This window comes from Halichoeres trimaculatus, unplaced genomic scaffold (genome assembly GCF_033239565.1).
Source record: "Halichoeres trimaculatus isolate MK-OKI-2021-1 unplaced genomic scaffold, fHalTri1.1 fHalTri1_scaffold_4, whole genome shotgun sequence".
Taxonomy (NCBI): Eukaryota; Metazoa; Chordata; class Actinopteri; order Labriformes; family Labridae; genus Halichoeres; species Halichoeres trimaculatus.
Genome location: NW_027437182.1, coordinates 33,152,618 through 33,693,656, shown reverse-complemented (window position 1 = coordinate 33,693,656; position 541,039 = coordinate 33,152,618). Strand labels below are relative to the sequence as shown.

The following is a 541,039-nucleotide window of genomic DNA, read 5'->3' as shown; positions in this document are numbered from 1 at the left end:
AAACAAATGATTATGATCAGCCCCAGTGTTGAGCCAGCTCCAACAAAAAGTGAGCTAGCTCAAAGTTCAGTTCATACCAATTAAAATTAAATAATTCATGTTCATCGTTTACTTTTGAAAACTTTGAAATAAGTTCATGAACCAAAATTAACTCAACTAGTTCATGTCCATTTCTTCTGCTACAAGTCCGCTGTTCTATGTTTTAAACCCAGTCCCTTAAACCAGTTCCAAAAATACATGAATCCTTGTTTGTTATTATAGAATAGAACAGAATAGAATACAATACAACAGAACAGAAAAGAGTAGAATAGAATGGAAAAAACTGTATTCCCTGAAATTCAGGAGGAGTCACAGCAGCAATCAAGAAAACAAAAGTAAGAAAGTGTATAGAAAAAGCAAAAAGGTCCGTAAGAAAACAGATGCTGACAGCTTGTCCATCATTCTCCAGTCAGCCACCTCCACAGGATCCAAGACTGAGCTCCTTTAGCAGTCTGTTCAGTCTCTGTCTCCTGGACCCTGTCTGCCCAAAGCAGGATACAGGAGGATAGCTAGCTTGTCCATCTTATTGGAGGTAGATCTTACGTTCCCAATAACAATAAATGGAAGGACAGTTCCATGTCTTCACTTCTTAGCTCACACCTGAGAACCAGCACACCGTCCTCACCTCCTTCTCCACAGCTTGTGGGGAAACATCAGGCCTTGCACCAGTTAGCATTGACATGCTACAGGCTGCTAACAGCTGATTTCACATGTGAACAATGCAGCCATGGTTACAAGTAGGACCACAAGACAAACACAGGAGCAAAAGTAGTAAAAATATAATTGAAGACAAAACCAGTTTGGTGTCCACAGCCAACAAATGACTCACACAAAGTAAAGATCCACTCCAAATACAAAGATGACAAAAAAGAAACGAAAACAAATTCAAGAAACGGACATAGAAGACAGAGCTGCTGCAACAGGCAGCCACAACCAACAGGGCAGCACCTAGCACCATATGACACCTTATTATGGCATCATAAACAGATACTCAGTCAAAAACCCGTGTTTTGGCACCAAAACAATCTGCCATAAAGGAGGAACAAAGTTGCTGCGGGTCTCACATGCACTGCTGCCACACTACCACAAGTCAGACATGGTCAGTCTGTATAGCCACCAGTAACACTTTCACCCCTCTTATTGCTGAAACCCTTGATCTTGGTTTGAGTGGTTCACAAACATTTTTAAGTGATGCACCCCTTGTCTAGCACAAAACAGTTTTGGTCGGAAAAGAAGATGGGGGGAAACACAGTGCTCTACTATTATTGTCTGATCTACAAAATACTCTTTATTAACAGCCCCTGATGATGACCTGGCTTCATGCTAATGTCAGTTAAGTTCTGCCCACAGAAAAATCACTATACCTTGGGTGGGTTGCAACTTGTGGATGTGAGTCCCATTACCCACATTCTTCCAAATACTGACAGAATTTTGTCGTTTCTGGTTTTGCCCCTGTTTTCAGCAGCATTGCTGCTAGGCTTCAAACACAACACTGTTATTCGTGTTGTCATCCTGGTATAAGGGAGACTCTTACATATTTTTTTCTAGTTAAGCTTATTAATATAATGTTCTTTCTTTACACATTCTTATTGTGAACTTCTTTGCACAATACAATGTCTTTCGCTACTGTTATTCCATAACTTTCTCCGTTGAGGGACAATTTAAAGGATTTTCTAATCTTATCTTATTTTATGAGATTATAGTTTTGAAGGTGGCAGTCTGGTTGTGAATTGAATCCAGTTTGCTTTTGAGGTCATAAACGGAAACCTCTATTACTATCAGTCTGTTCAAGAAACAGATTTTAAAAAAAATCCTCCCAGGAGCTTTAAGTCTTGGACCAAGTTTATGTTTTCTAGTTTATAGGTTGTAAACCCTTCCCCTCCAATATTAAACTTGTCAATGTATTTATTATGAAATCTGAGACCCTGAGATGTTACATATGAGACCACTCCAAAACACAAAGAAAAGTCTCTGTATGGCAGTTTTATGGTAAAACTTCACCTAATTGGTACTTCAATGTTTGAAAATCATCATGTCATGTATTTATCTGCTTTACTATCTAAATCATACAACTATGGATCACCCATTGGATTTCCCCTGTACAACCATTAGCATATTTGAGTTTGAGGTGTGGTGGCACTGACATCTCACACTGTCTTCCTAAGCCTCAGGTGGAGCTGCAGAGCCATCCTGGAGCTGGGTACTCTTCCCGCAGGAGCTCCCGTGAAGCACCGGCTATGTAAATTGGGAGCAGAATATGTATGATGGATAATGGTAAGTGTGGTAAGTTTCCCCGCCATCTGCTCAGTAGTAGAATAATGAGAATACCTGAGGGGGTCTCTGTTACACCAACATCCATATGATTCCCCAACATCTGCTAAGCTACGTTAGCAGGGCATTTAGGAATCTAAATATATGCTGATACTTTGAGGCTACATGGGAAGGCAAACAAATCACAGAGGGTGCAGTGATCTTTATCCATTCATGCACAGACTGATCCGTCACTCTCTATAAAACAGACAAAGCTTACAGATGTCTTGTGAAAGGCTTAATTTGCAGCAGAGACCTGAGCAATATTTTATAAAGCAAGGTGCTGAATATGTAAATTTTATATGTCACATTCTGAAGTTCTCGGTGCAAGTGGGATTCTGTGATTCTGTCTCAGTTATTAAAAGTAACAAAAGCAGACTCCAACAGCAGAGGCAAATATATCGCCCAGGTGTGGGACAGAGACACACTGCATATCCTTCAGGACACTGAGCAAAGGACAGAAGCTGCACCAGAATAAACTAATTTATGAAACAGCTGAGTTTCATAAAAACTTAGGAGTTGGACTTTTATGTTTGTGACCATGAACATGAAGTTAACTTTTTCATAGGTCACCCCAAATTTGAAGGTGGAACTATGTCATATCAGAGAAAATATGTAGCATAGATATGGAGAAGTGATTAACACGCCTGCAACGTAAAAACATTTAATTTTCAAAGGCTTGCTTCATCAAAGAAAATAATACATTTCCAATTTTGTACAAAGAGGCAGCAAAAAGAAGGTCAGATACACCATGACAGGTTTGAAATCCACTATAAAGCACTTGGGCCCATTTATTCTACGTTTACGCATGAAAATGTATCTGTCCTTTTCAAACAATGATACCGTCATTACTCACATGCTTCTGTGTGTCCTTTAAGTTGGCATTGCTGTTAAACAACTATCCAGAAGTCAAAAGTTTAAACCGACTACAAACTCAAAAACAAACATGGCTTCTGTGGAGGAGGTATTACTAATGTGCTTTTTGGTTAAAGACAAAAGCAGAGGCAGTGTTGTATGAGGCGGTTGTTAATGAGGCTGTTAAATGCATCTTGAAAGTTTCGCCATTATTTTTCTTCTTTGTGACACACTGAAGCGACATATTGGGTAGTAACACCAACACTGCCCCTGCAGTTTCCGATGGTACTGCTCTGTTTGTTTTACAGATAGGCTTTGAAGAAACCTGCAGAAATATGGACGAAATGAACGCAGACAGAAGGCTCCATCCGTATCCAGATCTGTGTTTAATGTTGAGCATAAATGGGCCTTTACACCAATTAATATGGGTTTCTTATTTCTGATAATGCTCGATTCTACTTGTTCAAAAAAACCCTGAAAACCCAATGATGGTACTGTGAGGCTTACCCTCAATTAGTGTTTTTTTCAGGATAGAGACTCTGTTTCTCATGAGCACGATCACCCACTGTCATGAGGACGCTACTCTGAAGCCCTGTTTCCACCACACAGTCTGGTTTATATCAGTATGGTTTGATATGGGTTGGCCCAGTTAAGCCTGGTCCTGTTTGTGTTTTCAGCCAACCGTGCCCCCTTATGGTGGCGGAGCGTAAGCCAGATGCCGATAGCCGCGTCAGTTAGCATGGCGCCATAGCAACGTGATACAGTGTTCCATGCTAATAAACCCAACAAAGAAGAAAAACTTGGCACAATAAACAAAGAGCAACGATGGAAGACATCCAGAAATTTGTCTTCTTTGTGATTTCCATATGACTCTTTGTTACAGTGTGCAATCAAGTTTTGTTTTAGAGAACACTGTGTGCCACCAAAAGAAATACAGCCGCTGTCGCACGGTAAGTGGCGATTCCTTCGACCAATCAGTGGTCTGTAGTGTTGTAGCTCCACCCTCTGGGATTGGATCAGTTTAGTCTGGCACCCCAACAGAGGGGTCCCAAAAAGTGTGTGTGTGTGTGTGGGTGTGTGTGGGTGTGGTGGTGGTGGTGGTGGTGGGGGGGGGGGGGGGGGGTATCGAGACGAACCGAACTGAACTGTTTGGTGGAAACATGGCCTAACTAAGGTGTGTTTGTTTTAAAGCATAATGGGGAATTTTCTTTGTTCAGTCACAAGGTCTTACCAGAGCTCATCTACCAACTCCAACCTCACCAAGCAGAGCTAACGTAACCTCACTCTTCATTTTATTGATAGACTCTCAAGTTTGAACAGACCACTGCCAAAGTGAAGCCTCTGCAGAACTATATACTATTTACAATAAAACTAAGACTCACCAGAAACTGATTAACTTAGACTCCATGATAATAATGGACCATAGGAAGGGGAATGTCAACTTATGATCTGATCCTATCACAAAGTCACTATTTAAGTTGCTCACAAGACTGTAAACAATGCAGAGCACAGAACTGTAGGACCTAGCTGGAGGTCATCGAACACTAACCACTGGCTACACCAGAAGTACTGAGAAGCCAGGCCATTATTCTTAGAGGGACGTGTTATCACACAATAAACAATGACTTTTAAGATACTCCAGATCATAAACCTGATAACATACTCATTTTTTTCTGTAGTGCAAATAGGTTTCAGCTCCACAGCAGTGTAGGACATGGACACAATACAACAGAAGCATGGTTGAAAGCTAAAAACACCAGAAGAATAGCTTTTGTAGTTTGGTTGAGGGAGCAGCACAAATTTTAAACTATTCTTCTTAATGCAGACATGACTGATTCACTGATCAGGAATCAGGAAGCCTTAGCATTATATCCTCCTTATGATTGATTGGTAGTATTTGCTAAAGCAGCTTTCCTCCTGTCACTATACATGTAAAAAGAATAATGAGGAGTGTCAGTGTCACTTCAGCCTCCATCGAAACAGAGGGAAAGACCCCATAAGAGTAAATATCTCAGCAGATCAGATAGTTTACTGATTACAGCTGTGTAGTTATACAGGCACCATGAAAAGATGCATGCGTTTCAACCCTTATTTTGGATTAAATGAATTATTGTAAAAGAAGGGACTACAGTTCACATGATGCAGATGAAGGGTCAGACTGTGAAAGGTGAAGCCAAATGGAGGTGTCATAAGTAAGTCCTTAAGTTTTCATCAGCTACAAGACACACACTTCTTACTCTACTTCTTAGCTCTCAGTTTTCTGCTCATTACATTTGGTCACAGTTACTAATTTCAAATCTACAGCATGATGTTTTCTTCATTATAAAAAAAAATCATTTCATTTGGGTGAAAAACAATAAAGTCAGGTGTGCTTCAGGGTCTGGCTCCTTAGAGTAAAAAAAATATGATGGCTACCTGTCAATCAGGTAAGAAGCAGTGTTTTTTTTTCAACCCACTTCCTCAAATATGAAAACAAAATCTGATGCATTACGACAATTGACAGACCACAGCACAATCATGCAATAGCTTACAACTGCTTCAAAGTGGCAGACCACTTCCTGTTTGCTGACTACATCATGACATCAGATGGTTGTTAAGCCTGCTGAACAAAGTGCTTATGTTTATGTGTAGCATTGACCTCTCTGTTCACTCGTATTGGTCAACCAGTGTTGCAAAGTTAACCCCTCAAAACATGTTGCTTAGTCCTCTTATTCCATCCTTGCATCCATTCAAAAATCCATCATGCAATTAATCAACTCATCCACCATTATATTCACTTGTCCATCCATTCATCCTTCAATCTATCGATCGATCCATCCATCAGTACAGCCAACCATTTATCCATAAACCCTTACATCCAACATCTGTCCACAAACCAATCCATTCAGCCATTTATCCATACATTCATACATCCAACCATCAATCCATACATTTATACATCCAACCATCAATCCATAAACCTATGCATCCAACCATCTATTCGTACATCCAACTTTTTATCCATCAACCTAACATCCAGCAAATCTGACCACAAAATCATTTCATCCAACCACCTATCCATACATTCAACCATCAATCTTTAAACCTATGCATCCAACCATTTATCCATACACCATCCATCCATCCACCCACCCACCCACTCATCCATCCATCCATCCATCCATCCATCCATCCATCCATCCATCCATCCATCCATCCATCCATCCATCCATCCATCCATCCACCTCGCTCATCTCCAAACATTTTTGAGTAACTAACCAACCTGATGAGCTGTTTGTGGATTTGGAAAGGAAGTCTGAGTACCAGGAGAGAACCCACACATGTTCATAGAGAGCATGAAAACCCCAAACAGAAAAGAACCTGCCCTTGCAGGTGTTTTTTTTTCTTTTTTTACAAAACATTGTTTCTAGGTTTGTGGTTGAAACCTTTCCTTTGGGTTAAAATAAAATGTATTTATGCATTTGTTTTAACATTTTAAGACCCAAGCTTTTGTCTGGTGTGCAATTTCACCTTGCTATATGCGTAAGTAAGACCAAATAAGTGTAATAACTAAACTTTGTTTTAGTACAGTATCAATTCTCTATTAGATGTTTTTTTTTTGTTTGTTTTTGTTTTTGTTTTGTTTTTTACTAAAATTGGTGTACTGTTGTGATTTCACCAAAAGATCATGTGGCCAGTGTGAGTCTGAGAGGCAGAAATGTTACGTCTACATATGTAGACATTGGGTCTAAAGCATAGACTGTTTAAAATATGGACGTAGTCTCCCCACCTGTCTGTTTCTGAAACTGAAAATGAAGCACATCGGCTATAGCGGCCATATTGGTAGTGGCAAGGGCTTCGCGTACAGCCATAGGGCGCCTGTCAGTCATGTGACCCTGGGCTGTGCCTCTGATTGGGTGAGCTTGCGATCTTAATATCCTCTGAAAGGATATAATATCCTCTTCTGCTTTGAAAACGGCTTTTTTTGGCTTGGTGTGTTTATGACTTCTGCTACTTCTGGAGCCAGCCTCAAGCAAACACTCCAGAAACAGCAGATTTTAGCACTTCAGCATTGTCTCATATTCTTAGACTGGAGGTTGCTGCTTGGTCTTACGAGGTTAAAACAGAAAGAAACAAAGCATTTATTTAATGTTTTGAATTCTGGGGAGACCAAGAAAACCTTAATGTAGTGTGTTAATTTAGTGGTCCAGTGATACAGTACAGTGCTACAGTGCTCAGGTAGTTTCTGGAGGTTCATCAAACTGGAGATGTCAGCTCTTGTTGTGCACTGATTCCTGGCTCACCATGAATTCCCACAGGTTATGAATTGTGCTTGAAACCTTGGACGTTCAACAGACCTGCTATCATCACAGGAGAGGCACAGAGGGTGAGTGAAGGACGATGGGACAAGCAGCCAGAGGTGAGCTGGTTTCCATGGCACCTGAGAGAAAGCCCTCTGTGCTCCAGGCCTCAGGTCACACCATGTGATGAGGCTGAGCAGATAAATCCTCCCTTTCATCCTGCACAGCTTTTGGCCTGTGTGGAGGCGGCACTAATGGGAAGGATTCATACACTAACACTGCCTTTGATTCTGAGACGTGGACTGAGAAACAAGCATGTGGGAGCTCCATGTGTCTGGTTTTCAAACATGAAACTCGGGGTTTAATACAAGGGGAGCAAGGCAGAACGAGGGAGAGCTGAGGGAAGCAGGATTTTTACCTGTAGGGACAGTTAAACATTTACTACATTTACTTTAAGTCCTTGTAATGCAGAGGTGTTCACCAACTAACCATCCATGATATTAAGAAAATTTCATTCATTTTCATCCCAGCTGAAGACATAAATAGAGTCTTTGGTTTTGTCAGACTCTGGCCACCGTGTGTGAGTGAGCACGACACAAAGCCTAACAGTGGAGTTTGGTTTAAGCAGAGTGAACACCAGTCGAGTACATTCAGGAGGAGGTCTGAATGGATCAATACATCACAGAACAAAGGGGAACTGTGCTCCACCAGGGGCCCCAGAACAAGACAGGCCCATTGCTCAACCACTGTCACAGCAGTGTATCACAGGCATCTCACATGCATCTCACAGAACAAGGAAAGAGATAAATGTGAGGCCGGCTGGATAAACTGAGGAAACTTGGGACAAAAGCAGGAGACAGACAGATCAGCTGCTCCGGAGACAAACAGAGCTAATTTGACTGGTACAGATTTTTTTCTAAGGTTGGAGATACACTTGTTTTTAACCTTGCCTTTGGTTACACTTGTGGATGCGTCTTGAATGTAATTATCAAACTCGGCTATGCATGTCACGCGTTACTGGAGGATTTCCTTAAAGGCCAAACCAGAGAGCTCAGGTAATACTGGATGTGCAAGGTGTATAGAGAAGACATGTTGTGGTGAGAAGCAGTGTGCGCCTCATGTAATAATACACATCTTTAGCCCAGTACCAATAATGGATGACAGAGTGAGGTTACATTAGCTCTGCTTGGTGAGGTTGGAGTTGGTAGATGAGCTCTGGAAGACAGAACCAGGATTCACTAATGTTACAAACACTACACTACGTTTCCACCAAGCAGTCCAGTTTGGTACAGGTTGGATTGGTCCTTTTTTTTGCATTCCCACAACCCACTGTGCCCTCTTGTGGTAGGTGGCGTGTAAGCCGGATGCCGATAGCTGCATCAGTTACATAACAGCATGGTACCATAGCAGCGTGACACCGTGTACCAGCTAATAAAACCAATGAAGAAGAAAAACACAGCAAACAACGAGCAACGATGGAAGACATCCAGCAATTCGTCCTCTCTGTGACTGGCAAAGCACAATCAAGCTTTGTTTCAGAGAGGGCTGTGTACCGCCAGGAGAAATACAGCAGCTGTCGCATGGTAAGGGACGATTCTTTCAACCAGTCAACGGTCTGCGGTGTTGTAGCTCCACCTTCTGGGCTTGGCTCAGCTTAAGCCGCATTTCCACCAAGCATTCCGGTTCGGTTTGTCTCGGTACTGCGGGCATTTTACGGCCTTTCCACTGACTTATACCGGGACAGATCCACAAATGACCAAGAACAGCCATCCCACTTTTTGGGACCCTTTCATATGGGTGCTGGATGTCTCCCATTGCTGATCTTTGTTTACTGTGTCGCTTTTTTCTTTGTTGGATTTATTAGAGGGGCAAACTGTGTTGCGCTCCTATGGTGTCACGCTACATGTGGCTGAAGGCATCCAGTTTATACACCGCCTACCATGAGGGGGCACAGTTTGCTGTAGAAATGCAAACAAGACCAATCCTAACCGTGCCAACCCGTTCCAAACCAGACTGTTCTGAACCAGACTGCACGGTGGAAACAGGGCTTTAGTCTGGCAGCCCTATGGAAGGGTATCAAAAAGTGAGATGACTCGTCTTGGTAATTTGGGGATCTGTTGTGGGATCAGTCAGTGAAAACGCAGCAAAATGTGTGCGGTGCCGAGATAAACCGAACTGAACTGCTTGGTGGAAGTGTGACAAAAGTTTGCTTGAAGATCTGCTTCCTTTTCATTTGCTTCCAAAACAAATGCACGCCTTGGCAAGAGTCACATCTTGCACCAGTGGGTGATGGTGCTTATGGGAAACAGAGTCTTTATTCAAAAACAACGACCAATTACAGCCAAATGTTTCACTGCAAATGCCAGACAGTCCCAGTAGAGTCTTTACTTGTTTTGATAAAACATTTTGTAGGAAATGTTGCCATGAAAATAAATATTGATTGGCTTCTTGAACTTACCTTTCGCTAGTTTGTAAATCACTTTTTTTTTTGTCTTTCTCTGCAGAGGCAAAGACACATCATAAGATATAATGACTAGTTCAGGTCAACCATGTCACATACCCTCTGTCTCTTTCTAATCTTGTTTAAACTGCTTGTTGGGTCAAGTTCACTTTGGAGATCATTCATAGCAGATTGTCAGACCAGACGCCGCCACCAAGCACAAAGTCAAAAGCAAGTACACCCCCAGCCAAACTGTAAAGACTAACTGTTCTATAGTTTTGAAATGTAACACGTATCTCAAAGTTTAGCTGCCACAGATTAGTCAGTAATGGATGTGTGACAAATGACAAATTTAATACTGCAGAGTACTTTTCACGAGATTTTTATCCAATTCAATTTTATTTTTAACAAACTTCACAGAGGATATATCTGTACATCTATTCATAACTTGGATAAGTGCTCAAACTGGCGCACCTAGGAGCAATTTTTTCTTTTTTTGTCAGCACAGCTTCCAGCATCCTGAGGTGTGCATTTAACTGACGAACAATGATTTCAGTCAGACAGGTATTAATTTCATCTCTGTGCAGAAACTGGTTCGGGTCTTTCTGGGTTGGAATGGGGGCCAAGCAGAGCTCCTGTCTAACAAAGCAATAAGCACTTTATAAGTGCAGAGTCTTTTTATAGTATGCCTTTATATGTCTTTGTGGCTGGCTGCTGAAAGCTAGCCATTCAACGAGCTTAATCATCGGCTTTTGTTAAATGTTCTGTATAGTCTTCACTTACAAGCCACCTGTTGAATGCTGGGAAATGTCTCCAGATTGGGAGAATCAGCTGAATGAGGCGTTCCTGGCTTGTTCGAGTTAAACCCCGGAGTGTTTCATTTGAACGGAGATTGTTAACTGCACAGCAACAGGAACAAAGAGCTGCTCTACACATGAAGCCAGCAGTAACTGAGTCAGTAATGCAGCTACTCCTAAAGGAGAGTCGCATGAATTAGAGACAGGCGAGGGTTACTCACCATCTCCAACCATTTTATTATCAACAGGAAACTAAAGAGCTGTACGTAACAGTTCAGGACTTTACTTCTGAGCTTTTGTAAGTGGTGTTCAAAACCTTGCTAAATGTTGTAGAGACAGTTAGCGTACAAGCTTCTTTGAATCGACCAGTGATCCATCATGTTGGTAAGTAAACTGACGAAGTAAGACCACATTGCTACTCTATAACCACATATTATGTTAATTAACTAGATACTTTTACATTAGTGAAAAAAAACATTGATTTAAAGATTGTTTATAAATTTAAAATGATTAACGAATACAATTTGAAAAGAAAATGCTACACGTGATTTGACAGCAGTTCCACATCGATGGATTCTTTGACTGTTGTGGTGGAGTCAGCATTTAACTGTCTACATCCAGCTCTGTAGTTTATACAGTTTCTCCTGCCTGCTCATCTGCCGTAAGTACTGAACAGGATCCAGTATGAAAATATCCATGTTATGTAGCATGCTGGATTAGCATGCTGGAGTAGCATGCTACCTGAAGCTAATGTAGTGGGTTGAAAAGGCTATATTTTTAGTTTTTGTATTAAAACAGACACCCCCTATTTTCTTGTTAAACATATGAACAGATTTATCACGTTTCAAACCATTTGGTATGACAACTACCTAAAAGTGTCAGTAGATAGCCTTGTTGCACCATTGTGGCTGCAGGGGAGACAATGTAGCTTGTTGTGCTCATGCGCAGCTCAGATTAAATGAGCTACGGCAGAGCAAGACACTAACCGTGTCCTCGTCTCTACTTAATCCACAGGTACGTTTAAAACTGTGTTTTCCAGTTCAAATTGTGTTTGATAACTATTGTCAAGTTGTGACATTTTGGAATGTGTGGTGATAAGTAGAGCATTATTGTATTAGCTAGCTTGAGTAGACAGCACCGAGACAAGCTAGTTCTTTTTCAGTAACTTTCACCGGAAGCGTGTACGCGTCAAAATGCCACACAGCATTGTATGTGTATGTACGTGTGTGCATGTGTGTGTGTGTGTGTGTATGTGTGTTGTAGAAGATGTGGATGATGCTATGTGATTTAGAAAGTGTGATTTTAGAAAAGGTAGCATTTTGGTTTAGCCATTGAGTTGTATGTAGGATTTAGTTTGCACTATTGTACCTTTGGTTGTATTTATTCTTGTTTAAATAAAGTTTTATATTGTGAGAATGTTCTATGAAGTTATTCAGATTAAATGAGCTATGGTACATCAAGACGCTGACTGTATCCTTTTCTCTTCTTAATCCACAGTGTTATAAACCATTATTTTGGGTTACACAGCATACCCTAGCCTGTGCTAACCCCTTGATATCTGCCCAGATTCCCCCAGACCTGGCGCCGGTCACACTGATGTTTCACCTGTATTGTTAACCCCTATGTTACTAACAGAGGCTAACAGTTTTACCTCACTTTACAGTCTGGGGTGTCAACAAGCAGAAGCTAAATGCGCTCTTTTCTGCAGATTGATTTGACATAATGTGATCCATCTACCTCTGGCATTGCTCATGTTAGTGGAAGTTAATAACCGTAGCCAACCAATCAGAATCAAGCATCTTACACAGCCAGAGGATCAGAGATCATTAGAAAGCCAGGTAATAACGTTTGGTATTTACCTGAACAGTTGAAAAGGAGAAGGTGGAATGATGGTCTGTCATGGTGTGCACTCTAGCCTTCGTTGTAACACTGCAGTGTGAACACAGAATGAACCAAGGAATAAATCCTGACTTGTTGATTAGCAAATGTTAAAAATAGTGGTAACGGATAGGCCTGTTTTTGTTTTCTGTGATGGGCTGTACTATGACTGACCACACATTAGACAGTTTTCAGCCATGTTTAAGGCCTGATTTGCGTCCCCAGAGACCGAGGGAGGCGTGACCTTATGATCTTAAAGTGCTAAGTGTCAATAACACTATATTACTGTTCCTGACTGTGTCAGAGCCTCCCTGACCTGGGATCATAAATATTAAACCTTGTTTGATGTTTATTATTCCAGGTCAGACTGCCTTTGACAGAAACCTGCAGACGATTCAGATGTTGGGTTCTCATACAGCTCCTGAACATACCAGCAAACACAAACAATAACCCAGAGGCAGGTAAAAAAAAGAGGACCAGCTTCTGGAATTAATCAAATTTGTTATAATGATTATTAAAATCTACTTCATGTTCTTGTTTTTTTTTTTTTTGTTGTTGTTGTTGTTTTTTTCTGCAAACAGAACAAACAAGGCAATCTGAAAATGTTGCTTACCCTCCATGTTTGTTTATTTTCTGAACAAAACTCATCCTGTTTATGGAATCATTACAACAAATGTTGAGTGGTCTGAGGAAATTGTATACTAGTACGTTAAGATATTTCAATGCTAAAAATCATTCAGAATGTTCCTAATGTGTGTAATCTCTATTTTTTAAAAAAATGAAAATATAAAAGTCAGCTGTGGTCTGAGATCCATTTTCATTTGGCCCACAGCTTTTATCTAATAATGTATTTATTATGTCACTGAAATAAATCATGTTCAAAACAATGTGTACATTTACATTTTCTATCAAGGTAACAAAACAAAAAAAACAAAGTCTATCCAGTAACGTCTCACTAAACTTCTGTGGACTGTGCGTAGGCTACCTGTACGAAGCTAAAGCTCTGTATGTTCAGCAAAAACTCAACAACTCTTACAGCTGACGTCTTTAAACAAATGGACTTATCATGGTGTGAATATTAGAGTACGGTGGCTGGTGGGTGTCAGATGACTTGCAATAGCCACAACACGAAAAGAAGCGCAAAAACATACAAAAATCCCAACACAACTGAAGCACAACCACAACAGAAGTTACAAGAGGTTAAAAATTGCTAAAGTAAGTATGATTATCTTTTTTAACTTCTTCTAGGGTCTCACCTTGTTATATCCTTCATAGTAGGTAAATTTCTTTATTTAGTGGAAAAATGTCATCTGATATTTAGCTTTGTGAATCACTCATATTAGCATTAGAGCTATATTTATCATAGCTAAAAGTAAAAAAAGAGAACAATCATTTACTTACTTTTACAACTTTTCTGTGTCCGTTAGGAAAACTGTCGCCTTAACTTCTGTTGTGGCTGTATTTCTGCAGTGTTGTGGCTTTTGCATTTGAGTTTTAGCTTTTGCATTCATGTCGGTGCTTTTGCAAATTGGCTGACACCTACCTGTCACCATATTAGAGGACATTAGACTGGTTTAGAGTAATGAAATGGACAAAAAAAAAGTACAAAACACATCATGAAAAATCAAATCCAGATCCTGATCCTGCCATAAAAACATGCTGACATATTTTTTCCCTATCGCCCCCTAATGGAGAACATGTTCCTTGGTCAGAGGCAGAGTTTGCTGATGTTAATGCAGCATGTAACACTGCAGAAAACTGACCACTGATCATCTGGGATCAACAGACACCTGAGGGACAAGTGAGCTTTGATTTCATCAGTCTGTAATCGTAAAAGAAATAGTTAAAGTGTAATAAATATGTCGGTCAAAGCTGCTGACCCTTGGTCATTTGTTTCACAAAATCAAATGTGGTCATCTTTGAAAAAAAATAGATATTTTCGTCTTACTAAAAAAGTAACTCTATCAGGTCATACTTTGTGAATAATTAGGATTTCTTTTTTCAGAGACATTAAGTCTTGTCTGATGAGTTTTTTTTTCTTCCTCACCAACCCTTCATGTGACAGATCAGGTTAAGCTAACACGTAAAGGTTACTGGCTGTCTGGTTACCCTTCACACACCAGTGGCTTGCCTGGCCTTGCTTTCCTTCATTTCGGCCACCTTTTTGTTTTTTTAATCTCCTGTCATAACTCTTATTTATTCACCTGTCAACTCACTGCAGCTCTGGTATGTCTTTACAATACTTTATTCTAATATAAAACCAACTTTGAAAAAGACCCTTCCCTTCTTTTCAGTCCAACCTGTTTAATGTTTGTGCTGGTGGGCTGCTGGGGACTTAAACGAAGCCATAATCAAACCCCCAGATAAATTAACAGGCAAGCGTTGACTCAGCGTTTTGTTGCCCTGGCGATCCATTGACCCTGAGGGCCGGCAGCGAGAAAATTGAGAAATGCTCGTTTTAATGCCTATCCAATATATACGGCATCTACCTCGAGATGGGGCTGTGCAATCAACCACTAATCCATTAGACAGAGATGTTTTTCAAAGATTGACGCGTTATTGTGCTGCTGTCTGCACTGGCTCACGTTCAAGGTTAACCTTTTAGAGACGCCTGATTGTTGCTAGAAGGTTAAACAACACATTAACATGCATTAAAATATTAAATTATGGCTCCATTTACTATATGAGAGAAAAACAACAACATAAAAAAGGCTTTTAAAATTATGAAGGCAATTGATAGAGTGGGCGGTGAAAGCAGGCATTTGCTCTGCTGGGAGGAAAAACGGGGATGTGGAAGTGAGAATGTTTTCAAATGGGCAGAGTACTGCAGATCTGGCAGAATTAGGGCTCCTTTTATTGCAGGGTTAATGAACTGATGCTGGGGTCAAGCGCTGGAGTCTCTGCAATTAAGATCTGGCTGTTTCAAAAGATAGAAACAAACACAAAAAGCCACCTCTGTGACATCTTTATTCCAGTTTTTGGAACAGCGGGAGCCACAGTGGAGCCTGGCAGAAATAGCTCCAGTCTGTATGGTGGTGGTGGTTACATGTGAGCTACATCCATCTTCCAGGAAGAGTAAACCCACACAGCAGGGGGCCGGAGAGAAGCCTCTCTCTGTTACAGTATATTGACAGTGGGAGGACTCGGGATAAGTGATGCCTCCTGTCTGCTTGAGTGAAATACAACCTCTACCTTGTTCCAGAGGATAAGCAATTAACTAATCTGAGCGCTACAGTGGAGCTACAGCAGCCGCACACGCTCCTTCCCCTATCTCGTCCATTTAAGTAATTTAAGTATAGGAGAGGCCGTCCAATTTCAAACATTATAATGGAGCAATCTCATCACGCACGTCCTCACTCTCCCTCCACCAAACGTCTTTGACTGACAGCGTTTCCTTTCTTAAGGGTCCCACAGTTCAATTTGTGCACTGCCAATGGAAGCCAGGGTTAGGACAGGCACATACCGAAGACGCAGGGATGTTTGGAGGAGAAAGAAAGACGAGCTCAGAGAGATGGGGGAGGAACAGAGTCAGAAGGATGAGGGAAAGAAAAGGACAGACAGAGACAGAGGAGGAAAAGAGGAAGAGAGAAGAGAGCCTGTCACTTGGAATCAGCATCACAGAGCAGGTGAAGAGAGATAAATGTCAAAGGACTCTCGGCAAAATAAAACAACAACTCGCCTGCACTCATTCAGGCAAGCACAAGTCAGACACAGTTCGTGAGTCTTGTGGCCTTTTGGTCTAAATAGACGCAGAGTCACAATGGAGGGAGGAATCCACGCAGCTGAATGTAAAGAGGAATCTGAAGGAGGGCAGAAAGTTTCAGCTCTACCGTTTTTCCTCTGAGAGGTTTTATGGCCAACGTGACCAAGAGCAAAGAAGACCATGAGGATGGAGTCTGACTTTACATTAACCTTCTGTATGTAACCGGTGTCTGCAGACATGTAAATATCATATACTGAATAAAGTGGATGTGGTGTGATCCTTAAAAAAGTAACCAGATAATTCTAATTTTTTGGGACTAAGACGTTTATTAACCCTTTTGACAGAATCAACAAAAAAATACTGCAATATCATTTTTCAATGACAAAAGGTTGATGATTAAATCATGTTCGATAAATTGTGTGGTTTTGGTAACTATTATTATTATTTTCGATGCAGAAAACTTTTTTTTTTAAAGGAGTAACAATTTAGATGTTCTTACCATAACTTTTTAAAAATTAGTGACAATTTTCCCTGGAAAACAAAGTGTGTGGATGATTTAATGGGAGCAGCCCTTTTGAAAAAGGGCAAGACACAACTTCAGCTGCCTGTAGTGGAATAACAACCCTAAAGGGGTTGATTACAGGGGGGCAGTAGCCTAGTCCGTAGGGACTTGTCTTAGAGATCAGAGGGTCGCGGATTCAAGTCCAGGTGCGGACCAAGATTGGAATTGAGCTGATAGCTTGGGAGTTGTTGGCTTACATTCCTGTGCACTGTAGGGTGCCCTTGGGCAAGGCATCAAAACCCCCACCCGCTCAGGTATCTTTTAATTCTTTTAATAAGATTTAAAGGAAACTAAATCATCAATAAGATAGAGGTTTTTTAAGCTATTTATGACCTATGAAGTTCATTGTATTAGAAATGCTGATTAAACCTAAATTTTGACCGATTAACCCTTACTGCCTGAATTAATTAACAATAATAAAAATAGATTGTTTTCATGTTGTTTTGCATTCTTACAGATGTTAAACTAAGTGGAGATTGTAAATTTGAGTATTGTACACACAAAAATTACAACATAGACATGAGAAGTTCATCCCCTGACCAATATATTATGTCATAGTGGATCTGATATGATCTATGGTTTGTGTAGAATATAAATCAATGGGTAATAATGAGACACAAAGGTCTTTTCAGCTGTATCAGGACCTGACAGGGTACGTCCCAAAGTTGTGACAACAGGCATTAACAGGTTAAAGGCAGTGAGGCAGTTGAGTTGAGGCAGAACTTCAGCCTCCTGGTTAAGCGCTATGATGTGTCCATCTGCCAGTCAAATTATAAAAAACTCAAAACCTTGCTATCAGGGTGCAGTGTGTGTGTGTAAATATAAGAAACAAGCCTTTAAGATTTAATATATTTTTGTATCTGACTGTAAACATTTTGATGTCTTTTTGTTTTTAAGAATGGATGTGTGAAGGTCACTTTTGGGGCTTTTTAGACATGCCTCAAGTGGCTGCTTGAAGAACTGCATTTTATAACATTTTTTTTACCTCATTTCTCAAGACTAAAGCTGCGTTTTCACCAGGCAGTCCGGTTCAGTTTAGTACGGTTTGGCATGGTTTGGTCTAGTTAAGCCTGATCCCGTTTGCATTTCCACAGTAAACTGTGCCCTCTCGTGGTGGGCAGCGTGTAAGCCAGATGCCGAAAGCCACATCTGTTAAATAATAGCGTGACGCCGTAGCAGCACGACACAATTTATATAATAATTTAATAATAAATCCAACAAAGAAGAAAAACGGGACACGGTGAACAAAGAGCATAGATGGAAGACATAGAGCATTTTGCCGTCTCTGTGATTAGCATGAAGTTTTTTGATACAAAGAACAATCAAGCTTTGTTTCAGAGAAGTCTGTGTGCCGCCAGGAGAAATGTATCCGCTGTCACGGGGTAAGTGACAATTTTTTCGACCAATCAACAGTCTGCAGTGTTGTTGCTCCACCTTCTGAGAGCGGATTGGTTCAGTCTGGCACCCATACAAATGGGTCCCGAAATGTGGGACGGCTCGTCTCCATTATTTGGGGATCTGTCCCAGGATAAGTCAGTGCAAACGCCACAAAATATGCGCCATACCAAGACAAATCGAACCAGTCTGCTTTGGAGATCCTCTGGAGATCCTACATGTAACTATGGCTGCATTGTTTACATGCAAAATTAGCTGTTAGCAGCCTGTAGCATGTCAATGCTAACTAGTGTAGGGCTTGATGATTTCCCTCGAGCTGAGGAGGAGGAGGTGAGGACGACGTGCTGGTTCTCGGATGTGAGCTGGGAGGTGACGACGTGGACCTGTCCTTCCATCCATTGTTGTTGGGATCGTGGGATCTAGCTCCGGGGGATGGACGAGCTAGCTGTGCTAACCCAGCGGCATCATGCTGTTCACGGACGTGGCTAACGGAGCTGACATCGGACGCCGGCGCCACATTGGAGGAGCTTTGCCTGCTGTGAGCAGACAGGATCCAGGAGACAGAGACTGAACAGACTGCTGGGGAGGCTCAGTCCTGGACCCTGTGGAGGTGGAGACTGGCTGGGCTGGAGAGTGGTGGACGAGTGGTGGACGGGATGTCGTCATCTAATTTCTTATGGACTTTTTTTGCACTTTCTATACTCTTTCTTACTTTTGTTTTCTTAAATGCTGCTGTGACTCCTGAATTTCCCCTCGGGGATAAATAAAGTATTTTCTATTCTATTTCTATTCTATTCTATTGTGGAAATGCGGCTTAAAGGCTGCTGTTTGGTGAATATACAGTGTGTGGGTTAATTTTTGATAAGCTTGTGCTTATAATGCACCCTCCTAGTCTTTCAGATCACACAAAGAACTTTTACACAGCTAGTCCCATTCACACACTGATGTCCAAGACTGCTACAGTGAGGAACCACCAGTTTAAATCCATCATTCACATTCAAACACTGAACAACAGCATGGGGAAATAGGGGCTCAGTGTCTTGCATGTCAGTACAAGAGTTCAGATTAAGGCCTATTTATCCTCCCTTTATGTACAAAAATGTGTACATACTTTGCAAACGATGTTACCATCATTGTTCACATACTTCCATGCATCCTTTATGTTGGTATTGCCAACATAAACCAATACATCCACCAGGGGGAGCAGCCCAGAGTCAAAAGTTTATGACAACGATACCCAAAAACAAACATGGCAGCTGTGGAGGAGGTATTGGCTTATGCACCTCTAACATGAAAGACAAAACTGGAGGCAGCGTTGTAAGAAGGGGTAGTTAGTGAAGCAGTCAAATACAATGCAAAAAATTTGCCATTGTTATTTCTTCTTTGTGTCTCACTAAAGCTACGTATCAGCTAGTAAGAGCAACACTGCCCCCATGGTTTCCAGTGGTACTGCTCCGTTTGGTCCATATCAATAAGCTTCATGGAAACATGCAGAAATACAGACCAAATGCACAGACAGAATGCTCTGCCCATGACCAGACTGTGTTTTTTTGACATTTTATTAATTCTTTTGGCTGCTTGTGTGTCCATTCATTGTTTCTTTTCTTTTCTTTTCTTTTCTTTTCTTTCTTTTTTTGCACTTTCACCACCTTTACTTTTACTTTTCAGTCAGTTTTGGTGGCTTTGTCTTCTTTATTTAACTTGCTACTGACAGTAATTTTGTATTGGCTGTTATGTGTCTGGCCCATAGACTTTATATAGAGTGGACAGTGTGGCTTCGCCATTTATCATTGTACAGTTTTGAAGCCAAAATACCACCGTCACAGGCACCGCCATTGTAGAAGTTTGGAGCCAGAGTCTGTGCAGTAGAGACGATGAGGGATTCTGAGAGAATCTGAGTGGAGCTGGGTGACAAAAATAATAATAATTTTTTTTTCTTACGAGAGTCTAATCACTTCCTGACTCTACCTTCCGACATATTTTACGATCCCAGAAAAAAATACACAGGAACTGCAGCTGTCAATCATTGTTAAACGTTACGTAAAGCCTCGTTTTTAACCTTGTATAACTAATGAAAACAAAACTTTTCAGAAAAAAGAGAACTTGGATACAAGACAGCCAAATAATATCTTCAAATCACCACAACAATTGGACTTGAGAAACATTTCTACGGTGTGTAATAATTTTTTAAAGTTTGACCACAGCCCATCTGGAATGAATGGAAAGCAAGATTTTTAAACCTATACTGCAGCCAGTCACCAGGGGGAGCAGTTTTTGTGGAGATCTCACTTCGAGCCGAGTAAGCATACGTCCATTTTTTTTTACAGTCCATGGTCTGGCCATACATCATAAAGGTCTGTCCATAAAAAGTTTTACATGATGAGAGTTGGAATCAAAGGTATTGTTTTTCATGAGAACTTCCGTCCTGTATTTACAGAACAACATCAGCAGAGATGAGATGCTCTGCTTTGTCCACAGGGGACTAAACATGACCAAATGAAAGTTCCTCACAGCGAGTCGGTAACTTAACCCCAACCCATCCTTGAGTGCAGAATGTCAGTGGATATGTAAAACACATCTCATTAGAGTCTGGTATGTTTTTTAAAAAGTGGAGTTTGAATGTAAGAAAGAGTCGTTGTATTATACCTGGAGACACCTTAAAGTGCAGGAATGGCTCCAAAATTTGGTCCTGGTCCCATGTGTGTGGAGTGTCACAGCTGCAGTGTGACAGGTCCTCCTGCAGGCCCTATTCTCACAAACACTCTGAGGCTGCTTTTATTAACTCCCCCCCTCCTCCCCAAAATAACAGAGAATGGAGCCAGGGCTCTGGAGCCAAGTAGCTGTTGCTGGAATTTTTCTGGCCTAATTTGCATTAATAAAGAGGCTGTTCCTTGTCGGAATGTGTTTTATCCAGCTCAAAAAATCCCTGGGCGATCCCCCTCCGTAGAGCACTGGGAGAATCCGACTGTCAGAGCCGACAAGACAAATGAATCCTGGTGTCAGCGCCGAGTGGCTCCGCGCTGACAGATTGAGAAGAACTGTCCCTCTGTCGACAGGCATGCTTCATTTTCAAATTAATAAATCTGAATAAAATATTTTACCCTTCATTATGAGTGCTGCCGCTGTGACAGCTTTGCTGAACAGGGCTGGGATGGGGATGTGGGGGAGACGGGGGAGGGGGAGGTTTCTGCCAGTGAAAACAGCTTGCACCAAATCCACCTGGGCTTATGCTGTGTATTTATAATGTTGCATGTGTGTGTGCCTGTGTGTGTGTGTGTGTATGTGAGTGCCTTTATGAAGTGTGCGTTTCTGTTTGCAGTTTGTCTTCTTTTATGCACATGCACATTTTATGCGATTTTCCCATTGATCCTCCTCTCGCACATTTTCCGCTCAGCGCGCTCCCTGAGCCCCCCGTGTTCTACCAAAGAAGATGGGACAAACAAAAATAACTAGCGTCGCTGCGGTACAGTGGTGATAGATTCCTCACATATTCTCCCCTCACACCTGTACAGCCATATGGAGACATGTCAACATGGCAAAAATAACTTTTCAATGAGACTGCCGAGCACGGCGGAAGGGATGAATGTAGGGGTGTTGGGTTTTTTTTTTCTGCTAATAGCAACAAAGCAAACGTTTGTCTTCACTTTCTAACAGCAGCGTCAATCCCAATGAATCCTACATGTGATTTGATTTTAACGACTTTGTGTAAAACCCTCCCTTCGCTCCCCAAACCACCGCTCATCACGTGTGCCGCACGCTGGAAAGTAAATGAGGATTGATCAAAAAGTCAAGCGTTTAGCTCTGAATGAACAGACGAGTCTCCCGGCAAAACTGTGTGGTGGGTATAAGTAGATGCTGAGTGACAGATTGATGGGGTGAAAGACATAATTGCTTGAGATAAAAAGGAGTAGAAAGAGGGGGATGTATAAATATAACACACAGGACTCATAATCCTGCAATATTACCCCTCCAGGGCCAGAGAAGAAGGCATAAAGGAGCATGGTGGGTTGTATCCAGTCAGTCATTCTGGATGCTAAATTAATATGCAACAGCAAACACTAATATGCCCTTTGAGGAGGCCCGGCATATTGTGAGAGACTTTAAGCTTGTGAAGTTGCCTGGAGGCAAATTCCTATGAATAACATAAAAAACAATATCATGCTCTGTAAATTGTGGAATTTTATGGTGCTGTATATTCTGTCAGTTGTCTTTTGCTTTCTTCTGCTTCCTCTTTCCTGCGATATTCCTCAAATGATGTAATTATAGTGAAATGTAATAACTGAAGACAATATTTATTGGTAACAAGAGCTCATAATTCAGCTACAAACCCTCAAGAAAAACACATGAATTATCACGTGACTTTGAGAAACTGGAGGAACAACAAACTAAATATGAACAGTACTGTTGTGGTTAAATCAGATGAAATGTCAATGTTAGACTGGTTCTTACTCACATTTCTTCAACTGATGCCACTTTGTGAATCAGGGGCTCTTGTGAGCTTTGTCTTATTTATCCAAAATTAGAGCAAAAAGTTTGGAACTTTGTGTTTGGCAGAGGATTTTTTTGTTGTAACTAGGGATGGGTACTTTTCACATTTGAAATGATACCGCACCAGGGCCCAGTACCTGGCAATCGGTACTCAGCCGTACCAATTTTTGGTACTTTTTTTCAGTTTATGTGGTAAAAAATATCAATTTGTTTAATAATATATATATATATATTTTTTTTTTTTTTCAATTTGACATATTTATTCTTCAATATATAACCTTGTAATGCTGTGTTCATGTCCAGTATGGAAAATCCCCTACTGGTCGACTCCCTCAGTGTCACAAGGATTCATTTACGTACCTAAATACAGTACCTAAATGCATACTTTTTGGTATTATGTGAATTGGTACATTTGACAGAATTCGGTTGGTACCTATAAAAGTACCTGATTCATTACTCATCCCTAGTTGAAACAATGTGAAGTGATTGATGAAATCTTCAGAGGCAGGGCATTAAAAGTACTCTGTGCAGGTCATAGTGTTCTTATAACAACACAAAATGTAAAGCAGCAGAGACCAACATCATGAGAACAGTTTTTTGCATTTACATCAATACTATGGGTAGTTTGCTGTTTTTGTTTTCATCAACTTTGAATCAATCATTTATCCTGATACGTGTTGCTCTAATAGCATCTTACACTGGTTGCATAATATAAATGCCATCACTCATGGGGGGTTTTCAAAATTTCTTGTGAAAGAAGTTCAGATTGGTTTAAAAAAAATGGCTACTTGGATTTCACACTTCAATGGTGTATTGGGGCTACAAAAAAAAAATAAAAAAAAAAGCATGACAAATTTTCTATAAATAATCAAAAAAAATTTTTAAAAACATATATCTATCAAAAATCAAACTTGAAATTTTTAAGTTCATAAAGTCATACCCTTACAACAAAACATTGAATTAGAAGATTGATAAGCTGCATTTTGCCCATTTCACTGCTTCATGGACCCTCTTGACAGTCTGATCATATTGTACTTCCTACTTGGACTCAGGAATAAGGAGGTAAAACTAATTTTTGCCCAGAATCATCAAATAATTAGAAATATTCAGACTTTAAAAGGACATTACCATATTCTGGGCTGTTCAGAAGAAAGCAGCACACTGATCTGGAGGAGATGATTGTGTTCATCCTACAAAAGTTTCACCGCAGCAGTCAGATGCAAGACTACAGACTGTTTGATCAACAGGCTGTTCAGATGGGTAATGTAGTAGAACAAGACAGAAGAAAATAAATCAAGGTATAAAATTTGTAAATGTTTAGCTTTCTTTTTTCTGATATTCTTTTATTTATTTATTTATTTATTTTTTTCAAATTTCTTTAAGTGGCCTGAATATGCCATTGTATCCCACAGTCTAAACCCCTTAAAATGTAATTTGTTGTTAAAAATTTTGAGTATGTGAATAGAGCTAATTTGGTGGTTGTCATTAAAGTCTTAAAATGTAGAAGACTGTTTCCAGAAGCAGAACAACATCAGAAGCAGGCTGCAAAAGCTACAGGGTAATGTTTTCAATTTAATACAACCTGTGCAAGATGTTTCCCTATCAATGTCACATCTAATTGGACAGACTTGCAGACTTTTTTTAAAGTCCTTATTCAGCCTCAGATCACTTTGTTCACCTTGGTGCAAGTTCCAGGTTAGTTGTGATTTACATCGTCAACACTGCCTGCTTGAACAGCTGCTTTCTCTCACAAATAACTCAAACTTAATGCAGGAATTTTTCCTGGTAAGTCAGACAGGAAATCTGTCTGTTTACCTTCACATTTGCAGCCAAGAAACTGTAGGAAGTTTTCAGGAGATTAGTGTATGCAGAACATTTTAGTTTATTTATTATTTTTCTACTCAACTGGCTAGCTTAACTTCTTAGCTACACGGCTAGCATGCTAACTTCCCCATGCAACAATCTACTTAGTATTTTGAACTTGAAACATCATATTTATCCAAAATTTCTTAATTTTTTCAAACTGTTTACCCATGTTCCACATTGTTCACAATTTCAACTTTTACTGGGAATTTTTTTTCCTAGCTGATGCAGTTGAAAGTCACTGATACAAACCTGAGCTGTGGCTGATTTTTGTGCTTTTACCATAATATCTTCAGTTACTTACTGGGAAAGGTCACTGAGCCATATTACTGGTAAAAGCAAAGGATTGTGGGAAAAATACAGCAATGAAATTGTAAATAAACTCACAGTAACTTGCTGGCACTTTGCTGCTTGTAAGTTTCTGCAAAACTCACAGCAATTTTTTTAACAGTGTAGTCTTTAGTGGACAACAGTTGGTTGAAAATACATGATAGCACAGTCTTTAAACATTAAAATAATCCACATCAGAGAAGCTTCTATGATATCAAAGTGTGCACATGCTAACGGAAGTAACACCGCTTTTTCTCAGGTGTTGTTTCTGGGCACATACAGCCGCTCAGGAGCCATCCTGAAAGGTTCCTTTTCCCTCTAATCAGCATACAGTGTGATCCAGCCAATTAATTTACACCAGCCGCCGTGTGTAACATAATGACAGGCAGCACAAAGGGCTGCATGTTCCTCCTTATGTAGGCCTTCAATATTTAAAGAAGAGAGCATGTTTTTGGCAAGGCTCTGACGACGGGTGTCAGTTAAACTTCTTAGACATCAGCCTTCCCTGTGAGCATCGCATCATGAAAGATGACATTTCATCAACTCACCCAATAAATAATAGAACACAGTGCCTGCCATTTGAACCTGAGGTGACAGCATCTGAGGGTTTTGTCACTCACTAATTTGTTTTCTTATGTCTTCTGTCATCTCTCGTTAGAGGTATCACCTGGATCTGTGATGTAACAGCTACAATTAGCCTGTTTTTACTGTAAGTCAGGGTGTGTTTGCGTTTCTTAATGGGAGATGTAAATTAAATCTTTCAAACTGCAGAGGAAGGCTGCTCTCTTTGAAAAGACTCAAAAGAGTAAAAACCACAGTAATATGTAAAAGGCATCCACAGATCCTGACATGATTTGACATCCTTGTTTTGACCGGGGATGGATAGAAATCAAGTAAACAGAGCGGACAGGGAGTGACAGCACTGTATTTGTGATCTCCTTCCACTGGATGGGGATTGTTAGGGAGGGGAGCGGGAGAAATGTGCTAGCCCTAATGCCTTATGGCAACCCATGCTCAGCTGATAAGACAATATTTCGTGTAGGGTCAGTGCCAATAAGGAGCCTTTTCAACACCACAGAGATGAATAAAGCCTGACTGCTGTGATCAAAATGCCGACCACACACACACATACACACACACACCCTCATACACTCTCGCTCATAAAGTCATGAGAATGTAAAGCATGTGGGGGGATAAAGAGCAGCACTCATTATCATAAACTAACTGAGAGGGTGTTGTCAGGTCAGTGCGTGTAGTGAGGCTCAAAGTTAGCTTAATGGAGTAGCTGGCTTCACAACATGTGACACAGAAAAAGGAGGACAGAAATGTTTGGTTTAGCGCTCTGCTGAAATCTCTAAAATTGAATGTTTGGAGTTAAAGGGTCTGTGAGGCACCTTTGGTAGGAATTAGCACGGCTTTTTCTGCAAGAAATACTACATTTCCTGTGAGCACCATCACCTACTGTCATAAAAACATGACTTGTCAAGTCGTGCGTTTGTCTTGGAGCTCAGATCTTCCTCTTATCTCTACTTTTCCTTGTTGAAGACATCTTTTCCCACAGTACAATGGTGTATTTATCTGGGCTATTATTTAAAAAGTGACAGCAATCAAACTTTGTCAACTCAGTTTATAGTTTACTGTCCAGAAGGTGAGCAGACTTTCTGTTAAGTGTTCCTCACAGCCCGGTGATCCGAGACCTGTCTCTAACATGTAACGTTGGTAAATCCTGGTTCTGTCCTACCAGAGCTCATCTACCAACTCCAACCTCACCAAGCAGAGCTAACGTAACTTCACTCTTCATTTTATTGACAGACTCTCAAGTTTGAACAGACCACTGCAGAATAACTGCTGACTGTGGGTTGGAGTTGTAGACTGTGTATAAAGAAGACAGCGTGGAGCTGCCTTTAACCATTGTACGGTTTTGTAGCCAAAATACTCCCGTCTGTGGTGCCACATTCTTGAAGCCAGGAAAAAAACGCTTTCCTTCGAAAGTCAGATCTCTTCTTGGATCTCCCTCCTGATGTATCCTACTATCCCTGAAAAAACTTGCAAGAACAGCAGCTGTCAATAAAAATAATGTAAAACACATTTTTTAATGTCTATAACTAACAAAAAAGAATTTTTAAGAAAAAAGAGGACGTGAACACAGCGCGGACCAATAATATCTTCATATCACCACAGCATACAGTTGTGAGAAACATTTCTACAGTTGTGTATTTATGTTTTAAAGTTTGACCACAGCTCCATTAGAATGAACGGGGAGATCGATTTTTTTCACCCATACTGCAGCCAGCCACCAGGGAGAGCAGTTTGTGATGACCTCACTTAGAGCCAAGCAAGATTACGTCCATTTTTTATTATTTATTTATAATTTTAACAGTCTATAGTTGGAACAAACATTATCACAAACAGCTTAACTTGTGTTTCAGCCCATGCTCGAACACTCTCCTGTTTTGCTTTTGACTGCTCTGACCTCTATCAAGATAAATCCAAGAAATACTCTTCTCAAGAAAAAAGACAGACTTTGCTTCTCACTGCTTAACTTTGCTGCCCAATGTGTTGTAATCAAAGGGACCTTTAGTCTTTGTACCGTTAATGGATTCAGGTTGTCCACAAGAATCTGACCGGACAACAGACACTGAGAAATAACATTTGGAATCGACAAATTTTGGCACTGATAATGTCTTGTTAAATTGTGGATTATAAACAGGCAAATATATAAATATATAACAAAGTGACTATTTCAAGACCACTTATTAAGTCCTCATGGTGCCATCAAAGCAGTCAGTGCAAAAATAAAATAAAATAAAATGCACATTCTATTAAAATAAAAAATGCCTTCAGCGACAGACCATTATGACTGTTAATGCTGCAGATTATTGATCTCCTGACAAAAACAGACATCTGCAAAAAAAATCATTAAATCCATTCATTAATGACATTAACCATTAAAAACTAATTTGAAGCAGCATTTATCCACTCTCAGAAGATCAGAATTTGACAACACCGGTGCCATGAAGAATTAAATAAAGAAATGCTTCTACAAAAATGGTAAGACTCTCTTCATTACACATATCAGATTACTGTGAGATTAGATCAGATTCGTGATGTGACTCAGAGTTTATGAAAGACTGCTCAGAGATTAAACGTAGATATCATGACACTAATGTTTTACATTCCGGCTGCTTTGCTGTTTCTTTGTACTGATAATTGGATTACAAGCCTGAAAGGGTTAAAGCTATAAAGCGATAGACGTACCTCGGTGGTGACCTCTTGCTCTCTGAGGTATCTCCCCTGTGCAGGATTCTTATTCAACTTCAAACTGACAGTGTTTTTAATCTTTTCTTTGCTTCTCTCCTGGAGATTGGGGAAACAAAAATCAATACGCTGTGGCAGGCGATCTAGAAGCCTGTGAATTACAAGGCCTGGATCCGCCTGTACCGCCTGCTCGGCAGCCTTGAGCAGGGGACCATGGGAGAATCATCAGAGACCAAGGGCAGGTCACAGGTTCAGGTCAGGAGCACGGAGGAAAAGCAAGGTATTTACTGTTCGTGCACGAAAATGAGAAATAAGTTCCACGCGGCACCGGGGGAGCCTCGAATCTTCTCTCTTCATTTTTTTTCCCTTCCTGAGAGTCCTCGTGGCCTCTGCACTGCTCTCCCTCCACACTCCACTCCTGACTCCCTGTGGATGATATAGTGGGCCTGAGCCTGTGATAATGCCCACACTACAAATCTGAGCGCAGAACATATCGACACCCGGGTCTGTCATTATCCGTTAATCACGCCGCTGACGTACGTTTCAATCCCGGCTTCTTGGCAGGCGACCAAGCAACACAAATGACCTCAGATAAATCCAAGAGGCTACAGGGCACACACTTTCATCCCAACTCCAAACACAAACCAAACTTACATCTTATCAGAACAGGTGCACCACCCCCACAAATTATCATACAGGCAGTAACATCAACATTTGCATTGAAGGAGCTTTTGAATTGACTGTATGACGGCTGTTATCACACAAGCACTCAGAGAAATTTCTACAAAAATATTAAGACGCTCTGATCATAATTTTTCCAAAGAGAACTGCTACCCCTCATCTCTCAAAGAGCACAATTTTCTTGATTTTCACACAACATAAAAAAGCAAAAAGACACAGCTGTAGTCAAGGTGCAGATCCTTTTATTCAGTTCTTTGGTTTTTTTAATGCCCTATTTTTATTTCTCAACCCCTAGTACCTGAGTTTTTCTTCTTTTTCTTTGCCAATGGTTACTGTAAAAAAATAATGAAATAAATTTTAAAAAATAAAATAAAATGTAAAGCTCCTACGCAAAGTTTTTGAACAGTAATGAAACTGAAATTTCTTAGTTATGACTTTTAAGAAACATTTTCACCAAGCAGTTCAGTTCGGTTTGTCTCGGTACAGCACACATTTTGTGGCGTTTCCTTTGACTAAAACTGGAACAGGTCCCCAAATTACCAACCTGTACACACTATCTTTTGGTACCCTTCGCCTGGGCTGCCAGACATACAGATCTGACCCCAGAAGGTGGAGCTATAGAAACACTGCAGTCCGTTGATTGGTCCAAAGAATCATCATCTCCGGTGCAACAGCAATGATAAAGAACAACACATAACAATTTTGTTAGGAAAATGGCGTCATGACACACTGTAAAACTGCTGTTGAAACAAAACTATTGTATATTTCTGTTTCATTGGATTTATTAGAGGGTACACAGTGTTGTGCTACTATGCTGTCACTCTATTACGTAGCTAACACAGCTATCAGCATTCGGCTTAGATTAATTTGATGCTAGCCAAAGTCAGATGAAGTGATTATATATATATATATATATATATATATATATATATATATATATATATATATATATATATATATATATATATTTATACACACACACACACATATATATATATATATATATATATATATATATATATATATATATATATATATATATATATGTGTGTGTGTGTGTGTATAAATATATATATATATATATATATATATATATATATATATATATATATATATATATATATATATATATTATTTAAAAACAAATTTCAGATGGTAAGCTGCAGGTTAGCTGTTTGGATAACAAGGAATGAGTTTCCTTTGGTAAGAAGCCATTTTTTTTACATACAGAAGTCAAAACACAAAGTGAAAAAAGGGTAGTGCTTTGTTAACAGGGGGCACCAAATGTACCAAAAATGAAAGAGTTCCTCTTGCGAGCTTCAATCGCAGAAAACAAATGAGGCAACAGAACTGTGCTTGTTGATAATGTTTTTTAAATTCAGACCTGTACCAAGGATTATTGAAAGTATCCACAGGTTATACTCACAGTCTGACCTCATCTTGATGTCATATTTCATCTTGACGTGTCACTCTTCAGGTTTCCACTCATCATGATATCAACCCTGTCATTCTGAATCTCACTCAATGAATTTCAATCAAAAATTCCAGCTGTGTTCTCTATGAGCTCACCTGGACTTCACCTGTTTGTATTCACACATACAAAGTCACTCCTAAAATTCCTGATGTTTTTATGTGAATTCAGGCATTTAGTCTTAGAGTCTTTAGAGTGTGAGTCTCCTTCAAGAGGTGAAATGTTCAAGACAACCTCTCAAAAAAAAACCTGAGCGTGAATTGTTCTTCAAAGAGTTTTTAGTCTTTGAAACCTTGTCACCACTGAATGGACCATGAGTGGTTTCCACTTTGCAGACTAACTTACCTCTGCACTGTTGCCGTTTAGGTCTTATGTTAGCTTACTGAAATAAAGCAGGAGATTTTTCCAAGAGACTATAAAACACAAATATTATTATTATATTGGATATTGGAGCTGTAAAGGAAAAATAAGATGATAATTTAGTAAACAAGAAATTCAAAATTGTAAAGCAGGTTTTTTCTTGAACTCCTTTTCCAAAATAGACACACAGATCATTAGCTGTATGAAAATCTCAAACACAGGACTCGCAAGAGGTACAGTTCCTACATCACACTTCTCAAAAGCGATGCCAAAATGTCCCTCACTACATTAGCCTGACGAAAACAGATTTTAGTAACAGACGCCATCTTTGAGGGGGACATTTTTATGTTTTTACTTAAGAGTCTAGACCAAGTCTCTTCTGTCAAAAAGGCAGACTTTACTATAATCATATAGTGCAGTGAGTCAGTAGGTGGAGCTCTTAAGCTTTTGGCTTCAGTTTTGGGGAGCTGTCATGTTATCCATCTTAATGTAAAGGCCATGGAAATGGCTCTTAACCCTCTCAAGCTGTGGCCTCTAGCAGTAATATTGTAGGTATTTGAACTATCACCACAACAAATGATGTTACTTTTACAGGAGTTGACATAAAATGTCAAAAAACATTACCCAGTGAAAAACGTGTTGTTTAATTGTTTCATTTTTAAATAAAAAAGTTTGTTTGTTTTTATCCACAACCATCTGATCTCCAGACACCGTCCTGTGAACCCCTGTAGGACTGGGGCCCCAAGGTTAAGAATCACATGGCAAAATAAAGTAGCTTGGATGCCAACACTTAACCACGTGTGATGTTTTCTTGCTTGTTGTGGCACCAAAACTATCTAATAAAGAAACTTGTTCATGATCAGGGTTTGTTATTCCATGATCTCACACATGATGCAGTTTCCTGGCTGAAAATATAAAGTCATTGTTGAAAGGAACCCTTCAGGCTTAGGATTTGTGCGATGCAGGGTAGGATTTGTTGGCAAGATCAGTTCTTAACCATGGTCCTGAAGCTCAATTAGGCCATCTCCCACAATGCAGGTGATACCGGCGCAGAAAATTAAATGTTAAATGTGTTTTTAGTTTGCATTTAAGCTGAATGATCGACTTACAAATGTAACAGGGCCTATGATTAACTGAAAGAAGAATTATGCCTGTTAATTTTTTGAGATAAAAAAAAATAAAAAATAAAAATCTACCCTCATCTGTTTTATTGATGAATCATGCCCTGGTGTTATGGCATGTGATTTTATTGTTTTATCTTGTGACACTTTTTTAGTTTTTTACGTTAAAAGATAAGCTAGAAGTTGATGGAAGGGTCCTCATGGATTTTTGTTAGTTGTTAAAGAATACAACATTCAAACTGGGCTCCTCCTCCTTGGCTCAGTGCCAGCAGCAGCACACATGCCTCCAACTGTAGCTACGTGAACACACTGCAGCATAGCATCTCTGCATGGGAGAGACTCGGGAGCCGTGCACCTGACTTGGCATGTTAGCACAAGCTAATCACGGGTAGTTGACACCATAGATATATATACAAACATTAGTGACTCGTGCATGCTGTGAGTCAATGGGGAGCAACATTGACACAATGGCGACCATCATGGGACAGAGCCGCTCAATCACTCATAGCATTAAAGTCAATGGAGGATGGACTTTGAAATAACTGTAGACTGCTCAATTTTTCACCGACTTTCAAATTTTTTGGTTTGTTATAAATGTCAGAGATGTAGTTACTTTACCGCAAACTTAAAAATAATTACAACCATTGAATTTGATATATAGATTTTATTGAATCCATTGGCAGCCATGTTGATAAAGTTTGTAATAAACCAATTCAGTGAGTTACAAGTGTTTAAGTGAGTAAAGCATCCACCTTGCCTCCGACTACAGTACAGTGCACTGGAGCAGTCCCCTGTCCCAAGATGGCCACCGGGTGATGATGCTGCCAACTCCGCCTTAAGACATCTAGCATTCTTATGTATACCTATGGGTGACACATACCAACTCGTGTCACTCTACATCCCAAGCTGCTCTCCAAGTGTCCGAAAGCAAGTGGAAGTTAGGCCAAGCTTCACCTTCCCTCCGTTAAGGAAAGACCTTTATCTGTTTGGTGTTTGGTTTCACTTTGGGGTTTTTCTTTCTTCATGCTACGTCCACTACCGGAGCTGATGAGCTTTTTCTGCTTACGATCATCAACGCTCAAAGTAACTCGCTCACTGGGTGCTCTGTGATTGGCTGATGAAACCAAGCTTACTCTCCGCCTACAAACATCATTGCGGAGGCAGAGGAGGGGGTTTGAGGCAGACACAGACACTGACACACCTGTATAGAGCCTCACAAGAGATGATAGCACAGGATTATTTCTTTTTTTTTTCTTTAGGAAAATCCTGCATACTCTACCTTTAAACACTTAAATTTCTGCTGATTCGAAAAAGAGTAAACATGCATTGTTGCACACACGGTTCTAGTTGTTGGTGTCAAATCCTCAAACTGTCATGACATCAGGCCAACCTAAAGCCTTGCCTGCATACTTTGGTTGAAGAGCTCTTATCAGTTTTGCAGCATTGTCACAACACGTGGCCTTTTGTACCAAGCTTGCCTCTCCTGGTGGGATGAAGGAAAACCCACAGTGTGTCACTGTAACAATATAATTGGTTTGAAGTCAAATTTGCGTGCTCTTCTAGCACAAGCTGCAGCTTTAATATGCACCGTCCCTGTGGTGGAAACAGTTTAATGGTGATTTTTAGTTTCCTGGGTGGTGTTTCCACAAACCCTGTTATTACACTCCCAGAAATCTGTGACTTTCTGACCAAACTGTGATTAGAGCGACTCTTTCCCCCCTGCATGTCTCCACATGGTTGCACAGTGATTCATATTCCCTGATGTCATCTTATGTTCGGGCATGAATCCAGTAAATAAAAATATTGCTTTGGAAACACCACATCTTTCACATCACATCAAGCATGGAAGAGTTTGAGATTTAATATTTTCCCTCAGCAAAAATAATGCCTGATTAATTTCTGCTTGAGTGTCCAGCCTTAAGCGCTTTGATCAATATGTATGCAACTACCTGCCAATGCTGGACTGACTGAGTAATTAGCCAATACGCTTGGCGGGCCTGACGGGGGTAATGAAGTCACACAGGCTAAAAGCTGCCAGGAAGAAAATCAGCCTCTCATTCCAATCCAAATAAAGACGAGTTCCCTTCAAAGCTTTGCATGTATGGATTGAAGGATTGAAAGAAAGCTATAAGATGCTGCGCTTTAAGATCACAAATCATCTCCGTCCCTGTATCCGCTGACAGAAGTAGAGAAGCCGTTCATTTGTAGGAATATTAATTCCATCCAAGATCGAGGAAGAATGCTATAAATAAACGTGACCGCCTGATTGCTCTGCGAGGATCAAAAGGAGACAAACAATGTACCATCTAAACAGTTTGTTCTGAGAGAATTATGACAGAAATAACTGACAGCTCTTGATGAACAGGAACATCCGAAGATCAGACAAGTTTTATTGCATCAGAAATTAATTCTAAAAATGATACATCACTCAATAGCGCATTAAAAGCATTCAGCTCGCGCTTGAAGAATTTTTGATTTCCCTGACAACAGAGTCTAATTAGACCAAACACGTCTCTGTTTGTCTGACTGAAATAACTCAATTATAGAAACTCCAAACATCTGGCTGAGAACTCGCAGACTTGATTAGAACAAATTTTTCCCTGAAATGATTAAATAAGACAGTAATCACTTCAGACCCAGTTCCATCTCCATTAGAAGTGTGTAGAAGTCAAAAGACGTGGAACCTCAACTAATCTAATAACTGCTGAACCCACTCTGCTCATTATGGGCCCTTACATGAGAGGATGACAAACAATCAAACCTAAGTGTGTGTGTGTGTGTGTGTGTGTGTGTGTGTGTGCACAAACAGGTCTAAAATCATATCATAACTGGTTATTTTTCCCCAGGATTGTTAAATCACCGTGAATTCCTAATGCTTTTATTTTTAGGTTGCTTCCTTTGTGACAGATTACACAGAGCTGCTCTCTAATTATGTGAAAATCACTCTCGGCTCCGTGCCCCGCTGATGAATTCCATGATCGCCGTGAACATTTTAGGAACGCCAGAGCCATCCAGGCATGCTTTCTCCAAAGGCCTTGGCCTGTGAGCTTGTTACCTCTTTGTCTTCCTGTGTAGCCTCTGCCTTCAGCCCATTACCCGTGACAGGACGGAGCAGAGGAGGACAGAGCCCACCCCGCCGCAGCCTTTAATTTCAGAAGGAGAAAGAAAAAAAAAAACCTAATTGAAACTTTCTCACAATGATTTGCTCGTTGATTTGATGCTGGACTTTCCCATTGTCACAAAATCGATGGAGGCAAGACAGGCAGGGCCTAACTGGAAAAGGCTTTTGGCTTTTCGAAGCAAGCCAGAGCGTTAGGGTTAAGTGATGTGTTTCTGACGCTGAGTGGGTCTGGGACACCCCATTCACTCGGCAGACCTCTGGAACCTGCAGCCTAATAGCAGGGCAAATCGCCGGGGGGGAAGGGGACTCACTTACTGTGATGTGTGTGTGTGTGTGCAAGTACGCACAAAATGTCTACGTGCCTGTCTATTGTCTTTGTTTGAGAGTGTGTGTGTGTGTGTGTGTGTGTGTGTGTGTGTGGAGGGGAAAGTCTCGAGGGCATTGGATTGTTCATAAAGCCGAGCGAGGGCTGCAGCATAATGACTTCACTCACCTCCCAAAATCAAAATTAAAAAGTGGGACATCACAACGGACACTGCCATTATCATTGTAATAGGGTAGCCACAATCTGCCAGCTGCTGTGTGTGCAAGTACTTCATCTGTGTGTGTGTGTGTGTGTGTGAGGGCCATCATTGTCTCTTCCCTCATGTCACCTTTTATCTAATGAATAAACACAAATACAAGACAAATATCACCGCTGTCACCAGGAAAATCTCTAAAATGTCAACTTGACAGGATGTGTCAGCTAAATTAAAGTTATAATCCAGAGATTTACATTACATCAAATCCAATTTCTAATGCTATTTTTAGCCGGTGGGTCTTTTTTTTTCCCAGATACAATCTGTGTTTGTGCATTCTGCAGTAACCTCTGCAGGTCCCCTCCAAAGAGCACAGGACAAAGCTACTGTCCGATATTTGTCATTAAAAGAAATGAGTGCAGTGCAAACTTTTACTGTTTGTTACCAAAGGCCTGACTTTATTGGAGAATGTAAATCTTATAATCAATGGCTCTCCTTTTATGAAGAGTACTAAAGGCCTGTGATAATAAAAACTCCACTTTCTACCGTGAACTCAACCAAACGGTGCCAAGTTGCTTGAAATGGACAAGGTCAAACTTCATTATTTGAGTCTAAGTATAGATTACTGTAGTAAAATATCACAACCATAGTGTAGTTCATAAGTCAAAGTATGACTTAATTTAAAGGTAGGGTCTGAAGGATTTTTTTTTAACTTGTTAGTAAACACAAATTCAAACTGGGCTCCTCCTCCTTGGCTCAGGGCCAGCAGCAGCGCACACCCACAACCTCCAACCGTGACTACATGAACACCCTCATTAACCCATCAATCACCTGTAGCATCCCGTTTCTATGCAGGAGAGACTCAGTGCCGTGCACCATGCCTGACTTGGCATGTTAGCACAAGCTAATCACTGGTATTCAACACATACCCGTTTAGCAGCAAGCTGACTCATGTCACTCGACGTCCCGTGTTGCTCTCCAAGTCCCCAAAAGTGAGTAAAAATTAAACCAAGCTTCCACCTCGTTTAGTAATAAGCTTTAGGTGTTGGGTGTTTTGTTTCACTTTGGTTGTTTTTCTTGCTTCGTGCTACGTCCACTATTGTAGCCGCTCAGGATTGCTTCTTGCACTCGCTAACCAACACACAAAGTCACTTGCGCACTGGGTGCTCTGTGATTGGCTGATGTTACCACTGTTACTCTACACCCAGAAACATCCCCTTACAACCAAAACATCAACCTGCAGGCAGAGGAGAGGGTCTAAGGCGGACACAGACACTGACACACATGTAAAGAGGCTTGAGCAGGATTATTCCTGTAAAAGTTGACATTTTATCTTTATACGAAAATCCTGCAGACCCTACCTTTTGACTCTAAAGGACTTGTACTTAAAACCACTTGAGTATTCAAACTGCTTTAAAAAAAAATTCTTTAAGATGTTGCACTTTCACAATTCATGGTTCTATATTCTACTACACGTTTATTAGAGGTGTAACGGTACATGAATCCGTGCCAAACCGCTCCATAAGGCCGTTTGGTTCGGTACAGTGCTGTATTCAAACGAGTACAGTAAGTTTACGTTAGCCGCTGCACATGGCTCTTTAATATTCACGTGAGTACTCGTCTATGATTGGCTGAGCAGGGAAGGTGTTTTAATATTCATGAGGAAAGTGGTCTGTGATTCATGCTCTGCGATCATGTGCATATCATGTGGATGTGACGTCTCACGGTGAGCCAATCAGAAAATGAATATCAAAGAGCTTCCATAGCCACAGGAGCTTGTGTCTGAATTGTGCATCATGGCTGCTGCTAATGACCAATCAAAGCTTGAAGAGCCTCCCCCCTTACTGTATAATGGCAAGTTTTTGGTTTAATAAACATGCTAAACAAGCAAATGGTTTTGCGTTGTTCCATACTGTACTGAGAATGTACCGAACCGTGACCCTAAAACCAAGGTACGTACTGAACCATGATTTTGTGTACCATTACACCCCTAATGTTTATCCAGATTTGGTGCAAAACAAATAATGGAGCAATAATAAGAAGGCTAATAATAAGAATAAGAATAAGAATAAGAAGACTGCCTTTCAAAAAAAAAAAAAAAACGTGTAACTGTTGCACCACTTCTTTGATCAGAGAAAACGCATATATCGCCAACTACAGGCCTAGCATGCATACTACAGCGTTTCAGTCCCTCAGCCTTTCAGTGTAAACATAGCCTTTTTCTACTGAATATTTCTGTTTTTGGTTGCAACCCTGTTGTGTAAACGGGGCCAAACTTGAGTTCTATCAGCTGAAGGACAGAGAGTCATGATTCTAGCTCATTGTAGCAGAAAACAGTGCAAATTCTTTGTTTGACTTTACAAGAGCTAGCAAAGGAGCTACAGACTTTTCCTTCATGCCACCTCATGCCATGCTGTCTCACTGCAGCTATTGCTACTTCACCTACAGCTCAGCTGTCCTGCATTGAGCTGCTTTTTTCTTTTTAGACTTCTTTGACCTAGAACAATTAATTAAACTTAGCCTGTTACTGAATTGATTTGGACACCTTGTGTTTTGTCATAAAGTATTCAGTGCAGTTATAAAAAAAACAGTGTTTTTTGATACAGAAATGACCCGATACTGCACAAAACTCCTTACAGTCCTTGAGGAAAAAGGTGTTGTCTCATGGAAACTCATGCTATTTCTGTGAGCAGCAGAGCAAACTGTGCATCAGGCCTTGATTCAGATAATGTCTCCTCTCTAAGTACCCATTTACTCTGCCTGCTCTCCAAAATCCAATACTCCCATTTCCTGCACCCCGACTTTGAGGTTAAACATGATTTTCATGAATTTCAAAGTTTCCCTCAACAGTCACAATATGCAAAACAACACATTGAGGTGTACATTACACTGAATGATAGTAATGAAGCTGTTGACACTGAGGTTCGGCATAAAGGACTAGTCGAAGAGCTGTGAACCAGGAGCATGAATTCCTGAGAAGCCTGAGTAAATGCTCTTAGGCAAATAGAGAAGGCCATAGCCATTTGGGTAAGTAGGGAGCAATTACACATGAGGATGATTTAGGGGGATGCTGTCACTGTGGTGAGGAGCCAGGACCTCTGCAGATGAAATGAAAATGGCCTGTATAATGGCAGGAGCGACAACGCAGCCACTTTGGATGGACTGACTATTACGGCACGTCAACACGGGCAAGAAAAAGAGCAAAACTATGAGGGCGGCAATTAGAGAACATGAAAGAAAATGGATTGCGGTGGCATCGCAGTGGAGGAGAACGCTACAGCAAAGGACTTCTGAGCAGGAGTTAATGCATTGATTTATAGAATTTGTCATCACAGACATGTATGTTATAAATTTCAGCGCTGCAGTAATAGCCATAATGAGGTCACCAACTGTACAGTGTCATCTCAGCACTTTGGGGTTCAGATGCGGTGTTGAAAGAGGTTACCCGCCCCAGCATTCTGAATCATTAGTCGACAGCATCAGTCACCAAACATTACCTTAATGCAAATGTCAGTCTGACTTTGGGCATGTCTCTGTCTGGTGATAGCTCATCGCTCCGAGGCGCCCCGGTTAGAGAAAGAGCCGCTCGTGATCAGTTCTGGGAGGTCATCATTCAAAATGTACAGCAAATACGGCCCAGATATGAATGCTCATCTGCATCATCATCATCATCATTACCCACACGACCATCATCATCATAATCATTATGTAAATATGCTCCAAACATTTTGAAATTTGGATCCTGGACGGCACAGCAGGCTCAGTCTTGCATTTGCATGCGCATATTTCAGTGTTTTCTGAGAACGCGCCGCAGCAATTAACACAGGATTAATTGGCATCTTTATCTCATTAGGGCCAATCTGATCAGAGTATGATGAGGTTTCGGCGCGCTCCCATTTGTTTAAGCGGATTGTGGTAATTGCTGTCATTATTATGGGCTCTTTAGCGTCATCCGTGGGCCTCCTCTCCCTTGCCTGGACCCCATAAAGCCCAGCCATGTGTCACGGCTCAGTTTAGTTAACCCCGGGAACGAGCCCAGTGGTGCCGGCGTGTGGTTAACGGCCGAGTGGTGATTAGCTCCTCACACATCAACCCATTAACACGTCGCCCCCCTGTTCAAACTGCCTTTGTGTTCCCCACTAATTACAGCCCCACCTTTCCAAATAAAAACTTTACAAGCTCCTCACAGGGGGACGGGGGCATGTAAACGCAGTGTGGAATCGGGCAGGTTGAGTGTGTGTTGGTGTGTTTTACAAAGCCCCAGGGCCTCATTTGTCAATCCTGCAGTGATGTACTTCACACATGTGGCACGTATATGCCATAAAAACTGACAGGTATCATGTTAGAGACAATGAGAGGGAATTATGGTTATTTCACACCCTGATACGGAGATTTAAAGTATATTAAAAACACAGAAGAGGTCCTCCTTTCTCCCAGAATATATGTTTTACAGCGTCCTCGCTACAATAAATATACTCTGGATCTAAAGCGTGCTGCATCAAAAGACAGTATTTCTAAAGGAGGGAGCTATTACTTCCACATGAACTCAGATCTACAACCCACCAGAGAGAGGTAACAGACGGATATTGAGATATAGTGTACAATAGAAAAAGGGAGCCATTGATCCCACAGAGTGCAAACTTTACACTTGCTGCTAAGTTCTCTGAAGGGGGCAATCAAATTTTATACGCTCGTAACTATTTCACCCCCCTCTAAATGTTAACAACTGTGCACTCGTGCTATATGGCCCGTCCTCTTTGTTGATCCACCAAAGTGATGAGCCCCATCTTCATGGCTTTGCAATTTAATAACAATCTGAGACTGTACGAGGTAATGAGGTGTCAGTGTTTCACCTTGACAACCTGTGTCTTAAAGTGGATTCATAGGGCCAATATACTGTGCTCACAAGTCAATCAGGTCCTTTGGGTGCTCTGAAACATATAGGAGGAGATGCATCTGTCAAACACTTTGACCAGGGGCAGCACTGAGTTACCCAGGAGGGGATCTGATCTACTGTCTGCGCTGTTCTTCAGCAAGTTTCCGTCTCAGGAAGCCTCACAGTTTGTTGACAGGTGCAGTAGGAAGTGTGACTATTGGTGAGCAATGGGTCTTTTGATGCGACCATAAAATATCGAAAAGAACATTGTTAAGTTAACGCTAAAGCCGTGTAATTTATGAAAATAAGTGATGGTTCCGTAAAATCGAATTAAATCTTTCCTCAAATTCTCCTGAAAAACATCAACAGTGCCAAATAAAGATACCTCACATGCCCATAGTTATGAACTCAACATTCTGAAATTTTAATCGGTTGCGACACTTTTTAAAGTCCCACTTGCGTTGTGACTTTGCTGATTTGCGGACCCTTTTCACTCCCAAACAAGGCGACAAAAAAATTACACCAAGCTCTAAGACAAGGCGACACAAATACTTCTTGAGTGTGTCGCGAAGGAGACACAGTCAGAATTAGACAACCATGAGCTCCATCATGCTTCTGACAGCCTTCCCGAACATGACAGCAGAAAGCACCAGTTGTACCCACTCACCTCTGCCTCTAAGCACAAACAAAGCTTTGATTTCTGCATATTCCCTAAAACATTACAACCCCCTCCCCATCCTCCTTCTGTGTGTACAATGACAAACCCACTCCAGCAGCCGCCCCTCATCTCCCCTAACACAATCTGAGAAGGCGCGTAGCCATCTGTACCTCCAGGGAAGCCACTTCTTCTTCAAAGAGGAACATGATCAGCATTATGGCATCTGAAAGAGCCGCGCCATGACTGGGGAGAGTAAATCAGTCACAAGTTGAAGACTGACGCACTCAGATAAAGAAGTGTCAACACCCACAGCAAGACTGTGAGACCAAAACACTTTGAATACACTCTGTCCTGTTATTAAGACTGGGAGACCACGTGTACAAACCTTTGTCTTTGTCCCGTGTTTTCACATCTTTTTCTAAAACTTTCCCAATGAGACACAGCTCTATGAATAAAATATATCATTAGATATAGTCATGAAATATATTTCAGTTGACAAAATAGTCTTTAAGTTTCCTAAATCCTTGACACTTCATCAAAAGGGGATAACGATAAATTTCAAACTTAAGGAGAATTCACTCAGAGTGGATTGTGGTCACTAATAGCATGAATTGAATTGCATGTCCTTCGTTCGCACAATCTGCTTGGTCTAAAGGTCTAATTCTCAAAGCAAATTGGTCTCAAGAGAAAAAGTGGCCGCAAAGTTTTGCAGTTTGCTCCAGTTTAGCAACTGACATAAGCTGTTAGCATCTCTGCGTGATGCAGGGCACAGATGCGCTGTGTGCTCTCATCCTGTTCATTCTAAGTCTGTCATATGTATATGAGTGGCTACATTTCATAAGGAGTGAATTCATGACTGATGTGACAGAAATTTTACAGCCTTTTTGTCAGCTTAATTGCTAGGGTGAGCTTGCAAGAAGCAGCAGGTTCAAATTAAAAAGATGAAAAAAAATGAAAAAAATCGATGGGCACAGGGGTTGATCTCTAACCTGACACGCAAAAAGTTTCATATATCTGCCACGGAAATGTTTCACTAGTCCATCTGGGTAGCAGCTTTTCAGATTTGTTTTTTAGAGGTGGCACCTTCAAAAAAAATCAGCAGCTGGTGATTGGACGACCATTCAGATCGACACTCTCACTACAGATCAATACACATCAAGCCACGGTATGACGTAGCTTGTGTGCACAAAAGATAAATTACTACAGGAACATGAGAAACAGCTGTGATAATGGCGTTAGACGACTGCTGTCGTTTTTGTAAAGTTAACTTAAGAATTTAAGGAAAGCTGACAAGTACAAAAGTCTGTTGACGTCACATCTGCTGCTCCCTCAGAATGTGGCTGAGTGAATTCATTGGTCAATGGAGCCTTGGAAGATTGATCTGCAGGATTTCAGAAACTGAAGCGGGCAGGTCCATCTGCTCTGTAAGGTTAGTTGATCTCAGGACAGCACCAGACTAATTTAACTCCTGAATATTACTTTTTTTAAGTGCATTTCAACCAATATTTGCAAACTTCATGGATGTTTGTTTTGATTACAAATTTGAGTGTATCAACTCTTATAAACACTGTGATGAAGTTTTAAACAGCTCCCAGCTGACAATATGTACAGTGGTACCTTGAATCTAATGTCCCAACTAAGAAGTTTTTAGAGATACAGCAGTCTCCAAGATGATTTTTTGCTCAGAGTTGAAAGCAAAAACTTGAGTTACAAACTCTGCGGTACATCCCCCCAGCATCCTGTGCCCCACTGTTTCACTTTAAGCACTATGCTAACAGTGAAAGCATCAGTGCCTCTGTTCTTGCAGTTATTTTGCCAAACTTTCAGACTTTATTCAAAAGGAACAGAAAAAGTCACAGCTGGCAATGGAGTGGACAAAAAGGAAAAAATCAGCCAAAAGAATTCAGTTATTCAGTTCAGTCTTTCTCCTCTACATCCATCAGCATCTTCAAGTCCTCTGATCTCCACGGCTGTATGTTGTACTTAATTAGACCAGTTTATTGCAGTTCATTCTATTGTATTGTGTTTTTATACAGTATTTCAACAATAGTCAGTAATGCATTTTTCTTGTTTAAAAACATGTCACAAAAGGATTGCAGTATTTTGGGGGGGATCCAGAATAGATTATTGGTATTTCAATTCATTTCAATGGGGGAAATTGATTTTACATAAAAGTAATTTGAAATACTAGTTCACTGGATGGTGCAGGGCTGCTAGCACCAGTGTTTATTAACAAGGTGTTATTTCCAATGGGCCTTTTTTTTTTAAATAGTGAAGGGCTGTTCTGTATAAAATGGATGCGTAACGCCTTAATTTTTAACGTATGCAAAAACCACTCACACACTGAGACACTGGTTCATAAAGGTTAATCTGACCTTGAAGAATAATTTAGTACGAGAATTCTTGTGGCTTCTTTTTTATAGTCAGCTGACAAACAGGTCGCGACAACCACTTGTTACTCATCTGAGGAAGACTGCAGGAAGTCTGAAGTTTAACATGACAAGGTAAAAAAGAAATCACCAAGTCTAGTTGTGAGAATTACACAGGGATTGTTTGTGCTATGGGACTTTTATAGAGTCATTAGTGAATCAGATTTGTTGATATATGATAATTAACTTCAGTGACATGATTGTCACCAACACGTTGGCGCTCCACATGTTCCAATCTGTTGGTTGTTTTCCAACAGTCATTATGTCAGTCTGTCATCTCCTGTCTTATCCTTTGCACATTTTTTTCAGTCTTGACTTAAAATGATTTCAAATCCATCCTGAATTTCTTGATACCTTTGCAAAGCAATAATTGAACCCAGCTATCAAGTTGAATTTTGTGACTTCCACCATCCTGAAAACTAAATGTTTGTTTTTGTTTCATCACCTGAGATACATTAGAACTTAAGGGTGGAGGGAAGAAAGTTTGATGATGGTTCCTTTTATAATTTTTTCTTTTTATACTTGATACTATTTGGATCCAAGACATACTGCGCTTTTTAAAAGCCATGACCCTGATGTTCATTCCTTGTGTCTAAATTTTAAATCTTCAATTGCCTTTTTCAGTTGTTTATTGTTAGCTGGTTTCATATTGTTGTTGTTGTTGGTTTTGGCTCCAACTCATTGCTAATGTGTAGTTATGATTTTTATCATTGTTACACAAAGGATTTTGACACACAATAGGGTTCTTTTGTTTGTTTTTGTTGTTTTGAAAACTTAACATTTCTTTACAGCTCAGAAATATTTCAGTTTTATAAGAGTAATAATTGAGAATAATTGTAATTAAACATTGGCCCAAATCATGTGTTTGCTGAATCTCAGGGCTCATTTTTAAAAACCCAGTAGCATTCTTCAGTGAGTGTGATTTAGTAAATTTATTCCCAAATAAATAAAAAATCTTCCAATCAAAAACAATGCCTTCCCCTGAGGCTGGGTTTTAGCTACCAGCTCCAAACAGCAGCATTGCAGCGTATGATGCAGCCAATATTGCAGTCAATAAACTCTGCGGGAAGCTCCGTGGATCATGCGCTCAATTACTGTTGAAGCCTTGTGAGGCAACGACAGCAAATGTCTCTGATGCAGCAGAAATATTCATGTCAGTAGTGCCCTACAGAATCCAATAGGCCTGGCTGCCTTTGAGGGGAGACAGATGAATAATCAGAAAGGAGAGGAGGGGGGATCCAAGGCGAGAGGAGCTTTGGTGGAGAAAAAAAAGTGAAAACGCGAAGCAGCCTTTGCTCTGTCGGGTCTTTGAAGTCCTTCCTCCAGCAGACACTGGTATACAGAGACACACAAAGGCACACAGGCTCCCTCTCCCTCTCCTACTCAGTTTTCTTACTGCCTCTCCCTCTCTTCTCCCTCTTTCATCTCCTCCACATCCCTTCATCTTTACCCTCGGTTTGCTCCAGGGATCCCCCCTGTCCCCCAGTACTTACCACTCGTTTGCTGTCCAGGCTTTGATATCTGTGCGCAGAAAGATCAACAGCATACTTTGGATCCATTTCTCCAGCTACCACAGCTTTAATAACGGCAACAAAGCCAAGGCTTTTCAACTGCACTGACTCACATCTATTTGTTATTCATAGCCACTATCATTTCCCCAAAGCACTGAAACATATGCATGTGGAGCTGACTTCATGATTCCTCTAAAACATGAAAAGAAAGCATCTCTGTGTGGGTTTCTCAAAGCTCTGAGTAGCACTCTGAACACAAGTTCTGCAAAGAGAGAAAAGTTCACTATGAAGTGTGCGAGCTGAACTCCAGCGATAGCAGTGACACCATTCCTCAACAAAAGAAATAATTTAACACGATGATTTACACACTGCATCAAAACAGATCCAACAAATCAGATTTTTGGACGTGGATGACCATCAGAGAGCAGCCATATGTATGCATACTGTACTCTGCTCTGATGATGCTCTGCGTCCATGCAGCCCAACGCAGCCTGGTTGTGCATCTGTAAAGGTTCTGCAAGCCTCCAGGCCAGCCATCACACCAGGCATGAATCATGGAAATGTCAAGTACAAAGTCTGCCACACAGTGCACACAGTAAAGAGCCGCAGCACTGGGAGAAACCAACCCCAGCACACTGAAACACAACGCCAGAGCGGTCGCAGCATCTCCAGATCTGTTACAGCAGTTAGGCTTTACTCATGAACCACAAAAAGTCCAACTGTCAGGGTTTTTTTAATGGGCACATTCTGGAAAACAAGACAATACAATGTTTTCTGTTGATAATGTGGGCTGACTGACATTGTAGGCTCCATTTTTAACATCATGGGCTCTAATTTTGTGGCGCAGCGCAGGGGGCGCAAGCCTGGCCCACCCTGCGCAGTGCTAATTTCATGCTGCGCACCGCTGTGCACTGCCAGTTTGACAATTTGGTAGACCGTCTGCGCAGAGATGGGTGTGACGGCGCACCAGGGGGAGTTGACGGCGCACCAGGGGGAGGCGTCAGCAGATTCATGTTGGTGCAGTGACAATTTCGTGCGAAAAACAGCGCAGAAAGTGCGCTGAAAGCTCACCAGCTCCAACCTGGTCTATCCTAGGTGCAAAGTGAAGCGCACCCTCCGCAGCTGTAATTTGGTGACAGGCGCAAATGTGTGCACATGTCATCAAAGCCTCAGAGGCAGGTTTCCAGAGTGTCAGGCACATTTTAATGCAGTAAACAATCACAGCAATCACTATTTAATGTAACCGTCTGAACCAGCATATACATTTATATCTATATTAACTGTCCCGTCACATCTGATGTCAGATTAAAGCCGTTTGTCATAATGGAAAGTTAACCTGACGGCAGCTGGAACTTTGATGCACATCTTACAATTAAACAATAAACAGCCTTAACATCTGATACTGAGTATATATCTGGTTCTCTCATTTCATTTAATTCAACGAAAAGAGGGAGAGAAAAGACAAAGAAAAAAGAGACAAAATAAATGTATGTCACTCAGGATTTACCCGTGATTTCACATATTTCTCTGTTTTAGTCTTTATTTTTAAGGTGATCTAAAAAAATGGAGTACATTATTGTAAGGAGGATGAGGCACCGGGAGAGTATACAGTATATCACCAAAGGTTCTGCTATTTGGCGGTGACAAACCAGGAGTGCAGGTGGATCAAAAGTATTCTGAATGGATAAGCCAGCTGTGTAACTGTCTCTTCATTTTGTACTCCTATTAATGACAAAGGAACAGATTACATCTGTCCCGGGAGCTGGCCCACACAGTGACGGTTCTCCTGCTGCAGGGACAGCGGCTCTGACCATCTCCGCTACCAGCACTCTCTCCGCGGTGCTGGGAATCACTCAGACCAATCAGACGCTACGCCACGGCTGCAGGGCATTTAAAGGCGAGGAGAGGCGCTTATATGATTTGTGAAAACAGCGCTCAGCTGTGTTAAACCCACTCACAGCTTTTCTCCTCCCTCTCTGCCATTTGCGTGGAGGGAGGCGTGGACGCGCAGCTCTGCGCTCCTCTGCGCTCCTCTGCGCTCCTCTGCGCTCCTCTGCGCTCCTCTGCGCTCCTCTGCGCCTTGACTGTGCCTCTCTTGGCACTGCAGGAAACTTGCAAAGTGCGCCGGTCACGCCCTGTCCGCTGCAAAGGCAGACGCAGGGCAGGTGCACCTGCGCTTGCGCCTGGTCTACGAAATTAGAGCCCCATGAGCTCAACTCTCACCAGCTAAGTTCAAATGTGCTTGAAAATGTCGCAGGGCCTAAAGTATAATAATTGGTGACATTATTGTGGAGTATTGTGTTTCATTTTATGCTATAATAATGTTTCCATTCGTCTATATCTCTACCTATTGTTCTGAAGATGCTACACTAAAATGTTGATTAAAATGCCCTGTTTATTTAAAAAGTATAAATGCATGAATAACATTTTTACACACTGTAAAGGGGTGTGTGAATCTTTTAATAACCTGTCCATTTTGAAGATACCTAAACTAAGGGTTTTGCCTATTTCTGTAAATTAGTTGTAAGACTGAGTAAACTCACACTAAGGTATATCAATGATGTTCTCCTGCTTGTATGCTTTAGAAATGACACAGCTGCATCTTTGTTTCAGTGTTGACCAAAAGGCAGGTAAATACAAACACCAGCCTCCAGGGATTATAAATGGAGCCTGTGTGTTAAAGCTAGAAACTCCGAGTCTTGAAAGTCCTTTTGAGGCCAACACACACCGAGCTGAAAAAGCTGATTTATACAACATAATTAAACATATTTACTGCCTGGGTACACGTACCCCATTTCTCTATTGGCACTCAGCGTAAAAGGGGATGATTTTATTTTTATCATTTGATGTTCAATGTTACTGAAAGGATGACAGCTACAGGATGTCACCCTGTAGCTGTCAGTAAAGAGGCTAAAGGCCCACTGCTTTACAACTCAAACAACGTCACAGTTTCAAATATGGCCCCCTGGACGATGGACTTTAAAACCCCATTGTCTTTGGTATGTCAACCACCAGTTTCTAGTAGTATTTTTTTATTCCGTCTCTGCTCTCTGCACTTATATTAACATATTTCATGGTGTAGACACTTTAACAACAGTCATACAGCGATGACTGAACAGGCACAGGTAGAAGCAAACACTTATTAAGCCAAGCCTATTTAAAAAAAAAAACTATCAAATTGAGTTTCCAGCTTTCTATATGTAAGAGGGAAAAAACAACAGACAAACCACTAATGGTTATGTTACAGGTCCCAAGCTGGGGTCCCATAAACAGACAAGATTCCTGTGTAAACAGGAGGAAAGATTAGGCAGGCAATGGTGCCTCTGTTCAGTACAGCTTCACTCTGTAGGTTTTATTTTTACATACAAAATTCATAAACGTTTTCTTTTTCTCAGTTTCAGTTTTAACTGTGTCCTGAAGGTGCTTCAGCTTAGCAAAATCCACAAAATAACAAAATAATCAAAACAAAAATACTCAGACCATAGAGTCAAAATGCTTCAGACTTTGGAAATGAAACAAAAGTTCTCTCTGCTTCTGTTTAAGCCAATATAAACTGACAAACTTGGTGAGCTTATTCATATTCAAGACCAATGCTACTAGCATGCTGTCATTACGATGCTAAAGTATAAGGGCCGACGACTGAAAACTGACATCTGTTAAGACTCACAACACTCAAAACACACTCTAACTACTGTGAGATTGAAGACAGTCTTTAGAACAAAACAGCACATCCTATAAAATACATATATAGCAAAGGGAATGTTCTGGAGCCAAACTTCAAACTTATTTTCGCAATTGTTAGGCAGACATTTTATTCGTTCGCGCCACTTCAGCCCAGCGGCGGTAAATACAGAAAGTGGGCTTTTCTCATTCATTCAACTTAAACACTTGAACTGCTATTCATCATTGTTAGAATAAATACATATACACAGCCATGTACAACTTACACACCTGTGTAAACTGGAGAAAGGTTGAGGCAGGCAACGGCGCTTCTGTTCAGTACAGCTTCGCTTCGTACTAGACTGAGGAAGCAGCGCGAGAGTTCGCTATCAAAGATAGTCCCAGGGGAGAAGCACAGCGCTACACTGCCTCCTGCTGGCGTGGTGCACAAGTCATATAACAATGAACTCTGAAGTCCTTACCAAGGGCATGCATCTGCCATTATGGCTTCCATTTAACTGTTTTAATTACACGCACCTGTTCATCAACATAAAACATACACAAATACCACAAAATGTGACGATCCTTTTTCTGTGCGTCACAGTTACAATCTTCATTTTTTAAACAATAAAAGTAAATCACAACTGTTAAAGTTTAGACTGGCATTATCCCAAAATTTAACTCCAACAACAGAAAGAACTTTCTTAAAATCCTTTAACAGCTTTTTGTACAGTAAATTTACAAACACCTCTTAAATCATAATGAGACTCTTGAATTGAAAAATTGAAAAGACTTCTTGTATGGAGTGTGGAAGAGATTTTGAATTTGCTGTGAATATTATTTGATTTTTATTATTATTATTATTATTATTATTATTATTATTATTATTATTATTATTATTTTGGTGATGGAATCAGTCCCTGAAATACATGACATTGTAGGTAAGAAATATTGGTTCAGTGTGTGCATAATAATCAGCCCTTTTCATAATACAACTGGCTCATTTTTGTAGAACCACGGTTGAATTTATCAGTGTTTTGTGATTGGATCCCCATGACTGTACACAATATGACAAGTAAGGAACAATCCAAGAGAGCAGTGAATAATTCATCAGGCCATTTAATGTAACAGATGTTGAACTTTGTTCAGTATTGCACTTGACTTTGAAATTTTACCTCTTATACAATTGATATGCTGTTTCTATGTTCATTTATGATCGATCATAAGTCAAAGGAATTTTGTTTTTAAAAAAAAATGTTGTAGCATTAACATTACAGATTTTTAAAGTGATATCCCCCTTTATTTTCCTCCAATCCCCAAACTTTGCTAACTGCTGCTGTCTTGGTAAGGCCCTCTTGAAAAGGATATTTTTAATCTCAATAAGGTTTTTAATCCTGGTTAAATAAAGGTTTAATAAATAAAGAAAATACAATCAGTTTAGCCTTCTTGATGTTAAGAGACAGTTTATTTACACAACCACATTTTAAGAGTATCAAGCTCTCTTTCAACTCCAAATAAATGTTCTTTTGGATTTTTACAACCTGTTACAACCTGTTTCTGTTATAGTCAACAGTCAAAACCAAGAGGGATGTCACAGAGACTCTGTGTTCATTTTTAATATATGGCCTTAATGAAAGACATTTGATTTCTGACAGGACTACGCTCCCTGGCATGTTTTAAGTAAAAGTGTGGCAACCAGTCAAAACTGTTGGGTGGTTATCAAGTTTAAAAACATCTTTGACTCTAGAAATGAAAACGGTTAAAGTCTGAAATTCATAAACTGCAGAAAAGCCATGGGTTATTGTACAAATAAGGGTGCAATCAGTGCATATTGAGTATTTACTAGTTTGATCTTGGTTGGTCACTGTGGTTGGTTCATTCATGATCTCTGTCTTTGAATATATTAAATTTGGCTGAAAATATCTGGAAAATAATTTCTTTCTGTTTTCACTAAAGATGGGACTACTTTATTTTGGTATTATACCACCTGTCATGATCACAGTCTTTCTGTTTAGATTGCTTTTCTAGAAATATCACAGAACTCCCTTGGAGGTAGTCTGCCATATAATTCCCGTATGCACATATTATAGTTGTTATCTGAAAGAGGAAGATTCACGTGAAGTAGAAACAGGTCTGAAGATAACTTGAAGACATCCCTTGGACCTTCAAATCAATAAAGTAGAGCTGAAAGATTCAACAGGAGGTGAAGTAGTGACAACTTGCAGCACTTACCTTTAAACTATATCACCTTGAGGAAATGGGTCACATAATTAAGAAGGTATAAGTGAGCTGCTATTTTTACGCTTTCTCAGTCTAATTATCTCCTTTTGTTTGAAGAAAAAAAGAGTGTGGATCAAGGTGGTGAAAGTGTTTTTCCATTCAGTGCAGAAGTTAAAGAGGATTTTGTCCTTTCAAACATTTACAACAGGAGCAGAACTAACCGAGCCACATGGAGCCAAACTTTTTTACAGTGACAACAAATGTATGAACCATCAAATTTTGATCCGCGACAGATTGCCAGCAACTGCAGCAGGTACACTTTGCCATATATGAATGCTCCACCAACAGATGGATCAAAGATGTGCGGTGCACAGCAAATCTGGAACTCTTAATAATTCAGCAACTTCTTGTGTGACATTGACTGCAGTTTAGCTCACTCCCAAACTGGGCACAGATGGAAAGGCAGACGCGTCTCTTACAGCAAACACTACACTAACAGGAGAAGTCCCTGAAGAGAGCAGGGAAGAAGTGAAATAGGTAAGGACAGACAGACTGCAGCAGGAGCCCCCAGAGACCCCCGGAGACTGCTCCTCAGCTGTGCCTGTTCAGCTGCTAACAGCTTGAGCTGCTGTGCCACATGCTGCTGAGACACTTCCTCCTGTTCACCAGTTTAATTTGTGCTGAAATTACAGTACAGCCAAAATCTACCTGATCAAAAGAAGGAGGCAGACCGAAAACACAAACAGAAATGGAGCGTTTACGACCATTAATGTAGCTCTGATAGATCTGAAGAGATACTCTAATGTGAACACAGAATCTGTACGCAAGAGCTTTTTCTAAAGCCTTTTACATTCTGAAACAGAACACAAAACCAAAAGCCAAAGATAATCTCTACATACATATACTGCTCTAATAATCAGGTATGGAAGGGGTCAACACTAGCATCGCCCTTTCAGCACCTGACCAACCATGACACTGCGATACCTAGAATCGAAAACTTGGGAGTCGTCCTGTTCTGATTCAGGCTCCTTCTTTGTTCACTGTTTCTTGTTAAAGATGCTATGAGGAGGATTTGTTTTCAATGTTCTGCCTCGCCACCTTCTGACCCAGAGTCTCAGGCACACTGTCATAAAGATGTGACTTTTAACCAGACGTTTGTTTGTTTTAGAACAAATTTTCTATATTCAAGACAGCTTTTTACTGGATACAACGTGATGAGCTAAGGTATTTATCAGTGCAGTTATATAGCTCTGTTGTTTGAAACCTGGCAACAAGCAACTATTGTAAGTTTGCACTGTACATCAGTAGCGGGCTAAATGTAGCGCTACTAGCAGTTTGGCGTTACAAAGCTAACATGACAGCAAGCAAACTGTTAGATTGTAGCCTACATTAGTTTAGTGGCCATCCAAATGTAGTGCTACTGACAGCCCACTGCTGTGTGACATGTCCGTAATGTGCGGACTGCCTCGCCACCTTCTGGCCGGGAGTCTCCGCACACAGTGGTAAATTACTTTTAGTGAGGCATGTGTTTGTTTTGGAATTAAATGGAGATCGGATCAAAACAAACTTTCTTTTTTCAAGAAAACTTTTTCCTGGATACAACGCCCAAGGTAAGGGACTTATTAGTACAGCTACGCAGAAATACAGTGTGAAACGTAGTAGTTGCCAGCTATGTGTAGCGCTATCGGGAGCCCGGTGCTCTGATGTATCTGTAGGCTAATGTGACAACAAGTAAACACTGTCAGTTTGTACCGTTAATATTTAGCACAGCTGACAGCTGGGTGCTCTAAGATGTGTCTGTAATGTGTAACGTTAGTAAATCCTGGTTTTGTCCTGCCAGTCATCAACCAATCAGAGCTAATGTAACCTCACTCTTCATTTTATTGATTGACTCTCAAGTTTGAACAGACCACTGCAGAATAACTGCTGACTGTGGGTTGGAGTAAACATTAGCACAAACAGATTAGCTCCTGTGTTAGCTTTTAGCTCGTGCTCTGTCTCTCTCCTGTTTATCTTTCTTCAGCTCTTCTGTCCTTTTTCTGTCTGACAGTTTGGCTCCAGTGTCCACCATCAGTACAAAATTAATCACAGAAATCATTTTCAGCAGAGAAAAACACAGATATCTCTTCTCACTTCTAAACTTCATCAACCGGCGTGGTGTTGTCATAGAGACTTAGACGTGCCGTAAATCAATCCCATACTGCTTGACCCGGTCAGGAAGCTAAGAAGTAGCGTTTCAAAATAACTTGTAATCTGTAATATCGGTGCTGATAATCTCATTTTAAAGTGTGGATTGTAATCAGGCATGTATCAAAAAGGAAGACTTTTTCAGGTTCAACTGGAAACACCTCACAGCCCCTTCAAGTGCCATCCCACTGGACTTTTAAGAGCAACTATAAACAATAAAATTGCAAATCATTTTGTGTTTTTATTCTTATTTAATGATGGTTAAATTCAGTGGTGTGCGGTCAGGGGATGCAGTGCCCCCCCTAGGCTAACAAGAAAAAATATATATATTTTTTTTTATAAAAATATTTTTTTTCAGTTGTTCGTATACAATTTGTCATAACTAAAAAATAAAAAAGGAAATTGCTAATTTGTCAATAAGAGGGAGGCTAACAGAGGGGACAGACAGTGTTTGGCGCTGGCTTCATGCTTATAATGTGCGTCGGAGGCAGAGACTCCGAGAGAGAGAGACCTTTTACTTGAAATCACAACTTTTTGCAGGTTTGGGCATGCGTACTAAGGTCTCACGCTGATTAACGTGGGCATCGATGAGGCACAGCGCTTCTCTGCCTCCGCAGGTTGTAATACCACACACTCTTTGAGGTCTCACGACAGTTTGTTAGCGCAGATGTTTAATAGAGTATACTGGAGGTGCCTGGCCTGTGTTCTTGTGTTGTTGAGATACGGGTCATTTTTGTTCATATTTTGCTCTTTCTCCTTTGATGTAAATCCTGTAGAAATGCAGGTGAACGTATGTTTTGGGTCTGTCTCCGAACTGCTGATGGGAAAGCTGATAAACATTTATTTACTCGGCTCGTTGCTGGTAACCAGTGTCTAGGAGTCCGGGCCAAAGTGAGGGAAAAGACTAAAGAGGAGGAAAAAAAGGTGCACTTTGTGCACAACCGCACATTTATTGAGGAAACAAAGACCAAAATAATGTACTCCCGCCCCACACACACCATGCATGCACTCAGACCGTCTCTCCTTCTGCTATGTCACACGCACACATACGCATACACACAGCACAGGCTGTCACCGCGTTAAAGGTGCAGGGCTGGCCAGTAACAGTTTGTTTTAGCAAATGTGAGCAGTGCATCGTATATAGAACACACACAAATAGAAATTTCAACTTTAGCTGGCTGCCTGCCTCCCTCGTCACGGACCTCACCACACGTTACTGGTTAAAGTTTGGTCAGTTGCATCCTAGATTTGGATACAGCTGAGTTGTCATACACTTAATTTTGTCCGGGATAAATCATATGCCCGTGACGTATCTCTAGCCTGAACTGTGCGGTACAAAAGCAGTAGTATTGGACTGTTTGTATGTCTAATGACTTCTCAGATAAGCTCAGGCGAACCTTTAGAAAAAGACACATGACCCACCATGAGTGGGAAGATTTCAAAAGATGGCTTCCATGTGTGACTCTCAGACAGTCGTCTTCTTCTGTAGTTATAACGAGAACAAAAGCTCAGGTCTGTTCCAGGCTGAAGAGACCTCCTGACTAAGAGGGAAACTGGCTCTGCTCCCTGTGAACCGTATGAATAAGAGAGAAAAGATTCATACCAAAGTGACCTTCACAGACACAAGTTCAATGAAGTTTTGGTTTGAGTGAGTAAGTTAGAATAATTAATCTCATCAACAAGAGCATCCTATCATATCCATGGACTGTTTTTATGCTGTGTCATTGTTTGGTCAGGCACTCTGTCCTGGTATTTGTCCTTGACCCTCTTTTAAACAAGCTAAACACTTTCAGCTATCTCAGTGCAGAATCCCAGAGTCAGCCTTTCATTGCTGCATTTGTTGACAAAACTAATCACTGGTTTAAAGCTAGTTAGAAAACAGAGCAAAGCTGATTCTGATATCTCCTCTGGACCCACAGATGTCAACAGACCTATGACTGCATGTGCCTGAAACATCTGCCTCAGGATAAGTGTCTGTAAATCTGATTCACTACTTTCTGCCAAAACAGTCTTTTTTAGTATTTGAACTGAAAACATTCTGGATGAGTGAAACATTTGACTGATAGAAATCAGGATGAGATGTTTTTGTCAAAAGAAATATGGGAAAGAAAATTAGTGATGTTCATGTGCAGTAAACAGATTAAAAGAAGGGGTATTAATCTCTTTTTAGGCTTTATTCTGTCCCTCTGGTACCCCTGAAGCAGCTTCACATTATTTTATTTTTTTTAACAAACTGGTGTTTCAAAAAACCCTTATTTCAGCCTCTGCCTGAAACATTTAGTTCAAGCTGCTGTCTCTTTAAGGCTCCCTGCTCCACAAACCCCCTTCCCTCTGATTGGCCAGCCTTCTACAGGCCTGCCAGAGGACCGAGCTATGGGCAGACCTTTCTATTTCCTTATCAATATGTCATGAACCAGTCGGGGGATCCTTGTCTGATTACCTTATCATCTCAGCAAGTGTCCCTAAGGTCTTGTGTTATGAAGATCTCATCTTGTAAGATCTCATCCAGTGAAGATCTCAGCTGAACTCATCTCATATCATGATGATGCCATCTCATAAAAGTTTAAATTTGTGTAGCTCTCATTTAATCTTGTGAAGATTTCATCCAATCTCATCTCATCTCATCTCATCTCATCTCATCTCATCTCATCTCATCTCATCTCATCATGAGAAGATCTTAACTCTTCTGGTGAAGTTCTCATCTTATCCTGTGAAAATCTCTTCTTGAAATGGTCTCATCTGGCAAAGATCTCACACTGTGATGATCTCATCTTGTAATGGTCTCATCTTCTGATGAAGATCTCATCTCATGATGATTCAATCTTGTGAAGATCTCATCTTATCTAATGAGGATCTTATTTTGTCATGTCAGAATCTTATCTAATCTCATTAGAATCTCATTTTGTGGGGATCTCTTCTAGTAATGGTTTAATCTTGTGACAATCTCATATCGTAACAATCTCACCTCATGAAGATCTCATCTCATCTTGTGAAGGTCTTGTCTTGAAGTGGTTTCATCTGGTGAAGATCTCATACTGTGATGATTTCATCTTGTGACAGTATCATCTCCAGATGATCTCACCTTATGATGATCTCATCTAGTGAAGATCTTGTCTCATTATGGCAGAATCTTATCTCAGCTCAGCTCATCTCATCCCGTGAAGATCGTATCTTCTGAGGATCTCCTCCTGTGGTGATACGGTGCTATTTTATTTAAGATGGGACTATTTTGATCAGTTTACAGACAGATACATGGATTTCGACAACACATGAGTGTGTTGAGGTTTGAAAATCTGCATAGGTTTCATCTAAACACCAAGAATGTTACTCTATATTTATGTATTACATGTGAGAAAACAGAATATCCCTCTTTAAAGGATTATGTTGCATGATTACAAAACTGTTAAGGATACAGTTACCTTAACTTGACTAGATGGATGCATAGTGAAATGTTGGAATCATGTTAACTCTGAACAGCACAGTACAGTCTCCTGGTTTGCTGCTCCAGGGATATTAAAACCTATCTCCCTATCAGACTTCATCCTTCTTTAGAACAAAACGAGGCAAACCATCTCCCAAAAATGTATTGGCATCTGTCCACTACGTGATATAAGATCCTTCATGAAATTGTACCGCAGTGTGTGCTGTCTTTCTGATCTTGGTTGGCAAACGAGTTGCTGTGTTTTGGCCGATCTGCAAGTTTCTCTGGTCGAACCTTGAAGTAATCAAGCCTGCTACTGGCACAAACAGGCATTATCTGTTTGGGAGTAAGACAAGCTTGAGGCTTTGTGTGCTGATTATCTGTTCGGTTCTGAGCTCCAAAAAGTAAAAACCCTCTCTTCTGTGTCCAGTTGAAGACGTTTTGTGACATATATAAGCCCCAGTCTGCCAATACTTCTGCCCAATTCATCAAGCAGGATTACACCGAAGATGTTTGTATTTCAGCGCAGTGTTTACCACAGATAATAGCAAAAAATGCAGTGAAGTCAGAGATTTCATGTGCACATGAATTAGTAATTACACAGATTGGTAAATGCTTTCTGTGTGACTGCAGGGAGGAGGCTTGACTGCTCAGCGCCTGTTGGCAACAAGAGAAACTTCCACACAACTTGGCACAGCTCCTTCAAGACCTCTGAAAACCCCTGGCAGTGCATGACTCACACACACACACACGCACACACACACACACATGTACACACACAGCTCATAAGGATAACTTCCACTTCAGCTGGTTAGGTGGACTGCCTGGTCTATCTCTTTCTCCCTCACACTCTTATTTTCCCCCCATTTCACTCTTTCTTTTTCTCACTGCTTATCTCACGGACATCCCCGGGGCACCAGCAGTTGTTAGTGTCTCGTAGTGGAGGTGGCGGTGGGGGCTGAGGAGCACCATGGTCTCATTACCTCCACACACTCACCCCGCAGCCCGCAGTGGGGGCCTGGGATAAGGGGTGGCGGCCGGAGCCTGATTCGTTTTGATGTTGCGCACATAACGAGGCTCCCTAGTGTTACTCCCCGTCCTCAAGCGGGGCCCCGAGGAGCCTGACACGCGTACGACGGCGTGGCAGCATGAACGCCTTGCTGCTGTGACGTCCCCAGCAAACCTCACACAAAGGTCAGGGAGTAATGTCTGCTGAATTTCTGTGTCCTCAGGGCTTTTCTCATTAGCAACCCGGAGTGGGTGGATCTCCAGCGTCAATCAAGAACCACTCTAAGGATCTCCCAGTAGGACGAGGAGAACAAAACCACGCTGCACTTTCTCTGTAACAAAGCAGACATAATACAGTTGGGACTCCTCTGCAACCCAACCTCAGGAAGTTGCAACAAACCCTTCTATCCCTGCACTCACATTCACATCCACATCTCCCCGACCACATGCATCGCACCGTCACACATATCCCACTCTTAATCTCTCCAGCCTGACAGTCGAGCTTGATAAGGTATCTTCTTTTCCATTATTGTGTCTGAGATGATGGCTGGGAGTGTATGTACACATGTACGGCTAACACTGAGCCGTGTCTGCTGCACTGATGCTTCCTCCAACTGGTGGAGTCTAATACCACCTGATTGCCAGCGCTCAGAGAGGCTTTGCTCCCAGTCTGCCACCCTCCCTGCTGCCTCCTCGTCTCCCGGCTCTGTTGTTTGGTCTCAGGGAAGGATCTAATAGGCTCATCACGCCTGAGATGTTTCAGCCTAATATTCCCTCTCAGAGGCAGCGGATGAGTCTGGGAGTGTACGCTGGCTGACTGTGTGTTAAAGGATTCAGTTATGACAGGGAAGAAATTCAGATATTTATGTGAGGATTATAACATGAAAATGTTCAGTTTGAAGAATTAATGATATATAACTGCCACCATCTTAACTGGAAATGTGTTTAACTTTTATTATTATTTATTAACTAGGGGTGCACCAATCACAATTTTCTGGCCGATCAATCTTTAAAAAGCCTGACCTGCCGATACGGACATATTTTTTAAATAACTGACAGCATATACCTTCAATGTTCCAATCTTATTTTATTGAAAATCATTGAACAATACCTGTGAAACAATAAAATTGTTATGTTTTAACCCAAACAACCAATGGAGTGTCCTGAGTTTTAGGTCTCAGAGCAAAAAGCAACAATGGCTGGCTGTCAGACCTTCCTGGAGGTATGTAAGGATGGGCCGATCACCGATCATCGATCCCCCAAAAATTAAGGGAAACGGCACCGATCGATCCACAGGCCTATCAATCAGCACATGTCTGGGGTTAACATAAAGGCTCATAGTTAGGAATGCACCGATCCAGCTGTTCTGGTTTCAATACCAATACCTTGGCTCTGGGCATCAACCAATACCAATCTGATAGGGAGGATGTTTCAAAAAACAGCACTGGTCCCAAAGCCCTTTCCTACCATCATTCTTCTGTAAATCATGAATAATAATTGTGAAATAACTAACATTGACCTGTGAGCAGTCTCTTCAAATAGTATTACCACTTCTGCTATGACTAATGTTATCAAAAAGTGATCTGTGCAATTTTGTCCAGAGAGTTTTCATCATGCCACTCATTTACCGTGAGGTAGCCCTTTCTCTTAAAAAGGATGGTGACCCCTGACGGAGACTGAAATATTTGAAAGTTACCAGAAAATAAATGCTTCAGAGTGTACACAAATTCTTTTCAACTTTTATACCCTGTAGCCTGTAGACTGGTAATGCAGCTAAAAAAATAAATAAAAAAAATAGTGCACCAGAGGTAGCATTTTAAATGTATTAGCCTAGAGCACTGGTTGAAAAAAAAAAGCATAGAGCTGGTTGCCTGGCTCAGCACCATGGTCTCTTCCCACTGACACCCAATACCAGGATTGGTATCAGTGCATCCCTACTAGTGCTGATAGCCACATCAGTTATATAATAGTGTGACGGCATAGCAGTGTGACAGTGTACCTTGCTAATAAATTCAACAAAGAAGGAAACCAATCAACCAACCAATCAACTGACTGCAGTGTTTCTCGCTCGGCCTTCTGGGGTTGGATTGGTATGTCTGCCACCCCAACAGAAGGGTACCAAAAAGGGGGATGGTACCTGTCCCCATTTTAGGCAAAGGAAATGTCACAAATTATGATCCGTGCCGAGACGGTGGGAATGTGGTTTTTCCATCATCTCGAACCAGTCTACCCATTCTCCTCTGACCTCTGGCATCAACAAGACAGTTAAGCCGCGTTTCCACCAAGCAGTCTGGTTCGGTTCAGTACAGTCTGGCACGGTTTGGTACAGTTAAGCCTGATCCGATTTGCGTTTCCACAGCAAACTGTGCCCTCTCGTGGTGGGCGGCGTGTGAGCCAGATGCCGAAAGCCACAGCTGTTAAATGATAGTGTGACGCCGTAGCAGTGCGACACAGTTTACCATCTAATAAATCCAACGAAGAAGAAAAACGCGACACAGTAAACAAAGAGCATAGATGGAAGACATGCAGCATTTTATCCTCTCTGTGATTGGCATGTAGCGCTTTGCACGGTAAGTGACGATTCTTTTGACCAATCAGCAGTCTGCACTGTGTTGCTCCACCCTCTGAGAGCGGATCAGTTCAGTCTGGCACTCATACGAAAGGGTCCCAAAAAGCGGGACGACTCGTCTTGGTTATTAGGGGATCTGTCCCAGGATAAGTCAGTGGAAACGTTACAAAATGGGCGCTGTACCGAGACGAACCAAATCGGTCTGCTTGGTGGAAACGCGGCTTTAGTCCCAGTGAACAGCTGCTCACTGGAGATTAGCTCTTTTTGGGACCATTCTCTGGAAATCTTAGGTTGATGGTAAAAATCCCAGTAGATCAGCAACACCAACCATGCCTCGATCAAAGTTTCGTCAATTTCCCCTCTGATGCTCAGTTCAGCAGCTCGTCTTCATACTGTCTACATGACTAAATGCGGCTGAGTTGCTGCCATGTGATGGGCTGAATAGATATTTGTGTTAACAAGTTGCTGGTTAAAAGAAGACAAAAAAAAAAAAACACTTAATCTATCTGGGTTTACTTGTGTTAGCGGGGTCAGGACACCACTTACTAGATTTTTAGGTGCAGCCATGAAGACCCAGAGACAGCTCTCTCTTACATTTCCTGAAAACATTAGCACAAGCTCCTGAATGATGGCACTGATACCTTTTCATCAGGGAAAAAAAAACCCATTGTCATCGCTTTTAGAGTGAAAAAGAAAATAATCTGGATTTAACTGCTTCCATTAGTCTGGGGTTAAAGGGACTGGGGTATAAAAGCCATTGGAGAAGGTTAGAGAGTCTAATCCCTCTGTTTCTAACCTTTACCTTCTGTCTCCTGCTAACCCTGTAATGTATGTGTGTCCAATATACCGACTTCAGCAGAACTGTGATTGGCTCCTTTGTGCCTATCCTATCAGATGGGGGATTTAAAAGAGAGGTCTCCCTTAGCCTTTGAGACATCCATTCAGTCGGGTTTCTCTCCCCTCTGCTCGACAGAATGAGAGGCTGCAGACAGACAGGCAGGCAGACAGGCAGACAGACAGCGATGGGCAGGTGGAGCTGGGATGAAGCACTCTGAAGAGTTTCTTGCTGACCACTATCTGACACGCAGGCAGAGGAAAGCAATCAGCGCAGCAACCAATTCTTACTTTTTCTCCTGCACCAGCATTTTATCACAGTGAATTTTATCTCCAACTGATACAGAGATATCCGAGGAGCTGAGGGCATGGAGAGATTTCCACAAATATACAGCCAGGATCAAATCAGATTCTACCTGCACATTATGCACTGGATGAATAACAACTGTAAGCTACACACTGTTGGCTGTTTATCCCTCTGAGTCCAATTTCAACTCTGCAGCTCATTTAAAGTCAAACTAAAATTAGTTTTATTTACTTTCATCTCTGCAGTAGTGCTCCCCAGCTGCTCTGGTTTCTGGGCTCCTTCTGACAGTAGCCTGGATTTTTTTTATACCAAAGTAGAGCAAGTTTAAAACCAATTTTCTGGAAAATTTCCAAAGATATGGCTGAGCCAGGCTCACAATTTTGTCCAGTGGTTGGGCAAAGAATTTCAGTTAAAACTTCCCTTTCATCCCAAAGAGGCTGAGGGGGTATAGTTAAGTTTTCAAAACTGTAGAAAAAATATCCAACTCCAACTCAGGGCCAAAATATATTTTTTATTTCTTTTTTTTCCCAGCTAGGATTTTTTACAGAAAGATTTTTGATTTGAAAACTGAAAAAAAAAAAAATCCTGCAAAAGTCTTGTGAAAACTTTATGAGTGATTTTGAAACAACTTTTAAATCTTTGCCTGCTTATAATTCAGCTTTTAAAACCGAATTATCTGTTCGAATACTGGTAATTTGTAAATGCTATTTCTCATTGGCAGGAGTCGTGAAGCCTTTACGACAGTGGGTGATGATACTGGTGGGAAACTGAATCTATCCTGAACAAACAGCAGCAATCCTGGCCAAAGGTGTCACTGAAGTCAAAGCCAATCCAGTGTTAATTCTGTTGGTGAAGACTGTGGCCAAAAATATTTAGCAACAAACCTTTTTTCAAAGACGAAAAATAAGTAAAAGCTAAATAAAAATGCAGTCATGATGGCAATGACTGTGAGGAAATATAGCAGACGCTTTACGAATAATAATGAAATAAAAAAGACCCAGGGTAATAATATATCACAGTAGCTGCTAACGCAGTCCCTGAAGCACCTGCACTTGCAGCTTTTTTTTTCTCATATGCAGGCAGCGGTTACTTTGACAACACATCCACACATGCACAGCAGCGTTTGCCAGAGGATCAACAGAAAAAAATGGTCAGTAAGAAAGAGGTGGCCTGAAAAAAGAGAATTAACAAAAGAAAAGCATTACAGTCGACGTCCGTTCCCAAACTGGTTTATGGCAAATGCTCATCTACCACAGTACTGAGAAGAAGTTAACACTGTGTACAACATTTTTTTCCTCTTCTCTGTCCAGTTCTGCCACAATTTAATGGCAGGAATTGTTCATCACACAGTTATGACGGTGATATCTGTGTGATGAATTATTTCAATGCCAGGATTTTTTGTACTTTGAACACTATGGGCTCCACTTTGTCCATGCAAACAGGAGTTATACATTTTTTGCAGGTGCACAATATGAAAAGTTTCCGCATGAAAAGGACCAGGCGAGGCAGCTAAAATTACATCATTCGTCCACAAGAAGCCGCACGGACCTCACAGATGTCGTTTCGGAATTAAATAGAGATGAGATCAAAACAAATTTTCTTTTTCTGAGACAACTTTTTACTGGATACAACGCTCAAGGTAAGGGACTTATCAGTACAGTTACGTAGTGATACAGTTTGAACCGTTGTAGTAGCCGGCTAAATGTAGCGCTATCGGCAGGCTGGCGCTCCGATGTATCTGTAGGCTTATGTGACAACAAGTAAACACTGTCAATTTTAAGTAGTTCAGTAGCCGTTTATATTAAGCGCAGCGGTGATGTGAGACATGTATGTCATGTGTAACGTTAGTGAATCCTGGTTATGTCCTGCCAGTCATCTACCAAGCAGAGCTAACATAACCTCACTCTTCATTTTATTGATCGACTCTCAAGTTTGAACAGACCACTGCAGAATAACTGCTGACTGAATGAATGAAAATTAGCACAAACAGTTAGCCCTTTTTAGCCTTTAGCTAAAGCTTTAGTTCTGTACTTTTTCTGTCTGACAGTTAGGCTCCAGTGTCCACCATCACTACAAAAGTAATCCCAGAAATTGTTTTCAGCAGAGAAAAACACAGATCTCTCCATTTTATCTTTTCTCACAACTAAACTTGGTCAGCCGGTGTGGTGTTGTCATAGAGACTTAGATGTGCTGTAAATCAATCCAGTCCTGCTCGACACGACCTGGAAGCTAAGAAGTAGCAAATTGAAATAACCTGTAACCAGCAATATTGGTGCTGATAATCTCATTTTAAAGTGTGGATTACGATCAAGCACATATCTAGAACTTTTTCAAGCTCACTTTGAAACTCCTCACAGCCCCTGTAAGATGAGTTTGCAGGACGTTTTCACAACAGTTACATTGTTTCCATTATATATGATGAAAACTGGCTAATACTCGGTTAACTAAGACTAGACTAACGCTAAAAGACTTAAGACCAAACTAAGACTAAAACTCTTATGGTATTTAGTTGGCTAAAACTAGACAAAGGCTTAAAGGTTTAAGATGACTAAAATATGACTAAAACCAAATGGTGTGTTATTAAAAAGTCTAAGACTAAATCAGAATTTGTTGTCTGTGCTGAAAGGATCCAGGTATTAAGTATCTTTAAAATATTTATCAAAACATAAGTTGACACATAAGTCGAGCAATAAGTTACGCCCAGCTTTGATTATTGATCCAACTGAATGGATCAATAATCAAACAAGAAACTGACTTTTTGTACCGCTCTGTTGTCATCACGCCTTCATACTGTCATATTGATCCCACCGTGGTGTGAAATAAGTGCCTTAGTGAGTGATTTTGCTTTGCGTTAAAGTGGGGAAAGACATGTTAAAACACAAAGGGGCCTCCACATATACACACCCAGACACACACAGGCACACACACAGCTGCTCTGCCTGCTCATCAGGCTCCCAGTGATAGCAACGTGCCATTGTTGCTCCCTCTGATACCATCACAGCAAAGGGACCACTAGTCTCACCATTACACCACCATGCTGGTTATAATGAAAATGACGTGAGTAAAAATCCTGATCAGGATAAGAAAGTAAAAAAAGAAACTGTGAGGTCTGGTGTCTGGCTCTTTCATGAGCCTTATGGCTCAGAGACAGGACAGAGGACAGAGAAGGACACAGAGGAGGGAACAGAGGAGGGAGTGTTGGGAAAGAAAACCACTCTTTGAGGGCTGGAGCCTCTTTTCAGCTAAACTGGCGCCTTTCTGACTGTTTTAAGAGCAATTCTAATTTTTAACTAATCTTAACATTATAAAAGGAAAAATCTCCACAATCACCTCACTGTTGGTCTATAAAGGGATAAAATAGAGAACACCTCATAGGAACATTTGTGGGCTGAACAGAATATGATGTTCTTAATTCAGATCCACATCATCAAAAAGGCACGTGTTACAGAGCAACACTGATTTTAAAAAGTCAGCTGGGCATTAAAAATTCAACACTGACAATCGGCAGATTCAGTCTCAAGTGAACAATGGAGGAATATACTGTGGTGAACAATGGTTTGTCAAGCTACACAAGGAGCTGTTTTACCTAAATAACATCACTTTGAGGAGCTGTAAACAAACTATCAGCTTCATGTGAGATCAGCGAGTGAATGGACATCAGAAAGAAATCCAGTGTGTACACCAGAGAGACATTTAGGCACACAAGTCACACTATGTTTGAGACTACATTATCTGTGGACATGTACAGACTGAAATGTTAAGGCCTAAACTTGTGTCAACAAAGCAGAAACCCACCCAACCAAAGACAAGCTCACAGACTGCTAAGTCTGAGACCTGGGTCTTAATAAAGGTGTCAGGAAAACTATGTCTGCCCCATATATATTTGAACCAGAATCAAGTTTTATTACCAAGTACATTTGCACATACAAGGATTTTGTCTTGGTGTGTTGGTGCCAACAACAAGAAAATAATGAAATGCAAGATAAAATAAAGAAAAGCAAGATAGAAAATAATTATAAATATATGAAGAAAAAATATAGTAATAATAATCATAATTGTAATAAAAATGATTAAAAAAAATACAATAAAAAATATCAGAATAAAAATGATTTTTTTTATTTTAGGGTTGAAAATTAGAATAGTTAATTGTTTGACAATTTAAATTTCCTTTTATTATTTACCTTCCATACTAAGTCCTAAGTGTCGTATTTGGGGATAACTTTGTCTTCAAACAAACAGTTTTCCATGAACTACAGTAAATAAAACCTGGATGCAGAGTTTTATCAGTTACTATGACTTATTATCAGTTAAACCTGGTTAACTGAGGCTGATACAGAAAACACATTAGATAACTCACAGACAGGCGTCACTGGTGTGAAGTGTTCACTGGTCACTGTAAGCCCACGAACACTGACACCAGTTAGCATGGTTACTCCTGACCAGTGTTATGCAAGTTACTTTCAAAAAGTTATCAGCTATAAGTACTCATAAGTTTTCGGAAAAAAAAAAAAAAGTTATTAAATTACTAACTAAATTACCCCTTTACAAATTCAAGTAGTAACCAAAAATAATTGTTGTGTTTGTCTTTTGAAAAACCTTCAAATATGTAAAAGAATTTGGATTTCTGAGCAGGTTTTGCTCTGGGACATAATGTACACTTCACAAGTCTGTTCTTGCCTTTTACACCAGTGACAATGAAGTAGTGCCTATACCTCCTGAAAACGCCGGTTTTAACTCCACAGAGTGCTACCGACTCACCGCTGTTGCATCGACAGCAACAACAACCCCCACGTACCTGGACTCTGGCTCTGATTGACTTCAGACAATCAGAAACAAACTAAAAAACAAAAGAAAAAACATTCTATTTCCAGCTCTTGCCCTGTGCTCCTGACATAGACTGTATAAAACATGGACGAAGGATCTGCAACATCACCCGTCTGTTCCTGAAACCAAGAAATGAAGCCAATCAGCGGATGCAGCCACATTTGCTATGACGCCGGCTGTGAGTTTTCCTTAGAGCAGCTACAGGGCGCCCGGCTGTCACGTGACCTGAGCTGTGCCTCTGATTGGAAAATCAAACAATCATAATAACTTTCAAACCGCAGAGATATAAAAATTTCACTCACCGTACAGTGTGTGCTGATAGTGAAATCAGAGTTTCAGATCCAAGCTATTTTTTGAACCAGGCTGTAAATATGTTTTTAATGTCATAAAAGTCTGTTTTTATGGCTGGGTGCGTACGTGAATTCCAGTCTTTCTGCAGCCAGCCTCAAGCAGATTCTCGAGGAACAGCGGCTTTTAGCACTTCCACATAGACTTCATTTTCACTGACCGAATGTTGCCCCTTGGCTCCTGACTGAGAGAGCTTGATCTGATAACAGCTGTTAGATATCAGTGCATAGTACTCCGCAATGTTTCACTGTTGGTAATGGAAACAACATTGTATTGGTTAAAGTACTGGTTATTTAGATTACCCGTTACTGGAAAACAAGAACGGCAGTGGTATCACTGTTAGTTTTAACACTTCTCCCAACACTGCTCCTAACTCTAAAACACTGGTTCCTCTGTAACAGTCGTGACCTCGGGTCCAAGGTGGAATATCGTTTCTGTCAACAGACTCCGGAACAACCAGACATGCTCATCTCTTTGAGGACAAAGGTTTTAAAGGGGTTTCTAGGCTTCATTTTTCAGAGGCTGATGCTCAGGCACGGGCTGTATGCAAGGCCCCTGTTTTATTAGGGGAACTGGTCTAACGGGAACAAAGGAACACAAGTCGTAGGTGTTCAGAGATGGACTGACACTGAACCAAAAGAGAGAAAAAACTTTGAAAAACCATGAAGTGAAATGTTTGTGTATTTTTTTTTTCTGAATTTCCCTTCAGGAATTAAGAAAGAAAATTCTATTCTATTCTATTCTATTCTATTCTATTCTATTCTATTCTATTCTAATTATCACACCTTTAAACTAAATAATACAGAGATGGGTCCAAATTCTTGGCGTTGATTTTTCCAACATGCTCAAGCTGCCTCAGTTAGTTTTTGTATGTGTCTAAAGGAAGAACTCCCAGGGCAGAATGGTCATGTGATCATAGAGTGATTTGTGAGAAACATAAACTGGTTCCTAATTGTCATGTTTTGTTTCTTTTTTTTGTAAATACTGTGGTGGCTGGGTGAGCCAGAACTGGAACATCTTTTAAAGTTTGATGAGTTTATGCTAGTTTTATATCAAATGCTGGGAAAAGAAGATTGGGTCGTCTGTTTTATTGGTGTTTATTATTGTTTAATTCTCCTCTTTTGATCTGAGACGTCCCCCTCTATTTTATCTCTTCTGGATGGAAATAAAACAAAGTTAGCAGGATGTCTTCATTCATGTGTGCCTGCTTTTCAAAGCATTACTGCAGCATTCTTCTGCTGGAGCAGAGCTGGTCTGTTTTCTCTTACTCCAAAGCAGGATGGGGATCAGAGGGTGAAAAGTCAGAGGGAGGACAGCTTGACAGATAGAGCTGGGGTGGTGGAAGGGTCAGCGCTGGGAGGGCCATTTCCTCACTGATTTTTATCCATCTATTAACACAATACACCACCTGGCTGCCTTAAACACACATGCAGAAGAATGCAGCACACACACGCAGGCATGACGTACGAAATATAGTTTGGGAAGCAACTTTCAGATAGTTCAGTTTGAAATAAATCCATGACAGCTTCTCCAACAAAAATAACAGTTTCAGTATGTTGTTCTCAGCACTGCGTCGGAGGAAGCGAGTCCCACATTAATCAAAATAACTTTGATGACAAACTTTGAAGGTAACTCTTTGTCCCAAGTAAGCGTCTCTTTGATTGCATTTTCCTTTTATTCCTCAGTTTAATCAGAGGAGCCTTTTCAAAAGAGAATTCAATTACTCTGCGCACCTGAGCACACAATGCTTTGGACCTCATTCAGCTCAGGTCATTGTTGGTTTAAGCATCAGCGTCTTTAATAGGAAATATTGATTCACACTTCCTCACCCTCTCTCTGTCCGGGCTCCAGAATGGAGGCCGCTCTGAGGCTGAACAGCCTTGATTCAAAAAGTGAACGTGTGTTTATTTCATTTGGGCGTATTTCCCCGAAGACAAGAGACGCCTCTTTGCCGGGTACTGCTTGGATTATCATCCTGAAAAAAGCAATTAGTATGAAATGATCCTTTCAGTTCATCACCACAGGGAGAAAGATGAGGAATCAGGAGCTAACACGCTAACCTTTCTGTGTGCTTTCAACACCATTTGTAAGAAGAACTGATGCACAGAAAGCTGCTCAATGCTCCAGCCTTATTATCTGGACAAAGGTAACCATGTTGAAGCCGCAGAGACCCTAAAAGAATCATAATAGGCAAAAAAATACTTAAAGGAAGGAGTGCCCTTTGAAAGAGTGGCGGTGTATTTTGTTAAAGGTCAACACGGTGGAGCAGAGGCACAGAATAAACAGGAGGGCTCCATCCTGCTCTGAGTTCTCAGGACAGCACCAATTTCAGATTCAGCAGTCCAGCCAGAGCCAAGTGGAGTATATTCATCATGTCCAGGTCTAAAGCGAGCAGCGTCTACAAACGACTCCTGCACAGATCACTTCATAAATCTACTAAAGCGCACTTAATGAAGGTCTGCGATCCCAGCCACGGAGATTTACATACAAGTTATGACACTGCAGGAGGCTCCCAGTCGATGCTGTTATCTCCTTTCATTTGGTTTTAGCAGCTGCAGAGGCCACTTTTTATCCCGCTCTACATGCCAAGTCAATCAGTTTCATATTAAAGCAGGAGACAGTTAGTGCTCCACGACGCCATAGAAACAGTTCAATAAGCACTTACAGCAGTTTGATGTACTTTTTACTCTTACTTTAACATTATACCTCTTATTAACATAGCAGTACAGCTTGGACCTCACTGAATATCACTCCTCTATGATGTCCAGCATCTGATGTGTATTCTGTGCTTTTATGGTGTGTGTTCTACACATATTTCTATGATAAGATTGCAGGAGATGCAGTTTCCTTCCTAATCTCTTACTGTTACAGCCTTAGAGTTTTTTTTATGTATACATTTTTAAAGCATATATTTGTCCTTAATATACATATATTTAAATCCTGCATTGTAAAAGGAAATGTACTGTGGATAAATGACTAATGTAAAAACAAGCTGCTGACAGACAGGAAAGAGGCAGCAGTGGCTCAGAGTTGGTTGCTGCTCCAACAGAAGATTTTTTGGCTCAGTATTCTGCTTTCCTTTATTTTCCACAAGGCTGTAAAGTAACAATGCTGGATGTGCAGAGGAAATGTGCTTATTTTTAGATCTCCACTTATTCCTAGGGATGGGTACCTTTTGGTACAAATGATACAGTACTGATGCTCGGTACCTGGCAATCAGTATCAGTACTCAACAGTACCAATTTTTGGTACTTTAGTGTTTTATGTGGCAATAAATGCTTATTTGTTTTAATAATACAATCTCAAATTTTGTCATTTTAACACATCTTTTCTTCATTATATAACATTGCAATACTGTGTTTATGCCCAGCATGGAAAATTACCTTCTCTTCCACTCTCTCACAATCTCAAGAATACATTGAGGTACCTAAACATGGTACCTTTTGGTTTTAAGTGAACTGGTACCTGGTACTACAGACAGAATTCAGTCTGTACCTATAAAAGCACCTGATCTGGTACCCAACTCTACTTAATCCTGTGTTGTAGAAATTCTCAAATACGTCTGTAAATTGATCAAAATATGGTCCATTCTAAATATGACAGAAAACATAATCACAAGAAGAATGTCATTTCATAGGGATTATTGCATGTTGAAGAGGCAGGCCTCAACCACCAAGGTCTGCCAATAGCCCCGCCCCCCAACAGGCCTCCAAAGGACTGGCCAATCAGGGGAAAGGGGGTTATTGTTCCTGTGCAAACGTAATGCACAGAAATGAGACATTCAATCAGCACTAGAACAAATGTGTGGCTTTTATACCTTTTAACATTGTCCGTTTCAAACTGCAGGGGGTGGTGTATCACAAACCCATGTCTACCACAGCACTGAACCAGAGCAGAAGAAGTTTATATTGTTTACAATGGCTATTTTCCAAACAGCCTACTACACTAGTAGTGCCTACTATTTTGCTGATATTCAGTATGTACTAGTCAGTATACAAAAACTTGAAAATCTGCAGTATACCAAAAATCCCCAGATTTCCTACTGATCCAGGAAAATTTTTCAGTATGAAATGGACCAGTCTACTTGGCATACTGTTTCCCACAATGCCCAGCGCTAATGCTGTTTGACTATGCGTGAGACAGGTTTTGGTAAATTACTGCCATCTACTGGAATGAGTCGGCATTACAACTACAACACAACACTACTGCTATACGGTCCATTAGGTAGAAGTGAAGTGATGCAAAGAAACACCAGTAAATCTTGTTACTTCCAGTCATAAAAGAGGTGTTTACTTCAACAAATCTATTAGCCCAAACAAACCTCTAATTCACTTTTTAAACCATACATGGATTAAACAGAAGTGGTTTTTCCATCAGCTGTAAAAAAGGAAAAATTCCTTTCAGGTTTATTTTCAGTAAACGATAGGACTTTAATTGTAAAATTAGATGTCAAGAATGATTATTCTTTTTCTTTGTTTGATATGATTAACAAAATAACTAAATGCCAAGATCTGTCCGTAGCTTGTTTTGTATATTTAAATTAAAGGGAAAAAAAAAAAGTCATCTGTAGCTCTGCCTTCTGAGACTGGGGACCAGAGTAGTATACTACAAAACAGACCCAACAGAACAGTCATACTACATACTACAAGCAAAAGCAGCAGTAGTGCCTACTACATACTACATTCACATGTAGTATAAAGTAGGCGGTTTGGAAAACAGCCAATGTTTTTTTGTTGTGTGGCCCAAATTTCCCTCCTGGAAGTGTTCATCACAAGGTAATCACGGTAATCTCTGTGTGTTGGCTCACAGAAATGGATGTATTTTTTGAGCTTTTGGACACTAGGAGCTCCCATTCATCCATGCTTCTCTGTGGGGAAATTGGGAATCTTGGATGTGCCTGACGCTGAAGTTTTCATGACGATGCAAAAGGACAAGGCTAGTAAAGCCACGTTTCCACCAAGCAGTCCGGGTCGGTTCGTCTCGGTACGGTGCGCTTTTAGCGGCGTTTCCACAGACTCATCCCGGGACGGATTCCTAAAAACCGAGACGAGCCGTCCCACTTTTTTGGGACCCTTTCGTTGGGTGCCAGACTGAACCGATCCGCTCTCAGTAGGTGGAGCAACACACTGCAGACTGTTGATTGGTCAAAAGAATCATCACTTACCCCGACAGCGGCTGCATTTCTCCTGGCGGCTCACAGACTTCTCTGAAACGAAGCTTGATTGCACTTTGTAACAGAGAGTTTCATGAAAATCACAGAGAGGACGAAATGCTGCATGTCTTCCATTCGTGCTCTTTGTTTACTGTGTCGCGTTTTCTTCTTTGTTGGATTTAATAGCGGGGTAAGCTGCTACGGCGTCGCGCTATTGTTTACCAGCTGCGGCTTCCGGCATCCAGCTTACACGCCGCCCACCACAAGAGGGAACAGTTTGTTGTGGAAACGCAAACGGGATCAGGCTTAACTGTCCCAAACCGTCCCAAACCGTACTGAACCGACCCGGACTGCTTGGTGGAAACGCAGCTTAACAATGTCATCTGCACAGAAATACGCTGACCTCACAGATGCATCAAGCGTAAACCAAGCTTTAAAGAGGCAGCAGCTAAAACAAAGGAGGCTGGAATAAGAGTTTTCTAAACAGCAGTCTGAGAAAAATAGGGACTTGTTTTTCTAGCCATAAATCATGTAAAGCTTTTATGGAGGCACCAGAGGGACAGAATAAAGACTAAAAATAAGCACAATGCCCCCTCTTTAAGTTATTATCTTGATTTTCTTTCAACGTTCCCATGTTTTTTTTATTATTAACTAACCAAAGTAAGGTCGGTGATATTTTCACCATGGCCGGCTCCCTCACATGACTCAGGGTTTGTGGAGCTGTTTGGGAGAAGACCCTTTCCATCAGACTCACCGTCTGCTCTCTGCTCTCCCTCTCAGTTATTGAACCGAGTTTTTCTTCTCCTCTGCTCCCGGCCCTTCAGCACTGAGGACAGGCACTTAGAGCTGGCTTTGTCGTCCACTCCTCGCAGACAGCAGAGCTCGGCCTCCTCATAGCTGTTCTGATGCTTCTGTTTCAGGTCACTCTGAGAGAATCTGACCCCGATGATCGGCTCCTCCTCGAACATCGTCACTTTACGACAGAAGAGCCTCTCTTGGTCCATTTGTTCCTTGCTATGTTTTTCTGAGGCCTTTATTTCTCTGGCTCACTCTCCTCCTTACTGTTTGGCTTCCTGCCCTATCCTATACTCCTTACTCCTTTACAGTCTCTCAGTTGCTTTGTCTTTTTCTTCCTGTTTCACTCGTGAGCCTCTCCGGTGCCTCCTAATGAAGTCTTCCTCTAGACTAGATCTCCTTCCTTCTCTCTTAGCTCTAAAATCCTCTCTTTTTTGGAGCCTTGTCCTTCTCTTATCTGGCCTCCATCTGAGCGTTTTTTTAACTTTCTCCACCTCAAAGGGACTTAATTTTTTTTCTCTCTCTCTTTCAAATTTTCTCTCTTTCAAATTTTCTTACAAATTTTCTCACGGTTTCAGCTGTTTCATATTATTGGATCTTCTTCACCATCTTTGTGCTTCAGCCTGCTCTCGTTACACAAACACTTCTCATAACTGTTTTGAAAGACACCACATGAAGGATCAAGTGTAGCAGATTTTGCTCTTACGTCCCCTAAAACAGCTTCTGCAAGAAAATCTGATCAAGATACCCCGCCTTGATTTTCAAATGCTAGCACTTAACTATGGCTTCCTTGAAAACCAGAAACAAGCTCAAAGTGGTTGAAACTTGCTGCAGCCTTAACAACCATCCAAGTCAAATAATCATGAAGTCATATTTCTGATGGCCATTGATGAGCCTTACAGCTGGTTAGAAACACTAGAAAATGTCAGCTTATCTAGAAGGTGTTTTTTAAATTATCTGATGTACTTATAGTCATGGCCAAGAGTTTTAAGAATGGCACAAATTTTGTTTTTCACAAAAGTGTATGTCTACTGCTTTAGCTTGTAAAGGATTCTAATAACCTTTGTCTTGCACACAAGTGTAAAAATCTGTATTTAAGTCTGAGGGTTTTTTTTTTTCCCTGGAGCACCACCAGGATCTATGCTCGGTCCTCTCCACCTTGATTCACCTCTATCCAAAATTTAAGAGTCGAAAAGGACTCTTAAATTTTTTTATTTATTTATTTATTATACAGCAGCACTAATGATTCCCAAGTTCATTTCTGTGCAGTGTCTGAGATACGACCTGCAGACACTACAAGAACCAACGTGCTAGAGGCCACTTTTCTGATTTGTTACAAGACTTCATGTGATTGTGTTTTGATCATAAACTGTGACCCTGACTGAGGGAGGAGTGCCCCCTTGTGGTAGGTGGCATGAAAGCTGGATGCTGATAGCTGCATCAGTTAAATAATAGAGTGACCTCATAGCAGCACGAATAAAAAAATAAGTTGGCTAATAATTCCAACGAAGAAGAAAGACGCAACACAGTAAACAAAAAGCAACAATAGAAGACATCCAGCAATTCATCTACTTTGTGATTTCCAAGCAGCTCTTTGTTACAAAGTGCAATCAAGCTTTGTTTCAGAGAAGACTGTGTGCCATGAGGAGAAATGCAGCAGCCACGGTCACACAGAAACTGATGATTCTGTCAACCAATCAATGGTCTTCAGTGTTTCCAGCTCCACCTTTTTGAGATCGGATTGGTTTGGTGTGGCACCCCTACCAAAGGTCCCATCATAGACTGTATAGAGTGGACAGCGTGGCTGCACCATTTACCATTGTATGGTTTTGAAGCCAAAATTCCCCCGTCATGGGCACCACCATTGGAAGCTGTTGTGCAGCCAGAGTCTGCACAGTAGTGACGATAAGGGATTTTGGGAGAATCTGAGTGGAGCCTGGTGACAAAAACAATGTGTATTTCTTTCTTTTGAGAGTCTAATCACTTCTTGAATCTACCTCACGACATATTTTACTATCCCCGAAAGAAATACAGAAGAATGGCAGCTGTCAATCATAGTTAAATGTGACGTAAAACCTTATTTTCAACCTCTTTTATCTAATAAAATTAAAACTTTTTTAGGAAAAAAGAGGACTTGAATACAAGGCAGCCAAATAGTATCTTCAAATCACCACAGCAATTGGACGTGAGAAACATTTCTACGAGGAAATTTAATTTTTAAAGTTTGACCACAGCCCATCTGGAATGACTGGAGAGACAGATTTTTTGACCTACACTGTAGCCAGCCACCAGGGGGAGCAGTTTTTGTGGTGACCTCACTTCGAGCCTTTTTCTTTTTTTTTTTTTTTACAGTCTATGGGTCCCTTAAATTGGGATGGCTCGTCTTGTTTATATGGGGATCTATCTCAGGATTAGTCGGTGCAAACTACATAATATGCATGCCGTGCCAAGATGAACAGAGCTGAACCGCTTGGCGGAAACAGGGCTAAATTTTCCTGGTGTTTCTGCTGAAAACCATCTAGAGGGACCGTATTTTACCCATGTGAGGCAAGACACAGTTACTCTGTGTAAGATCATTTTGGTCTATTGTGACTTTGCATGTTGTGTAATGTGTCTGCTGTGATTTAGGAGGTCCATCGTTTTATGTGATGAGTTACTTTAGAATAGAAAGACACATTACATTCCTCAAAAAAAGTTTAAATTAGATTATTATGACAACTTATTGTTGTTTAATGATCTACTAGTCTTTTTCTCTGTATGCAGTTCCTTTGAAATTATTACAATGCTATTAAAGAAGAAATATGTGGACAGTGTTTGTGATAGTTTTGTTTTGTTGAAATCATAGTAATCACACATTAGCATGAAGTTGTTTGACCTTATTGCTGAAACCTTAAACATTGGAATTATTGGTAAATATCCTTTTTAGTTAAACTTCAAATTGATAACACTAGTATGTGATTGATCACAAATTAATGATTAACATTCTTGTGATTATTCATGATTAAAAAATTGAATCATTTGACAGCAAGACTAAAATCTCAAGAACAGGCCACAAGGCTAAAAAGGGCTTGGTATAAAGAAACACTGAATGCCTTTTTAATATAGAAGGTATAGAAGATGTGATAGTTAATATCTGAAGTGTGTCAAAACAAACATGAACCCTGCTTTTTCAGTGTGTTATCTGCTCGGTTATCTCTCCTCTGAGCACGGCGAGAATTACAGCATGATGTCTACCACGGCGCCTCCCTCAGTGTTTCCACCCCAGAATGGAGGTGTTCTGCAGAGCATGTAGGCTGCACTGTGTGTGTGTATGTGTGTGTGTGTGTGTGTGTGTGTGTGTGTGTGTGTGTGAGCTGTCTACCTGCCTTCACCACTGAACCCTTTGCAATGGGAGGGAGGAATCCGTGATCTCCCATCAAGCGCTCAGGAGAGCGCAGCCACGCAAGATTGATGACACCCTCCGGAAGAAACAAAAGATCTGCCGCCTGCGAGAGCTGGCTTATGAGACCTGATAGACTCGTCTCTTAATAAACATCACTGATATGTCAGCCACGGCATGTTTCACCCGCAGCTGCACTGAGGAGGGTGCACTGAGCAACTGCACCCCTACTGTCACTGCACTCTCAGAGCAAAACGCCACGGTGGTTACAGAACAGAGGGGGAAAACGCTCAAATCAGGGTTGAGCTCTTTCCTGGGAACTTCTCAAGGAAATGGCTGTGACCTGGAGCATTATTGGGAAACTGTTTATATTTTAGGCCTCTGTGACCACGCTGGGTCAAATATTTTAAAGATATATTCAACGACAAATACACTAATTGTATTTCGTATTGCTTGCAGGGTTTATCGGTGGCATTCTGGTACAGAAAAAAAAATGCTGCGTGTCATAAATATCTGCTGGTGAAATTGCCTATTTGCATATATTTGCCTTTATGACATAGTTTATGTTTTTCCAATAACACCTTGTAACCGAATGACACATAATCAATACACCAAAGTCACTAATTTCTGAATTATAACATTAGCATTCACATAAATGAAACCTGTACAATCGCTGCAGCCATATTCCTGAAGTCTGAATGAATGAAGTATTGACAGAGGAGATTGTCTCCACAGGAAAGAGGAGACCGGATGACATCTATACATACATGAGCAGCTTCCTCCCTGAACTCTGCCACATTTATACACTGCGCTGTTTACAATATTCTGTCTTTTCACCATAAAAAATGTTGTATCTGTCACAATTCTATCTCCCAGACCTTCCCTCAGTGCTGTATAATGCCTTGTTAAAGTCAGCCGTGTGTGAAATGGCGTTTTAAAATAAATGAAACCGAGCAGGAAAGTGAGGAGAGGGGGAATATTGCGATGTCAAGCTGACAGACAGGCAGTGAAAATGTAACAAGAGCTATCATCTTAAAGAAAACCGGATTAAATAAGAACCCCGGACCGTCGGTGCATCTCCAGCCCTGATATTGACATGTTGCCGGCTAGGGCCATTTTTCATTGTCTCATCAAGACAAAGCATTATGGGAGATCAATCTCCCCCCTTGCATCAGATAGGCACATCCAGTTTAGAGTGCAGGGTGCTGGTTTTATTATTCCTGGTAATCCACTGAATGTTTTAGACAGTGTAGCAGGAGCATCACTGTCACACTGCGGCGTGCCAGGAGGAGGAAGCTTAATTTGAACCTGGAAGGATGTATAGCATCTGTTGTCACCACACAGCATCCAGGCCCCGTGTGATCTTAATCAATGAAACAGGCCTGAAATCACTTTGCATTTATTACAGCCTTCATACTGCCCTGTTCTCTCTAATGGACTCACTCCATTTAGATTACAATTACTGGAATCAGAGAAAAAGGCGAGGTGCTGCAAAGTCATACACAAAACATCCCAAATAATCCCAAAGTAAAAAAAATTACACACACTTTTTATCTGAAGGGCCAAGATTGAAAAGTGTGGCTGGTGATAATGATGAAATTTATACATCCTGCGTTTAACCTCGGGGGGGTTGTAGATCTTCAGGGCTCGTTAATTTTAAAAGTCAACCATAAACCTGCAGTGTAATGTGGGATGATAAAGGTAAGACAGGTCTCTATAAAAACAAACAGCCATGCAGATTCTTACCACACAGGAAGATTTACCCAAACACAGATCTTTCATTCCAGTATGTATCACAATAATAAAAAATACATTCTCAATGGTAAGTCAGTAAAATCCTGCAAAAACTGCTGAATTTACTGGTTAGCCCTTTTCAATTCATTCAGATGCATTCATGTATTCATTGCATGTGCTAAAATATATCATGGTGTATTATTAATGATAGTGTTAACAAAGATTTTAAATTTAAATATATCTGGTCAGAATAAAGCTAAAACATTTGATCTGCATCAGGTTTTTTCTTTTCTTTTTATTTCAGATTATTGTTCACATTAGATCATATTTGTGACAAACTAAATCTTAAAGTATATCAGGACTAAAGAGGGTAGGGATGGGTACTGATTCTGAAGTTTTATAAGTACCGACTGAATTATGTCAAAAGTACCGGGTACCAATTCATGTAAAATCAAAAGGTACCATGTTTAGGTACCTAAATGCATCCTTGTGACTGTGAGGGAGTGGAAGAGTAGGTGATTTTCCATGCTGGACATGAACACAGCATTGCAAGTTTATATATTGAAGAATGAATATGTTAAGTTGAAAAAAAATTATGTGTTATTATTAAACAAATTGATATTTTTACCATACAAACACAAAAAAGTACCTTAAATTGGTACCATTGAGTACTGGTACCAATTGCCAGGTACCGGGCATCGGTACCGTATCGTTTTAAATGTGAAGGGTACCCAACCCTAAAAGACATTTTTATAGAAGCATTTTCTAATCTCTTATTTTATTTCTTTCTAATCTTTTATTTTGCCATTTTTATCCAAAGAATTGTTAACAATCTAAAGGTGATAATAAAAAAAACAACGAATATATTTAGTACAGCTGCACAAAAGAGCGAAAGAAGGAACTAAATAAGGATGCTGTGTTTTGGATTAAATATATTATTGAACCTGTATCATCTGCACAATTGTTATCATTAGATCTTAACATCAGATCAATTCTATAAAAAACATCCTTTAAAGATAGTGATTTTTGTAATGTAGGCCTACCTCAGTGTTGAGGTACTTAGGCCACAGACTGTATGTGGTACAGTGATAGATAAGGGCTGGTATCAAAAATGTGCTTTAAACTTATTAAAACAATATTACAGATGCTTGTTTTAATGTATAGTTTGCATTTCTGTTGACGTCACACTATTTTATTTTTACCATTTTACACAATTAAAGAATCAGCCCCATTAAATTGTTAAATGGTGTAACCACAAAAACATGGCAAGTATTAAACAATTCACCTTCATAGAAGTTATCCAAGTGACCTGATAAAGTAAGTTATTTGTAATTAAACATCAACTCAAAGCATATTTAAAATATTTCATTTCCAAACCTAGTTATAATGATAGTAATGTACTAAGCAACTCAGTAGACATCAATAGTTTCTCTCTATTTTTGGGGTCAGTTGATTTAAAATGATCTTTAAATGTCATTTTTAAAGTGTAGTAGACTGATTAAATCATATTCACAGTAACTTTTTTGGGCATTATCAGATTTTTTTATGAGAAAAATTGGTTCTAACAATCCACATTTATTGATTGCACTGACTTACCTCATCTTTCACCCATAACACATGGATATGTATTTTAAGTGTATTCTAGATGTATTCTATGTATTCTAGAATGTATTGTGTTATGCTGTATGTATTCTAGTAAGCATGCCAGGCCTGTAGGTGGTGCTATAACTGTCTTGCCCAGAGGCAACTTTTGGGAAAACTCAACCAAAGTAGAGTTGAGCTGATCATCTGGTGTATTGGTAAATGCTAAGAGCAGATGTGAAACAACAGATGCACATTTTATATAAAGACAGTCAGCAGATTCAACAGATTGAGCAGCACAAGCACATCACGGTAGTCCATGATGGTCCTAACAACCGTAGTGTTGTCCTGTGCTCTCGTGAAGTGGAGTGTGACGTCAATGTTTCCACTGAAAACACTGGCTTACTGTTTACAAGGCAACAGTGTTGGCAGTGTTTCAGAAAAGTTCCACTCTGGAGGCCGTTTTCAAAAGTTGCGCCTAAGGTCAGCGTGTAAACCTGAGGCCGAAACGCAACAAAACTTGCGTTTCAACCTTAAACTGTTTTCGTGTAAATGGCCTCGCAGTATGGCTGCCTGTCTGCTAGGTCATGTCATGCCTCTAACGATGCAAAACTTGAAATCCTGATGTCTTCTAAACTGTGGAGTTAAAGAAAATCCATCCAGTCTACAGAGTGTGAAAATACATAAATGAGCTTTTTCAGAAAAAATAAATCTGTCTTCTTATCCAGGCTATAGGGTTTATTTTAGGCTGTTAAGTGTGTTTTTTGAATGGGTGTGTATGTGGCTGCCAATGCTTTCAGAGCCAGCCTCTAGTGGACATTTGAGGAAGTGCAGCTTTGAGTAATTCTCCATCAGCTTTTAAGTTCAAGACCAGAGGCTGCAGCTTCACTGAGGCTCAAGTAAAGAGTCTTTATTTATGTTCACATGGAGTCAGCTGTATGTTTCCACATTTCTCAGACCTTTTTTTGATTTCTTTCTTTCTTTTTTCTTTTTTCAGGCCCTATGTACCCACAGCCCAGAAATCATCACAACCACAATCATTCCAAGAAAAAATAAAATAGGCTGATCGTTATGTAGAGCTTAAAGATGCCAAATGCTTCTTTTCATTTCCTTTAAGTCAAACAAAGACAGATTTTGGAACAAAACCTTAGAAATGTGGAAATACAGGCACACCCCTGTTCACATGAGTAAAAACAACACTGAACTCATGACTTTAAGATGGTTAAACAGACTGATACTAGTTCTGATGATGTTCGTTTGTGATCTACAAATGCAAATAAAACCATGAGAGATTAGTTTGGCTGCATACGTAAGAAGCCTGAGACTAACATCAGATGAAGCGATTAACTACCAAACCCAACCTTTTTCTACTTTTTCCAGAGAAAAGATTCTTGATGTGTGAGACTTTTCAAAGAAAGAAAGAGTAGACTTCTTTTAAATCATATCATGTTTCTAATGTATCCAGAAAAAAAATACCATGGAGCTGTGGGGTGCTGCTTAACCACAGGCATCACAGAAATTGATGCAGACATAGAATTCTTCATAGAGCTTAAAACTACACCTGTTTATATTTAAAAAATGAAAACCAATCTTAAAAATAGTCGAGAAACCGATAAAACAAGAATATTTGTGATAAAGTGCAACACTTTCCTTCTTAAGTACTTTATCCACGGCTCTGTTCTTCCATCCTTCTGTGAGGGTTGATTTGTTTTTGGACGCCTGAGATTCTTTTCACTGCTTGAGATTTCAAATGACTGTTTATAGCAATTATCAACATAAAGGCCAACAAGCTGTGCAGTGAGTGTTTTTAACAATAAGGCCTGTTTCCTCATTATCTTAGATAACTATTAAACAATCCGACATCATGAGCCACGAGCAACCAGCTGAGTAATTACAATTCATTTCTTTGCAAACACAATAACAATCACTGCTGATCTTTCCTCCCTGAAATAAAAACACATGGCCGAGCCGGTCCACCCCGGCTGAGTTCAGACCTGCTGCTTTTCACCTCGATAGCCCCGCAGGGAGTTCAGAATGAAGCTCTGGCAGCGCCTGTTGATTGCACTTTGACCGATCATTTCCTTTAAGTGCTCCAGAATGTCACATACAAAAAACATTCTTCATTCAGGGCTGAGAAGTCCAGCGTCCTCTGTGATCAAAGAGACACGGGAGAGTTTGGCACTCTCCCACTCTCCCACAGAAACATAAGTCCTGAGTGTTTACACTCCACTGTCTAATACTATATTTGGATGTGTCAGGGCAAAGAGCACAAGGTTTCTCAAAACACATGTGCCTTTGTGTGCAAAACTCAAATATAGGCATTTTTCCTCCCAGAAATATGAAAGCCAACAAGAAAAGTGTTTCTCATTATTTCACAGACAGAAAAAACAGAATCAGTGCAGACTGAGTTCAGCGTGCTTCAGCCGACAACAAAAAGAGAACTTGATGTGTCCTTTCTGAGGAGAAAATCAGACCCAGAGCAGCGTTTGTGAGGATTAAGATGTTTGACGACCAGGGCCCCCTGACCGAGGCGGTTTCTGACCACAAATAAACATCAGCCTCAGCCGGTCCCTGCGCTCCGGCCTCTGCACGGTCAGCAACAGGAGCGCATCAATCACAGCTGGAGTGGGGGCTCCCCAAGGCGGGTGCACTGAAAAAAAGCCTCGGCCAGCTGCCGCCCAACCCTTCACTCACACACACACACACACACACACACACACACACACACACACATACATGCAGAGGGTACATAAACACAGTGCACTCACACACACACAAACACACAGAGGCTTAATCTCCCTCCACAACTTAACTCTGACAGACACCCTGTGGCCTCGCTGAGACAGAGAGGCTTCAGAGGAAGAACAAAGAAACAACAAAACACTCTCCTACTGTAAAGATGTGGATCTGAAGCTGGATTAGTTTACTTTCTTCATTTCACATTTTTATTTTCACTCACAAATTTTGAGGTATTTTGGATTCTATTTGGAAACATGTAAAAATGTCAAACAAGTTAAAAAGAAATTCGGTTTCAAATAAATATCTTTAATTACACATTTTAAAATCACACTTTTTCACAATTATTATTGTAGATATTATTTATACACTAGTTTTTAATTCATATGTTCTTATTAATTTATGTGTTGTCATCATTATAAATGGCTCCTACACACAACCCCAAAAGCACGTTTCTGGTTAAGCTAACAAATATCTGCTTAACAGAAATGCTGCATTTTTAAACATGGTGATGATGTTTTTTTTTTATCATTTTATTTTTAAACCAGCAAGTATCTTTCAGATAATGTTTTGTCCAAGTCACATCTCTAAAAAAAAAAAACTCTAAAAATGTTGTGAAGCTGATGCTTACACCAACTTGAAATGATGCTGAGGACAGAATCAGATCATTTGTTCCCCAGATGTAAAGGCCTCAATGATAATAGGTAAGTATAGGAGTGTAAAACTCAATTACTGGAGTCTGAATAATCTTTATATTCTGCACCACAGGTAATGTTTTTGATCGCTGCTCACTTTTTGGGAACATTGGTGAATAATTGTGTGACACTTTTGCTTCAGCGGCGAAAGTGAAAGCACATTATGCAGTGATAACAATCCACTGCTCATGTGGAAGTCTCACTCCTCTCTGCCTCAGGAAGAGCCGAGAATTATGCAGCTCGTAGTGTCACACTGCATGTGTGTGTGCATGTGTGTGTGTGTGCGAGGAAAAAAATAAAACAGTGTGGAACATGTCTTTCAACAACTCAAACTTTCGCTGCAGGGATTTGGGATGAAAGGTGTAAAAAGCTTGATTTGTTTGCAGTCGGTTTATCAGGTATCAAAGCGTCTTCTTCCTGTGAAGCAGGTGTTTGTTACTCTGTTGATTTCACTAAGAGGAAGTGATCATTTAGGCAGTCTTCATCCTGCTGCAAAATGTGTCTGAGCTGATCGTTAACATAAGGTTTATGACAAACGTTTCTGTGGATGAACTGGTTCTTCTCACTATCAGAGTTCATCTCTGTTTTTTAGGGGGATAGACTTTAACTGAGACCCTGCAACATTTAATTTCAGGACACTGCTTTGGTTTGTAATAAAAATTCTGCTCCTTAATTCCTCTCCTCCCTGCCTCCTTGGTTAATATTGCCCCCTGCTGGAAATCATCAACCACTGCCATGCTTGAGCTATTAATCTGTTTTTTTATTCCAGCACAAAGAGGAGAAATTAGGAACTAATGAGTGTCTACACCCACAGATAATCTGCATCAAATTTATCTCTGTGAGCAAAACATTGCTGAATTAAAATGATATCAGAAAATCAGCAGTTCTTGAAAGATGCAGGTAAACAAACGTCAATGACTTATGAAGTAAAACAATTGTGAATCAAAATGCCTCACCCCGCAGTTCACACCTGCTAATATTTATCTACCAACTTTTCGAAATCTTGTGTATCCCATGTCACACTTTGGACCAGGCAGGTCCAAAGTAGGGCTCTGGAGCCAGTCGTGGTCATAAGGTCCCAAAGCAAATCAAAGTCTATCTAGTAACAGCTCAATAAACTACATAGTGACTGCATAGGCTGCTTGTATAAAGCTAAAGCTCTGTACATTCTGCAGAAACTCAACAACTTTTACAGCTGATGTCTTTAAATGAATGGATCTATCATGATGTGAAAATATTAAAGTTCAAAAAACACATCAGAGGACACAAGACCAGGTTGAAGTAATTAAACGGAGCAGAAAAGACGAAAACTGGTGCAGAATTTGGGTCTAAAATGTTGTTTTCAGGTCAAAATAGTTTAAATATGAAATTCATTCTTTCATTTTTTGCTCTCTTTATTTATTTATTTATTCTTATTTTTCGTTTATCTATCATAATTATTCTGTTCATATTCATCTTTCATTTTTTTATATTTATATTTGATGTTTGTAACTGTCTTTTATTGCACTTTCCATTGCCTTTTCCTCCTTTATCTCACTGAGTTTATGTTTTAGCTTTTATCCCAGTCCTCATGGTCTCATTTTACGTTGTATGGTTCCTGTATTGTCTGGGTCCCTGACTATGCTTCCTGTTGCCCTCATACATGATGTCTTTCTCCACAAGTGCGTCTTGAACTGTGTGTTTTGTTTTTGTGCTTGTTTTTTTTTTTTTTTTTTTTTTTTTTTGTGTTTATGTTTATGTTAAAGCACTTTGTAAACTTGTGTTTTTAAAAGGTGCTATATAAATAAAGTTATTATTATTATTATTATTATTATTATTATTATTATTATTATTATTATTATTATTATTATTATTATTATAATCCTTAGATCCAGATCCTGCCATAAGAACATCCTGACATATTTTCCCCATATCGCCCCCTAATGGAGAACATTATCCCTGGTCAGAAGCAGAGTTTGCTGATGTTTATGCAGCATGTAACACTGCAGAAAACCGACCACTGATCATTTGGGATCAAGAGACACCTGAGGGACAGGTGAGGTTTGATTTCATCAGTCTGTGATAATGGAACAATGAGGTTTGAGCACACTCAGTGAATGATTTTTGCAGAAATCACTAAAAGAAATAATTTAAAAATAGGGCATTCATATTTTTCTTTTAGAGTTAATAAATATGTCAGTAAGAGCTGCTGGACCTTGCTCCGTCTTTGAAAAAACCTTGGTCTTCCTGGTGCAGATGGACTTCGTTTTACATGGGAGACGACAAAAACAGATACAAACAAATGAAGCAACACTCAGTAGGTTTACATGCAAAAGTCACCTTTTTATAAATACTGTGAGAAAATACGAGACATTTGGTTTCTTTCAGACAGCAAACCCTAAAGTTTCCTGGATTAGGACTTTAAAACTGTGAGGGACTTACTGAGAAGGTTTAACTCTTCTCACCACATGCTCTTACAGAGAATCAGACACTGAGTCACAACAAACTCCTGTGAGAGGCTTCCCAGTCAAGTGAAAAAGGCTCCTAGGAAGAGAAAAACACCTCCTGCTAAACTGGTCACATGTTATTGATGAAGTTCAGTATCAGAGTTCAGACAGTTCACAATTCACTAAAAATATTATTCAGGGGGTTTAAGCAGGAATGACTTGGATATGTCAGTAACACTTTACTTCAGGGGTCAGCAAATTTCATCAGCCTTAGGTAATAACAAGACAAAGTTTTTTTTCTTATTTCTTTAAAATTAGCACATAACTTCTTTAAAACGATGTCCAAATTTATAGTCGCATGTCACAATTGGTAGGTTACTGTTTTTTTTCCAGATTGTTAGAAATTTACTCAAATTGCAAGGAAAAAAGGTGACGATTAGTAGATAATTGATTTGAAATTAAACCACGACCCACCACAAAATGTTTTTTAGAAGCATCCCAACGTTTCTGCTATTTCCAGAGAAGCAGGTGACAAATAGCTGCTTAGTTCTTGAAAACAGAAGTTAGGTTCATTGTTTCCTCTGATAATTACCTTTGAAATGTTATGTTAATAATTCAGTTTCCCAATAAGCAGTTGATAGTTTGCTATTTGTTATTTAATTTCACCAAGTTCTTTAGTACCCAGTTTGTTGATATACATAAGTGAGATCACATGTAAAATGATAAACCTTTATGATACGGTCTATAATGTTTTACATGATACAACTGAAGGCTTCAGATGTGATTTTCACCAAGAGTGGGGTTGTAAATCAGCCTTACCTGATTGTGATAGATACTGTGAGTACAGGCGCACTGCAAAACAGAATCTGGACAGAAGTTATGTGCTAATTTCAAAGGAATAAGAAAAAACTTTGTCTAATTATTACCTAAGTGCAATGAAATTTGCAGACCTCTAGAGTAAAGTGTCACTAATATGTCTAATGAAGACTAGAGCTGAGAGTCTGACATCAAACCTTCACATAGAGACTGGATCAATAGCCTAAAGTAACATGCACACCACAGAACACCCTCTGTTGTCTGACGGTAAGAACCACAACAATCACATTAATAATAAATCCTGGATTAATTATTTTATACAACATAATAAATGATTAATAATCTGGCTGATTAAGGTACATCTGGGCTTTGTTTTCATTTATTTATTGATGGTTTATGTAACAGAGACGGAAGCAGTGAACACTGACAAACTAAAAACAGCCTGACAATGCAAACATGGTGTTTATGAAGGATGCTGATTTTAAACAGTCGCAGGTCAAACTTCTGTGAGAGAGAAAGAGTGAAACAGTTAGGGAGACAAAAAAGAAACAAGAGAAAAAAATGTCTTGGTTTTGGTTTTGATTTTGGTCTGTTTGTTTTATTGACTTTAGCTTTATTCTAAGGTTTATTTTTAAGGTGAATCGATCAAATTCCCACAAGTTTGGTAAAGTTTTGTTGTTTTCAAGCTACATGAGAAATGAAGTGTATTTTTCCATCCAAACACACTGTATGTGGGATTTATTTTTATTTTTTTTTGTGCTATTTTCAAAGTTTTTAAGCTATAATTTGTTGAATTGTGCAAAACAAAATCTAAATATCAGATCATTTGAACTTTATCTCCTATTCTCCCATGGTTTTTCATGGTTTTGTTACTAAATTCCTTGAATGAGCTGTGATGACTTTGTGATTTAGCTTGAAATAGTTTCATTTCTATATATTTGTCTGATCATAATCCACAATTTAAATTAAGATTGTGAGCTCCAAAGTTGGTGATTTCTAAATGATATTTCTGAGTATCTGTGGTCGGGTTGCATCACATAGACCAAAAGTCCCTTTGACGACACTTCACCAGCCGGCAGGCAAAGTTTCTTGAAGCAAAAGTGAAGATCTTGGCTCTATCTTGGAGGTCACATCTGATTTTTCTGTGAGAATGGAATGTATTTACAGCACGTAGACTGAACATCACTTTGATGACATTAACAGTGAGAAGAGAGATCTGTGTTTTTCTCTGCTGGAAATTATTTCTGTGATTAATTTTGTAGTGATGGTGGACACAGGAGCCTAACTGTCAGACAGAAAAAGGACAGAAGAGCAGAAGAAAGATAAACAGGAGGGAGATAGAGCACCAGCTAAATGTTCAAATACAAGCTAATCTGTCTGTGCTAATGTTCATTCCAACCCACAGTCAGCAGTTATTCTGCAGTGGTCTGTTCAAACTTGAGAGTCTATCAATAAAATAAAGAGTGAGGTTACGTTAGCTCTGCTTGGTGAGGTTGGAGTTGGTAGATGAGCTCTGGTAGGACAGAACCAGGATTCACTAACATTACAGACACATCTCAGAGCACAGGGCTGAGAGTAGAGCTAAATGTAGACCGCTACTAAACTATGGTACAAACTGAGTTTACAAAGTTTGATTATTGTCAAACAGTAGCTCGACACAACTACAAATAAATATGTTACCTTGTCGCTTTGCATTCTGGGAAAAGGTGACCTGAACAAAGAAAAGTTGTTTCAAAAAGATCTGCTCTGCAAAACAATCGCTAGTCCTGGCAAGAGTTACTTCCTGCAACAGTGGATGATGGTGTTCATGGGAAACAGAGTCTTACGTTGCGTACCCACCAAAAGCGTTGAGAGCGAAAGTATTCGCGTGTCAAGTGAAATCGCGCTGCTCTAGAAGCTCGAGTTTAGACGCTGGTACAAATATGCAAAAAACGCTCACTGCTCGCCGCAGCTTCATTGCACGAAAAGTCCGCCATCATTATTTCATCGTTGAACATGGCTCCGATCACCACCATCGCTGCTCTGTACCTGCTGTCGAGAAGTCAGCTGCGGGCTAGGCGCCGACGTCGGTACTGGATGCATGCTACCCTAGGGAGACGGTGTGAGCTCGGTGAGTTCCACCGTCTCTTGCAGGAGCTGGGTCTGGACGACGGCCGGTTCCAGTGGTACTTCAGGCTGACTGTTGCCAAGTTTGAAGACCTGCTATCCAGGGTTGGTGCCAGGATCTCCTGCCTGGATACCAACTACAGGCGCTCCATTCCAGCTGCAGAGCGCCTGTCCATCGGTGACGGTCTCCACGCTGATAGGCTGTCCCGGCGCATCAAAAGTGAAGATCTTGGCTCTATCTTGGAGGTCACATCTGATTTTTCTGTGAGAACGGAATGTATTTACAGCACGTAGACTGAACAAGATAGAGCCAAGATCTTCACTTTTCCAGCTGCGGAGCGCCTGTCCAGCGGTGATGGTCTCCACGCTGATAGGCTGTCCCGGCGCATCAAGACGCTCGATCGCTCGAAAAGTTCAATTATTTCAACTCGAGCATCAAGCGCTGAGCGGTGAGCAGCGAGCGTTTTTCGCTGGAAATGCTCGCTGCTCTATGCTCGCCCCGACGCAGCGTCAATTCGCGGTTTTAAATTGACTTTGTATGTAACATCAACGCGCAAAAAATTTGTGACGCTTTCGGTGGGTACACACTGTTAATCCCCGACTAAACAATACTGATTCTGACCAAAAAAAAAGTCATCACCAAACAAAAAGTCCCATAATTATAGAGCCTTTATCAATATTTTTGCGTAATATTACAAAACCTTGATGGACAGAAGTATTAAGAAAAAAACATTTTACCACAGTGGCAATTTTTGCACTTTTTGCACTTTCTATACTCTTTCTTACTTTTGTTTTCTTAAATGCTGCGGTGACTCCTGAATTTCCCCTCGGGGATAAATAAAGTATTTTCTATTCTATTCTATTCTATTCAATACCATGTGTACCATGCTGAAATTTTGTTTTGATATTCTAAAGATGTAATGCTTATGAAGTTTACGGTGTTCAATCCAGTATTAATGTAAACACAGTGTTCAGTAATCATTTGATATGTGTACGAATACAAATGATGAAATATGAATATGGCTGTATTGTATTGTCAAAAGTCTACAAGGGAGGCAGGAGGTTGAATATTTCTTAATTCTTTGCTCCATCTCCTCCATTTTCACTCCGCAACATTCAGAAAAAGGACAAATCATATTGTATAAATAAAGAAAATTGTTTTAAAGGTGCATTTCAGTTTTTTTTCCTCCTCATTTTTCCCCTTCCCCCTGCCTGTGATGGTATTTTGTGGTAAGCATGTTGAGACCAAAGGAAAGTAACGGTGCCAGCACGTTCATGTCTGCAGCGTGCACAAACAGCAGAGCTTTACCATCAAAGTGCTGAATATTCATTTCCTGGACACGGTGCGAGCAAATTAAAAGAGCTGACCTCATCGGCGGGATTGATTGATATCTGTCAAAAGTGCGAGAGTGGGAGGACGGAGCCAAGATTCATGAGACACATTTTTACCCCCTTTAACCACTGCACCCCCTAAAAAACACAGAGCACAGGTAAACATGTTACTTTGATCATACATTCTGCTCTTTCCGGGTAAAAGTCGGCTGAAGTTTGAAAAGAGAAATATTCATTAGGAAAGAAATTCAGCACGTTTCACACAGGCTGAGCGCTCTGACCTAGATGTGTGTTAGTGCATGATTTGTGTTCTAATTGAAAGCTGGTTAGGGATGCATTAATTAGTCAAGGGTTCTTTCCTCCTCTGCCATTTGCAGCCATTATGAACATCGCCTACACAAAGCTCTCCGTGTAATTGATATTGTGAACAAAGATCATAAAATCTACCTAAATCAAATAAAAAATAGTTAATTGGTCGACTTATTACATTCCAGAGTCCATTATGAAGAATTACATTACATTCCTTTTCTGTAGGAGGTAATTGAATTTCTAATAGAACATTTAGTTTTTCAAATGACCTTTTTCAATTAAAGCTCTTTAATTGAAACTATATCTTTTTCAATCTCTGGATCTCATTTAATTAAACTATATGAGGAATAATATAGGACACTCTGCGTCTCAGTTTTTGACTTTTTCCCAATATTCGTGCCTTTGGCGAACTCACAGCTGAAGCAGTAATATCCACGTCAAACTTTAAATCATTACATTGTTAATGTGGTTAAACAAAGATGTTACGCTGAATTCCATATAACATGATAACATGTTTACACACTGACGCACTATGAGAGTCATCCCAAATTAAAGGAGGGAAAAGTCAATCAGGTTTGGAGACATGATGAGAACACACTTCAACAGTTACAGAGGTCACAATGAAAACTTGACATGAAAACTTCACTTAAGATAAAATAAATGAAGAGTAACACCATTCTGCATGAGGCTAAGAGAAAATAACAACAGCCTATCTGATCATTTTGCGTTTTATAAAACCAATCACTACAGGGTAACCAGGGGGGAAATGTTGAGCTAATTAAACTGCAAGAATTTTTTGTTTCAATACACAATTTAAGAAAAAGTTAAAAAAAAAATTTAGAAAAAGAAAAAAAATGACCTCCGAAACACTGTCACACTGTCATCTTAAACCGCCCAGTTTCTCCCTTATCAAAGAACTGACAAACTACTAACATGCAATTTGAATTAAATAAGTCGGGGCACATGTATCAGTTAAACATTGTTAAAATTCTATATTTTAAGAGACGATGTGATTAAGTGTGATGTTGATGTGTTGTTATGTTATTTGTTGTTGACTCAAGTAGGCCATCTAGTGTCTCAAAGTGGTAAAAAACCTTGTTCTAAGTTGTTCGGAACCTCATTAACCTTAGTTATGAACAGTGGTGGCTGGCCAATAGAGGGCGCTAGGGCGCCGCCCCACCGTCATTACCATCAACATTTCCTTGAAGAATGAGACATTAAAAAAGAAAAAGAAATAATAAAATATAATATCCCGAACTATATGTTTATATTTATGTATTTAAATTTGCATGATAAATATTATATACTTCATGATGAGTAAAGTTGTTTCATTCATCTGCGTTATCTGATTGGTGACGTGTTTCCGCCCGGGGGGCGCAGAAATCTTTGGCCATAAACCCTTGTTATAAATTGTACATGCGCAGTGGCTCCTCTTCAATTCAAGAGATAGGACCATGTCGGGGCGCACCTTTCTTGTGCCCAGAGCTGAATGCAGCTGGATTTGCATACCACCACCCTCCCCCTGTGGAGCCGACGTCACAGCCGTCTGTTATAAAGTGCGGTTGATTGACAGGTCGAGCCGCAGGAGTAGGTGACTATCAGAAGGAGACGTAAAATGGAGAGAGGAAAAACATAAATAACACAGTGAAGTCACTCATAGCATTACCTTTTGAGAGGAGAACGTATCAGGAGAAAGTGAATGTGAAAGAGCGTGGACCTTGACAGTATAATGTTGCTTTTTTTGTTTCCATTCATGTAAAAACACAGATTTGATACCCTAGCATGTTAGCTTGCTTATCAATATATGTCTGTTTTGGAGTCAAGGCCCCCCCTGGATTTAACTCCACCAGCCCCCACTGGTTATGAAGCCAGCCATGAGCCTGTACATAACTTTTCTTTCACTTCTCCGTGAGTATTTTGACATTTGGATTTTCCAGTATTGTTTACAAAGAGTAACTGTAACATGTCACAGCCAAAGTTATACTGATGTATGCTAACCACTAGCATATGAATGCAATTTCCCATTTACTTGAGCACCATGCTAGCACTACTTTGTTTATATTGTTTTTGGTTAAAAAGGGGATTTATACTACAGTGAATGTATTGAATAGGAATGTCCTGTGAGAGAGTGATGCTCATTTCTTTGTGTGTTTAGCTCTCCAGTAAAACTTCAAGCTGAAAATTCTGAATCAGAGTTTTCTTCGGAAACGTTATCTAACTGCTAAGCTAAGATAGCTGCTGCAGGCTAGCTGATCTAAGGTCCAGCAGCTCCCGCATAATGTAAAGAATTGATTAGGGAATAGGCAGACAGTATCAATGGATTTAAACATGTCTTATTGATTTTCAACAGGAACCAGTTTTCGATACCCATACTTAGTTAGTATGGTTCTTTTTTTATATCCAGATCAAAGGTCCTTAAACCATCAGGATAGACATTGTTTTTCAGGACATGTCCATGAAATTTGTGATTCAATGGCAGCATGTTAGTGAAAAAATAAAAGGACCTAAATTTGATCCCTGGGGGACACCGCAAAACAATAGTTCAGAAAGAAGTAAGCAAAATGAACAAAGATGAGATATACCATCGCTCTACATTAAAACTGGCCAGTTTAAGCTATTTTATCTCTTTGACTATTGCTTCATCAAAAGGTACTTTTCTAGTTTTATGCCAAGGAACAAATTGCAGTCTCTCCAGAAAACCATATCTGTGTGGGCTTAGTTAGGGACGAAATGTAATTTTGAGAAAGAAAAACAAGAAATCCATCAAGCACAACAACATCTGACAAACAAAACACACTTTGCCCGATGAGTCTGTTGCCCTGAAATGTTTTTGTGTTTCTGTCTCACCTCTCAGCATCGTACTGTAACGCTCCATCGCCGTCCGCTCTCCTTCCTGCAGCAGCTGCTGTCGTCGCCGCCCCCTCCTTCCCCTCCCCCATCTTCTTACCCCAACCCCCTCAAAATCACCTTTTCTTTTCAAATCAAGTTCAACATCTGGAGGAGAGGGGAGTCCCTGAAACTGCTTTTGTTCTCTGCGTCAGGTCAGATTTGGGATGGGGTCAGGCAGGACTCGGGGCAGCTGCGATGATTCGTCCTAAATAGAGAAAATTGAATCAGTCGGATCCAAAGAAAGCTTCTGTCTTAATTAACAGAATAAGGATTTCTACATCTTTTTGGAAACCTTAAAATCCTCAAAACTATTTTTTATTTGGTGCATTGGCTTTTGAAATATAATAAAACTATTTATGAAATACTTCACTTAATTTAAGTATTAATTTTTTTAATGATATCGGCATCAGTACAGTAATAAAGCAGCACATCCAGACCCTCTCCAAGTATGTGGAACAAACAACAAGGCACTCATTGGATTATGTCAACTTGAGGCCTAAACTTATCTGTGAGCACAGCAGATCTGTGACAGAATCTGACCAAAAGGGACTAATAACTTGGAGAAAAACACAAACATCAGGGCTGCAGAGCTGTGCGTCGATTGTTTGTTTCCAGTGTGTATCTCCCCCTCAGAACTCAGGATGCCTTTACATGCGATGTGACAAGACTTCCTCTATTCTTAACTTCTGCCTGCTTCCGTGGCTGCTGGGGCTGGAGGAGAGTCGGGGGCATGGAGGTTGGTGGTGGTGGTGGTGGTGGTGGGGAGGGGGGTCGTCGGGCTCCTGGCAGTGGCCTGACGGAGGAACGTCTGACACAACCTCAGCCTCTCCGCTTCCACGACTGTGTGCCTGCAAGACAGCATGAAGCCATCTGCTGGATCCCCTCCCCAGCCCTCCATCAACAGCCCCCCCACCCAGCACCCCATACGGATGCTTCTACAACCACTGACAACGCAACAAGCTAATTAGGAGATTTACTGTCCTAATTACACATGCACAGAAGTGTTGCTGGAGATTTCTATTTGGGGCTCGGCTCTGCACACGATTTCCCCTCGATTAAAGGCAAATGTAGCATGTAAAACTCTATGATTGTCTTTTACACCCCTGCCTGATGCTGATTCACAATGACACCCGACAGACAGCTGGAGTAGCTGAGGGCCACCTGACTTCTGAGGGCTGTAAGAAAGAGACGCGCTCCAAGCCCCTGCAACCAAAGTGAGAAATGAGTTGTACGGTGCACTGAGGGGATGCTAGACTGGAGATAACACCCACAATCCATAGCATCCCCGTCTACTTTCTCCGTCAATTAAGAGACAAGCAACAACATGACTACAAAGGCAACAACAAGCCTACAGTATGGAACGTCCGCCCCCCACAAACAGCCGTCCTCTTTGATACCAAAGTCAGGTTTATTGCAAAGCTTTTCAAAAGTTGCATTGTGCCCCAAAGGAGAAACAAAACGTGCATCAGATGTTTTCTCAGAAAGCAGAAACGACAGCTTTATTTTGAGGATCCTTCCCCAGAACACTGCGTGATTACAGTCTTAAATACTATGAACAATATAAAACTGTGTTTTAAATTATTTAACTCAGACTAGTCTTAACTTCTACAAGTGAAATTACCAACACTCACCTCAAAAAGCATATTTATTTTCTTCATATTAATTAGTGAACCACTTATCTATCAACAGCTGTCTTTTAAAGATTTACAAGGATTGAATTCATCAACTGAAATAATCCCATGCTGTAAACCCAGATTTTAGATCCAATGAAAAAATCAAGTAGAATGTCCATAAATATGTGAGTTTTAGTGAATTACTTAAAAGAATTGAGGATAACTGATTTTTTTGAATGCAGATTAAAGTAAAACGAATGAAGAGTTTTACTTTGTGGATGTCTTTTAAACTTTTGGTTATCCTGATTTTAAACTTCCAAATACCTTAAAATACAAAGTAGACGGAACAGGGAAGATTAATGAAGTTACATTATTTATCCCTTTGTGATGTGGGGTAAGGGCTCTGCACAGTGGGATGGGTACCTTTCACATTTAAAATGATATGATGCCCGGTACCTGGCAATTGGTACCGCTACTCAACAGTACCAATTTTCATTACTTTTTTGTGTTTATGTGGTAAAAAATATCAATTTGTTTAATAATAGAGTATAAGAAATTTTCAATTTAACATATTTATTATTTCGAATATAAACTTGCAATCCTGTGTTCATGTCCAGCATGGAAAATCTCCTGCTCTTCCACTCCCTCACAGTCACAAGGATGCATTTAGGTAACTTAACATGATACATTTTGGTTTTACGTGAATCAATGCTTGGTTCTTTTGACAGAATTCAGTCGGTACCTATAAAAACACCTAATGTGGTACCCATCCCTAGTGGTTAGCCCAGTTGCCTCATAGCGAGAAGGTTATTGGTTCAGTTCCCTGGCTGGGCAGGTGCCTCCCATGTGGAGTCTTTATGTTCTCACTGTGTCAGTGGCTTTTCTCTGGTTAGTCCAGCTACCTCCCACAGTCTAAAAACACGCTCTTAAGGTCACTCTTATTTGTGTTTAAATGTGGGCCTCAGCACATGGGAGGACATCTGATGTGTTCTTGGGTTAAAGGGTTCAGTGCCAAGCTGTAAAGCCACATACACAAATAAACACAAACATAAATACATAATCAGAGATGTCTCAATCCGATATTGATTTCCCAAATTGGTCTACTGTCAGCAAAAACGATTATCAGATCATATCATTATGCACCTACCTAAAGTCTCCATTATAAGCAGTCTGATACAAGCAGTCTGTTTCAGACTGTGCTGTAGCACTTCTGTCTTGTCCAGCATTCAGAGCCCACGTGATCACAACAACGTGTGCTAAGGTGCTAACAAATTAGCAAGGAGTAGGAGTGATGTTGGTCTTGTGGCAGTGTTTTTTTTTTTGTTTGTTTGTTTTTTTTTGGCAAAATCCGAAAAAGATTTGGCAGCTCAGTGCAAAAAAATTGGTGGCACAGAACCAGGGAGGTTAAATATGACCAACCTGAGTAACAACACTTGATCAAGCCTTTTCAAACACTTTTCCCCATTAGGGATAGGTACAGACTGAATTCTGTCTGTAGTACCAAGTACTCATTCACGTAAAATCCAATGGTGACATGTTTCCATACCTAAACCCATCCTTGTGACTGAGTGGATTTTCCATGCTGGACATGAACACAACATTGGAAGTTATATTTCTAGGAATAAATGTGTTAAATTGAAAAATATTGAGATTGCATCGTCAAACAAGTTATTATTGATTACTACATAAGCACACAAAAGAACCAGAAATTGGTAGAGTTGAGAACTGATGCTGATTTCCAGGTTCTGGGCATCAGAACCATGTAGTTCCAAATGTGAAAGGTACCCAACTCTACACTCCATACTACAAAATAAGTATTAAAAGTGGTTATGTTTCATGCTGATATCGTATCAGATTGATACCAGTATTGGCCAATACCAAAGCTGTGATATTGGTATAGTATATAGTGAAAAGTTTGTTCTAGGACACCGCTGTATACTTAAGATAATTTATCTAGTAAAAATAGGTCTGCGTCTGTGTTGTTTTGTTGAAAACTAGAGAAAAACACAGAGTTACTGAGGTCTTGAGGATGAATTTATCCATCCCATCTTGTAGGTTTCATCCAAACTATGCATAACTCCAAATTGCCTCACTGATTTAAAGGACTGATCTGGAGTTTATTACCTTAACCATCAAACTCCAGACACTGAAGCAAATGATGAGTGTCCTGAGGTGAGACCCTGTTGTCAAATAAAAACTGGTCTTGAATAATTGTTAAGAGTACTGCGGTCAGACCAATTCCAAAAAGAGGCCACTTTATGAGGTGAAAAGGAGTATACATGTTATATGCATGCTAACAATCAGTACCTTCATTCGCAGTTTCTGAATAAAAACTATTCCAAGATCATACTGATGGAATTTGCCAGGTTGGCGTCATGTGGCAACAGTGATTTACAGTTTTATTAAAGTGAAACAAGGTGGTTGTCATACAAGTTTGGGTGCTGGATTGAAAATGTGATACTTTCTGAGCTAATCATTAAAACTGTTTGCTAGTAAAACTTCAATATTACTGTAATTTACTTCCTTAACACAGAAAATAAAACAGGAGCCAATCACAGCAAAGTCTTGAATTAGGAATAAAGTCCAGCCTGGATCAACTAAAGACCAGGTTCTGAATAAGGTAAAGAGGAGTCAGGATGATTGGGGCTCGTCATCAGATGTTCAGTGTTTCTCCCTCAGCCCTGTGCAGCCGTTCGTCTGTCTTCAGCCGAGCACAGAGGCAGAAACGTCTGGAAGCCCACAGGGTTCCTAAATATTAATGAACTTTTGCTCACATGGGAATAATGGGAGCTTCCTCTTCTTCTCCTCTCCTTTATGATACTCATTTGTTTAATTAAAAGAGTGTGTTTTAGGGAAATGAGCCGCTGTGGAGGAACGCCCTGTGGGGTGGTCCTCAGCTCCATGTGTGTGCGGCTGGCATTAAGGAGCTGGGTGACATTGATCAGACCTTAGACCTGCTAGAAACTGTATGTTTGAGGTGTTTACACATCATTAGATGGCTTTTGTTTTATTAATCTGGTTAATCAGATACCTTTGGCGCCATAAAATCTTTTAGAATCATATTTAGTGACAAAAGCAACAAATGAAAAAAGGTAAGTGTGTGATTTTCTGTGATAAAAATCTTTATGTGATGCTGTAAAAGCAAGTGGAGGATGAGTGGAGGAGAAATATAGTCCAGCTGCATAAAAACATGGCCTCAGGCAGCTTTTAAATTCAAGACAGGAAGTCTCTCATCATTAATAAGAGCGAGGTATCACATAAGCTCATCTCGTCTGTAACAATAACACGAGTAAACAGGACTTCCTTCGGCGAGAATCATCCCAGACTCTCCAATTCCCCCCTACTTTGTCCTTTCAGAGTCCAATTCACTTCAAGGAGCGCCATGAATGAGCCCAGCTTCACTCTTAGCAGATAGAAGACATGGAGCTTTTTTATTTCTGGCACAGACCGCTGACAGGTTTGTGGAGAATATGACCACACTCGAATCCCCGTTTTAATTGCTTTTCAACGGCGGTAACAAAGGAGTAATTTAGACCACATACAATAGCATTCTCAGCTGGCCTGCCCTAGTTATTCCAGGAAGAAACTTTTAATTCAAAGTGCTGTGTAGATTAATTTTCTGATATGTTAAACATTGTTCTGCATACTAATTGACACCATTTTTTATTGTGCAAAGCAAGTCTTTTCATGGAGGCATAATTAAAAGGGTTGGCGAGGCTTTTATGGCACACGTTAGAGCAGAAATTAGCCAATTACCATTTCTGTTTGAGGGGAGAAATGACCATCAGCGTGCCGGGCTCTCTTTTATGTGGCCCACTTAATGGTTTTTTAAATCCTCCCCCAAATATTTAGTATTCCAAGCCAAAAGAGAAGGACAGAGAGCAAATTACCAGGCCGATATATCTCTCCTCAGATGTGAATTACTGTTAAACACCACAAACACAGGAAAGCTTCCCTCATAGTGCATTTAGTCTGATTAGTTGATTTGTTGTGAAGGAAATTAATATCTTCTCATTAAATATTTTGCTAATGACAAACATATTCATCACATTCAAAAGAAGACAGAATCCACTGAAACACCAAAATCCTTTCCTCCATGTTGAAACTCTGGATCTTTAATTTAATTCTAAATAAGGATTTATTATCACAAACTGAGCAGGAGTCTGATCTTTATGATGTTTTGGCTCTTTAGTGTATCAGAGGAGCGAGGATACGGCTGCAGGAGTTAAAAGGTAAGGTGATTGTGCCACCTTGTGGTGGATATAGATACAGCATGTATAGAGATATTGTTTAAATTTGTTCTGTGGCAGATTTTCAGCTCCTGAAAACATCAATAATATTACACATCCAATGCAAAAAGGCTACACTGTAAAAAAGAAAATAAATAAATAGATAAATAAATAAAATAAAATGATAAGGTGATGTGGTGTTTCTTATTTCTAGTGTTAGAAAATGTCTGGTTAGACTCAATATGAGCCACATTCACCTGACAAGTTCATATCAGGGTCTTTTTTTTAAGAAATTGTAGACAAATAAAAGAAATGATCAATTAGATCTAGATTTATATTAAAAAAAACAGCAATAACACATTAATAAATAAATAAATAAATAATAAATAAATAAAATGTGATATAAAGAGAGTAATAAATGTTATTGTAAAGTTCCTCAAATGAAGACTTTATTCCTGATTTCTGAAATACCGCTTTCCCTGAAACTTGTTTTTGAGTGTTATTGTGTTCCTCATATTATAAACAATACATTTTGTTGCTCTGTTTACAGTTGTAGGGGGTGGGGTTGTTTTTGTTTGTTTTGGTTTTTTTTCTCAACGTAAAACTCAAAGCAAAGAGTCTGGACTTAATCCTTGGGGGGTCAGGGTGGTTCTGGCTCAGTGGTGGAGCTGTCGTCTCTTAATAGAAGGTCTGGGTTCAATCCCACTCATATACTGACGTGTCCTTGAGCAAGACACTGAACCTTAAATTTCTCCTGTTGTTGTTGTTGTTGTTGTTGTTGTTGTTGTTGTTGTGTTAATGGGAGTAATGGTAGTTAATACTGATATGAAAACATTGGCATTAAAATGGTCAACCAGAACAGTTGAGACCAGTGCTCTGATTTTTGCACGTTTTGCACAGTAGCACTTTTGCACACTTAGCTCTTTTGCACAGTTTGCTCTTTTGCACAGTTAGCTCCCTTGCTATTTACTCATCTGTCTTAACTGTTTGTATTTATTTGCTATCATGTATTCACTACTTTATACTGTAGTGGCATTATGTGGTTGCGTCTGGCACCATGTTAGGTATTCTGTGTATGTGATGTGTTGTATGATGGGCTGTCTGATGTGACTGCAGCATGGGTGTTCGGCCCAAAATGAATTTCTCACTTTGTGAGACAATAAAGTTAATCTTGAATCTTGAATCTTGATGGCTTCTCTCTATAGCAGTTTTACCGTGTGGGGATGGGTGGATAAGACCACCAGTTTAAAGCCCTTTATACAGTTGAGTTCAAAGTGATCAGCCTTCCTATGAAATTGTAGTTTTTCTCACAGTTTGTAATTCATAAGTCAATCCAGTTCAAACTGTTGGTTGTCCTACACTTTACACACTGGATAAAAAGCACAACTCAGACTTTGAGCTGTCACTGAAGATGAAAGCATCTATCAAAAAGCTAAAGAAATAATTTAAACTGGACTTTAAAACAAACTGTTGCTGCCAGCAAAGCAGGAGGGGGACATACAAAGTTATCACAGCGTTTATAAAGTCAGGAAGTGGAGTGAGACATTTCATCAAGAAATTTAAGAAGAGACACAAAGGCCAGAACAAGTCTGTCAGAGGTAGGAAGATGAAGATTTCAAACTGGATCTGGAGTAAAAAAAACAAAAACAAAAAAACAGTGAGACAGAGATGTTTACCTCTGAAGAGCCAAAAACCACTACCAACTACACCAGTTCACGACTAAGCTGAGTCAGGAAACATCAAAGTGTCAAAGATGATCGTCACTGGAGCCCAAATGTCACAGAAATGAACAGCTGCTAATGGTTCTGAGCCTGGCAGTTTGTGTTTTTTGTGAAATGATTTAGTTTTTTATGTTAAAGTGAAAGTAAGAAAAGCATTCAGAAAAAAATCTATGATGTTTGGAAAAGCTGTGATAAAATTCATTGATCGGTTTCACAGCACTTGGAACATTTTCTAACCCACAGTTCTTCACTGGCTGCCATTCCTCAGCTTCCTACTCAGTCTGCTGTCATGTTTTCAAAATAAAAGCATAAAAGTACCGCAATAAAAAAAGTGTTTTCATGTCAGTATTTTCCTCATAATGTTTCATATTGAGCAATGACTGTGTGGTTTGAGTCTAGAAAGCTGTTGTCACATTTACACACTGTTTTTAAATAAAAGGGAATCTGACTGTGTCAGAGGTCTGGGTTGGACATGCATGCTGGTCTTTACTTTTGGACACCATGGAAATCAGGCTGTCAAGAGTTTCTTTTCTTCCACACAAGAGAAGCAGGTCACTCAACATATTAAGCACTTACAGCTGTGCTGACTTTGAACGGTTATGAAACAACTAAATTAAATGAAGAAACTGAAAACTGAAGCAAGTGTGCTGATCACCAACAGATGTCCCCACTGCTGTTCATTAAGTTCATAAAGTTCAATCATTTCTACCTGGTCTCATGAAATGGTTGTGATTTGCAAAAGTTAACTGTGTTTTTTTTTTTTTTATGGAAAACAGTGTAGTCTGTTTACATCTGTCATCACAAACACTGGGTGTCTTTCAGATGAGAGGATTATGAACAGTCTGCTGAACAGCCCTTCAAGATTATTTTCCACAGCAGAGCTTCTCAGAGACTGTTAACATACAGCAGGATGAGACTTTCACATCAGAAAACTCTTCATAAACTTGAACAGGAAAAGATCAGTGACGAGAAATGTGCTTTATTTTACCATCAGAGTCCTCAAGCTCCCTCCCAGGAGCCCTGATTATCTCTCCCACTGAAATGCACTGAACGTTTTAGGATTGTAGGGAACTGTGATCCTATATCATGTTTATGTTACGTTAACTGTCATGTCCATGGATCCTTCACTCACTTTTTTCCCTAACATCTAACAGAGTTCAGTGTAATAACTGCTGCTGCAGTCAGTTATGCTCCTCATGTCGATGATAAACAGGGCAATGAGAAACTTTTACAGAGGGCATCAAAGTTATTTATTTATCTGCATATTAATTTGGAATACAGCAGCCCCTGAACACCACAGTTCTGCTGTTTGTTTGTTTTTTGGTTTTTTTGTTTTGTTTTTTTTAATTTATTTATTTATTTATCAGCCTGGGTCTTCTTAACCTTTTCTTCCCTTGCACAACATTAACGCCTGAAAGCCAGTCTGTCTGGTGTACCCACAGAAAGAGCAGAGAGCAGCAGCATAAACAAACAAAAAAAGAGGAACTCAACCAGTGAGGCAGCTGTGTCATGTAAACACAGAAATAACATAAATACCTAAAAACAGAGACTCAGCAGATTTTGACAGTAACATTTTAATCCTCTCCAACCAAGATTCGTCGATCCAGCAGCCAAAGACCACAAAACTAACCATCCATCTTTGGAAACACAAATAGAAATGTTGTCTAACCTTTGCTGTTAGTAAGCAGACACGTTATCCACTGTGAAAATAAAAACATCATCACCAAACAACTCCATCTCCCAGCATGCTTTCATTCTATCTTTGTTTCATTCTTTTTAGTGGCAATGGGAAACCAACTTTCAGGTGCATTTGCCACCACCTACTGGACTGAGTTTAAGTCCAGAGAAAAAAGAAATACATCCTATTTCCTTACCCCGTGCCCCTGAAAGAATTTGTTATTTATATATATATATATATATATATATATATATATATATATATATATATATATATATATATATATATATATATATATATATATATATATATATATATATATATAAGCATGTTTACAACTAAATTCAAATAAAAATGCAGACATAAAAATAAAAATGCAATAGAGGAAATACATTTTTGATTGAAAAAATAAATAATAAATCAATAAAGTCGATGGCGCATTTATGCTGGAACAGAGGCAGAAAAAGATACAGGCTTCATTGAAAAATGTGATGCATATTCAACGAAATGTTAAATCATGAATTTATTAAGTATATTTAAAGTTTACGGTCATTAAGCTCAATACCTTCTGGAAGAAAAGTATAAATTCTTTATTCCAAAAATCTTTCAAAAACTACAGAGAGCCACTGCAAAGGGGTTAAAGAGCTGCACAAGGCTCCAGAGCTGCAGGTTTCCTGGATTAGAAGCACTCTGGTAGATCTGAAATCCAATTCAAGAGGTGCAGGTCAAATTGACCAAATTCAGCCTCTGAGTACAAAAATCACCAGTAAATAAATAAATAAATGAATGATTGAATTTAATTTCATTAACATATTTATTTATTTATTTATTTATTTATTTATTTATTTATTTATTTATTTATTTATTTATTTATTTATTATTTATTTATTTATTTATTTATTTATTTATTTATTTATTTATGTATTTTTTTATTTATTTATTTATTGTTATTTGGGGTTACTCTGTTAAAAAGAAAAAATGTGAAGTTTAGTTTAGTTTTTTTTTTTTTTTTAGTTTTTTTTTTTTGCTGTCAAATGTTAAAACAGGCCAATTTGATTTAAACAGATCTAGTAAATCTAAAATCCATTTCAAGAGGTGCAGGTCAAATTGACCCAATTCACCCTCTGAGTACAAAAATCACCAGTAAATAAAAAAAATAAATAAATAAATGAAAAAAATAATTTAATTTAATTTAATTTAACTTAATTTAATTTGATTTAATTTAATTTAAATATGTATTTATCTTTTATTTTATTTATTTATTTAATTATTTTTTATTTATTTATTGTTATTTGGGGTAGCTCTAGTTAAGAGATTAAATGCAAAAAAAATGTGATGTTTAATTTTATTATAGCTGTCAAATGTCAAAACAGGCCAATTTGATTTGAACAGTATTTTAAAGAGTGACAAACAGCTTATTTAAAATATATAAATAAATAATAATCAAAAAAATTAAGTATTTCCCATAGAGATATGATTGATTGATTGATAATTTAATATGGTTCTTTGATTCTGTTAAATTTTAAGTTAAAAGTCCCAAAAAATAAATCTACTCATCAACAACTCTAATTAAACTCATATTTTCCACATTAAATAGTAAATTAAAAGCTGCAGCTGCCCTCAGAGCAAAAGTAAGATTTTCTGCCTTTCTGTAGATTCACCACTAGAGGTCCCTGTCTGCTCACTGCTCTTTAGAAACTGGAGGAAGTTCAGAGCAGTGTCCAGTGATTTTCCTGTGTTTTGAATGGTGTTCCTTTTTTTTTTAGTGTGCTTTACATAATTTGGCTCTTATCTTTGTTTTGGCTGAACATTTTGTGAACGCAGGGAGATCAAGTTGCTGCTGTGGAATAACACAGAGCGGAGCTGAGCGATCGTCTCAGTCTGTGAGAAATTTTCCTTCTTTGTGACTTTTAACACTGTTGGCTTGCGTGACCCCACAGCTTGTGTTAGCTGAACCATGCACATTCTCACTCCCTAGAGATGGCCTGTGAAACGACTCAGCAGCTGCAGAGCAGAAAGACCTCCAGCCAACAAAAATGGAAGACCGCACCACAGAGCTGAACATCTGCAGGTCGTGAAAGGTGCTCCTGCTGTGAAAATGGTCAAGTCTTAAGATAAAGGCACAGATGGAGGCAGCTCAGCTGTTTTCTGGAGTTAATCTGATGTCTCTGTTCTTTGGCATGGACAGAAATGAGCCACTGAACTTGGCATGTTTGGAGAATTAGTCCTTCAGTCTGCTCTTGCTCTCCGAGTCAGCTGTAAAGAGTTTAACATCTTCTGTCTCAACCACTGGACGCTGGGCTGTCTCACACAGCAGGGGGTGTCCTAACTTCCTCTTAGCCTCATGACACAAATTCAGTTCAGCCTAATTGTGTCCCTGTTTGAAGAATCTGGCTTCATCCTGAAATAAATGAAAGAAAGGGATTTACAGAGAATCACTGCACATGTTTTTAATCGTAAGACGATGTGCAAACATTACAGCAGTGTGACTCAGAGCTCCTCCTCATAACCCACTATGTGATGCTAAAAATAGTCCCACAGTTTACACAGAAAAGTCCAGATACTCAGACAGAGCAGTTAACAGGAATAAAATGATGCAGAAACCTTTGTTGGTCATATGTGAGCTCACTTTGAGCTCAGCAAATTCATAAAAGTGCACTCTGAAGCTGTTTCTTCATTTAAAAGCAGGTGTATGAGCCATTTTTTTGGGGGGGGTTACATACACAATCACCAAAGGGGGCACTTTAGATGAACTGGCAGTTGAACACTACAAGAAGGGCACAGGTGAGGTGATTTGGGGCAACGGGAAGAGCACACGGGTTTTACCGCTACTCATGCTACTGATACTCATCAAGTAATTGTCTATATATGTGTTTATTTATGTGAATAGATAAATGGGAGAAACAAAGCTACCATAACTTTGGATTGAACATTGGTCACTTTAAGAAGCATGTCAAGAACACTTGAGTCCGTACCCAGACAGTGACAGAAATCCGTCCAGAATAGTCACTACAGCAGGTGACTGCAGATGTCTGTGTTTTACTTTGAAGGATAAAAAGGAACTGTATTTTGTCTCTTGCTGTTTTCGTTGTCTGTCAAAGCATTTCATAAACCCTTGTTTCTGAAAGGTGCTATATGAATACAGTTATGTCACAGCAGTTCTTACTAGAGCTTTTTTTTTTAAAGCGTAGTTTAAAAGACTAAAAATGTGTATTTTCCCCTCACTAACTACCTGTGTCCTTTTCCAGTGCCTCCTCCCTCGAGCTGCAAAAGTTTTGTTGCGTTTCAGGCCCCGTTTATATGACAATGTTTCATCTGCCAACACCAAAATGCAGTGAAAAAAATCTGCATCTACACAGAAACGCCGAGGGCAGAGCTATAGCTGAGGGACTGAAAATGCTGTAGTAAGCATGCCAGGCCTATAGTTGGCGCTTTAACTTCCTTTTTCAGAAGCCGCTTTTGGTAGATCTCCCCCGAAGTAGAGTTGAGCCAGTAATCTGGTGCATACTAAGAGCTGAAGTGCAGCAACTGATGCACATTTTGTATAAAAACAGTCAGCAGATTCAGCAGATTGAGCAGCACAAGCACAACACGGTACTTTGCAATGATCATAACAATGGTGCTGTTAGACTGTTGGAAATGGAGCGTGACGTCTGCGTTTCCACTGAAAACGTCGGTTTACTGTTTCCATGGCAACGGTGTCGGCAGCGTTTCAGAAAAATTCCACTCTATGTAAACGCGATGCTGAAACGCAATAAAACTTTTGCGCATCACCCTATAAAACGTTGTGTAAACGGCCCCTCAGCCTTGCGTCGACACAGAAACATTTCATCTGATCTAAAATGCTAACTTTTTAAAACAGCCTCCAAAGTGGAATTTTTCTGAAACGCTGCCAACACCGTTGTCATGAAAACAGTAAGCCGGCGTTTTCAGTGGAAATGCTGATGTCACACTCCACTTAGCACGAGCGCATGCAACAGTCCAGTAGTATCGTTTGTTACGATCATTGCGAAGTACTGTGTTGTGCTTGTGCTGCTCAATCTGATGAATCTGCTGAATCTGCTGAATCTGCTGAATCTGCTGACTGTCTTTCAACAAAATGTGCATGTTGCTGCACTTTTGCTCTTAGTATTCCCCAATACACCAGATGATTAGCTCAACTCTACTTCAGTGGAGATCTCCCAAAAGCGGCTTCTGGACAAGACACTTATAGCACCACCTACAGGCCTGGCATGCTTACTACAGCATTTTCAGTCCCTCTGCGTTTCAATGTAAACCCAAATTTTTATCGTTGCGTTTGTACTGTGTTTTAGCGTTTCCAGATGAAACGTTGTCGTGTAAACAGGGCCCAGATCTCACTTCCCCACTGTATTCAGGATCTGCACTCCCCTCCATCACTTGTTTCATTAAAAAAAACCTTTAATTGCTTCCTGGCATCTGTCTGCTCCTGGGTCCCATCTAACTATTGGTCACCAGACCTCAACCCTGTCAAGGCAGATGATGCATATTTGCAACAGCCAATTGCTAGTTACCTAATTACTCCACATCCACATTTTGTGAGCCTTTTTTTTTACTCAGAAGTACCACTGCAAAACTTAGTTGTGCATTAGCAACAAACAGTTTCCCACTATCCCACCAATCGGAAGAGCTGTGTCACTTCTAACATGGCTGCCTCCTTGGTTTCACCTAAACAGATTTTCAAGGCATCAATTTCATTTAAGTTTTACATCTGTAGAGCCGGCATGTCCAAAGTCAGGACTGGAGGCCAATTGTGGCTGGAGCTCCATTCCCATACAGGCCCCAGCTGTAATCTTACCATGTATCAGTCATGGCACGGAAATTAATTTAATTTCAAATGATGTGAACATTTACATTTTCTATCATAGTCAAACACCAAACCAAAATCTATCCAGTAACATCTCACTTAACTACATTTTGGCTGTGTATAGGCTGCTTGTATAAAGCTAAAGCCCTGAATATTCTGCAGAAACTCAACAACTCTTACAGCTGATGTCTTTAGATGAATGGATTTATCAGGATGAGAAAATGTGAGAGTTCAAAAACACATCAGAGAAAACAAGACTAGATTAAAGTTATGAAATGGAGCAGGAAAAACAAAAAAATTGTGCATATGAATAGTTCAGAATGCAGGAAAAATAGAAATACTTTAGTCTAAAAATGTTGTGAACAAGTCAAAGTAGTATGAATATGAAAAACAGTCCTGATAAAATCAAGATCCTGATCCTGCCATAAAAATATCCTGACATATTTTGCCCATATCGCCCCCTAATGGAGAACATTTTCTTTAGTCCGAAGCAGAGTTTGTTGATGTTTACGCAGCACGTAAAACTGCAGTAAACTGACCACTGATCATCTGGTATCAAGAGACACCTAAGGGACAGGTGAGCTTTTATGCCACCAGTCTGTGATGATGAGAACACTGAGAGGCTGATTTTTACAGAAAATACCAAAAATACCAAATAGAGCATTTTAACCAGCCCAAAACAGCACACGTCACCCAGCTGTTAATCTTGCTTCACTGGCTTCCAGTAGCAGCTCCAATCAAATTCAATTCTGGCTTACAAAGCATTAACATGAACAGCTCCTTCCTACCTGGGGTCCCTCATTCAGGTCTACACTCCTCACCCACTACGCTCTGCTTGTGAAAGATGCCTGGTGTTTTCAGCCCAGCACGGCTCTAAATCTCTAGCCAGACTCTTCTCCTCTGTTGTTCCCAAATGGTGGAATGAATTACCTAACTCTATACAATCCACTGAGTCCCTTTCTACTTTAAGAGATGTCTGAAAACTCATCCGTTCAGGGAACACTTATGCACTTAATCTGACCCTTCTCCTGTTTGCCCTCAGGGGTAGAAAGAGTCAGAAGGTCTAAGACTCAGCTCTTGTGATTTTTCAGCACTACTACTGAATGTTGTTGAAGATTGAAGTACACTGTTGCAGCAATTAATTGTGGTTTGTTTGCTTGTTGATAATTCTACCAACTTTTAGCACTGTTGTCTCACTAACTAGGTTTTCCTTCTGTCTAAATTCTTGCTTGTGTTGTATGTCGCTTAGGACAAAAGCATCTGCAAAAGGAAACTGTAAACATATGGAACTTCTGCGGTTCATAAATACGACAGTAATAGCTGCTGGCCCTATTTTCATAACATCAAGTGGCTCTCTTTGAAAAAAGTTTGGACACTCCTGGTGAAGAGTAATTGTTATCCAAACTGAGTACACATTTTTTCCACTGTTGTAAAGTTAATTGAGGTTTCTTTTGCTTAGTTTTTCAACTTTGTCAAAGAATTTAAGGTGAGAAGTTTTACACCTACTTTTGTCTGAGTTTCACATCTCGAGTCTAATTTCTTAGGTCACACTTTTCAAATGAAGACCTGTTTTTTTGTTTTGTTTTGTTTTGTTTTTTACTTTGAAGATTTTATTGACCGTTTTAAACTAAACCATACAAATACAGTGGTGTTAACATTTTTATGTAGTGTGTAGTCTCAGGCATGTCATGTTTCTGAATCAGGATTGAGTTGTTGAAACGTGGAGAACTAACAGCCCCTCTTTGCTTTCCTGGCCTTGTGCTCTCATCCTCAGTCTACATTGATCTTTACATTCTCAGACAGAAAAGCACAGAGCACACAGAAAGAAAGATCTCATCACAGCAGATCACTCAGAGTACCCGCGTGCCCTGCATAAGCGTGTGTAGATTTCTTGTGTTGTTGTGCAGGTAGCAGAATGAAAACATGTCTGAAACATCCTGTACCGCCTTTAAATCTCTCGCTGTTTCATGCACAACTTACTCTAGCCATCTTGATTTCATTGAAAACAGATCCTCCCATCAGCTATACAGTGGTGGCAAACGTACACACATTCTTAGGTTGACAAGCTCTGATAGATGAGTAAACAAAGACTCTGTGAGGAGCTGATTCAATAACAGTACAAACAACAGACAGAAATGTTGTCCCCTGAAGGAATTTGTTCAGGCTGACTGAACCTTGTACTACAGAAGACTATTAAACACCATTTAGTCTGATATGTGAGAAAACAAGAATGTTCTAGAGAAGATCTTTGGACTGTCTTTCCATCATTTACAGCCATCTCTTCCTCTCACACACTGGCTACAAAACACACACCAGCAGCTGTTTACACTAAAACACCATCAGACCTGTCCTTCGCCAACAGCTCTCTGTGTCTGTAGAAATGTTAGGAACATGTCAGCTTCAGTTTGTCACTTCCACTTTTATATAGGAAGCAGTTTCATAAAGTGTAGATTCATTGTCATTCCTACGTTTCTTCAACAGCCTTTTTTTCAGAGTAAGCCATGATTTGCAAGTTTGTCTGCATGCACCTTTGTTTGACTTTATGTCTCTGAAAGCTTTTATATAATAAAGACTCCACTTTATTCTCTGACAGCATTTCAGAAAGCTTTTATTTTGAAAGTCTGAAACTTTGGATGAGTTGTATATTTCACTTTTATCCATGTGATTCTTTTATTCCTCATTATATAATATCAGAAAGCATGCATCCATTTTCCTTCCTGACATTATTAGTGAAGCACTTTTAATTCACGATACACGAGTATAACAATAAGATGGGACCTAAGATTGGACCCTGAGGGATACCAGAATATAGTTAGGATTAAAACCAGTCAAAACAATGCCAGTAATTCCAGTCTGTTAAAAGAAAATTTTTGAGGTCAACTGTGTCAAAAGCTGCACTTCAAGTAGCACTAGAACTGAGGCTGCTTTTTTTTAATGTCCATATTGGACCTCACATCACGGCGCTGTCTCTGTACAGTGATTTTTGTGAAAACCAGGTCAGTAAACCTCATCAGAGTTAAAAGAGTTGACAGAATGATAAAACTCATTAAAAACAAGTCTTTCTAAAATCTTACTGAAACTTTCAAATTAGAGACTGGATTGGATTCAAGCTGTTTCCGCTCAGAAGAGGTTTAACCATGGTGGTTTTTAAAGCAGAAGGGGAACACCCATCTGAAAAGAATCAGAATCGGAATCAAGTTTTGTACATTTGAACATACAAGGAATTTGACTTGGTGTGTTGGTGCTAACACTTAACAAGAAAATAATGAAAGATATACAAATATGCAAAAATATATAGAGAAAATGATGATAACAAATTAAAACAAATAAAAAATAATTGATTCATTCATTTTCTGAACCGCTTCTCCTGTGCAGGGTCGTGGGTGGCTGGAGCCTATCCCAGCTGTCATTGGGCGAGAGGTGGGGTACACCCTGGACTGGTCGCCAGCCAATCACAGGGCTGACACATAGAGACAGACAGACAACTATTCACTCACACACTCACACCTAGGGACAATTTAGAGTGCTCAATTAAGCTGATGAGCATGTTCTTGGACTGCTGGAGGAAGCCAGAGTACTTGGAGAGAACCCATGCATGCACAGGAGAACATGCAAACTCCACACAAAAAGGCCCACCGGCCAAACTGGGAATGACCTTCTTGCTGTGAGGCTGCAGCGCTAAACGTTGTGCCACCGTGCAGTCCAAATAAAAATGATAATAAAAATAAGAAAAATAATAAAATACATATTTATTGAATAGTCAAATAATATTTAATTAATCAGGATTTAAAAAAAAAAATCTAAATTATTTTATAAAATAATGATGGTGGTGGGAATGTAAAACACAGGTAGCTGGGCTAAGCTGAGACTGAACTTTTCAAAGCGTTTCATCATCAATTGGGTCAAACATCCAATGTTTCCTCATTAGCAAAAAAAAAGTTTTGAGAATGTATTTATCCATTCACTTGAGTAGAATAAGCTGAATGGATTCAGCTTGACTTCATCCCCTAAATCAGTGGTTCCCAAACTTTTCTTGTCTTGTGTAACCCCTCATCCTTTTTGTTATGCCTTGAGTATCCCCTCTCACATGTGAGTTAATGATTGTTCAAAAGTACACAACTGATCATTGTGTAAAAAAATAAAAATAATCATCTTATCTTCATATTTTGAACATTTAATTCACCTGCATTTTCTTCTTTTTAACTCAAATTAAACATAAAAATAGATATATTGCCTAGAAAATAAATATTATTAACAAATATGTAAATAAACACAAAATCAAGATAATCAACCTGCCTTACTACTCTTGTAACATTTAGCACAAAAAAATGAAGCTCTGTTGAACAAGTCTGCTTTAAAGAGGTATTCAAACTTTAAAAATCAGTAAAAAAGTAGTTTTGCTTTCATCAGTCATCTGAGCTGTAATCAGACACTTCAGCTTGCTTGTCTTTCATATTTGCCTGGCTGCAGGTAAGCATTTGTTTCATTGATGAAAATAAACTGTTAAATGTTTCCATATACCCCCTGCAACATACACCCCTGGTTGAGAGTCACTGCCCTATATGATCTGCAAAGTACTCTGTTGTGTTTATTGGAGAGTTTTAATCCTTAAGAAATTGAGAAATGTGAAAATCTTCCAAGGTTAACACACATCATGATTGAGAGAAATCAAATATTTGAATACAAAATAAAGAAAGTGTCATGACATTGTTTTGGTTATTTATGGTCCGTACTGAAACATGCATGTTGAGCAATGAAGTAAATCTTCACTTGTTCAACTCTCCTTTGCTCCAACAGCCTGGTAACCCCTTCTTGCACCTCTATTAATCTATTTCTCCTCTGACAAGAAGCCCCTTTAAAACACACTGACGCTGAGATCTAATCACAGAGGAGCCCCCTGTAACCGGGCCCAGTGTAAACATCCTTCACTGATCGTCTATCTTTGCACCTCTGTGCAGGCTGACAAGTGAAAACTTGTTTTAAAAGTCACGTGCCACCAAAAAATCTCTCACGGTTGTAAGCATGACCTGGTGCAGTTCATTTTTACTGAAAACAACTTCTAACTGTGCGCTGGCTCAGAGCGGTGCTGCTCTTCATTGACCCACTTTACTGACTTGTTTTGGGGAAGACGGTTTGTCTCTAATTGGGGTGAGGACAAAGTTACGTGATTTAAAGAGGAGCGCCAACACAACACAACATGTGAGCCAAATTAATAGATAAGTGTGAATGAAAACTTCCAAAAGTTTCTTAACACTGCTCTGTCTGGTCAAATCCAAACATCTGTTGACTCATTCTTGTTTTGAGAACAGCAAAGAACAACTTTTTGCTCCAAAAACCTCATCTGTGTTTACTTGGATGAGGATGTGGTAAAAATCTGGATCAAAGCTCAAGATTTACTTAGCCCAGTTTTCAGTCCCACTGTGTCCTGTACACAGGAATCTGCCTGTGTGTTTCTTTCCATGTTTTCCCTTTCGTTGGCTTTGTTTTGTGTCCAGTATTTTATACAACAAGGCAATGAAACAGTTTCTTAACTCTCTTCTTTCCTCTTTGATCAAAATTTTGATTGACAAAAATCAAAATAACTGTTCCCTGAGACTGAACTGAGTGAAACTTTGTTTTTTGTTTTGTTTTGTTTTTTGTTTTTTGTTTTTTGTAATGATGAATAAAAAATGTGTTAACTCATATTCGTGTCTGGTGCCGTTCTGAGTCTGCTTTGGTACTTTTACTCTGTGGTGTAGGCTTAAGTAATAGTTTGAGGGACTTATGTTTTTATATTTGCTCTCTGATTTTGCCCACATTCTGATCAAACATAAAAATGATATGACAAGCGCATGTGTGTGGTGCACAGCTTTCTCTAATCATACACCTTCATTTTTCTTCTAGCCCCAGCTTTTTTTAATTTTTTTTTTACTTATTCACTCAAAAATCTGTTTGTTGATACAGGTCTTGATTTCGAAAGTGTTGATTTGCGAGAAGGTCAGCAGGTGCAAAGTTTGGTTGTAACTCTGCCAGTTGTGGTTGATGACACTGAGGTGAGTGCACTTGTGTGAGAGCATGTGCTCAGGGTGGGGATTAGTCAGCTAAAAAAGCAAAACAAAAACTAAATCATCGAGCAATGCGCACATAACTTTAAACCAAACCAGGACTTTAAGTTAGTGAAAAGTGATGTATGTTGTCAAATTTCTTTACATATTTGGGCCAAAACAGTGTGATTCCACCTGAAACACTGAAATGAATGATCTTGTTTTGTATGACCTTTGACCACCTATAGGTCACATTCTGATATGGTTTGGTGGGTTTATGAGTAATACAGACTTAAACTCAAACTCCCCTTTTTATATATGACTATTTAGGGTGTGCATAAAGTCATTTAAAAAATATCAAAAAAGCAAATGAATGGAAAAATGTGTGGAAATGAGGGGTAGATATTGATGTTTTTTTGTTTGTTTGTTTTTTTCAACTAATTTTGTAGAACACCGACAGGCTCGTCTTACACCTAGGATGTTTTCCTCAGATATACTTGGTCGTCTCCCTTTATCCAACCCTGGGGTTCATTTAACAGTCCTTTTATCATCAGGGTGCCTGAAACACACAAGAGTAATGTGATTAAAAACTTTGAGAACTGCAGAGTTCTTCGAAAAAACCTGATGAAGATATCTCATCAAATTTCCTTTTTAATGTGTGTTTTTTTTAACTATAGAGACTTTATAGACACGCTGTACATTCAAACATGAAGCCCAAACTGTGCAAGAGAACAGGGACTACAGAGCACAACAATATGCGAGAGGAGTCCCATTAAATACTTAAATAAAAGCAAAATCAATGCAATAAAATCAATATGATAAGATCCAATGGGGGGAAAACAGGAAAATAAAAGAAAAAAATGGGTCAAAATGTAATGAATTAAAATGAGTTTAAATAAAATAAAAAATAAAAGAATAAAAATAAAATACAAAGAACAGCTTGTTATGTCTCATCATAGTGCTGAAGGCCACTGATATTAGAATATTAAACATTGTTTGAAGTCAGTATTTGATCCACCTGGACATGAATTAATGGTCTGAAGTGTGTTTCCCGCCAGTAGATGGCGCCGCACTTGTTTACCACGTCCTGTTGAAGTCTCTCTTTTCGTCCGCTCCACATTTTTAACCCTCTCTAAAATGACCTAGATTCCTTTGTGTCCCCCTAGAATTGACAAAGCATTGGTTAAAGATAAAATACCTCTCCCTGTCTTTTGTTTTTCACCACATCAGTGACCGATTGACTCCTCATGTCCTCCTCACGGGCTGATCACGTTTCGGCTCGACCAATCAGGAGCCAGCTCTATGCTCCGCAGCGCTATAAAAACAAGGAGGACGCACAGAGACCAGCAGGAATGAAAAACAATAGAGACATCCACACAGACAACACGTCTACACACTCTTTTAACCTCTTGATATTTTTTTATACTTAACATAAGGTAAGTCTCTGTTTCTGTTTTACATGTTTCTGATGTTTTCTGCTGCTGCATGCGTTTCTGCTGGGAGATATTCATTTCCTGTTTGTGTGCTGCTGAAACTTCTTTGTTTTCACTGGTTGGTTCAAGTGTCGCCTTTCACAGCAAACGTTGTGAATTCTTAAGTTCATGGTCTTGTTTTAGCTCTTATGTACCGTGTTAGTGTCAGAGCAACAGATGATAAAGTCATGACAAAGCGTTTTATATGTTGAGCACTTCAAAAACAGATGAAACAGCAGGAGTTGCAAATAACAGTGATAAAATATGTCTAAAATGATCAAATCCTGGGACATATGCAGAGACAGGATTGGTTAACTGTAGATGTAGAAATTGGACTTATAAAAGACAAAACTAAGAGGATGTAAACAGCTTTAAATGCTGAATCACTGATGCTCTCCTTTGTTTTGGATATTGATTTGCATGCTTGGTTGAGCCATTTTGCGCCTGCCTCATGTTTTTCCGCTCATTCCTCTGTTATTTATGTGCATTCACACACAGAGGCTCCTCTGTTTCGACACTCACCATCTGTGCTTTTCCCCTCACAGCTTTTAGGGTCCAGAAAATGGCCACTTCAGCAAGTTCGAAGCTAAACAAAGCTGTTAAACAGCAGTACATGGCCCTCCCCCAGGGAGACAAGGTCCAAGCCATGTACATCTGGATAGATGGAAGTGGAGAGGGGCTCCGCTGTAAGACCAAGACACTGGATTTTGAACCCAAGACAGTTGAGGGTAAGATCTGGATCAATGCTAACAGCACTGTGTAACATGGCTGAAGATTTGTTTGAAGAGATGTCATTGATTTGGGTTGTTTTCTTCATCAGAAATCCCAGAGTGGAACTTTGATGGCTCCAGCACCTTCCAGTCTGAGGGATCGAACAGCGACATGTACCTGATCCCTGCAGCCATGTTCAGGGACCCATTCAGGAAAGACCCCAACAAGCTGGTGCTATGTGAGGTGCTCAAGTACAACCGCAAGCCAGACGGTAAGCAAACCAGACACAGCATCAAACTTTCAAGTTTAAGCTGCCTTAGGCTGTCTACTCATTCCTGTCATCACTCCAACAGACCACAACCTGCGCCACACGTGTAAACAGATCATGAGCATGGTGGAGAACAACCACCCATGGTTCGGCATGGAGCAGGAATACACCCTCCTGGGAACAGATGGACATCCCTTTGGCTGGCCTTCCAACGGCTTCCCAGGTCCACAGGGTGAGTATCTGATATCTGCCTGTTCTCACAATTTGTTGAAGTGTAATCCAACCCAGCTGTGCGTTAATCTGTGTTTTCTTTCCACCTGATTAGGCCCTTACTACTGTGGTGTGGGAGCAGACAAGGCCTACGGTCGAGACATTGTTGAGGCCCACTACAGAGCGTGCCTGTATGCTGGGGTTCAGATCTGTGGAACCAACGCTGAAGTCATGCCAGCTCAGGTATTGTCCTGTTTGGAAAACTAAGATATTAAAGCAGTAAAAAACCAAGTGGACTCAGGAGTCGTGTGAAACGAGTCATTGATTACGTCTCTGTGTTTCAGTGGGAGTTCCAAGTTGGACCATGTGAAGGCATCAACATGGGCGACCATCTGTGGGTTGCTCGCTTCATCCTCCACAGAGTGTGTGAGGATTTCGGTGTGGTTGTGTCATTTGACCCCAAGCCAATCTCTGGGAACTGGAACGGTGCTGGCTGCCACACCAACTTCAGCACAAAGGAGATGAGAGAAGATGGTGGACTCAAGTAAGCGCAGCACTTGTTTTCATTGATAAATCATGTTTTATTTTTAGTTTGAGTGTAACAATAAGCCATTCCTTTTCTCTACAGAGTCATTGAGGAGGCCATCGAAAGGCTGGGAAAGAGGCACAGGTACCACATCCGGGCCTACGATCCCAAAGGGGGGCTGGACAATGCCAGAAGACTCACTGGTCACCATGAAACCTCAAACATTGACGAGTTCTCCGCTGGCGTGGCAAACCGCGGTGCCAGCATCCGCATACCTCGGGCTGTTGGGCAAGACAAGAAGGGCTACTTCGAGGACCGCCGCCCATCTGCCAACTGCAACCCTTACATCGTCACAGAGGCTCTGGTACGCACGACTATCCTCAAGGAGGAGGGCGACCAGCCCACAGAATATGACAAGTGAACATTCTGAGACAAAGTGTCACGACCAGTACTGTATTTAGCCTTCACGATGTTAAGGATTGATCTGTACTTTGTTTTTTTACCTGATGAATGAAAGTATAACTGAGGCATTCAGTCTTTGCCATGGGCACAATCACTGCCTTAATGCCAACACATTTCGTCGCCAAAGCTGATCATTTTGTAAATAACTAAAAATTTGTTTCGTCTTTAACTTTTGTGCAAACTGTTTGAGGGCAGCAGGTTTTTGCTGTGGACATTGTTACTCTGACCCAAAAGATTTTAAGGCAACTGAATGTTTGCTCACAGTCCCAGCCTTGCATAGATAAGGTCAATATGTAAGCCAGGTGATGTTTGTATGTTTGTTTTTAAGCTGCATGTCTGTTTGTTTTTCACATGTAACTGTCCTGTTAAACTTAAATAAACGGCTAACATTTTTACTTCTGGACTTTGACTCAAATTAATCACATCGAAATCTCTTTTTTTCATCCTTCATATCAACAAAAAAGTAGGTTTAAGCTCTGCTTTGAGAAATCATATCCAGAAACCTAGCACTGTCTTACCCATGAGCCTACAAGGCAAAAAAAAACCTTACAGGGTTTAAATCTCAAGTTGGCTTCTGACTGTTTTTATTTTCCACACATGTATTTTACAATCACAAAAGTGCTCAATACTCCAGAAATAAGATACATGTAAAAGGCAAAGCAAACATTGTAAACATTAGTGGGAATACCATTTCTCTGCAATAAATAAGTGCCGACTGAATACATAAAATAGAACAGAAATACAATAAAGGTAAAATGAATGAAAATAAAAACAGTGAAACATAACAAAACTAAAAATATAAAAATACTCAGTAGATGTGCAACTGTCTGACTCAATGCCAAACTTGACTATGTGCTTTTCTTGTATCTAAGGGTAAAAAAACATGATGAACTTGGAGTTAGGGATGGCTACCTTTCACATTTGAAGTGATACGGTACCGGTACCTGGGAATCGGTATGGGTACACAACAGTAACAATTTTTGGTACTTTTATGTGTTTATGTGGTAAAAAATAAGATTTTTTAATAATGAAATATAGTTTTATTATTAAATTTAACATGTTTATTTTTTAGTATATAACCCTGCAATGCTGTGTTCATGTCAAGCATGGAAAGTCACCTACTCGTCCACTTCCTCAAAGTCACAAGGATGCATTGATGTACCTGAACATGGTACCGTTTGATTTTATGTGAATCGGTACCTGGTACTTTAGACAGGATTTGGCCAGTACCCATAAAAGTACCTAATTTGGTACCCATCCCTACTTCGTGTCAAATAGTCCGCGCACAAAAAAATCTTAAAGGTATCACAAGTTAAATGTTTGACCTAAATTTCTTGCAGCTGTAACACTTGAAAAATTTAAGACAAGAAAAAAAATCTTGTATCAAGACATTTATGTCAAGAAACTTAGTTTTTATTGTGACAAACTACCAAGTGATTTTGCTTAACCCCTGAGTTGATATTTTAACACCTTACACACAGTTCAGGTCTTATTTTATGAATACATCTGCACTTGCATGGCAGATGCATCCTATATGATGTCCAAAGGCCATTTTTACTAGAAAAAGGACTAAAAGACTTGGTTGCTTTGAAGTTTCTGTGGTGGAAAACAAGAAAACATATGTGAGGATGGCAAAACCAAAACCAGTGACCAACAGAGGTCAGAGGTTAAGGCCTTGTGCACATGTAGCTGGGTATTTTCAAAAACAAGTGCCCCCCCCCCCCCCCCCCCCCCCCCCCCCATTAAAAAAAAAAAAAACCTCCATCCAGACGCAAATCTGCTGACACGTGCCACTTGCAGCATGTCGGACCCATACGTGTCAGTGTTTTTCAGACATGAAACCCATGCCATCCAGTCAGAATGAACCAAACCAGTGAAACCATGAAACTAGAGTTTTCCAAAATCTTCACTTTGGCCAGAGTTTTTAGAAAACAAAGTTTTCAGTGATCTGAAACGGCAGTTTTGTGTGGATGGCAGGCTTTAACATATAAAAATAGATGCGGTTTCCCACATGCCCGGCAACGTGTGGACCTGGCCAAAGTCCTCCATGCAACAGTTGCTAGCTTGTCCACCAACCTGCAATCTTTCTGTGCCTGCGCCATGTTTAACGCTCAGCTTTTCCATCTAACAAGGAAGAAAAGAGTTTTGCCTGAAGCTTTACGTCTTCTATCAGAGAAAGAAATATTTAAGAATGGTTGTATTCCATTATTAGGTTATTTGGTTATTTGGTTGAATTAGATATTCGAGAATAACTTTTGCGGTGTGAGTCAAATTAGTCATGATCATAGCAATCAGTGCAAGATACAAAATTTGTGACTTGAATTAGTGAGACATGACTGCAAAGAGCTGGAGCGAGATGACAAAGGAAGCAGGAAGTCTGTGTGTGTCAAGTGTCCTGGGAGTCTGACACAGCTCCACAGTTACAGTATGCACGCGTCATATGGTAATAATTAGTGCATGTCGCCAGCATTAAGGTTAGAATGTTTGACAAAAGGACTCGTTTAACCCAACGGCCCATCCAGGCTGAGAAGTAGGTTAAGCGTTTTTCGTTGGCACGTGAGGAAACGTGATGTCAGACCTTCAAACAGGTTTCTATACATCAATCATTCTATGAAAGCTGTGACAACATGCACGTGAGGGGCCCCTGCGACTGCTCACGGTTTGCTGGTGTGTGCTGGGGGTCAGTCCAGCTTTGTGTGTGTGTTTATGTGTGTGTGTGTGTGTGCATGTGCCGGTATAACTGTCATCCTGGTATGCTGTTTGGACACATGCACTGATAACCTATGGACTACTTCCTAAAGTAGGCCAGGAGTGAAAAAAGGGTTTTCCCTCCAATCCATTCAGGGCTTTAAAGCACACAGAGGAGCTGGGATTTATTTTCAGCAGTTATTTTTACAGGTTTGTGTAATTTGCTGAATCACATGAGCTCTTTTAACATCTGATGTTGCCCACCCTGATGTTTTCATGAGCTTCCACAGTCTGAGTCATTGTGTGCTGACGCTCTGTGGTTTCACTCCATTTGTCACACCATGTGGCGATCCTGAAATGTTGCTACAGACTGGATTGAAAACAGGCGAAAACAATAAAAGAACAACACAGAGTGAAGTGATGAGTCTGAGTCACAGTTTCACTTTCACTTTCATTAACTTTACTTCAGTCTTTTACCGTTTTCTGCAGTTATCGTCTGAAATCCAGATGCTCGGTTTGTGAGGATGTGCATCATATTTGAGCTTTGTCTGATCCAAGAAAACCAGGTCAGCTTCCTTTTTTGACACAAATAAGAGCCAACCTCAAGATTTGCAAAGTCTGCAGTTTAAAAAATGTAAAAATCTGCTCAAACAACTGCTCTGATCTACTTTTACTGTACTCTGTTACCTAGATATGTTTATGTTTAACATTATTTCTAGCATTTGAGCATTTAGCCAATATCTAAAGTGAATGATGACATTTATGGGTCTACTTTATTGAAAAAGCTTGGGGCCGAGCTGCCTAAGGTGTGACCTAGAAACCTCTGCACCTCACGTTTCACCTCTTTTATCACCGTGTCTAAACTAAGTCCACTTGAGTTTGACACTGACCTCAGAGGAGGGGGGTCAACATGGGACACATTTTTACAGTGGCCTAATGACAGTCTGTGACAGACACATTTAATGAGCTGAGCAAAAAAAAGAACTTAACAGGTGATCCTTAAATTAAAATCAAGAACAGCACAATGAGAAACTGGATGCTGTGACCTTCTTACCATATTTCATTCATTGGTCTGGTGAAAAAAAAGAACCATGAAAAACAACTTACAGACCTTTTGCATTTTAAACATACCTACTCTGTGGGTCACAGGGACATCTGTTAAGTCTCAAGATTCTCCAGTTACCAACTAACTTTCCTCAGCAGGGATGTGGGTGTGTTTGTTGCCCCAAGGCAGATTTAGAATGAGGCCCTCTCTGATTATATGCCCTAATAAAAAGTGGAGCAGAAAGAGTAAACTGTGCATTACATTTATAGTGAGTTATGTGTGCATGCATTTTTAAAAAAATAAAAATTCTGATTTGTGTACTTGCTTGGAAAGGCTTCGGTCATTTGGTCTATCACTACGGAAAGAACAAGATCCAAATGAAAGCAGAATGAATGCTGCTGTCATCACTGTGAAAACGTGTATAAAAGTTAAAAATTGGAAGCTACAAAAGTGAACCAGAATTTCAGAAAATACAAAAATAACTGTTCAGGTGTCACAAGGGCCCATGTGTGGATAGTTACATGACTTACAGTCATTCATTAAAAGAGGGGGTATTGTGCTTTTTTTTCTTTAGGCTCCATTCGGTATCCCTGGTGTTCCTGTGTTATTTCTTACCAATTTACAGCTCATTGGAAAAAAAAAAACTATATTTCTCTCAGTGGTGTTTTAGAAAACTCTTTTTTTCAGCCTCTGTCTGAAACACTTCATTGTAGCTGCTATCTCTTCAAAGGACTTTCTAAGTGACCTTGAACAAGTCTCCCTTCTGATATATGCCTAATTGTAATCCACAATTTAGAATGAGATTATCAACTCCAAAAAAGGTGATTTCAAAATGTTACTTTCCAGCTCCCTAAATGGGTTGGACAGGACCAGATTAATTTATGGCACATCTAACTCCCTATAACAACACCATGCCAGCCAACAAAGTTTAGTTGTCATAGAGAGACCTGTGTTTTCCTCTTCTGAAAAGTATTTCTTAGATTTATTTTGTAATGGCGGATTCTGGAGCTGGACTGTCGCACAGAAAAAGGAGGCCAGAGCAAAATAAATAAAAAAGAGCGTAATGAGAGAGTGATAGAGCACGAGCTAAAACACGGGTTAATCTGTTTGTGATAATGTTCATTCCAACCCACAGTCAGCAGTTATTCTGCAGTGTTCTGTTCAAACTTGAGAGTCTATCAATAAAATGAAGAGTGAGGTTACGTTAGCTCTGCTTGGTGAGGTTGGAGTTGGTAGATCTGCTCTGGTAGGATATAACCAGGATTCATCAAAGTTATACGTTGAGGACAGCTGAGCACCGGGCTGTGAGTAGAGCTGAATATGGCCTTCTACTAAACTATGGTACAAACTGATGAAGTTTGCTTGTTGTCACGCTGCAAACTGTAATGCTATGTACCTGCTGATACAGCTTACCTCCTGTGTTAAAGTGAAGATCTCCATTCATTTTTTAAAAACTTGTCTTGTTAAGAGTCATGTCATCACGACAGTGTGCGTCTAATTGTGGTCAAATGTGTCACTGCAATCCACTTTAAACAGAAAGTCCTCGCAGTCTCTTTAAGGCCCCCTCTCCTCAAACCCCCTTCACTCTGATTGGCCAGTGCTCTGGAGGGCTGTCAGGGGCAGGACTATCAGCAGACCTTGGTGTTTCAGGCCCACTCCACCAATGTGTCATCAAGCAGTTAAGATCAGGATCATTTCAGCAAGTCCCATGGAGATCTTTTGCTATTTTTAGAACCATTTTGATCACGTTACAGACAGATTCAGAGGTTTTTAAAAGATTAGAATCTGTCAAAGTTTGAAAATCTGCACATGTTTATTCTTAACATCCAGCATTGTTACTTTATAGACTCCATCTCTCTAGGTCTGAAGTCTTCACTCTGGCTCTCTGTTAGTCAGAGAATAGATTTCACAACACTGCAGAACTGTTTTGGACGTAAATTCAGAACTGATGTCCTCACACAGAATGAGTCATCCAAACTGCTCAAGTCAGCTGGAACAGGTCTGCTTCCTGTCCCCACAGTCTGACCAAACATGGAGAAGCAGTGTTTAGCATTTTTGCTTCAGATCTCTGAAACAAACTCTCAGAAAACTTCAAGTCTGCTGAGGCTTAGGTTGGCTGAAATCTGAATATGCTCTCCTGGTTACAGCTGACTTTTATTAGAATATTCCAACAATTTATTTTCTTATCACACAACACTGCACTGTCACTTTAATACATTGTCTTGAAACTGCCTTATTACAGAAAAACCTAATTTTTTATTTATTTATTTATTTATTTATTTATTTTTGCATTTTTTTCCTTTTTTTGCAGTTTTTTTTTCTTTTTTGCAGTTTTTGCTTTTTTTTGCTTTTTTTTTGGAGTTTCCTTTTTTTTTGCAGTTTTTTCTTCTTCTTTTTTTTTTTTTTTTTTTTTTTTACAGTTTTTTCCATGCTTTGACCTTAATTTGACTTGTCTTGTGTGAAGCACGTTGAGTTGCCTCGTTTCCAAAATGTGATTTAAGCATCTCACCTCGTCACCTCGAGCATATTCTGGTCAGCTCAGCTTTTTCACTTCAACTTTCGTAGTAGTACACTGTACAAAAACACCACAAAGTTCTGCTTGCATCACCCTCTCAGACTCACAGTGCATGTAACTGTATTTCCTTGAAGCCATGTGACACCAGTCTGGAAACACACCGCGTTTGATTTAGTGCAGAGCTCACTGCAGCATGCTGAAATCATGTTACATGATGAGTTACACCTGGAACAGTGTCCATGAACCAAGTTTAGAAAATGTGACACAGATCACAAGGAGATGTCTCAGATAAAACATCCAGTGTTGAATCATTTCATTCCTTTATTCCACTAACTCAGTGTTAGAGTATCATACTTAGCCTGAAGAAGAGGAAATCAATCCAAATGCCCTTTAAAGACTTGTATGCATTGTGCTGCATGTTTACCTTTCAGCCTGATGAAAAGCTCGTATTGTGTTACACCCGTTGCCCCTCCTCAGGTCATCTGAGCACACTGTACTGTACATAACCAGAAGGGAAGAAGCGTGTGAGTGTGCCACTTTGCAATAATATGAAGAATGACACAGATTATCAAAATAAGATGACCTCGGATGAAACACAGAACAAAGACGGGGTCTCACATGGTGCCTGGAGCCCGGTTTCCATGGCAGCTGGAGGCTCGCTGAGGAAGCAGGGTGGGGGTGGGGCTTTTTAGAGGCTATTACATAACAGCAGGCAGGTCAAGTATATGTATAATGCACTCAACAAAGAAAGTCAATGCTTTTTCCAAACAAGCAGTGCGGTTTCATAAGTTCTGTAATCTCCCTAGATCACACAATACAGACCATTCATCATAATAAAGAAACATATGAACGGCAGCTTGATTGGAAGCCTCATGCTTAATTAAGAACCTCGAGTTGGAAAAGTAAATGAAGCACCATCCTCGGCAGGTTAGCCCTAATCTCATCATGAGTGCATGTTTAAGTGGCCTTTTACCCTCAGCTATCACTGCTAACAGACTGCTATCTGTGCCACCCTTCCCCTTCTCTAAGCAGGCTCAGAGACATGAAAACTGTTGCGGCTTCGCAGACGTGACGCTCGGAAACTTGAGCAGCTGTGAAAGCAGAAGTGCACAATGAGACACTGAGGTCAGAGAAGCACTCAGAGAGATCACTAAACCACAAATGCTGAGAAAAATTATCAAAAAAAATTCAGCTAAATTTGAAAAACTGCCTCTGCTGAAGCTACTTGAAGCTAAAAGGTCTGTTACAGTTCAGGAAAGGCATACTGTGCAAAGTTAATGAAGTACTTCCCCTGACAGGACAATGGATGCAGAGATTCAAATCTGGTTACATCCAGTTTCAGTCCCCGCCCTCTAAAAAAAAAACCCTAATGTTTAGAAAAGGGATTCCTCGTGTGTCCTAATCTGAGTATCATATTTAGTTTGGCCGTCTGAGCTGCACGTGCATCTCAGCTGACCCAGCAATACAACACACAGAGATACACAAACTGAGGGAGCAGGGTCTCAGGTTACTGACCTGAGAATAGAGGGGTTTTTTTATTTATTTATGTTCCTGTGCTTACATTAGCTAAAAAAGAGACTCAACCCAAAATAGTTCCCTAACATGAGAAAAACAACAACAGCTTTTCTACATTTTCAGGGGAGAAAAAAAATAAGAATGGATTTAGTTACTTGGGGTAAAATTAAAAGCAGCATCCAGATAAGGGTTGGGGTTAGGATTAAGGATGTCGCTGAAGTTTATGTTAATCAGATGTACAGAAACTTAACTGAACAGGATCCAGTTTGACTATAAAACAACAGAAAAGGGGCTACTGACAGGCAGTGGTTAGTTCAGCTGAACATTAAGATTGAAGGGTCACAGCTAGCCAATGGCTTCCCAGCACCTTTAGAGGCCACTCATGATGTATATGCATAGACTGTGTAATAAATGGATGTAGTCTCCGTGACCTCACCTGTCTGTTCCTGGTGCAGGGTAATGAAGCCGATCGTTGGCAGGAGCCATATAGGAATTGCTGACTCAGGCCCTGTTTACACAACATTGTTTCATCCAAAAAGGCGGTGAAAAAATCTGCATTTACATGGAAACAGAGCGACTGAAAAAACTGTAGTAAGCATGCCAGGCCTATAGATGGTGCTATAACTGTCTTGCCCAGAAGCCGCTTTCGGTAGATCTCCACTGACGTAGAGTTGAGTCGATCAGCTGGTGTATTGGGGAACGCTAAGTGCAAAAGTGGAGCAACAGATGCACATTATGTAAAAAGACAGTCATCAAATTCAGCAAATTGAGCATCACAACAGTACGCGTTAGTACGCGACGATAGTGACAACGGTACTGTTGGACTGTTGTATGCGCTTACACTAAGTAGAGTGTGACTTTAGAGTTTCCACTGAAAACGTTGGCTTACTGTCTACATGGAAACGGTGTCGGCAGCTTTTTTAGAAAAATTCCCCTCTTGAGGTCATTTTCAAAAGTTTGCGTTTTAAGTCGATTAAAACGCCATTTCCATGTAAACGCAAGGCCAAAATGCAACAAAACTTTTGCGTTTCACCATAAAACTGTTGTGTAAACAGCCCGTCAAGAGGTGGGGTTTGAGCATCCCCACTACCAGCTACAGGGTGCTGGACCTGTCAGTCATGTGAGGTGCTCCTTGTGATCTCGATATCTTCAAAACTGCTGAGTTAGAAAAAAATCCACCCCCTTATACAGTGTGCGCTGTGTAAGGGGGTGAAATCAACGATTCAGACCCAAGCCGTCTCTTTAACCAACTGGTTAAGATTCTGCTCTTTCTTTTTCTAACTCAAGATGATATTGAGAGCACAAGTTTTCCCAATCACAGGCACACTTCATAGCAGCTGGATACAACAGTTCAAAAAGTCACAGGAGAACCACTTGTTCCTGTGGTTATTTAGTCACCATGCAACAATATCCACGTAAGAAGTAACAACTTGTAAACGACAGGCATTTTAACATTTTACAGGTTGATTTGCAGCTCACTCCAAGTTCATTCCGTGATTTTAGCCTTCTACCATGGGTAAGTATGTCAGGTTAGTGAATTAGTTTTGATTTACAAGGGCAATATTTCTGATCGGGAGCAAGGCCTGGGTACTTTATTTCGGAATCGAATACTCTGTTCATTTTCTTGTATGCTTTCCTGTTTGGTATGATCTCCACTGCAGGGATCGACGTGTGCCTGCAGCGTACTTGTACTTGCAGATTGTGTTCAGTACTTCCGATATGGTGCCGACAACATTAGGCTATAAAACTCTGTATCAGACACAAATGGGTGATGTCACAGAGACTACATCCATACATTTTTCAGACGACAGCTACAGCAGCCAAATAATCCCCTAATGTTCCTGTGTTGAAAAGTCAGTTGTGCTTTTAAATTTTACGTTTAAAGCTTTATTCTGAAAAAAAGTTTAGGAAGGAGAAGATTTACCAAAATTATATCAAGGGTAGGACTTATACATGATTTTGTAACATCAGGGGCATGATTGAGTCAATAGACAAGCAGGTGTTTTTTTTGTTTGTTTGTTTGTTTTTCATGGGTTCTGTGTTTTCTGAGCACAACTCTTACCTCTTAGTTTGTTTCTAGGCTGACAGGAAGTGAGGTTGAATCTGAAAATGAGGCTATGTGCACGTTTTATAACTTTTTTTCCCCTTAGTGTCTCTACTGGTACAGCTAATTGCTGTATTGTACTTGGCCTAGTTTGACCTGTTATGAGACAGAGTGTAAACATTGACTCATTTTCAAACCAGAAACCATGACCTTTTCCTCGGAATAACCAAATAAAGCTCAGCAGAGCTTCACGCAGGAAGACTTTCTTTATTCTTTCATCATTCATATCACTCTGTGTTTCTCTATGATCTGAGCTGCCTCCTGATCAGGCTTTAGCTCTCTAGTTTTTACCAACCAGGCTTTGCTTTGGCTTCTATCAACTGATCATAATGGTTCTGCTTAATTTCACATCCTCTCTCCTCTCTGCTTCTTTGTTGGCTGTGCAGTTTTCTCCACTTAACCATATCAAATTATATAGACAGACCTCTTGATGAGATCTAATCAACCATAAAATCTCCAAATCTTTTTTTTTTTTTTATTCTTGTGGAATGAACTATCATTTAATTTTTAAGGAAGTAGTCAGCTGATCAACAAAGTTTTGATGTTGGATCCATTTCTTTAAGTCGCTATGAGGATTGTATAGGTAATTTTGAAATTTTTTCAGTTTTATGTTTTTGCCTTTTCATAATCCTCAATTTAAAATGAGATTATCAACCCCAAAATCCACTATTTTTAGATGTTATTTCTCAGTATTTGTAATCTGGTTAGATTTTCGTGGTACAACCTGAATCCATTTAACCCAAAAGTCCATTTGATGACCCTGCACTACCTGGCACAGTTTAGTAGTGACAAGCAAGATGTGTCTTTTTTTCTCTGCTGAAAGGGATTTCTTGGATTTCTTTTGTAGTAATGTTGGGCAACAAATCGAAACAGGACAGTGATAGAGCACGGGCTAAAACACAGGTTAAACTGTTTGTGATAACGTTCATTCTAACCCACGTGCAGCAGTTATTCTGCAGTGGTCTCTGCTAAATGTAGGAAAACATTGACCGGTAAAGAAAGTTGGATGTTGTGTTGACAGAGAGGCATCTCAAGTTAATGTAAAGGGGAAATGCTTTACAGCCTCATCACGCTTTCCATCCTTAGCTGACAGACAAATATGAATGATTAATTTTAGCTTTGTCGCCCCAGAGGTTAAACCATGCCACTCTATCTGGTGTTGGTTTCATCTTAAAACACAGCGCACAGTCAACGGGCCTGCAAATCACAACTTCTCAAACCTGAGGAGTTAAAAGTGTCAACTTTCACCTACTTTAAAGCCCGGGCGCACCAGATCAGACCAGACACTTCTTCCCTCTGCGTTTTTTTTTTTTTTTTTTCCTGTGTCCTGTTTTGCTGAGCTCAGTGTTGTCAAGTTGCCAGAAAGTAGGACAAACAGACCATGCATTTTTTCCCACCTCATGTGTGCACGTGTTTGCAAGACAAGCCTGATTTTTTTTCTTTTTGTTTAGGAAACAGGGGGGGAAATGCAGCTTTGTTTGCAAAATTTAGTTATAGATCCTTTGCATGAAACATTTTGAAGATGACCTGTCACAAGCAAGTCTTTGCCTTCCAGGACAAATTAATCAATAGGAGAAAAAATTAAAGAAATAAAATTATTCACTCGGTCAAACTGAGGTCACCTGACTGCTTTTTCATGATTGATTTGTTAACGTGAACTTTCTTCCTGGGCTGCTTTGCTCCACGGTACTCAAGCTATATTTCTCCTCCCCCACAGTCAAATCCCACCCTGCGGTTTACAAGCCCCCCATTCCAAGACCTCTAGGAAAGCAACACCACCCCCATCCTCCAGCAACAAAGATAGTGGAATTTTACAAAGGTCACTCGAGTAAGCGCAGGGTGAGAAAAAACAAGAGTCACTCTTCAGGCTTGACGTTAGCACAGTCCCATACAAACACTTTTAACAGCAGTTCTGGTAAACGGTACCTCACACCCACCCACTCACTCACCCACCTTTGGGACTATTCTGCAGGCTGTTTTGAGGAAGAAAAATCATAATCATCAACAATTCATATAATCTAAACAGGTGTGTTTTTAAAGCAGTCATCACTTTGGTTGAAATTAAAGTCTAATGTGTGTGTTGTACCCTTAAACTCGCTGAACTTCAGCGGACAAACTAGGACAAGAGTGGGATGTTCCTGTTTGCCTAAAAGCACGGGTTGAACTATGGGGAAGGATGATTAAACACTTCCTCTAAAAGTGCAAACATCTGCAAATTTTGATCTGGGCACAAACAAGTGCAAATGAAGCATCTGAACTTAAAAAAAAAAAAAAAAACAGCACGTTTGTAACACAGTAAAAGGTCAGCAGGTTTGGTCATTCATTTGCAGGTCTTTGATCATTTAAAAGCCAGTGATCCAAAAAGTGACATTTCACTCTTCAGGAAACAGATGTGGATGCAACGATTGGCTATATTTCTAAATATTTCAAAGATTTCTGATAAGTGACGTAAGCTGCAGTTGAGAGTCAGTTAAAAAAAGCTGACGTGTAAAAACATGCTGTCCATCACCTTTAACTGTCCTGATCTGTCTCTGGCAGTGGTCAATATTCCTGATAATTATAATCATTGAAAGAGACTATATCAAATCGTCTTCCAGCAGCTACACCATGTCCCAAATTTCTAGCCACCTCACGTGACTTACAGTGGTGAACTGTTAGCTGTTAAGGTGAGGTAAAAAGGCAGGACTTCAGCTTCTTTACAGACAGCTACAAAGTAAACACAACATTCAAACTTGGCCCCTCCTCCTTGGCTCAGTGCCAGCGGCAGCACACAGCCTTTCATCGCATTTCTACGCGGGGTAGACTTTAGCTGTGCACCTGACTTGGTATGTTAGCACAAGCTAATCAATTAATCAATCACAAGCTAATTATTTGACACATACCTGGTTAGCAGCAAGGCAACTCACACCACTCTTCACCCCATGCTGCTCTCCATATAACCAAAAGTGAGTGAAAGTTGAACCAAGCTACACCCTCATTACGGAAAAAGCCAGCCTTGAGTGGACACTTGAAGAACTGCAGTTTTACAGATTTACAAATCACTGTTTGTGTTTTTCATGAAGACTTTTTGGGCAAATGCTAAACATCAGCTCAGGGGGATGGCTGTGGCTATAGCGCTGTTTCTACCAAGCAGTCCGGCATAGATCACCACAGTTTGGTACAGGTCAGATCGGTAAAGCCTGTTTATGTTTGTGTTCCGTGCCCTTTTTGGTAGGCGGCAGATGCATCAGCTAGCGTGATGGCAAACCAGCACTACACAGTTTACCCCGCTGAAAAATCCAACAAAGAAGAAAAACACAACACAGTAAACAAAGAGCAACAATGGAAGACACCCAGCAACTTGTCTTCTTTGTGATTGGCACGTGGCTCTTTGTTTAAAGTGGAGATTCAAACATGGCGGGGTTATGAGTAGTTCTTTATCACCACTGTCGCACAGGAAGTGACGATTCTTTCAACCAATCAACAGACTGCAATGTTCCAAGCTCTACCTACTGGGTCGGATCAGTGTGTCTGGCACCCCAACAGAAGGGTACCGAGAGTTGGGACTGTACGGTTGGCTAATTTGGGGACCTGTTCTTTTTTTAGTCAAAGGAAACACCACAAAATGTGTGTCGTACCAAGAGGAACTGAACTGAACCGCTTGGTGGAAACAAAGCTTTTGAGTTCTAGGGTCAGCGTCTCACAATCAAAGGTCAGAGGGTTTTACCCAAGTTTTTGTAGTTGCATGACAAAGTGTCTTTGAGTAAGACACTGAATCCCAAAAATTGCTCTCGCTGTTGTTTAGCTGCATTTTACCCAGCCACTCGAGGGTCACCAGCCCATGGTCTGATTGGTGCCAGTCTTGAGCCTGAATATATGGGAAGGGATGAATCAGAAAGGGAAAATTTGCCAAATCAATATGCAGAAAACAAAACAAAACAAAGACAAGTGGTTCAATGTGACAACCCTGAAAAAAATGAGACAAAAGCTGAAAGATGAAGAAGAATGTAAATCAGCTCTTCTTTTTCAAGGGAAACTCTGACCCAAACACAGGAAAAAGTATCAGTACAAGACAGCTTCAAAAACCTGTCACTGTGTCTTCACAATAGTTAAAGTGGATTCTCGTTGGTGTTTTGCAGTTTACAGCAAACTGTAAAGTACTACTGACAGCTGTTATTATCCCATCACCGTGATGTACGAATCAGATGTTTTTGCTTGAGGCAGAATACTAATGCACACGTTACCTAAAGTGGGGCAAGTTCAGCTCTGCCCTTTAAGACTTAATTAAGATGGAGTGAAATAAAGGTGTGCAGCTTGGCAGAGAGCAAACAATGGGAACTGGTGTAAACTGAGGAGCTGCAGGTGTAACATAAGCTCCAGGTAAAACCAGTCCAACTGTTGTTTCAGAGACACAGTGGGATAATTTGGCAGCTTTAGCAGAGTGCTATCAGAATAAGAAGTGTTTTAAGCTCTACTCTGATTATGATCTGTTTGCCCATGCCCACAGGTTTTTTTTTTTTTTTGTAATTTCTTACAAAAGTGGAAGGATGTAACAGGGTGTGACTCTGATAAATCAGCCTTTAGTTCAAGATCCTGTGTTGAATAACAGTTTCCACTGAACCAAAGCCCTGTCAGCATGTGCTTCCTTAAAGAAGACAAGACATGTTTCTCTACAGAGTTGCATCACTGATCGGCTGTATGGTACTGTGGTATCACTTCTGCTTTTTATAAAAAGATGTCACATTAGAGGTGTTGGCTTTCCATGCGGCTGACAGTACAGAGCCTAATCTTTTAGACATGATGTGGTACAGGCATCATGATGTGGTCTAGAGCTCCTCCAAGCTGAGTGTCCTCCAAGTCTATTCAGTGTTTATATGTTTCTGTCTCCTTCCAGAGCAACTATTCAAAATGTGCAGTGTTAAAGACATGGAGAAACTCCTCCACGGTGTAGTTTCATGGATTTTATATAACTTCACAAAGAGAGCATTTTAAGAGGTACAATATGGGTTGATGACCGGCAGAGAGCAAGTTACACAACCTGATGCAAAGCGCAACAAATCCACCAATTTCCACCGTCGGGAAAAAGTTCTGTGGAAAATTCCAGGGTCCGGTATGTTCTCAATTAAGGCGGTCTCCTTCACCATGAAACACAAGAACCAGCAGGATGACTCAGCACTCTGTGCGGTGTGCCAGTGGGTTACATATATGGTTCAAGGAAACACTCTTGTGTCTCATGTCCAGTTTTGTGCCAAAGATTATGCAACTCCTTTAAATTGAATCCAGTCTGTAGATTATAGCCTCAGACTGCAAGTACTCTTTAAAGTCTAGGTCCTCAGTCAGGAAGAAGAGAAATGAAACAGTTTCACTACGGTACATTGTGTGTAAGCATACGCCTTTATTCTTTTTAACGTAGTCATGAGGGAAAACTTTGGTCTCTAGAGGTCTAGCAGAAACAGGAACACCCACTAAACTAACAAACCACAATCTTTTTAATCACAGCAGGGACTTCCTGGGTGATGCTCCTTAAACTAACTGTGAGTACAGCTTCAGCATCCGGGTTTATGTACCGCGTCACCACAAAGGACACTTACGTAACATTCACCGCAGCTCTGTTGAGACAGCTTACAGTTGATAAACACCTAGAAACAGAGTCATGACCATCTCAACTCCCTCTGACCAGATTCAGCTTTACATAACCCTGCAGGATGTGTACTTTATGTCACTATGATCGTACAAACAGGTTGACTTTGAGCAGCTTAGAGTACAAGTTGTAACCTGATGCATCCTTTAAAGGTTTCACAATACAAGAAGCTAAAAAGTGCATAAACTGGTTATGTTGTATAACACAATTGTAGTATGTACACTGGAAGTTTTATAATTTAGAGTTGGAATAGAGCTGTAAAAACTGCAAGTTTAACATCAAATACACCACTCTGATGGATTTTTCATTTATTTTTATCTCTTTTTTTCTTATTATCAGTTAAAATATCAAAATATGCCTTTTTTTATTAAAATATAAAAAACTTTAAATATTTCATGACATTGGATGAGACTTCAAAGTGACACTGTTCAGGCCTAAATGATGAGAAAAAGGGATTCCTTCTCACAATGATGTCTCGGTATATCAGAATAATAACATAGTGTCTCAAAGAATAAGATGTAAGGACCTTGAATTCATAAATGCTTCATAAATATCCAGAAATGATGTGAAACTTCTGAAATCATTGAAAATCCTGTGACCTGGGACAAAACTGTAACTGGTAAGTCTCTACGATGAATATGAACAAATACCAAAATATACATATTTATATTTGATTTTAACTAAGTCTTTTAGTTTAAATGACTTTGAGCGATATCATTTTGATTGTTTGTGTGCTGCACCTGGTCAGTGCCAACTTCATTCTCATTTTCCTGGTTTTCTGTTCTTTCTTTTGCAAATCGTACTATTACCAACAAAACAACATATGTTAACCTGGAGGAGGTTTATGGGAGCTTGCAGTATTTGCATTTGTTATTGGGATTAAGACCTGCAATGTAACGTTTCACGACTTTCTGATGGTCATTATTTAAAATATTTGTGAGTCCTAGATTACCATTATTTACTCCTCTCTTGCATTGCTTAAAAAATGGGTTATATAACATTCACTTAACATGGGGTACATGGTGCAATATTTCTCAGAACACACATTTGGAAATTTACCAAGAAGAGTGTGAATGGGGAGTCTGAGCAGGAGCAACTCCATTGAGACCTAAATGTGACAGGTTAGACAAAACAAGGTGCATCAGCTCTGTAAAGGTGATTTGTTGCGTGTCCGATTTCAGTGTGCTCCCTTGGGAAAATGCAGAGCAGACCAGCACAGTCCATTCAATTAGGATATCATGTGAAACTCTCATTTACTTGGCACATACAAGAAGGGGAAAAGCAGCTTTTTCTACATGAAAAGGAGGAGAACGTTTACTATGAAAGAGTAGCAGTGTTTCCACTGTACATCATACTTATAGGATTTGTTGGGGTCCCTACCCCTCAGTGGGGAAGGAGGTCATCTACTGACAGAAGGCTGAACTGCAATTTATTTATCTGCTCAGAACAAAATGTTCTCAGGAAACCAAAGTCACTCAAAATTACATCCATTCCTTCTTCAGTGTTCAGAGCACAAAGTCTGGAAACAAACGAGCAGACAGCTTCCAAAAACAGGGATCATCAAAACCAAGTCCATGTGTTTTCATGGAAAGAAGAGTACACACAATAAGACGACACACTTCCTTTAAGAAAAAAAAAAAACACCCTTACATATGAGATTTTCAGAACAATTTGTCATTGTTGAGAAACACACAGGCACAAAGAATAAGATGTGCTTCAAGATAAGGCTTTCTGTTTTGCACATGGGGCCGGGGTTTTTCCACAAGCCAGTTGTTGATGAGGTTACGAGTTAACAGGTGAACAGCGACATCTTGAGGCTAATAAACGGAAGCACACATAAATTAAACAGCTCTTTTACATTGGTAGCTATGGAGCTTCCGAAATAAGAGTTATACTGTCTGTGAAACTGACTGTTGGCGCATTTTACAGATTAAACGTCGAGGAGTGAACAGTTGGTGGTCGACTACAGCTTAGCTGCGTTAGCTTATTAGCTCACAATTAGCTAAAAGGGAGCTAACGTCTGCATAACCGCAAACAATTAAGATATCAATACGCTGTCATCCTATGAAGTGGGCCAGGAGCCAAGTCCAGCCCTCATGGTGTAATTTCCTACCTTTTTAAAAGGTTTTTTTTTTTTTTTAGTTAACCCAAATTTGGCCATCTCAAAATCGTAACGAGCACAATTCTGGGCCGTTTGGTTGTGAGGGTCTAAAAAAGAAAAAAAACTTAAAAATGCTCCTTGCATGATTATGTAAATCCAGAAAATGAGGTGTAACAAATGTATTTTACGTCGTGTAAGTATGAAATTTGGCAAAGAGTGTCCTGAAATAGAGAGGAGGTAGCAAAAGAAGTTTTAGGTTTTAACTGACTCTAGACTTTATCCTCAGAATTTCACAAAAAAAAATAAATAAATAAATAAACAGATAGGGCCTAAAAATCAGCAATAATAGCCTATAATTAACTGTATAAAAATCTCTAAAAAAAAAAAAAAAACACGCAGCAACTTTTGGGCATCTTATTATCAATGCTTCATTTGTATCAAAGGTTGTAAGCTTCATTTTGAGCTCTTAATGATCCTGAAAATTACACTTTCTATGGCTTTAAGACTTTAGCATACCTTACTCCAAAACAGGGAGAAAATAATTTTCAGTTTCTATTAACCCAGATGGAGGTTAGACTGTTGCTTGAATGTAAACCTACCTCAGTGTGCTCTGCCTCTCCTGCTGTATGTGTGGAGAACAGAAGTGATTGCTTTGATTGGAAAGCAAATTATTCAAACTAAATTAAAGTCATTTTTGTCATTTTAAATGGAAGTTAACAAAAGGTTGGATTCATCTATTTCTAGCATATTCACATGAAATTGAAGGCCTCGGACCTCTGACACTGGCACTTAATTGAGTGAACATGATATACAAACGGGTGGTAAGCCATGTCAGTGAAATGTAAGCTGAGCCAGGCATAAGGAGTATCATTGCTGCTGCTGACTAGCAGGATACATGCTTACACAGACAGGGCTGCAGCCAAACTCCTCCCATAAACACCCCTGGACGTTTTTCATGGACGTATACTAGACTAGGGGTGCTAGTATATCTCTGTGGCATCTCTTGGACCTGACCTGCTCGGAAGGAGACCGCAGGGTGAGTAGCTCAGTAAAATATCTTAACTTTATGAGGCCAAGATTCTCTAAGTTGTTTTTCTGTTTCGTACAGTGATATAATAAATCTACAAAGGACTGATTCATAAACTTTGAGATATTGGTGGTTCCTGCCAGGGTTATGAGAATCATTTAATACTTGTGAATGCAGCATTGATGTTTTTCCAGGCAGGCATGTGCTGTAAAATTAAAAGGTGTTAACATAATGTCAATAACATGCTCCTTCTGTTTCAATTTTCAGGATTTTAAGGAACACACCACATAAGGAGTTGTGACCATGGCTGATGAAATCTTATCAGTGACGTCTGAGAAGAGGAGCATCATGAAAGATCAAGTAGAGCATTGTGTCAACCCTTCCTCCCCAGATGGACATATTTTAACCGACACAAACAGTATGAAGGGTGTGAGCTCGTTTTTTGAGGGCAGTGAAAGTGGAATCCTTTATCTGAATCCCCAAACACCAAACTGGTCTCTTATGGAGAAGTTTGCAGAGCTTTCACCTGGAGAGGAATCAGGACGTGATGATGATCCGGACCACGGGAAACAAGAGTTTGCCACTGAGAACACAGATATACATGCCTCCAATGAAAAGCTCTTAGAGGCTGCACAGAAGAAGAAAAAGAGCTGCACCAAACACTTTAAGAACAATAAGCTACAGAAAGATGCCTCAGTCACTCAGAGGGTTTCTAAGCTCAAAGAACGAAATGTTGAGGATAATTTGTCTTGTAGGAACAATAATAAGACCAAAAAGAAGAATGTGACAAGTAGTTCCATTAAGAAAACAATTAAAAAGTCTGATGACAGTAAGATCCCCAGGCTTTTAGTGGCAATGAAAAAACGTGGAGAAGTGGACACAGACCAGCGTCCCTTCAAGTGCACACACTGCCACTGGGCTTTTAAGAAGTTATGCAACCTGCAGAGTCACTTACAAACACACACTGGTCTCAAGCCGCATGTGTGTGACATATGTGGAAAGGCCTACTCCCATCAGGGCACGCTGCAGCAGCACAAACGTCTACACACAGGTGAAAGACCCTATCACTGTCCCTTCTGTGTCAAGACCTACATCTGGTCCTCAGATTACCGCAAGCATATCCGCACCCACACGGGTGAAAAGCCCTACGTCTGTGACACCTGTGGGAAGGATTTCATTCGCTCCTCTGACCTGCGAAAGCATGAGCGGAACATGCATACCAATGACAAGCCCTTCCCATGCAAGCACTGTGGCAAGACCTTTAATAAACCCCTTTCCTTACAGAGACATGAGCGTAAGCATCTGGGGGAGAGGCCCTTCTCCTGCCCTGACTGTGGGAAGACCTTCGCCTTGGCCAGTCGAATGGCGGAGCACAGAAAAATCCACACAGGAGTGCGCCCTTTCGTCTGCTCAGTGTGCTCCAAGTGTTTCACAAAGTCCTCCAACCTGGTCGAACACGAGGCCATTCACAGCGGAGAGAGGCCTCACAAGTGTCCAGAGTGTGGCGTGGCCTTCGCCATGGCCTCCCGCCTAGTTCGTCACCAGTACGTCCACAGCAAAGAGAAACCACACAGCTGTACGGGCTGCAGCAAGAACTTCTGCCATTTAGCCACGTTGAAGCTTCACCAGGAGCAAACCTGTGCTGGGAGGATCTTTGTTTGTGTGGAATGTGACAAATCCTTTCAGTGTGCAGCCAAGCTTGCACAGCATATGCTGGACCACAAAGACAAACACGTCTGAATATGTGTGAAGACACGGTTAACATCCTGAGCTGCTTCTTCTCACACAGATAAAGCTCTCTAAACTCAATGTGGTGTAACTATTTTAACCATGCAGTTCAGAAACTTTGGATCCATTCAAGGTCATAGGGCACCAGTTTATTCATATGAAGGTATGTAATCATGACATGTACATACATGTGCTTTAAAACGTCCTATGCACCCTCCATATTGGTCTGTGGTGCTGGGTTCCCATGAGAATGTTGTAGGAAACAAATTACCACACAAACAGAGCTTTGGCCCTGGATCTGACAGCTTAATAGTGCAATGCTCAAGAGTATACAAGATTATTAAGATTACAAATGCAGTTCAACATTGCTACTTTGCATTTTGGAAATACTGTAAGTTTATCCTGTTGAATTTCTGCTAATGATATATCTGCACGTCTGGCTCATTCTGATTATTAATACCACGGTGGGATAAAATGACCCAGTTCAATTAGGAAAGGCACTGAGCATTGCATTTCAGAAGGCTCATCACTTCCTCGCCTTGAAATCACGGACACACAGGGATTGAAATAACTAACTATAGCATCAGTGTCATTATCACACATGCATACATGCCATTTCTGAAAAGTAATACGTATTATGGCTCATGATGTCCTGACAGATGGAGCTCGATGTGCCCAGCCCATCAACGCTTTTGTCGTACACATAATTCAACACCGAAATCAATGCGAACCATTCACAAGTGCAGTTTTTCTACCGCAAAAGCTACCAAAAGAAAACCTGACACCTTCAGAAAGCCTCTTACTACCACAGAGAAACCGTAGACTTGTAGAAGTCAGCCAAAAGAGAAGCAGAGTGCTTCTCGTTTTACTATCTCAGGTCACAGAAACGCAAATTTGAAACATCTTTTGAATTATTCTTGTTTTATTTTGTTCACTTTGTTGTTCAACTTGTTTTAAAATCTCTATTGTAGGTCATAGTATTTTGTATTTTTAACCTTTAATGTGACTTTTTTTGCTGTTGTCACCTTTATCTGGAGGCAGAAGTTCAACATACCGGACTACAGGACATTTGGGCGTCTCAGTGGAGTATGTCTTGTGTTTCGGTGAGGGACAGATGCATATGTCAGAAACTTGCACTTTTTTTTTTTTCTTAACTTTGACACAGAGTGGTCATATCCACTCCTTTTACCAGGGGACACATTTTTAAATGGTTCAGGGAAGTTTGCTGCTAGTTATTCATCGCTTTTTTGTATTTTAAGGTTGCTATGTTAAGAAGACACACATCTTATACTCACAGTGCTAACGATACAATTTGATTCACAAGCAAAGCTATTTTGATTATTTGTTACTGGATGTCTTAACTACTTGTTTCAATGTAAAATAACTTCTACTGTGCTCTAAATAGTTTAAAAAACTGCCAACTTATGTCATAAGATGTGAAAAGTGCTGAAAAACTCAGTGTGTCTCAATAAAAGACACTGATTTCAAACTCAAACCTTTAGCTTTTATTTATTTTTCTCCTAAAAGAATGGCCGCCAATAGAGGATCAAATTTTTGAATGAAAGTTTGATCAGAGAAACGTTGGCCTGTACCTGCATCAGAAATCAACAGCTTGAGGGGATTTTTCAGATGCTATTTAAAACCCTCTCTCCACAGTCATTAATTAAAAAGCTTCTGGCCGGCAGTGTGCGGTGACTCCCCCTGTGCCTGTCAGTGTGTGCTAAATTCCAGACCAGTATGTCCCACTCACACTTGGCAACTGCAGAGTAATGGTAAAAGGAGATGGCACCTGCCGTGTTCTTGAGTACATCAAGTGAAATGTCCCCCTCTTGGTGCCCCTTTGCTGGCAGGATGTATGTACAGTTTATGGTTTGATATTAGAAATGAAAAAATATTAGAAAAGAAAAAAAATCTATGGGCAGGTCAGAGTCATTTAATGATACAAAGAAATTACTCTTATATAAAATGACACTGAACTGGTAAATAATACATATCTTGTGCTTATACAGAGGTATAAAAATCCATCAGTGTTACATAAAAAAAACGCCATATGACAAATTAAAACATCTCAATTACATTAAAGCATGTTTACAAGTAACAAATATTAGCTCTCTGCTTTATATACATTACAATGTGCCAGAACAACAGGCATTGTCATCACTCAGGCTTTCTAATATTCAAGGCTTTCATTTTTAAATTACGCACTTAATGCTTCATAATTGTGTGATTATAACCCTAAACCTGGAAACAGACCATCGGTACTTTAAGGAGTAGGATCAAAACTTCCCTTTCTGATAAAGGTTATAGTGAGAGCTGGATTAGGTCTGGACCACCTCTAAGTTGTCACTACCTTGAGACCTTAATGTACCATTCAAGTTATTAACCATAGATCTCTCTGGGAGTCCCTGAGCTCTCTTATCTTTTAAATTCCTCTGGACTGTTGCTGAAGACAGCCTGCTGACATGACTCCAGCTGCTATGCCTTTAGTCTCACCATCATAGTCACTACAACATCCAAACTATGGGCTTATCATCCATCTTTAACCCCATCAAGGTCTCAGCAGATGTCTGTCTAGCATGGGTCTGGTTCTGCTCGAGGTTTCTGTTTGTTAAAGGAAGTTTGTTCTTACCACTGTGACTTTCTTAATGCTGCAAAGGTCTCTACTCATGGTGGGTTCAGATTAGGGATGGGTACCTTCCACATTTGAAACAACGCGGTACCAATGCCTGGTACCTGCAGTCAGTATCGGTACTCAATGGTACTAATTTTCTGTACTTTTTTGTGTCAATGAGGTAAAAACATCAATTTGTTTAGTAATAATTTTTTTTTTTTTTTCTATCTAACATATGTATTCTTTAATATATAACCTTATAATGCTGTGTTCATGTCCAGCATGGAAAATCAACTACTCTTCAAGCCCCTCACAGTCACAAGGATGCATTTAGGTACCTAAACATGGTACCTTTTGATTTTTTGTGAATCGGTACCCGGTACTTTGGACAGAATTTGGTCGGTACCTAAAAAAATACCTAATTTGGTACCCATCCCTGGTTCAGATACGATCACATTTCTTATCTTGTCTTCATGGTCTTTGACAATAATAGACAGTGGTGGCAAAAGTTATTAGAACATCTGACGGATCTGAAAGTACTGACTTTTTCTTTTTTTGTCTTGCAGATGGTCACTCTGTGCACAACAAATACCAGATGAACTGAGACTTACTTTTCTGGCATAGTGTCATTATTTCCTTAGAAGTTCAACACTAATGTTATCCCATGTCTTCTGTAACTCAGGCCAAATCTGCTGGATGAGGTTGAGGTCTGTCATTTTCAAAGTTCCTTTTTAAAAGGTAAATTACCTAAATCTGCTTATGATGGCTTATTATTCTATGGTTTATAGAAAAGATATTTTGTACGTTTAATGGGTATTTTAATAGCCAATTCAACAAAACCAACTGAAACCTCTTAGATATGACAACTGTTCAAATAGTTGGCAACCACTGTAACACTTGCCGGTCTAAACCTGTCAATGTTTTTTTAAGGTGTCTTGAGGTAATATTTGTTATTATTCTGCGCTATATAGACAAAGATTGATTATTAACCTTTACAGTGTAAAGTTGAACTCTACTGTTGCTTGTCGTGCTTGAGTTTGTCTTGTTACACTCTCGAGTATTAAGTATCTTTGAGGTTATTCTAGAGCATTATCTAGACAATATTTGCCATTGTTACAGATTGTTGAAGAATACAGTAATGGACATACATTTGCTTGAAACAAGCACATTTGTCCCTCCTATTTTCATAAGAGCGTTAAAAACTTAAAAACTCTTTCAGTTTAATGAAGAGGAGGAGCTAAAAGAATGTGCAATTTTTAGAATTAACCAAGGCCCTGACTCTAGATAACCAAGTGAATAATTGTTTGACAGCCCCAAAAATAACAGATGCGGGCACAAAAAAAGATTTTTCAGATGAAGTCATTGTAGAAACTATCAGTACATAAACAGTTTTATCCTTTAAGCGTCTGCTGGCTCCATGTGTAGAACTACTTGGCTGTTTGCCTTGAAGAGATCTTTCCTAACAGCACCCCTCCTCCTCTCCCATCTCGTGGTATCACCCCTTATGTCAGACTTTGCTCACCACTCCCAAATATTCCTGTGCCACACTAAAGCTCCACATCAAATCCCTGACACATAAATGTTATTGAGGTCAATTAAGATATCCCTTTCCTAAAATATGTCCTGCATCCACCGGTAGCTCCTCTGTCAGCTCAAAGGAAGCACACCTCAGCTGTTTCTGTGATACTTGTCGTTGCAAAGCTGGCCGTGTGAAAGAACATCCTTAAAAAAGACGTGTTCGGAGGGGAGAGGTGGGAGCTTTGTGGTCAGTCGGACAGGTAGTAACGTATCCCCTCCTTGAGTTTTAGTGGTGTCAGCAATCCTATAAACACAAAAGATTTAAAGATTACAGAAAATCTCAAGTATGTCAAATATTGTTGCTTTCTTACCTGTGACACAGGCGTGTGGTTTCTACCCCAGCTGCTGGCCTGTGGAGAAGACACGGGTATTTATAGAGAAACTATGCTTTAGCCAAAATTTGAAATTAGACACGCTGGTCAGCAACTGTAAGTGTTAATGGCAGGGACACAGCTCAAACACGGCTCCTGCAGGAGGGTCAGTTACTTCAGATATCTCCCATAGTAAAAGGAGAATGTGGAATTTGGCAATATTTTCATGAATTGAATAGATGAAATCTCAAAACTATGAGTGCATGTGTCGAACGTATCAAAATAAACAACAAAAAAATTCACCCACCTGCTTTCCTTGAGAATGGATTGATCCCTGCTGGGGAAGACTGGGGTGGAAACATGCCAGGAGAGATGTTGGAAGGGGGTGGAGGAGGACTGAAGCCAGCACTGGGTGTCAGCTTTTAAGAAAACATACAAATAAAATAAGATACTATCATTATCACCAGATTACAAACATGATTGGATCTAAAATGAAGCTGTATTTGACTCTTACCGTCTGAGCTGGACTCTTCTGGTGTGTGCTCTGCTTTGGTATATCTTTAGGTTTAGATTTGAACCAACCACTAAACCATCCCCCTTTGGTGTTTTGCTAAAAAAAAAAAAAAGGAATAAGAGGACACATGTGAAAGACTGTGATGTTGTTGAGGGTTGTCTCACATGGCAAGGGCTCCTCTCACCTGTTCCTGAGGCTCATTGGTCACCTCAGAGGCTCCTGAATGTTGAGGGAAGCTCTGCCGCCTCTGCTCCAGCTGACTGGTGTTGACTTCAGGCATCTGACCCCCCATCTTCAAAGATTAAGACATTATTTTTTTTAAAAACATCTTAAGCAAAAATATATCTTATCATAAGGATGCTATTATTCTGTTTGACCTAATATCAATAAATCTACTCACTGCGCTGTCTCCATAAAACACTCCAGCCCCTAGAAAAAGGAATGAAATCAGAGTATCATGCACAGTCTGACTCCTCACAGTGAAATTGGACAGAGAAAGGAAAAGCTGCTGTCAAACATTTCCCACCCTCAGCCGCTGATGGCAGATTATTCTGCGGACAATGTGGCAAAGCGGCTTTGACTTCGGCACTATCTGTGTTATGATAACTGAAGTCCTGGACTGCAGCCACTGTTTGCACTGGGGCAGCATAAACCTCTGTTACTGGCACGGGATGAGTGGCAGGTGGCCTGGACAGAGCAACAGAGCAACAGAGAGAAGGCGGTGACATAACAGGGACCATTGGGACGGGACATCACATGCAGTCAGAGCTGAATGACAGACAGGAGGAAGGCATGTTGTTGCATGTGTGGTACCAGTCCTGAGCTCCCTGAATGTCCCATGGGGAAGCTGCTGTTTCCTCAGGGTGCCTTTCATCTGGGTGCCAGAGGTTCTCTTGATCTTCAGAGCCTCTGTAATAAAGGAGTTCGGGCACTGGACTCTGAATGTCCTGGGTCAAGTCACGCAGGTCTGAATCTGTAATAAAATAAACGTGAAAGCAACACAGTATTATTATAGAGGGATTATCTACGTCATCTTAAATATGCGCACGCATCTTGACCGCAGAAGCAGGGTTTAGCTCTATTCATTCAGAGTAGTTAGCATTTGTTAAACACTAAATTCAACCTTTTAGCAGCATAAAAATGTACGGTTGTTCTGTGGTCAGTTTTTTATAAACGACACTATACAACAGAGGCAACGTCTAACAAGTTTGACCGTCACAGAGCAACCGGTGTTTTGGAGTTAATAGCGACCATGCTAACTGGTGACTCTCAGCCGACAGTATCAGTGATTTACGGCCGAGAGTCACCAGTTAACAGGGTCACACTTTACACTGAAACACCAGCGACGTCGCGGGTAAATAATCAAATATGCCGTCTTTGCCCAATTTGTTGCATTTCTCTGGACGTAGTTTTCTTGTTCTGTTGGTGAACTGGATATTTTACAAACCTGGGCGCCGTTTACCATGTGTATAAGTGTTAATATTTACTTCAAAAATGTGTTTTTTGGTGGTTAGCTCCTCCACGTCAGTTGACAAACCATTTTAAGCAGTGCTTCTGCACCAAAGTCGCGCGCGCATCCAGCTAACTCATCCCTCTAAACATATAGCATAATATTGTATCATATAAGTATTAGTATCTATTTAAAAATGTACACGGTGAAGAACCTTAAAATACCTGAGCGAGCTCTGCTATCCTCATGGGCCGAAGCATGTTCCTCAGCCTGGTATGTGTCTGTGCAGTCATAACTCCCCGTCTGAGTAAAATAAAAAGAAACCTCGGTTAGATCTGAAAAAGGATAAATGATAGCTGCAGGAGCTCTGTCGGAACACAGCAGCACCTTATTTGTGATAAAACTGCTGGCATACTAACTTTTCTTTCATCTGTTAAATTATGGCGTGAGGAAATCTTAACAGTCTTTAATGTGAAGAGAACCTGGCTTAAATAAATGTGGGTACTTTAACAAGACCTGGCACCCTCTTTAATAAATCACAGTAGATGCAAACTGTGCTTGATAACTATTCAACAATCATAACCTCTATTTTGATGGAAAAGAATTAAGAGAGACATAGAGAGGAGATTTTGCAGTAACTAAATGGGTTTGGTGTCAACCTTAAAGATGCTGTGAGGACTGTCCATTTAAAGTTAGGTGCAGTGACAGCTTTGGCTGAAATGAGTAGTTTTTGTTTTTCTTTCAGATAAAGACTCCATTTCCCATGATCACCATCACCCATTGTCTTGACAAGATGCAGTTGTTGTTAATGAAGGAAAGCAGATCTTTTTATTACTCTACTTTCTTTGTTCAAGACAACTTTTCCCAGGATGCAAAGCAACAAGGTAATGTCTTTATCTGTAGTCTGAAAGATGAAAGTGTCCAGAAGGTGAGCAGACTATCTGTTCAGTGTTCCTCACAGCCCGGTGCTCTGAGACGTGTCTGTAACATGTAATGTTAGTGAATCCTGTTTATGTCCTACCAGAGATCATCTACCAACTCCAACCTCACCAAGCAGAGCTAATGTAACCTCACTCTTCATTTTAATGATAGACTCTCAAGTTTGAATAGACCACTGCAGAATAACTGCTGACTGTGGGTTGGAATGAACATTAGCACAAACAGATCAACCCATGTTTTAGCCCTGCACAAAGACCCATTAATCCAGCTCTATCACTCTCCTGTTTATCTTTCATCTGCTCTGACCTCCTTTTCTTTTTGACAGTCCAGCTCCTGTGTCTAACTTTACAACAAAATAAATCCAAGAAATCCTTTTCAACAGATAAAAACAAAGATCTGGCATCCCACTTCGAAACCTTCTATGTCTATGTGCCTGAAAAAGATTCATGTTCTCTTATCTAAACATAACGTGTTTTTAACGCTGATAATCTCATTTTAAATCCTGGATTATAAACAGGACAATATATAAATATGAGACTATTTCTAGATCAATATAAAGTCCTCACAGAGCCTTCAATAGCAGTGAAATTACAAGGTTAGTGCTGACAAGTGCTGATACTTTCCACATATGAGACAATATTACACAATTCAAGCTCTGTTGTTGAGGAATTCAGCTTTTTCAAAGAAAACATTGGCCTGAAGGAGAAACAAATTTCTGAAAAGCTCAAGTCCCAAAATGTTAATGGTATTTATAATATTTTAAAATCTTAAGTGGTAAGATCTACCCTCTCATTTTTGGAAGGAGTAGCACACTATTTCAGCACCTCAGCACTTTATCCTTGTGCTTTATTAATCCAATTCTTATGTCACAGAAGAGTTTAGAAATAAAAGCCTTTGAGAAGCTTGGTACAAGCACCTGTATGCTGTGAAACCTGGCACGAAGTCGCCTCAGCCAGTCCGGTTCCTGTACCTCTCCGCTGACCCCAGCTTCTCCAAACTGACCCTCAGAGTGTCTCAGCCTGTCTGACAGCTGCAGATTGAAAACAACAGAGATATAAAGTGTATTTAAGTAAAACTGATACACAGTGTGCTGTATTTTTTTGTAGGACTGTGTGTAAATACCTTGATGACCTCTCCGGTCAGCACAAAGAAAGGCTCCCGCTCTCTGAGGATGGCCTGTCCCACCACCTCACAGTAATGATAGGCCTGAGACGCCAGCCCACAGTCCAGCAGCCGACAAGCATACAGGAGTTTATACACCTGAACACAACACAGACACACCCAGCATCACATTTACATGTGTAAAGTTTATTATTGATGAAACTGTGACTGGAGATGTCAGGGAAATGAAGCTACCTGAAAGGTTGGTATTGAAAAGTATTTGTCTCCTAGCGTCTGACAGTACTCGTACAGCTCTGTGCACTGGATAGAAGAGTTCGCCGCAAAGTGTTGGAAGGACTGCCTGGAGGAGGAAAAACAAAAGGATAAGTCATACCAAGAGAAAAATTATCTCAGCTAACACTTCCCTGTTACAATCAATAAAAGTATCCCTCACCAAAAAACTCTTTTACACTTCTTTCAAGGCTCTTTGTAAGGATTTATTGATAACTAGTTTTATCCAAAGATTTAAAGTTTGAAAGAAAGACCTTAAACTCATGTGTCCCACTGAGTCCCTGTTAGCCACCAAGACTTCAGAGGTACACTTTTGCTAGCACCAGGTTGGACCAAGAACTGCCTAATCCTTTGTGACAGAGATTCAACAAGGTACTGGAAACATTCCTCACAGAGTTTGCTCCATATTGACATGATAGCATCACACAGTTGCTGCAGATTTGTCAGCTGAACATCCATGATGAGAATCTCCCGTTCCACCACATCTCAAAGGTGCTCTATTGGATTGAGATCTGGGGACTGTGGAGGACATTTGAGTACAGGGAACTCATTGTCATGTTGAAGAAACCAGTCTGAGATGATTCTAGCTTTATGACATGGAGCGTTATCCTGCTGGAAGTAGCCATCAGAAGATGGGTACACTGTGCTCATAAAGGGATGGACATGGTCAGCAACAATACTCAGGTAGGCTGTGGACTTTAACCCATGCTCAGTTGGTACTAAGGGGCCCAAAGTGAGCCAAGAAAATATCCCCCACACCATTACACCAGCAGCAGCAGCCTGAACCGTTGATACAAGGCAGGATGGATCCATGCTGTCATGTTGTTTACGCCAAATTCTGACCTTACCATCTGAATGTGGAGCAGAAATCCAGACTCATCAGACCAGGCAACGTTTTTCCAATCTTCTATTGTCCAGTTTTGGTGTTGCTGTGTGAATTGTAGCCTCAGTTTCCTGTTCTTAGCTGACAGGAGGGTCACCCGGTGTGGTCTTCTGCTGCTGTAGCCCATCTGCCTCAAGGTTGGACGTGTTGTGTGTTCAGAGATGCTCTTCTGCAGACCTCAGTTGTAACCAGTGGTTATTTGAGTTACTGTTGCCTTTCTATCAGCTCCAACCAGTCTGTCCATTCTCCTCTGACCACTGGCATCAATGAGACATTTAGCCCCAGAAAACTGATGCTTTCTGGCTATTTGCTCTGATTGAGACCATTCTCTGTGAACCCTAGAGATGGTTGTGGGTTAAAATCCCAGCAGATCAGTGGTTTAGCAGATACTCAGACCAACAACCATGACACACTCAAAGTCCCTTAAATCACCTTCCATCTCCATTCCTGATGCTCATTTAGAACTTTAGCACCTTGTCTTCACTGTGTCTACCGTGCGTTGAGTTGCCGCCATGTGATTGGTTGATTAGATATTGGTGTTAACGAGCAGCTGAACAGCTGAACAGCTGAACCTGATAAAGTGGATGGTGAAGGTAGATCTTTCTCCACTGGTTCAATGTGTTTTAGTTAGCGGCCCCATTTTTAAGTGTAGGGTGAAACAAAGACCATAGCAGGACAAATCAGTTTGGTTGACTGTTACTCTAAAGGGCATCAGGTGAGAGAAGAGCTCACCTGTGGCTGCTGCCAAGGAGAACCAGTCTCTGTGCCTTCTGTGTGAACACCCCAAAGGGAACACCTGCAGTGAGGTAGCACATGTGTGCAGCCTGTATCAGGCCTTTCGAGGCTGTAGAGTGGAGAAGAAAACAAAACATTCAGATCATATATCAGTGATGTTACCACGTTACAGCCTGTTGATGTGCGCATCATTACCCAGAGTGTCTCCCATGGTGATGATGCTCCTCTGCTGGACAGCCGGCTCTCCTGTCTCATTGGAGAGCATCACGGCCAGGTGGGGTCTCCAGTCACCCCACTTCTCTTTCCCACAGCTCTGAGAACACATCATAACAATCACATCTTGGACAAACAGAGGTGGGCTGACATTCTCAGAATATTTCAGCTGAAATGTTGAACACTGATCTGCATGAGGAGTTCATGTTTTGGGTGTTTTACCATGGCTACAGCTGGAGTTCTCCCAGACAGCAGTTGGAAGAGAGTCTGGAGGGGATCACTGGCTGTTAGCTGTCCAGTAAACCTGTCAAAAACAGAGTCTGTGTCATTTCACATCATATTCAGAGTTTTATAGTGTGCTAGCAGCACTGCACAGCACTTAAGCAGAAGCCATCCCGTTCACAGAGCCCACAGACTGCTGCTGCTTCTCTGTGTCTGCAGGAGTGAAACGCCAGCTGATAGCTCAAATTCTGCCTCTCTTGTCAATCACAAATCAAAATCGTCTAGGCTAACTATCACCCTTCCCCCCAGGCATTCCTCCAGCGGCATATGCTGCTGTGGGAATTACTGCTGAGGCCAAAATAGCCTGGAAAAACGGATTAGGTTACGTGATAAATAGTTTACGGAAATTTTAGTTTAGTGATACAGCGCTAACATTTCTCCTTATCAAAGACTGAGCCCTCACTCTGCACGCAAACGTGACTGTGACTGACGCAGACATTCAATTGGGCTTATTGTAGAGCCAGCCACGTTATTTACAGTGAAGTGTTAATGGCCTCTTGTATACCATCACTTCCCTCTGTGAGCTATAACAACGCAGATGCTGATACAAAGTTGGAAAAACAAGAAGTCAGTGAAGAGATGTTGAACAGATCATTTAATACTTCTCTACTGAGACAGACAAACACATAGCAGTGACTCATTTGAGCATGCTTATAAACTGATCTGTTAAAAAAACAAGAATCTGTTGTTGCTTCATGGTTAAACTGCTAAAAACTCTTAATTAAAGACAGAAATACTCGATACAGAGCTGTTGCCAAGAGGTCTCGGGACTTTGGCACAAGTCATAATAAGTCTAAGCACACGTGAGCCCTCCTCTCATTTCTGACTGCTGCCAAATGCACTTACTGAATTTTTACAACCATATCATCTCAGAGCTTAATGGGCATGTTTGCAGAATCAAGTGTCATCTAGTGGTGAGGCAGCAGATTGCATTTAGCAGATCATCTTTCATCATCCTCTTTCAAGAAGTTAAGAAAACATGTCAAGACCCTCTAAAGGACCAGTGTTTGTCAGTCAATCCCACCTCCTCTGTAGATTCATGTCTCTAAATGGACTCATGCATTATTCTCCTTTAATACAGTTGTCAAACTCTCAAAGACAAGATGAAAAAGCTGCCCTTTACCAAGTATAATATTAACCATGCATGTACATATTTTTTGGAATGTAAAGAAGCAAGCATGTGCTAACCAGCGATAGACATCAAGCACAAAAGAAAAAGTCATCAATAGTTTCATTTCGGTCTGTATTTGGTTTCAAACACATTAGATCTTGTAACAAAATGAAACAGTAAGTTTGGGGATTTAGTGGCAATTTATCTGATAGTTGTAGAGATTATTCATCTTAAACTGATACAGCATTTGAGAAGTCAAAGGATTAAAAGTCAATGAATTTTAACCCTGTTTGTCCTTTCAGGATTATGAATGTCAAAAGTTTTAGAGCACCCCAGTATTTGTTATATTTCAAGCAGTTCAAGTCCAATAAAAAAGTTTTAAATGGTACAAGAGTAAGCGGTGAACTGTCAGAGGAGAAGAAGAATAAGAAACATACAGTTACCTAAAACTGAAAAATAATGAACATTTCATAATAATACAAAAAGGCCCCTTAACAACTTAAAGCTGTCCTGCATTAGATTGATCAGAGCCATGTCAACACATAGAATTATATATTAATTCATGTTTAGGCCTGTCATCAAGAAAAAAACCTCAGTTTTACATCACTGAAAAAGATGTTTTCTGAAAACTCTCACCAAAGTGAAGACTTTGGGAAACTCAGGTTCCATGGTTTCAAACGCCACAGCTGAACAATGGGGGGTTAATTCTGATTGGCTAGCACAGATTTCATGTTTGAAATACACTGCCACGTATGAGTTTGGCATGCTTCAAGCTTCACTTACTGGTGGATTTTCTCAGTTACATGTAGACAAAAGTATTTTTAAAAGTGAATGCGGGGTAGGATGTTATGTTTTTGAAAATACCTGGCAACATGTGTACAAGGCCCAAGCCTTGAAAGTTGGTGCTACAGGTGTCCCATATTTTCTCAATTCCTTCTAGACATCTCTGTGTGTATGAAAGTAGAGCTGAACACAACGTTGTACCAGACCCTCATGGGTTATGGGTAAGCATTATCTAACAGTATTGTTCTGCAGAAAGTCATTTAATGCTCTAAAAATGAGTAGGACAAAGGAAAATCATAAAGAAAGAGACAGAGAGTCAGAACATTCACAGAAATAGATCTCTCCTACAGGGAAATGAAGTCAAAGAAAGTTAAGGCGAGCTCAGTGAGGAGAGTTTCCTTCAGCATCCAAAGACACTCACAAACTGGGACTGGAAACTCTGACAGGAAGAGGTCTGGCAGAGCCAAAGCCAAATCAGAGGACAAGTTTCTCAAATCAACAGCTTCATCTTCACAGTTTCAAGGAGATTGTAGTGTAACAGTCTCAGTTTCAGTTACTATGAAGAGCAGACTTTGAGATGCAGCTTTGGAAGGTGGAACTGCAGAAAGAAAGACGTCCATCACTAAGACAGAGGCAGAAGAAGAAAAGGAGGCTGGGCCATGAAACACCACCAATGGAATCAAAGTTTAAACTTTTTGCGTCAACACCAGGATTTCTGTACGCCATACATCGAGTTGGCTAAAGATAGGATGGTTCCTCAGGGTGTGACCTCAAATTTAAACATCGTGGGGGAAGTCTGACAGTCTTAAAACATGGAGGGCACTACCAGCACTGTGTTAGTCTGCAGACTGAAACCTTATGGAGCTGGTTTGGGATGAACTGGGCAAAAGACTGAAAGCAAAGAAACCTACCAATGGCCAACATTTAGAGAAACTTCTCCTGAAACAGTTTTGGGAAGAAATTTCTGAAAATTTGATTTCTGTTGTAGAAAAGAACGCCACGAGTTATAGGCTAATGGGTCCAAAATGTAGAAAGTTTTTGGGTTTAGAAACAGATTACATGATTTTTTTAAAACGTTAATTGTTTATTTGTTCTAATCCAGGCACAATGAGACATTGAACTGTATCATTTTCAATTTTTAAAACATGAAAAAAACTGGGGTGTTCTAAAAAGGAATTAGTGTTTGTTAAATCACCTACTCTCTTTTTTGTGTCCTGCTCCTGTTCACATTTTAAAGCTCTTCTAACAACCTGCTTACAGTCTTCAGATTTTCTTCAAGAGCGTATTCGAGATTACTAGACACCCATACCAAGATCATTTTCAAAGAAGCTGGACATTGAGCCAGCAAACTAAAATCCTTTGAAGCTGTTTAGTGAAATTCTTTACCTCGTGAAGCCAAGACACGACCCTCCCTCCTCTTCCTCAGGTCAGCTGACTCTGATATCCCTGTCCTAACTCAATCCAGTCCTCACGTGCCTCTTTCACCTCTCATGCAGCATGTCTTGTTAATTTGAACTCGTGTAAAACTTCTCAACAAATCATTTCATCACATGTCCGTTCTGGAAGATGTTGTGATGTGACTGTATGGATCCCCCTGAGGAGAAATGCTCCTTTTCCTGCATTATTTATGAGGGAACCCCTTTCAGAGGCAGTGTGTGTCCTGTGCTGACCTCGTGTTCAGAAGCACAGAAATAACTTGCATGTGATTACATTTCACATGCAGACGGCTGAGGATACTAATGCGGTTGATACTCTGCATAAAAAGCGACAGACATGATTCTGGGAAGCAGACACGGTTTAGCCTGAAGAAGCGTTCCTCATAAATCACTGCTGTGTGTAAAGCTGTCACGTTTCAGATGACTTCATCATTTCTCACCTGTTCAGCACAGTGGTGTAAGATCTATTGTCCATTTTGCTGGCCAGAAAAAGTGCGTGTCCCCACAGACCGTTGCTCATAGCCGACTCCAAGGCCTCCTGAAAAACACAAAAGAAGATGAGAGGAGAAAACTCTCAGATACAAACACAGTAAGATGTCCACAGCTAATCAACTCATCCAGTGTTTCTACAGATAACAGATTAATAAGTGAAGTATAAACTGAGGATCACGATGGAGAAGGAAGAAGATTTAAGGGGCTTTTAACGTAGCATGGTTGTTGGTCTAAGTATCTGACAAACTGCTGATCTACTGGGATTTTAACCCACAACCATCTCTAGGGTTTACAGAGAATGGTCCCAAAAAGAGAAAATATCCAGAGAGCAGCAGTTCTGTGGGACAAAATGTCTTGTTGATGCCAGAGGTCAGAGGAGAATGGACAGACTGGTTGGAGCTGATAGAAAGGCAACAGTAACTCAAATAACCACTGGTTACAACCGAGGTCTGCAGAAGAGCATCTCTGAACGCACAACACGTCCAACCTTGAGGCAGATGGGCTACAGCAGCAGAAGACCACACCGGGTGACCCTCCTGTCAGCTAAGATCAGGAAACTGAGGCTACAAGTCACACAGCAACACCAAAACTGGACAACAGAAGATTGGAAAAACGTTGCCTGGTCTGATGAGTCTGGATTTTTGCTCCACATTCGGATGGTAGGGTCAGAATTTGGCGTCAACAACATGAAAGCATGGATCCATCCTGCCTTGTATCAACGGTTCAGGCTGCTGCTGGTGGTGTAATGGTGTGGGGGATATTTTCTTGGCTCACTTTGGGCCCTTAGTACCAACTGAGCCTGGTTTAAAGTGCACAGCCTACCTGAGTATTGTTGCTGACCATGTCCATCCCTTTATGAGCAGTGTACCATCTTCTGATGGCTACTTCCAGCAGGATAACGCTCCATGTCATAAAGCTGGAATCATCTTAGACTGGTTTCTTCAACATGACAATGAGTTCCCTGTACTCCAGTGGCCTCCAATTTTACCAATACTACATACTTTACTATGTATTTGTCCGATTTTTCATTAAGTATCTCTTGAAAGCCAAATTAAAGGAAGACCACGTTCAAAGAAGCATCAGCAGCTACTTATTCTAATTTAAATCAATTCAGACCTTTTTTAGCACCTGCATGTCTTAAATCAGATAATATTTTTGAATAAGTCAGAGAGAAAATTATATGAACCTTCTTCCTCCCAGCCAGCAGCAGCTTGGTGTAGCTCTGCAGAGCTTTTGCAGATGTTTCAGGGTTGAAGCTGCTCTCGTCTCCTGTGAGCAGGTCGTCTCCTTTTGGAGGAGGGTCTTCAGCAGTCAACCCCTCACTGAAGTCGATGAGCGTTGGAGGAGCTTTCTCCCAGGTCCCATCTGACCGTGAGTCCTGCATCAGCAGCTCTGCAATATCTGAGCCCACAATTTGCTGAAAAAGACAGAATTAATCATGAACCCTCTATCAGAAAAAAAAAGATCATAGTTGTTGAAATATAAGAGTTAAACTGGTCTACATACTCCATTCTGTCTGCAGAGCAGTATCAACAGATTCCACAAGAGGGCAGCAGATGTTTTATCAAGCAGTTTGTCATCTCTCATGCACTCTACTGCCCTCTGCTGGGCAAACTCTATAGCATCTACTTTGTGCAGATCTTCCCTTTGAAAACAAAAGAAACATAAATGAACAGAGGATTTTAAAACTGGATATAAATATTATCTTCATAGTTCTTCTTCATAATTTGCTAATGATGTTCAGCTGATACTAAATCAACACTAATCAAAATGAAAACCTTTTTAGAGGCCCCGGGAAGTTTCTCATCTCCTGTTGTTCCTTTGTCTCACTGAGGATCACCTGAGTTTAGACAAGAATCATCACCTAAGGTCTTTTAGAAAAACAGCACTGATGGTTTAAAAGTAAAATCATATTATCTTATCTGAACCAACCTCCATACTGTGGATTTCCAGCTGACTGATGTTCTCCTGTGTGGACAGACCTGGACTGACCCGTATCAGCTGCCCCGCAGGCCCAAAGCTGACCACCACATGAGGGATGGAGAACTTCAGAGGAGCTGATATCTGAGGCACTAAGAAAGAATCATCAACGCTGAGCGAGGCTGACCTGAGAGGGAAATAAATAGTTGGTTTTACACTCTTACCTGCATCAGAGGAGGGGACAGGGTCGTTGTTTTCAGCTCCATTGATGTACTGACTGAGTTCATAGCTGCTGGAGGACAAGCCTGAGTTTTTGGAACTCTCTAAATTCCCTGGGTTGTAAGAGAAATCCTCTTCATTGTCTCTGGAGGGAGTTTCCTCATAGTCTTTAAAGTAATGCTGGGAGTTGTCCCTCCCTTGGTCATACCTGTAGGTTAATAAACAAAAGCACACAGCATAATGTTTACTTTGCTTTTTTCTACAGTGGCAGAAAAAATAATCGCTCCTACTCTTAAACTGGAGCTTCTTTTACACGTGTAGCTGTCACAACTTTGCTTTAAGTTCACTGTCTGGAGCAGGAATAAGCAGCACAGGTTTGACTTGAGTCATCACATTAAACAATAACAGGTACCTTACCTGAACTAACACACAAAAGGCTCCTCCCTGAACTCTGCCGCACACCTTACCCTGGACTCTGTTCAACCTTCAGTAGTTTCTGATGAGACACAACTGTGCTACCTGATCAGGTCATGGCACCATAAAACCATCACCTTTATCTCCATGCAGGCCAGTAAACACTGCTTTCTCATTTGGTTTTACATCACTCTGAAGTTCTGTTTGTGATCTGAGGGATTAAGTCGGCTCACTCACAAAAACATTGCTAATCTTTTCTTCCTTTTGCGCACCCCACTATAAAGACGTCTGTTGTTCAAACTTTTAATCCAGATAAAACTTCCAGATTTGTTCTACTTTCTTTTCCACAAAGAATCAGGAAATACAGCTTACGTTTATCTTACTTTCATCTCAGTTTACCCAAGAAAAACTAGATAGGATCAATCTGATCCACACCCAGGCTTTCAAGGATTATCAAACCAACAATGCAAAGGAGGCGTTCTGAAATACACACACACTGAAACTTTATTCAAGCTTTCATTTTTGCGGGGGCTGAGATTTTCACTTTCTGTCAAATGCAGAAACTCAAGAACTCTTACAGCTCACGTGCTACAATAAATGTTTTGATAATGATGAGAAAATTTGCTTCTCTGCTCCTTTTCATAACTTAAATCTAGGGATGGGTACCGAATTAGGTACTTTTATAGGTACCGACCGAATTCTGTCAAAAGTATCGGGTACCGATTCATGTAAAATCAAAAGGTACCACGTTTGGGTACCTAAATGCATCCTTGTGACTGTGAGGGAGTGGAAGAGTAGGCGATTTTCCATGCTGGACATGAACACAGCATAATAAGGTTATATACTGAAGAATAAATATGTTAAATTGAAAAGAATTGACATTTTATTATCAAACAAATTGATATTTTTAACAACATATACACAAAAAAGTACCGAAAATTAGTACCGTTGAGTACTGGTACCGATTGTCAGGTACCGGGCATTGGTACCGTTTCGTTTCAAATGTGAAAGGTACCCATCCCTACTTAAATCTGGTCTTGTTCTCTCTTAATGAGTTTTTTTAAACATTTACATTTTCACATCATGATAAAACCATTCATTTAAAGACGTCAGCTGTAAAGGTTGTTGAGTGTCTGCAGAATGTACAGAGCTTTAGTTTTATACAAGTAGCCTATGCACAGTCCAGATGTAGATTAGTGAGAAGTTACTGGATAAACTTTGGTTTGGTTTGTGACTTTGACAGAAAATGTAAAATACACATCATTTAGAACTAGATTATCTTCAGTGTCATTGAATAATACATTATAAGATCAAAGCTGGGGGCTGTATGAAAATGAACCTTGGGTCTGTCTCTGGAAATACCTGCACTTAAGTCTAATTAAAGAAAGAGTGTACACAAACTGATGGTTAAGTGCTGATGGTTAAAGAAAGAGTGTACACAAACTGATGGTTAAGTGCATAATATAAGAAAAAGTAAACAAAATCCCCTCTTTAGTTCACAGTTATAGGATCATCAGGCCAGTTGATGAACATATGTTTGAGAAGAAAATAAAAAAAACTTGTTATCACAAATCTGTATAGAGTTAACTCCCTTACCTGTACTCCTCAGGGTTTGAGCTTCCTGAATGCTCCTGTCTGTGTGCTCTGTCATGGTAGTGGTCTGTTCTCCAGGCTTCATGTGGACCCCACTGACCTGCATCTGTACGATCAGAGTAACACCATCACATTCGTTCTTCACACAGAGAAAAAGAGCATTTTAACAATAGATTCCTTATCTTCTGACTGTACCTTGTCTTGCATGCTGTCCTCTGTAGTAGTCATGGTCATAATAACCATAGTGCTCGTAGTGGTCTCTGTAGTCCCAGTGGCTATACCCATGCCTGAAAACAACAAGACTCTTTTTGACTCTGTATCCTTCAACCCCTAACACAGAATGATGCTGTATCAGTGTTAAAAATTTCTTCCTTTTTGCATTCAAAGAATTGCTTTTTTTGTCTTATTATTTTTTTTTTTTTTGGCTCCATCAACCACACCACGTTCCCCTCTTGACCCTGACTTGTTTCAGATAATACCTCTCAAACAGTCAACATATTGACAGGCTTCTCCTTCACTGCTCCTCTTTTCCAAGGCGTCCCCCAGGGTTCAGTGCTTGGTCCTCCCCTTTTCCTTCTATACTTGCTCTCCTATTTTCATCATTATGCCGATGACATCCAAATCTACATCTCCACCACACTCATCACTTTTTCAACCCCTTACTGAAATAAAAACTTGATGCAAACAAACTTCTTGCTGCTCATCTGTGATAGATCAGACATCATAATCTTCGGCTTAATATTCCTCGCCAAAACCATCAAAAACCCTCCCTCGCTGTTGACAAAACACCCCCTCCATCAGCCTTATTTGGTTTAATTCTAGATACAAACCTCACAATTTAACAGCATGACGCTTGTATCTTTCATCTTAAAAAACAGAGCTTGTTTCCACCCATTACTCTCCTTCTCTGCTCACAAGGAACCTCAGAAAACTCTGCCCATGAGCATTTTTCTAAATATTCAACAATTTTGTTGACTAAAGTTTTCATATTATAATGCTGTACCTATCGCACATTTTTTAAGGCAGGTAAATAGTATCAAAATTTGAATTAACTGCAGCTTACTGTTATTTTTTATTTTTTTTATGTAAATATGTTAAGTTCTTACATTAAAAACAAATCAACAGAAAAAAATACAATCATGTGTTTCATCTCTTCATACAAACACAAACTGGTTAAGGAGAAGTGTGTGTATGTGTACACACCTGGACAGGGGTCTTTGGTGCTCCAGGTGTCCATAGCCGTGATAATATTGCTGACTGTTGAAAGGATGCTGGTCTTGTCTGACAGGAGGGCTGGTGTACTGACTCCTGTACTGAGCCTCAGGATGAGCCCAGTTCCTGTCCCTGTCTCTGGGGTCCGGCGGTGGTGGTGGTGGGTAGCCCTGGTTCACGTCCTGATGAGCATACCTGTAGTAGTCCTCTCTGTCCTTGGTTCTGTGGGAGTGACGACCCGAGTCCTGCCTGGGATGACCTCTGGGGTCGCCTCTGGGATCCATGATGCCCCACAAATAATGAGAAGGTGGAGTTTACAGTTCTGAGAGGTGCAAACAGAAATGGCAGACACAGTCAAAGTACATTAAAAAGTGCCACATCAGTCCTCAGGAAAGCCACAGCATGTGCTGATAACAAACCCGAGTGATAACAGGAGGATAAAGTTCACAGAGACTGACCCAGATGATCCGTCACAGTTACTGGGGGAATGGTGCTAGAAATACTGTAACTTTAACATATAACAGGTAATAAATCACACCATACCAAACACATACCTTCAGTTATTAAAGGTGAGTATAATCCTTCATGTCCGGTAAATATTAGCTCAGAGGATCCCAGCCTGTGTGCTCTCAGTCAGCTGTAGGTAAACAGGAGCACGCCCTGAGGAGTTTGACAGCTGCTGTCCGACAACACTGTAAACATGAAATCACGTCCATCTTCAGCCTGATTTAGAGGAATCAAACACAGGAAGTCTCCTCTTAGTCACCCTCACTTCATTGTTGTAGTCCTTGATTTGCTGTTTACATGTGAGGATACTCTCAGTGTGTAGACCTGCCACGTTGCCGGTAGGAAGATGCAGGGAGGACCGTCACCGTGTGAGCCGTGGGCTGAGCTGGTCTGAGATCAGTTTGTGGGATGTTTCCAGGGGGAAGTGCCGTGGAAGACTGATCCCAAGCCAGCGGCGAAAACTTCGACGGGGGAATGTTTTCAGTGGTGAAAAAAAGTTTCACTACCACTAGGGGCGCTGTTACTCATCATAACATCTACAAATAAAAACTGTGCTGAGGTTTGTTTTGTTTTTGTTTTGTTTTTTTTGTTTTTTTTTAGCACAATCAGCAATTTTTGAGCTTTTTATTTTATTGTACATTTTTTTATTTTGTTTTTGATTTTGTTGGGGTTTTTTGTCTTTTTTTTTTCTTTTTTAAATGACAGACTTTAAGGGGCTGCGACCATCTCATCTTTTACACTTCATTTCTATGTTGGTGCCATATGTCAGTGTAAGAATTTATGACCTCCGTATGAGAAAAGTGTTTTATAGATAATTACAAATGTACTAACTTTCACTTGATTTATTAACAGGCAGAACTATTTTATGCTGTGTGCTTGTAACACATTTGTGCACAACCACTTAGCATCAGGCTTATTTCTATTATATTGTTTTGTCTAACAGTGTGTAAATTCCTTTTTTCCCCCTTGTACTAACTTTATTGCTTTTACACATTAATAGTAGTTCCATTCAGTAATGTCTTATGGGAATGTTCTTTTTAAAACTATAGGAACAAGATAAACACATACATACCAACAAGCAATTACACCCCAGCTGTAACCCCCCCACCCCAGCACATATCCCCTTAAAAGTGAAAAACAAAGAAAAGAAAAAAAAGAAAAAAAAAGAAACATGGTTGATAATAACAAAAAGTAAGAGAAGTTTTGCAAGGTTTTCAGGATAGGTTCTCAGGTCACACTAAAATGACATTCTGTGCATCTACATATGCCCTTTTTTTCAAAGGGCCTCACAGATCCTGACAGGGTTAGCCTGAATTTTCCCAGTTTAAGAAAATGAAGCACCTCTTTAATCCATTTCACATGAAAAAGTAGGGCTGAGGATTTCTATCTCAGCAGAATCAGCCTCCTGGCCAGCAGGGTGGAGAATGCGACCAGCTCTTTTTTGTTTAAAGGAAGACAGAGTGCAGGAGGCAACACACCAAACAGGGCAGTCAAAGGATAAGGAGCAATATTTTTCATGTGACCTCAGATAATATGGCAAAAACTTTGGACCAAAATGTATTTAAAGAAAAGTGGTGACAGAATATATATGTAGCCAGCTAGAGCCTGTTTGAACTGATCACAAAGAGAAGAAACTTTGTGTTTGCTATTTTGGCCAAACTCACTTTAGTGTATTGGGCTTAATGTTAACACATCTTTTCCCTCTGCTCACTTGTAGAAAGTCACTTATTCTGCACCACATTAAACACAGCAAAAAGTAAAGTGTACGCTTCTCTAAATTTTACTGATTTATTTTTTCCAAAATGTGTCAAAACCACAATCATTTCATGAGAAGAGGCAGAAGATATTTCATGCCAACTTTATGGACAACAGTGCAGTTATGTCATCATCACCAACAATAACCAGGAAAAAAGTATTTGTTATATATTCATAACTACTTCCTTCTTCCTCCCTCCTCCTCCTCTCTTATCAAACTTGCCTTCACTTTGACATGCAGGTGAGTCAGGTTCAAACGAGGATAACGTGGATTTTTTTTTTTTTTGTAAACGGCTGGTTGTCAGGCATGAAGACAAAATTATCTAACACAGAGTACTTTATAAATAAGCAGAGCTAATAAGCCTTTTCCACATTGAGTTGTGATATTTATTTATTTTATCATTTATTTTTTAGGGAATGGAGGGAGTTTTACAAAAGAGGTGTAGGGGAGATTTTTTTTTTTTTTTTTTTTTTGTGATGGGTTATGGCTATGTGGATTGTTTTTCTGGTTATACATATCATATAATTAATCATGATGTCATAAAGATATTTAAAACCACTTTTTGTCCAGCAGTGATCATAACCATCTCTGTCCACATGTGTATATGAATTTAGAGTGTAAGTATTGTCCCATTGGTGGAGGTTTGAATGAGGTGAAGTTCAGGATACCTTTTCTATTGAATTTGAATTTATTTGATAGGGTCGATACATTTCAACAAGTTGCTGTTCAGCATAGAGTTAATAGCCAGTTTACAACTCTTAATAGTAGTTAGCCTTTAAATAAACAGCTCATAAAATGTATATTTGACAGCAAAAAGTGGCACAACAGTGTTAGAAATAAAGTATAATTAAAATAAAAAGAATTATATATCAACATAAAAATATAAACTTGCTGAAATTGGATTTTTTTTTTTTTAATGGCAGACTGAGAATGATTACATGTCTGGTTTCTTTCAGAATCGGAATCACCTTTACTCGCCAAGTCTTTCCAGAATACAAGGAATTTGACTCTGATTTAAGCCGCACTCTCTTGGTACAATTGTTGTGAATAGAAAAACACTGAGAAACACTAAATATATATTTTTTTTTTAAAAAGGAGAAAAAATATAACTTAAGTAGTTGAGAAAATAATAGTATCTACAATATTAAAATTAAGAACTTTGTACGAAGTAGAATAAAGATATATACACAATTTAAGTTAAAATAAATTTTTTGTCATAGATAAAAATACAAAATAATTATGATTCTGGTGGCTAGATTGTATTTTTGGAAAAGATTTCTTAAAGCTAGTTTTTCTGTGTGCTCATGTATATTTTCTTCTTCATCCCCTGAATGATTTCCCTGCTTTGTCCACAGGGTGTCGCTGTGCTTCACACTCCAAGCTGAAACTGACTTGCGTGAGTCCATGTGACCAGTGGGACCGGTTTATGCAAATGAGGTGAGGGGTGCAGAGGGTTTTACTACTGGAAACGTTGGACTCACGGGGCAGAACAACAGTAGGACCTGAGCACTCAGCAGCAGCAGCAGCTGTCCGTCTGTCTCCGTCTGTCTCCGCTCTGGATATTATTGAACAGCAAACCGCTCGGATGTGCAATATGACTTTTGAAGAAACTGGTGGAGAGAACTCTTCAGAAAGGTAAGCTGTGCTTCTTAAGGCACTGTTCTGTTTTTATTTTTGGATTCGGCATGATTGTACAGTTGAAAGTGAAACGACATCGCTTTTAAGATTTGGGACGTAAACTAGTCTAAATGTCGCAACTAGGAGCTGTTATTTCTGTGTACAATCATCGCTAATGTTACCAGTGTGCGCACTACTTTGTACACGTTGCATTGAGCATCAGCTGTGCAACGTTACATCATTCACTTCTAACAACCTGTAACAATAATATGAGCATTTGAAATGACAGTCAGCCTTCACTGTGTGTTTTCTTTCTGCAGCTTTAACTAACTGTTTGTTTTTGTCTCCCCTCAGGATGGAATCGGTGGCTAAAGCATTAGAGGAGGTCCTGAGCTCTGCATTGCCTCGGGGTTGCATCACAGTTGGAGTGTACGAGGCAGCAAAGTCTCTAAATGCGTAAGTTAACACTGCTGTACTGTAGCACAAGTTAGCAGAAGTAATCCACCCAGAAAGAAGGACTATTTCTCTTACACTCTTTTCTTCCTCCCTCCTGTCTTCAGGGACCCAGACAATGTGGTGTTGTGTCTGCTGGCCACAGATGATGAAGAGGATGTGGCTCTGCAGATTCACTTCACCTTGATCCAGGCTTTCTGCTGTGAGAACGACATCAACATCCTGCGAGTGAGCAATATGAGGCGTTTGTCAGAAATTCTGGGAGGAGGGAAGTCTGGAGGGGAGCCCACGGATCTCCACTGCGTGCTTGTTACGGTAAGTGTAATTAGTCATGTCTGCTGGTGACTGCTCTGCACTGCATTGCTCACTTCCCCTCAGACTGTCAAGGGAATAGTTTCCCCGTCATTGAAGGTGTTTGTCATGAAGGATGCTGTTTATACCTGCAAGGGACTTTTGCCAGTACTTGTTGTGCTTGTTTGCAATCTTCAGACAGCGGCATATTTTAACTGCTGCGTCCTTTTCTTCTTGCAGAATCCTCAGTCCTCGCTGTGGAAGGACCCCGCTCTGAGCAAGGTGAACAGATTCTGCAGAGACAGCCGCTGCCTGGATCAGTGGGTGCCTGTCATCAACCTGCCCGACCGATGAAACTGCTTGGATTATTAATGTTTTTGTGCATCTGGAAAAAAAAAGTTATTGCACAAGGCGTGTGTTCATGTCTGTGTTGGACTTCTCTGGAAAGTGCCCCGGAGTGAGAACGAGCTGGGAGGGGCAGGCGAGGAAAAAAAATGAACACAAGGAAGCTCCAACATTTTACCAGGTCAGGGTGAACTCGTGGCCCAAGGAGGAGTGACTCAGCAGTCTGGGTTCCAGGATTTCCAGCGTATGACTGCGCCTTTCTTTGACGAGAAAGGAGCCTTTACAGGAAACTGAATCATGTGAGCAGAAAGCAGGGAGCACGAGCGCAGGACTTGGGGAGGAAAAAAAAAAAAAAGAGTACACAGAGAGCCTACAGTTGACAGGACTCCAAGAACTGGACCTCACTGGAACGGAACAGCCTGAGCTCTCAGCGCAAAATCCTCAAGAAAATCAGACCAAATCTGTGCATTTGTGTAACAGCACATTTATTTAATAGTATTTAAGACTTGTCACTTTGATAGCTCAAAAGGGATTATTTTCACAGTTTATTATTATTATTGATATTATTATTATTGTTTTGAGGGCAAGTCAGTTGTTTCCGATTTGTCCATTAACTGATAATTTTATGTGTTTTTAATTTAATGAAGTATATTTATTGTGCATAGTTCATGGAGTTCTGCCTTGTTAAGTTGAATGAAATAAAAAAAAGAACAAGGAACAGTTCTTGGAGTCGTCTTGCATGATCATTTCCTGGCACTGCAGGTTAATAATACTTGCAGGAAGTCACAGTGCAACCTGATGGAAAGTTTATGATTTCTGCTGCTGACATGGCATGCTGCCCCACGGGGTTAGATAACGTCCAGGCGTGTTTCTGTTTCATGTTTGCAAAATTTTCCATCATTTGTGCATGTTTCAGATTGTGGTGTTTTGGGTTTTTAGACAGTTATGATTCAGATTACTAGATTTTAACTAACAGAACAAAAAAATCTCTATTTACAGCTCAAGCAGTCACCTGTTCAGAGCTAAATCTGCTGCTGGCATGCAGTTGCTCAAAATCAGCTTTACTCTTGCATGGGAACCCAGGCAGAGTTTGACCTTTTGCACATTTTGAGGATCCAGTTACACTAAGAGGAGGAGAGTCCCCATTGTAGTGTAAATGTAAAGTGTCTCATCATGACGGCTCTTTCTTCACAGCATTCTGCATCTGCGTAATCAGAGCTAAATTTACCGCTCGGCTGGATTAAAAATAGCACACAGGCCAGACAAGAGGAAAAATGAGCTAAGACCGATTCCAGACTGTGCAAAAAGAGAAACCCAGAAGTTATTGGTGCTTGCGTAGAGTGGGGAGGGACAAAGCTTTTTTACACAGAGGGTCACAAGACAATGGGTGCATGAGTCAGGGCTATTCAGGCCTCCATTGCTAGAGCCGTACAGCACTTTAGCTTCATGTCCAAAAATAGCTCAGTGAATAGAGGCGTCCCCCTCTCCTGACCACGGACAATAATAGCACATGTAATTAACAGGCAGCGTACATGGAGGGGCTGCCCTGCTGCAGGAGTGTTAGTGACATTAAGAGGACAGAAAGAAAGGATAAAAGCTAATGAGGAGGGAAGAGGAGTCTAACAACAAGGAGTTTGCAAATGGATCAAATCTGCACAGAGGCCAAGACTCAAAATGAATGCCCTTATTTTGTGCCTAGGGCATTTTTTGCTTCAGCTTTGTTAGTTTTCTTTTTGTAAAATTAAAATAAAAAACACACTGAACACACAAAAAAGATCCAGAAATTTTGTTTTTGTTTCTTCTCCTTTGAAAGCAGAACAACAATAGCAAAAAATACCAGAGCAGCATGAGGGTAAAACGACACCTAAGAACCAATTTGATCAGTAAAAGATAAAACCACTTTGTTGCTCTCCTCCAGACCCTTGTCACGCAGGGAGGGTAGGGGAGGTCACAAAAAGTAGGTGAGATCCTGAAGATACCGGAGCGCAGGCTTATCCCGGAGCGTCTCCTCCGCACTGACAGGTAACACAATCACTGCTACAAAGCCTGAGAGATCCATCATCCCACTGAAGCTGATGGTTACATGATTGTGGGCCAACAAATATGGCGTGACCTGGTTGTGGTTGTAACATCACACCTGAGGAGGCTGAAAAAGAGGAGAAAGGCCTGCACCATAGAGTGGAGATTATTACATAACAGGGCTGTCATGGCCTAGAGGCAGATGAACCTTTACTGAGAAACTGGAGCAAACAGGAATGTTTATGTTCTCTTGACCTAATACTTGACGTTCATTGTTTTGTTTTCAGCATGGTGACCTCTGGTTCTTGGGAAGGAATGATGGCTGGTTAACTACAGAGCTAGTCGACAGCTGATTGCTCATAAAGGCTGATTAGGTCAGGGCAGTTCAGCCTGAACAGGAAGATGTTCAGTGTTTGCAGCAGCCAAGTGTCGTCACCCCTGTAATGTTACAGAGCAGACACTTGTCTGCTTCACTGGGTGTGACGAGTTCATATTAAGTGATTGAGTAATATATGTTTGCATAACTTACTGAATTAATGGCATCAAAGACGCAGGTAGGGTATCAGGTTTTTCCCGTGTGAGCACATAAATGTCAAGAGAAGCTGAGATGAGAAACTTTCACTTTGTCATTTTTGCAGGTTGGACCATCAGTTTGTTTGTTGCACTGACTTTGTTCAGTATTTCTGATCTTGTGTTTCATCTGTTGTTGCTGTCTCACACATACAAACACACCACTAACTGTGCTGTAGCTCTTATAGTTGAAAATGTAAGAAGAGGCTGTTCCCGCAGTCTGCAGATTCCTGTTTCCTCTGACACCATCCCCAGCGACAGGAATGATGAACATTAAGACTAACTGGCTTTTGGAGTTCATATGAGGGCTTCATCCTGATTCTTAGCCAATCATTAAACACATTAAAACCCCTCACATACGTTTTTTTTAATGTGGTCAGCAAAAAAAAAAGTAAACAGAAAACATATTAAAAAAACTTCTAATAGTTATACATTCAAAACTTAATAATAAAAGTAGTGAGGGCTTATAAGTTTTATTTATAATAAGCATTTTTAGTTCGAATTGGACACATAGAAGTGAATCAAGCTGGAAACTTATCACTGACACATTATCAGCCATTGCACTGCAAAAGCTCCACAGGTTTCTTGTGCTATTTCTGGAAAAAATAAATAAATAAATAAATAAATAAATAAATAAATAAATAAATAAATAAATAAATAAATATTCAACTTCTTTTAGTTTCTTCAATTAAACTCTCTTTTCCAAGACATACAAAAATGGTTAAACAAGTAATTAATTAAAAATAATAATAATAACGTTTTACTCCAGCAGCAGATTTTCTGTCTCCTTGACAGCAACTCAGGTTTTTAATTTTTGGCTTATCATATCTTTAAATTCAAGGCTCATCAGCACTTTTCAGGCTAAATGTGGCTTATGTTTCGTCTGGTGAGACACTTTTTATTATGAATAAGAGGAAAACACCGCCTTAGTTTTGTGATTTTGGGGTATAAAGATAACAAGAACTAGCATGGTAGCAACCAACAAGTGCATTAGCATTAATTTGCGGTTATATTTCTGTTCCCCTACTTTAACAACTCCTTTAAGTGGAATTCTGAGTCAAACTGTTCCTTCTTAAATTGGCTAAAAGATGCCAATGCTAATGCTAATAAGTACTAATGCTGGTATTAATTCAGCCATTATTGTTGACAGACAGTACTGATAACTGCAGCCATGATTGCTCCAAGGAAAATACAGTGCCCAGCCAAAAAAAGGTGCCAGAAAAAAATAAATAGATAAACAAATAAAAATTGCACACTCTAATATGTTGTTGGATCGCCTTTAGCTTTGATTACGACATGCATTTGCTGTGGCATTCGCTGTGGCATTCGCTGTGGCATTGTTTGGATAAGCTTCTGCAGTGTCACAAGATTTACTTCCATCCAGTGTTGCATTAATTTTTCACCAAGATCTGGCGTTGATGATGGTAGAGCCCTAGACTGACCCTGTTCCAGAGTGATGGGCCATCAGGGTAAGAAGAGAGGCAGATGAAGTGATCACCCATCATGCCTAGTGCCTACTGTCCAAGCCTGTGGGGGCAGTACTATGATCTGGGGTTGCTGCAGTTGGTCAGGTCTAGGTTCAGCAACAGTACGTGCTCAAAGAATGAGGTCAGCTGACTACCTGAATATACTGAATGATCAGGTTATTCCATAAATGGATGTTTTTTTTCCCTGATGGCATGGCCATATTCTAAAATGACAATGCCAGAATTCATCAGCATAAATTGTGAGTGGTTCAGGGAGCATGAGACATCATTTTCACACATGGATTGGCCTCTACAGAGTCCAGACCTTAACCCCATTGAGAGTCTTTGGAATGTGCTGGAGAAGGCTTTGCCATCATAAATGCAAGATCTTGGTGAAAAATTAATGCAACACTAGCTGGAAATAAATCTTGTGACTAAGCTAATCAAAACAATGCCACAGAGAATGTGTGCAGTAATCAAAACTATAGGTGGTCCAATAAAATATTACACTGCGTGACCTTTTCTTTTGGCCAGGCGGTGTATAAACTGTGAAAGTATTGATTTGACTATGAAGTCAAGATCTCCTCTTAATGACATGGTTTTTGTATTTATAAGTTAGAGTTCGAGGACTACTTACATTTTATGTCATCATTTTTACAGATCGAGAACAGATGAAAACAGAACACTATGAGCTGTATCTTAAATCAACAGCAGCCCCAGCCTGGAACTTTTATAACAAAAACAGAAGTTTATATACAACAATAATAAAAATAATAATAATAGTAAGTATAATAATAATAATAATAATAATAATAATAATAATAATAATAATAATAAGTATAATTATAGAATAATAATAAAAGTATAAGTAGTTATAAATGAAATAAACCAATAACAGTCAGTTTTAAGTCAAAAATTTAATCCATATTTTAAGACAGAAGTTTAACATTCAGGCTTGACTGAACACGTTACTACAGAGGACATTGAACACATACACAAGCACAGGATGTGGTCCATGGACACCCCTACATCACCTATCTGTAAATTTGAACGGTCACTAAACATGAGTCTGTTTAAAATGTGATGCCACTCAAAGTTAATCACCAACAGAAAGACTCATCCCTCACGTAAAGGCTTTTTAATTCACAGTATTAGTAAACAACAGCACTTCTGTGACTTAGAGTAGTCGAAGGTTGAAGCTCCATCACTTCGCTGTTAAGGCCCTGCACGGTTAAAGTTGCAAAATTAGTTGCTAATGTTTTGCACAAGCACCAACACACCATAAGTCTCATCTACACACAAACAGTCTGACACTTAGATGATAAAAAGCTCAAAGCAGCTGGAAACATGATAAAAACATCAAACTCAAGAAAATAACAGTCATGTAGAGTAAACAGGAAGTAAAAACAGAACGAGATGATATAAAGGTGACAGGGACTTCAACATGTCAATTGTATAAAATGGCACAGAGTGGTCTTTTTTGACAGCAATGAATATGCCATCATCAAAATCTCTCGATACAAATAAATGTTGAGGGCCATGCCTAATAGTCAGTGTAATTCATAATAGATTCATACACTTTATCAAATGTGGACGTAGTCTCTATGACATCACCCATCTATTTCTAATGGGGAGTTTTAAAGCCTATTGTCGTCAGTAGTCGTATTGGAAATGCTAGACTCAACCTATCTTCTGTTGAGGTAGTGAAAGGTAAAGAGGCGGGCTTTGAGCTTCCTCCCGAGTAGCTACAGGGTGCCGGTCCGCCGGAACAATAAGCTGAGCCTCTGATTGGAGAAACTCATTATCTTAGTATTTTCAAATACAAAGGATTCAGGCAGTAGTCACTTTTTCTACCAGGCTGTAAAAAGATTCTCTATGCTGTAAATATCCGTTTTTTGAATTGGTGTGTTTGTGTTTTCCAGTATTTCTAGAGCCAGCCTCAAGCAGACACTCGACAAACTGCAGTTTTCAGCACTTCTGTGATGGCTTCATTTCTTGCAGCTGGATGTTGCTGCTTGAGCTAGACCATGTGATCATTTTTTTATGCAACCATTTGATTCCATGAATGTAAAAAATCCAGAGTTGGTCATTTAAGGAGGATTTAACTAGCTGGGGAAAAGTAACAGTGAGCCAAAACTGGGGGTCAAACAAAGACTGTGTGGTGTTTTTATGTAGTGATGTCAACTCAGTGATGTTACCCATTGGTTCATTAAGAGGCCTTATGAAGCCCAAAGGAGGTGGTTGCAATATCTGAAATGCAAACTTTGGCTGATGTATGAAACAGCACTTATATCTAACATATATTTAAAGGGCCATCGCTGATTAGACATGGCCCTTTGCATGTACGCTAAATATTGCAAAATTGTCTGTTTTAGACAAAATGGACTAATAATATTTTTTTAAAAATACAAAAAGGAGGTATAAAGACTATAACCATCATTTTTACCAGGCTGTAAACATGTTAAACTTGGTTTCTAATGAGGACTCCTTGGCTTCAACTCTATCCTTGCAGTTTTTCACAGTTATGCATTGGCTTTATCTTTCATCTCAAGAGAGTGCTGCTTAGGCTCAGCTCATCCCAATAGTTTGGTCCAACACTAAATCAAATATATGACTGTTAATCAAACCCTTAAAATGAAAATCAAATTAGATTACAAACAAAACTGAACAGCTAGTGTCACAAAGACAACAAAATAACTTAATTGACTACGGTTGCTCTGTCTGTGCTACGAGAGCGTTTGGACAAATGTAAAAGACAATTTCTAAAGAGAATCATTTCTGATGAGATCAAATCTGCATCAGTGGTCACAGACATCAACCTTTGTTTTTCCTTTTTGTCTTTTTTGTTTTGTCTCTTTTTTTTGTAATTTTAGTGCTTCTTGTGAGGAGCATCTAAATGTCAGCAGTGTCTCCTGAAGAAAGCTTGATGAATGTTTGGTGTGAAGGCTTAAGGCCTGGATGATTAAGAGAGCTTTGAATGCTAATATGACAAACAGAGGAGAAACAGCCCTGCTTTAATCACAGAGTTCTTTCTAGTTTGGGTCAGATAACATTTCAGGGAATCAAACTTCTGTTAATTTCTGCTAGGGCTTAATTTTTCTGCCTTATCTTTGGTGTTCACTTCTATCCAAGGCAAAGTGTAACACATTTCTTAAATATCTGTAAAAGTAAAGTGGGAAACCTGGCTGGGGTCAGCTTTTAGTCAAATAAAATAAACAATAAGAGCAGAAAGAGTTTGTTTGCTCTCCTACAGAACAGTGCAGGGCTTCTTGTCTTTGAAAGGGTTTTCTGAAGCAGGGACACCCATGAGCAGGGGGTCGTACTTGGCGTGTTCTCCACAGTAACGCATCAGGTCTGATGAGGCCTTGGACACCTGTGGAGAGATCAGTCCAATCAGTCATGTTCCTCAACATACATGTGGTAAATGAAGACACTCAGAGCTAGACTCACAAAAGGAATGAAAGGTTTTTGCATTTGCTGCGCTCGCACTGCAAGTGAGCCAAAAAGATCAAATTCACAAAGCACGCACTGTGGATTGAGCGTTCCACAAACAGCACCGCAGAGCAAATAGCATCACTGCATGCTGGTGTTGTTAGCATACATTAAATGAAATATTTTGCATTCATTTAGAGAAAATAAGCCCCTTTCTACTCAAGGCAGGCTCATAGTAAATAGTGGGCATGGCTTACAGCGCCCTGCAGTTAGGGTGACATTAACAGCCTGCTCCTGAGTGGTGGTGACTGTACAGCAGAGTTTATAAGTGTTCAGACATGTCTCATTCTTTATGTTACTTCACATTTTTTGGTTCTGGTTTTTGAAGAAAAGTCTTTGCTCCTTTTTCAGAAAAACTTAACTTCCTGTCTTAATATGTTTCTGCCTTTGTGATTGATGTCCCCACCCTCATTGTCCCCATCCTGTGCCCCATTACAGCATGTATAATCGACCTGTTTCTTGTGCCTGTTGGTCTGGTCATCAGGGCAGTTGCTAGGAATTCTGGGCCCCCTGAAAGAGAATTGGTCTGGGCCCCTTTGCCCAATTCATTACAAACTTCAATTTTCCTGTTTTTCAGTGTTCTTGACGGTGTGCAATTTATTACTCAGTAATATGTGATGCGACTCCTGATATCTCCCACAAGGAACAGAATGTAATCCTGTTGAGATATGTTGTTCAGAAGGAGAATGATCAGTGGGATGTAACTGAATGATTCTTGCAGTTTGAAGAATTCAGTGGCAAGACTGGCCATGAAATATCAGAGATGATACTGAAGACATTAGAGGAGCACCACATTGACATTGCAGATTGCAGAGGACAGGGCTTTCAGAATGGCTCCAGCATGTCAGGAAAAGTTAAAGGGGTCCAGACTGAAATAAGGAAAATAAATCCACTAATAAACCAAAATAGGCAACTAGTGTCTAAGTCACACACCAGCATCATTGGACTGCTGGGGGGGAGCGTCTGTGGGGTCAAATTCAGGCAAAGCAGCCACTGCTGATTCTGGAGCAGCAGCGCATATAGGTTTATTTTTCCATTGTGTATATTACATTAAATAAACATTAAATATTATGTTTCATGGAAAATCTGATGCAGAACCAACCTATTCATGGAAAAAATCCAAATGGGCTTCTTAGTACCATAGCTCTAAGTGGACAGGTTCACTTTCCCAGACAAAAAACATTTTTAAACAATTCAAAAATCTGTGTTAACTGTCCAAAATTCTAAATAGTCTTTTTTCTTTGTTGCTGTCAGCTATTATGTTGTTGTTGTTTTATGCTGCTATGAAAACAAACAAACAACAACAAAACTTTGAACATTCATTTTTTTTGTATTGAGTCTACTCAAATGTCCAACTAATAACACATTTACAACACCGCATTGAACACATCGTGGTAATGTAACTGACCTTCGTCGGATGCTCATAATTACTGAGCAGAACCTGAATGCATCATAATACAGTTCAATGCAGCCTCTGAGTGGGCGCATACTGGAGCACTGTCTGACAATATGGGTGAAACACACAGTTACTGTAGTAGCCTCTGAAATAGTAGTAACGATTTAGTAATAATTAGGAACTGGCCACTTTTTTTTTATTGAACTGACTTGTCCACGGTGTGGCGCGGCCAGTCCTGGACTCCTTATCAACTCTTTTTTAGTGTCCAGACTTGTATTTTTTGGGGGCCATCCAAGCTCTGCTGGAGTTACTTACGCTCACTTACTTTCGCTGAGGAAGAACAAATCTTGGTGTGGACCAAACCATTTTTAAGAAGGGGCAAAGGTGGTTATTGAAATTATTAGGATTAGAAAATTGTATGCCTTGTGGCTTTGTTTTAATTCAGATTCATTCGTATGAATATATATTTTTTCAGTGTATGTATAATAATTTTGTCATAGAAGCTACTGGGGGCTGTGTGTGGGCCCTAGAGGGCTGTGGGTCCTCATCACCTTTACCCCCTATACAATGGCGCTGCTGGTCATCTCGACTGTGGTTCCAGAGTCTTGAATCAAATTTATTTATTATTTATAAAGAGTATTTTTTTTTTTGCCAAAAGGTTTTGAATAAAGACTTTTTATTTGTTGTTGCAACTTTTGAGTCATGTGTCTGGGTCCTTGAATTGGTACTAGTAGATGTGTAAATATTTTTACAATCATTATCAAAACAATGGGGTTACCTCAGTCTGAGGCTGTTGGTTGCTTAATCCCAGAACATTTGGGACACATAATGGAGTTTTTTTAATTTATCTTTTTTTTTTCTTTAACTAGACCAGGCTTCCTCCTGACTCATTCCAGGCTGTTTCTATCATATCTGTCATGAATCAACTCTAAATTTTGTTGGCTGTTTTGACTTAATATGATTCACGAAATGTGCTTTGTGAGTCAGGCCTGGATAGAAGGGGTCACATGGGGCACGATTAGTAGCTTTGAGTGACTGTAAATATAAAGGCACCTTTATCCTCTCGATGCTGGCTTCTATTCTCAGCTGCTGCACTGTCCGCCTGGCCAGAGCTATGCTGCTGGAGCTCTGCATTTTGGATGACATGGCAGTCCCTGGACAGCTGTGCTCACACCTGAAATAAAAAAATAAAGACTATTGAACATCCATCAAATGATCAGGAGATGCAGTTACACAAAGAAAAGCAACAAAGCTGGGGTGAAATGAATCGATTCAATGATTCTCTTTAACAAGATGTTACCGTAGGAAGTCTGACCTCTGGACATCCTTTAATGCACCACATGTCAGAGTAAGGTTATGCACAGGAGTGGTTAAAGCCTGTGTCAGCTTTATCAGCATGCAAATGTTCGGAACGCCCCCCTCCGCGCAAATGGCAGTGAAGGAGGAGAAAAGCCGTGAGTGGGTATAACACAGCCGGGTGCTGTTGTCACCGATCAAATGGGCGCCTCTCCTTGCCTTTAAATGCGCTGCGGCCGAGGCGCAGCGTCTGATTGGTCTGACTGATCCCCTGCACCGCGGAAAGTGTGCTGGAAAGACCCGATAGCGGAGACTGTCAGAGCCGCTGTCCCTGCAGCAGGAGAATGGACAGCGGGGCGCATCGGAGGACACGAAGAGTGTCACCTTGTGGGCCAGCTCCCGGGACAGATGTAATCTGTTCCTTTGTCATTAATAGGAGTACAAAATGAAGAGACAGTTACACAGCTGGCTTATCCATTCAGAATACTTTTGATCCACCTGCACTCCTGGTTTGTCATCGCCAAATAGAAGAACCTTTGGTGATATACTGTGTCTCCACCTCATCCTCCTTACAATAATGTACTCCAACTTTTTAGATCACGTTAAAAATAAAGACTAAAACAGAGAAATATGGGAAATCACGGGTAAATCCTTAGTGACATACATTTATTTTGTCTCTTTTTTCTTCCTCTTTTCTCTCCCTCTTTTCTTTGAATTAAATGAAATGAGAGAAGCCAGATATATACTCAGTATCAGATGTTAAGGCTGTTTATTGTTTAATTGTAAGATGTGCATCAAACTTCCAGCTGCCGTCAGGTTAACTTTCCATTATGACAAACGGCTTTAATCTGACATCAGATGTGACGGGACAGTTAATATAGATATAAATGTATATGCTGGTTCAGACAGTTACATTAAATAGTGATTGCTGTGATTGTTTACTGCATTAAAATGTGCCTGACACTCTGGAAACCTGCCTCTGAGGCTTTGATGACATGTGCGCACATGTGCGCCTGCCACCAAATTACAGCTGCGGAGGGTGCACTCCACTTTGCACCGAGGATAGACCAGGTTGGAGCTGGCGAGCTTTCAGCGCACTTTTTATGGCATGTAATTGTCAATGCGGCAACATGAATCTGCAGACACCTCCCCCTGGTGCGCCGTCAACTCCCCCTGGCGCGCCGTCACACCCATGTCTGCACAGACGGTCTACCAAATTGTCAAATTAGCAGCACACGGTGGTGCGCCGCACAAAATTAATACTGCGCAGGGTGCGCCAGGCTTGCACCCCCTGCGCTACGCCACCAAATTAGAGCCCAAAGTCTTGAGAAAACAAACATTTGACTTGACATGTATGCTTGTGCAAAAGTTTTCTCCTGTTTTTGTGCAGAAATGTGACATTTCCCATTCCAGCTGCTCAGATCAGAGGGTGACCATACTGGAAAATTACAAGAACTGCTGAGCTTTTGGTAAACCCAAGCTGAGATCTGCAAGAAATTTAAAAAAAAACAGTCTCAATGCAATCCCTGGAGACACGCTTCCAGCACACGTCTCAGGAAGCACATTCAGAGCTGCACAACTTCAGCTCCAAGTTTATGAATGAGCAGCTTTGCACAATGTTGCAGAAACTGTAATAAGTGATGCAGCCGGGGCGGCTCTGCACTAATGACAATGATGTGCACAGCTTCGCAACTTCCCGGCAGTGACAGTTGACCTGGCCTGGAATTGGCTCATTGTGCGTAAAAGCTGTGGCCCAACCTAACGGACTCCTCTTTCACAATTCTCACTTCCAGAACACAATGGTTTGCTCTTACCGCCACATTACATCACTGCCTGAGCCACTTCAGGGGAAATACTGCACAGTCTCAGCTTGATCAGAGCACAAACACAACCTTTTAGAGGAATCAGGAAGAAGGAGTAACTCTTAATGAAATAAGGACGCAGTGTAGTGGAGTTAAAGAAGAACACAGAACGCTGTTAAGCAACTAATCAGAATTCTGTGTACCCAACAATTGTTCTGCAATGATAACAGGCAGCTCTTGTTCCTTCAACAAAGTAACCCCGTGGGATTGACAGAAATAATCTCTGACATGTGGTCTGGTAAATGTTTGCTCTGTGCTTTGGTGCAGGATATTACAGAGGAGGGGGACACGCTGAAACGGAAGGGAGATGAAACATGGACTACAGATCCGACTACAGACGGAGACAGGACCATGCATCCCTTTAATCCCCTCGCCCACTCCCTTCCGCTTCCTCCACAGGAAGCAGTATCCCCAGTTACCCTCTAAAGGGAGAAGCTGCAAAGGGGCTGCAGCACTTCACTTACAGAAAGCATGAATTAAAAACAGCATGTGCACTGTTTTTTTCTGTCTCGTGCAAGTTCTGTTTTTAGATTTCCCTTTTCTCCTTGTTGACCTCTGCTCTCATTGTCACAGGAAACTTCGCACTCAGCTGGGGTTTGGTAGTGTTTAAGTGCTCAGCTGCACCAGTCAGGGAAGAATGGACTCAGGAAAAAGAGAGGGCTGCGTCAGAGGGAGGGTGGTCTTCAGGTTGAAGGTATGCAGAGACGCTTTGTGACGCCAGCAGCTACTATAGAGCTCCATGTGTTTGAAAGGAGGCAGGAGAGTCATAATAAGCTGTAAATGACGTTAACAAGGCTGCATCATTGTTGCATCTGTGGTTGAAAAGGGGTAGTACACACACCACTTTATTCTTGTAGGTAACAGCACAAAAGCACAGTTTTAAAGATGTGCTGCTCAGGAAAATGTTCATTCATCCTCTGAGTGTTGCATTCAGTCTGAAAACAAAGCTTGAATTAAATTGCAGTGCAAGAAAAGCCTTTTGCACTCATCAGACAGCTGGCTTTTCAAATATCATGATGCAGCTTCGCTCTGAACTCCTCAGATAACTCGAAACATTGACCCACAGAAAAAGCGCTGCCACAGCGTATTCCACTCTTGAAGCGGGGACAGCAGAGACTCTTTCCCTCAGCCCACAGGTGCCAGATGTGGCACGCCAGCTGCAGAAGTCAGTCCAGCAGAGGTGAACGGGTTTAGAGAACACACTTCATCATCAGGATTGGTTTCTGCCCCGGCTGTGGTTGAGTGTGGGCACACACACACACACTCACACAGACTCTGCTGTGCTGCTCTTCTCAGGGAGCTGTCTGATCCAGTGAGGTCCTGGTCTTCAACTGTGCTGGGTTTAAAGTGAACCTCTGTTTCAGGCCGTGTGGTGGACAGTTTTATTGAAACCCTGAGGAGTTATAACATTCTTACTGACTATTTTTATTTTAATGGACCTCCTCAGCATCAGACTTTTCGGTTACTCTCATCTACAGATGAACTCCCCGAAAAGTACAGTTTTATCCTTGTCAGCTTGGCCTGTCACAATTACAAATTTTGCTGGACGATAATTTTCCAAAATATTATTGCCGTTAAACGATATTATTGTCAATATTGTTTTGATTTTTTTTCCATTTTTCATTGATGTAATTATGATAAATGGGATAATAAAGTTAGTACACCATATCAAAAGCAAGAAACTTTAATTTCTGAGGGGAATTTAAGTGTAATTAAAAGGTCAGGATCTTTTAAATAAAATTAATTAAACAAAAAATATGATAAATTTAACAAACAAGAAAGATAAAAAAAAATAATGAAAAAGAAATGGACTCTCTTTTAGAAAAAAATACATGTCAATGAAAATAATTAATACTAATCAAAAACAATAAAACATAGACCCTGTCTCTAAAGAAAAACCGAAACTCCCAAAAAAAAACAACAATAAAAACTATAGCCTAAATAAAAGGGGGTTTATACAGTTCCTGAATTGTTTGTAACATGTCCTTTTTCCCTGTCAATCCGTACTGTCTGTCAAACATTTTTAACATTTCTGGCTTTCAACCGTATTGAAGGGCTGCATTTCTTTGGCAATGTAGCTGTCTTTGAGCGCCCACCATTTGGCGCTTTTATTTCTATTTACCTTGCCGACCAAAAGCCTCAGTAAGAGCGGATTGTCAAAGAACAAGGCTCCGCTGCACCTCCCCTTCTTCTTCTTCTTCGTCACCACTATTTTCAAACAAATGCAACATATCACCTTGTTGGTGTTCATGAGCTCACACTTTGTTCATTCTGATAAAAACAAAATATTCCCACACTGGGACTGTGGCAGGCGGCTTAAGAACCGTATCTTTCGAGCCATCACTCATATTAGCGTGTGTTTCCTCCGTACCCCTCAGGACGCTCGCTTCAGCTCTCCCCGTGTGTACACGTGAGCAGCCCCGTCTTCACCCCAAAGATTGCATTTTTGACAGATGCTCACTCCGCTATAAATCCGCTTAATCCACTATAGAACCTATGCACCCCGATGTTAGGAAAGATAGACGTAGTGAGCCATCTTCTCATTCAGCCTCTTTGGTGGAAAGAGAGGAGGAAAACAAACATGCATGCACATGTCAGTTTATCAAGGCTGGCAAACTTACGTTTTTATTTATCGTTCGGTTAATTGATTTATTGATTATCGTGACAGGCCTATTGTCATGTTCCACAAACTAGCTCATAAGAATGTTTTTTTTCCCTTTTAGGCCCCTGGTGTCTGGGTCATGACGTGCAGAAGATACATAATAAAGTTCTGTTCTTGCATTTATCTGTTTTATGGATCTATTTTTCTACATTTGGCGACACCAGATGTCTAATGCAGGAGAAAACATGTTAGGAACACTTTCTTGGTCATTAATTAAAAACATTTTCCCGTCATACATTTGTCCAAAACACTTAATTACGTAATATTTCATTTTCGTCACACTGACCCGCTGCACTGACGCAGCATCTGCAGACATAATACTGCAGCAGCATGAGCAGGAATATTTTTACTGTTAACACACGAAACACCCAGCTGTGTGTGTGTGTTCACTGTATTTCTGTTACTAGTGCCATGCCTCTTGTTGCTATGATCCTCACAAAGCTGCACTAAATTTAGCCCAGAACAGAACAGAGTGCAGTCATCGGCATACCTCCTGAGATTAAGATGTGAAGAGGGATAATACGACCATGTCTGTGTGCAAAAGGGCAACGTAACAAAAAAGAAGTTTAAGAGGGATTTTTTTTAAAAAGGAACACATAGATGATCAAATCTAACCATGACTGCATCACTGAGTCAGCAAGCACATTCTCAGAAGACATGAGGATTGGAAATATGACTGAGATGGTGACAAAGAATGTCCATGCTTAAGGCTCAGGATTTTCCGCCTCCTCCCTGATGGTTTGACATTGTTTCACAGTTATTACTACCATAACTGGCTCCACCCCAGTTCATAAGAAGACATTTTGAAAGGCACTGTGAGACAGGAATGACCTGCTGGCTCCAGAGAGGAAGTTGTACCAAAGATAACCAAACTGGAACCACCTCTAATCAGTTCAGGACTCCCATAAACCGGACAAAGAGTTTACCCTCTACTCCCCTTCAAGCCTCTTATCTATCCTCACTACCCAGTTTTCTTACTGGTCTTCTGGCTGCTTGAGATGCTTGATTCTGATTGGTCCAAACCCTTTGGTGACGGTTATTAACTTTCACAAGCAACACCAGAGTTGGGCTTAACAATTTACTGAATTAAAACCGACATCGCAAGTTAATGTAAAGCAATTTTAAACCCGCAAAGGCTGCAATTAAAAAAATAATAATAAAATAAAAAGACAGGGAAAAAAGCTTCATGTACACAGACCTGGAGGGTATATAGTAACTTTTATTCACTCTCCCTTGTAAAACCAACAAATGTCAATGTGCTGTTTTTCCAGCAAAAAATATTACACGTCTACAGGGCCAAGTTAAATTAATCAGCCAATATTCTGCTGCGATTTTAGTAGTTAAATTAAGATATGTAATTCATAATAATTCATGCATCAGTTCATTACATTTCATCAGGAAAGAATTGTTGATAGTTTCTTTTTGTCGTGTTAAAATAATGCAGAAGATAAAGGTTGCACATGCTAAATCACAGTCACATTATTGGTAAAAAAAAAAACACAATTACATTATTTTCCAAAATCAGTCAGCCCTACACCAGAGGCAGGATAATCCTGTTAAATGGAATCAATCCACAGAAAACAGTTCAGAGAGTTTAGCTTCTTTTGTTGACACCCCAGACTATAGGTGAGGGGAAACCATTAGCTTCTGTTCGCACCACATTGGTAAACAATGTGGCTAAAACGGTTAGCATGCTAATTCAGCTGGTGAAAACAACTTGGATATTTTCATACTGGATCATGTCCAGTAATCCAAGGTAAAGCACCAGGCAAGAGAAACTTTAGGTCACCATTCACTACGAAGAAACTGAAACTATGAGCGGTAGTGATTCAGGATTAGGACATTTTGTTTAACTTTGAACACGTGTCGACCACAGAGCTCAGAGAAGGCAGGCTGAGGGAGGATGGCCTCAACATGCAGAGGAGAATCCATTGCAATGAGACACAAACTGCTCCAGACAACTTCTAGAAGGTGTTCACATGATCAATCCATCCTTTCTTCTGTCTCTAACCCCAACACAGTCTCATTGGATGTCTGTCTTACATGGGTCTGGTTCTCTCTGAGGTTTCTGCCTGTTAAGGGAAGCCTTTCTTCGCCATTTTAACTTGCTAAGTGCTGCAAAGGTCTGTACTCATGGTGGATTAAGATGATTTCACACTTAAAAATATTTTTTTTATTAAAATGAACCAGTCTAGACCTTTAATGTACCTGGAAAGTATCTTGAGATAACCTCTACGATTTGGAACTAGTTTGATTGAGATTGTGAAAGTGCCACCAAAAAGGAAAATTTAACTAAATGTGAAAATAAAATTAATCAGCGAAATGAAGGGTCGGTTTCTACAGTGTGATAAAAAAGAAATGCCTGTAAGAAAAATGTAAACATAGGTTGGGGTACCTGTTGGCATTATGTCTGAGTTTGTTTATGAGTAAAAAATGAAAATAAGGATGAAATTATAAAAAGAGGATGTGGCGTCAGGGAAAGGGCGGAGAGGAGGATCGCAAGGGAAAAAAGACAATGGAACAGGCGTGCCAGTAGTAAGAGCCTGAAAAAAAAATACAAGAAAAAGTAACAAGCTGTCCAGAAAAAGGGGCAATAAACTTAAAATAAACAAAACGGAGGGTGGTTACTTGAAGGTACCGATCCAACATCCCATCGGATCCCAGTTGATTTTCTCTCCTAGGGACCAGGAGTGTGCGCTACAAGCAGAATGACCTGTGTAGATTTACATTAATGTGGGTGGTGAGATCATTTTTCTTTTGGCACTTTTCCTGGTATACCAATTTTTGGGTGGTTGATCGATCACAAATTTTAGGGTTTGGTTTTTTTTTTCTGTGCGGATTACCTTTCTTTTTTTTAAATTTGAGGATTGACAGCGTTTTCCGTTGTGGGCAACGAGGACAAAAACTGTGCAAAAGACAATTTGATCGGACTCAAGAAGGACAAGCGGGTTAATTTTGGGGAGGTTGGGATTTTCATATTAGTTTTGATTAGAAAAGACTGAGGTTTGGGGCATTATTCAGGAAGATATTTATGTTAGATTGTCATTACGCGCCGGGAGTGCAGGAGACCTTTCTATTTATTTTGATTAAATGGTAAACTTTTCAGTATTTAAATACCCTCTATCAGGAGTTCATTGGTTTTGTTTATTAATTATTTTTATATTTGACAACTAAAATGTGCTTTTTGACAGGGTTTCTAGGCTTCCTGAAAGTTTCCCCCCTTGAGTGTTTGTAACACCAACTCGAGAAGGGTCGTGTTGTTACAAGATAAACTGAGAGATTGATCCATTTTTATCCCCTTATCCAAGATGAGGTCATGGGGCAGCAGTCCAAGCAGGTCAACCAAGAATCCTTTTCTCCTAGCAACATTCCCTGACCCTTCCTGGAGGATCCAAAAGTGCTCCCAGGCTAGACGGGATATAACATCTCTCTAACTAGCTCTGGGTTTGCCCTGGGGTCTCCTTCAAGTTGGCTGCACCTGAAACACCTCCAAAGGTGGGAGACCAGGAAGCATCCTAATCAGAACAACCTCAACCAAAGGTGAGCTCCCTCCTGATGTCCGAGCCCCTGACCCTGTCTCTAAGGCTGAGCCCAGATTGATTTCTGCTGCTTGTATCAGCTGACCTCATTCTTTCAGGTAGAGCCCAGAGATCATGACCAAAGGTGAGGGTTGGAACGTAGATCAACAGGTAAACAGAGAGCTTTGCCCTCCAGCTCAGCTCCTGCTTTACCACAAGAGCTGACAAAGCACCAATCCACAATCTATTTTCCCTCATTCAAGAACAAGACCCCAACAAAACAAAACTCCCTTACATGGGGTAAAGACATTAACCCCATCCAGAAAGAACAACCCTTGAAATCAACAAAATCAGTGGGGTCTTTTTGGTGCTGGTGTGCGCTAGTGGTTAGTTAACGTCCCCCATAAGACTAACCCTCAAGTGGTTCGAACCAATCCTGCAGCCTCTTCCTGAGAAAATGTGGGGTTAGGAGGCAAAATACCCAATGACTTTCAAAATAAAACAAACCGTGTCCAAACCAGATTGCACTGAACTTGACCACGACAACAAACTGACGTAATGAACAGATCCAGACCAGAAGCTAACAGGCTGGAGGATTTACAGCCAAAACAATAAAGAGGAGACGTTCAAATATGGATTGGGAAGTGCGGGAACTCCTTCGAAAAAATAAATGAGCAGGAGGTACAGTACAAACTCTGCAAGGTTAGTCTAGTATATCACAAGTCATCAACAGCTATTCGCAGCCATGTGAGAGCGAGGCATGCAGAGGAAAGTGCGGCACTGTCCGCAGATCAACAGCCAGTGTTCGGCTTCGTCACCCAAAAAAGTAAATTAGATGATCGACGTGCAGAGCACAACAGCGCTTTGACAAAGATGGATATCTTCAAGTAATCTTTGAATAGTTAAAATTGAATACAGAGTAGTTCTTTTGCTTGAAATACCCAGCCCTAGACAAGACCCTTGCCTGATGTACACCTTGTAGTGGCTCTACACTTACCAGCCACTTTATTAGGTACACCTTGCTATTGGCATCACACAGTTGCTGCAGATTTGTCGGCTGAACATCCATGATGAGAATCTCCTGTTTCACCACGTCCCAAAGGTGCTCTATTGGATTGAGATCTGGGGACTGTGGAGGCCATTTGAGTACAGTGAACTCATTGTCATGTTGAAGAAACCAGTCTGAGATGATTCCAGCTTTATGACATGGAGCGTTATCCTGCTGGAAGTAGCCATCAGAAGATGGGTACACTGTGCTCATAAAGGGATGGACATGGTCAGCAACAATACTCAGGTAGGCTGTGGACTTTAAACCAGGCTCAGTTGGTACTAAGGGGCCCAAAGTGAGCCAAGAAAATATCTCCCTCACCATTACACCACCAGCAGCAGCCTGAACCGTTGATACAAGGCAGGATGGATCCATGCTTTCATGTTGTCGATGCCAAATTCTGACCCTACCATCTGAATGTGGAGCAGAAATCCAGACACATCAGACCAGGAAACGTTTTTCCAATCTTCCATTGTCCAGTTTTGGTGTTGCTGTGTGAATTGTAGCCTCAGTTTCCTGTTCTTAGCTGACAGGAGGGTCACCCGGTGTGGTCTTCTGCTGCTGTAGCCCATCTGCCTCAAGGTTGGATGTGTTGTGTGTTCAGAGATGCTCTTCTGCAGACCTCGGTTGTAACCAGTGGTTATTTGAGTTCCTGTTGTCTTTCTATCAGCTCCAACCAGTCTGTCCATTCTCCTCTGACCTCTGGCATCAACAAGACATTTTGGCCCACAGAACTGCTGCTCACTGGATATTTTCTTTTCTCTTTTTGGGACCATTCTCTGTAAACCCTGGAGATGTTTGTGGGTTAAAATCCCAGTAGATCAGCAGTTTCTGAAATACTCAGACCAGCCCGTCTGGCACCAACAACCAAGTCACGTTCAAAGTCCCTAAATCACCTTTCTTCCCTGTTCTGATGCTCAGTTTGAACAGCAGCAGATCGTCTTGACCATGTCTACATGCCTAAATGCATTGAGTTGCTGCAATGTGATTGGCTGATTAGAAATGTGTGTTAACCAGCAGTTGAACAGGTGTTCCTAATAAAGTGGCCGGTGAGTGTATATCCCATGACTACCCACTAACCAAATTTTATCCGTCCATGATACAGGCCAACAAGAGAACAAGGCTCTGTGTTAAGCAAAGAGCGGATGTGCTTCAAGCTTCTTCTCACATTAAGAGTCATAAGAAGTGTAAATTCCACAGGAATGTGAATGCTATTCCCTGAAACATCATCAGCATTTAAAGTTATGCTTTGTGAATCAGATTTCAGGGGAAGGACAGAGTGATGTCCACGGTGCTTTCAGCAGCTGCAACCCTTTCGTCATAACTCATCCCTAAATGTGCAGCTGGAGCCAGTAAGTAGTACGTAGTAGTAGTAGCTTAGCCTGACAAAGAGACTGGATCACAGGGGAACTGTTGTCAGGCTGTGTTCAAAGGTCAGGCACTCACATGCTCTTCAGGGTTTGATTTATTGCTTTAGTGCTCAGAAAGTGAAAGTCTCTTCTACCGTGTTAGATCAAATCTGCAGTTCACTCTTATATGCAAAGTCCAATGCTGCAAAAGGAAAACACACACATTATTTATAAGCTAATGCAGCAGAGTTTTATTTAGAACCAAGACCTCATGCAAACACTCAAGCACGAGTAAAGAGAGTCCTCGTTCCAGGAAAGCAAACACAAACAGGCAGGGAAATTTGTCACTGGCGTGTCACTGAGTGTGTTTTTCTCTGTAAGTGGACTGAGCCTTTAAAATCCTCCGAGCCAAAAGAATGTCGGCGATGCCTTCAGCTGTGGCGTGCCTGTCTGCTTTCAGCGTGTGTACTTCAGTGTGCTGAATGTAAACATGTGGCACACTGAAAGCATTGATGAAAGTACATTTGAAGTCATACAGCAGTGGGCTTTTCTTTGATGTGGCTGTGGGGCTTTACACAGGTGGGCTGCCACAGTGCCAGCAGAGAGACTCTGCAGAGTTTATGACGGTACGTTCTGCCCTGTGGTATGAAGTGTAACTTTACCCAGTGCTTAGATCTGATGCCTGAACAAATAGGTTGATAACTTACTTACAAATGACTGAAATTTACCACATCAAAGCCGCATTGTGTGAAGGTTCAATGAAACAAGTTACAAAACTCATCCTGTTCACACACGCAGCTCAGTGGTTTCTTCAGGTGTCAGTGCCAAGAGGTTTCCAGAGTAAAATGTGGAATATCAAAGTGTTTCATCTGCAGAATTAGGTGTAGGTGTAAACATGCCAAAGCCCAGTTTAAATATGCAAAACATTAAACATGCTGTCACCTGGTTTGAGCTTTGAAGCAATTTTATGGATGTTACTCATCACCTGAAATAATTTTGACATCAATTATTTTAATTGATGATCACTGAGGCATGTAACATGATTTCTACACAAGAGCCAGAGGGTTCGCCACCCTGAAATCTCAAACCATGATGGGATCTTTGCCTTGTCAGGGGCAGCACTTCAACTGGAATCAACTATGTGGGTTGTGTTTCAATAGACTGCAGGTCACTTTTTTGTCTCTCAATGAGGAACCATTTCTTTTGATGGGACTTTAAACAGTGGACACACAAATAAATACATTTCCTTGCTGCTATGCATCCTGGGAAAAGTTGTCTTGGATAAAGAAAAAGTAGTGTAAAAAAAAATGTCAGCCCTCCAAAACAAACGCAAGCCTTAGCAAGTCTTTAGCCCAGAATGACCAAAAATGTCACTGCAATCAACACCAAATAGACAGTCCTCACAGTGCCTTTAATGAACTGCAACCCAGTTCTTTTTTATTGGATTGGTTTGGTAGATAAGATTACTATGTAAAGACCAAGCACCAATGCCTAGTGTTGAAAAATGAGGATGCTGTTGAGGCTGAAAGAAAATGCCCCAGTGTTCATTTGAGGCAGGCAGCAAAACTCCCCCCAAAAAACTGTTACAGCTTATACTAAATGTCCATTTAAAGCAGAAAAATCACTTCACAGCCTGGTACAAAAGGTAGTCCTGATCTCCATACCTCATATTTTTAACAACTGTAGAAGCAGGTTTTGATCAACTCATGTGAGTCAATCAGAGTTCAGCACAAGTTGAGAAGCTTCTTGTTAAGCTGCCAATCTATGACCTCATCTGATGGTTTCTAGATTAACTGAAACCATAATCCTGTGACCGTTATCTTCCGAACACTTCAGAAACTAATGAGTGACGTCGCAAATGTTTGAAATCAAGTACTACTCATCGTAAAATCACTGAATACAGGACTGGTCATTTTTTGGTGCTGTTGTCCCCTATACAGCAAACTTATTGCATCCTGCCATGTTGGGACACTAGTTAAAATGTATGGACAGTCTTGCATTGTGGTGACAGACTGATAAGTGAAGCTGGCACTTAAACTATTAAAAAGGTTCTTTGAATAAGAGTCAGAAAGAAACAGAAAAGTTAAGTTCTTATGATGATGATAATTTGTAGTGTGTATGCAGATGCAAAGTTTTTGTGCAACAGCAATGATGTCATGTGTCCAAGAAGGCAACAGGATATGAAAGAAGTGTGTTTTTTAACGTGTTCAGTTGCCCTCTACATGGATCTCACACTGCAAAAAACTAAAATCTTATCAAGTGATTTTGTCTTATTTTCATTAGAAAATGTCTTTTTAGACTTAAAGGGATAGTTCAGTTTTTTTGAAGTGGGGTTGTATGAGCTCTATGTGACCACTTAGGACATTATATACAGTAGAAAGTTGTCTCCTCTATAATATTTTTTGAGTGCATTAAGTCTTCGGAAATATAAACATTTATCCAGACCTAACTAACTGGTCATGTATCCTTCCGCGCAGCGCTAGTGCGCTCCGTCCCCCCTCCTTCTTTCAGCTGTAGGGAATGTAAACAAGCTCTGCTTTGGGCGCTGGTCGTAGCCTCATGTAAGTTTGATCAAGTATCGTAATTCTTTTTTTTGTACTCTAAGGATTGTGAGGCAGCGTAGAAAATTCAAAATGAGTGAATATGACAGCGACAATAAAGTTACATTCACTTTGGAACCAAAAGGATACCTGTATGAACCGGAGCACACAGAAGAAGAGCTGCTACAGATGGCGACTGAAAGGAATACAGAGGAAACATCCACGGACACTCTACTGTATCTAATGTCCTTAGTGGTCACATAGAGCTCATACAACCCCACTTCAAAAAAACTGAACTATCCCTTTAACATGAGCCACATTTACCTGACTAGTCCTCAAAAATGTGTCAATGGAACAAGAGAAAAGTTACTTGTATAAAGACGTTATTCTAGTTTCAAGCAATTTTTTGAGTACATTTTTCTTATTCCATTGGAAGATTTTTTTTTAACTTGTTACAAGCAATTCAGACGTAGTTTTTGTCTTTGAACAACTTGAAACAAGAAATTTTTCAAGACTGATAAGTTGAATGTGGCTCATATCAAGTGTAATAAGACAGTTTTTACTTCAAATAAGACAAAAACACTTGAAAAGATGTCAGTGTCACAGTACACCTGGTAGGAAGAAAACAGAGGAATGACAAAGTGATTTCAGACACCACCTGAGAGCAGGTCTGAGTTAAACATCTTTTAAAAAGTGTGCAAAACTGCACTAGTCAGGACTGACCTGACTGAGTCTGCAGAGGACTCATATAAAGTTTAACATCAGACCCGTCAGGGAACAGAGAGTCGTGTTTCAAGACAGACCTGAACAAACGTGAACATACAAAGCCATCATTGTGTCATGTTACTATGAATCATATCCTACTTATCTCCTCACTCACTGCCTCTTTGTGCTCATCAGATTTATAGAGCAGTGAAGAACACCACAAACAAATCAAGGTACATTTCTCCCAGATAACAGAGGTGTTAGTCAGAGTCTGTGAGCAGAAGTCCGGCTCAGCTCTGCAGACAGATTGATTACTTATCAGCTGTCCAGGTCCAAATATGTTGGTCCACAGGACGCTGAGCGGCTCCATTATCTGTCAGTTACAGCGCTAAACTGCCTGGCAACAACACGGTCAGCCTCCAACCGTCCGCTCCTGCAGCAGGATCTGTGGCCGCCTCGACAATAAGCTCTGGGGCTTAGGCCACATTTGAGAGGCATGGTGACAATGTAGACAGGCTATCAGTATTGTGCCACTCTGACAATCGCTGTTTGGCATTGTGTGGAGCAGAGGCACAGAGACAGGAGTCCAGAGCTTTTACAAGTTTAACTGCGCCCTCATGAGCGCTAATCTCAGACAGCCTGATGCTATCTGAGAGCCAGACCGTCCAGTCAGGCGTGCAGGGGAGATAGACAGAGGCCTCCCAAAGAGAAAAAAACAACAGCGGGCGTCACTTTCTGCTGGAGACAAACTGCATGACTAATGTTTTCAGATTCCAATCAGAGGAGGAACATCAAGTACGAGCTTTAAGGGCGACAGATTCAAAGGCATCATTACGACTGTTTGAAGATCTGATTGAGTGAAGTGAGCCGACATGAAAGAAACACGAGGTGTTAATGTTTCTGCTGCAGACTAAGAGGACGCTAAGGCTCTGAGTCAGACTGCTCTCACCTGAGAGCTGCAGCAGCAACTTCGCCCAGGGTGAGGTCAGCTGTGGGACGAGTCAGATTCTCACTCCGGTTTCTGTCATCCCACCTGGGCCCCATGTGCAGAAAAACAGATTCCCCTCACTGTGTGTGTGAACGTGTGAGTGTGTCCAGTCTCACAACCTGCAGACAGTCACAGTCAGTTTAAAAAGTTCAAAGCGTTGACTAACGTGCTCCTGATTCCCTGAGAAATAAGTTCATCTCCAGCACTTCGTACACACCCTGCAGAGAGGAGCAGTGAATAACAGTCCTGGATTAGAGCTCGCTCTTTGAAGTTGGGATGACTTTTCTTTCATGTGCTTGTGAGTGAATGGAAGAAAAACAGATAAAAAAAAAGAGCCCTGAAAGCAGGTGTTGCTCTGTTTTACTCCACATCATCATGCATGTGTGCAGAGTTTCCTCCCTCCTCCGCTTTGATTGTTCTCCAAAAAAACTGCAGATTTGGCTCAGGGAGATGTGGCCTTTGATTTGACAGACGGAGAGGAAAAATGAAAAGCTGACACAAAGGAAATGCTCCACCGTGTCTGGAGCTGGATCTGGAGGGCCAGATGTATTGTGCCAGCAGCTGCTTCTATTAATAAAGACATGCTGTCATACAGATGAGTGTGGGAGGGAGTTTGCATGCAAACCTGTTGCACGTTGAACGCTCTCTTTGAACAAGTGTGAAAATGAAAAGAGCTGTGAGAGCAGCTGTGTGGCGAGAATATTTTTCATGGCTTTGTTGTTCTGTCGGTCCAATGGAAAACATCTTCAAGACATAGGTTTGCTTTTTGACCTTTACTAACTTGTTTTTTTCTGGTTTCCAGATGGGGTTTTATTGAAAGATTGAGATAAAAATATGCTTTGCAACACAGCAGCAGACTTTGTGGTTAACAAATAAAGAAGTCCACAGTGGCTGCTGTAGCTAACTGATGATAACCTGCTCCCAGTGGTGGATAGTGGTGGGATTATCAGCACCAGGAGCTCCACTAAATAGTTACAACTATAAAGCCATAAAGCTCCACTGCCTGGATGTAGAAAGCCCTGATGACAGATGCCATCTTTTGGTACAGTGCAGTTATCCAGCTCTATTAAATGGAGATAAAGTTGTGCATAGGCTAAAGCTGTGTATAACAGACACTGGCATGTGGATGTTAACCTGCATGGAGCTAAAGACTGTCGGTGTTCTGCAAAACATCAACATCAGTTTCCTGCAGACTCTGTAGTTCAGTGTTAAAACGGTAATGCTCCATTTGATGGTTTTCTGAGCACCTTCCTACCTGCCCTGCGATTCACTGACCAACAGTCCAGGGTGTACCACTAAAATAAGCACTATAGAAAATGGATAGATGGATGCTTTCCTAACTTTAAACTTCTCAGTCGAGTTGTGACAACAACCTCCCAGATAATTTCTTGAACTGAAACTTGGAGACTTTGGTCTTCTCCTGGAAATCTCGTCTCAAACAGAGATGCCACTTTTATTCTCATCAGCTTGCTGTGTTTGTACTTTTTGTCTTTTCTCTTTGTAATGGCAGTTGATTTCCCTTATTCCCCTGCAGGAGCTTCTAAACTTGTTTCAAAGACGGTCACATCTGATGTTTTAAAAGGGTCAGTATGGGCCAGCAGCTCTGGACTGTGAAAGTAACATTTGAGTGCTCTGCTTGTTAACTATTTAATTTAGTGTTTTCTAAAAAAAAAAAAAACAGCCACTAAAGCCCTGTTTCCAATTCGCGGTTCAGTTTGGTTCTTCTCGGTACAGCAAACATTTTGTGGCGTTTCCTTTCACTAAACTGGGACAGGTTCCCAAATAACTAACCCCTACAGACCCACCTGTCAGTACCTTTCTGTTTGGGTCCCAGACATACGGATCCAACCCCAGAAGGTGGAGCTAGAAACATTGCAGTCTGTTGATTGGTCGAAAGTATCGTCACCTCCCATGTGACAGCGGTAATAAAGAACAGCACTTGTAGCAAAGAGCCACATGCCAATCACAAAGAAGACAAACTGCTGGATGTCTTACGTCATTGCTCTCAGTTTGCTGAGTTGTGCTTTTCTTCCTCATTGGATTTTTTAGCAGGGTACACTGTGTTGCACTGCTATGCCATCACACTATTACGTAGCTGACGCGGCTCGTGGCATGCAGCTTACACGCCGCCTATCAAGAAGGGCATGGTTGGCTGTGGAAACACAAACACGGTCAGGCCGATCAGTGCCAATTTCCTTAATTTTGGGAGATCTGTGATTGATGATCAGAGATAAGTGATCAGCCCATCCTTACATATGAAACTGATCTTACATACCCCCGGGAAGGTCTGACAGCCAGACATTGTTGCTTCTTGCTCTGAGACCTAAAACTCAGGACACTTTATTGGTTGTTAAAGCTAGAACATAAAAAATGTATTGCTTCACAGGTATTGTTCAACTATTTTCAATGAAACAAGATTGGAACATTTAAGGTATATTCTGTCAGTTATAAAATAAAAAAAATTAAAATCAGTATCGGCCCAAATCAGCATCGGCAGGTCAGGCTTTAAAAGATCGGTGATCAGCCAGAAAATTGTGATCGGTGCACCCCTAGTCTGCAGTCCATCTTGGCCCCGTCACAGCAACAGATAGGTCAACGTATCAACTTACACTGGATCCATCTGTGAGGCTGGTCCGTCATGTCACAGGTAGTACACAACCTTCCTATTTTTGCCAGAGGCAGCGCTGTGACGCATAAATTCAGCGTAGGGATGATCGAGCAGGGCAGGAAGTTGTGACCAGAAACTACCTAAAAACACCCACTGACTTCCAAAATACAACAAACCGCGTCAAAATCAGTTCCTATTTATCTTTACTCAGACCATAAACGGACATGATGAGCAGAGCCAGACCAGGAGTCAACAGGTTTGAGGTTTTACAGCCCAACATGAATGAAGAGAGACTTATCAATTGAGTGGGAAGTATAGGAACTTCTCGGTCTTGCGGCTCACTGGACTGAACACAAGTCGAACTGCAGACTGATGAAATCAAAACTCACCTGTCCCTCAGGTGTCTCTTGATAACAGATGATCAGTGGTCAGTTTTCTGCAGTATTACGTGTTGAGTAAACATCAGCAAACTCTGCTTCTGACCAAGGAACATGTTCTCCATTAGGGGGCGATGTGGAGAAAATATGTCAGGATGTTTTTATGGCAGGATCAGGATCTAGTTTTAAACAGGATAGTTTTTCATATTCAGACTATTTAGACCTCAAACAACATTTCTAACCCCAAATATTTTCATTCTACATTCTGAAGTATTTTTATGCACCCTATTTTGTCTTTTTTGGCTCCATTTTATAACTTTAATCTAATCCTGTGCCCTCTAATGTGTTTTTTAACTCTCACATTTTCACATCATGATAAATCCATTCATTTAAAGACATCAGCTGTAAGAGTGGTTGAGTTTCTGCAGATTGAATAGAGCTTTAGCTTTATACGTCACCTATGCACTGTCCAAAAGTAGCCTTTTGAAAGAAATTGTAATTAAGTTGAAAGCAGCTTTTGTTCTTAGAAAAAATGATCAAAGTGATGATAAAATACCTCCTACTATCAGCTGATACTTGATTAGAATAGTATTCATAGTGAAAGGCTCCATTTTTGTACTTTTTGTACCTAGATCTTCAGCTTAGCACGCAGGACTTTTCAGCTTTGGAGTCTGTGCTGTAAACTCTGTCTTTTCCAGACTGTACTTTCATCACTTACATATTGGAAACACCTTATAACTCGGCTGTCATCACTACAAATCTCCCGGAGACAAGCGACTGTCTGGGCTCCAGTGGAACGTCGCGCACGGCTCCAGGAAGGACGCCTCAGGGCACAGCTGAGAGTAAGAGTTAATGAGCCCTTAGTCAGCCCTGTCTGCTCCCTGATCCGGCGCTGTGGGAGCCGTCACGCCGCCTGTCTTTGCCTTATCTTGCTGTACACAGTCACTCAAGACAATGGAGCTATACAGAGCAGCTCCCTGAAACACAGAGCCAGAGAAGTGCTTTTGTAGTTTGGTGTCTCGTAAAAAGTCCCCTCATTTTTTAGGCACTTGCATTGTCTGAATCAATTCCTGTGAATAGTTTTTGTGCAAGGTGGGCCTGGCTGCTATTTCCTGCTGAGTGGGAGACATGAAAGCAATGAGATTTTTATGCCCCTGATATCTCTGCACAGAACCATCAGGCTGTCTCCACCCGATCATGGGAGAAAAACTCCCACCACCAACAAAAAGCCACGCTCTCAGCAGTTAACTGCGTTTGCTGAAATCCCCCAAGGAGGGAAAAGTGAGCAGGAGGGAAAAAAAGGAGCCCACTCTCTCCCACCAATACTTCCTGGAGCCCGGGGCAGTCCTGGATCTGCCTGTGTCTCCCCGACAACTGAGCTTTGTCTAGACAGAAACCAATGCTCTGCTCACCGGATAGGAATTCAGTAAACCCACAGCCTCTCATTCTCACACCACCTTTAGCCCGCCATTCTCACAAGGCACCAAACAAGCAACTCACAGCTCCTATTGTGACAGTAATCCAGCATTTACACTCAGAGAAATGCACCACCCTGTTCTGCATTCATGGACTGAACAGAAACCGGTGCGTTTTGCAAAACAAGGTGCGCACTGTGCATGGAAATCAGCCCGTCTTTACGTCTCTGCCTGCATGGGAATGTAAAGCAGGCTGCAGGAAATTCCTCTCATTCCACCTTCAACTGCAATGCACAACAATCACGTGCTGCACATTAGCCATAATATGGGATACTGCTGTGTGAAGGGCGTGGAGGACTGAATGACATGTCAGTCTCAGGCTGTTTTACACGCTCCGCTGCGTTAAGATAAACAGCAGCAGCTCGTCCTGCACAGCTTCACGGTTACTCATACATGTGATGTTTCCAAGACATTCTACCAAGGTTACCAACTCCTCGTCCTCTCACCTTTTCCCCACTTCCCCACACTCACATGCCTCAATGATAAAAACACACACACACACACACACACTCACAGTCACCATTAACATGCATGCCAAGGTGTCTGTGTCTTCTGTCTTTTATTGATTCTGTCTCAGGGTAAGGGTTTGTTCATTATGATGCAGACTGTTAGGTGGAAAGCTTCGAACAGGTCTTTCTCATATGTCTGTATCAGTCAGAAACACTTACTTTGAAGTTGCACATTTTTTTATTCCTTCATGCAGAATTTAGAATTTTCTGTGAAAACTATTTATCATGCAAAGGTCTAAATCTTGTTCCAGAAGCTTAAAGAAGCCCAAGCTACATGAATCAGCTCAGTCTAAAGACTAACTCTGAAAACTTTTGGTTCACAAATCATGCAACGGTAAGGGTTTTCAAAAAGAGCTCAAATAACCTGTAGCTCTTGCAGGAAAAATGAAGGAGTTACATGATGCAGCTGCAGAGCTACAACCCACAGACGGAGAACATCTGCAGCAACTGGAGGAACTTTTCCCAGCAAACACGGAGAGACAGAGAGGGTTAAAAATTTGCAAAGGAATTCCCTGATGAATGGAACAACAATTAAAGAACTTCACACTCCGTATGTTTACATGCACGCAGTGGTTTGTACACATGCAGAAAAGTGAAGCAGACTTCAGGACGAGAACGTCTCAGTCTGCTACGATAGGCGGCACTGTGTCCTTTTTTTAAAAAAAGCACGTATTTAACTAGATTTGGTTCATCCTATGAGGAAGCGGCATTCTAACACAAAAAGCTGAGACGGATGCATCTGTATCTCTATGTTCTTATGCAAGTATGAGCCATGGGCTGAGTGCAGCGATCTTATTTATCATGTTCATCTACTTCCTCTTCAGGCTGAACGCTGATGGGTACTGAGACCTGCCGAGACCTAATGAATCCAATGCCAACCAAGTCTGATACTAATCCCAGTATCTAGGAGTGTTGAACAAGCTATGGTCAGTCCAATCTTTGTCTGACTAAGCTGTTTACATGCATTTCAATAGTCCAATCTCGGGCTGGCTAAGCTCATGGTTTGGTTTCTGCAGCTGCATGTAAACATACTGAGCATTTCTCAATTTATGCATTAAGGTAGAGGTGCCAAAAGATGGGGTCACAACCCTCTAGAGCTGGGTCCCAAACTTGCAGCCCACGGGCCTCAATCGGCCCATGAATTATAAATGAAAAAAAAGGATGCTGCACATGCAACACAACTGTGATGCTTTTGTTTTAAAAAGATGTTAGCATTATTTCCACATGGAGACACTTGGGCGAGTGAGCCCTACATGAACAGCAACAAGTGATAAAGTTGAACAAATCTGAACACAGACGCTCTTTCACTGATGATCACCTCTCAGCTGTTTATAGCCACATCAGAAATTCAGCCAGGTTTCAATGAACCTGTTCAAACCAAGACAGACAAGATTTTTCTCAATGAAGAGGGAAAATTAGGGGTGTACCGATCACAATTTTCTGGCCAATCATCGATCTTTATAAAGCCTGACCTGCGGATGCCCATTTTGGCCGATGCGGATTTTTATTCTTAATTTCCAATCTTATTTTATTGAAATAAACAATATTGTGTCTTGAGTTTTAGGTCTCAGAGCAACAAGCAACAACGGCTGGCTGTCAGACCTTCCCAGAGGTATATATGATCAGTTTCATATGCAAGGATGGGCCGATCACCGAAAATTAAGGAAATCCGCAATGATCCATCAGCTGGCCGATCGATGCATGTTTAGGTTAAATAAAATGAAAATCATTCAAGTTAGTGTTTTTTTGAATACAGTTGCTGGAAAGTTGTTCAGTATTTGTGGAGACAAACAAGCTGAACTTCTAAAAGAGTGTTTTCTTATTTTACCTTCACCTAAAGTTCACTTATTTACATCAATATTTACAGAATATTCCTATGATTACCGGTAGCAGCTCAAATATTTAAGTAAGTTCATTTTACAATGCGGAGAAATTTTATATTGAGCTGAATTAACTTCACGTTATTGTCAGTGCAGCTTTCTGACACAATTCAGGTTTCTGATATGTCCCCTTGTAAAAAAAAAAAAAAAAATTCCCACCCCTGCACGAGGGGGTTGCAAAATGCCTTCCAAAATCAAAAAATGTTTATAATTGCACATTTAATCCATTAGTGTAAAAATATAAACATAAAATAGAGTTTTAATAAGATATAAAACCAAGCAAACAGAAAATGTTTGATGCCCCTAAGTGACTGAACCAGGATGAGGAAGGTATCAGTAGAGCCAGATTTATTTAGGAAACAAATTAGTATGAGTAGTCTTATGTCCAACTGATCCGCTAATTATGTATCTTAGACCCTCTTTTTGTCTTTTTGGGTTGGATCTATTCAAGCTTTCTTGTAGCAGGGGTTGGCCGGTCTCTGGCACCATGATTTTTTGGGGTTACTAACTGAAAAGTTTGGGAATCCCTGCAAAAAACCCATAAAATTTTAGGTCATTGCATAAAACATTACTATATAACATCAGACTCCATACAACTAAGTGTCACAAAAACAAGGGACAGGAAAGCTCTGGAGTAAAGTGAAACAAAGACTGAACTGAAGGGCACTGTTTCAGTCTGACAGCAGCAAAAAGCTGCATGATGAATCCTTTGAGGCGTGCAAACACAACAGGAGACTGAATGGAGAGTGACATGAAGCTGTGAGAGGAGCTGAAGAGGATGATCTAATCAGCACATGGCCGGCACTGAAGGTGGTGGAGGATGATAGCAAGGCTTCTTCACTGCTGCCACCTGACTGCTTATCAAGACAAACAAAAGGCAGCAGTGAGAGACGCGGAGAAACTACAAAAAGGGGAGGGCTGGGAAAAACAACACAGCCTTCTGACCTCAGTAACAGGAATGACACTCCCACCCCCCCTTTCTCCTCTCCTTCCTGTGAACTTTGGAGCACCCCAGAGCTGAGTGAGCACTAAACTGCACATAATGAGCCGGCAGAGGGGGGAGGCAGGGAGAGGAGAGGGCAGTGGATGTAAAAGACGCTGGGGTGGACACCGTGTCCTTTTAGGGAGGCTCCACAAGTGGCTGCAGATAGTGTCTCATGACATCTCGCTGTCTGGAAACCACCTGATTGTGGGCCTGCAGTCTTGAGGCATTAGTAATCCGCCCTTTGGCCTGAACGTCATTTGCATACACAGTGAGCTAAACGATTCAGAGCAATAAAACAGGTATTATTAACCGAGAAAGAATCCCAAACATGCACCTCACCCAGTGCTGCACAAGGGTCACTGCAGACAGAGTGCACACACACACAGTGAGAAAATGTGTTCTCCTGCAGGAGGGTGTCACATTTTTCAGGGTGAAAAGTAGGAAATGCATAAAATTAACACCTGCAGGTTAACTTTTTTTTTACAATTCACCAAACTTTGATATCACTGAAATGTTCCCAAAGGTAGTGTTCACCTCTCAGTAACATTACAGCTGTGATCATAAGTCAAACAGCAGAGCCATGATAGCACCATGCTCTTATCTGCAGATGTACTTCATATCAACTGTTATCATATTTATGCTACAATAAAAAATGGAGCTTGTTGTGCATTAAACTTGTTGAGCTTTAGCAAGTCGGCATGCTAATATCAGCTTTTGTTCAAAGCCATAACTAATAATTCAATACCTTTATTCAAACAGCACCATGAGAAAGAACCGTGATGGTGTAACACACCAGGAATGTAGTTTGGGATTATATTACTGAAATATGTCAGGCCCTCCCTGAAACAGGCGAGTCTGCATGGCATCATATGTAGCTCTGAAACCTGCAGCTACTGTTCAGCATTAAAGGAGTCTTACAAGATCTTTAAACAGCCCAATAAAGAGCAGAGTGGTCCTTCTCCTTGTTAGAGCAGAGGACAGGGACATGCCTCATGACTTCAGAAAAGACAGTATGGTTTCCCACGTCACCTCGGTCCATCATAAACCAGGAGGAACCACAGGAATGCATTTGTAGATCATGTTAAGATAATGGTTTCTTCTTTGCATGATACAGTTTTTTTCTAATTATTCTTTTATTAATCCTATTTCTTAAAATCCTATTTGTCTATTTGTTTCTTTTCTTATAGAATAGAATAGAATAGAATAGAATAGAATAGAATAGAATAGAATAGAAAGTGCAGAACGCTCCATAATAAAATAGATCATCATCAGATGACAGCTTGTCCATCATTCTCCAGTTTTTTTTTTTTTTTTTTTTTTTTTTTTTTTATTCAATTTATTTCGAACATGAGGTCAAAGTGAAATTTCTGTCAAAGACAGAAACAAATACAAACAAACAGACATTTTCTAATCACATATTCGAAAAGGAGTGGGATGAAGTATAAACTTATTAATTCCCACCCCTTTACCAAACAATTATTTATAAACAGATGCAGATGTTATGCACTCAAACAAAGTCAACTATGTCCACGCACCCTTGTTTAATGCTTGGACATTGCAACAGAAAACTTTTATCCAATTAATTAATTTAATCAAATTAAGTAATTATAATTTCAGACAGATATATATAATTCTCTCATCATCATTATATTTTAATAATAACCATATAATATTTTCAGACTCCTTAATTCTCTTCATTATGGTATCTTGCAAATATCATAATTTTGTACATTTTTTTAAACTTGTTTTTACTCGAACATTTCTTTAATTCCTCACTTAAACTGTTCCATATGCTCACCCCGATAACAGACACACAGAAACTTTTAATGTTTGTGCGTCTACTTATTATTTTAAAGTTGTCTTCACCTCTCAGATTGTAACCTCCTTCACGGTTAAAAAACAGACTCTGAATGTTTTCAGGTAAATGATTGTTTCTTGCCTTGTGCATTATTATTGCTGTCTGGTAAGAAACAATGTCGAGAAGTTTTAGCAATCTTGACTTTAGAAATAGCTGATGAGTATGTTCCCTATAGCCAACCTTATGTATGGTTCTTATTGCTTTCTTCTGCAAAGTGATAAGTGACTGTAATGTAGTTTTGTAGTTGTTTCCCCAAACCTCCGCACAGTACATGAAGTATGGCAGAACTAAAGAACAGTAGAGAGTGTGAAGTGACTTGTAATCCAGGATATGTTTTACCTTGTTCATAACTGCAATGCTTTTTGAAACTTTGGACTGTACATGTTTAATGTGTGATTTCCAGCTAAGCTTGTCATCCATGACCAACCCTAGAAATCTGTTTTCATGCACCCTTTCAATCTCAACCCCATCTATTTCTATCTGGACCTGCATGTTAACTCTGTGATTCCCAAATAACATAAATTTTGTTTTGCTCGTATTTAAAGATAACTTATTATAATCAAACCATGCTTTTAATTTCTTCAGTTCTTTGTTGATTGTCTGCTGCAATTGATTCAAATTATTACTGGAACAAAAAATACTAGTATCATCAGCAAAAATAATGAATTTCATCAGTTCAGACACTTGACAGATTTCATTAATGTAAAGAATAAACAATTTGGGTCCCAATACCGAACCCTGAGGGACGCCACAAGCAATGTCCAAGCAAGATGAGCAATGGTTACCCAGCTTCACAAACTGCTTTCTGCCATTCAAATAGCTTTTGATCCAGTCTAATACAATGCCTCTGATTCCACATCTCTCCAGTTTATCAAACAGTAACTTATGGTTGATTGTATCAAATGCTTTTTTCAAATCAATAAATACTCCAATCACATATTGTTGTTTATCTATTGCATTAGCGATTTCTTCTGTTGATTGTATTATTGCATGTGCGGTTGATCTTTTAGATCTGAACCCATACTGACTCTCTGCAAGCAAGTTGTGTTTTTCTATGAATCCATCAAGTCTTTTATTGAAAAGTTTCTCCAGTATCTTAGAAAATTGAGGGAGGAGTGAGACTGGTCTGTAGTTGGTGAAGCTGTGTTTGCTCCCAGATTTGTACAATGGAATGACTTTAGCAATTTTCATTTGATCAGGAAATGAACCGGTTTGGAAAGATAAGTTACATATATGTGTAAGTGGCTTCGAAATCCCTTCAACAAGCACCTTAAGTAATGACATGTCAATGTCATTAAAGTCGGATGACTTTTTGTTTTTACATTTGTTCAGTATTTCAATAATTTCGGTTTCCTCCACCTTGCTGATGAACATTGAGCACGGGTTATTCCACAGTTTTTTCATTTGCTCATTATCTGGCCTCGTATCAGATATTTCTTTAGCCAGATCAGAACCTACATTAACAAAAAAATGATTAAAGCTGTTTGCCACCTCCTCCAAGTTAAAGTTCTCAGAGTCATTTATCATAAAATATTTAGGCAAATTGTTATGTTTGGCCCCTTCTCTAATGATTTTGTTAAGGGTATTCCAAATCTCTTTAATATTGTTTTTATTTTCATTAAATTTACTCTGGTAATATTGTTTTTTGCACATTCTTATAATAGCAGTTAACTTGTTTTTATATTTTTTATATTTTTTTTCTGCCATTTCAGTTCTCTGTCTTATAAAGTCCTTATACATGGAATTCTTCTTTTTACAGGCATTCTGCAAACCTTTTGTTAACCAAGGACAATTATTGTAAACTTGCCTTTTGTTATATTCCATAATGGGACAATGTTTATTATATAACGACAAAAATAATGAAACAAACGCATTATATGCACTGTTCACATCTGCGGCATTATAAACATTATCCCAGCCATTTGTCATTAATTCCTGTTTTAGAGCAGTGAGTGATTCTTCATTCCTTCTTCTTCTAAACTGTAGAAGAAGAAGGAATGAAGTTCAGTCAGCCTCCACCTCCACAGGGTCCAGGACTGAGCTTCTTCAGCAGTCTGTTCAGTCCCTGTCTCCTGGATCCTGTCTGCTCACAGCAGGTGAAGTTCTTCCAATGTGGAGTTGGTGTCTGGTGTTAGCTCTGTTAGCCATGTCTGTGAATAGCATGATGCTACTCTGCCCTCTGGTATTCCCTCTGTTGCTGGGTTAGCATGGCTAGCTTGTCCATCTTATTGGAGATAGATCTCACGTTCCCAATAACGATGGATGGAAGGACAGGTCCATGTCGTCACTTCTTAGCTCACACCTGAGAACCAGCACGTCATCCTCATCTCCTTCTCCTCACCTTGTGGGAAGACATCAGGCCTTGCACTAGTTAGCAATGACATGCTACAGGCTGATAACAGCTGATTTCACAAATAAACAATCCAGCCATGGCAACACATAGGATCTCCAGACAGGAGCAAAAAATAGTAAAAATATCACTAAAGACAAAGAAACGGACAAAGAAGAGAGAGGTACCACAACAGGGCAGCGCCTAGAAAAAAGATACTGAATGATACTATCAATACTCACTGGCACCTTGCTGCCAGTGAGTTGTTCCCCCATTCACACCACCATCATACACTGATGACAGGCTGCTTTGTGAGGAATTCATTAGAAGTGATAAATTCAATTCACATACTGATGGAACAGTCACCAGGAGCAGTTTGGAGTTCAGTGTCTTATATTCCCAATAACGATAAATGGAAGGACAGGTCAACGTCATCACTTCTTGCTCACACCTGAGAACCAGCACATCGTCCTTACCTCCTTCTCCTCACCTTGTGGGGAAACATCAGGCCTTGCACTAGTTAGCATTGACATGCTACAGGCTGCTAACAGCTGATTTCACAAATAAACAATGCAGCCATGGTTACATGAAGGATCTCCAGACAAACACAAGAGCAAAATTTGTAAAAGTATCACTGAAAACAAAACCAATTCGGTGTCCACCAGCAGCAAATGAGCCTTACAAAGTAATGACCCACTCTTAATACAAAGATGACAAAGAAGAGATGAAGAAAAATATTTTTTTTCAATATTATTATCATTGTCAATAATATTTTTCAATTTTTTACAAATATTTTATTTAAATTCTACCCTTACTTTTCTTATTTCTTTTTACTGTATGGATTTTATTTAATTTTTGTGTTTTTAAATCTCACTTCTAGTTTAAGTTTTTTTAGTATTTCATCCATATCTGTCATTTCTGTTTCTGTTCTGTTGTGAAGCACTTTGAGCTGCATGCTCTACTGTATACAAAGCGATTTAAAGATACATAAAGTTAAGTTTGACTTTATAACCTGCATTTGTGGATGCAGCTACAAAGTGTGTCTGCAGGGAGCGGTTACTGAATGTGACTTTGAGCACATACAGTGATTTCCACTACAGAGTCAAGTCAGTTTAATGCTGTGCTGCCCGAGGGCCTATCAAGTATTGATTTTAGAAGATTTCTGCCTTCCTCTTTTTCTGTCCTGGTATTTTCCCATAAAATTATTAGCCTGAATTTTGGGAACTTTTTGCACTTTCACAGAGTGGTGACTCCTCTCCTCATCTTTAAATCTCTGTCCTTTTTATACCCAGTCATGTTACCAACCTTTTGCAAACTGACCTTATCATGTGGGAGAAGTTCCTGCAGAAGTCTTCATTTTTCTTTTCTTTTTGCATTACACAAATACACCTCACAACTATTTCAATTAAACTAAAAGTTTCATTTAGATGCAAGCCACCTTTTTTTGGAATAAGGGTTGCACGAATTCATGCTAACTCACTGTTGTTTCTGAGACCACAACTATTCCCAGTTTAACCAGGCGTTGCTGGCTGCGCAGCTCAGACAAAATGGGTCAAAATGTGAACCACAGACTTGGTTTGGTTGAAGCAACAAAACTTCTTAGACATATCTAAGAAGCAATTTGTCTCTTTGTCAATAAATCTTGGGTTAACCTGTTGGCTGTGTAAGCCAATTACAGCACAGTATGGTGAGGCGCTGCAGCCCTGAGTCTCATTTGTTAGCACAGCTTCTCACAGTCTCAGAGCGATGTGGTTAACCATCAGATACCAAAGAAAATAATCATCTCCTTTCTCACCTCAGGACTTCCGTATCAATTCTATGAAAGGGAATGGGGAAATAACTTTTTACAATCCTTATTACAACACAGCCTCAGGGTTATGGCGTTGTTAGATTTGAGCACAACACATCAATGCTAAGCTCCAGCAGAAAAGAAAGCAGCAGATGGAGAATCCAACTTTCTTAAGGAGTTAGTGTGTGTATCTTCTGTCTAGACAAGGAGTGACGCTATGGTACAAAAGACAAGTGTGTCTGTCCTCTGGAGAGCTCTCACTCATGCACAAAAGGCACATGTTTACAGATCATGCATGCAGCTTTCAAAGCAGCAGATGAGTATTAGTCTAAGTTGCAAGAGAGAAAATAAAACAATAATTCATAATTTGCAAAGGCATAAAGAACTCCAGCCATGGGATTTCCTGCAGGAATTCACAAACGTCTGAGTTGAGCCACGTGTTTGAACCAGCTGTGTCATCCTTCAGAGATAAAACTCAGCTGTTTTTTCTCATGACAAAGCAAGCAGGCCGGACCATAAAATGGTAACACAAAACTTATGACTGCACGTTCTCTTGCTTCAGTAAATCAGTGACATTAGAGGGGATATTCATGCCGTCATCAGCGCTCTCAGACCAGACAACCAGCTCCTTAAAAGGGAGCAGTTTGGAGCAAAGACAACCTGCCGATTATCCAAAATGAGAAACCCATTTTCCCCAAACCAAAGCTCTGCATTACCTCACTCCACAATGACCTACATTAAATTCTGTTTTAATCTAGTCTGGTGCAGGGGGCTTGAATGATGACTGAGCCGTTTCCAGTCATGCATATTGGAGTATTATAATGCTGTATTCATTGACGGTACCGGCCGGGATCTCACAGGGAAAGTATGTGTGCGCCGGTTGCAGCGGTTTGTTTTCAGAACAGTGTAACACCAATGGAACGTGGCTGCAATCCTGAGCAGCATACCACCCTGCTTCACTCCTAATGAACATCAGTCAAAGGCACATTCTTAGAGCTGCGCGGACCACCAAGTGCAAACTTGAAGGCACAGCAATTAAAGCAACTTATGTCTAGTCTGGGAAATGTTCCCTTTGCCGCTGTCTGCTGGAGGAAAATGTTTGAGAGAGAAAATCAAAGGAGGAAAGAGCAGCGTGTGGAAAAGAATCCCAGGCATGTAACCAGTGGCTGGGTAGATTTCCTGGGCAGGGTGACATCCCGGCTGCTGCTGGGTTGCTCCCTCTCCACTGCCAGACCGTTCTGTTTGTTAACTAGACGCCGACATTCCCTGGATGGCTCACACAGGAAGGACCAGGGAGGAATTCTTGTCTGGACGACATGCGGCACAGGAGTGTCTCAAAGTGGACACAGCCACACTTGGCTGATAAAGTGAGCTGTGGGAGCTGTTTAATGTCAAGACTCTCTATTGTTATTAGTGGGTTTGTAAATGCAGTCATACTGTGACTGTGCAGCAGCAGCTTCCTACCAAAGATCTCAGCATGCAGAATAAAAATAAACTGAGGCCAGAACAAAGGTCTTCAGGCAGGATGATGGCACCGTTAGCCTGTTATCTGCTAATATTAGCATGCTAATATGCTCATTGAGATCCAGCTAAAACAGGAACATTAAATCTACTTTATAAAGTGAATATTTTTACAGGCACAAACCAAGGGGCAACTTTCGGTCAGTAAAAATGAAGCCTATGTGGAAGTGCTAAAAGTCGCTGTTCGTCGAGAATCCGCTTGAGGCTGGCTGCAGAAAGACAGGAAGTCACGTACACACCCAGCCATAAAAATGGACTTTTAAAGCATTAAAAACATATTTACAGTCTGGTTCAAAAAATGGCTTGGGTCTAAAATGCTGATGTCACTATCACACACTGTACGGTGAGTGATTTTTTTTCTATCTCTGCAGTTTGGAAGTTGCTAGGATCGTTTGATGTTCCAATCAGAGGCACTGCTCAGGTCACGTGACCGCCGGGCGCCCTGTAGCCGCTTGAAGAAAAACTCACAGCCAACGTAATAGCGAATGCAGTGTCTGAATTCATTTCACAGTTTCAGGAACAGACAGATGACTGCTGATGCTTTGTCCAAGTTTTATACAGTCTATGACACAAACGCAGAGCTCAACTATAACCACAGCATTAAAGATAAATAACCTGATGAGGACGGTAATGCCTCTGTTTGTTTTAGTCAAACACTCAATGTCGGTTTTCATCACAAAAAATATTACTTGACTTGTTCTCAAAGCCTTAATTCACATTTTCAATGTATCACACAGGAACAAAGAACTATGCCTCTCAGCCCTACAACAATTTGTTTAAATGAGAAAAAATCACTTGGTGCAAAAGAGTCAGGTTTTCAGAGCAGGGATCAGGGATGTTCATACAGCTTCTATAATGTGTCATACAACAACAAAGCTGCATGCACGTCATCCAATTTGTGTTTGGTTGCTGCACTTGTCGACTGCAAAAACGTTCCCCATTCTGCAGTAATACAGAAAGTCAGTGTTAAGACATATTTGCATGAACCTGTTGCACACTTTTTGGAGGTAATGAAATGTACTTAACCTTGCAGAGCAGATGGACCTGCCTGATTCAGTTTCTGAACTCCTGCAGGTCCATCTTGTCAGGCTCCAATGAGTAACGATTTCACTCGGCTAAATTCTAACTGGCCCAGTCTGGGAAGAGAGGCGGGAGCTGTGGGAGCAGACGTGACGTCAGCAGACTTTCGTACTTGTCAGCGTTCCTTTGATTCCTAAGTTAAATTAATAAAAACGGAAGCTGTCGTCTAACGCCTTTTTCACAGCTGTTTCTCGTGGTTCAGTAGATTTTCATGTATTGTTTCTTAGAAGCATTGGCTCACATAAGCTACGTCATACCGTGGCTTGATGTGGATTGGTCCGTGGTGAGTGTGTTAATCAGAACGGTCGTCCAATCACCAGCTGCAGATTTTTTTTTAAAGTCCCGCCTCTGAAAACAAATCAGAACAGCTGCTACCCAGATGGACTTGTGAAATAATTCCGTGACGGATATATGAAAGTGTCCATCTGGCGTGTCGGGTTAAAATGTACTCACCCAACATAATTACCTATAGCTGGGATAACCAAACTAGGGGCCAGCTAGGGGTAGGAGAAAAAATCGACAATCAATATATCGGGATTTTTTTGTTTGAAAACATGAAAATCTGGATTCTTTGTCAGTCGGCAGTCTTTGTTTATACACTGGATTTGAAAGAAGTTATCACTTTTCTCCAGCAGAGGGTGAAATGTTTCTCTCTGACTCACGTGATGTGCATTTTTTGGGAAAGTATGGCTCTACCACTCGACAAACTGCAGATTTTAACACTTCTGAATTGTCTTTTATTTTTGGACCGGAGGTTGCTGTTTGATTTCAATACATTGATGCCCTTCTCCAGGAGTTTTGTATTATTTAAACACTCCTATAACAGCTCCTGTTACCTTCAGGAGCTGTTATAGGAGTGCTAGGTAAAATAAAATTTTATGTTGCTCAAATCAATCATTGAATTAATAAATTATCAATTTTTTTATCATATAGTCAGAGCCAAAATTATTAGAGCATTTGATGTCTTGAGAGGTTTCATTTGGTTTTTTGCTGGACTGGCCTTTAAAATACCCATAAAATGTATGAAATATCAACAAAGCTATCATGATGCTCTATAAACCATAGAATAGAGCCATCATCAGCAGATTTAGGGTCATTTTCCTTAGAAGGAGAAACAATGATGGACTGGTCCCCTCAAGTCTAGACCTCAACCACATCCAGCAGATTACAAGATAAAGTGGAAAGAGCCATTGAACATTCAGAGGAAAGTCTTTGTCTTGAGTTACAGAAATCATGGGATAACATAAGCGTTGAAGTTCCCAGGAAATATATTGACACTTTGCCAGAGACATGCGCTGCTGTGACTGCTGGAGAAGGTGGACAAACCAGATATCAGAGTTCACAGTAAATAAAAACAGAAAGACTCACTTCATCTGATGTTTGAACAAGCAACTACGTGTTTTTTTTAAAACACTGTACCATTACCAATACAAGAATAGAATAGAATAGAATAGAATAGAATAGAATAGAATAGAATAGAATAGAATAGAATAGAATAGATAATACTTTATTTATCCCTGAGGGGAAATTCAGGAGAAGTCACATCAGCAATCAAGAAAACAAAAGTAAAAAAGTGTTCAGAAAGTGCAAAAAGGTCCTTTAGAAAATAGATGCTGACAGCTTGTCCATCATTGTCCAGTTCAGCCAGTCTCCACCTCCACAGGGTCCAGGACTGAGCTTCTTCAGCAGTCTGTTCAGTCTCTGTCTCCTGGATCCTGTCTGCTCACAGCAGGTGAAGCTCTTCCAATGTGGAGTTGGTGTCTGGTGTTAGCTCTGTTAGCCATGTCTGTGAATAGCATGATGCTACTCTGCCCTCTGGTATTCCCTCTGTTGCTAAGTTAGCATGGCTAGCTTGTCCATCTTTTTGGAAATAGATCTTAGGTTCCCAACAGCAATGGAAGGAAGGACAGGTCCATGTCGTCACTTCTTAGATCACACCTGAGAACCAGCACGTCATCCTCACCTCCTTCTCCTCACCTTGTGGGGAAGCATCAGGCCTTGCACTAGTTAGCATTGACATGCTAAAGGCTGCTAGTAGCTGATTTCACATGTAAACAATGCAGCCATGGTTACATGTAGGATCTCCAGACAAACACAGGAGCAAAATTTGTAAAAATATCACTGAAGACAAAGAAACGGACAAAGAAGAGAGACGTGCCACAACAGGGCAGCGCCTAGAACAAGATACTGAATGATACTATCAATACTCACTGGCACCTTGCTGCCAGTGATTTGTTCCCCCATTCACAACACCATCATACACTGATGGCAGGCTGCTTTGTGAGGAATTCATTAGAAGTGATAAATCTAATTCACATACTGATGGAACAGCCAACAGGAGCAGTTTGGGGTTCAGTGTCTTACCTGAGGACAGCTCGGCATGTGGCCAGAGACAGGGGGATGGAACCACCAACTGTCTGATTGAGAGACGACTGACCCGACCACTGAGCCACAGCCTCACACAGCTTGCAGGGTTTGCAAAGTATTGATTATTTATTGAAAGGACAACACAAGACAGAACATGACTCTGAACCAAACAGAGACAAGAAACTCTGAGACAATCCTCGCCCTTGGCTTGATTTCTGCCAAACAAGGGCTGCTCACTCATTAAAGCCTGTGGGATTTGCATATTGCAAGGTCACTTTTCACTTCTTCCTTTGTTGAAATGCTCAGTGTCTTTTTTTTAGTTTCAGTCATGTCTGATGTTGCAATCCTGTAATTTTTGCAGACAGTGTTTCAAATGAAGTGTGAGGATGCAGAAATTTGTTGACTAATGTGTTTGGGTTATGGGGGACTTAAAAATATTCTCACCTTCCTTGCAGGAAAAGTTGTGAAACTGATGCACATGAATATCTGAACCTAATTTCACGCCAACCCTTTTCTAGTGCTGAAACTTTTCATGAAATTGAAAAATGTAGACCAAAAATTAGAGTAATTTAAAGGATACACACATTTAGATTCACACTCCGTGACCCACAGAAGTGTGATAAAATCTGATGACAGTGAATAGTTGTTTAGTGATTCCAGTCTAGACTAAGTTATGGGGCCTGTTCCTGTTGTCATCCAAAGAAAAATGACACCAGCGTGGTTAAAAACAAAACAGACATGTAACCCTCCTTCTCCCTCTGCACAGACAGAGGTGAAGTCAGCACCTGGCAGCCTGTTGTGTGAAAACCCCAGCCATGGAAAGGGGATCTGCAGTGACCTAGTTGTTGAGTGGGCTGATAATATGTCACAAGGCGGCAACAAGAAGGGGGATATGGTACGCTGCAGTAATAACTCTCTCAGGTTGATGGGTTTTGTCTGGGGTGGATTTGATGTTTTGCTCTCACAGAGCTTCACACAGGAAGTGCTCCAGCGCTAATAAACCACATCCATATTTTAACATCTTGAATCTAAAGCATGTGGTTTATGGTGGGAATGTTATTCCAGGTGAACAAGCAGAAAGCAGAGGTCGGCGGTTAAAGGAGCACCAGTGAAACTCTCTGTGCCCTGTGGCCAAAACTCGATGAGGCTGTTTGTCCGACTTCAAAGACGACATGTGTCTACATTACAGCTGTGAAGATAGGAGGCTAATCTCAAGAGGGGATCTGCATGCATCCAGGGCAGTTTGAGGCCTCACAGAACACACTGATCCTGCTTTGGGTTCCCAGAATCAGAGGTGCACACAGAAACAACATAAATCCTCAAAGTGGAAGGTTTATTTGTCCAAGCATCAACGACCACAGTGTAGTTCCTGAGAACAGAGAGAAGCTGCCAAGAGTATCATCCGTACAGACTTTTCCTGCTAAGTTCCTCTTTTCTGCTTATGAGGAACTGTCAAAGTGGGACATGTATGGCACATGGGACACATACACAGCTGAGTTACACACCAGCTCTTACAGTCAGTGTCAGTGTGATCAGCTACAGATGAGACCAGTGTCCCAAACACAAAAACCAGGGCGGTTCATGAATGCAAGCATCAGAACCGGTGCTTAAATGAGTATTAACCACATTACTTCCTGCACAAGGAAGAGACACTCCCGCCTCTGCTCATGGCTAACCGAAATGAGTAGGAGTGTGTGTTGGGGGGAATTGGGAGCAGTGAGATTGAGAGGAAATGGGGGAGGTCTGGGTGCAGTGGAAGCGAGGAAAAGAAAGGAGGATGCCCATATATGAGCAGATACTTCTGGAGCAGGCTTCCCTGAAGAGGCCTGGGATCTCTCTGAAGTGCAACAATAAAGCAGGAAATGTGTAAACCTCCTCCAGAATGTTCAAACACACACACACACACACACACACACACACACACACACACACACCCTGGAAGTCAGGAGCTCAAGTTACACAGAGCACCAGCTTTCACACATCCTGCCAACTCCAGCTTACCTGAAACTCCTCTCTTATGTAATAATGACTGGGATCAATCGATTGAAAGGTGAATCATTCGATTAACCTCCTGCTTCATGTTTCATCTGATACATTAAGCTGCAGGTATCGCTGCTGGTCTATTCTCAAAGAGCAGGTTTCTGTCTGTGCAGCAGCTGTGCAGGGACGGCTGATGTCCTGCAGCCAATTACTAACACACCTGCTCACTGGCCAAAAGAGCCTTTGTGTAACACCTGCATGTGGATGGGATCATGAAGGTACATTCTTACATGTTGCTCACGCAATCGCACACTGTGTGTTTTCTCACACAGCTGTCTTCAAGATGCCATTCTTCATTTCTTTGCATGCAAAATAAACATTTCTTCAGTTTCTGCAATGCAAGCCTAAAAGTTACCAAGTAGGTTATTCAATTAAATAATCATATGGATGAGATAGTCTTGTTCTTTTGTGCAGAATCTCACATGCACAAAGAACTGCATATTGTGCATGTGATAGTAATTAACACACGCACATTAAGCACACTCCCACACAGTTCTCTCCACAAATGCAACAAACTCATGGAGGAGTCGACGTTAACACCACAGTAAGATTTTAGGTTCCTCACTTCTGTGGCCAAAAGAGAGACAAATACAGGAGTCTGTAAGCGCTGCATCAAAGTTAGACTTGACAGACCAGAGCAGGCAGTTCCCTACAATGAAAAGTTCATCTCAGACCTCCCAAAACAAAGAGCACAGGCTGCCATCATGTGGAGGAAATGTAGAAGCACACGATGTGTGTGGAGTAGCCACTGGAGTCTGAGCAGCCACATCCGCTGAAAAATAACATTTAAAGGAGTAAAAGTGTGGGTCTTTAATCATTTTACCTTTATACACAAAATAAAAGAGGAATTGTTTTGAAGACCTTTTTAAAAATAATTACAGATTTCAACATGTAGGTTTAACATGACTTCTTAACTGAGACCTTTTTTTTTTTTTACAGAGGAACATTTTATAGTTTAATCTCCCAGAGACGTTCAGAGTCTTAGGTCACAAGTCTAAGTCAAGTCTCAAGTCTCTAAAAAATAAGTTTTATGAGCTTTTGTCATCTGCTGCTGTTTGATCTACTAAGAATACTGCACAGCTATATCCAGGGGCGTAGCTACAATTAGGCAAACAGAGGCAGTTGCCTGGGGCCCCAAGATTCCCAGGGCCCCCCAAAGCATCTCTTAAAAACTGATTTATGAAGCTCTCTTCAATTGAAAGCATTTCTTTTTTCTAAGTCTTACTTCACATGCTTCAAAATACATCAAAAGGCTTAATCTTTAATGATGGTTTTGGGTACTCCCCCTCCTTTCTTATTCAATGGGCTAAACCATGTTACAACACATCTGGAAATTTGATTCAAAAAGAAAGTGGTAAAAAAAAACTTTTTTCCTCCATTTTTTTTCTTATTTTCAACCAAGTTGGAAAAAAAAAACAATGTTGCTCTGAGATCTGAGACAAACATATAAGACTTTTAGGATTTCAAGGACTTTATCTAGCCCAGGAAACAGGATAATTTTCTCAAAATCAAACTTTTTGAGTTGGTGATAAACATTATTGTACAAAATCTCTTTTTTGGATACATAACTCACTGGACAGGGGCTCAAATAAAAATTAACTTTAGAATAATAGTAGTTTAGAATAATTAGGTTGTTTTGACTGAGACACGCTCCAAAAAAGGCTGTATTAGGTGACAGTGAGAAATGGTTGTGACTTGTTTTGTTTATTTGCGCTTTTTTAAATTTTATTAATTTTATTTTTAAAGTTTAAATTATAAGTATTTCAGCAAATTGCATTGACTGTGGGCACTAAAATAAAGGGATTCTGACAAACCATCTTACCAGCAAGCCTAAATCTGTCTCTACACACAGCTGACTAAATCTGCAGAGATTGTCCAAAAAGTGAAATGCATCTCACGCTCATATCTTAAACAAGCTCAACAAGCAAAACAATAAAAAAGTTACTTAGAGTGTATGCTGTTAAAAAGAAAGTTGGGTCAAAGAATATTATAAGGGAAAATAAGTTTTGCTAGAAAAAGTCTCACAAAAGTTTTCATATTTTTTTCACCCTCAAGGACTTCACAATCCCCTTATAAGACTTATATTACCAATTTGTTCCTATCTTCATCATAAATGCAACCTTAGATGCAATGTCTAATTTCAGGTAAATTTTAATACATAAGCCTGCACAAGAAAAGCTAAAGAGTAAAAGCCCAAATGCTTTCACAAAATATGTAATGCCTGTTTTCACCACCAGAGGGCAGCACCCCACAGAGCAGGTTAAAAGGTCACTGAGGATATGAAAACCTTCTGAGGACGCCGTCTGATTAATAATGAAGCGAGTGCTAAAGCAATGTTTGTAAGCTGATCTTTCTCCCAATTACCGTAAAGAGACCAGACTCTGGTTTCAACAGGAGCCGTAAACAGAAGGAAGTCTTTGAACAATAACACTGACCTGTAGACCTGTAGACCTGTAGACCTGTAGACCTGTAGACCTGTAGACCTGTGGACCTGTAGACCTGTAGACCTGTAGACCTGTAGACCTGTAGACCTGTGGACCTGTAGACCTGTGAGGTGGGGGAGAGACTTCAGGGAGACTTCTGTTGGGTCACAGAGTGTTTGAGTAGCATCAACCTGGAGAGAAGCAAAGAACATGGCTGTTATCACTTCCTAAAAAAAAGGTGTAAAAATACTCAGTCATTACTTCACAATTCTTCACCTGTGATTACAGGGTGGACGGATGACATTCAAGACTAAAAACCAGTTAGATGTCCAACTGTTTGCTCTAAAAACTCTTCTGTTGATCTGTTTAACCAACACTCAGAGGTCTGTTAGTGTCCAAAGCAAAGACGTGTTATTCCTCTTGTGTTACAGTCACTCAGGAACCTCTAACTTCCTCACCCAGCTCATAACTGACCGTTCTGTCCAGGGTCAGTGCTGGGTGGTTGTTTTTCTGTTTTAGGACAGTGTATAAATAAATCAGTCCAACAGGAACCAAAACACCATATAATGAAGATCATGACAGTGTTTTGAAGCTTTGCACAATGAGTATTTACAACACTGTGCAGTCCACACTGCACTGAAGAGCCACACGCTGTGGTTTTATCCGGTTAATAACAGGTCTGCTTTCAGGTTACTCACACACAGGCAGCACAGGAGCAACTTCAGGGAAACTTCCTCACCAGCATCATGTCCTCGTATGGTGAATAGAGATTAGGTCATTTTACCATTAGTTTACCATCAGGGGCAACTTTATTGGTTCCATTTCTGAAACATTGGTTTACGATGTTTACGGTCAGGTCCTTTACTGAGCAGGTTAACTCAGCAACACAGTTTCACATCATAGAAATGCTTGAATCAGGTTTGGCGAACAGCAGGAGAATTACATCGATGGAAATAATAATAACAAGAATAGTGCCCTTTTTTCCAGTCTACTTCCTCATCCCTTGTTCTTGTTGGGTCGAGTATTTCTGGGAGATTCTCTCACAAACTGTCCTGTAAATGTTTGTCCAGTTTCAGTAAAGGCATCACGGTACAACATGAAAGACAGGAAGATAAAAGTTAGGATGACCAGTTTAGAATCGAGATGAGAGTGTACCTTATGGTGCTATTTAACAGCTAAAACTTTCCCTAGGAACTACAGACTCTTTAAGGAACTATGTGCTTTTTGACCACAGGAACTAGGGTTTAAAATTACTTCTGGGGTAACTGATTGACTCTCTGAAACAACCCTGCTCAGGGGGAAGTACTCTCTAGAAGTACTGGGCCCCCAGTGCTTCACTTTTGTGATTGGTGGAGCACCCACTGAGTTTTTTATTTCCCTCTCCCTCTGTCCACAGTAAGATGACCCCCCAGCTGTGTTGACTTGGTTCAGTACCTCCTAACCAACAGTCTTCTTTGAGCCTGATAGTGTGAATGTGTCTCTGTCAGCTCCCGGTGTTACAGTTTAAAGAGTGACCCTGTAAACTGGAGACTTTCAGCTGAATGTGTCAGTGGATATCCAGTTTATAATATCAGCTGGGGTGCATCCAAGTTTAGTATAATATATCTGTCATAATCTCCTCGTTGGATAAGTATTCAATGATGATCAAATATTGTTTAAGAAGGATGTATCCTAATGAAAGTCATCGATCAACAAGCTCATTTTACAAGCGGAAAATTAATTTTAAGAATCATACACAAAATTTATACACCAGATTTTGTCTGTTGGCAGCCTGTAGCAAGATGACGCTAATCGGTGCTAGAGCCAATGTTCCCCATGAGCTGAGGAGAACAAGGTGAGGATCTTAGGCTGGTACTACGGTGTGAGCTAAAAAGTGACGACATCTACCCGTCCTTCCATCCATCATTGTGGGGAATGTAGGATCTATCGTCAATAAGATGGACAAGCTAGCGATTCTAACCCAGCACCATACCAGAGGGCAGAGAAGCATCATGCTAATCACAGAGACATGGCTAACAGAGCTAATACCAAACACGAATGCCACATTGGAAGGATTTCACTGCTGTGAGTGGACAGGACACAGGATATGGAGACTGAACAGTGGTGAAGAAGGTCAGCTCTGTCCTGAGCTCTGTGAATGTGGAGGATGGGTGGAGAATTGTGGCCAAGCAGTCGTCTCCGGTGGACATTTTTTTCTACTTGACACTTATTTTATTATTCTATTTATATATTCTCTTTTTTTTTTTTTTTTGGACCAGACCTTCCCATCCAGAAGCATTCCTACTGTGGAATCCAGCTCCATAATCCCATCCACAGTTTGGGATTAGGAAATTCAACAAGCTGATAAAAGTGTGACTGTGGGGTGTCAAATTACAGAGAGTGAACAAAGAGACTCCCACCTAACCAATTAGTGCATACGTCACCCAGAGGAACCGGTTGACTAGAGGACGACATAAAGAGGAAATAATTAAATTTAATGAGTGTTTTCAGTGGAGACTCATTCCCCTGACGTGTAACAGATGCTCCATGGAGACCTGGAGGAGTTGTTTTTTTGTAATTGTGTCAGTGGAGCTGCACACGAAACATGTCTATAAATAGCCTACAGCAGCATCACGGCAGTCACAGTGTCAGCGTGATCGTACAAAGGGTGTCAGCAGTCAGTGACCCAGCTGCCGTCACACAGGCTTGTGTGTCAGGGTGCAGGGTGAGCGACCGAAGAGAGCTCAGCCGGGGAGACATGACGAGAAATAGAGAGGCTGCTGAGAAATCTGCTGCAAGTCTCAGGGATTCTAGGAAAGTCATTCATACTAAAATAAAACAGACCCTCGTTTTGAACAAGATAGACGACTTCAAATTAGCTCCTCACTGAGGCCTTGTGAGACCCCAAATCAAAGATGCATACTGAGAGAGAAAGCAAATTTCTTCTCTTACATATTATCATAAAGTTGGACCACAGAGAGGTTTTTTCAGCATACGGTGAAAGAAAATGAAACCATGACTCTCCTGCAGCCCTGAGTGGCTGTACGAGCTGTGGTCCTCTAACCCCGTGTCACAGACGAAGAGAGTCACAGAGCTCTAATTTCATCTTATTTCATGCCACTGTCAGGTTGCCATAGCAACACACAGCTATCTGACATCAACAGATCTACATATTCTCCCCCACATGCTACATCCAACACAGCACTGTGACTTCAGTCTTCTCTCTAAAAATCAAAAAGAAGCAGATCATTTTTAGAGACCGATATGATGCACATTTCTAATGGTTGTCGGTTAGATATGGACACACTCACTCATTCACTCCACATTCAAACACTGATGGAAGCAGATGCTAACCACATTCATTTATACACTGAAAGATCTAAGAACTGAGAGGAACCAGGAGGTAGCTTGAGGTTAAGTGTCTTGCCCAAGGACACTTCAGCATGTGGACAGCTGAGATCAAACCCCCACTTTAAGCTAGGACAGGGTTATCTCAACCACTGCACCACAGCCATCAGATCAGCAGAGAAGCCAGACATTTTTTACAAAGTCCCATTAGTTTTGGTTAGGGATGGGAACCTTTCACATTTCAAACAATATGGTACCAAGCCCAGTACCTGGTCATCAGTACCGGTACTCAACGGTACCAATTTTCGGTACTTGTTGTGTTTATGTGGTAAAAAAAAAAAAAAACTATTTGTTTGATAATAAAATATATCTATTTTTTAAATTTAACATATTTATTTTTTAATATGTAAACTTGCAATGTAGTGTTCATGTCCAGAACGGCTAATCACCTACTCTTTTACTCCCTCAGTGTCACAAAGATGCATTTAGGTACCTAAACATGGTACCTTTTAGCCGCGTTTCCACCAAGCAGTCCGGGTCGATTCAGTACGGTTTATGATGGTTTGTAACTTAAGCCTGATCCCGTTTGCGTTTCCACAGCAAACTGTGCCCTCTTGTGGTAGGCGGCATGTAAGCCAGATGTCGGAAGCCGCAGCTGTTAAACAATAGTGCGACGCCGTAGCAGCTTACCCCGCTATTAAATCCAACAAAGAAGAAAAACGCGACACAGTAAACAAAGAGCATAGACGGAAGACATGCAGCATTTCATCCTCTCTGTGATTTTCATGTAGCTCTTTGATACAAAGTGCACTCAAGCTTCGTTTCAGAGAAGTCTGTGTGTCGCCAGGAGAAATGCAGCCGTCGTGGGGGTAAGTGACGATTCTTTTGACCAATCATCGGTCTGCAGTGTGTTGCTCCACCTTCCGAGAGTGGATCGGTTCAGTCTGGCACCCATACGGAAGGGTCCCAAAAAAGTAGGCCGGCTAGTCTCGGTTTTTGGGGATCCATCTCAGGATAAGTCAGTGGAAACGCTGCAAAATGCACGTCATATCGAGACGAACTGAACCGGTCTGCTTGGAGGAAACGCGGCTTTAGGTTCTATGTGAATTAGTACCCGGTACTTTTGACAGAATCTGGTCGGTACTTATAAAAGTACCTAATTCGGAACCCGTCCCTAGTTTTGGTTGTAAAAGCAACATTTCAATCCTACAGATCTTCTTTGAGTATTTCAGGGCGTGTTGTACAATACTCAGCTCATTCTTTATTTCTGCCTTCAGTTAAATGTCTCAGTTAATAATGTGATGTAATCTCCTTCACATCACTCGTCTGTTTCTAATACTGAGTCTGAAGCCTGTCATCGTCAGGTGCCATATTAAAAAGACTGAACTCAGCTTTGCTTCTGTTGAAGTAGTGTGGAGTAAAAAGGCGGCTTTGAGCCTCCTCACCTGAAAGACGGTACACACCAGAGATAGACTGATATAGATTTTTGGGGGCCAATACCAAAACTGATTATTAGTAGGAAAAGAGGCTGATAACTGATATTTGAAGTATTCATTTGCAGTCAAAGTGAAAATATTGGTGTAAGAAATTTTGAACAATACAAACTCCAAAACTTTGCTGCATTCAAATGCCTTCAAGCATATTTTTATTAAACAGCTCCCGCACTTAGCAGCATGTTTTATAAAGTTAAATGAAAACTTAATGAATGAAAACTTAAAATAAATAGCTAAAGTTTTCTACAGAAAAGAAAGTCTTCCAAAATTTTTATGACCCTGCAGTAAAACTGGACAGAATTAAGTTTGTGTTGCCTTTTACAGGCATGTAATGCAGTTGAATTAATTTTCTGTTTGGTTTTACATGACTGATTTTAAATGACCATCAAGGGCATCCATAGGGTAGCCAGGGACAAGTTTTGTACAGAGAAGCATCAGAGCCAAAACAACATAGTTTTGAATGGGTTTCATATCGGCTGTTAGATTTAAAAAAAAAAAAAAAAAAAAAAAAAGAGGCTGATGCCGATATGCTTCAAAATGCCAAATATAGCCTCCGATAATCAGCCCGGCGGATAATCGGTCTGTCACTAGTACACACTACAGGATAACTGGGCTGATTTTTGTCCCCGGTCTATCCCTTGGGACCAGAGCCAGCGAAGGCCTGATTGTCTGATGTTTGCAAGCAATATCCCGTCTGATTTTCTGTGGTGTGTGTTCAGGTGATCCTGACCGCTGTGATCCACTAATAAATAACAAACATGTTTAATAAGCCCAGCACACACAGTGTTCCCTGTAAGATTAGAAGAGAGAGATCTTGTTTCATCTGTTTTGTTATCATCGAGTGTGTGGACTCTGAGTCTATGAAAGCTTGAAGAATCCTGTAATGTGTCACAAGTTGTCTCATGTGGAATTAATAAAGAGGTCTGTGCCAGCCTAAAGGTGCTCATTCCTTTTGACTGATCCTGGGGCTTTTTTTTTTTGTCTGCATTCTCTCCATTTCCACCAGATAGACTTTAAACCAGACCAGTGACTTATAGAGAAAAAAGCTTTTTTTAAAAGCACTTAACAGCTTTAACTGGCAAAACACTGGACTTGCTGTCTAAAGCATGAAGGCCATGTACACATAGCCAGGTATTGTCAAAAGAAAAAAACTAATATCCCCCCTCATTTGTCATTAATAGCATCAGAACCAAGTTTCTCGCTGAGTGTGGCTCAAGTGTGCCAAACCCATATGTGGCAGTATTTTTCAGACGTGAAACCTGTGCCAGCCAATCAGAATGGAACGCTGTCATTCAGCTTTGACGTCAGAGAACCAAAATACTCTGTTTCCTAGCGTTTTCAGTGACATAAGACGGCAGTGTCATGTGGACAACAGGCCTAAACGTATGAAAATCTACGCAGTTTCCCAGATACCCAGCTACATGTGGACATGGCTGAAGACAGTAGAGAACCGTTTCAGCTTTAAGAAACAAGCCTGTAGATCGATGGTTTCTAGTAGAGTGCATCCTTCTCCCACAGCTTCAGGTCACCATTAATTGCTTATTTGATGAGGGGATTAACACACACTACTAGGCTTATAGAAGACCATTGTTTAGGAGTTATTTAACCAAGTCAGTCACAGCAGGGTGTCATCTGATTGTAGACAGGAGGGGAAAATAAAAACTAATGTGTGCTTTACTTTTCAGGAACATTCAGCTTGCAGCACTTCAGCATCTTGCAGCCGGAGTTTGTTGCACAGATCAAACCAGCAGTTGCCCAAACCCTCATGGCCCTGTTGCAGAAAAACGCACGCTAAAGAGCCCTCTGGGGAGCCAAAAGTGTTCACTCTCAAAAACATGTAGAACTTAGTTTCCTCTTCATTGGCCAGAAGGTGCTGTATGTGTAGGGATGGGTACCTTTCACATTTGAAACAATACGGTACAGATTTCCGGTACTTGGCAATCGGTACTGGTACCCAACGGTACCAATTTTGGGTACTTTTGTATGTTTATGTGCTAAAAAAATTTCAATTTGTTAAATATAAAATGTAAATTTTTTTCAATTCGACATATTTATTCTTTAATGTATAATTCAATATATCTTTTCAACCTTGTAATGCTGTGTTCATGTGCAGCATGGTAAATCTCCCACTATTCCACTCCCTCTCAGTTGCAAGGATGCATTTAGGGTACCTAAGTATGGTACCTTTTGATTTTACGTGGATCAGAACCCCGTACTTTTGACAGAATTCGGTCAGTACCTTTCAAAGTACCTAATTTTGGTTCCCATCCCTACGCATGTGCCTTTTTCTTTCTTTTCACCCCTGCCCCTCAAAATGTCTGTGCACACCACAGCCACCAAACTTTAGTTTGAGAGATATCTGACTCCACTACTCTGATGCAGTTAGCTCTTAAGCCAACAAAGTGAAACTGCTGTTATTTCTAATACATGAGGGGTTTAACAGGTGAACTCTGGATGTCTACATGGAGACTTTAGCCTCTGTACATGCATTTAAACCACTGAGCTCAATATCCACCTTACATAATAGGGAGGGATGAGTTAGGATTTTAGAATAAAGATTTTAATAAAGAAAGAATAGTTTATGTAACTATTATCTAAAAAATGTTTTGTTTCTGAAAGCTGTTTCCTTTACTCCCATAATAACATAAGTAAGCTTCAGTGCCTGTTCATGCAGTGTGAGATTCAGAGCTGTAGATAAACACAGTCTCTGTGGTACTAAAGACTGTACCATTAATGGACGCAGTCTGCCCGCCATCACCCATCTGTTTCTGAAACAGATTTTTTAAGCATAATGGCTATTGCAGCCATATTGAAAGCAACAAGGGCTTCGAGAAAAGTGAGGGTGCCCGTCAGTCACAAGAGCTGAGCTGCACCTCTGAATGGTCGAGCTTGCGATCTTAACTTCCTCTAAACAGCTGAGTTAGAAAAAAATTCACCCCTCGTACAGTGCGTGTTGATAGAGAAATTAGCGACTCAGACATGAGACGTTTTTTGAACCAGGCTGTTAATAGGTTAATTTCTGCTTTGAAAACAGCTTTTTTTGCTTGGTGTGGATGTGATTTCAGGTACTAATGGAGCCAGCCTCAAGCAGACAGTCAAGAAACATCAGACTTAAGACTTCTGCATTGTCCCATATTTTTGGCGCGGAGGTTGCTGCTTGTGTGGTACTAAAGAGTTCTTGGAGCAACTTCTACAAAAATGTAAACAAAAGATGAGGTAAAGTCGGACATTGCTATGTAAAACTAGAATATACACATAGATCATATCACTATCTAGCTAGCCTCCACAACCTGCACAATCATAATGAAATGAATCTCTATCTCCATGTCTGCATGGAGCTAATCTAATAACTGGTCAATGGTTAGCAGTGAGTATCAAACAGTACTTTGACTTGAAATGTCCATCCCTCTCATATTCACTTTGTCCCCACACAGCAGCGTCTGTAAAGAAAAGCGTACACACATGGTCTTTTTGTAAGCCCTCATCATCTGTTTGATAAGCAGCTAATGCTGTCCTCATATTTATGACACATCCACTCACACTCACAGGCTGTCTAATGCTGTCGTCACTGCACAGAGCTCAGGTGAGGAGGCTGAGGCAGCCGTGACGTGGGCATACTTCACATGTCGCTGTGGACTAACAAGGCTGGAGGCTCTGCTGGGTGGACTGGATCATTCTCTGAAGCTCTTTGTGAGCGGCGCGGTGACGCACACAGCGGCTCCAAGGAGGCCGGCGTGGAATTTGAGTCGAGGGAGGAGAGAGGAGGAGGAGGAGGAGGGGGTGGGAGGAGGAGGAGGGATGGGGGCAACACTCTCACGAGATTAAACCACGCTATGGTCTGAATGTGGTGTAACCAGGCAACACAGCCAAACCCACGTCAGCACCAGAAACCCACTCAGGTGGAGTCACATGCAGCTGACAGAAGCCATTATGCTGAGAGGGAAACATAGAGAAAGCCAATGATGAGTCAGGCTAATATTTAATAACGTCCCTCTGTGTCCATGCATCCAATGCAGTCAAATCTAACTGAGACTTTACAATTTTTATCAGTTTTTACTCAGCACCTTCTGTATGAAAAACTTTACTTAACGTGTTTTAATGCACTCATCTTACAGATATAATCATAGCTGAGTTAATAGAAAACACACGTTCTAAACAATTTCTTGCATCAGTAAAGTAATGTTTGCACAGGTGATCACCTCTATGATGTGTATCTTCTATACCCTGTGCCTGTGTTTATAAAATTTTAATGATTTGTGGAGTTTTTATTCAGACGAAAGCTCAAAAAGCCTTAAGACCCCCAAAATATGTGATGATTAATTCACTTAACGATACGTTTTCAAATATGAAGGCTGCTTCAGACTATTCTAAAAATCCATTAATCACTTAAGGGGCTTGAAGGAAAAAAATGAGCTTGTCATAATCTAACCTCTTTGATTTAACCTTTATTTTGCCCATGGAGATGCAAAATCTGCTTCACAAGGGAGCCCTGGCCAAGACAGAAGAGTAAAAAGTTTCATAGAGAGGGTGAGACATAATTAAAACATGTGAATAAATTGCTCGGATATATGGATCTATTTCAGAGCAAACTGATAAACAGGGTGTCCATGAAGTATCTTTACAATTTGAAAAATATATTAAAAAAGGTCATTGATGAGATATCATCATTAGATTTGTTCTATGTACTCAGTAGTTATTAAAGTTTTTCATCACATTACATTTGTGTATTTCAGGTATTCTGTAGATACAAGAGGTACTGTTCAATGAACCCCTGAAAATGGCTACTCCTCAAGAAAAAGCACAATATGTGCCATGGTTTATTCAAACAAAAAAATGGATACGCAGACTCAGCAAAACTACAGAGCTAAGTTTGGAAGAAATCCACCATCACATCCACCAATTTGTGCATGGCATGGAGACAGAGATAGAGTTAGATAAAGGGAGGAGTGGATGACCAAGAACATCTACTATAAAATTAGTTCTCCTATTAAATTAGTTTAAAAAAGTCAATATCTATTCCTCATTTTGCACCAATTCTGCCCATTTGCTTTTGTGCAACTTTTTTTAAATGATTAGGAGACTATGGACTAGGGATGGGTACCTTTCACATTTGAAACGATACAGTACCGAAAACTGATACCGCGCAATCGGTACCAGTAATTAACGGTACCAGTTTTCTGTACTTTTTTGTGGTTATGTGGTAAAAAGTATCAATTTGTTTGATCATAAAATATATAAAAAAATCAATTTCACAAATCTATTCTTCAATATATAACCTTGCAATGCTGTGTTCATGTCCAGCTTGGAAAATCACCTTCTCTTTCACTCCTTCACAGTCATAACGATGCATTTAGGTACCTGAACATGGTGCCTTTTAGTTTTATGTGAATCGGTACCCGGTACTTTTGACAGAATTCGGTCGGTACATGTAAAAGTACCTAATTCGGTACCCATCCCTACTATGGACACACTGTTGATAATGAATAGAACAGGGCCTAATATGGACCCTTGCGGGACACCAAAGTAGATGATAAACCATCAATCCTGATAAATTATGTACTTCAGCTTAGCTAGAATTTGAATCCACTGAACAGTTTCAAGCAAAAAAAAAAAAAAGAAAAAAACTCTTTAAAAGAAAGAGAGATCCAGTGTTTCCACAGTCAGAGATAAATGCAAGAAGACAGCACTACAGAGTCACTCTGGAGCCAGTGGCATTTATGATGCCATTTAAGACATTCATTGAAGCGGTGACCATACTGTGTGTTTTACTGACCCCAGACTGCAGCTCATCAAGAATAACGTTATGATCATTATATAGAATTAAAATAATACCAACTGTTCCTGTTTCTTTTCACATCCTATCTGTATGTTACACAGTTCTGACATTAAAGCTCCAGTGATAAACTCTTGCTTTATGTTGGTTTTGTCCCCTTCTGGACAGTTTTATAAGGATAAAACATTACACCATAACTTAACAGTCATTTTTATCAGTAATTGTGAAAAATGTTGTCTGTAAAGGCTGTTTAAGAAGTGCCCTCTTTTTTGACCCCTACACTCTTCAGCAAGGAACCCAGCCTTCAACAAACACTGATATAACAGATAGTTATCCTTCATGCTAGCATGCTGCTCTCTCTTGTTAGTCCAAAAAGTAGGCTATATTTAAAAAAGTGAAGTGTGTTCAATAACTACCTAAGATCTCTTTACAGAAGCTTTAAACTGCAGATAAGGTGATTCACCGGAGATACTGTATGTAGCTTCTTGTTTTCGACATAATATGGCATTATTTAACCAGAAACTTATTTAGGAACTCTTTTTATAATCAGGAGAGTTAGAGTCTACTTCTTTTCCACCTCTGTTATTACTCTTTTGAGTCACCTATTCTTTAAATACATTCACACACCTGTAGGTGAGTACATATACGACAAAATGTGACCAACAAGGAGTCTACCGACCTGTTGGAGAGACGCTACATCCATGCACTTTAACCAAATTAACCATTCTGCTTCTTCTTCTGTTAAGACTGAGCTGACAGACTTGTGACCATGGTTTAGCGCACATGATAAAAAGTCTATTTGTTCTTCGCTATCAGGTTATGTTACAGTAAAAAGATTATTCATGTAATCTCTGGGCTGACACTCACCTGGCCTCCTGGATACGACAGACTTTCTGTTTGCACAAACTCGAGCGATGAAACAGCGCTGATACAGCTGCTCTAACAAATTTAAAAAAAACTCCAGACGCGTCCAGTCAAAGGCTTCAGCTCCAGGACACAAAAACGGAACCTTTGTGAGGAGAGAAACAGTGACAGAAGAGGAGAGAGAAACATCTGCTGCCGGCGGCTCCTGAGCTTCAGGGCTGGGACTCACTTCTCTGCCGTGAGGAGAGACAGCAGCGCCCTCTGCCGGCGTGTTAACGAACTGCTCCACAATTTAAAGCTCCTTTAGGGAAGGCTCAAATTATCAATGTCAATCAATCAGAAAAAAAAAAAAAAAAAAGGAACAACACCATCTCTTGTAAAATTGAGTGTTTTAGTACGGCAATACTCATCACCTCAGCCACTAAGAGACGACAGTTCACTGGTCTAACAGCCTTTGGTTAGGCCAGGGGATTAGGCCAAGGGGTCAACTGTGGCCATTTTCTTACTGGTAAGGTCTCACTAAACTACATCTGGACTGTGCATGGGCTACTTGTATAAAGCTGTAGCTCTGTACATTCTGCAGAAACTCAACGACTCACAGCTAATGTCTTTAAATGAAAAGGTTTATCGGGATATGAAAATGTGACAGTTCAAAAAACACATCAGAGAAGACAAGACGAGATTAAAGTGCATGAGCTGAAATATTTGGGGCTACATATGTTGTTTACAGGTCAAGATAGTTTGAGTATGGAAAATGATTCTGATAAAATCCAGATCCTGATCCTGCCATAAAAACATCCTGACATATTTTCTCCATATCGCCCCCTAATGGAGAACATTTTCCTTGGTCAGAAGCAGAATTTGCTAATGTTAACGCAGCACGTAACTCTGCAGAAAACTGACCACTGATCATCTGGTATGAAAAGACACCTGTAGGACTGATTTCATAAGTCTGTAACAATGGCATAAGTATGTTTGAGCGCACTTAGTGACTAATTTTATCAGAAATCACTTTAAGAAATAGTTAATGAATAGCATTTGTATGTTACTTTCACTGCAAAAAAATATGTCAGCAGGAGACATTAAATGATCCATGAAAATTCGAATTTCTTTTAAGACCTCAAATTAAGTATTATACAAAACATATCATGGTGTTTGTAATTTATCCTGCCTTCCAACTGTGCTTACTTAACTTTTTGTTTCAAGTACAAGACAATAGGAAAAACAGGATTTTTAAAAGACAATGTTTCAATATTTTTATATTTAAAAATGAAATGAAATAAAGACTAAATTATATTTCAATTATCCAGAAATGTCAAACATCATTTTAATTTCCATCATAGTTAATCAGTAGTTAAACATGAAAATGATAGATTTTTCAAACACAGGGTGGAGACTGGTAGTTACTCTTCAGCCACCTTTCCCGTCATCCTGTACGTCTCTGTGGGCCCCTGCTCTCCACAAGTCAGCTGAGTCTCTTGGTTCTCTGGTTTGTCCATCAAACCTGCAACACAGAGAAAATAATCAGAAAGCTATGACATGTCTGGTATGTATATGCTGATTTATAAACTCAGTCCTAACTATGAAATGTCACCAACCAGTCAGACTGTCGGCTGACTTGTTTCTGTGTTTGTGAGATGGAGCGTAGAGGAAGATGATGGTGAAAACATATAGGTTCCACATGCCGTACGTCCCTGTGAGGAAAGCACTGTGGACCTGCAGGGTGTAGTCTCCCCAGTGCCAGTGACCCTCACTCACCTGGTCAACAAGAGTGAAATGAATCTTTATATATGATCTATATTAAAAATAAAATAAAGATTTAACCAGCAGGTGATTCTTTTTTATGCCGATAGTTAGAGAAGTGACACATACTTGATTCAAGATGAAAGAGATGACTGTCATGGCTGCACAGGCCAAAGTTACCAGCATTAAAAACTTGAATCTGAAGATTATACCCTGACAGAAAACACACAAAAATATGATTAATATACAAAACAAATAATTCAATAGATACAGATACACACAAAACAGCAACTTAGGAACAACAGCTTCATAATTTCTTTATTTATCTCTTACTAGTTCACTTTTTATTTGTTAAGATCTGAGCCAAAAACAAAAAAATAGGGGAAGGTGAGTTTTTAAACCGTGTATTTTGAGAATGACAAAAAATTATATGAATTTCAAATAAAAGATTAAACTAAACGGTCAGTCAGTTTTAACTGCATGGTGCCAGTGGAGGGCAGAAGAGCAGGTCTTTACTTTACTCTTCATTGTTCTGTTTATGGAAATAATATATTTAAATTGTAAAGAAACTTTATATAAATTTCATATGTTATATAAATAATCCAGCAAAGAGAGATTTTTTATTAGTCTTTTTTTTTTAATCCACAGCGAGAAACCTAGCTGTAATTTTTGACCATCTTATTAACCTCTGGATCCCAAATGGGCTGCATGGTTCAAAAACCTTAATGAATTACAGCTTTTAATTTTTTATGTACACAAAGACATAATTGTGTTACATCAGCCTATAGCCATGGTTGTCCTGAATCAATAGAGGTGCTGCACTTCATTTTATGGAAAAATGAGAAAAATATGACAGAAGCAAAAAAAAAAACACTTGGAAAGTGCTTGGGATTCTGAGGGTTAACCACAGGTAAAAAAAAAAAAAATGTTCTGTTTTCTTTTTATCAGCTCACAAATATTGCAAATGTACAGTCCCTGATGTCAGTCAGTTTCCTGTCTCTTTAACTTTAACTCTAAATGTCTTAGAAATCAATCCACCTTCTCCAGTCAGTTCAAAACACACCAACTTGAGACCACGTCACTTTAAGAGTATTTGAATCTTGTGTAAGAAAACATAGACCCATCACTCCCTCTTTATACTTCTGAGTTTTTATCCCGCCATAAGCCAGAACCCAGTCTAAGACCCTCTATGGGAGCTCCACTGGCCAACTGAACACCAAAAGTGATTTTTTTTTCTGTTGGAGCCCTGCTCCTAAACTTTGACCTGCCAGAGGAGATCAGACCTGAACAATCAGTTCCTTGTTTTTAATTCATCACTCCAGACCTGTTTTTACAGAAATGTGACTTTATCCGACTCCAACTTTGATCTCATTGGTTTGTTTGGATGTTTACTTACAAATTTGTTTTACTGCTTGACCGCTTCCATTTGTTTATTTTATCTTCATTTAGACATCTTTTTACCTACTGTGAAGATTTTTGTTACTCATGTTGAAAAGCGCTTTGTAAATAATAATAATAATAATAATAATAAGAAGAAGAAGAATGGTGATAATAATAATAATAACAATGGTGATAATAATAATAATAATAATAATAATAATAATAATAATAATTTATAGAGTGCTTTTTTAGATTATTAAAATCTATATAATATTTAAATAACATTATTTTATGAGGTAAAACAAAAAATAAAAGAAATTCTCTGCTCATGTTCTGTCTTGACTTATACCTGTGATTTAGTAAATAAAGAAAACGTCAAACCTTGTAACGCCGTCTTCTGGTCTCTGGCATTAACGGGAGCTGCTGTATTTTTCCACCAATGTGTATGAACACACAGCGCACCATGCCACACAGGGAGAAGAAATAGAGACACACAGAGATCCCCGCCACAACGATGAAAGTTATCTTTGATAAAGGTCAAGGAAAGAGACAATATTCAGGTGTGTTCTTAGAAAATTAGACTGCTTTTGATTCCGTGTGAACATCTGAAGGATACCGTCACCCTCGACCCAACTTTGGATCCCCAAACACTGTAGAAAGGATTGGTCAAATGAACCCCCCTTTAAATAAAAAAAGGACATCAACAGTGAAAAGAGGGTGTAACAACGAAAGCACAGACCTTATCAAAGAAGTCGTGTCATCACCTTTCACTCAGGTCAAATATGAGCAGAACAGACGAGCCAAACACCACCAGCCCAACCTGCCACCAGTACGCCGAGAGCCGGTTCCTCTGACTCTGGTCCTGAAGGAGTCAGTGTTGCCAGAAAATGTTTAGCAGTAGTGACAGTTTGTAGAAAATTCATTTAAAAGCGTTTGAAAGATGCTGACCATGAGATGTTCACCACAGAAGATGATCCAGAAACAGAAGAGAGTGGAGTAAAAGACGCCCTGTTGAACATCCTCAAACAGCAGCATCCACGTCCACTCAAAGCCCAGAGACAGCCACTCCACGGGCACGTTCAGGAACGTCATGGAGACGCCGAGAGCGAAAATCACTCTGCACATGATTTTAAAAACACACCTTCATCAGGGTACGATAAAAAGCTTTCTGCTGGGGGCAGAGTGTTGACCCAGTTCGCTGAGGACAGCAATCATGGACACAACACATCGGGCTAATGTCATCTCCAAAAAGCTGCTTTGAAGCTTCTTAGAAGTCTGACAAAGAGTTCACCTGAGGCTGTAAGTTCACTAAGTAACTTATAAGGCCTGTGTTGCACTCAGCGGGTCAAATAACAGGAAAAGAGACCACTCCACTCTACATTTAAAAACACAACCAGGAGTAAATATCAAGTCTGTGCAAACTAGACCCCAAGAGTTCAATAACCAGAAATGTGTCCTAATGAAACATTATTTTCTCACACATTTTTATTTAACGCTTTGATGACAGTGGAGTTGTCTTAAAATTATTCCCTCTTTTGTCTAAACCAATAACCTTCTGCCTGTGACAAAACAAGTGATTTCAATTAAACACAAGAATCATGAAGTCTGGAAAAGTTGTTTCCCAATAAATGTTAAAAGACTTTGTTCATCTTGACACAGATCATGAAACATCTTCTATGATTGGCCAATACCGTGTGAACTCAGCCGTGTGTAATAAAAGAGCTGACTCATACTTCTCTAAAAGAACTGGAGGTCTCGCCATGAGGCTGATCCTGTGCCAGTACCAAACTGCTGCCATGAATATCCAGGGACTGAACACAGTCTTCATGCTGAGCCACACTTTGGTGAAGCCTCCATTCTGGTGAATGCCCTGAAACAGCACAGGACATTTTGATCAATTAGAAACAGAACAGGTGTTAAACAGGAATAAACCAAACTCACCACTACATGGATGTCTTTGATGTCTCCAATGCCGACGTTCAGAGTGTCGTTCACTGGCAGGCGCAGGTTGATGAGAAAGTATTTATGTGCCACGCTCCCCAGCTCCATGAAGGGTATGGGCTCACACTGATAGAAGCGGCCTTCATTTTCATACGTCTGCGAAGACATGCTCTGTTACAGGTTACTAGACAGAGAAATGTATAGAAATAAATCATTAGCATTTATCAGAGGCTGTCATTTAATGTGGCAAACTTTACCACCAGCTATTATTAGATTTTTTTTATCATTCTGTGTAACCGCGCAGATGGTCGAACATCTGCTGCTTCAGTCTGTTCTGGTATGAAGATGAGTTGTCTCTATCTTTATAGCAGAGACAGATGGAGACTGTAAATAAACAGTGTTTGGTTTTTTTTATGTTGTTTAGACAAATGGTGGAACTGAATAAAAACACAGCTCTGACAAATCAATTTGATTTTTAGATCAACTGAGCACAAAAAGTAAGGAAATATGTGTTTGGTGGATTATTTCTTTGTTATCAAAATGCTTCTTGGAAACAGATCTTTTACTTTTGTTTATTTCTCTTCAAAGGAAAATGTATTTGTGGGACGAGATGAGATGAGTCAGTAGGATGAGCCCATGAAAAATTTGCCAAATCTTCACTGCCAATACTAAACAGCTTATTCTGACACTGACTCATGTTTGGTGTTTTTTGGTGAACTGAATGAAATAGCCACAAGAAACAAAAAAGTTTGGCAACAACTATTTCTTCATTTAATAAACAGGAGCCTCAGTAGTGAGTGAAAAACAGCACACAGCCACAACCGTCTGACTCCTCCTCACCAAAAAGCAGTTGCACAGCATAATCCACATTTATTAAGATGTCTGTTTTCCTGAAAGTGAAAGAAACCCACTTTAAAATATTTTCTTAAATGATCTATCCAACTGTTGTTTTTCTATAAAGGATAAAATTTGATGTGAACCCTTGTGATTTCTACTGCAAGTCTAAAGAAAATTGAGAGCACTTATTTGTCTCCCGTCCCGTGTCTCAAAGATTTTGGGTCAACATAAAAAAAATAGGTTATTTCTAGATATTAATGATATTCCATCTTTTTCTTTTCTTTTCTTTTTTTTCTTTCTTTTTTTTTTTTTTTTTTTTTTACAAATGATTCAATTTTTTTTTTTCATGTTTTTTTTCTGACATGCTTTTGTTGTGTTATTTTACTGGTGTTAATAAAGTATTTAAGTGTAAGTAGAGAAAAAGAAAACTCTCCTTTCACTGCTTCATCAATGATTTTAAATATTGTTTTCTATTTCAGAAAAAAATAAATAAATTTAGCAGGGTTGCTAGAAATATTTGTGCTGACTTGTCAAATTCATTGTTTTGATTTCTGGCCCTTGTTTAATATTTTTGTCTTTGCTCTTGGGCAGAGGTCTCCAACACTGGGTTCATAACATTTTGGTTGATGAGGCACATTTTTATATTTTGAAAAAATTATTCCCAAATATTTCAAGCTCTACTCTTTGAACACACACACCAATGGATACACAGAGATGTATTTTTTAAAGTCAGAAATGAACACATTCAGAAACAGCAGCTCTCTCAAACTGACCACAGGTTCACTCAGCTTTCACTTCAAGCTCCTTCAGAGAGAGGAAGACCCGCCTCCATCACTGCTTTCTGCCAATCACGTGGCAGCATGATGTACACTTTTGAAAAAGTTTGAACTTTGTTTGTTTTTATATATAAATCACCATAGTCTTGATTCATGCTAGATTTAACCTTTTCGAGTATGCATTTGCTGTTTTGTTTATCTTTTATAAAATTTTGTATAACTTTATTTGTACGTTTCAAATTTGTCAATAAAGATGAAAAAAAAAACAATTACAACTAAAAAAAATAATCTACCAAACACACCTTTCCTTACTTTCTGTGCTCAGTTGAGTTTGAAATTTTACTAACTAAACATCTGATTAACAAATGTCAGCTTCATTAGTTATACTTAAATCATTTCCAGTCCCACTGCTCCATTCAGCTGTAGTATACCTTAGGGAGTGCAAAGGTGCACCTGAGTGGTCTCTGCTCCACTGAGTGAAACTTTGTGGTCCACTTTGACCTCAGATCATCCCTGTGCGCCAGGCCGGCGTCAATCGTAATGACGACATCCTCTTCTGTTCAAAGACAGAAGTGAGTCGACAAATGTCTGCATCAGAAACTTCAGATTAATTTTATTTGAACTGATTTCAATAACAGAAGTCTCACCTATCTGATTGATCATTTTGAACGCGATATCAAGCTGCAGAACAGCCAGCATGTACTGAAACCAGGGGCTCATCTCCCGGTTGGGAAGAGGAACATGCACAGCAAACACGATATCATTGGCGTCAAGTAACTTTGCGATAGGCTCATCAAAACTGTGGATCTGTTGGCACGGGTTTGATCCCCAAGGCATGAGCCAGAGGCGTGTCCTGTGCCGGTTGATGCATTTGGTGGCAAGGTAGCGAATGGCACTGGTGGGACTGGGGGCTAAAACAGGGAGGGATAATCTATGAGCTGTTTGAGTGACTGGGATTTAAAAACACAAATATAGTTTAACTGAACGACTGCACTCAGTCATTTTTTTAAGGATCCACTTCCAGAAATATTAACAGCATTGACAACGAAGGAAACAAAACCTTACTACTCACCGAGAAATGCTCCGACCATGACTGAAAGGATTTGGAAAAGAAGAATAAACAAACCAAAGATAACCAACTTCTTTGTGCTCATATTCTCGATAATTGCTCCAGACATTTTTTAAGAAAATCTTCGGTAAGAGACATTCAAAACAAAAAGCCTCTGGTCCCAGCAGGCTGAGTGCTCAACTGCTACATCACCGTCTGACGGCTCCTTCACATCTGAGTCTCCCAGAGGGCAGAGAGTAACGTCAAACAGAGTGAGCGCAGAGGAAGGGAGGGCTGTAACCATCCTGTGTGGATTCAGGAGAACAAACACATGAAATGACAAAACAAATGTCTATAAAACATGATTCCTTTATTGCTTATAGAAGACACCTTTTGTAGCATAGGCAAGTGAATGTCCGTCACAAGAAAATTACGTCTTTACACTGAGGATTGACCACAGTCACAATGCGAATGTTTGATACTGCACCCGAGGGAGAAGGGGAATAACAATGTCAGCCTGAATATCAAAGTATCTTACAAAGTCAGAGGCTAATTATCTGTAACGTTGCCTGCACTGACCTGGAGTCAGCAGCACCAACACCTTTTAAAAACACTAGATCTGTCTGGGCTGTTCGTCTGTCTTTGGTTCTAAGAGACAAAAATATTCTGCTCCTGAAAGGTGTGGCTAGTTAGCAATACTGTGTGGTTTAAAGTAGAAAGAAAAAGCAACAAACAAGCTAAATTTAAACAAAATCTCCACTTATTTCTCTACTTAACAGAAGATATTCCAATACTCACAACCCCTAAGACAATCCTGTTTAAACACAAGAGAGGAGAAAAACCCTGCACTGAAATGTTCCTAAGCAGTCATCCCAAAGTGATGAAGAGCCACTGATAACACACAGTAGGTAAGCCGCCCAGTGCAGTACCTGAAGAAGCAAACACTGCTGCTTTACCACCATTATCGACTGTCAGATCCCAGGCATTGTCTACCCTCTGTGTGCCCACATCACATCCAGAAATCTACAAATTATTCACAACAGAAAGTCAAGACATAAACAGAAGCAAGTGAAAAAAGGGGGTTGGAGAGATTAATCAAAAACTTCATTAACAGCCTCTTATTTTAAATCATTTTCTGGTTCTGGTGTCAGAACTTGTGGCGATCCCTCTTCATCTTTCTCTTCTCCGTCCATTCCAATGTGTAGAATCCAATGTGTTACACTAAGCAGTCTAACACATCTTGTGTCTCTGCCCATGACAGTACAGATCTGTGTGCCAACGACGTCCCAGAAAGGGATCCGGATAAGTTGAAAGACGCCACCTCGGGATCACATGTCATCCTCTTCATCTTCGTCCTGAGAGGAGCCGGCCTGCTGGGCGGCGCTGGCAGACGCTGCTGCCATCTGTGCCTGTTGGGCGGCCTGCTGCATCTGTAACCACTCCTGCTGGGCCAGCTCTGCCTGTTGCTGCCGCGCCTGTGGACATACAGAGAAACAAAGACAGGTTTTTTTTCACAGTTACCGGAGAATATTATTGTGTTGATTAAAGGCTGCACAGCATTGTCTACTGAACATGGGCTTACACAGGAATCTTGAATCACACCTGCTTGTTCGTCTACCTATTTAAATTCTTCTCTGAGCTCTCATTGCGTTTGAGTTAAGATTTCCTGAAGCTAAAACCAGCGAGCAAGGAGCAACAGAGTGCTGGGGAAGGGTCATTGGACATAATGGATCAACAACAATGCACTTGGCTCTTCTCGTAGCCACTCTGAGGAGCATGACTGCCAGGGAGTGAGTGCTCATCTTTTTTAGGTACCTTCAAAAACCTGGTCTGCTTGTTGATTCTTCTTCAAAGTTACCAACACTGGAATGACTGATTTAAAAACTCAAATTTGGTGGTGTGATCTCACAAACAGATGGATCTAACATGAAGCTTAATACCTCTTACTCAGTTGTTGTTCTTGAGTTAAATGAGTGAACACGTCTATTTGTAGATACATTAGTGTTTTATAATGTGTAGCACACACATTTAGTAAAATGAAAGCGGTCCTTACATGGTCAACAAATAAATCTCCCCTCATTCAGCTTAATTAATAAGAATTTAAGAAATGCATCGTCTTTGAATTATCCTGAGATGCACTTAATATTGAACTGAATCATTGCAGTCAGTGCACAGTTATAAAAAAAAGTTTAAAAAATTCTGCAACATGTTTATCAAACTGCAGTTGTCTTACTTCACATTATCCACTACCCCCATCTATTTTTTAGGGTAGATTTGACTTATTTATACCATATCAGCACACAATGTTTGCCTCCTTTCATTCTTGTAAACAATGCTGTAATGCAATTCAAGTGTTAAAAAAAATAAAAAGTTCACGAAAGGTCACCATTAGGGCTGGGTTTTGGTAATAAGTTCTGTTTATGAACCATTAACAATTTTGAAGATTCATGGAATCCATGAGGCATTAGGGCTGGGCGATTATGGTAAAAATAAGAATCCCGATTATTTTAAGTGATATTGAAATCACAATTAATAAACAAAATTATTCATTTATTCAAAAACTTCAGTACTGATATAAACACAACTTTAAAGAACCAGCAAGAGGCACATACAGTATTATTGATACACATAAGTCACACACACTCGCTGTGGCTGCACATGGAACAGAGAAGAGCTATGAAGCACAGGAACTTACATACATCTACACTGTGTGGCATATTAATTGTTTTTCTTCGATTATATTGTTTTTATGATTGTCAGATGTCACGATCAAAATTTTGGTTTCACATTTTGATTATCTAAAATAAATTCTAAATCGTATTCTCTAATTAATTTAATAGCTTTGAGATCTCCCTGAGCTATGTTTATAAGAGAGAGTAGTTTTAATGAAAAAAAAATATATAAAAAATCTTTCTCGTAGTTTACAGTTTACTTTGAGTGTTTAAATGGCCCAACAATAAGGGCAGGCTAACTTTTCTTGTGATATTACTTTTCTATTGCCCCCCCAAAATGGAACAAAAACCAGTAAATGATATGAACCAAAAAATACAACTGAAATGTAAGACTACGCTGAAGGTATAAAATAAAATATATTTTCTTACTTTTACACGTATGTGTTTCATTGAACAGATAAAGTTTCACCACACACAATGTGATTTTCTCCATATATCCCTCTTCAAGGTATGTGCTAAAATCCTGAGGTTGATTTCAATACCTTTTTAAGACTTTTTCAAAACCCTTTAAAAAAGTTTTAAGACTTTATTACAACTTTCAGTTGTTGTTGGCATCCACTTTTTAACAGTTGTAGTTTACATTTTTACAGAAATTATGTAAGCTAAGGAGGAATAAAGCTTGAAAGAACAAATGAAACTAAAGGCAGGTTTATCGACACTCCCACAACAAGAAACAGCAGTTATTCAAGGCCAACTTGCTGAAAAAAAATAGAAATTATTGAATCATTTTTAGAATTTAGGACATGTGGTGACAGATAGTGTGATTTGCTTTAATGTTGTATTTAATTTCTCTTTATGAAACTAGAAAGACGTTAATTCATAGCTGCCGTTTATACCGTTCACAATCCTTATTGTTGTATTTTATTGCAACTAGAGTCTTTATGTATTTTTTTTCTATTTTATTCTTTTTTTATTTTTGTATTTTCAACTGACTCCATGGATTTCTGCAGTTAACACAAAATGTTTCCAGTTTGGGATCAATAAAGTAACTCTATTCTTTTCTATTCTATTCTATTTTAGAACTTTTTCTGCTGAATGTTTAACGTCCCAACAAGGGGACAGTTGCAAGGAGGAAAATAAATATTCATGGATATTTTTTTGGGTCAAAGCTTGAATACCTATGAAACTTAATATCTCATAAAACCACAATTAAGACTTTTTAATAGTTTTTAAGGCCTTTAATTTTCCCAAAATTGATTTATCAACTTTTAATACTTTTTAAGACCCCGCAGACACCCTGCTCTTACTAAACACAGTCCTGTAGGGTGACCATATGCCCTCCTTTGTCCAAACATGTCCTTTTTTTTGGTCGTAAAACCATGAATTTATAAAATTCCCTTAAATGTCTGGGTTTTGCTCAGCTTTTTCTACAGACCATTAATATTTTAACAAAAGGCTGCACTGGGCCGCTGGCATTATTCCGATGTACCTACCTGTCAAGATGTTGAGCATACACACCAAAGGTGTCATGATAGGACGGACCCAGACCCCTCAATCTTAAAGATCAAAACTGAAAAACATGATCTGCCTTCCTGTGCCAAGTTCTCAGACATAAGGCTGAAGTGTAAAAGTACTTTTACTGACAAACTACAGAAACAGTATCCCTCTTTCCATCATCTTGACAGGTGGGAGACACCGTGTACTGTAGCTGGCACCTATGCATCAGCTGCAAATAAAGCTTCTGCCATAATCTTTATTCATTTCAATGCCACAAAATGTAAGTTAAACTTTAACTAAGATTTTGAGGCATTATTTATATTTTTGCGCAGGAAAAATATATTTTTGAAGAATCGGCTTCCTCTCTTCATCTTTTTATTTAACCATGTTAGTACACATTATTAAAGTTTTCCTATTTGACAATGTTCATGTCAGACAGAAAAGGAATGTTTTAAATAAATATATGGTTTATTAAGCTATGTTATCTTGGGATATTTTTGTAGTTCCCCAAGTAGAATATGTCCCCCCTTACCATCCTGCTTTATGTATTACTCATGGGTAATCAAGCTACCTCCAAAAAGACAGTTTCATGCTCTGAGTCTCTGTACATAAATGGAGTTATTGATCAGATTTTCAGATCAATACCTTAGCAAACAGTTCCTGCTGTTGTCTGAGCAGCTCTTCCTCCGGGATGCCCAGGTTCTCCAGGCGAGAGCTTGCCTTCCTCCTCTTCAGGGCCACAGTTTTACACTCCTGTAGGACGTCTTTCACCTCTGTGATGTATGATGCGAAACCGAGACTCTCCAGAGCTGTGGTGTGAAAGCACAATAATAAGTCTCTGTGGTTTAAAATGCAGACAGAGGGACACACCCCCTCAATTTGCAGGTTGATTTGCAAGGCCAAGGTGGACGTGGAGCAGCACTCACCATTGATGACATGCTCAGGAGAGATGGTCTTCTTGTCGGACTTGTTGCATATTTCATTGGCTTCAGAGGATATGAGGTGAATGAACTCTGTGCAACAGTTCACCACTAGCTCCCTGGCGTCGTTCGCCACTCTGACGTTAGGGAGAGTTTCTTTAATCATCTTGTTGATTGCTGCTCTGGGGATGGTGAGGTCGTCGTCGTTTCCAGAGGAAGAAGCCATCGTGGCAGACGGATTCAGACTCAAACCACGCAATAACCAATCCGAGATGTAGATTATCTCAGAGGGCTACTAACGGTCGGTCTAAGTCTATGGAGTGCGCGTGGAACGCCTAGTACAGTTAATGCCAACGACAATGAAGACGTTTCCTGAAACTTAACCAGCAGGAAAGGCTGCTTACGAAGCCAAAAGCGGGTATAACTACGCGTTTCAGCAAAAAGAGGGATGTTTCCTTTAAGAAACGGAATGTAGAGATAACTTAAGTGACAGAAAAACCTACAGGGAAAATAAAGTTAACGTAAATACTTGAAACAAACTTATCTATCTTCCACGCTCGTTGTTAGCTATGGTCTCTGTCCAAAGTAAGCGACCACACAGCAGCGCTAATGCTAAGCTAACAATGAACTGTGGTCTATATGTGTTTAAATAACATACTTCATAGACACTACAAGCAGAACAAAGTCTCCACAACACCGTGAACAACTTCTCATTGCATCAGCTTAGTTGATTTTACAAGTTTTAAGTAGCAAGGAGGGAGCTTAAAATAAAAAAATGTCGGAAACATTAGCTTAGCGGTAGTTTCATGAACCTGGAAATGACGTCAAACAATGAACCGGAAACATCATGTGGCATTGATAGCGTACAGCGCCCTCTGCTGTTCTTTCAAAGTATTTGGAATATATGCTATTGGTTATTCTGTATTCGTTTTCTTTTTACAGCAGTGTTGCGCTTTGTTGTGCTACATTTATTTAGTGCAGTCTCCTATTTAATGCTGTCTTTAATGTTGACCAAAGTTTAACTGCCTCCTTTAGTAAAGCTTAGAATAGCCCTGTAGCCCTTGCTGTAAACGACTAAAGGTAGAATATAACTTTTGAATAGCAGCAGGTAGAAAAGACAAAAAAAGTCATAACAAAATCAGATAAAAATACTGATTAAAGGCTTTATGACCACACTAGTGTTTAGGTTTATTGTGTTGGCATATATATTGGTGTAGTCCCAATTTACCAGAAACATGCTGTCCCAAATAACAAAGCCATCTATCTAATATGAACACACTTCAAGGTTTTTATTTTCTTTGTTTTGTAAATTTTATTACATTTCGATATCATTTTCGTTTTTTTAATCATGTAAATTTGTATGCCTATATATAAATTTATGACAAAACAAAGTTCTTGTACCTCATAATTACAAGCTATCTCCAGACATATGTACCACTGCTGGTCTTGGGCTTTTTGACTCAAAGTTGCAGACTTACTTCTTCAAAGTGGCTTTTAATTCTGACTAGGGCTTCCCTGATTATGTACACACTTTGTTTTACTCGGTTCAACATGTTTATCACATGTAGATGTGTTGCACCTTACTCCTTTTCTTTCTTTCTTTCTTTCTTTCTTTCTTTCTTTCTTTCTTTCTTTCTTTCTTTCTTTCTTTCTTTCTTTCTTTCTTTCTGTCTTTCTTCCTTCCTTCCTTCCTTTCTTTCTTTCTTTTTGGAACTTTTGCAACATATGAACAGCTAATGCAGTATTTCTATTTTTACTTAAAAAATAATTGTTGTGTTATTGTATTGATGTTTATATTGGTTTGATCCGTATTGTGTCTTCTTTCCATTTTGCCAAACACATTATCCCGAGCAGTCCTGTTGACTGCAGCACTATCTGTCCATTTATTGTTTGTAAACTGTAAGTGTCTAAAAATATAAAATATTGTCATTGATGAAGACACTGTATTTGGATGAATATACAGTATGACTATCAAGTCCAAGTTCATTCTTTGTAACACTGGGGGGCACTAAGCACCCGATCTGATTCACACAAAAGAGCAGAGGAGAGTGTCAGGTGACGCACTAGGAAAGCCTGGTTCGTCTTTTTTATTTATTTATTTTTAAATAGGTCAGTAAGACACACTGTGATATCAAGTTAGTTTCCTTGATCTTGAATTAAGTGATATTGACTTTACACTGGATTACTTATTTAAACAAATCAGTGGTATCTGGTTCAAACTTAATCTTATGAAAAAAATATTAAAATGATAATTCAGTACTTAAAAATATATTGTACAAAAATATTTCAAAGTCACCAGTAGATTAGATTTGTCCTCTGTGGAGGACATTTGTTTGTGGACTGTCTTCCACCCACTGCGTACTGCAGACTTAACTCCTTTTACCATCTACAGAGGATGTTTAGAGATTGTCTAACACGTGAAGGCGCTTTGGTACGTTTCTCTGTATCACTAAGGAAAATAGTTTACATCAGTGTAAGCTCATTTTATGGAACAAGGAAAAATAAGTGCAGGATACTTTGTACTGAACAAATTTTAGCTTGAAGTGTTGACAAGTGGACGTTTATAGTTATTTCCTCTATTTTTTCCAAATTACAAGGAAGGGAGATGCTCTCGGGTGCAGAGATGCTGTGAGTTGGTCATGGAAACTCAGATGCTGAGTTTTCAGATGAAGAGGGTCATGATGCAGCGTTTGAGGCAAAGCAGAGGAAGATGATTCATATAGTTCTGAGGATGAAGTCCAGGCAGGGCAGGGAGACACAGAGGAGTCAGACTTCGATGGTTTGTGAAAGACTAAAGCTTTGTTCAGGTGGCATCTGCAAAACATGTGATGTGCAAAAAAGTGTAAGGTATTCCTATCACACCAATCAAACACAACAAAGACAAACCAAAGTGATGATGGACGGTTATGAGGGTGTTAAACTCATTCTTATGTTGACTTTTCTGTATTTTCTGTACTAACTGATATCCATCAAGCTTTAGTTACACATGTCTGGTGTTCCAATGTCTACTATAGTAGACACATGGTATACATATAAAAAACTTTTCAGAATGTTTTAAGTACTCTAGTTACTTTCCAAAGATGGGGAATATAAAAGAAATGTGTTTGGAAGATATTTTCTTTTCCCCGAAGCCGGGAGGTTGAGTCCATGTGGTGCAAAGCTCAGAGCAAACAACTGAATCCTGCATGAGGCCATGTGTGAATAGCGGACATAAGCCAGTACCCCAGGAATAAAGCCTTTGACTGACAAAACAGGTTTACAAAGTATTAACATGGATTTATAGGATAAACGTATCTGAACGCTCACGTAAGGAGTTTGTAGCTGGTAATGAAAGAGACTTATATTGATACTGAGGCTCCAATATGAGCCAAGACAACAAATGATGTCACCAGGAACAAGATTTCTGGAAGTTAACCTTTTTCTGCTTTATATATCTGCCGTATATCCATATGTTGGATGAGATGTTTAATCCGAAACGTCTGAGCAGATCGGAAAGAGACAAAGGGCTTTGGTCACAGGGCGCCGGATTGGAAAGAAACCAATGGTTCCCTAAAAAAAGGGAATTCCAAAAAGGCCTTAAAATGTGTACATTGGCTTTAAAATGTACATCACCCCTGGTTTATCTGAAACACTGACTTTGTCTCTGACATTCACAGCTCTGCTTACAGCTCACAGTTATGCAACATGGAGCTTGAAGGATTAACCAGTTAATAGAGTTATGGTGCTTGGCTAAATGCTTCAGGGTGTGTTTGATACCTGCCAGGCTCACAGACACACACAAAGTTACATCTCTTTGTGGCTTATGGCTTTCAAATCTTTATTTCTCCTCAATAATCTTTCTTTATCATTTCAAGGAAAATGGTCTTAAAGCATCACAAAGCGGTTCAAAGCTGCTCTCTAAATATCTAAAACATGTCATCTATCAGTTGCTCTTGTCCTTCTCCAGCGTAAAACTCTTCCGACTTCTCCAGCGCAGAAGTTTGATGAAGTTCAGGCTGGCGCTGAAAACCTTGTCGTGTTCAAACACCATTTTGTAGAAGGTGTCAATGGGGAGGTCACCGTTGGGGTCAGCATACTTGAGCGTGGTCATAGGAGTGTAAACTGTGTTCGTCTGATGACGGAAAGGAGGATTGTCCATGGTGATGATCTTCAGAGTGTGCTGTGAAGAAAAAAAACAAGAGGAAGCAAAACCATGAAGACAACTCAAAGGCACATTAATGTCAAAGTAGATGTTTGTGGATGAACATACCTCTGCTACATCCTCAGACGTCTGCCCGAGCGTCTCGAAGATTTGTTTGTAGTTTTTCAGGTAGATGTTGGTGAACATGTCGGCGGTCACTTTGTCGGCTTTACTCAGATCAGTTTTCAAACCCTCATCATAGACTTTACGCTCAAACTCTGTTATCACTGGACCTGGCTCGATTAGGCTGATACTGGGAACAGAAAAGAAGAAACCAATCAAAATTTTTTTGCTTTAAGACTGCTCGGATGAGACATTTTTTATGGGAAGAACCAGCTTCTTTTTTTCACCTTGCAGAGCTATTTATTTTTTAATTTCATACACACCTGATCAAATTTGAGAATTGACATTTTGCACTTTTGGATTTTGAAGGCTCTAAGTAGAGTTTTAAAATACAAAAAGAAGAAATTAGAACTCTTATGGCTGTGGGAACGTTGCTCCACGTGGTTAGAGATGTCTTCATGGAGGATCATCCACTGTTTGGACCTGATGTCCATTCCTCCAAACGTCCTTCTCCATCCATCCCCACATGTTGTCAGAGTGATTTAGATCAGGGGAACATCAGGATGGTCCAAAGAGTGAGCTGATTCCTCTGGAAGAGGTCCAGAAACCCAGACATTCCCACACAGACCAGGGCCCTCAGTCATGAAGGAGGCCCCCTGCAACATCTCCACAGAGCCAGCCGCCGTTTGACAGATTGAACTCTTTGGCGTGAATGTCAGGCGTCATGTTTGGAGGAAACCATGCACCGCTCATCACCTGGACCATACCATCTCTACAGTGAAGCATGGTGGTGTCAGCATCATGCTGTGGGGATGTTTTTCAGCAGCAGGAACTGGGAGACCAGTCAGGATTGAGGGAAAAATGAACAATCATCCTGGATGAAAACCTGCTCCAGAACACTTTAGACCTCACTTAGACCTCAGACTGGGGCCACGGTTCACCTTTCAGCAGGACAATGACCCTAAGACCACAGCCAAGATATCAAAGGAGGGGCTTCAGGACGACTCTGTACCGTTTGACGCCCCTGACCAACCTGAAGCTCCATTGGTCCATTGAAGGAAAAAGCCCCAGATCATGATGGCGCCCCCTCCACTGTGCCGCCGTGAAAACATCTCCAGTGGGATCTCCTCGTCATGTCAGTAACGTTGAAGCCATCAGGACGTCAAGGTTCAGTTTTTTCTCCTCAGAGAATCAAACTTTCTTCACCTTTCAGTGTCCCATGTTTGCTGCTCTCTGAAAAAGTCCAAACAACGAGTTTGTGGCGTTGAAGGAGACGAGGTCTTTGAAGACGTGTTTTGTTCTTAAAGCTCTTCTCTCTCAGATGGCGTCTGATGGTTATTGGGCTGCAGTCAGCTCCAGTAATTTGGGTCGAGGATAGACCGGTGTCTTGACTGACAGCCAATCAGATCCTCCTGCCCAGCTCTGGTGAAATCTTTTTGTGTGTACTTCTTGAGGTTTTTTTTTTCCATAACCCTCAGGATCTTTGAAGAAGTTCAAACCGGCTGTCTTACTGTGTCCAACATAAGCAGCGGTGGCGCGTTAACAGAGCGTTGTCCGCTCAACGATCCAACCATGTTTGAAGAGAGAAAGTTTTTTAGCCTTAACTGTCAGGAGGTCATGACAGAGAATATCTGACAGGAAATTACACTGAACCCACATTTTGGTACAAATTTTGTCTTTCAAAGGTTGTGATCTGAGGCTTTTGATCAGCTGATGAACTGACTATTTCACTTAAATTGTTTCAAATGAATTACCTGATCAGTTTTGTCTCACTCATGTTTCTTCTTTTTGCATTTTTAAGTTCTACTTACAATTTTGATCAGGTGTGTAGACACAAAAAAACAAAAAAACTAAAGGCAGAGCTCAGGCATCCTTCACACAGGTTCAGACAGGTTTACAATAGTGATCATGGATACGGCAGCGGGCACATCACAACAGGAACAGATTAAAACAGAGGTTTGACAAAAGTATTTAAGGGTTGGCGTTATGAGTGAGGTGATGGTCCTGGATTCATTGTCAAACCAGATGGATGAGGGATCTGATTCATACCACCTTTTGCTCCTGATGGACGACCTTAACCAGCCCCTTAGAAGCACAGAGCTTTTCATTCCATCAGCTGATCACTGAGTGAGTCTGTGTCGGGACCTGCCCTCAGACCTGGGTGTGTTGTGTTTGCTTTTGCAGTGACATACTTTGGCTGGCACATTTTCCTCTCAGTGGATAAACAATGGTTGCTCTGGTTGTGCAACATGTGTTTGCAGAGGTGACAGACGAGAGGATTTTCAGGCATTTTCATATTAGTTCTGAAGTGGAAGCTGTTTCCCTTACTGATCCCAGCTTTGCCGGTCCAGATCTCCATGAAAAACTAGTCTGACCCAGTCCCTGCAGACGGAGTGTAACATGATTTTTATCTTACCTGAGGTTAAACCTCATGGCTTGCACAGCCAGACTCTCACAGAAACCTTCCACTGCAAACTTAGAAGCTGCGTAGACATCGTTAAATAAGATCCCTAAAGAACAGAGCAGAAAAAGAAACTGTTAAATCTGTATTTTGTATCTAAAACCAGACTTTTAGTGACACTCCTCACCCTGGATTCCCATAACGCTGCTTATCACGACAATATGGCCTTTCTTCCTCCTCTTCATGTCAGGCAGGATTTCCTTCAGCAGACGCACAAGCCCGAAGAAGTTGGTGTCCATGACGGTCTTCATCTCAGGGATGGTCTGACATTCGATGGGGCCGATCAGACCCATCCCAGCATTGCTGACTGTAAAAAGAGCTCAGGCATTACAACAAATGTTGACCTGACAGTGGGCTTTAGCTATTTTTGGGGAATTATGCATTATGGATGACAGTGCTTGCAGATTTTTAAGGGTTTATTTTTCCGAGTGCTTTGAACCAAATGGTGTTTGCTTACTAAGAATGTCCACCCTGCGCTCAGGCAGACTGTCCACGCAGGCTTTGATGGAGTCCTCATCGCACACGTCCAGCTGTTTGATCTCCAAAGTCCTGCCCAGAGACCGACCCGCCTCTTCGACCAGGGCCTCAGCCTTACTGAGGTTCCTCATGGTGGCATAGACTGCAGAGTGTCAAGAAATGACAGTCACTCAGTCACCCCTGTTATTCCAGATTACCTAGAATCATGACAGCTGTTTCTTCCTCATGAGAATACACTGGTTTCAACAGTAGTGTGTATTTCTACACACAACATCCCACAATGACAACTTGGAAAAAAAAAATTTTTTCAATTTGTGTAAATCAATTTAGAACAAAAAACTATAAGACATCACATGTACATAAGTTTTCACAACCTTTGTCGTGAAGCTCAAAATTGAGCTCATCCGGTTTCCACTGATCCTCTTTGAGACGTTCCTACAGCTTAATGTGAGGACACCTGTGGTAAATGCATTTGATTGGACAGGATTTGGAAAGAGACACACACCTGTCTATATAAGGTCCCACAGGTGGTAGTGGCTGCTAAAGCACAAACCAAGCATAAAGTCAGAGGAACTTTCTGTAGACCTCAGGGACAGGATTGTCTCTCGGTACAAATCTGGGGAAGGGTCCAGAAACATTTCTGCTGCTTTGAAGGTCCCAATGAGCCCAGTGGACTTCATCATCTGTAAATGGAAGAAGTTCAGAACCACCAGGACTCTTCTAGAGCTGGACCCCCGTCTAAACTGAGCAATTGAGGAGAAGGGCCTTTGTCAGGGAGGAGACCAAGAACCTGATGGTCACTCCATCAGGGCTCCAGTGGTCCCCTGTGGAGAGAGGAGAACCTTCCAGAAAGACAACCCTCTCTGCAGCAATCCACCAATCAGGCCCGTATGGTAGAGTGGTCAGACAGAAGCCACTACTCAGTAAAAGGCTCATGGCAGTCCACTTGTAGATTACCCAAAAGCCCCTGAAGGACTATCAGACCATGAGAAAGAAAATCCTCTGCTCTGATGAGACAAAGATTGAATTCTTTGGCGTCATGTTTGAAGGAAACCAGGCACCGTTCATCACCTGGACCATCTCTACAGTGAAGCATGGTGGTGTCAGCATCATGCTGTGGGGATGTTTTTCAGCAACAGGAATTGGGAGAGCAGTCAGGATTGAGGGAAAGATGAATGCAGCAATGTACAGAGTCATCCTGGATGAAAACCTGCTACAGAGCGTTTTAGACCTCAGACTGGGACCATGATTCATCTTTTAGCAGGAAAACGACCTTAAGACCACATCCAAGATATTAAAGAAGTGGTTCAGGAGGACTCTGTGAATGGTACAGCCAGAGCCCATTAATCTGGTTGAACATCTCTGGAGAGATCTAGGCTGTTCACCTATGCTCCATCCAAACTGATGGAGCTTGAGAGGAGCTGCACAGAGGAATGGACCAAACTGCACAAAGAGAGGTGAGCCAAGCTTGCGGCATCATATTCAAAAAGACTTGAGGCTGAAACTGATGCCAAAGGTGCATCAACATGGTACTGACCAAAGGCTGTGAATACTTATGTACATGTGCTGTCTTAGTTTTTTTATTTCTAATAAATTTGCAAAAATTTCAATTACCTTTTTTTATTACCAAAAGGAATTTCAGTTTTTACCATGTGTCCCACGTGCAGAGTGGAAAACAAGAGCACATGCAGAAACATGATCCTATGGACATGTGTAACCACTGCCTTTACCATACCTCAATAATAATTAGTCATCACTTTGGATCTACAAGTTAGTTTAACATTACGTTTATCTAACATATTTTTTAATTATTTGTATGTTTATGTAAATGGAAAGCTATGGAATGTGTAAACTGTGGCATCTTGTCCAGCAACACAGTACAACACTTAAGTTTTTTGTGAGGATTAGATGTTTTATTCCACATATCGCAGCTAAACAACTTAGAGGAAATAGTGACTAATTCATCTGTTATCACATCCTCTGAAAACTAAACAGACATGCTCAGACACAGTCTCTGTGCTGGCTGATTTTAAAGCATCCAATCATCCTCCTCCAAAACTGTCAGGTATCCAGAAGCAGAGTCATTAAGCACTGTCTGACCACCAATTGTACTCGACTCTATTTGAAATATCAAGTTGAATATTGTGGCAAAGTTAATGATAATGAAAAATGATAATGAAATTTTCCAAATTTACCCATGAACCTTTTCTTCTCATCCTTTGCGATGCGAGCAGCCAAGGCCAGGCCGATCCCAGAGGAGCATCCAGTGATGAGAACCACCTTCTGGTTCATTGTGCCGCACCGCTGTTTGTCTTGCAGCTCGAGCAGGCAGAGAATGTAAGAGAACAAAAGAGGGAAGGTAGCAGGCCATGTGGAGGCTGTTTAATAAAGCCCACTCCTTAATCCTCAGCTCTGCAACTCAGCAGAAGCCATGTGCACATCGGCTGAAGATTACCGTCAAGCTCGGCCTCCGCGTGGTGCTGATGCAGACTCAGACCACCGTAACAAGTTTATTTTTGCACTTTATCACGTAAGCATGGTCAAAGGGGGATAGAAAAATGAAATGTTTGGTCATTGTTACTGGGTCATTGTTACTGAGTCACTCCTAACTAAAAGAGCCATAATCATGTTTGCTTCCTGTGACATGGGAGGTTAAATTCAAAATGTGTATTTTATTCAATGCAAACAAACAAGTTTGCGATGTTTCCTCTGCAAATCCCTGATCTATGATAAATTTCTCTGGGACGTCTTCTTAAAGCATTTTTTCAGACTGTAAACACCTTTAATTGTGTTGTTTTTGTGCACAGAAAAAACAAAAACTCTCTCCCAATGAGCATTTGATTTATTTGAGAAAATGTTGACATAGAAGATATTGTATGCATTTTTTTTTCTTGTACAAAAATGTTCCAGATTATCCATTATGTGAGATCAAATCTTGATTCTCTAAACATCTCTGAGCTGCCCTCTAATCCAGCAGATCATGAAAATCCCAATCTTATAACAAATTGCTGGTTGATTCGTTAGACTCGTGCAGCTTTTTGTTTGTTTTTGAGACTAATGGTCGTCGTGAGAGTGTTTCATGCCCAGGGAAAATTCTTTGTCCCACATCTCATCATCCCAGGCCAGGAACCAGCCGGTGAAGCAGGGTGGCTCCTCACCCTGCTTGATCATGCAGATTGGGGTCCCAACACGTCCAGAGGGATCAGATTTAAGGTAGTCTTTGGCTGAAAGGGAAACATATATGCATCAATGAAGGGGTCTTTAATGTAATTCCCCTATATCAATCAAAAAACTGTTTGTTTTACCTATTTTTTCTGCTCCCTCTTTCTCTTGCTTGTTGGCCTCCTTTCCAATCCAGAGGTAAAGCTGTTGGGATAAACAAAGCACAGGGATTCAAGAGTAAAGCAGTTGGAAAATAAATGCCGATAGAACGGTTTCATCACAGTGGATTCTGGTATTGTTGTGTGATCTTGTGATTCCAAAACTTTGAAGTTGTATTCTTCAAATAGAAGCTGCAAAATGGGCTGTAATGGCTGCACTGATCAGCCAATCAAAGTATGTTTATTGGCAGGGCTTGTTTTCTGCCAACAGGATGAGATTTTCTAACATGACACGCCAGACGGACAGTTTCATATATCCGCTACAGAAATATTTCACTAGTCCATCTGGGTAGCAGCTCTTCCGATTTGTTATCAGAGGCGGGACTTAAAAAAATCCGCAGCTGGTGATTGGACGACCGTTCTGATTGACACGCTCACCACGGACCAATCCACATCAAGCCATGGTATGACATATGTGAGCTGATGCCTCTGAGAAACAATAGATGAACAACTACTGAATCACGAGAAACAGCTGTGAAAAAGGCGTTAGACAACAGCTTCTGTTTTTATAAATTTAACTTAAGAAGCAAAGGAACGCTGACAAGTACGAAAGTCTGCTGACGTCACGTCTGCTCCCACAGCTCCCGCCTCTCTTCCCTGATTGGGCCGGTTAGAATTTAGCCGAGTGAAATCGTTGGTCATTGGAGCCTGGCAAGATGGATCTGCAGGATTTCAGAAACTGAATCAGGCAGGTCCATCTGCTCTGCAAGGTTAGAGATTTTCTTCCAGCACTCCAACAGAATAAGTGTTTTTATTGGAAACAAAAAGTGTGTTCCTTTTTTTTTTAACAAGTTGTACTGTTATTTTTGTCAGTCTTATGTTGTTATGACACGTCATATATGTTAAAGATACACTTTTTTAGTTCAGTCAGGCCTGTAGTCATCCTGTCTGGTTTTATTTTGTAGTAATGTCTCTCCTCTCATCTCAGATGACTTTACTTCCTGCCCTGATGTGTTTTGCTCTCTCATGATTGTTGTATCCGCCCTCATTAGCCCCGTTATAATATAATAACAATAATAATAACAATAATAATAACAATAACAATAACAATAACAATAATAATAATAATAATAATAATAATAATTATTATTATTATTATTATTATTATTATTATTATTTTATTATTATTATTAATAATAATAATAATAATAATAATAAAATAATAATAATAATAATTATTATTATTATTATTATTATTATTATTATTATTATTATTATTTTATTATTATTATTATTATTATTATTATTATTATTATTATTAATAATAATAATAATAATAATAATAATAATAATAATAATATTTTATTATTATTACTCTTATTTTATTTATTTATTTATCTATTTATTTAATCAAGTAAGGGTTTTTTTAATTGCTAACAGCTTACAGAATCTACCAGGGCACACCACTGCTAATGTTCCCCTTTGGGTCTGCTTGAAAGTGAACTCAGCTTACCTGCTCCCAGGCGTCCAGAATCATGACATCATCAGGTAGCAGATCTTTCTGTGTGAACTCGCCAGGCACCTCATCTGCCTAAATATGAAAACATATGTTTACAAGAAAGCTTTGCAAAAATCAGCTGAGTAATATGGTTAAGTTAAGACATTTTTATGTGATAAATAAAACAATTATCTATTTTCCTTTAGTAAAAAAAATGATGACAGATAAGATACTTACGATCAGCCGACCAGTTTTGTTGGAGCAGCCGAACAGTCTCGGAGGCCTGATTGTGTTCTGCAGGGCTTTGGAGGTCTGGTACTTTTTCTTCCCACCCAGTGCTGCCCAGAAATCCGCTGATGACAAGAACAAAACACGATTTTTCCACAGGAAATATCTAACACCTGTATCCTGCAGACATAAAAGCTCTATTTACAGCACCCACCTGGCTCCTTGGTCTCCTCTACCTCTTGAGCACTTCCCCCGAGGACATCAACAACATACTTGGCAGCCTCCAGTTCCTTAGGAGTTGATCCATTTCCCTTCCAAATGTACTTTTTATCATCACTCTTCAGCACAAACATGTCGTTGGTGTTCAGGGAGGAGGCAACAGGCTCCACCTGGGTTTGACAGAGGCACAGAGGCAGGAGGAACTGTGTGAGTCATTCATGTTGAAGCCGTCATTGGCTTCATCATCTGATGAGACTAACAAGTCTGACCTCCACAGCACGGGTGGCATTGGTGGAGCTGTGGCGGATGTGGAAGAGCCTTTTGCTTGCAGGGGCGCTCTGGCCATGATCACGGCACGTCCCTCCTGAGTGGATCACCAGCGGCTTGTCTTTGAAAAGGCTCACAAGATGAGCAGGCTCTTGGCCCTGGGTGACACGCACCTGAAGAGAAACAAGTCATTAAACTCATCTTAATCTAAACAACCTTTCTTATGAGCACGGAGCGCAAAAAGCTCTGATTTCAAAAGTAACTCCAAAGAGACACACACATGAGAAAGCCACCGTAACCTGACAGAAAGTAATCCATTAAAAGAGCTGTAAGAAAGTGCCAAAGCTGGTGTCTTAACACTGAATGGCCTACCTGTGTGGCTACTCCACCCATGGAATCGTCCAGGTTGACAGTGAGAACGGCTGAACCTCCCAGTTCGTCCTTGGAGCACTTTAGCCCCTGCCTGAACACATCCAAGCAATGAAGCTGTCACTAATGAGTCCATAAAGCTGTCCATTGTTCCCGGTCAATGAAGTCCCTTCAATTATTTTATTTCTGTAAGAAATTAATCCACTCAGGCAAAGGTCACACTCACCACATGTAGATGATGTGCTTTTCTCTGCCTCCTGTGTTGTAGGAGTACAGCACCAGGTAACAGTCACCTCCAAAGAACTGTCCATAGGTGGATGGGTCCACAGGGACTTTGTCCCCTTTCTCCACACGCCAGATCTACAGACATCCAAGATTGGAGAGAGTAATACAGGAATGTCCAAAATCAGGGCTGAGGGCCGACTGTGGCCCAAGGTCCATTTCTATAAGACCCCCAGCTTTCATAATACACTGTATTTAATATGTCACTAAAATGAATCACGTTCTAAATCATGTGTACATTCACATTTTCTGTTAAGGTCAAAACCAAAGTCTTTCTAAAGCTCTGTACATTCTGCAGATACTCAACAACTCTCACAGCTGACGTCTTTAAATGATGGATTTATCATGATGTGAAAACGTGAGGGTTAGAAAAAATACATCAGAGGACACAAGACCAGATTTGAGTTATGAAATGGAGCAACAAATTGTTAAAACTACCAAGTACATATTTCATATTCTGGATCTTAGTATCCAGAATATTTCCAGGATCTGGATCCTACTTTTACATCTGTCAGAAATTATTGTGACCTTGTCTTGTATTATTTTGCAAAGCAATCTGACCATTTATGGTGGAGTTATATACATACATGGTGAAAACAGCCCTACCCCACAATGATAAAGAATCCTTTATAAAAAATCCTGGATCTGGACGGTGATCCGGACGGTGATCCTTATCCCATTTTGAACTTTCCTAAAAATTTCATCAAGATCCGTTTGTTACTTTTGAGTTATGTCGTTCACAGACAGAAAAACTCTCCCAAAAACAGAACCTCCTTTGTGGAGGTAAACATCATAAAACAATCCTGATAAAATCCAGATCTTGATCCTGCCATGAAAAACATCCTGACATATTTCCTCCATATCGCCCCCTAATGGAGAACATTTTCCTTAATCGGAGGCAGAGTTTGCTGATGATTACACAGCACATAACACTGCAGAAAACTGACCACAGATCATCTGGGATCAGACACCTGAGGGACAGGTGACCTTTGATTTTATCAGTCTGTGATGATGGAACAAGGAGGTTTGCGCACACTGAGAGACTGATTTGTACTGAAACAGTAAAAAAAAAAAGAAAAAAAGAAAAAAACAGAGCATGCATGTTACTCTTACTGTTTCTTTCAATATGTCAGTCAGAACTCTTTCTCCATTTTCACAAAATCAAATGTGGCCCTCTTTGAAAAAGGTTTGGACACACCTGGAGTAAACACAGTCTCCTGAAACCATACCTGGACTTTCCCAGAGCCATCATCCACCATGCCATGCTGAGCAGCCATCAACTTGTTGCTGTGAAGTGTGGAGGCATCAAAAGGAATCTGCTTGACCTTGGCGATCTTACCGACGCAGTAGGCCTCACCCAGGCCTTTGGTCTCATCCTTGTCCTGCCAGTTGTCGAAGAACTGCTTGAACATCATCGGCTCAGCGCCATCGGGCAGTATGATGATCTGTGGAGAGAGGAGCCATCCCACTCACAGATAAGGAGACAAGATAGGAAGGAAACAGTCTTACAGCTGTCTACTAAACATCCACATACCATAGTGTCTGGGTGATAGTTCTTGTCTTTGATGAACTTCTGTGCAGCTGTGAGTGCTGCTTTGCGCTCCGCTTTGCTTGCATTTGACCCTGCACAGGTAAATTGTTAGTAATTTCAGACCAGCATACTGTAGTTTCAAAGCTAACAAGACTGCAATACTGTACATGTCATATACTGATACCTTTCCAGACAAAAACTCTCTTGTCTTTCCCATTGTCCAAAATGTAGCAGTCACTAGAGCTGAGACAGTCTTGTTTGAACGGGTTTTTATCAGCTTTCTTGGTTATTTTCATGGAGCCAGTAACGTCAGAAATCTATAGAGAAGAGAAATTATTTCAACATCTCTACTTATTGTCTGAATATTTTAAAAATTATTATGTGATTAAAAAAATATATTCTGTTTAAAAAGTTTGTTTTGTGTTTTTACCAAGTACAGAGATGCTATGTTGGTGTTTTTGGCATCAACGGTCAAATCTTCACAATCAGCTTCGGCAATGGTGTCAGGCTTCTGTCCAAGCACCTATAGATAAGCACACACACACACACACACACACACACACACTGCATCATTATACTCACATCCGTAATAGCGATCAAATGAGTCAGATTAAGTCTTCCTGTAATCATTTCCTGTGTTTCCTGAACAGAATCAAAACAAAAAGCAACGCTCACGTCAGTGACTTCTTTTGGCTCTGAACCCTCATCAACTTGTTCCAGTGTGGCACGGCCTTGTCGCTCAGCATCACGGATCTCACTGGCTAGCTCAGTGATCTTCAGGCGTTCATACATGTTGCTTTTGCTTCCACGCCAGAGGTAGATTTGCTAGTATTTCCAAGATGCACGGGCAATAAGAGGAAGAAGAAGGAGACGAAGAAGGCAAAGTTTTAGTGGACCACTCTGAAGCCTAGAATAGTTCATTCTATTCATCATACCCCTCCCTCTTAATTACCTTTCCCAAGTCAATGATGAAGCAGTCTCCTTTGTTGAAGCTGTCCCATGAACAGCACACCTCTTTGGCTCTGATACCTCGTCGACCTTTAACCTTGAACACGCGCTTGACGTCTGACTCATTGGTTTCCACATTCTTGAAACCTGATTCGATGCCACCTTTCTTTGTTTGGGAAAAAAAGTTACACAAGCTATAGTTATTGGGAAGGGTAAAAAGAGCAAAACAGCCATCATATTGATTGCCTGTGTTAATGAATAGCTTAGTTAAGCTTGGACAAGGTATATAGCTAGTCAGGTGTTCAAAATCTAAGCAGTTAATTCAATTCACTGCTGGAAAGATGAGTTACTGACAAGAAGATAACAGAAAGAAATCAATAAAAGTCATATCTTTTGCATGTTTCCAATTTGCAAATACAAAAGTAGATTTGAAGTATCAAAACCTAAATGCAGCTCAGTAAACAAGCTGCCTATCAATTTTGGCGCCACCCTGTGGACAAGATGTACATTTTATCTCTCTGCAGATTTTTTCTTTAACACGACAACCTAAAATCCCACTTTCTTTAAATCATAGACTGTAAAAGAAAAAATGGATTTCATCTCACTAGGCGCATGTGAGTTTGCCATAAAAATTGCTCCCCCTGGTGGCTGGTTGCAGTATAGGTTAAAAAATGTGTCTCCCCAGTCATTCCAGATGGGCTGTGGTCAAACTTTAAAAAATAATTACACCTCATACAAATATTCCTTATATCTGTTTGCTGTGGTGATGTGAAGATATTATTGGGCTGTGTTGTGTTCAAGTCCCCTTTTTTTCTAAAAAGTTTCCTTTTCATTATTCAATAGAAGCTGAAATCATGGTTGTAAGTCACGCTTAACGGTGATTGATAGCAGCTCTCCTTCTTGTTTTTTCATGATATGTCAGGTAGGATAGATATATATATGATTTTTTTTTCAACTGGCCCTACTCAGATTCTCTCAGAGTCCCTCATAGTCTCTCCTGGGATGATTCTGGCTGTACACCAATGGTGCCCGTGACAAGGCCATTATGGCTTCAAAATCGTACAAAAGTAAAAGGTGGAGCCACGATGTCTATTCTATATACAGTCTAGACTTTAAAAATTAAATTTCACGCTCTTTGTGACCATGTGCAGTTTAAAAAGTTAAAAATAAAATTGGGGGCCCTTTAAGAATTTATGAGAACTAAGACGAGAGGATAAAAAGTTTCACAGACATCAGAGTCAAAGTCAACAAGTTAAACGTTAAAAAGCCGTTCCCAAGAGCACAGTCACGCTGGCCATCCAAACCGTGCTGTACTCAAGCATGCTTGGCCCTGCAGCGCCATTCCCCCACTGGCCAGTAGTGGTCACCCTACTCCAATATGAACCAGACTTAAGCTCAATTGCCTCATGTACATACAGTACATCATCACTTTGAAATACAACACATGCAGGGCCTGCCTATGTCACCATAAAGCACATGTTTACAAGAAGTGTGGTGTCATCAGAGTCTTTGGCCCTCTAACAACCCCAAATTGACCCATTACGTAAGGGTAATGGATAGCCATTCTGCACACATAAGTGGTCCCAGTGATTATCAGTATTGGGCAAATTACTTAAAAAAAAATTAGTTATAGTTACTAATTACTCTCCCCAAAAAGTAATTGAATTGGTAATGAGATTACTCCTTCATAAATGTAATTATTGTACTACTTTTTTGAAAAACCTTTAATTTCTGTCTTTCAACAAAATGTCAGTTTTTGAGCGGGTTTTTCTCTGGGACATAATGTTCACATGTATTTTTTTATCTTTTACATCTATAATGTTGAAGTGGTGTCTGTTTACGTCTATCCTGAAAATGACCTTAATGTAGAGCCTGTAGGCTGACTCCCATCCTGAAAACGCCAGTTTCAACCGCACAGACCACTCAGCACTCATGTGTATTAAATTTAATCCCGTCTCACAGGCCTGCCAACTCTCCTGATTTAAGGGTGATCCTCCAGCTTTTAATCCCTGTCTCTTGCTCCACTCCTGACTTATAATTTCTCCCCACTACCCCCTTATTTTTTGAGTATGGTCCTGTCATCTCTGATATTTTATAAGTCTGTTACTTGTGCCTTACATTCATACATCGAAAAGCATCTACTCCTCTCTTGTTCCTGGCTGAGCGAGTCAGGTCGAATACATAGTAACATGCCTCATTTCATGTCAGGGAAAGGTAACAGCGTTATAACATTTGAAAGAGTAACTAATTAGAATACCCGCTACTGGAAAAAGCAACGCCATTGGTTTTAATGCTGTTATCTCCAACACTGGTAATTATATGTCACGGATTACATATCATATCAACACTCTGTACGCATGCTTGTGCTTGTGCACACTGCAGAGCTGCCAAATGAACTACAGTATGGATGGCCAGCGTGACTGTGCCCTAACAGGTGTTTGGTGATTTGAGAGGATTCTAGTGGAGTTTAGTCAAGCAGGGTTACAGCTCTGTAACAGAGCAAGAATAGAACAAGAAATAAAGCGATACATATAATTTAAAGGCTACAATCAATTTGACTCCAGCAGATTAATGTTTTCCCTTCAGAATTAGCTGTTAGCTGTGTTTTCTCCAGAGGCTGACTACAGTTGTCATGACATGTGCAGCCCTGCTGTTGTTCAGGGCTTGTTCCTGCTCAGCTTGTTTGCCAGTTCAGACTCTCCATAGAAACCTTCAGGGAGGAAACCAAAGGGAGTGACCAACCAGGGGATCTTAACAGCTCTAAAAAAAAGATTTGAGGCTAGTTCCTAACCCTACAACTCTCAATGACCGTGTTGAAGTGGGCAGAACCAGAAGACTGTTGGTTCTGAGGTATAAAGCCATGTCAGAGGTGAGATAATGGTCGGCTTGTTTTTAGGGCCTGATTTTTTGTATATCTGTGACTTTAGGGCTTAAAAAACAAAGTACAAGAGTTTGCTTCATTTTTAAGACGTATTCCTCTTTTGACACCTATGGTGTAAAATAAAAAGTCTAACTTTTAAATAACCACATTAAAAGAGATAATGTGTTATTATAATGCAAAGAGAGCAACCTGTTGCAATACAGTCTACATATTACATTTTAATATTACGTCTGACAAAAAGTCAAGTTCAAAAGGCAAAACCCTGCCTCGATACACGTACGTCACCATCATCTCTTTTGTCTGATCTACATAGTTTATCTGTTCTGGTGCCTCAAGGTGTAGGATTTTGTTTTGTTTGTAACAGACTTTGTTATTATACGAGTTGAATATGTCTCACCAAGTATCTGATGCCCTTTTTGAAGTGGGCCAAGAAGAGTTTCGACTCCTCACCCTGAAACTCACAATACTGAACCGGGGACGAACCGAGGAAATCATCCAGCTGCATCATAAAGATAGCTGCACAGCCCCTCTCATCTGCTGAGGCTTCGCTGCCTGTGGGGTAACAGGTGGATGAAAATCAATTATAAAGTATTAAGACACAGCAGAAAAAAAAGAGTAATCTGTTGAAATCTTAAGTAAGCTGGAGGTTGACAGTACCATGCCATGCATGGATGATGTAGGAAGCAGGGGTGTTTTTGCTGGTGTAGAGCACGATGTAGGAGTCTCCAGTGTAGAAGCTTCCATGGTGCGAGGTCGGAACAGGGGCGATGTCCATCTTTTCCACCCGCCACACCTGCAGGCCAGGCTTTTTCCCTGCTGTCTCAAACTCTTTGTGCACCATCTTGCTCAGGGCCTGTGAAGAAACATGCCTCCATAAACAGCCAACCCATGGACAATTAAAAAAACACTGACAGGAGTGTTAAAGGGTGAGGATTAAGGTGATGCACAATGACAAACTTTCTGCAGCAAAAGCAGTGTTGCTTAACCTGTCATTCAGGTGCCATGTTGGAATCTCTCTGAATCAAATTTCCGTTGCTAGGCGCTACCCAAGTAGCTGCCTGTTGCAGCAGCTCTCTCGTTTTTGTCAGTTTCTTGTAATTTTTTTGTCTCTTTTTCGTCATCTTTGTATTTGGAGTGGATCATCACTTTGTATGGTTCATTGTCGGTCACGGACACCAAACTTTTTGTGGCTTCAGAGATATTTTTTACTACTTTTCTCCTGTGTTTGACTGGAGATCCTACATGTAACCATGGCTGCATTGTTTACATGCAAAATTAGCTGTTAGCAGCCTGTAGCATGTCAATGCTAACTAGTGTAGGGCTTGATGATTTCCCTCGAGCTGAGGAGGAGGAGGTGAGGACGACGTGCTGGTTCTCGGATGTGAGCTGGGAGGTGACGGCGTGGACCTGTCCTTTCATCCATTGTTGTTGGGAACGTGGGATCTAGCCCCGGGGTTAGCTGTGCTAACCCAGAGGCATCTTGCTGTTCACGGACGTGGCTGACGGAGCAGACATCGGACGCCGGCGCCACATTGGAGGAGCTTCGCCTGCTGTGAGCAGACAGGATCCAGGAGACAGAGACGGAACAGACTTCAGGGGAGGCTCAGTCCTGGACCCTGTGGAGGTGGAGACTGGCTGGGCTGGAGAGTGGTGGACGAGTGGTGGACGGGATGTCCTCATCTAATTTCTTATGGACTTTTTTGCACTTTCTATACTCTTTCTTACTTTTGTTTTCTTAAATGCTGCGGTGACTCCTGAATTTCCCCTCGGGGATAAATAAAGTATTTTCTATTCTATTCTATTCTATGTTGTTCGGAATGCGTTACATATATGGTCAATCACCTGACGTGCCAGGTAGTGTCTTTTCAACTGCCAAACTGCCTTTGATTAGGTAACTAATTAAAACAGGATACTCCTAGGACCAAAGGCAGAGCTATGATGAGGCTACACCTTGTCATACTTGGTCCTGTAACATTCCCAATGTTCAAAAATTCTATTTTCAATGGACATAAGTTTTATCCTGCACAAGAAAAAACGATCATTTGGCCTGGTTTGTTGTCTTTATCTATGGACAAATGTCCCACACTTTGAAGATCAGCCATAAATGCATTGAAACGGCTGATAACATATTCAAAATTCTGTTGTCTACAAGTGTAGACTTGTCTCCTTTAATGAAGCAGACTCTAAATTCATTTTGTTACATAACCCGAAGATGATGAAAACTTTCTCACAGTGTAATGTAAGCAACAAGATTTCGCTGAAAAGCAGCTGAGAGATATTTCTGCAGTATTAAAACCCATGTTATAGGGAGAATATGTCATTACCAGTGAAGGAGTACAGGCAGATGCTGGATGTGGTGTGGATGGTCCTGCTGCGCGGCTGCTCTTCCAGGTTTCCGCCCAGACTGCTCCGCTCAGCTGAGTTTTAAAGGCTGCAGAAACATCCGTGATCCGACAGAGAGGCGTGTCTGGACGCATTCCGACCCAGCCCCGTGAGCTCGAGCTCCGTATTATATTATCCTTCATGCTGCGACCGAGCCATCGACGTTATAAGCGTTACTGTAGGTATACGGACGCAGGCAGGTCGCAGACTTAGATCCGTCCTTACAAAGGAAACACTCTTAAACGAATCTTTGGCCTCATTACTTTTAAATATAGGAGTATGCACGAAATCATTCGTCTGACGCGAAGCCATGTCCACATTCAGGCTGTGATCTACATTTATTTGTACCTGGAAATTTACCAAAAACTGTGGTGGCCCTGAAGAGCAAAACACAAAAACAAAAAAGAAAACACTAAAAGAAAGAAAAAGACAATGCAAACACAAGTGTGGTGGCATTTTCTTTCTGTCTTTGCCCTTTTCTGTATTTGCTTTTTCTAATTTGCTTCTTTTTTTTTGAATAGAATAGAATAGAATAGAATAGAATAGAATAGAATAGAAATACTTTTTCTCCGAGTGGAAATACAGGAGGAGTCACCAACAATCAAGAAAACTAAAGTAAGAAAGTGTATAGAAAAGTCAAAAAGGTCCATAAGAAAATAGTTGCTGACAGCTTGTCCATCATTGTCCAGTTCAGCCAGTCTCCACCTCCACAGGGTCCAGGACTGAGCTTCTTCAGTCTGTTCAGTCTCTGTCTCCTGGATCCTGTCTGCTCACAGCAGGTGAAGTTCTTCCAATGTGGCGTTGGTGTTAGCTCTGTTAGCCATGTCTGTGAATAGCAAGATGCTACTCTGCCCTCTGGTATTCCCTCTGTTGCTGGGTTAGCATGGCTAGCTTGTCCACCTTAATGGAGATAGATCTTACGTTCCCAACGTAATGTAACAATGGATGGAAGGACAGGTCGATGTTGTCACTTCTTAGCTCACACCTGAGAACCAGCACGTCATCCTCACCTACTTCTCCTCACCTTGTGGGAAACATCAGGCCTTGCACCAGTTAGCACTGACATGCTACAGGTGGCTAACGGCTGATTTCACATGTAAATTTACATGTCCTTTTGTCATTTGCTCTTTTTTGTTTTCTTTTTCTATTTTTGTGTTGTCGTTTTTTATGTTTTCTTTTTGTTGTCGTGTTTTCTTTTCCACTGTTTTGTTCCTGTTGTCTTCTTTGTGTTTTCTTTTTGCCGTTGTGTTTTCTTGATGTTGTTTTGTTTTCCTTTTTCTGTTTGCTTCTTTTTTGTTGATGGGTTATCTTTCATGTGGTTGTGTTAACAACCTTAAAAACAGTGTCAACCAACGCATCAAAAGCCTTGCAGGTGTTATTTCAGACACTGGAGCAGGTTCTTTGGTTAACTGAATGATCGGCCATGCAGGGCATGGACAAAACAACTAAAACAGGCAGTCCTTCATACTAAGACACCAAAAGCTGACTTGCAATAATGCAAGGAGTTGTTTTAAATAAATACATCACCACATCCAATAGGAGGTCTAAGGATTGAGAGACTATGATAGTGTCTAGGGTCAGTGAGAGGGTGTGAAATACAACTAAAATAGAACTTTCTCAGTTTGGGGCATGTCCAGCACATATAGGAACTCATTGTCATGTTGAAGAAACCAGTTTGAGATGATTTGGGATTTGGGTTGCTTCAAGGTTGGTTGTGTTGTGTGTTCAGAGATGCTCTTCTGCAGACCTCATTTGCAACCAGTGGTTATTTGAGTCCCTGTTGTTTTTCTATCATCTCCAACCAGTCTGTCCACTCTTCTTTGACATCATCATATTAATTTCCCTTCAAGGATTAATAAGGTATATTCTGATAACAAAGTAGGGCCTACTTCTCCCACTCCTGTCCTCCCCATGTTAAATGTCACTGTTTTTTTATGTTTCTGGACGGAATGAAACTAAAATGTAACTGCCCCTCTGGGATTAATCATCAAGTTGTCTGAAATCTGTCATTTGATCTTAGGGAACTGCTGCTCACTGGATATTTTCTCTCTTTGAGATTTCTTTCTTATTAATGCAACTTTGCCTGAATAAACAGTGGGGGGAAATATCTACTGAATGATGAAGACTGTTTCTGTTTGGATCCACAAACTGGTGTAAAAGGACAAAAAAAACACCCTCTGCAGTTGGTTATTCTTTATTTTAATAGTCCTGCAGTGGCTCTGGAGTGGTATTCTTTTGTGATACACACGTTTGTGTAGTATGTTTTCATGTGTTTCATCGGGGGATGTGCTTGTGTCAGCCTGTCAGTGGCTTGTGATTGTGATCTCTCCGACCCCCATGTGGCAGCTTGACAGGAGGGTAAGGCACAAATCTTCCCTCTGAGCTCCAGCAGTCACCTCAGGTTAGGGCCGGATCCATCACTCCTGCAGCCAGAGCTGCATCAGCACATTCTGCCTCATTGTGTACTGTATGCTCTCCTCACACAATCCCTGTCTGGAACACCATGTCTCTACAAGACTACACACAGTCACACACAGGCTGAACACAATGGATGCCAACTCTTAGCTACTTGTTACAGCTTGAAAACAACCAAACACACCTTTCTTTCATATTGCATAACTGATGATCATAATCAACAGGACCACAAAATTGACTACTAAATGCCCTAAAGTCTGATCAAAAGGCTTCTGCCTGTTTGAACAAAGGATATGTGCAGTTATGGATCCTTGAGTCATGATTGCCTGCAGATGTGTCTCTGGTTTAATTTCCTGAAGCAATACCGGTTCATGAGCATGTGATCTTTAGCAGCAAGAAGGATTTCTCTTGTCATTACCCATTAAGTTCTCCTCTCACAATTACATCAAAAGTTTTCCAACTTTAAATGACATTAAAAGTTATTAAGTCAAATGTGAAGACACCAGGCTGCTCCACCCTCTTTCTCTGATTCACTCAGCTGCCCTGCCTGAATTTCGTCACCTGTGCAAACATTTGAAAACGTGCCAAACCTCCTCCTTAGTGGGAAAATTATGTGAACCCTTAAGCTTTGACTTTTTCTAGAGCTAATTGGAGTCCAGAGTCAGCTAACCTGGAGAACTATCACAACATCCATCCATCCATCCATCTTCTTCCGCTTATCCGGGGTCGGGTCGCGGGGGCAGCAGCTTAAGCAGGGATGCCCAGACTTCCCTCTCCTTAGCCACTTCGGCCAGCTCTTCCCGGGAGATCCCAATTGGTTCCCAGGCCAGCCGAGAGACGTAGTCTCCCCAGCGTGTCCTGGGTCTGCCCCGGGGTCTCCTCCCGGTGGGACGTGCCCTGAACACCTCACCAGGGAGGCGTCCGGGAGGCATCCGTACCAGATGCCCGAGCCACCTCATCTGGCTCCTCTCAACGCGGAGGAGCAGCGGCTCTACTCCTAGCTCCTCCCGAATAGCCGAGCTTCTCACCCTATCTCTAAGGGAGAGCCCGGCCACCCTACGGAGGAAGCTCATTTCGGCCGCTTGTACCCGCGATCTTGTTCTTTCGGTCACTACCCAAAGCTCATGACCATAGGTGAGGGTGGGAACGAAGATCGACCGGTAAACAGAGAGCTTTGCCTTCCGGCTCAGCTCCCTCTTCACCACGACAGACCTGTGCAGAGTCCGCATTACTGCAGACGCTGCACCGATCCGCCTGTCGATCTCTCGCTCCATCCTTCCCTCACTCGCGAACAAGACCCCGAGATACTTAAACTCCTCCACTTGGGGCAGGATCTCGTCCCCGACCTGAAGAGGGCACTCCACCCTTTTCCGGCTGAGGACCATGGACTCGGATTTGGAGGTGCTGATTCTCATCCCAGCCGCTTCACACTGGGCTGCGAACCGATCCAGAGAGACATTTCATCTGAAAACACTAAAATGCAGAGAAAAAAAATCTGTGTTTACTCGAAAACGCTGAGACTGATAACGCTGTAGTAAGCATGCCAGGCCTGTAGGTGGTGCTATAACTGTCTTGTCCAGAAGCTGCTTTTGGAAGATATCCGCCAAAGTAGAGTTGAGCCGATCTTCTGGTGTATTGGGGAATACTAAGTTCAAAAGTGGAGCAACAGATGCACATTTTGTTAAAGACAGTCAGTAGATTCAGCAGATTGAGCTGCACAAGCACAACATGGTAGTTAACGACAATCGTAACAACCGTACTGTTGTCCTGTTGTATGCGTGAAGTGGAGTGTGACGTCATCGTTTTCACTGAAAACGCAGGCTTACTGTTTACACAGTAACAGTGTCGGCAGCGTTTTAGAAAAATCCTACTCTGGAGGCCGTTTTCAAAAAGTTTGTGTTTTAGGTCGGCTGAAACACCGTTTCTGTGTAAACACGAGGCTGAAACACAACAAAACTTGTGCATTCCAGCCTAAAACCGTTTTTTTTATTCCCTTTTTTATTCCCTTTTACTTGCTTTTTATTTGCTTTTTATTGTTTTTACAATGTTTTTCTTTTGTCTGTTTTTACTTATCTGTTTTTATCATTTCATTTGATCTACCTGTACAGCACTTTGTCTACAGCTGTGGTTGTTTTTAAAAGTGCTCTATAAATAAAGCTGGTAGGGTATGGTATGGTAAACGGCCCCTGAGACGAGACTAGAGATGCTGGTCAAAGCTGGCCTGCCAAAATAACACACACCAAGTTTCCTTCATTCATTTTCCAAACCATTCATCCTGTTCAGGGTCGTGGGTAGCTGAGGCCTATCTCAGCTTTCATTGGGCGAGAGGCTGGGTACACCCTGGACTGGTCGCCAGTCAATCACAGTGCGTTCAATTAACCAGGGTCCTATTCTACGAAGCAAGTTCAGTCTAGCAAGATACCCTTGGAGCTACCTCGCTGAACTGAGCGTGGTAGCCGGCAGTCTCGCTACACGGTTTTACGACGCTGGTTATCAACCACATAAATGGATCCAGCTAGGCAATGAGCACGTGTACGCATATAAGGCGGAGCCCGCTGCATCTGACCAATCACAAACATGGAGCAGTCTGGAGCGTCAGAGCAGGCCGGAGAGAGAAGGAGCGCATACTTCACACAGGAGGAGCAGGAGGTGATCATGGGGAAGTATGACGAGGTGAAACATGTAATTAACGTTAAAAGCAACACCGTCACCGCTGTTAAAGCACGGAAGGAGAGCTGGCAGAAAATTGCTGACAGTCTAAATGCGTAAGTGCAGTGGTGTAGTGCAAATAAAATATTTTGTGCCATTATCATCATGAAATAGCACTGTTCACCATGCACTTTTACTGTAACATGCACAATACCTAATTTATTTCTTAGATAAATTTATTCATTTGATCACATTCATTCATTCATTCATTTGTTGTGTTTACATTTTTTGTGTGATATGTAGCCCACATGAGCCCTACATGAATTCCTGTCACAATTTTAAGACGGGCAATAAAATATTGTCATGGAACAGAAGTGTTGGCATTGAAGATCTTATTACGGCAATGAGAGTTCTTCATTCCCTTTATCTACCTGTAGAAAGTGTCATGTACTACCAAACCCTCCCTGGAAAACCAGTACCTTTCATAAAGGTGGTCATCCAAAAAAGAGAGTGGGTCGGTGCAGTCCCTGAAAACTCTCACGCGCCGGAGAGCTCCTCGGACAGTGTGAGCGCCGATGTCCACGGGATCCTCTAAGAACGGACAAGCCATTTTTTCGTGAGGGCTCATTGGTCAGTGGGCGGGGTTTTTATAGTCTGCGAGTTCAATCTGGAACCTAACCTGCCCCGGAGCAGGTTAGCCGTTCAGTGTATGTTGCCATGGAGACTCGCCTCGCTGAGGAGTGATCCCGTGTCGTAGAACAGGGAATCCGGAACCTATCCTCAAAGCTACCTCGCTAGGCAGTAATCCTGCTTTGTAGAACAGGGCCCTGATGAGCATGTTTTTGGACTGTGGGAGGAAGCCGGAGTACCAGGAGAGAACCCACGCGTCTGTGTCATCTGTGTGTGAAGTTATTTGCCATCACTACGGAAAATTTAATGGACCAAAATATGATCATTTTGGTAAAAGTTGGCAGTCATTCCCAGAGACACGTCATGACACACTATCTCAGGTGTTGATGGGAGATGACTGCCCATGTGTTCTGAGACTGGTGGAAAAGGCTAATGTACCTTGTGTGGCACTGAATTGTTCCAGTTTGTATCATGTTTTGCTCTTTGTGCTCTGTTTCCCTTGTGTTCATGTCTCTCTTTTGAGAATCTATCATTATTTTCTTCATCAAGAGTTTGTCTTCATGTCTTTTTTTTAGTGGACCATGTCTTATGCTGTTTTCTGTTTTCACGTGTGTTTTGTATTGTGTTTTGTAGTTTGAGCTCCCTGGGTGTCTAGTTTGTTTTTACCTCCTAGGTTCCCTCCTACTTGATTGCATCTCATTAGTTCCACCTATGTCTTGCCACACACCTGTGTCTTGTTGTCATCTCCTGTGTGTGTTTGTATCTAGTCCCTCTGCCTCCTCCTATCTATTCCTATCTATCTTTCTGTCTCGGGTCTTTTCGGGCCTTGCTATGTTTCCTTTTTTCCACTGTTTTTTCTGTTTTCGGATTTTTGGTTTTGGTTAATAACTGGGCTCCCCATTTTTTCCCCATTTCATATTGAAGTGTGACTGTGGCTGTGGAGACCCAAGGTGGTTAGTCTCCTTGTACCAGAACCAGGTTGGCCATTATTCCTGGGAACCTAAAGCACCATTTCCACCAAGCAGTCCAGTTCAGATTAGTATGGTTTGGTACACGTTTGCTCTTGCTCACTTAAGCTTGGTCTTCTTTGCGTTTCCACAGCCAACCATGCCCCCTCATGGTAGGCGGCTTATAAGCTGGATGTCAACAGCTGCATGTAGTATGATGCCATAGCAGGGCGACACAGTGTACCCCGCTAATGAATCCAACAAAGAATAAAAATGTGACGCAGTAAACAAAGAGCAACGATAGAAGACATCCAGCATTTTGATCTCTGTGATTGGTTGATTGATTGATGTGGCCCTTTGATACAAAGTGCAATCAAGCTGCGTTTCAGAGAAGACTGTGAGTCCCTAGGAAAAATGCAGCTGCTGTCGCACAGTAAGTGACGATTCTACCGACCAATCAACAGTCTGCAGTGTTGTTGCTCCACCTTCCGAGAGCGGATCGGTTTAGTCTGGCACCCCTACAGAGGGGTGCCAAAAAGTGGGACAGCTTGTCTCGGATATTTGGGAATCTGTCCCTGGATAAGTCAGTGGAAATGCCACAAAATGCGTGCTGTACCAAGATGAACCAAACTGGACTGCTTGGTGGAAACGCAGCTGAAGCTACTAATCCCCATGCAGTTGATCCCCCATTCTCTTGTTCCTTGCTTAGAGAAGCTGCCGACACCAACAACCCACTTGGAGGCCTTGTTAAACAATAAGTTCCCCAAAGGCCTTACTGACACCAGCTTCTGCCTCGGTTGCCTTGTGGACATCAGTTTCCGGGACAGCTCAGACCAGTTTTTGCTTGGAGGCCCTGGCAACACAAGTTCACTGCCCAGAGGCCCTGTGAACACTACTTCCCAGCTCATAGGCCCTGCCTGACCCGATTCTTTCCTTAGAGGCCCTACCAACACCAGGCCCTGGCAATACCAGGCCTTCGATTGGAGGCCCTGCTGGCACCAGTTTCTTACTCAGAGGCCCTAGTGATACCAGTCCCTTGATTTGAGACCCTAATGATACCAGTGACACTCAGCGGCCCTGAGGTTTTGTCATGTTCTCAAAACACATAGTGTTTTTCCTGCACTTTCTACTCAGCATTCTTGGATTTTGGGGTTTGGCTAAATGCGTTAATCTTTAGTTGTCTGAAAGTGTGTAAGTGTAAAAACTGTTAAAGTATGATTGCTCCCATTGGAGAGGAGTCGGTCTGTTATCTCATGTGACTTATGCTAAGCTAGCTGCTAGATTTGTTCAGATTTAAGAATGGTATCAGTCTTATCACAAATCATAACACTGATAAGAAGAACCAATTCTTTTATTCCCTAAAACATTTGACGAAGAAGCACAATACTTCTTGACAAGGTATTCATACATGAGGGAACACAGCCAAAGAACTGCAGATCACTGAATTCAGGCCCTAAAACAGCACAGCGGCTTTTTATTATGCATTTAGATTATTATTACCAAACAATATTTTTGGATTACATACAATCTCGTGGAAGTTGGTTTGATATTACAGAGACCAGCGTGTTAGAGGATTACCTTACCTGTATGAGTCCAGGTGAAGAGTGGGGTTTCCTCACAAGCAGGCCACTGTGATGGACCAGCTTGATGCTTTTTGCTTCACTTGTGTGTCCTGCATGCTCGTCTTGCACAGTATATCGGTGACAACATGTATGCATCTGGACCTTACTTTCATTTGTGTCTGTGAGTGTGGGATGTTTCCCACATTGATGTCATCTACCTGTGCAGCCAGCAGAGACGTCTGACTGGTCCATTAATCCATGTTTTGGATTTAAACTCTTGTTATTGAGCTTCTTGGTCACTTTTGCTAGGAGGTTAGGCGCAGTTTTTTGTTGAAATGCACAACAGCACAAACAATGGATTAGTTGATTAGTTTCTTGTATTTTTGTCTTTTTGGAAATAATGGATGCTGTGTCCACTCTTAAGAGGAGAGGGACAACCCGGCTTGTTATCAGCTCACAGTTCAAAGCCAGCACCCCTGAAGGTGTGGGGATCATACGTGTCAATGTTGTGGGGAGCTTACACTTCTGTGAAGAGGTTGTGTGTAGAGTGTTCAACAGGAGTCCCTGTGATGCCTGTTTAGGATCTGAATTTTGTGCAACACTTCCGACAGGAAACCATGCTGAACCCAAATAAATTCTGTCACATTTATTGCATTATTCATGTATAATCCTTTCATGACCTTTTTTTGCATGTAAAAATGATGAAATGTCAAAGAAATCAAATGCTGGGTAATTGTTGATGAGCAAAAAAATAAAAAATAAAAATAAAAATGAGAGAAGATTTGTAACGGCTTGATGCAAAGTCATAATTGTGGTTCATGAAAAGACAAATTCTAACTGCAAAACTCTGACCTGCTCAACTTTTTGTCACCAAACTCCAGACCCCAAACTATAACGTTCCTTAGTGTATCAAGCATGGGATGATAACCACGCCTTGTTATACACATATACTGTTGAACTGACTGTTTCTGGGTTTTATGGTTTTACTGTCATAACAAAGATGTTTTAGAGCTCTGGATATTTTTCAAAGTAAATGAAACACCACTGCACACAAACAAATCTAAACCATGTGTGAAACCCATTGAGGCTGTTCCCCAGTCCTTACACAATCATACAGTCAGTTCATTACGTTATTATGGGAAATAGAGTGACATGATGTTATAGCAAATCATGAAAGAGGTGTGTGGCTGTAAAAGTGTAACTGAGTTCATGATATTTGCAGATGACACGATGATGGTGGCAATGATTTAATAAAGCACCTGCGCCTTGGCGTAGCTCCTCAGGCAACGGCAATTAAAGCCTGTCACAATCAATTCTGTTGGTTTGTTGTAAAAGTAAGCTTGAAAGACGTTTGCTTTTAGATAATTTCACCAGGTTTTGATGATGCAACAGGGATCTTTTCATTTTTGTCAAAACTAAAACAGCCCACAAAATGTAAAGTACATTTTTCAGTTTTAACTGAACTCTGCCTAAACAGCATTGAAGCTTTCTGCAAGAATCGATTGGTCAGAAATCATTTATCTCTTGAGTCTGGGGTCTCAGCTGTTCATCACATTTATTTGTCAGCCTATTTAAATTAAAAACATCAGTTAATCAGTTTCTGCTTTTCTCTCTTCTTTTTTTTTTTTTTTTGTAAATAAAATTTAACTTAGTACTAGTAATTGGCCACTAGGTGGCAGCAGAAACAAACTGGACACTGGAGGAACAGGTGAAATGTATAAGTCTTTGATGTTTTAATTTTTGATCTGTTAATTTTAACTTTTTCTTTTTAGACATTCAATTTTAAAGCACATGTTTTTAAAATGTGTGGGGAAAAAGGCCACCATATGTGAGGCGACAGTGCGGATCACTTCACCTCATTGGAAGAAGGCTTTGCTCCTCCTCTTTGTGGGGGGACTGCAGGTAATAAGATTAATCAGATCTAGTGCTCTTTGAGGCGCTCCATCCTTTGAGTTATGGAGAGATGTGACCAACCAGGTGTTTATCTCACCAGGTGTTTTGTAAACAGGCTAATGTTAATGATTCTATTGAAGGACGGTAAAGTGGTGATTCTTTCTTTCAGAAGCCTTTTGTAAACCACTGACAGGTGAAAGCCTTAAACATCACAAGCTAAACATGCAGCCGCCCCAGACATCAGTTTTCACTTATACAGGTGGTTCAGTCTGGATCATGACCATGTGGCATCTCCTTTAATACTGTATGATGCTGACAGAGCTCAGACCTGCACATGTCCTCTGACAGTTAAACAACCAAACATCAGAGAAAGAAGGAAGCTGTACACCAAATTCCAAATCACTTGTCATGATGAAGAGGAAAATCTTTCCACTCAGAAAAAAGTCATCAGTAAGTTGTGTTTGGTGGACAAACAGAGCGCATGTATGTTTCTAAGTGGTGTGAAAAGGATCCAGGTAAATTACAACTAAAAAGGAGAGTTTAAAATTAGCAACAATTCTACTTTTATTACAACAAGGATGAATTAACTAATTAATAAAATAAAACTAATAATCCAAACAGCAGAGAGGGACGTTTAAAGGTTATGAGCAGTCACAGATGGCAGTACCATGGTTGTCCAGTAGATGGTAGCATAGTATGTAAACAGGTGTTGGAATGCTTTTTAAAAAAAGGCTCTCAATAAGTCTGTCAGCTGAAGCTAACCTTAGGGAGACTTAATAAACTTTAACTGCCAGTCAGTAAAAGTTCACGATTCAAAGTGATGTCTACAAATCTTTAACCTTGACACAAGTAGCAATATGAAGACACTGTGAAAACTGGAGCAATATAAACAGTTTTTCAGCCTTTGACTCAAATCATCACATATGCACAAATCCACAATATATTTCACAACCTACTCTTATTTTCTAAGTAGATTAAAAACATCGGGAAAAAAAAAAACATTCAAACTGAAAATTTAAAGTTTGATCCTGAATTTAAAAAAATATATAAGATTCTAAACCAAAACAAAATATTGAGCGTACCCAATTATTTTTTCAATTCAAAAATAGTTTTGATGTAGCTCTTTATTTTTTGAAACAATTTATTTACTTTCGGTTTTACTCTTAAAAATATATTAGAACATTTGATGTGTTAATTTTTTCAGGTGCAATATTTTTTCCAGATTCTTTTTTTTTTTTTTTTTTTTTTAACATTCAAATCTTTTTTTGGGTTCCAGTTTTTTTTTTTTTTTTTTTTTTTTTTTTTTTTGGGGGGGGGGGGGGGGGGGGGGGGGGTTTGTTTGTTTTGTTTATTAACTTTCAGATCTTTTTTGTTGTTGGGTTTTTTTTATTTGTTTGTTTTTTGTTTTTTTGATTCAAACTTTTGGCCCTGTTCTGGCGTGGAGGGCATGGTCTTGACTGAGAAGGGTGTGGTTGCTATGAAAGCCATTTTTTAAACTTAGTATCAATCTTTAAGTGTTCAGTTTCTTTTTTTGTTTCATTTTATTTAATATTTGGTCTGATTTTTTTTCCAAGTTTACAAAACTTTTGGCCTTTATTTAGCTCCATATACTCATAAAAGGCTGTCACAGGTCTCACACTGAAGTGTTTGACATGTTTTAGTGTTAAATATCACATGGTTAAAGAGTGTCACATAAATAGTGGTCATGTATTGTTTGGGAAGTTCTGTGAAGCAGCATTTTTAAGTGTGTGTGTTTTTTTAGATGATCAGCACTAAATTTTTAGATACAGTCAAATGAAATTTTAAGGAGCAGTAATTGATTTGGGAATGTCTGTGCAGAGAAGCTCAAGATTCCTGGGATAAATGTGATTTCATGGTGGTCCCTATATTCAAAGTGAAATCATAAATTGGCCGTTTTATCTGGACATCTTCATATCTGCATCCAATGAATTTACCTTTTATTGAATTTATACACTTTGAGAAAAAACATGATTTAGAATCAGCTGGAGCAAAAGTGGCTCCAAAAAACTCTTCCATGCATAACAGTCTATAAAACGTGACTCCTGCATTCACACAGTGTTATAAATACAGTTAGAGAGCTACTTCAGGGTCAGCCGCTCAGCATGTGACAGTGTGTGAAACAAGTTGTGTTAAATTAGGTGTGATCACATCCCGGCCGCGAGGAGGAACAGCTCAGATCCAGCTCTCAGATGACTCACCGCAGTAAACACACAACAGACTGTTGATCCCCGAGGGAGGAGAAACACTGAAAGGCACTCCACTGTCACCTGGGAACAAAACACATTACAGACAAAAACATGCAGCTGGCGTTTTCTCAGCTCAATGGACCTTTTCTCTGATACACCGGTCAATGTTTCTCTCTGCTGTACTCCTGTGTTTCAGGTTATAGAGGATCAAATACTTATAAGCGAGGGCAACTTGCTTTCAAGTATGCCAAAAGTATGGTGGCCCTGAAGTGCAAAACAAGACAACAACAAAGATAACATGAAACCAAAATAGAAAACTCAACAACAACTGCAGTTACTTTTTTCTGCATTTTTTTTTTTTTTTTGCATTTACTTCCTTTTCCTTATTCTTTTTTCATGTGAGTTTCCATTTTTGTGGGTGTTTTCTTCCTTGATTTAGTTTTGTTTCTTGTCCCTTTCTATTTTGTTGTTGTTGCCATGTTTTTGCACTTCAGGGCCATAGTAAAAATGTTATCAGGGTCATTTGTCACATTTTCATTCCATAACTCATCTCACAGAGCACACATTTCCCTAAATCAAAGCAATATTACCTATCATCTGAAACAACTCTCCTTATTTTAAACAAAAAGAGCAAAAAAAATTAACACAGAAATTTTGATGCAACAAACTAAAGTTAAGATTAAAGATGCCAGAATACTGATGATTTGTAGTTTTTAATGTTTCACCTTCAGAATCCAGGCAGATATCAGACAAAAGAAACAGAAACATATTTTTAAATATAATACAATAAATAAATTAATATAACAAAATCTTTCAGTTTAAAGATTTACAAGGATTGATTTCTAAATTTTTTATTTACAGGACAAAATCAGCAGAGTTTCCATTTTGTCCAGATGGGGTCAAAACAATCAAAGCAAAAATCTTCTCACAGCTGCTTTTATTAAATCGAGCATGCACAATACTAATACAGATATTTATATGATTAAGAAATTCTTCCTTTAATCCCAGATCTTATCCAGCCAAGGTACTGTGCTTTTAAAATCATCTTCAGACTTTTTTCAGACGATACACAGAAAAATCACAGACCAAACTAACATTTTCACTTGTGCTAACATCAGGAATTCAAGTTATAGACTCAGTCTGAGCAGGACAAAAAATAAGAAGAGAAGGATTAGATTATTTCTACAGGGCACATTGTGAAATGCTGAGAATCAAGTCTTTGAAACCCAGACTTTGACGCCAAACTGTGGCGTAACTCCTTACCATTTAACTGTGTGTGAGTGTGGTGGCGGTCTGTCGTATGCAAACTCTTCATAGCATCAGCGGCAGAGTGCAGGATGCCAGGTCAGATATCCAGTTGAGTGTTAGAGCTTGAAAGAGCGCGTGGCTCACCGCAGTCCTGCTGCCAGCTTCTCCATCGCAGCTTTACGCTCTTCAGCTTTCTGCTGCGAGCGGCGCAGGACGTTCCTCAGCTCCTCCAGATGGTCCAGGGTGCCCACCAGCTCCCCTTTCACTGTTTTCATCTGACTCTCCAGCATCTGTGTGTGGTGGAGGGAGTTCCTCCTGTAGCGCCTGCTGGAGCGCACTTTCTCCTCCAGGTCCTCCACTGTAACCGGGAAACAAAAGACACCATCACACAAAAACAGAGCAGAAGCTTGACACATGGTTTATATGTTGTGATTGGGATACAGACCCATGTTCTCCTGGTAGCCCATGCTGTCTGATCCAGACTCCGTCTTCTTCTCTAACAGGCCCTTAGTCTGCTGCAGCATCTTCTCCATCTTGGCGAGCTCTGCAGCTTTTGTGTCGCTGTCCCGGCGGATTTTCAGTAAATCCTGATCCTTCTTAGACAGCTCGCTGTGATACTTACTCATGTTGAGTTTTAAAAACCTCCAACTGCAGCTTTAAACTACGACAGAGTCCTCTCCTACACCACAGCCACCAGCCTCAGCGAGCAGCAGACCAACTGATCCCAACATCCACCGCCTTTGAGTCTCAAAGTCAATGGATAGACTCCTCTTTGTGCTGCAGCAGGAGATGAAACACCAGTTTGTTTGAGGATGAACTATTCTGCTGGTCATAGGCTTTTAATAGGCCCCAACCTCAGTACATGTCTGGAGGTCTTCTGAAAACACTGAACTCTCAGAGCACACAGTTATAAATGAAAAGTCATGAGACTGGCTCCACAAAGCCTGCAGCAGAATGGATCATTTCCAACTTCATATCTGGTGACAGAGTTCTGAGAGGACAAGGTTAGACAGTTTTTCTCCCCTAAAGGACGTGACAGAAATGAACCAGCTGTTATTTGTCATGCTTGAGGGAAGATTTGAATCAGAAAATATGATTATGAAAGCAAAGCAGAAAAATCGTGCCTGTTTATGATCCATAACTCAAAATGAGATTATCAGCACAGAATTGGTTATTTTTAAATGCTGTTTCTCAGTATCAGTGGTTTGGGTCTGATTTTTCCTTGGAGAACATTAGTCCATTTACAGCACACAGACCGTGGCTGCCAGCTTACCGTGGTGGAGGGGTTTGAGTGCCTCAATGATCGCAGGAGCTATGTTGTCGAGAGCGATTGCACCTGGTTGGGTCTCTGAAGGCAAACTGGTCCTAGGTGAGGGGCCAGATGAAGACCCCATATGATGAATAATATTAGGATTCACCCTGGCTGGGGGGTCACCCAAGCCTCACCCAGAGACCAGGCCTGGGATTGGGGTCCACAGGCGAGCGCCTGGTGGCCAGGGCTCTACCCATGGGGCTCGGTCAGGCCAAGTCGAAATGGGTCCATCTTTTTGTGGACCCACCACCTGCAGGAGGAGCCAAAGAGGTCCAGTGCATTGTGGATTGGGCGGCAGACAAGGGCTGAGGCCTTGACGGCCTGATCCTCGGTTTGAGGAAAATGGCTTTTGGGACATGGAATGTCACCTCTCTGGTGGGGAAGGAACATGAGCTAGTGCGGTAGAGAGATACCGGCTAGATATAGTCGGGCTCACCTCAACACACAGCTAGGGCTCTGGAACCAACCTTCTTGAGAGGGGCTGGACTCTCTTTGCTGCCGTTGACTGTTTTTTGTGCTTACGCACCAAACAGCAGCTCAGAGTACCCATCCTTTTTGGAGTACCAGGGACTGGTGCTGGACACTCCAACTGGGGACTCCATTGTCTTACACTGGGACTTCACTGCTCAAGTGGGTAATCACAGCGTGACTGGGAGGAATAGTTTGCCCGATCTGAACCAGAGTGGTGTTCGGTTGTTGGACTTCTGTGCTAGGATCCCATCTCTGCTTTTTGCAGATGATGTGGCCCTGTTGACCTCATCAAACACTGACCTCCAGCTCACACTGGGGCGGTTTGCAGCCGAGATGAAGATCAGTACCTCTAAGTCTAAGGCCATGGTTCTCAGCCGCAAAAAAGGTGGACTGCCCACTCCAGGTTGGGAGAGGGTAATTGCCCCTAGAGGAGGAGTTCAAGTATCTCTGGGTACTGTTCATGAGTGAGGGGAAACCTGAAGTGATGGGGACGCTAAATACCGGTCTGTTGGGGTGAAGAGAGAGCTGAGCCAGAAGGCAAGGCTCTCAGTTTACCAGTCAATCTACGTTCCAACCCTCACCTTTGGCCACAAGCTGTGGGTCGTGACCAATAGAACAAGATCGCAGACACAATCGGCTGAAATGAGCTTTCTCCACAGGGTGTCTGGGCTCAGCCTTAAGGATAGGGTTCAGAGCTCGGACATCTGGGAGAGGCTTGGAGTAGAGCTGCTGCTCCTCAGCATCAAGAGGAGCTAGATTAGGTGGTTCAGGCATTTGATGAGGAGAGGTGTTTCAGGCATGTCCAACTGGGAGGACCCCAGGTAGACCCAAACACGATGGAGCCATTATATCTCTCGAATGGCCTGGGAACGCTTTGGTGTCTCCTCAGAGGAGCTGGTGGAAGTGGCCGGGGACAGGGGCAATTGGTCCTGACCGTGATAAGTAGTGGGAAATGAGATGAGATAAAAAATATGCATGAACTGAAAAAAAATAAAATTTGCTAAACAAAACAAAAATTTCAGACATTAGAAAATTTGAAATTTCATTAATTTGCAAAAGTGTCAAAAATTTTCAAAAATTTCAAAGATTCTTAAAATTTAGAAAATTTGGAAGAAAATTCAAAAATTGCAAAAAAAAAAAAAAGAATATGTGTGTGTGTGTGTGTGTGTGTGTGTGTGTGTGTGTGTGTGTGTGTGGTGTGTGTGTGTGTGTGTGTGTGTGTGTGTGTGTGTGTGTGTGTGTGTGTGTGTGTGTGTGTGTGTGAATATGTAATATTTAAAATATTTTTGAGTAAAAAAATATGCAAGAATTCCGATAAAAAAAATTACAAAACTATAAAAAAAAAACTTGGATTTTGTAACATTTATTGATTGCATTAGTCAAGTCATAATTTTTGGATGTTTGCTAATGTTTTGCTGCATGTTAACCATATATATTGACACTTTGACAGTTAAATAGATCTATCCACACAGAATTATAATCTGTATTTTCTACCAGAATTGTCCTTTTGTAGGTTTAGTTATCTTACCAGGGGCTTCAAACTTGAGGTCAGCCACAGGTGCATTGAAAGTTGGTGGGCTGTTGATGATGTAGGAGGTGAAGTAGAGAGGTGGCCCGCTGTATCGCAAGATGTGATGCATATTTAGTTCAACAAAATGTGAACGTATGATTTTATTTAGTAAAGGACCCAAAGAGCCACATGAGGCTCCAGAGCTGCAGGTTGCAAACTCTTGACATAGACAAAAAGTTCAGTGGTGACCAAGTGAGGAGATCTATCCTTTTTTCTCTTCAACAAATTATACTGAATTTATTGCAGATTTGTACATGTTGTAAACTCCTTTTTTTCTGTTACTGTCCTTTTTTCTACGATTGCTTTTTGCTCTTTGTTTCTTTCTTTCATTTGAGCTGCTGTAACGAAAGAATTTCCTGCCCAGATGGGGGATTGATGAAAGGGTTTGTTCTATTCTATTCTATTCTATTTCATTCTATTCTATTCTATTCCATTCTATTATATTATATTCTAATCTGTTCTATTGTATACTATTCTTAATGCAGAAACTAATGCAACGGTGTAAAAGCGTGACTGTCCTGCAGATGGTGCTATAAGTCTATACCTTTCAACCCTCCTAGCATTGTTAAAGACACTCCTGTATTAAAAATCACAGCTGAGTAGGCAGAGGTGTGCAGTGGTTGAAAGCTTATAATTACACAGAAGCTTCTTCATAAATATATTTGTTAAGAAACTCTGTATTCTTAAATGTATTTCAATTTTATACTTTAAATCAGGGGTCTTCCACGTTCTCCCCTTACTGATGGAAAGACGGAGCAGGGACCCCCTTATTGTAAAATTAAAGAAAGCCAAAATTGATTCAGAAATACATACAAAACAATGATTAGAATAGAAGAGAGTAGACTAAACTGTAATTTATTTATGCTATAATGACACAAGGCACAAGTACTACATATAAATGTATAATTTCATTCATTATTAAGCAATTCTAGGGAACCTGACAGAGTTAGTATAAAACATGCAGCCACGTGATTCACAGAGCAGCAATAGAGGTGGGTCTTCCTCTGTCTTAAGGAGCTAGAAGTGAGCACTGCATCCGTGTATCCACTGATATGTGTTCAAAGGCAATAATATGAGCATAAACTGAAATATAAGGAATAGTTAAATGAAAATAATAAGTAACCAAAATTGTCATGGACCCCCTGAAGTACCTCCAGGTGCAGACACCCTGTTGAAGACCTCAGCATTAAATCAACCAGTTTTTTCTTAAATTATTTAAAAACATTTTTCTATTGTTTTTCTCTCACCTGGCCCACGTCTTTGAGGCCTTCTTGAGTAAATGCACAGTGTCTTTTCTGTCCGGGTCTCTCCTCTGTGTTGTGCTGCAGTGTGACGAAAAGAACAGCGGTGGGAATGCTAAATCCAGTTTCAAGATCTAAAGCCAAAATATCAAACCTGAAACATGACGCCTTCAGGATGTTTTATGTTCACTCCTGTTGCTCATTTTCTGTTTTGTCTTTCGTCAGCTCTTATGTGTCAGGCAGAGCCATTTGGTAACTGTTCTTTGAGTTAATTGATTGTTTTTCATTTTAATTAAAACAGTTTTTGTCAGAGCCAAACATCTTGTGCTATTATTAGTTCTCCACATGACCCTGTATGCAGCTCACACATCTCGCAGCCTGTTTGAGACGTCTCCTCTGGCTCTTCAGCGTGACTCAGACTTCCTTTATCTCCTTGCTCAAGGCTGAACCACACTAAATCCCTTTAAACCAAACCTCTTGAAATGTCTGACATAACCACAGCATGTAAAGCAGACTCTCAGGAGAACCACTAACAAGCTTGTCTTTAAATATCTCTTCTGAGGACGGGGTGAAATTGTGAAGGACGAAGCAAGCTTATTTATAAAGCAACATCATACATAAAGCAGTTTAAAGGGCTTCACAGAGTTAAAAATGTTATGATATCAGGCAAATGTGATCATTAAAATTTGAGAGTAAATCTAAAACCAAGAAAGAAGTGATGGATTTAGACAGTGATCATCTGTGTGTCTGCTACACAGTGAGCCCTACCGTCCTGATGGGCACAGATTCACTTTAAAGTAACAAGTAAAGACTCTGTAAACAATCCATCGTCTTGGATTCAAGCCCACAGTTTGCTCTGTCTGTGTCAGACAGGCCCTGAGCTGTCCCACAAACCTCACAGAGGCAGCCTTTGATGGACAGATCTGCCTCCAGTCTTTGAACCTTAAAACTTTCTGTACAAACATAGAAGGAATGGGTGTCAACAGATCTGAAGATGTGAAAGTACAGTCCATGCTGTTTGTAGTAGTTTGTAGAAGTCAGGCTGAGAAAGGAGAAAATATTTTCCTTTCAGTCTTCTAGTTTTCAATTATTAATCTTAAGTCATGCTCTTTTACTATTGTTTCAACTTTATACAAACATTTCTTTTAGAAATTTCTTTATTTATTCTATTATTGATGTGTTTACACTCCAGATATCTGGAACAAGGCATGATCAGGTCCACTTAAACTCTCAGCTCTTTAAAGCAGAGCCTGAAGACTTGTGTTTACAGCTGCTTTTTATTAAAATATTTCAGAAAATTATTTATATTCCTTTATTTATTTATTTATTTGTGCCCTCAAGGATTCAATTGAACTACATTTGAAAATCTTAACTGTCCTAAAAGGGCAACTCATCCCGCAACAGAGATTCCCAAAAGCATGATATCAAAGTATTTACCAGAGGGGTCCAAACTTTTCATTTGAAAGCTCTATTTGTGTACAACTTCTTTCAGTGATTTCTGTAAAAATCAGCCACTAAGTGTGCTCCAGACTGATGAAAGCAAACATCACCTATCCCTCTTGATACCAAGTTACCTCTTGGTAGGTCTACATTCTGCGTTAACATCAGCAAACTCTGCTTCTGACCAAGGAACTGTCTCCATTAGGGGGCGATATGGGGAAAATATGTCAGGATGTTTTACGACAGGATCTGAGTTTCATCAGAACATTTATTTATTTTTTCATTTATTTTGACCTAAACACATTTTTAGACCCAAATATTTCTTGTCCTGTATTTTGAACTATTGTTATGCATTATTTTTGTCTTTTCTGCTCCATTTCATAACTTTAATCTAGTCTTGTGTCCTCTACCATCAAAAGGACGCTACTCATATCTTAAGACATAACATGGGGAACACCCAGACACATGTTTCTGTCTTTAAGGCATTGAGAGTCTTTAGACATCTTAAGACAAAGGAAATTTGTCTTAAGTTGTCTTATAGACGTCAGACAAATTTCCTTTGTCTTGAGACACTCACATTTTAAGACATGGTATCTATTGCCGCATTTTCACCAAGCAGTCCGGTTCGGTTCAGTACGATTTGGCTCGGTTTGGTACAGTTAAGCCTGATTCCGTTTCCGTTTCCACAGCAAACTGTGCCCTCTCGTGGCAGGCGGCGTGTAAGCTGGATGCCGAAAGCTGCATCTGCTAAACAATAGCGTGACACAGATTACCCCGCCAATAAATTCAACAAAGACGAAAAACACTACACAGTAAACAAAGAGCAAAGATGGAAGACACCCAGCCATTCAACCTCTCTGTGGTTAGCATGTAGCTCTTTGATACAAAGAACAATCAAGCTTTGTTTCAGAAAAGTCTGTGTGCCGCCAGGAGAAATACAGCCGCTGTCGGGGTAAGTGACAATTCTTTTGACCAATCAACGGTCTGCAGTGTTGTAGCTCCATCTTCTGAGAGTGGATCGGTTCAGTCTGGCACCACTATGGAAAGGTCCCAAAAAGTAGGACGGCTTGTCTCTGTCCTGGGAAAAATCAGTGGAAACGCCACAAAATGCACGCCGTACCGAGACGAACCAAACTGGTCTGCTTGGTGGAAACGTGGCTTATGTCTCAAAGACATGGTGAAGTTATGTGTTCGATTGGAGTATTATGATGATAATATGATAACAATCAATTTATATATTTATTGGAGCGTTAACTTCAATTATTTTTAATTGGCTTGAGAGCCCTGTGTAATGGTATTGATAAGGTAATAACGATTGAATGAACAAGTTCAATTGTCAAATATTTCTTCTCATGAAGAAAGATATTGTTACGTACTTTGATTTTTTGTGTAAGAAATGTTTTTAACAGAAGGTGAACATAAACAGTTGATGAAATCAAGTTTAGAAAAGTGTTTAATTAAAAAAATGATTAATTAAATGAATTTCACAAAAAAAAGTATGACAAATTTAACAATTTCAATTATAAAATATGCATTAATAATTTCATTTAATTAATTTAATTTAGTATATTTGATGAAATCTAACATGATGTGAAAATTTAAGAGTTCAAAAAACACAAGTAATGTTACTTGAACTCTCAAATTTTTTACATCCTGATTAATCCATTTATTAAGAGACGTCAGCTGTGAGAGTTGTTGAGTTACTGCAGAATGTACAGAGCTTTAGCTTGATACAAGTAGCCTATGCACAGTCCAGATGGAGTTCAGTGAGACGTCACTGGATCAACTTTTGTTGGTTTGTGACTTTGACAGAAAATGTAAATGTACACATCATTTAGAGCATGATCTATTTCAGTGACATAATTAATATTTTAAGATGAAAGCTGTATGGAAATGGATCTTGAGGTTTGATTGGACGTGTCTGATCGAGGCCTTCCTTACCTCTTATACAACATGAACAACATCGTTTCTTAAATGGAAAATCAGAAGATCTAGAAGTGTTGATTTTAACTGTTGTTACGCCTAAATGTTGACTCTTTTACTCTCTCCTGTTGCTCTGACTTTCTTCACACACAAAATAAACAAACATTTATTCCATGAACTTTGACTTTAAGTATTGGAATATTATTTTATTATGCTGTTTTCTCCTTTCATCTTATAAACTCTTTTATTTTTCATTCAAATAACCAAATGAAGTCATTTCAAAGGTTTTCATTGACATGAGATCTTCATCAAGAATAAAGCGCTTCTTCCCTCAGGCTAATCTGTAAAGCAGCTTATTTGTGTCCCCTGCGTCAGAGCACATTTATTACACTGGACTACAATGCAGTGATTGTGTTGCAGGAATCAAAAACACACACACACACACACCCAACACACAATACATAGACATGCTGATCACAACTGATACTGATGAAGCAACTCATGGTCTTCACACCTGAGCGTGAAGCTGCTGCATCTCTAGAAACCAAGACTTCCATCAGTTTTATTAATAATTAGAAAATGTGTATTATCACAGACTTTCTTCATGTAAACTAAATTATGTCAACATTTCATTTTGGTTATCATGGCCTACAACACAAGAGATGGAGAAATACGATTAACAAACTCAACTATTAACACAAAATTTCTTCTCTTTGCTCCCGGAGGAACATGTTCAAAGTTTCGTTACCCTCTGTCTACACATGTGCTGCTGGGAAAACATTCACAAACACAGGCCTGTTAAACTTCATGATGAGTATTGTGCTGCTCTGCCCTCTTCTGGTCAGAGCTGCCATGAAATAAATCTTCTAATTACTTGTGTTAATTTAAAGAAGAGACGCCATCTTCATCTGTTTCCTGCTCCCCTCAGGTTTCTTGGTGTCAAAGTTCATGGGTTCACAGAAAGAGTGAATTTCTCTGTTGATTTTATCATTCATACAGATCCATCCCAGCTGGATCTGTGTTCACGAGTCTGTGTGGTTGTGAATTATTTAATACAGGTATTGGCTACACATCAAAGCCATTATATCAGCTGCACTCTTCATGCTCTGAGTTAAGGCCCAGCTCTATAATCTCATCATGTTCAATCACTGTCATACAGATCTACTACTACTGGGTTTCATATTCAGTTTTTTAAAGTAACAACAGAGAGCAAGATATCAGTCTTCTGAGGTGATTTCTGAGCACTGTTTTGACCTGAAAATAGACAGGTCTTACTTAAAATTCAGGATTTAGTATTTAAATATTCCTAAAAATAGACCATACCAATTATCTTTAGAGGGTACCTCTCACAGCTGAAGCCTGAGATGTGACAGATGGAGAGACAGTGCACAGAAAAGTTGGTAACACTTTATATTAGAGAATACATATTCACTATTAATTAGGGGCTTACGATATGAACTAAGATTTTTCACAACATCAACTCCTAATTATTACTTATTGACTGTTTTTTTTTGTTTTGTTTTTTGTTTTGTTTTGTTTTGTTTTGTTTTGTTTTTTTTGTTTTTTTTTTTTTTTGGGGGGGGGGGGGGGGGGTTGTGAATTTCAGGGTCAACATATTTAATGATGTCAGAGTGATAGAGGAAGAATTACTGTTCTTGTAGTGCTAGCCCTTTACAAGGCCCTAATAACCTACATTATTATTCAGAAACCACAACGCATTTATTTACAGTCATTAAGAGATAAATAGGAGGTAATACAACACAAAATCTTAATTCATATCGCAAGCACATTTTATAAACAAAATAGATAAGTTTCTGGCACAGGCTCCTGTGATATCACGCATCGACCACTGCAATTCCCTTCTAGTAGGCCTCCCTGCGTGTACATTTAAACTTCTGCAGATTACCCAGAATGCAGCAGCATGTCTGGTCTTTAACCAGCCCAAAACAGCACACGTCACCCAGCTGTTAATCTCGCTTCACTGGCTTCCAGTAGCAGCTCCAATCAAATTCAAAGCTCTTCTTCTCGCTGACAAAACACTGACAAGAACGGCTCCTGCCTACCCGGGGTCCCTCATCCAGGTCTACGCTCCTTCTGGCCCACTACACTCTGCTTGTGAAAGACGCCTGGTGCTCCCAGCCCAGCGCAGCTCCAAATCACTAGCCAGACTCTTCTCCTCTGTTGTTCCTAAATGGTGGAATGAATTTTTTTAACTCTATAGGATCCACAGAGTCCCTTTATACTTTTAAGAGATGTCTGAAAACTCATCTGTTCAGGGAACACTTGTGAACTTAATCTGACCTTTCTCTTCTTTGTCCTAAGGGCTAGAATGAGTCAGTAGGTCTAAGACTCAGCTCTTGTGAATTTTTTAGCACTACTACTGAATGTTGTTGAAGTTTGAAGTATACTGTTGCAGCATTTATTTTGGTTTGTTGGCTTGTTGATTATCGTACACCCACCCAAGCATGGAAAACCATTCACTGACAAGGAATACATAACGGAGACTTTCCTATTGACTGTCAATGATTTAATTAAAAAAAAGAAAGAATTGACTCCTTGGGAATGAGAGTATTTATAAGTGGCACAGGTCGTGGAAAAGGTTGCCTACCCTTGTGTAAGAATATGTTTTGGCTCCAAAGAGGGCACTTTAGCACAGGTTATGACTCTCCAAAGCTCCACTTTAGTGTGCAGTTTGACTCAAGGGGGCACTTTAAGCTTGTGTTTTGGCTCTTCCAAGTGTACACTTCAGTGTGTTTTTCACCAACTGGGCCATGAGATGGGCTGCTGGCCCCCTCCTGGGCACACCCCAGCAATATTTAAAGTGATATTTCGAGATGGAACAAGTTGGGTCCTATCACAAGGTTTAGGGCAGAAATTACTCCTACAGCAGTGTTTTTGTGCAGCAGAAGCCCAGGGCGCACGCACCAAACACCCCCTCCCTGCTCCTCTGCTGGTTTCCTCTGCACTCAGACGGGGCCATATTTTACTTGACCAAAAACACAAATAAACAGACTCCCACCGAAAAACTCTGATATCGGTCTGCATTCACTCTTTATTTAGAGAATTTTCAGCGCATTACTTTCACACAAAAACACCACTAAATAAGGCTCTAGTTCTCATCGTGTCGTAAAACAGCGCTACCTCCGCTGCAGAGCCACAGCTGGCTACGAGGCGCTCGCCACTTAGTGTATCAGTCCGCGCACACAGCGTGCCAGATATAAACAAACGCAGGTAGTCTGGCAGGATGATTTATGCAATAACAACGTAAAGATGAGTGATTATGAGAGCGAGGACGACCTGCTGTTCACTTTGAATAAAGCGCGAATGCAGATCGATATCAGATTTTTTGGCTGGGAGTCCATTTATCTGTGTTGTCAAAGTTCATTGTCAAGTAAAATAAGGCCCCGTCTGGGTGCAGAGGAAACCGGCCGAGGAGCAGGGGGGGGGTGTTTGGTGCGAGCGCTCTGGGCTTCTGCTGCACAAAAACACTGCTGTAGGGGTAATTTCTGCCCTAAACCTTGTGATCGGACCCAACTTGTTCCATCCCGGAGTATCACTTTAAGTTGAGAGGATTTACTCCATGTCCTTTAACCCTCATGTTAATTTTTGAAAGCTGTCTACGGCTGCTGTAATACAGGAGTTTAAACAGGAGGGGGAAGGATACCAACACTTCAACCTAAGAGTCTACTCAACAAACAGGTTTGTGTTTGAAGTTTTGGCTTCAGCATTAAAATCAGCCTCACACCTCACCTGTTCTTAACACCTGCTGCTGGACTGTCCTCACCTCATCCTCTCCACCGAGAAGAAGAAACAGCTCAGGTACAGATTGTTCTAGAGAAGGAGCGCTGAGATTATTTTTAGTGAGCGGTGAGACAGACACATCCTGTCATTTGTTACCTAGGTGACTCTCTTGATTCTGATGGATGCTGATAGAGAGACGAGGTAATGAGCAGGTGTGGGCTGCAGGCCTGTGCAGGGATCACCGCTGTTAATGAAAAGTAAACTGGATTTAGACGTGGAAATGTGAAATCTCCACAGATGTTCTGATGGTAATTACTGCTAAAGGTTATGTTTGTGGAGGAGGCCTTCATCATATTACACACTGAGCATGATTAGCTGTAATTTCTTTAATCAGGCCCCCAAAGAGCACACTAAAGAAGAACCATCCGTCTCTGACACATCCTCTGTGCACTCCAGCGGGGCTCTGCTCTGCCTCTGCATCAGCACGTTTGTTGTTTGTTTGTTCTTATACGGAAACAGATTTTTTTATCAACCCACTCAGAGAGCCTGGAGGTAATCAGCCTTACATAATCTCAGGAAATACCTTATCTGCATCCACTTTCTCTCCTCTGGCTTTCCACAACCCTTCAAATTCTACGCCTGAGTCGGAGACAATCCAATATCACAGCTTTGTTTCTGTCTCCTTTAATGTTCTCCCCTGAAAGAATTGATCGATGCAGCTATCACGGCTCTGTTGTGCAGCATGAATTCTTTATTCTCATGCAATTAAATCTGTCATTTCAAATCCTGGAGACAAACTGCTGTGTCTACGTCTTCACACAGAAATATAATTTCATGAAACACAACCAAACAAAAGCGCTGTCTGTTTTGATGGACGATAATGCACATGATGCGCATGCTAATGTGCTGAATGACTGAGTGCCCATTACCTTCTGTTGGTATGCTCCCATGAGGTGCAGCCTTACTGTCTTGGGTGATGTGAGATTCCTGAAAGAGGCCTCACACCCCGCAGCAGAATCAGGAGCAGAGGACTTTTTAAAAAGCTTTTCTCCAAATGTTTGCAGACAGCAGGTCTGATGGTTTGATATTAAAGCTTTTTGTGAGTCATATAAATATGCAAATCTGTTTCCACTGAGCACCCAGAGATGCTCTGTGCCTGATCCCTGTGCTCCCCTGCTCCGAGGACACAGATAGATACATGGAGAACAGATGTGAGCTCAGCCCAGTAAAACAGAATAAATAATAAAAAAGGATTCAAAACAAGAATGTGGTGATTCATCATCATCCTCCACACCCTCCTCCCTCGCTGCTGACACCAGCTTCCCTCTGAGCTGTGAGACTTGTCACGGTTCTGTGTTAGTTTTCCAAACCTTACAAGGCAGCACAGACCTCCAGAAGACATTCAGAGGAATCATATGTTGGTCATTTTTCTAACCATGTTGTTAACACTATGTTCCATCAAACCAAGCTTTAATGAATGTTTATAACTGCTTGTACAAAATCAATCAGACAGTGAGCTACATTATCATTGATTCTGTCCTTTTCCTGACCACTTGATGCAAGCTAATCTGATATGGATTACATGGATTATCTCTGTTTGGGTCTGCACTAAATCTAAAGAGGAATATCAAGCTCTAAATTTGTCAGTCTGCCTAGATCTGCAGGGAAAGTGCTTCCTTAAAAAGCTCTGAGATAGAACTGCAACAGAAATCCTGCTTGAAACCAAAACAAAGAGCTGAAAGATGCTACTTTCTCAGAACAGAGAGGAAGAGGAAGGTCTGATTATTTTGTCTTTCCTGTGATATTATTTGACTCACTGTTAATGCAAAAAAATATCAAAGGGAATTTTGAAGTAGTTACATAAATATACACCTAAGAAAAGGTTTAGTTTAAATTTTACAGGAAGTTACTGGCAGTCAGATGCCAGAAATGTACTGTAACAGTCAGAGGCGTATGTAGTCGTTTGGGGGCCCAAGGCAAACCCAGTCAATGGGGCCCTCTATGTCCTTGTAACTCATCTTCCTCAGAGCTAGACTGGCCTTCCCTGGGTCCACTGTCTGTTTCCCAGAATCAAGGCATGAGACAGTGCTAATCTTGTACATGGTAACTTAACACAACTAAATGCATTTCCTCAAGTTCTGTACTTAAGTTTGATTTTGAAAAAAGTGAATACATAATTTAGTCCACTTTGTCCTGGGTTTGAAATCTTTTATGGTCATTTGACAGCTTATTTGTCCCACAGTGGGGAATTTACAGAGTAACAGTAACAAACAAGAAAGTATGAAGTGAAAAACGTTACAATAGGTAAATATTGAAAAAAATAATTTAGTAAAGAAAAAATATGTAAATATCAAGCAAAAAAAAAAAATCTACTGAAAGAGGTGATGTTTACAGTTACCATACTTTTTGGTACTATTATATTAAAGTTAATGTATTTTTATTTGACCCCCTGTCCAGTGAGTTATGTATCCAAAAAAGAGATTTTGTACAATAATGTTTATCACCAACTCAAAAAGTTTGATTTTGAGAAGTTATCCTGTTTCCTGGGCTAGATAAAGTCCTTAAAATCCTAAAAGTCTTATATGTTTATCTCAGATCTCAGAGCAACACTGTTTTTATTTCCAACTTGGTTGAAAATAAGAAAAAAATGGAGGAAAAAAGTGTTTTTACCACTTTCTTCCTGAATCAAATTTTCAGATGTGTTGTTACATGGAATAGCCCATTGAATAAGAAAGGAGGGGGGGTACCCAAAACCATCATTAAAGATTAAGCCTTTTGATGTATTTTGAAGCATGTGAAGTAAGATTTAGAAAAAAAGAAATGCTTTCAATTGAAGAGAACTTCATAAATCAGTTTTTAAGAGATGTTTTGGGGGCCCCTGGGAATCTTGGGGCCCCAGGCAACTGCCTGTGTTTGCCTAATTGTAGCTATGGCCCTGATTACAGTATTTAGAGTACTATTACTGTTTTTTTTTCTTTTAATTCTTTGCTGTTAACAGTAATATACAACAGGAACCTGTCTCAGAGGATCACTGCAGATATTACAGTAAGATACTGTTAATCTCTATATGCCTGACAGACATTTCATTCCAGTGTCTGTTATATTTCAACACAAGCACACCTTATTTTACTTAATGAGGAGCTGATTAGATGTTTGCCTGAACCAAATCTTATTTAATGAGGAAAACTATTAAAAACACAGCTGTAGTCATCATGATCCTCTTTTAATAGGAGCAGCTGGGTGACAAAAACAATTTTAAAAGTATATTCATAGTAAAAGGAACTGAAAAAACAGCTGTTGAACACACAGAAAGAGTTGAAAATAAAAGTTTAAAATAAGGAAAAGAAGAGTTGCAGAGCACATCAGGTTGCTTCCATCCTTAAAATTTCAGCAGTTCATAAGAACAAGATCAAGAAGCAAACAGTGGAGCAACAAAGCTAAAAACCATGTGAGGTCAAAACCACTCTCCACTGAGCAGGATGACCGCCAACTCATTCAAATGTCATCAACAACCACTGAATGACATCACGATACCTCCGAAAAAATCAGGTGGAGTGTGAGAATGGAGCAAGGCCATCTTCTCTGATAAGTCCAGTTTTCAGCTTATGATTGGACAGAGACCTGGAGAGGCCTTTGAGCCGCAGTGGCTGTGTCTCAAATGGCGTTTTTCTGTACTTACACTAACTACGTTGAGTGCATTAGTGTGTTCACACATAGAGCACTTTGATTTCTCAGCTGGTGCACTCAAAACGGTCAAAAGGTTGAGTCCCTCTCTTGGCTGCATAGAGGAAGGTAGGGGGACTGATCAAATGATGGATGATGGTCGCAATTTATGAAAAACAGACAGTGGTGTGCACAGACTTTTTGAAGGGCGAGGGGGGGGCACAGAAGGGCACCCTAGTGCATCGTTTTGTCTCTCAAGAGGGTAGTCTGGTGGATTTTTGAAAACCAGGAGGGCAATGCGTGTGTTTTGGCTCCTAGAAGGCCATTCATTTCCAGTAAGTGCAAAGCCACGGTGTTTGATTTGAGATAACGCTAACCTGTAAGGTTTTGTGCACTGCTCCAGCAGTACTGACAAAAGTATCTGATTTGAGACACAGTCTGTCTCACACCCAATGTGACATTTGGAGGAGGATAGGTGGTGATGATGCACTGAGGGCAGCTTCAGCAAGGCTAGAATCAGATAGACTCATCTTTGTGAAGGCTGCATGAATCAAACCATGACTGAGGTCATCCTGAAAAAAAACCTGCCTCCTTTTGCTCTGACAGCATTCCCAAACTCTGACGATTAGTTTTTTTTCATTCAGATGATGTTCAATGCCACGCAGCTCGGTTTATCAAAATGTGGATGAAGGCCCACCAGATCAAGAACCAGACCAATCTCTAGACCTGTACCTCATTGTAAACCTCTGGAATGTGATCCAGAGGAAGATGGCTGTTCATAAGCCATGAAACAAAACTGAGCGGCTTGAATTTTGGCCCCTGAGAGGAAGCATAGTCACTGAACATCAATGTAAAGACTTGGGAATATACATTTGTTTTCTTTGCACTATTCAAGGTCTGTAAACAGATTTTTTTTTTTTTTTTTTTTGTCATTTGTCATTTTTCTGTAAAGAAATTCTCTTAATGACTTTATCTTTGAATTTTGCTAGAAATGCTGGCACTAGTTTATGAAAATGAAGTCAAACACATACCTTTAAACTGTAAAATCTGAGAAAGTGATAGTTTGAGTGATCTCTTATATTTTTTTCAGAGTTGTACATATCTAAAAACATATAAAAACAATGAATATGAGTCACATTTATGTTTCTGTTGTGCATAATATCACGCTGCCTGTTTGGGGCTGTATTTTTTTCTACGTGAGGTGGTGTTTAATGTGAAAAACTGTCTTTAGGAATCCATACAATGTTTAGTGTAGACTCACAGCACTACCAGACTCCAACAAGGCTGAAGTTGGAGAGCAGATCTAGGTGTATTTTTATCTCCCACAGATGGTCTCTAACTGTCAATGATCCCAATTGGTCCACACGCCTCTGAAGCCACCATGGCCAATGTGAGCCTGACTTCGCTGCAGTCTCCGGCGCAGCTCAGTCTGCCGCCCCCCCTGCATCCAGACGCGCAGTGACGGATCCGCCGACAGCATTCATCATGTTTTATATTTGGAAGATCTCCCGGGTCTCACCCGATAGGCGTTGCCTGCTGGTCTAACCACATGAGGAGTATCGTGCGGATTGTTCCTCCTTCAGCAGCTGGTGTGAGATGTTCTGCGTTTGCCATGGCACGAGGTCTGTTTCCATGGGGGTTCTTCAGGAAGCCTCTGTACGTCCAGGTAAGGAAGCTTCTGGGAAATCCCCTCACTCTCTGATGTGAGGTCCAGCTGGGAATTTACGCCGGCTCGTGCGCGAATATCCACCGGCAACATCCGCGCGTGCAGAGACACACGTTCATGTTGGCTTAACGGAGATGATGCACTGATACCACATCCTGTAGTTCACCGTTTGAGCTTCGTGTTGTCTGTGGATCTGTTCACCGTCTAATTTAAAGGGTTTTACTCGGAATCATAAAGTCACTTGATGCTCGACGGCTCAACCATCCTCCTGGTCTCTGTTGCTGTAGCAACCACGTCCATGAAGCATCTGACGGTCACAGCTGATACATTCAAACTTTATACCACCTTACATTACATGACATAACACACTCACAGTCTTCATGGCTCGTGGATTGCAGTTATTTATGTGTTTCCCACTTGGAGAAACGTCAGGTTTGTTTGCAGCTCATTCTCCATAAACTGTCTGTGATTGTGTGTGTTAGTGTGATTGAGACACTGCACAGAGCTCTGTATCTGATCTGATGCTGCCCTCCTCATCCTCATGTGGGAAGCTGTTGAAGAACATTATGTAACAGTTGGCTGTGGCTGAAATTAGGTGAAGCCCCCAGTGGCCTTCTTCATAAGTAAAATTAAACTCTGCAAGGGAAGCCCTTCAAGGACACGTTGAGGTCTGAGGAAGACTCACAAAGTCGGCTCTATCACAAGCTGATACAAGGAGAAGAAACGTCTTCCCGCTTCGCTCCAATCTGACCAAATGTTTTGGTTATCCGGGGCACTCTGCTGCACACATTTGCTTCACTAATTGTGGTTGAGTGTAGTCTTATCTCTGCCGCTCTGAGCTTCCTGTGTGTATGTGAGAGAGAGTCCTTGCATGTCAGAAACAACAACAGGAAGAAAAAAAACAAGAACCTGTCAAGTGGAGTGAGGAGAGGAAGAAACGGCCCGTCTCAGGGGACAGCCACCAGCATCGCTCTGTTTTCTAGGCCACCTCAGCCTCCCAGTGACAACTTAAGAAGTGTCATTCAGTGATCCTTGGAGAGAAGCTATTTCCTCTGAAACACAAAAACTGACAGGTCCTGTTAGCCGCAAACTTTGATCCTGATCACAGTTTCTTTAAGGCTGTGGAAAGAAGGGCAGACACAGTCCAAGACATTTTGTTTCACATGTTTTATTCAGTGAGACGGACATTTAGCCTCCTATGACTTCCTCTGATAACAGTGATAGCATTGATTAAGGCACTGACTGAAAAAAAATCATGTTCTGAATTAAAAGTGCGTTTACATTCTCTGTAAAGTGTACAAACAAAATTGAATTCTATCTAAAGCTCTAAACATTGAACAGAAACTCAACAATTCTTAAAGCTGACACCTTTAAATGAATGGATTTATCATGATGTGAGAGTTTAAAAACACATTTGAGGACACAAGACGAGATTTAAGTTATGGAAAAATGCAGAAAAGGCCAAAGATTGGAGCATAAAATAGTTCAGAGTGCAGGATGAGACATATTTGGGTCTAAAAATGTTTTTTGCAGGGAAAAAATGTCTTTAATAAAAAACAATCCTGATAAAATTCAGATTCTGATCCTGCCATAAAAACATCCTGACATATTTTCTCCATATCGCCCCCTAATGGAGAGCATGTTTCTTGGTCAGAAGCAGAGTTTGCTGATGTTTACGCAGCACATAACACTGCACTGACCACTGATCATCTGGGATCAGAGACACCTGAGGGACAGATGAGGCCAAAATAAAATGTGGTACTCTTTAAAAAGTATGGACTTTCCAGCTCTTTCCAGGGTTTACCCAAAACTGAAAATTTCACACCTGCAATTCAATTTTTTTTTCATTTACATATGAGTGTACTTTTTCTTTTCATGTCTTTAGAGATGCTGTTTTGATTGTACACTGTCATAAAGATGTGACTTTTAACCAGGAGTGCTTTGGAACAAATTTTCTTTGATCAAGACAACTTTTTTTCTGGATACAATGAGATGAGTATTACTTACTATATATATTACCTGTGTTTTCACTGCTGTTAAGGTTAGGTTTGTACCATACATCAATAGCTAACTATATGTAGCGCTACTAGTAGCCTGGTGCTGTGAGACGTGTTGGTAACATTAGTGAATCCTGGTCATGTCCTGCCAGTCGTCTACCATTTAGAGCTAATGTAACCTCACTCTTCATTTTACTGATCGACTCTCAAGTTTGAACAGACCACTGCAGAATAACTGCTGACTGTGGGTTGGAATGAACATTAACACAAACAGATTAACCAGTGTTTTAGCCTTTAGCTCATGTTATGTCACCGTCCTGTTTATCTTTCTTCTGCTCTTCTGTCCTTTTTCTGTCTGACAGTTAGGCTCCAGTGTCCACCATCACTACAAAATTAATCACAGAAGTCATTTTCAGCAGAGAAAAACACAGATCTCTCTTCTCACTGCTTAACTTCCTCAGCCAGCGTGGTGTTGTCATAGAGACGTAGACGTGTCATAAATCAATCCTGTCTTGCTCAACCCAATCAGAAAGCTAAGAGGAAGCATTTTGAAATAGCTAATATTGGCGCAGTTTATGTAATTTTAAAGTGACATAACAAAATATATGCTCCTAATTAAGAGCATAAGTCATTAAAATCCAAGTGCATTGAATCTGTGGTGTAAATATTGTCAGTCAACTCAATGCAAAAAGTGCTCGCAGGTTGGCCTGATAACGGCTTCTGCTGCAAATCAATGCACAGCAAACCCTGTTGCACAGAGAGCAACAGAAGCTACAGAGAGAAGGAGCTCTTTAGCCACGTTTTGCTTCCAGTCTGACTGAGTTCAGTGGTGAAGCAAAGTTTAGGTATGTTACAATTATAAGGCTGGCTGAATGAGGCTGACCTCTTGTTGAAGAGAAGTCCTCAGCATATTTTGCTCATGTCAGCTCTGATTGGTCAGTGGGGATGTGGGAGGGGGTTTCCCCTGTCAGGAAGCGGCAGTCTTTGCTGGAATAAACCGTGCGTGTGTTAGTCTGCGTGTGTGTGTGTGTGTGTGTGTGTGTGTGTTTGTGTGTGTGTGTGTGTGTGTGTGTGTGTGTGTGTGTGTGTGTGTGTGTGTGTGTGTGTGTGTGTGTGTGTGTGTGTGTGTGTGTGTGAGAGAGAGAGATCTGTATTTGTAAAGCATGCACATGATGTAAGCTTGTAACATGAAAGCACAAGACGTGCTGCCCGTCCATCAGCTGATAAAAACCATGTTTGGAACTGTCGCAGTATTGAGTCAGCATGCCTTTGTATGTTTGTGTGGGGGCTGAGGAGGAGGGGTGTGTGTGTGTGTGTGTGTGTGTGTGTGTGTGTGTGTGTGTGTGTGTGTGTGTGTGTGTGTGTGTGAGGGGGGTTGCCTGCTGTCTGGACTGTGATGAGTCAGATCTTTGTAGTGTCTGTGCAGAGAGTGTAGCATCCTTTTTTCCAGCTCAGTCTGTGACAAGAGGAGAGGCATGCTGGGCTGCTGCTGCTGGGGCAGAACTCTTAGAGGAGGTCCTTTCCTTCAGCGTTTCACTGGATCACTCTTTGTGTGCTATCCATTCAAGTCCTTGAAGATATCTTTAAAATCACAATGAATATAAAGATTAAGCAGAAAAAATGCGCTTTGCATTTGGATTGATCTCTCTTTGACTTTCGTTACATTTGAAAGTGTGTTGAAGGTCCAGGTTTCAAACCCCCTTGTTTTGACTTTTTTTGTCTGTCCTGGTCTATGCACTGAAGGAAATTCAAAAAGGACTGCAACCTTTGTGTTTTTGGTTCAGAAAAGCTTAATCCAAAGGTGGATTCATTTGTTTTTATGAGTAGGAGCCAGAGACTGAAGGCATTCATTTATCCTGAGCATAGTAATTTAAAGCTTGATCTGTTAGACCCAGTACCAGTCCAGCATCTCTAACTGACATGTTCATTAACCCTGAAAGTAAGATCTGAATGCTTTGTTTGTTCACCATGTCTTTGGGTGATTTCTGTGGTGAATAATGTTGACGACCCTGTAGCACTATGTAGCTGCATAGCTGTGTATTCATACATACTCAGCGTCGAAAACTAGTATGCATTGTAGGAGCTTAGGAACAGAGCAGTGTCACTTCGAAAGCTCTTCTATTTTCTTATGTACTTATATTTATTGCCGCCGTAAAGTTGAAACAATGTAAGTCGAGAACCACGTGAGTCAAGGATCCCCTGTATTTGAACAAATGCTTGAAGATGTTCAAATAAATTTATAAAAAATTGTACCACACTTCTTTATAAATGACAACATTTATAAAAAAGTGTGAATCACTTATAAAGGGTCCAAACATCACATTTTTTCATGATAAAACAAAATCTTCATCACTGTTTTCACAAATAAGATCATAGTTGTTGCCAGAACTCCCTCAAATCTGAATAAAACAGGACTCCTTCTCAGATTCAGCAGTGTCCATCATCTTCAGCGTTCACGCACAATGGATGTTGGGATGTGTGAGGCTAAGAAGGATTCACTGAATCCGTCCTTTGCAGCATCTGAAAGGGAGGCCAGATTCACCGCATTGGGCACATTTTGGAAAACCCTTTGCAATGGGACGGCCTTAAATGCATCACTGTGATGTAATCGGCCTTCAAATTCAGCCTTTGTGGGCTGCAGCCCCTGAATTGGGACACAGCACAGCACCAACAATGCTGGTCATTGAATATTAAACAATATTGTTGAATTATTATTTGAGGATTAATTGCACTTACTAAGTTCTTGTTTGTGTTGAGCGTTGCATTGGACAAAGGCGTCTGCTTCATGAAACTGTAGGATAGTAAATGTATCCATTAAAAGTTGTCAGTTTAACAAATTGTAAGATTAAAGCTGGGGGTTGTATGAAAAACGCCCTCAGGCCACGATGGGCCCCCTGGGCCTGATTTGGACATGCCTGCCTTAACAGGTCACTCGAGGAAGCCCAGTTTTTTATATGGAGCACTTTGGATTTATGAGACCTTTATCAGACTACAGGCTGTGCTCGGTTTGGACCAATCACTTAGTCGAAGAATGGCTCCTGGACGGGTTTAATAAGAAAGTGATGTGTGATGGTAATTTGTCAGTGAGGGCTTATTACCTGTCAGCTCTTAGTTTTAGGGATACCCAAGCAACCTTTACTCAAGGATGCACTTATGAGAAGAGTAGCTGTCACCAGTGATAAATCTCAGAGGGGATTATAAAAATAAAAATGAAAATGGAGGAGGCAAAGGCTAACCACAGATAACATGTCTAAGAGAGGATGTCCATGACAAGAGACATGAAGAGAGCTCCATGTTTCTGCTTCTTTTCAAGTGGAGGGAAATTCTTTAGAAATATTTTTTTTTTCTGTCAAACTGAGGAGTGAAAATTTTGAACCAACTCAACACAGAGATATTTTTACCCAGAGACTTCCTCACTGCAGCTTCCTTTGGCTTTGTTGGATTTCTGGACTGGTTTCAGAGCGCTCATTGTGTTTTTATAAAGGACTTGTTTTACAGACAACAGTTGTGAGTGATATAATACACATCTGCTGTCATTCACTCCCACAGCCCTCTCCATCTTTTGTTTCTCTGTTGTCACGTCTTTCTCAGCTCTGCACAGCAGCCCATTACCCAGCATCCTCTGAGGGGTAGCTTCATAACCATACATAATGGATGAATAGTTTGCAGCCTGCAAAAACAAAGTGTCAGAGCAGGGTTGTGCTCCTCTTTATCAGCTTTATAGCATCCTTTTAGCCTCAACAGTTCCTCATCTGACACTGTGTTGTTACCTGTGATCTCTTTAATGTTACTCACTCTCAGTGGCTCTGTACACACACTGCTGGACGGAGCTGTGTGTGTAGGTTGAGATGAAGAAGCTCAGCCAGATGTAGATGTACCACTTCTTCCCGCCCAGCTCGGCATATGGCCACGGTTTGGAGTCCGTCTCTAATTAATAGCTGTCACAGCAGCCGCAATCAATACGGCCTCATTAGCCATGTTTGTGTAACTCTCCCATCACAAAGGGTCAATACACAATCCCAGAGATAGAAATGAAACGGCCTGAGTAGAAATGAAAGCCACAGAGTATCGATTACAAAAAGCCCAACCATACATTTGTTTCCCTGCAGAGTGTTATTTCCATAACGCTTTGCTGTTGATGCATTTCACCTCTGGAAAATCAATGAGCGCTATACGCAGCACTTACTTGTGTGGTCACTGCTGTTAAAGTTGTTGTGGATCTGCTCTGGTCAGATTTGTAAGTAAATCCATCATTAAACCAGGCAGCAGCGATCATATTTGAGCAGCGTGCTTTAAACAGATTGTCAGTGAGGATTACAACGCGCTGCAGTGTTTGTGAGATGATTTGTATGTACATAAAAAGGCATCTGTCTTTGACTCACAGCCGAACAGGCAGTCAGGAAGTAATTTAAAGAGTATCAAGCTGACTTTACGACAAGATGTTGGATCTTTACAGATTTGCAGACAGGACTGTAAAACCAGAAAGCACAAAAAAGGTGTGAGCAGATTGGAATTAGAGCTGTAATCATGAAGAAAGGGATCAGGAGGCTTTTAGACACACTGTGGTTTACTGTAGGAAAACAAAAACTTCATCTTTTCAAGATCCTTCACCTTCAAATCTGATTTTCTTCTTGGTCTGTTTACGATGGCTTCTGTTTTCTTCTAGGAGTGGTACAACCTTTCTCACACTGCCAAAGGAAAATGTGTTAACTCCCTTCATTCAATTTTAACCTCATCTAATTTTACTGTCTGCATCCATTACGTTTGACAGCATCGTTCTGTCAAAAGGCTGAGCCGCTGTTGTAGCTCATTGTTTTGGTTTGATATCACAGCTCACAGCATGAACTCTGATACCTGTCTGTGTCTGCTCAGAAACAAACGTCCAACTGTGTCAGACAGGAGCTCATGAAATGAAATCACACTGAATTAATGTTACCCAGGTGGTGTACGCAGGGGCGTAGATAGCCATTTGAGGGCCCAGGGCAAACCCAGTCAAAGGGGTCCCCCACATCCTTGAATTGTACCATCCTCAGAGCTAGACTGGCCTTCTCCTGGGTCCATTACTGTCTCAGTCTGAGAAACAAGACATAAGATAGTGTCAGTCTTTGATCAAATAACATGTCATAACTAAATGCATTTCCTCAAGTTCTTCACCTGGGTTCAATTTTGACAAAAAATTCAAATTAGGCCACTTTGTCCTGCTTTTGAAATCTGTCACAGAAAACTGACAGCTTAAGTTACCAGTGACATAACTATGTTTTAATTTTTAAATGCCCCCCTCCCCTCAAGTGAATTATTTAACACAAGAAAAAGAAAAGATTTTGAATATTAATGTTTATTATCAACACAAAAGTGTGAATTTGAGAGAGTTCTCCTACTTCCTGAACCAGATAGTCCTTAACTATGTAGTCCTTGAAAAAAATCTGCCGGAATAGTCCATTGCATAAGAAGGGAGGGGGGAGCACTCAAAACGATCATGAAAAACTGAGCATTTTCATGTATTTTCAAGCACCTGAATTTAGACCAAAACAACAGTAACTGCTTTCATTTGATTAAAATTTTAATAATAATATTTGTATGAGCCTGGAAATCTTGGGACACCAGGCAATTGCGTGTGTTGCCTAATGGTAGGTACTTCCCTGAGTGTATGCAACACCAGGAAACCCCTTGTGTCAATTATAGCCAATGAAAACTAAATGTAATGTATTTAAAGTTTCTGAAAGGAGATTTTGACTGGATTTAATACACATGCCGAACAGCTCACTGTGCTGTTGACTCTTGTTTTGAGCTCCTGGTGCCCCCAGATGCTGACAGTCAGGTGTCTGAGAGTCAGCTCTGTGAGCATGGGCCCTGCTACAGTTGTCAGTTGGTGTCAGCTCCGAGAACCATTACACCAAGTTTGACTGATCTGGACAGGGGCCTGTGTGATCTAAAATAAAGCTGGTGTTCTACAAAACCAATTCACAGCATTATTTGGAGGGAGCCCTGGTTCCATCTCTAGAGTGAAGGTAAAGCTCCCAATTATGGGGCATGTCGGAGACGGGCCTGGAATTGGATGTCACAACAAGATGACACCTGAACAAGACTTTTCTATGGCCAATAAGAAGATTTGGCAAGTTTTTCCTCCTGTAATGTAAGATATGTGTGGTCTTCAGTGGGTCATGTTTTTACCCATGAAAAAAATTATTTATTTATTCGTTTAAAGGGATGGTGCATATTAAATAACATTTCGCACAGCATCTACGTAAATGTGCTAGACTCAGCTATAAGGTCTCACCTATAGTCCCTAGCAGGCCTGGGTATAGTTAAGAACAAAAGAATGAGATGAATAAAGACTGATAGAAACATCATTATAGCATGAAATTGAAACACTATAAACAACATTAGGGTCACCTATGAAAAAGTACAGATAAGCATTTAAGGTACTTTTTAGTGAGAGCGCTAAACCTGGAATTGTACCACAGAAAAGGTTGACCCCAATTGTCTGATCCTATATTGCAGTCCAAATCACACAGGTAAACATGAACACATTTAGACACAGGGTCCGTTTCACAAAGCAGGTTTGATGGAAACTCGGAGTCTGTTAACTCTGAATTAAGGGAAACGCAGGGTTTTTGGTTTCAGAAAGGGAGGTTAATCAAACCTGAGAAAGAGCGTTAACTAAAGCCTGTTTCACAAAGAGGTGTAACTAAAACTCTGTGTCTGTTACTCTGGCAACTGAGTCTCTCGATCTAACCTGGTTGGGAGCAGGTTTTTCAATGAACAGTTAAAACGGTGTCAGGAGTTCATCATCAGGCACAGTAGGTGTTACCAACCTTTGTCGCTGACATGACATGTCCTTTTGTCAACAAGCCTGTGGATGAAGGTGCAGCATTGCCGAGCAGAGAATTAAATACCCATCAGGAGTTGATCATCAGACTGTGGAAAGATGTACTCACATTTCCAAACAGTTATCTTTTTAAGCGGATTTCACATCTCAGTCATTTACATACACAACTTAATTCGTCCTTACACTCGCACCATTACCGCTCGCGGTCATACACTCACGTACCAGCAGATGTTGTGTGTTGCACTGTTCCTTTGCAGACAGAAGATTTTTTTGTCAAACAGCCACTTAATATTCACTAGAGATGGGTACCGAATTAGGTACTTTTATAGGTACCGACCAAATTCTGTCAAAAGTACCAGGGACCGATTGATGTAAAATCAAAAGGTACCATGTTTAGGTACCTGAATGCATCCTTGTGACTGTGAGTGAGTGAAAAAGTAGGCAATTTCCCATGCTGGGCATGAACACAGCATAACAAGGTTATATATTAAAGAATAAATATGTTCAATTGAAAAACTTAGTGTTTTTTTATGAAACAAATTGATATTTTTTACCACATAAACACAAAAAAGTACCAAAAATTGGCACCGTTGAGTACCGACACCGATTGCCAGGTACTGAGCATTGGTATCGTATCATTTCAAATGTGAAATGAATGTGTAACATTTACTTTACAGTGTAAAGCATGTTGAAAATGAGGAACCCCCATGAGATTATGCTGAGATCTTACCTGCTTGAACAATCTTTTTATATTTCATCCTTAGCTGCTGCAAAGTGCGCTTCACCCCCGCAGGATTGCACCTAAAATGAATAAATTAAACTAATTAAAATGCAACAATTCTAGCAGATTTCCCCTGTAATATTATTGTGATTTCAAAAGACTACATTTATACTAACGCATTGACCCGAGCAGCAATGGTCCCTCTTTTTTCTAAAAACATGCTTGAACTCTTCATATGAGTGCATTAAAATTTCTGCTTGAATTGGGGTGAAAAACGCATCCTTTCTCCTCTATGTTGCCATGGTGTATCATTGAATCTGGGCTCCATTGATGATGGCTTTTTATAGTTGGGCTGCACACGCTTAACTCCAGGTGAAACTACTCTGAGTTGATTAAACTAACTCGAATCAGCTGTTCTGAAACTGTAAACTCAGAGTTTTCTATCTCAAAGTAGATCAACTCAGAATTAGACTCAAAGTTTATTGAAAGTGCTTTGTGAAACAGCCCCCAGGCAAATACCCACACACACACACAAACACACACACATGCACACAAAGGCAACACATACAAATCAGTGATTACAGATCTGATGGGTTTTAAGCCAACGTATAAGATGAGTTTAACGTGGGGTAAGTGTAACCGGAGTTTTTTTGTTTAATTTATTTATTTATTTTATTTATTTGTAGTTTTCATGGTTACTCACAAAATACAAAAATGTATGTTATAAGTTTGTTTTTTCTCTGATAAGGAAAGATGGCAGCCTCCATGAAAGGTGGTATCCAGTCCTTGTGTAGAAATGGATGCCATGATTTAAGTTAGTCATAAAAACCACAGGAGCTTCACCCAGCACAGTGTGATCTCATTTCAGTGACATTAGGACAATTTAGGACTTTTTATGAGCAGTCATATGACTGGGAGCTTCAGAGAGATTAAGATGATAAACAGTCGGTCACAGAAGAGCGTTTACTAACCACGTCTTTTTCTGATAACTATTAGTCAATGTTGTGCTTCATTTTCCGTCAAGTGTTGAGTTGTGTGTGCTGTTAAATTCTCAGAAAGAGCAGGAAATGTTTCTGGGAACAAGAGTCTCAGGCAGAATAAAGAAAACAGAAGTGCAGTGTCTACACTTGGGGGCTTTGGTGCCAGTGACAATGGCAGAGAAATAAACTCCTGTGCTTTTTTCCCCTCTCATAATATTAAAGGCTGCTTCGTGGAGAGAAATGAGATTACAGAATGACATATAGAGAGCGTCTGAAAGCCTGATTTCTGCATTATCTCTGGTGTCCATGGCAGAAAATGGATAGATGATCCATTTAGAGAGCCAGATAAGAGCAGCAAAAACAAATCTCTGCAAATAAACTTCACATCTTCTGCTTTCATGTTTTAAAGAGGCTGAGTGCGTGATCAAAGAGCAGAGTGACCGTCCAGCACGTTTCTGTTTCACATAAAGTTAGGCCGCAAAAATCCCAGAGGACGGCAGAGAGCTGAGTGCAAAGAGAATAGAAAAGTAGAGGAGGGCAAGAGAGACTTCTGCCGATAACGACGATTGGAAGTGAAAGGGGCAGAGAGTGCAAGCTGAGGAAGTCCATCACTGTCAGAGCTGAGTGCAAAAATCATTAAGAGCTGGAAAGTAGGGCTGCCAAAAGGTCTGTTATTTTTTCACTAATGTCCTCCAATTGGAAAAAAGCCATTTTGGATCCAGGCTGACTGTATTTATCAGCCGGCAAACAAGAGAGAAAATCAGTAGGAAGACTGGAGTTTCTCTAAATGTTTTGCTGTCCCTGGCTACAAACTGCTTTTACTGTTAATGACTGAGCAGACATTAAGAAACGATCAGATGACGGATGTTCACTCTGAGCTTATGGCACATTAAGCAGCTGATTTGTTTAGAGATAGTTTTTAAAGGAGCTGAAGACTATCTGACAGACTCTGCTGTAACTTTAAATCAAAAGATTACTGCATTTCCAACAGACTCAGCATTTTTAATACAGACTTTCTGTTTTTGTGTTTAACAGATCCTTGGTTTTACTCCACTACAGTTTTACAACCTCCTGTATTGATTTATAAATTCTTCTGTCTGAAATTTACATCAGTCTCATTTCACTGATTTTCAAAGACTGCTCAGTAAAAGAGCAGAGCTGACTGCTCTCATTATCCAATGTGTTGTTCTGTTATGGCACTAAAAGCAACATTAAATCATACTTTTAGACTTATAAATGGTCAAATGAATGTGCAATAAAGGGCAGTGTGGATGGATCTCAATGTCAGACTTGACTGATGTCACCTAGATAGTGATCGAGTGCACAAGGTTGAAAGAGCTGAAAAAGGTACACTATATCAGTGTTTCCCAATCCTGGTCCTGGGCCCCCCCTGCCCTGCATGTTTTAGATGTTACCCCACTCCAGCACACCTGATTCAAATGATCAGCTCGTTATCAGGCTCGAGCAGAGCTTGATGACGAGCTGATCATTTGAATCAGGTGTGTTGTGTTATTTTTTCAAATAATTGAGTCGGTCAACATGCTTTTAACTAAGGTTCTATTTATATTAAACTTGTTTGTTTTTATTATACTAAGATTGTGTGAATTATGAAATTATATGACAGTGTAAGGGGGGGCTGAACTTAATAAGCTTTGCTTCCTTCAGCCCCTTCTCGAACTCGCACTTTATCATTATGTGCTATTTTTTTCTTTTTTTCCTATTACAAATATTGTTTGTTTTTATGTGCTTGTTTGACACAAATAAAAATCAAATCAAATCTAAAACATGCAGGACAGGGGGTCCCCAGGACCAGGATTGGGAAACACTGCACTATATTACCAAAAGTATTCTCTCACCTGCCTTGACTCACATATGAACTAAAGTGCCATCCCATTCCCAACCCATAGGGTTCAGTATGAAGTCGGTCCATCTTTTGCAGCTATTACAGCTTCAACTATTCTGAGGAGGCTGTCCACAAGGTTGAGGAGTGTGTTTATAGGAATTTTTGAGCATTCTTCCAAAAGCGCACCGGTGAGGTCATACACTAGCCACTTATACATGGACCCAAATATTCCGCTTGCATTCGGTTTATTTGCTCAAATGGAAAGAATTTAACCTTTGTATACACCTCATTCCGAAAGAAAAGTGCTAATCCGAATGGACATTTAATCGGTTTCACAGGGGTGGAATATTCCTTTCCCCAAACCGATTGAGGTATCATGTATCCACTCAAACGGAAAGTTGTCAGGGTACGTTCTTTCAGCGCATGCTCAGATTTGACGTAAGACACAACTAGAGACGTTTCTCAACTTCAAAAGTGGCGACGAGCCGTGAGCACCGGACTGCTGCGGAAAGTATGTTTTTGATCCAAACTTTGAAAGAAATGAACATCATTTCAAGACTGGACGGACGACAAACTCGCAATACGGAGTATTGCAACACCGTGATAAACAAACTGTCGTCCTCCAGCTTTGATAAATCTTGTGATGTTTACGTTTTTCTGCGCATGCCCCATTGACTATTCTGTTTGATTACAGCGGAGCATGTAGACCAGAGATGGGAATATTCCTTTCCATGTATACTATTATTTTCGGAAAAGTCATTTAGAAAGATTCCATTTGGAAAGATGGAAAACTCCTCATGTAACCGTGGCTTCTGATGTTGGTTGAGAAGGCCTGGCTCCCCGCTCTAACTCATCCCAAAGGTGTTCTATCGGGTTCAGGTCAGGACTCTGTGCAGGACAGTCAAGTTCATCCAAACCAGACTCTGTCATCCTTGTCTTTATGGACCTTGCTTTGTGCACTGGTGCACAGTCATGTCGGAAGAGGAGGGGGCCTGCTCTACACTATTCCCACAAGGTTGGGAGCATGGAATTGTTTTGGTATCCTGAAGCATTCAAAGTTCCTTTCACTGGAACTAAGGGGCCAAGCCTAGCTCCTGAGAAACAACCCCACACCATGATTCACCCTCAACCAAATTTCACACTTCCCACAATGCAGTCTGAAATGTACCGTTCTCCTGGCAACCTCCAAACCCACACTCATCAGATTGCCAGATGGAGAAGCGTGATTCATCACTCCAGAGAACATGTGTCCATTGCTTTTAGGTCCAGTGGCGGCGTGCTTTACACCACGGCACCCGATGCTTTGCATTGCAGTTGGTGATGTATGGCTTGGATGCAGCTGCTCGGCCATGGAAACCCACTCCATGAAGCTCTCTGCGTACTGTACTTGGGCTAATCTGAAGGCCACATGAAGTCTGGAGCTCTATAGCAATTAACTGTGCAGAAAGTCGGCGACCTCGTTGCACTATGTGCCTCAGCATTCTCTGACCCCTCTCTGTCAGTTTACATGGCCACCACTTGGTGGCTGAGTTGCTGTTGTTCCCAAGCGCTTCCATTTTCTTATAATAAAGCTGGCAGTTGACTGTGGAATATTCAGGAGCGAGGAAATTTCATGACTGGACTTGTTGCACAGGTAGCATCCTATGACAGTTCCACACTGGGATTCAATGAGCTCCTGAGAGCAGCCCATTCTTTCACAAATGTTTGTAAAAAAAAGTCTATGCCTAGGTGCTTGATATTATACAGTTGTGAACAGGCCAAGTGATAAGGACACCTGATTCTGATCATTTGGATGGGTGAGCCAATACTTCTGGTAATATAGTGTATAACTGGAAATAAGACCCTGCTTTGCTACTTCTGGCCTCGCCTGCTTGTCATCATGTAGCTCACCTGAGCAGGGTTAGGCATTTATTTTGCTTAACATTTTGTAATTTCCTCAAATCTATGGAAAGGATTTTCATATGATCCAGGCTCTGGCTACACTGATTGGCTGAGAAGTAACAGACAATTTATCAATAACTTTATTTTTACAAACAGATTGACCACAAAATCTGAAGAGTTATGTTTAAATAAGAATTATAAATGAACAAATTATACTTTGTATAAATGCTCACATGTGTATAAATATAAAGATTCAGGCTGATAAAGGCTGTTTTATACACTGCCTGGCCAAAACAAAAAGTCGCCATTAGTCACTAATATTTCATTGGACCGCCTTTAGCCTTGATTACAGCACGCATTTGATGTGGCATTGTTTGGATAAGCTTCTGCAATGTCACAAGATTTATTTCCATCCAGTGTTGCATTCATTTTTCCCCAAGATCTTCATTGATGATGTTAGAGTCTAACTGCTGAGCAAAGCCTTCTCCAGCACATCCCAAAGATCCTCAAAGGGGTTAAGGTCTGGACTCTGTGGAGGCCGGTCCATGTGTGAAAATAACGTCTCATGCTCCCTGAACCACTCTTTCACAATCTGAGCCTGACGAATCCTGGCATTGTCATCTTGGAATATGGCCGTGCCATCAGGGAAGAGAAAATCCATTGGTGGAATAACCTGGTCATTCAGTATATTCAGGTAGTCAGCTGACCTCATTCTTTGAGCACAGACCGTTGCTGAACCTAGACCTGACCAACTGCAGCCCCAGATCACAGCACTGCCCCCACAGGTTGGACAGTAGGCACTTGGCATGATGGGTGATCACTTCGTCTGTCTCTCTTCTTACCCTAATGGCCCATCGCTCTGGACCAGGGTCAATCTGGACTCAACAGACTACATGACCTTCTTTCATTGCTGCAGAGTCCAATCTTTATGCTCCCTAGCAGATTGAAGCCTTTTTGTCCAGTTAGCCTCCCTAATTGCTGACTGACAGCGGTCAGACTCTACCATCATCAATAAAGGATCTTGGTGAAAAATTAATGTAGCACCAGATGGAAATAAATCTTATGACATTGCAGAAGCTTATCCAAACAATGCCACAGCGAATGTGTGTCATAACCAAAGCTAAAGGTGGTCTAACAAAATATGAGAGTGTGTGACCTTTTTGTTTGGTGAGGCAGTGTACATTTCTACTTACAAGCAGACTTTTATTTTGAAGGGTCAACACAGGTTGCACCTTCTGTGCTTCTTGTTTACCACTTCTCTCTTTCTCTTTATTCAATTTCTGTGTTAAAAGTTAATTTAATCTGCCATACTTGCAGTTTCTCCCTGGAAACCCTGTGTCTTATATCACATAGCTATGAACTCTGGGTAATTCCCTCATGCTAACTCTGCAAAGATGCCCACTTACGATAAAAGTGTATAAATGGTTCAAAAAAGGCTGAAGGCGATCCTTCACACCCTCCATGATTTTACTGTGGGACAGCCCTGAGCCTTTGCAGACTTAGCAGGGACGCAGAGTCTGTGAGTGTGGACATTGAGACGGGGACAGAGAATCTTCATTTGACTACATTTCCCTGAACGTGCTGAAGGTGTAAGCCGTGCTGAGCAAACACTCACTTTTTACTTTCACGCTAATCAGATTGTTTTTGAAACTTCCAGTTAGCCCTGCTTAATTTCCTACCCACCTTCACTTCTGCCAGGATACAAACCTCAGACCTAAGACGTAACACAGACAGAACAGTGAAGAACTCAGCTGGTTGTCTAAATCCTCAAAGCAGATTTCCTTTATCACAGCTTTCTGAGCCCTTTTCTTTTTAGGGGCCCCTGTGTTTGAGTGTCTTTCTTTGTTTGGCCCAACTGTTTCATATTTAGCAGAAGGTTTTATCAACAGTGAGATAGCACAAAACTCATATTTTTATCACCATAGCTGTGTGAACACATAAATGTAAACTAGACGGCAACCACCAGCCATGAGTAATAAAGCAACGCTAAAAACTGCTGTTCATCAAGTGTCCACTCGAGGCTGGCTTTGGAAGTACTGGAAACCACATATACACCAAGCCAAAACAGACTGTTTCTACAGCAAAAAGTAAACATGTTTACAGCCTGGTACCACAAATAACTTCAGTCGGAATTACTCATTTTTCTATAGGATCACAATCGACAGTGGATTAATTTATTTATAAGTTAGCAGTTTAGAATAAATATTAGGATCACAAGTTTGCCCTAGATGCAAGCCGGCCTCTGAAGTTCAGCATTTCCAATACTGTTTCCAGCAAGGATAGGCTTTAAAACTCAGAATAAGGAACAGATGGGTGATTTCACAGAGACTACTTCCACCTATTACACAGTCTATGACGTTTATACATGGCTTTATGACTGGAATACACCTTCTGATTTTCTTTTCATTTTCCCTGTCATGTATTCTCATTGAGCACTGGAGATAACTTTTAAAAGAAATGATGACGCCTGTGGTCAAAATAGCTCATCTGATCAGTGGATGTCAATATGGGAGTGTCATCAAAGTTAGAAAACAGTTTTTAAACTGTTTTGGATAAAGGGGAGATGTAGTCACACAAATTTGCAAAACAGCAGATCACTGTATAACACAAATGTATTCTTTGGTAGATATCAGATTTATGGCTCTTTGAAGAGAGACAGATCTTGAGAAGCTGTTCATTTCAAAGGCTCATTGTTACATTTATTTTTTAGAAGTCAACCAAGGGTAACTCTTTTGACAATGGAGACCATCACTGGTGGCGGGTATAAGATACAGACGACTCAAACTTTGAGATGTTGTTAGTCGTTAAACTGAAGGCAGCATGGATCACTCACACTCACAAGGCACACAGGTGACATATGAGGGCTGTGTGGGTAATTTTCATTCAAGAACTGTGATGTGTATCAGGGGCTGCGTCATGGGTGGGCCCAATGGTCCCAGGCCCACCCATATTCTGACAGGCCTCAAACTTTTCTTTGAAAAAAATGTTTGTTCTTTTCTTTCTTAATTGATTTTTTTTAATCGGTTTTGAAGAGGAATATTATAATATTTTGTCACTTTACACTCAGTTTGTTACTGTTAGATGCCCTGTCTTTATGAAATGAGCCAAGTTTGTCCATTTTTAGCCTGTTGGTAAAAAAGTTATGAATCATTCAGCCTCATGTTATACCGGTAGGACTAGATGATTTTGGAAAAGACTGTAGATTTTTGTCTTTTATTTAAGTATGGTTAATGTTACTGCTCTTACAGCCTGTAACACATGTAAAGTTGAAGCAGTGCAGCCCATTGGTGTGTTGGGGCACTACTCTTTGGCTGGTACCATTGAGAGCCATTGCTGTCTGATTCACTACATTTTCATCAAATATTAAAGGATCAAAAAGCAACCAAATCTGCTTTAAAATATTGTTGATATTTTTTGTTTATGCCTGCATTTCTTGTCAGTTTAAGTACAGTATTTCGTTTCTGCTGTAGTTGTTTTTAAAGTGCTTTATAGAGTTGAGCTGAGCCGACAAGAGCAGCTAGCAAACCCAAAACATTTCTCATTGTTTACTTAAAAGAGCCGTTCAAATGACTGACTGGTCTGTGAACTTCATATAAAGAGACTGTTTATAAACACTAGAATTGTCCATTGGTCAATAAAGACAAAACTTCAGATGCAGCTTTCTTGTGCACTTGAAGTGGAAAGAAAACTTGATGAACTGTTGAATGTAAAGCACTTCAAAATCTGTTTTAAACTAATCCACAAGGAAAGAGTTTTTCTTTCTGTTTCATTTGAAAAAGTGTCAAAACTGACTTTTTATTTTTAAATATGTGGCCAGTGAATTGAGTAAACTAATGTCTTTGAGCACTTAGTTGTCAAAGTCACTAATTTCATCATTGCTTCCAGGAATAATCAGCAGGATGCTTTTCTTCGAAGGATCAAACTAGATGTTTATGCTTCGTGAACAGTGTGACCTCAAACATGAAAGACAGCACTGATACGTCAGCCTGGAGCAACAAACATGACTCTCCTCATAAATCCTTGTTACGTTGTTGTGTAACCTTAAAACTCCCTTGTTTCAGCTGCTTTGGAATCAGCTGGGCTCAGTTTGAAAGCACTGAAACAACAGATCACAGAGCGCTTTTCAAATGATTTATTGATGAAGTTGGGATAACAAACATGATGCCACTAAATCTTTCTATTGCAGTGTTTGTGTGGACTTACAAGTTCTGTCTTAAAAGTGACGACAGGCTGTGAAATGTGTTTCCAACAGGCCAGATTCTCCTACCTACACATGAAGTACCTGTTCTTCTCCTGGCTGGCAGTGTTTGTGGGGAGCTGGATCGTCTATGTGGAGTACTCCTCCTACACAGAGCTGTGTCGTGGGCACGACTGCAAAAATTCAATAGTGAGTATTGTTTCTGCTCATGTCTTACATCATTGACTCTCTGTATCCCATTGTTCAGTTAACGGATGTCTTAATTGGATTTTTCAGTGCGACAAATACAAAAGAGGAGTCATTGATGGCTCAGCCTGCAGCAGCTTGTGTGAGAAAGACACGCTTTACCTGGGGAAGTGTTACACCGCCAAGGCCAACAGCCAGGTCGGTCTCTCAAATCTCACTTCACTCTGCTGCTCCTCATCAGGCTGCATCTGAGGCTTGCCTTGTTTATTTTAGGTGTACTCTGGGATCTGGGGAGACCTGGAGGGGGTCATTAAGTGCCAGATGGAGGACGCTCCGCAGTATGATTTAGGGAGCGAGATGGAGCCCAGGAAGGGGGCCACGGCCTTCAACAAACCCACCGAGGGGACGTCCGTGGAGAAGTTCAGGGAGATGATTCTGAACCACTTAAAGGTCAGAGAGAACACATTAAACACCAGAGACACCAGGGGATGCTCCTATTGATTTTTTAAAACCCTTTTTTTCCCAATTGCCGTGAGGATCTCTAAATAAACTGAGCACAGGAAGGAAGACAATCTGTGTTTGGTAGATGATTTCTTTGTTGTAATAATGCTTCTTGGTATTAAATCTTAAACTGATGTAAAACATGTTTATTTCTCTTTTAAACCGAGCCACATTTAAAATTAAGATGCATATGTAGGGTAAGCAGCAGAGCTGAGTATGTGGTTTGAGCTCATGTGATATTTGCCAAATCTTCTCTGTCAATGCCAAACAGACTCATGTTTTAAGCTTCTGGTTGCTCCCATGTGCAGACAGTCAGGTGCTACAGTGGTCTGCTCCAAGAATCAGCCGGCCATCTTTGACTAACCTGGGTAGGGTCCATGTGATAAGGCGACTTTAACTGATGTTCCATAAAACCAAGTCACGTCATTATTTGGAGTGAGCTGTAACACCGTCTTCATAATGATGGTCAAGTTCCACATAACCTTGGACGTCAGTAGCCCCGTTTACATGGGTCCAAAAATCCTATTTACAATCAGATTGAAATGTCAATCAGACTTAAAATGTCTCATGAAAACACCTTAGCCAATCTGATTCACCCAAAACTGATTGTATTTCAGGTCAGATTGTAAAAGGTAGTCTATGCCGCGAATGATAGTCCGCTCCATGCTCAATGTAAACGGCTGAGTGGAGCGGATTGGGTTGATAGAAAGGATTCTATGGTCTTCATATGCGCTCCCTAGTACGTAAGAGGCACGTAAGTGACATACGCAGAGCAACACACGGCCAAATGAAAACAAACATGGCGAACAAATAGAAAAACTGGACACGATAAGCATCCCCAACAAAACACAACATGGATCCATCTTTCCAGAGGCAAACAGGAAGCAGGAAGTGCACCTCTTTTTCTCTTACACATTTACAGGTAGTGGCAGAGTGACGTAATGCACAGGTCAAAAAAGAACAATACAATCAGATTCAGCTAGGGCCATGTACACGTGGATTGAACGTGGATCTTTTCACTCAAACTTCATGTATACAAATCAAATCAGATTCACTTGATCCGATTGATTTCAATCAGATTGAGGAAAACTACCCATGTAAAAGAGGCTATTGACAGGCTGTGAAGTGGGCGTACAAAGAAGACGACACCTGATGAAGATCAGAAACAGTACCAGAAGCTCATATCAAGAGTCTGGAAAGTTTCGCAGGAGCACAACCCACAGACTAAGCTCTGCAGCTCGTCCGTGCTCTTTTCCAGTGTTAGGAATAACAGGGTTAAAATAACAATGTTATTGTTTTCCAGTAATGGGTAATCTAATCAATGTCTTTTTTAATGTTTAAGACGCAATAATCGTTACCAACAGTGAAATGTGGCATGTTATTCTGCACTGATCTGTAACAACTGTTATCTGACCTGGCTCGCTCAGCCAGGCACAGGACAGGAGTTGCAGATGTAGATGAGATAGGGTTTTTGTTTTTTGTTTTTTTTCTGTTCATCCTCCTTTGGACATAAGTAAAGATGATACAGGTAGAGTAAAATTTCATGGAAAGCCAATCAGTGCCAGAGTCCTGGTGGGTGAGTGGTGTTGTTGTTACAAACTTCAATGCACCACAAAAAAAACACACAAGAGAACTAGATGCAACAACTGCAAGTCTGGAGCGGTCTGTAGAGTTACAACTGACGTTTTCAGGATAGAAGTACAGGCTCTATTTCACCATCACTGATGTGAAAGACAAACACATACATTATGTACCAGAGGTAAAACACGCTCAAAATTCTTCAACATATTTGAAGAATGTAATGCCATAATTACTGCCCAACACTGTGCCTTACAAATGTTTCTCCATTTAAAAGAGGAAAACAGACTTTACAACGGTATGAGAAGCACTGTTACAACGAAGAAATTATCTACCAAACACACTTTTCCTTACTGTTTGTACTGCGATTTAAATATGCATATATTGTTTCCACAAAAAACACCTGAGACCATCAAGTCACAGCTGCAGTAGAGTCAACAGTTTTGTGCTTAATCTTATTTTGAAGGGCCACAGGTATCGGCACACAATGAAACACTATTTTACATATTGTTAACATCTTGATTTTTTTTAATCAAGATGGTCTTATTTTCTGTTTTCTTATTTACATTTTACATATACATTTTTCCTATGCACACACTGCCACCTACTGGTTTGGGTTTGTATTGAAAAGCCAAAGATAAGAGAATTATAGCGTTTCGGTGGTTCATAACACTGATCCTGAAATTACAATAATAAAGTTTAAGTAAACCAATAGATTAAAAAAACTTGATGTTTACTACTGAGCAACAACAGGACACTCTTCTTTTATAAAAGGCAGGTCTTTCATGAAGAAATAATTGAGAAAGATACTAAAGCTGTATGATGGCTGAACAGAGAGATATATAACTGGAAATGAATTTTTCCATCATCAAAGAGAGTATAAAGGTCATGATGTCAGTTAAGTAACTGCATCCTCTTTAAGGAAACTTCATAGTATTTCTTGACTGAATGAGTTCAGACCCAAAGTCTCACGCAACCGTCCTTAGTGTACCTTCATTTGTGTCTCTCTCTTCCAGGCCAAAGTGGGGGATCAGGCGAATCTTGCAGATCTGGCAACACAAGTCTTGTCAATAACAGACGCCAACAAGGACGGTCACATCTCCCTGCCTGAGGCTCGCTCCACCTGGGCTCTGCTGCAGCTCAATGAGTTTCTGTTAGCTTTGGTCCTGCAGGACAGAGAGCACACGCCCAAGTTACTGGGCTTCTGTGGGGACCTGTACGTGATTGAGAAAGTGCCGCACTCTCCTCTGTATGGGATCAGTCTGCCCTGGATCATGGAGGTGTGGATTCCTGCTGGTCTGCGCCGCAGCATGGACCAGTGGTTCACCCCCTCCTGGCCACACAAGGCCAAGATCTCCATCGGCCTGCTGGAGCTGGTCGAGGACATTTTCCACGGCACCTTCGGCAGCTTCCTCATGTGTGACGTGAGTGCCACCACCTTTGGATACAACGACCGCCACGACCTGAAGGTGATGGACGCACGGTACATCGTCCCTGAAGCCACCTTCCAAGAGATCATCCGGCAGCAGCGCTGTGACGTGGACGAGGACTGTCTCTACGGGGCGGACTGCCTCACTTCCTGTGACCTCACCAAGCACAGATGTACCCCCGAGGTCACCAGACCGAACTTAGCCAAAGCCTGTGAAGCGCTCAAGGACTACATTCTGAGAGGAGCCCCGTCTGACGTGAGGGAGGAGCTGGAGAAGCAGCTGTACGCATGCATTGCTCTGAAAGGGTCAACAGAGCAGATGGAAATTGAGCACTCTCTAATCCTGAACAATCTGAAGACTCTACTGTGGAAGAAAATCTCTCACACTAAAGACTCCTAATATATCTGCAAATATTGCACTAAGGCACAAGACCGACTCCTGTCCCTGGAAAGGTTTGAAACAGAAACTCTTTTTACTGTGAAGAATAGTTCTCCATGTATTTATCTCTACATATACGACTGAAGCATCTTATCCTGCAGGAATGTCACTTCCATTTTAGCCTCATTCATCTAAGAACTTGAGTTTGTTTATATTAAATAAGTGCAATTTTTTGAAACCACGACAAAGATAACAATAAGTTTGATTTCTAAACCATGATAGCTGAAAATGTTTAAACTCTTTGCAGTGCACTGTCTACTCTACTGAAAACCATAAAGAGTATTTTGTGAAGTAAGTCGACTGCTTGACGTCTCATTTCTCATCACACACTCAAAAGTCACAGATTTCAGTGTGGAAAGAAGGAAGGAAGATGTGCTTACATGCAGCAAAGGGCTTTTGGTGAGGTACAACAGAGCACACAGGAGCACTGGACTCTTTTTGATAGATTTATTAGAACAAAGTATTCTGCACTTGGAACGGAGCCGTCCGCCACCTTAATCTGAAGCCTCCTGTTCCTGAGCCCGGAGGAAGCTGGCCTTCTTCTGGGCAACGCGGTCCTTCCTCTGGGCAAGAGAGAGCTTCCTGCGGTTCCACCTGGGCCACAAAAACACATGATTAGCACTCGCAGCTTTTGATGTTCAGAAACAGTGATCTGTTGTTTTTTTTTTTTTTGTTTTATTTCATCTGGGTGCCTGGTTTATTTCTGAGGCTCAGGAATTAACAACACAGTTTCGGAAAAAACTTCGGGCTTTAACATGTCTCACCTCTTCTTCTTGACTTCTTTGGGAGGCTTCTTTTCGTGGACGGGGTTCTCACGAATGGCAGCATGAGCCTTCACGTACATTGCCTCAATCTGAAAGGAAGAAAAAACTGTCACATTTGTGTCCACAACTTCATGTCTGTTCTTTAGTTAGCATTTTTTTTCTGAAAAAAAAGCAGAAGATCATTAAAAGTTAAAGTTTTATCAATATGGATTTAAATGAAAAATGAAGAGCCAACTAATGATAGTAAAGAGTTGTAATACAGAGTTAAGATTCAAGTCTTCAGTCCTTGGCTTTGATCACTTTTCTTCATTGCTTTTCATTCTTATGAGCGAAACCATTTAGTTGCTCATGATTATGGATCAACCAATTATTGCCCGAGACGATTATCGGCACCGATATTCCGAATTTTGAGGGATCTCCTTTTTTTTAATCCAACAGCTGATAAATTAATTTAAAACTATATACTTTGGCTCTAATTCAAGAATAAAGGCAAGTGAAAGCTAAAATAACACGACAGTTATTTTGAAAATTCGGAAAACTTTATCTAGTGCAGAAAACTTCAGGGAGCTATTTAATTTCTTAAATTTTCAATGAACATTAAAGTCATGCTGCTGAGCCTTGGAGTCATCTAATAAACTTATCTGGTTGCTCCCTACTGATATGCTCAAAGGCATTCAAACAAAGTTATGTGTTAGAATTTGTATTATTTAAAACTTTTACGAAAATATTTTCACTTTTGCTGCAGATGAATATCGGCTCCAAATATCAGTTATTTGCCTCCTTTACTACTAATACTTGGCGCCAGTATCTGCCCTGAAAAAACAAACGAATCAGTCTATTTCTACCCATGATTCAAGAAAAAGCTTCAGTATTCTATCCTTGGATCTGGGCGTCACATTAGCTACAACACAAGTTTAAAGAAGAGTGGTTTAAACATACTTTGAGTTTTGATGCACATTAATGCAGCCATAGTTTGAGATAAGAACAAATTATTTGACAGAGTGATGGATAAAACCCAGGTCCTTGGGCTTGACACTTTTTAACGACGAAGACCTACACATTCTCTAAATTCAGCCCAGCGCAGCAGGGATTTAGCACCTCCTTCACAACATGCTTGACGAAGCATCAAGAGGCTGGATATGGACATGAAAACTGTGAGAATTATAAACTCTTAACACTGTTAACGCCATATCATGTTCCTGACAAGTTCTGCTAATTGTAGCACCGCTAAGACTGAGAAAACAGAAAGAAAATGTGAGAAGCCAGAGGAATATAAACTCTAAGGGACACAGACTCTAACGAGGCTTTAAAAGTGGCTGTTGATTGGTGTGTAGTGGAATCAGATAAGAAATCAATCTCATACAGTCTGACCAAGACATCTGTTGGATTATATCAGGTGGGAAATTGAATTATGTAGCTTGTACAGCAGAGCGTAGATAACGCTCACATTCTCCTGTCCCTATTGTTGCTGTCTGCATTTCATGTAGCACATTACCTCAGCGGCAGCCCACGCTTGGCTGGTTTCTAATTTTATGTATTATTTTGATTCAAGTCCCGCCTCACTTGTGTCAAACTGTAGCAGTCAGGATCAAAAAGTAGCCGGTCACTCCAGGTCAAGAATTTAGCACGATGGTCACAACCTCAACTCTGTCAGTTTTTAACTTATTATTGGTCTCAAATGTCAAATAATTTAGTCTCCAGCAGAAACTATCAGAGCTGCATCTTAAAAACACTGCACTAACGCTACTGACGCAATCTGACTGTGTGTCTCTTTTCAGATTTCATGCTGGTTATAATGCCAGAATGCTGACAACCTCAGGACATCATTTTTTAGAGCATTTACTCAAGAAGTTTATTTCCTGTCTGGTGCCTTTCTGTAGTTTTTGAAGCAGTGTGACCATTTTCCACTGACACCATGTATAAATAAAACATCACAAGGTGTCAGTGATGGACATGAACTTCTGTAAAACAGTCTGAACCTTAGCTCATGATAGATCATCTCTAATATCTCTGAGCAGGGCTTTTTTGGTGTCTCATCGTATTAAAGATGAGCAGCTCGGCAGGAGCGTTCAAGTAGGGATAGACCAATTATCGACCAGGCCGATATTTGATATTTTGAGACATATGGGCATTGGCCATTTTTTAATCCGACTGCAGATAAGAAACAAATTTAAAACTGTGTTATTGCAGCTCTGATGTGGCAGCTTCGCTGTCTGCAGTCACTACTCCGTCCCACCCACTGTAGCATCTGATTGGTTACAAGCAGAGCCATGGCTTGAGAAACAGCCAATCAGTAGTACAGTTATTGCAGATGCATTGATATTTTGGAAAACCTTTACTGTGAAAATTTTGTATTGTTTGTGTGAGTTTGTATTGTTAAAAATTTTGACACCAATATTTTCACTTTGAATGCAACTTGATATTGTCTCCAAATATCGGTTATCGCCCTCCTTGACTAAAATAATGGGTATCATATCAGCCCAGAAAAATCCATATCAGTCTATCTCTGGTTTAAAGGGACTTACTGAATCAGGTGTAACTCCGTTCTTGATGAAGCGCGAGAACTGCTTCTTGTAGGCGTCCTCATCCTCCTCCATCAGGTAGCTCATGTACTCTGACACGTTGATGCCCATGATGTGCTTGCGGTGAACCTCAGCGTTGAACTCTTTGCTTTCAGGGTCGTAACCAGGGAAGCGCTTGGTGCTGCACAGAAAAGAAAGGAAAAGGTGAAATTACAGCAGAAATGACCAAGAATGCCACCGTTCAGAGCTGAAATAAACATTTCTGCTTGAGCTCTGTTGATTTTCTGATGGCTCTATACAACATCAACAAGGAGACTTTTCATACACTGCTTATTTCAACATTTCCCATGTGTGCAGGGAAAAATCTCTTGGAAGAAAGTACATGAGAAGTCAAATTTTTTAATCTTTTTTTTCATTGAATTATCCATAGTCTGTATCCTCATTGTTCAACTTCTGCAGCCGGTCTCGGACAGGATTGTTTTTAAGACTGAAAAAATAGTTACGCTGCTTCAGTCATGGTGCTGACAGATTCAACCACACTACACTACAGATTATAGTCAAATGATTTTTTTAAGCTTTTAGAAATAAAAATAATTTTCACTAAAAGCCTTACCAGATGTTTAATCACATACACCAAAGTGTAACAAAGTTTTGCAAATTGTGAAACTTCATTAACCAAATGCTTTGAAAAAACAGCTCTGTTGTATCAAGACAAGTTTATGGGGGATAAAAAAAAAAAAAACATTCCATTTTTCACTTTAACCTGCCGTGCATGTATGTGTGACAGAGGTTGTCAGTACAGAAATAAAAATAAGGGTCTCTGGTGTGGCCTAATGGTCAAGCTTGTACACTGCATGAGGTCAGTCCTCGAGCACTTGGCCCTAATCCAACCAGCAGCACCTTTAACACATGTCACTCCCCACTCTCACCCCGTTTCCTGCTCTATCCACTGTCCTGTCCTCTCTAATTAAAGGCATAAAAAGGCTGAAAAAATTACTTAACAGGAACAAAGCAGTCAAATCAGGAACAGATGTTTTTTCTTACACATTCACAGCGTTTACGCTCTAAAGAGTTTAACACAACAGCACATTTGACCAAACTTGTGTCAGATTTAGTTTGCAACTCAAGACGCTTCTCTCATCAACAACAGACTGACGAGAACCAACGTTCTGTTTAGTCCTTTAGTATCCCAGAAAGATACACACATCTGTGTTTGCTGTAGACAGAGCAGAAGAGAAGGACCTGGGCCCTTGTATTCGTTATGAATCCTGACAGGTAGGTTGTTAATAGGGAGTTTAGTCTCTCAGGAAATGATGCCTGACAAAAAATGACTATGCTAAAGAAAACTAAGTCCCTCCGGGAACGCACGCTCTGCAGAGTGACACCACCACATACCACACACGTTATAAGATCTTTAGAAACAAAGCAATAAAGATCCTGAAATTTCACTTTCTTATTAACCCCTTACTCTGAATCTTAAAGAATAAACAATTAAATTCCAGAGCTAGTGAAGCAGCCAAAGCTTCATGTCTGACAAAGAATTCACAGCACGTCTTGTTTTCGTTTTTATTTGCGTTCATCACTTTAAACCGCAAACCAAACAGTTTGTGCTGGAACATAACAAAACCTAACAGGAACAGAATTACAAACATTTTAACAGACTAATTTCACAGCTTTTGTGAAGCTGATTTGTTTTTTAATGATGGAGCAGGTGTCATCATAACAAAGGCTCTGTTCTCTTTATCTGTTTGATATGGAGATCTGGACCCTGTTTTTCAGATACACCTGGTGTTTTTGGACCATGAGGCCAAAATAATATGAAACAAAAAATATCTAACCAGAGGACAAATTCAAAGAATAAGAATGTCTGTAACAGCTAAAGTTTGATTAATGCACCACCTCCATCTCTCTGCCTGTGTCCTGTCTGACCCGATTTCCCAGTGAAGACAAACGTGTCCAATAATCTACATCTTAAATATTTTCCACCCAAATAAGACAAACTCAACTGAGCTCTCCTTTTTGTAACTCATATGTTTACGTGAAGCACTTTATCAAATCCAGCGTACCTGTGTGGGATGGACAGGCCTCCATCCACAGCTCCCTTCAGGGCACCGAACACCTTGTTGCCTGTGGTGGTTCTGGCAAGTCCAGCATCCAGGTAGCAGGTGAAAGCACCGGGCTGACCGTCAATGCTCTCCACGTTGAACTCATCCCCAGTGACCTCCACCTGGCCTTCGTACACCTTATCCAGGCCAAACTTGTTCAGCAGCTGATGGAAAATTACAACATGTTAGATACAAAGTCAAACATAAGAAACTTTACGTGTATAATCCTTTATTTGACGTTTCTGAGGAGTGATTACAGCTGAGAACATCTCTCCTACAACAGGACAAGTCCCGACTTACTCTGCGAGCCAGCAGCAGACCAGTGCAGTAAGCTGCTGCGTAGTTCGTCAGGCCCACGCTCACTCCATATTTAGGCAGCTCGTGTGAGTAGGCGGCACACACGATCATGTCACCCTCAATCCTGGCATAAGCGATCTGCAACACAATCAGGAGCAATCATGAGTTTAAACGTTATCATTCACTGTTCACACGACATGTATGACACTGAACACTGATCTATAAACATTACTGAACTCTGTTCAAGCTGAAACCCAAATGTTTAAAGTTTTACCCCTTAAAACATAGGAATGAGCTGCGTTCCTGAACACAAGTTTTTCTTCACAACATATTCAAACGTTTCGCGAGCAAGCTTTTCAGAAACTTTCCCAGAAAGTCGGCACGAGCCAAAGTGCAGACATAGCAAGAAGTCTGGAAATTTTTCTGTGATCATGTTGATGTTTACTTCCTGTTATTGTCTTGCAGCTGTGTAGCCCTTTATGTGCATTATAAAGCTGCTTTATACTCTTCTCTACATGCCATCGCAACATTTTCTACTAAGTTTCACTATAAATTCGTCGGTTTACAAGAGCTTTAATACCTCGCCTTGGATCTCAAGTTTTATGTCAATACTGCAACGTCACTTTCAGACCCTCTTCTCCCATCAAATAGGTTATCTCCATCAGCAAAGGGGCGTCTTTTACAAGCTACGTCATCACAGAGATGCGCACGCATTTTGATAACAGAAGCGGCACTTGGTTCCTTTCATTCAGATAAGTTGGCATCCTTGGAACTCCAAATTAAAACTCTGAGCAGCATAAAAAAATGTCCAGTTGTTCTGTGGTCAGTTGTCAGAAGTGATACTCCACTCAAGACGCAAGTTCTACGAGTTTTTATTTTGTGTAGCTGATGAAAAAGTTGGTTTAGAGCCGAGATTATGACCAAATATAATAATTCCGACTCAAAACAGAGAGTAGATACTACATGGAAGTTTAAATTATGATCAACAGAAACAGATTTCATGTTCACAGTAAAACTTCAGTTTATTATTAATCTATAAACGATTATAATTTTCACCCCTTACAAAAAACATTATTATTCGGATATATTTGTTACATCTATCTGTCTGTACACAGTTTTCTGGCTCCTTCATTGTGACTCAGGTCTCATACACAGCTCATCTTTGGCAGCGATACTTCCGGTGCTAAAATACCGTGAAGCTGTGTCTGTTAAAAAGTGAAGGGACTATTCAATCACAGCATTTTATAACATTAACATTAACAATAACAGCAGCTAAACTACTTTACACTCTTTATTTGATACTGTATTTTACTGTTGTATTGAGAGGACAGCTTTCCAAACAAACAAACCGCTTCCTGTTTTGGAACATAAACTGATGTAGACGATGCACGCTGCAGGTTAAAATCAGGTTGATCTCAGAGCCCACTCACCTGGCAGACGATGTCCCTGTTGGAGAAGCGGACAATCATCCGGTACTTGGGTGTGTTGTACTTGTTCTTATCTTGAACAACCAGGCGCTTGCGAGCAAAGAAGTCAGTCTTTCCCTCTGTGAAGGAATCATACTTTGATTAAAACACTGACATGTCACAGTAGCACTAGGTGAGATAAGATGATAGTCACAGGTGGTCTTACCTCTCCTCCTCCTGAATTTGACCTGATACCTCTTAAAGTAGGCCTTGTTCTTCACTACTTTAACAAAACCCTGCAGAAGACATGCATTGATTTAGTATTAGTGAGTTACATAGAATAAAACATCAGTTAACTTCTATCTATTTTCCTAACCATGCCATTTGAATTATATCAGACAGGGGGTAACCCAGCTAACATTAGCATTAGCAAGCAAATCAAATGGAAGTGATCGAATGAAGTTAGCATTGAGCTACTTAGAATATGTGACTGGCTGAACAGCTGGAGATAATACAGACTAGAAGGACACTCCTGGGATGTGATCTAAAGGACTCAGTGGTGATATAAATGTTAAAAACACAGTGAAGCGGTAAACAGCAGAAGGAAGCAGTTAGGCCACGTTTGAGCAGAGCCGGCTAAACGTTAGCAGGAGGTAATCTAACTTCATCTGAACATCTGCAACATGTTTTTAAACGTCTGGCACCGCGCAGCACTCGATGTATGTCTTAGGTATACATGGATGCACATATTGGGATGGATTACAAACCATTTTGCAGTCTTTTTGTCTCCTTATGAAGGAGCCCGGAGCCAAAGACTGGGGCTTGACTCCGCTGCACTGGAAAAAGGAAGAACGACGTGCGCATGCTCCGTAAATAGCGTGTCACAGGATGAGCCTCTGCAGAGGATTCACCACTCTGCCCCCTATTGAGCTGGGGCTCACATTAATAACAATAAAACCACTCTGCTGTTTGTTTTTAACATGTAAATGTGTGATTGTGATCACATTATCACCCTTTATGACATTGACTCAGCTTATCCCAGAGTCGGCAGAAGGTCTGAGGACTTCTGACACTTTAAACACTTGATTAGTTTGGCTTATCTCAAAGCAGGGTATGCTGGAAACTTTAAAAGAAAAAAAAACACACCTTGTGTTGAAATTATTGTCATAAACAGGAAAACACAAACCAGCATATGATTCATTTATGAATTCCTAATTTGTCTACATTTTTATTATGAAGTCATATGTTGTGTTTTATCATTTTTTAAGAGATGTGGCTTAACCTTTTAATGTACGTGATTGAGACAAAACTACCAGATGAAGTGTTGGGTGATTTGGTACAGCATGTAAGCTATATTAGGTCACATACCTCTGTACTCATCAGTGGCTCCTTTTCTTTTTTCTCCATTAAAATTCTTGCAAGTCTGCTTCACACTGGCAAGACTTAAGCATGAACAGAGGTTATACCATTGATTAGACAGAGTGATTTAGAGGAAAAACATGCACTGGCTCCAACATTCAGTTATTACTGCTTTGGCACATTTGCCCTCCTAACAGTTTTCAGGGTTAGCCGAATAAATTGTAAATGTCTGAGCAGAATTTCAGAATAAAATCATAATTAAAGTTATTCATAAATCACAGAAAAAATTCTCACAACATGTACTTCAAAGTTAATTTTTGTTTGAACCTTTGTGAGGCAGAATTGACAACAATTAAGTTACTTGGATTTAAGGCTGTATGGATATAATTTTGTCTAGGTCACTGTTAGTGTGGAAATAACGTCCCATATCATCTGAAACATTCTGTCCCAAATTACCAAACCATGTACCACCAAGAAATACTTTAATTTATAAAAGAAAAACACACCTTTAAAAAAATATTTTGTTACACTCAAAAATCATTTATATTTTTCTATTTTTTTTTATTTAAGATATATTTTTTGTCTGAAATTGGTGCTCTTGTGTCAAAATCAACACAAAAGTTAGTCATTTCTCTTACCTCATATCTAGGTGTCAGCTTCCAGTTTGATGCAGGTCACACCCTCCCATGTGATTCGTGTCATCCAGGTGAAGTAACAGGTTGCATAATCAGTATTACAGAAATGTATCATGTTTAAAGCTCAGCTTTTGCACTCAGTGGGAGAGAGCCAACACAAGGCTACGATTTAAAACCAGTTTAGATTATCCTAGAAATATTTAAAGGCTCATGGAAAAATAGGTTGCTTTATTATTTCTACATTGTAGATGAATACTGATACATCAGAACTATGAAAGAACACATATTATGTAATCATGTAACAAGCAAATAGAGTTAAATAAACCAGAATGTGTTTTATATCTCAGATTATGTCATTAAAATAGGATACAATACATTTTGCTGTTATAGCAGCTCAAATTAAAGATAGAGACAAAGTGCAGCATGCAATAAGAGAAAAACAAGTAGTAATAATACAAAGAATTTAAGAGTCTGAGAATTAACAAAAAGTACAAATTTACAGCAATTTAAATATAAGAATCATAGTAATAGTAGTTACGACATAAAAAATAGACGTGCAATATTGTTATGAGAGGCAGTTCCAGTTACGCTGGCATCAGGCACTGATGTAGATACTGAAAAGTCTCATTGCTGTTGAGAGGTTTAACCTGTGGTAGCACTCTGTCTTGCAGTCTGCTGCTGAAGAAGCTGCTCAAAGACCCCACAGGCTCATGCAGTGGGTGAGAGGGATTTTCCATGATGGATGCAAGCATTGCTAACATCCTCCTCTCACCCACCTCCTCGAGGAGTCCAAGGAGCAGGCCCAGACAGACTTGGTCCTCCTGATTAGTCTGTTTAGTCTCTTCCTGTCCCCACAGAAAAGTGCAGAAGCCACCACCGTGTCATAAAATGCTCTGGGCAGAGTCTCTACAACGACTATGACAACCTTCACGTAGAGGGCGTCTGTGTGGCGTGACCAGTCCACTTTATTACCGAGGTGTACACCTAGGAATCTGTCTCCATCCTTTGTTTGCTGACAGCATTGCACACTCTTGGCCTTTTCTCATCAGCTTTGTGAAGTCTTCACCTGGAACGGTTATCAATCAATAGTTCATCGTAGCCCTAGAGTTTGGCTGCTTTCCCTTTACCCTAAAGTCCAGCTCATTAAAAACCATCTCAACAGAGTTTGTCTGGTAAATGTTGAGGAAGATCATCTAATGAATCTCTCCATCACCCTTTCCTTGGTCAAACAGCCCTAACACACCCTGGAGGTGTTTTTGGGTTCATGGTTCTGTTGAAAACAAATGATGGTCTCACTAAGAGTAAACCAGATGGGATGGCATGTCTCTGCAAATAGCTGTGGCAGGCATGCTGGTTAAGTGTGCCTTGACTTTTGAATAAATCACCACCAGTCATCAAGGTCCCCCAAACCATCACACCTGCCTTAATAAACCTATCCTCAGAAGCAGAGGTGACTCTTGGTCTTCCTTTCCAGAGGAGGTCCTCATGACAGCTATTTTCATTACATTTGACTACATTTAAAACTGCACTAGAAGAACAGTTCCAAACGCTATACCTTCAATAATATGGATTGGAACAGAAATTTAAAGGGGCTATCTGCTGTATCTTACTGTGTTTAAGCCCCAATACAGCTGATGGTCTCAAAAATGTGAAGAAGACAAGAGATTTCACAGATGAACCCTTGGGAAGGCACACCTGTTAATAGAAAAAACACAGAAAGGGTGAAACTTGTAAATCTGAATCTAAAATTAGTTATGTTTATTAGTTATAATTATTATGTTTTGACACTTTTTTGTAATTCCATGTGTGTACTTTTGTATTTCTGATGTCTACAGTATTAATCTGCAACGTACAAAATGATAAATATTAAAAAAAAAAAAAAACACTGACTGAAAGCCTATGTCCAAACTTTTGACTGAGATTTGTATCAGATACAGAACAGTCTGCATGCATTCACATGATGTTTTTGGGTACAGGGTGTGACAGCCAGAAATGCAGGCATAGTCACAGTTATCTAAGTAATTAAGTCAAGTTGTTGTTGGATGCACCTGCTAAATCATGATACAGGCCTTTGGTGGATTACTCCTGGTAGGATTGTCCCTTAAAAGTTCAGAAATTGATGTTTAAAAAGAGAAATTGCGATCATTTTGTTCCTTTCGTTTTATATTTTAGCTGCAGTGGACACGACTGGCTCTGCAGTTTCTCATCAAATGACCTCTTTGTTAATAATACCTGTTTCACTGTGTGTTTATAGCAACACGCTTATTTCCATCTGACAGCCAGGGGTGTGATTACAGAGAGCGGTGGCACACAGAGCAGCCTCATGTCTCTGCTAAGTTAAGCCTACAGCGTCATCTGCTTTTCAGCAACTTCCATGAGCACAGGAGTGTCAGACAAACAAAAGATCTGCGTCACTGCTCCCATGTGGAACCTGAAGAGTAGGTTTCATGACAGTTTGGAATGTGAATGAAGGCAGTCTGCTTAGTCATATTTTCATCAGAGCTACGTTGTGCTGATGTGGTTACTTCATTACAGGTTTCTGTTGACTTCTCTCACACAGTGAACGCTGGCTGTGTGTATCAACATTTATCTTGGAGTTCATTAAGCTTCCTCTCAGTCAATTACTTATTTCAGATTTTCATTTGGACTAACCACACAGTGAGAACTCATTGATTAATTTTTTAAATCTTGTGACGAAGATAACATGGATTAACCAAAGGAACACTGAGACAAGCATTTCAACCCTCAGCTTTCTCAAACAGAAGAATTTAATCTCTCAGCAATGAACTTCAGGTAAGTTATTCAGATCAGATTGCATGAGTGCTACACACACCGGGCCACAGGAAGCTCCAGACTTTACCCTTTCATTCACAGTCATAGAATAAGCTTGGCTATTGCAACAAAATGGTGAATTCAATAAAGTTAACTGTTTCAAGGCATGATATGATGTCTCTGACCAAGTTATATTTACAGGCCCAAAGCTGAGGGGTAACTCTGCGTAACCTTAAAAGCAGCTTAATTTTTGCCTCCCTGTCTGTAAATACATCGTTTTTAAAGAAGAGGTTTTTCCACAGGAGCTTACTAACATGAACCCTTGATAACCCCAATCATATCTGACAAGCTGTGCCCTCCAGGGATTTCATATACTGGTGATATAAGGAAGTGGTTTGTTTCCACATGTTTCTGAAGTGTGTTTCATCCTTTCTTTATAAATCAGATTAGTTTTGGGACATTTGTCCTTTATTTTGAAAGGACAGATGAATAGAAGACAGGGGTGTTGGGAGTAAAGGGTCTGGTAAATACACATTAAAAGGTCAGAGGTCAAGTAATAACCTGAGCAAAAGCAGTACCCATGTATTCTTACACTATTGAATCTATTTCTGTTTGAAGTATGTTTTTTTATGATTCAGCTCTTTGTTTAGGATCAACGTGAGTGACTGAACATGTGGGCACAGGGTTACGGATGGTCAGGGATGAAAGTCCAGTTTTACACTTCTCAAGATGTACAGTCAAACAAAGTGGTTTGCATTGATGTTAACAGAATCATGGGTAAAAAAATACAGTGCTGTTGCTACTGATGATGTTATGGATAATACACTGCAGTGTGTGGCCTATTCTCCATATTTCAGCTGTGAGTTAAAAAGAAATGTGTTCAAAAAAGAAACTGTATGTAAAGAACTGTTTTCTTACTTATCGGTTAACAGTACACAATGTTAAGAAGGCAGATGTAAGTATCTTAAAGAATAAGGTCATAACAAGAAGGGGTAAAACCTGTGTCATGGCTCATTCAAAGTGCAAATTTAACTGTGGCATAAAAAGAAACTTGTTTTTGTTTATGATATTTTATTCAACTTTAAACCTTGACCCCGCAACAAATGTTTCAATTTCCTCAGTCAGAAAAACACAGTTTCCTCTAAGTGAATAAAAAGCTAGCCTCCCTTAGCTTTTCCATGCCAAGGGTATCATTAACTAAGAGTGCAGAGAAGTGGCTTGCAAGCTGAAACAGCAATGCAGCTTTGTGACCAGAGATACAGTAGGCAGTACACCCATCAACCATATAAAAACCCATCATAGTTTAACACACTTTTGGACAGCACACAATGTCTAGATGGTTGATGTGTATCAGAACAGAAGGGTTAAGGGGATTTATCAACATGTATTCACCTGCGTGTGACATAAAAAAAATGCATTTACATTTTCCTTATTCAAAAGCACTTAATTATGGAAGCCCATTTCCAGAAAAAAAAAGTTACATTACAAAAATAAAGAAAATTGTTCAGTAATAATGAGATACTTTCTCATAACTATACTTAAGTATCTCATTTTTTATGAATTGAAACCTTTTAGCTATGAGGTATCACCTCATTTGTATAGCTTACCAAATGTTTTAACTTCTTTCTTTTGATTTTACTGGTGGAAATCAGCGTCCATACAGGATTTCTCCTAAATGAATGGTTTTGCGAAGTGCAGTTTCAGGCCCTGGCCACTTGATGTCAGTGTTGTCCTATGCTTGAGCCAAATGCGCATGCTCCATGCGATGTAAACATTTGGTAGGCCGCCGTCTGTCTGAGCGCTGCAGACATTGTGTACACGTATTACGGCTGCATGGGCTGGACCGCGGAGTCAATGGGAACGAGCTAACTCAACGCTGGCTAGCTTTCAAGTAGAGACATAAGCTATGCTAACTTGGAAAAAATAGCTCATGTATCCGGACAAAAGTTCGGAAAACACGTCTTTTGTCTGTAAAAGCAGGACTATACAATCGTGCATGGGAAGCAGAAGACGTCTGCTGCGGTCGGTTGAAAACGCTTCAAGGTAAAAGATCCTCTTTTTTTCGGGCTCGGTCTAATAACTGGAACGAGCACTTACTCACAAAGTCACGGCTTGTTTTCTCTTTTTTCTTTCGAAACGAAAGCTGTGACATTACATTTAATGTATCGATCTTACAGGAGTACACTTTGTCACTTTGTGTGTTTTATTATTAGCTCTTATAAGTGTTTCGACTAACAACTGTTAAGTGTTGATGAACTACTTCACTGGCTTGCCAAGGAGTCGGCTTAGCCTTAGCCATACTATGATGATTTGAATCTTCACAGCTTGGAAGTGTCAAATAGACTTCTTTACAGTAACATAACCATATTGTGTCCGCTCAGAAAGGAGAGCACTGTGGAAGTATAACTGCTGCATACTGTTGCATTTGATGCTGGATCTCCATTTCAGCTCACAACACCAGCGAGCCATAAAAGGAATAGAGGCTTCTCCTGTGTGTGATGCATCTGTCCTCTGTTTTAAACCTGTAGACTTAGACGGTTTTTTGATAAGTGAGAACATGATTCAAACCCTTTGACGAGCACAGGCATTTGCTGTGTCCATGCCAAGGATATCTTTAACTCAGACTGCAGAGAAGTGACTTGCAAGTTGCAACAACAACACAGCTCAACCACCAGAGATGCAGTGGGCGATATATCCACCAAAGTTTAACACACTTTCAAAAATAGGGAACAGTTTCTTTGTTTATTGGCTAGCAGTACGCACTGTGTAGATCATGGCTTTACATGAGAATGGGGTTATAAAACAAAGGAGAAAACACAATACAGGCCAGTGGCTCTGTGGAAGTTATTGGGTTCCTATTAACTCATTGTGGTCATGAATTGATGCTGTTATTTACAGCATGAGGATCCAGTGAACTCTAGAGACTTATTTGGTCAACAGTAGTCGGAGATAGACCAATTCTGATACCCTTTTAAGTATCTTGACCCCTTTGAGAGTCAGTCTTGTTGTATCCGTAGAAGCTCTAAAGCATTCTAGCTCATCCTGATAATAGTGTTTAATGCTATTTCACTTAAATAAAGCAAGATATTAACAACATGTCCTTCTGCAGCTTATGTAACGCAAGGGGTGATTGGAAAAATCACGTTAGATACAACAAAGTGTTAGCAAAACAACAACAACAATAAAAGAAATAACAAAAAATAGTGATAATATTTAGAGCTGAAACGATTCCTCGAATGATTCGAGGTACTCGATTACAAAAAACACTCAAGTAATTTTCTCCGCCTCGAGAAATCGTTTAATTTTAAAAAAGATCAAAGAGTGGTATTTCAAATAGAGCTGAGGCCATATTAAGAGAGTTTTCAGACCCCTCAAGCTACCTCTTATACTAAATAGCAACTAGCAACAAATCTAGCTTCTTTTCTGGAGTTTGGAGACGAATGGGTCATTCTAAGAAACGGGTGCCATTTGGGTCTGCAACATTTGATGAGATGTACAAGGCACAAAAAATGTGTCAAAGTGTGTCAACAAATTTTGGAGCTACCAAAGCAAGTGCTCTTATTGACAAGCTGTATCAGAAAATTCTTAAAGAGAAAAAATTTCATTTGAAAAATAACTGCTCTTTAATTAAACAAAAATGTTTTTTATCCGATTACTCGATTAATCGATGGGATTTTCAGTAGCATACTTGAATACTAAAATATTCGATAGCTGCAGCCCTAAAATATTTGAATGTAGTCTAAAACACCTCAACAAACAGTTTTTGTCAGTTTTTGGCTGGTTAAAAATATCCCCAAACATCAGAGTTAAGTGTGAAAAACACAGGAAATACAAAATATCACTCAGTGAGCAGCTCACACAAAGGCCTGTTCATAAAATGTGTTTAAAGAAAGGATTTACAAGATGATTTCTTTTCCTTTTGAAGTAGAAGCCTCTGTCAAAATAACACTGAATGGGAGTTGTCATGTGAAGAATATTTTTAGGTTGGCATTTGAGTAACTGTGTACTATATCTGTACCTTTCTCTACTGTGATGCCGAAATAAACCCATGCACCTCAGAGCCCAGGCACTGTACCGTAAATAGCAAATTAAGCGACTCTCCTGAGACTGTGACAAAGTTTCTCAACTGTGAAACAAGTTTTCTGGGTGGTCATGGCCAAAGCTTCTGAAAATAACAACTTTTCTTGGTGGTGAATATCTTGTTTCTGTGAGTCAAAGGGTGGCCGTGTTTGAGCCAACACGTGTCAGTACTTGTTGCATTGAAGACAAAAAGCTTCCCAAGCTATACTCAGACATCTGGTCTCAGCAGAAGTATTGTGGGTAATAAAACATGTTAAAAGGATCACAGAAGATATGCAAGTGTGAAACATATGCATGCATTTAAAGTTGCAGTGAAATTTGCTGAGAAAAGCTGAGAAGGAAGAGTGAAGTGACTCCAGCAGTCACAGAGACCAGACACTGCATACTTCACACAGTTTAACAGAGTACTGTGTAGCTCTCCATCGACCAATCCTGTCACTCCCACAGAAAAAGCCAGCCAAGACTGTGATTTATGTGTTGGTGTTATTGATTGAAACCTTTTATTTCCCACACTACTATAACTCTACTTTTTGCATTGCAGCTTTTGCAGCAAAGTGTAAAACACTAGCTTGTGCTGTTGGTGCTTTTCGTTCTCATTGTGTGGCTGTAAAGGAAAGAATAGCCCCCAGCAAAACCATTGAAATGCTGATTGTACACTGGGAAAATCTGAGCTCCTCTCTGTGGGTGAAGTGAAAGGCCTCTCTACCTCAGTGTGAGAGTGTTATTGTAAGTCAGGCCTGTGCTTTAATTCCCTCATACAGCACATGAGCAGCATTTTCCCTGAAGATAGCCCTGCTCTCTCCTGCTGGGCAGGTCCACTTTGTTCTTTTTCATCCTCTAGAAAAAGCATGTGATTACACACAGGGTGAGGAAGAGTCTTACCTTAGAGGAGGACTCAGTGGGTTTACAGTCTCTCCACCTTTTTTCTTTTTTACACAGCTGTGAATTTTATGTTTGCTTCTGTGTAATCAATTCTGAATTTCAAATTAGGAGAAAGGAAGTGCTCCCCTGTTCTTCCCTCGCTCTTTGTCAGTTCCCTCAACAGTCTTTCTTTGCCGAGGCTTTCTTTTATCGCTTGCTGTGGGTTTCATTAACTATGCGCATTGCATCTCAGGGCCCCTTTGAGGTCTTTGGCAAACAAAAGCAGAAACAATCTCTGTATCCAGGATTTATAGGAAAGCCTTGCTTCAGTTGGCTGGGCTAACCAGGAGGAATGCCTCCCAAGGCCACCTGGACATTGGCATCCCTCAAAGCATGACCCAACCAAGTTTATTGAAATCTATATCTGTGTTGTAGTTCATAGTCTTCTCTCTAAATGTGACTCTCAGGTTTAAATAGGTTTGCTCAAACCTGCATGACAGCAGATGGAAATTTGTTTGTTTTTAAATCAAGCAGCTTGGTTCATCATTAATGAGATCTATCTGTTATCAGAGCTCATAAGAGGATACACTAACAGGCCAAAACCCACTTGTGTCCTTACTGTGCTTTGTCTGCATGATCACTGTTTATCCCTCCAGTTAGTTCTGCTTGGGATCCCACATGGGGGCTGGTTTTCAAAGAAACCTCATGCCCTTAAATTCCCTTTTGCCTTCAATTAAGAGTGTAGGCAATGATCAGTGGATGCAAAAACAAACAGGGTTCAGTGAAAAGAAAAATTTGTGTAGAATTTATGTATTCTTCTCTAACTGTGGTTTAATATCCTATCATTTTATGTTTAGAAATCCATCAAACGCAATGAAACTGACTCTGTGAATTAAGTTTTTGTTTAGTTATTCTAATAAACCCTGCACTGCTACACCAGTCTAGGTTGAGAGGTATGAGGCTTACTCTTTTGGATAAACTGTTAATTTCAAGTATGAGCTTTAGGGATGCTGGATATTGGATTTTTTTCCAATATCCGATATGCTAATATTTTACAACTCAATTAGCCGATACCAATGCTGATATCAATATTTTTTTCTGCGCACATAACAGCAGAGATCATGATCAAGCGTCATCTGTATTGGAAAAAATAAGAAAGATATGCAAAATATGAAAAACATATTCTTGAACTGTAAATTTGTTTATGACATTTACTTTCAAACAAAAAAAATTAAAAAATATAACTCATACTTGAAAGCTGGATGGTGCTCTTCCTGAGCAAATCATAAAAATACGGTACAGCAATTAAACCCAGAGTGAATAAAAGGTTTACTTTGGTAAATGATAAATGTGCCTTAATTAGTCATGTATGTAAGTCCCTTACAGACTGCTGCTTAAATTTGAGTGTAACTTAAAACAGGAGCCAAATATGGGACTACTCAATCTGAACTGTGCAAACAAAATCACAAAAATTTCAAAAATATCTGCAGAGTCAGCTCATTATGTTATCAGTTTCTTATATCGCTAGAATGTGGAGTGTTGGCTGATATCCCATATTTTATTTTTTAAGCTAGTTGCCAATACTGATAACATGCCGACTTGTTGTGCATCCCTAATTGGCTTTAAAGGATAACACCGTCACATTCAAAAGTTATGTAGGGGCTCAGCTCTCAGGTTGAAGCACAAACTTGAACATTTCAAGGATGTTTTAATCCCTTTTGACAGTGCTTTCTACTTTTGACTTTCAGCTGAGTTGTTTAAAAGTTTTTGGGAGTGAAATGTTTCATACTTAAGCACAGTGATTTAATTTCAGTCCTGGCTGCAGCAGGAAGCTGGAGGAAGCTGCAGTAGCTTAACTATGGTTCGCTGAGAGGGACAAACTAGCCAGTATGAAATAATGTGTTGCTTTGCTGTAACTGCTGAAAGCAGGGCTGTGTTTAGAGCTGTTACGTCACGTTACCTGGTTTGACATCTTTTTTGTATGGAGTTTGCATTTTCCCCCTGTGCATACAACGGTAGTGTGGCCTCTTACAATCCAAAACATGTCAGCCTGTTGACCTATTTTTGTTCTGCTGGACTTCTGAGCAAGTTTCTCTGCACACAGCTCTGAATATTCTACCTCTGTGCAGAATGAAGATATGATTTTACTACTTGAAGACTGTGATTGTGTTAATGACACTCTCTGCTCACAAGTGCACCCTGCAATTTAAAAAAGCTGATTATTGTTTGGCAGTGTTTTGCATAGCATCCAGAATATACAAATCCTGATGAAGCAGGGTAGCTGATTTTCAGGAACCATGAAGGGAATCAATGATGCCTTAGTTATGCAAAATGTATTGTTTGGTGGATTAGATGGTTGAAGTCTGAAGATATGAGACCAAAACAGTCTTCATCAGGTGTTATTTTGGTACGCCCACTTTACTGCTTGTTTTTGACATCCCATGTTACATAGACTTCACTTTGGAGATGGTACTGCAGCTCACTCCAAATAAAACCGAACGCAGCATGCTGATTCTAGGAGCAGACACCCACTGCAGCAGGGCCCAGCAGCATAAGATTAATTGTCAAGAAGCATTGTTGCAACAAATAAATAACCTGGTTGCAGACCTTCTCCTGACCTTTTCTTATGACATCATTCCTCATTTCAGTTTACCTGTGAATTTATGTCAATTCCACTTTACTCCATCTGTCTGTTTGTCTTCTCTCTTCCAGCACTGTCTCGTTGTAATACAATACGTTTAATTATTAATCCAAGATTTAGCGCTCTCGTCTTGGTTGCAATGTGTCAGTGAGTTATAAAAACTCTCCATCATGCACAGATATTGTAGGAAAATGCATATTGATAAAAGAGTAATGTAATGTAAAAATGTGTTATTACTATGAATCTTTACTAAGGCAGAGAGAGCCAGAGAGGTGAGAGCTCATAACAGTCTTAAAGGCTTTAAGCAGCTCATGTTCACAGCTCAACGTATTGATAGCTGAATACCAGAGCTGATAATGGTTGCTATTGAAAATAGGAATACATCTATAATGCATAAACTCATTAATTATTTTTCTAACTGACGTTTATTATTAGAATTAAACAAATCTCCCCATGTAAAGAAAGTTTAATGACAAACTGGCGTGTTAGAATAGACCAGAATACAAACAACATGTTTGGAGCTAGGTCTGAGCTTGGTACCGAATTAGGTACTTTTATAGGTACTGACTAGGGATGGGTGTCCAATTAGGTACTTTTATAGGTACCAACCATAGACTGTAAAAAAAATTGGAAGTCGTCTTGCTCGGCTCCAAGTGAGGTCGCCACAAAAACTGCTCCCCCTGGTGGCTGGCTGCAGTATAGGTCAAAAAATCTGACTCCCTAGTTGTCCCAGATGGGCTGTGGTCAAACTTTAAAAAATGAATACACCTTGTAGAAATGTTTCTCACTTCACATTGTTGTGGTAATTTGATGATATCCTTTGGCTGTCTTGTATTCAAGTCCTCTCTTTTCTGAAAAGTTTCATTTTCATTAGTTATAAGAGGTTAAAAACGAGGCTTTACGTAAGGTTTAATGATGATTAACAGCTGCCGTTCTCGTGTATTTTTTCGAGGATTGTAAAATATGTCGGGAGGTAGAGTCAAGAAGCCATTAGACTCTCGAAATAATTTTTTTAAAAATTATTTTTGTCACCTGGCTCCACTCAGATCTGTGACGGGGGAATTTTGGCTTCAAAACTGTGTGATGGTAAATGGCGGAGCCACGCTGTCCACTCTATATACAGTCTATGGTACCAACCAAATTCCATCTGTAGCAAAAATTACCGGTTCACGTAAAGTCAAAAGGTACCACGTTCAGGTATCTCTTGACTTTGAAGGAGTGGAAGAATAAGCGATTTTCCATGCTGGACATGAACACAGCTTTTCAAGGTTCTATACTGAAGAATTTATATGATCAATTGAAAAACTTTGTGATTTTGTTCTTAAACAAACTAACATTTATAACCACATAAACATGCACAAAAGTACCAAAAATTGATACCGTTGAGTACCAATATTAATTGCAAGGTACCAGGCATTGGTACCGTATCATTTCAAATGTGAAAGGTACCCATCCCTAGTGCTAGGATTTTTTGATTGTTGTTTTCATTAATGAACACATAAACCCTGATTATATATCACACTATAACTGTACCAAAATCTTTAATGGCTGCATCCTTAATTGAAAAGTTAAAGTTGCCAAAGGATTTCATGAAACTGGGGATACTTTCTGGACAGCAGATTGTTTCCTGTAGCCTGTTTACATCTGTCACTAACTATATTCTTAATCAAAGTTAAATATTGGACTAAACATCCCAAATAAGAATATCTGTCTCTTTGCTTTGAAGAGACTTGTGGACAGGATTTATTTCCTACAGACTTGGCTGCTCTTGTTCTTCACATCTTGTTCAAATATCGTCCATGTGCTTCTTTGTTTAATTTAAAATACAATCAGCTGTCTGTTGTCTTCCCTGTGTGTTTAATGTGGTGATCTAATTTTGTGCGCAAAGATCAGAACTGTAAATTGGTTTCTTCCCCTGTGTGGTGCTGTTGTCACTCTGTCCCTGCACAGGTTGGTAAAAAAAAAAAAAAGCTTAGCTAGCACGTTTTATTTCTGTAGCACATTCCTACCAAACTCCACACTTACCCCACTCTCTTCCTCCGCTGCTCTGTTTTCTCCCTGCTTCCTTTTTGTCGTGTGGCTCCGTAGACCTAACAGTCCAAAGAAAAATGACTCATCATCTTACACAGAGTGAAATTCATACTCCTCACTGATTTGTTTCCTGCCTGGTGGCTGTGTCCAGACTTCCTGCAGAGCTGAAACTGAATGCTCTAATTCCTTTTTTCAGACGTGAGATGAGGTGAAGATTTTTTTTTTTTTTTTTGCTGAGTGCAGAGGTTCACTTCCTGGCCTGTTGTGACTTGGGTGAGAGATCTGAAGGAGTCCTATCTTTGGTGGAGTACTTTGACCCGTCCTGACAGTATGATCAGCATATGACTTGAAGGCCAGTGTGTCATTAAAGGAGTTGAAGGTTCAGAGAAGTGGATTACCTAAAGGAGAGAATGTGTTACCTCCATTTTCGGTCAGATTTTTATTTTTGTGGTGCTCTTTGAGTGGATATACGCTGGATTTCATGGGGTATGTATGAGGCAGAAAGCCAGTGGTTTTGGGTTTATGTGTGTTGCAGTTGTGACTATTTCAAAGGTTGGAAGGACTCAGTTTTACCTTACATGTAACACAGATGATAGTGTTAGCAACATATTGTTATTTATTCTTTGATGCTTTGATTTGTGGACTTGGTTCTGCACTTTTAAAGCTCTTATCTGGTCTTTCTGATCACTCAAAGAGCTTCACAATGCCTGTCACAGTCAGCCATCCACGACTCATTCACACACTGATGGCACACAGAGGCTGCTACAGTAAGGGACCATCAGTGTGAGCTAATCTCACTCTGTTAAACAACAGGGGAAAAAACTTGGGTTTCATTTCGCTCATAATTTGATGACAGAATTAAAGTTACATAACCTTTACCAGGAAACAAGTTTATCATATCAAACACTGAGGAGTTATCAGAAGTAGTTTACCATCTCTAATAACACTAATCTCTATTTTTCAAGCTTTATTTTTTATCTTTGGTTTTATGGAAACCTCCTCAGTGCTTCAGAAACGTCGTGTCAGTTTTTTTTTTTTTTTTTCAATCAGGCAAGCTCCTTCACATCTGTTTCCACTAAAGATCATAATGAGTAAGTGTTTCATTTTCTTCTCAAGGCAGTTTAAGTTTGTTTTCTTGTCATACAATACAGTGCAATGCAATAAATAAATAACTAGTGGCATCGATCTCAGGAAACCCAACTGCTGATGTAGCACATCATAGTTCTCTCTTTCCATTGTTCTTTATGGAGATCCCCATTGTCACAAGCACAGGCACTAAATATTCTTCCAGGGATCCTTACACATGTAGTCGTACACACTTACACACACAAAACAGAGCAATCACATTTGTATTAGAGAGAAAAAAAAAAAAGGTCATTCATTCAACAGTCCTTAAACCAAAATCATAAAACCACAGTCAAACGTCAAGGTTCATCTCTAAACAACCGTTATGGTACCCAGAGATACATTTAATAATCATAAATCATCTTCAAATTAATGGTTCATAGTCACATGTGCATGTGTTTAGACTAGCAATAGGACAGTAGTGATACCAAGTATCGGTATGGGGCCATTACGGGCTTCATTTCAAGGTATCAATACTCATGAAGGCTGCCCATACTCAAATAAATATCTTATACAGAGTAAGTCCTCCTCACCAGTAGTTGGAGCTATGTTGCTGAGGTTTGACACATTAGGTCCAGTTCAGACAATATAAATAGACCAGAGGCCTGTACTACTAAGCTGGATTAGCTCTTAGAGAGATAACATCCTGGACAAGTTTCGGGTTTTCCGTACTACGAATGTGGATTTCTTTTTATCCAGACACGTTGCCCCGGTAACGGATGCTGAACGCCAAACCTGGTCCGGAGCAGGTTAAGTTCCAGGATAAGAGCTCACGGGGTGTGACAGACTGCCCGCTGACCAATCGGTTCTCTCGGGCGGGCATGAAAGACCGCTCAGTCACCAATTTGCTCAGCCGGAGTGAAGTCCTCCGCCCCCTGTCTTTTTGGACCAACATTTTTTCTTATGGGCTGTGAACAAACAATATCTTACTGATCATCATAACTGAGACATTGTCAGGGAAAAGTAGAAATGTGAGCAAATGGAATCTTTCATACTGACCACTTTGAAAGATGCTTTTATATTTATTTTTTATTTGCTCCCACGTCCTTTTTCCCCACTGCTATTGCATCTACAATACAAACTGCCTATAATGAGCGTTTTCCTTGGGATTTGTAGGAAAGTGGACTCTTTCTAATTATGAGGTTGGATATGATGCTGATCACACACACACTGACTGACAACATGATGAGTCGTCACATGATGAGATAGGTCTATTAATATCAGCATTTTGGAAATTTACACATTCACAGAGTCGGCGATTTTTTGCCAGCAATCCCTGCAAGCATCCCCCGGCTTCTCGCGGCCGCAGTCGTGTTGCTCATGGCCTGGATAATACTGTGGTACTCCTCGTATTTTTTACAGGATTATTTGCTGCTCCTCCGCCATGACGTAGGCTGCTCTCTTCTCCATTGTGGGTAATGCCTGCTAACCACGCCCATTTTATGTGTGTGCGCGCACAGATCCCAGTCGGATTCACTTATCGAGTTGATAACGAGCTTTGTAGTACAGCAGATCTGGATGATGGAGATCAGGTGAAGTTCAGCGAGTTGCCGCAGAGTTAGCCTGGATGACTTAATCCAGCTTCCTATTACAGGCCCCAGGGGTAGTTAGCAGTTAAACTGTTTTGTTTTGCACTTCAGTTAAAAAACATACTAAACTCTAACATTTGTTAGTTTTGTTTTGCACTTTTGTTGATTTGTTTGAAAAAAAAAAACGTAAACTCAGAGCGGGTCGTTTCTGTTTTGTTTTTTTTGGACTGAGTGTCAGCGTGACTGTGCTGTCTTGGTTCAAAATGATCTGTCACTGTTAATTTAAATTTTATGTGAAAAAAAAAAGTATTAGTGGTATAGTTACTATGTATCAGTTAGTAAACAAGAGATCTAAAAAAAAGTGGTATTGAACATCCCTAGTTTAGACACATTAATTACAAGAAAATGGTAAAATTAAATTCAAACCTTGTCAAAGGAGCAAATTTCACTATTATAAACACCACTCTCTTTATCATTTTCAGTTCTTTCTTGTTTTACTTCCTTGTCTTTCTTTTTTTTTAAAAGAGACCTCTATTGTTTTAACAAAAAAATGGAAACGAATTTTGTTACCTTCTTTGTTGACACAGATTGGCAAAAAATTCCCCTAACCATGCCTCTATACAGGACAGTTCTCTATAAGTTACCTGTTCTCACCTTTGGTAGATTAAACCTGTTTTCTGTTGCACAGCTTCTTTGGTATTTTATGTTGAGCAAATTGATTTCTTCATAAACAAAAATTAATGCAGTTTTTTTGTCTAATAAGGTTTCTCTTGTCAGTTAAACATCTAAAGCATACACCCTTTTGTTTTAGATTTAACTGGAATACAACTCCCATGTATTAGTTTACACACGTCTCATCTTTCACACGTATGCAGGATGCAAGTGTGTATTCAGTCATTCACTCATTTATTCAGAACTGCTTCATTCATTGTTCTTCCTGGCTCTTGCATACATAGCAGAAGGAGACCTTTGTGAGTGCTTGGTTCCTGAAAAAAGTTTTGTCCATGATGTTGACTAAAGGGACATTATTAGAGACTTGGTTTGTTAAGTTTCTCCTGGCAGCCTCAGCGCTTTGCTTCTTGTAGGAAACATTAAACATCACCTGGAGCTTCCCTTAAAGTCTAAGTTTTCATTCTGAAGTGTTTTCACCTTACAAAGAGTTGTCCTCCTGTCTTACAGGTGGCGACAGACAAGGTTGCTGGTAAGCTGAGTTCTACTCTCTCATGGGTGAAGAACTCGGTGTCCCACACGGTCAGTCAGATGGCTAGCCAGGTGGCCACGCCCACTTCCCTGCAGACCACTGCTACCTCTTCCTCCACGTCTCTGTCCTCGCCCGGCCTCTCGCCGTCCTCACCGGCGCAGCTCAGCCCTGACGATGTGGAGCTGCTCGCCAAGCTGGAGGAGCAGAACAGGTAAACAGTCTGTCTCTGAAGCTTTACCTGTCTGTCAGCTTAAAACCTGGTGATCGTGGCAGAGTGGAGCAGACTGGAGTTCCAAAGTGTGTGTGTGTGTACAAGTACCAGGATTAGACATAGAGAGAACATGTACCAGCTGCTGCACATGGCAATTTAAAAATGAGAAAACTGATAAAATGTTGACTTTTTGTGTGGGAATTACTTTAAATACATCCTTTCCTTTGTTTTCTTTTTTTTAAGTTGTGTTTTGGGTACGTTTTTGCCTTTAATGAAAGGGCAGCCAAAGAGAGACAGATGATGTGGGGGGTAGAAGGTTGGGGTAGTCATGCAGCACAGAGTTGTGGCTGGGAGTTGAACCACCGATCCCAAGGACTGTGGTGTCTGTATATGGGTGTATGGTGTGTGCTCTAACTCCATGGCTAGTTAACACACCTTGTAGTGAATCCTTGTAATGAAACTTTTATATGTTATAGACATTAGATGCAATAACATCCAACAAGAGATGTCAAAATAGGCTAGTACCATCTGCTGTTTTTAAGAACGTATCCAAATGTATTTTTAAAGTCACTGACTTTTTAAAGACGGTTTCTGACAGGTAAAAAAAAAAACAGGCTTCAACCTGTGTGTGTTTAGGTCTGAACTGTTTTTGTGGCTCTTTTACCTCCATACTGATCAGTGTGACTGCAACAACAGTCACATCAAATTAACAACTCAAAAATCAGATTTTTTTCACGTTAACTTTATTAATGGAGTACTTTTTATTGATTTCTCTTGTCATTTTATCTTTGCCTTGCTTTAATCAGATGTACTTGGACAGCCTTCACACTTCACACCTCCACCTTCCCCCTCCTGATTTATAACCATAGACGCACATAGGAGGGTGACACCCAGCAGGTTGAGGCATGTCTGCTTGCTAACCAGTGGATTAAGACAGGGTACTATAGGTGGAAGGAAATGTCTACTTTGACAGGCAAATTTGGCCTTCTTAGACTAAAGGAGCTTATCACACAAAGACAGCATAATGTTTGTTACTGTTTCATAGGAAAAGTATGTTTAAAATGTGATAGACTTTGACTAGGCCTGAGAATGCCTCATTCATCAGCTTCAAAGCCCTGGGACTAGGGATGGGTACCAAATTAGATACCTCTATAGGTACCAACTGAAGTCTGTCAAAAGTACCAGGTACTGATTCACATAAAATAAAAAGGTACCATGTTTAGGTACCTAAATGCATCCTTGTGACTGTGAGGGAGAGAAAGAGTCATCGATTTTCCATGCTGGACATAAACACAGCATTGCAAGATTATATACTGAAGAATACATATGTTAATTTGAAAAAAAAAAGTTTTATTATTCAAAAAATTGATATTTTTTACCACATAAAAACAATTGTAGAGAAAATTGGTACCGTTAAGTACCGATACCAATTACCAGGTACTGGGCATTGGTACCGTATCGTTTTGAATGTGAAAGGTACCCATCCCCACCTGGGACCACTTTAATGTTCTTGAAATAGTCTCACTTCTTTGTTTCTGTTTTTTATAGTCTTTAACGCCATATTTTGTTATACAGCCCCAATAATAATATAAATAAATAATAATACTAATGTAAAAAAATGTTCACTTCATTATGTTATAACACTGCATTTTGTAACAATCTGCCACATTTTGCAATACAATTCTTTTACAAAATATGTCCCAAACTTTGCTGCATTATGAAATATTTTCTTACATATTGCATTGCTTGTTACAAAATGCGGGTTCCCACATATAATGAGTGAGAACTTATTACATAATGTGGCAAAGTTTATTACATATTGCGTACAAGAATTTTCATTACAAAATGTGGCAGATTATGATAAAATGCGGCAATATTACATAACAATGTGAAAAGTTTTCACATTATTTCATATTGTGGCGTTTTTACTAAATGTGGCATTACATGATCTATGCTTTAAAATTAGATTATAAGCATCAAAATGTGTTACTTTTTAAATGCTATTTCTTAGTATTCATGAGGTGGGCCAGACTTTCCTGGTAGAACATGAATCCCTTAATGGCACATAGGCCGACAGTCCCTTTGATGACACTAAACCAGCCAGTAAAGTTAAGCAGTTAGAAGTAAAACCGTTGTTTTAGTTGAAGAAATCAATCTTTCAATAAAATGAAGAGTGAGGTTACATTAGCTCTTCTTGGTACACAACCAGGATTCACTAACATTACACATTACAGACACGTCTCTGAGCACCGGGCTGTGAGGAACACTAAACAGCTAGCCTGCTCACCTTCTGGACACTAAACTACAAACTGAGTTTACAAAGTTTAATTGTTGTCACCTTTCAAACAATAGCTCATTGTAACTACAGATAAATACCAGTGGTGGGACTTGATTAAAAAAAATAATAATAATAATAATTGTAATTAATTAATCGTAATTATCGCATTTTAATCACATCAATATTCAACATCAGAAGCAACATTTTTCAATTCAAACAGATAAATCATTAAATATTCTCATGGCCGGTAGCTAATGAGTTAATCTTGCGTTGATTTTTATAACGCATTAATGTGCGGTGTAATTAATTAATACAATTAATTAATTAAAGTCACAGCCCTAATAAACACATAACCATGCCACTTTGCATCCTGGGAAAAATTTGTCTCTAACCTAGAAAGGACGAATGGATAATCCTCAGAGTCTGTGATGTAACTGTGAGAAAACATAAAGCTCAGTGTGCCAAGGGAAAGTGGTCACGTCTATGTGAAATGAGAGGCACTTTCAGAAAGTGGACTGAATCAGAGGGATTTACTGTGGATTCTTTACATATTGTTACTGCTTTTCTGTAAACTACCCTGTGGGGAGTTGTTGGACCATCCCTTTTAATGAATGATTGATCAAATCTCTGTATTGTACCCACCAATCCATTTAGGCTGATAAAAGCCAGGGCACAGTTTCACTGCAGCAGTCTTTTCTTCAGTGAGATGTATTCTGTGCTCCATGTTTGAGGTGCTCCTTGTTCACATGAGTGTAAAGTATTGTTGCAGGATGACGTGACACCTCTCTGGAGCCAGCTTAGTGAATTCTTCCTCCGTTGTTTCTCTCACCCATGGCTAGTGCAGTCAGTGTCAGCATGGAAACTGAGCGTGCAGTTCAGAGTTCAGGACTGTGTCACAGTTAGCTCCAGAGACAGCACAGCTCTGTTGGATTCAGAGGGTGGTGACTCATCGTAACGCCTACAACAGCTACTGCTCCAGAATGCAGAGTGACACTTGTACTGATTCCCCTCATCGAGGGAAATCACAACCACCCAGCAGAGACTTTGATTTGGCTCTTTTTATGGAGCTCAGAGGAGACTTCCATCTGGTAAACAGGTGTCGTAGTGTCCTGGGCCTCATCAGATACCTGTCCTTTGACCCATATCTCCTTTAGACTCACAGCTGCCATGTTTTGCTTTTGACTGTTGTGTCACTTGTTCCAGTAAAGGTTGTAGGGTGTAGGCTTTGGCAGGGTTGCAGGGGACTTTTCTTCAGGCTAGCGTATACTGTAGTTTCTGACAATGGCTAAGAGCCAGCAGCTGTTATTGACCCTGAAAGTTACATCTAAATTCTCTGTTTGGTATCTGTTTCTTTCAGTAGTTTCTGTAAAATCAGTCTCTCAGTGTGCTCAAATCTCCTTGTTCCATTATCACAGACTGATGAAATCAAACCTCACCTGTCCCTCAGGTGTCTCTGATTCCAGATGATCCGTGGTCAGTTTTCTGCAGTGTTACGTGCTGCGTAAACATCAGCAAATTTTGCTTCAGACCTCGGAACATGTTCTCCATTAGGGGGCGATATGGGGAAAATATGTCAGGATGTTTTTATAGCAGGATCAGGATAGTTTTTCATATTCAGACTATTTAGACCTGAAAACAACATTTATAGCCCCAAATATTTCTTATCCTGCATTCTGAATTAGTGCTTATGCACCATTTTGGCATCTTTCCTGCACTGTTTGATAACTTTGATCTCATCTTGTGTCCTCTAATGTGTTTTTTAAACTCACATTTTCCCATCATGATAAATACATTAATTTTAAGACATTGGCTGTAAAATGTGAGTTTTCTGCTGAGTGTACAAAGTATAGACTGTATAAAACATGGGCGTAGTCTCCCTGACGTCACCCGTCTGTTTCTGAAACAGTAAATGAAACACATCAGCTGTAGCGGCCATAAGCACAGAACGATTTCGGAAAATAATCTAATTGCGATTTTTTTAGACCAATATTGCAATTGCAATTTAGCATACGATTTTTTTGGAGGGGGGCCTTTATCTTCTGCATTGTTCACTCAACACAAGTTTTAAGCAATTTTATAGTATGACTAACCAACAAAAGATACTGTTAACATGTAAACAAGTCTTTTTTGCATTTCATTATTAAAAAAAGAAAAAGGAACACTGTGAAATTTTACTGACCTCCAGTTGTCAGTAAGAGTAACAAACCATACAGAAAAAAGTGACTAAGGAGATCTACTGGATGGATCTTTGAAGCCCACAGGGTTTTTTTTTTTTGCCAGAAAAAAAACAGCATTTTACCTTTTGCTGGTTTTAAGGGAGAACAAGTACAAGTTACTATATTCCCTCCAGGTCTGTGTACACAAAACTTTTTTTGCTCTAATTGCAGCCTTTGCGATTTGAGAATTGCATTCTATTACAATGCGATGTCGGTTTAAAATTGATTAATTGTTCAGCCCTAGCGGCCATGTTGGTAGTGGCAAGGGCTTTGCGTACAACTATAGGGTGCCTGTCGGTCACGTGACCCCAAGCTGTACCTCTGATTGGACGAGCTCGCGATCTTAATATCCTCTGAACGGCCAACTTAGAAAAACATTCACCCCCCTGTGCAGTGTGTGCCGATAGGAAAATTAGCAACTCAGACAGGAGACGTTTTTTGAACCAGGCTGTAAAAAGGTTAATTTCTGCTTTGAAAACAGCTTTTTTTTGGCTTGGTGTGTTTGTGACTTCCAGCACCACTGGAGCTAGCCTCAAGCGGACACTTGAGAAACAGCAGACTTCAGCACTCCCCCATTGTCTCATATTCTTAGACCGGAGGTTGTCACTTGGTACAGAGCTTTAGCTTCATACAGGTTGCCTATGCTCAGTCCAGATGTAGTTTAGTGAGACCATACCAGCTAGGCTACATTTTCCCTCTGGGCCTGGCTTTGAACCTCATGCTCCAATCAAAGGTTATTTTGGCATTGGACTGTCATGAACAGGGACGGTCCCATTTGCTTTTGTGAGTCATACAGTGGCATTACTAATAGTTTCAGCCCTTTCTGAAGGAGTTTAAAAGGGTTTGGTACCTTGGTTTGTGTCCTTGACTCATGGAGACATAAACATAATTTACGACATGAATCATTTCAGTGACACAGTCAAAACAATTTAAGATGGAAGCTGGGGGCTGTATGAAAGTAGACGCAGACCACCTTTGGTTTCAACATACCAACCTGACAATAACCACTGGATTGAGTTTTCCCTAATGACAACTGCTGCACTACAACACCATTCGCACACCATAAACCATGCTGTGCCCACTTTGTGACACAGTTGGTTGATGACATCAGTCTGACTGGCTGCACCTGTATGATTGGCCAAAAGTCAGAGTTCATTAGTAATACTTAAACACCATTTAACACAAAGTACATATTACCTTCAGCTGGTCAATTGAGTGGTTTGTCTCAGTAAAATCAAACAACCATGGATAAGTGTTGTAGTGTTATTTTCCAGTAGAGAAGCAACAGGAAAACATGAAGTGGCTTAAATATAGGGGGACAAAGTAGCATGCAACAAGGCAAAAATAGCCGGATGGCAACAGCACTTTAAAGAACGTGTGTTAAAATGTTGTTGTTGTAAAATTTGGGCCCCTGATGCATTTCCTTATCTTTGAACACTTGACTTTGACGCTAACACGCTGTTGATCTAGCACAGGTAGAACAGCTCCAGGCTGCTGCAGGATGCAGCATGTTTTATTCAAACATATATGTTATTAACATGTAAGAAGGGAGCATATATCCTCACTACAAATACCAGAGGCAGAGAGGCTTACAGCCAGACAAGAGTCAGAATTCCCATCAACATAAAAACAGCTAGACATAATAAAAAGGTTTTTTCCAACCCCGGGGGGAGGGTATGGAAAAACTGGAGTTATGGAATGCTTTAATATAACCAAGCTTGACAGCAAGCACTGTCGAAACAACAGTAAACCCAATAGCAGGGACACACTGCGCAATTTATAATTACTTCAGGGGTCAGGCAGAGTGCAGGTAATGTAAGGGAAGCAGGAGATGGTTTGCTTTATTTCTCCATTTGATGCACAGCTGGCATCAAACTATAAACAGGCAAATGATAATGTGAAAATAGATGGTTTCACAGCTATTTTCCTCCACAAAAGGAGAGACATTAACACCACAAATTAGTGCTTAAAAGCAACCACATCAAGGAAAGAAAGAGATGGATGTCTGAAGTTTCTTTGGGGGAAAATGGAGCTCTTTGGAGCTTTTATTTGAGCCACAAAAACTGTCATGCTTTCAGGACTGGCTTACCAAGTGTTTGTTTGTTTGGTGAGGCCTTTGTACCCTACAGAGCAGATAAAGGTCCGAGCATTCACCCCCTGGCTTCACACTGACAAGGAAGTCTGACTCAGACCGCGTCTTTTTGTAAATCAGTTCTTCAGAAGTCCAAAAACCAACAGGGAGATGAGGACTGCATCATGAATTTCTCTTGGTAAGGTGTATTGCATCTTCTTGTAGCTTGTTGTACCACTGTGAAAAGCTGCATATTAAATAATGAAATAAGAACAGCTGTTGAATATGAAAATTTCACCTCTCAACAGTTGACTTTGTTTTGACTCATGTTTTTCATTAGAGTTAACTCTTAAAAACTGTAAAATCTTTAAAAACTGCTCTGTAGAGACAAGTTCTAGGTCATTTTTTTCTTGTTTTGTGTTTGTTGAGCTGCAGACTTCTGTTTGGATACTGGTGAATTATTAGCATGGGTGGATGTATGTCCAGGTTCATGTATCACACAGCCCAACTTTGCTGTGTTCATGACTTGTTATGGAGACTTGACTGACAACAATTACAAACATGTCAGATTTTCTGCTTGTTGGAGTTACTTCGATGAAGCAGTTCGTCGTCACACCACAGCTGAGTAAAGTACAGAAACTCTGGTCCTTCTGGTTGTCTGTTTCGCTCCCTCCCATCTGACCCACATTAGGCTGTAACCGTAGCCAATCTGGGAGCACCCTCAGTGACATCACGGGCTCCAGTGCAGAGGCCTCGGCCTTTTTCCGAGATCAGGTGTCCCAGCCTTTGTGTAACTGTCAGGAGCTCCTCTGTGCCTGGCGTCACAGCTTCGCTCCTCTTCATGCTGATCCTTGATCAGGTCACTCTGGCAGTAGCTCCAGTTACAAACTGATAAGAGTGGGACAGGGCAGGACTGAGGGACAGGAGAACAAATTACTGAAGCCTTCAATCCACTGCAATGCTCTCTGAATGCTGACAATAAATTTATAATACATCTTTTTTTCCAGTATTTCAGTGCACTCATCAGACTGTTGTCTTTAAACCTGCCAGTTATCAGTCTGATCTACCTTTAGAAGTTGTTTTATCACCAGCAGGTTCTGTATCACTGAACACTCTGCCCCAGGAACTAAAAGGCTCTCTCTTTTCTGGACCCTTCTCAGTTTCTCAATTATTTAATCCTGGACAATCATCATTCCATTCCTGAGTATGTGACTGCTTTTTGTTGCTAAATTTTGTTTGCTAATATGACACTAGATTTTGTGACACCTGGTTATTGTGGTTTACTGATACCTCTTCCTGTTGCTTATCAGCTTCAGCGTGATAATTTGGTTAAGTATGGACTTTGTGCTTGCTCCGTCGTATGCTTCTTTTTTAAAACCACTTGTGCTGTCAAGGAACGTCAAACTAAAATAGTATGAAACGCAAGCACAAGATTTACTTAAGCGAGCTTAGTTTAGAACCGGGTCCTTCCCCTGAGTCAGGAAACTGTCTTTGACTACTAAAGGTCCTTTTCAACTGTAGGGATATCCCCCCAGAACTAGGGGCTTTCCCTCAAACTATGTGCTTTTCTACTGTAGGAGCTCGAGTCTTAAGCCGTGTTTTCACTAAGCAGACCGGTTTGTCTCAGTACGGCACACATTTAGTGGTGTTTCCACCAACTTATCACGGGACAGATCTCCAAATAACCAAGACAAGCTGTCCCACTTTTTGGGACCCATGCCAGACTGAATCGATCTGCTCTTGGAAGGTGGAGTAACACACTGCAGACTGTTGATTGGTCAAAAGAATCGTCACTTACCCTGACAGCGGCTGCATTTTTTCTGGCGGCAAACAGACTTCTCTGAAACAAAGTTTGATTGCACTTTGTATCAAAGAGCTACATGCCAATCACAGAGAGAAATGCTGCAAGTCTTCCATCAATGCTCTTCGTTTACTGTGTCGCTAGTTTCTTCTTCATTGGATTTATTACGAAATAATATAACAAATACGGCTTTTGGCATCCAGCTTACACGCCGCCTACCATGAAAGGGCACAGTTTGTTGTGGAAACACAAACAGGATCAGACTTAACTGTACCAAACCCTGCCTAACCATACTGAACCGAACCGGACTGTTTGGTGGAAACGCAGTTTAAGATGACTGTGATGAACTTGGTTTAATAACTCCTAAACATTGGTCTTTTTTGAGCCTGATAGTGTGATTGTGTCTCTGTCAGCTCCCGGTGTTCCAGTTTAATAAGTGACCCTGTAAACTGGAGACCTTCAGCTGAACATGTCAGTGGAGATCCAGTTTTCAACAGCTGTTCAAACACAGAAGAAGTCCTTAGAAATGCATCCTGGTTTATTCTTATAAACTTACATGTGGGTCTTAACCTGTGGTAGAATCAACAAGCAATCGGCCACAGACGCTGTTTAGTACCTGGGAAAGTTTTACCAGGAACTAAATGGTTCCCTGGCCTTCTGGTTGAAAATCACCTTAAAACTGATACTGATATTAAAGAACAAACAGAAAGAAAAAGACAAAGTTTGTTTCCTTAAATCTGTATCTGGGCAGCAGCACTCGAGTTGGATGGGATTTAAAACCTGACATGAGCAGAAAGTAATCAGTCACTGTCTCCTGCTTCTGAGCAGGCTGTGCAGTCTAATACTGTGGTTTCTATGGTTTCCATAAAGCTGCTGTATATCATTGCTCTGTGGCTTTTAAATGAGCTGTCCATATTTAGCACTGCCCCAGAAACCTGGGCAGTTTTGATTTCAACGCTGGATGTGGTTTGTCTGTTTATCTCAGTCACAGCCTGCTACATATCCGGCATTGATTCTACTTTTTGCTGATCCTGCTTTCCTTTAGCACATCTATCCATTAAGAAGTGGTAAAACTCCATGCTTGATTTCTGTAATAAGTCACACAAAGTTGCAGTAGGTCTGCTGTGAGGAAACTTTTCTGTCCTGGTCAGGGTAATCGCTGTCCTCATCCAGAAAACAGCTGGGTTTTTGGTTTGGTTATGTGGGTAAAGAAAACATAAAAACAACAAACTTTGATCCAGATACCTGAGAATCAATGCCACTGTTTATGAAGCTGTTCTGGCACTGTAAGCCTTGTCCTTTTTTTTGAATCTCTCATTTTCTTTAGAGACATAGAGTCACTTTATCCTTTCTCTCGTCATTTAGCTTTGTCTGATTGTCGAAGAGTCAGATATTGGTGAGGGTTGAAGACAGCTCCATATTTCCATTTGCATGCTTTGACTGAAACCTTTTAAAATTTTGCATTACACATCAGCTCATTTCTACTATGGAGCTCAAACTTCAGTAAATTGCTTTGCTACAGTCTTGATACTTGAAATACCTAGTTCTCTTAGATTTTATTTCCACTTGGACATCAGTTTTGCTTTTAAGGCTGCAGTGTTCATGTAGATTTGTCAGTAACCTGACTGAAACACTCACTGTCATCTTTTCTTTCTGTCGTATTGACATGGACTGTGCATGGAAATGCAAAGATGAGGGATGTTTAGTTAACTGAACAAACACTGTTACACTCGCTCCTCAGCACCAGAACTACTGGTTGGTTAAACTAGTTATTAATATTTTGATTCATGTAGACCCACAATGGCTACAGCCGGCAGCTGGAGTGGACAAACTGTGCTTAAACCACTCTGTCACATGAGTCCTCACAATGCCATGTCACGTTGAGTACCAATACCAATTGCCAGGTCAGGTCAGGGCATCGGTACCAAATTGCTCCAGATGTAAAAGGTACCCATCTCTATTTCAAACGGTGTTTAGCCGTAATGAATAAATTCCTAAATTATCTTTAGAAAAGTCTTACTTTAAATTTCTGTTTCCTCGACTTGAAATTGAGTCACTGAGAAACATCCTTTGCATAGATACAGGCAGGAAATAAAGATGGGTACAGCTCTTCAAATGCTTTTTTTACATATAGGTGACATGTATTTTTTACTTCTATCATGAGGTTTTGATCTATCTTTATTCATCTCTTTCTGCTCACAGGACAACAAAAAAAAACTAACATCTACGACTAACTGTGTTTACATTGATGCTGTGCTGAAATGTTCATTGATATGTACTGTCCTTTTAAATACATAAAAACAGAATGAAATAAGGTTACAGCTCAGATCCAAGCAGGAATATAAAATCTCTTTGTGCAGCATGAAAACTCTACACCCAAAAATGTCTCTTTGGATTGTTGTACAAGAGAGAAGTTCATTCCTGTTCCCTTAAAATGTTATTTCAACACAATAATCCCCTGTGTGTCGTGTGACTTTTCACTTAAGCTGACATTTAAAACCTCAGAACAATAAAACAATACAAGCTTTGATGCAAAATAATTTGCTCAACAAGACTGTGCACACACAAAAATAAACTGTGTGCCCAGGAGGCAGATTCAGATCTGCTGCATGGCCCATGTCTAAAAGATCAATTTTATTGGAATTATTTGTTTTTCATAAGTGATTGAAAAAATATAAAGAGGTTAGAAGTTTGACCCTGTACACAGTGTTAAATTCACGTCTTCCCTCTCGCCTTCGACAGGCTGCTGGAGACAGACAGCAAGTCGCTGCGCTCCATGAACGGCTCCAGGCGGAACAGCGGCTCCTCCCTGGTGTCCAGCTCCTCTGCCTCCTCCAACCTCTCCCACCTGGAGGAGGACACGTGGATCCTGTGGGGAAGAATTGTCAATGAGTGGGAGGAGGTGCGCAAGAAGAAAGAGAAGCAGCTTAAGGTGAGTGAGTGCACATGACTACCTGTGGAGTGACAGCCAGGAGCTGTGGAGTCCCACTAAAGAGCTTATTGACACACGGCCGCATTAAGAGCTGAGACACATTTAAACATGTGATTATGGCTGAAGCTGACATTTTTCAATTTCTTCTGCATTTTAAAAATTTTCCATTTGATTTGAATGAAAGAGGCCTAATGATACTGTCCCTGGATGTGTTTTTGTTTTTCACTCTATGAGAAATAGAAGATTTAACCTTGCAGTGTCTCTTGTGATGTTTTTCTGAACCATGAATACATCTCTGCCTTTATCCCACAATCGCTCTGTTTGTCTGAATGTTTGCTCAGCTTGGAGTCATTTCTGAGGCTATCTTTATCCAAGGTAATCCTGAAGTGTCGTCCTTGAACGTCTTATTTTAGTTTTTGACATTTGCAGCTATTTATAGGTTGTTTGTTTCTTGGATTACTCCCATAAGTCTCATGATAACCCTTCGGTGTGTCGCTGTGTCTGGTCAGACCCTGTCCAGTGCTCTGTTTGATAAAAAGAAGAGCTACATAAGGTCATGTAAACTGAATGACCCCCATGAAAAGGAGCCTAACATTGTGGATAGATGTAAGCTGAAGTTGTATTAACAACCACAGACACTTCTGTGGAGACATTTTGCAGCAGTAAGGGGTCGTACTGAACTGTACTAAGTTTAATGTGCATACCAAAACAGATCAGTGTGAAATCTACTTCAAATCCAAGGTAGCAACATTAGACTAGAAACCAACACCCCACATACAAAGCATGCGTAGCCTGTTATCTGTGTGTGTCCATTACAGCGTGGAGCAGGAGGGCCAGGATGAGTGAAGGAGGGCTCTCAGTTAAGAGTAGATAGGGTCATCTCCTGGGGAAGCTTCCTGCAGGTCTAGAGACATAAAAACAAGATGAGCTGCCAGCTCGTCGCCCTGTCATTAAGTCTTGATCCCAAAAACACAGTTCAAGCAGGGTAGCTGACGTCCAGTGTAGTAAACAGTGGTGCAAGGCAGAGTTCTGCACGGGTCCAATTTTCAAGATCCACCCCGACCCGGGGACGTACAAACCCGCACCCAAACCGCAAACCCACGCATCAGCCCGATTAGTACAGCAACCCGATCTGACCCGTTGAAACACGACCCGCAGCCCGACCCTTAACCTTATTTAGAGTAATCATTTTGGGTCATATTGTCTGAAAATTGAACGGTATATCGCCATAGTTCAGATGCCTGAATGAAGCAACTCCTCCAATAAAAGCCTGACTTCAGCTCCATCATCAACCCTCTGTGATCTTCTCACAAACAACTGTAAAATCACTCGTTTTTTACGTTTAATGCTTTTAAACTTTTAATCTCGTAAAAGGAACTTTACATGTGTAATAGTAGACTTACTTTCTGTCCAGACTTAAGCGGCGCTCAGCAGGTACGAGGCGTGATCACGTCACAACCATGGATGTATTGTAAGAACTGGATAGCGTGGCTCAGCCTTCCACCATGTTACAGATTTGCGGATGAGGTCCATGTTTTTTTTACAGTCTATATGGTCACAGCCTTACAACCAGCTTACAACTAAAGTTTTTATTTTATTGTTTTTGTTATTATTTTATATTAATTTTGATGTGTCAAACTAAAACTCGCGACACGACCCGCATATTATTTTTTCCACCCAGATCCGAACCTGGGAAGAAAATAGTTTTTTAAAAACCACCCGCAAATCAGCTGTTTTTGCGGGGTACCCGCGGGTACCCGACCCAGTGCAGGACTCTGGTTCAAGGTGTTCCTCTGTGTACATATGTTAGTGTGTGTCTGTCCCTGTGAGGCTCTGACATGCAGACAGCAGAGGAGCGGGAAGGCTAAAACTCAGCATAGTTATTTTGATTAACATGACCATGTGGACACAGATACGAGCCTCTTGAACACTTCTCAGTTGGAAAATCAGCTTGTTTGCTTGGCGGTGTTGTAGTTTCAAGTTTGGATACTGTTGTACAGCATAGGAGCCAAGTTATTAATAATCATCAAAGATGGTTGATAAATACCTTCATCTAACCTCTTGCGCTCCATTTTATCAGGCACATCAAACACCAAATTCTCTGATTATCATCATGTTTTTAATTTCATTAATGGATTAGTTCTAAAATTTTCTGACCTCCGATAAAGTCGCTGGGAGCATGAAGTCTAACTGGCTCTGACAAAAGTTGTTTAGTACAGATAATTAACTCTTTCCTCTTGGCTATATTAACTTTCAGCTAGCTCATGCAAAACTCAATATGTTAATGTGCAACTTAAGAAATCAGACTATCAATGTGTCTCAAATCGCATACTTCCATACTGTGTACTCAAAATTTTCAAATTGAGTGTACTAAGCATACTACATACTCACTGGCTTAGTGCGCGAATTTTGAGGGTGTAGTGCTGTCTCAAATGGCATACTGCAGAGCGCCATACTTACCGGAAATGACGACATGATGTTGACCTCTTCTTCTTCTACGTGTAATTGTGACCGGCTTCCAGCGCATTTCCGCCAAACACCGCCACTATTTGCCCACGAATTTACAAAGCCTTTTCAGTAGTATATTAAACACAGCTAATAACACGATCAAAATATCAAGATCTTACCGTCTTTCATTGTCATTTCAATGAATTTCAATCGCGCTTTGCTACGCTGTAATCGGCGCCAACAACATCTCCTCCTCCTCCTACTGGCTGAAGATGTCCCGGTATTTATTGTTTATTTGTATTTTTACCGCGCTGAGCGAACGGCCACAGCTCTCTTCCGCCATTGCTGCCAGAGGATGAAATGAGTGCGTTGAGTGTCACCAGCTGCGTACTCAAAATCCAGGCCGATTTGAGTACATCATCCTGGTACTTTTGCATACTCATTTTTCGCATACTACGCATACTGTTTTTCATTTTGACGCAGTATACTCAAAATTTTGAGTATTTGAATGTGGAAGTATGCGATTTGGGACACACTATATGACTTTGATCAGATTATCAAAATGCATGTAAACAGCTCATTCAGACCAAGACCATTACATGGCTCAATTAACGCTCCAAGATAATGTGATTACTACCGATCTGTGGTTGGATTCAGCAGAACTCGCCAGGCCTCTGTATGCCTCAGTTTTCAGTGTGAGCAACTTTCACCTGGAACTTTTCACCTTTTCACCTTTTGACCATGATAAATCAGGTTGCTGCATTCAAACACAACAAACAAATACCATGTAATGTAATTAGCATGCAGATATGTAGGAAACATAAAGAGCTACAGCTGCATTAGGGCTGGACAATCAATTGGATTATAATCATGATTTCAGTTTTGCCATCTGACAATCATAAAAACAATATAATCGAAGAAAAACAATTAATATGCCACACAGTGTAGATGTATGCAAGTTCCTGTGCTTCATAGCTCTTCGGTGTTCAATATGCAGCCACAGCGAGTGTGTGTGACTTATGTGTTTCAATAATACTGTATGTGCCACTTGCTGGTTCTTTAAAGTTGTGTGTAAATCAGTACTGAAATTTTTGAATAAATGAATAATTGTGTACATAAATTGTGATTTCAATATCACTTAAAATAATCAGGATTCTTATTTTTACCATAATCGCCCAGCCCTAAGCTGCATCCATCTCAGCCATCACTGTTGAAGTGTTGTTTCCTCTTTGGGTGAGCTGAAAATTATCAAAAAAGTGACACAGCGCCACCCGTCGAAATAGATGAGACGTTCTCAGCAAGAAGTCTGACTCTCTTTTCTGCCTTATACGTAGACGAGACTAGATCCCCTGCTCTAACTTAATGATGGGGCTATGACCTGAGTCAGTCTGCAGCATGCAGCATGCATGTAAACATACCATGTCTTCAGGGCCTCTGTGAAGGATAAGTACACAGTTTCCCCCAGGGATCATTTTTGTGTAACAGCCCAACAGAGGTCATACCATCCACATCTTTAAAAAGAGTAAAATATTTTTATTGTTCATTCGTAAAAGGGAAAACTACATGGAGCATAGTCTTGAGATCAGCCAGTGCTCACTGTACGCACATCTGACATGGTGTCTTCACCTTCATATGACTTCAACTTTGTGTCTTCATTGAACTAAAGGCTGAACCACAGTCTATAAATAAGACCCTGGCATACCCAGTGGGGTTCATGAGATGCTTTGAGAATGTGAAATTAGAACCAGACTTAACCCATTTAGATCAGATCCAACATTCTTGTGTTTTTACCTTGAAGGCAGGATGCAATGTGTAGGTCATTTTAGTTGGTGTCATCCACCCCAGCCATAAAAAGAAATAAAAATGAACTTCCCACTCCATCCATGTTTGTTTCAGCGTGTTTCTTCGGCAACATGCCTTAAAAATGATGACAACATCTGATCTGACCTACCCGTTGCATCCAGCCTTAAAGGTACCAACCTGTAAATGTTGCATCTGGTCCAAATGGGTAAAAAAAACAGTATTTTTCATCTGTTTTACATCAGGAACAGAGTGTAGCTCATGCCACATGAAATCAGCAACCTTCTTTATTTCTACATTTAAAGCCAAATCTCTATAACTGAAGAAGCTATTCAGACAGAGTGAGTCAGATGGTATCACTCAAACTCTGACACATTTCAGTCCAACATCAATAAAACTAACTCACTGATCGTCTTTAACAAGATAATGTTAGCCAAGTTGAACCTGCCACATTCAGACTCAGGAATCAGGAGAAATGTAAGAATCAACCCTCCTTGAAGAAGATATCAGAGAGGCTACTCCTAGAAATGACCCTTTAAACAGCAGGTAGCTCATGTAGCATTGCTGATCTTTACAGTGTCCATTGTCTGTGACCTATTCACTTGAAGAAACAAGCGTTGGCGTGGACTTGCTGACGTATGACCTTGTTGTTGTAGTGACCTATATGTACATCTGTATTAGCTGGGGGAGAGTTTCTGTTTTTTCACGCACCCAGTGTGAAAAGGGAAGTGTTTTGAATGACGGGTGAGCATGCATGGGTGTTATTGTGTAATTTAACAGAAGTAGTAATAACCAGATGGCTGTTGTTGCTGCTAGCATGGGGTATTAATCATAACTGCTGAGCCATCCACAAAACGGATGGTTCTTCCTCCTCAGCCGCCTCGGAAAAACAGCGTCTGTTGCATGAAGGAAGGAAGCTGGTCAGCAAATCCCCGAGTGTGTTTCCAAAACTTAATATCTCAGTGAGACCCACTGTGTCTGAAGAGGAATGAACCTGGACCAGGCTGCACTCAATTCAGCTGAAACCAGATCTGACTATTTAAAACAAAACCTCACATGTTTGTTTAACTTTTTTGTTGAGTGCAGTAGTTAAATCCTTAATAAACTAACATCAGTCTCAGGACAGAGTTTCTAAAAGCAACAGCTGACAGCTTCATATTTTCAGCTGACTAAGTTCTCACAGGATTTCAATAAACTAAAGTTGGCTGCAAATATTGTAATATTGTCGGCAAACCCCAATTTTTGATTTTGAACATGATTTTAGAGTAATGGGTTTGTTGATTGTGTAGAGGAAGTTACCTGTGCAGGTAAATAAGCTTTTTAGCACCGTGTTTATTATCATGAAGGATCCTCATCTATAAACAGGCTTTAAAACTACAACAAGCAAGCTGCAGGTAATCTTCCTGCTGTTAGGCCTTTGAATAAAACAATTACTGATCTCACTAAGGACTTGTTTTAATATGTTTCTATTAACACTTTCTATGCAGACTGATACCAGTATGAGTACTCTCTCTTGAGTACTCACCAATACCAAGTACCAATACTACTACTACTACTTTTGATATGGGATTTTTGGGGCCGATGTCGATACCGATACTGGGGGCAAAAAGAAGCCGATATCTGATATAGGCCAATATTCAATATATCGGCGGATATCCGATAAATTGGCTGACATATGTAATAAATTCATTGATATGCACAGGATAAATACTGTTTATGAACACAAATTATGACTAGCTATTGAAAAGTTCCATCTTTCATTTAATGCATGGGGCTAAACTAGATTTTAAGTAACAATGTAGCTGCTTTCAAAACATGCAATAAATACAATTACAACAAAATACATTGAAACATTTTCAAAAATTATTTCAGCCAAAACAATAACTTGTGAATTTATAATCCCGGGTTAATCCTGCATGGCATTATGAAGTGAGACGCTGTGTAGTAGCCTTATATTAACACACAGGAGCAGGAGTGACAGAATCTCTGCGGAGCAAAAATTTTTATAATCGGCTCCATTTTGGCCGATGATGATTAATCGGTGACAGGCTATAATCGGCCCGATTAATCAGCCCGGCCGCTTAATCGGTCGGGCTCTACTTTTGATACATACAATTTCAATCACAGTGACACATCATTTTGATCAAAGACAGCACAGTCACTATGCCATTAAGTCCAAATAAAACACAAACAACTTTCTCTGAGTTTAGAACTTTTTTGACATATATTAAAAGTGCACAATAGAACTAGCAACTGTCAGAGTTTGGTATTTTTTAAGGTAAACTAAAGTGCAAAATAAAACAGTTGAACAGATAACTCTCCCTGGTTACTGTCTGAACAGGACCTGATGCGCATTTGCCGTGGTGTCAAACCGCAACTAGTGGTGAGGAGGACTTGCTCAACGTAAGAATTTCTTGCCTAGAGTATCTGCTGCTGGTATCTGCAGCCTTTACGAGCACAGATACCTTGAACAAGGCTGGTATCAGCCCAAAATCAATACCTGGTATTGGTACTCGCCCATTCCTAGTTTTACCTGTGTTAAACCGTATTTAGATTAATTTTTAACCCTGCAGGAACAAATGACACATAGAAAAGGATCAAGTTTTATGCAGTTGTTATATTTTGCAGCCTATCATCCTGCAACTCTCACATTGTGTTGAGTACACATTGAGTACAGTAAAAGTAAAAGTGCAGGTTTTCACAAATTCATCAAGATCAGGATTGTTTAAGCTTTTTCCAGATAATCAGAAAAATCTGTCTCTCAGTGCTCAAACCTCCTTGTTCCATCATCACAGACGGATGAAATCAAACCTCACCTGTCCCTCAGGTGTCTCTTTATACACTGATGATCAGTGGTCAGTTTTCTCTTGTGTTATGAGCTGTGTAAACATCTTCAAACTCTGCTTCTGACCAAGGAAAATGTTCTCCATTAGGGGGCGATATGGAGAAAATATGTCAGGATGTTTTTATGGCAGGATCAGGATTTTTTTGTTGATATTCAGACTATTTTGACCTGAAAACAAATTTTTTAGCCAAAAACATTGTTTCATCCTGTATTCCAAACTATTTTTCTGCATCATATCATAACTTTAATCTAGTCTTGTCTTTTTTGAACTCTCACATTTCACATCATGATAAATCCATTCATATAAAGACATCAGCTGTGACAGTTGTTGAGTTTCTGCAGAATGAACAGAGCTTTAGATTTATACAAGTAGCCTTTGCACAGACCAAATGTAGTTTAGTGAGAGGTTACTGGATAGACTATGGTTTGGTTTGTGGCACTGACAGAAAATATTAACGTACACATCATTTGGGATAAGATTCATTTGAGTGACATAGTTAATACATTGTAAGAGGAAAGCTGGGGTCTGTATGGACATTTTCACAAAAAGCTTTAAACATTGAGATAAGTGATTAAATAAGTTTGAGCCTGCCACCGAGCGCGGGTGTGTGGAAACAATAGGAGTAACATCAGTGGTCTGCCCATGAGCGCAGCCTTCACTTGGTGAAGACATGAGGCGGTACATTGTCTCGGCACAAAGCTCAGATTGTCTTGTCTAACCTCAGCGAGGCGAGAGGGATCCCCTGCTGAAAGCCTGTGTGGGAGGACCTCTGCTCCATATACACCCTGCACTGACCAGATGCACACACACACACACACATGCGCACTCACGCACACAATCCTATCACAGCAGGAAAGACCAGTGCTCCCTGTCAGCAACAGGAAATTGCTTCATCAAATTGTATCAGCAGTGATATAAAGAAAGTAATGACACTGAAAAGCTTGCTGACACGATTTTAATTGGCAGTGGAAATTGTGTTGTGACGAGACGTACACCGTGCTTCAAGGAGAAAAATAAGAGTACAAAGCCTGTCTCAGCTCTGTTCAGTTTTACAGGAGTGATGGTTGTTTTTTTACACTCATTCAAAAACAAGAATGAAGATCCAAAAAAACCTGTTGAAAACTCTATTGGCGTCTTTACAGTAGCTGGGCTCATATCATGGATCTATTCCTCCGTCTCTCCACAGGATCTTGTCAGAAAAGGTGTCCCACACCACTTCCGGGCCATAGTATGGCAGCTGTTATGCAACGCCCAGAACATGCCCATCAAAGACCAGTACTCCGAACTCCTGAAGATGACGTCGCCCTGCGAGAAGCTAATCCGCAGAGACATCGCCCGCACATACCCTGAACACGAATTCTTCAAAGAGAAAGACAGTTTGGGTCAGGAAGTGCTCTTCAACGTCATGAAGGTAGGACTGAGAGGACACAGATTACACCATAATCATGTTTACAGGTAACAAAGGAAAGTGTTTGGATCGCTCTGCGGTTTCAGGGTTAAAAGTCTAATCCACAAAGAAAGTGAGTCACTGAAACTCAAATAAAGTTAATCCCTTTCCCCACAGGCTTATTCTCTGGTCGACCGTGAGGTTGGTTACTGTCAGGGGAGTGCATTCATTGTCGGGCTGCTACTCATGCAGGTAATAATCCCACCCTTACCTCACGTGCCCACAAACACACTGATTCACCTGCTGCCAGCAGATGCTGTCACATGACCAGTGTTTGACTTCATCCTGTTATTTCTATAGATGCCAGAGGAGGAGGCCTTCTGTGTGTTTGTGAAGCTGATGCAGGATTACAGATTACGGGAGCTCTTCAAGCCCAGCATGGCTGAGCTGGGACTCTGCATGTATCAGTTTGAGTTCATGATACAGGTAAATGAAACACGTAGGTGCTCAAGGCTTATTTTAACAAGATATTGTGTATATACAGTATTTTGAGTTAAAGAAGCTTCGATCAACAAAGTTCTAATTCTCAAAATTCATTTCACGGAAAGAAATTAAATTGAATATGGAGAAGATGATGAAAATAGTGATCCCTTCAGGTTTCATGACCCTATACCTTGGACTAAGACCAGACTCTGTGAAGGGTCCTGAAAACAAATATATGCACAATATCTTAACACTAGCTAGTAAGAAAGCAATAACAAGGAAATGGCTGGCAAGAGAGGATTGGATCAAAGTGGTTCAGGAGATTTTTACAATGGAGAAGCTAACCTTTATTCTCAGGCTTGAACAAGACAAGTTTGAAAGTTATTGGAAAAACTGGATATATTATCTAAGAACTTATGGGCATAAATCTGGTTAAAGTGATACACCCCCATGTTCTTAACTCCACTCATCCTGTTCTATTTTTTTTGTGTGTGTGTTTAGGCTCAGTAATTAAATCAGTTTAATCATTATCATACATGTAGAAAGTAATCTATATTTAATTTGAAAATATTTGTGATGCTATTGCTCTTGTCATTGCTATTACCACCTTGCAATGAGATATTGTTTGCAAGAGAAATCACAGATAAAGGTGCATATGAGACATCAGATTTTTAGTAATTTTATGTCCAATTATTTTTATATATGTATCTATTTTTTATTTATTCATTTATTTTTTGTTATTACTGTTATTGTTGTTATTATTATTATATTATTATTCACTTAGTTTATTATTATAATTGTTGTCATTGTTATAATTCATAATTTTACTTGTCTATTTTTTATTTTAAGTTTTTTTATTATTATTTGTTTTTTGCTTTTTTTATGTTCTGATGATAATGACAAGATGTTTACAAAGTATATACACAAAAGTAAATGATACATGTATGTGCTGTGTCTTAAAATAAAAAAGTTTAATTAAAAAAAAAAAAACACTATAACACCCACAGGAGAAAAAAAAATCCCTTCACTAAGAAGGCAGAGAAACCTCACCATCTAGTTAATAAACTCACACATACACTTGTCTTTAAATGTTCGTGTTTACCAAGTAGACTCTGTGTACCTGTGCAGACTTAACGCTGCCATAAGAGCTGCTGACAGATGGTCAAAATGTATTCATGCACAGCTGACGTGGTGTGAAACCATATGATCTGTGAACTTGCAGGAGCAACTCCCAGACCTGCACATGCATTTCCAGGCTCAGAGCTTTCACACATCCATGTATGCCTCCTCCTGGTTCCTCACCATCTTCCTCACCTCCTTCCCTCTGCCTGTTGCTACAAGGATCTTTGACATTTTCATGTGTGAGGTCAGTGAAAACAAATCGTTGGTTGTTCTGATTTAGTTTTCTTTTTCAAGACTTAGCGCTTCTTAATTTCTTCATTTATTTAGTTTTCTAGTCTTAGTTATTGTTTTGTTATATTGAAATAAAACATCATCTGCTGTTGAACCAGCATCTCCTCAGCTTCAGGATAAGGCTGTGTTAAAAGCAGATGTGAAACCTGAAAGGGGAAGAGTAAACCTTTGCATTAATGCAGAGTGTTTCCACTCAGAGGTGAAAATCTGCTCTATACTGCAATGTTATGTAATAGCTCCACCTGCTGGAGAAAACAGGAACACCAAAGGTCAATTAAAGGGTGAAAGTTGTTTCCCTCTCCTGTGGGAATGTTTGTGACTTGTTTTTACCTCTTAAATAATTTAAAACACTTAAATCAAACTGACCTTAACTTATTCTGTTAAACCATGGTTTCATTATCCCTCCTTCAGGGTCTGGAGATAGTTTTCCGAGTGGGACTCGCCATCCTCCAGATGAACCAGACTGAACTCATCCAGCTCGACATGGAGGGAATGTTACAGGTGCTTCACCCCAACCATTACATAACTTGTCATTTCAGCAGCTCAGATTTCTGGAGCTAAATACACAGCACATGGCTCCTGAGAGGAACCTTTACCACACCCAGATAATTGACACCCATCCTCCTAAAGTGTACCTGTTTAACTGCTGCTGCAGCGTAATGTGGCGCTTTGAGCTCAACCAAACACCTGACCAAGACACGAGGCCCTGGTTTGAGGGTGTGTGTGGTTGTGGGTCTTATCCTGCCTCTCCTTTTGTCACCTGTAGCACTTTCAGAGGGTCATCCCACACCAGCTCGACAGTGGACCAGACAAGGTCATCCAGGCTGCTTACCAGGTTAAATACAACGCCAAGAAGATGAAGAAGTAAGAGCAAGTCTCAGATTATCAGCACCCACAAACCACCTCTCCTCTCTCTGGTTTCATGGTTTCTTTTTACACAACAAGCATCAAATCTTCATCTCATCCTGGTAAAAAAAAAGACAAAAAAACATCTTTGTGCTATCAAATTTGCATTATTGGAACTTTTTGACATATTTTTGTTTTGATTGTGTTATTGGAGTTTTTCCTAGATTATTTTGGAAACTAGAGCTTTCTGGGCAAGTTTACCGAATACATCAAATTAATTTGATCTTAATAATCAGGAAAATTGGATTATTTTATATTTTGATGTTTTTGGGTTAATTGCTTCCCAGTGGACAAATTTCACATATTTTTATGCCTGTCAAGTTAACAGGAACTTATTTGCTGTTAAATCAGTATGTCTTATTCAAATTAATTTAGCAGGAAAAGTAAAAAAAAAAAAAAAAAAAAAGGTGTGTTTGGGTGATCATTTGCTTTTTGGCAATAAATTTTATCCCGTAGGAAAGTCTGTTTATTACCTTCTCAGAGGGTTCGGCCCTTGAAAAATTAGCCACATCATTTCTGCTAATGCCAAACAGCTTATTCTGCTGGTGACTCTTGTTCAGAGCTTCTGGGTCTGCCAGGTGCCGGCAGCGGTTTTAGGGTGAAACGCAAAAGTTTTGTTGCTTTTCGGCCTCTTGTTTACACAGAAACAGCATTTTCAGCCGACCTAAGACGCACTTTTGAAAACGGCCTCCAAGGTGGTATTTTTTTTAAACACTGCCGACACTGTTGCCGTGTAAACAGTAAGCCGGCGTTTTCAGGGGAAACGCTGACGTCACACACTGCTTCGTGCGGACAACAGTACCGTTGTTACGAACGTCACGAACTACCGTGTTGTGCTTGTGCTGCTCAATCTGCTGAATCTGCTGACTGTCTTTACACAAAAAGTGCATCTCTTACTCTACTTTTGGGTATTCACCAATACACCAGATGATCGGCTCAACTCTGCCCAAAAGCAGCTTCTGGACAAGGCAGTTATAGCGCCACCTGCAGGCCTGGCATGCTGACTACAGCGTTTTCAGTCCCTCTTCACTTCCGAGTAAATGCAGATTTTTGTGACTGCATTTTCCCTGCATTTTCAGATGCAACGTTAGGTTTATATTTACACTGTAATGTCTGATGAGAGCACTCTGTGGGGATTGGTCTGGAAGGAGTTTGCAGAGGAGCTTCTAAGTAAATGCTGCAGCTGATGAAAAAGAAAAGATATTCTTGCAGATGATAAAACCTCAGAAACACATGTGAATTCAGTTAAACAAAGAAGATATATTGTAACAAGTAGCTTTTTCATTTTAGCTGTGTTACTCTTCTAAGTTTGAAGGCCACTGGAATTTTTCAATGAAACGTGGTCAAGCATTTAATGACCATTACCAAAGACCCTTAAAATTTGACTTGAAACAGTTATGAAGATTATATTCACCTGCACGAAACAAGGCCCATTTATCAACTCAAAACCTTTGAATATTCCAAAAAACAGCATAGATTGCTTTAAGCAACACAACTTCTTTGTATTGTTATGGAATAAGATAAGACTTGTGAGATTGGTGCTTTAAATCTAATCAATAAAAGTTTATCAATGAAACTTCAGGGCATCTTTCTTCTTAATTCATCTTTAATCCATTCATCATCCATCATTATTCTCCTGTCATCTGACCTTTACATGTTTATTAATGTTTATACTGTAGAAAAACTATCTACCTTATGTAATGTAACACCTATCTAAAAAAACTAAACTAAATGTAGATGTATTGATCATTCAGCATTCTGTGCACCCCTCAGTATAACTTTTACATTTTCTGCTTAAGAGTCAACTTTGGTCTCAAGTTAAATTATGTTTGTGCACACAATTCTGGTCAATACGGCTGATTCTGAGTTCCCCTTTGCATATTGTCACTAGAATTGTATTTCAAAGACATGTTGAAGGTTTTAATCTTCACATCAAGATAAATGAAAGGATGAATTGTTTAAAAAATGAACTGTCTGGAGTTATTTGTGGCTTACTGAACTTTTTGAGCTGGATTTAATATCACATTTCATATGAGGTCATGTTTAGTCCCGTTCTTATTTCTCACCCTAGGTGAAACAAATATTGTCACATCTACATTCACAATAGAAGTTTTGTGATTTTTACTTATCGCCTCTCTTTCTTTTCAGGCTAGAGAAGGAATACACTACAATCAAAACTAAAGAGATGGAGGAGCAGGTGGAGATAAAGGTTGGTGCAGACAGCTGGCTGTCAGAAACGTTGGTTCCTCTGTCCGTCAATGGGTTTGAGCTGATTGTGACTTTCTGTCCTGCAGAGGCTGCGAACAGAGAACCGGCTGCTGAAGCAGAGGATCGACACGTTAGAGAAAGTGAGTGGATCAGACAAACCATCAGAGAAAGCATCTCACTCATCAGCATCACATTAACCCGTCCAGCAGCGTGTGCTCGTACATCATGCATCCCCACACACTGATAATAAAGGACTCTTCTTACACTAACCGAGCTGTGAGAGTTGAAGGATGTGCGTTCACTCAGTGACCCGCTGTGGGTTGATCGCTGTCTGCAGAGTCAGAAACAGACGCCAGATTTGGTCTTGGCGTCGTGGTGACTCTGACTGGCTTGAATGACTGCAGTGAATATTGAATTCACTGCAGCACACACTAACCGAGGCTGAGGCTGTAGCAGGCCTGTGTGAGTGTGAAAGAGGCTGCTTGATGCCGTTCAAGCTGATACAAAGCACTGCATGCCCAGGTGCAGTTTGTATCGTTTTGCACCCTCTCGTGTCGTCTGGATACGTCATGTTTCCTGGTAAAGCACAAAGCATGGGGTCAGTCAGGGGTGGTTGTCCTCCTCGATGCCTGCAGGGAGGAACGCTGCGGTCTAATCAAACCAAGCTCAGCACTGCTGCTCTGTCACGACCCTTCAGAGACCTTTTTAACTCTTTCTGACCGTCCAGAAACTGTTATGAGCTAAACTCAACTCCGGCAGCGTTTCCGTTCCACTCAACATCACATTGCTTCACACTTACTGTGCACATTTTTGCACCAAACTTCACTCTGTGCTAAAACTCGAGCTGTTCTTTGCTTCTTCCTTTCTGAAACCTGTCGATGTGTTCCTGCATGGCCTGATTTTTTCACTTTGTCACCAGCTTATTTTGCACTTTTTCAACACACCTGCATGCAATGTTCTTTTTCTACCTCTGAACATAGACAGCATTCTGCCAGCGGTTGAAAGATAACTCCAAAGAGAAAATGAGCATTGCATTTCTTTCTCAAAAATCAATTGTTCTTTTGTGTGCCTTAAACTGTCCTCTGGATTGTCTCTCCCTCTCTCTGCTGTCTTTGTCAATATTTCTGTTTTGTAGGAAAGTGCTTCCTTGGCAGATAGATTGATCCAGGTATATTTCCTTATTTTCTCTTTACTCTCCTAAATGTTGCGTTCTCCTTTCCTCTCTTTCTTGTTAGCCTTGCATGCTTATGATTAGCACAATGAAGGACACAGTAATACATCAGAATCTAATGATCTTATCAATTCTCTGAATTAAGCACTGAACTCGATCATGATAACTGGTAACAGGATCAGAAAGGTGCATGACGTACTCTGTGTCACAGATCATGCTGACAGAAGCTAAGTCACACGTCTCTAGAGTTAACCAAGCATGTCCTCTATCTCTAACCTACCCCATGCCGTCCTTGCGTTCTTCTTCTCGTGCTCACCTCACCCCTCCTCGGTTGGTTATGTCCAAAGGGACAAGTGACCCGAGCTCAGGAGGCCGAGGAGAACTACCTGGTCAAGCGGGAGCTGGCCACGGTCAAACAGCAGAGCGAGGAGGCCGCTGCTCAGCTGGAGCAGGCCATGAAAACCATCGAGCAGCTTCAGCATCAGCAGCCAAACGCGGTAAGGAGGACCACAGAGGTGCACCGGGCTCAGACCCCGTCCGATTCTGGGACTCTGAGGAGGTTTCCCTGAACGGTTTGTGATGTGCAGAAACTTTGGAGCCTTTAAAACTCACGCTGTATTGTAACCTCTAAATTAAGAGGTGTGTCTGATTTTCTCCCTGCGTCAAAGCCAAACACTGGATGAGCAGGGCTGCTCTCACTTTGCACATCAGCTCTGGGTAATGATCTGTTTAGATATGCATGAATTCAAATTGGAACATGGATTACGACACAGTTCAGACTCCTGCATTCTCAGAAACACATTCATGAATTTCTGAGTAGCTGTCTGTCTCACAGGCTGGTGCGTTTCACACATCGCGCCCTTTTCACAGGCTGCTCTCTGCAGATCTGTTCAACAACTTTCTGAATTATTGATGGCTGGGTTCCTGATGATAATGCATATGCATATCCCTGTTTTACATAATTTGCTGTCTTGCTTTACAATGAGCCGTCATTAATCATTTACATGAAGGTGAAGAGCACAACTGTTCATGTCAGACGAAATAAGGCTGATTTTTTTATTCAATGAGGAGCAAAGAGGTGAGTTTTTTCCTCGGTTGTTTTGAGAGTAGCAGGCGGATGGATTCATCAAACATTCATAAATAATTAATATGTCAGGGATATGGTTCTTTTTATTAAATTTTAAATGTGCCCATGCTATTGTTTTCCAGACAACTCTTCTTTATGTGTTGCTTAAAGTGTTGCACATGCTGTAAACCACAGAGCATGTTCAGCTGGTCACACAGTTCGTGAAATCATGAAATCTGCTGTATGATTGGAAAAGTAAAAGTCATGTTCACTGTTAAAACTGAAATCTAAGCAAGTGTTTCTTATTTTTAGTAAAAGAGAAAGCAAAATTCCCCAGATCAGTCTGAAAAAACATCCTATTTGAAGTTATTTAAAGGGGGAAAAAAAAGAAGACTGAATTGCTTGGAATAAAAAAAATCTACTTGTTGAGCAATTTTATCTTGAATTTGCAATGAACCAATATTTTCTTTATGATCCATAAGTTGAGGTATTCATTTCGTTTCCCCTCAGTGATTAAATAGTGACGTTTTCCTGATTGATAGACTGATTTCGATTTTGAGAATATATCTTGAAACGTCAGAACCACATTTTCCATGAAGTGCTAGTACTGCAGAAAGACAAATGAAGACCACGTTGCTTCCCCTGCTCACCTTGACTTGTGTTGTGTTGTAGAAAGGAGCCCCGCGGTACTCTGAGGAGTCCGTCCTGCAGCTGGAGAGAGAGCTCGTCCAGGCCAGACTGAAGGAGGCAGAGTCCCAGTGTGCCCTCAAGGAGATGCAGGACAAGATCCTGGACATGGAAAAGGTACGTTTCAGTTAAGGTTAGAGGTTTTCTTTATAATCCCAGAGAAACAATTTGTTTTTTGCCAGCGATGTCAGAAAAACTAAACAGCAAAGTAAAACAATTTACACCAAAAGCATTGAAAACATTTAAAACAGCAACGGAATAAAAACATTGAGTTGTATTATGTCAGATTATGCATTACATAGACGCCCACTAAACTTTTAATTACACAGCTCCAGCTATTACTATTTAGTTTTTCTATAAATATTCTTATTTTTTTTTATTTTTATGTTATTTATTTATTTTTTCTATACATATTTTGGGATATATTATATCTTAACTTTTTCTTTATTCTATTTTACAGAGTGTACAGCTAGTAATTCTGTATTACGTTATTTTCTTGTTAATTGTTGCACCAACACACCAAGTCAAATTCCTTGTATTTGCAAATGTACTTGGCAGTAAAACTTGATTCTGATTCTGCTGTAGCATGATTAAACAGCACGTTTGTTAGACAGGGGTGTTACAGGGTGTGTTGCTATGTAGAATATGAGAAATCCTTATTGTCCACCAAAGTGGAAATTTGTCTCAGTCTCCAGATACACAACATGAGCACCAACACATTCCCACAGTTAGAACAATAAAAGTATAAATTAAAAACTGCTCATGTTGTGTCAGGGTTAGATCTCATCTGTCATTTTCTAAGGTTAAAGATGTTTAACACAGAAAAACTCTTTAGCGCCTCCCTGAGCTCAGAGGATCAAACTGTTAGAAGAGATGATGTGGACCATCTGATGTGATTCTCTGCACTCTCCTCTTCATCATGTCAGTGTTTTGTGGTTTGCCCACTGTTTTACCTCCCATTAATGCAATTTTAAAGAGTTTATTCTTACTTCTGTTGTTCAGATGAATGTACCAGGCAGGCACAGGTTTTCCTGGGAGATAAAGTTGCTTACAGCTTTTCTTGAAAATACACTCACTGCCTTCAGATGAACTGAGGTGGTGGTCCAGAACTGTACCAACATGTTTATCTCTACAGTTTATACCAGATGGTCATTGAGGGATACTGGCTCTGTGTTTAGATATTGTTTGGCACAAGTAACAAACTCTTTCCTCTTGGTGATATTAATTTTTTGCTGGCTCATGTGACACCATGTCTTAAAGTGATACTCCGGGATGGAACAAGTTGGGTTCTATCACAAGGTTTAGGGCAGAAATTACCCCTACAGCAGTGTTTTTGTATAGCAGAAGCCCAGGGCGCTCCTCCCCTGCTCCTCTGCCGGTTTCCTCTGCACTCAGACGGGGCCATATTTTACTTGACCAAAAACACAAATAAATGGACTCCCACCAAAAAAATCTGATATCGGTCTGCATTCATGTTTTATTTAGAGAATTTTCAGCGCGTTACTTTCACACAAAAACACAGCTAAATAAGGCTCTAGTTCTCATCGTGTCGTAAAACAGCGCTACCTCCGCTGCAGAGCCACAGCTGGCTACGAGGCGCTTGCTGCTTAGTGTATCAGTCCACGCGCACGGCGTGCCAGATAAAAACAAACGCAGGTAGTCTGCCTGGACGAAGAGACACGATGAGAACTAGAGCCTTATTTAGCTGTGTTTTTGTGTGAAAGCAACGCGCTGAAAATTCTCTAAGTAAAGCGTGAATGCAGACCGATATCAGATTTTTTTGGAGGGAGTCTGTTTATTTGTGTTTTTGGTCAAGTAAAAATTGGTCCCATCTGAGTGCAGAGGAAACCGGCAGAGGAGCAGGGAGGGGGCGTATGGTGCGAGCACCCATCCTGGAGTATCACTTTAAGGCCCTCTGTGTGGGATAAATAAATAGCATCACCCAGGGAATCAACAGTTTGTGTAACAGCCTAAGAAGAGTCGTATCATCTGTGTATTTAAAAACATAAATATTTATCACTGATCTGAAGTTTATTTGTAAAAAGAGAGAATAGCACTGGCCTTGGGGGCAGCCATTGCTGAAAACACATCAGGTATCTAAACGACTGTTGTCAAAGTTTTAAAATCCTGATTTATCCTCTTCAGAGAAACACGTCTCTGCCAGATGACACCAACGTGGCTCGTCTTCAAGAGGAGCTGATCGGAGTGAAGCTGAGAGAAGCCGAGGCTCTGACCGGCCTCAAAGAGCTGAGGCAGCAGGTCAGAGACCTGGAGGAGCACTGGCAGGTGAGCAGCAGAGTTTACACATTTGATCTGTACGTTATCGTCGTTATGAAGGAGGTGACTGACCTACATCTCTCCTTAGCGCCACTTGGCACGCACAGCCAGTCGCTGGAAGGAGAGCCCCAAGAAGAACACGCTGAGCGAGCTGCAGGATGAGCTGATGAGTGTGAGGCTACGAGAGGCTGAGGCTCAGGCCGAGCTGAGAGAGACACGGCAGAGGATGCTGGAGCTTGAAACACAGGTCTGGGATCAAATAATACCACTATCTGTAATGCCATGTTTCATCCTTCAGAGGGCAGCAGTGATCTTTACTGATCAGCTGAGAAACCTGAGAGTGCTGGTTTTGTCTTCCAGTTATTTTAATGTATTGCCTCTATCATCTAACAAGTAAAAAGTGTTTTATTGTCAACTCTAGTTTTATTTTTCTTTCTCCCTGTGCTCCAACAGAATCAGATCCACAGTAACCAGCTGAGACGGGCTGAGCAGGAGAGTCGCTGTCTGCAGGAGTGTGTGCAAACACTGACGCTGCAAAACAAAGACCTGAATGTACAACTGTCAGAGATCAAGAGGAGACAAGCTGAGATTGAATGCAAGGTACGATTCTGTTACTTATCCACAATAATTTCCAGATTTAGCTCTAAGTGCACCGAGAGATTTAATGTGAATTAATGTTAAAATTCTGCAGAAACATAATTTTATACAAAGCTCAAAAGGTCTGTTTCCAAATAAGAGAAGGGAAAGAGTTTTATTTTTGTTAGCAGTGATATTATCTTTGATTTGATGACTGTTTTCTGGGGTACAGTAACACTTCACTTCTCTCAGGAATTCCCCTGCAGATCCTTATCTCTACGTTACAGATGCAGAGACTGTTTGCTACATGTTTTTGCAGCACTAAATCTCCTCAGGCCTTTGGTTGGACAGTTACTGAAGCATCTTAACTCTGTCCTTTTTTTGCTTTCCTCCAGAGTAAAGAAGAAGTGATGGCAGTGAGGCTACGAGAAGCTGACAACATCGCTGCTATGGCTGAACTCCAGCAACAGATCTCAGAGCTTGAGATTCAGGTAAAGTCCCGACACGCTTATCACTCTTCTCGGTGCGTTTGTCAGTCACACTCCTGTCGCTGCACCAAACTTGATGTTTCCACAACTCCTGCGCAAACCACATTAAACGCATTTCACCCTCAGAAAGAGAAACGCTGCGTTCATGTCAGTGTGTAGTGGCACAGCTCTGGTAAAATAAAGCTTTTATTGATGTGAGGATGAAGGTTTGAGCAGCTCTGAGTCTGACTTTTGCATGAAAAAGGTTTCTAATGAATGAAGCATGAACTGTGAGAAAACAAGCATCAATAAATCCTCCATTATTAAATGTTTGGTTCAGTAACGTGTGTGTGTGTGTGTGTGTGTGTGTATGTGTGAGTGTGTGTGTGTGTGTGAGGAGAGGATCTGAATGTTTAAACATTTCAAGCATAATAATTAAATTTATTTCAAAGATCAGAGATTCAATTCAACTTAATATGAAAGTGATTATAAAAGAATAGTAACACCTGAGCACTGTTTGTTTTGACCGATCACTCTCAGCTTTGAAACGGGCAGACCTCTGAGAGCTCCTGTGATGGGAAAAAGATTTTATCACTTTCTCATTCACTAATCCACCACCAGACGAAATCTGAAAACAGTTTGTGTGGTTTGCTCACGTTGCCAGAGAGACGGCAGTGTTAGTACCAGCCAATCAAAACAAACCCACACGGCCCCAAACACAGAAGTTGGCTGTGTTAGTTTCGCTTTTCAGATTTGACCTGTTAAAATGAAGAGTCAGATTTTGCTGCTGAGCGGAGTGAAACGCACACTGCACATTTATTTTAGCGCTTGTTCTACCTGAAGCTGCTCTGTGGAGTAAACCGTGAGTCCTCACTACACAAAACCAGTTCTCTTTCACTTTAGATCACTTTAAATCACTTTAAATCACTTTAGCTCTGTTAATTTTAACCCCTTAAACTCTCCACAAAATAACAAACACACCTGTAAAAAGCATACCCCATGCACTCTGGGATATTATTGGCTCTATAGTGAGATCATAGATCAAACCCACTTGGTCAAATTAGGGATGGGTACCTTTCACATTTGAAACGATACGGTACCGATGCCCAGTAGCTGGAAATCGGTACCGGTACTCAAAGGTACTTTTTTGTGTTTATGTGGTAAAATAATATCAATTTGTCTGATAATTAAATATAATAACAATACAACAACTTAACATATTAATTTTTCATTTTATATAACCTTGCAATGCTGTGTTCATGTCCACCATGGGAAATCACCTACTCTTCCACTCCCTCACAGTCACAAGGATGTGTTTAGGGACCTAAACATGGTACCTTTGGTTTTACACGAATCTGTACATGGTACTTTTGGCAGAATTTGGTCAGTACTAGGGGTGCACTGATCACAATTGTTTGGCCTATCACCAATTTTTAAAAAGCCTGGCCTGCCGGTACCAATACTACCAATTTTCGTTTTTTATTTTTTATAACTGACAGCATGTACCTTCAATGTTTCAATATTATTCTATCAAAGATCATTGAACAATACCTGTGAAACAATAACATTTTTATGTTTTAACCCAAACAACAAATTGAGTGTCCTGAGTTTTAAGTCTCAGAGCAAAAAGCAACAATGGTTGGCTGTCAGACCTCCCCAGAGGTGTATAAGATCAGTTTCACATGTAAGGATGGGCCGGTCACGGATCTCTGATCAGCGATCCCCCCAAATTAATGAAATCGGCACCAATCAATCAGCCAGCTGATCAATCGGTGCATGTCTAGCCAGTACCTATAAAAGTACCTCATTCGATACCCATCCCTAGGTCAAATGAAGTGTCAACCAAAAGGACTACAGTGACGACACAGTGGTATTGAGATTTGAAACACCTCACAGAACTTACAAGGCTCAGTATTCAAATCTAAATCAAAACAGCTCATAGGTGAACCAACAGTGGTTAACAGGTTAAGCCTGGCTCAAACTACAGGATTTTAAAATCTCAGAAGACTCTGAAATCGGGTTGTATCACACACATAACAGCAAATCTTCACAGATGATCTTCTCTTTAATCCTAAAAAGACACTTTACAAGATGTGAAAACAAAAAGCTTTCTTCAGGATTTCATTAAGATTATACCACCAGAGATATCCTTCGTCATCTCTAAGGGAGGGAGCGTAACCAAAAGCACAAAAATGGAGCTAAGTGCGGTGCTGCTGGCTGTAGACGTTATTATCGATGAGCAAAGGAAAGAGAAGACTAAAGGCATCTGGATGAAGAAGTGGTTGGGGTGACACAAACAGCATTTTGTCTCTGATCACTTCCGATCATTTCCTGTCTCTTGTAGGCAGCTCTTTCTGATTGGCTATTGTAATCTTTGGTGAAAGTGAGTGACCTGATAAATATCAAACACATTTTAAAAAATTGTGGCAGTTCCGATGAGTCAGAGAGCCGATCATGGGGCGTAGGATTGATCCATCACCCGTTCACACTTGAAGATAAGCTGGTCCAGGACCAGATTTCCTCCGCTGATTGTCAGGAAGTCACATGTGAGCCTAGCTTTAATCAAACCAGCTTCCAACAAGAGTGTTAAACTAAACGATCTCACCCTGTCGTTCAGGAATGAGTTATATCCTCAAAGAGGGAGAAACTTTGTAAAAGTGGTGTCGTTAGCTTAAACTGTAAATATCAGGTATCAGCACATCATGTGTTTGTAATGTAAACTCAATGGAGGTAAATTTAAGACCAGTCAGCTCACTTTGAGCGAGCACTAAAGATCAAATACTCCTCATGATGTCACCCAGACAGACTGGGTGGAACAAAAACTTTGAGTCATTTTGATCTTACAGTTGATTTATTATCTATTTTTTGTACTTTTTCCTCATCCAGTAACAGTGTTCAGAAAACTATCATGAAGCAAAATATTCAATGAAAAACAACAATGGTTTAGATATAAACTCCTCTGTAAACCAGTCTCAACAAGCGAGCATGGAGAAGTCGATATTTACCCCCAAACAAATGTAATGCTACACAAAACAAGGGTGACCAAAACAAATACAGGCCGCTTCTCACTCTACCAAAACTCAGCCGCTCTGATTGATACAGAGAACACAGATTTGAGACTGGGTTTCAGGTTGTGTACTCGTGGTACATTGTGGACAGTCAGTGTTGCATCATGCAGACTTAAAGGAAGATGGAGGTTTTCTGTTTACATTAATCAAAATGTTTCTGAAAGATATGATATTCAGGATAAATGTGACATTTATGAATCACAAAGCAGGTTCTGCTTACTGTGATGAGTCTGTTTATGAGATTCTTTATTATTTCTGTAAAATATTAATGAATTCCTCCTTTTATAAATCTTAGTGTTGCTTCAAACTTTGGCAGGTAAGATTAAAAAATGATTTGAACATGTTGACAGATTTTCTGTTAACACTATAATGAGTTTAAACAGTTCAAATCAAACCTGAAGTCACATGCGTGCAGATGAGCACTGGAAAATATCTCTCAGAATAGATGAAGTGAGATTAGAAGCAGTGATTGTATCATAGCACCCTCACTTCCTATCAGCAGTCAGCGGAGCACGACAGGCATCGTTTTCTCCTCTCATGACTTACTGCTGTTAGGTCACGGCTCAAGCTCTGTAGACTCTGGAGCTCTGTTGTTCATTTACTGCCTCACACTGCTCTTAAAGCTGGAGTTTTTTTGTTAAGTGGAAGGGATAAGCTATTGTTTTTAAATAAACGAATAATTGTAAAATAAGAAAAATAGAATAGCTTATGTAATTTATCCCACCTTCAAATGTATTTTTTCACTGTTTTCATCAGCTCCTTATTGTAACCTGATATTACCACCAGGCGTAGGTTGAAGGGCATCTGAAAGCTGTTTACTTCTTTTCCATTAAATAACAAAAAACTACCACAATAGCATAAAGATAAATTAAATAACTTGAGAAAGCATCAGGGACAGTTGCAGGTAAAACGGGTGTGACACTGCGACATACACGCCTGGAGAATAACACAGAGATTTCTGTAGCGTCAAAGCGTTCTGGGAGGAAAATAATAAACAGGAAATGAGGTTTGAAACAAACTTTGCAGGTAAAACTAGAATATATATGTAGATCTAACCAGCCTTACATGGATCTCCATCTCTTTACATCTGCAGGAGGGAATAATGTGTGAATAGTGAGCAGTGACTTTGGAATAGGATCCAAGGATTCAAGGAGCTTTATTGTCAAACTATCACATTTACATGTGGATGGCTAGAAATTTCACCCTCAATGTCCTGGTTTTAAAGCCTGATAAATATCTAAAAGCAGGGTAAAAGGAAAAAGATCTTATATTCAAATCAGAAATATGAACATCAAACTAAAATTAATAATACAACAAAAATAAGGCAGCTGAAATGTTCGTCCCTGGTTGGTAAAAGCTGCTCAAAATGAGACATGCAAACAGGAAATCAAAGAGCAGGGAAGGTTTAAAAGCTCTTCATAGGAGCTATACTCTAAGTCTGCATCATTACCAGGAGCTCTTTCAACCATAAATACAGTTTTAATGAGAAAAATCAAAGTTTGAGGAGTGGGTGTCAGCGAGCAGAGACATTTTTAAACTAACATGATTTGTAACTTCTCCTTCGAGGCAGAGAAGGTCTTCTGTTCAAAGTTGATTCATTAAAGTTAAGTTATAAGGAGATTTCATAATAAATTGTGTTGTTTTAACAAAGTCTGCTGAAAGTTTGAAGGGTAATCTAACATTTCCTCTGGACCCCACAGAGCCAGATCACTCTGTGATAATCTGAGTTTTTAAACTTTATTATAAACTCTGAAAAGAAGGTATTTACTTCAGCTGGAAGCCTGGACTATTAATAAGTTCTTACACCTCCAGCTCCTCACAGGCACTCACACACACACACACACACACATACACACACACATACACACACACAGAATCACACCGTGTGGTCTGAGGTTTTGTTACTAAGTGATAGAGCTAAACATGCAACACCAAAAGTTTACCACTACCGCCCTGGTACTCTACAGAAACTGCATAATGAACTCTCAGGGGAACGCGTCAGTCACAAGTAAAAACCATATACCTCTTCTTGATCCACACCTCATTTCTTTATTTTGTTCTTACAGACGTTTAAACCCTGCGTTTATTTATACAAACCATATACCAGGTCCTGAAACACATCATGAAATCACGGTGCCAGTCAGGGCTTTCTGGTCTGTGGTTTGGTTACTGCTGTACAAGCTGTGGGTGAAATCAGCTTCACTTAGAAGAACATAAAAAACACTTTTGGTGTGACATGTATGGGTGGAGACAAATTTCAGTTTGCCTAAGGATGTGTGAGGTCAGCGTTTGATCAGATAAGCTCTGAGTTACTGTAGCTGCTGAGCGTAGAAAGCCACTCAGTGATACACGCTGATCAGACACACCACTCTGACCACTGACAGGTCAAACTGGCTCCTGTGCTCGGATGTCTTTGGGGAAAAGTAAAGTTGGTGACTCAGAAGCAGAGAATTATGGGCAAGAGCAGAACATTAAGCAATTCTGACACAGACTCCAAAGCCATGTCCACATGTAGCTGGGTATCTGGGAAACCTCTTTTTTAAGAGGCCTGTCACCAGCATGACGCCGCAGTGTCACCTCACTAAAAACTGTTTTCTGACAACTCCAGCTAAAGTGAAAATTTTTGGCTTTTTAACATCACAACTAATTGACAGGGGCTCTTTCTGATTGGCTGAGTTTTATGTCTGAAAAACACAGCCAAACATTGGTTTGGCATGCCTTGAGCCACACTTTTCAGCAGTGGACGATAGTATTTTGTAAAACGGTTGAAGGGGGGATATTTGTTTTTGAAAAAACCTTGCTACATCTGTACGATGCCTTAAACTGCCAAAGACTGATAACCCCCTGCTGAATGAAACAGAAAGATAAATGGACTACCTATGTGCACTTATTGCTGTGTTTTCTAAATGAATCTGCTTAAAAATTTTGGTTTGCATGGTTCATGGTAGAACTCTATCTTAAATGACAGCACAATAGCCGTGCCTGTGAGGATATAGCATAGACTATTGGACGTAGCCTCCCAAATGTCACCTGTCTGTTCTTGTAATGCATCTCTGAAGCAAATCGCTTGGCCCGGCCATGTTGGAAGTGGGGTGAGCTTTGAGTTTTCTCTCTAACAGCTCTAAAAACTCACCCCCTGTACAGTGTGTGGTAAGAGTGAAATTAGGGATCCAGACGAAAGACGGTTTTTGTACCAGGCTGTGAAAAGGTTTATTTCCTGTTGTGAAAACAGCTTCTTTTGGCTTGGTGTGTATGGGACTTCTGGGTCTTCCTGAGCCAGCCTCAAGTGGACACTCGAGAAACAGCAGATTTTATGGTATGGCTTGGGATTTAGGATCATACCATTATGTGATAGCAGGGAGAGGAGGACCAAGCAGCATCTGGATCATTTGTTCTTTTTTTGTGTGCAAAAAAAGTTTGATTTGAATTTAAAAAGTAAGATTGTGACAGAACAAATGCAAAAAAGAGGCATTGATTAGGCCAAAGTAACCTGAATGCTAAAGGGTTTCATACCTGCCAACACTCCTTTTTTCTGCAGGGGTCTCCAGTTATTGAACCCTCTCTCCCACTGTTTTGATTTTTCTCAGTTTTCTTCCAAATTTTCATGTTGATATTAGCTATGGTTACATGAGAGGTTTTTCGTCTTTCCGAATAGAATCTTTCTGAATGACTTTTCTGAAAACAATAGTTTACATGGAAAGGAATATTCCAATCTCTGGTCTACATTCACCGCTATAATCTAACAGAACAGTCAACGGGGCATGCGCAGAAAAACGTGAACATCACGTGATTTATCAAAGTTGTGTCCTACGTCGTATCTGAGCATGTGCTGAAAGAACGCTCCCTGACAACTTTCCATTTGAGTGGATACATGAAACCTCAATCTGTTTGGGGAAAGGAATATTCCACCCCAGTGAAACCGATTAAATGTCCATTCGGATTGGCACTTTTCTTTTGGAGTGGGGTGTATACAAAGGTTAAATTCTTCCTGTTTGAGCAAATAAACTGAATGCAAGCTGAATTTTTGGGTTCATGTATACATGGCTGGTGTGAATGGACTGGATAATGGGAATGGTACTGTTAAGATAAGTTATTTTATGTTTGAGAATTACAAGGCTCAGTGAATGCATCAGTCAAGTTCAGCCGCTAACGTCTCTGTGTGTTTTCTGAGAGAGTTGTTTGATGCGCTGTACAAGAGTTAAACAGAGAGACAAGTGTTGCTTTTTGTCATGGTTACAGCCAACAGTAACTGGTATTAAGTGGTTGAATGAACTGTTAACAAAAAAACATGGATTAAGTCTCAAGGTCTCTTTTTGCAGATGCTTCATTACTGATTAAAGGCTCGGTCATAAACACTATAGGACACATGTCAGACCTGGTAATCCCACATGGCAGCTGCAAGCATTTGCAGGTTAAAGTGTAAATCACAGGGTTTATCAATACACAAATCATTCATATTTACCAGGTTAGGCTCAAACATGATGCTACAAATGATACTGAAGTAGAAGCTGTTTGGGATCCAAAAGATCAGGCTCTTCTTTGGGAAGAAAAAAACTGTCTCTGAACTTCCCATCACTATGAGGCATCAAACTTTGAGAGAAACCACACCTGTGTCACTTTCAAAACCTTTAGCTGCAGATGAGTCACTTAACATATTTACAATGATGTGTCCATTAGTGTCCTTTTGGTAACCCCACCACGGAGCAGAGATTGAATCAACAAACAGGATTTATTGACATCAATCTCTGAGTAACTGTGGAGAATGGTCGTCATGAAAACTGGAAACTATCGAAAGCTTTGCATGTGAAGCTCTTTCACTATCACAGATCTGGTCTCTGTTTAACGCCGCAGCAGCTCTGACTCGGAGCTGATAGGAAGTGGTTTCTCGTTTTGAAGCAGAGACTCTACCAAAGGTGACATGCATGGTTTATTTTGAGGTTTCTATAACGTGCTCAGAGATTTATACTCAATGTTTTCTGGCCTGCTGTGACAACTTTTAGATTTTTTATCTGAATTCAGGTTTAATAACTTTATCCTAAAGCTTACGCATTTAAAGGATGACTGAAAAAGATGGTTTTGCTTGCAAGAAGAGTAAGACTTTGAGACTTTTGGGTATTTGTGGTTTTGTAGCACATTTGCAAGCCTCATAATAAACACATGCATCCCCAAATCCTCCTCTGTGGACATAAGCTGTGACTGAGCTCACAACCTGAAGATTTGATTCCTCCTCTGTGAACGCTCCACAAATGTCTGCAGACTGAGAGTTTAAAAAACGCGAAAGAAGACGTGTTTTTAAGACGTTGGACACCTGTTGCTCCACACAGCTAAACACGAGGAAGTCTCACTAACCGCTCTTATTGTTGCCGTCGACTGGAGCTGCAAAACCTCAAAAACAACTGATTCTTGGAATAATCTCACTTGTTGGACTCCTCCTTCACCACAGGAGTCAGAAATCACATACGGGATGTATTTTTAGATGTTAACCCGCCAGAAAAGCACCCAGAAATCACCTCTCAGAGATACTCCAGGGTGTTTATACATCTTCCCCTTTTTCTGCAGCTTGTGGTTTGTGTGTGTTTAGCTGGTGTTAGTGTGGCACAGACAGGTCAAGAAGTCCGCGTTGGTCTCCAGATGTGTTTTGGGACAGTAAACAACAGTGGGCTGTTAAACTGTTGAAGCTACCAACCAGAGTCATCCCCAGGGCCCCAGGAGGAAACCAAACACAAATGACACTGTTGTGTGTTTCCCCTGACACCTGCTGCTTTAGGACACACTGTGTAATGCTCCTTTAAAGCTGTAGGTTGATGGTCCTGAGATACATTTTGATAACACACAACTTTAAAAAAAAAAAATCAGCCAAGCACACTCAAACAAAAATAGGTTGGTGGAGAACTTGCCTGTTAAGAGGAAGTTTTTCTGAGCTTCTCAGACCATTTCTGATGTCACAGGAAGGTGTTTCTTTTTTAATTCTTCCAAGTTTTGGCTGCTCTACTCTTAAGTTTTAAATAATAAAATATTTTTCATTCAAGTTTCATTTTTTATTAAAAATTATTTTCTTCCTATGTAAAAAAAGAAATAAATCTGTATGATTGTGTTTGATGCTGAAATCGAGGGTTGGCGTTTGTTAATAGTTGCTTAAATCTAAAATGTGCTGAGGGTCAACAAAGCACATCCCAGCAGCAGATCTGTTTTTATTTTCACATCCTGCTCTGGTATCACAGATTTAGGAAACATGCATGATTGATTGGTTAGTTCATTAAAAACCACAACAACTGCTGCTCATTTGTTGTCTTTGTGACGTGTTTTCACTAAACACAGATTTCTTCTAATCCACCAACAGAAAGAAGAAGGAAAAGTCCAAGGCCAGCTGAACCACACAGACTCCAGTCAGTACATCCACGACCTCAAAGACCAGATCTCAGAGCTGAGGCACGAGGTGAGACATTCAAAACACGCTCAGGGTCCGTTTGTGTGTCACGCCACCGTATTCTGCAACCCACCTTTTTTTCTTTCTTTGTACAGATTTCTGATTTTGTCGTTGACTTTGCTTTGATCTGGCTTTTCAAAACATTCACTCACATATGGTTTTGACTTTGAGAAAAACAGATTGGTACAAGTGTTAACTACACCCAGAGACTTCCTGTGCGGAGGGGTAACTGCACGCATCTCTGTGACACCTTCGCTGTCATATGTATAAAGAAGACCGTGGAGAGCTTTGCATGTTTATCAGCCAAAAAGGATCACAAAGAATGATCTGTATCACTGCTCAAACTTTAAATCTGAAGATCTCAAAGTTATCGAATTAAATGTTCTCAAAAACATCAAAAAGTGATCATATCTCTGAACTGAACTGCCCTATTTCTGATCTTGTTTATTGCTGCCTGACTCATGGTGCTTTAATGCAAACACTCTCTGTGTCTCATTAATAAATCTGTCTCGGTGTTGTGTGTCAGGTGAGTTATACCCAATCAAAAAAAAAGTTCAGTCACAACTTTTTGTTGCTTTAAACAAAAAAAAGGCTCTTATCTTCTGTAGCTTCTATGAAGTAAAACTAACAAATCGATAAAGTTGCCGATCTTTCTCAGGCTGTGTGTCGAAATGTGGAGTCTGCATTTCACCGCCTGCAAATGCACATAATGCGGTCACCGTAACAAGATATGCATCGTGTTTATCAGGGTTAACACTACATACGTAATTTGTTTTCAGGGTTGTTGTGATGATGACTGTTTCCTCTGAGCGAGTGCTTCTGCAGCCGACGTACACACGCATCAGGAGACAATCAGCTTTTGTTTTAAGAGAGTAACTTTCCACTGGGTGGTCCATGCCCAAACTCTGAATGATCATCATGTATTAACTAGGGCTGCTACTAATGACTATATATGATGTTGACTAATCTATCTTTTTTTTTTTTTCCAATTGGCTGATTAATCATGATAATTTTGCACATCCAATTAGGACTCAGTTTGACCTCAGGGGGTAAAAAATCTGTCTATGTCAAACACTATGACTCAGTGAATACACATCCTAAATAATGTGACTGAAAATAGTGTGGTACTCACAGTGGTCCAACAGATTAGTGTTAAACACAAACATGATCAGTTATGGTCAGTCATCTAAAACAAAAGTGGTCAATAACTGGTTTTAAAAATAATCTACCATGTATTGACCCTTTGGACCCCATAGTTCCCATTCAACATGTACGCTTTAACAGTGAAGTCAGTTTATATATATTTTTGTTAATTCATACACTTAAAAGCAGAGGTCGCCAATCTGTCGATCGCGATCGACTGGTCGATCTTTGAAGCTTCCCAGGTAGATCTTGAAAATAATGGAAAAATGAATCACTCCTCATCACACATGATGGAGTTCCACCCCGAAGCTCACACATTATAGACAAATGCGGACTATGGCTGTAAAAGTTGCTTGAGTAAGTCAGATCTCTGCCTCTGTGTTTTCTGCTGTAATGATTCAAGTCATAACCTAAACATCGACTCTGTGTGGGTTATATTTGATTTAACCTTCATCTTAATAAGTTTGTGGATACTTTAATGATGAGTGCTGCGCTCTGGCACTCACGTGTATTTCACATCAGCTGATTGTTAATTCTCCTCGCGCTCATACAGTAGTCACCTTTCTGCTCCCTAGAAGTTTAAGTTTGTCTATCTTTCCTGTCATTCTTGAAAAATCAACTGATGAGTTTTCCTCCAGCTTTTGGTGATCAAACCTGAAAGCCTGTCACCTTTTATATCACACCGCTACTGTGTGTCTCTGTGCAGGGGCGTGTCCAGACTTTCAGACTACGGTGGGTCAATGAGGACAGGGGGTAGGGGGGGCAGGATGTGCACACTTATAAATTGTCACCATTTATCTTATTTAACTTAACTCTCTACTTTAAGAACTACGAATAACTATGATTGTATAGCCATTAAATCCCAGTTTGTGGTTTTAGTATAAAAACTGTATCATACATAATGTGCGTCAGCCAATCTGTTACTTTGAAGCAGTACTTTTAAGACAAAATTGATAAGATAAACCTTTAAATTACTACAAAAGGGACATTTAAAGAAGTAATGGAAAGAACATTTTTATTAAAAAAAACTGTGTGAGCAATTATTCACCATATTAATTTGATATACAAACAGTCACATGCAGACAAATCAAAGAACAGGAGCCATCTTATTGTCAGCCACCCTACTGAGTGTCTCAGCCTGGCTGCTGTTTGTAGCTATGAGCCAGACTACAACACATGTTAAAGTTCCATTTATTCATAACATTAAAGGAAAAAGCTATAACATTAAAAGAGTTTCAGCAGGTAAGCAAAACAGCTTATAACACTTAAATACGAGGGACTTGAGTATAATTTATACATCTAGGCTCGTTAAAACTGGAAATACATAATGTGTTTTCCATTTTTCTCCAAGTCTTCAATAGGTAGATCTTGCATTCACACCTGTTTGGTTTAGAGATCTTGGGCTCAAAAAGGTTGGTGACCACTGCTTTAAAGTATTTTTACAGTGTTTCCAGATAACTGTCTACATAGAACTTCCATAAGTCAGCACTTGTACATTAGGAGGTTTAAATACCTTTCCTGCAGCACCTCTTATCTGTGGCCAACATCTTTCTGAGTTTTCATTGCATTTAACCCAAGTAAGGTTCTCTCCTCTGATTGGTCAGCTCTGTGTCATGTGAACAGGTAACCAGGAAGTGCAGTTTTTGCTGTCGTATTAGTGCAGTATGAGCTTAAATGAGTTCCATTCGATAAATGTCCTCACTTTTAAAAAGCTGAAGGAGTTTTGACTCTAGTTCGTGACTTGAATCCTCCAAAAATGTCTCCAACGGAGAGCAAAGAGGCAAGAGTGAACTTTAGTATCTGTAAAATGCATTATCACACGCTAAACACAGGGAGCTGTCTGACTGTCCAAGCCAGGAGTGCAAAGCTGCCATCAGGGCCATGGAGATCTTTCCTCATCAATATTCCTCATGTATGGATGTAGTGTTGTTTTTCCATAAAAGTCTCCAATAACGCGGCACCTCATGCTGTGACTTGAAGTTACAGATGAGCATTTCCTGCCTGGTATTTGAATTTATCGAATGACAACAACCGTACAAAACCCAACGTTTGGCTTATTGAAATTCTGCTTCAGTCAATTGAAATTCTCTAACTGTTAATCTTACAGCATGAGCAAGCTCTTTCATCAAAGTGATATCTTTAATGCTAGAAGTCTAAAATGTGTTGTTGTATCAAAAAGTAAAACAGTAGAGCACGCTATTACTTCTTTTATCGTTGAATTTCAGTTATGGTCTCTCATTCCTGATCAGAGTCGTGTGTTTTAGTGGTTGGTTGTTTTTCTCTTTGACTTGTCAGAGAATCACGGTGTGCTAGCCCAAATTTAGGAATTAAAACCTGAATTCATTTTCAAACTCCCAACTCTTAATTAAATTTGTGGGACATAGAGAGGGTCAAAGTTGTTCACAGTCTCAGTAAAAGTGACTCTTTTTTTTGTTAATGAGTAAACAGGATCCTGTTGTTTCTGTTTATCTAAACATGAATGTATCTGCTGGAATTTCCTGTTTTTATTATCTCTGAAGACATTTCAGTGTCAGCCTTACCTCATCTTATTTGAACAAGTTTCTGTTTTTCAATAATCTGATCCACCTTTGATATGCATAGCCTTTGCTGAGACTTAAGACTAATAAGTTGACCAAGGGTCGAAGAACTGACGTGTGCAGTTGAGGAGTCATTTCTCCTCTCACCTCTCCTCACTGGTGGTCGGCTCGGTGTGAGCTGTGACCCTCTGACTCACTCCACCACAGAGCCGCCAGTGAGCAAACCTGAAAGCTGACAGAGTTCATATTGTCACCTCATCCTCCTCCATCACTGGCTCACAACCTGCTCACAAGTTTCCTTTTTGTTTGAAACAACAGGAAGTTCCAAGTTTAGACAGGTGCATCTTCACATAGGCTTATTGTTGTCATGTTCTGCATTGACCTGGCGTCTGAATGCCTCTCTTCCTACATGTCTGTCTATTGAATGGCAGGCTGACCCAGGTAAGCTGGTGCAGATGTTGTATTGTGACCTAAATGGTTGAACCCTAACCACCGTGCAGCTTCCTCCCTGCTTGGGTTTGACAAACTGTGTGTGAGAGACAGAACTGAGTGCTTCCAGAGAAACGTTTAGTCAAGCTACCATCACAGTCCCCCTCTTGTTCAATGGAAAATCTTTTAATCTCATCTTTATTTGTTTGTCAGAATGTGTTATTGTCTTAGCACGTATGTCTAAAGTAGGAAACAGCAGCAGTGTTGCTGTAGCTGTGATGTTGTTATTTCCCTCCTCATACAGACATTAGACACTTGATGAGCTACTTTAACACTTATTTGGACAAAGCACATGAAGGTGAGGTTTAAGAACCACCAGAAGGGTTTCGGTTTGACTAGAGGAAATATCATGTGGTAAACAGCTTCACAAAACAACCCCCCCAAAGTTTTCAAAAGGATCCCTTCAGGGCTGTCTCCCTAAAGCCCTGTTTCCATCGAGCAGTTTGGTTCAGTTCGTCTTGGTACTGCACGCATTTTGTGGCGTTTCTTTTGACTCAAACCAGGACAGGTCCCAAAATGACCAACCTGTTCTGTCTCACTATTTGGTACCTTTCTGTTGGGGTGCCAGACTAAAGCCCCATTTTCCCCTGAAGGTCCGTTTCTCCTTCCTTTTTGTGAAAAATGTCTACGTCCTTTTCAAATGATGTTACCATCATTGCTCACAAACTTCCATGTGTCCTCTACATTGACAGTGCTGTTAACCAAAACATCCACCGGGGGGAGTAGCCCAGAGTCAAAAGTTTATGACAACAACAAACCCCCCAAAAAACATGGCTACTGTGAAGGGGGTTTAACTAATGTACCTTATGCAGTAAAGACAAAACAGAGGCAGCGTTGTATGAGGCGTAATTGGTGAGGCCATTAAATTCATTGCCGAAGTTCCAAAGTTATTTCTTCTTCCTGTCTCACTAAAGCTACATATCAGGTAGTAAGATCAACACTGCCCCAACGGTTTCCAGTGGTACTGCTCCGTTTGGCCAGTATCTGTAAGCTGAATGGAAACGTGCAGAAATACAAACTAAATGAACATAGAGCACCAACAGAAGACTCAGTCCTTTGAACGTCCATGTTGAACGATGAGCATCAACGGACCTTAAGCATTTCAGTTCCGTTTGTCTCAGTAAGGCATTTTGTGGTGTTTCCATTAACTTATCCTAGGACAGATCACCAAATTACCAACCCCGGACCATCCTACTTTTTGATACCCTTCTGTTGAGGTGCCAGACCGACCAATCAGACACCATAAGGTGGAGCTAGAAACACTGCAGTCCGTTGTTTGGTCGAAAGAATTGTTACCTCTCGTGCAACAGCGGCTGTTTTTCTCCTGGCGGGACACAGTCTTCTCTGAAGCAAACTTGATTGTTCTTTGTAAAAAAGAGCCACATGGAAATCACAAAGACAACTAGTTGCTAGATGTCTCCTATCGTTCTTTGTTTACTGTGCTGCAGTTTTCTTCTCCATTGGATTAATTAGCGGGGTACGCTGTTATGTAGCTGTAGCTATCAGCATCCAACTTGCAGGCTACCCACCAAGAAGGTCACAGGTGACTCCTGTACTGGCCCATACTGGACCACTTGGTGGAAACAGGGCTACACAGTCCTAGCTGGATCTCTCCCTCACCCACAGAGGAATGATTTGATGTTTGGTCCCATTTCCACCCATTGTACTCCTTGCCTTTCCATTACATCAGTTCTCGATCATTGAACCATATCTGTCAATCTGTGGATTTGTGACCTCTGGTGTCAGAGGTGATCTTACATGTCCCACTCCTTCTTTCCACGTTTGACTGTTTCAGTGTGTTTGATGTTTGTTTTGCTGTTCTTGTGTCGTTGTTGGTATGAAGTTCTGAATGATGGCCGTTTTCTGTGGACTGACTTATCCTGGCAGTCGTACGATTTGTGAACCAGTCTGTTTCTGCCATGTATGTGGTTTGAACTGTGACACAGCCCAGAGCATGCTACGCTGTTCCCATCTGATCTCTTTAAACATCACGCACTGTCAAAGACTGGACCATGTTCTGATGTTAATGCTGTGTCTGTTAGTCTTGGTGTCCACCTCTGCCTTCATATATTTGTGTTAGCATCACTGACTGTGTGTAAAGGTAGATGACATGTTTCATGATCCCACTGAAGTGAAGTGATGCTGGTTAAATAGTAAAATAATAATAGTAATAGTAGATCTATATTCTTGTTTTAAAGCTATGGTCTGCGATCTGAAACCCAGTTTGGCTGATGAGACACATTTGAAAAACGCAGCCTCACTCATCCTTCCCCTCCGTGTTCCAAGATCCCACCCCCCAGCTTGTATCGCCCTTCTTCGCCTCCTAAAAACACGCCCCCTCTCACAGAGCAAGCCGGCCAGCAGAAAATGTAACAAACAAGACAGTCATCCTCATTGTAACACACAGTGGTAGCTTTTTCAATTGGACTGGCGCGATCAAAACCATGAATTAGCCGGCAAAGCAGGTCTGGCGTTGCCACTGCCAGCTGATCAGAGCAGAGTCGACTGTGGGTCAGTCCTCTCCGCCTCCATGACGCTTCGGTAGCTGAGCAGCTAGCTGACGTGAGAGGGGTAGTGGGGAAGGACCAGGTGGGACCATAGGCATAGGCAATCCGAACGGCGCATGCCATGCGCTGTTCGGATTGGTCAACTAGTATGCAGCTGTGCAGCAGATATACTGAATAGATTTTTTTCGTTCTTTTGGGTCTTTATATTGTGTAGATTGGACCATAGGACCATAACAGCCCTATAAACGGTGTTATAAAGATGTACAAAGCTTTCAAATCGTACACCATAGCTTTAATCTAGATCGTTGTCACATTTCAGACAATACTATGTACCTAACTATTAATAGATATATTACAGTACACCCCGCCTCGTTTTGCCAATCAAAACACACTCACTGTATCTGTCGATCATTAAATTATACTTTTTTTATAGATTCGAACAAACGAAAGTAAAGTTCTCCGAAAATTCGCAAAAGCATTCCTGAAAAAACAAAACAATATTGGCTTCACTTTTAGGGGTTGTTATGTCATCCACCTTTCATACCCAGTTGGTGGTTTACCTGCTGGATTAATGGGTCTTTGTGCAGATATTAACACTTCTCATGCTCCCTCTCTCAGATCTGCATCTTAAAAGGACAGAGGGGCTTGAACAAACCCCCCTCCTTTGACGGGATCCACATCGTCAATCACTACGTGGGCGTCGACCAGTCCTACCAGTCTTCAGACGAAGATGGAGTCAAGGACCCCATCCTGCAAGACACCCAGCAGAGGAGCGGGGGTCGGATCAGGCTGCGGCCCAACCTCCCGGACACTGACAGCGATGAGGAGGAGGAGGATGAAGAGGCCTTGAGACTCACCGTCCCTCCAAGCAGCAAGTCCACCACCGTGTGATGAGCAGACGGGGAACAGACGCTGACGTCCTCCAGAGAGAGACGAGGAGCTCCCAGCAGACATTTCAGAGACGTCTGGATCTAAAAGATTTCAGAGATCAGATGCATCATCATTTCATATCATGAGAATCACATTTAGAGACGGCGTCTGCTCATGGTTATTTGTAGTTTCTTCTTTATGTTCCTGAGGGCAGCAAACACCACTGACAGAGGCAGATCATCAGCAGAAACACCATTAACCTGGAGCATATCAAACTCTACTGGGCTACAATAACCAGAGGAGGAAGAGGAGGAGGAGGAGCGTCACACTCCTCTTCATCCTGTCGGTACAACACAGAGAACGAGACTGTGCAATAAAACCTTTCCACTCTATCACACACTTCATCTAACGTGTTTTTATACTTTTAAAAGCATTTTATAAAAGAACATCAAACATGTATTGATGCCGTTACTACGTGTCCACTCTGCAGAGGCACATTTATACGTACTGTGTGTGTATATGTGTATATAAATATATATATATGTATCTATTGTCGGGGTCAGAAGCTGCTCGTGTCCTCCAGCGATGACTTTATGGCCTTAACACACACCGCATGGCTTCCACCTGCGCTGGGGAAGCATGAGGTGACATCTGCGTTGTAGATATGTAAATGTGTAATATCTCTGTTTTTGAATTCCTTTTGAACTTGAACATATGTATCTATTGCATATCTGTTAAGATTATATTGTACAATTTGGAAAGAAAAAAGGGACGTATGAGTTTGTTAACCACGCTAACATGATCGACAAATCCTGTGTGGTGATGAATGGAGATGAATTTGTGCAAAACACAAGAGAAAATGAATTGGTGACCTGAACTCCTGAGAAGACTTTGGCTTTTCCCAGAGAGGATAAATGAATCCAAGAGTATTTATAGTCAGGCCTTAGATAAGAAGTTGGAAAATGAGGCTTTTTTGTGTGTGTTGGTTGCATTTCTTAGAATAAAGTCAAAAGTTGGGAATAAAATGATTTTTTTTTTTTACATTTTGATATTAAAAACATTAAATTTGACTGGCCCTGCTACTTATCCTCAGGTATTTGACTTTATTCTAAAAGTGAACAACCAACAGATGCCTCTTCTGCTTGGTCCTGCAAGTGTTCAGACCATTAGCTGTGAGTTACCTGCATGAGTTTGACTGCAAGATTATTTGTGTTAGTTTCTGTATGTGAACATCTGCTACTGTTGGCCTTTCTGGATGTGTCAGGAAACAAACGTCCATCTCAGCTGACTTTATAACTCAGTGTTGGATCCAGCTGCTTGAGAGCAACCATGGATCTGTTTGATTAACTGAGCTGCAATCTGTCCTTTTGGCTTCAGAAACAACAGATTTCTTTGTAATTTGAAAAGGATAAACAATTAAAACTGATGCTAAAGCAAATATTTGTTATGCAGATTTGCAAAATTGAAAATTAATGCTTTGTCCTTTGAAATGAGTGTTTTGCAGATGAAGTTTGGTTAACAAAGAAACTCTAAAACTCACATTTGAACCATCTGTCTCACCCGGCCTCACTCAGACATACTTCTGGCGTCTTTACATGTTGCTTTGTTTTAAGCGTGTGTTTGGTGGTCGAGACTCATTTTTACACTCATCTATTTAAAATCAGTGCAGCAAAGCGGCACGTTTGTTTCTTCGTATGCTGATTTTGTACCAAGTTCTCTGAACACGTCCCAGCTCAGCTTTCAAAATGAGTCAGTCTGCTCAGCTCACAGATCATTTCTTATAGAGTTAACCCCTCTCTTATGCTCTGTGGATCAAATTTGCACATACGGTGGATGAAAATGGTAAATCATGTTGGAATCAGAGACTAGGAGTTTTCAGGTGTTTCCAAAGTAAGAGCCGAGCTCCTCCACAGGCCATCTTCACTCCTTTTCACTCAGAGGCCCTGGGTGTGTGAGATCCTCTCTGAATGTCTGTATCGAACACTAACGCCTGCATGAAGAGAAGGAGGTGCAGGAAACAACATGAAAAATCTCCCTTTGATGAAAAAAAAAAGGTCCCCTCTGTCTGTTTGAAGCGAGGAACATGATGGCACTTTTTAAAGTGTGCAGTGCAGTAAGGACACACACATGGCAACACTAGGGCGGTCTGCACACTCTGGAGACTACATGAGATTTGTGTGTGTGTGTGTGTGATGAGTTCATAATAAAACCTGTTTGATAAACTGCTGCAGCCCTGTGTCTCTTTCATGTCACCTCTAACCTGCTGCAGCTCAGCCGCAGTGTGTGTGTGTGAGAGAGTGAGTGTGTGAGTGCGCACACGTGTAAAGCTGAAAGCCTTCCCCTGTCAACACTCCTGCTTAGATTGAGAGCTTTCAGGAAGTGATTTCTCGCGGTTTTTCAGAGCTCAGCCTCAACTACTAATCATTTCAAGCAGAAAACCACATTTTAAAGGAGCGATTCTCCTCAGGCTCCCTCTGAAGATTAACAAGGTTTGTATTTACGCCAAATGCTGATAAAGACGTGAAATGCTTAGACAGAAGCGTGTGTGGAGTGAGTTAATGTTTTATATTGCAGTGATTTGATGATGATGAATGTTATGATGCAGAAACGGGAAGTAACACTTTAATTTTATTATTCAATCTCAACAATCTGCTGGAGACTGAACTTATTTCCCACCTGCAGAGAAGATGTGAGCAGCTAAACCCTCATGTTTTTCTCTCTGGCCTTCATGAGGATTTACATTTGCAGCCGAGTTTGACAGAAAATCACAGTCAGCACAGGATTTAACCTCTGACTCACTTACATAATTAATTATTTTTAATTTGAAGTATTTCCCGACCGTGCGCACATCAATCCGAGCTGTGTGATGCGTCCCGGGTCCGTTCATTGAAGTAAAACGCACCGAAATCTGAAGCTGTGGTGTGTGGGAGGTATGAATCGCTTAGATTTTGTTTTACATGTAGAAATGTTTTACTGTTAGTTTCATTATGGAGATGAAGATGATAGAATAAATTATGCAGAGCAAAGTTAAATGTGTTCACTCTGTTTTAAGACGGAGGCGTTCGGCTTTTACGCAAAGCTGAGCCTCAGAACAACGCGCTATGATTTATCATTATTATTCTAAATTATTAATATATTGTATCAGTATCTTTACTGTTGTTATTGTCGTTATTTTCCATCATATTGGTTGTATTTACATTAACTCCTTGTCACGTCAGTTATTAGCCGTCCTCACGCAGCGCCTCTGACCAGCAGGGCCTCGCATCTTCGTCTTTTATCGTCCTGGGCTTCATATCTTCACAGACACCGTGTCCGGATGCCCAGGCCGTGCTGTCTCTAATCGGCATGTGGCGCTTTGATTTCCTGTCGTCATGGACTGAGAGACATTTTTTTTTTTTTTGCTGCAGCCCACAGGTTAGAAGATTTCACTGATTTGCAGCGTGATTGATATTAAATCCTCACGCTGGCTCAGATGAGTCCGGGTTGAACAAAAAAAAAAAAAGAAACGTGTGTTGCGTGTTTAAGCTGGGACAAGGTTTCACATAAGTGTGTGTAATGAAAAGAAAAGGAGGGTGTGGGTGGTGTGTCGTTTCCGAAAGATTAAAGCGCACTGCAAGCTAAATTAATACGCTGACTTAAAAAAAAAAAAAAAAAAAGTCAAAATATATCGCAAAAAAAAAAAAAGAAAAAAGAATCCTGGACCTAGCATAATCAAAATTAATTGATTTAAGCCTCTTCATTTTAAATGTCAGACTGCCCTGTGTTAATCACTGCTCTGCTTCAAAAGGCACCAGGACGCAAGACTGTTTTCTTTGTTCTGTGCGTAATGACGCTCAACAGGCGCAACAAACTGCGCCCTGCAGGGCGAACACACAACAAATTGTCTCTGTTTTGTGCTTCTTTCTTTTGAGCATAACACTGAGGGTAATATGAAACTGCCACCGCAGGCGTGAGGTCGGCTAGTGTCTGTCGCGTAATGACAGTCTGAGGTCCAGCAGAGCAGCAGACCAGCACCAAGCTGCACCGACGTCTGACATGCGACGAATCTAGAAGCTCAATAAATTTATTTCAAATTAGATTTAAGTTTCTGTTAAACTCTCACCTCAGAATTAATATTTGACACATGTGAAATTACTGTGTATCAGTGGAGATGGGTCAGGGAAAAAACCCAGCCCACGTCAGCATCATTACAGCCTATACGTTGCCCCCTTTATGCATTTCTGGGTAATAGTCTTTCTTTCTAAATGGCCTATATTTAGCGCACCAGGCCACTGAGAGTTCAGAGTTTCCCCCACCCCTTTACTTTACCATTACATGCTGTATGTAAACTCTAAGCAACCGACACCCTGGGGTGCGCCTCCGCATTTCCTCCCATGTAAGATTGAGTAAGACGCTGATAAGGCCTGTATCACTTCTCCTGATTGCCACAGGCTCTTTTTGGAGACACGAGCCGCAGTCTGATCCGGGAGGGACCAGCAGCTCCAGGCGATGAACTCTGCGCTGCAAAAAGTCACACTCAGAGTATCACTGAAGTTTATCCTCAAAATAAATTTAAAAAAAAAACCTCCTTAATTCTCTGAATGTTTCCTGGCACGTACTCAGATAACTCTGTCTTGATGTGAGTTGAGGCCTGAAATATCATTAAGACGCCCCCGCTGCAGGCTGTCTTCACGTCACCTGTGACCACAGTACTGTGGGTGAAAACACTGAAGGCGGATATTTTTTGCAGCGGTGGAGCCGCTGCAGTGACACCTGTCCGCGTAACACCTGGCAGACGGGGCACAGAGTGGTGCGCATGCTCTGTGCTCAGGTTGAAGTCTCTTAAAGCTGTCGGAGCTGCTTCTCCTCCTCATCAGTCCAGCGGAGATCAAATCTTTGAGCAGCGCGCAGCAGCAGCGGGATTCTCACCACAGGTTTGTCTGCTCCCACTTCAGAGATGCCTCGCTCCTTCATGGTGAAGAGTAAGAGGGCGCACAGTTACCACCAGCCCCGGAGTTTGGAGGATGACTACAGCAGACTGGACTCTATTCTGGAGCACATATGCTCAGGTTAGTGGAAAATTATTTTTTTGTTTTATCATGCATTGATAACTGATTTCTATTTCGATCAGGAGTATTACTGATTCTGGTGTTTCTTACCAAGAGTGAAACGTGCGTTATATGTGCGTTTTTGCAGATAATTGAATTAAAGCGCAGACGCATTTCGTCCAAATAGGCCGTAGTTTTTGTTCAACATTTCTGGGAAAAAAAATCAGTTAGAATATTTCCACATTTTTTTTCTAACTTTTAAACGAAAACCTTTGGATAGATGATGGTATTTGAATTGTTTTCACGTTTTTAGAACGGCAGTAGTTTCCTTTTTCTTTGCTTTGCACGCTTAAAAAATACAATTTAGCAGTTAGCTTTGTGCTACATTTGCCAAACTAAATTTACAATAATACAGTTTCCAGATTTTTCTGTACCAGAGACAAACACATTTATACTGCTTCACTTTGCTTCCGTTAAAGCGTCATCTCCTCTGCTCTTGTTTCCCCCTCAGAGGTGGATAAACTCCCGGATGACGCAGAGATCTCTGTGGACAGGTACGACCTCTCTCCGGACTCTCACCTGGCTGACGCTGACGCGGACGCAGCTGATTTCTCCCCGAAGTCTCCGCTGAGCATCGCCGACAGTCTGTGCGGTCCCTCCTCGGACTATGAGGACTTCTGGAGGCCTCCGTCTCCCTCTGCATCTCCGGGTACGGACACAAAAACACACGAACGCACCACTTAGAAAAATCCACGTAAATCCACAAACACTGCACATATTTGATACAAGGGAGAGGGTGTTGTGAGGGTTTTGGATGTAGAACGGCAGAAATTAGACTAAATTTTGAAGCTTTGAGATTGGTCACATTTTTTCCGAACCATAAAATCTGAAATGATCACATATTGTTATTTTATTTTTGTTTAGTAAACTAACACTGCATGTTTTCTTTCTTAAACGTTTTATTCCCAAAGAGGCTGCCCTGCTTTAATCTTTGCCGTCAATATATGAGACGAATTTGTCGCCATAAATGATTGTGAGCGACGTCACTCCCTGTTTTTTATTTCATAGTCTGATATTTCCCAGCAGTATCGTCATCCAGGAATTCTCTTAAGAAACATTGCATGACTCTTCATGCCCCATTGGGCCCTGTGGGGCCTCACTTTAACCAAGGTTTCATTAAATTTTCATTCCTTCTCTCCAGTTGATTCGGAGAAATCTCTCTCCCCTCTGGTGGATGAGACTCAGCCCTTCACCGTCCCCTTCCGGCCATACGCCTGGAGCAGCTACCCAGGACCCGGGCTGGGGCCCCTAATGCAGCAAAGCCTTCACCCCAGCATGGAGGTGGACAGGGGTCCGGGACCCATCCAGTTCTACGGAGACAGGAGCACCCACCCAGCTCTGGACTCGTACAGGAGTCTGGGAGAGGAGGCTTTTGGAGACTACAGGAGACACGCTGCTGCTGCTGCTCTGCTGTTTCCTGACAGGGGCCTGCACGGGAAGACTCACAGTGTGAAGGGCCCCTCAGACCTGCTGTGCTCCAGTCTGATCCTCAACGGGGCCTACAAGTGTGTGAAGTGCAGTAAGGTGAGGATGGGGCTTGGGAAAAAAAAAAAAAAAAAAGTTTTCTTTCTGCTAAATTAATGCTCCAACTTTTGACCTTTGACCCTTTAACAAGATGGCTTAATCTAAATGGGAAAAATGATTAAATAATAATAATAATAATAATAATAATAATAATAATAATAATGTATCTTTATTTTTTCTCCACTCAGGTGTTTTCAACCCCTCACGGTCTTGAAGTCCACGTCCGCAGGTCGCACAGCGGCACTAGACCGTTCGCCTGCGAAATCTGCGGCAAAACCTTCGGCCACGCAGTGAGTTTGGAGCAACACAAAGCTGTGCACTCACAGGTAACCTTTCCGAGACTTCAAAGCAAACCAGAAATTTCACACCTCTACTCAGGGGGGCTCTGCCTCTCGTCGTTTTTTACCAGCCTGCGTTCCTGTCAGTGTGTGTGCCACCTCTGAACTCGCCTCCGCTCGTGTTTCAGGAAAGAAGCTTCGATTGCAAAATATGCGGTAAGAGTTTCAAGAGGTCGTCAACTCTGTCGACGCATCTGCTCATCCACTCCGACACCCGGCCGTACCCGTGCCAGTACTGCGGGAAGAGGTTTCACCAGAAGTCAGACATGAAGAAGCACACGTTTATCCACACAGGTGAGAAGAAACGGAAACTGTTACATGTGTTGAACTCTCTCATGTGTGCGTAAATCTTGCGTAAAAAGCTCTTGGGGTAATTTGTCTCAAGTATTGTTACAGCTCAGTTTGGTTAAATGTGTTTACGTATTGTTTTTCAATTATATGTTATTGTTTTTTTTTTTTTTTACAGGTGAGAAGCCTCATAAATGCCAGGTGTGCGGCAAAGCGTTCAGCCAGAGCTCCAACCTCATCACACACAGCAGGAAACACACCGGGTACAAACCTTTCGGCTGCGACCTCTGCGGGAAAGGCTTCCAGAGAAAAGTGGATCTGAGGAGGCACAAAGAGACACAGCACGGACTGAAATGAAAAGAAACACATCTCTGTGTACAGATACAATCATCTGACTTCAGCGTCTTTAAAGTATTAATACTTGAATGACTCCAGATATTACAGATGACAGACTTGTAATTAAGATATATGCTTATTTATTTATTTTCCTGAGGAGGATGTATGAGTTTCCTGACGGATGTTTTACATGAAGACTTTAAAAACACTAATTACTTTTAAGATTGGTGTTAAGGCCCATGAAACCAGAGATAAGCTGTGAGAGAAGCAAAATGACGGAGCATGTTGTGGTGGATTCAACGAACTTTACGTGCTCCGGAACTTTCAGCTCTCACCCTGAATGCAGCAGAGTGAGCAGAGTCTGCAAATCAGCGCCTCTCCAAAGACCAGAGGGTTTCTTTCTTTTTTTCTTTTTTTTTTTTCCTGGAGTTTGAAGACATGCTGGCAAAACAGTCTGACCAGCCTGTGTGATTTAACAAACAGGAGGACGAAGATGTTATCCTCCACTTTCACATTTTGCACATTTTACTCTCATACCGTTCTTTTTAAAAAAAATACTGTTGTTGTTTTCCCTCAGACTGTTTTTTTTTCTGGTTGTTTAAAATAAAAGTCAAGAAATGCAATAAAACATAAAATTCAAAGAAAGCAAGATGACTTTTTTTATTTTTATAAAATGATATTATTATATTGAGTTGAGTGAATTTAAAAATTTCACTTTTCTTTCTTAAATTGGGTAAAAATTGCGGCACGTGTTTGCTTTTTTTCCTCGTCTTAATCCGTATAAAGTAAAATTTGTCGCACGTTTATGACGTAACAATAAAATAACTCTTTAGTTAAATCATTAAAAAAAAAAATCCCCTACAAAACACGTTATGATTTCTTTTTTTGCTGACGTGCTCAGGTGAACTCAAGCTTCAAACACTAACAAAGACGCTCGGTATCTGTCTGCTGTGATTGTGAACGCCCAGAGGCGACGGCTGCTCTGTTTGTTTTGACCACTGCAGCAAAGTGTTTCAACCTTAAACAGCCCGAGCAGATTTAACCGTTAACCAAGTGTTTTTTCACCCTCATGGCTGTTGTTAAAAAAAAAAAACAACACACACACACACACATGCACCCAAAGCAGAGTTTGGGCAGGAAGCTGGCACACACACACACACACGCAGCAGCTGCGCTCCTCAGAGGGATGGGCTTGGGCATGGTTTCATAAAAACTTTTTTTTCGTTGCTGGATTGGATTAAAAACTGGTCTAACCTGAGGCAAATGGGTGGACAGCGGGATTCAGGGTGTGCGGTTTGAAATGAAGCAACAATAAGACCTCAGAGGAGACAGATGATGACATAAGACAGGAAAACAAAACAAGTTTGTGTGTAAAAAACAAAAACAACAAAACAAACAAACAAAAAAAAGGTGAAAAAAAGAAAAACAGGAAACAGGTGAAAAAAAATTAATGTGGTCATCATCAACTTATTAGAAATCCTTTTATATCCCAAAAATGCCAAAAGATTAAAAATATTATCATCAACCTTGGTCCACCAAGGACAAAAGAGACGAAACAAGAACAATCAGTTAGTCGTCCTCCCTCAACATTGATTGAAATCACTGACTCACAAGGATTTTCTATGCCTCACTTCCCTCCAAATCGTACAACATCCAGGCCTGCGAAAATACTGAATATTTTAAAGCCCCAGATGAGCAGGCTGAGCAGGAACACAGGAAGAGCAGAGCTGGTTTTAAAGCAGAACCTAATGGAGCCGTGCACCTTGGTGCTGTGCTGCACAGAGGGAGTCGTGTCATTTCTTCTCTTTGAATAAAAATAAACCCCATGTTCATCACATTCCTCCAGCTTTAAACTTGGTCCAGAAATGACTCACTTCACAGGAAATCTGCAGTTTATATAACAGAGTCTGCAAAGCGTGACACAGACAAAGCAGCGTGTTTAAAATGATAGAGAAAAAAAAAGCACACAGTGCTCGGAGTGAGGGATGTTGAATCTGCTCACAGGGGAGTCTCCTCCTGTTGGGATAACGCTGAGTTTACCATTAAGTGCCTTTAACACTCCGAGGCAGCCTCAAGGAAGAGCTGGACCATGGCTCCTGGAATCAGAAGAGAGCAGGTCATTTCAGGTGTGAGGAGGAACCTGCTCACCCAAACCTTTCTCCCTCTTTCTTCCTCTTTTTTCCTTTAAATTGATGATCAATGATGAAAAAAAAACCAGAAACCCCAAACCAAACACCCAAACATCAGCCAGCCAGAGGAGATAATCTGACTTAAAGATGGATTAAATCAAAGATACAGTTACTGAGGGAACATCACTGTAACACACTGTAAGAGCTGACTTCTCTATATACCTTATGTTTGTATATATTTTATATACTCCATTTTTTATTTTTTTATTTTTTTAAATACAAAAGATCCTTTGAGACAGACAGGGCCATAATGAGTAAGATATAGCTGCTGAAATTATGTATCACACTGTAAATTAAAAAGCAGAGCAGTCAAATAATAATAATAATAATAATAACAAAAACCATAGGCATATTTTTTACACATATACAAACACATGCACATAACTAAGGTAAGTAAAGCAATACAGGTGCACAAGTTTTTTTTTTCTTTAAAGGAGAATAGGGAGATGTAGTTCATGATGGTGTAAATTTCTAGTTATTCTCAAGGGTCTTATCAGTCCAGGAATTAACACGGTAGGAAGAAAGATGGTTGTTCCTTCAACGAAATGCATGAAGGTTAACAAACAACAAAGATCAAACAAAACAGCAACAAAAACACCAATATCATACCAGCCTCTTATAGGCTTTTCAATTTTTCCAGAACAATCCATCCCTTCCATCTGCTTGTCTTAGAGAGGTTAGTTGTTCCATACAGTGGATCTCTTTTTCTTATCATTTATTGAGAGTTGGGGGATCTTCATTCAGCCACTCTCTTGTTTTGGCTTTTTTTCTACCAACTCTTAGTATTTGTGATGAAAATCTGTTATTTTTAAAGCCCAGCTGGCACATAACTCTGGTATAAAATCCAGAAGCTAAATTCAAGCTCTGGACTTATTATTTCTCTGACTGCATTTTTTGGGTCTGACTAATGAGCAGAAATTTTGAGTCTTTCCCAAAATAAGTGAAAATGACCAGCTGATAGACAACCACACATTCTCGAGGACTGAGCGTGCTCAGAGTTTTTACTCTGTGACTATTGTAATCCTAGCAGTTATAAAAAAAAAAAACTAAAAACATTCTTCCAGGTAAATCCTCTCCAAAGAGTTGAGCTGGAGGAAGTTTAGCCAGTGATTGCTTCTTTCTCCCATCTTAATTCGACAAACGTCATGGAAAAACTCAGCTTCACTTTTAATTTCTTCCTCTTCAGTGCATCTGATGTTTTTGAAAAAATCTTGTTCCTCCAGATTAAATCTTATTTTAAGTTGGTGAAACATATTAAAACCTTTGCTGGAGGATGTTAAACAATATGAGGTGATGCCTTCCTCTATCCAGTTTTTAAATCCGCAGCATGGGGTAAAATCAGTGTCATAAGCCACCCAACGCAGGATTCTTACATCTTTTTCATTTATTTTTATGCAGTTTGTGCCAGACTTTTAAAAGAGTAGCACTCCAACTGTTTGAATACACAGCAGTTTTAAAAGCTGTCCTAAAACATTGGTCAAGGATTTGATGAATTTAAGTCTAAACCTATGAGAAAAAAACAAAGAAATTCAAAAGAGATATTAAATAAAGAAATTCAAAAGAGATTCAACAAGAAAATAAAAAGGAAAATCTTATTTTTCATTTTTTGAATCCACAACAGTTTACACTCAAGTTACCTTTGTTTAAGTTACCTTAATTCCCAACCTGTGATTCTGATTCTAATCTGTTTGAAAAACTGGATATGATCGCGTTATTTGGTTTTACACCTAGGGGGAATGATGCTCTGACTGCAGCAGCTGCTCATCTGCCACAGCTCATCATGTAAAAGGTGAGAGAGGTTATCCAGGATGTCCTCAATCTTTTCCTTCATCCTCCTCCCAGCCACTGACTCCAAACTGTCCAATTCTAGTCCTTCATCACCAGCCCGTTGACCATGCTGGTCTTAGTGCAAAGACTGGTAGAAGGCCTCCAGAGGCCTGCAGCAGACTCCTGAAAGACCAGAGTCTCCTCAGGAAGAACAGCCTGCTCTGTCCCTTCACTTAGACAGTCTCGGACAACTGCAATTCGCTGTTGATATAAGACAAACTCTTCCTGAATGTGATGAGTTGCTGGAAATAAATAGCTACTCTTGATTTTTTTTTGCATCTTTAAGCATGAAAAAAATCATAATCTTACTTTTTTAAACAGTTTTCAAAGTCCATCTCAGCGATGTGAAGCCACATGTGCCATCTGAAGACCTTAAACCTCAATCACCCATGATATCTCCTGACCTGGAGGCACCATGCTGTGTAGTTCACTTCTTCACTCTGCTCTCTTTAATCAGTCTGACTGGCTGCTCCTGTAAGCTCAAACTCAAACTCTGAGTATTTCTGTAATATTCTCATTTTTAAGTTTGAGAAAAGTTATGTTCAAAGCATTAACTGATCTGTTTCGAGGTTTAAAAAGTGAAATGTGCCACTCACATGGAATCAGGTAGACACTGTAACAACTCAACTACAGTGAGCTGTAAGGGACAAACATGTAAAATGTAAAACACTTCATTAGTGTCAGACCTTGATCACATGGTACTGTGACACATTACTGCTGACAGATGTGAAAACACTTCACATTTACCTCCATCTGGTATTTCTGCAGCAGAGAGATTCACCTGGAGCTCAATCTCAGAGAACTTTGAAGAAAAAAAATCTACCAAGCAGCCATTAGTCTGACCAGATTTCCTCCACGGGCAGGGCTGGATTTTTTAGAGCATTACCCCACTGCCCGGAGGCTTATCAAATATGAATAGAAGACGGCTCAATCGATTCCAGTGAGTGAGTAATCAGAGCATGGCAGTCCACAGGCTCAAATCCAGGCCTGCAGCTTTGACCCTAAGTACTCACACTCAGAAACACACACACATGCATACACCTCATCACATATGCATGCACCCACAGGCCTGATGGGATTAATTTCTCCTGACAGACATAGTTGTGCAATTAAAAAGTTCAGGGTCAGGGTTTTTGTGGTTTTGGAGGGTTTAATTATTCATTTACATTAAATATGAATATTAAAGGAGAGTTTTGAAACACTCTGGTCTCTGATTCTGATTTTTTTCACACTGACTTTTCAGAGAAGCTGAACCGACATTAAGAAGATGACAGCTGAAAATCAACATGAAAAAGATAAATGAGCCTGAAACTTTAATTCAGCTTCACACCGGCTTAGATGAGGAGGAGGAGGAAACTTCTCCAGATCATTCAGCTTCAAGAGGAAACCTGATCCAGAGACATGGGGACAGCGCTGTAGCAGAATCACTTTAGGTTTGGGTCTCCACATGACTTTTTATGGCCATTGGCACCAAACTAGTTTCCTTTGCAATGGTGATTTGACATTTTTATCTCCTATCGTAAGTGTAACCATGGTTGCTTTGTTTACACCAGGGCTTTTCAAAGTGTGAGACAGTGAGCCTCCCTTCAGAGGACATGACGTCACCGGGGCCTTCCCTATTTCAATGAAACAAATATTGCTTATAAGAAATGAACAATCCACTTTGGTTTTCAACCACTTAACACTGAAGAATTAATGATGAACATTCAGCCCTAATGTAGTCTCCCACATTTTAGTGAAAATGGTTGATTAGATGAATTTAGGTCAGTGCCTATTTCTGCTTTTATTATAATGACAACATTGACTTCAAGCATGAAAATAAAATGAGGTGACAGCTCTTGAGCCAGAAAGCATGGCTACTGTGGCAGCAAAGAATCAACGAGAGAGAAGCACAAGTGTCCAATGAGCAGCTGTTTACAAGCAAGATTTCACCTGTTAGCAGCCTGAAGCATGTCAATGCTAACCGGTGCTGGGACAGGTGTTCTCTGTCAGCTGAGGAGGCAAGACTAATGTGCTGGTACTGTGGTGTGAGCTAAGAAGAAGAATCGACCTGTCCTTCCATCCATCGTTACAGTGAATGTAAGATCTTTTTCCAATTAAATGGACAAGCTAGCCGTGCTAACCCCACAACAGAGGGAATACCAGAAAGCAGAGTAGTAGCATCAAACTAACCACAGACATGGCTAACAGAGCTAACACTGGACACGAACACCCCATTTGAAGGATTTCACCTGCTGTGAGCAGACAGGATCCAGGAGAGAAAGACTGAACCAACAAGTCCAGCTCAGTCCTGGACCCTGGCTGGATAATTATGGCAAAGCTGTCATTTTGTTTTCAGTCAACACACATTAAATTATTCTATTCATATATTCTTGAATGTTTTGCACTTTACTGTGTTGCTGCTGTGACTCTGAATTTCATTTCAGAGATCAATAAAGTACATTCTACTCTACTCTACTCTATCTTTTTCTAGTCTAAACAAATGGTGGGGCTCTCCTAATAAAACTATTCTTTCAACAGTTATAAAAACTGGCTAAATCTTTTCCCAGGATGCAAAGCTATGAGATAATGTATTTATTTGTGGTTACACAGAGCTATTGTTTGAAACATGACAAAAATCAAACTTTGTAAACTCAGTTTGTAGTTTAGTGTCCAGAAAGTGAGCAGATCTGTTTAGTGTTCCTCACAGCCCGCTGCTCTGAGACGTGTTTGTAACGTTAGTGAATCCTGGTTCTGTCCTACCAGAGCTCATCTACCAACTCCAACCTCACCAAGCAGAGCTAACGTAACCTCACTCTTCATTTTATTGATAGACTCTCAAGTTTGAACGAGACAGGTCTGAACTCCTCCATCACTCTCCTTTTTACCTTTCTTCTGCTCTGATCTCCTTTTTCATTTTGACTGTCCAGCTCCAGTGTCCAACATCATTACAAAAATGATCCAAGAAACCCTTTTCAGCAGAGAGAATCACAGGTCTCGCCTCTACGTGCTGTGAATGGATTTTTTATCTCCTGGAAAAATCTCACCCGACCACAGAAACTGCGAAAAGGCATTTAGAAATAACCCAATTTAAATGATGATAATCTCATTCATAACTGTAGATGATTAACAGGAAATATTTAAAAGTGAGACTATTTCAAGATCACTAATAAAAACCTTACAGGGCCTTTGATCTCATACTGATGATTTACTGGATTTAATTAATCTTAATGTGTTTGTATTGACGACCACAGTGCATGTTTGTAAACTTCATTTTAAACTTAAATCACAGAACTAAGTGGTCTCTTCAGGCCGTCGTCATTGGAAATACTTTCTTGAAACTTGTAGCATTCTTAAATGTATTATGATGAATATTGATTATAATAGATATGAAAAAGTAATCTAATTATCATGTTGAGTTTTTTTTTGTTTTTTTTTTCACTTTGCCGATCTCGGCCACCCAGTTGTACTGTCAGGGCTCTAATCCTTTAAACATGTTAGAGCAGACTGAAACAGATTTAAAAACCAGAGTCCGTCTGATTTAAAACTTAAATACACCACACCATGCAATCTAAAGAAAAACCATGTAACACCTCAGAGATCATGACTTTGAAATGATAAAATCAATCATATCTTGAATGTTTAGATGTATCTAAGCTTCTCATGAGAGGACAGAGGGAAGGTCTTATGAACACAGGAGCAGTGTGATAATGTCCTGAGGCCATGCAGACCTGCTGTGTATGTTGTAATAATAATGAGGTATTTGCTCTCCAGCTCTGTTCAGCAGATTTCACACAGGTTTGACGAGTTACAGAGAGAGATAAGCTGAGAGAGAGGCAGGATTTCAACTGCAGGCTTCTGAGAAAAAGCACTGATTAATACGCTCAGATAGAGGAAACGGTGAGGAGGCGGTTCTGAGAAGATAAAAACACGCAAAAGTGTTTTCAGTAACTCCACATACATGTTTCATTGAGGAAACTTTCAGCATCAGAGAGACTTCCTGCTCACCTGTCCCCCTCCCCTGTGGCTGACACGCAGAGCTAAGCTGGGCAGATGAAGTGAGGCAGAGCTCATATAGGACACGGCTCTTTTGTTGCGAGAGGCTTATTCATTATTCACCTGATCTGAAAAACAGACTGCAAACCAACTGCACAGCTGTCATCGAGCAACAAGGCGTAGACACAAATTATTCATGACTCTGCAAAGAAAAGGCAGCAGAATGAGAGCAAAATAATAACAAGAGACATCAACGAGGCAGCTGACGGGCTGAGCACGTGTGGGGAGAGGAGGAGAGGAGGCCTGCTCAGGCTCACAGACTCACTGCTGGAGCATCCAATGACTGCACCCAGCTTCACCTGGACCAGTCTGTACAAAACACAGTGACTCTGAGAGTTTAGGGGTTACTTACTACTTACTTCCCTTTATTTCAGAGATTCTAAAAATCATGAGACATTTTATTGGGAAGTTATTTTAAAATGATCTCAGTTGACTTGTCCAAGGTAGGCAACAATCCTGATAAAATCCAGATCCTGATCCTGCCATAAAAACATCCTGACATATTTTCTCCATATCGCCCCCTAATGGAGAACATGTTCCTGGGTCAGAAGCAGAGTTTGCTGAAGTTTACGTGAAAGTAACACTGCAGAAAACTGACCACTGATCATCTGGGATCAAGAGACACCTGAGGGACAGGTGAGCTTTGATTTCATCAGTCTGTGATGATGGAACAAGGAGGTTTGAGCACTGAGAGACTGATTTTACAGAAATTCCAAAAAGAAATAGTTAACAATTAAGGGTTGTTGAACATGTCAGAAAGAGTTTCTAGACTGGTCATTTTCACAAAATCAAAGGTGGCCCTCTTTAAAAAAAAGTTTGGGTCATTGATGTACCATGACCTCTGCAGACAATGATGAAGGAAAAGTTCAAGCTTTTCAGTGATACAAACAGAAGTCCGGCAATTTAGCTGAAGAAAACGAAGATTCAGGTAGACTCCCATTTTTTCCCAATTTTTCTGAAGGGGCTTTTTTTCATTTTGACACTGACGACAAATGACTCAGTCTGCTATTGAAATCTGTCAAGAAAAATGCAGTTTTTATTACCTTATTTGAATAAATTCTCATCAAGACCACTGCTTTTCATAACACTGCTGTGATGAACATTATCACAAACAGATAAACCTGTGTTATAGCCTGTGCTTTATCGCTCTCCTTTTTATCTTTCTTCTACTCTGACCTCCCTTTTCTTTTTGACAGTTTAGCTCCAGTGTCCACCATCATTACAAAGTAAATACAAGAAATACTTTTTAGCACAGAAAAAGAACAGATCTTGCCTCTTACTGCTAAACTTTGCCGGTTGGTGAAGTGTCTTGTGGACTTTCAGTCTATGTGCTTTAAATGTTTTGTTTTTTTTTCTGCCAGAAAAATCTGACCTGACCTCAGAAACAGCATTTAGAATTAACCAATTTCAGAGCTGATAATCTCATTTTAAATCCTGGATTATGAACGAGCAAAACAGAGAATATTTAAAAATCACTTTGAAAATCCTCACAAGAGCTTTAAAACTGATTTTTTTCTTTCTATTTCATATTCTCTGAGCTGGCTGCTAACTCTCTATGCCAAACAGATGCTGCACTGAGGTGAAAGACAAACTCCAAAAGGAATATTTAGAATAGAACTTTATTTGTCAAGTGCAACGAAATTGCAAAAGCTTTTCAGTCAGTACAAAACAGTTTTAAGTGCAAAATAGCTGCCATGTTCAGGTGCATTGATGACAAGAGGTAATTGTTTAATTGTAATTATATGACGACAAATGAGGAAGTGATTTTAGCCTTTGTTCAAGACCCTTTCTGCTGTTGGGTAGAAACTGTCTCTGAACTGGTTTGTCCTTGTGGTGATTGACCTGTAACGCCTGCCTGACGGTAACAGATTAAACATGTGGTGTCTGGGGTGAGAGGGGTCCTGGGTTATTTTTCCCGCCTTTCAGAGGCAGTGGGAATGGTGCAGTTCTTGCAGTGTGAGGAGAGGGCAGTCTGTGATGTTTTTAGCCTTGTTTTTGGCATAAGAGTCATATCAAAATAAATCTTGAAGCAATCATCTTAAGCAAATTGTTTTATAACTCAAATTTACCAGAATGACTTCAAATAAAAAATCTGATCAAATATAGATAATAAAAGTCTGTATGTTGTTTTTTGGAGTAGTATATTTTACCGTCAGTGTAAGCTAACGTTAGCGTGCGTGTGTGAGTGTGCCTGTGCGTTGGTTTGGGTAGAGAAGTGGATACTGTTGTTGTTTTCAGACTTCAGGCCTGTTTATAATGGCATGTCCCAACGTGTTTGTGTGTGATTCTGCAGCGATGACCAAACACACTGACACACAGAGGCGTACACACACACGCACACAGAGAGACATACACATCAGTGACATAAAGAAGGCCAAATGAGAACCGACATCTTCTGCGGCCGCCTTGAAAGCTTTCCATTAGCCGGACTCTGTTCAGAGGGTCTAAGGCCCTGAACAGCGTGAGTCCGTGGGGGGCTGCTGCTGCTGGAGGAGGTGGTGGTGGTGCAGGGTACAGGGGGAGGAAGTGTGGGGCGGGGGACCCACAGGTTTGATGAAAGAGGGGGGTGAGGAAGGCTGTCCACTCATTTAAAGACATGTTTTTCTGGTTCATTAGGCATCACATATCACTGGACGCTTTAGACGTGAGCTGTCACTCAGGAGCAGAAAAGCTGCTCAGCTGCTCACATCAAGCTTCTGCAAGCGCCACCGTCTCCTCCTGTCCATTTGAGTTTAGACAAATCATTTTAAAACAACCTGTTTTCACCTCTTTTAGCCCCTCTGCTCACACACACCACTCACACCACTCACACTTGGCCTGGATTCATCATTTATCTGCAGCCATGTCTGATAACATATGAATCCTTAAGGTGACATTAAAAGGATCCACTCAGGCTAAAAGGCTTGAAAACAAAAGATTCTCTTCTCTTCAGGGGAAAAAAAAAACACATGAAGAGGAAATCTTGACAAGAGAGGGAAAGCTTTATATCCTCTTAGCGTGCGGGTGATACTCTTGTTCTCTTGTACAGAGGCTTTGCATCACTTAGATATTGATGTGTGAAGTGTAAAGCTGCAAGATTCACGTACAAATCCTGGCATGGACGTGGGGATAAGACTTAACTTTCAGATGTGGAGGGTTATACTACGGGCAGAACAGCTGAAGACGGAGACTGGACCACAAATTTTACAAAAACAATGAGATGGATGTTTATCAGTTTTGTTCTAAAACTAGAAAATCCCCGGAACATTTGTGAAGTGTAGACTCTTTTACTAAAGGAAGAAGATTTTATAGAGGACTTTATACATTTTCATCTCAAAAAAGAAACTCAAAAAGATGTAAGCAGCTCAAAGTTACATTTGGTTCTCCAGCAGTGGCGATTGCTCTAAGACTGCAAGGGAAGCTCAGATTCCTCTAAAATTTCCCCCCAAAAAAGTGGTAATATGTTCTGCTGTGTGTACATTTCATTGACAAAATCTGCGCTAGAATGCCTTCATCTTTTGTTCAGAGTCAGCTACCTATCACAGGTAACTGGCTCCACCTCCTTCTCATTCATCCCCACAGCGTCTCTGCTCTTTAACACTGTCGAACGCTGAGCGTCTTCTGACTTCAGCAGGGAAGCTTATAGTGGGTTGTTCCACTGTGGAAACTGGACGGTCATTGGATAAACGCTGGGCTTTGTCCCGCCCATCGGACGCTCAGCGTCTCTGGGGGTCTATGAGGCAGTGGACTGGCCTGGACGCTGGGCTTCTGCATGATGATTGGATGATCTGTCTGAGGCCAAATCCCTTTTTGATTGACAGTGAAATGAGCCAGTCAGCGATCTTGAAGTATAACCCTCCACTGGTGCTGAGTTGTTCTGGACTTATCGATCCCCAGCGAGGTTACCTTTCTTGAAAACGACGAGCGTTGAGAGAACACTGGTAAAATCCTTGGAAAAAACACCTAAGTTGGTACGACAGGGTCACGGATCATTATCTTGAAAAGAAATGGAGGGTAGAATTTATGTTTAAATAAATAAACAAATTTATGACGTAGGCCGGAAAATAATGAGTTCCCCCTCCTTGACTGACCAGCAGCTGGTGCTCATGGGAATTGGAGTCTCTATTGTAGAAAAACACTGCTGATTAGACTCTTCCCTCCAAACCATGACCTTGCTCTGGCCTATTCACACAGAACAGGAGAGGGAGAAACTGGCTTTGTATTGACTTGGGTTAAACCAACAAACAAAAAACATCCAAAATGAATCAAAATGAATCTACCACAGTATCATCATGCTTTGATTTCCTGAAAAGCATGGGTCCAGGTATGAATCTGAAAAATGTGATTATTAGGCTCCTGGGTGTTAACAAGGTATCAGTTCTTATCAAGAGAAAGAATGGTTTCTAAAGGGAAGTTTCAAAGTCTCACAATGACAGTCGCCATATTTGAAACACTGACTCAACTTTACTTTCGGTTTGCTAAGCCACAAAGTGGAACTGAGGTCAGAGTTTGGTTTCCTGGCAAACAGCTACAACACATTGAGAGGAATAACTACATCCACCATGTGAAGTACAAGCTGGTGCTGTGTAGCCAAATTGTTGATTAAGTCGTGAGATGTGTCCTAACAGGAGAATGTTTAGTACTTCCATCGAGCGAACACACAAACCCTCTCTCTGCATATATTATCAATGCAAACAGGCCATGATTTGACTGAGCATGGCAGCACACAAGATGTTCCTCTGTGATACAGACGTCCTCTTAACCAGGCCTGATTGCAGCTATGAATCTCTCTAAAATATTAATAAGATCCATTTCACAAATGACCAAGCCAAGCATGCGTCTGTATCCAAACTGCAGAGAGAGAAAGGGAGGCGAGGAGGGATCTATAAGAGGAGCCCGCAGCCTGAGGAAGGAGAACAAAATGACAAAGATTTATTCTCAGCCATGATCAAATATTTATGCTGAGGCATTCAAGTAAAGTTACTTTTTGTGTTCTGATTTAATGAATGATTTGAGCAGTGGCAGTGCTGGGAGGCACAGATGTTGGGTTTGCTGAAGCCTGCGCTAATGCCCATTCAGGGGTCTGTGTGGTCATGTGTCAGACTGCAGCAGGATCAAAGCAGAGTAATGCCATTGTGGGGATCGCAGCATAGACGAGTAGGACGGTAAGTACTTCCACAGCCCCAGAGGTCTACACTGGGCTGTGACGGGGGAAGATGGAGACAGAAAAGGGGGCGAGAAATGCGATCATAGAAATAATCCTGCAGGAGAAAGTGATTGTAACATGATTATTAAAGTTAATTTGCATCTTTTAGTCTTTAATGAAATATCTGTCTCACTCAAAACGAGAGGTTTGTTTCACTCTTTAACTAAATCTATTAACCTAATATTCATTGTTCTTTATATACGTATCTCAGGTCAGTTCACTGCCACTCAGTCCACTAGAGACGAGACACTTTCACAATAGACCTGGGATCCAAAAAGCTAAAGCCGCAGTCTAAGGAAATGGAAACTCTCCCATTCTCCCTCTGGCATCCTCTGAAACATTAATGACCCCGAGCTGAATCTGATCCGGCCTTCTTTACTCAGTGTGACTCCTCACCATCTACCCACAGATCATTTATTAATATTTATTCATCTGTGATGAATATTTTTTAAAAAAAGGAAAAGAAAGCAAAGTTTTATCTGTCTTTTTTATATTAACTTTGAAAACTTTGAAAAATTTGAAACAAGTACTGAAAAATCAGAAGATGGCTTGTTTCCATCCATGTTCCATGTTTGGATAAAAATGGAGATGCTTAATTCACTCAAATAGGGTTGTTTAGTCATGCATTTCTAAAATTTTAAATGAAGTTAAATCCTAATCATTGTACAAATCTTTACGTTTTCCCATCTAAGGATACAGTACGCTGTATTTACAGCCATTTCACAGAAAGGACTTGAAAGCAAATGTACATTATATTTATAAGTATTATTATTATTATTATTACTATTATAATTATAATTATAATTATTTTTTTTTTCAATTATTATTATTATATTTTAGCTAGAATCAGTTTTTTATTTTTACATAAAAAGGCCTTTATCTTCTACCACTAACTAGTGAGATACTCTTAAAAATGTATTTGGGGAGTGGCAGCAGAAAATGCAGTAATTTGAGGAGGGAGCCAAAAACAAGAAGAGTGTGATTGTGTGCAAAATAATTTAGGCTAACCAAAATTTTTGATGGTAAAAAAATTGACAAACGGAAAGTTGTGTGTTAAATAAGAACTGGATATTGCTTAAATATTTGTATACAGTATACCTTTAGATGTACTATTCTTTTTTAATCTTTAATGCCCACATGCAAAATGCAACTTCAGTGAGAAATCAACATTATGAACACAGATTTTTCCACAGGGTTCATATTGAGTCTGATTATATTTGTTATCTTTTCATCAAAGATGTTGAGTTTAATTTCTATGCAGATGACATCATTCTACATACTTCAACATCTTCCCCATGAAGTGGAAGAAGAAGTCTTTGTGAAATAATGCTGGCTCTAAATACCAACAAGACTACGATGATCTACTTCTCTTGGTCTATAGGACAGTGAAAGACAATGGTCTGATTTATACTTTAATCAATGAGCTGACTGAGTGCTTCCCGACTTAAATACCTGGGTTTTCTCCTGGATGAAACCCATCTTTATGTCATCAAATCAAGAGACTAACAGAAAACCTGAAGGTTTTACAGAAATAAAAGCTGTTTTCATTTGTTGCTAGAAAAAAAAAACTAATTCAAGCACCTTTATTGTGATATTATCTTCATGCATGAAAATATTGGTTTGTCTTCTGTAAATAACAGATAAATTAAGCATTGGTAAAACTTTCTTGATCTGCTGTCTTATTTCTGCTCTTCACTGATTCCTAGAGCCATCATTAGCTCTAACCTTCAGTCAATTAAAAATTGGATTATTTTGCTAGTTTGGATCAGTGGTCACTGACCCACAAGAACCATCTAAGGCCCCTGTATGGCATGTACCAAAAAACAGCACTGGTCATAATGGAGCGTATTTTTCCTGCAATCATTATGGTGTAAATGATTAATAATAATTAACATTGCAACATTTAGAATAATTAGCATTGACATTTGAGCAGTCTTGTCACATAGTATTACTACCAATACTATTATTGTTATTAAAAAAAGTGATCTGTGCAATTTTGTTCAAGAAGTTTGTATCAGACAAGTGGCCCTTCGTACCACTTATTTCCCTTGGAGGAGCTCTCGGTCTCTAAAAGGTTAGTGATCCCTGCTTTGGATTTTTTTAACACTAGAATTAAGGATCATCATGTTTTACTGGTGAATGCTGATAATTTATTGACTGTGTAATGGTTACTTCTTGTCGTCTACTGTTCTGTTTTTTTTTCTCAGTAGGAATTATTCCTGATGATCTCCAAAGTGAATCTGGTGATAAACAATTGTGATTTTTAATGAATTTTTTGTAGAGTTGTTTTATAGTTGTTTATTGTGTAATAAGGCACTTTGCTTCCTTGCTAAAAAGGGCTGTATAATTTATTTTGTTTACCAATACACATCATTAAATGTTAGGGATAAATCAACCTGATTGATATTTGGTCACCTTAGAAAACTAACATAGTGTGTGACGTAGTGTAAGATTGTGGATGGAGTTTATAAACTCAAAGAAGGATTTGAATCAGATGACCTGAGAGGGAGCGGGAAGCAGGAGGTGTCAGGAGATGTCAGTGACAGGTGGAATATAAATTCAACACTCGAGTGAACACTTAAACTAATAAAGGCAGTTTGAAGAGGAAACGGGCTAAAAGCCTCCATCACTTCCAGCGAGACATTGGTACCCCAAACACGGTGTGTCAGCATCTTTAAACACCGCAGAGAAAGGAAGATGACAAAATCGTTTTGACAGCCAGTTCACATGTAACATCTCCGATTCACCCACCTTGGGGAGTTGCTGGGCAGTTTTGCCGTGCTGCCGGGGGAAACCAAGCCCCTGTGTGTGATAGCAGAGTGGGCAGGGCCGGGCGTGTGCGCCGCGCCACACGCCAGTTATTGATCAGAGTCAGACAGGGTGTCAGTCTCCGCAGCCCACAGAAACAGCAGCCAAGCAGCAGTTATCTGTGTCTATTAAGGCGTCCGCTCTGTGTGTATTGATTGGGAACAAGGCGACACAGGGAATTGTCATCAAAATGCCGATTTACAAAAGGTTTAGCAGGCGGTGCTGAAGTCTGCCTGGTGCAGGCGGTATGGATTTGTTGACGCACGTCTCCCAGCGGTGCTCCAAACCAGACAGACGCAGCAGCTCAGGCAGGATGGGGACTGCCAGTCTGGGCCTTTGTCTCACCTCGGGAGCTTTAACCCCACAGCACACTGCTGGTGAATGAAGCAGCAACATGACATGCTGAAAGATAAGAGAACGACTGAACAACGTTACTCCAGCAGCCTCTGCCAGAGCACAAATGTTCACTCAACGCTCAGGCTGCTCCCGCACAGCCCCTCCCTGCGATTGTTTGCTACGGGGCAAAGCTTTTACAAAAAGGGGCCAAGGTCACGATTTTCCCTGGTGAGACCACAGACCCCATTAGCTCTAAGGTACTGTGCCCCTTACCCCCAATAATACTCTACTTTTGAACCCCACTTTTACACTTGCATCATAGAGAAGAAGACTTTAATACTTAATGTGGATTAACTTCCACATTAACAGGACAATGATTTTCCAACAGGACTCACTGATACCTCATTATGAGTCTTTTTCACCCAAGTTAATTAAACCAAGGTGATTCTCATCAGGATCTGTAAAAGTCAGTCCCTCAATGTGCTCAAAAATCCTTGTTCAATCATTACAGATTGATGAAATCAAAGCTCACCTGTCCCTCAGGTGTCTCTTGATTCCAGATGATCAGTGGTCAATTTTCTGCGGTGTTACGTGCCGCATACACATCATCAAACTATGCTCCTGACAAGGAACATGTTCACCATTAGGGGGCGATATGGAGAAAATATGTCAGGATGTTTTTATGGCAGGATCAGGATCTGGATTTTAACAGGATTGTTTTTCATATTCAGACTTTCTTGACCTGAAAACAACATTTTTTGCCCCAATAATTTCTGATTCCAATCCTCTTAAATTGAATTAAATTAAATAATTAAATAATAAATTAAATAATCAAATTAAATAATAATCAATTAAATTAAATAATCTTAAATTAATAAATAAAGTATTGTCTATTCTATTCTATTCTATTCTTTTCTGCACCCTTTCATAACCTCTATCCTTGTGTCCTTTAATGTGTTTTGATTGATTGATTTGAATTGATTTGAGGTCATTTCAATCAAACAGCAAAGCAGCAATCACTAAAGCAAATCTGAACGGTATAAAAATGGCCCTAAAATCAAATTCATGTGAAGAAAGCAGCAGTGAAGCTGGAGCAGCTCTCAGGGGAGAGGCACTAAACACGGCAGTTTTCTTTGACAAGCGCAGCAGGGCCTGGGGAGGTTTTGGGCAGACAGGAGAGCTTGCAGCAGTCTACAGAGGCCTCCAGGGGATGCAGAGCGGATAAATAGTTCACTTAGAACCTCTTGCTCTTTAAGAGGTCACCAAGGAAATATGGGATGGAAAGGGAAAATGGAGAGACTTTCTGTGGCTCTCATAGGACTGCTGCCTGTTTGTATACTAGACTGCTCCATAAATACTGCACCATCTGCTGCTGCACGACTGAAATGATACAGTCACCGCTTCTGCCTGCAGATATTTCTTCTAATAAAAAAGAGAGCTAATGTCCCAGATTTCCATAAAATAAAAATGGGTAAAAAAATGTTGGATGCATCCATAAGAAATTAAAATTTCACTATTAAATATCCAAACATACAAACTTGAACTCTCCAGGAGCTGCTCACACAACTCTGTCCTCTACACACCTTGTTACACAACAATGCTGATGTAGTCCAGCAAATTAAATATGAATGGACATGTGATATCAGTGACCTGAGATGTGTGTACGCCTCTGAACGCTGCTGGCCGCTCCCCACATGCCCAGACAGTAAACAGAGCGTTATACAGTATCTTCACCTGACCTGAAGACTGCTCCTGATATTCATTTATGGAAACAGATACTCTGTGGGGGGGCAACAAATAAATGCACCTGCTCCACTCAGATCAACTGAAGGTTTGAGGCCAATGATAGTCACACACAGACATTTTGGCTCCTTACACCATGATACACGCAGCAGTATACTTTAATGATCAATGTCTAATCATCAGAATCTGCGTTCTTCAAAGTCACATAATGAGTTTTATGTCTGTCAATGGCAACACCATGGATTGGTACCAAATTAGGTACTTCCATAGGTATCGACTGAATTCTGAATATCCATTTACATAAAATCAAACTATAACTAAACAAATCCTTGTGACTGTGAGGAAGGGTAGGTGATTTTCCATGCAGGACATGAACACAATTTTAAATTTTTTACGTTGAAGAATAGATGTGTTAAATTGAAAAACTTTGATATTTTATTATTAAAACAAATCAATATTTATTACCACATTAATGCACAAAATTACTTAAAATTGGTATTGTTGAGTACCGGTACTGATTGCCAGGTACCAGGCATCGGTGCTGTATTGTTTCAAATGTGAAAGGCACCCCTCCCTGGTAAACACATTACACACACAGATCCTGTCAACAGTTTATTTTACACAAACTCAACCCTTAAACAAAGTTTCATCCTGACTTCTTCCCATTTTCTTTATGCCTATATGAAGAAACATCTAGCTTACTGAATGTTCAGTTTTGTTTTTGGAAGCCAAACTGAGCACAAAAAGAAAGGAAATTAGAGTTTGGTGGATTATTTCTTTGTTGTAACAATGCTTCTGGTAAATAAATCTTATGCCGTTGAAAAGCCTGTTCATTTTTCTTGTAAATGGAGCCACGTTTATAAGGAACATACATTTATAAGGAACAAGCAGCAGAGCTGAGTTTGAGGGTTGAGCCTATGAATAATTTGCCAAATCTCTACCAGTGCCAAACAGCTCACTCTGACACAAGCCATGGTTACATGAGGAGTTTTTTGTCTTTCCAAATGGAATCTTTCTGTATGACTTCCGAAAATAATAGTATACATGGAAAGGAATATTCCAATCTCTGGTCTACATGCGCCGCTGTAATCAAAGAGAATAGTCAATGGGGCATGCGCAGAAAAACGTAAACATCACAAGATTTATCGAAGCTGGAGGACGACAGTTTGTTTATCACGGTGTTGCAATACTCCGTACTGCGAGTTTGTCGTCTGTCCAGTCTTGATATTATGTTCATTTCTTTCAAAGTTTGGATCAAAAACAAACTTTCCGCAGCAGTCCGGTGCTGACGGCTCGCCGCCATTTTTAAAGTTGAGGAACGTCTCTAGTTGTGTCTAACATCATATCTGAGCATGCGCTGAAAGAACGCAGCCTGACAACTTTCTGTTTGAGTGGATACATGATACCTCAATCGGTTTGGGGAAAGGAATATTCCACCCCTGTGAAATTGATTAAATGTCCATTCGGATTGGCACTTTTCTTTTGGAATGAGGTGTAAACAAAGGTTAAATTCTTTCTGTTTGAGCAAATGATCCGAATGCAAGCGGAATATTTGGGTCCATGTATACGTGGCTACTGACTCTTGCTTGGTGTTTTAACACTGTCTTCAGGAGCTTAAGCAGTGTGTGGAAGAACCAAAGGAAAATATATATTTTTTTATAAATGTTCAATGGGGTTGGGGTCAGGATGGTTGGGACTGCTGGCAGGCCTTTCCCAAATCCTGGAGGTAGTCTCTGAGAAACCCTACTCTGTGGGGGCCAGCGTTGTCATCTTGAAAGACAGAGTTCAGCCCCAGACTGTGGAGACGTGGATTACCACTGGTTGCAGAATGTCCATATCTCTATTCATTGAGACTCTAATAGAGCCTTGTATTTCACAATGCCTCCACTAGAAGATGTTACTCTATCGGTGCAACAACCTGCACTTTTCATGCTCACTTTATGTGGAAGACTGGAAAAAAAAAGCTGTGTTGAGTGCCTGAACAATCTTATTTTGAATATGGGTATTTTACAGTTGCGTGAAGATTTCATAAATCAAAGGTTGATACTTCACTGGATTTAAATTTCTAATTGATTGGAGTGGCATAAAGTTATGAGTGTTAATGTACGCAAGTACGCAAAAGTGTGTGTGTGTGTGTGTGTGTGCATACTTTATTTTTGGTATGAAGTGGGCGGCATTTAACTGGAAGAAGGTGATATCACCGACTTACAAAGGAACTAATCATGTCTCAGAAACCACAGCTAAATCTGAATCTGATGGCAGTGATCGCCTCAGTCAGTGCGGCCTTATCTGATCAAACAACAACCACAGAGTCCAGCAGAGGCAGATTTCAGCTCTTCAAGTCTTGAACTCTAAATCCAAACCCAAGATTTAACTTTTTAAAATCATGCTTTCCTCTTCTGGGTTCATGACTGTGTTTGATGAAAAAATAGAATGACTGTAGTGTCAAAGAAAAGCAAATGATCATTCATGACGAAAGGTTGTAATTTAAGTGTGAATGTTTACAATCTGAACTTGACTTTTACAAGCTGTTTGCCAACATTATGGTGTTTCTGTTTTCCTATTTGATCTCTAACTTGAAATCAGAACATTTCTGTCACCACTTCCTTTTATTTCTGAGATGTTTTCTCTTCAGACTCCTCAGACAAACAGCGCCCTCCTGAGTCAGAAAGTCAACACTACTTTAATCACTTTGCTCAGAGTATCTGGTTTACTGGAGTTACAAGATTTAAAAAAAACAGCAAACACCTTTAATAACAGAGGATTTATTTTTAATAAAAAAAATTTCTATGTGCTTTTTTTCAGGAGATGTTATCTAAGGGTGTTATAATCCTTAAAATGCTGCTTTTACTCTTTCACTGGCAGGATATTTTATTTTTAACCTTGAATCCTTTAATTTTAATCTTCAATTATTGGTTGTTTTTAATTTGTTTATGTAATTTTTTCTTTTTATCTGGCACTGCTTATTGCATATATAACTTTTGGTAGTTTTAATCTTTTGGTAAATGCATTTTTCTTTTATTTATCATTCTTAAAGCACTTTGTAAGCCTGTTTTTAAAAGTATTTCATAAACACAACTGATTGTATTTATTATAGCTATAGCTATAGCTGCTTAAAGGCCTGGTAATTTAATACCAAGTCAAAACAGAGAATTTTAAATGAGATTATTTGATAAGGAAAAGAAAACACATGTAACCAAAAGTGACTCTAGAATTTTGGGCAAATTCTTTCTAGATTATTTCTTATTAATTTACAGACACCAGTTTTTAGCATGTCTACAACATTTAAGGATACTCCTCAGCAAACAGATTTACCACGAGGTTAGCTTGAATTGACCCTTGAACAGGATTTCTCTGTGATTTTAACCAAATCAAGCATTAGTTTGATCTGATAAAGCTTTTTTGAATCATGAGAAAATTAATGTAATATCATCTCTGCGTACTGATCCTTGATTTCCTGCAGACAGGAACCAGTGTCCAAACAAAACCTCATCAGCCCGTAATTACTGAGGACAAAATCAGTGACACACGCAGTGAGCAGCAGTCTGTACCGTGTTTGCTTTGTGGCTTTCTGTGTAAAGCTTTCAGCACAAAGCAATACACAGAGCAAACCAGAGCGGCAGATGTCGGCCAAATCCAACCGTTCAAACAGCCTCCGTCTCTATTCATGTAAAATCAGGACTGGAGCTGTTCCTGAGCTGAGGCTGTGTAACGGGAGCAGGAAGTCGGTGATATTCTACCTCTATTATATTAAACACACATGCAGAGACACCAACCCTGAGGGGAAAAGATGAGCTGAGCCTTGAAGCCTTTGTGTTGAGCATGTTGTCATTATTCAATCGTGGAAAGGCTTACTTAATCCTTTTTCTCTTCCATTCAACAAGCTCTTTCATTTCATTATAGAAGCTGGAGACGCCAACATGTGGCACAGGTGGATTTATTTGTTAAGTATATCAACAAATCACAATGAGGCTCAACCAGAGCTGCTCTGGTTATATATGTTTTAAAAATGTCTTTCTCATCAAATCAGGGTCATGGAGAGATCCTCATCACATTTATAATTAAAACTGCAGTGTAAACTACAAAAGCCGCACAAATTACCCTAACATCATCTTAACAAGACCAGCATATATAACAGAACAGTTATTTAGTTTCTGGCGCTTTTATTCTTCAAATACCTTAAATAAATAAATGTAACTTTAGAACCTTTAAATAGCCATCTAGCGGTCATGATTTCTCTTTATTTTCTGCACGGTATTAAAAAAACGTTTTTAAACTGCCTGACATACACGTCTATTATCATCTTTAGTCCGCTAAAGTTCTCTTGAAGCTCCTCAGGGGAAATTTTGCAGCTTACATTTCTTTTTCTTATTATGACAACCTAGATACACTGCGAGGGGACTGATGTCTAATAAGATTTACAGCAGGTAACAGCCATAATCCACTCATCCATCAGTCCATTCCTGCAGCAAAGATTCTCAGTTCAAGATTCATTTGATTGTAAGAAAAAAAGGATGAGATTTTGTTTTTAAAAAGCTCTAGTTTAATGTCAGTCAATTTTGATTGTATCCTATTTTTTTTAATTTCATTTATTTTAATGTTTTAAATCAGATCTTAACATACTGACTGTTTTGCACTAATATTATTTTTTTCTTTTAAGTATTTTAGAACACTCTTTTCACCCATTTATTGTTCCATTTCTTTGGTAAAGCACATTAGGCTTCATATTTGAATGTTTGAAAGGTGCTATGTAAATAAAGCCTGTCCAGTGGACTTAGTGCTCTAGTGTTTGTCTATATTCTTTATACAAATTGTTTTCTATAATTTATTTAAATTTTTTAGATCCTCTATTTAAATATTTTGCACATCTTGACTCTGAGAGAGCCCAGCACAAGATTTCCTATGTGTCTTGACTGTTGGACCATGCACAAATGGAGAATAAAAACCTGGAATCCTTAATTAAAGATGAATTTGAATTGGAGTGCATGCATCACTTGTTTAAATACAGAAAAAAAAAAAATTGAAATTGACACAAGCAACAAGTTTCAGGAGCCTTAAAGTGATACTCTGGGATGGAACAAGTTGGGTCCTATCTCAAGGTTTAGGGCAGAAATTACCCCTACAGCAGTGTTTTTGTGCAGCAGAAGCCCAGGGCGCTTGCACCAAACACCCCCTCCCTGCTCCTCTGCTGGTTTCCTCTGCACTCAGATGGGGCCAATTTTTACGTGACCAAAAACACAAATAAACGGACTCCTACCGAAAAAATCTGATATCGGTCTGCATTCACGCTTTATTTAGAGAATTTTCAGCGCGTTACTTTCACACAAGAACACCGCTAAATAAGGCTCTAGTTCTCATCGTGTCGTAAAACGGCGCTACCTCCGCTGCAGAGCCACATCTGGCTACGAGGCGCTCGCCGCTTAGTGTATCAGTCCGCGCGCGCGGCATGCCAGATATAAACAAACGAGAGACACGATGAGAACTAGAGCCTTATTTAGCAGTGGTTTTCTGTGAAAGTAACGCGCTGAAAATTCCCTAAATGAAGCGTGAATGCAGACCGATATCAGATTTTTTTGGTGGGAGTCCGTTTATTTGTGTTTTTGGTCAAGTAAAATATAATAAAAAATCTCCAAAAGCTTTGTTTGGTGATGAAAATAAACCAGACTGAAGGTTGGAAAGCAGTCATATTTTGCTGGAAAGCTGGATATTTTTCTCAACGCATTAAAAAATTAACAGAGAAGTAGATGTCTTGCATATGCTTCAATGGAAAAATGAGAGAAATAGGCCTCACAATCATTCTTCATGCAACATCACTTTCCTTATGCTCATAAACTGCTAGAGCTTTCTATTTTGATTATAAATTCTTTAAACTGTGTTGGAGTTTAAATGACCCTTGTAAGCCTTTGTAAGTATATTCTTCAAACAATTTAAAACATGCTTATCCATATCATCAGCAAACACATTTTACTTAGCATCAAAAAAGTCCAGACTACTGATTTATACTAAACCTTTTGATGTTTGTGTCTCAGATACTTCAGTGAGAGGATGGGTGGACTTTGAGTGGATTATAAAACTTTTTACAGAACAACCTATGGTTAAATACATTCAGGATCCTTCCAGAGCATGACCAACTCCTCACTGTTCACCTATCAGAACTGAAAATGTGAGCCTCCTGGATCTTTCTAGACACTTCTACATTTCCCCTAGCCACACACTGGTGCTCTGGTTTAATCCTATTACACGACGAGCACAAAGGGAGATAAGAGGTTTACGCTGCCTTCCCCACAGACTGAATCTCTCTTTCCCTCGAGACGTGGTAAAAGCTACACACTGGATCACTTTGGTGCTGAAGCAGGTCTCTGTGACTCCGTTTGTTTTCACTGAAAAACAGACGCACTGATAATAGGATTGTCTGAGATGGATAAGACTGTACAAAAGATGAATGAAGATCAGGTGAACACCATAATCCAGAGATGGGTGAGTCAGCGATATTCTCTAACTGTGATTCAATCAAGCTGAAGCAGTCGCTCTCGTCACTCCTTTGGTTATGATCTGATCCAGAGTTTTTCGAGGAACAACCCAGTATTTAAACAAATAACACAACCTCATTTGACTGATTATTTGCAAAATGATTCAGGCAACAAAGTAAACAGTAAACGGTGGGTTTTTCTACATTCTGGATGACCAGTTTGAGGAATACGCACGGCTGGCAGTTTCACTGGGTTCAGTTATTGTCTTTACGAGTCTCTGGAGTCTGTTGGAGGGATGGAGTCAATTCTCCAAACAGTTAACTCCTCATATGGTGTCAAAGTGATAGCGACAGAGATCTGTCTCACACTTTAGTCTGAAATCTCCCATGGGTGTTTGACTGGACTAGGATCTGATGACTCTGAAGGCTAAAACCAAGTACGATGACTCATCTTATACTTATTAAAAGATTGTTCAGGCTCTGAGGAGGGGGGCAAGGGGGGTTTATTTTATTCACGTATTCACCTCTGATAATACCCTACGAATAAGAAATGAGATATCCAAGTAAAATTTTCATGAAAAGGACAAATGGACTGTTCAGAGTTGTACATCAGCTACAGGAGTCAGCTGTTTTCAAACAGGAGGTTGGGGCTTCAGATCAAAGTCTCCTTGGGAGAGACCCTTATCCCCCAAACTGCGTCTGGTGGCTCTGCCAGCAGAGTATGAGTTAGATTATGAACAGTGACAATGCTTTGCAGAGCAGCCTCAGCCCTGTATGGTGTGGTGTAAAGAGTTGAATGTGACATGTAATGAGAAAGAGCTTTTAGAGGTCATTGGACTGGATAGAGATCTCTATGAGTGCAGTTTATTTATCATTTACCTTCCTGTAATTTTTAACATTTCTATTATTTCACCACTTGATTTATTTACTGGTTAGACTCTGGCTAGTGAAGATCCAGGGTGGAGTCTCTCAGTATTTCATACAGGGATGCACCGATCCCAACCCTGATATCTGGTATTGGCCCGGTCCAGGCCCTTGAAGCTGAATCAGGTACCAGTGGGGAAGGACGGTCCAAATTTGACTCTAAAGCTAAATTATAATTTAGTCTACATGGTATTAAATTTTCTGGTGAAATAGTACCTTCTACTAGTTCTAAAGCATTGTTTTTACCAAACTGCTGGTAAACATTGAAACACTTTATACTTCAAATAAATATCAACTTCAGTAATTCCAAATGTACTTTTTTGTCTTTTATCTTGTCTTCCCACCATAGAGCATGCTGGTTATTATTTTAACACTGGTATTGGATCAATACCCAAAGCCCAGGTATCAGTATGAGGACCAGAACAGGTGGATTGGTGCATCCCTAATTTCAAAGTGAAACAACATATCTGTTAACCAAATCCCCCTTTCCTTGACCAGTGATTCCCAAAGTGGGGGTCAGGACTCTTTCGAGGCTTCCCAAAATGCGTTCCACCTTCAAAAACTAGTGACAAGTGCATATATCATCCATTATGAATAAAAGATAAACAAAAATATGGGTTAAAATTTAAGTGAAAACATGTAAACAGGAAATGTTTGATCTGTTTTCCACATTTATTTATTGAAACCCCCTGAGGTGACTGAACCAGGATAAAGGAGCCTCTATTTTCTATGACCTTGCCTGTAAAGTTTTGGAACCCCTGCCTTTGACCAGGGGTTCCCAAACTTTACAATACCAAGGTCCCCCTAACAGCATTTGCTTCTGGCAGGGGACCCCCTTTGGAAACCAACAAACAATGCTTCAGAATATGTAAAGAAATGTTAACTTTTTAAATGTTTTTTTTTTTTTTTACTTTTTTCATTTTTCAATAATTATTACATTATACATTCAAACAAAAGCCAGATTCACACAAGTAGGTTGTTGTAAAAGGGAAAAGGCATTTAAGGGCTCTGTCAGCTCTCACATGTAGCCAGTAGTTAGACAGGGTAAGAGCCTCAAAGTTCAGTTCAGTTATCTGAATAGCACAGATTGTGACATCCTTATGCCGAAGCTGTAGCTGTAAGAACAGGTGTGGATAGGTACAACCGGAAACGTGAACCCAGCATTTTACGTTTTGTATGTTCAGGACAAATGGTTACAAATAAAAAAGAAAACCTAAATGTGGATGAAAAATAAATAAACAAGTAGATTCTATTTTTTTCCCTTTCCACCAATTTTGTAGACATGCATTGATCGATTGGTGCCTATTTCCTTAATTTTGGAGGATCAGTGATCGGCCCATCCTTACATATGAAACTGATCTTATATTCCTCCAGGAAGGTCTGGCAGCCAGCCATTGTTGCTTTTTGCTCTGAGACCTAAAACTCAGGACACTTTATTGGTTGTTTAAGTTAAAACATAAAGATTTTATTGTTTCACAGGTATTGTTCAATGATTTTTAATAAAATAAGATTGGAACATTGAAGGTATATGCTGTCAGTCATAAAAAATACAAAATAAAAATCGGTATCGGCAGGTCAGGCTTTTTAAAGATCGTGATCGGCCAGAAAATTGTGATTGGTGCACCCCTACAATTTTCTGAGCCCCCCTTGTGCTCCCTAGCCGCCCCCACTTTTGAAAACCACTGCCCTAGAAAACTTATTATATTAGCATTTAGCCATATCTGAGCTAACGTCATCATTTGAGAGCTTTATACATCATAAAAGGGAAAGTGCCACTGAACGATACAGATGAATACAGTTGTTTCATCTACATTTTAAAGCTTGTTGCCTTTTTGGATTTTCAGTTGCTGATCAATCCAAAAATCAAAACTTATGCTTATAGGACTTCTGCAGTCTGGAAAACATCAGTTTGAAAAAATATATTCAATCTGCTGTTGTGCATGTTCAACACCATACTTAAGGTTTCAGTATTTTTGTCACCACTAAGTTGACTAAAACAGAGGTTGGATAACAAAAGGCAAAGTGCAGTTAGTGAAATTATTGGTTGGCTACATATTTTTGTTCGGATTAATTTTTAAAACTGTTGCATAACACTGACTTCAAACACTCATACTGGGCTGGTTCATCGCCCATCTTCCACTTACCTTGATACAGAAACACAGCTGGTGTTTATTCAATTAAAATATTTTACCACATGTTTAATGCTCAGAGTAAAGATCTGCTGACCTTGACAGTGTTTTATTTCTACATCCTACATTCAGAGAGATACACCCCAAGATGCTCTAAAGCCAGAAGACTTCGAGCAGTTCCAGGGTTTTGGATCTGCTTGCCTCACTGATGGTGAAAGTGCACAACTACTGCTGTTCCTCCAGGATGAGAAGAACCAGGTATTTCTCCTTCTATACAGCCAACAGAGAGAAATCTGCTCTGTCCTGACGGCCGGTGTCCAAACCTCACAGATATTTCATGACAGTAAATCGACAGTGTTAATCTGTCATACTTCACTAAAAGCACAGTTAACACCACGGCCTCCTGAGCAACAACAGCAGCCTCACATCTACTGAAGCGAACAGCAGCAGCTACTTTCCTGTTTCTACCCAGCTCTGCTCACCATCAACATGCAGCCAGCGCTCTGTGCCTGCTCCAGCCTCCTGACCTGGAGGTGTGGAGAGGAGGAGGCGCAAATATTCAGTCAGATTTCTCGCTCCACTGATAACCCTCTTCAATGTGGCACATCTCTAAGTGCCCTTGGCCGTCCCTTCTCCCCACGCCCCATGAAGCTGTGTGTAACGTCCTTTTAGAAGCATGTGCTACTTCATACTTTTCTCTGAGACTGAAACAATCTCAAGAGGCTCAGATGATTGATTAACAAATGAGATGACACGGCTTTAAACTTGGAGAAATTGGGCCAGACTTCTCATGTTGATTGTGGTTCACTTACACTGGGAGCACTTTTATATTTTGTTTTCCATGTTTGATTAAAAAATGCTCTCCTCTTGTTTCCTAATTTAAGGGGCTTGTCAGGACCATGGGCTGTGTTCTCGTTGCACCTCTCTTAAAGGAATCTCTTAGAAAACAGAGAAGTTTTGATCACTGCCAGGCTGCTCTAACACATCTCACCAGGGTAGGTACAAACAATTCATTCAGTTAGTGATCTCCACCTTGATGTCTTTGCATAAGCTGCACTTCTTTCCCTGTTGTTTAGACCTGCAGCCCGAATGAGCTCCTGCACAGCTTACTTGAAGTGATTGATGACATCAACCCAGGCGCCATTTCTGAGACTATCTTAGCCCTTATTCCTCATCTTCAAACAGGTAACACCACCCACCCAGAGACGAAAGAGCAACACAGAAACACGTCCTACGACTTTGAAAACTCCTGCATAATGCATGAAATGAGAGAGATTACATGACTTTAAAAAAAGAAGATTTCAATGATTTGTAAAAATTTAACAATTTACATTCACTCATAATACCCATGTCTAAATATAATTCAGTGTGTGCTGAAGATGTTTCCCTGAAGATGGTGAACTGTACTTGTGTAGCCAAAACAGATCATTTCTCTACAACCAACAGGGAAGCAGTTGGACCAGGGGCGTATTTAGTCGTTTGGGGGCCCAGGGCAAACCCAGTCAATGGGGCCCTCCATGTCCTTGTAACTCATCTTCCTCAGAGCTAGCCTGGCCTCCCCTGGGTTCGCTGTGTCTTTCCGAGAATCAAGGCATGAGACAGTGTTAATCTTGTACATGGTAACTTAACGCAGCTAAATGCATTTCCTCAAGTTCTGTACTTTAGTTTGATTTTGAAAAAAGTGAATACATAATTTAGTCCACTTTGTCCTGGATTTGAAGCTTATTTGTCCCACAGTGGGGAATTTACAGAGTAACAGTAACAAACAAGAAAGTATGAAGTGAAAAACATTACAATAGGTAAATATTGAAAAAAATAATTTAGTAAAGAAAAAATATGTAAATATCAAGCACAACATAAAACTGGGAAAAAAATCTACCGAAAGAGGTGATATTTACAGTTACCATACTTTTTGGTACTATCATTTTAAAGCTGATGTATTTTTATTTGACTCCCTGTCCAGTGAGTTATGTATCCAAAAAGAGATTTTGTACAATAATGTTTATCACCAACTCAAAACGTTTGATTTTGAGAAAATTATCCTGTTTCCTGGGCTAGATAAAGTCCTTAAAATCCTAAAAGTTGTATATGTTGATCTCAGATCTCAGAGCAACACTGTTTTTATTTCCAACTTGGTTGAACATAAGAAAAAAAATGGGGAAAAAGTGTTTTACCACTTTCTTCCTGAATCAAATTTTCAAATGTGTTGTAACATGGAATAGCCCATTGAATAAGAAGGGAGGGGGAGTACCCAAAACCATCATTAAAGATTAAGCCTTTTGATGTATTTTGAAGCATGTGAAGAAAGATTTAGAAAAAAGAAATGCTTTAATTGAAGACAACTTCATAAATCAGTTTTCAAGATATGCTTGGGGGCCCCTGGGAATCTTGGGGCCCCAAGCAACTGCCTGTGTTTGCCTAATTGTAGCTACAGCCCTGAGTTTGACTAGCAGTTAAACTGACATAAACAGAGGCTATTAGTCAGCAGTCGCTGCTCTGAGCCTCAGCTTGCTGCATGTTTTCTTATACTTTCTACTCCACACATTACTAGTCTCTTTTCAGCTCTCCTGTCCAGTAAAATAGGGCAAAATGCCCCAAAAAGCAACTTAAGAAATAAAAATACATCTAGCAAAAACGGCTTTAAATTTCTATTTCTGTCAATAAAATTAATCTAAATCCTAAAAGAAAGGTGATCCATGGAAAAGTAGCTACAAGTGTATGAGAATTAATGAACAGCTTTCATAAATTTCACAGCTTTACCACAAAACCCTCATGAATAAGGTTTTTGTAGAACAGTTGTATTGACGACATTTTCTGATCTAGGAATGCTTTTTAAACAGACAAAGTTTCAGTGATGCTGCTTCAGCTTCATTTGTTTTCTGGTGATAAAGTGAATATGTTTCTTAAAGAAGTGGTGTTTGGCTCCCCCTGCTGAGCATTAAGGGTAACTACAACCATCTTTTCTCTTCAAAGTGCTGCTTCAGCTGGAGGACAGAAGGGCAGCAGGTCTGGGCTCGGTGCTCTCTGCTCTGCAGAAGCAGCTGTCTTGGCTGCCTGTACCTTACACACAGCAGCAGGAGGAGGCTGATGAGTACGGTCTGTGCCGCTGCTGCAACGCCTTGGCAGCTTTCACTCAACCATTCATCGCAGAGGTGAAGAGGAAAAATGGCATCACAGACTCTGAGGACGACGAGATGAGGACTGAGCTCCTGAAGTTGTAGGTTAATGGGACGTTTGGGATGAGACAAAGGGTGTTTTGGTTTTGTGTTTTGTTGTTTTTTCTTTTTTTTCTTCCCAGTCATATCAGTTCTTTTTAAGGAGCTGATGGTAGTTAGGAAGCTATGGAAGTTTCTGTTGGGTACAAAAATAAAAGGGAGACTTGCCCTAAAAAAAAAATCTGGGGGCAAGTGTTAATGTTTGAAGATACTCGGCATGGCTTAATTCGATGGTGCCATCTAGTGGTGTAAAGAATGACTACTGCAATACTACCTCTCATAGTTCACAGTCAAAAGATACTGTCAAACACCTTAAGCAGTGTTTTTTGGTTTTGCTTTTTTTTTTTTTTTTTTCAATTTTTGAAGTTGAAACAATGACACCAAATATAATCAGTCTAACATTTTAAGGTAGTACAGCAACTAGAGGGAGGAACTTTGTTCATAAATGCACATTTTGCTTGGTTCGAAGACAGAAATGTCTCTCTAAATTAGGCCCATATGTAAAAGAAGGTGGATATTTTGACGTTTACCTCATCATTTAAACTTTTTTGGTTATAATTTCAACTTTTCATCCCATAATTTGGACCTCAAGTCCCATGATTCTGATGTTTTCCATATAATCCTGACTAAGTATCTATTTTTTTTACACCTTGTGTTTCATATTTTCAATTTTTATTTTTGTACATTGACCAAGTGTCTAATTTTTCTAACCAAATTAGTCACAATTCAAACTTTTGGTATCATGATTTTGACGAAGTATCTCATTATTTTGACTTTTTGTCTTACAATTCTACTTGTTATCTCATAATTTCAACTATGTATGCCATAAATTTGACTCAGTTTTTAATAATTTTGGCTTTGTTTCTTGTTATCTTGACTTTTTGTCCTATAATTTTGATTTAGTATCTCAGAATACAGAATTAGCTTATAATTGTAACCCAGTTTTGAAGTCAAAATTCTCAGTCGGTTAAGTCTCCCTATTTCTAGTCTTCTCTATTTCTTTTTTTTTTTTTTTACAAGGCAGAAACTGCTTCTATTGGGAAAAAAAAGAAAGAAAAAAAACAACTTTTTCTTAGTTGAGTTGTTCTGTAGAAAAAACTGTAATAGCTGTCACTCTGGTTATCCACAGCTGCATGTGGAGCTTGAGAGAGCCTTTGCTTGCAGCAGAGCTGAACCGAGACAGAAAAACATCGCTCTGGCTCTTTGCTACAGAGATCATGGTAAAAACCTCATTTCCTGTGGAAAACTGGTGAAGTGACTGACGATGTCTCAGGGTAGTTTCACCATCTAATCTTCATAACTTTCCTACAGGCCATTCTTCCTGCTATCCAGCAGTCACTGCCAGAGCTCCTGTTCTTTTACTCTGGGAAGAAGTGTGTCCTGACAGACAGCAGTCAGTCCAGGGAGGCCAGAGCTTGTCTGGCTTATATTCTGTTTGTGCAGCTCATCAGCATCGACAGCTTTCCAGCTGTGTTCAGGTGAGAGAATAAACCTGCTCACTGCTGACTGAGTCAAAAACAAAACAACTTATTGTTTAAAATAAGTATAAATGCAAACAGTACTGTTCCGTATTTTTCAGCCCTGTGTTTGTTCTTCAACGCAACATGGAATACATCAATCAGCTACTCAGCAGGTACGCCTTCAACACAACCTGAGCTACATGAAGTCCTTATTTCAAAGTCTCTGAGCCTTCATGTCATTGGTCACCTCTTTTTCTCTCACAGCAAAAGTGAATCACACCTGCAGAAAGGACTGGTAAGGTCCAAACAAGATTTCAAAAAAGTCCAAACAATGTGAAGTGAAGAAAAACAGATGTTCTGATTGATGCTTTTCTCTCAGTCGCTGTATGCCAAAAACTTGGAGAGTCTGCAGGACGACACTCTTCCTGTGAGTCTGCTGGAGCTGAGGAGCTTCAACACTGGGCCACAGGTAGGACGATAAGGCCTTCAGTACAACATGAGCACAGTTTTATCCTAACACTAAACAACCAGTTTTTCTGCAGGGCAGTAGAAATATAGTTTCAGTGCTGAATATGTTGAAGATAAATTTCAGATGTATTCAAGCGTTTTTTTTGTTTGTTTTTTTTATCTTTTGATCAAAGTGTTTTGTCATTTACAGAATCTGCAGAAAGTTCTCACAGATTGTCCAATCAAACATTTGGTGAGTACTGAGCTTGGATAGAAAATGCTATTCAGTATAAACTTTGTGTAACATGAAACTCACGAGTCAGCTGATTGTGTATGATCACTACTTCCTCAGAGAGAAAAAGGACTGAAGGTGTTCCAGCTGTTCACCAATAAGTTAGACCCAGAAGCAAAGTACAAGTTTTTCAGGTGAGGGAGACATGAGGGGGTTGATGTTTAAACTGCACGCAAAACTGTTATTTTCTAATCATGTCCTCATTAAGACACATTTTTCATTCTTCATCAGTATTTCATGAAACTGCTATGGAGGCATAAATACCTGTGTTTTACTCCCCTGACTGAGACTTAACTGTATCGATTAATAATCCCTCTACATATCAATCCCTCTTCTGATTTTTGTGATTATTTCACAAATGTTGCATTTTCTGTTGCAGGTGTGTGTTGAAAACCAGCAACCACACAGGAGTTTTGAGCTACATCATAAAAAATATCAGGAGCCAAGTAGAACTCTGTACGCAGGTGAGTTAAACTTCCAAACATCGGATAACCATGTGTTTTTTTTTTGTTTCAGAAGATCATGACTTTGGTTTGGACTCTGATGATAAGGATCTAGTGAATTCATTTAACATTTTTTAATTTCTTATTCATTCCCTACAGCCAGGAAAGGCCAATAAATGGTTTCTGGGAGAGGATCTAATCCCATTGTTGGGACTGGTGCTGTGTTTACCTCAAGGGGCTGACACTGATTTGCTGAGTAGTATGGACAGGTAGGTAAAACAAACAGCCCTGCTTTTTTTCCACCTCTGCACAAGGCCCGGTCCAATTTTATGTGTGAATCTTTAGTAAAGCAGAGAGAAGAAAAAAGTTGTCTGCCTGATTATTCCGAGACAAAAAGCACTGAGTCACCCAAACAACTTAGACAATTGCATGGAGATGAGATTACTCTCAGCAACAACTTGAAAATCAAAACTGACAGACAGTCCAGTCTTTAACTGAGTGTAACTGAGTTACTTTTCACCATCTCTTAAGGATTGTAATATCGAGCTATTCAACAATGCCTCTGTTCTCAGGGTAATGGAGAGTTTGAATCTTCTACGCTACCTCCTCATCAGAGACAAAGAGCTCAGAAGCAAAGTAATTCTCCCAAACTCGACACTTTCACTGGTCAGTCTTCAGGGTTAATGCAGAAAGCTCATGATCTCCTCCCACCTTCAGACAGATGTGTGGGAAGAGCTGTGCAGGCTCAAAGATGAATACCTCAAAATGCTGCGTGTGTGTATCAGCATGTCAAGAGGGTATTATTCTGCTGAACTGAAGGCTCTGAGAGAGGATCAGAAGCTAAAAGCAAAAGGTAGGAATCAGCTGCTCATCTGTGCAGCAAAATAACACTGAGATGGAAAACAGGGACACAGTACTTTGTCTTCACCCTGGAATATTTCTTTCCTAGAAGCCAGAGATGCTGCCAGAACAACAAGGCTAGTAAAATGCATCGCTGTGAAACATGAGGACGTCTCCAAGATGTCTCCAGAGAGCCAGCATCAGGTACAAAAAACCTTCTTTTTCATCCTTTATCATGTTGATTCTTGTGTTTTAAGCACAAGAAATCTGACTATGCTCATCTGTTGCAGGTGTTGCAGAGTGCTTTGGTGACCTTTGACCTGATGGAGAGTCTTATCTTCAGGATTGAAGAGATCACTGAGGAAAAACTCAAGATTCACAGCTAAACATAAAAAAAAAAATTACATTAACACAGGCTCCATTCAACATTCATCTCTATTCTAATATATTTTCACATAACAGATTATGTCACCTGTAAGAGGCAACTATCATCAAGTTTTCCATTTTACCTCATTAAGTTCTGATGTGAAGATTTGTATTATTTTCCAAAGTTTTTATCATTGCCCCTCTACTTCTTACAGTGAACTCTGTTTTTCTAAATGGTTCATGTCTCTGCTCATTTTTATGTTTGTTGTAGTTTATTTTAAACACATCATATTAGCTCTTTCTTTTTTCACTTGTTTTCATGCAGCGTCGTGTGAAACAACAATCAATCTTCTTGTGTTTAAGTTTCCCTTCAAACCGCTGGGATATTATCGTTTTCATTCTTTATCATCATTTCCTGCAAAAAGTATCAAAGTGTGCATCTTCTCAGGCTAAGTTATGGCATAACAAACAACCGAACAAAAAGATTATATATATTTTAACACATCCCTCCTTTGCTTCAGTGTCATCTATCAAAATGTTTTGGTTGACATTCTGGATCACCTGCTGAGCTTCAGAGCATGTCTCGTAGCATCTCCCACACAGGACTGCTTTCGATGATGCGAGCCTGGGCCAGAGACATCCGGTTGCGGATACTGTCAACATGGGGCTTACTGGTGGCCTGTGGACAAATGAGCCACAGCTTACATCAAAGAACCCAAAAGGAAACAACAACGTTATCCAGAAATACTAGGGCTGGGCCGATTTGCTCTCAATTTGATTCTATTTCAATTTTTGGGGTGACAAATCGATTTACATTGCAATCCTTTGATAATTACAATTTTTGAAATTTTTGGTTTGCTTCTAGTCACTAGACCAAGTGAAAAAGCTAAATGATGATGATAATGTCTACACTATATCGACTATATCAGGAGCCATATTTTCCCATAAAATGCTCATCACGTGAGTCAGAGAGAAACATTTTACCCTCTGCTGGAGAAAGGCGGCAACTATTTTCCAATCCAGTTTATAAACAAAGACTGAAATACAGAATTTAAAAAAAAAAAAGATTTTTGGACCAAGAATCCTGATTTTGATATTGCCAAACAAAACAGGAGAGTTCTTCGCACATCTAATTTAGGAGACAGGTGCGTCGGAGAAAAAAGACCATTTAAACAAGAAGGTGGACTCCCGCACACTGTTGAACTTGCAAGAAAATCATTTATTTGCAACATTTTGGTCTTAGACCCCCATCAGGCTAACAGTTTAATCAAAAGGGCAAGACGTCTTAAGAAGTGGCGATCGCACCTGTGGCCAATCAGCATCATTACGTAGCATCTGCACCAGAAAAATAAATACACAGGACAACAAACAAACATTGACTTCCTGACTAAGATATTCATCATGGTGAAAGACTATTTAAAGCCTACAAATAAGGCTAAAACTAGAAACATCAATCACAAAATATGCAGTTAAGGGGTCATAAGACAAGAAACATGAGAAATATTACATTAGACTTTAAGTTGACAAGGTCCATTGATGATTATATCACTTAATTCCCAAAGAGATAAAAAGTCTAGAATGTGGTACAACCTGATGACATCAATGCATACAAACAGACACATATAATAGGTCACCTGGTCATTAAAAGTGGGCCTAGAAATATGTGTAATTCAAATGCACTGCGCATTAGTTAGCCAGAAGTAGGGAGGACATGCTGTAAAGTAAATTATAGAAACATATTCATATTGATATTGCCGAACAAAAAATCCTGATATATCGTATAGTAGGCCTGTCACGATAACAAATTTTGCTAGATGATAATTTTCCAAAATATTATTGCGGATAAACAATATAATTGTCAATATTATTCTGATTATTTTTCCATTTTTTCATTGATGTAATTATGATTAATGGGATAATAAGTAATAATAAGTGAGCACACCATATCAAAAGCAAGAAACTTTAATTTCTTAAGAGTATTTAACTTTAATTAAAAGGTCAGGATCTTTTAAATAAAATAAATTAAACAAAAAATATAATAAATTTAACAAACAAGAAAGAGAAAAAAATACAATGAAAATGAAATGGAAAAAAATACATGTCAATGAAAATAATTAATACTATTCAAAAACAATAAAACATAGACCCTGTCTCTAAAGAAAAAAACGAAACTCCAAAAAAAAACAATACAATAAAAACTATAGCCTAAATAAAAGAGAGTTTATACAGTTCCTGAATTGTTTGAAACATGTTCTTTTTCCCAGTCAATCCGTACTGTCTGTCAAACATTTTTAACATTTCTGGCTTTCAACCGTATTGAAGGGCTGCATTTCTTTGGCAATGTAGCTGTCTTTGAGCGCCCACCATTTGGCGCTTTTATTTCTATTTACTTTGCCGACCAAAAGCCTCAGTAAGAGCGGATTGTCAAAGAACAAGGCTCCGCTGCACCTCCCCTTCTTCTTCTTCGTCGCCACTATTTTCAAACAAATGCGACATATCAGCTCGTTGGTGTTCATGAGCTCACACTTTGTTCATTCTGGTAAAAAACAAAATATTCCCACACTGGGACTGTGGCAGGCGGCTTAAGAACCGTATCTTTTGTGCCATCACTCATATTAGCGTGTGTTTCCTCCTTACCCCTCAGGACGCTCGCTTCAGCTCTCTCCGTGTGTAGCGGCGAGCGGCCCCGTCTTCACCCCAAAGATCGCATTTTTGACAGATGCTCACTCCGCTATAAATCTGCTAAATCTGCTATAGAACCTAACCCGATGTTAGGAAAGATAGACGTAGTGAGCCATCTTCTCATTCAGCCTCTTTGGTCGAAAGAGAGGAGGAAAACAAACATGCATGCACGTGTCAGTTTATCGAGGCTGGCAAACTTACCGCGGACGCTTTTATTTATTGTTTGGTTTATCGATTTATTGATTATCGTGACAGGCCTATCGTATAGCGATTTTTCCTCCCACCCCTGAAAAAAAAAAAAAAACATAAGGGCAGTGCTGCTGTCTTTACCTTGGCAATTGTTAACATTCCTTTGACAATCTCAGCGTTGTTTCGCACCGGCAAGATCCTGAGATTGCTACCAAGGAACCTGAAAGAGAATAAAAACGTATTCCTGTTTAGTTCAGAAGATAGGGACAATAATGGTGATAACCATCCCAAAATCTTTGCAACTACAGTTTTTTCCCTTAAAAAAGCTTGTTAGCTACTTTAGATCATCCTCTTGTAAAAAGACTTGATGCCTCCATCCAGTTACCTGTGTTGAATTCCAGTCAATATTCCCAGTTCCTTTTGCCCATTAAAGGGAGCCAAGAAAAGTAAGAAGCTGTTCCTGTGCACTTGAACAAATGTATTTATCCTCTCAGTGAGTCCTGACTCCTCAAATCGCTCAGGGAGGTCTTGAGGGTCGACCAAGAGAAAAGCAATGCCTGTAGAAGACAAGGTAAACAAGCTATAGAGGTCAACAAACAAAATGGTTCCATTATTTGTGCAGTATTCTGTCAATTCTGAATACAACAAAATTTGTTTTCGAAATAAGGTCACGGTAAAGTTAGAATTGAAGTTGGTTTAAAATTTGGTAAAGGTTTAGAGAAGTCAGGGCAACTGCAATGTCCAATGAGAGAATGATATCCCATGTGAGGGCAATGAAAAGACTTCCCCTAAACCTGCTCTCCTGTTTCATTGCTCATCACTCCACCAATCAGTCTCCTCTCCCCTCCAAGCCTAGACGTCAGTGAGTATGGTGGCTTAGAAAGTACTTTTGGTGCCACAGGGGAGAAAGGAGAGAGGAGAGTGCAGTTTAACACACTGGGATTCACCCATTATGTCTGGAGGAAACCAGGTACAGCTCATTGCCAGCCCAAAACCATCCTAAAAATGAAACATGCTAGTGGGAGCATCATGTTGTGGGGTGTTTTTCAGCTGCAGAGACCAGCAGTCTAGTTTCAGGGAAAGCTGAATGGAGCAAAGTACAGAGAGATCCTCAGTGAAAATCTGTTCCACGGCACTCAGGACAACGCACTGGGCCAAAGGTTCTGCATCCAACATGATACGACCCACACAGCCAAGACAACACAGGAAGAGGCTCGGGGACAACTCTGTGAGTGTCCTTGAGCCCAGACTTAAACCTGATCAAACATCTCTGGAGAGACCTGAAAATGGAGGTACACGGACAGGCCTCCTCTAACCTGGCTAAGCTTGATAGGATTTGCAAAGAAGAATGGAAGAAATCCCCCACCTCAGGTGTGCAAAGCTTGTTCACTATACCCAATAAGGCATGGGGCTGTAAAAGCTGCTCAAGGTGCTGATTATGGGATGGGTGTGGGGTCTGAATACTCCAGCCAACGCAATATTTCATTTTTTCTTCAATTAAGTTGGCAAAATTTTCTTTGATTGTCTTTTCACTTTGTTGTCAATGGGTACTGATTGTAGATTGATGGGAAAACACTTAATTGTAGCATCAGGCTGCAATACAACAAAAGTGAAATGGATCTGGATGAACTGTGCTGTTCAATAGTAGCTCATTTAAGTCAAAACAAATATGTACAAAGATGCTTAGGGTGTCCTTGTTTGCCTGGAGATGTCCTTCTTTTTGGACATAAAACTATGCCTGGAAAGATTTTATAGAATCCCCTAAATGTCCTGGTTTTGCTCTGCTTTTGCTGCTGATATTTTGGCACAAGAAAAATATTTTTTGAGTAATGGGTTACCTCTTTTATTCTTTTTCTTCAAGCATGTTGTGAGGAGTTAGCTTTAACAGAATAGAAATGAGTTAAATAAAGGTATGGTTTATAAAACTACTTTGTTGTGTGAGAATCTTCGGGTATTTTTACAGTATACCCCAGATGCCAGGAAAAATGTCCTCTTTTTGAGGTTTCGAAATAATTAATTTGATATTAAGGTTTTAATAGACCTTTACTTCAAGGGTTAGAGTGTTTTCATGTGATGTCATCAGCTCGAGCTCGACCATGTAGGAGACACAACAGAACAGAATTGAGCTTGCAGGTATATAGGGTTATTTTTGCACAAAATGGTAAATTACAGATTTGGTTTTTTTTTGTTTTGTGTTTTTTTTGTGCACTAGGACCAGGAAAAACACATTTCATATGCTTGGGTGAGGGGTACAAACAATTGTCAGAAGAACAGAGAACATAGTGGCTAGTTAAGTTACATCAGGATTTCCAAGGCATCAATCTAGCATTAATTTAACATTCTAGTCTGTTCACAGCACTTCCTGTCAGGTGGGTCGCGTTCTCTGTCCATAGCAATTTAAAATCACACTTTAGTGAAAGTAAATACATCATGATAGACGATAACTTTGATTAAGTGGTATTTCAAGGCAATAAATAGTTCAAAAGTAAAACTCAGTGTGTTTCAGGGGCTTTTTTTAAACCGCTGGAAAGTCAGTCTCTCCCAGAACATCATTTATTACGTGGACCCCTTTTACAATGAAAAATATGGTTGTAACAACAATTGTTTCATACCTTTTGGTAGATGATGATAAAGATGCTAACTTCTTGTATGTGTCTCTTCCGCTTATTCAACATAATTTTTCAAAATATCTCTTTTCTTTGGCCGAGTGCTTCACAGAGAGTTTTAGTGTGTCCTGTGCTTTTTTTCCCCCACATTTTTTGGCGGAAAAAACACGCACTTCTCTTCCGTCCATTTACGTCGTGTACCGCCAATTTGGCTGCACATCCGGGTAACTACCCAAATCCTGACGTCAGTGCAAACGCTCCATAAAGCGGGCTTACCAGAGAGGGGGAAAATGAAGGCTCCAGACTGCACACTGTCCGAAAACCTGATTTTATGCTGCTGCGCACTTAGCATCCTGTTGCTGTCATGGTTCTGGACCAAAATACAAATAAAGTTAATTTGTATCGCGTCATTTCATTTAATTTATCACAACGAGGCACAGGGAAATACACTATTAATAGTATCTTCAGTGTTGTAAATCAATTTCAGTCTCCCTCTTACCTGGAGTGATGTACTGGCTATAATCGTTGTTGTCCACTGGGGAGTCACTTCACTGTTATTCTTCATGACCTACTGCTTACTGGAGGATTAATATATACTTCAAATTTCAAAATATGACCCCAAAACTGTTCTTTTTTTTCGAGTTCACGCGACGGTGACCGTTGTCTATGGTTAAGAGCTGTAAGAGCGCGCGCGCACGGTACAGCTAACCGCCACTCCTTGGACACAGCACGAGCTCCACCGTTGCACTGCTGACAACAAGCAGTTGTCAGGACAGTTTCTCTCATAGGCTAGCATCTACGTGCAAAGTCACTTGCGCACTGGGCGCGCAGTGATTGGCTGGGTTTCGGAGCCCAAAGATACGGTTCTCCAAAGAGCTGAAATCCCCATCACTAAGCCATGGGGGGTCGCTGTGGTATCATCAATTCCGATTCTGGTTGTCTTGATTATAGAAGAGCAGCGATAAAAGCTCATAACTAACAGTTTAATTTTCAACCATCTACACCTGTAGACTAATGTGGTGCACTTGGCTGTGTTCTTACCTGTTAGTTAAGTGGCAGAATTTCATGTCACCGCAGGATGAACACAGTTGATTCTAATTTTGGATATTCAACCAATTTTTTTTTTTCATTTTTATTTAAGAACTAACTGCTATAACATACTTTTTCCATATTTTGGAACAGGAACTTTTGATTCAGTATTATCAATAGTTGGCAATAGTTACAGTTCCCACAGTAAAATGACGTTCTCTGCTATTGATGGTGTCCTTGTGCTGTGAACAGTGACAACCATGAACTACAGTATTGTAGCAATGCCAAATAAGTAAGTCAATAAATACATGAGTATTGATTCCCTTTGAAGGGGAAGGCATTTAGTTGTTGCTTGCTCCTTTTTTTTAGTTCAATTTAAAATACCTATCAACTAGTTAGGCAAATTTTAACCATTATCATAGCTCAAACTAGTATAAAAAAAATCATCAAACAGGTGTGCAATATGATGGAGAGGAACAATCTTTTTTTTTTCCAGAAACACAAATCTTTATTTTCAGAATGACATTAAATGCAAGCCATTGGGCTGATACTACTTTTCTTTAAGAAACTTCAGTCAACCATTTCATTTGAACACTGCCATAAAAAGGATTTTTTTTCTCACTCCATGTCTTGTCTAAAGATTTGAAGCAACGTCAATTTAACACATACAAAAATATTCGCATGCAGAACAGCCCGTTTGTGTAAAGAAATGGTCCAAAGGGCATTAACAGAGAAGCAAAATAAGCTTCTGCAAAGCTTGGTGTTGCAGAGTGCAAATCAAGAGACCGATAAATAATCATAAATTAAGACAAACTTCATGGTAAGACTTTCAGTGTTCATTGAGTAAGCGTCAATTGTCTGGCAGGCTCTACTGTGTGCAATTAGTGATGTGTTTCCAGCTCCACGATGGTCCATTCCCCTTGTGGAGAAGCAGCATCCTCTGGGGAGAAGCTGGTCACTGTGATGCTAGTGGAGGAGTCATCCATGGGTGAGATGAGCTCCGCCCAGCGTTTGAAGGTCTCCTTCTCTGGGGAAAGGTAGGCCTGTGAGTCCAGGCAGTCTCGTGAGAGCGACAGAGTCTGTTTGATGAGATACTGGGCCAGGTTGAGCTCCTCGGGTACAGGGTTTATGACGCCCAGATTCGACTCGTGATCTGAGAGGAGTTGCCTGAGCAGACTCCAGTCACTCTCTGCAAACTCACTGCTGTTATCATGGTTCCCTCTTAGCTTTTCCTCCTCTTCCTTCAGTTTAGAGTTCTTGTCCGAGCAGTGCTCAAAGGCTTCTCCCACATCCATCTCGTAAATGGGAGAGAGGGCTTTGGAAGGTCGGCGGTCATGTTTGCAGCTTTGATCCAATCTGTCACAACCATTGTCCCCTAAAAGCAATTGACAATACTGCAAAATGACAAACTGAAACACTCCTCTAAATGGTCTTTAGTCTTTTTTTTAGAGAGACTAAGTCTGGCCTACCAAAACAAAACACTGATTGCTAAAGTTTACCATTAATGCAACTGTGTCCTTAAAGATATTCCATAATAGAGTAAGGTGATAGGGTCATAACACTGGTGGTCAAGTAACGTTTAATGACTTCAATAGCTAGTGCACCAGTTACTCAAAATATAGATATCATAATTACACAGCTGCTTTAAAGGTAATGCACAGAGGATTGCTTTTTATGTGCATCTCTTTATTCACCTACTGAAACAAAATAAGCCATGCATTGCCAGCACCAGTGAATTTTGCATTGGTCAGTAGTAACATTGATATGTTTTCAGATTTACGTGCAGGTCTATGAACGGGCAGACCCATGAAACAGGATTTGTACTGTCACCAACGAAAAAACAAAACAAAAATGCAAGCAACAGTGCTTCAGTTAGCAGCACAAAAATATGGCACACCAGTTTCTTTTAACATTCTTCTTCTGTGTTTTTTTTGTCTTCAACATTCCCATGAGAGGAGTTTAAAAAATTCACTGTTGGACGTTTGAAATAAAATATTTTACATGTTTGCATTGGGACAGAGCCTAACTACTGGTGCAGCAGGATTTCTTTTTCTGAATGTGATGAGTGAAAAAAGAGAGACATGGTGGAGCCATGACAGCTGCTCTAGTGACACGTCACATACTTTACAGAGGAGGCTAGCAACACTACATTAACCTACTGAACAAAAGCTTTTAGACAACAAAACAGTTTTCCTATAAAGTGGACAAACTTCAGTCTAGACACAAAGCTACGGGGTATGACAAAAGGTGACGGATTTAAACAAAAAACAACAAAATAAATAATGTATGGGATACGATGAACTGAATGACAAATAAATTCTGACAGTAGCATGCATGTGTGCAGTGCAAACAAAACCAAAAAAGCAAACAAAACAAAAATACATTCTCAAATTTAAATTAAACAGCAAAGAGATGCAAGGGAAAAGTTCCCAGGTACAACACACCTTTCTGAGTAGCAGTGGCAGTTTAGCGTCATCAATATTGTATTGAAACTTTTTTTTGACTGTGAAGTCAGTTAATTTCACTAAAGAAATCTGAAAAATATCATAAATTGCTCGTAATTTACCTGAACATAAATTTTAAAGGTGCTGCATATAGTATCTAAGCATCAACAAATCATTTTGTGAAAACGAAACACAAACACTAGCTTGACCCTGTGTTGTTGCTCAATTCTGTCAACATTGAGATTCTTTTAAAACCTGAGATTAAATCAGAAATGCTTGTACGTTGCTGTAAATGAAGGTGAATATTTGCAGGCCATGCAGGTCACATATGAGCCTGCAGTGAAACTAAAAACTAGCAAATGCATAGCTTAAAATGCTTTTGGGCCTGGCACAGCTTTAATAAAGCAAAACAGGGGATGTAAACTTGAGCAAGTTATGAGGTTTAGATAATAATATGTAGCCCTACTTAAGATAATGCATCAATAATGTCACTTGTCAGATTCTGTAGGTCATGTAATCTCATTATTTTAATTAATTTTAGTCAGTTTATCAACTTGCGTTAAGGACCTTCAAGATACAGAGGCTTTATTGTCATTACAGTAGCATCACATTGGTCCAACTGTGATACTTGTTATCAAAAATTCACAATTAGATTTGATCTGTCAATGCTTAAATATGACATATAGCACCTTTAAATGTTTGAAATTATGTATGGCTTAAAATGCCAACAATCATTCCACTGCATAAAAGAAATGACAAAAATAATCAAATATTTGTTATGTACATAAAAGTGCATTGGTATAACTATGTCACAAGCCTTTCTCAAGGCGGATATCCTTGACAGATACAATTGTATGATCAGTCCGAGTAAAGAGTACACTGCTTTCCCTTTTGTTGTGTAAACTGAGATACCAAGGCCTACATGCCTCTGACTACAGGTAGTTCAGTTGTTTAGGATGTACAGTTTGGGTTCTTAGTTCTGATGAGACCAATCACCATCTTCAAAAGGATATTGACGTTTCAAATTCAAATCTACAACGGCTACACAATCAGATGGGTTGGAATGAGAGAAAGCGTTTGGATAGGAAAGTAGAATGACTGCTTGAATTTGAACCTTGACTCAGAACTAGTTGCTAAACTAGTTTGCTTGTTGATATCCTTTTTTCTGACAGAGGGATAGGTTCATGTGGAGGTTAGGTTTAGGAATTCGAGCAGAGGTGGATGAATCTTGCAAGGATAAACTACGACTACACTTGTGGAGATTAAGGAGAAGAGATGGGTTTGGACTGAGGGTCTAAGAAGGGTCCTTAGATCATACATTACCTGCTGGAGATTGTGCAGCATGTACAGGAGAGTCCCCTGTTAGCTGAGGCTCATTTAAGTCTAGATGCAAGTCAGCTTTCTTTCCTTCGTGAGTTTTGCGCGGGCATCCGTTGTATTGTTCAGTGTGCCGCAGGTCCAGGTGGCATGGGCGCTCCTGGGGAGGGAGGTCTCTGATGTCAGATTCAGAGGCAGGACCACATGACTTCACACCATCTACCTGGATGTGTACAATCTCCTCCTTCACTGGTTCTTGGATTTCTGTGAGGAATATGGAGGCTTTCTCTTCCTGGTCCTCGCCCTGGTCTTTGTGCTTCATACCTTCAAGGTGGTTTTGTTGTTCAGCGGAGGGGGCGCAGTTAGACTGAGGAGTTACGGAGTCAGACTCGAAAACATCACAGGGAGTCAGGGCGTCTTCAGGCTGTTGAGGTGGAGTTTGGACTCCTCCCTCCTCTGAGCCCAACTCCTCACACTCATCCACGGAAAGCAGCACGGACCGCCGGAAGTTGGAAGTGGACTGGTAGTCGGGTTGGTCATTTTCCTGCTCCCCTCCATCATCATCGAAAGCTAGATTGACGATCCCCTGAAAGTGCGGCGAGGGTTCAGTTGGCGCCGGTTCACCCTGACCTGGGATCACCTCAACTTCAGACCTCTCATCCTCAGTGGCCTCCTCATCCTCCTCTTCATCCTCAGAGGAGAACAGCTGGGGTTCAGGAACGCTCTTCACGGTCACAGTCGCTTCGACCTCTGAGTGCTCCTCCTCCACATGCACCTCCTCTCTGTGCACCCAGGAACGAGGACGCTGTCTCACTCCTTCCTCCTCGCTGGTGGTCTCTGCGTCTCGGCCTCGCATCCGCACCTCCACTCTCAGTCCTGCTCCGCCTTCGTACATCTTTAACTCCTCTGGGGTGCTTGTGTCACTGCTGCTCCGGCCCAGGAAGTCGTGACAGCGCATGGTACCACACTTAGAGACCCCTCTGTCGTTGGAGCAGTCGTCATCCTGCGAGCCTCCGGCGTCGTAATCCTCTGAGCGGGGCTTGATGTCGTCAGAGGAGGTGGTGTGTGTGCTGCCGGTCTCGGACTCTGGGCTGACCTGATGGTGGATGCCGCTCCATGAGTCCTCTAAGGGAGTGTCAGTGCTCCCCATGCTGCAGGGAGTGTCGATGGGTCGTTCAGAGTCTTTAGGGGAACTTGGGGAGCTGACCTCGTGAACTTGTCCTCCGCGGGTGTGAACTTTGTTGACTCCAGTTTGAGGCTGTTTGAAGGTGGCTGGTTTAGCAGATTGGACATCAGGGTTGTTTCTAGCTGCTGGTTCAGCACTGGTCTCGTTAACATCTGCACAACTAGTGTTATCTGACTGTTTTTCAGTGCTCTGAGGATTCTGCAGCGAGCTGACCGATTCACCCACAGTCTGGGTTGTTTGATGGTCAGAGAGTGTGACCTCTGCACTGACATCATGCACCCTAACCTCCTCAGTCTTTTCAGCCGGAGCTGGCTCAGGCTCTGTTTTACATTCTAAACTTTTAGCATTTGCTGCCTCTTTCCCTTTGGCTCCTGGTTTCTTAGAGGCAGCAGCAGCAGAAGCAGCAGCTGGAGTTTTGGCAGTTGCTCCAGATTTTGGAGAAGCTTTCTCTGTCGATAATTCTGTACTACTTTTTGGCTTTGGTCCAGACTTGGCAGCTACAGCAGAAGACTGCTTGGAGGGGGCTGGAGAGGGTTTTGTTGATTTAGCGCTGGGTTTAGCCGAGGCTCCAGCCGCTGAAGTGGGTTTTGTGATCTTCTTTTTGGGAGCTTCAGTGGCTGTTTTGTCTGCTGCTGAGGGTTTCGAGCTGTCCTTGCTGTCGTCTTTTCTGGGGGAAGCCGGCTTTTTCAGAGAGGAGCCATGCTTGGTAACTAAACACGAGTCAGAACATAACAGAGCATTAGCACAAGGCCACAGCAGAGTAAGAGACATCTGAATCCATTAGACTTTAGAGTGTCTCACCATGGTCTGGTGTGCCTCTTCCTTTGTTTTCTGCTCTGGCTCCCGCCCCTCCAGCTGATGTTTTCTCCCCACTCTTGGCTTTGCTACTTTCTCTCACACTGGGCTTGTTGGTCGGACTGTGAAGAGACGAAGAATCATAAACCTATGCTATAAACACAGCAGCTCTAACCACAACATCTTAACTAATGCAGACTTGAGGCTGGAGTGATCAGTATAAAATATTCATAAGGAAAACAGGAATAAAAGTAAATCATGAATTGATGTTTGAGACCAGCAGGGGGCAGTACGGCTTTTCGCCCATTCAGTCAAGGTCAAGCCTCTGAGACATGAGCTGATTATCAATGAGAAGAATTTCAAGCTTTTAGTTGTGTTTCAGTGCAGAATGAGCCTGCGTTCAAAAAGAAACATTTTTCCATGTTTGCTGTTAACTTTTGGACCAAGGTTGATTTTTTTTCATCAAGCAGCATTTTAGAGAGACTTTTCCCATTACAGTTTCTCTTATAACAATTCAAAATATTAGAAAATGTTAGAATTAAAAATGGATTTTAACTGCACTTTTGTCCCAGACACCCTTTAATCCTTTAGTAAATTACAATCTGATATTTAGAAGGCTGGTGAGCAAATATCAAGATTTTTTTTTATTATTATCTGAAAGAAAAAGGCACAAAAAAAAAGATTCAACCGCAGGATGTGTTTGTTAGTTATCATCTCATTCTTGGTTTTTGTCATTAAATATTAACGTGCTTCCTGGACAGATGGAGTAGGGATGAGGCTGAGAGAGAAACAATTTTTTTAAGATCATAAGAGGAGGGATAAAAAATAGGATGAGGCATTCGAGGAGTGAAAAATATCATTTATCAATCGCTAACTATTTGCAGATTATTAGAATGTTTGCTCCTCCTCATGAGGAGTTAGGAGATCCATTCAATGACTGTGGAATGTTACTGTAAGCTCATTAAATATCATATACAAATGAATATTATCAAACATATATTTCAATGTTACCCAAAAAGTCTGAGTATAACTTAATCTATCCTAATTCTTTCTGACTTTTTGGAAGAAGTTCCTCTCTGAACTTTTTGTTGCTGCAGAAGTCTTTGTGATTTTCTCCCTCTCTGGATCTCATTGAACTAAAACTGTTTTGCCAGAAACTGATGCTTCTTCAAGTTGTTTAAAATATTTTATGGTGTTATGAGTAGGGATGGGTACCTTTCACATTTGAAACAATAGCTACCGAAGTCCGGTACCTGGAAATCAGTAAAGATACTCAATGGTACCAGTTTTTGGTACTTTTGTATGTGTTTTTGTTGTAAGAAATATTCATTTTTAACACTAAAATCTCAAAGTTTTTTCAATTTGACACATCTATTTCTCAATTTATAAACTTGCAAATTGCCTACTCTTTCACTCCCTCCCAGTCACAAGGATGTGTTTAGGCACCTAAACATGGTATCATTTGATTTTACATGAATCAGTACTCGGTACTACAGATGGAATTAGGTCTGTACCTTCAACAGTACCTAGTTTGGTAACCATCCCTAATTATGAGAGATATAATAGTCTAATAGCATTATGTTATTATTCAAATACTTAAAAAGCATCATTCATCCCTGATTTAAAGCTTGTCAATAAACATATGCTTGACTTGTTTTCTGGGTCCTGAAAACTTTCAGCTGAAGTGGGTTGAAGAAACTAGCACAGAGCTGAGCCTGATGAGGTCATGTTAAAACTGCTAAAATGATACAAAAGACTAATAAATGTTTTTTTTCAGACTCAAAGTGATACTCCAGGATGGAACAAGTTGGGTCCAAGGTTTAGGGCAGAAATTACCCCTACAGCAGTGTTTTTGTGCAGCAGAAGTCCAGAGCGCACGCACCAAACACCCCCTCCCTGCTCCTCTGTCGGTTTCCTCCGCACTCAGACGGGGCCATACTTTACTTGACCAAAAACACAAACAAACGGACTCCCACCGAAAAAATCTGATATCGGTCTGTATTCACGCTTTATTTAGAGAATTTTCAGCGCGTTACTTTCACACAAAAACACCGCTAAATAAGGCTCTAGTTCTCATCGTGTCTCTTCGTCCTGGCAGACTACCTGCGTTTGTTTATATCTGGCACGCAGCGCGCGGACTGATACACAAAGCGGCGAGCACCTAATAGCCAGCTGTGGCTCTGCAGCGGAGGTAGCGCCGTTTTACAACACGGTGAGAGTGCAGAGGAAAGCGGCAGACGAGCAGGGAGGGGGTGTTTGGTGCGAGCGCTCTGGGCTTCTGCTGCACAAAAACACTGCTGTAGGAGTAATTTCTGCCCTAAACCTTGTGATAGGACCCAACTTGTTTCCGTAGTATCACTTTAAGCCCAGTAAAGTTGTAAAAGGTTGCAGTATAAACAAATATAATCAGTAGACACAGTCTTTTTATGTTTTCTGAGTTAAACATTTAAACAGTTTTCTTCTATCAGTGAGGGTGAATGTGATCTTCTTTTTAAAACTCTCCTGATTAGGTTTTAGATCTTGTGATCTGTCTTTTGGTTTTCATTTCTAATCACCTGCTGTGTTTTATTAGTTGCAATAGAATTTCACAGTCCTTTCCCATCATAGGACTTCTTCTTACATCTAGCCACTTTTTTTTCCCATTGAACACCCACCTTTTCTGAGCATTCTGAAGAAAGTTGGTGAGTTACAGTGATAACAAAAGTTAGTCTGTCAAAGATATACATTATCAAAGCTGTATTACTTTTTATCTGAGTGAAACAGTTCTGAATTTTTTTGTCAGGCTACATTTTTCTTTCCTCAACAGAAAATCTCTCAAAACTTTGATACAGCTACATTTTATTGAAGCCATTGAGTGCTACGATGTTACAGTTTCCAAAATCAGCGCCATGAGCAAGAGTCACGCTGTTGTTGAGCCTAAGTTAAGCTTCCTATCCATAAAAGGGGAAATAAAAGCTATAACTGTTTACCAAAGCAGTGTTTTCTCCGTCCCCACAGCACTCTGCAGATTGTTTTCACTGCACTGAGCTCTGCTCATACAAGGCTGGAAAAAAATGGTATCTAATTCAAGTAAATGCATTTGTCTTTCGCTGAGGAAAATGAAATCCCTTCCCAGCGGAAATCTGTTCAAGTGGAGGATATGCTCGATTAAAGATAGAAATGGAGTGCATCATGTTGACGATAGTCTCCCCAACCATGTAAATAGAAAAATATATACAAAGTAGAGCTGCATGATTTATCTGATAGCAAGAGCAATCATGATATTAGAATGTGAAGTTACATAACCACACAAAAGCCTAAGATTCAGAGTAATGCACCCATGTGTTTGTGTTGTTGTTATGTGTTTTGTAACCTGCAATATTTTTAGTTACATGGTGACACAGAATAGAAAACAGGACGGTAAAAGTTGTCCAGAAGGTGAACAGACTATCTGTTGAGTGTTCCTCAGAGCCCGGTGCTCTGTAACATTAGTGAATCCTGGATATGTCCTACCAGAGCTCATCTACCAACTCCAACCTCACCAAACAGAGCTAGCGTAACCTCACTCTTCATTTTATTGATAGACTCTCAAGTTTGAACAGACCACTGCAGAATAACTGCTGACTGTGGGTTGGAATGAACTACGGATGCACAATATATTGGTATCAATATTGGTCATTTTTTAACCATATCGTCATCTGCCGATGTGTTAAAGTGGGCTGTTATTTTCTCATTAGCTGCCAGCCAGTTTTAGAGCATCTTGAATGATCCTTCAGGGCCCAAATAAAATTGTTTTCTATGACTTAGTAAACACCAAAACTACCTCAGGGGAGTGGACTGTCTTCTTTAATGTCTCTTTTCCTGCTTTTGATCCAAAAAACTGACAAAACATGCATTTTTGATCCTGTTCATCTCGGGCGCTACATCCCTTGATCCCCTCCATGGTCGTCTTTTCTCACAATCACGGCGCTCTTCCTCTCTGAACTACCTCGACGTATCTCAGATTGTTTTTTTTTTTTTTTTTTTTTACTTACCAATATTGATATTGGTAAATACTGGTTATCAGCCATAACAGCAATACTAATATCGGATATCAGTGCATCCCTAGAATGAACATTATCACAAACAGTTTAACCCGTGTTTTAGCCCGTGCTCTATCTCTCTCCTGTTTATCTTTCTTCTGCTCTGACCTCCTTTTTCTTTTTGACAGTCCAGCTCCAATGTTCACCACCACTACAAAATGAATCCAAGAAATCCTTTTCAGCACAGAAAAAGGATTGATTTTGCTTCTCCCAGCTTGTGTTACAAAGGGCTATTTTCAGTCTATGTGCCGTAAATGGATTTGTGTTCTCCCAGGAAAAACTAAACTGATCACAGATGCTGAGAAATATCATTTAAAATCTACAAATTTTGGGGCAGAAAGTCTCACAGGTCCTTGGAGATTTGATGCTTTAAAAAGAGAGAAAACATTTAAAACCTTCAGTAATCTTTGCATGTGCCGTGACAACCGAGCAAGGAGACTCTTAATAACCTAATTTGGCAAATTGTGTGACACTAATCTGGAGGTAAGGACGGTTGAAGTAGACTTTAAATGTTGCAACTATTGTTTCATTTCATCTACCTGCTCTATATGAGTGTCACTGAATAAACTGTTTTACAATTTGGTGATAAATACACATAAATAGTCCAATAAGTTACCTGACTTGACCGAGCCATGAGAAGTGAATATATTATGCAGGATAACGCTCGGAGAGGACTTACCTGCTGGTCTTTGCTGTATCTGACTTCTGATGAGGTTTTGCCAGTGGGGATTTGTTCACTGCTTTGGCCTGGAGTTTGGGCTTTGCACCTGAAAATCAGGTAATAAACACAAACAGATGAATTTCACATTCAGGTTTAATCAAAATCGCACTAATCCTAATCTCTTGATTTAGTAAAAAGTAAACAATATTCAGCTTAGGGTCATGTGCTGCTGGTGTGTGAGCTCACGTCTGTGTTTTTCAGTGAGTTCCTTTCAGGGCGGGGTACACAGAGACGTGCTGTGCTCGTACCAGCAGGACAGACAGCTGATGCACACATTATCAGTGGGTACTGATATCAGTGGGGATTACCCCTCCTCCCCAAAACCATTTTCACCATAATGGCTCAAAGTAATCAGTCATACACCCCTGTGTGACAGCTGTATGGGGCTTTGACCTCTGCTGTGAGTGTGTACACTGACACCAGCAGTCTGCCAGGAGCAGCCTCATGTGCTTGGTATCCTGATAAATCAACATTCATACATGACTCTGCCCTTGTCTTCCAGAAATCCCTCTTGGCCACGGCAGAGATTCATCATACAAATTAGCCTGCAGATCCTTTTATGTTCTGGCGTCAGTGTCAAGCCTGGAGCTGACTCTCTGACTCTTCTGCTTGGCTACAGCGATGTCCTGCACTGTAATTGGTGTCGGTTACAATGATTAAATGGAAGCGAGTCAATAAAGAGTGTAAACCTGGGATGGAGTGGGTGTCATTGCGAGGGCTGCTGGCACCGTTTTCTGGCGAGACGCTGCCTGATGAGGGTGAAGCGCTGGGCTGAGCTTGGGTGGTGCCAGCAGTGTCAGACCTTCCTGCTGAGCTCTTCTGTGCCTTCATCGTTGCTGTAAGACTCGTAGATGTGCAGCTTGGGGGAGATGTTTTAGGCCGTGCACCTGGGTTTGGCTTCTTCTCCTGCTCCTTCACCCCGTGGGAGCTTCTGGGGCCATTAGCACCTGCGACATCCCGCCTGGCCCCTGCAGCTCCTGTGCCGTTGACAACTGGTGTTCCAGCTGTTGCTGTCTTTGCTTTCGCTGCAGCGCTCTTGTCTCCTGGTTTCTTTACATTCTTTGCCTTTGACGTGTGACCCTCTCCTGGTTTGTTTGCTGTGCCAAGTCCATCAGACTTCATGGCTGATGCAGCACTACGAGAGGAGGAAGCTGTGTTTTCAGACACCCTGTGAGTCCTGCGCACAGGGGGGCTCTCAGGTGCAGATGAAGGGCATTTTACAGCCTTTGACTATGGACAGAAAAACACACATTAGACGTCTGCCAAAGAGACTGGATTAAACAGGAAACAGCCACGGCACAGTCAGTCTGTAACTGAAAGCTTCTATTGTGGATTAATTTTAGCCACTGGAAAAGATGCTGTCTTACTCCACCTTCTGGACTAAACCATCTGTTCAGATCTCTAAATTTATGATCAGGGTATCACATCACATCTGTGTTTAGACTTTGACAAAACAATTTAGAGTAAAGGGAATCACAGGGTAACTCAAGATCCAAAACAATGATAGGATACATCACAATACAACACAATAAGATTAAACCTGGTACAATATGATACCTGATCCACTCCCCACATTCACATCAAGATACAGAGACTCTGATGCTTGATATATTGCAAGACAACCATTTAATAATGCACCTTAATATCTGATTAAATAAACAGTACAAAATACCTTTAATTGGTAAATTGCAGGATGGGCAATAGAAGAGTCGAATTGGGAGGAATCAGTTCAGCTGCCTGTATTATTTTCAGCTTAAATACTTCAATCTGGTGTCAGAGACACAATACTTATATTACAATCACAATATGTCCTGTTCTTTACAGAGCCTCTCCACAAAAAGCCTAAAAACAGACACAGCTCCCGTTTCCCTGCATCAAACCACTTCTTTGGAGATCTGTGCAGAGCAGGCTTCAGAGCTCTGAACCACTCATGCCTTCCATCCAAATAATCCCTCTCTGGATCACCTCAGCCTGGCTTATCTTTGCTTTAAATCTGTTAAAAGCAGTCCTGGTTCTCATTTTATGCTGTGTCTTGTTGCTATGCATGTAGGCCATTCATGACACATGGCAAACACTTAGAGGGTTTAAACAAACATACATGGACATCTCTCTGGGATAAAAAAAGACTTATTCATATCATTAGAATACTCCATAAGAAAAACACATGACACATCAATAACATGAAGAAGAAATGCCAGTGTGTTGCTGGATGCTGTTACCTGTGAGCTAGTGAATACAGGCTTTTTACCGAGTCTCCTGTTGTCTCCTTTATCAATAGCATCTAAAACAGACAGAACAATTTAACAGTCAGTCAGGATCTCTCCTGTTTACACATGATTCAAACAGAAAACAAAGATTCAACAATCATCTTTCATCTCAGTGCCAAGGTCCATCTCTGTGCAAGCTAAAGGAGCCATTCTTTCATTCACAAAATCTCCCCTCCACACCCTTTGTTGACACTCTGCCTACAAGAAAACAAACATCGAATCAATGCAGGGATCAGTCAGCGACGTCTGGAAACACTAAACCCAGAAAATGACTGTTTTTCACACGAGCACACGTCAGGATTGTATGACTTATTTCACCACGTCAGCAGCAAATGAAGTTAAATGAACTCTAGCTTCATATCTCTGTGATTCATGCACATGAGACCTGGACTCCAATTACACCAGCAAGAACTGTACCAGTAATAGACGCACACTGATTCCAGCCAAGTTAATTATTCATGCAGTGGATTTCAGCGCATCATTGGCTCAGCAGTGAGGAAGCTGCATCTTATTTATACTTGTGGAAGCTTGTAATCATGTGCAGAGCCACAAAGCTGGAATTCTGCCTCCCACTCCCACCCATTGACACAAGCATGGCAGCTTTGGTGCATTAACCATGTTAGGGTTCACTCAAGACATGTAACAGGAAAGCTCTCATAGAGCAACAATTTCTACCTACAGCGCTGTCAGGATATCAGTGGGTTAGCAGAGGCCAGACAGCTGTGAAGAAAAGAGCCATTAAAAGTCTAATCAGACAACAGCATACGCTACAAGGGCTTTGGTTCATGTCTGATGATGCAGAGCCCCTGCCTCAGTGCAAAGCTGGGTTAAAGCAAGAAGGAAAAAAACATCCTCACACACACACACACACACTCACACTGCAGCACAGATATCATGTGAGAGCAAGGATATCCTCCTGTACCTGCAAGTATCCTTTCTCTGTGTTTGGAGGAGAGGGTCTCCCATCCCTGCGTGTGGCGGACCGCATAAAAGGTCTGGAGCAGGAAGGTCCACAGCCGACCACGTAGCGTACAAATCTCTCGGCTGAACGGCTGGCAGACACACAGGAGAGGGAGGCAGAGGAGAAGAATGGAAAGGGGTGCGCTACAGCACAAGCGAATCAGCAGCTGCTTGAAGAACCTTTCGCCATGGCAACAAACACTCCTCCCTCCCTCCCTCCTCCCTCTGTGTCCCTCCCTCCCTCCGTCTCTGTTGCAGAATCCACTTGAGCTCCCCTGAGCGAATCAGTGATGTCAGCGGCTGATGCCCATACTCCTGCCTCCACGCCTGATTATAAAAACAGGGCTGGACAGAGAGGAGGAGCCTCCTCTGCTCCCTCTGCTGCACTAACCACACACTCCCCTGACCTGCAGAAACAGCCAGATTAGTGAAGGCTGCTGGCACACGTCACAGTCTCTGTCAGCTAATCCATTCTGCCATACTGTATGGTATTTACAGGGGTTATGCGCTTTAACTCGTGCAGCCAGGTCACTTTCTCCTGGCAGTCATCTCACGAGCTTAACCTGCCTGCCCGCACGATTGATTTCTGTTAGTCTGTAAATCTCTTAACTGTTTATTGGACTATTGACTGATTGGATTTACAATGATCTCTGACAATATTCAGCATAGTGCTCAGTTTGTTCAAGCTTCCACAACAAAATCCTGTTTAAACTGCAGGCCAGACTTTTGTTTTTTATAGTTCAATGCCTCAAGCATGGGGCCAAAAACAGTCACTTCTCATGGATATTCAGAGACACACTGACTGAAAAAAAATTAGTTCAATTAAGCAAGCACATACTAATGCATTTATGAAAACAGTATCTTTTTAATCAATGGCAGGAATATTAAGTTGTAGTAGCTGTTGCTAACTTGCAGAAAGATACATTATTTTCTCTCTTTTGGGGAAGGACCACCCAAATCATCACCATCCAAAATTCTTGCCTGCAACAATGCCCGGCATCAGAAAGAGCATGTAAACAACTACATACAAGAAAGCGATACGTGATTTCAAATGCTAAAAAATTTGATTGTTTGTGTGAAGGTGTCCTGATACTGTAATCTTGAATTAATACCATATTTTAGGTTGTTTGTTAATTAGACACCATGAGGTGAAAGTGAACGTGGCAGAAAAAGTAGCTCACAGTTAAGTTATCAAAGGCTTGGACAATCTAGTTGGTGTTGATTGTAGTGACAGATTCATAGACTGTAAAAAACATCATCTTGCTCCTCCAAGTGAGCTCGCTACAAAAACTGCTCCCCCTGGTGGCTGGCTGCAGTATAGGTAAAAAAATCTGTCTCTCCAGTCATTCCAGATGGGCTAAGGTCAAACGTAAAAAAATGAATACTCCTCGTAGAAATGTTTCTCACATCTGATTGTTGTACTGATTTGAAGATATTATTTGGCTGCCCTGTATACAAGTCTTCTTTTTTCTGAAAAGTTTCATTTTCATTACTTAAAAGAGGTTAAAAACAAGGATTTACGTCACATTTAGCGATGATTGACAGCTGCCGTTCATGTGTATTTTTTGGGGGGATTGCAAAATATATCTGGAGGTAGAAACAAGAAGTGATTAGACTCTCGAGAGAAGAGCAATGGCTGAGCCTGTGATGAGGGAATTTTGCCTTCAAAACTGTACAATGGAAAATGGTGGGGCCATGTTGTCCACTCTATATACAGTCTATGGACAGGATTAGCTAGATTCTATTGTGTTTTTTTTTTTAGAGAAAGACTCTGTTTCCCATAAGCCTTATTACTTACTGCTGTAAAGACGGGACTCTTGCCAGGGCGTGTGTTTATTTTGGAGTCCAGATCTTTTAAACACTACTTTTCTTTGTCCAAGACAATTTTTTCCACAATGCAAAGTGACAAGGTAACTACAAGCTTTTAGAGGCATCACATTCTATTTTACCTTAGACTTTAAATAGCTTGTTAAATTTTTGTATTAATTTTCCCTTAACTCTGCCCACGCCCTCCACAGGTGGTGAGGGTATTAGTGTTTAATAATAATAATAATAATAATACATTTTATTTAAAAGCGCCTTTCAAAACACCCAAGGACACTGTACAGGATAAAACAACAATAACATCAATCAAATCATCAAAAAACAATACTACTAAAATCAGCAAAATAGAACGGAATGTGGTGGATAAGTGGATGAGAGGGAATATTCAAGGTAAGGAAAATGCGGATCGAAACAGGTGGGTTTTGAGTCTGGATTTAAAAAGAAACAGGGAGGTTAGATTTCTGAGATCCGGGGGGAGAGAGTTCCAGAGCTGGGGAGCAGAGCGACTGAAGGCCCTGCTCCCCATGGTGCTAAGGCGAGCAGAGGGCACAGTGAGCTGGGTGGAGGAGGAGGATCAGAGGGAGCGGGCAGGAGTGACGATGTGGAGGAGGTCAGATAGATATGGAGGGGCGAGGTTGTGGATGACCTTAAAGGTGAACAGGGGGAGTTTGAATTCTATCCTATACTTGACTGGTAGCCAGTGGAGCTGCTGCAGGATGGGGTGATGTGATGGTGGGAGGGGGTTCTGGTGATGATGCGGGCAGCTGAATTCTGGACCAGTTGAAGTTTATGGAGTGACTTTTGGGGGAGACCGAAGAGGAGTGAATTACAGAAATCTAGGCGGGAGGTGACGAGGCTGTGAACAAGAATGGAGGTGCTGTGAGGCGTGAGGGAAGGGCGAAGACGGTTATATTTCGGAGGTGGAAGTAAGCGGATCGGGTGATGTTATTTATGTGAGAATGGAAAGAGAGTGTGCTGTCGAGGATGACACCCAGACTCTTAACCTGAGGGGAGGGGAGGACCGAGGAGCTGTCGATGGAGAGGGAGAAGGTGTCTATTTTAGAGAGTGTGGATTTGGTGCCAATTAAAAGGAGTTCTGATTTGTCACTGTTTAATTTAAGGAAGTTTGAGGTGAACCAGTAATTTATTTCAGATAGACAGGAGGTGAGATAGGGGGGTGGGAGTGTGGAATTGGGATTACACGATAGATAGAGCTGGGTGTCATCCGCGTAGCAGTGGAAGTTAATGTGAAATTTACGGAAAATATGGCCGAGGGGGAGGAGGTACATGATGAAGAGGAGGGGCCCCAGGATGGAGCCCTGGGGCACACCTGTGGTAACGGGGGAGGGATCAGACCAGAAGGACTGTAACTGAATGAACTGAGCGCGGCCTTTGAGATAGGACTGAAACCAACTGAGGGGGGTGTGAGTGATGCCAATGGAGGAGAGACGACTGAGAAGGATGTGATGTGAGATGGTGTCAAAGGCCGCACTCAGGTCAAGAAGGATGAGGATGGAGAGTGAACCAGAATCGGCTTAAATCAATGTTTGCCAAAGGGATGGACGAGGGGTCACAGGTCATACCATCATCAACCGCAGACTCACAGAAGACTTTTTAAAGGCTAAGAGAAACTATGCCAGAGCTGATTGTTCACTTTCATATGTGTTATTTTTCTTTTATTTTCCTACAGTAAGCACAAATCAATCAAACCATCTCAGTGGATTTTTCCACTGAAAATGCTGGCTTACTGTTTACACGGCAACGGTGTCAGGAGCGTTTCAGAAAAATCCCACTCTGGAGGCCGTTTTCAAAAGTTTGTGTTTTAGGTCTGCTGAAACGCTGTTTCCTTGTAAACGCGAGGCTGAAACGCAACAAAACTTTTGCGTTTCACCCTAAAACCGTTGTCGTGTAAACGGCCTCTGAGTGTGTAATGCAGCTGTGCCTGAACTCCTTGTGTTCATAAGGACAAGCCTTATTTATGAGGCAAGTTTGCCTCTAAAGCTATTGTTTGACACGTGACAACAATGAAACCCTTGAAGGCTCTTGCATGGATGCAAACAGGAAAAGACTCTAATTTCTCCTATTAACCACCACAGGCAGACTGCATGGGCAGCTGATCAATCCATATTTAGGTTTTATACTAAGTATTCATCTCAGCTTCAATAAACTGCGCTCATCTTTAAACACACCACAACAACAAGGTGTTAGAGGAACGAAAGGATCAGCTCATTTTACCTCTTCCCGTGTGTCGCCGTCCTCTTCCATGTCCTCTCCACACAGAAGGTACACAGCAGAGTAAAGGTCACAGCAGTTATCCACTGTCACACCTTCCCTGATGGCTGAGCACAGCTTCTTCAGTAACGTGGGTTCTCGAGTAAACTCTTCCCTCTGTATCAGCGGATAGCAGACCTTTAGAAAAGGTTTTACACAAACAAGAGAGTGATCATTGCCACACGGCCGCCTCACCCTGCGGAGCTCCCTGAAGGCCTGGGTGTGGATCACTTTGGGGAGATGCTGAACAATGACAGCGAGGCTCTCCTCCTGCAGCTCAGTGGCCAGACTCCGATTCTGTTGGGCCCACTTGACTTCTGGGAGACTGCCAAGCAACTGCTCAGTGCCACAGAGCATGGTTACTGCGTTCTGCACGGTCTGAATGGAAACATCTATGAGCTAGAGAAACTCTCTACTGGTGACAACACAAAATAAAGTCAGTCTGTGGGGAAAGCAGGGGAAATCATGTGAATATTACACTACCTTTGGTCCTTTGGGCGTGATTTATGTCATTTGGAAAAACACATTTTTTATCTTGATGAAAATTTGCAGTGATACTCAATCTACCTTCACATTGCATTAAAATTTAAATAAACTCATCAAACACTTTAAAAAAGGCACAGATTTCATTTCCACCAAAGGTCATATAGAGAGGTAAAACATTCAACTCTTCTGACTGCAATGTGCTTTTCATTGTACCACAGGAGAGAGTGGAGTGAAGCTTATGGTAAATTGTTAGATTTGGCATGTAATGGTGTTAACAATACAGCAAGGAGAGGTACAAAAAAAAAAAAGGAAAATCCTTAAAATTCATGTATTCCAGATTAATCCAGATGCAACCATATTTTCTTTAAACTTTTAGATAGATGAGACATTGGTCTGCCCTGTAGCCTGCTCTGGGCGGAGATCTTCTGAAACTTCCAAATAGGTTTAATACATTTTTGAAATGTACTGCAAAATAAACAGTTGTTCTGATAATGGTATTTAGTATTTTTTGTCTCACAGCCACTGAATACTGCTTTTGAGTTTTTATAAAACATTTTATAGGATTATATTATCGTTAATAACCTCACACAGTGCTGTTATTGCCCATACATATTACTTTAAAAGAGCCTCTGCAGGTCTATACAAGTCAAATTTAAGACTTTTTAAGACTGTTTTAAGACCATAATGAATACTGTTTAAGACCCATTTCACATCCTTACTTGCAAAAAAGTACAAACGGAATGAAGGAAAATCGAGGGCACAGGGTTACTTGTAAAGTATTTGAATTTATTTACAGCTGTGCTGTAAACATAGACTGTAGGCTGTAACACACTATGGCACAAACAGCACACTAGCTGGTTGTGCTTGACACATTTTGGGGAGAATGTACAGGTCCTGTACAGGTACTTTGGCTCCAGTTTGTTATGTTATAGCGACCTCCAAATCAAAACATTTAAAAAGTGAGACTGAAGTTAATCCATTTTTTAGAAAATAAAAGTAATGTTAATACATTTTTAAGACCTTTGAAAACTGTATATAAGACATTTTATGAGATTTTAAGACAATTTTACACATTTTAAGACCTTAAAATCAAACTATTGTATTTTAGACATTCTGAGACTTTTTAAGGCCCTGTGTATACCTAAAGTCATCCTATAACATGTTGTATGTACTAACACAACAGTCATCCATCTGAGAATCACAGAAACGATACCTTCTGATGATGAATAAAACTGTGGAGTTAAATTGTGTTTGGGAGTTCAACAGACCCTTCAGTTAGTTTGAAATTGAGTTATAATGCACAAATCATATACTTCAAATATATAGTCCACACATATTGTAACGCTTAATAAACGTTGCTATAAGTATCTATGAGTGCTTATAATCACTTATAAGAACTGTTTTAATGCTGTATTAATGCATTTATAAGGTTTTAGAACTGTAATCAAGATGTATTAAAAGTGGTGGGTTTACAGAAAATGTTACTTTTACTTTGATAAAACACAAAATTAATAAATGAATACAACTTAATAAGGATATCACATGAACCAAAGATTCTTACAGATGGAGGGTATCAGTCTCTCATGAGAGAGAAAAAGGAGGTAGTGAACATGTCTTGGACTGGAACTATCCCAAATGTACGCAGTGGTCTGATTTATTTTTACTTCTCTATGTTTGTAAATCCTCCCATGCTGTTTTCTGCTTTTTTCATTCCCAGCCAGGACCAACTGATCAGCGGAGGGAGTCCCGGGATTGTGTAACGCTTCTTGGCTAAAATCCGAATCGCAATACTTGCCAAGAGCGAACAATAGTACACTTGTCTTTTTCTACTCACAGAGCGCGCTCCGGCTCCTTTGCACTGATGAAAGACAGGCTTGAGATCTAATTATCAATAACACGGCTGGATCGCTCCTCATCTGTCCACATGCACATCATCCTCCTGAATTAGTCCCTCTTTAATAACTGAGAATTTAATAAAAAGTCATTCCTAATTAGATCATGTTTGGATTTCCTTCCTGTGGAAAAACACTGCAAGAAGAAGCTGATGATACTTGTGCAGTTACATGGAAGCTGTACATCTGATGACAGTGTGGGAGGAACTCACCATTGTTTCAATTACAGCTGTTAGACAGGCTCTTTGGAGCTCAGGGGACAAGAGGGAAAAGTTTCTCTCACACCAGGTCTTCAGAAAATGTTCAGCGACCCACCTGAAAATACACATCAAAGGGTCTAAAAGCAGTAATTGGTGATAGAGAACAATGCAGTAACTGAGGATAAGAATGTCCGTAAAAAAACTGCTGCATGATGCAGTAACTCCAAGTTCACTGTCATACTCGCGTGACTCATAAGAAACAGCAGAGAACTTTACAAGACCATTCCTTGCCTCAAACCCCCACACACACCCACCCACCCACTTACACAGATGCAAAGACCGCTTCAAATCAGAACCAGCTCACAGCCTTGCTCAAGACATCCCTTTCCCCCTGACCTACATTCACACACTTCTGGTCCGCTCACTGCAGTGTGGGGGAGCACAGCGAGCTTGCAGCATGTATATCTGCCGCAAGACCACTTAAAGTGGAATAAACAAAGTTTCTGTGCACAGGGATGAAAAGGCAGCATCATGTGTGGCACGATGAGACATAAACAGTGAAATAACAGGTTTCTATTTCTCAATGCAGGCAAAAAAAGAGTGTTTATGGAGTGAGATTTTCTACACAGCAATCACTCAAAAGTAAAAGCCTTTTCAATTTTATCCTGTGCGTAAAAAATGATCTGAATGGAGGCGGCTGCACCACTCCGACGACTACTTTAACTGTGAGAAGAGTCCTGGAATTTATCCAACATTTAATTCAAACGTCGTAAAGAATAAGACGAGACGTGTCAAACCAGGTAAAGATTATCATCATCGTTTTGGTTCTGGCAGTTTAAACTGTGTGTTAAACCACATTCAAGTGAACCACTTCATAGAAAAACAGCTACCTGTGGGTTCCCTTAATGACACAGAAGTATGAACCCACTTGCTGGTTTCCTAGCAACAAGATGCAGATGTGAACCGCAGAGGCGACAGTAAGGAACATGTTGCACTTTTAAAATTACAAACGCAATTTTCAAAAGGTCAAGTTTAACGGCAATTTAAGGTTCTGAAGCATAAACCCGTGAACAGGGATTTTAGAGCTGAGACTCACCTCTTACACTGCACGTGGAGGTTCTGAAGGCCTAAGGCATGTGTGAGGGACAGGCACTCAAGGACTGTTCTCTGAACCCCATCACTCGGCTTAAAACAGAGGAAAGAAGACATGAGTGTGACAGATATACTTATTCACAAAACCTGCTGCTCTGTGATCCACAAACCTACATGTCTGGGGGGAAGTGAATGATTCTGAGAGAAGAGGAGCAGCGTTATTATTATTGACTCTAAGCATGCTGGCCTCACACATAATCAAGTGTGAGCCAAAAGAATCAAAACGGATTTGTTCCTGGTTCTTTCAGCTGTTTCATTTCATTTCCTGCTAAAGTGCTGATCTTTAAGAAAACAGCGGACCATTATTCCATAGAGATCTTATTTACTGTCACAACAAATACATTTAAATTATGATCTCCACAGATCTATGATGCTTGATATGGAAGATTAACAGCATGTTGCATTAATGATGTGGATAAAATCATGTATCCTCTCATATCCGTCCTGCTTTTCTCTGAAAGTGGTGTAAGCCTTCGTCTAAACCCTCAGTTATTTATAAATAAGACCAGAACATGAAATTAATTGATAGATATTTTACGATACAAGGGGGGCTCAAGGATTTAAAGAAGACAACACAGACCTCACAGAAAATGACAAAAATTTGTTGAAAACCACAGTTCAAAGAGTTCACTTGCTGTGCTTAAACTGACCTTGGGGAAGAACCGGCAGTAGTCTCTGGTCAAAACCATCTCCACAACATCTTTCAGGCCTTCCAAACCCAGCATGTCTGCTGCCAGCACCACCTGACTGGAAAAACACAGACATGCCCGTTTCATTTCTTGATCTGTGGCTATGTAGAAGAAACTTCTTAACTCTCAGATAAGTTTTTTGTTTGGTAAACAGAGCAAATCTGAAACGAAAATGATAAAATGTTGTATCCTTGAGTGTCCTGACTTACTTAAATCTTAAGAAATGTTTAATGGAAAATTTCCACTGATGGTGTTGCTACACGCATTTAACAGCTATCACTAAAAACCACTGAACTGGTGATAGAACAAGTGTGCATAAACTGTGACTACCGGTACTTTAACCTGATAAGAAAATGTTAACAGCAGCTCTCTAGAGACTCTTGATTTGGCAAAGTTAAACATTTTTACCAAAAAGACAAAAAAGTGTTGCAGGAATATTAAATTACGGCTCCGTGAGGACGATCCATTTGACGTTGACTGCAGTGACACCTTTGGCCATAATCTGTAGTGTGTATCCAGGATGAAGCTTCATTTTCCCATGAGCACCATCACCCACTGATGTAAAGACATCTTTCAAGAAGCGTATTTGTTTTTAGACTACTTTTTGTTATAGCAAGCAATGATGTAAAAGTATTCATTTGTAACTACATAAAGTTATTGTTTGAAAGGTGACAACAATCAAACTTTGTGAACTCAGTTTGTAGTTTAGTGTCCAGAAGATCAGCAGACTATTTGTTTAGTGTTCCTCACAGCCCTGTGCTCTGAGACGTGTCTGCAATGGGTAACATTAGTGAATCCTGGTTCTGTCCTACCGGAGCTCATCTACCAACTCCAACCTCACCAAGCAGAGCTAACGTAACCTCACTCTTCATTTTATTGATAGACTCTCAAGTTTGAACAGACCACTGCAGAATAACTGCTGACTGTGGGTTGGAATTAACATTATCACAAACAGTTTAACCCGTGTTTAGCCCGTGCTCTATCTGTCTTCTGTTTAACTTTATTCTGCTCTGACCTCCTTTTTCTTTTTGACAGTCCAGCTCCAGTGTCCACCATTACTACAAAATAAATTAAAGAAATCCTGTTCAGCATAAAAAAGGACATATAAAAGACTTTGCTGGCTGGTGTAGCATAGTCAGAGGGACTTAATGTCTATGTGCTGTAAATAGATTTCTGTTCTGCCAGAAAAAACAAACCCAACCACAGATACTAAGAAACAGTATTTATCAATGACCAATTTTGGCCCTGATGATCTCATTTACAAACTTGGATCATGAACAGGCAAATATACAAAAATGACACTATTTGGAGGTCACTACTGAAGTCCTCACATGTCTAAGGTTGTTTCAATGAGAAAAGAAAATGTTTCAGATGTAATACATTAGGGTTAGGGATGCACGATATTGGATTTTTGCCGATATCCGATATGCCGATATAACGAAACCCCTTTTGGCCGATACCGATACTCACAAGTTTGTTTGTTTTTTTCACTGTAAAGTAAGCTAAGTCTATCCTGTACTGGAATTTATGTTACTGTTATTGTGACGGTCTTATTTGTGTAAGAAACACACATAAAACAAGACTAAAATCATTTGATTTTACCATAAATAAGAAAAGTATTATTTTTTCAAACTCAAAACATTCAGTATTGAAATACAGAAAAATAATTTCTTTAGATCACATGAACTTTAAATGTACAATACATTTTTAAACATAACCAAGTTGCATTTGATTATTTTAGAGCTACTGTAACAACCTGGTGACAGACACAGAGCTCTGCAGAGTAAATAAATGAAGTGCTACATTTCATTTAAGGAGCTTATTTTTCAGATGGAAAATAATAATAATCCTAACTGAATAGCACCTTATCGGCTGTGCATATCGGCAGGAATTTTCATATCTGCCGATACCAATAAACGTGTTTTTAAGCTTTTATCAGCCGATACCGATATTGTGCCAATAATATCGTGCATCCCTAATTAGGGTATACGGATCCTGGTATCGGTGCATCCGTGCCCCTCAAAGCTGGATTGGTATTGGAGGAAAGGGACTGATTTGTGGTGCCGATCCAGGCGCCTTTTTTTATGCCAGCGCTCTTGGCTACTTAATTTGACATTTTACTTCTGATACACTTCCTTTGTTTTTTTTCTGCATTACCAGTCTACAGGGTATAAAAGTTTACAGTTGAATAGAGCTTGTGTACATTCTGAAGCTTTGTTTTGCTGGTTATCATTTTAATATTTTACAGTTTAGATGAATATTAACTTCAGTAATTCCATCTACTCATTTTTTGCCTTTTACCCAAAACATTACCAGTCTTATCCCACAGTAAGACCTGCAGGTTATTATCCAACACTGGTATTGGATCGGTATCCGTATTGGACAATACCAAAAGCCCAGGTATCAGAACCAGAACCAGAGAAGTTGGATTGGTGCATACCTATACTAAATCAAGACTTTTTATGCAGATCCATGGCTACTTATCTGGTCATTCGTTTACAGTACCTGGCACTGGCTCCAGGTGGTAGATCTACAATGGCCCCGTACATGAACTGGAGCAGGATCTCCATCTCATCTGGCCCCAAACTGAAAGGGTTAACAAAATGATCTGTTTAGAAGGCATTTATGCTGAAATATTCCCAACCATGATCATCCCTTTCAGCACAAGTCCAAGCACACGCTGCATCTGCATATGTAGTGTTTGCATACATTTGCTGTAATGAAGGCAAACACCATTATGAATGCTGTAAACAAACTGCAGCAGTGAGACCACGTGACTGCAGCCTGAGGGCCACTTCACAGGTTCCCTCTGAACATCAATGCAGTCGCTTTCCACTCTGACAGCAGTGTCTTCCCCCGTTACCCTCAGATCAGTGAAGCTGAGGAGAGTGACACGCTTTCTCTCCCTGGAGGAAAACGTGGGCTTCATTTGCTTCTGCCTCAGAGAGGAGACTGCGTGCGGGAGTGGGGGGATGTCTGTGGTATCGGTGTGGACGCCTCAGCAGGCAGTGGATGAGAGGACATCAATGTGCCTCACAGAGGGATGACAGCGGCTCTGCATGGCGGGAATCTGAGCGAGCCACGTGAGATTCTTCTTGCAGTGGGTGACTGTGTGTGTGTGGAGTTAAAGCACAGCATTGTGCGTGAAACCCATTTACTGTACAGAGCCACCTCTGTTACAGGGCATGAATTATAAATGCAGGGTATGCAGAGACTCAGCTGTGCAGTTACAAAATGAAATGTTGAATTGTTCAGTCAGGATCGGAGGTGTAGAAACGATCCATGTGACCCACTCCTCGATGACGCTGATGCACCAAGTCTTACCCTTGCAGAGTGATGCACTGTCTGGAGCTCTCCATCCAGCTCCCGCTCAGCATCGCTCTGAAGTACTGAGACCGTGCACACAGGATTGCCCTAGAAACCCAATAAAGCAGACAGTTGCATGTCAGATTCACCCGCTACTTTAATAATTCAAATGTCATCTAGTGTGCCTGCGTTTATCCAAGTGGCTTTGAAGCAAGAAGAAGAAAATTACAGTGTGTGTTCTGTATTCTCTGGAGATTGTGTTTTTATTCTCCCTGGCTTCTCAGGATAGTCACTGATGTGGAAATACACTGCCACTGAGGTGCTGCTACTACTTAATTAGCTCCCTTTGAGGACAAATCTCAGGAAAAGATGAAAACTAACAATGGATTCATCCCAATTACAAGTTTTGACTGAATTCATGAATATCTTGTATATTTGTATCATAGAAGTCCAACGGTAATGTGAAAGTATGAAAAGGCATAAAAGACACATTTGAACCTGAATACATGAGTGTAACAATATTTTTTGGTACAATCCAACATCCACTGCCCCGCTGCAAGGATTATGTATTAATCTACGGCTAAAAATAGAACCTTCAAATGCATTTCAATATTACAATTCCCTCTTCTTTGAGACACATATCAAAAAGCATTCGGCTCTGAGAATGTATCAGCAGAGCTGTGAAGGGCAGAGAGCTATTGTTTCAAAAATAAAGGCTTCATTAGGAAGCAGGAGGCCTGAGGCTCAAAGCCACAGATGGGGAAGGGAATCAGAGGTATTCTGGGATGTTTCTGTTGGTTTTGTTTTGTTTTTCGTTGGGATTTTGGGAGCAGTTAAGAAATAATGCAAGCTCTTTGTTTATATGCATGAACCTGAAGAAAACTCGAAGGCAGCAACTTTTTAATAAAATCTGTTTCCTGCTTTGACCTGTGAGCTGTGACTCTCGATTTATCCCTTGATGCCTCCCAATAAAACTGTATTCATCAGTAAGAAACAAAAAGTCCTGGGTCTTACTGATGAACTGTGTTGTGATTTATTTTGATGTATTTTAGAAATTTGCTTATTTGAGCAAAGAGCTGTTTATTGATTTATAAGTCTTAGCATGTTAACTTTTCAGCGTTCACATATTCCTATGATAACTTGACTGATATCACAAAATAAGGCTGTAACTTTAGGGAACAGAGCGGCAAGAAAACTTACATCAACAAAAGATCTAAAAAGTTTGGAAACATCATTTCATATTTAAACCTAATGGTGACTGAGTGAAAAACATCTGACTTTATATCAATTTATGAACCAAAGTGTTTATATTAACCTCTCACTAAACTACATTTGGACTGTGCATAGTCTACTTGTATAAAGCTAAAGCTCTTTAAATTCTGCAGAAACTCAACAACTCTTACAGCTGGCTTATTTAAATTAATGGATTTATCATGATGTGAAAATGTAAGACTTAAAAACAACACATCAGAGGACACAAGACAGGATTAAAGTTATGAAATGGTGCAAAAAGACAAAAAAATAGTGTGTTAAAATTGCCCAGATCCTTATCCTGATAAAAATTAAGGCTGCAAAGGGGGGTTCTGGTAAATTTCAGGAAGTTTCCTGGGATTTTGGCTCAGAAATATTGCAAATTTTCTCCTTTTTTTCGTGTTACCAACTTGAAGGAGGTTTTCAAAAATGATCTTTTTTAAAACAACATGACTGAATGTAAAGTCAACTGTGTACCATGAATCACATGTGCAAACAATTCCAAGCACATTTAATCATCATCAATCACTTCTTTACCAGCTGATAGCATTTCCACTGAGACCACATTTCTCGATCTGGAGTCTAGAAGTCCTGTCCAGGTAAGTTTTGATGATAGTACTGAGGTTAGTATATTTGATGGTATGGTTTTACTTAAAATATTGGACAAATTTAAGGTAAACAAGTGCTCATCTAAATTTGAATCATTTTTAGAAGCTAGCTACCACAAGTATTTTTGCCTTTATTCACGACAATTAGACTCAGGGAAAACTCCAGAAAAATCCCCAAAAGATCATTCATGATGTTAAAAATGTATGTTTTAAAATACTGCATTAGAAATGTTTGCATGCATATCTGCGTATAACGTACCAAATTGTTTAACATTGATGCATGAATAAGACCAGGTAAATACAGTTAATATAAATTTCCTTGGAAAGTTTCCAACTTTGAGAATTCCTGGGATTTTGCAACCCTTATCTCTTTGCATTAAGCAGTGCTACAATTGTTTTTATGTTGATGTGTTACTTGTCTAAGGAGAAATTTTCCATTAATGTGAATTATAGTGGTACCATAGTAGAAGTGAAAATAGATTTTCATTTACAAACATTGTCTTTGTGCTGTTATTCATTCCTATGTGGCTGTCAAGCAATCTTTAAACGTGTGACTGTTTTATCAGAGAACAGACACAGAGGCGTCAGACTGGAGCCCAGCTTCAGCCTGTAGCTGAGGGCTGCAGCAGCCAACACTGTGCTGCAAAGCAACCAAAAACAGCCCAGCTTCTGCTCTCTGAAGAGCGCTCGCTGGCTGCTCCCCTGAGCATGAGCTGGGAGAGACCTGTCTCCATGGTTACAAGCTGCTACTACTACCTCTGCATCACTGAGTGACCACCCTCAAGTCCACAGCAGATGTGAAACCTCTGTGGTGTTTGACACATTGTTCATCTGACTGTGATGTGATGAGAAGGAACAGACTGTGTGCTTTTAGACCCCAGATGTGAGTAAGGAGGCAGAGGGCCTTAAATAGCTCTACCTGTGACAGGAGAAGACCTGCTCTGCTACTTGGATGGTGATGTCACACTGCTCTCCTCTCTGGTACAGATCCAGAAGGTCAGCTCCAAGGCCTGAGGCGGGCTCAAGACCAGAGTCTGAATCAGGCGGAGAATTTAGAGAAAGGAAGGGTTTATTAAAGAAGGTGAAGGCTGTGACTTTGTGAGACAGATAACATGAGTGTGCATGTTAAAGCAGCTTTAAACAGCTCTAAACCACTGAACTGCAAACACATTAAAAAAGGGACACAAAGGGTGTTTAAGAACAACTAAATGATGCTTCATCCACAGCTTGGCCGTGCTGCAACTGGCAGTTTACAACAACATCAACAACAACTACAACAACATCAACAACAGGGCTGTAAATGTGATTAGCGCTAAAGTGGATTATGGCTAAGATAACATGATGTGATGAAGGGGAGGGAGGGGGACAGCTGAGCTGTCACATGACCAAGAATAACCCTCTGTGGTGAAACGTGCTCTTTGTTTACCTGAGTCAGTGGAACTCTGGAGGTCTGTTGTGTCGGGAACAGACAGAGTAATTCCTGGCACTAAGCCCTCCATGTCCAGGATGACTTCAGTGGAGCGCATGCTCTGGTCTGCTGTGTACACTCGCCTGGAGGGAGAAAGCATTTGAGGTTAATTAAAACTGGGTGTTTCACACCTCTTTGAATTATGGTCTGACTGATGCACTGCGACTTAAGTGTCTGAACGTGTACGGCCTGAACCACACAGACTTTGTGCATTTACCCGGTGAAGACTTTTGTAAAGTCACTGCTGAAGTTGCAGCCCAAAGGTTCTTTTGCACCGTCTATTTGAGTTTTTCTTTATTTTAAATCATTGCAAAACAAACAATCATCATGGATTACATTCATTTTCTTATTCATACAGTCTGATGCACATTTTTTTTCTTCTTTTAACAATACTAAAAAACATCATATTACAAGGTAAATCAGAACAGGACATGGGTGTTATATAAAAATACATAAAAATAAAACACACAAACTGCTGAGTTTTAAAAAAGAGGGGCGTTCTGGAAAAAAATGTGTTTTCATTAAATTTACAGTCCTGGAGCCTCAAGAAAAGGTAATTATAAAGATTTCACGGACAATGTCATACTACTCCTTGTATAGGAAGATCATAGAAGGGTAGTCTGGTTGATCCATTTCTTTGTGATTGCTTTTCTTGCTCAGTATTCCAACACTGATTCACGTAAAACCAAAAGGTACCATGTTTAGGTACCTAAATGCATCCTTGTGACTGTGAGGGAGTGGACGAGTGGGACATTTTCCATACTGGACATGAACACAGCATAATAAGGTTATATAATGAGAAATAAATATGTTAAATTGAAAAGAATTGACATTTTATTATCAAACAATTTTTAATACAACCACATAAACACAAAAAAGTACCAAAAATTAGTACCGTTGAGTACCAGTACCAATTGCCAGGTACCGAGCATTGGTACCGTATTGTTTCAAATGTGAAAGGTACCCATCCCTAGTCCCTTCCAGTGTTTTTTGTAGAGAACCTTTGGGCAGTCCCATAACAGGTGATAGTGATTAGCATGGAAACAGAGCCACAGTTCCTCCAGCAGCTGGAGGTGCCTGAACAGTGAGATGACTGAGCAGAGGAAATAAAACATCTACAAAGAGTCTTCTAACCAAATGTTCTCCAGGAGGGTGAGCTTGAGAACGCACTGTCTGCTTTTGAAATGTTTCAAGTGGAATTGTTTTTTATATTGAACTGGGTTTTTCAAGCCTTTGTCACACAGCTGAGTGCTCCAGGAAACGCACACTTATTCCAAAGTACTATCTTTCTCCTCCAAACCCAGTGGAGAAATGAAAGAGACAACAGCCAGATTTATAAAAATGAAATAATAATGTACATTAAAAATGCAAAAAATAGAGCTGGTGATGTAAAATAGGCTGTCATATTGGGGCAACTGTGGCTCAATGGTAGAGTCGTCAATTGGAAGGTCGAGGGTTTGATCCCAGCTTTCGTGCTAAAGTGTCCTGACCCCAGTTTGCTCCCACTGTTGGTCAGTGGTGTGGATGGGTATGAATGTGTTTGATATAACTAATGATTCCCTACAATAGAAGTCTCCGCCATCAGTATGTGAATGTTGTAAAAAGTGCCAGAGAAGTATTGGTCCATTAACCATTCATAATGTTTGTATCAAGCTGCAACCTCTGGTCTAAGAATATGACACTAGGCGGAAGTGCTAAAATCTGCTGTTTCTCGAGTGTCCCCTTGAGGCTAGCTCTGGAAATACCTGAAGTCACATACACACCAAGCCAAAAAAAAAATGTTCTCAAAGCAGAAATTAACCTATTTACAGCCTGGTTCAAAAAATGTCCTGTCTGAATCACTTATTTTACTATCAGCACACACTATACGGGGGGGTGAATTTTTTTCCAACTCGACTGTTAAGAGGATATTAAGATCGTGAGCTCGTCCAATCAGAGGCACAGCTCAGGGTCACGTGACCGACAGGCGCCCTATAACTGTACGCAAAGCCCTTGCCACTACCAATATGGCCGCTATAGCTGATGTGCTTCATTTTAGAAACAGTCAGGTGACATCAGGGAGACTAAGTCCATGTTTTATACAGTCTATGGTTTGTATGGGGAAAGTCAAAAACTGTCTCAAATTTTTCTAGGATGGTTGATCTTAAAAGTGGCCGTTTGAATCACTACAGCAAGACCAAGCCGTATCTGAGTTCACTACAGAAATATGAACACATCCTTTAAAGTATTGTTGAAACCTTCGTTATTTTTTGGACTGAGCAGTCAGTTATGACATCATCAGTCTCCTGATGTGTGTGTTCATGCATAAATATCTATATTTTCAAACGCAATTTGTGATACTTTTTGAGTGTAAATGCAATCAAGAATACAACCTTAGTCCTTTGATGGTTTCAAACCTAAATACAGGATCAACTTTAACTCTCAAATAACCATGCTTTCCTATGCTGCACTGGGACCTCACAATCCTCAGTGCAGCGTCAGGCGCCCTGATTATCTCAGAACATAAGAAACACTCCATTAAACTTTCCAACACCAAATCAAATTACATTCTGTGCTTGAACGCATCACTTCAGGGCCCCCTCTGCCACTTACAAACACATCAAAGAAAATTAATGATGTCTGCACTTTTCACCTTTGAAATGCTGAAAACACACAGCATTGGTAATGTCAGAGTGTGTGGAAATACATCCTTCTGAAAAAGAGACTATTAAGAGACAAAGTCATCTATTAAACTTGCAGCTTTTTAAACCTGTGTCATAAAAACACCTCACATTAACCAAACCCTAATCAAAGGATTGGTCAGTGATGTTGTGCCATATGTTTTGTTTAAATAAGCCAATATTTGTAGTGTAGCCAAATAAGGACAACTCGTTCTTCTCATCCTAATTATAAACTGCTAATGAGACACAGAAGCATATCAGTGGATCAAAGGGACCAAAAAAAATCCTTGAAGAAAACCACACGGCTGCTGCTCTAGAAACTCACAGCACAGGACTGGAATGTCAAACACATCACGAACATTAAAAAAAAAAACATTTTGTGCAGTTTATACATTTGTAAATGCATAATTTGCGATGATGCTTTCAGAAAACACACACCAACACCAGCAAATGCAGCAGAACGAAAATATTGCAGACAGCGCCCTCTGTCAGTGAGTCTGTAAAACTGTAGGACGACTTTCAGGGGAGGATAAATGATGTGTCTTGACATTCTGTCCTAGAAAGCAGAGTTAATGCTTCATTTGAAACCACTGAGCAGGAAAATGAGCTTTAAAGACATTCTGGTTTTTGTAGCTGGACTGTATTTTTTGAATGTCAGGAGGAAAAAAGGCAGGAAAGTACAAAAAGTTCTGCCCCAGTTTGTCCCCTCAGCCAAAAGCCTCAGGTGAACTTAAACATCTTTTTAAACATATATTCACAAAAAATACATGTCTGAAAGGCCGCTTCGTCAAAGTAAGATATCAGTCATTTTTACCTGAAACAACCTTTACAGCAGTGTTTTCAAGGCCTCCAGTCTCAACTGACAGAAGTCATTTCACATTGTATAACACAGGAGCTGCTGGTATTTGCTTATACCAACTGGTTAGTTTTTCATATAATTTAAGAACTTCTTCTCGCTGCAATCCAGTCCAAACAGCTGGAGTTACCACGCCAAATAACTGTCCAAGTCTAGACCGTTACAGAAAAAACAGAAAGTGGACTCCTCTAAAGAGCTGATTACCTCCTCCCACACAAAAAGCAGCTGACAGCCTTTTCAGTTTAAGTAGAGCGAGCCCAGTTATTTGGTTTTCTGGGTCAATTAACGGTATTTTAGAAATAATCAGCATCAGCTGAGACCCGTGCTCACATACACAAGCGCTGATTAAAAAACAAACAAATAGTGAGTGTGGACACTGCAGGCAGCCTCATCTGTGTGGCTGCTGTGGGGAGAAGATAACGTCCCCCAACATGAAAGCAGGGTTTTCATATCTTAAATAATGCCTTTTCAAATCTAAAAGTAAGTGGATAATGTTTGATAATTAGTCTGTTATCATGGACAGAATTACTATTATTTAAAAAATATCAGTCATGGCAGGAAATCTGTAACCCAATGCAAATTTCTGATCCATGATTAATACACAATCTTCAACATGCCACTCACTATGATAAGCAAGAACACTTTTCAGACACCCTCAAGTTTTCCTCAATCTCAAATAGTATCGTGACACATTTGAGGAAAAATCTGTAGCTGCATTAGACACACAAACAAAAACACGTTTTTTGTTCATTGTTTACAAGAAAAACTAACAAAACTACATTCTTGACAATTTCAATATGTAAGTTCACAACATTGTTGGTATCAAAGTCAACAAATAACAGAGAATATGTTCATAGCTGAAGACTGAAATAAATCATCACATCCTATCCATATGTTTTATATATAGTTTATTTTTCACTTTTGCTTGCAAACATTTTTGCTTTGTATATTCTTGATATGACCTTATTTATTCTCTTGTGTTTTTTAACTATCTGCACCAACAGACCAAGACAAATTCCTAGTAATGTAAAAACTACTCGGCAATAAATCTGATTCTGATGTCATCAGATGAATATTACGCCATGAGCTAATCATGACCCATTCTGCTTGAACAGGGGTGGCCAACCAGTCAGAGACTAAGAGCCACAAAATAACTGTGGTACTATAAACAGCCACATCACACACGTGGTCTTACAGACACACTTCCTCTCACACATCAATGAAATGACATAAAATGAAAAGCAATACATTTCTATCTATCTATCTATCTATCTATCTATCTATCTATCTATCTATCTATCTATCTATCTATCTATCTATCTATCTAACTGTCTATCTAGCTAGCTAGCTAGGTATATGCTCATAAGCGTTTGAGAGGACATCTGGAGAAAACCGAAACTTGAGTATCAATCTCATCACCCTAGTATTAATCAATACTGACCCCAACGTAGGCATCAATATATCAATATATGAGATTGATCAGCACACCACTACTCATAACAATATAAAGATCTATATATATTTTTTATGAATTGATTGAAGAGCCACATGCGACTCGCGAGCTGCAGGTTGGACCCCCTGTTCTTGAATTACTGCTTTGAATTCTTCTAAATTCTTTGGTTTCCTCTTTGAAACAGACTTTTTGATAATCCACCACAGATTTTCATTGAGGTTCATGTCCGGGGATTTAACTGGCCACTCTAAGACATGGATCCCGTGCTCCTGTATGAATGGCAAGGGGCATGATCCTGCCTCCACCATGCTGACAGTAGGTCCTGTACATGCTGGAGTCCCTTCACATCAGCAGGAGGAAGATAAAGCTGGGAACTGGTCTCATCTGACCTCAGAATCTTCTTCCAGTTCCTGGCTGTCCAGCTCTTGTGTGTTTGGGCCTAATGACGCCAGGCTAACCTCTGTCTCTCAGTGATCAGAGGCTTCTTGACATCTTCGTGCACCTGAAGTTGTGACCTAAAAGTTTGCCTCGGACAAAGCAGGTGGAACACTGAACGCCAGGTTGGTCTGATCACTGCTGCTGAAGCTCCTGTGATGTCACTTGGCAGTTTTCCCTGCCCTGGACGCTTAGATCTGGGTTTGTCTTCCAAGCTGTTGGTTGGTCTGTGTTTCTGAAGAATGTTTCCAACTGCTGAAGGACTGCATCTGCACTTCCTGACTCTCTGGCAGCAGCTGAACCCTTCCTGGCTGAGAATCTGTATCTTCAGGCGTGTTTCCTGTGTGAGGCTCCTTGAATTTGCTGTTTTGGTCTCTGAAGATCTTTCAAATGTGCTGGATTTCTCGACATGAAGCACGGCAACAAAAACTGTAACTTTTTATAAAAGTAAGACCTTTATTGGTGGATTACTAGTAACAAAATGACCCTAATCCAAATCATCCAAATATGTATCTTTATTGTCATTTTAACATGTTAATTAGATTAATTAATTACACCGCAAATGAACGCGTTATAAAAATGAAAGCAGATTAATCTGGATCCCAAACCCGCGGAGCGTTCAAAGACGCACTTATTTTTAAATGTCTGGCATTTACAAACCGTGTGTCCTACTTGGAGAAAGAGGTGCTCTCGACAAATTTTCAAATTTCCGACGGTCCCTGAATGTATCACACGTGAAGCCAGCAACATGCTCTAAACCGGAGGGAGGGAAGCGAGAGTGATTTGTGACTGCCGTCCACATCGCGTTTATTCACACGTCCTTTTTGAAAATCTGCAGAAAATCAACCGTTTGCTCTAGCTCAATTCTGTAAAAAACAGATAATTCTACACTCTTTACTGCATTAAACAAGCCCAGAATGATCGATATATATCCTGTATTTAAATCTAAAGAATTCTTTGAAAATTTGCTTCTATCTTCCTGGTGTCATGTTTCAGCTTGAGGCTGCTCTGCACCAATGCGCAACAGTTTGTGTGTTCAGAGCATGTTAAACTGAAAATACTTCACTTTTCTTTGATCCAAGACTTGAAAAAAGTGTTTTGTACATAGTTCCTCACAATTTTTAGCCTTTAGCCCTGGTTCTCCTGACCTCATAAAAGTATAGAAGTTCATATTGCAGTGACAGTTGAGTCCACATCGAGTAAAAATGTGACAGAAGCAAAAACCGTCCTAAAAATCAAATCAGCTTATCTTAGGTGCACGAATGTGTAGATTTTGTAAAGATAGAACCATAAAACTTTTTTCATGTGTTCCTTATGCATCAGGGTACCTAAAAATGTGTTGTATACATTCCCACCTTATTTTTAAATGTTTTTTTTAGTGTCTTTTAATGTAATTTTAATGTCCTGGAATTCAAATTCTTTATTTTGGGACCTTAAGCAGATATGTGATTAAAATGCGATTAATTAGATTAATTAATTACGAATCCTGTAATTAATTAGATTTTTTTTTTTAATCCCCTGACAGCACTAATTTTTATGGAACCCATCAATCTGAAGTTTTTACTGGCGTATTAAGGATCTGTTTAGTATTTTGGTTCTGACAGTACTGAAAGAAATAAGAGACCCCAGAGTGATTTTTAATGCAATATTTCACAAATGCATGGGGTGCCCGAAAACTTTTTTCCACCGCTGAATACATTTTTTTGATTTACAAGGAAATCTCTTATTAAAAGCACTAACACACGGCAATGAAAAACAGTAAACGGTTAATCACTGCTGCCCCATCTGTGGTAGAAATTATGATCCAAAGCTGAAGTTCTGAAGACTGCAGTGCAGTCAAACAGAGCGAAGAGCAAAATCTTTGTGTGCTTATAAGTTATCTAAACCAAGGAAACAGAGAAGAGGCCTCAAATCTTCAAAAAGTAGGACCCCTGGTATTATAATGAGGTAATTTAAAGCCATAAAAGTCAAAAAGAAATCAGTTATAAAGACAGAGAGGAAAGTAAAAGCAGCAACCCCTGAAACCAGCCGCCTACCTGAGGAAGTCGCTCAGCCTGAACAGCTCATAGTCAGGCAGGTGGATGATGGTGGGATCTTTTTGGGTGCGTCCACAAAGAATTTGAGGACTCCTGGCCAACAGCACAGCTCTGTGTGCTCGCAGGGAGCCCGAGGCAGCGAACAGAGAAACATCAGCCTCCAGCTCCTCCTGCAGCAACCTGAGGACAGACACACAGCACATGATGTGGAGGAGCTGCTTCATAAACGCCCTTTAGTGGCTGATAACAGGAGGTAAAAATATGTCCCACAACTTTTCATTGATGGAGTGAATCTGCCAGTGTCACATTAAATGTGAATTAAAAGCCTTCAGAGGAAAGTGGAGTAGAAACAGAGGACTTCTGAGCCAGGATCCAGGAGATTTAACCACGAGTCTGACGCCCCAGTTTTCCAATTCAGAGTAACAAAAGCACAGTCCTGAGGCAGCCCATTTCTTTTTTAACCACCATTACTTCTCATCTTCCCTTCATGTCTGATGTGGCTGACCCAGAAATCAGCCGGCTCCAGGCCAGTGGGGCGTACGGAGTTCAAACTCTGGTTCTGAGTCCATTACTGTATCTCTCTGATGACAAGTGGTCGAATTGATGAGCCACTCGTGCGAAGAGGAGACTTCCAGCCCCGTCAGATGAAACCCAGCGAACTGCTTAAATCCACGTGAGGATGACTCTTATGAGCCCCCAGTCTTCCCTGGCGGACTTAACTGTAACTTTGCTCAGCGCCAAGTTAAAAATGTATGATCCCCTGATCCTATTACCCGAGGAAATACCATGGCCTTGAATTTTTTAATGCTATTATATCAAAAATGTGAAATTCTGTAAATCCTGAGGTTTATTTTATGGCATAAAGCTGGGCTCTATCAGTTTATTGTGCTGCACGTCCCCTGCTTCCTTTTCACCAGGAATTAAATTCATATGCTTTACACAGAAGGCATGAACTTCCTTTGGGTTGGTTGTGAGTGTCCTGCGTTTAAGGCTTTTAATGATGACAGAAATTAAATCTATACAAGCTTCCTGCTCTTTCCCTAGCTACTGAGAGGTTTTAAGAATGTGTGTGGGTTGTTTTACAAAGAAAAACATTTAGCAAAGAGTGGATGCAGTACATTTTCTACAGCCAATTTAATCTTGAAAGCTTTTGAAATCATAACTCAAGGTCTAACTGCCTTATTTCTGACGCTCTTAACCAAACCTTGAGTCATTCTTTCTCAGCCTCAGCAGGGCGAACTCTTTCCTCTCCCCAAGAGATGCACGCAGGGTCACATTTAGTGAGGATAGAACAAGAAAAGTAAATGAAGGTAGCACAAACTGAGATTCAGGAATACAATTTCCTAGCTATAGATCATGACTATCACATGCTAGACCTGCAAATTCCCATAATGCACTAACTGGCAAAAAAATATCTCATGAGTAAAACAATGGGGTGTCTGTTTAACCTTTTTGTCAGTGAAACCAACATTAAGGATCAAAGTTTTATTGTTTGGAGCTCAGTGAAACAGCATTACTTGTCATGTCTTTTGTTTGTCTGAATGTTTGCCAGTGTGTAAACAAACCACTATATCAGGGATGAAAAGCTTCACAAAAACTACAGTTCAGTTCCTATCACGGTTTTGTGGTCACGGTTATCGGTTCAGTTCAGTGCACGATGTTGCTGTTTTTAACAACCCAGATTACCATATACCCTAATAATAAGGGATGGGTACCTTTTACATTCAAAGCAATACAGTACCAATGCCTGGTACCTGGCAATCAGTGCCGTGCCGGTACTCATTGGTGGTACCAATTTTTGGTACTTTTTTGTATGTTTATGTGGTAATAAATATTAATTTGTTTAATCATAAAATCTCTAACTTTTACTGCTGTGTCCATGTCCAGCATGGAAAATCACCTACTCTTCCACTCCCTCACAGTCACAAGGATGTGTTTAGATACCAATACAGGTTACCTTTTGATTTTACATGAATCAGTACCTGGTACTACAGACAGAATTCTGTCGATACCTATAAAAGTACCAAATTTGGTACACATCCTTACTTATGTACCACTATTTAGAAATTATTTTTAATCAACTGTCTCATGTCAAGTCATGGAAAACCTGAAAGAATGAGGCTGTTTCCCATTTTGAAAATCATTCAAGCTGAGTGAAACATTGCTAGTTTCAACACTAGCAAAGTCAACGCTAGAAAAGTCACTATTAGCTGTCCCAGAAGTCACTAAAAGTCACTAAATGATGCTGCTAAATTTGCATAATAATCCATTTGCATGTAATTGTCGTGGACTCTTCAGGAGAGAGAAATAACATGAGAGAGACAGCAAGCAGGTAAAACACAACATCATAAATATGTTTACAAATACAAATTAACTTTCGCCTGCGTGATTCATGTGAAAGCAGTTGTCTGCTCGTGAGTAGCAGGAGGAGACTGCGGAGAGTGAGGAGGACTGTCTGTCTGTGTTTTGGATAGGGGAGGAGCTCACACACGCTGCTTATTGAGATCAAAACGCTGTAACCTCGGATTCTCCAAACTCACAAAGTGTCCTGCTCAATCCTTTACCTCGAGTTGGGCATGCGCATGACCAGAGCTACATACTCGCTTCAGACTGAGTAGTAAAACGAAGAAAAAAGAAAAACATGAACTGAACAAAGCACATGCGCCCTGAACTGAGTGAGGGAAACTGAACATTCAAAATTCACATTTTTTATAAACCGTTCCATCCCTAGCATCTATCTTCCCATCTGCATCTGTGAGCTCTTTAGTTTCCCTGAGCTCTCTAAACGCTTGGATTGTCCTGTCACTGACTCCTGACTCAGCACTTCTCTCTGCTGGTCACTATCAGCCACAGCTGATCCTGATTCTGCAACTGTCGCTCAAAAACTAAAGCATCTACAGATTTACAAACAAGATAACAGATGCACTCAGCCACTTTATCAGGTCCACCAGTTCAACCGCTCGTCCTGTCTCTGTGTTTAACCTGTTTCACACTTTTACAAGGAGAAAACCTGCACTCTGTTTATTGTGTCCTGTTTAAAAACACACAGATCACTTTACCAGTAAAATGCCTATTTTCATTTTGGGTCCCTTCCTTTTTTACAGTTTATATGCTCCCCCTTGGTCAAATCATATGCAGTCATGGTATTGTTATTCTTTGTTATGCTGATGACACCCAGCCGTATGTTCTTCTAAAGCCTGGTTCAAAAGACGTTTCCAACATAATGTCCTGTCTCTAAGACATTAAAAACTGGATGTCCAGGAAATTTTACCCCCTTATATACCCCCTTTGGCTCCAGCGCTAACACCACAGATTCCTTCACCTCATTCCTAGCTGCCCTATCGAGTAATATCTGTAGGGAGGCCCGCAGCCTGGGGGCAATCTTTGACAGTAAGCTGTCCTTTGATGCACAGGTGACTACAATGGTCCAATTGTGTTTTACACAACTAAGGTTGCTCAATAAGATAAAGCCCTTTCTATCCTGTTCACGCTTGGAAGAAGTCATCCATGCTTTTATCTTCTCTCAGCTGGACTATTCTAATGCTCTGTGTTTTGGCAATCAAAGACTGCAAATGATTCAAAATGCTGCAGCCAGGCTTTTAACCCGCACTTCTAGAGGCGACCACATTACACCAGTCCTTGCTGCCCTCCACTGGCTACCTGTGAGTTTTAGAAGAATTGATTTCAAGATTTTACTGCTTGTTTTGAAAGCCCTCAATGGTCAGGCTCCCGCTTGAATCTGTGACCTTCCCATTCCCTATGAGCCAGACCATTGCCTGAGATCCTCCAGCCAGGCCCTACTACTGGTACTAAAATCTAGACTGGTGACAAAAGGGGCCAGAGCCTTTGCTGTTTGGACCTCATGAATAAAACTTTATGGACTCTAAAGGAAAATTTAACAAGTGTTTTTATTTTTCTTTCAGACTTAAATTCTCTTCACAAAGAAAAAAGGATTAACAGGAAAATGAGTACGAACCAATCATTAATATATTAACTTTCTAACTTTTTCATTGAAGTAAATAAATTATTACGTTGTTTGATGAAGAATTTGACGTAAACTTTTATTTTAAAAAATGGCCGTGATCCTCTGTCGCATTTGTTTCATGATGAGAATGGACAGAATTGACAGACTGTAATGCACTCCTCCACTTTCCTCAGTTATTGAGTTGACCCTAGGCCCCTTTAAAAGGAGAAAGGTCACAGTTTTACAGGCATAAGCATAAGGTCAAAGGCTGTTTTGGGCAGATATAAATCAGGTAGTCAAGGTCAAAATGTGATATAAGTTAATGAAGAGTTGAAAAACAATGAGCATTTGTATTCAGAGCATGGAAAGTGTTAGAATTTCAATGATGTGTATGTCATTATACTTTTTCTTATCATATGATCCATAATAAATCAGGGGTCTAAAGTGGTCTTATTTTCAAACTATAGCAAGATAGCATTTTTATTTTTACATCTGCTCTGTATTGATGAACAAATAATTGCAGAGCATTTAAAGTTAGAAATAACAACAGTTAAAATCAGAGTACTCATAAGCCTATAGCTCTGCTGACAGAAAGATCATATGCTAGGTTTCTGTTTCTACTGATAAGATCACTGATTATGTAGGTTAAAAAATGCCAGAGACACGCTGAACTCCCCTTCCTTTTCCATACCCCTAAAAAAGCAACTGGAGGTGCAGTTACAAAGATCTTTGGGACATAGAATTTAAGACTATCACTATGATTGCCCTGTATCACTTACACACAAGTCTTTGAACGTACCTGTTAAGGTCTGCAGACAACGCAGATGATAGACATCTCTTCAGCTGCTCCTTGTATTTGCGCTCCTTGGCCTGGAACTCTCTCGCAGCCTCTGTGGTGATCATGGTTTGTTACGTCCTCTAAGACAGACATTAGGGAGAAACATTCATCTGTGTTTCAGACCAGAAGATTTCAAACCAGAGAAGGTACAACCTGGTTAACTCATTAGGGAAGAATGGTGAGACAGCATATCTAAAACGTTAGAAAATGCACAGGAAACGAGTTTGCCCTTAGCAGATTTTTGTGAATTACATGGAAATTGTTTTTTCTTTGGAAAACAAAGACAACTGCAAGTGATCCTAATCTTTTGAGCCGTGGAGTACGTTATGAGATTTGGTTAGGAATAATCCTTGCATGTCATTCAGTTTGATCCTGCAAAACCCTCCACGTCTCAGCACTTTGATTGTTGAAACTGTGTTACTTTTCTTCACCAGCCCCACCTAGATGTTTTGATCTCTGGGTTAAATAAGGTTGATTAAAACTGAATGAGAATGAAGCTCGACCTGCTTTACACACACGACTCGACATGTTTACCAACACTAAAACTAAGATCGCAGAGAAAGTAAATCCGTCACAAACTAGGTAGAATTAAAATGAACAAGATACCTTTAAAGAATTGCTACTAGCTCATTCACATCATGACCTGTTTACCTTACCGTCCGCATGCAGGGTGTCATATCACAGATAGCATCATCCAGCAGAACCAGTTTATCTCTATTTTTAGATAAGTTTCATGAATACAATTACAGCTCTCTTCTACAATAAAAGTCACACAGTCATCCTCTCACATTCACCCGTACAAAAATATGTTTTTTTTGTCTCTTCTCCTAAAAGCCGTCAGCTGAGCAGCACTACTTATCCTTTCGACGCTAGCATGCTAACGCTAGCTGACCGTTAGTTGTTTCTGCAGTTTGAACCTTAAAGCCTGAGAGTATGGATACACAAACAGACCTGTTGACAGAAATGCATGCCAGTATTTTCTCGGTTAAATGTTAAAATTATGGTGGTTAATGATCGTGAAAGGGCTGACCCACTGACCGTTGATGTTGACATCATTGCTCCACGCTGTGTGTGTCCACTCCACCCACAGAGGAGCTGCTATGGAAAGACGTCACAACGCGGAAGATACTGCGGCTGCGCACTGAGGGAGACGCACAAGCGGCGCAGGCTGAATGTCGATGTCCCCTTAATCCTAAACCCCTGAACCCTTACTGACTTAACTGGCGTCACCTTGCAACAGCTCAAAAAGGTACACCCTGAACAAAATTTTAATTCTCGCAATTTACATTTTGCACTGTCTGTATGAAGGTAAATTAGGTGCAAAACGAATTCAAAGTGTCTGATCTTAAAAAGCTTCTATTAAGAGTTTCAAAATGCAAAATGCTTGAGAAAGCAAGTTTTTGCAAACAACAATTACACTGATATAGTCTGTTCGTCAGCTGATCAAAAGTTAGGTTACAGACAACAGCTCAAGAAAAACCTCGAAAAAGAAAAGATTTTTTCGTTGAGGACCAAGTAGGCTAATGAGAAGCTCCACCACCTGTTGATCACTTAAAAATTTGTTTCAGCATAGGCTACTAGATACAATTTAAATAGTCAGACATCGCGGATGAATTAATCAAGGTATAGGCGAAGGATATGTAAATTAAATGTTTAAAACTCTGCTGTATTTTACTTTCTCACATCCACGCTGCTGAATCACTGCAGCGATTTCCTTGCAGGTGAGTTTTTATTAGGATTCGCTCTGCTTTTGCAACTGCCAAACAACAGGGCGTCATTTTCTCTCTGCCTCTGTTGCTATGGCGTTGTCAATTACCAGCATGGAGAAGTTTACAGTATTGCGTCCCTTCATGTCGGAAAATTCCATGGGTTGGGCAAGCTGAACACTGAAAATTTAAGGGTGTGTTATTTTAATCATGATTGTTTTCAGCCGCCACATTCATAAACACCTGATCACACCTACACCATGATTGGCCCTGGTACGCACGTAGTGTCCGAAATGTTTTAACTGATTGAGTGGACGAAAATCAGCCTATAACATCTAATTCACTATACAGTTAGTAGTGAGTAGGAAATGAGGGAAGGAGTGAATGATTTCGGACACGATTAATTGATTTCACATGTTTTTCTTTTATCACCTTCCGAGGTCACGTACTGTATCTATGGTAACAAAAACGTGACCTTTGAACCCGGTTACTTTAGCGCTCCGAACTTGCATTATTTCACTTTGTAAACAAAATCGACTGCTGTCGGACCTGTTGCAAACTGCTCTGCTAAATAAGTAGAAAGTTGTGAAAAATCGCTATCTTCAGCTCAGATTGCACACTCGGATACCTGACAAGAGGAACACCTTCGAAGAACTTTGTATTAAAGGATTTTGACCGCAGAAATGGCTTTTAACGGACGCCGTGCTGACCACCAGCCTCTGCTAACCTCAGCACCCCACGGACAACAAAGTCCACTAGTGAGACATCCTTAAATTTTCACAATAAAGTGACTTATTTATCTGAACTTAACTCATTTGATACATACCACCAAAGGTTTGGCTCATTTATGTTAAAATGTTGAGTTTAAAGACAGTAAATCAGGATTTCAATGTTATGCTAGCGGATTTGGAGGTTTTGGTTGTACTCAATGTTTTCTTGATATAAAAGAGTTTTTCTTGTTGGAAACTTTCCCGATTTAACCGGAACAACCCGTTCAATTTAACCCTCAAGATTTACTGGTTGGGAAACTAGTTTACTTCAATCAGAAAATCTCAAATTTCTCCAATTAGCTGTCAAAATTTAATCACTAAAGATGGCGTCTCGGCCGGTTTGGTTCTCTTTTAAAAATGCTAAAAACAGTTTTAGTTTTGTTGTTGGAGATGATGAGGGCAGAGTTAAAGTTTATTGGACCCGCTTTGCAGCTGTTTTGTCAAAAATATAAAGATGAGTCTGTTAATAATGACTGATTTGTAAGTGTTTAGCTTGCTGTATTTTGGTCTTAAGGAGAAGAAGAGTTTTTGAAAAACAGCCTCTGTGTTACGCACATGATTAACACCTCGGTTTTTTAATCAGATAAGAAAATCATTGTCAAGCGGCTGACAGTTTTATCCACTTGTCATATTTAACTAAATTAACAAGCTAGTTGGAATGCAACACTCATTGTAGATGTGCGCACTGACGCAGGAGCTTTGTGGACCATGCTCCTTATCTCTTTTTTTAAAAGTGGGAACGCCTTAAAAATGGGTGTCTCCTCATTTCCATAGTAAAATCGACATTTATCAATCTGTACGTGGGCGTCGGGTACGCTAAAATCCCATGCCAGGTCTGAGTTCGTGTAGGCAAGTTTCATGTCAGTGGAGAGCAGGGTGCAGCGAGGGAAATCCGTCCATGAAGGAGAGTAATAAGATCATATAAGCGCAAAACATTTTCAGAAATAAAAAAAATCAATGACTCATATTTAGACCCTTGATTTAGGTATGACACCAAGAATGTTTCTAACATTTCACTCTTCTTCCACCAATGTATAAAATATTTTGCTATGAAAGAGCAGCGCCAGCTGTCAGCTGATTTCTTCCGATATAACATGTGTTTCCTTTATCGGTTTACTTTAAAAAATAAGAAAAAAGTTCAGCTACTGTTACCCGTTTTTAATACACTACCATGTTCATGATAAAGTTTGAGCAGAAAACATACAGAGGACGCTGGATCAAACTTTGAGCCTGGATTTTTTTAAGGAAGCTGTATTGATTAAAGGATTCACTGTGAAAATGATTATTCCACTCCTCTCAATATTATAATATAAACGTGAACTGTGTGTGGACAAGTGACTTTTTCATGACAAAAGACGTTCATTTAGCCCTACTTAAGATCACAACCTTTATATTTACCTTTATGCATGGTGTTAAAAAGATGAGGAATGGCTGATTACATGATTACTGATTATTGATAACATGAAACAAAAACTGTCAGAGAACAACACATCTCTTTGTTGAATTTTCCGAGAGCAGTATCTATCACAACTTCGGGCAGAGAAACAAACAATACGGACTTTCGCAGTGGAACCGGTCATCGCGGGTGATGCATTCACTTGACATTGTAATTGTCAAACACAGCACAAGTTGCCGCGCAAATATACGGTGTATTTATGTAAAAAAAAAAAAAAAAAACGCTTGAAAAATGTTGCTTTTATATTTGGCTGTTGCGGAAAATACGCTAAGTATAATATTAGTTATCACTGAAAGAAATACTGTTCTGCAGTGTTTCAGAAAAATGAAAACTCTACATTCCCAGCCGTCCGAAAGTGACGCGAGAGTAATTACGTCACTGTCAGCGCCTAGTGAGTGGGTCGGTAGTGTCCGAAATCTTGTTTTAATTAAGCTGATGTATGGAAAGTCCACAACATCTAATTCACTATACAGTTAGTAGTGAGTAACAAATTAGTGTATTACTTCGGACGCGATTAATTGATTTCACATGTTTTTCTTTTATTACATTCCGAGGTCACGTGTATCTATGGTAACAAAAACGTGACCTTTGAACCCGGTTACTTTAGCGCTCCGAACTTGCATTATTTCACTTTGTAAACAAAATCGACTGCTGTCGGACCTGTTGCAAACTGCTCTGCTAAATAAGTAGAAATTTGTGAAAAATCGCTATCTTCAGCTCAAATCGCACACTTGGATACCTGACAAGAGGAACACCTTCGAGGAACTTTGTATTAAAGGATTTTGACCGCAGAAATGGCTTTTAAGGGACGCCCTGCTGACCACCAGCCTCTGCTAACCTCAGCACCCCACCGACAACAAAGTCCACTAGTGAGACATCCTTAAATTTCCACAATAAAGTGACTTATTACTTGAACTTAACTCATTTGATACTTTTTACCGAAGGTCTGGCTCATTTATGTTTAAGTGTTGAGTTTAAAGACAGTAAATCAGGATTTCAATGTTATGCTAGCGGATTTGGAGGTTTTGGTTGTACTCAATGTTTTCTTGATATAAAAGAGTTTTTCTCGTTGGAAACTTTCCCGATTTTACCGGAACAAACCGTGACATTGAATTCTCAAGATTTACTGGTTGGGAAACTAGTTAACTTCAGTCCAAAAACAACCTATCAAATTTCTTCAATTACCTATCAAAATTAAATAATAAAAGATGGCGCCTCGGCCTGTTTGGTTCTCTTTTAAGTAATGCTAAAAACATTTAGTTTTCACGTTTGAGAGTCAAAGTTTGTTGGACCCGCTTTGCAGCTGTTTTGTCAAACGTGAACTGTGTGTGAAAAAGCGACTATTTCATGACAAAAGGCGTTCATTTTGCCTACTTAAAGTCACAACCTATTTACCATCATGCATGGCGTTTAAAAGAGAAGGAATGGCTGATTACATGATTTGTGAATATTGATAACGTATAGAAAACATTAAATCTTTCAGAGAACAACACATCTCTGTTGAATTTTCGGACGATCAGTCTCCCAACTTTGGGCAGAGAAACAAACAACATGGACGTGTGGGACCGTTCATTCCGGGTGTTACATTCACTTGACATTGTAATTCTCATATACAGCACAAGTTGCCGCGCAAATATACGGTGTATTTATGTAAAAAAGAACGTTTGATAAGTTTTTCTGTTACATTTGGCTGTTACGAAAAGTACGCTAGGTATAACCTTAGTTATCGCTGAAAGAAATACCGTTTTGCAGTGCTTTAGAAAAATGAGAACTCTACATTCCCAGGCGTTCGAAAGTGACGCGAGAGTAATTAGGTGTCAGCGGCTAGTGAGTAAATTGATGGTGCCCGAAATCTTGTTTTAATTTAGCTGATGAGTTTAGGTCTACTACACCTATACAGTATGTAGTGAGTAGGGAAGTGGTGAATAATTTCGGACACAATTGATTTCACGTGTTTTTTTTTCATCACCTTCCGAGGTCTGTATCTATGGTAACAAAAACGTGACCTTTGAACCCGGTTACTTTAGCGCTCCGAACTTGCATTATTTCACTTTGTAAACAAAATCGACTGCTGTCGGACCTGTTGCAAACTGCTCTGCTAAATAAGTAGAAAGTTGTGAAAAATCGCTATCTTCAGCTCAAATTGCACACTCGGATACCTGACAAGAGGAACACCTTCGAAGAACTTTGTATAAAAGGATTTTGACCGCAGAAATGGCTTTTAACGGACGCCCTGCTGACCACCAGCCTCTGCTAACCTCAGCACCCCACCGACAACAAAGTCCACTAGTGAGACATCCTTAAATTTCCACAATAAAGTGACTTATTACTTGAACTTAACTCATTTGATACTTTTTACCGAAGGTTTGGCTCATTTATGTTTAAGTGTTGAGTTTAAAGACAGTAAATCAGGATTTCAATGTTATGCTAGCGGATTTGGAGGTTTTGGTTGTACTCAATGTTTTCTTGATATAAAAGAGTTTTTCTCGTTGGAAACTTTCCCGATTTTACCGGAACAAACCGTGACATTGAATTCTCAAGATTTTCTGGTTGGGAAACTTCAACACCTCAGTCCGAAAATATCAACTTTCTTCAATTAGCCTCAAAATTCAATTATTGAAGTTGGCGTCACGGCTTGTTTGGTTCTCTTTCAAAAAATGATAAAAATATGTTTATTTTTTCTTCCTATGGGAGATGATGAGGGCAGAGTTAAAGTTTATTGGACCCGCTTTGCAGCTGTTTTGTCATAAATATAAAGATGAGTCTGTTAAAAACGATTGATTTTTATGTGTTTAGCCTGTTGTATTTTGATCTTTAAGAGGAGAAGAGTTTTTGAAAAACAGCCGCTATGCTACGCACATGATTTACCCCTTATATCCATGTTATAAAATCAGATAAGAAAATAATTTGGTGTCAAAAGGCAGACAGTTTTCTCCACTTGTCATATTTAACTAAACTTAAACTATAATCAACACGCTGGTTTGAATGAAACACTCATTGTAGATGTGCGTACTGACGCAGGATCTTTGTCCCACATCTGTGGACCATATGAGCACAGCCCAGTGTTTCATACAGATAATTGCAGACCACAGTGATTAATACCTGCTTCTAAAATACAGTTTCACAATTAAACACAGTTTCGTTGTACTTGTTGCAATGACAAAGAAAGATCTATTCTAGTTTGCACCCAGTCGTGAAAAACCTCTCTTCTTTAAATATTATCTGATACCATCATGTCTTCTCTCTGTTTTTGATGTGGTTTGAAGGCTCAATTCAAATTTGATGCAGCGTGACTAAAGTTTGCTCTGTTGTTAACTTTATATTCTGTCATTATAAAGAAGTATGGAGATGTTTTGAAAATAAAGAAAAAGATCAGGAACATGGTCATGGAGAGAAAGTGTTGACACAGGACTCCTTATTGACAGACTGATGTTTTATGAGTTTTGATACAACATCAGCAACAAAATCCAGAAATCTCTTAAAAAACTTCAAACTTTACCTTTTTTAAATGTTCTACCCAAAAGAGGCATAACCTTTTCATTTTAAAAAGCTATTTTAATTTGAAAGCTTTCTGTTAATATATCAAATGATATTCATTCATCTTTGCCTTATGGAGTAAAAAAAAATAAACCCTGTGTTTCTGTTCTGATCTTTATTAATGGATCAGAACATCTTTCCTGGTTGAAGATGTTTATGTGAGTTACACTCATTCTGCCCAATGATTCATTTCTCATTGAATCTTCTCTCTGAGGCTCTGATCTACAGTTGGTACTTGGTGGTTTTCATGGCTCACAGTCAGAGCTGCTGATCTTCAGTCTGAGTCTAAAGTAGACTTGTGTTTTAAAAGCAGTGAGGCTGTTTCAGAGCCCCTGTTCTCTGCAGCTGTTTGCTGTTCTTTAGATGCTCTAACACACAGGTCTGCAGCAGTGACTGTGAATATGTGATTATTGAAGGAACAAACAAAGATCAGCTCTGTCTGCCAGCTTTGTGTCTCACTCTGTTTGATGGACGCTCACATCTGAACTTTGTGCTGTTTTCTTTGTTTTTCAGACTTTCAACATCCGTCATCTGATGCTGCTGCTCCTCTTTCTGACCCCACTTTTTCTGCCACCACTGTTCCTTCGGCTTCTGCTCCTCTTTCTGCTCCTCTCTTTCTCCATGCTCCTTCTACTGCCTCTCTTTTTGCTTCTGCTCCCCCTGCAGCTTCCTCCTCCTGCTCTTTCTGTTGCTCCTTCTACTTTTCTCTCTGCTGCTGCTCTTTCTGCTGCTGTTCTCTCTGCTGCTCCCCCTCCGTCAGTGGTCCAGGGGCATGACTCCGAGGACGAGGAAATGGAGGTTGAGTACTATCAACCTGATGACTCCGACGTGGAGGACATGGAGGTTGAGTACTATCAACCTGATGACTCCGACGTGGAGGACATGGATGTTGAGTACTATCAACCAGATCACTCCAACTCCGACGCTGAGGACATGGAGGTTGACTACTATCAACACGATCCCTCCATCTCCGACGCTGAGGACAAGGAGGTTGACTACTATCAACACGATCCCTCCATCTCCGACGCTGAGGACATGGAGGTTGACTACTATCAACACGATCCCTCCATCTCCGACGCTGAGGACAAGGAGGTTGACTACTGTCAACCAGATCACTCCAGTTCCGACGTTGAGGACATGGAAGTGGAGTACAGTGGACAGGATTAGTCGGTGCAGGAGGGTCAGGACTCAAAGTCATTGGACAAGGAGGAAGACTCTGAGTCCACAGACTTGGGCCTGGACTCTGGGGACAAGGAGGATGACTCTGAATCCACAGACTTGGGCCTGGACTCTGGGGACAAGGAGAAAGACTCTGAGTCCACAGACTTGGGCTTCAACTCTGGGGACAAGGAGGAAGACTCTGAGTCCACAGACTTGGGCCTGGACTCTGGGGACAAGGAGGAAGACTCTGAGTCCACAGACTCTGGCTCTGACTCTGGGGACAAGGAGGAAGACTCTGAGTCCACAGACTCTGGCTCTGACTCTGGGGACAAGGAGGAAGACTCTAAGTCCACAGACTCTGGCTCTTACTCTGGGGACAAGGAGGAAGACTCTGAATCCACAGACTCGGGCTCTGACTCTGGGGACAAGGAGGATGACTCTGAGTCCACAGACTTGAGCTTCGATTCTGGGGACAAGGAGGAAGACTCTGAGTCCACAGACTCTGGCTCTGACTCTGGGGGTAGAGAGGGACCAGGATGAGGAGGAGGATGAGGAGGAGGAGGAGCGTCCTGTGAAGAGGAGTTGGGCTAAGGAGAGGTTTGCAGATTGATTCTGTGGACCTCCAGGAACCATCAGTCCACTCTGGTAGGACTGGTGTAGCCTCAGCTGTCCTCCACATCTGCAGGACAAAAATCCAGGAGAAGTCCTGTCAGCTGACAGAGACTTCTGGACCCCGGGTAGCGTCTGGCACCGGGACCTTTGGTTTCCAGGGCAGGGATAATGGACCCTTTTTGACCCTGAGGATAAGCCTCTGCGTCTGGCAGGGCTTAGGACAACCTGAGTAGCGTCTGGCACCAGGACCTTTCTTTATTTCTTTGTTGAAGGGAGATAGACCCTTTTAAAGTCTCGCCTTTGCGTCTGGCTGGGTGAGCTCACCTGGAGCAGTCTTTGCGTCTTGCAGGGCTGTTTCAGTCCCAGGTACTTATATGACTGTCTATATGAATGTCTTTTTTTCTTCCAGAACACGGTGGATGCTTGACTTTTCTTGGATCCTGAGAGCCGGTCTTTGCGTCTGGCTGGACTGGCCATGCCTCAGGTAGCTCTTGCGTCTGGCAGAGCTGTCAAACTCCTCGTGTTTAAAACAGGAACCTTCAGCATGACCGTGGGGATGGACCAAATGCAGCGAGGAGGACCTGGAGGAGAACCAGCCAAGCAGGATCTACGGAGGACGTCTCAGGAAGGCTCCTCCCATTCATGAAACATGGACGAAAAAAAGTAAGTAGGAGCTTCTGGTTCTGATCAAACATCACTTCTTTCATTAAAGCAAAGACTTTCTGACTAACCACTCTCTGTCTCTCCTCGTCTCCTGTGGACGAAGAAGGTAAGGAGCAACTTTTCACCTGAAATATAAATGTGATCATTTCAAGAGTTTCTGTCTGTCTTACTAACCCTTGGATATCTCTCTGTCTCTTCCTCCCGAGCGGCGGGGATTCACCGCAGATGAAGAAGGTAAGTACCAGCTTCTGACGTGTGAACCAAGTGATGTTGGAGAGATTAGACTGTTTTTATTCTCGACATCAGAATGTGTATCTGAGAGATTTTCTTCCCTGTATTACTGCTCTTATGTAAACCTTCTCACTCATTGAAGTCAGCTCCCTCAGATGCTGGACCTGCAATAGAGAGCTTTGAACAACATGACAATGAGCCACTCTTTCTGTAAGCCAGGATATTTCTTAATTGTTTTCTTTATTTGTCTCTTTCAGTCCGCTGAGCTTGGTGATGAAGACTGTAAACAAAGTGTTAAAAATGTTACAAATGTTCATGTTCTACTCTAAATTTTTGTAATTTAAAAAAAAAGAAAGAAAAAACAAACAGAAAAAAAATAAGTGATAGAAATTGAAGATAAAAAATTAAAAAAAATGAAAAAAAAAAAAAAAAAAAAAACAGTAACTCCGCCATGGTGTCTCTTCTGGGTCACTTTTGCCGGTCCCAAGCCCGGGTAAAGGAGGAGGGCTGTTACTTTCAACTTTCATCACTGAACAAATAAATGTACATAACTTAATCACAAGAAATTCATTGTTAATCCATTCAGCATGTTATATCTCTCCTACACCGCACAGCAGTGGTGTGGAGAAGGCTGAAAGAGCTGCCATTCTGTCTTTAAAAGGACTCCTTCAGTGCAAAAAAAAAAAAAGACATACTTAAAAACATCAACATAACTGTTAAAATAAACCACACAGCAACAACCAAAATGCACCGTTTTGGATGATTTGACAGCAAACATTCAGCTGTGACTGAAAATCCCCTGCAACAACAAACAGGTCAACAGATGTGCATCACTTTTAGGTGCCCCCTGGAAACGTTTCCGTTGTGTTGTGATTTGAAGTGTGTTTTTCTAATATGCTGTGTTGTGGTTTTTGCAGCATGCAGTACAACAGAGGGCTAGAGAATAGACTGGTCCTGAATCCAGGTGCATTACCAACCATCCATCAACAAACCTCAGACCCTGGAAATGTGAGTATTTTAAATGCTGTGTGCTGTGGAGCAGATGTAAGAGCTTTTCCTCAGTGCCCCCCCCTGTCTCTGTGTTAGCTTCAGGATGCTAACTGTAGCTGCGGTTGGCCTGTTGTTTTAGCCTGTAATGTTACGGTAAACGAGCTTCGCTGTTTTCTAAACATTGTGCTCTCGGAGCTCGTGGCGCCACTCTCAGTGGTTCTGAAGAACGAGGCGGTATCAACGGTGGCTCATTTACATATGAAGGCCACGCCCACTAAATCAGAGCGTTCTGAACAGAGGGGCTATGAGAGCCTGGAAACAATGCTGCTGTGCTTGATATATTGGCTTTTTGGACCAAAACATGTTACTGCCATTTCATGAAGACATCAATGATCCATATTAAACTGCAGAAAAGGAGCAGAATATGGGACCTTTAAATTCTCTTCATAAAGAAAAATAATTAACAGGGAAATGAATGAGAGAAAGAACTGATCATGAATATTTCCATTCTATCTGTTACTGAACTACATGAGGTATTTCATTGGGTGATGAATCTGGCCTGTACAATAAAAAACTGGGTATTAATATCTATTATATTGATGTTACGGCAGTTGTGTTCAGTATTTTTATTTAGTCTGTCTTTTCTCTATCAATAAACTCAAGTATAGATAAGTCAGCTGCTGTATCCAATCAGAAAGTGATATTTCATACTGAGGTGTATCTGTCAGTGAAGGCTACTCTGTTCGGTCTGTTCTCCAATCTCTGTCCTTTGTCTTTGGATCAGTCTCTTTTCTCCTCTGTCCTCTTTCCCCCGAGCACAATTAGAGCTTTGGGATGCCACTTTATATGGTGGCTGATTAAGTATTTCCGGAGAGGAGTCTGCAGTTTGGAGCTTTGGGATTCACCCACGGTTTTGAAAACAGATGAGATGAGGAAAAAGACGTCACATGTTCAGTATTACATCAGAGACTCCACTGGTGGAGACAGTGCGTCGGCACAGACTGGCACAGACCTAGAGACACCAAGCGCCCCTCTCAACCCCCCTGTGGAAAAAAAAACCCTGATACTGCCTAAGTGACAGGAAGTCAATGTGGTTTTTTTGTAAGATAAAGTTGAAAGTTTTCATGCTGTTAAATGCTTTCAATGAGAGTTTAATTAATGCTTTGGATTTCATCAGGTGAACTTTCTTTCTGACCTAAAAATTCTAGTCCAGCAAATTGTGCTGCTTCCATTCGCTATAGATTTAACAACCCAGACAGGCATGTGAAATGAGAGCTTAAAATGGCCATGGTCTAAATTTATATCCAAATATCAAATTCATATTTAAGACTTAAGATCACCATGGCAACAAGGGAGTATTGCATGCAGTATATGGGAAAGAAGTGGGCCAGCAACACATTTTTCATTTGTTATCAGTATGTTGTGTATGGAAGGGCCAGAGAAAGGCCAGATTTATATGATAAAGTGAGACTTTATGTGGGCCAGAGGTGGACCACAGCCTTTTTCAGGTGAAACAGAACTACTGGACCATGCCAGGCGCAGTGCTGTTTGACCCAGTGGTCATATAGAGTATGGGACAGACTGAGCCTGTGGAACCAGACCTATACTGACCCAGAGGAAACCCAAGCATGTGACCCATGTGTGGGCTGTGTCAGGCATCCGACACCCTGAAGACACCTGTGATTTTAATTACAGGACACATCTGAGATAAATATGACCCTATGGTCAAATTATTTTGAAATCATTTTTGTCAAGGTCAGTTGCATCTGTTAAACCAAAATTCAAAAGTAGTTCCTGATTTTTATTGGTTGGATTTTATCTTGTATCTTGCGTGGTGTGCTCAGTGAACATGGAGTCGACAGCCTGTTGTTACAGGCTGTTCAGTCTCTGTATTTCCGGAGTGAGAGCTTGGTCCGTATTGCCAACAGTAAGTCAAACTCGTTCCCAGTCAGGGTTGGACTCCACCGGGCTGCCCTTTGTTACCAAATCTGTTCATTACTTTTATGGACAGGATTTCTAAGCACAGTCAAGTGGTGGAGGGAGTCAGGTTCAAGGGTCTTGGGATCCCATTTCTGCTTTTTGCGGATGATGTGGTCCTGTTGACCTCATCGAACACTGACCTCCAGCTCACACTGGGGCGGTTTGCAGCCGGGTGTGAAGCAGCCAGGATGAAGATCAGCACCTCTAAGTCTGAGGCCATGGTTCTCAGTTGGAAAAGAGTGGACTGCCCACTCCAGGTCGGGAGAGAGTCTTTGTCCTAAGTGGAGGAGTTCAAGTATCTCGGTGTCTTGTTCACCAGTGAAGGGAAAATGGAGCGAGAGATTGACAGACGGATCGGGGCGGTTTTGGCAGTGATGCGGACGCTATACCGGTCTGTCTTGGTGGAGAGAGAGCTGAGCCAGAAGGAAAGGCTCTCAATTTACCCGTCAATCTACATCCCAACCCTCACCTATGTGGTTAGTGACCAAAAGAACAAGATCGCAGATACAAGCGGCTGTAATGAGTTTTCTCGGCAGGGTGTCTGGGCTCAGCCTTAGATAGAGATAGGGTTTGGAGCTCGGACATCCGGGAGAGGCTCAGAGTAGAGCCGCTGCTCCTCCACATCGAGAGGAGGACGCCTTCTGAACGCCTCCCTCGGGAGGTGTTTCGGGCATGTCCAACTGGGAGGTTACCCTGGGGTAGACCCAGGACACAGTGGAGAGATCATATCTCTTGACTGGCCTGGGAACGCCTTGGTATCCCCTCAGAGGAGCTGGTGAAAGTGGCCAGAGACAGGGGTCGTTGGTCTTCACTGATGGCACTACTGCCCCCGCAACCCGGACCGTGATACGCGGAGGAAAATGAGATGAGATGAGATGAATTTGAAGCACACTTTCATTTATTATTTCTTTTGTCGATTTCAAGTTCTTTCAGTGACCACAGGGGGTTTTTCACTCTTACACTGAAAAGTACGGTGGCCGTAGGTGTCAGCCAGTTTGCAAAAGCAAGAACACAAATGCTAGAGCAAAAACTCAAACGCAAAAGCCACAACACAACAAAACTACAGCCACAACAAAGGTTAAGAGGACAGTTATCTTAACAGACAAAGAAAAGTTAGAAAGGAAGCAAAGAATTGTTTTGTTTTTTTACCTTTAGCAATGATGAATATAGCTTTAATGCTAACGTTAATGATACATAAAGACAACATATTTTTCCCGTAACTAAAACAAAACACGTACTGTGAAGGATAAAAGGTGAGACCCCTACAAGGCTCTATTTATCATAGATGAAGTTAAAAAAGATAATCATTCACTTACTATCACAACAATTCACCATCAATTGGGATAACTGACCTTTTTAACTCACATTGTGGCTGTACTTCAGTTTTGTTGTGGCATTTGTGTTCCTGTTTTTGCTTTTGCATTTGTGTTGTAGCTTTTGCAATTCATCTGACACCCACCAGCCACCATAAAAGAGTACTTAAAATGTTGTCCACGTGTTTAAAAACACTGATGAAAACATTAGCAACTAGATGTGAAAAAAGGTTTGTGAACAGGCGTTCTTGTCTCGGGGTATTTTTGCCCAATCATGCAAAAAAGGGAAATTGAAAATATGAAAAGCTTTCTCCACAAATCTGCTCTAAAATCGAAGGGCTTATTCTTTGGCTCAGTCTTATTTAGTTAAGACGGCAAAAATGCATCCTCTGGAAGCAGATATTACCATGTTCAGCTCAAATGTGCTCCTTAAATAGCTCAGGAGAACATGTGTGTGTTTGAGGATGTATGCTAGACTGATGAACACACACCACATTTTTCAGCGTGAGCATCTCTGTGGACGTATAACCCCAGGGAGAAGGTTTAAATAGAAACCAAGAGAGCAGATTCTATCCGAATGTTTGTCGTCTAAAATCCAACCAACCTCGGTGCTGTGTCACCCGGCTCTGTGCTATATTTAACAATACCATCATGACTATTTCTGGTGTTTCCTTATCTCCTCTGTGGAAAAGCTTAGAGTGACTGTTCACTGACAAACACATGGCTGCATGAAGCACAGAGCTTTAAAGGAGCAGTGAAGTCCCACAGCTTGACACTTAGTTTATTTATAAAATCAAATGATGTCGACCTGGCTCAGTGGATTTCAAAATGCAGTGTGTAGGAATAGATACAAAATAGTACAATAGTCAACCATCACTGACGTTTCTATACATGAAGGTCAAGATAACAACATTCTCTACAATTGAGCGAGTATCTCTGAGGAAAAAATCACAAAAAAAGAAACCTCCTTTCGACAACACTACCTGATAAAGGGATCTGGAGCATCATAGCTCCCAAAGGACTGTGCCCAAAGAAGAGTGGAGCGACCCAATGAGACAGCAGAGTACAGTACAGCAGACGACACCATATCCCAGTCTCTCAGGACATCTTTACACCGCGACAACTTGAAAGTTAAAAGGCACCACACAATACAAGTCACAAGGAGATTCTGCCACACATTTGTAATGCTGTTACCGACAAACTTTAAGGCGGATGTCATGTGCAAAAAACATCTTGAATATGTGCCACACATACTGCCCAGTGTCCACTCCAGTGACGTGTGCTTTGATTCTTTCCTGTACCACTGACGTCTTTAAAAAATATCTGAAATGTGAAAGGTTTAAAGAATGATTGCATTATCACTATGTTGCTTGGTATCACAGGCATATTCCAGGCTTCCAGGTGTGGCAAGTGTGAGGGGAGACGGGGGGAGGGGCAGGGGGAGGCCTCTCCGTGGATTTAGTTCCTGTAGCTTTTGCGTCCCTCCCCCTCCTTGAGGAAGGTCCATATGAGGGTGTTGACGATGTCAGGCTGGTCTTGCTGCAGCCAGTGGCTGGCTCCAGAGATGATGTTGAGACGGAAATGATTCCGGATGTAGAGGCGGCATGCCTCCGCCATTTCCTGCTCTAAGAAGGCGTCCCGCTCCCCCCACAGCAGCAGCACCGGAGACCTGACGTGGTTCTGGCTCAGGGGGAGGGAGCTGGAGGGAGTGTGGGGAAGAATGCCAGTCAGTCAGGAAATATCAATCAACAGGAAGTTTAATATGCACTCCATGAAAGAAGCACTACATGCTACAGTTTAGTTTAATTATGCTCCTCTGATTCAGGCTGCAGGCTTACATACAAAATAATTTACTGTTGATTTCCCCGCGACAAACAGTCACAAGATAAAGTATGTGAAGCCTTTAGAGTGACCTTTCTGCATTAATCAGTCATAAAATGTGTAAATGTGTTATGCTCTTCAGCTTAGTCACGACATTTGACAAACACAGTCTGCTTAAAGCAGGGGTAGACAACCTTTTCCATGACTCGTGCCACTTTTAAAAACACTCATGCCCAAAGTGCCGAGACTTAGTTCTTTCATAAAATCATCGACAGTTGAAAGGAAAGTCTCTTTAAATGGTTTTCCATGCTTAGCTACACGATGAGAAATGCTATAATCTCCTCCCGTTGCCTAGTTTTTAACAGTACAGAAAGTTTTAAATGTTTTACTTTGTTTCTCCTTCTTTGCTAACACTGTTTTCATGTTTGGTCTCAAAGAGAATCTGCCTATTTGATGTCCCACATACCATACTTTCACAGCAAAGGGTACGTATCGCTCAATCTTCGGCCATCTCTGGCAATTAGGAGTGGTTACCGATTGAGGTACTTTTATGGGTACCGACCGAATTCTGTCAAAGTACCCGGTACTGATTTAGGTAAAATCAAAAGGTACCATGTTTAAGTACCTAAATGCATCCTTGTGACCGTGAGGGAGTGGAAGAGTGGACGATTTTCCATGATGGATATGAACACAGCATTGCAAGGTTATATATTGAAGAATAAATATGTTAAATTGAAAAAATACATATTTTATTATTACACAAATTGATATTTTTCACCACATAAACACAAAAAGTACCGAAAATTGGTAACGTTAAGTACCGGTACCGATTGGCAGGTACCGGGCATGGGTTCCGTATCGTTTCAAATGTGAAAGGTACCCATCCCTACTGGCAGTAAATCCATACTACCTTGTCCAGGTGTGATGTAAAGAATAACTGGAACATGGTTTGTTTGCCTTGATAATGCCGCTAAATGGAGGCGATTGCGACCTAGTCATGATTTAGATTTATTCTTTAACGTTGTTTGTTAAATTGCTACGTAAGAACATTTATAATGTCCTCAATTTCTCGTTAAGTGTTAAATAGAATTCAACACAATATTTATTATCATTTATTTATTTATCTATTTAGTCCCTTGCCTCGTTGTAATGACTCTTTGTGTGCCAACATAAATAGCCTTGCGTGCCAGCTATGGCACCCGTGCCCTGGGTTGCCCACCCCTGGCTTAAAGGAATACCACAGAAATAATATGTTTTCATGTTTTTACTGAACACATGTAAATGTTCCCAGTGCAGGGTGGAAAACGTGAACTTTTGGATTTAATAATTACATGAACAAATCTACAGGTGCAAATAAAGTCACCTGAGCCCGATGACCCTCCTTTGGCAGAAATAACCTTGAGGAGGAATTTTCCACCATTCCTCTAAACAAAACTGTTTCAGTGCAGCATTATTTTTGGGATGTCTGGTGTGAATCGCTCTTTTGAGGTCAGGACTCAGACTGGGCCACTCCAGGAGGCGTATTTTCTCCTGTTGAAGCCATTCTGTTGATTTACTCTGTCCCGTTGCATCACTCGTCTTCTAGTGAGCTCAATGTGGAGAACAGATTACCTTAAGTTCTCTTGAAAAATGTCTTGATAAACTTATGACTTCATTTTTCCATTATTGATAGTGATTTATCCAGGCCCTGAGGCAGGGATGCAGCCCCAAACCACTGTACTTCACAGTTGGGATGAACTGTTCAGGTCAACTTTAGTTTAATCAGTCCACTGAATGTTTTGTCTCTAGTGCTGTGGAACATCCAAGTGCTCTACCGTTAACTTCAAACATAGCATTTTTGTTTGTTTTGTGTTTTATGTATTGTAGATTCATCAGCCTACGAACAGGCTCAAGACCCACCTTTTTAGCTTAGCCTTTGGTTAAAATTCATTTTTCTTATCTCCATTAATTTTAGGAGCGTAGGTAATTTATTCTATGTTTATCTATATCTACCTTCATTGTTTTATGGTCTTTGTCTTTTTCATATAGTTTTTACTTGTCTTTATCCTTTCATTATCTTAAGCTACCCCCAGTGTTTCCTCTGTTGAGCCCTCTGCACTGGGAGTGGTGGTCGGCTATGGTTGCAGGGGCCTGTCATATTGGTCCCTGGTTCCTGGTGGAGGTTGGTGTCTACCACACCCCTCCTCTGGGCCCTATGTCAGGCTCCAGTGGCAGTAGCCGGCTCTCTATTACTGGTGGTTACATCTTTTAATATGAAAAGCGCTTTATAAATAAAATTTGATCTGATTTGATTTGATAAATAGATATGTTAGCATGTACTAGAGTTTTGTAAAAGTCTTAAGCTGACACTCCAGGATTTTTCTTCACCTTATTCATCAATCTTTGTCCTTTTTATAGACTGTTTGTCTTGCTAAAGACCAATGAACATTAGAACTTTAGAAATATTTTTTAGCCCTTTCAGTTTTATGCAAGACAACAATTCTTAATCCGAAGTTTATTTGTGCAAGACATGTTCCACTTCAAGCAATGTTTTTTTGTTTGTTTTTTTTTTAATGAGAATGACGAACTTAAAACTGGTGTGGGTTTTTTTAAGGACAGGGCAGCTTTAACTTTAATTTTCAGTCTTATCTCACTGATCACACTCCAAATTGGATAAGTCCTGACTCCAACCAACTCCAATCACGTCTTTTTCTCACCCTGCACTGTGAAGTGAACATGGTGTGTTCAATAAAAGCATGAAAACATATTGTTGTTTGTGTGGTATTAGTTAAATAAGACTGTGTCTCTCTGTTGTTGCGACTTAGACAAAGATCAGAAAACATTTTATGACCAATCTATGCAAAAATCCAGGTCATTCCAGAGGGCTCACATACATTTTTTGCAACTTTATCCGGTTCTATTTTTGTAACTTCCACATTATGTTACATCCTTTTTGTGCTCTTAGAGTTAAAATGAAAACAAATATTATCTGACCATGATGGATTTTAACCATCAGACCCCGTTTCTTTTTTCATATTTCCAAATAAATTTGAAACGTTTTAAACAAGGAGAATTTGAACATTTCACTTCAACATCTTAATTCTCTAAACTCTTCATTTTTTAGCTTTTTGGACCCTTAGCATGTGACACTGTTGGATGTAATCACATGGTGATAAAAAAAGACTGACACACTGAGCACATGGATTTCATGATGTAGCTTTGTATCACAAAAAAACCTCTCTGTAAAGCTTCAGCTCCCTCTGACTCTGTCCAGGATGAGTAAAACAGTTGGATGTTTCTGCGTACTTATGAATTTGTCTCCCTGGGGCTTAGCTCCAGTATGCGCTTGTGGAGAGGCTAATTGAGCATGGGTCAGTGGTATTTGTTTTACGTAAGCATATAAAAGCTATTCTGAGTTAACTGGGTGCTTGAGAATGGAGCAGATGGCATGTCCAGCCATGCATGTACAGTTCACATGTTTAAAAAAGCATGCACTGATACTTTCTTTGATCTGATCTGTGACGATCACCCTCAGCCGGCCCGTCACGTATTACATGGGAAAATAACGGTGAGCACGACTATAAATATTTCACCTCACTTTGGCCTGAGGACAGGGTCAGGTTTGCTGTCTATTTCAGAGCTCTGGCACCAGATGGCGCTACTAAATTCCCTTTGGCAACACTATGTTTGGTCTGTATATGCACTGAAAATGAAGTTTTTGAAAAGTACAAAGAATCGTTCACACAGCAACTACTTCACTGCTGTTTTTACTATCAGTAAAAACACAGATAAGACTGACTAACCAGCATCTCAGAGTCTGATATCACAAAGTAAGCTTTAACTTTTGATAGTAAAGACAGTGATAACAGATACTTTGACCTCAGGGACAGATGTAAACTGTCACGCAATGCTTTTTGTGTGAGTGTGTTCGACCTCACCTGAAGACATTCCTGTAATAGTTGAGGGCTCCAGTCAGAGCCCCCGGCTGTGAGAGTGCATACAGATAGGCCTCTAAGTCCTCTGCAGTGAGCCATCGTCCTTTCCTCCCGATCCCTGTGTTTCGGCTGGTGAACAAGGCCTTCAGAGCCTGCAGCAGACACAGCAGACACAGCAAACAGCAGACACAGGGTGAGTTAATGTTACCGCTGGAATATGATCTGCAGCAGGACACATCTACAAAAGGACGGCAGTGTCGATGAAATATGAGTCTGAAAATGTTCCTCTGTGATGAAAACAGCTCTGACGACCTTGGGTCACAGCTCTGGCACCCTGGCTTAAAACGCCAACACAGGAACGGTTGAATATTTTCAGTCTTAATCAGTAGAGAGTGAGAACATTGTTGAAAAACACACACTAAAGTGCCCGCTCGGGAGCTAAAACATGCGCTAAAGTGAGAAAAACACACTTAACTGTCTTGTTGGCTAGTTATAACATTATTTACTGCCCTATTGGGAGCCAAAATGTACGCTTCAGGGCTCTCTTGATTAGCAAAACACACTAAACTGCCCTCTTGACTGGTTGACTGGTGAAACACTATAAACAGCCAACTCAGGAGCTAAAATATGTGCTCAGGTGCTGTCTTGAGTTGCGAGAACACACCAAACTACCCCATTTGGTGGCAGAAACACACACCAAAGTTCTCTCTTGAGAGATACAAACGTGCAAATCACAGTTGTAAAAATCTTTCCATATTACTATTTGTAAGCTACCTTTACATGCTGAGTTGTGAGACACTTTTACTTCATTGAAGCCTAAAACGAGAAAAAATTTAGAATAATCATGAGAATGGAAGCTATTGTGAATCTCTGGAGTGTTGTTCAGGTGTTCTTTGGACACCGTGTGTGTGTGGACTTTAGGGCTCATTACATCTGTAGATTAACACAACAGAACATGTGGAAATGTGGCCTCATTAAATACGTCCAAGGCACACGGTGAGGTCAGCTTGAATTGGGGTTGCAAAATTCAAAGAATTTTCAAAGTTGGAGACTTTCCATGGGAACTTATGTAAACTGCATTTCCCTGTCATACACATGCATAAATATTATACATACTGGTTCGTTACAAGTAGACATGCATGCAAACATGTCTAATACAATATTTTTAAATGACATTATTAGTGAATTTTCAGGGAACTTTCAGTTTTTTTCCCTAATTGTGTCTTACTGTTATGAACACAGGTATAAATATTTGTCATGAGCAAACATACATCCAAACTAGCCTGACACAAAATGTTTAAGTTCAATAATCATTTTATAGAACTGTAGAACTTTAATGGTTTCTTTTCAGTACAAAAAAACTATGAATGGTGAAAAAATTAAAGGAAGATTCAGGTATTTACAGTGACCAAGAAATATTCCTTACTTCCCCCTCATCACTCCCCTCAAAAAATATTTAGTTTAGCTTTTCTTCAGGCCGTTCTTTCAACTCATCAAGGACCTGGACCTCATCGTCTTCAATAGCTGCTGTCTCGTTATGACTGGTTTCAAAAAATCTTTTGGGTAACACTTTATTTTGATAGTCCGTCTACTGACACTCAACAAGCTATCAGTAGATATTCAACGTAAATTTTTCAACAGACAAGTAACATACATCCAACCAACTATTGGCAGACTATAAAGTGCATTTCAAGGTTTTGCAACATTTTACAAAAATTGTCCCCCAAGTCTAATTTTTTAAACAGACTGTTTATTGACATTCAAATATCTGTAGATTGTCGACATCTTCATGTAAGTTTATTAGTCTGAAGTGATCTGTTAGTTGAAAGTCAACAGTAAAATGTCAACATGTCTCCAACGTTTCTCACCCATCAAATGACTCTGTTGTTACACACACGGTTGTCAACTACTGATTAGATTAATTGACTATCAGTAGATAATTTATTAATTAAATTGCAGCTGACTATCTGTTGATTGTCAACATGTAAACAACAATGAGGAGACTATCACTTGGCATTCTCAACTAAGCGTTTGTAGACCTGGGTTAAGACTATCCAATTTAAGTGAAAAAAGTCACAAAATTATGGGAACATTTCTTTAGACTTACACTTATTTTATCTCCAAAACAACTTAAAGGTTGTTTTCTGAAAAAGATCCCATGAGGGAAACCAGAGGCAGCTTGACTTAGTCTTATCTGTGGTAAGCACTTCAGCTGACAGGTTGATGAGTCTTGTTAAATACAGACTGATAATCTGTTGACAAGAAACTACATATCAACTGATAAAGCACCCTATAGTCTACTAATAGTTAGTTGAATGTCTTTTACCTGTCTTTTGCCCAGTCTTGTATTATATCAACTGATACACAGTTGAAATGCAACTACTTACCTGCTGATAGCTTGTGGAGTGCCAACCGATGGACTATCAAAACAAAGTGTTACCATAATTTCTTTCACGAAAAAACAAACAAAAAAAAAAAAAAACTAACATGAATGGTGAAAAATAAAGGATTTTTTTTAGCAATTGAATTTAAAAAAAATTCATTTAAGTTGACAGCAACAAAAGCCTGAAAATTTTCAATATTATCGAACTTAAAGTCCCATACATTTTCTGGTAACTTTCCTGAAATTTGCTGAAAATTTTCCACCCTTTTGCATCTCTGCCTAAGACTGAATCCACCTTAATGACATAATGATGTGTGTGTTTAACATGGAAGAGATTTTCATTGTTTGCAGTTTGATAGATTGAGTCTGGTCAGTCTTGGTTTGATCCCTAATTTTTACACCAAATGCATTTTTTCCTCTACTCACTTACATCCTTCCTTTCTACTCTCTTCCTTCAATGAGATCTCACTTCCTAAAATTGAGCTTTTAATTCCCTCATTCCATAAGCCCATTGACGAAATCTAGTTCCTTATTTATGTTTGCGAATATTATTGGGTTTTTTTTGTCTGGAGAGATAAAACTTAACCAGTTTCACATTTTTTTAATCAAAGCAGTTCATTTGAAAACCTATTCCTCTGGTTATTCTAGTATATGATAAACTTATATAAAAAATAAGAAAATTATACATCAGTGTTGATCTGGGAAAAGTGTTCAATTTGATCTTTAGTAAACATTGATTTAATTTCTCAATCTAACCTCTATAACAGCTGGTTATTTTCAGAGGAACTGATACAAACACTAAAAATAGCCTGACACTGTAACAACATGCAACATTCACCATTGCACGTGCATACAAACACACATGCTAAACACACAACACACACACAAAGACGCAAACACACACAACCTTGACCTTGAAACCGCTTAAGCCCACACACAACAGACCACCTTGAAATCATTGATGGAGAGCATGAGCTCTGGGAAGCGGGGCAGCTGGAAGAAAAAGAAATGACTGGATTTCAGCAGCTGGCTCGGGTGACGCAGAGCGTAATCTGGAGGAGAGGAGAGGAGAGGAGAGGAGAAGAGAGGAGAAGAGAGGAGAGGGAGAAAGAAGTTCAATATTAATTCTAACGCCAACTCTGCACACGCTGTGAGGTCGTGTACGTGATAACTCTCAATGACTTTGCTTCTCTGTTTGCAGCAGCTAAACCAGCTGTTCCAGCTCCACATTAGCCTCCTGTAATTAGCTTCTTATCTTCTTTCCCTCCAGGCAGAGGAGGAAGTGCCAGATGGATGCATACATTGAACTGAAGCAATAATACTTCCTAATTAATGATAATAATTATGGTAATAATCCAAGAGCAAAACCAGAGACTCTTTAATAAGCATGAACAAAGACGCTTTCCTTTCACAGTGACGGAGTATTATCAGAGCATACCTTTGTTTTCATGAGGAGAAAACCTACCTGAGAAAACAGATGGATGGGCACAGTTGAGAACAATGAGTTTTGTCACCATCTCTGGGTAATGAATGGCAAACAACCACGCGATGGTTCCTCCCCAGTCATGGCCAACAAGGCAGCATCTGTTGTATCCTTTGGACAAAAGCAAATACACATGAGACCGCTTGTTGTTGTAACAGAAATCTGTTAATGAGCAGAGCACAGCGTGTCCCGCTGATGTTGTTTATAAAAGCATGTCAGCGGCCTGCAGAAATCAATACCATTCTCACATTTTCATCACTGGATTCCTCCTCAGAGGACATTTACACCCATCAAATGGATGTATTTCATGACATACAGCCAAGTGCAGACCAAGGTCAAGGCGTACGCCTTCAGAATTCTGATCATCAAATGGCTTTGCACTAATCATCCCTGTACCCATGCAGGCACCTTTTACAGTCAAGCATGAGAATCACACCAGCAAGACCCAAACCAGCACTGATGTTACAAAATAACATCAGGGTTGGTTTGATAAGGTCATAGATAAGGTTATAGATAAGGTCATAGATAAGGTTATAGATACGTTTAGATAAATGATAATATTCAGCAGCATTTAGCTGAACAGACTTTGTAGAAATGGAATAAAATGATCATAAATACCTTCAAATTAGTAAATTATAATCACATTTGTAAATTTTTTTTGCAATTTTGTGAGCTCTTCATATCTTCCCTTTCCATGAAGGCTACAGCATTTTCTAATGTGACACAGACAAACTAGTAACACACAGGATTTTCAGTAAGTAGTGCCTCATGATAGAATTCATTTTTTGACAGTAAAAGCTCCTTAAAATGAATAATCTCATTTACAAAGAGGGCCCCCAAACAAAGATACGCACAAAACAGGAACATTACAGGACAACTTGTACAGTATGGACATTACAAATAACATTGGAGAAAACAGTTTTTGTTGAGGTAGGTCTGACAGCTGTTAACTAATTTTTGGGTGCAGGATCCAAAACTGATCTCAGCTTTTCTCTATCATGTCAAGTTTTTAAAATATAGGATCCCAGTTTTCTAAAAAAAAAAGAAAAATACTCTACAGATATGTGCTTGTTTTATGAAAAACTTTTAAATACTGAAAAACAATGAAATATAAAAGAAGCTGGCATCACTGAAATTTTTATTTATCACTATTTTGTTTTTACAAAGGATATGACTACTGGAGGAGCTCCAGGAGCAGGACAAAGAAAATATATACCTATGTAAATAAAACACAAAGATGGAATAGTTACAAGCTTTGAAAACTAAAAAACAGCATAAAATGAAATAGAACTTAAAACAGTATGTCCATGGTTATGAGGTTAAGAGAAAAGCACAAATCCTCTTAATTCCTGCTATGCTAGCTTTCTGTTTGCAGATATTGATTGCACTGACCTATTGGGAGCACAAGCTGCCATGCAGCTGTAGATGAGTCCAACCTTAATCAACTGGCAAGTCTTTGGCCATGTACACATGTAGCCAGGTATTTGGGAAACCGCATATATTTTTATACATTTAGGCTTGTCATCCACAAGAAATCACAGCTTTAAACACTTAAAATGATGTTTTCTGAAAACTCCAGCCAAAGTGAAGATTTTAGAAAACTCTGGTTTCGGTTCTTAAACGTCACAGCTGAATGACGGGGGCTCATTCTGATTGGCTGACACTGGTTTTATGTCTGGAAAACACTGCCCATTATGGGTTTGGCGTGCTTTGAGCTGCTGCTTCAATTTAACATATTTATTCTTTGATATAGAACCTCGCAATTCTGTTTTCATGTTTAGTATGGAAAGTGCCTACTCTTCCACTCTCTCAGAGTCACAAAGATGCGTTTAGGAACCTAAAAATGGCACCGTTTGATTTTTATTTAACTCTCTTCTATTGATTTTTGCATTAATTGTAAAACGTCTCACAATACATTTTTATAAAACAATCTTGGTACAGTTTGATTTTATGTGAATAGGTACTTGATATTACAGATAGAATTCTGTTGGTGCCTCTATAGCAGGGATCTCAAACTCGTGCCATGGAGGGCCGAGAGGCTGCAGGTTATCCTTCCAACCAAAAACTCCACCAGCTGATTTCACTGATTAGACCCTGCCCTCTGCTTGAAGGTGAGGTAATCAGTGAAATCATCTGGTGGAGTTTTTGGTTGGAAAGAAAACCTGCAGCCTCGTGGCCCCCCATGGCATGAGTTTGAGATCCCTGCTATAGAGGTACCTGATTTGGTACCCATCCCAAGTCTTACTACAGCTAATCAGTTTAATTTTACCCATCTGGGTAAGCTGTGGAGAAAAAACTTGACGTGCTGGAAAAAAACTGACTGTAATTCTGGAATCAGCTCACCAATTTTGGTTTTAATCAGCATAAAAATCTAAGTCAACAGATTTTTTTTTCAAATTGTTCCTCAGTGTAATAGGTGTAACATCAAAACTCAAACATTACAGAATATTATATGAAAAATACAATACAGAAATCGAAAAGAGAACAAACTTACTTTTGAGATAAATTAAATCACAACACTAACTATGATTACCCAGCAAAGCTAGTAGCAGGAGCTGTAATTATAAATGGGTAAAGAGAGGTTTTTTAAAGAGATGAAAAGAGGAAATTGATTTAGGTGAAACGGTAGATTATTCCAGTAAGAGGGGGCTTTATATCGAAGGCATAACGTCCAAGTTCTCTACATATTCTCGGAACGGAGAGAAAGACTCATCCTTAAAGTTCACCATGGCTTAAGGGGAACACTTCAACCAAGAATCCAATCACTAAATGTTCCTACTGTCCTTTGAAGTGAGCACTGATACCTTTAACTCTGACTGAAGTCTCACTTCACATGGATGAAAAATCGTACCGCTGCTGGCCCAGAGTTTCACTGAGAAAGACACTGGAACCACTGTCTCGCCTTAACCATCAGAAACTCAGAGTGTTATTATGTCCTCTTTTTTCCACATTACCTGTAAAACCCATGAGAAAACAGATGCAGCTGGAGTCACCTCACAACCTGGAGCACTGCTTTTAAAGACGTATTTAACATCTCTGACTTGTTTCTAAAGCTGAGGATGGCCTCCCTCCCTCCTCCCTCCTCCCTATAGAAAAGATCTTCTATTTACTTTATGCTCCACTCAGATCTCTAATGCCCTCTGCAGCTTTTCTTTTAATTGATTTTTGTATGTCAGGGTAAACACTTTCACTTTTTATGGCCCTTAACTTTGCAGCTCATCACCTGTGGGTATTAGAGTTGCAGGCTCGGCTCCATCTGTATTTTTAATTGGTAATTAAACGCCTATCTCTTTAGACTGACTTTTAATTTGGAGTGCTACAGAAAATACTTTAGTTTTTCAATGGTGTTGTTGTTCAGATTTTTACCTTTGACATCACCTTTTTTTGCAGTTACAAAACTACTTTTGTTTACTCTATTTGTGTTGCTCCACTCTTGACAGTGTGAAGTGCTGTGGGCTGGATGTTTGTATAAAGACTGCTGTACAGATGAAGCTCAGTTTAGTTTGATCCAACTGAGCTGTCAGCCCAAAGTAATACTACTGCAGCCCGACTTGACATGCATGATGGGAAACCAAACTGTACAAAAAGACTGTAATGTGAGACTTTTACATGGCTCTGTATTGTACAACCCTGAATCCGAGCTAATTAGTAACCATATGATCTATGCTTTCCTCCCACTTCCACTAAAATAACTTTTATGCATTATTGAGAACAGCTCCTGAAAGCCTGTTAGACATTAACAGTGACAGCCAGAACAATGGAAAAAAAAGCATTAACTATAGAGCTCTCTGATGAGCACTTTCCACAGAATGTGAATTTTTAATGTTGAATGGGCTTAAAAAGTGCCCAAGACTCACAGACTGTTCTGCTGCCTCTGTGCAACACTGGGTTTAACACATGATCCCATATTTACCTGTCATACACAATTTAAAGTAAGGTCTTGGATTAATTTTGTAGTAATGTTGGACACTGAAGCTGGACTGTCAAAAGTAAAAAGGAGGTCAGAGCAGAAAACAGTTTAACAGGCGAGTGATAGAGCACGAGCTAAAGGCTAACACATGGGTTAAACAAGGAATGTTAAAGTCGTGCCATAGAGGGCCGAGATGCTGCAGGTTTTCTTTCCAACCAAAAACTCCACCAGCTGATTTCACTGATTACCCCACCTTCAAGCAGAGAGCAGGGACTAATCAGTGAAACCAGCTGGTGGAATTTTTGGTTGGAAAGAAAACCTGCAGCCTCTTGGCCCTCCATGGCACGACTTTGACACCTGTGGGTTAAACTGTTTGTGATAATGTTCATTCCAACCCACAGTCAGCAGTTATTCTGCAGTGGTCTGTTCAAACTTGAGAGTCTATCAATGAAATGAAGAGTGAGGTTACGTTAGCTCTGCTTGGTGAGGTTGGAGTTGGTAGATGAGCTCTAGTAGGGCATAACCAGGATTCACTAACGTTAGCCAAGTCAAGTTAATTTATAGAGCACCTTCAAGAAGACAGAAGTTGATCAAAGTGCTGTACACAAATTCATGAAAATGAATAAATATAACAATAAAAGCAATCAAAATAGAAAAAAATGTAATAAAACAGTAAAAGTTTAAAAACTAAAGACCAGCTCATGAGCTCATTGATTAAACGCCAGGAAGAAAAAGTTGGCCTTAAAGGAAGATTTAAAAATCTCAGTGGTCTGGGAGGCTCTTATATGGAAGGGGAGACTGTTCCACGGTCCAGGGGTAGCCACTGCAAAGACCCTGTCACCTCTCGACTTAAGTCTGGTTTTGGGGACCTTCAATAGCAGTTGGTCAGAAGACCTTAGGGCTCTGGTTGGGGAGTAGCGATGTACGACTTCTGACAGTTACAGAGGGGCAAGACCATTGAGGGCTTTAAAAGCGATTAAAAGAATTTTAAAATCAGTGCGAAAGCAGACTGGGATCCAGTGGAGGGACGCTAAAACTGGTGTAATGTGGTCGTGCTTTTTCCTACCAGAGAAGAGTCAAGCAGCAGCGTTCTGAATGAGCTGAAGGCGGTTCATGGATGACTTATCTATGCCAATGTATCCACTTATCCATCTGTAACGTTACACGTTACAGACACGTCTCAGAGCACCAGGCTGTGAGGAACACTAAACAGATAGTCTGCTCACCTTCTGGACACTAAACTACAAACTGAGTTTACAAAGTTTGATTGTCGTCACCTTTCAAACAATAGCTCCATATACTATAAATAAACACATTACCTTGTCACTTTGCATCCTGGGAAAAGTTGTCTTGAACAAAGAAGAGTAGTCTTAAAAATTCAGTTTTAGCTCTAATGTGTGTTTCTCGTGGCAATAGATAGATAGATAGATAGATAGATAGATAGATAGATAGATAGATAGATAGATAGATAGATAGATAGATAGATAGATAGATAGATAGATAGATAGATAGATAGATAGATAGATAGATAGATAGATAGATAGATAGATACTTTATTGATCCTCAAAGGGAAATTCAAGATATCCCATTATTGCTCGTACAAACAATCAAGTTAAAAACACAAAAAGGTGGGATACACAGATTAATGAACCAAAAAGAACTTGACTTACAACTTAACCTGACTTTTCCTCAGCCTCTTTCTGTTATTGTGGCTGAGAAACAAAGCCGTGAACTTAAAGCCGGCGTCAGATGATGAATTCAGGCTGACGGATCTCGTCGTGTGAATGTGAAGTTCAGCACCCAAACAGCTGACAGACAAAATCAAACTGTTGGCCAGCAAACACTGAGGAGCACTTAGCCATGAAAAAATGACTTCAGGGGGATTTATTTTCAGACTTTCACTAACTGATCTGACACCAATTAAAAACAAGTTGTGCTGTGTGAATGCACAGCTGTCGTAGGCACAGTTTGGCTAAAATTTACCTGTTTTGTCTGTGACTTTTCTCTAGATCAGCTGAGGTAAACATGGAGCTAAATCTAAATCTACTCTTTTTTTTTTCACGACAGTTAACACATTTTGATTATACTTTTCTTAGGTCTGATAGCTACCATGATAAGGTTTTTGAATGGGCTAACTTACAACTATAAAATACACTGTGAGCACAATTATTAGGCAAGTGAGTATTTTGAACATATTGTCATTTTGATACACATTTTCCAACTCCAAGCTGAACGAACTTGAAAGCCTATTGGATTTAAGCATATCTGGTTTAGCTTGTGTGTAATGAGGAAGAGTGTGGTCTTAAGAGTCCTGACAGCCTTTATCATGTGTGCAGGATTATTGGGCAGCTTGTTTTTCTTCGGCAAAATGGGCCAGAAAGAAGATTTAACAGACACTGAAAAGTCAAGAACTGTAAAAAAAATCTTTCTGAGGGATGCAGCACTCTTGAAATTGCCAAGATATTAGGATGTGACCACATCAAACTTTTCATTGCATATGCCCAATAGGGTCACAAGAAACATGTTGAGAGAAAAAGATGGAAATTAACTGCCAAGATTTGAGAAAAATCAAACATGAAGCCACCAGGAACCCATTATCCACCAGTGCTGTCATATTCCAGACATGTAGCCTACCTGGGGTGTCTTGAAGTACACAGTGTTCGGTGCTCAGAGGCATGGCTAAGGAAGGCTTAAACCCAACCACCACTGAAGAAGACACACAAGTTGAAACTATGAAACTATGAAGCTATGAATGGACCAAGAAATATCTGAAGACAGATTTTTTAGATAGATAGAGCTCCACTCCAACTCAGACGTCAGCAAGGTGGAGGTGGGGTACTGGTATTGGCTGGAATCAGGGCTTGACATTAACACCCGCCAACCCGCCCAATGCAGGTGAATTCCAGCTGTGGCTGGTAACACTGTCACTCCTACAACCACTTTGCCAGGTTGAATTAATTAATTGTAGTTTTCTGAAATGCATCTGAAATACTAAACCCAGTGCAACATGAGACTACAGCACTACAACTCCCATGAGCACTGCCTGCACGGTCCATTCGCGAAGTCTTCTGCTGACAGGCGCCCAGACGCGTTGGTCTCCTGGACACCGTGACAGCTCCCGACGCCTGATAACGTGATTTAAAAGTTCACTCGCGTCATTTTTGCTCTCTATTGTGAACAGATTCCTGGACTTTAGTCACAAACTAGCGTTAAAACTCCCATAGCTTTTTAAAATTGAGGACATTTATTGGATGGAGCTCATTTAAGCTCACACTGCACCGATCTCACCAGCAACAATCACCCAGAGCAGGGGAGGGGAGGAGGAGAGGAGAAACTGGTCACAAATATGAGGAGCTGTAGGAACAATATTTAAACCTCCTAATGTACAAACATTTATCAGAGTAATATTTAAAAAGTTCACTCTTGAAATACTGTAAACAAACCTAGTTATTCTAAATAAATGAAACCTATGGTCCAGTGTGACTTATGTTGTTTTCCTCTTCATGACGCATTTTTTGACTCATTCGACTTAAAAAAGATGCATGATCATACTTCAGAGTGACTTATAGTCCAGAAAGTATTGTACTTAGTTTATTACTGAAAAATTACTCTTGTAAATAATATTTAAGCAGACAGTGTTTCTAGCTAGATTTTTCAGTTTAGTTTTTATTTTTTTCAATTAATCTTCAACCTTCATAACTTTCATTAAATGCAATAATAAACTTTTCCTTTAATTACTTTGTTTCAATAGTCTGCATATTTTCACATTTAAGGAGCACAACCGTTTCAGAGCTGAATACCTGATTTATGTAGTCTTTATTTGAGAGTGCACAGGGGTCATTTACATTTAAAAATGTTGTTAATCTATTTCAAGTAAACTTTACCATGTTATCATCCACTTTAATCATATTAAACATAATTATTCAACAACTAAATTGTGGCCAGAGAAAATGCTGAGTGGCTAGTTACTCTGGGAAACCACTAGCCACCGTGGCTGGTGAGCACAAAGGTTAATGTCAAGCCCAGGCTGGAGTTATCAAACAAGATGAACTTATTGAGCCTTTTCAGGTTAAAGATGGGCTCAAACTCAACTCACAAACCTACAACCAGACAATTTCTTCACACAGTGGTTCAGGAAAAAGTCTGCGTCTTTCAAGAAATCCATGACATTTTTGGACAATGCTCCTTCTCTTGCATCAAAGTACTCCACTGTGTAGCTAGCTAGCAAAGGCCTTAAAGATGATAAATAATGACATGGCCTCCTTTCTTACCCGACCTTAACCCAACTGAGAACTTGTGGGCTCTTTTTAAACATACGATTTACAGTAAAGGAAAACAGTACACCCATCTGAACAGTGTCTAGGAGGCTTTAGTTGCTGCTGCTGCACAAAAAGTTGATGGTCAGGTGATCAAGAAACTGACAGACTCCAGGGAGGGAAGGCTTTTCAATATCATCACAAATAAGGTTGCTACAATGGTCAGTGATTTATTTTTGGAAAGATCAGAAATGTTTATTTGTAAAGTTTTAGTTTTTTGTCTATCATTCTCACTTTGAAAGATAAAAAAATAAAGTAGTAAGATGAGAATATTTTTGTTTTCATTTGAGTTGCCTAATAATTGTGCACAAGCAGATATTCTCAATAAAAGCCAATACCTCACTTTAACTTCCCTAAATATTCAAGTTTGACGTTTATTAGTATCTTGGATTGACCAAGAGCATTGTTGTCATTCAGCAATAAAATTAACCCTCAAAAATGCAACCTTCCTAATTATTGTGCACACAGTGTAAGAAACAAAGTTATGATCAACCAGAATTACCCTCCAGCAAATGTAAGTAGACTGAGTAAGGACAGTGTGTACGTGTTTCAAAGTCAGGACACGACCATCTAAATTATTTCAGCGATCTTGTAATTAGTGCTGAAACAGTAGCTGTAACACACTTGAATATGACTTGACAAGTGTGAAGGCGAGGACAAAGATAGAGCTACCAGACACTAACTCCTGTACATGAACTCATTAGACGATCTGCAGTGACATTTCAGTGCTCAGGATTGACGTCTTCAGCGGTCTGTAAGCAGAGTTTAAGCCTGTCATTTACTTTCCAGTGAAGGAGCAAAAAGTATAATTCTGTCCAAGTGATGGTTAGTGTCTGCTGGTGTGAGCAGACTGCCTGAGGCTGGCTCCCTGCATGCAGTCAGCAGGCTGCGGGCTCTGTATCTACACAATGTCCCATGTTCGCTGAGAATGACTCACAGGAAGTTTGTCATGGCATGCTGCAGGCCTGAGGGCTGTCCACAGCTTAAGACTGATAAACAAGTTTATTTCTGACTCAACACACTAACAAATCAGCATCTGTGCCCTCACAGTGTTTTTCCCCTCCAAGACTGCAGAAGAGCACGTCTCTCACCTAAGTACTCCACGATGTCCTTGACGTCTGTGACCAGGTATTCAAAGTGGTAACTCTCAGTGGAGAGTGGCAGGTCGGACTCCCCGTAGCCCCGCATGTCGATGGCCACAACGCGGAATTCACTCTTGAACTCACGCAGCTGGTAGCGCCAGGAAAACCTGAAGAAAATACAAACATGAAGTCACACTCATACTCAAAGCGACACTTATCAAACCGTTTTTTCTGTGGTAACTTCGAGCAAACTATCATTTCAACTAGGGATTGGTACCAAATTAGGTACTTTTATAGGTACCGACCAAATTCTGTCAAATGTACTGGGTACCGATTCATGTAAAATCAGAAGGTACCATGTTTAGGTTCCTAAATGCATTCTTGTGACTGTGAGGGAGTGGAAGAGTAGGTGATTTTCCATACTGGACTTGAACACAGCATTGCAAGGTTATACACTGAAAAATAATATGTTAAATAAAAAAAAAATACATATTTTGTTATTAGAAAAATTGATATTTTTTACCACATAAACACAAAAAAGTACCAAAAATTGGTACCATTGGATACCGATACTGATTGCCAGGAACCAGGCATCTGTACCGTATCGTTTCAATTGTGAAAAGTACCCATCCCTACTTTCAACTGAGCCTCAACAGAAATATGGTTTTGCCCCACCAGAAGTTGGAACTCTGCAGAATAAAACTGCAGAAAAAGTCTGAATAATTTGCTCTAAACAGCTGCCCATGGGTCAAGCCACCACAACACTGGATCCCTCATTACCCATAATTAAATGATGTCTGCTAGTTGAGCCCCTCAAACTCAGACTCCCCAAATGCAGATCAGACTTTAAAGTAAACATTTGGTGTCTCCCGGCCCAGACTAAAGACATAATCTCTGGTTTCTTTGTAGGATTTATGTAATCTCTGTGGAGCTACAAATTATGCAAGTGTCTCACAGACTAAGTAGCATTTCTCGGTGCAGTAACGAGCACTGTCGGAGGGCTCAGCAAACTCATACAAAACAAATCTGAGAGTTGCAGATAAAGTTTTCTAAAGCTGAGATCAACTTCTTTAAAAAGGTGAAGGTCACTTGAGTATAACAGAAGCTGTTTAAGATTCTAACCACCCCCCTCTTCACGTGGGCTGGGCTGACTGTTTAACTGAAGATCTCGTCTGCGTTAGAAGCTCCTCATCAGGACTGAAATCCCCCCTCCTCATCTTCAGCTGTGCAGGGGGGGAAAAAGATGCAGAGCCCTGACCGTGAATCTGATGAGTCAGTATAAGATCCCTGCACTCAGCTCCCATCTTAGAATATAGATGAGGTTTAAAGCAAAGTAAGCCCCTTGGACCCCTGCACCCTCCCTCTGATGCACAGATACACTTCTCGTTTCAAAGAGGGAATTAGCACGTCTTAAGTGAGTGTGAAGAGATCTTTCCACCCATGTCACTCTCTGCACAGTTCGTCATCTTGTGAGGAATATACAGAGAGTGAAGCAGAGCACTCGCCTCTATCATTAATTAATCCCAGTTCCTTCTGCAGCCCAGATTTTATGTTGGAGATATGGACAGGCTTACAGCTCTTGACAACCTCTCTGGCCTCGATCCAGGAGCAATTCACAACGCCATTTTTCATTTCATATCAGGAGGAAGAGATCTTAAAAGCTGTGGACCACTCTTCCACTGATTGCGAATCATATCCCCTGGGGTGTGTGAAGTTTTTGCAGCACAGGAGAAAGACTGCAGGGATTAAATCCTCAACCTGAAACCTTAGGGGCAAGGATTTCTGTGAGCAGTGTCACAAACACCAGGCGGCTGAACAGGCAGAGTTTTACAGTTAGGTCGTCTGCTGCCTCTGAGTGCAGTGAAGCCTGCTAACACTGTTACCGCAGCTCCCCCTCCACCCTCACTCAGTATTCCCTGTGACCTACCAGAACTCAGGGAAGCCGTGCAGGAACAGCATGAGCGGCTTTCCTCTTTCTCCAGCAGCAACATAGTGAAACCTAAGGCCAGACTCCTGGGAGGAAGAACAGACAATGGCATTTAAAAAAATATAAAGTGAAGGCACTTTGAGGACACCATACAGCAAGTCAGCACAACGACTCGGAGAGTTGCTGTGTGGATTAAATCTACTGTAACAGGATTACAAAGGTTATTTACTTCTGCATCAAAACACAGACGCATTAATTATACAAATAGTCATAAAAATGAGAAAATTCATGCATAATGGAGAAGTCTGCTTTGTGAATGTGTTGTGTGACACTTTTATCTAAGAAAACCAAGAAAACTTGCTAACTTTAATCAACTCTGAGGATAAATATTACAAGTTGGGGGTCAGAAAAACATATTTTGTTCTCCTCTCAGGAGGTAAAGTGCAAAGCCAAGTCTGGCAGGAGATGAGCTGCAGCCCAGACCAGTCCCTTGTCTTAGCTCTAGCTCCTCTGTCTAACTTCTTACGACAGACTCTTCCTCTTGTTGCTGGGTTTAGGGGTTGGGGACAGCTAAAGATAGCAAAGGTAGTGTCAGTGTTGTCACTATCTGGAGCTCACTTGTACAGAGTCTGGGTCTGGTGAATGCGGTAATACTGACTGGGTTGGGCTGTTTTTTGATGGTAAAGAAATGATTCGGGACACCAGAGCCAACCATCAAGCCTGGTTCTAACTTAACAAAACACCACAGATGGGAGGTGCTCCACCCCTGTGGTATTCTGGCTTTTGCTGCCCATCTGTCTTCGGGTTTTGGGTTAAGGACTTGAAGCACTGGGTGGTATGGGCTCCTCTAAGGGCACAAGTATGTGTTTCGCTCAAACTCCAATAAAAGTAACCTGTGCATTAAAAAACTAGACTCAACAGCCCTAAGCTGCTGAATTGCTGTTATACTTTTTCCATTACTTGTCGAAGTCCTAAATAGGGTACTTTTATAGGTACCAAAACAAATTTGGCAAAAGTACCAGGTACCGATTCAAAAGGTACCATGTTAAGGTACCTAAATGCATTCTTGTAACTGTAAGAGAGTGGAAGAGTAGATAATTTTCCATGCTGGACATGAATACAGTATTGAAAGGTTATATATTGAATAATAAATGTGTTAAATAAAAAATGTATGTATATATATATATATATATATATATATATATATATATATATATATATATATATATATATATATATATATATATATATATATATATATGTATATATATATATATACTTTTATTATTAAACAAATTGATATTTTTTACCACATGAACACAAAAAAGTACCGAAAATTAGAACCATTGAGTACCGGTACCAACTGCCAAGTACCAGGCATTGATGCTGTATTGTTTCAAATGTGAAATGTACCCATACCTTGTCCTTAATCAGTACACTATTTAACTTGAATGTGTGTGGTTTTTTTGTTTTTTTTTGGTACAAAAAGCTTTTTTATCGTTTACAACTGAAGCTATGTTTTTCCATTTGTGATATTTCATGTGTATTCATATATGTTTGTACAAAAAGTGCACAGCTCAAGATGCTTGGAGAATGAAGGTTATTTGATTGTGAAAACCTTTGGCTTCTGAGAGATACACAACCAAATGGAATCAGCCTTCAAATATCATGCATAGAAACATCAGCTGTTTGTTATATAAATGTACAGCTTAAAATCCCTTTTATATCACATTTGCATTTTTCAGACTGTTTCCTCCTCTGTGAAAACCTTGGTTTTTTGATTGCGTTATGTAATAACAGTGAAGAGTTATATAGCAAATTAAGACTGACATATGTGATCATATTGTTAAAAAAGACTGTAGCTGAATAAGAACATAAGAGTATGCAAAGATTTAAATTATTATACTTTTACAAGACACAATTTGGATCATCTACCTTTAATTAAAGACTAATAATATAAAAATGGCATGACTTTATAACTGACTTGCTACACTCGACCGTTTCTCTGTACCTGACGTGCAGGACTTCAACAGATGTTTATATGTGGCACAGCAGGTGATTTTACTTTTCCCCTGTAAATAAACAATCCCTGCAAACACTGGGCTCCAGCTGGTTTTCGTGCCAGACATGCCGTGGTGTTTAATTGCATAATGCTGAGCACAGGTTGTTGGAGGCGGAGGAGCTGTTCTTTCAGCACCACCTGAGCGCAGCAACCAGCAGCAAGCAGCGAATCCACAGAAAACGGCTCAAAAACAAACAGACGCTTCCAAATCTGACCACAGATCAGGCCTGTTTGTCTTTTCACGACGCAACACTGCAAAATAAGGTGTTGTAGCATTTCACACCACAGCATCCTAGCATAGAAGAGAGGCTCACACTCATACACTCACACACACAATGGGTTTCCCCACCAACAGTGACCAGACACCTTTCATGTCCAAGTGCGTGTGTGATGACTTACCTTGATCCGAACATAACAGTGGGTTCCCAAGGACGTGTCATTCAGACAAGCCGGGGGAGTTTCACGAATCACCCATTGGAAGGTTGTTGTCGGCCTCAGGATGATGTTCCACCAAAGTTTCAGCAGGGCTACGACGGCGCAGAGAGCACAATAACCGTATATCAGCGACCAATACCCCAAAACTCTGATTTTCAGCGCAAGTCTGATTAGAAATAACAGCAAGTTGTGGAGCACTCTCGCCATCTTTACATTGCCGCAAAAAATCGATCCAGATCAAGTTACCTATTGATTTCTCTCTGTTAATCGGTGGCTTGTGTTTAAATACTGCTCTGACAATGCCGTTGTGTCGTTAGCGGCGCATACGCACGACTGTCTGAAGGGAGGATCCCGAGGAGCGTTTGAATGGGACGGTGGCTGGAGCATCACGTCAGATTCCACGCTTGCGTGTGACAGCAGTGGTTGTTCAGCAGGAGACGGCGTTGTTGACTATACAAGGCAAGTCCGAAACCGAGCCATAAAAGCCCGTGGATGCAGCCAGTGATTTACAGTGATTTCTGCACAGCTAAGAGGCGCTGTTAGGCAGGGAGGAAAAACACACCGGATCACCGCAAAGCACCGGAGCTCTCATGGAGACGACACGGCTTTTAAAACGACAGGAGTTCACAATCAATCTGCTCTGTCTTCTTATCTTAATGGGTTTGCAAAGCGGGGTTTGAACAATGGTTCGCCTCCACATGACGTGACTGATGGTTTTCAGGCTGCGCATTAATATAGTAATCATGTAATGCGGTCACAGGTGCGATATCACTCATCTCTCCAAACAAAGCAATTATTTAGTAGGATAACACACATAAGCCCTTAAACCAGTTAATCGACCTCAGATCAGCCTAATCCACCATGTGACTGGATATGTGACAGATCACACACCCAAGGTTCACAAGTTCTCCTGCTGCACCATCTCATATCTTATTATCTTAAACCCTACATGTATTAAGTTCTAACTGACGTGATTTCATCTAGAAACCCCAGTCTCTGAACTTATGAAATTCACTGCTAGTTGATATTTCAGCCTATTGCTTTTGTTGTGTGTCACAGTTAAAAAAAATCATCTTGAAATTTGAAACAACCTTTGTGCTCTTCAGCCTTAAAATCCAGCTCCACTGCTGCAAGATTTAGTAAAATATAACTGGATTCATGAATACTTGATGTTGTCCCTTTAATTATTAAAGCGCACAGTAAAAGATAATTAATGCTTTAAACAGTCAGTCAGAAGGGGAAAAAAAAGATTTAACCAAAGTTTTAAAAGTGATGGGGGAATTCCCTGTGTTAGAATCTGTCCAGAAACAGAACTGCTGTATTTAAAACATGTTGAATCTCATTTGTATGGCTAAGGCTGCAGAAAATCAGCCTTGCACATGAGGCAGAGTTGATTCATGTGCAGTATATCGCAGAAGAGAGGCCAGCTTGGAAAAAACACCTATATAAGGAGTTCTGTAAGCAAGCGATGGATTTATTCATTGTCAATAAATTATTCATATAATATTGATTAAGGAGCTGGCTAGACCAGGTTTGTCCAAAGTAAGGTTCATTTTCATTCGGCCTCCAGCTTTCATCTTACAATGTATTAATTATGTCACTGTAATGAATCATGTTTTAAATCATGTGTACATTTACATTTCCTGTCAAGGTCACAAACCAAACCAAAGTCTATCCAGTAAGGTCTCACAGATAGGGATGGGTACCTTTCACATTTGAAACGATATGGTACTGATGCCCGATACCTGGCAATCGGTCCCGGTACTCAACGGTACCACTTTTCGGTACTTTTTTGTGTTTATGTGGTAAAAAATATTAATTTTTTTAATTCTAAAATATTTCATTTTTCAATTTAATGTAATTATTCTTCAATATATAACCTTGCAATGCTGTGTTCATGTCCAGCATGGAAAAGCACCTACTCTTCTACTCCCTCACAGTCACAAAGACGCATTTAGGTACCTAAATGTGGTACCTTTTGATTTTACATGAATCGGTACCCGGTACTTTTGACAGAATTCAGTCGGTACCAATTGAAGTACCTAATTTGGTACCCATCCGTACTCACAGAGCTACATTTAGACTATTCATAAGCTGCTTGTATGAAGCTAAAGCTCTGTACATTCTGCAGAAACTCAACAACTCTCACAGCTGACATCTTTAAATGAATGGATTTATCAGGATGTGAATGTTTAAGAGTTAAAAAAAACATCAGAGCACACAAGACCAGTTTAAATTTAAGAAAAGGCACAGAAAATAGTTCAGAGTGCAGGATTGGAAATATCTGGGACTGAAAATGTTTGCAGGTAAAAAATAGTCTGAATATGAAAAGCAATCCTGACAAAATCCAGATCCTGCCATAAAAACAACCTGACAAATTTTCCCCATATCGCCCCCTAATGGAGAACATTTTCCTTGGTCAGAAGCTGAGTTTGCTGATGTTTATGCAGCATATAACACTGCAGAAAACTGACCACTTATCATCTGGGATCAGAGACACCTGAGGGACAGGTGAGCTTTGATTTCATCAGTCTATGATGATGGAACAAGGAGCTTTGAGCACACTCAGTGAATGATTTTTTAAAGAAACTGCTAAAAGAAATAGTTCACACTTAGGAGTCTACATTTGGGACAAAGAGGAGCTCAAAGGGAAGGCGCAAAGAGAGGTTCTGATGAAAAGTCCCAGCAAACACAAGACCAAGCTCCCTTTGCTAAATTCTTACAACATTTCTAATCCTGAGTCCAAAATCAGCACAGTGTATGAGAAATCTCATCGTCTCAGTCGCCACCCAGAGGTCATGACAATCAGTGAGAGCTGGAGCATGTATCAGCCTGTAAATCAAAGGCTTTGGCTTATAGCTCGACTCCCACTTAATCAAATTGTCCATTAAACCTCCACCATTTGTACCGACACTTAATCAACCTACGTATCGCAGCATTGTTATGGAAAGTGTCTGCGTGTGTGGAAATACACCCAGAGAGAACACACAGAAGAGGCAAAAGCCCATGGCATAAACCACACAGATTATTTCCCTGTGATAAGAGTCAACCATGGTGAAGCATAACAACAGAAGAGAAAAGAGACACAGCTTTCCCTGGGATTAAAAAAAGCACCTGATGGCTCAGAGCACCAGCCTTTTACTCATGCCCTTGATATACATCCCCACAGACTCCCTGGGGGGAGATGGTTGTAATCCTGCGCCAAATCCACAAAAGACATGTAGAGTGGCTGGACAACCTCTCATAACACACCCGTAAGCCTGAGAGGACAGAGGCCTGGTTTTCAGCACTGCTGTGTGAGCGTATGACCAAGTGAACAGTGAAGTGCTCACAGTGAGTGCACATTCTCCTGTGCCTGATTTTACAAAAATGGAACTGTCACCTTGGTTTGTTGCTGTCTCCATGCCTACAACTTTAAAGAGACCTGGACGGCTAAGATAGCTCAACATATGTAGAGCCCTCTGTACCTGGATCCATCCACTGCTCCTTCATCCCTGGTCTACACAAACTCCACATTAATGCTTTGAAAGTTTACGGAACAACTCTTACGTTAATTAAGTTTAGCGCCTTCTACTCATGTGCATCCACAGCTGGCTGAGGAACCCAAAGACCTGATACAGCCCTGCAGGTATACGAGATAGGGTTTCAGTCTTCAACCTCTGCATCCTCCAAAGAAGATGCAGATAAAGTAAGAGGTAACAAGAAGTGCTTCCCCTACCACCCAGCACTACCTCAGTCAGTGTCAGCAGTTCTCCCCTGCTGATGGTGGCCCGTGCCAAGCCCAGCTTTCTCTTCCTGAATCCACTGATGATTTGCCAGAACTTTGCTGAGGCCAACTGAAACCCTGCCACCCAGGTTTTTGCTGACAACACCCCTTCTGGCCTCCTGTTATCCATCTGCTGTTTTACAAGACCTCTGGGCCAGCCTCGCAGGAAAGGCCAATGGTGTTCTCAGGCTGGCACCGCAACAGACACATGACCTTTTGACCACAACTTTGTGAAGGTGCCTCCATAAGTGTCCCCATGTGCCCCTGAGTTATGAGTGAAAGTCTCCAGTGGGGGATTTCTGACAGTTATTGAAAAATAAACTGAAAAGTGACGTCTCCTCATGATACAAACTAAAGAAAATATAAATCAATCAATCAATCATATCAATATCAATAAAGACCAGTTTCTATACAGAATTTGACAGCTGTCAAAGAGGTTATGTAGGGATGGATGCTTAATTAGGTACTTTTACAGGTACTGACCAAATCTCGTGGTCTAGGTAGCACTCCATGAAGTCCGCCCTCGTGTGTGTGGCCTGGGTTTGAATCCAGTCTGAGGCCTCTCGCCCTGTTTCAAATCAAATCCAAATCCACTTTATTTATATAGCACATTTTAAAAACAGACAAACGTCTCGAAAGTGCTGTACAAAAGCAAAAACCATAAAATAAATAAAACATTAAAAAAAATAAAAGCATGAATTAAAATGATAAATAAGATAAAATAAATTATGTGGAGGGGCATAGCGTTCCAGAGTTTGGGACCGACCACAGAGAAGGCCCTGTCCCCTCTGGTTTTAAGTCTCGTCTTAGGCACCACGAGCTGGGACTGGCCCTCAGACCTCAGAGCACGCGCCTGGATGTAAATTTGGAGGCAGTCTGTGATGTATTGAGGGGCCAGTCCATTCAAAGCTTTAAAAACAAACGAAAGGATCTCAAAATCAATTCTAAAATTAACAGGGAGCCAGTGCAAAGAAGCTAAAATTGGGGTGATATGTTCGCGCTTCCTGGCCCCTGTTAAAAGTCGTGCCGCAGAGTTCTGGACTAACTGCAGCCGCGAGAGCGCATTTTTGCCTATACCCGTGTAAAGCGCATTGCAGTAGTCCAGTCGAGAAGAGATAAAAGCATGCACGACTTGTTCAAGAAGATTAAAAGATAAAAAAGGTTTTACCTTTGATAAAAAAAGAAGGTGATAAAAACTCGATTTTAAAACCGCATTGACCTGCTTATCCAGTTTAAAATCGTTGTCTATGGTGACGCCAAGGCTGGTGACTTTGGGACGCAAATAATTTTGTAGTGGTCCCAAGTCAATGAGTGAATTACCAAATAAAATAATCTCTGTTTTTCCTTCATTTAATTTTAAAAAATTTTGGGCTAACCAAGCCTTGACGTCACCAAGACAGTCGAGGAGGGGTGTCAGGGGGCTGTGGCTGGTTTTGGTGATGGGCATATAAATTTGGCAGTCATCAGCGTAAAAAAGGTACGACATGCCATGCTTTCTGAAAATCTCCCTGAGTGGGAGGAGGTAGAGGGCAAACAGAATTGGGCCCAAAATAGAGCCCTGGGGGACTCCGCAGTGCAGAGGAGCAGAAGAAGAGCTGGAGTCCCCCAGCCTCACAGAGAAAGACCTCCCACTCAGGTAAGATTCAAACCACTTTAAAGCAGTCCCGCTGACACCCACACAGTTTTCCAAGTTTTCCTACTCTGTCCACTGTCCAATTAATGGCAGTTTTCCAAGTTTTCCTACTCTGTCCACTGTCCAATTAATGGCATAAGAGCCCCCACCACCATAAAAAAAAAGAAAACAAGAAAGGAAAACTAAAATCATTAGGTATCATGTTTCTGTACCTTAACACATCCTCATGACTGTGAGAGTAAAAGAGAAAGCGTTTTTTCATGCTGGACATGAACGCAGCATTGCAAGGTTTTAACAAAATGTGTTAAACCAAAAACTTTGAGATTTTATTATTGAGCAAATTAATATTTATTACCACATTAACACACACAAAAGCAACAAAAATTGGTACTGTTTAGCACCAATACTGATTACCAAGTACTGGGCGCTGGTACTGTGTTGTTTTAAATGTAAATGGTACCTATCCCCAGGTATATGTAAGTAAGTAACTTTTGAAGAAAGATAGAAATCCCTCCAATAAATGATTGACTTGAAACTAACAGGAATTTTTTAGGGTCATTCCAACAAATTGGTGCTATTTCTGTCTCCAGGTAATAGAATGTATGATAAAATTAAAGGTAAAATACACTTTTCTATCCAGCCAAATGTCCTGCACGATGATTTGATTGTATATTAGATAAAACAAATTTAAAAGATTCATTTAAACTATCCTGTACACGGGAAAATAACATCCTGTTCCTGCTTTCTAATATTGAATTGTACTGTCAAATACAATAACTGAAATCCTTCTGAAATGTTGCCTTTTTACATATTGATGCATTAAGTCATAGGCCTACCTCCTTCCCTTTGCATCAGCTTCAGCTACTTCTCTGGATTATCCTGGATTTCAATTCATTGATGACCTGAGAGAAAAAAATCCAAAAAGAACAAGGATTAAACACAAAAATTCTAAAGTGCTAGAAAGACATTCTTTGAAAATTGAAAGTGCACATACCTGTTGATGGAGTCCGTATAAAATCATCAAATAAAATCAGATCTGCTGTTTTTTTAAGTCTGCACTCAGTTATTTCATGGGACTGCTCTGTATCAGCCTGGTTGCTGCTGAACAGCCAACACAACTTGGTGTAAAAGTGTAAAAGTGATGCAGATCACCAAGTGAAAATAGCTTTTTATTTCAAGTAGAAAAAGAAAATATTTTAGCTTATTTGAACTGAAACATACAGAATGTAATTTCCAAACACAACAACAGAACAGTCAGAACTGTATGAACAACAAAGTGCAGTGCGTGTGTGTACAGTAAACACTTTTTTCAAGTAGATAAGCATACAGGGAACGGAGCTCACCCAAGCCCACCTTTCTAACTTTGGCATGAACCTGACAATCTCTGTGCCACATACGTCTCTGTGCAAGAATGCTTTCAAAGAGGAAGGCATGCAAACATGCACGTAACTGATAACTCGTCTACTTTAGGTCCAGTTCAACAGTGATGATCAAGTGAAACATGGTGTTAAAGCTGCATCGATGGGACAACTTAACACAAGAACAAACTACTGCTAACAGGAAAGAAAACAACAAAGTGGTGTTCTAACTAGAGTATGGATGCATTCGTACGCTTGTCATCTACAGCTGTGAGCTGTAGAGCTCAGCATCCAGACCTGAAAAGTACAAACAAACAAGGTTTCACACAGGTTTGAGTTTTCACAGTGCTTTATCCTGATCATCTCTGATCTGAGAGGTGATCAGTTTACATTCACCAAACATTTCAAGTACTAGTTCAAAGGCAGGACCATTTATGTTTTATGTGAGGTATTACTTCTTCATTTAGAATTTTTTTTTCTCTCCAGAACAAACACAGTTAATATGACGCGGTCTGGAGTGTCTCAGAAAGATTCCCACGGTTTGAAGATGGAGCAGTCTTTCCAAGGACGTGTTTCTCCAGGACATTCACAGTTCTTTACTCCAGGTTCAGCTCAAACAGGGTCATGATCTCCTGCTGTCTAGTCATGTCAATGCTAGACATCTGAAAAGGAAATAAACAACAATAAGTTGTTAATGAACTTTTTCAGCAATAATGCAACCACACTTAATGACATGGAGTACGTACAGCCTCTCGTCTGCGACGTTCTTGCTCCTTCCTGCGGGCCATCTCTCTTTCCGTATCCACTGGAGACTGCATGGTGACGTGCTGGGTTTCTACAGGAGACTTCTTCTGCTCCTCATCCTTTGGGGAGTCAGCACTAGCTTCTGTGCACATGCTCTCTGGTGACTCCGGCTCCTCTTTTATGGGAAGTTCATTCACTTCAGCTTTACACAGGCCAGGCAAACTAGAAGAGGATGGTTCTTGTTAACTGGTTATCAAGCAGAGAAAAGCTTCTTCAAACTGTATTCAGCCTGTGTGACCATCGCTGAAGGACAGGTGGGTATGCACTGAGACCTCTAGAATGGTCAGGACTTTCAGATGACAGCTTTCCTGGCTTCTTTAATAATGGGAAATGAAGAGAACACTGTATTTAAAGATTTAACAAGTCCCATTAAGACCTCAAGTAGAAAGGGCATAATGCATTGATAAATCAGGAGAAAGTCGGCCCATGGTCTCATCTGGTTTCTCACACCCTGACTCCTCTTTTTGCAACCAGTGAAGTCGATCCTAGCTAAAGAGAATTTAACATTAATAGCCTCAGCATCAGCCACACTTTTGAAAGGAAAAGTCAATATCCCCCTCAGTCATACAGTCGATTAATTTACTAAATACCTGCTCTTCTCAGGAGCTTCCTGCTCCTTGTTTCCTCCCTCCAGTTTCTTCTTCAGTGCCTTTTCTCGTTCCTCCTTTTCTATCACAGCCTTCTTGAACTGCTGGAAACTCTCTTTTGAAGACTTGATTGTGGTTGGAGTGATCGACTCTCTCACCAGTTTTGCCCAAGAAACTGCATTTTTCAGAACTATCTCCTGAACGAAACACATTTACATTTTTCTTTAGTTCATTGAATAGTGTTGGACAGAAGTGGTAATAAAATTTGATAATCATATAACAACATAGGTTTATGTTTGGTCTCTCAGAGCAAACAGAAAAAGTAGTGGGTGGTAGCGTGGGTATTTAAGTGTTCATGGATGACATCTGGATGCCATCTAGTGGATGAAAGACTGACTGCATGGTTGTAAGTATGAATTCACGCAGTATTTAATAAAAAATTATACCAGTGCAAATCAAAATAAACCAACGCCTTATGTGTTTATACGCCATACATCTTACCAACCTCATCCTGATCCAAGTGAACAAACCTTTTTGGTTATTTGGGGTTTTCCCTCTTCAGTGGATTTACTTCCTGTGTCGGTAAAAGCTGCACTAGTAAGTTGGTTTTCAGGAACGTCCTCTGTGAATCTGAAATCTGGCAAAGTCATTTTTTTTTAAAAAAACAAACATGATTCATCCTGAAAACAAGTTTTATGAAAGCGGTGAAGGACTTACTGGATCTGGTTTCATCTTTAGCCAAAAGTGGACTGTCGCTCAGGGGGCTCAGCACTGGGCCCTGCTGGAGGGTGGGAATAATCATTAAAACAGTGGGGCTCTTTATGTGTAGTTAAAATACATGATTGTCAACACTCACAACTAGAGGTAGACCGATATATCGGCTGGCCGATATATTGGGCCGATATTTGGACATTTGTCTCTATTGGCCATCGGCCGTATTTTCTTTTAAAAAGCCGATTTTTGATCCGTTGTATAAAATGATGCAATTTTTGATCAGGCACGAAAAAGATGAGCACCTCAAACTTGTGGAACCACTTGAATACATTACATTACTTTTGTTCAAATTATATTAATAAGTTTAAATTTCTTTTTTGACATTTCAAGAAGAGTGTGAATGTTTACTACTGCTTGTTACATTGTGTGTTTACTCAGACAAAATATTTCATTGTTTTGAAAGCTGAATAAATGTTCAGAGGACTGGACACGACTTGTTGTAATAGATTTCTTTTAGTTGCTCAGAAATTGCTGTTTCACAAAAATGTGATAATTATATATTTATTTAACAATCGGCCTGAATAGCAAATTGGAAAAATCGGCTATGCATATCGGCATCGGCTGCCCAAATTTGGAAAGCATCGGCATGGCATCGGCCCCCAAAAAACCCATATCGGTCGACCTCTACTCACAACAAATGTAAATAATACAACGCTAGAGTAGGAACAGCTTTCATTTTCAGTTTTGCCATATCTAAGTAGAATGGCAAAAATTCAAACCTAGCAAATAAAGAGCAAAAATTTTAACTGAAATCATCTAAAATAAAATAATAAAATGTGAAGCATGCCTGCTTTTCATTTGCTAAATTTCTTAATCTTACTGCAAAACAATAAAAAATAATTTGACCAACGCTGTTTTACTCGTTTTGCTGTTGAGAAAAGGTGATGCCTTCAAAGTCCTCCATAAAAAAGTTGGCATCATACACTAAAGCTAGTCTTTAAATCCACTGTGTGTCGAACTTATCTCAGTACAAAATGCAAGTAGCGAATGCAAGGAATGAAAACCGCTAGCCAATGTTTGTAAAGATGCTGAATTTTTTTTTAAAATATCACTTTAAAAGCACAAGAATTATCAATGATGGTACCAAGGGATGGTCAAAAGATTTAAGATGTTTGGGAGTTTCTCAGTTGTTGTCAAAGCCAGCAGTCTGACACATCAACATCATCAAGAATACCTCAAATCTGGCAGCAGCCCAGTCCAGTACAACCCCTGGGGATACCATGGGGGATAAAAGCGTGGACAAGTCTGTGAACAGAAGATAAAGCACTTCACTCTAGTATGGAACATAACTATGTTAGGTTAATATGACGTAAAGAATGATGATACAGAGGAGATCTTCTGCATTTAGACAAGAAAACAGAAACAGCTCCTGTCAGCTCTGAGTCAACCTCCAAAGGCTGTGTGAGAAGTAGTTTGAGTGAACACATCAATATTATAGGACCTTCCTCAGCGGCCTACTGGAACTTTTCTTTTTAAGCACATAGGAAAAAGAAAAGGGATCAGAGAGCCTACGGGAGAAAGACCCTGAAGAAGAAGAGTTCATTATTTATATCATTTTAGGATTTATGATGTGGGGCCAGTAGCAGTGAGAATGCTGATAAAGCTGATCCGTCAGGTCAGGGTGGCAGTATTGATGCTGAAATGGCACCAGGACAAAAGGTGGGGAAGGACTCGAAAAGAGGGAGGGACAGTCATGTATAAAACTTCAAATATCGACATACCCTATTTCACAGCCATACCGCATTTTACTTGAGGAGAAAAACGAGGAATTTTAATTTAAATTGGAATTCAGTTCAAGCTTGGAGTGACCACGTTTTTTTTTCATCTGTCTACTGTCTGATTGAAAGTTTGCATCTAAAAATCTTCATGAGTGATAAAAAGCAAATTTCTAGAGATTTTTAATGAGTGAAAATCAGCTAACCCACTGTCCTGGCAAGAGTTTAACTGGAAAAACAGGGTGAGATTACTTAAACAGAGCAACTCGCTACCATAAATTTTGCGTTTGCACTAAGGTTGAAAATTAATGGATGTCAATCAGAGATAGCATGGAAAGAGCTTCAATTTTTGTTCTGAGAATCAAGAGTGGCACATTTGATATATGCTGGAAAGGATGGACTGATTTTATTAACATATACACTCACCGGCCACTTAATTAGATACAACTTGCTAGTACCGGGTTGGACCCCCTTTAAGCCATCAGAACTGCCTTAATCCTTCGTGACCAGACTCAACAAAGTACTGCAAACATTCCTCAGAGTTTGGTCCATATTGACATGATAGCATCACACAGTTGCTGCAGATTTGTCGGCTGAACATCCATGATGAGAATCTCCTGTTCCACCACATCCCAAAGGTGCTCTATTGGATTGAGATCTGGGGACTGTGGAGGACATTTGAGTTCAGGGAACTCATTGTCATGTTGAAGAAACCAGTCTGAGATGATTCCAGCTTTATGACATGGAGCGTTATCCTGCTGGAAGTAGCCATCAGAAGATGGGTACACTGTGCTCATAAAGGGATGGACATGGTCAGCAACAATACTCAGGTAGGCTGTGGACTTTAAACCATGCTCAGTTGGTACTAAGGGGCCCAAAGTGAGCCAAGAAAATATCCCCCACACCATTACACCACCAGCAGCAGCCTGAACCATTGATACAAGGCAGGATGGATCCATGCTTTCATGTTGTTGAGGCCAAATTCTGACCCTACCATCCGAATGTGGAGCAGAAATCCAGACTCATCAGACCAGGCAACATTTTTCCAATCTTCTCTTGTCCAGTTTTGGTGTTGCTGTGTGAATTGTAGCCTCAGTTTCCTGTTCTTAGCTGACAGGAGGGTCACCCGGTGTGGTCTTCTGCTGCTGTAGCCCATCTGCCTCAAGGTTGGACGTGTTGTGTGTGCAGAGATGCTCTTCTGCAGACCTCGGTTGTAACCAGTGGTTATTTGAGTTACTGTTGCCTTTCTATCAGCTCCAACCAGTCTGTCCATTCTCCTCTGACCTCTGGCATCAACAAGGCATTTTGGCCCACAGAACTGCTGCTCTCTGGATATTTTCTCTTTTTGGGACCATTCTCTGTAAACCCTAGAGATGGTTGTGGGTTAAAGTCCCAGTAGATCAGCAGTTTCTGAAATACTCAGACCAGCCCGTCTGGCACCAACAACCATGTCACGTTCAGTGTTTCTTAAATCACCTTTCTTCCCCATTCTGATGCTCGCTTTGAACTGCAGCAGATCATCTTGACCATGTCTACATGCCTAAATACATTGAGTTGCTGCCATGTGATTGGCTGATTAGAAATTTGCGTTTTGCTTTAACGAGCAGTTGAACAGGTGTGCCTGATAAAGTGGCCAGTGAGTATATAGACCAGACTTCAGGTAAAGAGACTTCGTTTTTATTGTTACTGCACTGGTCCTCTGCTACACACAGACTGTTAATTCTTTTCTGTTTGTTTGTATCACTGTAAGTACTTAATTTGAGGTTTTCCAAAAAAAACTGTTTACTTTAAAATGTTTTGTTCATGTTGACTTCAAGGAAAGTCAAAATAAAATATATAAAAAATAAAAAGTAAATTTCCCAGACTTTTGGTAACTGGTAAAGGATAGATGTACAAAGTACCTGGAGGTGATAGAGTCGGTTGATTACAGGTCCTCTCTGGATTCAGCTGTGTTTGGTGGCCTTGGGTGGTTTCTGATGACTGCACAGCAGGGGGGAGCTGAGATGCCTTGACTGCAGTGTTTGTCAAATCTTTTGTGCTGGATATCTGCTTACTCCAGGCAGGCTGAGTCTGCTTTAACTTTGTCTTCTGGGAGCAGTTCTGTCTTTTTTGCTTCTTGGTCTTTGGCACTAAAAACACAAGCACATAAATAATTCAAAGTCTACAAAGTCAGACCTTTTCTTCCCTTAAAACTGCTTACATCAATCATAAACCATGTCACAGTTTCTTTGCAAAGTGTGTGTGTGGGGGGGGTTGTTGTAACCTAATGACCAGCTTTGGTTATAACAAAAAAAAAGCAAAACAAGCAAATGTCAAAACATGAAAAAAACTATACTTCAGATAGAATGCACAGCTGCAGGTGAAACAGAGCACCTTGATTTGCTCTTCTGTATCTTTCAGGGTCATGAAATAGGCCTAACATGCAGGAAAAACAACCGCAAACATCTGATGAAAGCTCAAACAATATGACCATGCAACCAAGATGGATACAGTTTTAATAATGGCAGCAAATCTTCCATGTGCTGTGGCAGGAGAGTAACTATTTTAAAATCAGGAGAAGGCAGAATGAGAAAGCTAAAGGAGGTGAGGGGAGGGTGTAACAGCTCACCTGATTCAGAGTCACTGCTATCAGGAGAGCTAAAATCACTACTGCTGCTTTCACTGCTGCTGCTGCTGGATGACGAAGAGGAGGAGGAGGAGCTGCTGCTGCTGCTGCTGCTGCTGCTTTCACTCAAGTGTGAAGGGCGGTCAAGGTCAGAAGGAATGATTGTGGCTGTGAGAAAAAAAAAAGCAAAGCAACAGTTGGACTCAACGTCTCTGGTGTAGAAGTGTGACTGTGATGACACCATTCACCTTATTCACAGCTCTTACCAACTGGCTTGTTTTTTTTTACAATGTGATGGGCTTTACTGGCAGCCTCTGGTTTCTCAGCCTCCTTTGGTTTCCCAGCCTGTATTCCTCCTGTGGACTTCGCCTGCTTCTTTTCTACAGGGCAGAAAGTAGCACTCTATTTAGCTGCAAACTGTTTTGATCTGTACAGACATACTCCGTTCAAAAAGGATTTGCCAGCGAGTGAAAGTTGGAGGTTTGAGCTTTACTTACTGCTGACATTCTTGTTACATTTCCTCAGACAGTCTCCAACGAATTCCTGCAGGGCTCTCAGCGTAGAGGGCATGAGAAGTTCAAAGTCAACCTCAATTTCCTCAAGAGAAGAATCTCTCAGACACGACTCCTTGGCATGAATGATTTTCACCAACTTGCCCAGCTTGTCACCAGGCAGCTTGTTGATATCCTGTTTCAGCTTCTTCATCTCCTGATACGTCACTGGCTTTGATGAAGCCTCATTCTCACACTTTGAATGCACTCCATTGATCTCTTGCCTGTTGGCATGCCTACATGTAAAGAAACACATCCAGTATAGGCTGCAGAGTTAGTTTGAAATATGTTGTGACATCAGATGTGCTTACGTACGTGACTGAGCTCCTGCAGCTGGTCATTTTCTCAGCGGTAGATTTGGACTTGCTGGGTTTGTGCTTTGGCACAGCTATGTGCTTTTCTTTGGGCCTTTGTTCCTTTTTCAACTTGTCTTTCTTCTTTGTTTTCAGCTGGGGCTCGTGTGCGAGTCTCTTCAGCTGGTCACTCATAGCTCTTAACTGAGGAGCCAGCCATTAATGATACAGTTAGGAAAAAATGCACTGCAGTGATTAACTTCTCATAATCCACGTGCACTTTTACTGGCGTATATATACCAACCCTCTCCTGTAGGCCGGCCAGCTGCACGGCCACCTCCTCTGGTGGTCTCTGAGACTCTGAGGAACTCTCGCTTTCAGAACTTGTTGTTGTTGACATGTTTTCAACTGCGTTTCCTTTCGTCTTCTCCACTTTATGAGGTAAGGACAGACCTTCTTTTTGGGGAACCTTCAGATAACGGGTCTCAAAAACCTCCTGTTGACAAAAAAACAAACTGTTCTGGTTACAGTGTGCTGGCTGAGAAACTGAAACAATCCAAAAAGCACAATGTTGATCAATCAAGCATACATTTTATCTGCGAACCAAGCCATTTATTACTATTGCATCACCTTTATCAATCAAATATTTCTCATTAATTCCTAAAACATTTCACTGCAACAATGTGACCAGAAAAAAAAGACAAAAAAATTGCATTTCACAGCCCTGGATCATAAACTGGTCATGAGTAGAGCTTCAAAATGCAGAAAGAAGAAACAGGGGCTGAGACAAAAAAATACAAAATAGAGGATTTACTAAAAACTGACGGTAAACTCAAACACGTCATTTATCAGCTGATCACAAGTTTTAAGTATAACAGAACTTAAAGTGTCAGAAAAAGGACTCATGGCCACAGTGAGGAGCCCCACTCGTTTGTTTAGATGTGCTTGATGCAAGTTTTTCCAGGAGTCTGGTGGGCTGGTGCTCCATCCAATGAAAATGGCCTCATTAAGGAAACACACGGTCTGGATATGCCGTTTGTTTTTGTAAACTTCCATTCACATCCATCCCAGATGCTCTGAACAGGCTTTAGATTAATGTCTTCACTAATTTTTTTGATAAAAAAGTTCAGTAGAGTTACTCACAAGTAAGCCCTTTGACATTTTTACTTCTGTTTTGGTTGATCTTTTCGGGCTCATGTCTTAAACTTCTGATCAACTGATGAACGACCTGTTTGAGCTGAAATGCAGTTTTCAATAAAAATCATTTAGTCTTCATTTCTTGTCTCTCGCTCCCGTTTCTTCTTTTTGCATTTTGAAGCTCTGCTTACAACCTGCTTACAATCGCGTATTTGACCCTGCAGATCTGGTTTCCTGTCTTCAGATTTTTGTTCAGAATTCATTGAATCTGCTGAAGAGCAAGATATTTTTCTTGTTAAGTGGACTTGATTGTAATCCAGTCATTGGACAGTATTTGAGACCAGTGTTCGTAAGGTACGCCAGCCTGTGTCCTGACCTGATTCAGGGACGTTTCCGCTTTAAAATACTATTCTACTTCCACCTGAATGTTTTCTTCCACCCTCCAAAACGACACCTGCACACCTGGTAAAACAATCGAATTTTCGTGTTTTTTCCTCCACTCTTAAGATTTTGTTCAGGAGTGAATTCCCTTGATGTAAGAACAAAAAGATATACAAAAGTAAAGATTTAATCTATGCAAGAATAGTGACATACACTGATAAGAGTAGGGAAATATAGTTATTTGTAGGTTTGTTATTTTCTGCAGGTAATGTTTTATTTAAGCAGAAAATATTAAAATTTTTAGGTTTGGCATGTTGCTTTGACATGCTGTTCTTTAACAGAATTACTTAGTTTTTATTGATTTAGTTTACAGATATATTACAGTAAAATATTAAATGAAACGAAATACCATTTTAAAGTGTTTTTTTTTTTACTATTCTTATCCCCCAGTGATGCTTTTAAGTCCCTGCATTACTCATTTTATACTAACTGTTGATCTATCTTGAACTTGATGATTTGAGCTTACGACTTGGTAACATGCTGTGTAGTAGGATACTAAACGTCTCCTAAATCTGATCCAAGAATGCTTTCAAATGCTAGAAAACAGAAAGGTTATGTGTGAAAAATCGGGTATAAAATTAGTTAAGACTTTTACTGTCCCAGAAGGTCACTTAAGGTCCCCGTATGATATTCAGTTTCAAACAAAAAAAGAAATGCAACCTGGTTATTACCTCCATTAAAGAGGTTATGTTTCTGGGACAGTTTGTCTGTTTGTTTGTCTGTGAACAACATAACTCAGTAAGTAATGGACAGATTTTCAAGGAAATTTAATGAAATTTTCAGAAAAGTTCAAAATGGGATAAGGAAGAAGTGATTACATTTTGGAGGTGATCCAGGATTATTTAAAGGATCCTTTATCATTGTGAGATAGGGCCGTTTCCACCATATGTGTGTATAACTCCACATTAAATGGTCCGATTGCTTTGCAAAACAATACAAAACAAGGTCACCATAATTTCTGACAGATGTAAAAGTATGATCCAGGTCCTGGCAATATTCTGGATACTAAGATCTGAAATATGAACTGGGTCATCATAATTTTCAACACTGTCAGGAAACAAATTGTCATACAAACCTGCAAATTGTAGCAGACAATCTGCTGAAAGGGAGTATAACATTAAAGTAGGACTAAAGTGTTGGTGACAATCACAATATGCTTGGAGGAGGTCTGCGCTCTCTGAGTGCTTTTCTAGTTTTAAGTACTGCTGTATTTTTTGATTGACAACACATTTTACAGATACACACCTGCAGTTTTCTTGCCATGTAGACCACCTCATGTGCAGGGGGATTGTATTTGTAACAGTTGGAGAACATCAGCCGAACATCTGCAGCAAACTCCCTTGCATTTGCATACTCTCGCTGATCCATCTTTTTCTGAGAAGATGAGACTGTGAGGAAAATACTCCCAGCTTAAACTGGAAACACTGGTGTAAATCACAAGTAACCAGCACCTTACCTTTATGGTACCAAGATCCATAGGCTGTTTGATAATATCATGGTAATCGTGCAAGCCCAAAGCAACTGCATCCACAGGGGCATAGAATGGCCATGCATACATGTAGTGTCTCCTGGAGAGCAGCTCCTTCAGGATACTATTGCAGCACCTGAGCTGCTCAGACAGTCTGACCTTGTTGCCCTCAAATGATGGCAAGTCTTTCTTGGGAGGTTTGATGGGTCTCCCACTGCCACGCCTGAAGAGCAATGAGCTGGGAGCTGGATGATCCTCAGCAGGGGAGACCTCACTACAGGGCACCTCAGAGGTAAAGGCAGCTGGGGTCTCCATTTTCCTCTTACAGCCCTTTTTGATCTGAATATAAATACATACAAGGTGTAACCTGGATCAAAAATAACAACCAATCCATGATGAAATGTTGGTTTTAGGTCTACACTATTCAAGCTCTAAGGGCACAATAAATAAACAAAACAGGTCACAATACTTAGGACTCATCCTGCACTAAACATATTTTCTTTGTTACTGTCCATCAAACATTCACAACTTTAAATGCCCTTTCCGAATAACAAAAACAATCTATGAGCTGAGTGCACCATCAAATTCTTCTATAATTGCTGGTCAATATTTACAACTCCTTCCCAAACAGTTCAGGAAAAAGTCTGATAAACAAGCAACAAGGGGAAAATTTGGAGTTAAGTAAATACAACCACTGAAACACTTACCGTTGTACCCACGTGAGTAGAGAGATTAATGGGTTGTAGGAGTTGAGGCACATCAGAGGGAATGACCGTCACCGTCTGCTGGAGAACAACCTCAGACACGAGGGATCTTTGCTTGATTGCACCTGGATGCCAAAGAAAAGGTAAAAACATAAATAAAATGGAAGAACAAAAACTTCTCAGACAACAATTCATTGGAGTATTTGCTGGTGCTTCTTACATTCAATAGTGCAGCTCATTTGCAGCTGCAAGAATTGTTTTATGCAAAAAGCACAAATGAACAACTTAACATACTTTCAAAAAAAAAAAACTGAAATTTTTTTAGTATGCAATAAAGGACCACATGTTTCTATAACCTGTATGTGTCTTTCTCCCCTTCACTGGTTCCTTCGCAGTGATGTCTGTGATTTCATACTCGTCCTTTGGTATTTTGTCAATTTTCTGCAAAAAGAGCTTCTCTAGACTCTGTGCCATTATAATGATGTCATCTCCAGGCTGCACAAAGGAAAGAACATGTTATATTAGCATGACAGCACTTCATTCAGCAGGTTATGCTAATATGACAGAAAGTGGACTGTATTAAGTAAAAAAAGTGGCTTAAAAAGTGGGATCCTACTTTTCACTGGTGATCAGGGATAACAAAGTTATGGTCGTTCATAGCTACTGAGCCTCTACAAGATTTTATGATGTTTTCTACAGTTCCTCAGGCACTTTGCAGTTATGTTTACAAAAATATATTTATATCTGACAGTATGGTAACAAGCATTCTCTTACCCGGTTGTACAGATAGCAGTTGGTGAACATGGTCTTGAAGTCTTTTATACAGTCAAATGCTTTCCAGTAATATCTGTTCTGAAGGCGTTTCTTAATAGTTCCCAGGTCCATGGGGTTTTTAATGATAGAATAATAATCCTGAAACGTTCAAAAGACATTGGCATAAATACAGTCAATACATCAAAGAGAGTCAAACTTTTCACACTTGTACTTAAGAAAAAAGTAAGAGCCGGAAAAAAAATCCATGCAGCATCTTTTAGTCGAGCTGGGAAATTACACTTTTATTACTTACTGGAAGGCGCAGTGCCACTGCATCAACTGGCTGGCGAAAGGGCCATGAAAATTGATGCCTCCATAAAGCTTTGATGACCACCTTCTCCAGATACTGCAGCTGATTGGTTACCCGTCCAGGCGTCTTTGTATTTATGACCTCTGGCGGAGGGGGGTTTCCACTCACAGAGGGACAGAGTTTCACATCAGACATTGTGTTGTCCACAGGCCATGGAGGGGGAGAGCGATAGTCTTTGCTTCAACTTATCCCAATGCGTCAGACGTTTTCTAAACAAAGGAGAAGAGATTTACTGATTTAGTGCTTAGGTTGAAATGTCTATTTTTGAACAATATTTTAAACACAAAAGAACAACTCTTAATTCTGTTGGATTCACTTGTTTTATGAACCATATAAATACTGAAACTCATAAAGCTTGCATCTATAATCTTTTAGTCCTAACATAAAGTGAATCAGGGTCGTTGTTGGTATCTGCTATGCTCATACATTGGCTCATGTAGTCTTGAGTTGCCAGCCTCAAGCCGAAATAAAGAGCAGGATACCAAGACCTGATAAACTCACTTATATTTCACTCCAAAGAAGGGGATTTCTTTGAGTAAGCATGTTTAATACTCCAAGTGACAGTTTTGTGGCAGATTATCCACAGTTCTGCCCTGACATTCAACACACACATCAAAGCACAAGTGTGTAATGACTGTTCACTGTATGTTTTCATGGTCAATAGATTCTTTAAATCAGTTCCCAAAGACAAACATATATTCTTTAACTGTTTGTAGACTTGTCTAAAAATGATACACAGAAGGTCACCAGCACATCTCAGAGCATTTATTCATCAATGTAGCTGGATAGTGATTTCAAAAAATGATGATAGACAAATTTACTTCTGATTTTAAAACACATAAGCCATCATTCACAAAACATCTAGTGGACAGCTTTCCTGCTCTACACAGGCAACACTGCCATCTAGAGCATTGCTCAGGTATAGTGCCTTCCAGCACACCCAGCACTACAAGAAAAAGGTTGCTAGTTTATCTGTTTCCAACAATTTTTTTTTTATCACTTGAGAGGTAAAAAGTCGTGTTTTTCTACACAAAATGTGACATAGCTAAATGTAAGGTTGTTGAATTATGCAAGCTGGGACTCCAGAAAAGTTTAAAAGGTTGAATACCTTGTCTTTAACTGAGCAACAAGTTAGAAGGCAGCTGGGTCTTTACATTAGAGTTGAACAATTAATCAAATTTAAATCAACTTTGCAATGTAATAGAATGCAAATTTCAAATCGCAAAGGCTGCAATTAAAAAAAAAAAAGTTTTAAAGTGCATTTAAAAAGTGCAATCCACACGTTTACATATTTCAGTGGTTGAGCCAGAGATAGGGTCTAATTTATATTTATGCTCTTTATTTAGTGTGGGACTCATATATTTCTTATATCATTGTTCATATCAGGCATGTTGTTGTGCACTGCTTTGTTTCTTTCTCTGTTTTTATTTAAGGTAATTATTGATGATTGTATATCACATCTACAAGGTTTGAAGTGAAATAAATCAGTCAATATTCTAATGTATTCTAATGTGATTGTAATAGTAAAATAAAGATGTGTTATAAGTATCAATTCATGCATCAATTCATCTCATTTCATCATAACATATATGCCTGGTCTACAGGAAAGAATTGGTTATATGTTGACAGTGTCCTTTGCGTTGTTGGTCATACTACAAAATGGTTTATTGCTTGTGTTCAGTGAAAAATGCAGAAGGCAAATGTCCCCCCCAAAAAATCACATGCTAAATCGCAATCACAATATTGGTAAAAAAAAAAATCACCACTAGATTATTTTCCAAATTCGTTTAGCCATACTTTACATATTTAACTGGGAGTTTAGATTAAGTATTTCATATTTGTTTCAAATAGTTATAGAAATTTCTTTCTCATCCAGCAACTGAAATGTTCTTTTTCAGCACATTTGTTTCTTTTATCATCAAACCGAAACAAGTTTTAATTGCAAGTTTTGCCTCTTTATATCATTTTATCTTTAAAAAGACAAACCAAGCATTTCTGTCAGTCCATCAGTCCCTCTGGACAAAAGTATCTGTTCAAAGAAGCTGGAACACTGTGGTTTTAGCTGTTAATTTATGTTGGATGTAACCTTTCTTAACTATCTGATACATGCTGCAGTGAGTTTACAGCAGTTGAGTTGTCTGGAATGACATGGGTGAGGATGATGGTGATGACAAGTCCAAGGTTGTAATAGTTTACTAAAACGAAACTAAAAACGAAAACTAAAATTTAAAATACATTGCAGTTAACTCAAACTAATAAAAACTAGAAAAGAAAACAAAAACGATAAGTAAACTAAAACTGTATCTTGTGTTCACAAAACTAACTGAAACTAACTAAAATGACAGACAAAATGTCCTTGGTTATAGTTTTTGACAATATTAACAGCCTTTAGGATTTAAACTAATCCGACACATTTTCCCAACCAATTTTAGACAGTTTTCGGCAGTTGTCAGTGCTGCACAGCACCATCATAGAGGCGTATAGGGACGAGCTCGTTTACTGCACTGACTGGCTGTGCGCTGTGCTGCCACAAAACGTAGTGGAGCAATGAATCAGAGCATCTGTAATAGTTTAATTGTTACAGAGTCCAAGTTTTTATTGTATTTGAGTCTGCCTTTATTGTTACAGAGTCTAAGATTTTATTTACTGAAGCTCATATTATATTGTTTTTTTTATAATTTATGTAAATATTATTTTTATGTAATTCATGTTAACATTATTTTATATAATTTATGCATACATTTTTTATACTAAGTTTATATTATTTTCATGTGTTTAAGGCAGCAGCCAACAGTTCAGTATCAGCATTGACTGAGCAGTGAGCACTATGTTGGACTTGAAAATAAACAGTATGACAAAATATTTACTCTGACCTTTTTGAATCGTGCACCTGGTTAATAAGGTATGAAAAAACTAAAACTAAACTAAAACTAAACTAAATCTACGCCTTGTTGCAAAAATCAAAACTAAATAAAAACTACACTGCCCGCTCTAAAACTAATTAAAACTAAACTCTAATGGAAAAAAAATGTCAAAACTAACTAAAACTAAACTATAACGACAAATCCAAAACTATTATAACCTTGGACAAGTCCACTCATGACACAACCAGCAGCTAGATCATTTAAATCTGTTTATCAAATTGTTTTCACCCCCATGCTAAACATTAAATTTTTAAATTTGAGCATGGATATCCATCTGATTAAGATATTTCACCCTACATTGAATGAAACAAGCTTTATTTTTTACTCTATTTATTGGAAAAAAGTGCTTTGCTTTGCAAACATGGCACTATCAATAGAGTCCATGATTTTTGTTTATTTGTGGTGATTTGATCCCTGTGTTTTTGTATATTTACTTTGTTGTAGCAGTGTTATATGCTTTGTGTTGGTGTGGACTGAAATTAAGTATTGGCAAGTAAATGATGCCTATCCTCGCTTTAAACTTAACTTAAGCCCATTCCTTTACTTTACCCATGCCGGAAAAAGCACTCCTATTAATGACCCCAAGTTTAACATACTTCTACAGCAGCTGAAGATATTAGCCTTCTCTTTTTTATGTGATTAAAAAATTAAAGAAAATGTCTCCCCAAAGGTTTAAAAATGTAAATGGTGGCCTATTTTTGTGAGAAAACACAACATGTATTTAAAGTGAAGAGAAAAATGACCATTAATCTCATTTATTTTACTTTTAAAATAATGATTTTCATTATGACTTCTATTTTTACTTTATTTTCAAAAAATAGAAACTGTAATAACAGAAATTACCCTCTGCAAATAAAATCTTGGTTTTGAAAACAGCATGATCCACATTTCATTTTCATGAATATTGTATTTTATATTGTTGTTGTGAGAAGAAATCCAGGGAAATATGTTTTCAATGTTAAGCCAATGGGCAAATGGATGGGTTTCAACTGTAGGCATCAACTTTTGGAAGAAACTGTATTAAAATCTCTCCTGGGGCTGTGCACTCTTAAAAATCTGATCCTGAAACCGCCCGTGCTATCCTGACAACATGAAGGCATGGCTGCACGGCTGCATGCTGCACTGTTGACAGGAGGAGAGCCGACACGTGAAGCCTTACCACCACGCCCACCGGTTGGTTTGAATTTGGGTAAGCTAACTCCAAACCGCTGAGAGAACATGTGTCAACATGAGAGGGCTGAATGCGGGGGAAAGGCCAGGCTTTGACATTTATACACGCTGAGCTTCTCCTAACTGGTTGAACGCACCAACAGCCTACGCAGTTTCTAATGGATCTCGAAAAATGATTCTGCACATTGCCAGGCGACTTTGGCATCATTGCTAACGTTTGCTAACTAGCCGTTGGCGCTAAAATATATTCTTTTGACTCATTTGCGTGAATTTTGAAACTTTCTTCTAATTACCGAACCATTTTATGCTACTTTACATTCACTCTTTGACTTAGTAATCGTCCAATACAAGCACACGAAGGAACATCAGAGTTGAAGCTAACGTTTAGCTAACGGTAGTTAGAAATAGGTGCATTAACGTTTGAGACCTAACTCATTCGGGTTTCACTCGCATGACTTCATTTCTAAGACACCACCGGGTGAATTATGCTAAGTTTACGTTTGTGGGGTAACTGTAGGCATTTTACATCGATTGTTTACCGTTCTAGCTTTACCTTCTGAGATTTCTCGGGCTGTCTCTCGTTGGACCCTTCAGGAGCAGACGTCTCTACGGCAACCGCCTCAAATTTATAGCTCACAGCCCGCAGAAATGATTGGTCAAACTCTACCTGCACGTGTCTGCAGACGAATGCCACTTTCAATCTGTTGCTATCGTGCTTTAAAAATCTCAATCCCTGCAAGTCACCTGGAAGCTTTGGGCTACTTTGGAAAATGAAGCATGAGTCAGAGTATTTTTGTGGAGTTGCCGGGAACAAAATCAGCGGCTTGGTGTCACAGAAAGATCCTGGATGAATGTCGATGCATGGAAAAAAAAACTTTCTCTGTGTAAAATCACCAAGCACAGAGACAAAGTTGCCGATTCTCAGGCACTGGTTCTTCTCTCTGCCAGGGTGAGAGTTTCATGTGTGAGTGCAACGACAGGAGGAGTGGAAAGCTGGGATCTGGGCGGAGCGCTGAGTTCACGTGCTGTCCTAGAAGCGGAAAATATAGTTTCAGTCAGCACAACACACTTAAACAGTAAAGCAAACGCATGAAATGTGCAAAGTATTATTAAAAATAAAAATACAGTGTGATGTATGTCAATGGAGGCAATAATGTACACCTTTGAAAGGAAATTGTCAGTTTGAGAAGGAAACAGGAAATTAATGTTTTTGTTTATAAATAAATAAATAGAATTGAAGGATGGCTTTTACAATAATGCATGCGTGTATCAATGGGGTGGGGGTATGTTTGATTGTCATGTAAACAAAATAACTTCCGCGTGGTAAAATATGACTACAAAATATCGATGTTTGTACAATATATGTACAATATAAAGTAAATCAAGGCACCGTTAAAAATAAAATAAAATTTCACTCCCCAACTTTCCGAGGCGTCACGAACTAAGCATACAGTAACTTCCTGTCCTTTTTTCCCCCTTTTTTGAAAAAAAAAAAAAAAAGGAAAAAGAAAATCAAATCAACACCAGTCCAAATGGAGTGCAGAAAACAATTTAAAATCATTTTGTGTAGCTCTTAGCTTTTCATATAACCAGTCCTTCTCAAGACAGTGAAAACTGATGATAAAAGTATTTGGGTAATAACAGCAAGCAAAGAAAAAAGGAAAAACAATAAAGTATTAAAAAATTGGATTAAAAAAAAATATGAAATAAAGCCTTAAGTATAAATGTGAGTCTTGAGTTGAGAAAGAGGGACTGGCTAGTTTTGACCAGAGCTCTGCCAGAGGATCTGAGGCTGTGTCCTGCCCCCCCCCCCCCCCCCCCCCCAAAAAAAAAACAAACAAACAAAAAATAATAATAATAATAATAATAATAAAAATTTAAAAGAAAAAAGAAAGAAAAGGAGCATTTATTTGATTTATAGGACTTTTCCACTTCAAAACATTTAAACTCACAATTATGTGGACTGTATTTAGACATTTAGACATTTTGTCTCTCCTGTTGTCCAGTTGACAGAGTCCATTGTGAAAAAAAAAGGACAAGGACCTCAGGAAGCATCACTGATGTTGTTGTATCTCATCACATCCCAGGATGCTTCATCAGATAGTATTTAGTTAACTGAAGACTTCCTGTGAGAAAGACTTTTTTAGTACTTCAAAGCATTAGCTTAGCATACTTCAAAGTAAGTGGTTCTAAGAGGAGCAAATGAGCACATATTAAGCTACACGTAAAGTCCTCCTGGGTTACCAGTTTGATTGAGAAAGATTTTAAAGTTCTTGATTGAGTTATTTAGCTCTTTTTCTGTCTTTATCTGAAAAGTGGCCAAAACTAAGGAAAATATTATTTTGAATCTAGCAAAACTTGTCTTGTCCACTAGATGGAGCCATTGGCAATAGTTTGTTGTGTAAACTGTCCTTTGAAAGACAGACACTTGATTTAAGATGTTCATGGGGCCACTGTTGTGCTTAGCTCGACACCTAAAAGCCACAGACTGATACATTTTCAGCTTCAAATACACAATACTTAGAGTATACTGTGACAGTAAGTTCTTTCACTCCCGAAAGAAAACACAGGAAGCTGTGTAGGCCGAGACTGTTATGAAGTGTTTAGTCTAATAGATTCAAGAGCTGACTGTACATCTCTGCATGTATAAGAGAAAAGCTGGAATCAATTTTATCACAGGCTTTTATTGTAAATTGTATAAAGATCTTTTTTATACAACCAGTCAGTTGTTGCTCCCATTACTGACCCATAACTGATGAGGTGTTTGTTTTTCCCCGTCTTCAGCAATTTTTCACTCTCGGGTCACAGATTTTACAATTAACCCCCAAATTATGATATTTCATGTGCTGATGATAAAAGCCCAGGCTGTTTTGTATGTATGTCACAGCTGAGTTTTGGGGAGTTTAGAAAGTGAAAGGAATAGAAAGGAACTGGTGGTAAACCAGGTTGTCATGTGTCCTGAGTGACTGCTGAATCAGACCATAAATACCCACACAGTGTCCGTCCCCTGACAATGACAGGAAGCTTGTTCAGAAGGGAGGAGGTCATTTAGGAAAAGGATCTGCCCCCTGATGTTTCAAATGTGAGGAGTTACAACGGGTATTTGTTTTTGAATTGATAAATAAATCTCCTCCACCCAAGTGAGGGAAGAAACACCAACACAGTAGATACTACTGCAGCCTATGAGCGGAAGATACTACACTCTTTAAGTGTCATATGGCTTTTAAAACACTTTTTGTGCTTTTCTGACTCAGGTTTTTTACTTTTTATGCAGATACATTAATCAAAGCTATATTTACTGGTATATGTCTCCATAAGGTAAACACAAGAAGAGTTATAAGACAACTTACTATAAATGTATTAAATAAACAACACATCAAACAGAAATTGTGCATGCTGCTTACACTGTAACACGTCAGCACATGAGTTCAAAGTTATGTAATTATATTACAAAAAAATATGTGGAGCTTGCATGAGTTGCCACATTTGATACTTTGAAAGTATTCATTCGACTGGTATTTCTTTATTTCTTAGTCTGACAGCAGGATTTTTGCTTCAAATTAAGAATTTTAATGCTGCTTTTACTTTATTTTCCACTCATCTTGCTTCCATCTCCACTTACACAGCTACTTTCTCTTCTAATTTGTATATTCATACCTATCTAAGTCATACAAGAGGAAGACAAAAGCAGAGCAGGATCGTCTGTCTGAGGATTAAAATATGATGTTTGTTCTGGATGTCTGAATCAGAGTCTGAGTTGTTTATACCAATATGTTCGCAATCACCGTCCTTCCTCTCTTCTGAGAAAGAGTTGCTCAAAAGTGAATTATGAGCCACTCTCGGCACACATGAACACTCAGGCCTCAGCTCTGTGCAGGAGCAGATCCTGCCCTCTTTGGTCTGTTCATGTTGTACGCAGAGGGTGAACAGGAGAGGTGCTGGAAAAGGTTAGTCTTATTGTCATAAAGGAATTTTGAAAACCCTCTTATTGGTGAAATAACTGAAAAAGATCAGAGCAGCTTGACACCAAAATGTGTTATTAATTGTCCCTCAGCTGGAGTTTGTACCTAATATGCTCCATGTGTTACTAGTAAAGATGGGGAGCCTCTTCAAATGACTAAAGATGTTTGGAGTAGTCCACCAGCATGTGGTTTGGTTTCTAACAGGATTAAAGGAAAATTTGGCATTTGAATAGAACTCAGATGTCTTTCTGCTTCGATTTAGCGCAGAAACCAAGTAATAAAAAATAAAAGCAGCGTACAAGAATGAGTCTCATCTCATCTTTCCTGCTACTGATAGGTACTTTAAACAAAGTGAGACCATGTGAGAAAGTGTCCTGGTCCATTCAAAGCCACACTGTTGCACCTCCAGCCAAGTGGAGTCGAGTTAGAACCCTGGATTTGTTTTTTTCTGCGGCCATAAAGTGTTTGAGTAAGTATGAGACGGCGGATTCCCCTTCAAGAGTTATCTGAAAACTCCCTGTGACTCATGTCAGCCGCTGTTCAGCAACACTCACTGCCCTGATCAGATATCTAGAGGCGCTGTTGGATAGAAAGAGGATCTTCTGCGTTGGAAAGTTACTCTTCCATGTAAATGATCACTGCAGCTTGATTCAAAGCCAAACAAAGACCATTTGCACTCAAAGTGATAAAGATTATTTTGAATAAATAAAACTCCTGTGAGGAACTCTGTTTTAGGTTTGCTAGTTTAAGTTCAGTGTCTTGCCCAGAGACACTTCCGGCCTTCACTTGAAAAACCCCACTCCACCACCTGCCGCTGCCTCCCACAGCAAACGGTTAAAGAGTCAATCTGTTTACTGTTCGGCACTTCGGAGTACACCCAAGCCTTGTTTAAACAAATTACCTCACAGCTCCAAGTTCCAAAAAATATTAGCTCATTCTGCACAACTTCATATTTATAAGCCTAAATTGTGTGAAATTCACTGCAACACAAACATATTGTGAGATCATTTATTGTTTTCTGAAGTGATACTTGGTGGTATGCACCGCGAACAGCATATCTGACAGAGCATCATTGGACTTGACAGCTCATGCAATCAACGCGGCCCGTACACACTCAGAGAGTGGAGTAACATTAATGGAAAGTGAAGAAGCCTCAGATTGCACTTTTCTTTGATGCACTGTTATGCTTTCTATTCCCCTTCCTCTCAGCTGTGCTCAAAGCACTAACACGGTGTAAATAAACAAAGTGGAGCACTTTAACTGCGACATGCATATGTATGAGATGTAAAATAATTTGATCCCTTTGAGCGCTTCCTTGTCAGCCCTCAAAAGCAGCACATCAGTGGTTGTTTTGTGTGTTTTTTCCCACAACAAAAGTTTCCTTCCCTCTTGTCAAAAGTGTCATCTCATTAGTGGTAAATCACCAAGCTGACATTTATGTTGTTCCCAGTCACGCAGCATCTCTTCTTCAGTGGAAGTCTGATATCACAGGAAAGCAGCGTAGAGCAGTGTTTGTTCAGGAGGGTATGAGAGATTTCACACACAGAAATCAGCCTGCATACAGTTTAGTGCTTGTGATCGGGGATGTGGGGCGCTGAGATAAAAGTGTGTGTGATGAAAAAAGTCCTGTGAGAGGTTTAAAAATATTTTACATCCTAATGTTAGAAGCCAGGAAAACTTTGGATACAGAAGAGGTCCTGTGTTCAATTGGTGTATATTGCTTTCATATTGCAGGTTATGTAAGCATATCTGTCCTTCTGTCAGACCTTAAAACACATTTGCCTAAAATTGTAAAAAATGAATATACCACAAAAGACAGTGACAGCCTTAATAAAGTTTAAACAATCCACTTGCAATTCCTTAAAGAAAAGGATCTTCTAAATGAATATTTCAAAGCTCCATACTTCATCACTGCTGTTGGGACTCATGCTAGGGTTTTTGCTTAAAATTTGTCTTTTACAGTCAGATCTTGAAAGAGTTAAGGGTGCATACTTGCAGCAAGATTTTTTTCCAAATGTTTTTATTGTTTTTTTTTTTTTGTTTGTTTATGACGAAGGTAGAGAAAAAGAAGACACAAAAGTAAAAGTGAACAACTTCTGAACTAAAACAGCTCATTCATTCACACTCATTCACACCACAAAAAGAAAAACAAAAGGACAATACACTCAGTTGTCAATGGGTATTAACAAGTAGAGCAGTAGTATCGCAGAGAAGAAGAGAAAATAAAAAGATAAGGGAAAAGGAAGAAAAGAAAAAAAAGAAAAACACCTATATATCTGATTATATTTGAATGATAATAATAAGTGAGTAAATATAATAATAATAAAAAAAAGTAGTTCGTTGGTTTTCAGCATTGGTTTCATATGTAAGGTATCTATATGAAGTAAAAAAGGTTTCCAGATTTCATGTAAGGTCTGAGGGGAACCTTCCAAGGAGAATCTGATTTTCTCAGGTCTCATACACTGTAAAATTTCTTGAATCCATCAACTATGTGTGGGTGGGGACAAATGAATCCATTTAAGAAAAATGAACCTCCTTGTGCAGAGTGCTTTTTGAAAATGATAGAAATAGACAAAGATAGAAGTCCACGGCACCCTGCTGATTTAGCACATTCACTTTTTATTTATTTATTTATTTATTTTTTCTTTAATATCACTATTTGGTGAAACATGTTGATTTTACAGTAAGACAGTTAAAATATCCTGCACCCTTATTCTCACCTCAGGACATCTCTACTAGTCCAAATATATGCATCACATTTTATCAAACAATCAGTGTTTTTTGTGCAGTGCATGTTGCTACAAACTATTGTTGATCCATGATGCAGACTTGTAACAGACAGTGTCATGAGGTGTATCTGAAGGTGAAAGGCAGCAAGGCCAGCACAGCAGAGACCCTGATAAAGGGTAGAACTAGTGTAAGTCAGGGTGCTAGCTAACCTGCAAAGATGTCACAGTAATCTGGCAAAAACTGCTGGAAAGTATTTGTCAGGAGCAGGTGATGGCTCGATGGAGGCAGCAGGTGTGTTCAAGGCAGATCCAGGACCTCAGGTGAGTACAGACAGAGAGGGAAGAAGAGAGAGGACAAGGTGGGGGGGGGGGGGGGGGGGGGGGGGGGGGGGGGGGGGGCAGAGTATTGAAGAAAAAACTTCTGAAATGTGTAACAGAAAGAATTAGAATAGATTTCTTAAACAGAAAAGCTCCATGCTGGTCATACCCCAAAGCATCCCTTTGTTTGCAGAGAGGAATATTTTGCGATGTTTCTGTAGGTGCTTGATATTCAGCTGACACTACAACATATTTAAGGTACTGATAGAGTCCTGGGGGCCCCAAGGGAATATTTACAGAGAAAAGATCAACCATTACAGTAAAGTGTTTGTCTATACGCTCCACAAACTTTATTATAGATACAATCTTTAAAACAGACAATTATCATAAGTTGGTAAGAATATTATCCATCCATTATTTTTTCCCTTAAGCCTGTCCCTGAACAGGTCAGCCAAACCATTCACATTGGCACACACCTGACTATCTAGAACAATCTATCAACCTGATGAGTATGTTTTTGGACTGAGGGAAGAAGCCAAAAAACAAACACCAACTCAACAGATTACATCATTTAAACCTGGATACTTTTGACAGGGGTTCCCAGGTCCTTCTCCTCACAACATATTGTGGCTCTACATTAGAAACAGAAAACACAAATCACAAAATTGTGAAAGAACTGGAATAGAAAAAAAAGGAAAAACTCCTGTTTTATATTAAGGCTCTGCACGCAGTAGGATTAGGGTACATTACAACCCCCTAGCAAAACCAGACATTCTCACAATCTGGCATCAAGAACCCCTATGCAGATAAAAATCAATGCACAGGCCCTCATGTGATAAGAATGACCTATAGCAAACCTTTGCAATAACAGTTTGGAGAAGTCTGCACTGTTAATGGAGACAGATGGTTAAAACATTTCAGCACACCGTCATGCAACCTTAACCTTAGGTTCAGAAGAAACACTTCCTCCTGAAAGTCTGGGATCACTTGAAAATTTCTTTATTTCCATAAAATTCACAAACAATTTCAACTTATGAGAAGAAATTTAAAGAATAATCCAATTTTTTGTGAAGAGGCCGATCATTGGCAACTGTAAGCTTATTGTACCAATCTCCTGGTATGGCTGCTAAAGCAAGCTAATCATTTTTAAGGCTAACTGAGTAATAAGAAGCCTTTAACACCTGTGTTGCACAGATAAAAAAAACTGTTGTGCTCAAAAAATGAGCACAAAATGAGCATGGCATTCTTTGGGTTAGTTTAATATCCAAAGCATGGGCAGCTGTTTAAAGGTTGCTGGATCAAAATGGTTTGTAAGAAAGAACTTTCTCTTGAGCCCTGTCCCTCTATTGTTGTGTTAGCAAGAAATTGTTAGAAAACTTGAAATCTGTGGAGTGGGAGACCCTCGGTGCACATTTGTTTAGGATGACAAACATCTAAGAGTGGTTGAAGACAAAGGCGCCTTACAGGTCCTCCTCTGGCAGCTGCAAAAAGTAGGATCTGGTGAACACCAGTGTCAGGATCAAAAGTGAGTAGGTGACCACAGGATGCTGGACTTCATGGAAAACCCTAAAAAATGTGTCAGTAAT

The 541,039-nt window shown here is 40.3% G+C and overlaps 19 protein-coding genes across 24 annotated transcripts; 7 read left to right on the top strand and 12 right to left on the bottom strand.

Moving 5' to 3' along the window:
• The first annotated feature begins 113,638 nt into the window (after positions 1 to 113,638).
• On the top strand, positions 113,639 to 116,404 carry glulb (glutamate-ammonia ligase (glutamine synthase) b). The gene is made up of 7 exons (XM_074668838.1): positions 113,639 to 113,797; positions 114,379 to 114,561; positions 114,654 to 114,815; positions 114,898 to 115,044; positions 115,138 to 115,265; positions 115,367 to 115,566; positions 115,651 to 116,404. Exons 2-7 carry the CDS (start codon positions 114,396 to 114,398, stop codon positions 115,967 to 115,969), a joined length of 1,122 nt encoding a protein of 373 aa, XP_074524939.1. The 5' UTR covers positions 113,639 to 113,797; positions 114,379 to 114,395; the 3' UTR covers positions 115,970 to 116,404.
• An 18,524-nt stretch (positions 116,405 to 134,928) lies between these two features.
• On the top strand, positions 134,929 to 136,365 carry znf648 (zinc finger protein 648). The gene has a single exon (XM_074668697.1). It carries the CDS (start codon positions 134,929 to 134,931, stop codon positions 136,363 to 136,365), a length of 1,437 nt encoding a protein of 478 aa, XP_074524798.1.
• Positions 136,366 to 140,466: 4,101 nt separating this feature from the next.
• On the bottom strand, positions 140,467 to 157,232 carry sec16b (SEC16 homolog B, endoplasmic reticulum export factor). The gene is made up of 25 exons (XM_074668653.1): positions 156,996 to 157,232; positions 156,433 to 156,763; positions 155,425 to 155,516; positions 155,233 to 155,335; positions 153,228 to 153,430; positions 153,016 to 153,155; positions 152,862 to 152,923; positions 152,590 to 152,728; positions 152,270 to 152,500; positions 151,032 to 151,129; positions 147,202 to 147,283; positions 146,962 to 147,079; positions 146,764 to 146,875; positions 145,113 to 145,218; positions 144,879 to 145,016; positions 144,673 to 144,786; positions 143,042 to 143,120; positions 142,181 to 142,340; positions 141,894 to 142,054; positions 141,768 to 141,796; positions 141,552 to 141,659; positions 141,368 to 141,463; positions 141,161 to 141,272; positions 140,854 to 140,892; positions 140,467 to 140,786 (listed from the first exon to the last, which is right to left on the bottom strand). The coding sequence occupies exons 2-24, from the start codon at positions 156,723 to 156,725 to the stop codon at positions 140,876 to 140,878; spliced, it is 2,793 nt and encodes a 930-aa protein (XP_074524754.1). The 5' UTR covers positions 156,726 to 156,763; positions 156,996 to 157,232; the 3' UTR covers positions 140,467 to 140,786; positions 140,854 to 140,875.
• Positions 157,233 to 160,141: 2,909 nt separating this feature from the next.
• On the top strand, positions 160,142 to 161,767 carry gadd45ab (growth arrest and DNA-damage-inducible, alpha, b). The gene is made up of 4 exons (XM_074668199.1): positions 160,142 to 160,339; positions 160,676 to 160,777; positions 160,882 to 161,089; positions 161,306 to 161,767. Exons 1-4 carry the CDS (start codon positions 160,290 to 160,292, stop codon positions 161,417 to 161,419), a joined length of 474 nt encoding a protein of 157 aa, XP_074524300.1. The 5' UTR covers positions 160,142 to 160,289; the 3' UTR covers positions 161,420 to 161,767.
• A 4,627-nt stretch (positions 161,768 to 166,394) lies between these two features.
• On the bottom strand, positions 166,395 to 221,252 carry gng12b (guanine nucleotide binding protein (G protein), gamma 12b). 3 transcript variants are annotated; one of them, XM_074668174.1, is made up of 4 exons: positions 221,023 to 221,252; positions 209,583 to 209,753; positions 171,407 to 171,527; positions 166,395 to 168,838 (listed from the first exon to the last, which is right to left on the bottom strand). In XM_074668174.1, the coding sequence occupies exons 3-4, from the start codon at positions 171,497 to 171,499 to the stop codon at positions 168,713 to 168,715; spliced, it is 219 nt and encodes a 72-aa protein (XP_074524275.1). In that variant the 5' UTR covers positions 171,500 to 171,527; positions 209,583 to 209,753; positions 221,023 to 221,252; the 3' UTR covers positions 166,395 to 168,712. The 3 variants fall into 3 exon arrangements, with proteins under 3 accessions (XP_074524275.1, XP_074524276.1, XP_074524277.1); XM_074668175.1 differs by lacking the exon at positions 221,023 to 221,252 and adding an exon at positions 217,923 to 218,073; XM_074668176.1 differs by lacking the exon at positions 221,023 to 221,252 and having other exon boundaries at positions 209,575 to 209,738.
• A 406-nt stretch (positions 221,253 to 221,658) lies between these two features.
• LOC141789267 (protein wntless homolog) lies at positions 221,659 to 228,960 on the bottom strand. The gene is made up of 12 exons (XM_074668630.1): positions 228,769 to 228,960; positions 228,344 to 228,607; positions 228,128 to 228,252; positions 226,084 to 226,239; positions 225,876 to 226,012; positions 225,091 to 225,259; positions 224,907 to 225,004; positions 224,759 to 224,822; positions 224,524 to 224,667; positions 222,892 to 222,975; positions 222,618 to 222,777; positions 221,659 to 222,523 (listed from the first exon to the last, which is right to left on the bottom strand). The coding sequence occupies exons 1-12, from the start codon at positions 228,872 to 228,874 to the stop codon at positions 222,423 to 222,425; spliced, it is 1,608 nt and encodes a 535-aa protein (XP_074524731.1). The 5' UTR covers positions 228,875 to 228,960; the 3' UTR covers positions 221,659 to 222,422.
• Positions 228,961 to 229,113: 153 nt separating this feature from the next.
• Positions 229,114 to 234,672, bottom strand: dr1 (down-regulator of transcription 1). The gene is made up of 3 exons (XM_074667462.1): positions 233,840 to 234,672; positions 233,559 to 233,722; positions 229,114 to 230,219 (listed from the first exon to the last, which is right to left on the bottom strand). The coding sequence occupies exons 1-3, from the start codon at positions 234,057 to 234,059 to the stop codon at positions 230,073 to 230,075; spliced, it is 531 nt and encodes a 176-aa protein (XP_074523563.1). The 5' UTR covers positions 234,060 to 234,672; the 3' UTR covers positions 229,114 to 230,072.
• A 3,062-nt stretch (positions 234,673 to 237,734) lies between these two features.
• Positions 237,735 to 243,331, bottom strand: LOC141789269 (retinol dehydrogenase 8). Its single transcript, XM_074668631.1, has 6 exons — positions 243,210 to 243,331; positions 240,995 to 241,156; positions 240,665 to 240,844; positions 240,493 to 240,586; positions 238,083 to 238,266; positions 237,735 to 237,992 (listed from the first exon to the last, which is right to left on the bottom strand). Exons 1-6 carry the CDS (start codon positions 243,304 to 243,306, stop codon positions 237,756 to 237,758), a joined length of 954 nt encoding a protein of 317 aa, XP_074524732.1. The 5' UTR covers positions 243,307 to 243,331; the 3' UTR covers positions 237,735 to 237,755.
• Positions 243,332 to 243,903: 572 nt separating this feature from the next.
• On the bottom strand, positions 243,904 to 255,090 carry scinla (scinderin like a). The gene is made up of 17 exons (XM_074668028.1): positions 254,882 to 255,090; positions 253,215 to 253,410; positions 252,955 to 253,109; positions 249,681 to 249,842; positions 249,404 to 249,553; positions 249,159 to 249,251; positions 248,913 to 249,045; positions 248,732 to 248,820; positions 248,427 to 248,642; positions 247,142 to 247,275; positions 246,919 to 247,009; positions 246,549 to 246,719; positions 246,275 to 246,449; positions 246,070 to 246,185; positions 245,848 to 245,925; positions 244,320 to 244,380; positions 243,904 to 244,238 (listed from the first exon to the last, which is right to left on the bottom strand). The coding sequence occupies exons 1-17, from the start codon at positions 255,080 to 255,082 to the stop codon at positions 244,069 to 244,071; spliced, it is 2,391 nt and encodes a 796-aa protein (XP_074524129.1). The 5' UTR covers positions 255,083 to 255,090; the 3' UTR covers positions 243,904 to 244,068.
• A 13,136-nt stretch (positions 255,091 to 268,226) lies between these two features.
• On the bottom strand, positions 268,227 to 281,398 carry LOC141789415 (uncharacterized). 2 transcript variants are annotated; one of them, XM_074668814.1, is made up of 3 exons: positions 281,118 to 281,398; positions 268,936 to 269,267; positions 268,227 to 268,848 (listed from the first exon to the last, which is right to left on the bottom strand). In XM_074668814.1, the coding sequence occupies exons 2-3, from the start codon at positions 269,114 to 269,116 to the stop codon at positions 268,631 to 268,633; spliced, it is 399 nt and encodes a 132-aa protein (XP_074524915.1). In that variant the 5' UTR covers positions 269,117 to 269,267; positions 281,118 to 281,398; the 3' UTR covers positions 268,227 to 268,630. The 2 variants fall into 2 exon arrangements, with proteins under 2 accessions (XP_074524915.1, XP_074524914.1); XM_074668813.1 differs by lacking the exon at positions 281,118 to 281,398 and having other exon boundaries at positions 268,936 to 270,289.
• Positions 281,399 to 285,205: 3,807 nt separating this feature from the next.
• dipk1ab (divergent protein kinase domain 1Ab) lies at positions 285,206 to 308,368 on the top strand. Its single transcript, XM_074667477.1, has 5 exons — positions 285,206 to 285,517; positions 304,021 to 304,155; positions 304,243 to 304,350; positions 304,426 to 304,602; positions 307,248 to 308,368. Exons 1-5 carry the CDS (start codon positions 285,401 to 285,403, stop codon positions 308,058 to 308,060), a joined length of 1,350 nt encoding a protein of 449 aa, XP_074523578.1. The 5' UTR covers positions 285,206 to 285,400; the 3' UTR covers positions 308,061 to 308,368.
• Positions 308,369 to 308,532: 164 nt separating this feature from the next.
• On the bottom strand, positions 308,533 to 316,077 carry rpl5b (ribosomal protein L5b). Its single transcript, XM_074668080.1, has 8 exons — positions 315,961 to 316,077; positions 315,420 to 315,489; positions 315,218 to 315,333; positions 313,791 to 313,925; positions 313,452 to 313,654; positions 311,389 to 311,566; positions 308,864 to 308,952; positions 308,533 to 308,693 (listed from the first exon to the last, which is right to left on the bottom strand). The coding sequence occupies exons 1-8, from the start codon at positions 315,961 to 315,963 to the stop codon at positions 308,594 to 308,596; spliced, it is 894 nt and encodes a 297-aa protein (XP_074524181.1). The 5' UTR covers positions 315,964 to 316,077; the 3' UTR covers positions 308,533 to 308,593.
• Positions 316,078 to 321,748: 5,671 nt separating this feature from the next.
• On the top strand, positions 321,749 to 382,558 carry evi5b (ecotropic viral integration site 5b). Of its 2 annotated transcripts, XM_074667681.1 has the most exons (20): positions 321,749 to 322,002; positions 333,406 to 333,638; positions 344,747 to 344,936; positions 353,217 to 353,441; positions 353,595 to 353,669; positions 353,778 to 353,903; positions 355,123 to 355,266; positions 355,725 to 355,814; positions 356,080 to 356,177; positions 358,368 to 358,428; positions 358,514 to 358,567; positions 359,563 to 359,595; positions 359,946 to 360,095; positions 361,337 to 361,468; positions 363,497 to 363,637; positions 363,717 to 363,875; positions 364,082 to 364,228; positions 364,600 to 364,695; positions 374,080 to 374,175; positions 381,461 to 382,558. In XM_074667681.1, the coding sequence occupies exons 2-20, from the start codon at positions 333,487 to 333,489 to the stop codon at positions 381,731 to 381,733; spliced, it is 2,442 nt and encodes an 813-aa protein (XP_074523782.1). In that variant the 5' UTR covers positions 321,749 to 322,002; positions 333,406 to 333,486; the 3' UTR covers positions 381,734 to 382,558. The 2 variants fall into 2 exon arrangements, with proteins under 2 accessions (XP_074523782.1, XP_074523783.1); XM_074667682.1 differs by lacking the exons at positions 359,563 to 359,595; positions 359,946 to 360,095.
• Positions 382,559 to 386,579: 4,021 nt separating this feature from the next.
• On the top strand, positions 386,580 to 389,809 carry gfi1ab (growth factor independent 1A transcription repressor b). The gene is made up of 6 exons (XM_074667684.1): positions 386,580 to 386,760; positions 387,251 to 387,448; positions 387,941 to 388,323; positions 388,512 to 388,649; positions 388,790 to 388,955; positions 389,128 to 389,809. Exons 1-6 carry the CDS (start codon positions 386,649 to 386,651, stop codon positions 389,304 to 389,306), a joined length of 1,176 nt encoding a protein of 391 aa, XP_074523785.1. The 5' UTR covers positions 386,580 to 386,648; the 3' UTR covers positions 389,307 to 389,809.
• Positions 389,810 to 413,846: 24,037 nt separating this feature from the next.
• Positions 413,847 to 424,023, top strand: glmnb (glomulin, FKBP associated protein b). Its single transcript, XM_074668696.1, has 18 exons — positions 413,847 to 413,885; positions 417,063 to 417,188; positions 417,815 to 417,925; positions 418,007 to 418,115; positions 419,904 to 420,147; positions 421,275 to 421,365; positions 421,457 to 421,623; positions 421,725 to 421,778; positions 421,870 to 421,900; positions 421,985 to 422,074; positions 422,264 to 422,305; positions 422,405 to 422,478; positions 422,724 to 422,808; positions 422,947 to 423,056; positions 423,360 to 423,423; positions 423,505 to 423,640; positions 423,737 to 423,831; positions 423,918 to 424,023. Exons 1-18 carry the CDS (start codon positions 413,847 to 413,849, stop codon positions 424,011 to 424,013), a joined length of 1,764 nt encoding a protein of 587 aa, XP_074524797.1. The 3' UTR covers positions 424,014 to 424,023.
• A 498-nt stretch (positions 424,024 to 424,521) lies between these two features.
• On the bottom strand, positions 424,522 to 430,206 carry cunh1orf146 (chromosome unknown C1orf146 homolog). Its single transcript, XM_074667685.1, has 5 exons — positions 429,970 to 430,206; positions 429,747 to 429,840; positions 427,250 to 427,421; positions 427,006 to 427,084; positions 424,522 to 424,672 (listed from the first exon to the last, which is right to left on the bottom strand). Exons 1-5 carry the CDS (start codon positions 430,033 to 430,035, stop codon positions 424,565 to 424,567), a joined length of 519 nt encoding a protein of 172 aa, XP_074523786.1. The 5' UTR covers positions 430,036 to 430,206; the 3' UTR covers positions 424,522 to 424,564.
• An 803-nt stretch (positions 430,207 to 431,009) lies between these two features.
• btbd8 (BTB domain containing 8) lies at positions 431,010 to 472,830 on the bottom strand. Its single transcript, XM_074667656.1, has 19 exons — positions 472,678 to 472,830; positions 471,601 to 471,719; positions 466,838 to 467,017; positions 459,356 to 459,480; positions 458,849 to 458,963; positions 456,089 to 456,178; positions 455,270 to 455,350; positions 452,726 to 452,822; positions 452,020 to 452,108; positions 450,936 to 451,038; positions 448,541 to 448,723; positions 448,310 to 448,462; positions 444,213 to 444,342; positions 443,243 to 443,304; positions 441,713 to 442,253; positions 440,982 to 441,069; positions 436,248 to 436,363; positions 434,267 to 436,156; positions 431,010 to 431,874 (listed from the first exon to the last, which is right to left on the bottom strand). Exons 2-19 carry the CDS (start codon positions 471,702 to 471,704, stop codon positions 431,381 to 431,383), a joined length of 4,641 nt encoding a protein of 1,546 aa, XP_074523757.1. The 5' UTR covers positions 471,705 to 471,719; positions 472,678 to 472,830; the 3' UTR covers positions 431,010 to 431,380.
• Positions 472,831 to 486,301: 13,471 nt separating this feature from the next.
• ephx4 (epoxide hydrolase 4) lies at positions 486,302 to 510,052 on the bottom strand. Its single transcript, XM_074669095.1, has 7 exons — positions 509,356 to 510,052; positions 506,895 to 506,980; positions 504,977 to 505,134; positions 495,642 to 495,770; positions 495,125 to 495,228; positions 491,797 to 491,945; positions 486,302 to 487,757 (listed from the first exon to the last, which is right to left on the bottom strand). Exons 1-7 carry the CDS (start codon positions 509,596 to 509,598, stop codon positions 487,517 to 487,519), a joined length of 1,110 nt encoding a protein of 369 aa, XP_074525196.1. The 5' UTR covers positions 509,599 to 510,052; the 3' UTR covers positions 486,302 to 487,516.
• Positions 510,053 to 516,047: 5,995 nt separating this feature from the next.
• On the bottom strand, positions 516,048 to 533,373 carry brdt (bromodomain, testis-specific). 2 transcript variants are annotated; one of them, XM_074669040.1, is made up of 19 exons: positions 532,998 to 533,373; positions 528,294 to 528,559; positions 528,002 to 528,139; positions 527,584 to 527,722; positions 527,231 to 527,352; positions 526,512 to 526,862; positions 526,301 to 526,429; positions 523,782 to 523,973; positions 523,500 to 523,681; positions 523,131 to 523,420; positions 522,900 to 523,013; positions 522,637 to 522,801; positions 521,930 to 522,157; positions 519,488 to 519,558; positions 518,257 to 518,320; positions 518,070 to 518,176; positions 517,543 to 517,736; positions 516,895 to 517,114; positions 516,048 to 516,810 (listed from the first exon to the last, which is right to left on the bottom strand). In XM_074669040.1, the coding sequence occupies exons 2-19, from the start codon at positions 528,483 to 528,485 to the stop codon at positions 516,745 to 516,747; spliced, it is 2,964 nt and encodes a 987-aa protein (XP_074525141.1). In that variant the 5' UTR covers positions 528,486 to 528,559; positions 532,998 to 533,373; the 3' UTR covers positions 516,048 to 516,744. The 2 variants fall into 2 exon arrangements, with proteins under 2 accessions (XP_074525141.1, XP_074525142.1); XM_074669041.1 differs by having other exon boundaries at positions 518,257 to 518,317.
• Positions 533,374 to 541,039: the final 7,666 nt, after the last annotated feature.

What these genes read in the sequence shown, in the direction of transcription:
- glulb (XM_074668838.1), top strand. Translation starts at nt 114,396, where the DNA reads ATGGCCACTTCAGCAAGTTCGAAGCTAAACAAAGCTGTTAAACAGCAG. An exon ending in TGAACCCAAGACAGTTGAGG is followed by an intron (nt 114,562 to 114,653) that starts GTAAGATCTGGA and finishes TTTCTTCATCAG; the next exon opens with AAATCCCAGAGTGGAACTTT. An exon ending in CGGCTTCCCAGGTCCACAGG is followed by an intron (nt 115,045 to 115,137) that starts GTGAGTATCTGA and finishes CCACCTGATTAG; the next exon opens with GCCCTTACTACTGTGGTGTG.
- znf648 (XM_074668697.1), top strand. Translation starts at nt 134,929, where the DNA reads ATGGCTGATGAAATCTTATCAGTGACGTCTGAGAAGAGGAGCATCATG.
- sec16b (XM_074668653.1), bottom strand. Translation starts at nt 156,725, where the DNA reads ATGGATCCCAGAGGCGACCCCAGAGGTCATCCCAGGCAGGACTCGGGT. An exon ending in TGACCGGAGAGGTCATCAAG is followed by an intron (nt 144,787 to 144,878) that starts GTATTTACACAC and finishes TTCAATCTGCAG; the next exon opens with CTGTCAGACAGGCTGAGACA. An exon ending in GGATAGCAGAGCTCGCTCAG is followed by an intron (nt 142,341 to 143,041) that starts GTATTTTAAGGT and finishes ATTTTATTACAG; the next exon opens with ATTCAGACCTGCGTGACTTG.
- gadd45ab (XM_074668199.1), top strand. Translation starts at nt 160,290, where the DNA reads ATGTGCAATATGACTTTTGAAGAAACTGGTGGAGAGAACTCTTCAGAA. An exon ending in GCAGCAAAGTCTCTAAATGC is followed by an intron (nt 160,778 to 160,881) that starts GTAAGTTAACAC and finishes TCCTGTCTTCAG; the next exon opens with GGACCCAGACAATGTGGTGT. An exon ending in TCCACTGCGTGCTTGTTACG is followed by an intron (nt 161,090 to 161,305) that starts GTAAGTGTAATT and finishes TTCTTCTTGCAG; the next exon opens with AATCCTCAGTCCTCGCTGTG.
- gng12b (XM_074668174.1), bottom strand. Translation starts at nt 171,499, where the DNA reads ATGTCATCCAAAATGCAGAGCTCCAGCAGCATAGCTCTGGCCAGGCGG. An exon ending in CCAGCATCGAGAGGATAAAG is followed by an intron (nt 168,839 to 171,406) that starts GTGCCTTTATAT and finishes ATCTCTCCACAG; the next exon opens with GTGTCCAAGGCCTCATCAGA.
- LOC141789267 (XM_074668630.1), bottom strand. Translation starts at nt 228,874, where the DNA reads ATGTCTGGAGCAATTATCGAGAATATGAGCACAAAGAAGTTGGTTATC. An exon ending in GCACCTTTGCACTCCCTAAG is followed by an intron (nt 226,240 to 228,127) that starts GTATACTACAGC and finishes ATGTCTTCGCAG; the next exon opens with ACGTATGAAAATGAAGGCCG. An exon ending in TCTGTGGTGAACATCTCATG is followed by an intron (nt 225,005 to 225,090) that starts GTCAGCATCTTT and finishes TGACTCCTTCAG; the next exon opens with GACCAGAGTCAGAGGAACCG.
- dr1 (XM_074667462.1), bottom strand. Translation starts at nt 234,059, where the DNA reads ATGGCTTCTTCCTCTGGAAACGACGACGACCTCACCATCCCCAGAGCA. An exon ending in TCCTGAGCATGTCATCAATG is followed by an intron (nt 233,723 to 233,839) that starts GTGAGTGCTGCT and finishes TTCACACCACAG; the next exon opens with CTCTGGAGAGTCTCGGTTTC. An exon ending in AGCAGGAACTGTTTGCTAAG is followed by an intron (nt 230,220 to 233,558) that starts GTATTGATCTGA and finishes GTATGTCCACAG; the next exon opens with GCGCGGCAGCAACAGGCAGA.
- LOC141789269 (XM_074668631.1), bottom strand. Translation starts at nt 243,306, where the DNA reads ATGAACCAGAAGGTGGTTCTCATCACTGGATGCTCCTCTGGGATCGGC. An exon ending in TGAGAAGAAAAGGTTCATGG is followed by an intron (nt 241,157 to 243,209) that starts GTAAATTTGGAA and finishes GACACTCTGCAG; the next exon opens with TCTATGCCACCATGAGGAAC. An exon ending in CAGCGTTATGGGAATCCAGG is followed by an intron (nt 240,587 to 240,664) that starts GTGAGGAGTGTC and finishes TCTGTTCTTTAG; the next exon opens with GGATCTTATTTAACGATGTC.
- scinla (XM_074668028.1), bottom strand. Translation starts at nt 255,082, where the DNA reads ATGAAGGATAATATAATACGGAGCTCGAGCTCACGGGGCTGGGTCGGA. An exon ending in CATCATCCATGCATGGCATG is followed by an intron (nt 253,110 to 253,214) that starts GTACTGTCAACC and finishes GTTACCCCACAG; the next exon opens with GCAGCGAAGCCTCAGCAGAT. An exon ending in TGGGTGGAGTAGCCACACAG is followed by an intron (nt 246,720 to 246,918) that starts GTAGGCCATTCA and finishes GTTTCTCTTCAG; the next exon opens with GTGCGTGTCACCCAGGGCCA.
- LOC141789415 (XM_074668814.1), bottom strand. Translation starts at nt 269,116, where the DNA reads ATGAGTAAGTATCACAGCGAGCTGTCTAAGAAGGATCAGGATTTACTG. An exon ending in GGGCTACCAGGAGAACATGG is followed by an intron (nt 268,849 to 268,935) that starts GTCTGTATCCCA and finishes TCCCGGTTACAG; the next exon opens with TGGAGGACCTGGAGGAGAAA.
- dipk1ab (XM_074667477.1), top strand. Translation starts at nt 285,401, where the DNA reads ATGAGGAGTATCGTGCGGATTGTTCCTCCTTCAGCAGCTGGTGTGAGA. An exon ending in CCGCCAAGGCCAACAGCCAG is followed by an intron (nt 304,351 to 304,425) that starts GTCGGTCTCTCA and finishes TGTTTATTTTAG; the next exon opens with GTGTACTCTGGGATCTGGGG. An exon ending in TGATTCTGAACCACTTAAAG is followed by an intron (nt 304,603 to 307,247) that starts GTCAGAGAGAAC and finishes TCTCTCTTCCAG; the next exon opens with GCCAAAGTGGGGGATCAGGC.
- rpl5b (XM_074668080.1), bottom strand. An exon ending in GTCTGCTGCTGGCTCGCAGA is followed by an intron (nt 313,655 to 313,790) that starts GTAAGTCGGGAC and finishes ATTTTCCATCAG; the next exon opens with CTGCTGAACAAGTTTGGCCT. An exon ending in AAAGAAGTCAAGAAGAAGAG is followed by an intron (nt 308,694 to 308,863) that starts GTGAGACATGTT and finishes TTTGTGGCCCAG; the next exon opens with GTGGAACCGCAGGAAGCTCT.
- evi5b (XM_074667681.1), top strand. Translation starts at nt 333,487, where the DNA reads ATGGCTAGCCAGGTGGCCACGCCCACTTCCCTGCAGACCACTGCTACC. An exon ending in ACCTGGAGGAGCACTGGCAG is followed by an intron (nt 363,638 to 363,716) that starts GTGAGCAGCAGA and finishes ATCTCTCCTTAG; the next exon opens with CGCCACTTGGCACGCACAGC. An exon ending in TCTCAGAGCTGAGGCACGAG is followed by an intron (nt 374,176 to 381,460) that starts GTGAGACATTCA and finishes TCCCTCTCTCAG; the next exon opens with ATCTGCATCTTAAAAGGACA.
- gfi1ab (XM_074667684.1), top strand. Translation starts at nt 386,649, where the DNA reads ATGCCTCGCTCCTTCATGGTGAAGAGTAAGAGGGCGCACAGTTACCAC. An exon ending in GTCTCCCTCTGCATCTCCGG is followed by an intron (nt 387,449 to 387,940) that starts GTACGGACACAA and finishes CCTTCTCTCCAG; the next exon opens with TTGATTCGGAGAAATCTCTC. An exon ending in ACAAAGCTGTGCACTCACAG is followed by an intron (nt 388,650 to 388,789) that starts GTAACCTTTCCG and finishes CTCGTGTTTCAG; the next exon opens with GAAAGAAGCTTCGATTGCAA.
- glmnb (XM_074668696.1), top strand. Translation starts at nt 413,847, where the DNA reads ATGAATGAAGATCAGGTGAACACCATAATCCAGAGATGG. An exon ending in TCCAGGATGAGAAGAACCAG is followed by an intron (nt 417,189 to 417,814) that starts GTATTTCTCCTT and finishes TCCTAATTTAAG; the next exon opens with GGGCTTGTCAGGACCATGGG. An exon ending in CTCCAGAGAGCCAGCATCAG is followed by an intron (nt 423,832 to 423,917) that starts GTACAAAAAACC and finishes CATCTGTTGCAG; the next exon opens with GTGTTGCAGAGTGCTTTGGT.
- cunh1orf146 (XM_074667685.1), bottom strand. Translation starts at nt 430,035, where the DNA reads ATGAAGAATAACAGTGAAGTGACTCCCCAGTGGACAACAACGATTATA. An exon ending in CTTCATTTTCCCCCTCTCTG is followed by an intron (nt 427,422 to 429,746) that starts GTAAGCCCGCTT and finishes TGTCTTCTACAG; the next exon opens with GCATTGCTTTTCTCTTGGTC. An exon ending in TTGACTGGAATTCAACACAG is followed by an intron (nt 427,085 to 427,249) that starts GTAACTGGATGG and finishes ATTCTCTTTCAG; the next exon opens with GTTCCTTGGTAGCAATCTCA.
- btbd8 (XM_074667656.1), bottom strand. Translation starts at nt 471,704, where the DNA reads ATGATCACCACAGAGGCTGCGAGAGAGTTCCAGGCCAAGGAGCGCAAA. An exon ending in AGGCTGAGCGACTTCCTCAG is followed by an intron (nt 459,481 to 466,837) that starts GTAGGCGGCTGG and finishes TTCTCCCTCCAG; the next exon opens with GCGAGTGTACACAGCAGACC. An exon ending in ACTGCCGGTTCTTCCCCAAG is followed by an intron (nt 452,109 to 452,725) that starts GTCAGTTTAAGC and finishes CTCTGTTTTAAG; the next exon opens with CCGAGTGATGGGGTTCAGAG.
- ephx4 (XM_074669095.1), bottom strand. Translation starts at nt 509,598, where the DNA reads ATGGCGAGAGTGCTCCACAACTTGCTGTTATTTCTAATCAGACTTGCG. An exon ending in GGACATCGTGGAGTACTTAG is followed by an intron (nt 495,771 to 504,976) that starts GTGAGAGACGTG and finishes TTTTGTCCAAAG; the next exon opens with GATACAACAGATGCTGCCTT. An exon ending in TCTCCATCAATGATTTCAAG is followed by an intron (nt 491,946 to 495,124) that starts GTGGTCTGTTGT and finishes TGTCTGCTGCAG; the next exon opens with GCTCTGAAGGCCTTGTTCAC.
- brdt (XM_074669040.1), bottom strand. Translation starts at nt 528,485, where the DNA reads ATGTCTGATGTGAAACTCTGTCCCTCTGTGAGTGGAAACCCCCCTCCG. An exon ending in CTACTCACGTGGGTACAACG is followed by an intron (nt 526,863 to 527,230) that starts GTAAGTGTTTCA and finishes ATTTATATTCAG; the next exon opens with ATCAAAAAGGGCTGTAAGAG. An exon ending in AACCCCAAATAACCAAAAAG is followed by an intron (nt 517,737 to 518,069) that starts GTTTGTTCACTT and finishes TGTTTCGTTCAG; the next exon opens with GAGATAGTTCTGAAAAATGC.